The 576,716-nt window shown below is 40.4% G+C and overlaps 12 protein-coding genes, 3 long non-coding RNA genes, 7 pseudogenes and 38 gene segments (V, D, J or C); 38 read left to right on the plus strand and 22 right to left on the minus strand.

Annotated features, from left to right (window-relative positions):
- Nucleotides 1-9,064: 9,064 nt before the first annotated feature.
- Nucleotides 9,065-16,467, minus strand: LOC122864772 (DEP domain-containing mTOR-interacting protein-like). Of its 3 annotated transcripts, none has more exons than XM_044172401.1 (5): nt 16,184-16,467; nt 12,672-12,827; nt 11,940-12,010; nt 10,876-10,980; nt 9,065-10,464 (listed from the first exon to the last, which is right to left on the minus strand). In XM_044172401.1, exons 1-5 carry the CDS (start codon nt 16,200-16,202, stop codon nt 10,336-10,338), a joined length of 480 nt encoding a protein of 159 aa, XP_044028336.1. In that variant the 5' UTR covers nt 16,203-16,467; the 3' UTR covers nt 9,065-10,335. The 3 variants fall into 3 exon arrangements, with proteins under 3 accessions (XP_044028336.1, XP_044028337.1, XP_044028334.1); XM_044172402.1 differs by having other exon boundaries at nt 11,945-12,010; nt 16,184-16,461; XM_044172399.1 differs by having other exon boundaries at nt 10,876-11,015; nt 11,945-12,010; nt 16,184-16,461.
- Nucleotides 16,468-30,727: 14,260 nt separating this feature from the next.
- Nucleotides 30,728-78,017, plus strand: LOC122864340 (ectonucleotide pyrophosphatase/phosphodiesterase family member 2). Its single transcript, XM_044171624.1, has 25 exons — nt 30,728-31,038; nt 33,534-33,639; nt 34,459-34,608; nt 35,882-36,007; nt 36,119-36,179; nt 36,537-36,634; nt 36,891-36,970; nt 37,127-37,246; nt 38,294-38,349; nt 39,675-39,740; nt 41,948-42,020; nt 42,159-42,267; nt 43,354-43,479; nt 43,566-43,597; nt 43,762-43,889; nt 44,730-44,808; nt 45,260-45,347; nt 45,666-45,838; nt 46,000-46,060; nt 46,669-46,808; nt 49,028-49,169; nt 50,761-50,838; nt 53,084-53,216; nt 54,246-54,399; nt 76,670-78,017. The coding sequence occupies exons 1-25, from the start codon at nt 31,021-31,023 to the stop codon at nt 76,838-76,840; spliced, it is 2,568 nt and encodes an 855-aa protein (XP_044027559.1). The 5' UTR covers nt 30,728-31,020; the 3' UTR covers nt 76,841-78,017.
- Nucleotides 78,018-84,653: 6,636 nt separating this feature from the next.
- LOC122864476 (venom phosphodiesterase 1) lies at nt 84,654-129,284 on the plus strand. Its single transcript, XM_044171936.1, has 25 exons — nt 84,654-84,876; nt 86,847-86,934; nt 89,276-89,410; nt 89,793-89,918; nt 91,114-91,174; nt 92,011-92,108; nt 93,543-93,622; nt 95,502-95,621; nt 96,971-97,080; nt 101,108-101,173; nt 101,349-101,421; nt 105,129-105,237; nt 105,832-105,954; nt 107,356-107,387; nt 107,667-107,794; nt 108,365-108,434; nt 108,664-108,751; nt 109,387-109,559; nt 117,106-117,151; nt 117,408-117,562; nt 120,244-120,379; nt 123,292-123,369; nt 123,453-123,585; nt 126,806-126,962; nt 128,399-129,284. The coding sequence occupies exons 1-25, from the start codon at nt 84,829-84,831 to the stop codon at nt 128,579-128,581; spliced, it is 2,616 nt and encodes an 871-aa protein (XP_044027871.1). The 5' UTR covers nt 84,654-84,828; the 3' UTR covers nt 128,582-129,284.
- A 5,026-nt stretch (nt 129,285-134,310) lies between these two features.
- LOC122863954 (tumor necrosis factor receptor superfamily member 6B-like) lies at nt 134,311-139,573 on the plus strand. The gene is made up of 4 exons (XM_044170888.1): nt 134,311-136,348; nt 136,755-137,157; nt 138,131-138,313; nt 138,999-139,573. Exons 1-4 carry the CDS (start codon nt 136,346-136,348, stop codon nt 139,319-139,321), a joined length of 912 nt encoding a protein of 303 aa, XP_044026823.1. The 5' UTR covers nt 134,311-136,345; the 3' UTR covers nt 139,322-139,573.
- Nucleotides 138,594-165,601, minus strand: LOC122863956. Its single transcript, XR_006375116.1, has 4 exons — nt 165,466-165,601; nt 163,187-164,200; nt 152,998-153,134; nt 138,594-139,094 (listed from the first exon to the last, which is right to left on the minus strand). It is a non-coding gene; the product is annotated as an uncharacterized LOC122863956 (long non-coding RNA).
- LOC122863953 (F-actin-uncapping protein LRRC16A) lies at nt 164,181-205,853 on the plus strand. 4 transcript variants are annotated; one of them, XM_044170883.1, is made up of 38 exons: nt 164,181-164,306; nt 169,933-170,030; nt 176,707-176,757; nt 182,130-182,189; nt 182,779-182,900; nt 184,240-184,337; nt 184,431-184,501; nt 185,124-185,197; nt 185,512-185,587; nt 185,863-185,951; nt 186,213-186,307; nt 186,712-186,798; nt 186,887-186,990; nt 187,169-187,246; nt 187,588-187,664; nt 187,966-188,070; nt 188,575-188,644; nt 188,812-188,893; nt 188,991-189,090; nt 189,271-189,325; nt 189,664-189,836; nt 190,234-190,302; nt 190,418-190,511; nt 190,695-190,793; nt 190,937-191,065; nt 191,627-191,749; nt 191,892-192,067; nt 193,635-193,722; nt 193,802-193,969; nt 194,263-194,329; nt 194,604-194,854; nt 195,430-195,545; nt 195,842-196,364; nt 197,622-197,664; nt 197,944-198,144; nt 198,357-198,494; nt 201,578-201,733; nt 202,675-205,853. In XM_044170883.1, the coding sequence occupies exons 1-38, from the start codon at nt 164,210-164,212 to the stop codon at nt 202,797-202,799; spliced, it is 4,428 nt and encodes a 1,475-aa protein (XP_044026818.1). In that variant the 5' UTR covers nt 164,181-164,209; the 3' UTR covers nt 202,800-205,853. The 4 variants fall into 4 exon arrangements, with proteins under 4 accessions (XP_044026818.1, XP_044026820.1, XP_044026821.1 ...); XM_044170885.1 differs by having other exon boundaries at nt 197,977-198,144; XM_044170886.1 differs by lacking the exon at nt 164,181-164,306 and adding an exon at nt 165,475-165,607.
- A 219-nt stretch (nt 205,854-206,072) lies between these two features.
- LOC122863955 (secretagogin-like) lies at nt 206,073-214,099 on the plus strand. Its single transcript, XM_044170889.1, has 11 exons — nt 206,073-206,169; nt 207,923-207,993; nt 208,478-208,573; nt 209,098-209,187; nt 209,722-209,778; nt 210,979-211,056; nt 211,158-211,213; nt 211,409-211,454; nt 211,692-211,751; nt 212,318-212,386; nt 213,447-214,099. Exons 1-11 carry the CDS (start codon nt 206,100-206,102, stop codon nt 213,570-213,572), a joined length of 819 nt encoding a protein of 272 aa, XP_044026824.1. The 5' UTR covers nt 206,073-206,099; the 3' UTR covers nt 213,573-214,099.
- A 1,330-nt stretch (nt 214,100-215,429) lies between these two features.
- LOC122863934 lies at nt 215,430-216,676 on the plus strand. 3 transcript variants are annotated; one of them, XR_006375113.1, is made up of 4 exons: nt 215,430-215,552; nt 215,698-215,742; nt 215,824-216,400; nt 216,601-216,676. It is a non-coding gene; the product is annotated as an uncharacterized LOC122863934 (long non-coding RNA). The 3 variants fall into 3 exon arrangements; XR_006375112.1 differs by having other exon boundaries at nt 215,451-215,624; nt 215,824-216,405; XR_006375111.1 differs by having other exon boundaries at nt 215,452-215,624.
- A 4,859-nt stretch (nt 216,677-221,535) lies between these two features.
- Nucleotides 221,536-290,788, plus strand: LOC122863932 (protein MTSS 1-like). Of its 4 annotated transcripts, none has more exons than XM_044170815.1 (15): nt 221,536-222,264; nt 231,233-231,294; nt 232,809-232,882; nt 266,636-266,720; nt 268,984-269,075; nt 270,010-270,084; nt 270,425-270,436; nt 274,735-274,892; nt 275,224-275,331; nt 276,190-276,287; nt 278,044-278,269; nt 280,326-280,418; nt 283,176-283,343; nt 283,636-283,795; nt 284,290-290,788. In XM_044170815.1, exons 1-15 carry the CDS (start codon nt 222,193-222,195, stop codon nt 284,943-284,945), a joined length of 2,139 nt encoding a protein of 712 aa, XP_044026750.1. In that variant the 5' UTR covers nt 221,536-222,192; the 3' UTR covers nt 284,946-290,788. The 4 variants fall into 4 exon arrangements, with proteins under 4 accessions (XP_044026750.1, XP_044026748.1, XP_044026749.1 ...); XM_044170813.1 differs by lacking the exon at nt 280,326-280,418 and adding an exon at nt 282,010-282,261 and having other exon boundaries at nt 221,538-222,264; XM_044170814.1 differs by lacking the exon at nt 280,326-280,418 and adding an exon at nt 282,010-282,261 and having other exon boundaries at nt 221,538-222,264; nt 283,639-283,795.
- Nucleotides 290,789-291,713: 925 nt separating this feature from the next.
- On the minus strand, nt 291,714-327,198 carry tmem65 (transmembrane protein 65). Its single transcript, XM_044170817.1, has 7 exons — nt 326,543-327,198; nt 303,410-303,454; nt 302,109-302,176; nt 301,874-301,928; nt 297,735-297,777; nt 296,992-297,097; nt 291,714-296,235 (listed from the first exon to the last, which is right to left on the minus strand). The coding sequence occupies exons 1-7, from the start codon at nt 326,817-326,819 to the stop codon at nt 296,110-296,112; spliced, it is 720 nt and encodes a 239-aa protein (XP_044026752.1). The 5' UTR covers nt 326,820-327,198; the 3' UTR covers nt 291,714-296,109.
- Nucleotides 327,199-330,187: 2,989 nt separating this feature from the next.
- Nucleotides 330,188-339,653, minus strand: rnf139 (ring finger protein 139). Its single transcript, XM_044171931.1, has 6 exons — nt 339,089-339,653; nt 335,454-336,109; nt 334,715-334,862; nt 334,480-334,586; nt 333,324-333,575; nt 330,188-332,148 (listed from the first exon to the last, which is right to left on the minus strand). The coding sequence occupies exons 1-6, from the start codon at nt 339,249-339,251 to the stop codon at nt 331,366-331,368; spliced, it is 2,109 nt and encodes a 702-aa protein (XP_044027866.1). The 5' UTR covers nt 339,252-339,653; the 3' UTR covers nt 330,188-331,365.
- A 3,270-nt stretch (nt 339,654-342,923) lies between these two features.
- On the minus strand, nt 342,924-349,949 carry tatdn1 (TatD DNase domain containing 1). Of its 2 annotated transcripts, none has more exons than XM_044171614.1 (12): nt 349,700-349,949; nt 348,350-348,415; nt 348,223-348,272; nt 347,509-347,572; nt 347,135-347,278; nt 346,381-346,423; nt 345,637-345,722; nt 345,506-345,546; nt 344,995-345,071; nt 343,851-343,921; nt 343,383-343,509; nt 342,924-343,247 (listed from the first exon to the last, which is right to left on the minus strand). In XM_044171614.1, exons 1-12 carry the CDS (start codon nt 349,776-349,778, stop codon nt 343,103-343,105), a joined length of 993 nt encoding a protein of 330 aa, XP_044027549.1. In that variant the 5' UTR covers nt 349,779-349,949; the 3' UTR covers nt 342,924-343,102. The 2 variants fall into 2 exon arrangements, with proteins under 2 accessions (XP_044027549.1, XP_044027550.1); XM_044171615.1 differs by having other exon boundaries at nt 342,924-343,231; nt 349,700-349,944.
- Nucleotides 349,950-350,012: 63 nt separating this feature from the next.
- On the plus strand, nt 350,013-353,673 carry ndufb9 (NADH:ubiquinone oxidoreductase subunit B9). The gene is made up of 4 exons (XM_044171616.1): nt 350,013-350,168; nt 351,953-352,145; nt 352,537-352,650; nt 353,252-353,673. The coding sequence occupies exons 1-4, from the start codon at nt 350,080-350,082 to the stop codon at nt 353,381-353,383; spliced, it is 528 nt and encodes a 175-aa protein (XP_044027551.1). The 5' UTR covers nt 350,013-350,079; the 3' UTR covers nt 353,384-353,673.
- LOC122864287 (angiopoietin-2-like) lies at nt 353,533-362,709 on the minus strand. 2 transcript variants are annotated; one of them, XM_044171612.1, is made up of 7 exons: nt 362,618-362,709; nt 360,922-361,870; nt 357,963-358,197; nt 356,940-357,074; nt 355,638-355,854; nt 355,062-355,257; nt 353,533-354,925 (listed from the first exon to the last, which is right to left on the minus strand). In XM_044171612.1, exons 2-7 carry the CDS (start codon nt 361,570-361,572, stop codon nt 354,779-354,781), a joined length of 1,581 nt encoding a protein of 526 aa, XP_044027547.1. In that variant the 5' UTR covers nt 361,573-361,870; nt 362,618-362,709; the 3' UTR covers nt 353,533-354,778. The 2 variants fall into 2 exon arrangements, with proteins under 2 accessions (XP_044027547.1, XP_044027546.1); XM_044171611.1 differs by having other exon boundaries at nt 360,922-361,952; nt 362,618-362,696.
- Nucleotides 362,710-367,217: 4,508 nt separating this feature from the next.
- LOC122864313 lies at nt 367,218-367,920 on the plus strand. The segment is given in 2 exon segments: nt 367,218-367,467; nt 367,575-367,920. Coding segments are annotated over 2 exon segments (414 nt in total).
- Nucleotides 367,921-378,799: 10,879 nt separating this feature from the next.
- LOC122864323 lies at nt 378,800-379,190 on the minus strand. The segment is given in 1 exon segment: nt 378,800-379,190. A coding segment is annotated over 1 exon segment (252 nt).
- A 4,489-nt stretch (nt 379,191-383,679) lies between these two features.
- On the minus strand, nt 383,680-385,192 carry LOC122864318. The segment is given in 2 exon segments: nt 383,680-384,188; nt 385,067-385,192. A coding segment is annotated over 1 exon segment (261 nt).
- Nucleotides 385,193-390,172: 4,980 nt separating this feature from the next.
- LOC122864728 lies at nt 390,173-390,687 on the minus strand (annotated as a pseudogene).
- A 923-nt stretch (nt 390,688-391,610) lies between these two features.
- Nucleotides 391,611-392,149, plus strand: LOC122864730. The segment is given in 2 exon segments: nt 391,611-391,713; nt 391,821-392,149. Coding segments are annotated over 2 exon segments (420 nt in total).
- A 4,128-nt stretch (nt 392,150-396,277) lies between these two features.
- On the plus strand, nt 396,278-396,856 carry LOC122864301. The segment is given in 2 exon segments: nt 396,278-396,402; nt 396,510-396,856. Coding segments are annotated over 2 exon segments (423 nt in total).
- A 402-nt stretch (nt 396,857-397,258) lies between these two features.
- LOC122864328 lies at nt 397,259-402,099 on the minus strand. Its single transcript, XR_006375195.1, has 2 exons — nt 400,228-402,099; nt 397,259-398,460 (listed from the first exon to the last, which is right to left on the minus strand). It is a non-coding gene; the product is annotated as an uncharacterized LOC122864328 (long non-coding RNA).
- LOC122864296 lies at nt 398,983-399,582 on the plus strand. The segment is given in 2 exon segments: nt 398,983-399,102; nt 399,210-399,582. Coding segments are annotated over 2 exon segments (423 nt in total).
- A 6,108-nt stretch (nt 402,100-408,207) lies between the features above and the next one.
- On the plus strand, nt 408,208-409,047 carry LOC122864731. The segment is given in 2 exon segments: nt 408,208-408,611; nt 408,719-409,047. Coding segments are annotated over 2 exon segments (420 nt in total).
- A 4,130-nt stretch (nt 409,048-413,177) lies between these two features.
- Nucleotides 413,178-414,577, minus strand: LOC122864316. The segment is given in 2 exon segments: nt 413,178-413,716; nt 414,517-414,577. Coding segments are annotated over 2 exon segments (354 nt in total).
- A 774-nt stretch (nt 414,578-415,351) lies between these two features.
- LOC122864310 lies at nt 415,352-415,919 on the plus strand. The segment is given in 2 exon segments: nt 415,352-415,462; nt 415,570-415,919. Coding segments are annotated over 2 exon segments (414 nt in total).
- A 4,326-nt stretch (nt 415,920-420,245) lies between these two features.
- Nucleotides 420,246-420,828, plus strand: LOC122864305. The segment is given in 2 exon segments: nt 420,246-420,361; nt 420,469-420,828. Coding segments are annotated over 2 exon segments (423 nt in total).
- Nucleotides 420,829-429,383: 8,555 nt separating this feature from the next.
- Nucleotides 429,384-429,959, plus strand: LOC122864302. The segment is given in 2 exon segments: nt 429,384-429,507; nt 429,615-429,959. Coding segments are annotated over 2 exon segments (423 nt in total).
- Nucleotides 429,960-432,054: 2,095 nt separating this feature from the next.
- Nucleotides 432,055-432,845, plus strand: LOC122864306 (annotated as a pseudogene).
- Nucleotides 432,846-436,066: 3,221 nt separating this feature from the next.
- LOC122864322 lies at nt 436,067-480,977 on the minus strand. The segment is given in 2 exon segments: nt 436,067-436,593; nt 480,948-480,977. A coding segment is annotated over 1 exon segment (258 nt).
- On the plus strand, nt 437,921-438,500 carry LOC122864292. The segment is given in 2 exon segments: nt 437,921-438,039; nt 438,147-438,500. Coding segments are annotated over 2 exon segments (423 nt in total).
- LOC122864291 lies at nt 444,842-445,534 on the plus strand. The segment is given in 2 exon segments: nt 444,842-445,082; nt 445,190-445,534. Coding segments are annotated over 2 exon segments (423 nt in total).
- LOC122864325 lies at nt 447,226-447,777 on the minus strand. The segment is given in 1 exon segment: nt 447,226-447,777. A coding segment is annotated over 1 exon segment (249 nt).
- On the plus strand, nt 448,694-449,245 carry LOC122864297. The segment is given in 2 exon segments: nt 448,694-448,797; nt 448,905-449,245. Coding segments are annotated over 2 exon segments (423 nt in total).
- LOC122864732 lies at nt 451,983-458,943 on the minus strand (annotated as a pseudogene).
- Nucleotides 467,673-468,242, plus strand: LOC122864303. The segment is given in 2 exon segments: nt 467,673-467,782; nt 467,890-468,242. Coding segments are annotated over 2 exon segments (423 nt in total).
- On the plus strand, nt 470,424-470,990 carry LOC122864311. The segment is given in 2 exon segments: nt 470,424-470,533; nt 470,641-470,990. Coding segments are annotated over 2 exon segments (414 nt in total).
- Nucleotides 473,645-474,430, plus strand: LOC122864315. The segment is given in 2 exon segments: nt 473,645-473,791; nt 474,008-474,430. Coding segments are annotated over 2 exon segments (360 nt in total).
- Nucleotides 479,227-481,004, minus strand: LOC122864733. The segment is given in 3 exon segments: nt 479,227-479,751; nt 480,567-480,644; nt 481,001-481,004. Coding segments are annotated over 3 exon segments (409 nt in total).
- A 149-nt stretch (nt 481,005-481,153) lies between these two features.
- Nucleotides 481,154-482,044, plus strand: LOC122864309. The segment is given in 2 exon segments: nt 481,154-481,577; nt 481,685-482,044. Coding segments are annotated over 2 exon segments (414 nt in total).
- Nucleotides 482,045-486,278: 4,234 nt separating this feature from the next.
- On the plus strand, nt 486,279-486,830 carry LOC122864734. The segment is given in 2 exon segments: nt 486,279-486,391; nt 486,499-486,830. Coding segments are annotated over 2 exon segments (423 nt in total).
- A 14,302-nt stretch (nt 486,831-501,132) lies between these two features.
- Nucleotides 501,133-504,341, plus strand: LOC122864317. The segment is given in 2 exon segments: nt 501,133-501,189; nt 504,070-504,341. Coding segments are annotated over 2 exon segments (309 nt in total).
- A 2,751-nt stretch (nt 504,342-507,092) lies between these two features.
- On the plus strand, nt 507,093-507,872 carry LOC122864314. The segment is given in 2 exon segments: nt 507,093-507,233; nt 507,450-507,872. Coding segments are annotated over 2 exon segments (360 nt in total).
- A 1,181-nt stretch (nt 507,873-509,053) lies between these two features.
- On the minus strand, nt 509,054-509,481 carry LOC122864327 (the record flags this gene model as incomplete). The annotated part of the segment is given in 1 exon segment: nt 509,054-509,481. A coding segment is annotated over 1 exon segment (345 nt), but the record flags the coding sequence as incomplete, so codon positions are not given.
- Nucleotides 509,482-510,072: 591 nt separating this feature from the next.
- Nucleotides 510,073-510,663, plus strand: LOC122864300. The segment is given in 2 exon segments: nt 510,073-510,181; nt 510,289-510,663. Coding segments are annotated over 2 exon segments (423 nt in total).
- Nucleotides 510,664-512,781: 2,118 nt separating this feature from the next.
- LOC122864321 lies at nt 512,782-514,280 on the minus strand. The segment is given in 2 exon segments: nt 512,782-513,308; nt 514,125-514,280. A coding segment is annotated over 1 exon segment (258 nt).
- A 752-nt stretch (nt 514,281-515,032) lies between these two features.
- LOC122864308 lies at nt 515,033-515,589 on the plus strand (annotated as a pseudogene).
- A 4,906-nt stretch (nt 515,590-520,495) lies between these two features.
- On the plus strand, nt 520,496-521,063 carry LOC122864307. The segment is given in 2 exon segments: nt 520,496-520,595; nt 520,703-521,063. Coding segments are annotated over 2 exon segments (420 nt in total).
- Nucleotides 521,064-522,493: 1,430 nt separating this feature from the next.
- On the plus strand, nt 522,494-523,267 carry LOC122864295. The segment is given in 2 exon segments: nt 522,494-522,604; nt 522,712-523,267. Coding segments are annotated over 2 exon segments (423 nt in total).
- Nucleotides 523,268-526,511: 3,244 nt separating this feature from the next.
- Nucleotides 526,512-528,296, minus strand: LOC122864319. The segment is given in 2 exon segments: nt 526,512-527,033; nt 528,219-528,296. A coding segment is annotated over 1 exon segment (258 nt).
- Nucleotides 528,297-528,740: 444 nt separating this feature from the next.
- Nucleotides 528,741-529,322, plus strand: LOC122864299. The segment is given in 2 exon segments: nt 528,741-528,844; nt 528,952-529,322. Coding segments are annotated over 2 exon segments (423 nt in total).
- Nucleotides 529,323-534,587: 5,265 nt separating this feature from the next.
- Nucleotides 534,588-534,963, minus strand: LOC122864737 (annotated as a pseudogene).
- Nucleotides 534,964-535,824: 861 nt separating this feature from the next.
- On the plus strand, nt 535,825-536,388 carry LOC122864290. The segment is given in 2 exon segments: nt 535,825-535,934; nt 536,042-536,388. Coding segments are annotated over 2 exon segments (423 nt in total).
- A 1,689-nt stretch (nt 536,389-538,077) lies between these two features.
- On the minus strand, nt 538,078-538,594 carry LOC122864324. The segment is given in 1 exon segment: nt 538,078-538,594. A coding segment is annotated over 1 exon segment (249 nt).
- Nucleotides 538,595-539,509: 915 nt separating this feature from the next.
- On the plus strand, nt 539,510-540,062 carry LOC122864294. The segment is given in 2 exon segments: nt 539,510-539,617; nt 539,725-540,062. Coding segments are annotated over 2 exon segments (423 nt in total).
- Nucleotides 540,063-541,914: 1,852 nt separating this feature from the next.
- LOC122864326 lies at nt 541,915-542,242 on the minus strand (annotated as a pseudogene).
- A 972-nt stretch (nt 542,243-543,214) lies between these two features.
- Nucleotides 543,215-543,898, plus strand: LOC122864298. The segment is given in 2 exon segments: nt 543,215-543,318; nt 543,425-543,898. Coding segments are annotated over 2 exon segments (423 nt in total).
- A 6,940-nt stretch (nt 543,899-550,838) lies between these two features.
- LOC122864738 lies at nt 550,839-551,186 on the minus strand (annotated as a pseudogene).
- A 907-nt stretch (nt 551,187-552,093) lies between these two features.
- Nucleotides 552,094-563,740, plus strand: LOC122864332. The segment is given in 3 exon segments: nt 552,094-552,199; nt 552,307-552,587; nt 563,684-563,740. Coding segments are annotated over 3 exon segments (414 nt in total).
- On the plus strand, nt 557,597-558,297 carry LOC122864333. The segment is given in 2 exon segments: nt 557,597-557,841; nt 557,946-558,297. Coding segments are annotated over 2 exon segments (423 nt in total).
- Nucleotides 563,741-565,487: 1,747 nt separating the features above from the next.
- Nucleotides 565,488-566,057, plus strand: LOC122864334. The segment is given in 2 exon segments: nt 565,488-565,603; nt 565,711-566,057. Coding segments are annotated over 2 exon segments (423 nt in total).
- Nucleotides 566,058-576,716: the final 10,659 nt, after the last annotated feature.

Genomic DNA, 576,716 nt, shown 5'->3' on the forward strand with positions numbered 1-576,716 from the left:
TTGAGAATAGGTCTGGTGGACAAAAGGGCAATAAGACACATACTGGGATAGTTTTATTTCAGCTTCAAATGCTGGTGGACAAGTGCTGTGGAAACCACAACCAGACTACATTTCAAGCAGTTTGGCAACTGATACTTTATGGAGGCTGACTGCAAACACAGATTTGTTAGCTTGTTGTTTACATTTTTCATGGGTCTGTATTCACGACCCTTTTTCTCAGAGATTATTCAGTTCAACACCTGCACACCAAGTCCAAGCCAAAATGTATTCAGATAAACAGCGTTTCGAACCAAGAACTTTGTCGAGATCAAAATGTTAGGTTTAACGATCGTGAAGACCCAAAAGCCCAGAGAGCAAATCTGTAAGTTTGAATCAATCAGATTTATTCAACACAAAAGATCACTCAGGGCAGGGCAGAGAGCGGCCTCCAGAGTGGCAGGCAGGCTGAGAGAGCTGAGGCAGGTGAGTGAAGCCAGTCACGCTGGCTGAGATCACTGGCAGAGGACGAATCTGGAGCACAGACAAAAACAGGGTCAAGCAGAGAAGCGAGCAACGAGGTAAACTGGACTTGACTGGACTTGATGAAGACTGAGGAGAAGAGCCGGGTTGATGTACTGTGAGGTCTCGATTGGATGATGAGCAGCAGGTGTGCCGGCGATCAGCAGCAGGAGGGAGACCAGAGCGCCACGCCCAGACCAGCACACACACACACACACACACACTCCCACAGAGAGCCAGACAGGGGGCCGACAGGGAACACAGGGAAGAGGAAAAACAACAGAGCACACAGGGAAAGGGAGAGAGATGTAGCAGGACCATGACACAAAAGACCTGAGTCTTTTAAATGGCCTTGCACCTACGGGACGTGCATATAATTACACTCAGCTGGGGCATCCAAGTCGTCTTCAGTATAAGCCAGCAACCAAACGGTACCAAAAGTATTACCTTCAGTGACAGAAAGCAGCCCACATTTGTCCTTGCACAAATGGGATGAGATGACAATTTTTTTCTTTTAATTTGAAGACCAAGTTGCCTTACTTCCTGTCTCTCTATAGCTGTTTGGCCAGCTTAACGCTGCTGAGCCTGTAGGTCTCCTCTCAGTTGAGACTTGCAGGGACTGATGGGTGTTTCCCGCTTCATTCACCATCCACCCCTGCAGCTATTCATTCTTTTTACCTAGTTTAATGCGAGGTGAGGCAGCAGAAAAATGTGTTTGAGCGGCAGGCAGGCTGAGCGGCTGTGGGGACAAAATGTGTATTTTTGGGACCCCTGGCTAAATGCTGTATGGCTCCCCAGGGCTCCTTTTAATCTGCCTCTCTCTGTTCCGGTCAGGTGGCTCGATGTAGAAACTAAAAGTGAGGATTATGGAAGCAGACTGGAAACAGTCACACATAAAATTGTTTTTAGACTGACAACTTTCCCTCAAGTTCATAGGTGGGTTACACAAGGCCCCAGCAGAGAAAACACTTTAAAAGGTCCTGTTCAATTTATTTCAACATGCCAATGCTCCCAAATCAGACCAGAATAAGCCCGTTCAATTCCATGTGCTCTTTTCCCTGCTTACATCTTCATGTCAGTAAAACTAGTCCAAGTCGGGTCACGTTTACTAGGTTGTGTAAACACAAAGACCTCAATGCTTTCACCATAATTTGCCTTGCATTATAATGTGTTTGTTTCACCAGCATAATATAATGGGCCTTGAAATACTTTAGATGTTCTGGAGCAACATAGTAACGTCCACACAGAGCTGCAGCTTCGGATGTGCAGGTGTCCTTATCTCTGAGATAGCACAGAAACCTTGAATCAATAATGGGCTTCTGTCTGATGAAGGTTGAGGTGCTCAGTTTCTCTGTACCTCGGTTATTATGGGTTTGTTTGCTGACCATGCCTTTAACAAACAGTTGAATTGGAGGTCTCTGAAGTCTCTTGTATTATCATAATCATGAATATTTAACAGTAAAATTCTATGTGTTCCCTTCAGACTTTGAATTTCATGTTTCCAAAACTGCAGTTTGAATAAACAGTTTGTCATCCTGAGTTTTCAGTTCATTATCCATCTGTTTGTATATAGATTTACAGTTTAATACACCTCAATGCTCCCTAAACTCAGATTAAGATTGGTTAATGTAATTTACATTACTGTAAGTACAGTAGCATGAAACCATGCAATTTCAATGTCAGAAAAACTATAAATTAAGAATTTTCTGCAGCTCTGGTCCAAATATGACGACGATGATGATGATGAAAAGCAGTAAAAGCATAACCGTTTATATAAACGTTTTCAAATCAGATTTACAAAGTGTTTCATGGTGAAAAATTAAAAAATGAAAAGCACTGGTAAAACAACAAAAAACCCAAAAGCCTTGCTATTGCTGACATGAAAGCAAATTATATATTATGGGCTGTTGTTAAAGTTATGACTCATCTCAAATTCTCTACTTGCAAACCGGCAGAAAAGGTTTGTATTTTTGAAAAGTGAAAATTTATGGTACCAAATGTTCTGTCTGATAGTGCACGCAGAGTTTTGCAATCAAACCCTTCTTTTCATAAACCAGAGAGCCGAGACTCTGTTATGTGACTGGACAGCCGCAAATGAACTGACCGAACTCGAAGATTCAAATGAACTCCAATTCTATTTCTGTTCCTGCTGAAACAGAAAATATGACCCTTTTCACCTGCAGAGAATCTCAGGTACACTCACACAACATGCTTTGATTGTGACTGAATGGAAAATAATGATGTGTGTGTGTGTGTGTGTGTGTGTGTGTGTGTGTGTGTGTGTGTGTGTGTGTGCCCCCACAAAGGAAAGAGATGGCTGCATGGAGCGGAATGTAAAACCGGAAAAAAAAGATGACAGGATGGCATCCATCTATCTCCCAACATAAGAACTGAATATCTCAAACTTTGTGCTAAATCCTATACTACATTTTTCTCCTAAAAGTATATTTTTTAGTTTTTAAAGGATCATTTGATCTTTTTAGCCAATAAATGGTCTTACATGATGAATTTTCTCTCCTTAAATCCTTTCATTTGTTGCGTAAAAAAATCAAAGTGGATCATATAAAACGTCTAAAAGAGTGGTGTGCTGTAGTATTGATTTATTATTTATTTACTATTGAAGGGTGGGACATCCTGCCAAAAGGAGATACCGCTCCACTGAATTCAGTTAACTTCACAAAGTCAGACAGGCTCTTCCAACTTATGTTAAGGTATCTTATTCTCTCTTATTTTGCAGGTTCATGTCGCTGTCAACACTGTAACACTACAACCCAAGCTGTGTGCAGCCTCTGCTGCAAAGAGTTTATACTGCAGGTAGATATTTACACCTAGATAGGTGTTCCTTGGTTTTACCAGTAGGAGGCAGTACAAGAAGTGATTCGTGGTCAACATATTTGCAGTCTGTGTGACTCCCAAGGTCATGTTTTGACAATCTGTTAGGCTGAAACGTGATTCTTAGTGATATTTTCGATGTTTTGTTACGTTTTGGTGCACATTGACTAGTTGTGTCTTTCACGGTGCGACCAGGTTTAGCAGCACAGGTGTTAAAAGTAACAATCCAGCATTTTTAAAATGCATGTCTTACTCTGAGTCAGATGAGATGATCAATATCAGTTAAATCACTGCGTGTCTGGTAAAGAGAGAGGTTCATTATATGGTTGGCCTATAGCACAAGACTGGACATAGGAGTAAACTGTTAGCCTATCTCTGTCAAAACTCTTAAAAGTACAACTTAAACCAAACAAGTCAATTTGTTCTTTATTCATACTAAAATAACGAGATACTGCAAGTGATTTTGCTGTGTTGGTTTTATAACAACAGTTTGTCACCATCATTGATGAAATGTGCTTAGATGCTGACTGTAGTTTTGTTCCCAAACTAACTTTGGGTCAGTAAATTTGTTTTGAAGATATATTTTAGCAATTTGGTGCTGTTATTATGGTGTCTTATGGTTTTACACGTTTTACTCCTTTGTAACAAGACCCAGGGCATATTGAATCACAGTCATGTATAAAATTACTTCTACAGCAGTTGTCAACAGCTAAACTTCAGATTAGATACTGTATGTGATCATGGAAGCAGAGAGTTTGGGCGGGTCAAGGGTTAACTGCCATTCTTTCAAAGATTTACCTGCTTCGCATTGAGTCAGATATGTTGTTCATCATCTCTTGTTCTCCCACTTTTGTTGCTCTTGTTCTCGTTTTTTGGATTCAACACACTCACTGTAGCAGCCACTTGTTTACATTTCATTTATCAAGCCGTCCACCACAATCACAGCACAGCAAGTTGATTTCGGTTTTGATGTTAGAGCGACCGAAATCCTTCTTGAAGCACAGTTATGCAACTGCAACTGCAGTGCCATGCACCATTTCATCTCTGTCATCATGAGCTGTCAACACCTCTGCCATGATTCAAGCGGCTGATGAGTAGAATGTCCTGTCAGCAATGTATTGAATGTTCTTTTTTTTCCTGGGATTTATATACTGTAGACGTCTAATTCTTTTCATTTTATTCATCATTTTTTTATTGAATTTAACCAGGATGGTGTCTTGAAATCAAATTTTTGATAGAATCCCAGCCAGTGGTACCCTGACCACCGAAGAAAGGAGCCACAAGTCAAAGCTATTCTGCTAAAGAATCATCACAGTGTTTAGTTGCTCCAGATTTGCATAATGATCCGTAATGATCAGCAGTGTCAAGGTTAAAAAACTCTCCGTGAACCTTCCCCTGTCCTTTCATTTGCATTTTCTCTTCATTATGACAGTGAATTTAATAAGTTAAATCAATAATAGATCAAAGCTCTGACCTTCCCAGAAACCACTAGAAGAATCCTGATAGTTTCCATTAGATTAAAAAACATTAGAAATGATCATAACCTAGTAGGCCCATCACATAATGGTTTGTAGTGAGTGTCTAGACTTTTCATCATGAGCTGTATTTGTTTCTACTGGTCTGCAATACCTTTATAGTGGTTCCATTTCAAGCTGCATTTACAAGCTGTTTCTTAATGGTTTTCTAATGGTTTCCATTATAAGGTACACTGGTTTCTAAATTGTGATGGTTGTCATGGTTTCTAATCGTTTCCATCACATGTTGCAGTGGTGCCTAATGGATTCCAATGTAGAAAGTGATTTGTGGTGGCTTCTGTTATTTTCCATTACAGTAAAGATCTGTGATGGCTTGTAGCCTACTGGTTTCTGGTGGTTTCTTTTACATTCTGCAATGTTTCTAATGGTTTATGATGGCATCTAATGCTTACCATTGCATTCTGTAAAGATTTCTACTGCAGTCTATAATGGTGTCTCATGGTGTGTGATGGTTTCTTATGGCTGCTATTGTTAGATGTTATGGTTTACAATAGTTTCCAGTAGTTTCTAATGATTTCCATTGCTGTGTAATGGTTTCCGACGCAAAAGAAACCATCTAATGTTTCTACTGGCTGGTGATGGTGTGTAGCCTAATAGTTACCTTCACCAAGGAGGTTATGCTTTCGGTGCCATTTGTTTATTTGTTTGTCTGTCAGAAAAACTACTGGCCCGATTTTCATGAAACTTGGTGGAAGGGTGTACATGGGCCAAGGAAGAACCATAGACTGTCTAAAAGAAGTGGACGTAGTCACTGTGACATCACCCATTGGTTTGTGGACTATTGTTTTAAAGCCTCAGGATTGGCATTTTGGCCGTCGCCATCTTGGTTTTTTGCAACCAGTGACCGGAAGTGACCATAGTGGATGATGGGGTGGAGCTGGGGAGCATAGTAAATGCTAAGTTATCAGCTAACGCTAGCACTACCTAGCTTAGCAAGGTGCATCTGTAATTCACATTAACTGTGATATCAATAGGAATGCTAATTTTGACTAGCAAAAAACAGGCTTAAAACAAAAAAACACACACACACACACACACACACACAGGTGCTGCCACCACCTGGTAAAACTGCAAACTGCCCTGTCAGTGAACTGCTCTCATCATATGTGTAGTTGAAACATATCTGAGGTGTTTCAAAACCTAAATGTGAAGCAGCTCTGACCTCCACTTCACCTCCAGTCTACTGTAACCCTCCATCTCCCGGCTCCACCAGTTTATGTTTTTGAACCGCACACACGACTTCTTGACAATATTTATCTTTTTTACAATGTACTTACCAGAAAAAATGAACAGCCGATTCCTTAGAGTGTCTTTTACTACAACCGAACGCTGAACAAGACATTTTAAGGCGACTAAAATATTACAATTAACTTTCATGAACTGAAAACACACTGTGAAAGGACCCAAGTTCTTAGACGAAAACACAGACAGCACCCAAAAACAAGTTCACAGTTATTTAAAGGGGTCATTTTCTCATAGACTTCTTGCAAGTGGAGTCGCTCCTTGCTGGTCATTGGAAAGAATGCAGGTTTAAGGCACTCCCACATTGGCTTCACTTTTCAGACCCGGAGGTTGCCGCTTGGGGAGAACACATTATATTATGGAGCGGATCCATGGCAAAATGAACTGAAGCCTAAATATAGACAGTATTTCATATAGCTAATGCTAAAATCTACCTCTGTTATGGCACATGATGTTGCTGGGAGATCTGCAACATAGCAAGCAAATCCTCAGTGCATCGTTGCACAGCTTAATGGCCTGTTGAGCCTTTCGACAGTCGGTCTACTCCTCTGTTTTTGTTGAATGTGTCTCTACAAGCTCGGAGTCAAAAGCCACTCGCCTGGAATTCTCTAATATCCCCTGGAATTTTCAGGAATGCCATCCTGTCCAACTTATCACTGAGACAAGAGGATGTGATCATGACAGAAGTGCTGGAGAAAGTGAGAGCTGGGACTGATGAGGAGTGAACCCTCCCCCAGCTACTACTGTTGAGGAGCTCATGAGCAAGGCACTTGGAGCTGATGATTCTGTAATTAAAATAAAGCCCCAGGAATTTTCAGTGAAGAGAAGCTAAACTGAGGTGAAGTATTATAACCTGATTGTGACACAGCACATACTGCACTATCCTTCCACTTGATCTACTGTAACCCCTCGTACTTCAGCTCCAGCTGTTTATGTTCTTGAGCCTTCCAAATGACCTCACGCTGTGAACTTTGACCTTTTTTATGAACTTGGTAATAACCATCAATCACTGGGAGGATTGCGGCAATGTCAGTAATGACAGTGATTTTCTTTTCTTTCTGTCTTTGTAGCATTGAATTGACTGAAAGTTGGAAGAGAAAGCCAAGTTCACCAGTGCAGCACTGACCCAAAAATTTCACATGATATCATGTTTGGCAAAGGAAAAAAAATCATATCAACTGATTTATGTACTGATATCACAAAACAAACATCCATTGATGTAAACTCTGGCATTCTTTTAGGCTTTTCTTTCTTTCTACCCCCCCCCCTACATCTTCAGCTAGTGTAGTGTGTTACTGTGGCAACAGCTTTCTGTAAATGAATATTTGTTGCTATAATCAATATTTTTACATTAACAATAGATCATCACACATGACATCACAAATGACCACATGTATATGAATGGTGTCACTTGTAGTTATGAACCCACAGATAATTATTATCCGCCTCTGCAGTTCCTCTCAGCTCTATGGAGCGTTTCAGCTCATTGTTCTGATTTCATGGTTCGCATCTTTACTGTTTTGGTTCACTGCTCTCAACAACTGAAAGGGTTATAGTAAGTCAGTGTTGTGTTTACAGCTTGTTTCTGTTGCACCCACATGGCCAAAAATCTGTTAATGTAGGGTGAAAGCCCCTGAATGTCGGATCTGACCCAGGAACAGCGAAAGTGAAGAGCTTAAAGCAACACATAGACTGCACCGAGTTTCACTCTGCTGTTTTTCAGCTGCTGTTTTAAACACACACACACACACACACACACACACACACACACACACACACACACACACACACACACACACACACAGGTGCTGCCACCACCTGGTAAAACTGCAAACTGCCCTGTCAGTGAACTGCTCTCATCATATGTGTAGTTGAAACATATCTGAGGTGTTTCAAAACCTAAATGTGAAGCAGCTCTGACCTCCACTTCACCTCCAGTCTACTGTAACCCTCCATCTCCCGGCTCCACCAGTTTATGTTTTTGAACCGCACACACGACTTCTTGACAATATTTACCTTTTTTACAAACTGTGTATTAACTTCGAGAATCAATCAATGAAGCCTTTGTTTATATTCTCTTTGTATTTCACATGAGAAATGCAGCGTAAAGTAGTTTCACGATCAAAATCAAACAAATTCAAACAATTACAGGGGAAGAAACAAAAGAGAGAAAAAGATGACGCAAAGCAATTAAAAGCATAACACAAATACTTATAATACTTATAAAATTGCAATTAAAGCAGTATTCTAAATATTGTTAAGCCTTTACCAGGCTTAATCTCTACTTGTAATTCTGTATTGCACAAGTGAGACCTCTTTTTTAATATTTAGTTTCTTAATAAAATCCTCAGTACTCTGTATTTTAAATTAGTATCCAACCATGATTCTACTAACTGCCTCTCTGAAAACCACCATTAAAGATGCTGAGTCCCCAGAATCACCCCGCAGAGAGATATTTCACTTTCTGTCGAATCTGGAGTCAACTACACAAATGAACAGAGAAAAGTCCCACAAACACAGTAAAAACAGATACAGTGCAAAGGTATAAAAAGATAAAGGAATGAGATAAAGTGAGACTTCAAAACAAAGCACTTCAGTTAAAGTCTGCTTCCTCTCAAAATTGTTGATCTACCTCACACAATCTTCACACTCCTCACTTCCTTTCTGGGAATCAGACGTCGCAGGGAGTGGATGGAAAAGCAAACACAGCTGAGGGGGGCGGGGTGGTGGTGGGGGTGGGGGGGTGTTGGTGGTTCCAGGCGTGCGCATGTGTGTAAATGCTGCTGTGACACATGCAGGTAATGTGTTTGTGTGTTGAGGAGGCAGTGAGGTGGCACACGGGGTTAAAAGTCCAAACCACCCCAGTGAAGGAAACAACAACTGCTGGAGCGATGTCAACAGCATGATTACTTCCAGGGTTAGACTGTAAGACAACACAATGCAGGTGTGTCTCAAAACACCTTCACATGAGCACTTTATTATAAACACATTTTTCTCCTGTCTATGATCATTTAGTATAAGGAGGTCGTCCAGTTCAGAAGGTTTTGTGTCAGAAACATCTGGCGCCAGGCAGATCTTTATTTAGAAAAAAACTCTTTCGAACAAAAAGCAACAAGTTTTCAGTTTAGAAGAATACTTGTTTGGAATAAATAAAAGAACTGGGTAGTTCTGCCGAGACAAAGAAAATAGTGCCTCCTACAGAAACTCAAACTTCATTAACAGAAAATCCAAGACAAACAATACCACAGTTGGAGTGAAAAAATACAAATTTGGGGACATTTGCTGTCTGGGTGGAGCTCAGGTAAGATGAGCAAGAGGCAACCACCATGGCTGACTATGATAGGCTGACATACCTGTCAATTAGGCAAACACCCCCTGAAACAGACATCTCTTTAAGCCTTTCAGGGAGTAAGAGCAATTGTTTTTATCTCAAGAAAGAAACGGAGGTTTTCCCATCACTTCAACAATGATTTTCTTTTGGGTGACAGCATGTAGTAGCCATTAGAGGAGCACTTCTGCATCAAGCCCACAGTAACAGTGGCGTGCTATGTGGAAACTTTGGCCTTGTGGCCTATTGTCAAAACTGTAAGTCGCATGATGCCACTTTTCATCGTCTTACTTAAAAATGGTTGTGAAACTAAGGAATACTTCCTGACCATTAACACACGTGCAAAAACATCTCTTTGACTTATCACAATTTGAACCATTAGATCCAATATATTTCATAATCCACCAAGAATCCTATCAACATATTATTTGTTTTAATTTCCGTTTGTGTGTCAGCTGGGTTCAACCGGAGAAAGATAATAATGCTGATGAGTTAAGGGCCACGAAAGTGGAATTTTTTTGATGCAGTGACTTAGTAGCTTCAAACAGATTAGTCATCATGTTTGGATATTTCGCCCAATGTTTAGCTCAGTATTTGCTCCAACATTAAGCTGGCTGCTTGTTTCAACAAGTGTTGATCTTGTCTGATCTGAAAGTTATATCTTCACCCAGCCTGTCTGAAAACAAATGCCCTCTGTCAGTTCAACATAAACAGAATGTTTCCAATGTAATTCCTAACAAGGTTATCTCCTGTTTCATTATTGTGTTCTTGCAGTCCTTTGAAGAAGACCTCAGACAGGACACGCGTATTAGTAACTGTTTCATAAAAGAAGCCAGAGCGCCGTACATGGCATTCTCAGCTTCTACTGTACTGTCCATCCATCAGTGTTTCTTTCATTGCTCAGTGGTCAGTCTCCTCCATCACCTCCATAACCACAGTTCTGGGTCCTGTTAGGATCAGGTGGCTGACAGTCCGGTAGTCCAGATTGAGAACATTGAGCCCATTGACCGAAACCACAAACTGACAAACCTGTAGGTAAAGAAGGGAAGGGAGCAATGAATGAATGAGGGCGTCAAAGACAAATTCACTTGTAGACCTTTGATGGCACTGAATGTGATTTACGGGAATGTTAAAAGGTAAAAAGGAAGCATCTAAAGCAGATAGTCAATGTAAGAGGTCCACTGAGTTTCATTGCACTTTCTACTCACAAGTTATTCAGAAGAAAAAAAAGAAAGAAATAATAATCTACAGTTCCTCTATTGGCCACTAGATGTCACATCCACACAAACTATTGAAATTAATGGAAACCCCCCCAACTTGTCTTAGAAATTCAGCTCATTTCTGTCCACAAAAGCTGGGGCCTCAGAATATAATGATCCTCCTTTTAAATATATCAAAGCAACACCCATCATCACTAACTACATTTCCCATGATGCCTACCTTCATCCCAGCAGCAGCGGCTGGGCCGCAGGGCTCCACAGCCTGGATGTGACACGGCCTGTTTCCTCTCACCACGAACCCCCAACCCACTGCATCGCCCACAATCTGGAAACACACAGAGCGGTCAGTCAGACGGTCATCTGTAGCAGACACGACAGGAGAAAAGCCCTAAACGTGCTGCAGGACAGGCTGTGGTTCAGTGGTGGAATGTAGGACATTTACTCAACTACTGTACTTAAGTACAAATTTGAGGTTCTTGCCATTTTATGCAACTTTATGCTTCCACTCCTCTACATCTCAGAGGCGAATGTTGTACCTTTCACTCCACTACAAATTTTCATCCCCTTCCTGTCCATGAAAACTATGTTTCTCCACATTTTGAATGTGATTTTTTTCACTGAAGGATTAAGTTTTCCTTCATGGGTTGAGAAAATTCTCCTTCTTCTTAAGCTAAATAAACTCTTTAACCCCCCCCCCCCTCGGATCAGCTGGAAAATGTATCGTCACAGAGCTGAAAACAGGCTGTTTTTCTGAGCTCATGGAAAGTTTTTGGAGATACGTGGTTCTCACAGGACAGCGACACTGCTGTAGATTAAACTACCAAACAATATATAAAGTAGTTAAAATTAGCTCAACCTACCAACATACACATTAATGCAGCAGTAATATGAATCCAAAAACATCAGATATAATAGGAAAACACTGGCAGGGACCATTTTACTGCATAATGAGTACTTTTGATACTTTAAGTAAATATTGCTGATAATACTCACATGCTTTTACTTAAGTAAGGTTTTGAATGCAGGACTTTAACTTGTAGTGGACTGTTTCCACAGTGTGGTATTAGTACTTTTACTCAAGTAAAGGATCGGAGTACTTCTTCCACCACTGCTGTTGTTAAATAAGAGTTATTGGGTTTATTTGGTAAAATGTCATGTGCCTCGTGCAGACAGTACATTTCCTTTTTGTTCTTGAGAAGCTCCAGTCTCTCATCCCTTCTCAGCTTAATAAAAAAGGCTTTCCCCCAGTGTTAACTGTTAAAAGAGGTTAAATTGTTAACATACTGTACATGTTTTCTTGATGTAGGGTCCTCCTGGCCTTTGCAGCTCTTCTGTGCTCACTGGTCTCTTCAAGACTGAACATGAAACAAGTAAAAATGTCAAAATAAATATATAAACCTAATTTCTTTCAACAATGGCAAGTCACATTGCAAGCAGATTAAACAAATGATATGCAAATGATAACAATACATACAGTAAATGATCAAAGTCCCTTTCATCACCAGTTAACCACCCACTAAAAACAACAGTTAAACCTGTATGTGCTGCATATGATGTGTTTTCATTGCAAAATGAGATGTTACCTGTTTTCAACCCCTAACTCAATCTCAATATGCAACAATTGTTAAATTAATATTGAGATTTAATATAATTACCACAAACAAGTTAGTAAGTCACTGTCAGTCTTTGTTATAGCATCGCAACACCATTGCACAATTTTGACCTGATACAGATGTCACTTAAAGGATTGATCGACTCTATGACTGACAGCTCTCCTCTTCACTCAGACATCCTTTTGAATCCTTCCTACACCCGACGGACCGAACACCACTCTTTCTGGGCTGTTGTTTGTCTTTGTATTTGACTTTCAAATGAATAAAACATGGCAGCTGTACCGTAAATACCTAATGTCTCCTAAACTGTCCTAGACCTACACAACGTTAAAAGACTCAAAGGCTTTTTGGTTTAATGCAAAAAGATCACATCTCAAACCTGTACAGGTATTTATTGTTTTACCTGATTTGGGGTTGGAGAGCACCGATGAGGAGGAGTTGGTCAGGACGACTCCTCTCCTGCTGTATCTGCTGCCGTCACTGCTGCTCCTCAGCCGGGCTCCTCCCTGATCTCCACACCCTCCTCCTGCAACCGCCTTCACCTCCTTAGAAGGAGCCACTGATGGAGAGAGAGGAAATCAGGTGGAGAGCTCCATGGCAATGATCCGAATCAAAACTAAGCCAGTTTTGTGTTTAACTTCCAACAATTCCGTTTCTGTTCAAACATGCCTTGATAACAGCCGACGCATCCTTAAACAGCAGAGATAAGAAAGACAGAGGTCACGGTGTTGGCTGGGGGGCTGACATATGCCCTTTTGCTCTAAGACGGACAGATGTGCAGCCCAAATGCCCCCGAACTGCCCTCTGATCGGTCTAAGTGCTCTAGTTTGACTACTGACCAAAAATGAACCCTTTCCTCCATTTTTGTTGTGCTTTATTGTGTTGTGTTGGTTTCTTTGTGTTTCTGTTTTTGTTCTGGGTCAGTGAGGGTGTGTGAAATTAGTTACGTATGTTTTTGTATTGTGTTGTTGCCTTTTTGGTTGTTTGCTTTGACAACTTTGGTTTGTTTGCCGTGTGTGTGGAGAAGGAGATGTCCCTTTTTTATTCTGGCCCCTGGCCCCTAGAGAGTCTGTGAACACACACACACACACACACACACACACACACACACACACACACACACACACACACACACACACACACACATCTCTCTGTGCCTGAATCTCCACAGACCTGGTTTCATTTCTACAGTGTAAACACAGAAATGAATGGGGATAAGATGATTAAATTTGATTTCGACATAAGTAAATGTTAACACCACAACTGCTTCTGACAAATGAAAACCAGCTATTATCATCACTCACTATGCAGTGCTGGTGAGGGAAGCAACGCCCCCCCCCCAAAACCACCGCTGCAGAAGTGAGCATCATGGTTGCTTTTGCAGACGAAACTCCCACAGAAAATAAACAGGGTAACCGTTTTAGCGTAATGTAGTAAACCAGCACAATGTGCTAAAGCAAATGTGATGCATTACTGTAATATTGCAGTTACCACAGAGTGTAATGTCACATGAAGAACAATTTCAACCTTCAGTGTAGAACTTTCCAGCAGGTGCCACTATTTGTTTTGCGTATGTATATGTGAAGTTAGTCACCTAGGTTAAATTTTCACTCTGTTGTTGATCAGGGCTGGTGCGCTTGCCGGTGAGTGTCTGTAAACTGGCAGTGCTAGTAATTCAGATTAAGAATTAATGTCTCATGATTGTGCAATTTCATTAGTTAATTCTGATGTTTGTTTTGTGTTTTCATTGCAGGTTTACAACCTAGCAACTTAATTGAGTAGTTAATTGACGAGCTAAATGTTACACATAACTAGCTTGTGGATGCTTATTGTGTATGTGTGCACAATAAAACTCAAAAAGTGGCTCGAGTTGTGTCCGCCGTGCTGTCCTGAAACCCTTCCAGTGGGGAGTTTATTGAGCTACAGCAGGTAGCTTAGTAAAAAACTGGACATTCAGTTTGTCAAAGCTGATATCTGGTAAGATACAAGACAGAAGCACTACTTTGGAGTGAATTTGGTACTCTGCTAAAGTAACTCTGCTAAAGTAAAGTAAGTAAAGTAACATATTTTGCACAAGTTTACACTAAAACTAACAAATCTGCCAAAATGCTGACTATTCATTTCCTTGATTTTTAAAATCCTAGAATATTTGCTTGAGGCATTCTGCTGTCATGGTGGATTAGCAGATGAAGATGTTCACCATGTAACCTCAGTGTCCCCAATTCAAATCTGACTGGTCAGCTGCTTTCTCTCCCCCCACATTTCCTGTCTGTCTCTCGACTACATACAGTACAACCTAAAAGCAGAAAAAGCTATGATTTAGTTTTTAAGTTAACACTTAAACCACGTGGTTATAGTCAGAGAAAGATGGGGGTTATGGGTAAATATCTAAATAAGTCAACACAGACTTCTAGCGTGACATGGGCTGCACACCTGGACCTCCATTATAGTGGCAGGCTTTGGGCCCATTCACCTTGTCAACCATCCACCTTTCAAGTCTGCAGGGCGTTTGATACTTCAGTGATTTTGAGCAGAAAAACCATCATAAAGTTGTCACATGTAGCATTTTTAAATTTCTTTTTTAAATTTCTTTACCATTAACCACTCGGTGATGGTCTCATATGCTTATGTGGCAAAGATTTACCAATCTGAAAATATTGCATGAAGAACCATTTATTTTATGCAGTGGACATGGTGCTTGTTCTGAATCTTATCTCCACACGCACAATTTTAATTGGGTCATTTTATGATAGGATGACACAGTGACTCATGGAAGATGACCTCAAACACCCAGACAATAAAATGATAAAGTTCATTTGTTTACTGTTTGATGAAACATGGCATGGCCTTTGTCTCATCTTAACAACAACACTTTCTGTTTGGGATAATAATTCATCCACTACTCCCTCTGGTAGCCAGGTTACTGTCATAAACATGACCAAAATAATTTCTTAAAAAATGAGTCTAGTTTTAGTTTGGCAGTTAAAAGGATTGTCCCCTAACTGTCAGGTTCTGCTGGCAGCAACATGCTTGATCAACTGCTCGGAAATGTCAGTGTTGTGTGAAGTAAAGTTATGTGTTTTACATTTAGTATTTACTCAGCTCTAATTTACTCATTGTTTCCCACAGCTCCTGAGTAATTTCTCTATCAAACAAACAATAATAAATGCATTTTAGTACACACCACTCATCTTACATTTCCAACAATCTGTTTCAGTTTTTTTCACCATGTAAAGTCAGTTTGTTTCTGACTATTGTTTCTTGCTATAACAGCTTATAACTGATGACATTCATCCCCATTCACACTTTCACACTGTATGGGTGCATCTGATGATCTTCATCACAAAGAGATAAAACTATAGTCAGCTATTAAAGACGGGTTCTTTAAAGGGATTTTAAAGAGGACCAGTGTTTGGTTTCTATTTTACTTGACTACTCAAAATGAAAACTAACTGAGCAAGTCTCTCTTTATTTACTCGTCACATATTGTAAAAACATGGCCCAGTGGTTTGTTCTGTCCACACACATGCTTCTCATGACATACTGCAGGAGTTAGCCCTAAGTTGGAACCAACAAAAGTGAAACAGTATGAAGAATTCAAGAATTGGAAAACTGGTGTTATGATTTACCACAGCTCTGATCTACCACATTAACTTCTAAAGAGTGTTCTCAGTTAAAAACACAACACTGTGAAACTAGTGACAGCAGAGTTTGAAAGATACAGCAAAAATGGTCTTTAAGCATTAAAGCACGAGATTTTTGTGACTAAATTGAAATCACATATAACTATTTGAATATTTGTTGAGGGCACAAAGGCTCTGACCCCTGACCTCTTTACTACATTATTTGTTTCTGGTGATGTTGATAAAGTGGGGAGTCTGACATTTCCAGGGCTCAGGATGTAGCAGTTCTTACCGGCTGTACGAGGTCCCATCTCTTCTCGTTCGTTTAGCCAATCGTTCAGAGGAAAAAAGCTGCTGAGGAAGAATCCAGAGAAGGAAGACCTTTAACTGCTCATGTAAACTGACAAAAAGCCAGATGGACACATGGACAGACAGACCATCAGTCTGTAACAGATCTCTGGCATTAAATGAGTTTCTGCACAATGAGACAGCTACCAGTTTTCTAAATCAGCTGGTCCGTTAAGTCTGTCTGTGTGTGTTTACAGATCTCAAAGCGAGGGTAGTCATCCGGTTCGCAAAAAAAAAGTGTGTGTGTGAGCTAAATATTAAACCCATGAACAAACAAACTGACCCTCAGTAGGAGGGAGGAGGAGACACATTTCAAGTAGAATTTTCCCTCTCTGTAACAGTAAAGTCATATTAACGATACACTACAGTTTATGTATCACTTTTCAAAACAACATTTCAGAAATGTTTCAAAGCTCAAGTCCTTTGTGCATTAATCTAAATATGAAATAAGAGCTTTTTTTTTTAAACAACATCCAGCTTCTGCTTCCATGGTCGAACCTGAAGATGCTGCATGTAAAGTTTTCTTTATCTCATAGAAAGAATCATTGGTAGGAACTTTAAGCATAATAACAGTGCTTTGTCCTGCACCGTACAGAAAAATCTTTACTGTGCAGAAAAGAACAAACAATTCATGGAATTACAAAAATCGAAAGCCTCTCAAATTATTTGCATTAAAGCAAAAATAATCTGAAAAAAATCTCAATCTTTTAAATTAAATTTTAAATACAGATTGGGGATGGAGTGGAGTGGGAGTAAGCCCTTCAGGATCAAAACAAAAGATAGAACTTCTACTAAAACAATTTAGAAGATATCAAAAAAACATTAAACCGGCACAAAATGGTAAAGAATAAAAATCAGGGGGCGCCCCGGTAGCTCACCTGGTAAAGCGGGTACCACGTATGAAGGCTGAGTCCTTACGGCTCGGGTTCAGTTCCAGCCTGGACCCTTTGCTGCATGTCATCCCCTCTCTCTCTCCCCTGCCTTTCCTGTCTCTCTCTCCAGCTATCATTATCATAATAATGGAGAAATTCAAAAAATTAAATCTTTAAAAGAATAAAAATCAGGTGGCTCTGGAGGGTTTGATTACAAAGATTATTATTGCATTATTTAATGAGTTCTCGTGTCTTCCCCTTGAGGCTTGAAGGACAAGCAGTCTTCCAGGTTGCTGGTTTGACTCCACACACTAACTTAAACTTACGTAAAATCATTTCCTCAGCTTCAACTGTTAGGCAAGGCACCGAGCCACATGTTTGAGGATATGTGGTTTCTACTTTTAATAACTGAACCAGTACTGACTGTTCCTGAGAAGGCTGAATAATATCAATAATATCTGTGTTTAACCTTTTGCTCCATCAGTTGCTGCAGGCTACAGTTTGTGATTCCATACTGATAAGAGGATGGCAAAAATCTTGCATTGAGCAACTTTAGAAAAAGCTTTAATACCAAGAAAGTTTGGCAGCTCTTAAGCAAACAAAATGTTTAAAAACCAGGTAGACATGAAAAGGAGATTCAGCCTGGTTGCCATGCAGACTAAAGGAGGCTGCAGCTGGAGAGGAAAAGGAAACACAAGGATAATTTCTGCTCTGATGGACAGAGGACAAAGACAAAAGCAGTCGATACAGCGCAGAGAAACGAGCGCAGCCTTAGTTGTATCTTATTTTTAAAAACTTCATATATTGTGTGATCAGAAATGTCCTACTGTTACAAAAACGGTATATTCAAATGAGAAAAGAGCGTTGTCTATAAATGCAACCCCAGGTCTATCTGTCCATGTTATCATTTTTAAATGGATGTGGACATATTTAAATAGATATACAGTGTTTTAATGCAGATACATTACATATAAATGGCTTCTTTCTCTAGCACTTGCTCTCAAACTAAACATTACTGAATCTATCAGCTGAGTCATTTGGACAATGTGGCGAGAGTTACAACAATGAAGAAATATGCCGCTGCCGTTGCCATCAACTACAACAACAACATGTTGCAGACAGAGTAAACATGCTTCTGATAAATCCACATTCTTTTCTAACTGCAGGAGGAACATTCTTTAGATCACAGCCGATCAGTGATCAATCAGTGAGTGTTGCTGTTTCAGTTCCTGGTCATGAGTCAAGCTGCCAACATGGCTTCTTAAACTGAAGATAACAACACAGTGATAGTGACGGACAGATGATGACAACAAGACATAAAAACACAAAAAAATCCAGGGACAGTTTTGCTCAGTTAATGCACTGCTTTGTGTTTATACAGTTACACACATTACACATTTGTTGTGACAGTGAAAGTGTAGGTGTGGTAATGATGCAAGCTGTGTAACTTTGTCCCAATTATTAACATTAGGTTGGCTGTCATTTAATATGTGGCGTAATAAATATTTGTTGGTCATGCTAGGCTCTGCGTGGCTCCACAGATGGTAAAGTTGGTCAGTCGATCCACCACTTTGGTCCTGAAATATCTTAACAACCATTGGATGGATTCAGATGAAATTTTGAACAGGCAGTCATGGTTACCAGATGATGAATCCTAATAACATCAGCATGTTGGCATCGTCATTGTGAGCATGTTAGCATGCTGACATTAGTATTTTTTTCATGGCGTTAACTGACATTGGTTTGTAGTTTCTTACAGATGTGCCAAGCCATGTGATCCTCTAGGTGACAGAAAGAGATCTGTGTCAACTAGTATTTGCAATTATAAGGTACTCTACAAAGCATCTACTTTCAGTCATCAATTCAGCTACTGTACATCAACAACATTGTAGGTACTAATGTAAAAATGTATGTCAGCGATATCTTGGCCAAACTGATCTCAGTGTTTGATAGTATCTAGATAAATAACATTGAAATCCTCAAAAAGTTACTAACTATGTTATCATCCCAAACCTGGTATATTGAAATTTTCACTTTATTTTATATTATAATGACCACATAATTTAGGGCTAATATATGCAAACTTTAAGGTCAAACGTCCGTGAGAGAATTACAATACTAAGTTTGTAAATGTGAAGCCGGATAGTTTCAAATCCAAAATTATAGCCTATATTCAGCTGCAATGGCATAAGATGGTAGACAAAGCTTCTTCTACATTATATGAAACTCTAACGTGAAAGTGGTTTGTATTTTATATTCAATATTATTCATTGTCACTGCATTGTCTGATGAATGCAAATGTCCTTGTCCTTGGATTTTAGCTAGCACTCATGTTAAACTATCCAGGTTATCCAAGCTATCCATGTTTTCCATAAAGCTCTGCATCATATCGATCCAACCCCAGTGTCTGTTAGACTGTTATCACTCTAAGAGATAATGATCAATGTCAAGTTGCAATTTTGTCCTCTTCGTATTGCATGACTTCATTTTTCTGCTTTCTGTTGTAGGAATCAATAATTTCCTTTGAACTGTTTCTGTTCCAACAGTAATCTCAATTATTAGAATTCCTTGAAGCTCTGGAAGTATTGTTAAAGGTCAATGAGTCAACTTTATCATAGCAGCATTTTTCTTCTTTTAATGAGTCATATACATTCAGTTTTTTGTCATAATTGTACGTACTAGATAGAAAAACCTTTTGCATTCACATGTCCGTCCAAGGGACAGGGGTCCTTCAGGGGTTTATGGAGGTTTTGTAAAAACCATTTGATGTTTTTTTGGGACCAAATCTCCTCAAACGGGTGTCTGTGCTCATCTGTTAGGGGGTCTCAACCAACAGGCTGTCAACCAAAAATGAACTCTGCAGTCTCTTAACCTTTGACACTGACCCCAGAGCTCCGAAGATCCTGTGATAACACACCAGCATGTCTGTGTCACTTTATTTATTTGTTTACTTGCCTCTTAGAAGCCTTTAAATTCAATCAAGAGTAGCAGTTATTGTATAAAAGTTCAGGGCTCAACTGAGGTCCTGAGATAACTGTCATCCATAAACAAAATGTTTCACTGTCATGCAACCCTACACAAACTGTCCTCCTGTGCAACCATGCTGCATTACCAATTACCAAAGCTCAGTGTCAGTGCAGGAAACAGTATGATGATCATACTGGAGTGAAAAGGTTAGGGTATTGAATTAATTAGTGTCAGGGACATGATCTCCCACTGTTAACAACTGAGTTTGTTTAAATGTTTGACCAAGCCAGATGTACTACTGGGAATCGAAACCAAGATCACCCAACTTTACCTCTGCATCCTGTTTAGTTGCTTTACTCTAACCAGACTAATTGTCTGATTGTTCAACAGTTTGTTTATATCCTGGTTAAATAAAGTATATTGAGTTTTCACAGATGGAAATTGAATCGCTTTCTATTTGAAAGCTCAATTCAAAATTTGACTTCACTTACTATACACAAGTTTTCCATCATTCACCTGAGAGAGTAGGCATGATACAGTTGTGTAAGGAAGGTCAATGACGCATATTAGAGACTGGTGTGCATGTGACAAACATGGTGGGAATACAGACCAGCTCATTTGTTTATGTCAGTTTGTTTGTTTGTTTCTGGTTTTTCTACTTGAGCAGGAGGTAATTGGACTTATCCTGATGTCTGCCTGCCTACCTATACCTGCCTGTAAGCCTTCTATTTTCAATAAATCACTGAAATTAGCCTGTCCGCCTCACTTGTCTGCATTTGGGTCCTTTTTCTGCTGCCTCACGCTTGCCAGCTGTGACAACAGAACATTTCCAGGTCAGTCTGATAACTGAACAATTGCTTGAAGTTGAAATTTGAGTGATGTGCATTTTATTCAAAAAGTAAGATTCTGAACATTTACACTTCAATCACTGATGTAGCATAGTTTTCATAAACTCAGCTGATTGATGTTCTAATGCTGTTGTGTCTCATTGATTTCATGGATCAATAACTTCACAGGCTGCAAGAGTGAGAACGGAGTAGTCAATATACAGAGTCTTATACAGAACCTTTTAATGTGATGTCTATATTTTTCATCATTGATTCAGTGTGTGTATTTTTATTACACCTGGACGTTTCCAATGGTACATTTCTCACATATGGAGGGATCACACATGGAACACATTACTGGATGCACAAACAGATGAAACTGCAAAATTAGAGATATAGTAAGACTTGTTTTAGTGTATGTACAGTTGAAGTATTGTAGTATTGTACCTTTCTTTCTCCTTTTTATCTCCATCTCTCGCCTCCTGTTTACTGTAACAGAGATAATGCTGCCCTCTGCTGGAGAAAAGCTTCTAACACATTCAAGGTTGAAAGTTAGGATTTATTACCTCACCTTGTTGTCTTTCCTTCCTCTTCTTGTCCTCGTTCTTCAGTTAGTATTTCTTCTAGCTTGTCTTGTTAGTATCTTCTTCATTTTCATTGCTCTCCTCTTCTCTGCATCTCACACTTGCTGAGTGTAAGAGCTTCATTCAAATTTAAATGTAATGCCAGATTCACAAAGTAATTATTCATTTCTAATATTTATCCACTTATTTCTTTTCAGGGTCAGAGATGCTAGAACCTATCCCATACACATGTAGATGAAAGGAAAACAAGGAATAGACCTTGGATAGAGAGATCACTGGCACAAGTACTTGACTGTTCTTCTTTTTGCAGAAAATAGCAGGATTACTGAGGAAGAAGGGAAGATAGGAAGAAGGAAAACAAGAAATGAGAGGATTATATAAAAGTCATAAGAAAAATAATATCACTGGTCATAATATATAAACAACTAGTCAGTATATAGTATATGAACTGTACTGTATTTTTGCCCTTTTTGCCCCTAAAGCTTTAGTACCTGTGGTTACCAACAGGGAGCGCCAGTGTTAAGGCAGTAAAACTGCTTTTTTTTGTACCCCAGAAAAAGTATACCGATATTTAATTTTTTTAATATATTTTTTAAAGGAACAAAACAACAATACTTTCCGTGCTTGATACTAAGAGGTCGCCCCACCAACTATACCCTGGACATACAAAGATAAGATCTGCAACAAAGGATTATGTAACCAGCTCTAAGTTTTGTTGGGTTTAAAAGATTAAATTGGATGCCTGCTTCACAGGGAACTGTAAATGTGAAGATCTTCCCATTTACTGCATTTAACACGTGGCTTTCAACCGCATGTACCCTCCATACGATGCACTTTACTGACGATTTTAACTTTCTCTGGGACCGCAGACATCTTTTTAAAACTGTTTATCTTCCATCTGTTTTATGTCCTGCATCACCAATCTGATCCCTCTGCCAAGGACAAAAGGATTCAAAACAATGACAAGACATAACACAACACACCAGAAACCTTGAAGAGGAGCCACCTCAGCCCTTGTGGGAAGAGAGTTGAGACAAGAGACAGACTCTCCAGCCCACCGCCAATTACCGACTCTTACTGATGATATCTGTTGAGTCCAGTGAATGTCAGAACAAGTCGGGACCCAGTGTGCTACTAGCTTTCTCCATCATTTCAGTACAAAGGGCTTTAGTGGCATGAAGGTTTCCCCCCCACCCAACCCCACCACCAAATCTACAAAGGTAGATCTGATGAGTATTCAGTCTCTTACCAATAAGTCATTTGTAATGAATAATCGTGATGCTTTTAACTGTAACCCGGCTAGCTCATAATAGCAGTTCTCATTGAATCAGCCCCTCCAAACTTTAATTTTATGAATGTTTCTCGGCCTGAGAGAAAAGGTGGTGGTGTTGCTGCTATTTATAAAGACTCATTTCAGTGCAAACGGTTATGTGGTGATTTCACCTCCTTTGAATATCTTTGCACTGTGTTGAAAGGCACACTAAAAATCCTGCTGTTAACAATTTACAGACCTCCAAGGTCCTCTACAAATTTTGTTGACAACTTCACTGAACTGCTTTCTGTTATCTGCACAGATTTTGAGTATCTTGTCATAACTGGTGATTTTCACATTCACATTGATAATCCCTAAGACAAACCTGCCAAGGAATTCTGTGGTCTATTTGAAACTTCTGATCCATTGCAACATATGAAAGGACCCACACACAATCAAGGACACACACTGCAGTTGGTTATTAGCAAGGTTGTTGATATTTCTAGCACTGTTGTCAGGGACGTAGGCCTTTCTAGCCATTTCTGTGTTGTCTTTGATAAGTCTGTTTCTCCTGATACCCAAACCATATCAGTTTCTGTAAAAAAAAAAAAAAGGTATATAAACGAGCATACTAGTTGTATTTTTATGGAAGCTATGTCCATGACAATAAGCTTATCAGACTCAGTTGATTTGCTCTTTGATAATATTGACTGTAAAACTCTGAAAGTTATTGATGCCATTGTACCTGAAAAGGAAAGAACCATCAGCAAAAAGCACCGTGGAGAAACACCCCAGCTGTCACAAGTCAGATGAGCGAATGCAGGCAAGCTGGAATGGAGAAAAAGTAATATTCAGATTCAAAACACATTTCTGATGTCCTTGAAGAATACTTACTTAAATGCACTGTAACGGTATTTCTAACCTATTCTATTTCCCGTCATTTTATGTATTTTATTCCATTTTATCAGATTTTTTAAATCAAATTTTATGCTATCTTAATTGATTTATTCTGTTTTTTGTTGCTTATTGTTTTTGTCATTCTAATGTTTTTCTTTGCCTATGTAAAGCACTTTGAATTGTCTCTGTATATGAAATGTGCTATCTAAATAAAGGCTGCCTTGCCTTATTTGATTCACTTCCTTTTCTTTTCACTTTGGATTCTCCGAAATAAGTCTGCAATGTATGCAGATCTTGTCACAGTTCTTTCAGTGACAGAAGGAGAGGGACATTATTGAAAGAATCGAGATCTATGATTTAAAGATTCATTGGTTTTATTTGTCACATGCCCATTCAGAATGTGCAGTGAAATGCATACTCGTAAGCCTGTGCTAAAAGGCTAGCCTGCAACAAGGAATAATAATTTAAATAAGATTAAAAGAAAAATAAATATAAAGGATAAACAAATCAAAGATAACAGATTATAAATATATATAATAGAAGTATTAAAATGCTAAAGTGTATATTGGTCTGGTGTGTAGGTAGGCTGTGCAATCTTTCACAATATAAAAAGATATGTAAAGTCAAAGTTGTGAGCTAAACTATACAATAAAATATACACGCTTGAGTGCAAATATGCAAATGTGTGTAGTGACCATGTACAGTCTCTTCATCTGAGGGATCCTGTGATAAAATCTTTCCAGCTCATGGACCTAAAGTGTCTAAATGCACCAAAAAACACTTTGACTTTACACACACCTTTTTATTTTCTTTAAGCAAAAATCTTGACAAATCATCTCAAATTGAAAACCAAAACCTCTAGAAATACAAATGTTGTACTGTGTGGGTGATTTAGGACATTTATGTTAATTGAGACATGTGAACATTTGATCAGGCTGTTTTGTGTGTGTGTGTGTGTGTGTGTGTGTGGGTGTGTGTTTGAGCATAGTGAGGCAAATATTAACTTTGTCCAAAGTACATTACTGTTCCTGAATTACGATGCACAAATGTCAGCAGAGTTAATGTATTTGAGTTCTATCCTACTCTGAACTTCAAACTCTCTGCAGGAACATATATAGCCAATCTGGTCCAACAATCAGTGTCATTAAAGACACATTTCACTGCAGAATCATAAATTTATCAGGTTGTGTGTGAGAGATTCTGACGGAAACTGGTGAGGACAACTTATGCTGAGTTGCTAGAGCCCAAACAAGAGCTAAAAGAAGAGTGAATAATGGACATACATTCATCAGAAACATGACACTGAACAGATGATAGGTTGCTCTGTGTCCACTGGATGTGTAAAAAGGCAACTGGTTGCAAACATGCTCGCCAAAACCACTTTATAAGGCGATACTATGTCAGTGGTGTGTTTTCAGCTTGTTGTGGAGTTCTTCTTCCCCCAAGTGGCCAACAAAGCAATTAATGCAGCTTTTAATGAATGAAAAAGAGTTTGGGAGACAAGCTTTGGTCCACTCACTAACATAAGAGAGAGTTGATTCTGGATTCTAGCCTCCTCAAGCTAGCCTCTTTTCACCTAGCCCTCTGCTACGGGAAACAGCAACAGAATTTTGAACTTGGTGATTAGATGTTTCTTACTGCTTTTTGGGACTTTTGGAATTTTTACATAGTTTTTATACAATTTTTTTCACGGCCACGGCTGTTCTGTCCTGTGTCTTCCTTGTCCCTGGTTTGCCTCTCTGTGTTTGTGTGTGTGCGTCATTCCCGCCTACCCGCACACCTGTCTACAATCAGCTCATCAACTTGCAGCTTATCAACCATGGTGGTAGCTACGCTCAGGCCTCTAGCTCTAGAAACTTTGTGAGTAGTTTTCCTTGTGTTCTTATTACCTGATTTAATGCCTGTGTTTGTTTCCTGTGCTCCAGGAAAAAATAAAAAAACTTTGGTAAAATATAAAACTTCAGCTCGGATGTGAACGGATGTGACATTTTGTCGGCATTCTCATAAATATCGACTATTTTTTTTCTCTTTTCCTCCTCTTCCTCTGCCGTCACCAGCCATCCCCTCACTTCAATCCATCTCCATCTACAGTAACAATTACAGTAAACCTGTTAATCTTCATCTGCCTCCTAGTCTGTGTTCTGCCCTTGGGTTCACTTACGAACAGAACCTAACAATTTACTTTTTATCAGAGAACCAACATTTATTTTCAGCATATCTTTTGTTGCATCGATTCAATTGGGTTTCAGTCAAAATGAGTTTCATATCAGTCCAAACCTTGAGAACTGCCTTCAAACTGCCAGTCATTCCCACTTTGCTAACTTCTTCCTCTCTTTTTCGCTGAAATTTAGTCTGATTAAGAAATGGAAATTACAAATCACTTTGCACATTTAAATCATTTTGTACAGAGATTTGTAGTCACTGACTGTATAGTTTCTTTTTAAGCTAAGTGATAGCATTATAAAACACCTTAATTTAAAATTTTCTGTCTTCAACTTCAGTCTCAGATTCTAAGTAAGTTCAGTACAAAACTGCATACGTAAGCACTGTTCACAAATTGCATCAGTTGTTTCTGCTTTTCGCCTTCTTTTTCAGCTTTTACACAGGAAGTAACATACAGTATGGCGAACTGACAGTTGGACTTTCAGTCACTGGTGAGGGAAGCATCAATGCAAAACAGTGATTTTGTCAATGACCCTGATGAGTCATCACAATCAGTTCAGCTTGATGATTCAGTGTTAAAGATTTGTTCGTGTGCCAAACACATTTAGCATAACCTGACTTCAGTAAGCTCATGTAGTCGGACTCCAGTCTCATCCATTTTATGGAGGTTTTGAGAAATGCAATTGCAGAATTTGGTTTGAAAAGCCTGCAGACACACACACACGCACACACACACAGGCAGGCAGGTATATTTAAACTGACAGCCAATCGGAGGGCTGCTTCGGGATTTCTAAAATGCGCCAGCTTTTACTCAGCCAAAAACTGAGCTGCTGTGATGTCAGTCTGGTCTGGAGGTGACTGAGGCCTTCCTCAGCCAGAAGAGAGAAGCTTAATGTCTGCGTAAGCTCGTCCTCAGGCACTGAAGCCTGAATCTCCTCAGTGTCGGTGCTTTGATCCAGGATGACATTAGATCATCATGATTGACGGAGTTTGAACAAAGCAACAAATGTGACCTCTTGCACCTGTAGGAAGCTGTACATAGACCATTATTATCCTTTGTAAAATACAAAAGATGAAAAATAAAAATCCTTACACTAAAATTAATGTTTAAAGGCATTTTTCCTTAGCTAACATAAAAAAAAACATGCTTTGTGTATTTGTGGAGGGTTTGTTTTGTAGTGGTACGTGAAACTACCGTATCTGTATATTATCCTAAAATAAAATGAAAAGTTTTTAATGCTGGTTAAATTAAATAAATAAATGCATATGACTGAATACTACAAACTTGCAAATGCAAAATAACTGTTGCGAGGGCACATTATTCTTAGAATTCTTAAAACTTTAACTTTTATATAATTATACAATTATTTATAAATATTTCAATAATAAAATAAAAAGAAAGGACTAAAACTGAGCAGACATTGAAATAAAATCTACGGATTCTGCACAATATCTAAACTAAAAAAACAAATAATAATAATAATAATAAAAGAACGAATGTTAGTAACAGATGTTCAGACCCTTTCATTAGAGAGTGTGGACGTACCTGTCCACATCCTGCTGATAGTTTGACCCACATGGATGCAGAGTCCAGGTGCACTGAAACTCAAGCTGCAGGATCAGCCAGCTAAGCATGGCCTCAGGTGATGGGGGACACATCGGCCAATCAGATTGTTGTGTGGCTTATAGAAGGTAATCTGTGCTAGGGGCAGAGTGTGTGTCTTTGTGCTTTGTCATTCACCTTCAAGACACACACACACACACACACCCACAGCTCACCAGGCCAGAAACAACAGTGAATGAGGCTTCATCGTTTCAAATCTCTCAAAATGGTTTGTTTTTTGTGGTCATGTCTCTGAACATCTCTGTTCTCTGTGTGTGTGTGTGCTTTCTGCAGCAGCCCTTCCTCTGTATGTGTGCGTGTCCATGCATATGTGAATGTTTATGTATGTGTGTGGTCTTTGTAAGATGAGGATGTTTCCCCTGAGGTGGTGGATGTACAGATCACTTTCAAAGCCGGGAGATTTGTTCCCCCCCATGAACAAAATGTCCCAGACAGAGTACAGGCTGTCAGTGAGAGCAGACCTTTACAAAGGCCCTGATGTGTTTTGATAGCAGCGCTGTGAAAAGAAGCGTAATGCTGGGGCTTTCTATGGTATTCATGCAAAAAACAGAGCAGATAGACATCTGATAAAGGCTGATACCCGTCTTGCAGAGAGCTCTAGCTGAGGTATTTATCTGCCGCAGTGCGGGAGTGCAGAGACAACTTTCAACAGGAGAGCTCTTTTCACAGCGTGGTGTCTTTGTCTCATTGTTTACAGATAAAACATGTCTCTCTCACCGCTCAGCTCACTGTTAGCTCACCACGGGCTTCAGGTATCTTTCAGGTTTTACATCATCTCATAGATGGAATGGGGTGTATTTAGTGATTTGGGGCCCTACTGAACTAATGTGGCTTATCAAATTTATTTGGTCAAAATTGTAAAAATATGTAACACACTTTCAGTGCTTTAGTAAGCAGGGGTTTAAGGTGACACATTTGATAGTCAGTGTCCTTGACTGTGACACTAAACCTCGACCTGCTGCACCTGACCTCTGACCCCATTGCTGAAATGTGAGCATGTATGTGTGTCTCCAAAGTTCAACCTAAAGAAAATAATTCATAAATCTACTCCATCACACAGCAAAGGTCTTTAATAACGAGCTGCAAGGTAAAGCTGGTCATATCTGTGCTCTCAGGTGCCTGTTGAATACAAACCCAAACACTTGTGATCATTATATAAGGTGAGACACACGGGACATGATGATCTATGTGGGTGGTTTGTACACACACTGCTTCTGATAGCCTTGAAAGGACCGCTGTTGTTGTGTAGATTAGCCTATATAGTAAACATGGAGAGCAGCTAAGTGGGGAAACTGTTGTCTACTGCACATCTGCTGGTGCAGGATTAAAATATACAGTATATACCTTAATATTATACTTATCATTATACTCTTATTATGTGTACGTCAAAGTGCATATGATAATCCTAACTCTATAACAACAGATTAAACTAAACATTCAAGATGGCTCAGTCACTTTTTCAAAAAATCGAATTCATACAAATTAGAACATGTAATCTGTTGAAATTGATTCGATCACAACCCACATAGCATAAACTAGAATGAATAATGTTCCGTTAATTAGCAGTGCCTTAGCGTTATCACTTAAGTGACAAGCTAATGTTAACATATGGCTGTTGCATTTTACAAAGTCATCAAACTGTCTTACTTTTGTCCATAGTTTTTCCAACTATGGTGCCAAATTCTAAATTCTTCCTTTTAGATGATTTGTTGTCAAGATTATCTGTTCAGCAGATGTACTGTTTTCTCCAGGCAATCAGTGCATTTTAGAAACACCCCTCCCTGGAGTACAAGGCACAGCCTTGCACAACACTTATACACTGTGAAGTTTGAATTTGAACAAATCAAACAGATAATGTTAAAATTTTCACCACATTCATAAGTACAGAGGTACATAACTCATAACAAATATACAATATGAGCAAATACCTCATGTATATAAGGAATGCACAGCAAAGTCTAAAAGTCCTTCCCTGAATTCTAAATAAATTGCCACACCAGTATCTTAACGTTATTGTTAATGCCTTGGACAATCATTAACAATATGTTGCGCTTTTTATAGACTATCTAAGCATTTGTTTCTATTGATCATGATATCACACTAGATGAAGAGTCCATTAAATGGTTTTATTACTGTCTCTCTGATAGGACTCAGGTAGTAGTTTCCAATAATTACAGTGCTCTTAAGGTTAGTATAGGTGTCCCACAAGGGTCCCTTCTTGGCCCTCTTTTATTTACCATATACATAAACAATATTATCTCTGCTACTCCAAATTGTCATGTGCATTTTTATGCAGACAATACTATTTTATATGATACGGGCTTTGCTTTTGCAAATCTACTGTCTGCTTTTGAAATATTTTAGGTATCTCTTATTAAACATAATCTTATTTAAATTTTTTACAAATGTATGCCATTCTCAATTAAGAGTATCCAGCCTAGTGCCCATATTTATACCCTTCAATAGTTTCAAATACTATGCGCCCTACAGATGGAATGAGCGGTAAACAACTTTGAAACTAGGTTTCTTTAAAAACCCAATACAGCCTGACTTTTCACCTAGTGCCATCATGAGGTCAAAATTTCAATTTCTCCAAAAACGTTGGTTTATCTACCTAACAGTTTGGCTTTCTTTACACAGAACAGTGCAGCCTCACAGAGCTGCTAGCATGGCTGTAGTCTTATTAATGATACTCTCAATTTTCCCCCCTAGCATATTTCATACAGACTCACAATGGTGTGAAAATGGGTTGCTTTGTTTTGTTTGTCTTTGAGCAATGTCAGCTTACAGTCACTGTGTGTTGCTGCAATTTTACAGTAAGAGTTAGGAAACGCAAAGCATTTGACCAGTCAGCTATAGTTCTTTGAGCTCAACTTGGCTTGTCAGCACTTTGATTCACACTACTGCTGCAACTTTTCATTGCAAAACATAATTTTGCTAACATGTTCTGACATCTTTGTTCAATATTAAATGTGTGTGCAGAAGTTCTTTTTTGTATTTTGCTCTTAAACAGCCTTAGAACAAATCTCTACAAACGTTTTCATACACAGATGTCAGTCTTTACTGTTTATATTATCAGTAACTTATCACTCATGTAGCCTATAAAGATTCTGCATGAACGCCACATCAACCAGAACATATGGATGATTTTGGTGTCTATGTTGCCAGTAGTTACTAAGTTGCAGAAAAGGTCAGTGAAACCTCCATATTCCTTTAAGGCAGACTGAACATTGGACATTATACAACTCCTCTTCTCCCTCGGAGTGCCTCTCTCTCCCTCTCTCTCTCTGGGTGATCAGTTCAGTGCTGCTGACTGTGTTGGACTCCGGAGCGTCACCCCGACCTGACGCATTCTTGTACCAGAGCGCAGCTGTCACCATTACTTCATGCGTATTGGCCCAAGACCGAGAGAGGCAGAGGCAAAGCAAAGGCAAACAACAGGAGAGAGAGAGAGAGAGAGAGAGAGAGAGACCCCTGCGCTCTGCTCCATCGATCTGCTGAGGCGCACAGAGGAGCTTCTACCGGACGTTGGCCACAATTTCTGAGCTTTCTTTTTTTTCGGGGGAATGCCAAAAGTGGATTCACTGTTTGGAACATGCTACTAGGCAATTTGGTACGGTAAGACTGTGACAGTTTTGTCGTTTGATTCCTATGTCTCTTTGAATTATTTTTCATTTGGACGGCTGAAGTGTTTCCCAGCCCCCTCCCTCCACCAAAAAAAAAAAAAAAAAAAAAAAAAAAAAAAAAAAGATTGGGCTCCTGCAGAATTGATGTCTCGACTGACTGTGAGTGAGAGGACTGCACTTTGCCTCACATCAATGCAAGCCTTGGAATTTGGAAGCTTTACCTTAAGAGAGAGGAAATGACATAACTCAGGGCAGGAATATGAATTATGGAGCTGCTATGACAGGCTGCTGTCATTTTGGTCTGACACTGGGACAAGATGTATCATGATAGTGGTGGTGATGATGATGATGATGGATTGCCTGGAACAGCTCATTGTCAACAGTGACTTGCTTACCTGGGGGAGGTAAAGGTAAGCAAAAACTGTAGGTTAATGGTTACAGTGTGGACTGTTTCCATGTGTCAGGGCGTGGGTTTGACATCATCATCATCATCATAAATAACTGTAGAATTATTGGAAGACACCTGAGAAGGCATATCTGTCATTTGTAATGAATTAGGTCAATATGCTAAATGTCCAAATAATGAAAAATCTCTAATAATATTCACATAATAATAAACTATAGTCTACTAACTAAATACTAACTATAGTATTCTAAAATTTACAATGGGAAGGCATCATAGGATTGCCAAATACATGCTGCATCCTAGCCATTATCCTTATCCTGGAACACTCAGGGGCTCAGGTGTACTGAGTTGAAGGTAAAATTCAAGCTGAAGGTGCTTAACATCTTACCAAGTCGTGCTCTGGTTAGGATCTGGCTCACTGAGATGTAATTTGGATTAATTTAGAGGGGTGAAAAGTTAAAACTATCCAGTATTTCATGAGAAATAAATAGCAATAGAATTTAAAGAAATGGGAACTTTTAGAGAAAAGTCATGAAAATAAACATTGTTTTTTGCAGAAAAAGTCTTTAATTCATCATGTGACTCCCTTAGATTTATCTTGTGACACATTTGGCGAACTCTGCTTTAGAGTGCAAATACAGATGCATTGGCTGCATAATTGCGTGGTTCTGGTTCTCAAATGTGTTCCAGGGGCCCTTGACAGGTTTCCAGGATTTGTCTTAAGAATATTAGTTCAAGTTCAACAAGTGAACAGCCAGCAAACATCTGCATTATTTCAAATGAAATGAGCTGTAACGGTATGTCTGTCTGAGTTCCTGACATTAAAGAATCTTTGGGCTGAATACCACCGCAAACATATTTTTGTTTTCTCTCGAACTCTTTCATCTACTTCTACTCAAGTAAGTGATGTCCCAGAATGCCGTCAGGTAACTCCCACAGAAAACAGCATGAATGTTAGGGCTAAAACGATTGATTGATCGATCACCTGTTGAAAAGAAACTTAATTAACTTAAGAAATTATTTTGCCAATGTATTTCATATCATTTAAATCGTTTGTCATTTTCTGGTCCCAGCTTCTCAAATGTGAGGATTTGCTGTTTTTATTTAATTGTTAATTGAACATCTTTGGGGTTTGAACTGTTGATCAGACAAACTATCCAATTTGACATTTTTTCATTGGATATTTTACAGTCCAAACAATCCACTGAAAAAATAATCGACAGATAATTAAAATAATCATAAACTGCAGCCCAACTATATGTGTCCAAAAAGTGAACAAAAGCTTCACCTTAGTTGTGTGAACCTGTGAGAAACTAGACTGAATTCAACAGCAATCAGCAAGCTGATGGTGAACTGTTGACTTATGACTGGAGATCGTCTGTCTATTCGTTTACATCCTTAAATTTGAAGTTTAGATTCCTGTTAGAAAAAGGCAGTGGTTGTGGTTAAATAAAGAAGACATTACTTTGTGAAGATCTGGTCATGAACTTCCTTGTTGAACTGTTTTGTTGTGAAATTTATTATTTTCTCTGTGTGAGCCCAAGTTCTTCTCCTCATTATTTCTTTAATACCAAGAAAGTTCTGTTCTGACAAAAACCCATCATTTTGAGCCTTTTAGTATATTTTGACACAAGTGATGTTGACCTCAGAAACTAATCTCGCTGAAATATGTGTAAATGTTTGGCCCACTGATGTTGCTGTTGGTGGGAAGTGAACCTTCATCAGTATTTTTCTCTGAGCTGTAGAATCACACAACACTCAACTTTTCCAGTGTTGCCATTCCTGACTGCCCGTTGACCTCTGATCCCTTTGGTGAGATGCGAACATGAATGTGTCTCAGAGGAGAAGAAAACCAACTCCTAGTTAGAGCAACAAGGTAGCATAGTGACCATCTTTCCAGACCCTATTTTGTTAAGCATCCTCATTAAGTGTCCTTGAGCAAGACGCTGAGGCTCTACTCGCCCCAGAGCTGCTGCTGAGCCTGACCTTTGAGTGGAAAGTTGAGATTTCCTTTATTGGAGTCAGTAAATAATCATTTAATGTATGTGTTTTGTGGTGTTCTGTGGTTTTCTGCAGGTAGTGGTTGTGTTCTGTCTGTGGAGTACGGATGTCTGCAGAGCTTATGTTTTTCAAGCCAGTGGACCAACAGAGGGAGGAGAGAACCCACCAACTCACACTAGACGTGAGAACAGCCTTGATGCTTGATTTAGGACAATTGGAAAAAATATGCTTTTTTTCACTTTAAACAAATCTTTATGCAAAAAGCTGATTATACATGCTTAAAATCACCAAACTGGTCGTTTACATGTTGTAGCCCCTAAAAAGTGAAAATACTTAACATTATTGCAGGCCATTTACAGAAGTAGACAGTATGCTTTTAGATAGATTTTGTTCCTTCCATGCAGCCATTGGTTTCAGTGCATTTCAATATGCTAACTATAAAACTAACTATACTATAACCTACAGAGACTTAAAGCATTCTCTGAGACATTTAGTTGTTTTGTTTAATTATTGTTTAATCATCATGTGGCACCACACTTGCAGGCATTTTGGTGCATTCATGGATGCTCTGACATCTCAGAATTGCAGCAGAAGACCATTGCGTTAATGAGTTATGTTGATGAAAAATAAAATTCAGAATAAAATCCAGAAGCAAACAGCAGCTAGGTCTCAAAATTCAGATACCAATAAGTTTTCAAAACAGTCCCACATACGCTACTATAATGAAACCCTGATAAAAACAGAAAGACTGGCTTTAGTTTCATTGTGCAGTGAAGAACTGAAACCAAAGGCTGCCTGCAGAGTGCTTTGAAAAACAGTTTGTAGTAAAACGGTTTGTAGTTATTTGCATTGTGTGCTGTTTGTTGTTAATGGCCTTTGTATGTATCATCCTTTAAATGTTAACACATTTCTTTTAAAATAAAATCCAAGTTTTGCAGGTGAATACAGTACTGTATGTTTGCAGCAGTTGAGTCTAACTGTGCCCCTCTCCCCACTCCAGCCGTCTCAGAGTGGGTCAGCTCCGCGGGCTCCTGCAAGGGGAGGTGCTTTGAGCTGGAGGAGGCCAAACCTCCAGGATGCAGGTGTGACAATCTGTGTAAAACCTACTACAGCTGCTGCTCCGACTTCGACGAGCACTGCTTGAAAACAGGTCAGTCTGATGTCACCCTGCCGTATTCACTTCTCCTGGTTTTACCTCAACACATTATTCTCCGACAAAGAGGCTGTTTTCTGTCCTTTTTGATAGTTTAGCAGGACATCACAAAAATGGCTTTGGTGGGAACAGATGTATTTGTAGTTCAGATGGTGTTATGTTATCATATAGAGAAATGTGCCAAAAGTTGGATGAGCATTCCTATGGAAACCCAGTATTTATGATGCCCTGCTGTGGGTACTGTATGTACTTCGTTGTATCTTATAGGAAACGCTGGTGTATTCTATATTTTATTTTTTGTCAAGAAAGCCCATGAAAAGACTCTTTACACTTTATGACTTCCCTACCCTGTCCGTGGCACCAAGCCCATTTGTTCCTACACAAGATTTAAATCTTTAAAAACACCTCACAAATATATATTTTCTTTTTAAAAAAAGGCTCAGTTATTTTGTAACGCAGATGGCCACTGTAGTTTTTAGTTAATGTCACTCAAACAGGAGGAAATAGTGCATTTGTTGGGGACTATTTTCAGCGACGGTTTAATCCACATTTGGTGCAATAAGAAAAGATATATAATATCACCAGACTCATTCTTTTAGTGTCTGTATTTTATACAGTGAGCAATGCTGTGATGGATTTTTCTGTTGATTCACTTTCAGTTTCCATAGGTGGCAGGAGTAAATAGTGTGTTTGTTGGGAACTCTTTTGTACACATATTTAAACAGATTTACACATTTACTGATGCTGTTTCTCCTGATAATATCAGTAAGCAGTAAGAGTTACACATTTACTGCTAAATGTGTTTGGAATAGTACACAGCAGTACTACAGTAAGCGCAGAAAGTGCAGTGTACACAACATGATATGTGCTTTCTGCTGTAGCTGATGTAACATGGACAAAGGGCAGCTGTCCATCTGATGCTAATTTAGACCTTGGCTGGGTGGCGAGAGTCCACAGTTTCATCTTGAAAACATTAAGGAAACAACGCTGGGACATTTTCCAAAAAACAAACAAACTGTTGAGTGTAACTCATGAATTCTACAATCATGGGCTACTTGTGAGTGTTTTTTTTTTTACAAGGTCTTCTTTGCTTGTAATTGGATGATTTGTAACAGACTGTAGGCGCCTGAGATTGAATTTGTCACAGTTTATTGTATTCATTTGTGATGTTTTTTCACATGGTTGTCAGCCTCATTGAGAGGTTTTTAAAGCAGTGAGGATACTGTGATGAAGTAATATATAATGAACTTTCCTCTTTCCTGTCTTTCAGCGGGGGGGTTTGAGTGCTCGCAGGATCGCTGTGGGGAGGAGAGGAATGACGACCACGCCTGTCACTGCTCGGAGGACTGTCTGGAGAGAGGAGACTGCTGCTCCAACTACAAGTCACTCTGCAGAGGTTCTTATCATGAGATATTGTATCTCTATATAATATTATATAACAATTAGAAATTGAGAATGAATGTCCATGGAAGTAGGTAATTACTCTGTGCTGTTGTTTCCATGTGAGGTGAGACTTCATGGTTGCAAGGAGAATGTGAGGAGATCAAGAGTGCCGAATGCCCAGCAGGGTGAGTCTGAAACTGACGTCAAACTCAACATCAATTAAACACGACAGTGTGGGTTCTAATACAAAACACGCTGTAATTTACATATTTTGTTGTTATTTTATTTAAGAGTAAGTAGATGAAGATATGTTTCTATTTAATCAATACCTACATACATAAGAATTTAAAAACTTATTAACTTAATATAAGAAAAATCTTTTAGTGCCAGTTAGGAGGACTTCAATTGGACGATGATCTCTAGTTGATTAAAGCTCTTTTCATCATTTATCCTTTCTTTGCTAATTTAGGGTACTTAATTACCCTTTAACATGCCACAATTGTCACTGGTGAATTTTGTCTTTGCATCCTTGTTCTGCTCAGCTTCATCCGCCCTCCCCTCATCATGCTGTCTGTCGACGGGTTCAGAGCCTCCTACCTGAAGAAGGGCAAATCTGTCATCCCCAACATACATAAACTCAGTACGTCGTCTTCTTTTACTTTGTCTTATATTTCATTTCCTAAATGCAGTTATTGTAGAAGTCCTGATCTATGCAACAGTGTGAATCTTAGAGAAGTTCTTGTCCATGTTGTACAGTTTTGCAACTCAAGATGTAGTTCAGCTGCAGATAAAATGTTTCATCTAGTAAACTGAAGGTACTGATCTTGATTTTAATGCTTAAAATATGTTTTGTTGATGTGTTTAATACTGAATGGTTTACATTTATTTTCTCTTAGGAGCATGTGGTACTTCAGCACCCTACATGCGACCAGTCTACCCATCAAAGACCTTCCCAAATTTATACACCCTAGCCACAGTAAGTGACCCTGTGTAATATCTGAATGACTGGTTCTTGTCTTTATCATGTAAGACCAGAAGGGACAGTAAAGCAGGGTTGTTCCTGTTGTGATGCTGATGCAGGACTGATAATATATTAACTGTGTTGACATTGCTCTGTGGGATCTTTCTGCAGGGTCTGTACCCGGAGTCCCATGGGATTGTGGGGAACACCATGCACGACCCAGAGTTTAATGCCACGTTCAGCCTGCGCACCAGAGAGAAACTGAACCACCGCTGGTGGGGCGGACAGCCTGTGAGTAAACTCTAGATACCAGGTTGTGATTGGATTGCAATCAGTTCAAACTCACAGGCTGGCTAAATGAACCATAGTGATAGAAGACTGTGCTTGCATTCATTAGGGTGAAACTTTGTAAGTCACAAAGCTCACAGTAACTAGGTCTACTTTCAAGTCCTGTAGGCCAATTGACAAAGCTACATTTTGGAAAATGCTTTTGTTTGACAGCTTTCCCCGAATCGGAGGGGGAAAGTATTATCAAATTTGATCTCTTCTTTTAGTACACAGGACACGTTTAGCATTGGACCACAAAGACTGGAAGCAAGGGGAAACTGCTAGCTTAGCAGTTCAAAAGTGAACAAATTGCATTCCAACAACTCCAAAAGTACCTTATTCAACACACCCTGTTCACCATATATCCTGTGTATTTTAATTGTAAGATCTAAAAAGTAGATATTATTGTTCCAGGATCAGTTAGCTATGGATTGGAGCTATTTCTTGTCTGATGACAGCTGGTTACAGTGACTACACACAGCATCTCAAAACTGCTGTGCTAATAATAGTGGGGTTACAAGGTTTCACCACTGTCCTAACTGTGAACAAAACCCATCTGACTTAAATGGATTGGCGACTAGCTTGCTAGCTAACAGATTCAACATTATACTGCTATTGATGGAGGTAAGCAAGCAACTTTTCCCTACCTCCAGTCTTTGTGCTAAGGTACGCTAAACACATCCTGAACCAATGTCTCTAATGGTCCTGGATTCAGAGAGATTAAACTGATATTGATTTTCTCACCTTGGTAAGGTTTCCTGTTAGAGCAAAACAGTAAAGTATATTGATTTGTAGTACACTAACTGGATAAAAGTATACTATAACAGTAAATATATAGCACATACTGTATACAACTAGCTAGTTGTATGCAATTGATACACAGCAATATGATCTTAGGAGTTGAAGCATTGCACTGTGGGATTTTTAACCTTGAGTAGTGTGCTAAGGACACACATGACACAATATAAGAGGGACATTAGATTTCTGATAACCTCCTTTTCTGTTTTACAGATCTGGATCACAGCAGAGGAACAAGGAGTGAAAGCAGGCACTTTCTTCTGGCCTTGGTACTTAAGTTAGTACTGGAATATTTTTCACTAGCTTCAGACACTGAACGCAGCACTGCTCTGCACAACAGACTGAGTTGAGAGCATAAGGGTAGTTTAGAAGGCAAATAATACAAAAAATTTAATATAGATGATTACAGAATTAAGCCTGAGCAAAAGAAAACAAAAATGACAAATTTACGGGAGCTAAATGCCTTCTTTAACTTCACTCTGTGGGTTTCTAAAACATACAAGTACAAATAAATAGTTTCTAAAACCTCAGGCCATTTTTACACTGAAGAGGACAATTCATAGTCTACAATATGATTGATTACTGGCTGATTGTTAGCATTTTTTAAAATTTCTTTTCACCAAAAAAATACAAAAAAATTAAGTTGATCAGTTTAATCTATTTCTGTATTCCCATTTCCTCAATTTATTTCACAATGTCATTACCAAATTTAACAAGCAGAAACAAAATCCAGAGTTTATCAGCTAATTATCGGTTAAACATGTAAAGACTCTTCTCTCTTTGATTCACCTAAATGACAGCACAGACAGATTCGTTTCAGAAAACATTTACATGTCCATGACATAATGATCACGAGGGCAAGAGAGGCTGAGCGCTCGTCACATCCTGAGACAATGGCCCTAAACATCATAAACGCATACACACAGACACGGGACAATGCCCCTACACACTCACAACAGAGGCCATTGAAGGCTCACAGCAGCTCAAACACTGGCTTGTTGAGGCAGTAAGCAAAAATAATTTGAATCAAGAAAAAAATGTTGAAGGCAAAGTGGTGAAAGACATCAAGCTGCGTTTTTATATATGTATATTATTGATATCAGAAATCAGAAATACTTTATTGATCCCCGTAGGGAAACTCTTTGTTACAGTAGCTTGCCTTTACGTCAGTGCACACAGGAGAAAGTACTAGAAAACGATATGATACACTATAAACACTATAAAACAGGTCAGAAAATAAATTAAGTATCAGGTAATAAGGTATAAGATAAACTAAGTGTCGAGTACCAAGTGGGTTTAGTGGTTGATGATGAAAGTACATTATAAAATACAGTGTCACCAAATATGTAATAAGTAATAGTAATTGTGATTAGAAAAGTGATTGTAATTAGACTTATATTTATTTCTCTAAATATGTTTCCACTTATTGTGTTTGTCAGAGGACATGTTGCACACAGACACCCCTTTTCTCCTATTTTGTTTATGACAGGTGGTTCTTTAAGTAATAAGTCAATTATCCAAATATATACTGTGAAGAATCTGTAATAATAGACATCCTGCTTCTTAATCATCATTCACCATGTTTTGTTTCCAGGGTGATTCCTCTGGAGAGGAGGATTTTGACCATCCTGCGCTGGCTGCATCTGCCTGACGATGAAAGGTATGTCTCTCTATTCACTTCACTTAGGACTTTGAGAAAAATCCAGTTTTCTTTGACCGGGGGTCTTGTAAACCTGGATCTTTCTCTTGGCACATGACTTGCAGTAGCAGAAAAAGCTCAGGTGGAACTAATAACAATAATGTTGACTCAGTTCCAGTGAATTGTCCCAGTAAGCCAAGACAGTGAGCCAACACAATATGCACAACACCAGGGCCCTGGAACTGGGCCATCTAAATTGAATGCAGCCGGTATTAATGTTATTAGTAACACTTGTGTTTAACGAGCCAAAAGAGAGAAAGGTACAGTATTGTAATTTTGACCATTCCTGTTGGTTAAAGTTATTTTCCCCTTCCAGCTTCATTGCAGAGACAGTTATATCTGTTTTAAAGTTCAACAAGGAATTAATTGATGATTATAATGGAGCGTTGGGGTAATAATGTCAACTTTAAAATCATGTCAGCAGCATATCAGACATGAAGTTGGTGAATAAAATGTTATCACTGATCTGAATAGGAACTATGAAAAAGGCTTATATTGTAAAACATAGTAATTTCCTTTTACTGCAACACACATGCTAACTGTCTAGATGTAATTTAACTTTTTCATCACATTGCTGAGTACTTATTTAACTATCAGCTTTCAAACTCCTTTTCCTCTGGACTCAGAAACTCCTCTTGCTCATAAGGATGTTTAAGTGACTGTGGAGACCCAGGTTGTTTTGTTTGTGCCTGTTTAGGATGTGTGTGCCGCTGCATGAACAAGTTGTGGTCTTATGCAAGATTTACTGAAAATATGTATACTTTAGAATTTATTTTTGTAAGTTTTGATGAGGTAATTCTCATGCATAAAATCTAACTTATATTGTATGTCAAAGATCTCAGAGATTATTGTTAGTCTTACATGGGTTTAAATAAGAGGTGCTGTGTGTTTTTATATTTAGTCAGATGCAACAGTGAGTTAGTAAGTGTCTCTTGAAGGCATGAAGATAAAGGTTGTTTTTAGTGTTGAGCAGATGCTGTCATGGTTTGGGGTTTTTGTCCTGTTATTTCCTGTTTTATTTTGAAGTGTTCTCCTCTTCTCATGTCTCTTGTTGTTTTACTTCCTGTATTTGTTTGCTTTTCCCTCCAGTTTTGATTGTTTGCTCCACCCTAATTAGTTGCACCTGTGTCTCATTGTCTCCCCTACCTAAGTATATTTAGTCAGAGTTTTCCCTTTAGTCAGTATCAGTTTGTCATTGTACCCATGTCAAGTGTCCTGTTTTGTGGTTCTGTGGAGCCTTACCTGTCTGTGGATTTTGGATTTCCCTGCTCACCATTGGACTTGTTTTGGTTTTGTGTGCTTGCCTGCTCCCTGTCTGTATTGTTTTGCCTCTGTTGCACTGCCTGAAATCCATGTAAGCCTTTTGTGTTTCTTATCATTAAATGGTTGATCTGCACCTGCCCTGCCTACCTGTCTGCATTTGGGTCTTTTCCCTGCTAACCTGCTTAACAAACTACCACAGATGCTGGTTCAGTGCAGGGGTCACGAACTGATAAGTGTTTTTTATATTGTGGTGAGATGCTCACTTCCAGAACAAGCTCAGTGACTTTTATCTTGTTCAATTACACATTTTGTTTAAGCCTCAAAATGTTTCAAAACTATCTGTTCTACTGAATTGCCTCAACTTGATAAAATATTGGATGGCAGATCATTTTCTACAGCTAAATAGTGACGAACAGAAGTTCTTATATCTGCCCTAGATGGCGTTGTTGTGAAGGTGATGGAAAGTTTTGGCTCTTTATCTTCTTCTGTTAGACCTACCCTCCATAAGCTATGCTTTCTATGGGCCAAGATTTGATTCTTGACAGCATGCAACTTGTTTGGTTTGTTCCTGTTCCTCCAAAAGGTCTCACGAAACTCCAGTCCTGATCTCTGTCTTTACACTGCCTTCCTATCAAATTAAGATCAAGATTCTTGTAATCATCATTTGTTTAGACTTATTCTGTTGCTCTGTCTCTTACTTGCTTTTTTTTTTTTGCCGTGAAGCACTTTGTGACATCTGCTCTTGAAAGGTGCTATATAAAAAAATAAACTTTATTTACTGATCATGTTGATTTGATTGAAAATGCTCTCACATTCTGTAGGAATCCTTCAGGATTCTGTCTCTCACAATCCTGAAGGATTTTTAAGGTAATACTAGACCTCTTGTCTGTGTTGTCTCTTTTCAGGCCGTATGTTTACGCTGTCCACTCAGAGCAGCCCGATACCTTCGGCCATCGACTGGGACCGCTCAGCAGTGAGGTGAGTGTGAGACATGAGGGTCGGAAAGTGACTGTGAAGCTGCTGAAAGTGTGTGTCCTCTCATTGGAGGCATGTGATTACATCATCACATTTTCAAAAATGTAATTTCTTTTTTTAATCCTGTTTTCCCGTCTACAGCTGGATAATCCTCTGAGGGAGATCGATAACATCATTGGTCAGCTGATGAACGGTCTGAAGCAGATGAACCTGCATCGCTGCATCAACGTCATCATCGTAGGAGACCATGGTATGACTACCATATAATCTTCGAAGCCTGGATGTTTTGTTAGTTATCTCTTTTCTTTAGGTAAATCAGTTTTTTTAAAGGTGAGTTTATAAGTAAAATGATGACTTACAAAAGAAAAACAAGGGATACAAATACAGATAACCCCCAAAAAAGAAAACATACATTATAATGTTAATTACATATGATGATATTAACTGTTGATTTCTGATCTCTAAAGGGTCAGTTCACCCAAACTACAAAAAACACATTTCTCACTTATTAGTATCCAGCCATGCATGTAGTTGTGGTTTTATTCACCAAGGTTTCAATCTGTATCTGAGATTTCTGCCTCTACCCCCATACAATAGAGGGGAGTGAAATTTGTTTGTGATGCTCAAAGTATTAAGAAGCGACACTGAAAATGTTCAACTGTAGCTTGTCTTTCAAAAAAGACCTGGTTCCTGGTTACTTTGGATAATACACAGTAGAATTCTGCTACCTAAAGTATTGGGTTTCTGACCAGGTTCAGGTTTGGTTATTTTCAAATGTAATTTATTAAGAAGTTAGCCTCTTTATCATATGTTACATGTAGATCCCCTTTGGGGACAGGACAGAGTTTAGCCAATGACTTGCATTAGCCTGGTGAGCCAACAGTCTATAATGGATGATGTAAAGAAAAAGATTAGACTCAGGTCTCAGGTAGCATTCAGGTCATCATAATTTGGGTTCAATTGGCTTGATTCATGAAGAATCCACATAGTTCACTGGATAATCTTTACTGAAACTACGTTCTACAAAAGAAATAGTCCCTATGACAACTGTTGACAGTGAGGCCTGTAGATTTTCTAAAGTAACAGGGACATTGTTTCTGAAAAGACACATTGCTGTTAAGTTTTTCAGTGCTTTGAGGAGCTTTTAAGTGGCAGCGCAAGTATAAGAGGCAGATATGTCAAAATCGTGGCACATAAAAACAAAACTGCATGAAGAGTATCAGTATGAAGAGAAAAGAAGGTGAAAAAATGTTTATTTAATGTAACTTGTGTTATTTTTAGGTGAACTGACATAATAATAATAATAATAATAGAAGAAACCATGGCTATCTCTCAGGTATGGAGGAGGCCCACTGTGAACGGACAGAGTTTCTCAGCAGCTACCCGCTCAACATAGATGAGATCACGCTGATCCCTGGCTCGCTGGGCAGAATACGACCCCGCGACCCCAAATCCACCACATGTAAGACGAGAGTGACTGGCTTTAACACTAGACTGTATCAGATTTTTTAAGAAGTAAAACGGGCTTAATGATATTTTCTTTTCCAGATGACCCAAAGGTTGTGGTTGCCAACCTCACTGTAAGTACTATGACAAAACACACACGCAGTACTACACAATACTAACCCAAACCAAACCTAACCATTTTTCCTGTAATTTCTTAAACTGCCCAGTGTTGCCTGTGTTTGTCTATGTGGGAGAAAGAGAGAGCTCAGGTCGTTCACCTTCGTATTTGTTGTTTCAGTGTAAAATGCCGACTCAGCACTTCAAGCCGTACCTGAAGCAGAATTTACCCAAGAGGCTTCACTACGCCAACAACCGCAGGATTGAGGACGTCCACCTGCTGATGGAGAAGAAGTGGCACATTGCCAGGTAACCTGTGACGTACTGATTCAATTCTGCTAAAGGGGATGTTTTAATACCAAGGAATCAGCATCAAGCAGTCGCTGCTCTTTGGGTGGGCTTAACCTCCCCAAGACCTGAGAACCTAACATAACCTAAACTGAACCAGGTCTCATGTCTCCTTAGTCCAATTGAGCTCAAGATCAGGTCCAACTTCAATTCCGACCCTTGAAAATTTCTGTGGAAAATTTGCAATAAAATGATGATTTCACTTGAGCTGCAACTAACAATTATATTAATTATTGATTCATTGTAACACTGTGCTGGAACTTTTTCTACACTTCGATCAAGTCCTAGTTTATTAGAATCAGAATTGTTTTAATCTTTACACTGTCAACACCATAAGCATAAGCCAAATCATTTCGTCTGTGCGGTGTAATTCAAAAGTCGACTTTTGAAGAAGAAAAAATGCCAAATGGATGGTATTAACTATAGATTAGACATCATACAATTGAAGACATATTTTAAGAACAGTGATCATTTCTGTAATGCAGGGCAGGGTGTGTCCCTTGCTGATAAAGTGAAAAATGTCCAATCAATATATACCCCAGGCAAATTCTCTGAAAACTTGATAATTTAGACATGGCAGACTTTCACCCAAAAGTGACAGATTTTAAGGAGTTGGGAGTTGTTATGTCAAACTGTTTAATTTCTGTTTCGGCGGCTGATCACACTTTAGCTAGAGAGATTTCAGCAGGAATTATTCTCAATATACTCTTATATTCTCCAGTATCACAAAAGCTTTTAGTTTTGATATTTTTAAAATTTGCAGGTTGTTGAAAAAACATAATAGTTTTGTATCTACTTCAGGAAAATGCCAGAAAAATTGAGGACTCGGTGTGGCTTCTTTGGTGACCACGGCTTTGACAACAAGATAACCAGCATGAGGGTACTGTGTTTTAATGTTTCTTTAACTTTATGCCACTATTTCTCTCCTGTATTATAGACTGTGATATGATGTATTGTGTTGGAACTGTAGGCCTATACTATATTACACGATGTCTGATAAAATAATCACTTGAAGATATGCTCTCTGATTTTTTTTGATTGAAGTCCCCAGCTGCACCCACCAAATCCCTGAATTTCTTACAACTCAACACAGTTGCCGTTGCTAACATGTTTAATAAAACATTTTGCTAAACTTCTCTGCTGTGATTGATTGAAGGTTGAAACCAGAGAAAAATAACAGATAAACACACACCAGTGACAATTTACCAGATAGTTAAAATGTTTTTGTACTGGAATAATCACCACACCATCATCAGCAAATTGCTTCTGACATATCAGAGAAGTGTGTTTCTCTGCGTTTAAAGTGTGTATTTCTTGTTTTCTTCATGCAGACCATATTCATGGGTCATGGACCAAGCTTCAAGTTCCAGAAAAGAGTGCCAGAGTTTGAAAATATAGAATTATACAATGTCATGTGTGGTAAGAATATTATTTGCCTTTTAATGGTGTGGAGTAGAACTGCATGAACAACCTTAAAATATTGATTGTTTCACCAAGGTTAATTAAACCTGATTTAGTAGGTATGGTCCGGACTCCAGTGATGCACTTCAGGTCATAATTTGGCCTTTTAATGGGCTATATTTTCATCTGTGATGTGTTAAGAGAACTCCCAAACCTTTTTTACAGCTACACAAAAAACTGTAAAAGAACCTGGTTATTTTTTATCACAGAATGTACGAATACATTTCTGATTGTTTTGTCAGCAAACTGAACCTCCCGTCTCTCTTTCTGTCTCAGACTTGTTAGGTTTGAAGCCGGCCCCTAACAACGGGACACACGGCAGCTTGAATGATATGCTGAACGATCCGATATACCACCCCAGCATGCCAGATGAAGTGACACCACCGTCACCAGCGTCCGACTCTGATGACACTGTGACCCACGACCTGGGCTGCAGCTGTGATGATGAGGTCAGAGGAGGACAGTGACTTTCCTAACTTTCCGGAATAAAACTGAGCTGAACACGCTGTACTTGCAACTGTGTTACATAAAAAAAACAATTAAAGCTGCATTAATCAATATTCATCTATTAGGGGGCAGAAAAACATCAAAACAAGTTTTTCTGTTACAGAACAAAGTGAAGGAGATCATTGAGGCCTTCAGTCCTGCACCAGATGGAATCTACAGTTACAGTAGGTTTCTCTTACACATAAATAACTAAATAAATCTAGAAGTGCTGCGACAGAACAATTGACCACTGATGAGCTGTATGTATGTAGCAGCTGAGGAAAATTGTTGTCCAAATCATTTCACTTTGAAAAGTGGCAAACGTATAGCAGTAGTTAGTAATAATAATAATAATAAGTTTCCCTGCCATACAATGTGTTGGACATTTTTTGTCAAGTATTTATGTCCTTATTACCCACCACGCAATACTGAGTCTTTGAGTTTTCACTGCAAACCTGAAGCATTATTTCCAGTTCCCACTTCCGTTCAGTTTCCACTGTCTTTTTAAAAGGCAATAATAGTCTAGAACTGTTTATTACATCTTTTGGTGACTGGGAGGAACTGCAACAATATGGACAGCTGTCTGGCACATCATGTACAGGAGTCAGGTGATTAGAGCAGAGATTAGACTGTTTAGTGATATAATCATACAACATATTGGGGTAAAACTCATTTGGTATTTGTTTCAGTGGTTTAAGATTGATGCCTTTTGCTGAAACTTCATTCTGCCTCAGTGAGTAGGGAGCTCTGGAGTTGCTGTGACTTCCCTGACTGTGTGACTGTGTTTGTGCAGACAGTACCCACCTCCCGTTCGGTCGCCCAGCGGTGATGTTTGACACTCAGTACAGTTTGCTTCATCATGTGGAGTTCATCAGTGGGTACAGCAAAGAGCTGGCCATGCCCCTGTGGACAGCATACACACTGCAACGACAGGTACGCACGCACACACCAGTTCATTTCTATGAAAATCAAGTTTTGGTGACTTAAAACTTGCTGCAGATAGATAATCCATCCTTTATTCACTCATTTCTTTACTTATTGTAAAAGTTAAGCGCTGTAGAAATGCAACTTCATAAGTTACTGTTTTGAAAAGTGTTACTAGGCCGCATAGACACAGGTCTTTGAGAATCTGCCACTGAACTGCAGATTTTTAAATGCACAAATTCTCTTTGCTTTGAACAACATTAATGTTTGTTTTGTTCGTTTTCTGGTTTCTTCTGTGATGCCAGAGCTTCTATGAATGCACAGTTAGGGAGAGAAATTCTATCCCAGGTCAGGTTGTAAAACTGTGACGGAGGCCATGTTAATGACACAAAATACATGTTGTTGTTTATAGTGAGTGACACTGTGTTTGTGTGAGGCCAGAACATGACGGAGCTGCACAAACATGCAAATGGAAACACAAACATGTCCAAAAACACCAATAAACACAGACTGTGTTTCTAACACTGGACGCATGTTTGTCAGATGTTTACAGGAACTTGCTACAGGTTTACAAGGTGCAGCTGCTGATTCATGGGACACACACATGCTGTAAATACACACCACAATACATGAATACCTACACAAAAACACACACAGGCATGCATGCATGTGAACGTGGCAACATTCACAGAAACAAGTATTTTCTTTTTGTCTGCTGCAGAGTACATCAGAATTCCACACTGCTCTTTTTTATCTTTGTAATTTATTATAATTTCACTTAGTTTGCTCCAATACAATTTCATTCCCTCTTTCATCCACATAATAATAATAATAATAATAATAATAATAATAAAGCTTTATTTATAGAGCACTTATTAAAACAAAGTACAAAGTGCTTCACAACAAGAGAAATAAAATACCACAGTGAATGATGAAATCTAAAGAAATAAAATACACAAAAGCAATAAAATAAACAGCCAGTTCAGGTAAAATCAGGATCTGCTTTCAGATAAAAATGTGTTTTGAGACGAGACTTAAACGAAGACACTGACTCAGACAACCTAATTTTTTCAGGCAAGTTGTTCCAGAGCCTCGGTGCCCTGATGGCAAAAGCTCTGTCCCCCTTAGTTTTCAACCTGGACTCAGGAACAGACAGGAGACCCCTGGCCGAAGATCTCAAACTACGTGGAGGTTCATAGGGGATTACGAGGTCTAAAATATAGTCTGGAGCCAGGCCATGAAGAGCCTTAAAAGTAATCAACAAGATCTTAAAATCAATCCTAAAACAAGCAGGGAGCCAATGTAAAGAGACAGAAACAGGTGTGATCGTACTTCTTGGTCGTGGTTAACAGCCTAGCATCATCTCCTTCCTTTGCAGAATGCATTTTACATGGTATGTCTTTATCCATCCTCCTCATGATTTAACAGGCAGAAACCTCGGGCAGAACCAGACTCAGGGCAGAACCAGACTCGGGGTTGGGTAGAGAAAGAGAGCAGGAGGAAAGAGAGCAAACGGGAGCAAAATGCAAATTCCACATAGAATTTTAAAATAATAATAATATAGTGTAGTGGTAATATTAATAAAATAATAATAGTAATAATAATGAGAGGAATAATAATGATAAGACTAATAAAAATATGATTAATAATAATAATAATAATAACTGTAGTAGCAGTTGTCTGGCTCCCATTCTACTTTTGGAGAATCTAGGAACCACAAGTAAGCCTGCATCCTGGGAGCGCAGCGTTCTAGTGGGCCAGAAGGTATTATGAGATCTTTAAGACACGGAGGTGCCAGACCACTAAGAGCTTTGTAGGTGAGGAGAAGGATTTTAAAGTTTATTCTGGATTTTACAGGGAACCAGTGCAGAGAAGCTAATATTGTAGAAATATGATCTCTTTTCCTAGTTCTTGTCAGTACACGTGCCGCAGCATTCTGGATCAACTGGAGAGAACCGATTCAGGCAGCCTGATAATGAGGATTTGCAATAGTCCAGCCTGGAAGTAACAAATGCAAATGTTTTTCTGCGTCATTTTGAGACGGGATCTGCCTGAAACAGAATATGTAATATATTTGTTCACTTCTTTCTTTATTTCTTTCTTTCTTTCTTTCTTTCTTTCTTTCTGTTTCTTTTTCTTTCTTTGTCTTTCTTTCTCTTTCTTTCTTTGTCTTTCTTTCTCTTTCTTTTTTACCCCCCCACCCCCGGTTTGGTGTCTTTGTCTCTCAGGAGGACATGACTCCCGTTCCGGAGGTTTCCCCCGGCACTCAGTGTATCCGAGTCGACTCCAGATTGTCAGTTGCTCACAGTCAGAGCTGCACCACCTACAGCCAGAACAACCACCTCAGCTACGGCTTCCTCTTCCCCCCAGGTAAACCTGCAGGACGACCGCAGGACACTCTGTAGAGGAGAGTTAATACTGTTTTGTTTATCTGACAGAGGCAGATCAGGTGGAATATTTGTACTGTGTATTGCCCCTAAAAGCTCATTCTCATCTGTAGTATCTGATATTGGGCTGTCGGAAAATCAGTTTGACACAGTATAAATTTCTTTATTACAAATATGACTACATGATAATAATATCAATCACTTATTCCCAACTGAACACAGGTAGTGCTGTCACTGTAATAAAATATAAAAAATAAATATAACTTGTGAAAATGTTATAAAAGGTAATTGTTCATCATTGTTTACCTCAGTGATTTCTTAAAGTTGTAGATAACCATATATTTTCACGTGATTTCTTACAGGTGGCATTCATATATTTGCTGCACTTTTGTATACAGTGTTTATCAAAGGACCAAACTGATGCAATGCCTATTTATTTACATTTTACTGCAGTTTTATTGAATTAAGATATTTTGGTAGAGGTTAGGTCGAGGTTTTGGTCAATATAGCTTTCTTTATTGTTAATAACCAGTGACAGACCAACTGCTGTGGAGTCAGCTATTTATTTTTTTTATAAAAGAGTGTATTACACAGCAGTATTAAACAGAGAATATTGCACAATTATGTCAGGCAGGAATGACTTCCTGTGGCGCTCTGTGGTGCATTTTGGGGGGATGAGTCTTTCGCTGAAGGTGCTCCTTTTTTTGACCAGCACGTCAAGGAGTGGGTGGGAGACACTGTCCAAGATGGCATGTAGTTTGGCCAGCATCCTCCTCTCTGACACCACCACCAGAGAGTCCAGCTCCACCCCCACAATGTCACCGGCCTTACGGATCAGTTTGTTGAGTCTGTTAGCATCCGCTACCCTCAACCTGCTGCCCCAGCATGCAACAACATACAGGACAGCACTGGCCACCACAGACTCATAAAACATCTTCAGCATTGTCCGGCAGATGTTGAAGGACCTCAGCCTCCTCAGGAAATAGAGGTGGCTCTGGCCCTTCTTATAGAGGGCATGAGTGTTCTTAGCCCAGTCCAGTTTATTGTCCATATGTAGTCCAAGGTACTTGTAGTCCTCAACAATGTCTACACTGACCCCCTGGATGGAAACCGGGGTCACTGGTGCGTTGGCCCTCCGTAGATCTACAACCAGCTCCTTTGACTTTGTCGCATTGAGCTGCAGATGGTTCTGCTCACACCATGAGACAAAGTTCCCCACCACAGCCCTGTACTCAGTCTCATCACCACCGCTGATACATCCCACCACAGCAGAGTCATCAGAAAACTTCTGAAGGTGGCAGGACTCTGTGTGGTGGCTGAAGTCCGTGGTGTAGATGGTGAAGAGGAAGGGAGAGAGGACGGTCCCCTGAGGGGCCCCAGCGTTGCTGAACACGCTGTCCGACACACAGTGCTGCAGACGCACGTGCTGTGGTCTGCCAGTCAGGTAGTCAACAATCCAGGACACAAGGGGGGCCTCCACCTGCATCGCTGCCAGCTTCTCACCCAGCACTGCAGCAAAAAATAGAGTTACAACCAGATTAATGAGACTATGTGTTGTGTGATTTTGCTGACAGAGCTGGCATCGTCTCCAGAGTCCAGATATGACGCTTCGCTCATCACCAACTCCGTGCCCATGTACCCTGCCTTCAAGAGTGAGTCACACACTTCACTTTATTTACACTCACAATACAAGTTATTGATCCACAAAGTGAAACTGGGGCATTATAGTGGCAAAAACTGGAAGCCCACGTAAAGAAAAGTTTAAGAAGTACCAAACAATGAATAGAAAGTAAAACACAGGAGCAAGTTAATGATTAGAAGGGTTGGACAATATGTCAGATCCTTTTTTTATACCAGATACAGTATGAGCCAGTCTCTGTTGTCCAGGACCCTCCCTAACCTCCATGAAAGCCACATACAAACAAACTGGAAAACATGAAACATGCACATTTTATTTTTTTACACCTTAACTTGTTTTAATAACTGTTAAGTGATGGAATCATCTTATTGGAGGTCCAATACAATGAGTAATTTATCTTCCAAATTACAAATGTTGTAAAAAACCTGTCACTGATCAGCACGACATTTAAAATAACAGAATCTGACAATCCAATCCAAAATCTTTCACAGGGAAATTAAGTCATTCAACTGTGAGTTAAGGTGAATTTCAACAAGAAGCTCAGAGGAAATTTGGGGATTTGTGGCTCTTTTATGGGTAGTAACAAAATCAGGGAGTGTGTCTGTAACAAGACTAAAAGCGCTTATTTTCCACAGGGCTTTCAGAAAAGCAGTTATTTCAGCCTCCTTCAGCTGTCTGCGATTATCAGATTTATGTGTCCCTTCTCTTTTCCTGTACATCAGCGGAGTCCAGTCGCATCACATGAGACAAAGGACAGAAATGTGGTGATGTCAGGTCTGAGCGAGGGCGGCCTGATACCCATTGTTTCTGTAGAGAGGAGAGAGGACTTATCAGGACAAAACACACACTCTGTCTCTGAATCGCTATCTCATGCTGATACACATAATTCGTCATTGTCATCAGCTCTGTAAACAGAGTGTGCGTCAGGAGAATTTATTGTTTTTGTTTTTATTAAGGCCGGAAAATAGATGGAAAAATGCAGAATAAGCTTCAGTTCCCAGATCAGGTTATGAAAGTGGCTCATGACTGAGTTCAAACTGCCAGAGGTGACCACAGACCCCCTTTTAAGAACCCAAAACACTTTTAACTGATGTGTAATAAAGATTATATTCTAGCCCACTTCTCCAGTAAAATTTGATTTGGTTGCTCCTTTCTTCTTTTCTTCTTGCAGCTGTTTTCTGCCTTCAAAGAAAAAACGTACTTATAAAGCAATTAGTGGAATTAATTAATTGCATTTAATGGATTGCTTGAATATTGATATACAGTAATTATGCAGAGCTTTTAAAGGCAAGTTATTCAATTAAAAAGACACGTTCTGTGGGGGGAATCCTTTGGAGAGGAAGCATTTTTGTTATAGACCCATGAGATTATTTTCAAAGTGAGCTGCAAATTGTTATTTAAATAACCTGCAAAATTATAGTAGCATGTAAGTCTTTTTATTCAATGTAGAGATTTGTCTCTAAGACACAGACACAGTAAGATGTGAACAGTTTCTGGAAAGTGAACTCAACATATAGCTGCTACCTGCACTGTAGCTGTAACTAGTTTGTGTGATTTTGTTTTCATTCGTTTTTATTTGAAGGCTTATGTAGTTCTCCAAGGGTCGACAACGTTTTATGATCCCTAGGCTTCTGCAGCTTTTCACCTCCAGTTACATAATATTCAGAGATGAATGTATTCTGATGGACTATTTTTGTGCCAAATAATGGACACAAATTCATTTTTGCCCACCAGTGCAAGTTGTTTTCCTTTTTTAAAGGTGAAAAAACCTCAGAAACAGCATTTAGTGTTAATATACAGTATTTCATTGTCACTGTTCCATGATATATGAACATGATATCAGCCCGTTGATTCATGTTAAAGAAACTCTAAGATACATTAGTGCCTTTAAATTGAAAATATATCAACACCAAATTTTTACATGGTTAAAGAAATGAATTAAAAGTTCAGAGAAAGTAAAATGTGATGTTTCAGTTGTTTAACACCTGGCTGAGGTCTGATCTGACCCCACCTCCAGATGTGGCCTGGCTGATCTGATTGCAACCCGATTGCATTGCATCCTGCATGCGTTTACACCTGCATTAACAAGCGCTTCTCCTGATCCAGATTTCCAGATACCTTCATACCGGGTGTAAAAGGGGTTGATGAGTTTAGGGAGGAATCTAATCAAAGGCTGACACTGTTATACCTGATATTTATCAAAAGGTCAATATTTGCTTTGTACAATAGCATCTCACCCCTTTGTTTCCTGTCTGCAGGAATGTGGAGTTACCTGCAGGGCACACTGCTGAGGCGTTACGCAGAGGAAAACAACGGCATCAACGTTCTCGCTGGACCTATCTTCGACAACAACTACGACGGCCTCCGAGACACCACAGAGAAAATAAAAGAGTAGGGCCTTGAGTGTCATGGCGGTGAACTAGTAGTTACAGCTGATAACACTGTGGCGGTAACAGAATCTGACGCTTGCGCTGTTCTGCACCAGCAACACAACATATGTCACTGTTTGATCTGATAAATTAAAAGGTAAAGTTGAGCTTGAAGCGTCATTATTGACCTTGGCAAAAGTAGTTTGACAAAAAATGCTTAACACAAGGTTCACTTGCTGGACATTTTTGTTAACTTTTTAATGGATGAGTGATACTTTTACTGTCTCATCCCAGACACGAAATACAACTTCAAACCATATAAACCAGTTATTAGCACATTCAAAGCTAGCCGATGGTGGCTACAACGTCATTTAAATATCTACTAGATCTATAACATACCAACCTTTCATGTTATAAAAAGAAACGTTGTGTTTTGTTTTAATAAGATACATTTATTTTGTGAAATAAGGAGAAAGTTCTGTGATATAGCAAGATAAAGTGATATGTTGTCTGAACAACACAAATTTCCTGTTCAAATGGAATATCTTAGTATCTAGTAATAACAAGAAAAATATGCCATAATACCATGAAATATATCTTGTTAAAATGTAAAAAGGATCTCTTCTTAAAACAATCAACAAGAAAGCTGAGCAAATATTTTTGTCATGGTGGCAGCAATACACTGAAAACAACTTTCACCCTAATTTGTTTATAGTATTATATAACAGATTCTTTGTATTGTTTACTAAACATCATCAAGACAAAGTCTTATGATACACTTTAATTAAAAAAAAATTCTTAGTAACTTTATAATGTAAAAACTTTTCAGTTGTTAGTCGTGTCGGGACTATGGGTACAAATGACCTGCTGCGCTAACCAAGGCACATTTACATTGATTGTTAGAATATATTATAAATATAATCAATGTTGATTAACGTACATTGCCCTCTATAATCAATCAAACAAAAAAGAACACCAAACGAAAAACAACACATTGTTTAAAATACCCAGCTGCTATCTCTGTAACTCTGACCCCCCCTCCTCTGTCCAGGTTCTCGGCCGACGCCCCGCCTGTCCCCACCCACTTCTACACGGTGGTGACCAGCTGCCAGGAGCTGAACCAGACCGTGGAGGAGTGTGACGGTGCACTCAGGGCCTTTTCCTTCTTGCTTCCACACAGACCGGACAACAGTGAGGCCTGCAATGTGAGTTTAACCAGTTCCCAGCAGGGGGCAGCGCCGTCCCAGCTGTTGCTGCACGAATTCAGTGCAGCGCAGTCGGTGATAAAATAAGACGAGCAGAGAATACACACAGTGTGAGAGAGGGGGATTGTTTGATTACTCAAGTACTGCAAGTACAAATTTAAAGTACTCATCCTTTACTTGAGTAAACTTTATACCTCTACTTCAGAGGAAAATATTGCACTCTTTTACTGAAAATTAATCAGCAACAGTTTTGATAACTAATTAATGGTTTAAAGGATAGGTTCATCATTTTTCAAGTTTCTCTTCAAACAATAGTTAAGTGAGAATGAGTACTGAAACAGGTTTTGCTTGCTGTAATTGTTCCTCCTGTTCATACAAGCCATTAATAGATTCTTTCTAATGTGCTTCCAGTGTAAGTGATGGGGGACAAAATCCGCAGTCCTTGTTTTGTGTAAAAATGTATTCAAAGATTTATCTGAAGCTAATATGAGGCTTCAGCAGTTTGAGTTAGAGTTAAGCTACAGTATTTATAGCACAGAATTCCCTCTTGATGTTACTAAAAATACAGTTGGTGTACAATACAGGACTGTGGATGTCCAGTATGAACAGGAGGAATGATTACAGCAAGAAAAACCTGTTTCAGTGTACATCTGCGCACCTGACTTTTGTTTTAACACAGACTCATTTTGAGGTTTACACTGTTGGTTGGACAAAACAACATTTGAAGATGTCACTTTGAGCTCTGGGTAACTGTGATGGCATTTCTTCTTACGTTTCACAAACAAAACAATCCATGGATTGATCAAGAAAATAATATGCAGATTAGTCCATAATAAAATAAGCATTAGTTGCGGTCTGATATAAAATAGTCCAAATATAATAGTATAATAGTAGGCCCTATAGCCATCACATTTCTCTGCCTTGAGTACTTTTACTTTTTATACTTGAAGTAAATTTTTCTGCTTACAGACTTTTACTTGTAATGGAGTATTTTTACAGTGTGGTATCGGTACTTTTACTTAAGTAAAGAATCTGAATACTTCCTCCAGCACTGATGTGTCATTATTAACTCTGACCTCTGGTGAAATGTCAGTCTTTCTCAGAGGGGTCTTACCTGTTAAACAGTGGAAATTCATAGTGACACAAACGCAATAAATACTTCACTTCACGTCACTATTAATTAAAAACAGGTCAAGGTCGTGTTTTCTTGTCTTTAGTGAGGCTGTCTGAGGCAGTGATTCTACTCTATATTTGTGGCTGCAGTTTGTTTGTGGTGTTCAGTAAATTGTTTAGAGACGCCTTAACACTGTTCTTTGAGTCCCATTAAAATTTTTTAAAGAGAATTTTAAGACCACTATACAGACAAATTGACCAATCAGACAAATTGATCTGGAAGTTGAGAAGTGGCACAATTTGGGGAAATTGTAGAATTTTTATTTTTTACTTTTTTATTTTATTTCTGGGGGACACAAAGTCACTAACATGTTGAAAGAGGCCAAATTAGGGGGTTTCAGTAGATATGTGTTGTACTTAGGTCAGCTTCATGCATTTGTTTTTACATTATTGACATTTTTTTTGACATTTTAGTTCTTTGTTTTGTCTGACATGCTGGACTTAAAAAAAGATAAAATGTCTGAGTAGAAACCAAGATATACTTTAAAATTCCAGATAATTTGATTATCAAGGCCTGATATTTTTACATTGACTTTTCAAGGGCCAGCATCCATCCTTTTTAACGATTTTGTGGAACGTTCCTCAATCACACATTATTATATCGTGTTATAGATTATGCCTGATGCAGACAGCGAGTAACTTGGACACCAGTTTGAGCTTACACTTGCTGTCAAGCTCATATAATAACAAACACAAGTGTTAATCATAGATAATCACAACAGCTACAGTGACGCATGGCAAGTTTCCTAAACTTGAACATCTCGAACATAATGCCAAAAGTCAACCAAATAAGGCAAAACTGGATCCACATTAGATGAACAGTAGTAAACTGTCACCAACAGTGACTCACAGATCAAACTAAGACCTCAGCTATGTACATCAAGTTGACGTCTGGTAGTCTCAAAAGCAGGTTGACCAAACCATTGAATTGGACTGTATTGGGCGTTTTTTTCTCCATCTCCCAGTAACTGAGACCACCAGAGTAGAAACAACAAGAAAAACCTCCCGTTACTTTAGCTGCCTGTCACTTGCAATAAATGATTACTAAACACTGTTCATTCTGGACTGGATTTGATTGCCAACTGGTTTGAGAGGAAAAAAGGGTCAAATGATATTTGTAAGCTCAGTTGTTAGAAATAGGCAAATAAAAGGCGTAACATTAATTGCTTTAACAATCGTGACGTAACTTCATATCTATATCTGTGCCAAAAATATGCATGCACACTATGAGGGCAATTTAAAAAGAAACTTTCACTAATATGCTTCTTTAAGAATTGGACCAAAGGGAAACAAGACAAGTTAACAAAATAGCTTGAAAAATTGCTTCAATGCACAAAAGCAAATGAACAAGCAGAAATGTTCTCCATTTACTTAATCTTAAATATTTTCTCTTTGTAGGAGAATGAAGTCATGTAACAAACAAAAGGTAGTGCTGCACAAACACTTTGGATTCTGTCCAAATGGACAGGATTCTGCAAAAAAAAAGCTGAATAATAACTTTTCAGGCTATTAGAGGCTATTTTGGCGATAATTACCTTGAACATGTTGCATCCCCCCATCACTCCCTGTCACATCCCCAACAACAATATAGCCTACAGATTTTAAATTAAAATAACGTCATCAGTACCAGAGGTAACCGGTCCGTCATTACCACCTGCCAGCAATGGCGGTACATGAAATCTGTGTTGCTGAGAGGTTCATCTAGATTTTTTAAAATTTAGTAAATAACAACAATGAAATACAGAGTAAGTTCATTTTCAGTTCAGTCTCTCTCTGTCATTTTCTAACTGGTATCAAGGCTTATTTGTGTTTTGGTAGAGACAGAGAGCATTACAACCAATCCAAAACTGACATGATTTGTGAACAGGCATGTGAACTGTCAAATGGGAGTGTCCCCTATTCACATTACCAGTACTTACCAGTTGGGACATTTCTGTGACTCTTTAGTTTCATTCCTGAGGTGTTGTGGGATTTAACCTAGATTTCTTTACAGACATTTATTTTGGCTCCGAGAGGGAAAACGCAGGAATCTTTCGCTGTTTACAGGAACTAAAAAACGTTTGTCGTTTATGAATCCGTTTCTTTTTGCAGAAGCGTCCGTGTGGCCCTGCAAGTGCTACCGCAAGGTGATGAATATACTGTGCATGTTTACACGTGCATTGCAAATATGTACACACTAATTTAAACTGTAGCTCCATTTTAAGGGACAACCATTGCAGTTAGCAAACAGAAAAGCTTTCACAGTGTAAATGTCATGATAGATGAAGTATTTGAACCTCAACAGTCAACATACTTGTGCTCTGCTGCCGTAACTGTGTTGTGTCATTTATATGTAATGTATACATATGGAATGAAAAAGTAAAAGCGAGCCCTTACATAAGCATGTTTTTTCTCAGGCACAAAGGCAAAAAAGCCAAACTGAACAGATATTGTGCTGTCTGTTTTTGATTGGCTAACAGACCTAATCACCTGAAAGGTTTCAGCATCTTGAAAACCCCTCAGTTCTTTTTACTTAAAATTACAGCTATTTTTAAAATGTTGTTTTATGACTTTAAACACAGCACAGATTTATTTATTTTTGGCAAACATTAAGAGAATTCTCTGCATCTGTCTTTAGATACAGACATGGTATGGATTGAGATGTTCAAGTTTTACAAGTGAAAACTCATTTATGAAAATGAAACAGGCTGTTACCTGTCACCAGCAATAATGTAATCTTAGTGGTTTTATTTGCCTATAAATCTATTAATACAGAATTTCCTTAAAGGATAAGGCTGGCGATATTATATTTCTCTTCTTGTCAACAAATCCCATAAAGACCAAAAGCAACAATGTGTTAGTCTGTCTCTCAATACTTTCTGACTTCTATGGCTCTCAGCTCCAGGCCCATTGGTTCCTCGAAGAATGTGTAAATCTTTAAAAACAGCATAATCTGTAGGCGACAGCATGTGATTATTGGCCTAATATCAGACACGGGTCAACTCATTATACTCAATTTTCATTTTCAGAATCAGTCAACTCGGTGGAGTGGGCAGATTCAAAGGTCAGGACACAGGCAATGTGATTATGTGCGTAAGACTAAGGGAACTCCCTTTCTTCTACCCCAGCCATATTTATGTTTTCTATTTTGAGTGGAAACTCCATTTCCCATGAAGTCAAAAATATCTTAATGCCTAGTAACAAATCCCCAAATACAAGCACAGCCTGCTTCCCCCCTGATGTATTTTCATTTTCACAGAACGTGACTAGTCCAACTAGTTTTACTCAGATTGTGGACACAGATAAGCTCCTCATGGATTCTGAAAACAATACCAAGAAGCTTTTTATTTTGACAGACAATGAAATTTTGAAGAGAGGATGCTTTCAACATGAATCACCCTCTGAGTCATACTGAGGTAGTCATACTGCTAGATTAGTCAGAACAGATATTAAGGAATATTTCAATTCTAATATTTGTTTGAGAAGTGAAACCCTAGATCTCAGTGACTATATTTCACTGCATTGTTAGGAGTCGGTTCACATTTTTTTGAGAAGATCAATACCACTCTCACGTCTGTGATTAGCCTAGCTTAGCGTAAAGACTGGAAGAAGTGGGAAATAGCTGTTCTGAAAACCCCCCAAAATAGTTCCAGCATGTAAGCCCCCATCAAACCACAAACCACTTGTCATTGTTACATTTTGGTTTTTGTATGAATTTAACAAACAAGATATGACATGTTAATTAGTGAGCTTTAAAGGTTCTGATTCTCAATGTTTCCAGTTTTTATACTAAGCTAAGATAACCGTCTCCTGGCTTGATATTTACGATACAGATATGAGAGTTGAATCAATCTGAACATTTAAGTCTAGTCACATTTATATTTCACAATATGTTGAACTATTCCTTTAATGATTTGTTGTTATAGTTCATGCTAAGAAGTTAAAGGAATAGTTCGACATTTTGAAAAATATGCTTAATCACTTTTGTTGACTGAAGACTGAAAGGGGAAAGTAATGATTAACTGCATGTAATTTCCTGTAAAAACGCTTGTTTTTTGTATGTTGGTTTGTGTACAGATTTAAAAAAACATGATACAACTGTTTTTTTTTTTTACTCAGGAGGCGATTAGCCTAGCTTAGCATCAAGAATGGAAGCAGGTTAAAACAGTTAGCCTGGCTCTCTCCAAAGTTCAAAAACACGCCTCTTAAGCTCACTAATGAACTTATTGTATCTTGTTTGTTCGATATGTACACAACCAACATGCAAAAACAACAATTTGTGGTTTTACAGGAAATTAAATGCTATTAACTATGTACTTTATACACAGCCAAGCTGAGCCAATCGACTCCGGCTCCATACTTCCGACAGACATGTATCGATCATCTCATCTCACGCTCCACACGAACACAAATATGTGCTAAGGCCTTTGCACACACGTCCGTATTATTCGTATGTGTTTTTTAAAGGGACAATGTGTAAGATTTGGCCAGAATTGTAGTTTTAAATATTCAAAAAATGAACATGATCAACAGAATGTGAAGAAATAACAGTTCTGATGTCATGTCAAAGACGTCTATGTATTGTGTTGCAGAGATATCTACTGAAATAAGCACGCTAAACCACTAGCCCCGGCCCGGTGCAGCCTGTGTTGTAATACCACTTGTGCCTCAAGAGGCAATAGTGAGTCACTGGCATCCATTCTGCCCTCAGACGAAGAAGTACAGCTGCCCTGAGCAGTGTTGCCAACTGGCGACTTTGTCACTAGATTTAACGGCTTTTCAGACCCTCTTAGTGACTTTATTTCTAAAAAGTGACTAGCGACAAATTTAGCAACTCAGGGAAAAGGCGAGAAATATATTCAAATATATTGTAATTCATTCCCATGCACGCTGCAGCTCCTCTGCCAACAGTGTCTCTCTTCTCTGGATTAGGATGTTATAGTTTGTAAATATGTAAATACTTCGTCTGTGCTTCTCTCTCACTCTTTCTCTCTGGATTCAGATGCTACTAAATGTTGTAAATATGTAAATTGTTCGTTTGATCTTCTCCCTCTTCCCTCCCTTTTGAAGTAAAAAAAATACATTTACAAAATCTACAAATACATGATGTCCCCATAGTGAGTTTGTGATTATTTGGCCAAAGATTTCTCCATCTACGTTTTATGTCTTAAATTAAGGTGATCTCTCCCTCACTGCACTAAGATGTATGCAAATGAATGCATGATGATATCATCGACATGCAAATGAGCGTATGACGTCATCTGGCAACTTTTGGAGGTAGAGCTAACTACTTTCATTGGGGGGAAAAAAGTTGGCAACACTGGCTCCGAGCTCTTTATGCTACTGCACTTAGTTAGCCGACTGCTCTCCCTCGCACTCCTCAACCTCTCGTTCCTCTGCTACCTCTATCTGTCTCCTGCCACCACTTCATCTGACTGTAGTATTGATAAGCTCGGATGTTACCGGTTCTTTTATCAGTACTTTTTAAAGTTTTGGTGTGTCCGCAGCGCTGCAGCCAGTTCCCTGCCTGCGGTGGAGACACCTTTGCAAGTAAAAAAGCTAATACTTCATCAATACACCTGTTCAACAAGCAAAAACATGTAGAAAGCGAGATTTTCATCTGCTCTGTCCGCAGTCTCTCTATGTACACAGCACGCTAGCTCGGCTAAAGCGAAAGCTGTCTTTATGTAGTCTAACTGCTAGCTTAGTTTTCCACTTTGGCACATTCTTGTAAACTTTACTGCTGGCTGAGACAGAGGGGGAGGAGGTGAAATGATGCCCCCCTATTTGTCTGGAGCATGTGGCCAGGAATTACATATTGAACCTTTTAAATCCGTCATCCGATATGTCGTTACGCACAGAAACCTTGCACACTGAGTCCGATGCGTTTTATTATTCTATTCATTGCGAAGATTCACGATACGAGACGTAATGGAATTGTCAAGCAATGAGGAGGATTTTGTGGTTCTCTCACTGCTTGAAAGTAGACACAGGAATCAGAATCAGGATCAGGATCTTGTCCAGGTCTATATTAGGATGTCAGTGGTCCAGTTTGATATGCTGCAATACTGGAACCGCACATTGAAAAGAAGACCACAATCCAATTGATCTGAACAGTGGCTGGCAGTATGTAGGGACGGACACACACACACACGTTTGTTCGCTCATCAGTTAATTTTCTATAACAATCTTTATATGATTTTAGATATTTCAGCATGTGAAGAAAACACAGAAAATCAAACCTGTTCGAAACTTTCATCTGTTATTAATATTATAATAGAGTCTGTGTGTAAACGTGATTGAAACAAAGTGAGGATGTATTTATTTTTAACGTGCGACAACTCCGGATGAAAAATACAGCCTTTAGGCTATTCCCAAAATGTCAAACTAGTCCTTAAAAATTAGAAACCGAAGCGGAATCTACACTTTACAATTAGCATTTTTAGCTCAAACTTCAATGTTTTCTTGTTCAAAACAGCTCATAGCATTGTTCTGATCTTGTATCTAGGACACCAGGGGTTTCCATGTCACTGAATCCAGCTGACTGCTGTCAATATTTACAGTTTCCCTGTCTGCTGTTGCCATCGGAGCAGGTTGAGGCATGTAGGCCATCACATAGAAAGGACTTCAAAAATGACTCATTGTGATACTATACTCTCTTGCTTATACATAAACCTTCCAGTGATACAGCCATATAGAAGAATTTATGAGTCAGTCAGTTTCGCAAAGAAGCACCAACATCAGCATGTCACAAGGAGTGGGTCACAAGGAATTGAATGTGGGGGACTGTTGTGTAATTTATCATCTGACTAGTTTAGGTACATTTTAGAAACCTGTGCTTGTTACTAAACTGCAGCTGAACTGCATGTATGTTGAAGTTTCTTTATAAGATGGCCCGCCCCACACAGGAACTTCGCATTATATTGCTTTCATTTTTTTTCTTGGTAAATGATAAATTGGTTTCACATTTAGGCCTATTAGTTTTCATTTTAGCTAAAGATATCACTAATTGCCAAATAAAGAATTCAGAAATACTAGTGGTACAATACAGAGTGTGTTTGTTTTATCATTAAAAGTCTAGTTGGACTTTTGATGATCACACCGTTTTTCACCTTTTTCCCCCTCTATATATCAGTGTTATGGTCTAAACCCCGCTGCTGTGTCCTGTAGATATCACCTCAATGCCACTAGTTCTTGATTCAAATTACAGCTTGCTCTAGGTTTGAAAATAGTTTGAAACATTTGGTATAATGTACATAATACACAACTCAACAAAATGTATCATAGGTCTAGTCATTTTTGGACATTTTAATGCAGAAAAGTTACATATTGTATCTTTAAGTAAAAGTAGCAATACCGCACTGTAGAAATACTCCACTAAAAGTCCTGCACTGAAAATATTCCTCAAGTAAAAGTATTATTAACTAAATGTACTTAGAGGTTATATTGATTACATTATGTAGATGAATATTAAAAAAATACATCCACAGAGCTTTTAGAAAGGTGCGGAATGAAAGTATCACTTTTCTTAAAAAATTATGATTGTGAATGAATCATTTTAAAGATTTTGACGGGTCCCAAATGAATGTTTTGTTTATCTCTGTGTTAGATGTCCGACATTTGGATCCTGCTTCTAACGAGGCTTGTGAGCCAATAGTATAACGACGTTGGTATCAAGTGGTATAGTTGCCAGTTAGTGTGGAAAAAACGGACATTGACGTTAGCACATATTAGCTATCTTAGCTTAATACGTGACTTTTCTTGAGGGTGTCATCTTATCGCATAGAGCAGTGCAACGTTAGCCCTACATGCTGAGGTACTTGTGGATAGCTAGCTAAAAACACACCCATTCACAATCAATGATGTCAGTTGAACATAAATATTACTCATTAGGTTCATTTGCTCTCTCTATTCTGTGCATTTTGTTACACTATTCTCTAATCCTATCTTCATATTTCCTTTCTGCAATCATCACCACTTAATCTAAAAGTGTTTAATTCAGTATTTTAATTTATATTTTGTTTGTGTGCACACATGCATGTAAACAACAACAACCAATTAGCCAGTGATGGAAAAGTAAGTACATTTACTCAAGTACTATAGTTAAGTGCATGCTTATTGCTCATGCCGGCAAGGTGGCGGGGAGTGTAGAAAGGTGGCTACGACATGTTCATTCTTGTCAGATAACATCTCCATGTTGCAGCCCGGGTGAATTACTGAGACACTGCTGTAATCTGATTTATCAAATCCACACACCGTAATTACACACAGTTACACCAATACAATACAAAAGCAGCACGCAGCCAGCTGCGAAAACTTCTGGACTGAAAGAAGGGGTTGAATTTGAATACATTTTAATTTGTGAAGCAGGTGTGTTCAAGCTAAAGGGGTGTGTTATGTAGGTATTTGAAATACTCCAGTACATTATTTAAACTAAAATAGTTTGGAAAAAACTTGCAGAAATCACAAAAACGATACACATTAAATATTTGAAAATGTTTAGTGTATATACTGTATATGCAAATATTTTGTATTCAAATATTCATTAAATCTGTTTGCTAAATATGGGGATGTGCACACAGCTAGCTAGCTACCGCTCTGCATATTAACACACCCGGCCACATGTCTTGGTCCTTCATGGTATTTGCATTATTGACAGAAGATTGCAGAAGTCAGCTGCACAGAGCCACACTTAAAACAGTCAAACTGACTGAACATTTTTTATTTGATTACATTTCTATTTCATTTCTATTTATCATGAATTTTTGTAGCTTTCAGGGGAGCTCAGATCTGTTATAGGGGAGATGTTTAAATTGCACCAAATCTTTTAAAAACTGTAGAGTCTAAACAATACATGAGATATGATAAACAAGTAAAGGGCCTTGGGTTTGGGTTATGCTCGATAAGAACTCGTCCATCCGACCACGGCACACATTGGTTGATCACAGCACCCCCTAATTTGACATCGGAAAGATGTGGGAGGAGGGGGTTTCCAAAGTTATTTGATCAAACAGTTTTGAAGCAGCACACTGGCCCCTTTATACTTCTAAACATAGGATAAGGAACTTCTAGTAAAAGGAAGCAGCTAAGAATAGTTGAGTTTCTGGTTGTATGACTGTACCATAAGGAAATGAGAGAGAGAAGTCTGAGGTCTCTGTCGATTGCGGGGGGGGTTGCAATCTTCCCTAACTGAGCTGAATTGCTGCCATTTTCTTAAACAGTCCAGACAACAAAAATCCTGCACCACAGGGGAAACACCGTTGGAGTTTATGAAATGGAAGATGCTTGTATATATTAGTTGTGTCTGGGAAATGAATGTGCCGCACCATCCGCTCTGCTAGGAAGCACAGGACCACAGGGTCTGATGGAGGCTCCGGGAAGCCATCAGATCCATTTGAGGGTCAGGTGGATGCTCTCAAGGCACGACTGCAAAGATGTTTAAATGTAATGTGCTCTGTAGAGAATCCTGTTTACAAACTCTACTTGTAAAAAGGCTCAATGACTTTCTTAGAAGTCCAGGAACATTAATGGAAGAAGTAGACCTGTTTTCGCGAGGTCTTTCACCAGTTAAGGAGTCCCCTGCCAGCAGAAAGAAATACTTTTGCCTAGTAAAAAAACACATATTGATAAAATGTGTTATTGTGAAATTGTGATTGTAACAAAAATGTGAAATTTTTCAGGGTTAACAATATGCTGCTTAGTCATCTTTGTCACTTAGTCTAGTATGAGTCATGCCCGAAAATAAATACTTATTCATCCATCTCTTAGATATAAAAAAATGCAACTCGGATTATTCCGCTGCAGAGTAATTATAGTTATAATATTTGACAATTTGTCACCTGACGGTTGAGTAAATGTTGCAGTGTGTGTGTGCTCATAACCCTTCCACAGCATGTGTAATGTGTCTTTGGGAACAAAGATTAAAATGCATGAAATATTGTCACACCTAACAAAAGTTTAAATTTTTTGTTGAGGTTTTGCCCCTCAAAAGTTAGTATAAAAATGCATTAAAAGGTTTTAATGCAACAAAGAGCTAAAAGATGATTTAAATTAAGCTCATAAAGTAGGAAGTTAAATCTGAGTAGAGGGGTACTGCTTTTAAACTGAATAGAGGAATAAAGTACTTTAAGTACCTTGTGGAGTTACTGACCACTAGTAGCACTACAAAGCAATGTTTTTATGAGTGGTACCCTGTTTTGTTTAGCCTTTAGTGTCTCCAGGGGGAGCTGTGCTAAGTCTGATAAATGTGAGTCAGCGTCAGTTGGGTTAGAAAGAAGAAGAAGTGAGTTTACCAGATATCTACCTAAAAATAGCAGGAGTGATGGAGAAAGAAATAGCAGGAATTCACCCACAGAGGAATAAAAAATATCTTCCATCGGACTTTTGCCAAAGCTTCATTTTACTGCAGGAACTGTATCTGATTGTTACTTCAGGAGTGCAATAATAAGTTGCAAATTACATGTATTTACAATATAAATATATGAGGGATGTCAGGTGTGATTGGTTACTGCACCATGATTTTACACATATTTCAACTCTGCCCTCCACTAGCTGCCTATCTCATCATGGCTCCACATGACGGATTACCCCCTTCTCATTGAAGATGAATGGGAACTGGCTTGTTTTTCATGTTTTCCTGCCCAAACACATATAGACCGAAACAATTCACACACATTCACAACTATGGGGCCATCAAACCTTACAGGATGCATTGACTTTATCAATACTCAACCAAAACCATAATCTTTTTTAAAGAAGTTTTATTACTTAATATAACTGTTTTTTTGTTTTTTTGTTTTTTTTTAGATCAAAGGTTAAAAATCAACTATGTCAAAGAGTTTTAGATTACTCTAGATGAAAAATGTGCATATTTATGTATCTCATCTGATCGACATTGGGAAAAAAAAAAAAAATAAAAAAAATAAAAATATATATATATATAAATATGTGCACACGGTGGCAGAGCGGCATATGGGTTCGATTCCCGGACCGGACCAACATCACACAATATCTGGGTCATGTCCTCCGGGTTCTGATCAAAGACATGCATGTGTAGGTTAATTGATAACTCTAAATTGGAATGAATGTGTGAGTGAGTGTGTTGTCTGTCCTTGTCTGTGTCTGTGTTCGCCTCTGCGAAAAAAAAAACTGGGATAGGCTCCAAAAATAGAAAATGGATGGATGGATGGATATATATATATCTAACTTCTTTCTCTGGTATTTTACATTTGTATTTTATGCTTTTTACTAGGTTTGATTCATCCACTTGTCACCTGCACTGACTCGGTCATATCAAGTGATGAATCTTTCGTGATAGAGTAATGAATTCATTTTGCTACATATAGTTATACATTAGCTATAGATTTAGGTTACTTTGTGCACTGGTGATTCATGTAATGTTATCTATGGTAATCTCTGGATATGGCTAGCTAAAAATGAAAATAACCCTTTTTTCCCCCCATCATTTAATAATTATAGGGGCCCTATATTGCACTTACCGTGCACAACACTTACCATAAAAGGACATTTCTGTCATCCTTACACCAAAAGACATTAGGTAAATACATTTTATTCCAATCAAAGAGTACAGTACATTGTATGGATGCTATTAAAACCTGCAGTGCTCGACATTAGACGGACGACAAGTGACGTTAGCTAGCGCGTAGTGTTGACCTAGGAAACTCCATAAATCACAGAGAGTTGAGGCAGAGCAGGATGCCAAGGGTACCAGAAGCTAGACCCGGCAAGAACCCTTGGTACTGTATTCCCTGTCGTGTGGTCAAACTCAAATGAATAAATGTGGCATTATGAAATTATTTGAAAAGCATCCTTTAAATAAAAACCTATTTATTTATTGAACTAAATTGACTCATTTATATGTTATTTACTGATATATTTAATGTCATTAATTTATTTCAGAATGAATGATTTCATAGGCATATTTATTTATTTATTTATTTATGTATTTATTTATTTAATATTGAATAAAATGGCATTCGACAGCAGCACAGCTGCAGCACAGCTAGACACATCCTGCAGGACACAGTCACAAACACTGCTGCTCAGACTAAAACTAAAAGCTCAGTCTGAATCTAACCAATGAAAACAAAGATGTCCCATGCATGTCTCACTCAAGTGAAATACCATCTTCATTCTGTGTAGGTGTCTGTGCGTGTAACTGCTTGTAAAGATAAGTGCATCAGGTTAACAGCTGTTTTCAGTCCTGAACTTTTCCAGTGATGGTGGCATGTAGATGTAACAGGAAAGTCTCATGTGTGTACAGTGTGTGGGTGTTGAATTTTAAGTTCTGGGAAAACTTTTGTCAAAATGTTTGTTCTTTGACTTGAAGCTTTTGTTTGAGGCTCTGTAACAGAAACTTTGTGTGGTATCACGCAGTCATGGATCACGGTGACCCACAGTGAGTTTCCCCTGCCTACAGCATCAGATCAACGCAAACAATTTGGAAACAAATATTCCAAATTGCTTAACATCATCATGTGAAAACCAAAATATACAAATGGAAAATAAACATTTTAATACAAGTCATTACTTTTGATACACAAATATGCACATTTTTAACCTAGAGGCAATCTAAAACTCTGTGATAATATGTAATATGCATATGTAATCCTAAATGTATTATTATTTATTTTTTATTTGTTTCTTGGACCATAAAAAACTCAGGCCTTTTTGGCACATCTAGTCATAAAAGTCGTGGAAAATAAGTAAATAAATGAATACATTGTGGCAAGTTATTTGAATGATGAATTAAAATGTGATTAGTTTGTTTCATGAGATTATCAAAAGTCCTAAAATTAGTTTTTGCTGGTTGTCTTTTGACCATAAATTGTTTATTTTATTTGAATCCCTGGCTGAAAAATGAATCACTGTAGAGGGAAGTGTCTGGGAATCCTGTGCAAATGAAAGTAAGCCATTCTCTCATGGGGCTGTTAGAGCGTCAGTCTTGTTGCTTGTATTGTCATAATAACCAGTTTCATTATCATATCAAGTCTAGATTTCATTTTGATCAGGAAATAGCCCACTATCTTCTTGTGCCTTTGTTTTGCTTTCTCAAAAGACAAGTAATGTCTGTACTCACAGGAACTAACGTCATTACAGGGTAACATAATAATGCCAGTAGCTGCAGCTGCAGCTGGAAAGCCCCCTCATCCTGTCCTTCCCTCCATGTTTTCTGTCCGTTTTATCTGCCCCAAGCTAGCATTTGGAACAATTGTTTTCGCATAGGATGATATATATTTCAGCTTTAGGTTACAGACAAGATACTTGGTTTTTAGTCTCGCTAGCTGTGTGGCCCTACAGATGGCAATATCTGACAGTTGGTTGGTCAGTCCATCACTTTGGTCCAGACTGAAATGCCTTGACAGATGTTGGATGGTTGTTGTGTACACATTCATGGTTCCCAGATGATGTATCTTAATGACTTTTCATCACCTGCAGGTTGACATTTGTGTATTTTCCTGAAATAGCTCAACAACTATTGGATGTTACCATGAAATTTGGTACATATATTTATTTCCCCCTCAGGATGAATTGTAATAACTTTGGTCATCCTCTGACTTTTCATCAGGTGAAAATCACATTTGTCCAATACTTTGCTTTATGATCAAATACCTGAAAAACTCACGGCATTCCCATCAGCCTCAGCTGGAGTTTCTGTTTAGTGCTAATTAGCAAATGTTAGCATGCTAACATGCTAAGCCAAGATGTGTTTAGCAGCCAATGTACCAACAGTACAGATGTTAGCTGTAAGCTAGCTACATATGCAGAAGTGTGTCTATGTGTTCTTTATTTCCCTCTAGTCTCTCCTTTTTTCTCTCGTTTGTTTGTTTATGAAGTACTTTCATTAAAGTCTCAGGATCAGCGCAATTTATTTTGCACAACATTATTATAGTGTCACAAAACTTGTAAGAAAGGTGGTCTGATGTACAAATTGTCTGAATTTGACATCGGACATCACAGTTTGCATCCTGTTTCCTACCAACACTCAACGTTGGTTTCTCTTAAGCAAGACTACAACCATGCCTAAAACTAACCAAACTTTAACCATATAGGCAGGCGGTCATATGGAAGACAATGACAACCTATTTTGTCGTTCAGGTACTGTATAAGGTCTTGTTGAATATATTGGAGTCAAAGTCAACTAGTATCCTTATTTCATGGAATAGCATAACAGATGGCAGTTATTCTCTTCCTTTTTTGAGCAGTATTTTGTTCTTATAGCTAAATTTCCTTCGTACAGTTCTTTGAAAGGCTTTGATATGAAATCTGATGTAGTAGGAGTTTATCTCTGGGTGTGTTGTATTATGCTGAAGGTTTGGCCCAGGTTGTTGTTTTTCCCTGAACTCACGGCATTTCATCTCCTTGTCTCGAGACCAACTTGAAAATCAGGTTAAAAGTTGTCAGTGGGTGGAAAAGTGCCATCTGCAGTGGTTATTTTCATTGCTGTGAACCCATTGAGCTGCAGTAGGAACAGACATAATGGACAGTGGAAACAACCTGATTACACTGAAACTTTTAGACATCCTTCATCGCAACACAGACATGTGTTGTATCAGATTTTCCATCCAGATAACCTGCTTGAGCATGCTTGCTGTGGAGAATGCCTAAATCAAGCCTATAGTTTTTAATATGTACAATATATATATATATTTATCCTTTGTGTTCCTATTAAATAGCCCTTTTATATGTCTAAATGGAGAAACCAAACCAAAATTGAGGTACTTGAAACTCAAAAAGCCACAATATTACATTGTTATGGACCATTAATTATTTTTTATACACACACACACACACACAGAGAGAGAGAGTGAGTATATCTCTCTTTTTTTTTTTAAACCAATCAGTTGTTTTGAAATTGTAAGATTTAATTTCGCTGCATAGAAAACAACTTTCAGTTCCAGGAAGTGTAGGAATATGTGCAGCAGGTGCATTAGACATGATCGATCTGGTCTAAGTGCCACTTTATGAATAAGTCATTGTTAGTGGAGCCCAGGTTTAACCAATATTACAAATCACTGCGGGCAGATGAAAACAATATTCTAGGAATTTACGGAGAAGAAATGTGCAGTTAATTTCAATGTTCATCTTATTCGGATGACTTGTTGGAACAACCCGTCAGAGTGTGTGTTTTCCGGAGTTGTTTTGAGTTTTCCTGCTTCTTGTTCCTGGTTGATGGAGATAAGGCTCCTCCTTATCGAGGAGTACACGAGTTGTTTTCAAGGGTGATGCTGGAAATGATGTAGCCAGTTTTAGCTGGAGCAATGTTTAGGTTTATGTCCCCAGCAAAATTCAAGTTTGGGAAAATCATGCAGACACTATAGTTTCAGAAATATTGATCTATATACAGTGGTGTGAAAAAGTGTTTGCCCCCTTCCTGATTTCTTATTTTTTTTGTATGTTTGTCACATTTAAATGTTTCAGATCATCAAACAAATTTAAATATTAGTCAAAGATAACACAAGTAAACACAAAATGCAGTTTTTAAATGAAGGTTGTTATTAAGGGAAAACAAAATCCAAACCTACATGGCCCTGTGTGAAAAAGTGATTGCCCCCTAAACCTAATAACTGGTTGGGCCACCCTTAGCAGCAACAACTGCAATCAAGCGTTTGCAATAACTTGCAATGAGTTTTTTACAGCGCTGTGGAGGAATTTTGGCCGACTCATCTTTGCAGAATTGTTGTAGTTCAGTCACATTGGAGGGTTTTCAATCATGACCTGCCTTTTTAAGGTCATGCCACAGCATCTCAATAGGATTCAGGTCTTCTTCAGCCATTCAGAGGTGGACTTGCTGGTGTGTTTTGGATCATTGTCCTGCTGCAGAACCCAAGTTTAGGGGACAATCACTTTTTCTATATATTTTTCTTATTGTCAACAAATCCCATGAAAAGAGCAAAACCAGCAACATGTTAGTGCATCTCTCAGTACTTTCTGACTTTCCTAACCTGACTCTCAGCTTCAAGCTTTGTTCCCACTGAAGATGTAAATCTGTAGAAACACCTCACAAATTTATAGTTTCATTTTCAAAAAAGGTTTAGTAATTTCCTAAAAAAAGCTGGTCACTTTTTGTTTTATGTTTTTTAACAAACAGTAGGAAATAGTGCATTTGTTGGGGACTATTTTCTGCGGCAGATTAATCCACATTTGGTGCTGTAGTGAGTATTTGGGGCAGCAGGACGGTGTATGTGGGATTGAGTCAGAATAAACTACAGTGTGTGTGTTCAAGGTAATGAAGGAACATGTCACCCAGAGCAACAGTGTGGCTCACTGATGTGTTTTTGGACAACAATAGCTCTTTGGCACAGAGGGAGAAGATATGCCAAGCTTTGGATACACACACAAAGAGAATCAAACAAAGGATCCCATTAAGCCAAACACTATGGAAATGCAATATGTCATATAATTTGAAGGAAACCACCTGGCAAGCAGTATCTTTCATGTTTACGGTAAATGTGTTTGCACTTGCGTACAGCTGTGTGTAAGAATATGTGAGGTTAAAGCACTGCTGTGACAGATGATGACAATAAAAATAACAGTGTGGTTTGTTTTCTTCAAATGTATGGGAAAATTTGGTAATAATTCAACCATTTTTCAAGGGAAGGCCAGTGATGCAGCCAGTCTTATTGTTCAGTGCAGACCAAATGCAGCACACTTGGAAAGTTTTTTGTGTTCCATTGTCAATTGTCCCCAGGTTCAAGCTGGGGTTTAAACCAGGAACCTTCCAATTACTAAACAATTGCTCTATCTAGCCATGCCGCTTCAATTTTAAAAGATTCAAAAATAAAGAGGAGGACCAGTATTTTACTTCCTCTGTCATCCATTTTTCCACTTTTGAAGTAAGGAATAATTAAGTACAAAAAGTATTGTTAGAATTATGAGTGTCCCATGAGAAGTACCTACAAGCCTCAGTCTTCTTTTAACCACAGCCAAAAAGAGGTACAGTATAAAGTCAAATAATATTTCCCTGAGAACTGTAAAAGTGCAAGGAAAGGCAGAAACCAGTAGCATTACACGCTGACCTTTCCTCTATCTGAAGTTTATTTTGCTGGCACTTCATATTATTGATCTTGTGACTTTTTATTGCTCACTTTTTATTGCTCACTAAAGACCATGACGTTGTGCTCTTACTGAAGTGTGAACTTTACAAACTGTCATTAATCCTTATCTAGTCATTTGACGCTGATTAGTCATTCATTTAACAATCATTTATAGTTTGTGTAACATCTGTCCAGAAAACTTGCTTCAAATAATAAACAAATAAAATCTAAATATAGATAGTAGAACTAGATGTTGCTTCAAGAAAACAACCTCCCAAGTTTTCTGTTGAAGTAAGTATGCATTCATCTATTTTTGACCGAAAGGTGGCAGAGGAACTCCAAAACAATCTGACAGACACACGGCCCTGACATTTAATCGCCTTATTAAGCTGTAAGTTGTAGCAACATCATCCCATTGGAGTCATGTTTGTGTCCACCTGACGAATGTAAGACCAATATTCAATCTTCTCGTAGCTCTTATTTGGTCTCCATCAACTCCTGAGAAAAATATATGGCTCTTCAGCTATTAGATGTTCGACTTTCTTCACCTGCTAGTCGCTAACTGTGTCTGTTTGCGGTTTTGTGCTGGGCAGGTAGTGTACTGCAGGGTTGTGCAAGGTTACACTTCACAAGAGCTAGCTCAAAGTTCATTTGACACAGATTAAAATGAACTAGTTCACGTTCATAGTTCACAGTTTTGAATTAAGTTCACAGTACCAAAAAATAAACTAATTCACGTTCATTTGTTTAGTTATTTTCCTTTACAGAATGCCATGAGTTTGATTTGGGTGGAGGAACTTTGGGGCTGGAGAGTTAGATGAGAAGATCAGAATCAGAAATCAGAATCAGAAATACTTTATGGATGCCCAAGGTGAAACTATTTCGTTACAGCTGCTCACTATCACGTCAATGCACACTTGAGAATAGAAGGAATAGAAGTACTAAGCAAATCAAAATATAATAAACTATAATACAGGTAAAACAAATTAAGTATAATGGATATAAAGTTTAAAGCTAAAATAAGTGTAAGTACCAAAGTGGATTTAGAGGTTGATAAGTATATACGGTATAATACAATGTAATAATATAAGTAATAAGTAAAAAGTGCAATAATGAGTACTCATGATCGATACTCATTCTAGCCTGGCTCTGTCCAAAGGGGACAAAATCCACACTTCTAAAGCTCACTAATTAACACTTTTGTTTTTTTCTCTTTTATAGTTCAATTTTAACCATGCCAAAGTTGGATTCATTAAGATAGACTTTGGCTATATGGTCAGATTTCAGATAGACAATCTTAAATTCATTAGTTGCACAAAGCTGTCTAGTCCTAGACTGTCGTAGGTATTCTGAGTAAATTAAGACTTCTTACAAACTAAAAAACATGGCCAACAAAGTTCCAGCTTCAAACTGATGACCTCTACTTGCACTAGCAGGTATCTTGTTCGTTCTGAAGGAAAAATGTTTTATGTTTTACTTGGGAAGTTCAATAATGAATGAAAATATTGTCACTCCAAAACAGCTCTCTGCAGGTATCACTGATTGTTAAATTAGAAAAACAGCTGTTAGTTCTCGATAGCCTGAGGGCAGGGTGGCTTGAAATTAGCTTTTCGTACATCTGTGTAAATGACGCATCAGGGATATGTCACTCTCTTTCCGATCAATGATGAACACTGACGCTCCGGAAAGGGAGCAATTTTATCACGTGAACATATGGACTGTCGGACCTTGACTACTTCCTTTGTGTCTGGTGTGTGCTATGTGTGCCAAATGACATGACTGAACGTGCCATAGACTGAGTGGGTTGCACTTGAGGGAGCTTTCACACTGCCAGTTTAGTCAGAATGTGGTGGTTGGTTACCTAAGAATTTGGTAATACGAATGCTTTTAATAGGAAATATTGTTAAAAAATGTGGTATTTAGCTGCACTTTGCTGACAAAAGGATATGGTAACAGATGCCTTTGTCATACAATAAAATACGTTTCTATTATTTTGCTAGCTAACTGTATTTTATTTATTATACTTAAAGCATAAATCCAAACCTTTTAGGTATGTGGCGCTCCTGGCAGCACTTGTATGTCAGAGTAGCTTTTGTTTTTTATCAACTGTCAATATAGCTGCTTTGCAGGTAATGGGGTGTTTAACAGAGTGCAGTGTAACAGCAGTTGGCAGCACTAAATGATTCAAATTAGATTTTAGGGCTGCATTTTCATTATCAATTAATACATCAATAATTATTTCAATAAACCAGTTAATCATCTATTCTATAAAATGTAAAAAAAAAAAGGCCCACAAAGACCAGTTTGACATATTGAAATTCAGTTTATAATGTTGTCAGACTGAGTTGGAAATCCTCACATTGGAGAAGTTGGAACCAACAAATATATTCGGTGAAATTGAAATGTTATTTGATTAAATTATTTAATGAATGTTAAGCAATTAGATACATAATTTTTTTGTCTACATAACAATTGATAATTGCACTTGCTGATTTTATGAGGATTCAATAAGATAGTTGCTTAATAATTATTGCTTAATAATTATTGCTTAATAATTATTTACTTCCTTGTTTCATATGTGCTCCTGATTATTTCCACTACTTTCTTTGTAAATAAATGTGTGCGGCAGCTTTCCAAGGTATAAACACCCAGTTTGGTATGCATAAACAAGTTCATGTACTTGTTTTGCAAGAGCCTGGTGCTGATTGTGTAACATTATGGCAAACAGTGTATTAGTCATATTTAATTCCTGCAGTCTGCAGATAAACAGACCTGCTGCTGTACCTGTTCTCTTGGTTAAAGGTTAATATCAAAATCCCACACTTCTCTCATCACTGTAAAACCCCCAAGTGTGTATATTCGATCTCTCTCCACTAAAACTGAGTTTTTGTCAAACCAGTAAACCCCACCAATCATGGGAATCCTTTAGTCCTTACAAACTCCACTGATGCAGCTGGGAGTGCCAGCACAGAGGGCTCAGGCAAAAAACTGCAATGCAACGTCATCCGGTAAGACGCTGTGGTGGCTAATCAAATATGTGTGCACTTATGAGCAAAATTTTTGCTGTGCCATGTTTGGTCATTGTTCTCAAATTGGATTTCCTGGATCATTTTTCATTGTCTCATTGGTTCCATGAAGTAACGCAGCGCCTTTGCATTATTTGAATGCAGGGCTCGTTTTGGTCTCAACACCCACTTAGCCGTAAATGGACTGCTCTCAGAATATAATGTTTCCTCCTTTTCATCCTCATTCTCTGTCAGGTCCAATTAAAATGTACATTTGTGTTTATGCAGATTTGTGGCAAACAGAATTGTAGCAAAGATGCAAAACAGTAGCTCTTTCTAGCTTCTCAAATGTGAGCATTTGATGCTTTTCTCTATATTATATTTAATTTATGTATCTAACCTATATTTATTAAGGGCAGGGTTCGCTGATCATACATGATCTTTGGCAGCAATGTCTTGTTAAATAGTTAAGTAGAACAACAGAAACAAAATGTACTTAGATGTAAATTTAGATGCCAACATATTGGTATTCTGTGACCCTCTCAAGATTTAACACAAAGAGAAGATATGGATGTTAGTGTGATCTATATGTAATTTCTTGATTGTTAATTGGACAGAATTGGCAACACAATATAAAAAAGTATCATCTGCATACAATCACACAAATCTCATTTATAGGAACAGTGAACAGGACTGGGCCCAGAATGGATTTCTCCGGCACAACCTTAGGAACCTTAGGATTTTGGCATTCCTACCTTCACACATTGTTAATTGAATATCTTTGTGTTTTTGACTGTATGTCGGACAAAACAAATAATTTGAAGATTATCACCTTGGGCTCTGAAAACTTGTGGGGGGAATCTTTTACAATGTTCTTTTTCACATATATAGATTAAAAGTTTCATCAGTAAATCATTACTGCGTTACTTTCAGCCCTATGTTCCCCCCTTTGTCTAAATTAATGAAACATGAGCTTTCATTTATTGTTTTTAAATTTGAGGAAAGGTGATGACGGTATCCACAGTGAATAACCACTTCCTGTCTGTGTCTCTGCAGAATGCCGAGGATGAGTCGCAGTGGGTCGAAGACCTGCTGAAGCTCCATACAGCCAGAGTCCGAGATGTGGAGATCCTGACGGGCCTGGACCTCTACCGTTCTACCAACCTCACCTACACCAGCACACTGAGCCTCAAAACCTACCTGCACACCTTCGAGAGTGACGACTAGACGCACAGAGAGACAGACACACACATACAGGATGTAGCCCTTTGTAGAAGTTCTGCATTTTCACTGCATGCTCGCTGGACAACCGGCGCATCGTTGTTCCACTCCTGAGGAACTGCCCGAGAAGTGCTTGGAAAAGGGAACACATTTTTGAAAATTGAAAAGATTAAAAGAACGGTTTGGCAAGTAGTAGTTTGGAAGATTACAACAGGAATATTCAATACTATCCACCAAATCTGAGAAAGAATAAGCTAGCACAGGTATCATGCAGAGTGGGGGACTTTCTCGACAGCTGCCACTACACATTTCACAAATATAGTTTATAGTGCATCCTCATGCACACATAAAGGACCATTATTGTTTTAGCTCCTTAACTATAATTAATGTATGCTTTGTATTCCTACTGACCATCCATTGCATGCTGTAGAATTTAAACATTTTTGCATTTTTGTCTTTTCTTACTCATAAAAATCAATTAGTAGACTCTTGAAACTTGCATGAATTGTATCAGCTGATCACAGTCTCTGTTGTTTTTTGTCAAAGTTATAATATTATTGTGAGGTAACAGAGTGAGGACTTCTCATAGCAAACCACGCTCAAACTAACTTTAAATTACTATTCAATTATCATGCTGTCTGGAAACAAGTAGAAGCCAGTGCCTGAAAAGTTGGAAAAATACGTCCAAAAATCAGAAAGTCTACAGCATGGTTTGCAAAATAGTCAGCAGCAATGTAAAGTATTTGTAGTTAATGGTCTAAAACATGCAAAATTGCTGGTATGGTTCTGTAAAGGAACAGTTTGAGATTTTGGGAAATACACTTATTCTCTTTCTTGCTGAGAGTTAAATGAGAAGATTGATACCACTGGCATGTCAGCAGCAGCTTAGCTTAGTTTAGCATAAAAACTGGAAACAAGGGGAAACAGCTTGTCCAAAGGTAACAAAATCCTCCTAGCAGCACCAATTAACACTTTATATCTTCTTTTGTTTACTCCAAATAAGCAAATTTCCCAAAATTTCAAACTTGTCCTTTAAAACAACATGCAATATTCATATAAACTTGTAGCAGATACTCGTATAGACACAGGACTCGTGTACACCAGGGTCAGAAAGTATCCAGAGCCCTTCAAAAATTCCTAAACTATGTGGCATTAAACAGGTAACAAGAAAAACCTAAACTGAGCTGTTTCGTGGTGTTCACCTCCTTCATGACTACTAAGAATGATTTCCACACAAATATGATGACTATTACCCTTTGTTAACACAGGCTGTATGACTGAGAAAGTGAATTATTGTTTTTGATGTGGCTCTGTGGCCTGAAATTGGATAAAACGTCAATACAATGCAGTCAGACAGAGAGGAAAATACTGACAAAAACAATCCACTGTGTCAATAACACGTAAATCCAGCAATATGGTCAAAGGGAAACAATCTGCAGAGTGGCGGGCTGGGGCAGCTCCTTCCTGTTTTTTATGGCCTGCTGACAGTTTCAGTGGGAAAGATAAATGTAAATGGTACAAATGGAAGTCTTCCTTGCCAACATACAAGTTTAATTGAATTTCCCCCGAAAAGGATATAAGTTACAAAAACAAGAAAAAGAAATAGCACTTAATTTCTAACCCCAGATGCACACATGAACATATCTGTGCCATAGACGGTATATAAGGATGGACAACGTGTCTCCACTTCCTCCCACTGTACAAAAATGAAGCCAAAATATCCTGATACAACCGCTGCCGTCTTACACTGCTAATGTCATTTGGAGCCAGAGTCTGCGCAGTAGGGATCGGGGTTGGAGCCGGTATCGAGGTCCCGCCCATACACCCGGCCGACTCAATCGCGAGCCGGTCTCAGCTGTCAATCATGATGTGACGCCCCCTTTTTATAGCATCAAATAACTAATTAAAAGCAAACTTATCAGAAAAACGAACACTTGAACGTACATCAACGTGATAAGAACCTAAAATGACCAAAAACATCTTTGGGCAAAATGTGTTTGACATGTACTTTGATTTTTTTGTTTGGCTGATGTCCCATCCACTAACATGGAGGGACGGGGTTTATGACCTGTACTGCAGCCAGCCACCAAGGAGCGATCGAGGTGTTTTGGCTTCACTTTTGGGGAGCTGTCATGTCGTCCATCTTTATATACAGTCTATGAACTGTACAGAGAAAACACACACACACCAACGGCAACAATTTTGTTTTCACATCCTCCTCCTTCTCATCTCTCTTTCCCTCCCTCTGTCTAAGCTGATCATCTAGGTGTACATTTTTATACAATGTCACATTTATTACGCAGCATCATAATAATAACAGCACCTAGTGTTACAGTATTAATCCAATGTAAAAGATGTGTCCCCATTTACTGTAATAAGATAGAAATAGATCACTGATGAGACTGAAGCTGATTCTTTTTTTTATTACAAAAAACCTGGGATTTATTTTCATACCTTTGGTATAACATCTTACTCAGCAACTTTGTTGTAGAAATGCAGGCATACCACAAGACAGGTTTACAACATCAGTCCATTTCAATTCCACAATTTAGTCCCATCACCTCAACCAGCATTTGGAAGTGAAATTCATGGTTAACATTCCTAAAATGTCCATCGTCTTTTGCTTTGTAAATCTGCGTACATGCCCAACTAAGGTAAGTCTGGTATGTCAAACATGGAAGTATACAATGGAGGACTATAATGGACATTATAATGAACATTCATGTTAATATTAGCTAACATTCACCTTTGTGGTGATCCGGCTGTGTCCTGCAGAATTATTGGGTCCCATTGTCTGACTAAAGACAGCTGAAACTAATATAAGAACCAGGCTGTAAAACAGATTTTTCCTTTAATTCAGCATCAATAGCCCAACAACACTGGTCTCATTTTCAGTTTGTTACCACAATCACCTCATTCCTTATTAGACTTCTTTCATTTACACACTAACTCTACACCGATAAAAGCAGTCAGAACCTGTATTTTTTCATGTTTGGCATGCACTTTCTGTCTATTGCTCATGTTTTCATGTGAATGACATGTATTTTGAAGAAGCAGTATTACCCCATCAGCAACCAATTACCAATGAGGTGTTTACAAATCCAGCTCATCACATGGACACATTAGCTTAGACAACAGTGACAATGAATGAATGTCATGGTTTTCGTTGAAAATGGGTGACTTGACTTATTTATGGGTAACCTCAGCTACATGATAGTACTGAGTTGTAATTGGGTTTTTATGCGTTTAGTAGTTTCCAAGGAAATAGCATTATACAGTGCATCCGGAAAGTATTCACAGCACTTCACTTATTCCACATTTTGTTATGATACAGCCTTATTCCAAACTGAGCGATCGGGGGAGAAGGGCCTTAGTCAGGGAGGTGACCAAGAACCCGAAGGTCACTCTGACAGAGCTCCAGTGTTTCTCTGTGGAGAGAGGAGAGCACCTCCACCAATCAGGCCTGTGTGGAGATCATTTCAATTCTGCCTACATTTTACCCAAACCTCATGGCTTTGGAGACATAATTGCCTGCATCTTTAATTCTGTATAACAGCACCACAAGTAACATTTATGTGGTAAAATCCTTATTTTATAGTCAGACATGACCTCACATCTAACATGGCTGCCAATCACGCATGACTTTGGGGTTACATTTCTATGGAGATATTTTTCCACAATGAAAGGAACAAATCCCTGCAGCCACATTCTAACATCTGTTGGACAGACTGAAAACAGAAAAGTGGAGGCTTTTACAGGAGCAGACTAATGCGATGTGATCCCACCCTCCTGGATAACTATACTATAAAACTTGTATCCAAGCAGCTTCTTGCTGCTGTGGAAAACAATAATACCTTTGAAAAGTTCCAATCTGGCTTTCGTCAACACCACAGCACTGAAACAGCCCTTCTCAAAGTCACCAATGACCTTTAAATGAATGCAGACGCAGGCATGTGTTCAATTCTTTTAGATAGACTGAGGCACTGGGTGGGCATATCTGGCACTGCACCAGACTGGTCCTCATCTGTCCAATAGGAAATTCTGTGTCAGCACTAATAACTTCATGTCATCCTTTTGTGTATTTTATTTCTTTATATTTTATTCACTGTGGTATTTTATTTCTCTTGTTGTGAAGCACTTTGTACTTTGTTTTGATAAGTGCTCTATAAATAAATCTTTATTAATTAATACCTGTGGGTTTGGAATCACAAGTTCAACACAGAGGTTTGTACTCTCGAGCCAAGAATTACTCATTTCAGGGAACATTTTCCAATTTTTCACCTGACACTTATCTAGTTCTGGATGTTTCTTTTTTTAAAGTTGAGACATTGGGCCTCATTTATAGGTCCAGTGTGTAACATTTAGCAGGAGCCATTGGAATATAATATTTTTAAGTATGTTTTCATTAGTGTATAATCACCTGAAAATAAGAATCGTGTTTTCATTACCTTAGAATATGCTGTTTTTATCTACGGAGGTTGCCATATTGCACCGCCATGTTCCTACAGTAGCCCAGAACGGACAAAAAACACTGGCTCTAGATAGGACTGTTCATGTTTTTCGCGAGTTTCGCTGCCGCCGTAGTTTCTCCTAGACGCTTGGAAGGGGAGGGCGAGGCGAGCGTTATTCAAATGGTTGCAAACTGCAATTTCACCGCTAGATGCAACTAAATCCTACACACTGGACCTTTAAGAACATTTTCATATTTTTACTTTTTTTGTTTTTGAAGATTGCTCTTACAAGTGTTCCCAGTTGAACTTTGATTTGGTAAAATCAACGCCCCTTTATTGGTACATGAGGCTACCTGTTCATTCACAATTATGCCACTATGAGTATACATTTGAATTTGAAAAAGAGACATAATATTACTTTGTAACTGTCAATGGTGTGTCTGTTCTGTTACAGAAGTAAGGAGGCAAAGGTTTAACATCAACTTAGATGTCAAAGTTACGCTTTGTGGGAAGTAACAGTCAAGGTGATGGACAAGAATCTATTACAGGTGATGTTATAATTTTATTTAATTGTTTTAGCCTTTAATTTAATTGGAGAAGTATTGCTGAGAGCCAAGATCTTTTTTTCAGGACGGCCCTGCTCACACTCACACCCGTTACACCCATTCACCCCTGGATGCTGCACACCTGGATGTAGCCTAGTACAACCATATTTGTTGGCCACTGAGCAGCTCCACTGGAGCAGTTTTGGGTTAAGTGCCTTGTTCAAGGGCACGTCAGTAATGAGGGAGTGGCAAGCGCAGCTCTTTCACTTTCTCCACAGATTTATCCTGACGGTGCAGGGCTCTGAGGCAGATGTTGGACTGTGAGAATTTCCTTAGCAACTACGGAATTATATGAGCTGTAATGCCAAACTACTTATGCAAAGACAATCTCCAAAAGAAAAAAAAACTGAAAGATGCTTCAACTATTGATTAGTGCAGCTTTAAACTCCAAATTCATTCAGATTAAGATGTTACACTGTCTTTCTGATGTCAAGCAAGTGTTTCCCCCCACAATGACATGGCCACTTGTGAATAGTAAGAAACCTAGGGAATACATTTCTCAAAAAGTATGAGAATCAATAAAATGCGGAGCAGGTGATTCACGAAAGGACAGAAAACAAAAGGTTTGTGAACTGAGGTGACCAGGAATTTACAACAAAGGCAATCAGTTTTTGTTGTCTCATCTTACGCAAGCACATTACTTTGAGGGAAGCTGCCTGAAGTTTCCACACAGTGTCTTGATAACCACTGTACTGAACAAATAATACCACTGATTATGTTTGCATACCTCACCATACCACGTCACTTCACCACAGCTAAAGTAAGCAATCCTGCCTCATCTGTTACCGGCACTTAAAGTTTGTCAGCCCCCAACATTTGCAAACACTATTCATACATCCCTCGCCATTTTCTGTTATCATCGGTATCATCTAGGTTGTCTAACAGGTCCCAGTCTATCATGACCATTGTTTGGGAACAGTGGCGCCAAAGGCTTTAATCTCGAGTTACCAAATATCCAGATCATTTTACATAGAAAGTCCTGCCACATAAAATGATCTGAACAGAAAAGCTCTGGATCATTATTAAATTCCTCTAATAAGTCTGTTACCAAATTTCCCTGAAGCGCAGTGTGGATGTTATTTTCTCAGTAGAAAAGAGGAGATCACAGGCAGCCTCTACTTTACTCCTTTGCCGAAAAGTAATGACTCATTTAGAGTAACTATTGCAAAATAATATATTTTGTATAGACTCATAGTTATTTCCAGCAATTGGTAAAATAATCACAAAAGTTTTAAGAGTGCAGTGTTAATTTTGGAAGCTGTTTTAGATTCAGTCTTAGTGTTTAGACGAAACTGCTTATTCGTTTTAGTCACATTTTAGTCATTTTCACTCGAACAGTAGGACAGTATACAATATATTATAACAGTTCCCCTCCCTCCCCTGTGGCTGTCCACCAGGAGAACATCTCCGTACTGCTGATGAGTCAGCGGCACCGTTTACACCCACTTTTCCTGGCAACGATGCATTTGCCAAGGTAATGTTACGCAGGCTGGTTAGCTAGGCCAGTGGTTTTTAGCCAGCTAGTTTCATCTGAAAGCTCCAGATGTCTTGTTTGGGCCAGAAATGACCCGAGCACCTTCAATTACAAACAGTGTTGCCAACTTGGCGACTTTTCAGACCCTCTTAGCAACTTTATTTCTAAAAAGTGACTAGCGACAAATGTAGCGACTTATTAAGACAATCAGGGATAAGGCGAGAAACATATTCAAATATATTAAATTGTAATTCATTGTCCCCGTAGTGAGTTTGTGATTATTTTATCCGAAGATTTCTCTATCTACATTTTATATGTCTTAAATTAAAGTAATCTCTCCCTCACTGCACTAAGATTTGTGACAGCTATAGGGTGTTGCAGGAATGAGTCATATAACCTGGAAATTAGTTGGCATTTTAACACTTCCAGTTCCCTTTTTTCAAAGTCAATGGGTTTTTTGAATGGGCTTTCGGTTAAATGCCTGAAATAAGACATAAGTAAATACTTCACTCTTGCATTTGAAGCTTTTACTCCCGGGTTGGCCTACAAAAGTACGTCATCCCTGCAACAGTCTATATGTGTGACAAATATGACAGGTAGCTGTCTTTGCAAGGTGCTATGTACTCCATACTGCTCATGCACTATTACTTACTACTTGTATTACTACATTGTATTATTATACCGCACATACTTCTCATCAACCGGTAAATCCTTAGTACTTCTATTCCTGTGTGCACTGACATGATAGTGAGCTGCTGTAACAAAAGAGTTCCCCCTCGGGGATCAATAAAGTATTTCTGATTCTGATTCTGATTCTGTAGTCAGTTATTGTAGTCAGTGCCAATCAGAAGAAGTCTTTCAGTGCAAATGTCCTGATTTTTCATAATTCAAAATATAATCAGAGCTTATCGAGTCAGACTATTTTTTATAGTTCCAAGCTCAAGGTTTCTGATGACACTCAAATAACCATCCCATCCGCTTTGATATCTCATCATCTCAGCATCATTAATTTCATTAATTTTGTTATCAGCTGCGATTGATATTCACAGCAATCAGACCGTCTTACATTGGCAGTTTGAATCTCTATATGACAGCCGTCTGTTTGGAGTATTCCAGGTACCCACGCTTGCTCCTTTTTCATCTTGTGTGTATCAGGTCAATTTCTGGAGTTAAAAGGTGTAAAAAGCATTGTCATCTGTGGTTTTACAGACTGAAAATACAGAAACGTGAGGTTATCTGTGCGTTCTGGCAATCAGTTACTAATCTATTGCTTGCACCTAGTCCAGAGGTCACTGCTGTGATATCTTTGTCCACATGTAAAGGAATTTCTCTTTCTGTCTGTGTGTGACATTTTTCCCCGTTAAAAGGGTTTGTTTTTCCTCATCCGAACTGAGGGTCTAAGGACACATTTGTGATATTGGGCTATTTAGAAAACATTAACTTGACTTGACTACCACGACTGCCATGGTAACCATGGGTTGGGTGAAGGAGTTGCAGAAAAAGAAGATCATTGTGAGTATCGGCTTTGGTATTGACATTAATGGGGAAAACCATGATGCACGGTCCCATAATTCATTTTTTTAAGCTGAATACAAGTTTAGTTTGAGTTTAATAGAATGCAAGATGTATATGCATATATAGTGTTGACAGAAACATTTTTTCAGTACAGCACTTGTGACTGTCGACAGATGTTTTGAAAAGCTACTAAAGGTGGTCGGAGCTCACATGAGCAAACGTTGATTTGTGAAAGACTTCCATAGACTATATATGTACTTATTTTGTCATATATCAGATTTATGTATGCTGGGCCACTCTGAGGTTGCTTCTGGGCCGGATGTGGTCGCGGGCCACCAATTGAATAGGCCTGCAAAATATCACTCTTTGGATTCACACTGGATCCACACTATTATAAGAGTATTTTAAATGGGTTCCACCAATGTAGAGAGTGCTGTTGAACATAATAAGACATAAGCATAAGGTAAGTACTACTCATATGGCATTTTATGCCATTACGTATTATCATATTATGAGTGACTATATATTTGTATCACTCTTATAGTAATACACTTTAGATAATAATGCATATCACTTGCAAAATCATCATATCACTTATCATATCACTTAATTAATCCCAGAAGCAAAGTGATTCATCCAGTTAGTGTATAACACACAGTGACTAGAATAATTAGTTGTGTTTGTTTATCTTTCATTTGGTACATTATAAGCTCTTTACAAACTAGAAGGCACAGCAAAGGGGAATGCAGATACAATCCTCTGTCATGCTATACGTAATTTGAAATGGCAATATGGATATACAGTAGATATTGTGCTATAGTAGTAGTGGAGAAACTGTTGATGGATAAAATAACCAAACAGGAATGTCTGTTTTGGCTAATCCAGTAATTCAGTATGTCCTTTAATGCAGGATTGTCTGCAATCACGTAATACATCCAGAAATATTGACGAGATTGCTACCTTGATATAAACGGTATGGTAAATCTCTGACAGTTGACTATTCCCATCATGCATGTCTGCAGTCTTTATGACGGTTCATGCCTGCTTGTTTTCAGAGTTTGATTTTCTCAGAAAACACTGTAATTGCAGTCGAATTCAGCAGCCTACTTTGAACTTAAAGATGTTGAACGTGCCGTGCAACATAAATGCACGACCACTGTTATTAACTGGTAATTGGTCTAAGAGATCAATGAATGTGTTGCCTTTTGAAATATTCTCACGGAAAATCTTGATAATAAACACACAGCTGTGGAAACAATCTGCTCTCATTTAATAAAAATAAAGATGTTATGCACAGCACATATTTCGCTAATCAAACCTCCTTTCAATCAAATGGAACATTTCATTTGAAATCAGATATCCAGAGTCTGGCTAAATGTTCAGGATCATTAAAAAGCGGTTGGTCTCAAATACTGAATGAACGGCTAACAATAATTCTGTTGTGGACACAATTTAAACAGTTTTATTGCCTCAGTCAGCTACAGACTGAGTTAAAACATGGTTCCACTGCAACAGCTTTAAAATAATTGACATGCTGTTAACAGCACAGGAATGTGAAAGGCATGTTACAGGTAGCTTTGCAGAAATTGGACAGATAGGTGTTTTACATAACATGTCTTTGTAATGAAATGAGAATGTTGCTGAGGGCAAACCCTAGGCTTGTCATAAATACTTTGATTGCCATTCAACAACTTCTAGAAAACACAACTCCATCACTCACAAATAGAGATTGACCTTTGTGTCCCTTTGCATGTGTTTGGATGTCTGTGTGGCAGACAGACACTAACTGCTTGTGCATCAAAGAGAAAACTGTTTTTTGGTTATCAAACCTGTCTTGTCCTGTGAGGTAAGAATTGGTTTGTGTCAGTACACGCTCTAAGGAAATCTATTTTTGTGTCTCTTATGTGTGTGTGTGTGTGTGTGTGTGTGTGTGTGTGTGTGTGTGCGTGTTTGTTTGTGTGTCACAGATAGGTGTCTTGGCTGTATCGATTGTGACCCTAATCCTCGGCCTTGGACTTGGTCTCGGCTTGGACTTGCAGAAATGTCGAAACAAAGGTGCTGTCATGCACACACAGACATGCAGAAACGTCTCTGCACACACACATACTTGACACACATTTTCGTTGACCTGAAAAGCACGTTATAAAACAAACTGTAATCTCCTCGCTCAGATCTTTGCCAGTTGACTGTAATCATTTTAGAGTGACAGTTGTTGATGTCATTAAATAGACTAATAGATAATAATAATAGTTCTGAGTTTCTCTCAGCACCAAGTCTGACTGACTTGCAGTGTCCCTGAAAACTGTCAAACTCAAGATGTGTTTATACTGATGACTCAGATGTACAGTGAGTCAGACAAATCAGAGTTTCATGCTAATGTAAATTCTGATGAAAAATGTCCATTAGTTAATTTTGTTAGATACTTGCGCCATCATTGATGCCTTGTAAAATGGTATGATACATGTTTTGTGTTTGCCATTGGTCACATTTAACTGTCTTTTTGGAGTGTATCATTGGCTGTGTGTAAGTGTTTTAACCAGAGCCACATGTGGCCGGCTCAGTGTATTTTCTGTGAACCTGCCATACTCCCAGGATCTCTGAGCTTCTCAAAGGCCAAGTGAACATCAATTTAAAGAGAGAGCTTAATGTTAGCCAGATACAGTAAATAGCAATGTTCACTCTAATATTTTATTGTGCCTTGGCCTGCTAGCTGTTTGTCAGTTTACATGAACCACAGATGAAACTTTGAATGTGAAACATTACCTTTGGTGGATATATAGTCTAGCCTCAGTGTCTGCATAGCCCTAACCCTTTTCTGAGAACCCTGTTCTCAGACCATTTTTCACAATTGTGAATGACTCGAAGCCGAAACGTCTTGATTCTGAAAACAGTGTCCAGATGACTACGACCTTTTCTATGACCTAACCCTTTTCATTACTACAAAACTTGTGTGATTCAAACTCAGAAAACAGTCATGAATGGCTGACTTTTTTTTTTTTGGAGGTGAGCTGTAAACAGAGAGGAACCATTTGAGTAGCTTTTGAAAATGTCCTGATGAACAACCTTCTGAGGTTGCCAGAGATGCCATTACATTTAGTGAGTACCATCTGGCTTTGCCTATCACAAGCCAGCTCAATCATCAGGCATGCATGTGCTCAAATCTGCAGATTTGTTTACTAAGCAAAGAGTCAGACAAAGCTAACAAGCACGTGTGAATCATTTGAACAGCGCATGACATGGAAGAATGTCTTTTGTATTCATCAACTGCTGTCCCTGCTGGTGGCTCAGAGGAAGTACTGACTCACACGAGAAAGAGTCATGCTTAGCTGTCAAGGCAGCATTTTGGATGCTAAATATTTCTCACAGTTAATTCCCATGTTAAGGTTTAATTGCAAAGATATCCTCAACATTTCTCAACACAAAAACACGAAAGTGTCCTTGATAATTCAACAATACAATGTTAATGTTACGGCCATCAGTTTTAGTTATTTCTCCTTCAATTCTGAGAAATAAAGTTTGTGTGTCCTATCCTTTTCTATTGGCTTGTGTCCATGTAATCATATCAAATAAATCAAATAAAACAAAACAAAATACAGTATTTTATATACATATATACATAGCATACACATATACACCCAGGAAATAATTCTGCAGCGCATTTTTTGAATTTGCATCTGATGGAATGTAAACGGCAGATAGAGATAGTGATGATGATACGGTTTCCATCTTCACATAAAAAGTTCGACATTTGTGAGGCAGTGTCCGCCCACTGCCTGCGTTAGAGCACCAAGCATCATCGTATTCATACAGAAAAATATTTCCATACAAATGAATTTATGAATGTACACTGGATTTACTCTGCATTCGACATGACTGTCCTGTGTTAACCATAGCCACCAACTCTATCAACTCTGTAAATACAGCTGAATGTAATGTACAGTAAGTGGGAACTTTACCTCCCAGATAAGTGTTTGAAAAAAGAAAAGTAATATTTAAATTTACAAACCAGCTCTATTCCTGTTGTCTCCTTGGATAACAGACAGCGTCCGTAGTTTAAAAGGTGAATCCAGACATAGATGAAGGAAACCCAAACTTAAAGTACATCGTTTTTCCTGAATGAGCTGCTGGATTGAGAGGATGTGAGAGCTGTGTATTTCTGTGAACGGATTGCCACTAACCAGAATCAGAACAGTTTATAGGCTTTATTATCAAGCCATGTTTATGGAAATGTTTTAATGGATGAACTCAAAATTACATTCTGAAAACTCTCCTGGACAAATCATCACTTTCATTCATCACTTATTGTTTTCAATACTTTGTTATTTTGCATCTGAGCATCACTCACATGCCCAAAACACAGAAAAAATATTACATCGTTGTTGTCTTTCTGTTCCAGTCGTCCCCCACACATCCTGCAGGAATCGATGCTACGAGCCCTATGATGGCGAGATCCCGGGCTGCAGGTGTGATAACAACTGTGTTGCCACCAACAGCTGCTGCTATGACTACCATGATATCTGCACTGTTGCTAGTAAGACACAGAACTTTCTTCTTTTTTTTTTTTTTCACAAAACATTTTCCAGGATAGCTGGAACATTTCTGACTACAATCTGGAACTTTTATCCCAGAGACAAGAAGGGCAGCATTTGCACCACACTCACCACTCTTAGCTGGTTGTCATCTATCCTTCATTTATCCTGAAGCCTCCACAGATCTGATGGTGACAATCACACTTTCAGCTTTGCTGCTCTTTGTTTTCTTCTTAGTGTTGCTTTTGGCTCACTCTGTCTCCTGTGGAGTACAAAAGTCAAGTACAACTTGAATAGAAAAAACAATTCCATCTGCATCATCTTTGGTTGAGTGCAGATGTTGAGTGCAGTCCAATACCCTAATGCCATAATTGTTCACTTCAGCCCAGCAGTGGGAGTGCACGAAGCTGCGCTGTGGAGAGAAGAGACTCACGCAGAGCAGATGTCATTGCTCCGATGACTGTCTGTCTGCAGGAGACTGCTGCACAAACTACAAACATGTCTGCCACGGTAAGAATGGGAAGAGAGGACAAGAAAGACAAAATACGAGGAGGTTTAATTAGACAACATGAAAAATGATGAGTAGATGTTAATAATAGAAAAACACAAGACAAGTTTGGGCGACATCAAAGCTGCTTCACCATAAGAAACTGTAAATAAACAATGTTGCTGTTTCATAAACCCCAAATTGCAACATGTAGGTTATCTAGGTGAACTGTTAACTGCTTGTGACTTATATTTAGTTGGAAATGACTTGGATCTATTTGAAAAAGGACTGATATAGAAAATCTCAATCTTTGAAAGAGACTCATACTGTATGGGCATGTTGTCTGACTTCAGCACTCATTTAGGCCTGTAAGACTTTGTTCAGAGCTCCTTTCAGCATCTAAGTGCCTCCTGCAATTATAAACCACAATTTATATATTAAAGATTAGGGCTCTCTCGAGCAGGATGGGGCCGAAACAAATGTGATGTAAGCAGGGCCACTTAAGGTTAAACTTTATTTTAGTGACATTTCTCAGCTGCTGCTGCTGCTGCTAGTATCATTTGAGCACCTATGTGAGCTCTCCTGGCTACTTGAAATGAGAAAACAAAATTGGAAGAGATATCGGGTGTTCAAAAATGTTTTTGACCGACAGTTACTTTAAAGGTGGGGTATGCGATTCTGGAGAAATCCAATACCATGACAAATACTATGATATATAGAGCGAACAACGACACAGCAAGTAATGTAACTAACATTAGCTAGGTTTTTTTGTTAGCTTAGCTAGGTTGCGGGGTAGCAAACTGCCGCTACAGTTGCTGCGGCGAAGCTAAGAGCCAGAGAGGACGAGACGGTTTCCCAGAGCGAGCACAGCAGCTCCAGACAGCGACGCTCACAACTCTCCTGCTGCTATAGCTAACATCACAACAGCATGGGCATGTCCGTGGGCAAGTCATTTAACGCTATCTGACACACAAATCATGGCCGGAATGGCTTGAATAGTGTTGTGTGGCTCAGTTCGGGCCACTTTTAGTTCCCCATTTATTCATTTATTAATTTCCCATTCCCATTTTTCAGCACACACACTGAACGGACAGCTAGATATAGATTTTCGCTGAATTTGACTAAAAGACGTGTATTGGACTGGAATCGCACACACTACCTTTAATACTGGAACTATTATTTATGCATTCTGTATTTATTTTTTCCAACCTGCTGTAGGAGAGAAAGAGTGGGTGGAGGACGAGTGTGAGGACCTGTCAGCCCCCACATGTCCAGCAGGGTAAGCATGAATACTTAATGTGAAAGATTCAGAATCAAAAATCAGGAAATGCGATAAGATTAGTGATTCAAGTTATCCTTTATTTTCTGTCTGAAAATCTGCTTTCAGCTCTGATGCATGTCTTGTTTTGTAAATCTGTTAACACTTGTACCAGCATTTTAAAATCAGTTCTATGTTAAAGGCAGAATAAGTAGGATTTTTCGGTAGCATTTGCAAACACACACGATTCCAAGTTGGCCCCACCTTCCCGTCTCAACGGGTGGGGGGATATGAATGAAGAGAAGGAGCGACGTTGGCGAGAAGAAAGCAGCGAATAAGAGAAATATAAGTTATTTAATGATTGTTTCACAGCGGTTACGTTCTAAAGCACAAATAAAATCGGCCACACCTCCACACAACCCTGCGGGAAGGAGCCACATTGAATGCAGCTGAAGCCAGGCTTCATCCTGTCCACTCTGTGGCCTCTGTGCACTGTGTGTGAGTGAAGCTCAGCCCCGCCCTCGGTCAAACAGACACACAGTCCTGCACACAGACAGAGCAGAGGAGAGACTACTACTCTTTGATAAAGTCCCGACCTCACAGCCTGTGCACTGTTCTTGGCTGGGGGCTACACACCAGTGCCCGGAGTCTGACGCCCAGAAACGTCCCCAACACAGCAAACTAATAAGGAACTAAGAAAATGCAGGCAGAGGGCAGCGTCTCTGCAGATGCAGACACCGCCACACACATTGTTTAGTCCTACTTATTCTGCTTTTAACTAAAATTATGAAACGTTATTTTTCTTGGTATGACATAAGATTTTATATTTAATCTTTTTTTAACCCCCCCCCCCATAGGTTTAAGCACCAGTCTCTGCTCCTCATCTCTTTGGATGGACTGCGGGCGGAGTACCTGCAGACATGGAGCGCTCTCCTCCCTGTTCTGGACAAACTCAGTTAGTGTCAACAACATTATGTTCTATTCCATTTTTAATGTTCCTACATTTCTTTTAGAATTGATTTTAAAGTCATTTTACTCACATACAAAGCTCTTAATGATGTAGCACCATTTCAGACTTTTTAACCTCGTATCAACCAACAAGAGGTCTTAGGTCCTCTGATGCTGGTATTTTAACTGTTCCCATAGTAACCAACAAAACGAGCGGGGAAACTGCTTTTAGCTACTATGATCCAAGACTGTAGAACACTGTAGCGTAATCGTGCTACCGAGAGTTCGTCTTGGCCCTGAGATACCACGCTGACACCAGGGTTGCAGTGTATGTTCTTTATTTTTGGTTGTTCTTGCTTTCTTTTCTGTCTCTTCTTCCGTCCGCTCTCCAACCACCTCTCTTCCTCCTCCTTGTCCAGCATGCTACTGTATTTAAGGAGAGAATAATTAGTTCAGCTGTGCCAATTATCTCTCCTTGATGCTGCTCACCTGAGCAACTCCCCCACCTCTCCCTCTGCAGCTTAAAGCTAACCATACCCACCTCCACAAACACCCTGCCCAGTTACATTAGATATGCAAACATTTTTAAAAAACAACTGAAGACCTACTTATTCAGGCAGGCATTTAGATAAAGTAGGACATTTGTATCTCTTTCCCCTGTCATTTTTACTGCTTTTATCTCTCTGCCTTTTTATTTGATCTATTAGGTTTTGTTTTTAATGCCATACTGTAAAGCACTTTGAGCTGCATTTCATGTATGAAAACTGCTATACAAATAAAGTTATTATTATTATTATTATTGTTAAATGTAAAGAAGGACAATAGCAGCAAATTTGCAAATCGCCCTTAAGAATTCCTCGAATTTTGGACTAGTTCTGAACATTTCCAAAGGACAAATCTTAATTTTTTAGATTTCTTTCCTTTGGTTTCAGGTAATTTCAGTACAATATGAAAATTAACTGGGGCGACACATTTTAAGCCCGCATTACTTGTTTGTGAAGTAATGCAGATGCAGCAAAAACTGCTTTGAAGCCGACATGCTATTTGGTCTTGAAAATATTTCATTTCTGACGAAGCCTCTGAATCATTTCTCAGCTGCCAAACAAACCTTTTTAATGCAGGTAACAACTGGACGTTCCGCAGCATTCATGGTTGCTTGTTTTGTCTGTCAGGATTGATTTTCTACCTACGTAGCTTGTGAATCACCCAGCTCTCAAATCATCTTTTTCTGATCAATTTGTAGTTAATGTTTGCGCAAATGTGTATGTGTGTGAGTATGAGTTTAGAGATTACTGTGAGTCAGACATATCCACCATAATGAAATGATCCAGCCCACAAGTAGGGCAATGACGCACAAACCCTTATCATGAATTAAACTGTCTCCAGTACAGTGCTTCCAGTTCAACATGACGTCTTCTGTCTTCTGTTCTTTACATCACAGGGAAGTGTGGCACCTCCGCACCGTACATGCAGGCAGCATTTCCCAGCAAGACTTTCCCCAATCACTACACCATTGTTACGGTAAAGACACAAGGCACTCACACTGCTGCACACATGCATGCAATCAGTGGTGGAGCCCATTCGCTTTGGCTAAATGTTGTCCTCAGTTTCTCATTCATTCAAGCCAATTGCACGTTTTATGGCACATGTGTGCAAAAGAGGAAGTACAATTGTCTACAATTTGCACAATAACCACTTGCACATGGTTTACTAATCAAAACTGATGAGTTGATTCTCAGACTCGTCACATCTTCTGAAGATTCTTTCATCATTTGAGCCATCACATGCAAACTGATCCATATAATTATCAAAATCTGTCACAGGTGACAGATGAGAAATTGTAGTGTTTCATACCGTGAGGAGGTACAATTTTGTTGTTTTTCAGTGAACTACTGCAGGTTTTTTCATTGTTGCTGGGGGGTTTTTGGCATGGATGTCATTTTGTGGCAAATTTTCTGTTTACAGTACATGTAACACAGTGCTACACATTACACATAAATGTATTGTATACATACAGATGTGCATATCATTTTTCTGTGTACTACAGTATTGTACAGTATTGACTTTTCCCAGTAAACTTTTACTGTTGAAATCTGGATCTAAAAAGCTCAGTGTGATACACAATAGCATTCGGCTAGACAAAACATTCTTGTATAGTACGATAAGCAGTCAGTGTCAATATAAAAGCAGCACAAAACAGAGATTTGTATATAAGAAACATTTCCAGGGTTGACTGCCATGGTGAAAAAACATCCAAACATGTTGACCAGTACGGCTCACACGATGACAAAACAACTTTTCATTTTGGTGCCATTGGCCAATTTACTGACACGATAACTGAATTTGCTGACACGATAACTGAATTTGCTGACACAATAACTGAATTTACTAACACAATAACTGAATTTACTGACACAATAACTAGGTTTTGAAGCATGAATGAAATGTTTTGGGTGAGTTACTACCTTTTGCAGACATGCAATAGAGTTGTGATGTCCCATGAAACAGTTGTGACAATTGCATTTACAGTTTAGAGTATTAAGACTGTTTCAAAAAATGAGCCAAAGCGATTGAGAAAAACTTTAAGTACAATTTTGAGGTACTTGAGTATTTATATTTTAAGCTACTTTATATGTCTACTTCAATACGCTAGAGGGAAATGGTATGGTAATATTTATCTGACAGCTGGAGTTACGTTACAGATTCCAAACTTTTACAAACAAAACTTGATCAATTTATAAAATATAAATGCTATGCTACATATTAAACTATCCAACAGTATATAAAGTAGTTCAAATGTGCTCCACCTCCACCAGCTGTAACATTATAATGCTGCTTACGTGTTAAAATACCAATAATATGCTTTATATAATAATATAACTCTCTGAAAGAGACCATTCTGCCCAACAAGTACTTTTACTTTAATACTTCAAGTACATTTAGCTGTTAATACTTTTGTACTTTTACTAAAGTGAAATCTTAGATAGATAGATAGATAGATAGATAGATAGATAGATAGATAGATAGATAGATAGATAGATAGATAGATAGATAGATAGATAGATAGATAGATAGATAGATAGATAGATAGATAGATAGATAGATAGATAGATAGATAGATAGATAGATAGATAGATAGATACGATGGCTTTATTTATCCCCTGGGAGACATTTGCATGTTACAGCAGCAGCATACCACACAGTACAAAGAATAGTGCAAAAACAAATGTCAAACAGAAGTACTAACACTAATAAAACCTCCACGTGTTGACCAAACTGCATTGCTAAGGTACTTTCTTACATAAGAGATGTCTTTGGATTTTTCTATAACAACAGCATCCTCTTCTAGAGGTTGAAAAAATCTGACGTACATTCATGCTCCTCTCCTCTCTCCTCTCAGGGTCTCTATCCAGAGTCCAACGGTTTGATTGACAACACTATGTATGACCCGGTGTTTGACGCCACCTTCAGTCTGTCCAGTCCAGAGAAAGATAACCCTGACTGGTACCTCGGACAGCCTGTGAGTCTTGTTAGGTTTGATTCATTGAAATAAAGTGAACTGCAGATGCACACTGGATGATGACTTCACAGAATGGGTGTGGGTTTGGTTTCAGCAGTGGGGGGAGGGGCACTATTAAGTAAAATATAGTACTCTATAATAATAAAAATAAAATTATCTAAAAATAAAGTTATATAACACTTTATTGCTTATACATGTAAACATTTAATTTAATTATGATGAAATTGGCCATTGTGCTTTCCATTATAATGGTAGTATAACAAAATAGAAATGCTATGTGAACCTCTGTATTCTTAATGCACTAACCCTATTTAAAATCATGTTTAGTTTTGTTAATAGATATTCTTTATGAGAGATGATGTTGTATTTGCATGTTTACTACAAAGAGCTCAGTGTTATCTTATCTTTGACTGATGTTTAATTCCAGCGTCTTTTTAGAATATTAACTGTCATTAAATATATGGATTACTTTTTTTTTTTTTACCTGAAAAACAAAGTTGGTTGTACTTTTTTCAGGTTTGAGTAGTGTCTGCAGATATTACTTTCAGGCTGCATATAACCAACAACAGCCATCACCAATAAGCCCGTATGTAGCCTGATTGGCAAAACTAAGGGCAAAAACGTTCTCAAAGCACTCCTGCTCAGTTCATTGCTGTGAGCCCACAGTATTAACTGTAGGCGACTTAGTCAGCTCAGATCTTCTCTCATCTGGTGTCTGGACAGTAAGAGAACAATGTTCAGAGAGACGTTTCAGTAAGAAAATCAACCTGAAACAATAAAAACCAGGGAGACAAAAATGATATTGAAAAATGAGTGGGGAAAAGAATGGGGAGAAAATGAGTGGGGGAAAGAAAAAAAAAAAAATATAAATATATATATATATATATATATATATATATATATATATATATATATATATATATATATTCTTTTACCATAGCACTGATTTAAAAACCACAGTGTTCTTGTTTTGACAATTTCACCTAATGTAAAGATATGTAGCCTCAATCATTCGGTGGAACAAGCAGATACAGAACAGTAGATGCTTCTGAAATAGACTGAATTTCAGCTCATATCTTGTGAGTTACTTGTGAATTAGAGTTTGAAAAGCTCAAGCTGGATTTCTGGGGGGAAAAGATATTGAGAATATTTTCATTTGATTTAATGAAGCAGCCCAGAAAAATGGCGTCTTAACTCAGCAGAAGTGTGTTATAAAAGTAGAACTTTAGTTTAATAAAAAGTGAATAACTGTTATAATCCCATGTCAGATTTTGTAGAAGGCAGATTGTATAATTATATACACATGATAATATTTCTATGAAGACCATGCATCCTGTTTGTCTTTGTAGATTTGGCACACAGCAAAGTACCAGGGGCTGAAGTCTGGGACTTTCTTCTGGCCGGGATCAGATGTCAAAATCAACGGAAGCTTTCCCAACATCTACCAACCTTACAATGGGTGAGACTGTCATTTCCGTTTTTCAGAAGCATGCAGGGGAACCAGAATGTGAGCTGTGAAGTTTCACATCCTACTGGAGAACATGGTGTCCAGAGTTACTGGTTGTGCACCATTACCAAAGAACAGGCAGTGTAATGTCCCATACATTATAATATGAGTAAACTATTATATTTAGGATATTAGACGGCCTGCATTTTTATTTAAATCTGAGACCAGCCAGACGTTTTTAGTCCAAACCAAACATTTTTCTTTTGCAGTTAACTGTTGCCTAATTTGTTGTTGATTTTTCAGCTTCACCATAACTCCATGAGATTGTTGTGCTCATTTAGATGCTGACACCATGTTAAAGTCAAGCTGTAGCTGAAAGATGACTGGTGAGGTCAGTTGTGTGTTTTCTTGGCCATCACTGTAGCTCCACAGTCAACAATATGTAATTGTCCTTTTTACAGAATCCAAACTGTTCAAACAGCACAGAATTTTAAACACTCAATCACAATCATTGTGAAAACTGGTACATCGTGACACCTCCAACGTTAAGTAAGTGAGGCAGGTGTTGCAATAGTCACTGATCAAAGTATCCACATCAATAACAGTATCAAAACTAGTTTAGAAGCAAATTGTTTGCAAAGACTGAACTTATTTATTAAAGCTTTAGATGTGTCTAAATAAAGAAAAGCACACAAGACCATTGGCTATAATTTAACTTTCACAAACTACTAAATGCATTTCAAGCTCAGTGTTAGTGCTCAGGTAAGATTTTGTACTAGTCTTTGATCCAAGTTACATTTAGAGATCTCTGAAGCAATATCAATAAAAGTGCAATGCAATGATGAAGGCCTGGGAATGGTTGATAATACTATCATATTGCATATTGTTCTAAGCGATTATATGCAATAAAGCAGCTGTACCAGGATCTCAGCTGATAAGATATTGTACTGTGATCATTTTGCAACACAGCCAGGGGGAGTGTTTTTTTTTTGCTGCGTGCGATGGTTTCGGAGTACAGACATTCTTCAACTTTATCAGCTCAGGCCCTAAATTAAACACATTACTGTTGGCACTCCTTCCTGCCACTTTTGACTGTGGTGATATCTCTCGATTAGGCATGTTCATCACCGTCATTGATTCCGGTAAACAACCATTTACGTTGCATTCACATCCTTGATAGTCTAAGTAGTTTATCTGAACTCAGTGGCTCCTGCTTCACTTCAGTTCATTTATCTACAAGAGAGCAGTGATGTTAACCGAAAGAGGAAGAGTCTGGGAAGTCTCTTATTCCAGGAGAACCCTGGAACAATTTGTTTGGAATAAAAACAAAGAGTAGTCCATCATTACCCATAAAACCACACATTACTACTTTAAAACACCTTAACACGCAGCAGCCTACAGGTGTGTCGGGCATTATGAACTAATGCTACTTGTACAAATATTGTTCAAATCCACATTATTATTTTAACTTCTAGTGGAGATCCCAAAGTTTCAGAAAATGTGTATAAAATGATGGACAAGACATCTACAATATTTTCATTTGATGGAATGGTGCAGCCATGAAAAAATATGGAGTCTTGGATTTGAATATTTTATTCAGTGTCAACAACAAATAGCTTAAATGAAGAGCTGGAACAAGCTGATGCAGAATATATTTGACACTGTCAAAGTGGAATAAGATGATTTTAACAATCTTAAAGCTACTTAAAGGGAAACAACAGAGCGGAACTGTTTGTTAGAATATTTAATAAAGTCTAGATTGTTCGTTTTTAAGAGTAGCTTGATGACTGCAGTTTTCAGGGCCTGTCGGAAGACACCTGAGAGAAGAGACATGTTGAAAATTTGTAGAAGCTCTAAGGCCATGCAATTAGGTAGGTAGCTCTCCTTCAAGTTTTCTGCCGCGCTGTTTAATGTCTTCCTCCTGTTTTGATTCCTCTTGTCTTTTTTCCTTGGCAGAGGGAACAGATGGGTGACGCAGGAAGTAAACTAGCTTACACATGAACAATTTTACTCCTGACTTGTTAAGGCAGAGTCCATCTGCCTGACTTGTCCTCCCATTTCCCAGGGAAATTATTTACCCGTAGGCTTTGCACCAAGAGTGATCCAGGGAGGACTACCACTTTTAGATTTATTACTCTGTAAACAGCCCTCCTGTTAGAAGACAAGCTAGAAGTCAAATCCAGTCTCCACTGACTTACGCTGTGCTTACTGGACCCAAAATGCATCCTTCTCAGATCAACTTTTGCCGCAATGCATTGCACCTCCATCCAACAAGGCACCGCATTCACCAATCAAATATAGGAGTTCGCATACCAAGTAGATTACACTGTAATGACACAATTTTACTTTTTACCTTGTGATAACTGGGTAATAACATTCCAGGGATGTAAAATCCTGTCTCATAGATTTATAAACTGCTGTGCACTGTTTATGTCTATTAAGCCTTCAAACATATTAATATATTACGTAAACTGGACCTCTTGAATCCTGTTTCATTTTGTACCTCATCTTTACCTGTAGCAACACACACACAAACACAGCCACTTATATATTTTTTAACCCCTTCAGATCAACTGTTCATTGTAATGACCATACAATGTGTAACAGTGCCCAAAATCTGACTTTGCCCTTGTAACTAAGTGAACTAACAGACCACAAATGTCAAGTTTTGACATTTACATTGCAAGCTGACAGACAACGGCATGACACAAGGTCACCTTTTAGATATAAATGTATATGCATGCAGACATCATTTTATAAAACTGGGTATAATAGCATACTAAATTCATCAGAATAAAAGGTAATTTGTAGATTTTTTCAATGTGGAGAATACAAGATTTTTCTAAACTGAATGTCAATCCCAGGGGACATCAGATCTGAAGTGACATAAAAAGGCAGCTATTAACAGTATTCTAATGGTTTATGAAGTAAGAACATACAGATACAAAGATTGTTGGTTACTGTCATTGGCCATGGCCATCATATATGCTCTGCAGGATTTAAGAAAGTCTGCTTGGAAGACATCAGAACCATAATTGACCTTAAAATCGATGCAAAATAACATACATATGAAGACAAAACTGCTAAAGAGACAGTTTTTGTTGTGGTGTGTCAAGCAGGAAAGTAGGAGTAGGACCCAAATGCAGACAACGGAGGCCAAGCAGGTGCAGTTTGATAATTTATTAACAAAAGAAGGCTTACGCTGAATTGGAGGGCAAAGGCAACTCTCAGCAGGTAAGCAGTCGAAGAAAGAAAGAAAAACAACTGCAACAGTGAACAGGCAAAATCCACAGACAGACAAGGTACACAAAGAATCCAGGGGAACAACAAACCAGGGTGCTTGACAGAGATACAACCTACAATGACAAACTGACACTGAACAAAGGAAAAACTCTGACTAAATACACTTAGGTAGGGGAGACAAAAAGACACAGGTGCAAATAATTAGGGATGGGCAAACAAACAAAACCAACAAAACAGGAGGGAAAAGCAAACAAAGACAGGAAGTAAAACAACAAAATAAAACAGGAAATAACAGGACAAAAACCCAAAACTATGACTTGTTATTTTAGAATTTGAGTAAAAACAACAAAATTCCCCCTACGTACAGTTAACACATATGGTAAAAACACCAAAAAACCTAATATAATGTTAAATACACTTAACACTGTCTCAGTCGAAACATCCATTGTAGTGGACATGCAAAAAGTATAATAAAGACATGAGTTTACATCGAAATTTAGATTTAGCCTCATTTCCTCACGAGAGAAGGCTGAGAAAAAGGGAAAAATACTTAAAACATCTTAAAATTAGAACAAGTACATGTCAGTGTAGTCAAGGCAGTGCTTTCTCCATCTACTAGGTTGAAACTTGTCTGTGTGAACTTAAACCAAATACAAAAAATGCTTCAAAGCCATCTTTTCCACTGTCGTTCAGAGAATTCAAAGCCATCTTCTGATCATGTTCATTGTTTCTGTTAAAATGCCTTTTAAAGACATAATATTCACTATTGCCATCTCTCTCTCATTTTTCTTTGTAGTAAAGTGCCATTTGAAGAAAGAGTATTCACTGTACTGAAGTGGCTACAGCTGCCAAATGATGAGAGGTTGGTTGTTCCTGTATTTAAATCCATAAAAGCAGTGAGGTCAATAAAAGTGCTCAGGAATCAGGATACTTTCATTCAACAAATGCCATTTTGTGGTTGCATTAGTGCTAAAATTAAACGTTTTTGTTTGTTTGATTTAATGCCAAGTCTCAGTAAAAATGGCCTTTTCCTCCAGACCAGATTTCTACACGTTGTATCTGGAGGAACCTGATAAGTCTGGACACAGCTACGGTCCTGTCAGTGGAGGGGTAAGTTCACCTGACTCACTGAATCAGATAATGACAAGGAAGCTAAGAAAAGAAGACTGAATCAGTGATTAAAACATTTCTCCTCTGTTCTCTGCTTTTCATTTTTTATTCTCTGCTCTCTTTTGAAGCATCCATGAATCCTCTTGAACAGAGACAAACCAGAGTTCAGAGGTTTTTTGTTTTTTCTTTTTCTTTGTGCTTTTTTATCCAGTAAATCTTTAATCACATCTTGGTGTTTATCTCACCTGACCTCCACCCTTCATAATATCAAAGCCCTGAAACAAATCTCATCATCATATCAGATCCATTAACATCAAATGTACCACAAATGATCACAGATAAGGCTTGTTATAGTGCAATTTAAAAAGTATGAAGTCCACAGGACTTTAATCTGGGCCACAGATTAAAGATCTCCATAAAGATTTAATAAGATCGCTAATAAAACAATTAAAACCACATCAGCAGAGTCAGACTCTTTATGAGCCTTAATGAATAGCTTGGACAGTCATGTATTGAACTTGGAAACATCGTCCAAACTGATGCATTTATCAAAATCACTTTGCATGTTGTTTGTCTTTAGCTTTGATACATTATCTGGATAATGACATCTCATCACAGGTCCTTGCATCTACTCTCTGTGTTAATAAAAGTTTTCATTGTCTTGATTCTGCCCGCACTGTGATTGGATCGCAAAATGCAATTTAGTTAGATGCCGTTGGTGGATTTGGCCCTTGCCTTGACCTGGCATGTCCCAGGTTTGAAGCGATGCTGCTGTATGTATGTATTTCTTTTGCAGAGTAAGGGCTTGTCTGCTGATTTTTGTCGGGCAGTTTGAGATAGCAGGAAGAGGTGAAGTTAAGTGATCTTTCAACTTGTTGAGCAGATTTTTTTGTTAAGCTTGTGGCCAAACTGTTCAGATTGCATTTATACCTGGCAGAGATCTGATCACAATGCAAGCCAGGCCAATTGTGACTGCACTCTGATGCAATCTGTGTGTATTTACAACTTGTATTAAAAAGCGTTTTCCTGATCCAGATACATAGAGATCACGTATATTCACTAAAACCTGTACAGTAACCATATATACACTTAGACCACTTCTCAGGACTGTCCTGTCTTGATTGACATCTCCCTAACTGCTCTAGTTTTGTTGCACCTGTTAGAGTGGAGCTTTACATTTATCTATCTTTTTAGTATGTGGAGTCTGGTGACTTCAAAAAGAGGTCTATTTATCTTAAGAAAATGATAAAGATTTATCTGAATGTTGAAGGTTTTAATGGCAAAATAAATTCAGCGTAGTCATTTTTCAGGTTTAGTCAAATGGAACCCGATGAGCTAATCAAGCTTAATGACTAAAAATAATCTCATTCCACCGACTAATTGTGTGTGTGCATATGGAGAGGAAGTCCACCTTCTTCTAGTATAATCAAAAACACACAAATACACTCTAACCAAAACCAAACCAAAAGTGTTTGTGACTGTCTGTGGTTTGGCAGTATTCAATTAGTCAGTTATACTGTTAGGTAATGGTTAACATTACCTAAACTGACATGCAGAGTAACAATGAGATCATGTGCGAGATCACGTCTGAGTTTCTACTGTGGTGAAAACAACAAGGTAGTGTACCAGCTGCAGACTGTATACTAATTGTAACCATTTTTGAGTCATGCACAGTCACACTTTAAGATTTGCAAAGTTAAGTAAGCTTACAAATGCCTGTGAGCACACAAAGCCTTTGAAAGTGGTGTTGATGGACACTATTGAGCCACATGATCATCATGTAACAGAAATCCACAAACAAAAAAAAACTGTCATAAGATCATCTGACAGCTGTGAGTTTGGTTTCACTGTAACTGTTGTTAATCCAATGAGACTATAGCTGTTGTCTGTGAAGAAACAAGCTGCAAACTTTTCAGAGCTACATTTAAAGCCTAGAGGTGGTGTTTGATACTGTTTTCAGTGAAGTATTCCTTTAATCGTAGAAAAGGTTTCAGTCGTAGTCATCTGGACGCTGTTTTCAGAATCAAGACGTTTCGGCTCCCATCCGGAAGTCATTCTCAATTGTGAAAATGGTCTGAGAACTCATTTAAGCTCAATTTAAGCTACTCTGTGTTGCTTAGGCCCTGCCCTCAGGAAGGAGTCTTCCTGAGTTTCTGCTGTTTACCCTGCCTAGTTTCACCAGAAACTGAACAAATGTTGTTTCCATGATGGCCCAGTAATCAGTAATCAGACCTATTGTTTTCTGGCTGCACCTGCAGCAATACTGTGGAGGAGGTTATTTGTAATTATTAACCTCTGTACGTCTGTAATGTTAATGAACAACTGCTGTTTTGTCTTGTATCTTACAAGTGAGAAAGAATAACAAAATGAAAAAGGAAATATTAAGTTTACAGAAGTTTCTCTTTTTGTTGTTGTGGTTTGATCTCTTTTAAATGGCCATGGGTGTGAGCACTTACATTTGTTTTTTCTTAAACTTGCATTAATCAAAAGCTAATATATTGCATCATTTTCTTGTCAAAAAATCCCATGAAAATACTAAACCAACAATACGTTAGTGGGTCTTGATTTGGACTGCATTTGGTAAATGGACTGCATTTATATGGCGTTTTATAGTGCCTCTCATTCAGCTACTCACACACACCCAAACTCACGCCAATGGCAGCAAGTTAAACTGCATGGTAGTGGCCTGACCGTAAGGATTTCAAGGACACCTTGAGAAAATATTTCTTTTTTGTAATAGCTGTTACGAGTTATTGTACCATACATGGACATGACATTTTTCCTGACCTCGATATTGCTCGTTGTGTTTACATGCGTGTTTGTTTACACAAGAATGTCACCATCATTGTAACTTTACCTCTGACATGCTCATCTTCACCTTTCCACAGTCTCCTTGCCATCTGTTTTGGCACAAGTGAAGCCCAAAATGAAACCGTGGAGCTCTGCAGGATCTTGTCCACCCAGTTTATTTGGAATTACTTTAAATTAATTAAAACATGGGAATCCTGAAAAACCATCTTCACCTCTCTTGGCAGATGCTTCCAGCTGTTGAAACATCTACATCTGTCTTGTAGAATGCTCCTTAAGAGCTGACAAAGTTTAAGTGTATTGTTGTTCCACATGTGAGTGTACAGTGAATGAAACGTTGTGCCTCTCTGGGGTCATGGTGAAAAAGACAGACAAAGCCTTTTGACAGGTTACAGCTGTAGCAACATCAACCATGCATTCTCATCTAACATCATTAGACTGCACAATCTTTTCCATGTTCCATAACAATGATGCAACAGTTTACTGAGGATCCAAACAGTCTGTAAGGCTGTTTTCACACAAAAAACGTCAGGGAAAACGTTAATTACCTTTGGAGGTTTTGCAGTGAATTCTACATGTTCCCTCTTTTTTTATTTTATATTGTCCACTGGGATGCTGGTTACATTTTTGATGCTATTTCAAGCTTATCTTGTTCGCCAAGGCTTTAACTCTGGAGACGCAGCTTCCTTTGCCAACAAGTGTTTTTACAGTAGGTTAAATGTGCGCAGTCTCAGTGATGATTGACATAAATGATTATCGCAGTACATAGTTTAGATTAGAATAATCTTTTAAAATCTTTTTTTGTATGTTTTGACATTTTATAAGTTTTTGTGGAAAAAGGATGAGATATTTTGCCAGCTGTTGAATGAGTGTTTGTTTGTTTCACTTGTTTCCTGCAGCTGATTGAAGCAATCCAGGGTGTGGATAAGATCATTGGTCAGCTTATGAACGGCCTCAAGCAGATTGGCCTACACCGCTGTCTCAACATCATCATCGTGGCAGATCATGGTAACACAAAATATAATACAGATACAACTGTATTATTTAAAAATGAATGAATCACAATGAAGTCATAGATCAAATCAATCTACAGATGTTTTTGTGTGGGTTAGAGTAGGGATGCACGATACGGCGGATAGATATCAGATACTGACCTATGAAGCAGGTATCAGCGATGACGTAACTGGTCCAGTTTCTTATGATTATTATTATGAAATTCTGGGTTTTTTCTATCAGCTACATTTATTTAGTCACATCTGGCCGCTGAGTCAGTATAGTTTTTAGTATTGTGCAACTGGGACACAGCTATAGTATTGTTCCTTACTTTCAGGCAGCCATTCATTTCAGTTCTCAACTGCTCTGAAAATAAACTTGCAGAGACTTGAAACATGATACAAAATACAAAAGCTAAGATGCAAAAGCTTCATGTTGTTATGGAGTTCTGAGCAGGAGATGTTTTTAAAGCTCTTCCTTGTGTGGTGTATTCAGGAAGCTCCGACACCAGAGAGAGAGAGTCGGCTGCTGAAGAAGCATTTTATTTTCAAACGTCCGTGTCAGGAATGTCATACCAACAAGTAATATAACAGCTGACTGCTGTTGCAGGTATGGAGGCCACGAGCTGCGACAGGAAGGAGGTGCTGCAGGAGCTGGTGGGAAACATCGGCGACTACTGGGTCACTGAAGGACCTTTTGGACGCATCAGAGCTAAAAACAAAGACACAGTCTGTGAGTAAGCATACTGAGGCAACCTACACTAATGCTGCTGCACACTCAGGTGCACTCTGACCTAAGAAACATTGATCTTATAAAAAGGCTTGTGAATGGGTTTCATAACCTCAATAGCATCAACATTTTATCAACCCATCGAGAATCATGTGGTTTCTCGCAAAAAGCAAAAACATGAAAAATCCACCTGATCGTCCAGGTCTCCTACTAACTCTTGTTGATGATGAATATTGACATGTACTGGCTCCTGTTTCCATTTTTCTTTCATTCAGTAGCACAAAGTGCAGGTTTGTGTGGTTTGATATCCAGTGGAACAAATGATGGCACAACAGAACCTGCATGCTCCTGAATTAATGTTCCTGATGTTCAGCCACCGTATCAGTCCAACAAAGCATCTCGGTGGCACAGAGATGCACCCGCCCCACTCAAGAGCATGTTGTGCCAAAGGTGGTGTTAGTGAAACCAGTCAAGTATGAAGATCTGAGATTTCATCCAGTATTTGTGGAGTGTGTGTGTTGTGGCTAGCTTTGCGTGACACGAAATAAGATGACTGATTGACACCAGAGGGAACACTGAGTCATCAGTCACAAAGAGGTGGATATAAGGGTAGTCCTGATGTCCCACGTAGATTTGGCCCAATCCAGAATTTCGTCATGGAAAAGCAGGCAGAATATTTGAAAATCAATCTGCACGGTAGATTATCGTACTATAATGTGTAAGCTTGTGTATTGAGGGTTGTTTTGCAGCCATCTCTTGGTGCCAAATCAGAATCAGAAATACTTTATTGATCCCCGAGGGGAAACTCTTTTGTTACAGCAGCTCACCTTTACGTCAGTGCACACAGGAATAGAAGTACTAAGCAAAAAAATATAATACACAGGATAAATGAAGTACAAAGTGGATATAAGTATAAAATTAAAACAAGTGTAAAGTACAAAGTGGATTACCGGTTGATGATAAGTATGTGCGGTATAATAATACAATGTAATAATATAAGTAATAAGTTATAGTGCATGTACTGACAAGTAATGCTATTTCCAGCCTCTCATCTCCAATCTCTTAGGGTCAATAACTGCAAGCAAATTCTCAACCTGTGACAAACACAGGCCACCAGCAAGCTTAAGTTTTTCTGTCAGTAGAATATCTTACAAAACCATCTAATGTAATGTAATAAAATGAAGTTGGAGTCAAGATCTTGGATTTCTTCCATTAGATCATCCTTAATAAAAACAACTGATGAGCTTTATTCTTTGTGTGTATTGGCAATGTTGCAAGATATCAATTCAACTTAAACTATAATTGACAGGACAGTTTTGGTTTGGTGTAACAGGAGGTCAGATAATTGTAGTTGCTGCTGTAATGACACAAATGTTGACTTCATTCTGTTTTCCCTTTCGACAGTGGACTCAGCTGGACTTGTTGCAAACATGACTGTAAGTATTCAGTGTTCTCACCAGCAAATGTATTTATAGTAAGGAGTTCATTCTGAAATGGGATAGGCACCATCTGACAAATGAGAAGTTCTGATGAAATGATAACCGGTGTGCAAGTAAAACCTACTCAGGTATTAGTTTTACATGCAACATTTTTCTTGAACTGCTGAAAAATTACACATTATTTGCCAAATATAAGAAATAAACACAACTAACTATTATAAAAATGTGTGTCTATTTAAAATGTAATCACTGTCTGTGTATTTTTGCTGATGTCAGTGTAAGAAGCCAGACCAAAAGATCAAGCCGTACCTGAAGCCCAACCTACCCAAACGCCTCCACTATGCCAACAGCCGTCGCATTGAAGATATTAACATCCTGGTTGACCCAAAATGGCTGTTTGAGAGGTATCCATCATGCATCTTCAGTTTGTCTGCCCTCTTTCATTTTTTTGGTTATTTCTTATTCACAGTTGTAGCTTGGTGTTTTAGACCTTTTGAGAGTAGTCACCAGTAGTTACGAGTAAAATGCAACTTCATTGAAAGGTCCAACAACCCACAAAACGATTACAGATTCAAATCAGAGGGCAGGCTGAAACCACATAAAAGGTGGAAGGATAACAGTACAGTTATTCATGATAATAGTAACAGTAACAAAGACTGCCCGGGAGGTAGAAAAAACTCCTTAAGACACTTCAGATTGTACAGAATACCGTTGGGTAAGACATGAAAAACACTGGTGTGGTCATTCAGGGGTTTAAGATGCAGTTTTCCCAACATAATGACCATAACGTCAGTCTCTGTAGGAGTTTACAGGCCACTGATTTGAAACCAATGAATTTTAATAATCACATGGAGTTTATTCCTTCACCTCCCACCCCTTCAAGCTCTGCACACTCAGTATTTCAGTATTTTTCAGAGACTGATGTGACTAATTTTAATGCTAAAACTGGAAAACTGTTTTGTGTGTCCCCACAGATTTCCTGGATCTCTCACCTTCTGCTCTGGCGGCACTCACGGCTATGACAACGATGCTGAGAGCATGCACGTGAGCACTGTACTATTCTGTTCTATTAGTCATCAGACAGCAGTAATGTCTAAATAAAAAACCTTTCTGCTCCCTCCAAAATATTGAGAAAATGTGTCTTTATTGCAGTTATTCCTTTCGTTTTAATACTTTTTTGACTAACTTGACCTTTTCCCCCCAACATAGCCACCATTGCCATTGCATCACTGAAATAAATGTTTCACATTTCTTCCTTCCTCTTTTATTGCAGGCCATGTTTGTCAGTTATGGACCCAAGTTTCAGTACAAAACAGAAATCGAACCCTTTTCCAATATCGAGCTATACAATCTTATGTGTGGTGAGTTTATGGGTGTTTCTTGACTAATTACCAATAACCGTACTGTAATTTGTTGTGGTTTGGCTTTAGGCCCAATCAGGGCAACCCAAATCTAAACCAAAGGCACTGATATTATCTAAAACCAGTCATATGAACCTGCAGATACTTGAAGCTTGCTTGTGATAAAGAATGGATCACTGTCAACATTTTGTCTCCCTTAGTGTTTATTATTAAAATGATTATCCTCTTGTTGTGAGTCCCTTGGCAGGTGGTGCTTTCATAATCATGCATTCAAGTTAGGTAACATTTACAGATTTAACTTGGCAGAAAATTAATCACAAAGGCCAATCAGGGAGCTAACATGGACATTGTGGAAAGAATGCGATTGTGGTAACTCAGCAGGTTAAATGCACCAACCATGAAGAGTTACCACACGGTACCACCATAGCTGTCAAAAAATAAAGCACAATAATTGTTAATTGTGATGATTACTTTTGTCACGTAAGATTTTAGCTAAAGCTGAAATAAAATAAAAACCTTTTGGTGTGGTTTGGGAAATGTTTGGCTGTAATGTAAACTACACACAATCTATAGTTAACAAACATGCAAAGTCACTGGTGTGGTCCACAAAACTAAACAGTCATTGTTCCATGCAGACGTGCTGCAGATCTCTCCCACTGACAACAACGGAACTCATGGCAGCATGAACCACGCCCTGAGGCGGCCCTACCACACACCAGCGCCCCCTGCGGAACGGAGCGGGCCTGTTCAGTGTCCGCTGATCAGCCTCGAACCTGCAGACAACCTGGGATGCTCCTGTTCCGCCCTGGTGGGTATTGTCACACTTAGGTATTGCAGAGTAGAGTCACATTGAACTGGAGAGAATTATGTGGAACAGAACAGAAAAGACAGTGGGCCTCATTCACAAATGTTTTCTTATTTTTTGTTTAACTTTGTTTGTAAAAACCTTAATTGTGACTCAGGATTGTTAATTAAATGCACATTCCAGGCAATCAGTTAATATCATAAGGAAACGCACAAATAATCCTATATAAGTGCATCAATCCTTAATGGCATTTGTAAACCATCTACTGTACCTACCAGAGCAAAAAAGGGCAATAACAATAAAAAATAAACTGAGTCATATAACAATTAAAAGTGGGTATGCATGCTGAAAAGAATGTGATTCAAGTGTGCCAAAAATAGTGACTTACGCCTTGTGCCATCATCCAATATCAAGCAAATCAGAGGGCTGATTTTGTATTACGCAAAACCTAACCGTTTTAGAAATATGATGAAAAATGTAAAAAACAAACAAAACAAAAACACTGACAGTATTGTGTTGTGTGGTATATGTTCTTTCTTTACCTTGAACTCGCAACAAACCATGAAAAGAATCTGGTCCCGACCACTCGTAAACTTTGTTCTCACCTATGAGCATTTTGATAATCACAAAACTATCATGAATCCGACAAAAGTTGTTATTTTGCTGTTTTTCATTTAGGAATTTTTCATGCATGAGGCCCAATCTGTTTTCACAGTAATGTCTTCTCAAAGATAAGACAAGGTAAGAGTACTTTATTAATCCCAATGGGAAATCGGGGAAGAAATAGTGAAGACACATGACTTCGTACTACTGCTTAAGGCTGTCTCATCAGCTTTAAAATATGGGTATGAAGGCTTTTTGAACTTGATGATGCCCAAAAGACCTCAAACTGTGATATGTTTTGTGTAGTTAGAACGTAATCCAAAAGAAATTACTTGCAGGCAAGTTCTGACAGCATCAACCTGAGATTCTTTTGTTCCTGGATAAAATGCATCAGATTCTTGGGCAGATGTGAGGTTTCAGACTTCATATCACACGAATTAATGAATAATACTGAGTTTGTTCTTTGTTTACCTTTAACACCTTTCCTTTCATTCTTGCTGATACTCTTTTATCACACAACACACCTGACACTTTTCTCCACCCGTTCCAACCTGCTTGCACTCGCCTCTTCACCTCTTTTCCAAAGTCTCCATTGCTCTGAACTGTTGACCCTAAGTACTTCAAGTCCTGCACCTTCTTCACCTCTGCTCCCTGTAACCTCACCGATCTACCTGGGTCCCTCTCACTGACACACATGTGTTATACAAATAAACTTTATTATTATTATAAATGTAATCATAGTCAGATCTCTGCCCTCATGATAGGGCAGTGATATTATAAGCCTATTAATTAATTTATGCATTCACACAGATTTTTTTTGCCAGTTGTCCTTCCTGCATTTGGCTGCTGCAGCTGTGTTGCTTTCAGCCTTGATTATGTGTTTAATGTCTTCATATTTCTCTAATATTATAGATTGCTCTTCATTTGTGAAATATGCTGCTCTGTTGCCAGTAGACCATGTTTGCAATTGGTCATATGCTGCAAACACCGCCCCTTTTATGTGAACGCGCTCATGGCTGGATTGGGAAACCCTGGGTTGACTTACTGTGACCACTCCTGATTGTGGTTGTTAGGGTTAGTGAAGCCAGATAACAAAAAGAGATCTGGGGTTTGTTTTTGTTTTGCTTCGTAGTACAGGCCCCTGGTGTTGAAAACAAACTAAACAAAGGTGCAAAGATGCAATAAAACAACAGGCTTTCAACTCTAGCACATAGAACACAAACTATAGAAGGTACATGCATCTGATGTTGGCACGGATACGCCAGGCTCCACCATCAGTTTATCACTGTCTCCATTTCGGTGTCTCCTGCCTGTCTGTCCATAACAGAAGGTCAGACTTACTACCAAAAGTATTATAGCGACGACATCTCTCCACCAATCCACCTCCAGCCACTCCAACCATCACTTCTGTAACCTCCGCAGTCACTCCTTCAGCACTGGTGTATTCCAGCCCCATGTCCAAACTAGCACCCTTCTCTGGCTCGGCGGAGGACTGCGATGGATTCCTATTGCTGTGTTCCCTGGTCCTAGAGATGCAGCCGCACCTGTATCCCGACGAGCGATCCAAGGTAGTCTTTTTAATCTCACTACTCCACGGACCAACACTCCACTGGGCAGAATCCATATGGTCACAAAATGGATCCGTCACCCAATCTTTTCACAGTTTCGCAACACACTTTAGAGAAGTGTTCAGCATTCCAGCTGTTGATTCGTCAGCCAGTCATTCGCCTGCACCCCGACCTGCCAGTCCTCAGCCTGCACCTCTACCGGCCAGTCTTCAGCCTACTAACCAGCGACTCGCCTGCACCGCCGCCCAGCTGCTCGCCTGCTCCGGCGCCGTCTCCAGTTCCAGCTCCACTGCGACCTCTAGTTCCAGCGCCGCAGCGGCCTCCAGTTCCAGCGCCACGATCCAGCAGGGAGTGATGATCGCCGCAGAGCTGGAACTGGAGGCCGCCGGCGATCATCACTCCCAGCTGGATCGCAGCAGCTCCCCGTTCTCGGACTCTCTGCCGGACCGCAGCAGCTTCCAGTTCCCGGACTCTCTGCCGGACCGCAGTCGCCTCCTTTCCCAGCTGGATCGCAGCAGCACCAACCCCTTGCCACCGCTGGATCTCAGCTCCACCCAGGTCCAGGTCCTGGGTCATCCGCCCGAGGTTCTCAGCTCCACCCAAGTCCAGGCCCCGGGTCGTCCGCCCGAGGCTCTCAGCTCCACACCTGTCCAGGCCCCGGGTTGTCCGTCTGAGGATCCCAACTCCGCACATACCGAAACCCCAGGCCGTCCGCCCGGATCAACCTGCTACCTGCAAGAGAACAATCACCACGTTGGCTGGGTTTTCGGCCATCGGGAGCTGGCCGTGGAGGGGGGGGGGTAATGTCACGGATACACCAGGCTCCACCATTAGTATAAGTATAAAATAAAATAAGTGTGAAGTACCAAGTGGGTTTACCGGTATAATAATGCAATGTAATAATATAAGTAATAAGTAGTATTGCAACAGCAGTAATGGAGGTATGAATAATAAATAGGAAAAAGCTAAATATTGCACATGAGTATTACACGGATATTGCACAATTATTCAAGTATTGCAGAGATGTAATGATCAATGTCCAGTTTAGTGACCTAGGGTCATACAGACTAACACTTAGAGGGAGGAGTTAAAGAGTTTTATGGCCACAGGCAGGAGTGACTTCCTGTGGCGCTCTGTGGTGCTTTTTGGGGGGATGAGTCTTCCGCTGAAGGTGCTCCTTTGTTTGACCAGCACGTCATGGAGTGGGTGGGAGACACTGTCCAAGATGGCGTGTAGTTTGGCCAGCATCCTCCTCTCTGACACCACCGCCAGAGAGTCCAGCTCCACCCCCACAATGTCACTGGCCTTACGGATCAGTTTGTTGAGTCTGTTAGCGTCCGCTACCCTCAACCTGCTGCCCCAGCATGCAACAGCATACAGGATAGCACTGGCCACCACAGACTCATAAAACATCTTCAGCATTGTCCGGCAGATGTTGAAGGTGTACTCCCAGGTACTTGTAGTCCTCTACAATGTCCACACTGACCCCCTGGATGGAAACCGGGGTCACTGGTGCCTTGGCCCTCCGTAGATCCACAACCAGCTCCTTAGACTATGTCGCATTGATCTGCAGATGGTTCTGCTCACACCATGAGACAAAGTTACCCACCACAGCCCTGTACTCAGACTCATCACCACCGCTGATACATCCCACCACAGCAGAGTCATCAGAAAACTTCTGAAGGTGGCAGGACTCTGTGTGGTGGCTGAAGTCTGTGGTGTAGATGGTGAAGAGGAAGGGAGAGAGGACAGTCCCCTGAGGGGCCCCAGTGTTGCTGACCACGCTGTCCGATACACAGTGCTGCAGGCGCACGTGCTGTGGTCTGCCAGTCAGGTAATCCACAATCCATTGCTGCCAGCTTCTCACCCAGCAGGGCAGGCCGGATGGTGTTGAAAGCACTGGAGAAGTCAAAACACATGATCCTCACCGTGCTTGCCGGCTTGTCCAGGTGGGTGTGGCTGCGGTTCAGCAGGAAGATGATGGCGTCCTCATATCCCAGCCGGGCTGGTAGGCGAACTGAAGGGGATCTAGGAGGGGTCTGACCATGGGCCGCAGCTGTTCCAGCACCAGTCTCTCCAGGGTCTTCATTATGTGGGAGGTCAGTGCTACCGGTCTGTAGTCCTTGGAGCCACTGGGACGTGGCGTCTTCGGCACAGGAACGAGGCAAGATGTAAAGACCCATCTGTCTCCATATTGGTGTCTCCTGCCTGTCTGTCCGTAACAGATGTAGACTTATAATAAGATAAATAGAATATGTAGAGAATACTCATGGATTAAATAAAATATAAAATTGTCAGGAGGATAATGTGAAATTAAATATCAACAGTCAATGTACCAATATTAAAAAACAAAAAAAACACTAAATATTATTATAATACAATATTACAGTTAAAATACAATATTAATTGGATAGAGGTGTATCACTGAAGCTGTGAGCATCCTGGTAGTGTTGTAATGAAAAAGTTGCATAAGGATCAATTAACTTCACTGTTAAACAAAACTTTTAAAATGGAACAAAAATGCATGCAATAACACTTTTGAACACATAGATGATAAAAAGTAAAGGTCAAAGATGTACCATTACTTTTACCACCACACTTTAACAGAAATGAAGGTTAAATCCACTGGCAAAATCCACAAGATAAACAAGACTGTTTTTCAGAGGTTCTTTTTGGAAGAAATTGATTTCACTTAAACTCATCCTTCTGTAACAAAATACATAAAGAATATTTTTTAAACAAATCTTTATTTGTATTCAATTACAACATTTGACACAGAAGACAAAGGAATGTGTGCTATATAAATAAACTTGACTTGACCAAATAATTGGCCAAAAGAAGGGGCAGCCAATATCATGATACATCTCTGCATAAAAGCACACTCACTTAAACAGAGAGGGCATGGAGAGCAGAAAAGTGAAAGTGAGCTCAACTTAGAGTGGATATTTTTATATTTGACTCATCCACGGAATGATAAAAATTGAACTTTTAATATCATTGTGAGGATTTCTTTGGCCTTCACCACCAATTACACATCCTGATTTAATGCACCAGCCATATTAAATGATTCATGGGTGCTTTCTGCAACTCAATAAGGACATACTGTATCTCTGCCTGTGAGGCACAAGGTTAGTGCTAGTCCAGGCTTTTTAGCCTTTTTAGTGTTTAGTGTTATGGCACACAAACTCTGGTCTTCTGCATGAAAGTCTGATGCGTTACACCCTTACTTTCCGCTACATAAAGGACACACTACTTCCTGCGTGGGCGCTGGACACAAATCGTGAGGTGTGGAATCATCCAATATTGATGTAATTCCTATGTCTGTGTTTTCTTGAGACACACTGAGGTTCTCTCCTCGCCTGCACCGGTTTGGTAGTTTGGTGATTTGCCATGCGCCACAGTGGCAGGAGAGAGTGTGTTGTTTCCAACGCAACCTGCTTGGAGCAGGTCAACAGCAAAGTGCACACCTAACCTGTTTTCTGTAAAAAATTTTACTTGAATTGGTGAAGGCACACCAACATAGAAATCTCTAAAATCATACAAAGTAATTATTCATGTTTTTGTTTTATCTGTTTCACTTTCTTTGAAACTCTGCGGAGATGAGTCAGCAAAGTTATTAGATTTGACTCCGATCACTACTTGCAGGCAAAATATATGGATCCTCTGTCACTGTCGACATCAGACCTGGAGAGCATGATTCAGAAGTGCAAACTGCTGCTGATAATAATTAACAAGGCTGGATAAAGAAGCTTTAACAGATGGAAAATAAGCAGTTTGTGTTTGTCCGTTTCCTGTTTCAACATGTCAAAGCCCCTGTCCACAAAGCCAGTTAAATAAATAAATGGTTTTCCCAGGAAACTGGAACACCAACATCTCACTGATGCTCTTGTGGCTGACTGGGAGCAAATCCATGCAGCCAGGTTCCAACAGCTGGTGGAAAGACTCAAACCAGAAGAATGGAGGCTGTCATAGCAGCAAATTAACATCAGTGTTCAACAGTCTCATGTGGATGTAAGGTTCAAGTGTCCATATACTTTTATAATAATAAATAATAAAACTTTATTTATAGAGCACTTATCAAAACAAAGTACAAAGTGCTTCACAACAAGAGAAATAAAATACCACAGTGAATGACGAAATATAAAGAAATAAAATACATAAAATACACAAAAGCAATAAAATAAACAATAAAATAAACAGCCAGTTCAGGTAAAATCATGTACTATAAGTATACGTAGTGACATAACAAGGCGCATTACTAGCTGCGGCTGACTTCCTCTGACCTCTGACTATTCTCTGATCTCTGACTATTATATCATTATATGAGAATACAATACTTGTATTTTTTTTAAAAACTCTCAGAAGTTAGGAGTGACTCACCTCTTACGTGCAGACATTTTTCCTAACTCAGCCAGTATGTTTAGCCTGAAGTCAGCCACCCATCAGTCCACCAGGTCTAAGATGATACACCGTAAAACACAGCTGTCTCAGCAGCAGGAAGGCAAATCATCACAGCCTCATTGTCTGCTTGATGATCACCACTTGGATTCTTAACCTCTCCTCCTTCGTCCTTTCCTTCTCCCCTGTCAAGAGAACAGAGATCCCCCTCCTCTTCAGTCCAGCCATTGCACTTTGAAAATGCATCTTTTTTTTCTCTGTCTTGTCCCTCCATCCACACTAACCTGACATTTTTGATATCTTAAAGCTTTTGGGAAACAGTCTCCCAAGAGGATAAATACAAAAGTCTGTAGTGTGGATGAGGAAAATGGCTGTGGGGCAATATAGTTAAGAAGACAACAGTTTCAAGACTTTTTCTCACTGCTTAGATAACTCAGTCAGTGCTAAGAAGGTAATAACATATTCAAAGTGCAAGGATTCTGTACATTGTAATTCCAATTTCAATTTGATTAGACTATTTGTTATATTCCCACAGAACGCCAGTTTTAATTGAATATAATATAAACCCTGTACAAAGTGGAAACTTTGCTCCTTAAGGCAACAGCTCAGTTCCTGATATTTTCATGAGGGATGGACACTGGACAGAAACAAACATGTCAAAGTAGACAAGCAAAGTATAGGTACTGTGGCACTAGTGTTTCAATTAAAAGAAACACCTTGATGTCATAGAAGGGATTTTAATCAGTCTTAACATTTCAAATCAATGCAGCTGGTTTTCTAACCTAAACTGATGTATAAATAACAATGTGTCAGTGACACTTTACTCCTTTACAGGCCAGCATATTGTGCAATATTGTATCATGTATTTAATTGTGTAAGTGTATACTGTGCTTGGTAAAAAAAATGTAAAACACAATAACTTACATTAATTTCCATTAACGGCATATGTTATGTTTTCTTTTCTTTTTCTCTCTCTTTAGAGTGGAAATGCTATAAACAGCCGTCTGAATCTGACGGCAGAGGAAGGTGAGGAGGTTCCATTTTGATGGCCTTTGTGCTTTAAAGAAAGTTCTCCTTACCTTAACTGTCTCTGAGATCTGTAATTTGTGTTTTTATTTTCTAGATTTTGGAATCTAGATTAGTTCTTTAAAATTGTGTCATTTTTTAAATTCCACAGATTGGCGCAAAGATTACTGGTCAAAATCTCTGCACCACTGTCACCACAACATTTGTTGATGATGATTTCAGTAATTCTGAGTGAACTGCACTTTTCGTCTTTCAGAGTCCGCTGCAGAGAAGAAACACATGCTGTTTGGTCGTCCCCGGATGCTGCAGCCTGACCAGAGTTACTGCATCCTCTACCAGGAGGGATTCATCATCGCCTACAGCCACAAAGCCCTGATGCCTCTGTGGAGCTCCTTCACCATCGACAAGCCAGTAAGTCTGTCAGTGGTGAAGAAAGAATATTAAAAATGTATGATTTTATTACAAGAAATGTTTAAATGTTTTAAATCTGAATCCTAAAAAAACAGCATGGTGATAGACAATCATGTTGATTTTTGAGGAATAACAAGATCCTGTCCAGTAATGTCAGGGCTTTGTACAAGGGTGAATTTCAAGTTAATTTACAGATTTACAGTATGGCAAGGTAAATTTTACCTAGTGGTAAAATAACCATCAAATTTTGCATGATCACTCAGACTTGATGTTTACATGTGGAATCTAAATTTGGTTGCAGCTGCACAGTGCATTCCAGAGTTGTGGCAGTTTATGTAAAATAGGCCACACCTACGTACAAGAATTTGGGAATTACAGGAAAACAGAATTCAATTCAATTTTATTTATATAGCGCCAAATCATAACAGAAGTTATCTCAGGGCACTTTTCCTATAGAGCAGGTCTAGACCGTACAGAGACCCAACAAATCCCACCATGAGCAAGCACTTGGCCACCATGACAGATCCTAGGCTCTGGGTCGGAAATAAAAAACAAAAAACTTTGGGATGTCTTTTCACAAATGTTATGAGATTGTTGGTAAGAAAACACTAGAAACAGTAGAAAATCTCTTCAGGCAGAAATTGGAGCAGCCTGTACTGATTCGTGTTGAACAAAGGAATCCAGGACATATTTTAAAAGTGTTTTATAAAAGGCCATGTGGTAGCACTATGTGCACAGAAATAAACAGTTCTTCACGGGCAGGGGGCAGGACTTTCCACAAACTAAATTGCAGCAAGGAGTTTTCTTGGATTATCTTTCTAACAAACAAACATACTGGACTCATGAGAATTGTCCGCTTGCTTATGGGTCAAGTTTTGGGGGAGGCTTCTGCCAGACCAGCGTAACGTCAGTTAAAAGTTAACTTTAAGCCCGGTTCTATGTGAGAAAACAAAGAGAGAGAGAAACAGAGTTACTTGCTGTTTGAGAGTTCCCGGGAAACTCATGGAAGCCTTTGCTGTAGGCGTGTGGTGATGCCAGAGGCTTAGAGCGGATGAGAGGGCGGCTGGTTCAGGAAGAATGACGTTCTGTGTGCAGATGTATAATAACACTCTCCTTGCCCCCTCGCCTCAGACCTGACCTCAAGCTTCTCAGCCAATCCCAGCGCGATAAATGAGCTGCCTTCCGTTTCCACTGTACTCTCTCTCACGCATACATTCTTCTCTAACACGCATATATTGTCTTCATACAAATATTATATATAATATGAAATGTATACACTGACTGCATGTGCATGTGTGAGTGAAAATATATAAATATGAGAGTAAGAATGTGTGGGTGTAAGAATGAAAATTATTTAATGTGAGAGTGAAAATATATGTATGTGAAAGGAGAATGTATATGTGTGACAGGGCCAGAATATATCATAGAATAAGAAGTAGTATCATATTCATATACTGTATTATATATCCTCAGGTTTGCTGTGTGGTAATTTGATTGAACTCATATTAATTTAGGAAATAGATTAGATTAGATAACTTTATTAATCTCCAGAGAACCCATCTTGGTAGCCTATGCACAGTGACAAATAAGATACAGACGTTAGACAGGTAACAACTGTATTGGCAGTTTAAAACCATATTCACTTAATACTGTCGTATATTAGACAGAATACTGCCTAAGACCTTGTCCTTGCTCAGCTTCCCATGGAATTCAGCCTTCGGTTTCCGAGCCAATGTTATCAGAAACTCTTGATGCCCAGCAGACAGAGGCAGAAAGACTGCTCTCTAGACATAAGGTTGTGAATCTACAGACAAAACATTGTGTGTTCATATGTATAAATGTCTTCATCTGAACTTCATCCAGTATCTCTTAACCTTGCAAGCTCAGAGGTCCATTTGCAAATGTGTGACTGAATATTGCAATAAACTCTGGCAGACAACTCGCTCTTTGTGAATTCGTCTTTGAAGTGCCACCGCACAACAAATGAAAGACATACTGCCATGTTCCAACTGCCAGAACAGTCGTGACAGATATTCCAAGACGACATTATGGTAGTTTAAGTACCAGCCTAGCAACAAAATAAAATAAAAAATATTAATGCAATCAATGAATAGAGTGCTGCAGGTGCACGTATTTTTGTAGGCCAACGCGAACGTTAGTATCGCTCTGGTTCCCTCGACAAAAAGACAATGGGATTTCTCCATTCTCCAAGTATAAACACAACAAGGCTGTAAAGGCGGACTAGTGAGTAGTTTTCGTGTTTTTGGCGTGATGACGTTTAATGTCCCTGACAATCTCCGTTGTCTCATTTAGCCACATGTTAGCAACCACCTTTTTTAAGACACGTAAAAGCTTCAAAATTCACACTGATGTATTATGTCGTGGAACAAAACGTGAAAATCTCCTAAGCTTTTGTTATCCACAGACCTTATTTCAGGCATCTAACCAAAAACCCATTGTAGTGGTATCTTGCTGCGCAGGTAGCTTTGGTTTTCATACAGTTTTCAGGGACAATTTCTTTGGTCGAAAGTAGTTCCAATGAAAATAGATCACAAACCAGAGACCACAGCTGCTTCACAGTTATAGTCTTTTTTTTATTAGCCAAAATGACTTCATCTCAAAACGATGGCACATAAAACCAAAATGATTTATATTTGAATTGATTTTCCCCATTCTTGTAGATAAACTTGGACCCGTTGCCGGCAGTGTCACCAGACTGTTTGAGGGCTGATGTCAGAGTCCCAGCGTCCCAGAGTCCCAGATGTGACCAGTACAACACTGCTGCGAAACTGACGCACGCCTTCCTGTATCCACCCAGTAGGAATCAGCACCCATCTGACACCAAGACAAACTCACACTGAGCTTCACGAATCACAACCCAGAGTCAGTCTGGTCCATGTGCCTTATGCGCAGGCACACCCTCACACACACATGTACATGTATGACTTGATGCTTTTTGGGTATTTTTTTTAACCACATCTCCTGGTGTTCAAAAGGATGTGAGCATCTTCCGAGCTGCTACACTCACTTCCTCTGCTCTCTCTTTCTCACTTACTCTTTGACACACTTGTATGAATACGCACTTTCTACAGAATTTCTACCCTCCCATCTCATAAATTCTCCATAAATTCTTACACATCTGTTTTAGTGGCCCCTGTCAGTGTTTCCAGCACGCCTGAACTGTGTTTTTACTCATAACAAACCCCATCATCACCCAACACACTGAAACAACATAACTTACGTCAGAATAAAAATGTTACTTCCCCAGACGTTTTCATACATTATATTTGTCACCCTCATGTCAGAAAAAGGGTTGAATTCAGCCCACAGATTTATTCTTTTCTTTTTAATATGATCAATTCTTATATTTTCTGCCCTACATTTCCCACATTATATTGTAGAATTTGTCACCTTGTTTTAAAAAAAAAAGTTTTTTGAATTAAAAATAAAATTGAACTGGCATCCCTTCTATGAATATCACAAACAGGGGAAACCTGGTCATCTCTTCTCTCTTCTTGTGATGTTCATGGTCTTTATATTGAGATGCAGCCATGGTCCTCCCTTTTCATTGTCAACCCTGTCTCCTAAAACCTACGTTTACATACAACTAATATGCAACAGTAAATTTGTTTTGAAGGAAACGTAATGCAGACTGAAGGAAATGTTAATTAACATATCTAGCAAGTTTTTGATCATATCAATGAAATGTTCACCGCAAAGTATAGTTATATAGTATATAGTTATATTTCTTTTCTGCCACAATATCAGATCTTGCAATACAATGTCAGCTTCTAACAACTACCGCATAATTAAAACTTTGTATGGTTATGTGGAGGCACTCACAGCACTTGGTTCAGGAAAGATCATGAATCTGGTTTAAAACAGAAAACATCTGCAGTGACGTCTAGCACGAGACACAACGTGTTTAACATTTAACCCAAACTACGAATTTTCTGTGCTTTTGTTGCCTAAACCTAACCACACAATCCTGCACTCACCATCCACCCATACCACCTCCCTGTGACTCCGGTGCAGAAGATTGAGATATAGTATATTATAATATTTCTCTGAATCTAAGCAGCTGAGCTACCAGGCTGCTGCTCCTTCATATAGAAAAGAAGAGCCAGCTGTGAGGTTCCGGACACCTTTCCATCTTCTGCATCTGCTTTTTCTGTATGAGCAGGGTCACTTGGGGCTAAGGACTCTCCCAGCTCACTTTAGGCAGGAGGCGGGGTACACGCTGGAGACTGAACTGTTCATTCTCACAGGCAATACAAACTCCATGGTAGGCTAATTTGAAACCAGGACCTTCTTGCTGTGAGGTGATAGTACTAACCACATCATGACCTTGCCACTCCTCTACCACCAAACAAGAAAAAGAGAAAGTGTCATCCAACATGTCCTGGGACATAAATTATGCAGACTTCAAGCGAATGCATTTTGAGTGCCAGTGAGGGGCCTTGCAAGTTTTCTATTTTCCAGTTCCTGGAAATTAAGTAAAACCAACTGTTGCATGCAAGATAGGAAATTGGATGCAAAACCATTGGCATAGTCCATTGACATTTTGGCCTTTGACTTTAAATTAAATTTTGACTCACAAAACAGGAAAGTCTGCCTATCCACCTTCTCCTTTACACATCTTGTCTTTCCATTTCATGTTTGGTTGATGCTGTCTTCTCACTTGCCAGGAAAATATACTCTTTTCGCTTCATTACATGGACCTTATTTGCAGGTTCACATTCATGCTAAGTCAGTGTTTATTGCAGCACATCATTACAGTTATTTAAATGCTAAGTGCTACACTTACTATCTTTTTTGTTTTAATTTTTTTGGCTGCAGTTATTGTTCTGTTGAAAGTTCCAGTACAGAATACAAACTCCATGCACTGTAGTTAAAAGTATTGTTTTGTGTGGTGGTAGTGTTGTTGTTGCTCAGTGAATACAGAGATAATCACTTAAAAACGAAAGCACCCCAAGGTTTCTCTTCTCTAGAAATTACCTATGTTCCTCTTCTCCATATGTTACAGTTTGACAAGAGATCATGTAGCACACAAAAACATTGTGGGGGTGTTGTCAGCCTTGTATCTTGACTGAGAATGGAAATAACAACTTCCCTTGAGTTCCACAGTAACTCTGTCTTACTCCCTTCGTACTGCTTATCACGCACTGATTAGCTGCATAGTGTTGCTCAAAGTGAAATCTGTTTTTCTACAGAACTGAAGCAGGGTTTTTTTGTCTTTCTCCTCAAAATTGTGGCCTCTCACAATTGCAAAACATTTTCTAAGGATGTAGTTGGAAACAAATCCTATCTTTTAAGAGAGAAAATTATTGATATAAAAGTACACATATTTTACAAAGGATAGTACTAGGCAGTTATACATTGTGTTTTTACAGTTAAGTTCAGTGAAGTTCTTCCTCTCACCTTTCTGCAAGCCACAGATACGTGCAATCTGTACATTTCAAACGTTTAATCTCTACATCAAACGCATCCAATCCCTCCTCCTCCAAGTAAGAAAATCAACTCTTAAAGACGTCATTTTAACTACGTCTCTATGAAACATATTGTAGAAATGTTGATATGATATGTCTCATATGTATTAAAACGTACAGATTGCACATATCTGTGGTTTGCAGAAGCGTACAATTGATAAAAAAAATAAATTCTGGCGACTGGGCTGCACCACATGTTATCACATCCAAAATTGATTGTTTCTTGTTGTGTTTTTGCAGATCTGAATGCAACTGTGGACCAGCAGTACGATGCTCTACTTATGAGTAACGTGGTGCCAATGTACCCCGAGTTTAAGAGTAAGTTAATATCACAGCAAAAACTATACTGCACAACTTCCCTTTTTTCTTTTTGTTTAATCTTCTCTACTCTCCTCTTTTAGAGATCTGGGACTACTTTCACAGCACCCTATTAAAGAAATATGCCTCAATTTACAACGGCATTAACGTATTGACGGGCCCCGTCTTCGATTACAACCATGACGGCCAGTACGACACTCCAGAGCAGATCCAACAGTAAGTGAAGAAGTCCTAGTGAAGATGATAATATTAGCATTACCACTTTTACAGCTTCTTCTTTTTTAAGACAAACAACCTTGACTTCTTCAGGGTTTAAAGGCAAAAAGATATTTTTTTCAATTCAAGCCACATTAAAATAAGACCATTGTCTGAATCCATAGAGAACCATGTGCTCTCAAAACTTAAAATGTAACCAGGAGATGTGTTTTTATATGACAGCAGCCACATCATGAACCCATCATCAGGGGATAAAATACAGCCATGTGCATGTGTCGTTTATACACAAATATTACTTGAAACTGTTAAAGGTTCTGACTGTAGCATTTTACTTACTAAATGATTTTAATAATATTAGCCTCTACTCAGCATTCCATATTATAAGCCACCACGTAGGATTTGGAGGATTGCTTTTGAGGAAATACACTGGAACAAGACAGGAAATGTTTTTATATTTCATCTGGAGAGTTCTGGTAAGACACTTGGTTTATCCATTCATCTTATCCATCTGCGTATTGGACTGAACATCTGTGCACGCTGGACCCAGCTTTTGCCATGTGTGCTTGGTTAGACAGGTTAGGCCTGTCACAACTCTTGACAGGATATTGAAAAATGGGCCGAAATCTTCCGAATGTTTGTTCCAGATCTGTGGTGCACAAAGACTGGATGCTGCATCTCCATGTTTAGTTTAGACTCTGGAGAAAGCAGAACTCTGCTAGATGACTCAAGAGGTCTGGACGGTTCATATTCTGGCAAGGTTCATGTGGTGAGAGGGAGCTGAGTTTGTAATCGTCTTAATGCGAATGTTAACATTTAGGTCCTTAACTTCACAAAGATTGGTTAGGGTTAGACTTGGTTTTTGGTCTTAAACATTAGCATTGTGAGTATTAATATGATGGGGTGGAGTGGATTCATTTAGGCATAGTCATAACAGATTCTTCATGACCCAGCCAGGTTTCAGTAAGACAAAATACGTCATTATGATACTCTGATATCAAATCTGATATCGACAGAGATCTGACGTTTAAGAGTCCACATTTAATTCTCCTAATTTTTTTTTGTGCTATTTCAGCTGTGGTAATTTTCTTTATGTTTTTATGTATAACTCCTCTTCTGTTCACTTTTAATTTGATTAATTTAAGTGGTCGGGGGGGCAGACACCATCACTAAGGAGTTTTGGGTGGGTAACTGCTCTAATGGAAGCGCAGAGAAGCGTGTAGGACTACAACTCTCCCTCCTGGTCTCGTTTGCCGGACATCACTGGTCAGATTTGGCGAGGGCCCAGAGAAAACTACGGAGGCGTAATCGAGAGTCGTTACCACCGACGTGAATAACAATCTTACTGTATTTGGTACTGGTGTCGCTAACTTCACGTTTCTCAAAATGGAGCTGCCGATAATCAGAGTTGGTTTCTCAGCAGGTGTGTCGCTGAGTGGGGGGAACTTGTTAGAAACGTGGACAGGTTGGTGGTGAACCGTGGGCTTCCGCTCAGGGCTTCCGCTCAGGGCTTCCGCTCAGGGCTTCCGCTCAGGGCTTCCGCTCAGGGCTTCCGCTCAGGGCTTCCGCTCAGGGCTTCCGCTCAGGGCTTCCGCTCAGGGCTTCCGCTCAGGGCTTCCGCTCAGGGCTATGCTTCCTTCGGACAGTCACCCAGCCTCCCCGGCTACCTCTGGTCGGTCCGCACCGGCTACTGGGGGCTGGCTAACTACAGCAGCTAACGACTGACTTCCCATGGTGCGGAACCGCGTTTCCAATTCACTAAGCCTCGCCTCCAACGCTACAAGTAAACTACATTTATTACATGTACCGTTATCACTAAAGGAGGCAGAGGAATAGCTAAACATTTGACACACCGAGCGAGAGAGAGCAGGAGAGAGAGAGAAGCCATCGATAGCTGCTAAGCTAAAGAACAGTAGCTAGCAAAACTGAATAGCGTGTAAACTGTGGGATTAGCTAAAAGTTGCTAAAAGGAGAGAGCTATGAGTGCTTGAGCAGAACTAGTGTACGTTTAAATGTATAGCAGATAGTCAGTCACTGTAATGAAGAATCGAACAATGTATAATTTTGATGTACTGTATAGTCTACATTACTCGAGAATGCTCTATTTTAATTCCCAACAATTTGAGCAGCTATGGCTAAATATGATTTAACCACAAAGCATAAAGCCACAAGGAGATAAAAACATTAAAAGCTAAATCACATCTTGCAGGACAAAAAGCAAACCCTTACTACCTATTTTGTTTGTTGTTATCCATGCATACCTGCCTGACTTGGTATTCATTAAGTTTTGACACCACCTACTTTTTTCACTGTATTTGATGACACAAGTTAAGTCACATTTCTTGGAAAAGGAGGCCCTGTGTTCATGTCTTGTGAGAGTCACAAAACACACCCTGCATCCCACTCAATACATTTTCTCATTCATTTCATCATTCATTTGGTGCTATATAGAATTATGCTGCCTGTCTACACAGTGCAACTGTTAGGTTTAGAAAATTTAAAGTAAAGTTAGATATCAAAGTTAAGTTTTGGCTCTTAGTTAAGTCCTACTAAGTTGTTTTTGTTGGTAAACCAAATTTGCTGGCATCTTTTAGGGCAGCTTGGCCTCTAATCTGATAAATGGGATTTTCCAGATGGGGATTTGTTGTTTTGTTTGAGAAAGTCCTCACCTGGTAACTACAAGTGAAGTCTTTCTTTGGAACTAGAAGCTACGGCGTTTAAGAGAAATGCCGTCAATACTGTGAGACACAGAATGCACGACATTGCATTTTTTAACGTAAAGACAAACTGACTGAGAATCATCACAAAGTGCCGCACAGAGCTAAATAGATAAATATATATGGGGAAACAGGGCTATATTACAAGACAGACCATGAGTGTGAGTACACTATGTTGCCAAAATGGCACAAAAGAAATACTGGAATCACTTTACCTTACATTTTGTGAAGAAACTAATATTTTTATTGCATCACATACAGGACACATATCTTTTTAGTGAACATCCTTTTTAGTGGAAAACAAATAATCATAAATAAGATAATCATAAATCATAAGGTCCCCTGCATAAATAAAGGATAAATAAATAAAAACAACATTGTGTGTGTTCTTTCTTACATGATAATTCCTGTATTTTTTAAATCAGGCATGAAATGTCCAAGTTTCATTGTACTTGGGACGACCTGTGCTGATGAATAAAACTGTATGAGCTTTTGTGTGACTCTAGGTTTGTGTCTGGCACGAACATCTCCATCCCCACACATTACTTTGCGGTGTTGACCAGCTGCAGGGACTCAGCCCTCCCAGTGACCGCCTGCATCGGGGAGATGGAGACCGTGTCCTTTCTGTTGCCTCACAGAGTCAACAACTCAGAAAGCTGCAAAGTAAGGAATCAAAATGAGTTCACCTTTTAAACTTTACACTTCACTGACTCAGCTGTATTCTTTCTTCATTCTCACAATGCTTCCCTTCTTGCCACCTCACACTGGGCCAGACACACAAAACTCTTTGTATGGCTTAGTATGAAACCATTCATATTGGCTGGTCCCGAACAAAGCAACAGTGTCTTCAGGAATGGTGACAAAATCCCCATTTAGTTTACACGGCACACAGGAAGAGTGAAACCACTTAATTACAGTAATAAAAAAGATGAAGAGAACCATTGTGTTAGCAAGTTATAAATAGAAGTATGTGCTCATTAAAACCACTTACCTTACCTACATAAACACACATATTCATGAATAGAAAATAAACAAAAGCACTAAGAGCAGAAAAGACAGGAGGCTGAAAGCTTACATAAAGACCTTCCCTAAAAAGGCAAGACATTTTTTACTAGCAAGGGCAACACCATCAACAAGATGTGTTTAAATGATTTATTTACAAAAAGGAAAATGATTGGTGTGCAAGGTTTGAGATTCGCTCTACCCCCCTGAGGACCCTTTGAAGAGGAGGAAACATGAAGAGAGAAATAGGGTGGGAGGGAGGGACACCGTATAGGCAGTGAAAGAGGCGGAGAGGGTTAGGTATATATTTATAGGAATGCCGGAAGTGGCACGGTTGAGATGTGGTCCTGCTCCTGGAACTCTGCTAGATAGCTCCAAATCAAGGGATAGGAAAGGTAAATACAAACAAAGAAAATATATATATGACAATTACTTCTCATTCCGGCTGTCCAACAGTCAACAGGGTGATTGGGAAGCTACCGATGTTTATTTAAGCCACATTATTGGACCATAAATGAGCATGAATATGCCTAGACTGTCCAGTAGAGTACGAATGAATGACTGAATTAGTTTGGAAAAATGGAGAGATAGCAGTGAATGAATTGCAAAATCTTTATTGCAAAAGTGTCCAAAATAGAAGGGTTTCATTCTCTGGAGAGCATCAATGTCCTCAAAAGATTGTATGGTAATCTGTCCATTAGATTTTGATATTTCTAGAGATGAAGTGTAAATTTTGGTTCGATGGTGACCCTACAAGAAAGATCAGGGGATTAGCAACAAAATTAAGAGTAAATCATCTGCAGACCATGAATACCCACAGCAAATTTCATGGAAAGGTGGCTGATAGTTTGAGAGAGACCTTATCAAAGTGATAGTAAATCAGAAGTGTTGGCTAGACAGTGGCGCTAGAGGGAAGGTCAGAGAGTCACCAAAATCATATGGACTCATCCTCTGGGGACCATGAATGTCTATGCGAAGTTTTCTGGTAATCTGGCCAGTAATTTCTGAACAAAGTTAATAAAATTCAGCCAATTCATTTGTTTAAACTGTCAAATGTAACATCATTTTTGGTCACTTTTTTTTTTTTTCATCAACAGAGTACAGAAGCCGAATCTCATTGGGTTGAAGATCACATGTGGTTCCATCAATCACGAGTCAGAGACGTGGAGTGGATCACAGGATTGGACTTTTACCAGGGCAGCAATCGACCAATCCCAGAGCTGCTGAGGGTGAAGACCCGCCCCACAGCTGCCATTTCAAGAAAAAAATTGAATCACTAATTTCCACAAAAAAATTTGAGATAAAATTAAAGATTAATGTTCAATATCTGTAAAAGTATTTTGTTATTGAGTAAGTAGTCTTTAATTATATCACTTTGACACTGGACTGAAGGTACTATTATCCAACAGTGTTTATTTATTTACTTTTTAATTTCAAACTGTTATTTTTTTTGTATTATTTAATCTTATTATAATCCTATTGTCATTATTTTTAGCCTGTTTGGGTTTTTTGTAATCTATAGTTAAAGAGTTGTTTCACAAAAAAAAACATTTTTTGACCTTGCTGGACTTTTGGAGCCGTGGTGCTACAGAACCTTAAATACAGTAATTGATGATCAGGCACTTGTATTTAGATTTTTTTTCAGGTTGGGATAATACTGGATATATTTTTAGGTCTTTACAGTCTGTAGATTGTACCAAGAATTATAACAAACAGTGTCCACTAAATTCAAGAAATATTGCTGTTGAATTCTTTCAAATATGTTTTTCATATCTCTGATAAGCAGAAGTAAAATTACATTCACCTCCATTGTAGTGGGGGTGGCAGAAGTTTCAGAGCTGGATATCTCGTTTAAACTGTCTGCATGGATAGAAACCACTTGTGATTAGTGAGAATATATGTTTTTGTCATTTGGATAAACTGACTGTTTAAAGGTTTCCTCATTTTGTACCAGTCCCTGTAAATAAAAACTCCAAACAGTCAGCCATCACGGATTTTGCAGCAATAAATAATGAAACCATTTTATTTACTTAGAAGCAAGTTCGACATGGCCAGGCTTTCTTTGCGTTAGCTCGCTCAACAAAACCTAAAACCCTAATCAGAGATAATCACGATGGTGGTTATCAACTTTCTTTGTTGTTCTGCGCTCCCATAATAGGGGGCGACTCTTCTTCACCACAAAATGGACCGATCGCATGCCGGCTACTCCAGTCAACAGGAACAGCTCGTTATAAAGGAGAGCTATGAAAAATATAAAAAAAATATTATAGCAAAAAGCAACACTGTTGCTGTAATTATGGCAAGAGAGGAATGTTGGCAGAAAATGGCTAATTGTGTAAATTCATGAGAAGTTAATATGTTTATTTTACCACTCAATGCTTTCTCAATGCCTACAGTTTATTTGTAACGTGACAACTGCACATTCTAGAGCTCTTAAACTTGATACAGCATATTTAAATATTATATTCAAGAATGGGGCTGTATCTTCCACTTAAATATCTTTTTTCAAATACCTGGCCATAACAAGCTTTTATGTGACTCACGAATACTACATAAAGTTTTCACAAATATGTATTTTTGACAAATTATTCCAGCAGATTATTTAAAAGGTACATTTGACCTACCAAATTTGCACATAGTAAAAATGTCTTTACTATTAATGTAATGCATTAAGAACTCAAGTTCAGAAGTGCAGTATTTCTCCAGTTCTTAAGCACCAACTTCCAGGAAGCCAATTGTTTCACTTCACTTGGTGCAAGTCTAAAACAATCAACTTGCAGAGACTTGAAACTTTCTTTAGTTCCATACTCCACCATAATTTAGATGAAAACTACTAAACCCTACTTCCAGCGCCCTTCATTTTGATCTTAACTGCACATCTGGTGTGATGCTATCGTGTTGACAAAGTTGACACCTGGCAAAGTACTCAAAACCAGGACCACAATTTTGCCATGATGACACACACACAGACTCACACGGTGAAAACAATACCCACCACGCTGTAGCGGCTGGTAATTAAAGAAGACATAATGTGCAATGTGATGGACTTACCAATCTTAAGCCAGAGTAAACTTAATTAAATATATGTTTTTTGAAAAATACCAGTGTAAATATGTGGTGATCCATGTCGGATGAGACCAAGTTGAAGTGAATATATCCCTGCAGGAGAAATAACTACTGAGGCTGCGATTTTTGCTTCTCTACACAGGTTTGTGTTTCTTCTCACTGGCTGATTCACTTCTGTATATATGTACAGTATATACTGTATGTAAACTCAACACTGTAGGTGGTCTGCTGGTATCAAAGACACACTGGGGTGATGATGCTAAGTTTAAACAGATGGATTCCTGAGGCAATTCTTGGAAAATAAGACTTCTCTTGGAAAGGATCCAAGATGAGGCATTCAGGGATAAAAGGGAATTTTCTGCTAAGTGGACAGGAGACACGTTTATTTGATGTGTACAGTTCATTCTGTCTCAAATTTTTGGGTGATTCACTCCGCTTTTTCGTTTCAATGTACACAGAAATAGACATAAATACACTAAAAACCAGGACAACAAGCTCAACAAGGTAAACAAACATTAAGCTACTGTGTGCACATAGATATCTATATTTTTAAAAAGTACAAAAAACAACATTTGTAAACAGTAAGACAATTAGTGCAATGGTGCAGAGTGCAAATGGTGTTGAAATAAATATGATTAATGTAACAGGTTGCTTTATATATTTGAGGTAGGTAGATATGACAGTATGTACAGCGTGCATAGTGATGATATTTACATAAACAATGAGATATATTTACAGGTACAGTCCTGTTCACAGCAAGCATGGGAAGAATTCATTTTTATTGTTTGAGATATCTGGCTCTGTTTTACCCACTAAGCACCAAGTGTTCCCTCCAGACTGCCTGGTAAAACCACTACTAGTCTAACACCAGTGATTCAGCTGGAAGATTACAGCAGTGAGCACAGAAAAGGTGAAATTTGGATGAAGGTCAGAATGAGAGTGTGAAAGAGGATTCGGGAAAGAAAACAAATCACCCACATTTGTATTCTTTTCTTAGGAACAAACTATTGTCATAAATACATGGAAGCAAATCTAAATAAATTTTGTTTATCTTATAAAACAAACTATGTATTGAAAATAATGCTGTTACCATGGCTACAGACAGCCATGTGAATTTAACTGCAGATAAGTACCTAAATAAATACTCTAAAGCATGTTTTGCTATGAAAATCATTGCCAAAGGATTTCCCTTCACAAACTTCATGCAGCGTTTGGTCATTGTTTATTTGGACCCCCCTGGCTGTTACCATGGCAACAACTCCTCTTCCTGGGGTCAGATTATAAGAAAATGTGCCTCAGAGGCACAGATGTGTAAAAGTGATTCTCCCTCATACAAAATGCTGTAGGACACATAAAACACATATTATAGACTGCCAAAGAAAAGTGCAGGTTATATTCTTTTAAGTTTTCTAAGCCCAAACACAAGTACAGCTGAAGCTGATGGGAATGTCATTAGTTTTGCAGGTTTTTGGTCATGAACCAGAGTTTCAGAGGAATCAAAATTTTGACCTGATGATGGTGCAAGATGAAAAGTCAGAGGATCACCAAAGTCAGTAGGATTCATCCTGAGGGAGACATTGATATCTGTACCAAATTTCATCGCCATCCATCCAACAGTTGACTTTTAATTATTCACCCTCACGGTAGTGAGGAAGAGTTAGAGGAAGTCATTTAACAGACTTGTGACCAGTAAAACACTTTTTTTTTAAAAAACACAGTTCATTTGAACATCCTTGCTTTAGAGAAAGTTAAACAATGCCTATTTTTGACAAAACAATCCCAATTTAAGGTCTGCGTGCTAGTTTTTTTTTCAGTGCTTTCGACTGTATCACATGGTCTCTCTGGGATTGTTTGCTCAAACTACTATTTCCAAGGTCAAAAATAAACTTGGAAGCTCAAATGCTTTTATTGCTCTTCAATTTTGTAGGCCTGTCTTCAAGTTAACCTCTTTAGTTGCTTTAATAAACCCCTTGTATTAGATTATTGCAATATAAAGCGTGGCAGACCATTCCTTAGAGACATGACTAAATACATTACTGTTTTGGGTTGCTCTTTTATTGAGGTAGCACAATTTGACTAACAGATCAATCATGCAGCGAAATCAGGCTCTGATCAGCTCCACATTGTCTCCAAACTCAGAACAGAGTTCTGTGTCTCTGATCTGCAGAAAGTCATACAGTACACACCCTCACATTCAATTTCAATTAAATTTAATTTTATTTATATAGCGCCAATTCATAACAGAAGTTATCTCATTGCACTTTTCTTATAGAGCAGGTCTAGACCGTACTCTTTATAATATTATTTACAGACCCAACAAATCCCACCATGAGCAAGCACTTGGCGAGAGTGGCAAGGAAAAACTTCTGTTTTAAGAGGCAGAAAGGTGGGAGGTGGGAGGGAAGCACAATGCAAATACCACCTAGAATTTTAAAATAGTAATAATGTAATAGTAGTGGTAATATTAAAATGAATAAATTGATAATAATAGGAATGACAGTTATAGGAATAATAATGATAATAATAATAATAATAAGACTTATAACAACTGTAGTAGCAGTTGTCGAGCAGGAACACAGGGGCAGCAGGTGGCCTACAATCACAGATCCAGACTCTGCAGCTCCGGAGGCAGAAATACCTGCTGAAAGCGACAGAAGGAGAGAGGAGAGACGAGAAAGCACAAAACTACGTGAGAGAGAAGATGTCGAGTTAGTAGCATGCATTAATGGGACAAAAATGCATACAAATGGAGAGGGAGAGGAGGAGACAGGAAAGAGGTGCATCATGGGAAGTCTCCTGGCAGTCGAGGCCTATAGCAGCATAACTAAGGGATGGTTCAGGACTCACCCAAGCCAGCCCTAACTATAAGCTTTATCAAAGACTCTTAAATGTGGAGATGGTGTCTGCCTCCTGAACCCAAACTGGGACCTGGTTCCACAGGAGAGGAGCTTGATAACTGAAGGCTCTGGCTCCCGTTCTACTTTTGGAGACTCTAGGAACCACAAGTAAGCCTGCATTCTGGGAGTGCAGTGTTCTAGTCGGGTAATAAGGTATTATGAGATCTTTAAGATACGGTGGTGCCAGACCACTAAGAGCTTTGTAGGTGAGGAAAAGGATTTTAAATTCTGCTCTGGATTTTACAGGGAGCCAGTGCAGAGAAGCTAATATTGGAGAGATATGATCTCTTTTCCTAGTTCTTCTCAGTACACGTGCCGCAGCATTCTGGATCAACTGGAGAGTCTTAAGGGACTTGACAATAATAGTAACACATCCACCCAGACTCTAAACACTGTAAATTGGGGGACGTAATTAAGGAATCAAACTTTGTTTTTATAGTGCTTTTCATGCTGCCCTGCAATAACAAGTGCGTCTCATATAGTTAACGATCAGTAAAGATGGTAATGGAGATAAAACCAAACTTAGACACAAAACCCAACAGTGGTAATGAAGTAATAACAGGTAAAAACTTTAGTTTGCTCTCATAGTCATTTCCTTTCCCAGAAGAAGTGAGTGTTATTCATGGATTACTAAGAATCATTTCTGACCTGCTAAGAGTACCTCTGCCGCTTCGACAGAATTTGCCTGGTGTTTCCTTTGCCTTAGCTGTAAGTTAAAACTATAATTAGCTGTCATTTCTGTGTGTGTGTGTGTGTGTGTGTGTGTGTGTGTGTGTGTGTGTGTGTGAGCAGCCGAGGAAGTAATTGATACAGCTCAATGGTCCAGCTTTTAACAGCTGATTGCCAAAGCTGTTTCAGAAACCACAGTACTATGTAAAGTTATACCATGTTGAAATCACACCCCACATGCTTCTTTATTACATAATTCTCGGCACTGTAAAATATATGCTGTAACGGTTTTAAAATGTTTAGTTATACGATACAGTTCAGAGGAAAATCCACCATTTAATATTTTCAAAAGATTTCACAGATACAATGTTGACAGTTTTGACCCAACTTTATTTTTGTCCACAAGATGTCCTCAGTCAGTGTTGTATAAAACAGACCTCAGCATGCGGTCATTACTAATAATCAGTGACTCTGACACTGATGGAGGTGAACGCTTCTTCACAGCTGCTGGCTGCTTCGGGACAATTACAGACAGTGTCATGACTTTGTTAAAGTGCAGGTGTGTGTTATCACAGTGTGCAAAAACAAATACAAAAACTGACTCTTTATGAACATTGTGCTACAAAGAGGAAATATCTCAACACTTTAATGTGTCCTTAAAAAAAAGAAGGCCAAGGGTACAGTCCTGTGATGGGCTCCCAGACGTCCCTGCAGCACCCCCGCATCTCTAAAGCCCATAAGTGAAGAAATGCGCATCATAAAACATTGTATCTTTGGTTCAGTTTTGTCATGGCAACCTCAGATTAACTCTGTCCATTCCTCATGCCTGGCTGCCACTAACCTCATCATCATCATCATCATCATCATCATCTTCATTATTTATAGAGGACGTTTCAAAACCAAGTTACAAATTCAAATGATTAAATTATTATAGATGTTTATGATAAAACAGTATGTAAGATAAAAGAAATACAATAACATTTGCTTTTAATTTTCACAAATATGACTTTAAAAATATGACTTTTATCACAGAGGTAATGCAGCGATGATACAATATCAGTACAGGTGGATACTACTGAGGATCATTGCTGTGGCTTGGTGATAGAGCGGGTCGTCCACCAAAGATCGGCGGTTCGATTCCGGCGTCCGCCGCCCTCATGTCAAAGTGCTTCTTGCTTGTGTGTGTGATTGATTAGTTATTTTCTTTAAACTGATGAGCAGATAGCACCTGTGTTATGCCGCGTGAAGCGCTAGAAAGGCGAGATAGCCATCATTTAGAGTACTGTAAATCACATTATTCCCCCTTTTGTGGAAACCACCCAGGCTGGGTACTACTTCAGGTTTTACGAGAATTTCAGGGTTTAATGCTCAAAATTCGACAGAAATACAGGAAATGACCTAACTTTAAAAATCCAACTTGGCAGTGCCTCTTTTCCTTTCATTTCGCAGCAGAAAGGTGCTTTGAGAGGAGAAATGTATGACAGCAGTGTGATTTACCGCAACCACACACAAATACACAAACAAACACAAATATCTGCTGGACGATAATCCTGATACTGACGCGCTCCAGGAGTTGCACTCTTCTTCTCAGTGGATCGAAATAAACTCGACAAAGAAATATGAGATACAGTTAATATACGGGCAGCTAACGTTATCTCTATACAGGTCCATCATTGGTACAGTGACTGTACAGCGTTGTTGCACAGTACAAGTCAAATTCACTTTTGTTTTAGAAATATTACATTTAATATGTTTTACATTCACTCCACATCAACTTAAACCTTAAACAGATCCGTTGTATTTATTGATTGATTGATATTCATTCATGCTTCTATTACTGCTGTGATTCTGATTCTGTCTCTCCATCCCCATCATCAGAAGATGTTTTATTTCATTTTTTTTTTTTTATTATTCTACTATACAATTATTATTCTAATTAAAAATTCTACAAAAAATCTTGGGCAGGATCCTGACACGAAACTCCTGAGATCACACACACTAAAATGAATTTCCATCTCCTCTTTAGTCGGATGGATAAAGTTTAATTAGTGGACCAATTTTGGTCCATGTTCAAATAAATCCTTATTTGGGTGAAATGAGCGACACATATCCGTATAATAACATCACAAACAGTATTACTGCCAGAGGGCTGGAGATGGGGAATCCTGTCCTGGAACTCATGTTCCAGATTAGTTTAATTATGCATAGAGCGAAGAGAGGATGACGCTTTCTAAATTCCATTACCATGATGAAGCACGGCATTCCCACGAACTCTCTTAAATACGCGTTTTCACTGGGTGATGGCTATGATTTGAAGGGGCGTTAGAGTCTACTAATAAATAGAGCTGAGGAGGCCGTGAGAGCTCCATCCTCCTGACGGATTGCTGCAGCCTGCACCAGCAGACGGTTACTATGGTAGGTGGGGAGGGAGCGCAGCAGGAGGCGCGGGCACGGCTGCTCGCTGCAGACCGGTCTGTGATTCAGAGAGACAAGACCCGACCGCATCTCCGTTCACTGATAATTCATGTGTCTGCTAGCCTCTTTCTTTTCTATTATTACTTAGTGGATATTTTTAGAGACTTTCAACCAGAAAGTCAGAATTTGGGTTCATTTTCAAGAGTAGACTAACCTGTTGCACGCGTGACACCAGTCCGCTTGTTTTTGTATTCTCTGGTTGTGTTCCTTATAGTTTCCTGTATTTCTGCATCATGTTTCCTCGTTTCACTTCGCTGCATTTCCTTATATTTCTCAATATTCCCCGTGGCTCCTAATTTAACATCGTATTCCATCCTATCCCTTCCGGTCTCCTCCTTCCTTCCAGATGCTGTTGTCGCTCTTCCCGGTAGTGCTGCTGTCACTGCGCGCCACTCTGGTTGGTGGCGTCGCCGAGCCGCACCCGACCTTCACGGACAGGGACCCGAACACCGGCAGGACAGTGGTCTGCGACCGGTGTCCCCCCGGGACCTACCTGCGCGCACGCTGCACGGATACGCAAAAGAGCGAGTGCGCGCCGTGTCCTGCGGGCTCCTTCACGGAGCTGTGGAACTACATCGGCAAGTGCCTGCGCTGCGGGGTGTGCAGCCAGAACCAGGTGGTGAAGACGGCATGCAGCGCGGACAGCGACTGCCAGTGCGAGTGCAAACAGGGATATTACTACGAGAAGAAGTACGACATGTGCCTCCGCCACAGCGAGTGTCAGTCCGGACAAGGGGTGCTGACTAAAGGTAGGCTGCTGCTCCCGGGGTAAAGAGTCCAGATCGGGTGGGAGGGCTGGAGGTCTCCATCAGAACAGGTTCAGAACATTTACAACTTTTTAAATAGGGGAGATCCGGGATTAGATTACCGCAGTGTCAGGGAGCGTGTAGCATGGGCTTTTTTAAATATATTTTTTCCAATATTTGACACATAAACATTCCTGATGGCTCATAAACTGGAGAAACAGAATGGCACTGAAACCTCACAGGTGATGCTATAATAACCTCTTTAAGCTTCAAATGCCATTTAGACAAGTCCGAACAACACCTCTAGACACGTCTGAGACGTGTCATACTGCAGTATGTGTTCCCTGCATACTGTGGCAACTTTAATTGCTGCTTGCAATATTATTCCAAAAACTACTTTCTGACTCGCCTTTTAATGTAGCTGAAAATCTTGCTTTTAAATAAGTTTATTTACTGAGACTTCAAGTCTATTATGTTTTTAATTGTCTCAGTCCCTAATATACACCAAAATCTGCACGTGTCCTTTTAAGTTCACTATAATTAACCATCTGAATTTAATTCATATCAGCCTATAAACTCCACAGGCACATTTAGCTCCAACCGCTGAACTAATACTGTTGCCATAGCGACAGTGTCTGTGGGCAAGTCAGTTAATGTTACCTGACACACAAATCATGGCTGGAATAGTGCTGTGCTTTGGGTCATTTCTCTTTTCCAGATAGAAATATGCACTATGTTGCTGCTTTTCTGTTGTTAGTTTTGGTCAGTTTGATTAGAATGTACATTTCTCACATATGTTATTTCCAAAGTGCATTTCATTAGTTAGATGGAAAGCTCTGCAGGGTTTGGTTGCAAAGCATGATTAATATTGGACATGTTTTTTTCCACCAAAGTAAGAAGTGGTGTTTGTTATTAATCAGGACAACATATGCGGTTCTTGTCCTTTATGTAAAACAAACGCACATGTCTTCTCCAGGTACAGCCGATGAGGACACAGTGTGCCAGATGTGTCCCAAAGGCACCTACTCCGACACTGTCTCTGCTCACCAGAACTGCACGGAGCACAAACACTGCAACGCTTCAGGGCTGGAGCTGGTGCTGAAGGGCTCCACCTGGCACGACAGCGTGTGCGCAAGCTGCGAAGGGCTCAGATCAAGAGGTCAGATCACCAGTTTAGAAAGTTCATACAGAAAAGGGGGAAGGAGGGAGAAGCTGGGTGGTATCTGCAACATGACTTTAAGTTTGCAGACTGAAATCTGAAGTGTGGTTTTCAATACTTCTGATTTGCAAGTTCAAAAAGGTTTTTGTCATCCAATAGTGGATGTAATTTACACACTCATGCAGGAAGTCATGTTTAGTGGTACTTAGAAGGTCAAGGGAAAGATTATCTCCCATACAGATGTGAAAATTAACTAGCTTCAGCTGGAGTTGAAACGTGCTGAAGATCCATCACTGTTATGATTTATTCAAGTTACATTATCGTCTTGTGCTAATGCAGTTACAAACAAGGCCCATTTGCAAGGCTGTGTTGAAAGATCCTCTGACATCCAAGAATTGAACGTCAGCTGCCTGCAGATTGTACTCAAATAATTGTGAATAACTTTATTTCCACATGGGGACGGCCCTTTATTAAATCTGTAGTCAATTTTATTCATGTAGCCCAAGATCACAAATCACAAATTTGCCTCAAGGGGCTTCACAATCTGAACAGCACACACCCTCTGTCCTGAGACCCTCGATTCGTATGAGGAAGAACTCCCCCCCCAAAAAACCTTGTTACTGGTTTGCTCTCAGGCCAGTGCTTTTTCATGTTTCCTTATCAGTTGCTGATTGATTTCTTGCAGACGGAGCCGACTACCTCAAAGAAATCCTCCCAGCTTTCTTTGTTCACCAGAAAATGCCCATCACGCGGCTGCGTCGGGTCGTGCAAAGGCTCCCATCTGAAGGTGACAGAAAACAGAAAGAAACTTCAGGACTTAACCTCTCAGATCTTCACGTAAGGATCAACACTTGGGTCGCTTCTGCCACGGCAAAGCAGATTCGGCAGCTTCCAAAGATACTGCCAAGAGCAAACAGTGCTGGTGAGAGACTACAGAGGAAGCTGCAGAGAATCGACTCTCATCTGAATGAGCTGTGTTTTGGGGGGAACGAGGTGAATGTAGTTTAAATGCCAGAGTAGAAAAAAAGTTCCAAAATTGCTGCACTATTCGAAATGCACTGTTATTACAGGAATTAGTACTTTTTGCATTAGTTAAATGAGAATAAGAGTTAATTTACTTTCATCTAGCTAATCTATCTAATTATCATTTCCTCCTTTTTCAGTGCATTTCTGATTCTGATCTGATTGTGTCACCTAACATGAAATGGCCAGCTGTCCTGTGTAACCAAATTAAAAAAAAAAAAAAAAAAAAAAAAAAAAGTAATAAATGTTATAATAAACTATGCAACATGTTTTGGAGGACACTTCATTTCAGGTCAGGTGATTGACAGGAATAATGTAACGTAATATAATGCGAATCTAATAACGAGAAAAAAGAAAAGAAAAAAGTCTGTTCACTCTCAAAAGATTTGTAGTTTTTATTCTCCGGAGTACATTGCTCATATACAGTATGTACTGATTAATGTACCTTTATGAGACCATATGTGCACCTTTTGGTATCTAATTGTACTCTTAAAAAGGTACAAATTTGCCGCAAAGATACTACTGTATGTTGCACCTGGGTCTCCAAAAAATTCTGGTATTTTATTTCTGGGAGTGAAAACAGAGAGAGAACCTGCACCACTGACACCAGTATTATCCTTTCGAGAAAAAAAAAAAAGTGTTGGCCTACAGTATATCTACCTCTTCCTATATCTGCAGTTAAACACTGATGTGGCACCAGTCCTGCTAATGCCAGTGGTTTCATTTTGTGTAATGAATCAATATGTGAGCTGAGATCTTAATTTATTTTGCTATTTATATGAGCGAGGTAAGTTGTGTTGTAAGAGGGACAGGGTGGTGGAGCTCTTGTGTTTGCCATTCATTATTTTTATACATAAAGAATAGATGTATGCACGTGAAGCAACAGCATGTGTGGCTGCTTTGAATGACACTCAAATAAAAATGATCACAAATGCAATCAATGGTAATTGTTTTTATTTATTATTATTATTATATTTTATTTATTTATTTATTTTATATTTATTAATTATCATAAGAAACATTAAGCTGAAACAACTAGGACATAACAAGACAAGAAAGAAATACAGATACAAATCAGATCAAGTCAGGTTTGTTGGACATTATTTATTAGTCATGCTTAAGAAATAAAAAAAAGGCCCTATATTTTTTGAAAATGCACAACAGGAGTTTCTGTTCCAGAAACAATTCCTTTTGAAAGGTAGAAAACATTTTAGATAACCATCTATCTAAGAAAGCAGGGGATCGTTGGTCTTCTTGCTCAGTCACTGATTCAAAATTCAAGTTTATTATCATTTCAACCATAAAAAAAAACACAGCTGAGATGAAACAGAACAGAAGAGGGCACAAAAAACTAATACATCACAAGTGCACAGGTGCATCAAAAAACCTGACTGCAATAAAAGATAAACACTGTGATAGAGCAGGGCAGCCAAGAAAAGCAAGCAGTGGATCAGGACCGATGCGGTTTCTCTAGACTTTAGTTTAACTGTGAAGCGTGGAACAAATCCTAAATGAGCTAATGTGGGAATGGGAAGGCAAAGGCCATTCTCCTTCTCTAATACCTGCAAACTGTCAAGTCTTCCCTAAAAAAAGAGCAGCTTAGATTCATGTGTGATTACAGATTAGGGTGGGGTCTCGGTCTCTGGTTTTGTCGGTCCGGTCCGGTGTACGAGCTTAGACCGGTTTGATTTTATGCAAATCCATGGAACAAATCAGTGACTGGATGTCAAATCAGGGCTGGACGGGGACGAAAAAAATCGACCCCAGCGTTTTTGGCCCCTGACTGTGGGAGGGAGAATCCCTTTTACACATCTGTGCCTCTGAGGCCCACTGTTATATAATCTGTCCGTGACCCCAGGAAGAGGAGTTGTTGCCATGGTAACAGCTGGGGGGGGGGTCCAAATAAACAATCACCAAACGCTGCATGAAGTTTGTGAAGTGAAATCCTTTGGCAATGCTTTTCATAGCAAAACATGCTTTTGAGTGTTTATCTGCAGTTAAATCCTGCGGCTGTCTGTAGCCATGGTAACAGCATTATTTTCAATACATTGTTTATTTTATAAGATAAACAAAATTTATTTTGAATAGTTTGTTCCTAAGAAAAGAATACAAATGTGGGAGATTTGTTTTATTTCCCGAATCCTCTTTCACACTCTCATTCTGACCTTCATCCAAATTTGACCCTTTCTGTGCTCACTGCTGTAATCTTCCAGCTGAATTTTTGGCCCAGACCGGCCGAACACCACCCACCAGTACAACCTCCTTGCGGTCCTCTTAAATATGTACAATGCTAGGCTACAAAAACAATGCCAGCGTCTGCAGCAAACATATCTGTGATTGTTGCACATTTGACAAATTACACAAATTAAATTAAATTAATTACATATTAACCATCCTATTTCATTAGTAGGGTGTTATTTTTGTTGTACAACTACGATAGTTATTCTTGACATATCCCACTTTTTAACCATCAATATGACAGAACATTGCAATGTATTGCAGATCAAGAATCGTTAATATTTATTACTTGCAACAACTAAGAATGTAACTTAGGCAGTGACCAGCACAAGTGGTACTAAATGACAAGCCGTTCGGGAGCTGAAGGAGCCGGCTATTGGAAAGGAACAGAGCCATAAGATCTGCTTTCCTTCAAAGAGCCGTAATTCCCTCGGGGGGGGGGCGCGTCCCGATAAGAGATGCAACTTCAGCTCATTCAGCGTGCTGCTCTAAAGTACAAAGCCAAAGAAAAGTGAGCACATCTGACCCATGCTCAGGTTTCTGTTTCCAGGGTTGCACTGAATAGAAGTTAAATTACTGCTGTTCATCTATAAATCACTTTAACTTTAAAACCAGGAGAAAAACTTTTATGTTCTCCACTGCCTTTGACTCAATGTAAAGCACTCATCATTATCCTCCTGTACTTGTGTAATTTATCTTTTTGATTGCTTTTATAATGGTTTTATACTTTGTGTTTCAATGTTTTTGCAATCTTTCCTGTTACATTTTTTAATGCGTTATGTAAAGCACTTTGAATGACCTTTTTGTATGACATCCAATGTCATACAAATCAGCTATCGTCTATCATCTGATGACAATTTATCATCTGGGGGCAACGGCCAATGTTCCGCTGAAGCTAATGTCTAGGGTTCCCAAATTGATAAAAAGCTAAATCATGGTCGCACGATAGCGACGGGTTCCGAGATTGCATTTCGGCCAATGCTTTCCGCCTCTTGTGCTCTCCACACGGACTACTGAACCGCATGCAACCAAAGCCTGCTCAAACGTGATTGGTCAACGCTACTCGAACTACAAACGGACTACAAACAGAAACCAGAACGTTTACGATACCAAAATCTCGTCCCCTGCCTACAGATTCTGTATATATATGCAGATATCTGTTTGTAGAGATTATATAACGTGAGAAACTTGCCTTGCCTTCATGCCAAGCTTTTCTGGAATAAAATGGATATCTAATGCCTGGAATTAGGTGACTTTTTGGGATGTCAAGCAGAGTTTAAAAAAATTACACTTACATCTGTATATAATGCAAAAATGTTGTTGAGGAAGATGATATTATTTGTTCAGCTTAAACAAAGCATATTTGGCAGTTAATCAACGTGGTCATGGTGTATCTTTCAAATTGAGCTGTAAAATATTTCTGATATTTATATTAAACTGCCTGAGTCACTGTGATTGTGTAGTGCTTGTCTTGAGAGTGTGTAATTAGATAAGTAATGGTTTCCACCCACCCAAGCCCGTTATGTCTCTGAAAACCACAATGAAATGTCTGAGGTCAAGCAAACTCCCAACAATCTTTCCCATAAAAATGAATGAATGAATGAATGATTGATATTTGTACTGCGTAATACTAAAAAACTAATCATCATATCACATTTGAGTCAGTCTGTTTAGTCTGTCTCTGATATGACTGCAGTTCCTCCCTGAATGCAGCCACAGAAAAACAAGCGGGTGAACCTGCACTGACATTAAGTGACTCCCAGCTTAAATGTTTCTTCCTCTGGCATTTAACAGCTGCAGTCGGTCAACTTCCTCAAAGAGCTACTATTATGGAATAAGGTCATTTAAGGCCATATGGTGCAGAAAGAACTTTTATTACTGAGGCAGAGACAGCTTTAGAAATTCTTCTTAAGATTCTATCATGTCATTTTAACATCTTCTCAAATAAATGAGTTAAAACAAATTTCTAGCAATTAGAATCTTGAAACAATCAAAATGAGGAAGATCTGTACTAATCTTCCAGGAATGTGTGCTTGCTGCTTTATTTGGCTGGAGCGTCACCCCCCTCCCCTCGAATCTGTGTCAAAGCAGTGATGAAATTAATGAGGAGGCTGTAGTCTGGCCTTACATGCTCCTGTTAATGCGCCTCGCCATTAAGTGTAAAGAAGAATTTACGTCTTATCAACTCCTAAATTGAGCTGAATTTAAAGTCAAAATGTTTATCTTAAATCTCTAAAGTCTCATTGATTATCTTATATTGATTGTATTATACAATTATATCTATCGATCAAGCCAGATGAAACTAATCAGTTAGTTAAACTTCAAGCGTGCCTTAAGGACATAACCACCTGGATGACCTGCAACTCTCTGATGTTAAACCGACAAAACTGAAGTTATCGTACTTGTCCCCAAACACCTCCGAGACATGTTATCTAAAGACATAGTTACTCCAGATGACATCGCCCTGGCCTCCAGCAGCACCGTAGGGAACCTCTGAGTTATCTTGGATCAGGATTTATCCTTTAACTCCCACATGAAACACTCTTCGAGGACTGCCTTCTTTCACTACTCCATGCATTTGTTACTTCTAGGCTGGACTATTGCAATTCCTTATTATCAGGCTGCCATTTTAAAAAAAAATTGACGGGTCCAAAATGAATGTTTTGTTTATCTCTGTGTGAGATGTCTGACATTTGGCCACAGCGGGATGCGGGATCCCAGAATATTACCAGCGTGGCATGCCAAAGGTAAATTAAAGAGTGGACAAAATGTTACAGTAAAAGGGAGGGGACAAGTCACTTCCAGAGAAAACAGAAGCTGATTTTTCATTCAAGGCTGAATGTTCAGCATAAACATATCCAAGACCACAGTACAACGAGAAAGTAAACACAGGGTTATTTGGGCTGCTTAATACTTGTCTCGTAAATCTGACACTGTAAAATACATGCTGTCATCTTTTAATAGCAAAGTAAACACATTATAGGCCCTGTCACTTTAAAAAAATATCTTAAAGATTAAAGGTCAAAGGCTGAAGCCAATGTGAACTTATGGGAGAGATGTTGCTGTGATGTTTGTTGGTATGTTTTCTTATTTCATTCCACCATGGGGGTCTCAATGGCATTTTAAAGGATTTTCCACTTGATAAAAATGAAGGAAAATACTTGTCAGTATTTTAACTGTGTAGGTCAAAAACCAGGGTCCAGTATTTGATCTCTACTATCTATATCCCCGACATGGGCATAAATCCAAATACACTGAGTATAAAGCACAAGTTTAGTTTTGACTTATCCGTTTTCATTTCCTTATAAGAAACAATGTAAAAATAAATGGATTTATACGATTGACATGAAAATTAAGAATTGAAAAAGCTAACACTACACCTACCTACACTTTACCTGCTCAGGTGTTTACATGCCTAAAAACAGTAGCATGTATTCTCATTTATAGCGACCTGGGACGATTTGAAAGCACTGGTTACACGCAGATTGCAAATGGTTCCATACTCACGTTATAAAGGGTATTTTTTGGCTAAATAGAAGTTAACACTATATTGATGATATGTTTCCAGTGAATATGCATTGTTGAACTGATTAATGAAGGATTTTTATAGATGCATTGGCTAAACAGGTACACGTGTAAAGATGGATTCTTATAGTATAGCTACACAAAATGTGGTGCTTTTGTTTTCTCCTGGCATTTTTAGATGCGAAGCCTCTCTATGAGCTGCAGGTGACTCACTTATGTGATTCCGATGATGCTCGAAATCAAGAACGAGGCAGGAAGTGAAAGGCAGAATGGCTGAGATAGAGGAAAGCCCTTACTGTGCTAGTTATTGCTTACTCATTGTGTCATCCCAGTTAACATGTGTGAAATCTGGTCTCGCCCAAGTCATTCTTAAATATGACTAAAAACCTATTTTGAGGTCACAATGACCTTTGACCTTTGAGTCAAAAGTGTCACCTCTTCAGTATTCACTTATTTATCTGTTTCATCTCTGACCCAAATCCAACCACAGAGACTGGCGTTTTTAAGGTATTTTGAGGTTAACCCAGGGCTGAGTGGGATGAACAAGGCTGAGTGAAGTCAATTAGTCTTGTCAATATTCTGAAATCTTCAATAAAATGTACCTGAGTGTACAGGTCAGAAACGGCTGTCCGTCAGCCAAAAAAAACGCAGATTTTTGTAATACATAAACAGATAAATATGTATGTATGTAATAGTATCATCAGCAATGATGAACAACATAATGAAAATGTGGAGGATGAAAGCAGTTGTGGACCAACTCCCCTGATAGATGAGTTAGCTTAACCATGTTTGAGAAACTGAAGGAGCTGGAGGTTTTCTCTGTGAAACTCATGACTTACACCAGAAAAATTTTCAGAAATCACAATAGCTTGTATTTCCACAGAGAGCCTGAGAAGGACTCTGCTTGTTTGTACCAGGAAATGCTGGGAAATCCACCTACAACTTCTACATCACAGCTATCATAGCTATTGTGCATACAGTAGCTCTACACAAACCACATGTGGGTAGTAAACTGGGAATTATTACACCATGCACACTTCCTGTTTCTCCAGATTTGCTACTGAATTGTGAAAGCTGTCAAGCCAGGAATCTTCAAGTCGAGAGAGCGTCTTAAGTGGTGATTGTGGCTGGTTTCACAATGACTAAGGGATTCTTGCTGTTCAGGTGAGTCATGCATCTCTTCAATCCTTCCAGCAAATCCTCAAGGAAGGAAGGCTCAGACTTCAGGAAATGTCTCAAGACTTCAAGGTCAAGAATCATTGTGACTGCAACAGGGACTTCATCTGAGTATAAAGAAAATCTAGCCTAATATTAGTAACTAGGGTGGCAGTGTGATGTCGAAGTGATGTACAGCAACAAAAAATGAGTACAACATTAAAATGGAATAAAACGATTAAAAAGATTTCTAAAATAGGAACACACTTGAAAACAAGAAATCTGCCAGTGGAGTGACAAAAAAGTATAATAAAATGTCCATAAAATCTTCTTAAACAATTCCTGCAACATAACAACTATTCACTGTCTTAGCCTGGTTACACACCTCTGAATCGCTGCAGAGATTTAGTAAAGTCGGGTGTTGTTCTCATTGATGGCCGTTTCCCTGGTTGGAAAACCAAGGCAGTCAGATTTTTGTAGGTGAGATTATGAATGGGGACATCATCTTCCTGTAAAGCTAGAAAAATAGCACTAGCAAACGTTAAGGTAACTGCTCCGACAGCTTCTGTGTCTACTGTTAATGATACGTCACTCTCTACTGATTGTTTAGGACAAAATAACCCTTCCCAAACTGTAACCACCAAACATGAACACAATGTCAGACTGACTAAAGAAGTGAAACCAAAACGGCAAATTAGTCTAATTATCAGGTTAATGGTACCCAAGGCAAAATACAAACAACACACAAAAAAAGAATGAAATTGTCCATAAAACAGAATTCCTGCAACAAAATCCACATCTCCTGTATGCTAACCATGATCCAAACTGTCATATTTTATAGCTACTTAGCTAGCTGGTTAAGCTAGCTAGATAGCTATGTCTAGTTGTCTGTTTTTGTGTAAAAAAAAAAAAAGAAAACGCATTAAAAACTACATGTCATGTATGACAAAGGACTTTACTAGATGGGATATAGATATAAAAATAATAAAGATAACATGGTTTAAAATGATCTGTCTAAAAAAGAGCAAATACTTAAAATAAATCCCCTGTAACACTGGCGACCTGTCCAAGCTGTATCCTGTCTCATGCTGGGACAAACAAGATGGAATAAAAACATAGAAAACGTTCAAACTAAAAACAAAGATTAAAAACACGAGAAACGAATTTATAGAAGCTACAATTAAAAACTGCATCAAAGTAATTAAAATTACATAACAGTACCATGTCAGAACTAAATACAGTGTTAATAATTCATTTAAAGCTATATTAAACTGCAACATGTGTATGACGTGTTTTGTTTCTGTGTTTGTTGAGTGGCTGGGTCATGTCATGTCATGTCTGTCATGCCTTTGAATGGTTGATGTTGCAGGATTTCAAACTGATTCATTGTTTTCATAGATTAACTGTTTTATATTTTTTTGGTGATTCTGAAAGGCAAAATGGTATTAGACATCTAGATATCCCATTGTCCAGTCAGTCCAAGGAAATAAAAATACAAATTATCAGTTATATTTGTCAGTAAGCTTCATTTTACCTTTAATTAGAGTGGGAAGGTTGACTAAGCAAACGTTTAGTCAACGTTTTCCAGTAACACCCTGTAATACATTCAAACGGATCCAACTAATACAACTAGAGGTTAAGGCTGGAAACTCCACTTGAGTAATGTGGGTAGTTACGTGCGTCAGTATCATAATCCCAAATATTTCCAAACCAGGAGTAGACAGTTTCAAGTAATATAGCCTGCTAAACCCTGACTTTCCTCTGTAAGTTTCTCTTAAGCAGGTTTAAAGTAAAAATAACAACAAAAAACACATTTTCACAATGTTTGACGATACAGATACGGTATAAATTTCATACAGTATCTGCTCATTTCACCACTTTATTGAAGTTGCGTTATTGGAAAGGTGCTTGACTGTTACAGTACTGTTACTGTAGCCCGAAATCATCTGAAAGCACAGAAAATCAGGTGGGCCTACCTCCAAGAGCCTTACATACAGTGTTTTTACTAATTATATTATTACATTTATTATTATTACAGTATTTATAATTATATTTAATTATATTAAAATAACACCTGATTGAGGTGTCTTATAATACTGTACTCAAGTATTGCTAAGATCTGGGAACACAGCGTCATCATTTCAAATGTCCAACAGAGCAAAAAACAAACAGCAAGACAATCGTAGAGGTTGGAAACAAATCCCCAGATTAGAGATTTATTTGGAAGAGAAAAATAGAGAGGAACAAAACTTCCTGTACACAGTTTACAGACCAACTTCCTGCTTCAGCTTGGACCTATCATACTTGCATTGCGCATGCTCACTTTTCCCGTGCAATGAGGAGTTATCAGCAACGGGTGTGCTCGTTAACAGCTTGTACCGCTTGTGTGTTTTGCAGTTTATATTTTTTACCGGTTTTACCACATTCTGTAATGTCAGCAATTACTTTGAGTACAATGTTATCATACTCAAAGGTGTAACGTTCACAGGGGATGGAGGGATTTCTTACTGAACTCATTTATTCCAGAAAGGTTTAGTGAAGGGAAATTCTGGGTTTCTCTTTCCAGAAAGAGAAGTAACTTTAACTCTGGGTCAGTTCCCATGGTGACTCTGTGACCCTAGCCTGCTCGCTGGCAGGTTTTCTTCAACAAACCCTGAGTTTCTCTGCACCTCCTCCCTCTCACAGAGCCAGACACACTGTTTCATTTCCTCATTCGTTCAGTCCATATCAAAGCGCGTAACGAAGCACATTAATTAGCAGAGGTTGACTGTTAGAATCTAAATCCTGGTTGGATTTTAGTTTGTTACTCAGGACTGTCTGAAGTTACCAATTTTATGCGCTGCCAGTCATTTATTTGAACAGCGGTTTTGGCCCTCACATTTAAATGTTGAACAGCATCAAGTCACTCAGAATAAAACCTCTGCATGTCCTTCTGTTTTCATAACGCTGTGACTCTGAGCACACAAGACAGTCAGTTTGTTAGAGCAGCTCCACTGCACAGTTACTGCACATAATGTGTAATGTCAGTTTAAATTGTAAAAATCAGTAGGAAGCTTTAGACACGTAGGATCAATGAATCTCTCTCACTCATGATGTGACTGGTTGCAGTGATGGAACATATTTCCTTTAATGGAGATTATATGTTAATATTTCTGAGTGAGTAGGATCATGCTACAGCGGTTTGAAAGTGAGTTGTTTTTTTATTTATTTATTTATTTATTTTTTTTTAATAGGCTAACAGCATTTCAGTGACTGTTTTAAATATACTACATTTGTTGAAGTAGCTGAAATAAAGCCACTGAATGATGAGATCCAAAATAAATATCTAAAATTAAAAGGCGTCAAGGTTAAGGGAGATTTTACTGCCTTAACCTTGACGCCTTTTCAAGTGCAAACCACCAAAAACAGTATTACTGGATCAGATTGTGATCTTACAATCATGTCTCTGTCTTTGATCTGTAGCATATATTTTTTAAACCTTCAACTATATTATTCATCTTCAGTTGCTGGCCCCTGTGTTTTGTCCCCGCAGGATTAAAGCTGAACCAATGTATTTCAAATGTAAAGTAGGCTACAGCCTAATACAGTCAGATTCCACCACTTCTGGTAAATGATGAAGAAAACTTTAGTGTGTTAACTTATTGACACTTTTCCCCACTCTGACTCGAGCTCCTTTTTTTAAAGTTAAATGTGCACGGTCCGCATGTACATGCATTAATTTAATATCCACTGGATTAAAATGGAGGCACTGCCTTTTAATCGTCATGGTGAATCGTAGTATCGGAGCTCTACTGATGATGGCTTTCTATAGTCCTCATGCATGCGCTTAACTCAGAGTGAACATACTAAGAGTTGATTGAACCAAAAACTCTGTTTCCCATCTCAGGGTTCAGGGTTAGGCTCAGAGTTTGTTGAACCTGCTTTCTGGAACAGTGGAACACCCCTGAGCACCACCTAGCTGCTGTGATTTCCATTACTAGTCCAGGAAACAGAGCCAGGTCACGAGGCTATCACAAGACCTTCAGAAAGAAAATCACATTATATACAGTCATACCTATAGGCAAGATTCTCCCATTCCAGTGGTAGCTGATTTTTTTTTTCCCCTGACAAAATGTCACATGAATATGAAGTTGTTTAGCAGCTGATTTGGGAAACCCAGATTTTGTACATAAACACAGATAGTGAAAACGTTCTGCCTGTCATGTTTGATTTGCTGACTCCTCGCCCCCATATTTGACCAGCGCCCGAGAAAACTACTCAACTACTCTCTACAAGGTGAGAGCTAAAAATGTAAAACGACAATTATGAACAAGACGGTATTTCAGTCAGAGACACTTACTTCTAGGAGTTGAGCCTTTGGTTGTGGGAAAATGGTTAAGCTGTTAGATTGGGCAGGAAAGGCTCTTCTCTTTGAGGGAGTGCTCAAAGAATCCAAGCATGACGGAGTTAATACACCAGACAACACGCTGAACTGACTGGTCAGTAAACACTGGAGTTCTGGCGGTAGATGACCCCACAAATACCCCGAGAACGCCAATTGTCACATGCTCTTGTACCAAAACCAACATGGATGGCAGCTGGCAGCTTGCACTGTTTTTATGCAGTGACATTTGTGCTGAAAAGGGGGGAATAAAAGCGCATAGTTTGGGTGAGATCCTGGATGGAGAGGCGTGTAAGACTGCACAGAGGGAACTGGGGATGAGTGAACTTTGTAAGACGAAGCTAAGTTCAGGTAAAGCTGTTTATTTACCGGTACATCTCCCTCGGGCGGCACACAAGTGACGTCAAACCATATTAATAATCAGCTCAACAGTCATGATGTGTGTCCCTGCCTTTAGTTAAGTCAACAAGACTTAGACAAAAACTTTGCACATTAAGAGGAGTTTGGGGTGTTGGAGGGAGAAACCTGCATTGACATGAGGGTATCAGAAGAGCAGTCACTGAGAAGTGTCAGAAAGGTTATAAAAGCTGCTCTTTACACCCAAGACAGACAGAAAGACAACCACAACAACTTTGTTGGTGAAGGTGTGTGTATTCATTTCCAAACAGGGCAGCAAATGCCAAAAATAGGCATGCAAATATATTTAGATTATAGATTTGTTTAATCAATAATGGAGTTAATGGTAAGAACCCAGACCATAATCACACAACCCAGGAGGCTGAATGGCCCACTGTGTTATTTCAAACAAGCTTAGATTCAGATGAAGGTTACTATTTATTATCAGCATGCAAATACACTCCCTGAAGCAGAAAATGAGATGTACTATAAATCCAGATATTCAAAAACAAACAAATTTCCTGGACATGGAACAGTTGAAGCAGCTCTTTCCTCCTTCTCTAAGTTAGGGAAAGAGTCTCCTCTTTGTTGAGGACTTAGATGGTTAAAATAAACCAAAGCTCGTGTGCGGCCCTACCGGGCACAGGCCCAGGGGCCTGAGGAATCAGGGGGCCCCTGAGCTTCACCTGCAAAATCTCACTGAAAGACACACAAAACAACCACAAAGAAACAAAACAACCACAAAGAAAAGCAAAATGACCAACTGGGTCTGGGTGATTTGCTCCAATGTTGGAGGTGTGCACGGGACTCTGTGCTCAGGGGCCCGTTGTCTCATAATCTGCCCATGCCAGCACTGACAGTAGGTAGGAGACAGGACACAAACCATGGTCTCCAGCGCCAGTGGTGCACACTTTTTTGGGCCAACTGTCCACCTGGACCTCTTCTATAAGACCTCTTGCCCAGATTCCGTTTACCTGTAGCTCTGTTCCATGTTTTTTGATGGCTGTGATCGCAGTGAGTGAAATGATCGCAACACAATCAATGTCATTTGTCAAAACTAGGGCCTTTGTGAAATACGATAGATACTTTCAGTTTGTGTGAAAACTGCCTTCGGCTGAAGCTCAATGAAAATATATCCTGAAAAATGCAATCTATCTGAGTTAACTACTTAGCATCTTCAAAGTTCAACAGGTCATACTAGTTTATAGAGTTCTAGGTAAACCAGTTTGTTTTGCTAACATTCCGACATCATGATCAAAATGAAAATGGAAATCATAGTCATTGATGATTAATTATTTTTTGATAAGCGATCCTCTTCGCCTGGGGAAAGCACAACGGCATTGGTAAGTAGCTGAATAGTGCTTTCATTTTGAAATTCCTTCCCTGGTAGTTTCACACCTTAAGTCACATAACTCTGCCATGACAGACGTGTGACCTGAATGACTAAAGTAAACGTTTACAAAATACCTGGGACTCCCCGCCAGTCAGCAGCACTAATCAAGGCATTAGAGTAGCTGCACAGCATTTCACAACAACAAGAAAATAAGAAAGAAACAGCAAGTTAAATTGCCTTTGCCTCTAAATTGACTTTCTGAGGTCTCTTATGTGTAGTTTGGTTTACTTGGTTCGGACCAAAGAAAGAAGTTAGTTCTAGTACGTCTCACGCTCATTCACGAACATGAAGTCATCTGGACTGACAGGTAGCTCATTCATTGGCCAGTTTATTGGCAAGCTTCATTCTGCATCATTAGCGCTACAAGAACCCACGGGGTGGGGGGGCGGGGGGGCTCATTCTAGGGACTGAAAGCCAGTTACGCTACACGTTACGTGTTTATCTTCTCTGGTGTTTATATAGAAATAGGTGAACATTTCCAGTCGAGAGTCGAAAATACAAACAGGCCAAAAAGCAATTATACTGTATTTCTATGGGGGGAAAGTTGCTGTACAATCGCTACATTTCACTCACTTTTTAATGAGAAACTGCCTTATTGTCCACTGTAAGGTTGGCGGTTGGATCACCTGCTCCTCCTGTCCACATGTCCAGGGGCCCCTGAGCAGGTCACAGAATCCCATGTTGCTCCGTGACATCAGGACTACGGTTCTCTATGAGGATCAGGAAGGAGATAGTTTACAGCATTAGGATGATTTAATTGTAGTTTAGCTTTTCAATCCATGCTAAAATCACATTTCTGTTGTCACATAGTACGTGGTTGGTCCACCATGTATCTTCACCACAAAGAAACCGCTCCAGGTTTGCTTGGAATGTATGCTGAGACCCTTATTTGGTTCGGTTCTTTAGTCTGAACCAGAAGAGCAATTTTCAGACCAGGATAAGTGAACCAAACCAAAATGGTGAGCACACCAGAGTTAGTTTGAACCGCACCAAACAAGTAAAGGTGTGAAAGCACCTTGAGAAATGTTTTTAGAACAAAAATACTGAAGAAGGCAATGGGCCGAAATGCCGATTTCTAGAACTAGAAAGAAAAAGATTGCATCAGAGTTATGAGCGTGCGGCTTTACCTGCATTTCTTTGATGTCTACTTGTGATCGAGCTCCTCACAAGAATAGTTGGGCATTTTTCTTCAGAATCAGAAATCAGAATCAGAAATACTTTATTGATCCCCGAGGGGAGTTAGTTAGTTTTCATTAGAACTAAAACTATCTGCAGTTGTCTGCTACAAACTAAATATATGTTCAGTAATGTCCTCCCAATTCCAGACTTGCTCATGCTGCTGTTTCTTTCTAGAAAAATCCACTATATTACAATAATAATACATCCCTGTCGTGCTTGATTTTAGAGTCCACCGTCGTGCTCTCACAGAATGAAGAACATGCAAATATGAAATAAACACAGGGAGTGCATTTAGATACACATTACTAATCTGATATTGTTCTGTTGAAAAGCCTGTCCTTGTCAGCACTGCATCCTGTCTGCAGCAGCTGAGAGGGCCTTATCTCCATGAATAAAAACCCAAATAGCTCCCTAGTGTAAAGTCAAATAGAAAGTGGACTTTCCACTGAAGCTGAATGGTCGGTTTCCTTTACTAGAAAGAGACAGTGAGACTGGCACAAGCTTTTTACTCCAATACATTATAAGCGTTAGAAAAAAATGAATATAACTGTTGAATATAAACAATAGATATTTACATTTATGGGGTTTAAAATTGTGCTGTTTTGTTTGTGCAAATCCTTCTAGCCAATTTCCCTTTCACCAATTTTGTAATAAAAGTGATGTGTAGCATTTACAGCCTGAGCAAATTTGCAATGTTTGTCCCTTCTTAAACTGTCCAAGGATATTATCTCTAAACAAGTATTATAGGCTACAGCCTGACAGACATTTTTTGTGTCATAGTCCAGCTAGGTATCTGTATAATTTTACATTGCTTCAGTTTTTTTGTTTTTTTTTATTATTTAAGTGCCCGTGCCAGCAGAAAACATGCTAAATAGGGATGCATTTGCCTACATATCTTTAATGGTTAGCAGTGCTGCTTTATACACACTGTCTATATCAAACATTAACCCTGGAGTCCCTGACGTGTAGGAGTTAATGTGTGCCTCTTACGTGAAATGTATTCAGTCACTTCTCTGGCTCATGTGTCTGGCAGGATTAACTAACCTGTGACTAAAAAGTGGAGAGTGTTTTTTGTGCTGCCGTCATAGTCACTGGAAAAAATATAATGAATGAAATGAAAAGAATTCAGTCAGTTCAGGCACAGGGCATAACAGACAGAGTAGGTCACCATGAGCACATTGTTATTAAATGGGTTACAAAGAGTGAGTCAGCCACTCATCACAGTGAATATTGTTATTGGATGACTCTGCAAAACTGCAGATTAGGTGTGGCAATGTTTTTTTTTTAATAATTACTCTACAAGGCAACTACAGAATAGTGCGCCTCCACTGTCTGTCTGTGTGTGTGTATGTGTGTGTGTATCTGTGTATGTATGTCTGTTCTAAATACTAAGCTCCCATTTGTTGCTAGCTCTGTTAGGCCTACCTGAGCCATGTAACTATGTTTGCTTATGCAGCCCCAAACAACACCAAGTTCTACTCTGAGCAGAATCCAGATGATTTGCAGCTGTAGCTAGCTAGCCAGCTATAAGCACACCATTTAAACAAGACAAATGTTTATTACTTAAGCATGTTCCTCCTCTTTTGGTGGAGGCCACAAAAGACTACAAAAGCAAAAAAGATCATGATGCAGATGGGTGCATTCTGAGGTTTTAACCTTATTAACAGTGCTTATATTGACCTGAAATTGTTCGCAACAGCAAGATATTAAACTTACTACTGAAATGAAATGAGTCGGGAACAGCTCCCTAATGTCACAGTGTTATAAACAATGATGCATTGATTACTGATGTATATCATGATGTGCATTTGAACAGTGATGTGATCGCTTAGCTTAGAAAATAAATGAACTGCATAGTCAGTGACTACAAATGTTTGAAGTGCACTGAACGAAACGATTCGAATCAGCAAAGTTATTCCTAATTCCCATTTGTAGTTTACAATTCTAACAACATTCGCTATAGAGAGCCGTAATCCTGACTTCATGTCCAGCTGGGCTCAGTTCCACTGGCTTCTGTAACTCAATGCAATCTCTCATTAAGCATTTCTTTGATCTGTCTTTTGGGACTTAAGTGGTTTACTGTCCACATTCTAGGACAAATTGGCATCCACAGAACTTGCTGTTAGAAATTGAAACCTTTGTGAAATTAACAAAATGAAACAACAATTCATTTCTTTGCTCCTGTCACGGACACGCCAGGCTCCACAACCCCACATACACAACGCACCCCCTCACCAGAATACTAATCAGAAACCCCTGTCACTACTCACACACCTGAGATTCATCTGCACTTCATTATATATAACCCCCTCAGTCAGTGTCTCTGTACCCTGCCAACACTACGTCTCAGACTCCTACCTCGCATCTACAAGTGTCTTCCCGTCTCCTGCGCTCCCGATTCCTGTCCAGTGTGTCTCCTGTCTCCTGTGTGTGTGCACCTACTACCTCGGATCTCCACCTTGGCTAGCCAAAGGACGGTATCAGTTCCATCTATTCACTGTCTGTTTACCTCGCGTGAAATAAAACTACCTGTGTCTCATCTTGGTGTCTCTGGCCTACTCTGTCCGTAACAGCTCCCACGAAAACTTACGTCATCGCAACTTGGTTTATCTATAATACTCACCACCACTGTCTACACCATTCAGTCCTATCTGTCCCACTGTTATTACAGAGATGTATGAACTAGCTTCTGCCTGACATTTAACCCGCGATGGCCTAGGGTTTATGGGAAATTCCATATGAGCACAGCAAACCTGACTAGCGTGGTTAAGCTAATAGACAACAACTGACACACCGTCAAAGCTTTCCAGGTCAAACTGGCACTTTAGGATTTATATTCCACAGGTGCTTGATCTAATTGGATTAGGTGAATCACGTGCTTCACAGGGAGTACTGAACTTAAGAAAATTGTGCACTGAACCAAACTTCCTGTATCTAATGGTTTGGGACAAATACACTCAACGTTACACCCCTACTGGGAATCCTGTAGGTAGTCCCTGATACCAAAAACATGGTGAGATAAGTCTAAGTTTGGAAGTTGCAGACGGACTGAAGTTTTAAACTGGGACACCGCTAAATGTACATATGCAGTCAGGAGGATTTAATCACATTTTCCTAGATAGAAGCTACCGGCTACATCTGTTCCAAGGACTGATTGTTCAAGACTAACAAAGAACAGACCTGTGACTGTCTCATGCAGAGCCTACTTTATCTTGTTTTTTCTTTGGTTTGTTTTTTTAGGACAGGAGTCAGACTGGAGGAGGTGATTAAATCCAGAACACAGAATATAGATGGGTTTTATTTTTTAAATATCTGCATAAAAGTTTCTCTAACAAAGTTTGTACATTTAAATAATAAGAACATCCCATTCACAACAATGCAGACTTTTAACATTGTGTCAGTGCTGCTAATCTTAGTTTAAGCCATGGGCTGTTGTCAAGCAAGAGTGAACATATTAAAAGTACTGCAATTATATGTTGATGAGGCTTTGGCAGCAGTCTATATCATACATAGTTGACATAGAAAAAAAGCTCCCAAAGTTGCCCAGAAAGGAAAAAAAAAAACTTCATAAAGATTATTTGCCTGCAAAAGTGAAAATACTATATGAAAAGAAAAAAATCACAATACTACAAGCTAGCAGCAAATGGTGGTGTTGATAAACTTTTATGATTTTACTGACAAGCTAAATTTGGTGATTCTGTGCTTTCTTCAGAAATGCCGGCATCCATAAATCTAAACGGAATAGTTTGACATTTTGGGAAATATTTAAGAGTTAGACAAGAAGATTGGTACCACTCTCATGACTCTCATGTCTGTCTAAAAAGTATGGCACTAAAGCCAGAAGGTGATTATCTTATCTTAGCATAAAGACTACGGGTGCTGTGCTGCGAGTACAGTACCTCCACAACTTATTTTTTCACGTCTGTTTTTGAGCAGATTAAACAAAGAGATGCAACATGATCATTAATGACCTTTAGAGGTGGTAGGCGAATGTTTGAACTTTAGCAAGCTGAACTTTAGGCCAGCCGTTTCCCCCCTGATTTCAGTATTCATACTAAACTAGACTAATAGCATCCTGGCTCTAGCTCTGTCATCTTCACGTCATCAAAAAAGGTGTATCGTACAGATCATACAGGTTTTAAACAAATCACTAGGTTGGCCAAACTTACTTGGAAGAAACAACAAAGGCAAACAGTAAAATTGCAACCTAAACTGTCCATTGTAAACATCACACCTCACAGCCGTAGTTGTGAGGTGTACAAAAATAAAACCCACATTTTTATACACCTCCTAAGTCCAATATGTCCAAAAATCCAATCCATTACTTATAAATGTTTAACTTTCTAAATTAGGCCCTTACCCAACATTACTGAACAGGTTAGAAGGATTTCTTGTATCATGTACAGTAGGAATATTGACAGGTAGATCAGGATCAGCAGGCTCTCAGGTGCAGAACATGGGAACGGTAGAGGACATAAGATCATAGCACTTCATGAGCCTGTGTGCTTCTACACAAACAAAGATGCTTTCAGGTTATTTAGCACTATATTTGGAATATGCCTAGAGCTGATTTGGAAGAATTTTGCATAAATTAATTATTCCAGGAAGGAGGTTTTACCTAAAGTGAACCTGAATCAACAGGAACTGTTTAATCAGGTTCTGCACACCTGCACATTTTCCCAGCTTCTGTCTCCAGCTCTGCAGCATCTGATAAACATCTGGGCTTTTCCCACTGTTCCTCCTGACCATGTTTGTTTTGTTTCATACAAAATATATTTAATTTTCCTTCAGGGTTTGGCTTTTGCGCTGCTTGAGTCACAGAAATGAGGCTTATACTACAACTGCCGTTACATCGCTCACCAAGAGAGACAAAGCTTGATTTTAGATACGTGAAGTGAAAATGTAATGCTGTTAACATTTATTCTCGTCGAGCAGTATAGCTGCTTAGCTACCTTATCAGGGTTTTGAAAACTCTCCACTATATTCAGTGTTTTTCCAGCAACTATGAGCCAGTTTAGTGAATCGTTTCACTGAAATGCATCCAAGAAAAGCCAGGCCTGCAGTGACTTAATCACTTTATCTGATCACCATAGCAGCGTCTGTCCAACATCCTCCTGACTTGCTGTGGAGTCACTCAGAGATACAGAGGATGATAATGCCGTTTGAGAGTTTACATGCTTCAATTTATTTTATCTTCATCACCCAAATTAAATCCAAGATAATGTCCCAGATAAAACAACTATGTTTCATTCTTTTTACGTTAGTCAGCATGTCAAACATGCTGTAAAACCACGTCAATAAGATATGAAGATTACTGAGAAAAGAACATGTCAGCCTAACTCCTGATTGTCTGCACAACACTTCCCTATTACATTTTTCATTGGTACACTGCAAAGAAATCTGTCTCAATCTACTAATCTATATTTCGCTTTATTCATCTTTATTATGTACATGAATTGTGAGGGAAAATATCCACGGAGGGATGCCATAAAAAAAAATCCCTTTGAGGTTTAACAACAGCAGAGAGAGTGACAACAGAGCTCATAATCCAGCCACAGACATGACCTCATGTAAAAGAAAAACAGCTGCAGAAGTCAGCTGGCGTTGTTTCAGCACCTTGGACAGATCATCTCCCACCAAACCCACCAATCTTCCTAAATGTTGTAATCCAGAAGTTTTAATTAACAGTTCAAACTTTACAGTTCCCATTTTTCTGCAAACTGGGTTAAAATGCCACTTTTAAACACACACACATAAATTAACTAACTGTTTTACAGGATCTTTCATATTCCCATTTCTCGGGATTTTCTTTGACAAGTGTGAAAAGAGTGTAAAACAGTTTGTGTTGCTTTTACTGGCATATTTGATAAGTACACTGAACATTAACAAAGAAAAATTGCCAGAGGTGGCAAAACAAACAGAAAAAAATGTCTCAGTTGTTTAGTTTGTTTGTTTGTTTCTTTTAATGCAGTCATTAATGTTAAAGATAAAGATTCACAAAAGCATCTTTGAAAATACTGAAAACAACATAACTTCAAATAAATATAGGATTAAGTTATTCAAACCAAATTCAAATCATCACATTTAAAAAATAATCTGATTTAATCCAATCAGTTTAATAAACTCCTGCTCCGCTGACATCTCATCACTTCAAAAATGTTTTCTGAGCTCATAAAATTATGACAGCTTTCCATATGTGTTAATGGGGGGGACCCGTGGGAGCAGCTAGGACGAATACAGCAAATTAAATGGAAATTGAGTCTCCCTTTCTTTGTGACTGCATTAGCTTAACGCAGAAAAGCCATTAGTGCAGTGTTTCATCTCATTTAGGTCTGTTTTGCGTTTCTCTTATTTTTTCTTGCATCATTACAGACACTTTTTCATTCGTTTTTTCAAATATGTTCCAGAGGACTGAACTAAAAGTCTGACTATATTTCCGAATGTGGTCATATAGAATTATTAATATGGTCCAGATAAGCAAACAGTTAGTTAAGCTTTATTTATTCAGGAAGTCTCAATGCCTAAGACCTAAAAACAAATCCCATACATTCAAGTCAACTGAATCACAGAAAGCAGTCATCGCCCACAGACTCACTTGTAAAAACAAATGTCACAAATGTTATTAAAAACATCAGTAATTAGAACGGTAAAGCCTGTGTTCGGGAGAACATCAAAAGCAGTTCATAACGGGGGACCTAATATTGATCCTTGTGGGACACCTTTATCAACAATTTAGGGACTTGATTTGAAACCATTGGCAACAGTCTGAACTCTGCCAGAAAGATCCAGCTGCAAATAAAATCATCAAAACCAATTAAAAGCAGCTCTTTTAACAAAATAATACGATCAACAGTATCAAAAGCCTGGGACAGATCTACAAAGGTGCAGCAAAATGTTGTTTTTTATAAAGCCAGTTGTCAACACACAACACAGCAGCAGTTATTGTGCTATGACAAAGTCTAATACCTGACTACTATAACTGAAGGCCATTATTTTCCTCCAGGAAGGCACGTAGTTGTGTGTTAACTAGTGACTACAGACCCAGTGTGCATATAATACACACTATGTTGCTGGGTCAAAATATCCAGTAAGACAACATGTTTGGTTCAGGACTAAATCCAGGTCCATTAAACCAGCAGCTGGTCTACTTACTGGTTAGTGTTGGTTCACAGTCACACTGATGGCTATGTGGCTCCATCTAGTGACTGAATCAGATTGGCACACTGAATCGGATTCAACCAGATCAGTGATCAACTCCCTCAGTTTCCTACGCCGACACAGGCAGAACAAACAAACACTGTGGAAGGAAAACAGTAGCTGTTGAGGTTCTCCCATTATGACAAGATATTATTAAAGGATTTGAAAAATGTTTTCTTGAGTAGTAGCAATCCACATCTATACACCCCCAGGTCAACGCTGTCTCCTGGAAATTAGTGGTACATGAATGTAGCGCTTCATTCACTCAAAAACACATTGCCTCTGAACATAATCCAGTCAGCAACTACGTTTGCCACCACAACGTAATTGGGGAAATGTGCTATATAAATGGAATTTCTAGGAAACAGGTTTGCCCAGATCCATTTCTAGATCCTTTGCTTGCTTGTTTTGAATGTCAGCTGTTAAAAAAGGCCCATAATCTGGGGGCATATGTCTCATTTCACTACAGACAAAAACTGATGCTATTAGAATAAGTTGACAGCTAATAAAATCACTTAAACATTTCGCCACGTAGGAGCTTTAAACTTTGGAAAGACTAGACCAATAAGATTACTTTAACGCAAGATTTTTACAGAAGTTGCATGTCAGATATTTATGAGCAGGTTATTCCACAGGTTTGGTCCATAATAACAAAAGGCTGCCTTTCCATATATCTTCATCTTAAGAGCTATTGAGCTATTATACAAAAGTAAATATATATGGCTTTTGCTCAGTGGTGGCAGATCCTTTACTTAAGTAAAAGTAGAAATATCATGGTCTAAAAATACTCCATTACAAGTAAAAGTCCTGAATTCAACATGTGCTTAAGTAAAAGTACAGAAGTATTACCAGCAAAATGTACCAAAAGTAGAAGTTCTCACTATGCGGAATGGTTTCTTTCACAGTGTTGTGTCAAACAAATGCGGTGGAACAAAAAGTACAATATTTGCCTCAGACATGTAGTGGAGTAGAAGTATAAAGCAGCATAGAATGGAAACACTCAAGTAAAGTACAAGTATGTCAAAATTGTACAGTACAGCAAGTACAGTACGTACTACAAATCTGTATCTCAAAGAGTTTGATTGAGTACCAAAACGTACACATCTGATCTATGTTAAATGTAACTAATGGCACATTTGTGAGAAATGTACTCCTCACAACATTTTTGACATTGACCAAAAATGTTCCTCCTTCATTTTCTGCTGTTCATTCTTGTTGAGTGCAACAACAAGTGAACACAAACATGCAGTCTGGATCAGTTAAACCGTTTCATCTTGTTATGGTTACTTGGACTTTTAATCTTTGTTACTCCTCACACTTGCAAAAAAAAAAAAAAAAAAAAAAAAAGAGATGTTTTTAGGGTGCTTTTAGAAGAAGACAGACCTTAGTTCATGTGGTAGAGAATTCCAGAGAGTAGGACCATAATGACTGAACTTTGATAAATGCAGTTACCATAGTTTGCCTCAGTGGGACAGTAAACTACAGTCAGCACTTTGGATCAACTGTGTTGTGGCCAGGATCCTCCTAGCGGCACTGGCAGTTAATGTAGTATCAGGGTGAATACGGGGGGAGGAACCTTGGGCAGGTGACTGTTGAAAGGAGGAGACTATAAAGCCGTGGGCTGAACAGGCATGCTGCTGTGGCTCTTGTGTAGAGCCTCCAGAGACATCTGATAAACAGCTGTCCTCTCATTCTGCCAGCACAGAGACAGCTGGAAACACTCACACTCAGTGGAGGCTGGTGGAACATTTTCTAGGTAGGGCCGGGCCACAGCCAGTCCATTTCAGCAAACATCCCAGTGTGACTTAACGCAAAAACGTGAAGGTATCAAAAGGGAATTACTACTTTGCAGTGAAATATTTAACAATTATTTTATCCCAACATGAAATAAAGCAGTAAGTAACCCTTGACTAACCCATCAGGACATCTTGTTTTAGTCCCCCACGCAGGCGAATTCAGCATCATGTAAGACATGTCACCAACAATGTTTATTTCTGGAGATGCCGCTGTGGACCTGGTTTTGTTGGGGAAACCAACAGGGAGGTAGAGATCAGGAGAAGTGAACATGAAGTGCAGTTAGTGGCGTTAAGCTGCTATTCAGACACTTGAAAGGACATAAGCATGGGAGTCAAGCACTCTGAGGAGTAGGAAGTAAACTCCTCAAACAAGTGAATTCAATTGAATTCTACTCAAAACTAACCGGTGGGGTCCCTGATACCAGAGCAAAACTGTTAACATCAGGAAAAACCCAAAATCATAACATAAACAATCTATAAATTGACGTCTCACACGTGGAATTATTTGAGATTTGTTTGAAAATGTCAAGAAACACACACCGGGGCTGAGCATGCGCACTGCAGTCAGTGTGAGTACACCTGCTTGATACCTGCTGATTCTTCGTCCACTCGAAGCGCTGTGGCGACGGTGTGGGCGGATGGTTACTGTTGGCGAAGCTCAGCTCAGCTCCAGCTGGCAGTGAGGGGGGGTGAGGGGGGGTGAGGGGGTGACATGTCAGCCGTCTCGCCTCTTTACTTCCTCCAGAATGTAACCCTTTGGCACTGACAGCCTGCAGTCCAACAGCTCGGTTTGTACCGACTTTAAAACGGTAAGTTAGCTGTGAAGCTGCTCCTCCAGCCTGTCTAGGGAGGCAGCTAGATCCACCAGTACCCTGCACATGCCAGCGTCCCCGAGGAGTCAGTCTCGTCACGCCCTCGCACGGCAGACTCGAGAAAAGCCCCACGAAGCTTCACACAGACGAATGTTCTGGACAAAACGTGCCTGTTTTTATCCGCCTGCTCTCGGTGCTGCCTCCCCGCCGCCCAGCTGTGCAGTTTGTCCACTCTGCCTAACATGGCGAACATCGGCTGCACGGAGCCACCCGTGTGTGTCCTGGTGTCCTCGTGCTTCCGTCCTCTCCCAGACCGGCGCGTCACATCCCTCACTCCCACGCTGGATCTGTCCCCGCATGTTGCGCAGATGATTTTCATCATGTTTCGCACATATGGGTGCATTCCATATTTCAAACACACAAATATTGACAGTTTGTTTAATTTATTATTAATGGGGGTTTTGTGGCTCATCGAGGGCGGCGCCCTAGCGCCCTCTATTGGCCAGCCGCCGCTTCAAACTGCTGAAACACACCTGAGGAAGAAACCTGCAAACTTTTAGTCTGCAACATCAGTTCCTGCCTCCCCATCCGGTTCGAAAGGTTCTCTGGTTCTGAACCTGTTCTGATGGAGACTTCCAGCCTTCCCACCCGATCTGGACTCTTTACCCCGGGAGCAGCAGCCTACCTTTAGTCACTGGTGATCGGGTCTACTAAGGTCAGGAGCGGAGTCTGAACGCAGCAACACGCGAAGAAGGCGAGTACTGTCTGGAAACAGGAGGGGACACAGGTCGCCTAAGAAGAATGCAGAGAGCCATGAGGAAATCAAACGCAGCATCGGCACACAACATGGAAACACGGGCGGCAGGCTGCGGCTGCGTGGCGGGCGCACCTGGCGCAGGTGAGTGTGGCGGGCACAGTGGGCTGAATATGATTAGACGTGCAAGAGGTGGAGTACACCTGGACAGGTTGTTAAACACTTAACCATGCCTGACACAGACAACCATTCACCACAACACTAGACCATTTTAAAGCACCTTGTCTTCAATAGTTTTCCTGAATACCTAAAATTTATATATATATATATATATATATATATATATATATATATATATATAAATATATATATATAAATAATCTACGTTTTAAGCTTTTTTCATTCGTGTCATTTTCAGTGACCATAAAAAGACTGACTGTGTCTGCCTATGTGGTGTCTTTTAAAGCTCCGGTGCGCAGCATTTAGGTGGAGCTGTTGGCAGAAATGGAATATAATATTTATAAGTATGTTTTCATTAGTGTATAATCACCTGAAAATAAGAGAGATAAGAGATGAGTGAGTGCAGCATTATTACTCTGTTTGTTGCTCTTGGTTAGGGATCGATCATGGTGTTTGGTTTTGCACAGAACAACAGTACCCATCATGCCTCAGAAGTGGCCCACGTGAATGCTGCCGTGTGTTATTACTGATACCTTCGTGTGTACTGCTGTAGTTGGTCAATGTGGAGCTAATCTGAATTTAAACTGTGTAGTTTCTAACACATGTTTTACGATTATCACGTGTCTTGTGCGTAAAATCCTAATCTGAAAAGTAACTAGTAGCCTAACAATAGCAATGTACAGTATTTCCCTTTGACATGTAGAGAAGTAAAAGTATACAGTAGCAGATAATGGGATTACTCAGGTGAAGGACGATGAAGTGCTTGAGGAGACGCGGGCCCGCTTGCGTCATGAAACTGACCACCAGGGGTCACTGCTCTCCCATTTTTAGCAGCAAAACAAACTTTATTTCTGGACAACCGAAGGTAAGGAGGGCTCGCTGAAGTGTGTGTGTGGATCTGTGTCTGATTAAACCACCTTTAATCACAGTGTGTCACTTCCAACCAGTGTAATGCAGAAGTAACGTAACGCGTTTGTGTGTGTGTGTGTGTGTGTGTGTGCGCGCGTGCGTGTGTGTGTGCGTGCGTGTGTGTGTGTGTGCAGGAATGGATGCAGACAGTGACAGTTAGGTAAGCAGGGTGTCGACAGGTGGCCGACCCTAACTGAAGAAAACGGGACTACACCTTTCCAGTGTTTTGTCGCTTCCTCCGGTCGAACAGCCCCTTTTCTTCTCGGGTTTGTCCGCTTCTCTGTCCTCACCGCCGGACTCCAATTCGGTGTTTACCTCGGCAGAAGAAATGTCGGATATATCCAGCGAACTGTTCGGTAAGAAAACTTGAGTTATCTGTCGATGAGACAGCTTAACTTTAGCTAACTGACTCTCACTGGCGTCGTTTTTGTTGCTAAGTTTTCTAGCAGCCTAATACTAACGAGTTAACAAGTTAGTTAAACTTTTATATTACATATCTGGTAAAATCGTCTTTTAGTTTGCGACGAAATCACTGAAAACTCGATAGAAACTCATTAATAACTCACATTAGCGAAGTCACAGACCTGTTATCATGTCTAAAGCATGACTGAGTTATCACAAACTCATTATTAAACCAAGTCTCTCAGGAACATTGCAGGAATACAGACACACTGGAGGTTAAATGCCATAAAGTCATATCACTAATTAAACCAGATAGTTTCTCGTGGGAATATTGTAGGAATGCTGAAGTGATACCACATAAGGAAAAAACTACATAAAGTTCAGTAAAATATGTAGCTACCAGCTATGTGCATGAACTCTTGAATAGCCTATCATAGACACTCTGTCCTGACTATTATGGGAGCACACTGCAGATGTTTCCTCTTATGAACTGCTGGAAGGATCACTGTCTTTCTGTATCACCGCTGCTGTATTTCAGTGAAAAGTCATTTTCATGCCTTGAGGGCTAGGCTGGCTACCTGAGAGCCTCTCCTCTGCCACTTCCTTATCTGAAGGGGGGGGGGATTTGGGAAAGGGGTGTGTCCTGTGAAATTCCTTTGGATTGTGAGATATTATCAACACTGACTGCCTGGAGTGTCAAAAAGAAAGATTGGGGGGGGTGGGGCTGCAAATCACTGCAATTTTACTGGACAAAATTAGTCTCTAAAGTGCTGACTTTAAATGAAACATGGCACTGATATAAAATAAAATCTGTGCTGCCAATTAAGGCTAGACTTTTGGAAGGTGATATTTTTGGACTGAAGCGGTTGGCATCTGGTATTTTGGGCCAGTGTCTTGATATTTGAGTATTTTAACGGGCCATGTTGTACAAATAACAACAGTAGGTAATGGCGGTAAGGTTATATACCTGGGTAACTTGATGGAAGTGCCCTAAAAACCTCCTTCAAGCTAAAAGGAAAATGGCAGTTTGTTAAACAGACTGCTGTGTTCATGTACCTGTAGCCTGTTCTTTTGATTGTCATTAGAAATCAAGAGCAGACCCAGTGCTGGTTGGCGAGGCTGACTCACAACCCCGTGCTCTCTGTTACGGCGTCTCACCCCGTATGTCACTGCACTGACAAGATGAATGGGGCTTTTTGTTGCCAGCTCCTGCCGCTGGTTTCAAACGGACAGACTGACCTGACGCTGCTCATCAGCCGCGTTTCCGCACTGAATGACGAGATTATCACGGCTGTTCTTTATCTGCACATAAAGAACAGCCCTGAAGAGTGAGGGTGTGTCAGGAAGGGGTGTGCCTTTGAATCTGACCTTTGGCAGAGCGGTGAAATGTTGAGTAACAGTGTAACACCAAAGCAAAGTGAGTTAATCACCAGTTGTGATGAACTAATCAAATTCAGCAATGATATAGACAACCCATACTGTAAGATGTTAAAACTATCTACAAATACCATCACAAGCCCACAGAGCCCAAGGTGACATCTTCAGATTACTTATTTTGTCTGAGATTCAGTCTACTATAACATAAGACAAAGAAAAGCAGCAAATTCTGACATTTGAGAAGCTAGAATCAGAAAAATATTTGCTTAAAAAAATGACTCCAACAACTCAATTGATCATCAAAATTGTTGCGGATAAACTTTCTGTTGATCGCCAAACCACTCGTTTCAGCTCTACTTCAGAATGCACGTTTTGTCTGAAAACAGCTGTTTTGAAGTCTTGTATTATCAAGTCTTGTGACTTAAGTCCACACCTTTCGTTGACTAACAGTCCAAACCTCAGAGATATCCAGTTAACGATGTAAAGGAAGACGAGACAAGCGACAAATCGAGAATCGGAAATGAGCAAATGCTTGATTAATCTATTATAAAAGTGATTGTTTCAGCCCTACGTTAGAACAGTAGGTCATCATCACAAACACCTGTTGTACGAGAAAGCCGTCGTTCAAATCCACATTTGGATTACTAGTTAATATTCCATGTGGTGGAGTGATGCGGCCATTAAAACATCTTGAATATTTCACTCAGTTAAAGCAAATTAACTGCAAGACTGGAATACTGCTAATATGTTAGAGCAGTCAGACAGACATTTATATTAAACATGTCGCAGGTTATTACTGTGAAGCAATTAGTCGGCTGGGAACTCCTTGTTTTCTTATGGGTGAGTTGGACGGAGGGAGAAGTCCATGTGTTTCTGATCAGCCTGCACGCTGCTCTGCGCTGTAATGTTTTCATCCTCCTCATGACCTCATCATGTGTCTGGGCACAGAGGGAGAGGAGGAGGAGGAGGAGGAGGAGGAGGAGGACAGCATGATGTCATGAAGGCGGGGCCCAAGCTCTCATACTCATTAATACTCTGTCTTTGCCATGTACACACACTCTCACACACTTTGTTGCTGTATTTTACCTCACCTTGTCTCTTCCTTTACCTCCTCTCATGCTCTCTTTCTCTCCCTCTGTTAATCTTTTTGACTCTTTACTCCTTCACCCTCCTTCACCCTCCTTCTCTGCTGTCTCCTTCTGTCCCTGGATTTTCTCACCGCTGCTAAAAAAGATCACCATACCTCCACTAGACCTTTGGCTCAGAGTAAAGCCAAAATGAATACAGGAAGATTCAAATCTGTCTGGATAGAAATACATAATGTTTAATGTTTTGTCTTAATATTTTTGCTCGAAAGGGAAGGATATCCCCTACAATGCAAGGGGTTGTAAAATGCAAGACACGCTATGGACAGTAGACTATACTTTTTGTACTGCATGTAAGCTGTATAATGTAGAGGCTTTACAGTTTTATGTCAAACCGCCGAGGAAACAGCTGGCTCCATCGTGGAGAGCAGCTGTGAGCAAATAATGTCTTAGTCAGTGTTATCGAACATCTGTAGGCTCCTTTAACATGTGATTTTTACCTACACTAGCATTCAAATGGGTATTTATTTCAACATTTTCAATATTAAAACAGGTAACATCCAACACTGGAAAACAAAACATATCTTTACTGAGTGACGGCACTGAATTAAAGGGAAGGTACAGTAATACCAAACAGCCCAGTGGCACCTGTTCAGTGATGTACTGTATAGAGAAAATGTTATAGTTTGTAAAACACAGTGGAAACCTAGACCAAGACCTTATGGGCTCTTAACAGCTCAGGTTAGGGGAAGCTCCAGGTTACTGATTAAGTTCCTGTTGTGGAAAAGAGCTACGAGTCCGTCATTGCTTACATGTTATAAAAGAAAGAAATCAGGGTAGCATACATTTCCCAAATGTTAGCCTCTCTATATATATCTGTAATGCAAATCTAAATCAATGATTTGTTACAGAGATTTTTGGAAATGCGGACTGTGTCGATCAGGCAAGGAGTGCAAGCCTCTTACAGTTCAAAAATCTTCAATTTAAAAGAAATCATCTAAAGTACCAATCATCTGAACAACAACTGAAGTGGTTTCCAGCGGACTCAAAGACGTGTTTGAGAGGATTTCTGTGACAGTCAAGCGTTTTGGAAAGCTTCCCATCGCTGTTAATGTTAAATAAATCTCTACAACAGAGTTGGTGGGTGTAAGGTTTGATCAGTAGTCATGATGGACAAAAAATCTGATAATTGTATAATTTTCTTTGACATCACACTCAAGGTTACTGTAAAGTTCCCAAAAATCGGTTTTGCGTTGAGTCTTAATGACACACTCCCTGATTTTGTCAAAATAGTCAAATTCTGTCCCATCTCACTGTTAATGTTTGTTGTCTTTGTTCTCAATTCAATAATGGTTTGATAATTGATTCATGTTTTTTCCATTTCACTACCATGCTGAGGAACAAGAAAGGAGCAGACTAACCCCCGGTAACCTGCAGTGAGCTCCAGCGTAGTTTGTTACAAGTTGTCAACTAAGAGCAGCCAGAAATAATTCCACTACTGCAGAAGTAGTTTTTTTTATATAGACTCGTACTGATGAACATCGTAAACGTGACCCCATTTTAAGGCACCAAGAAACACCACGTCGCATCATTTCCACTGTAATTAACCCTTTGGTTAGCATAAGAGGTGTGGCGACCAGTTCTATTTCCAGCACAGCTAGCTGTGTACTGCAGGAAACGGGACTGAAATGGGGCCTCGGGCAATCAGAGAAACTCGTGTCCCCATTGTGTAATATGTTGTAATGTGATCCATCCAGCTGCTGTGGGGTTTATTGTCAGGTGTCCTGTAACCTTGTTCCCGGTCCTGTCTGTTGTAGAGAGTGTGCGGGAGGCGGTGGGTCGGAGGGTGAAGCTGAACCTGAGGTGCAATGTCCAGCTGGAGGTCAAAGGTGACAAGGTGGAGAACAGAGTGCTGGTAAGTGACAGCTGTTATTTTCCCTAAATACTTACATATGCAGTGTGAATTTGAATACATGTGGACTCAAGTTTTTCCTGTACTGTTTGGTTTGCAGCCCTTAAATGTTTAAAGATTGGGGCTTGACATTTATGGAAATGGTTTGTGTGACTGGCCCAGATTGAATTTCAACTCCACTTAAAGGATTGTTGGTCAGGACAGCAGAAGGTTGTTGTTGTTGTTAAGAGAAGTGCCTGAAACGTTTTCCCTTCAGTAGTTATTACTGTTACAAGTCATTAGCTCTGAAGAATAGTTGCCCAGCTTCCACAGGAAAGTTGGTCGGCTGTTTGATTTGTTACATGAATTTATAATTGAATTGCTCTTTAAGGGAAAATAAATCCAAGAGACTGCGTTGGTGTGGGCGTGTTGCTACTACGGGTACAGGTGAAAAGATAAAATATGAACCAGGAAGTGAAGGTTTATCAGACAATATACTTCTTTGCAGCAGATTTTAATACCCAAGTTTATTTAAACAGCACCATTCAGACACAAGGCAATTAAATTCCATCCATCCATCCATTTTCTACCGCTTGGTCCCGTTAGGGGTCGCGGGTGACTGAAGCCTATCCCAGTGACTTTGGGCCTTAGGCAGGGTACACCCTGGACAGTGGCCAACTCGTCGCAGGGCTAACACAGACACAGACAAGGACAGACAACCATTCACTCTCACATTCATTCAATACGGGCAATTTAGAGTTATCAATTAACCTACACATGCATGTCTTTGGACGGTGGGAGGAAGCCGGAGAACCCGGAGAGAACCCACGGTAACACGGGGAGGACATGCAGACTCCACCCAGAGAGATTGTGTGATGTTGGTCCGGTCCGGGAATCGATCCCACGAACCCACGATCTCCTTATTGGGAGGCAGGAGCTTTAGCCGCTCTGCCACCGTGCACCCAATAAAAAAAATAAAAATAAAAATAAAATAAAATAATAATAATAATAAAAAAATTATTATAATAATAATTATTATTATTATTAATCCCACTTATCTGTATATATTTTAATATCACAATTCTTCTGTTTATGTATGTTTATTTTACATATGCTTTGGCAGCGTTAACATCTGTTTCCCATGCCAATAACGCCCAGTTGAATTGAACTGAATTGAAAATAAAAGACGTTAGGAAGACATTAACATTGCATTTAAAAGACAATAAAAACAAAAAGCAAAAGCAAACAAATGTAGTTACAGCTTAAAAAGAAGTTATGTATCTAATTTATTGGAAAGCCACAGTAAACGATAATGTTTTAAGCCCTGATTTAAATGGCCTGGAGTTTTGCAGACCTCAGGTATTCAGGAAGCTTGCTCCACAGTTGGGGAGCATAGAAACTAAAGCTGCTTCACCTTGCTTGGTTTTAATCCTGGGAACACTGAGTAAACCTGTCCCAGATGACGAGGGGTAAATCAGAGGTGTATTTGGTCCCGAGACCATTTAGACAAGCTTTATAGACAAGTAGTGGGATTTAAAATCTGTCCTTTGACACACAGGAAGCCAGCGCAGCGATTCAAAGACCGGTGTAATGTGCTCCACCTTCTTAGTGTGAGCGAGGATCCCAGAAAATACTGCAGCAGTGATTTGTTTGATGGTCTCAACGCTAGCAGAAGAATTAGCACAAAGCTACTCTGTACACGCTTCGAGGTATTCTACCTCTGTGTTTTGCAGCAGCCCCCCCTGTGACCACACCCCTGCTCTCACTGAAGTAAATGAGGACCCTGCATTTTGACACAGTGCTGTTGTCGGTCTGAAAATGGCCTTAAGCCTTAAGTCTGTGGGGTCCATGCAATAGAGCATGACCATTAGTGTTCTTCCCTGGCGGAGCCGGCTGACTCCCTGCTGGCTCCCCGCACACATGACTGCCATGAAAACAATACACTACACAGGTGTTTGAGACTTCTGAATTTGTATTGGGCCAGCTACTGAATTGTGCTCATGTTAGGGTGGTTGTGACTCAGAAAAAACATTGCTATTGTAATGATTGCGTATGGGAAGAAGATTTTTGGAACAGTGGGCGTCGGTGACTTGTAATTCCATCTAGTTCCTGGAGGCTTGCTTGATCCCAGCCAGTGCAGAGACATACAGTAACAGCTCAGAAATGATCAGCTGCGCATCATAAATGTTTCTGTTCTGACACTGACTTAAACAAGAGGTTTGTTTTCTCCAAAACAACTAGGGAAGAACTTTCTGCAGAAGGAATCCAGTATTGACTGGGCTCTGTTTTTGTTCTGATGTGTTGTCTGTGACTTCTTTGGTTGACCCGCAGAAAGGCTGCATGTAGTTGTTAAATATTTTGAACACCTGCAGCTACAGTAGCTCAGTCTGAAAGGAGCTGCTGCTGTGAGTCATGATCTGATGGTCAGTGTCTGTCTGTGAATGTCAGACCACTGCTTCCTTGTTTTCCTCTGCAGCTGTACACATTCAAAGCTTCACAAATCAACTTGGCAAACTGATGGATAGTATCAGCATTTTTACTGTCTTCCTCACAAGACTTTGGAACCTGGCTGCAGGTGTTTTCTCCCATTCAGCCACAAGGGCGTTAGTGAGGTCGGCCACTGATGCTGGCCTGTTTCGGGCCTGTTCCACAAAAGAGATTTAGGAGCACTGTTTAAACGCAGATCACAAACGGCAGCAGCGTCTGCAAATTGCAGATTCATTAATGAGTCCTACAGGGCTTTTGCATTATCATGCATGGGTCAAAAGTGTAGCATTTGTTTTGATTAGTGAAATCTGTCAAAATTAATAAGAGAGGAAATAATTTCATGTTGCAAATCGCAGGTTACATGTTAAAAATTGGTGAAACAGGCCCCAGGCTCACCGTCAGTTATTGCAGTTCATCCCAAAGGTGTTGGATGGGGTTGAGGTCGGGGCTCTGGGCAGGCCAGTCAAGTTCTCCCACACCAAACTGGGAAAACCATTTCTTTATGGAGCTGGCTTTGTGCATGGAGGCATTGTCATGTTGAAACAGGAAAAAGACAAACACAAACTGTTTCCACGAAGCTGAAAGAAGCCCAAACCATGGGTAACAGATTCAGATCCAAAGTACAAAATAGTTAGTGGACAGAGGTTTTCACAATGAAACTGGAGGCTTCCCATCAGTTCTCGTTGGCCTAACCTCCGGCTAATGCTGTGCTTCATCTGTCCTCAGTGTTCTTTTGTTTGTGAATCACGAACGACATAACAAACTTAAGACTTGCTATACTGAATCAGGAAGTGATGTGTAAATGTGGGACGATCACTTGACTATTCAGGGCCCTGCCAAGAGTCCTCCCGTTTGAATCAAAGTTTTAGTATAAACACAACGTTGCAGATATAATTGAATGTATAATTGTATCTCTTCTATGAGTTGTTGAAAGACATTGGACTTAATGCAGAGGCACAGAGTTAAGAAAGAGGTGGGTGTTTCTGTGGCAGGGTATCTGGTTTCATGTAACGGCAGGTATGTGAACTCACCTCAGCTCTCTTTGTATGCGTGTGTGAATCAAACTTCCAAAAAAGGCGTATAGATGTCTGGAGTCGAACGTGGGACCTTCCGTTTACAGCACACTCAGCCATCCTGTCAACCTTGACCCAGGAAGTGCAATTAAACACATTTTTTATTTGTTATTTTTCCTTTGACCACATACCATGGCTCTGCAGAATGTGACTGCAACTCCTGTCAGGACTTGACTGAAGCAACCCACTCATAGCCACAGGGTGTTGGGACACACACACACACACACACACACACACACACACACACACACACTGGGGAGTACACACACCACATTCCACAGCTGTAGATCAGCAGATTAGAAACCCATGCTATAATTTCTTGAAATGAGGCAAAACACACTAAGTGCTTCACGGTATTGTGTCAGGCAGATTTGTTTTCATTTGTTTAAAGAAAATTAAGGACGGATTGTTTCCGGAAACCGTCACAAGACAAATAAACCAGTGAAGCAGTCAGATGAAGGCAAACAGCTGAGAAGGACAGTGTCTCTGAGCCAAAAACAAAAGAGCGAACTCAGTTGACACATCTTCAAAGTTTAACAAACACTCCAATATGAGGAATAAAGATTTATCATGACGTCATCGTTTATTAGCCTCAACCTGATCCAAGTGGCAACCACCACCCCAGTGTGTTGAAGCTGGTGATGAAGCACCCTAAGATACAGAGGGAGAAAAAAGCCCCAAATTCCCCCTTTTCAGGCTTAGCACTCAAAAATGTGTGTTTGTAACCATTAGAAATGTTTTGGGTTCCTCCCTAAACACAACTGGCACTATTCGACTTTGTGCCATTTCAATTTGGCACACACAACAACGAATGCAGCTTATGCCTAGAGCTGCAACCAATGATTAGATTAATCTGATGATTATATTCTAAGTTAATTAATAATTGGTCTATAAAATGTCTGAAGATAGTGAAAAATACCCGTCACCATTTTCCAGAGCCCAAGTTAAATACCATAAAACCCAAAGACGTTCAATTTGCAATAATATAAAACAGGGAAACGCAGCAAGTCTTCACACATTATAATGCTGCAATGACAGTTGCATACAGACACTGGTTTAACATGTATCAATAGAGCATCTCCGCTACTTGCTGCTGTTTTCTTATCAGCTGATACAGATTCAGTGCCATAGCTGCAGCCTCATATGCTGTCTGTACTCCATTTACACGGATTCCCCCGTGCTTGCAGCTATGTAACAAGTGTCACACCGGCAAGATCGCATTTTATTTCATTAAGAAATAAAATATTTGGGGTCATTTCCTTGATTGACAGGTCTTTCAGGCTATTAAATTTAGTCATGGTGGTTGCTGCATGCTGGTCCCACCTAAGCTCCACTCCCTTTTTCAAAATTTCTGGCTCCGATATTTGACAAAAATGGTGACCAGTGAACCTGAGCTCCCGGCTTTAAAAAGTGCCTTCAGAAACCTGGGGGTGACACAACAAACACATCGTGCCTGTAATTCTGCAATCCATGGGCCACAGAGTTATTACATCGCCTGAATCAAGAAAATCTGCAGCTTTGACCACTTTACCTCAGACACAGCCAGCAGTGCATCATGGTCCAGGTTTCTCACTGTTACCCATCTGTTTTCTATTCTATTCATCTGCTTACTCACACGAATCAACCTGCACTCACACACATCTGGAAAGCACATGAACAAAGATGTTTCCAGACTTTATCAAATGAAAACGAGTTGTTCAGATTGTCAGATCTCTAAAACAGTCCAGGTTAATATTTTATCCTTTTCACCGAGACTCCCGTCAGTCAGAGAGGACCTCGTATCTTATTGGCTGGTCTCTGACCTTGAGCAGATGTGGCCTGGAGTGACTTCTGTGTTCTGTGGCGGGTTTCTGGCTCAGCCACCTGTTGACTACTGCTCGCTTTACCTCCATCCCTCTCTCTCTTTCTTAAAATCTCATTGCAGTGAAAATGTGATGACAAGGACCATTTAACTTGCATTGTTTCAAACCGTAACTAAGCAAACGCCTCACGCACTTGATGAAAATAAGTTACTAATTTCGTCAGTAGGAACACACTGGCTGAGCGAGCGGCCATATTGTGCACTCACTCTCTGCCAGGACGGAAGTTCAACGCGTGGTGAAAGATAATATTCAGTATTATCCCACTCAGTGAAACGCTCTCCACAGAAGCCTCTGCCAGCTTTTCTGAAAGTGAAGCTGTCTGACTTTATTTGTGCATGTAAGGCCTTCTGACCTCACCTGACATGTTAAAGTGAGAACACAAAAAAGATCTCTATGTATATATTTTAAAAAGCAACAATACCCAGCCCAATAATTTACTCAGAATGTCAAAATTGGTTTTATCTTCCACCCCCAGAGGCGATATTGTCGTGTAGGTGTTTATTGATATTATTTAGCAGAGCTGTTTTGAACTCCAAGACAGGCCTCAAGAGATGTGACTTGCCAGTCAAAAAGTTTGATAGCATTAATGTGACTATATGTTGCTTAATTAGAAAGTTTGTATAACAAAGATGAGTTGCGATCGAGAGGCACACGGGCTTCTGTCACGATGAAGAAAAAGGAAATCCAGAGCCCTGAAAGGTAAATCGTAATTAGTCGATAAATGAAAATGTTTACAAAAATAATTTTAAATAAATTTGACAAAACAAAAAGGAGCTCTTCCGTTGACTAAAAGCAGGAACTAGCACATAAATGAGTGATTTGTGCGTCAGAATCATTTTCACGGCTGCAGGGAGGATATGTTGGAGAGGAGGGGAAACTATTGAGCTACTCGTATATAAAGTTGGTCATTTTATAATGAATGGCTAATTTCTCTTATCTAGATTTAGAGAAAGTGTGCATCAGGTTATGGAGAGGTTGTGTGCATCCTGGTTATGTTATTTATTATCCATGACAGTTTGTCAGAGCTCCAAAAGGCAAAACTACACACAGTGTTGCATTTTTCAATATTTATGGGTCACCAAGTCGAGTCTCCTCAGCTTTTTGCCTTCAAGTCTCACCTAAGTCACGTCTCACAGCAGACGAGTCCAAGTCGAGCCGCAAGTCCTCATTTCTGACTCGAGCACGTCTCAAGTCCAAGTTTCAAGTCTACAGCTCTGTTTAGTGAGAAGCTCCCTCTGTCTGTCTCACTGTCTAATATGTCTCTGTCTCTGTCCTCAGGCCTTGGCATCGCATCGAGCCTATCTGATGACAGCACGGGTCCCTTCCAAGGTTAGTAAATCTGTGTGTGTGTGTGTGTGTGTGTAAAGGTATAAAAAGTTTTCTTTTAATTTCATTGAATCTCCATACTTGGAACTTCAGTGAGCAGCATCACTATCCTCCTCTAGCCTCCCCATTTCTTTTCTGTGCTCATTTTCTTCTCCTCTTTGTTACTCCTTTCCTTTCCATTCCACCTTTTCCTTTTCCTCCATTCTCTTCCCTTTCTACATCTGATGCTCGTCTTCATTCTTTCCCTCCTCATCCAGAAAGAAAAGTTTCTTTCTCCTACTCATCCAATTTGTCATCCTGTTTCTCTAATCTATATCTTTCTCTTCTCCTTCCTTATCATTCCCTTCCTTTCCTCCCACTCCTCCTCGTCTCTCCCCTCTCTGGGAATGTTTCTTATTTCGTCATTACAGACATGCTATAGACTATTAGTCACACATCATCTCAAACGCTAACTCAGTATGATCAGTTAAACATGTTATTAAAATGCCATTACCTTTACTGACTGGCTTTCTAATGTCATTTGGTTGTTAAAGTATAGGGGTGGTGTTATTTTGTACTTATTAACAAATCCCATGATAAGACCAAAAGCAATAATAATATAATAATCAATACCTTCTGACTTCCCTATCTGTGGCACAGCCTCAAGCTTAATGGGTCCCATTGAAGACATACATTTGAAAGGCTCCGTCATTTCCTAAAACAGCTGCTCACTGGAGTTTTTATCAAACAAACAGGAGGAAATAGTGCTTTTGTTGGGGACTATTTTCAGCAGCGGATTAATCCACATTTGGAGCTCAAGTGAGTGTTTGGGGCAGCAGGACGGTGTGTGTGTGGGACTGAGTCAGAATAAACTACAGTGTGTGTGTGTTCATGGTACATGTCACCCAGTGCAACAGTGCGGCTCACTGATGTGTTTTTGGACAACATCAATTCATTGTTGGTTTTGGTCTTTTCGTGGGATTTGTTGACAATAAAAAAAGTCATAGAACATCACCAAATGCTTTAAATAGAATCTTTTATTAGAACATAATTAGCCTTTTGACCTCCATTCTGTTGCATGTGTTTTAACTATTTTAACTATTGCTGATATTGCACTTGAGAAAAAGCTGTGTTTATATAAATCCTCTACTTCCAGTTCTCTATTTATCTGACTCGATATCCCCTTCTCTCTCTGCCTCTTGCTCGTGCTCTCTCTCTATGTCTCTCTACCCGGATGCAATCACGTCCCACCATATGGAGACATCTGATAGTTTTACCCACAATGCAGCTGTGAGAACACAGCCTGTGGGAAAGGAAAACAGTGAGAGGAAGAAAAGTTCAACCTGGAGGGCGAGAGCCAGAGCCAGAGAGAAAAACATGCTTGAAACAGTAAAAGAGTGAAGACAAAATATTTTCTTGAGTGCTATAAGTTGTGAAGTTTCCTAATCCAAATAGTGACAATTTGTTTCATAAAACTTTTGTAACAGTTAGAATCAAAACGCTTGCAAGGGATAGTAAGTAACTTTTGCCCTATCTATTTTCAAGTTAGAGAAGAGTAAACGTAAGGTAAAACTAATTACAAGCACCTCAGATTATAAGTCACAAAAACCGCTTCACATTTAGACCGAAGCCTGACCTTCATAATTTTAAGCTTCATAAACTGCTTTACAAATGATGGGTCATCAGAGTCCTGTATTATTAAAAGAGAAGTGAACCTATGGTTAACCGCACTTCTAAAATGACTGATGCCGTTTCCTTTTTCTCAGCCTCTATTTTAATGGCTCTCTGGTAACCCTCCAGCGTTTTTGGCTTCTTACTAATGAGTGTGTGAATCAGACCAGACAACATGAATAAGTTGGAAAGTGTGATACAGAGTGAAACCGGGCTCTGGAGTTTGTTTATACTGAAACTGAAACTCTCGGCAGAAAAGATCATTTCCTGGCAATAAAGTGTCATATACCAATAGTAATTACATTTTCTTTAAGGGTACAACCATCTTTGCTGAAGAGCGATCCCTCGTGGCAGTGAGAAATAACTGTTGAGCCACGTCGCAAAACAATAGGTGTCTGAAGAAAAAGAAAGAAGACCTTGAATTAGACGTAGTTCTGATTCGTTCACGTTTGAAGGACTGAGGAAAAGAGTTTGCATTGTTAGCCCAAACTTTACGACTGTGCGGACTGTATCCACTGACAAATATGTGTGAACACGTCCGTGTAAGCAGACACCCAATGTGGTACTGTATAAACAGTTTGTTTTTGGACTATATTCGCCCCTTTAGAAGCAGACGGAACTACTGTTTTGAGTAAATTCAAGATAATCAACATTTGGAAAAATCAATTTGAGTGAGAAGAAAATAGATTCAAATATTGTAGGCGTAATAAAGTCAACCTTGTGGCTCCACACAGTACTGAGCTGAAGGCAATAAAGTCTGAAGGGCTTCATTATACAGAAATTCTAAGTCAGTAAAATGAATTGATTTCTAAATCCCTTCTGCTTACTGCCCATATGTTCTAGTCTAAAATTAAAGATTCGATTTTGAAAGTTCCTTTAACCATAACGTTACTTCAGTTCCTAAAAAAATTACAGCCACCAGATCTCTAGAATTTTTTTATTTTTGAGAGTTTATGAAATAACTCTATACTACTGAGACTAATTTCCCTGCTCTAAAGAAATTATTGATTAACTTTAGGTAATTAATTGTTCAAATGGACTACATTTTCTTATGCAAGTCTGTAAGTTCAGTTTACGTGCTGAGATGTTAAAAAAACTTTGTCTGTCAACAGCCTGGGGGTATATTTAAAAATGTTATATTGATATGCGCGTGTGTGTGTGTGTGTGTGTGTGTATACACAATATGTTGCACATAATGAATACAGGTCAAAGCAGCAATACTCACATATGAAACGTAGATAACCCCTGAATATAATCTGCTGAGCTCCCTCTGCCAGCTGACCCCTGATCTGTTGTTCCAGAGTGGGCCAGTGGTTTTTCTAAGAGAGAGAGAGAGACAGAGAGAGAGAGAGAGAGAGACAGAGAGAGAGAGAGAGAGAGAGAGAGAGAACAGAGGGTGGTTTGTTCCTCAGTGTGTCCCAGCAGAGAGACAATGGAGGAATTTAACAGCTGGCAAGGAAGGGAGTGGAGGGGGCACTCTTTCTCTATGCCCCTCGTCCTCTCTCTTTCTCTCTTCCTCTCTCTTTCTGTTCCATTCTCTCACTCTTTTTCATTATTTTCTTCTGTCACTGTAATTTTCTCACTACATTTATTAAGTTTCTCTTTTTCATAACTTTGTCTCCCATTCTCTCTTTCTGGCAGATACAGTAGATAAAAGTCCACCCTCCTCTCTCTCTTCTTTCTCCCACTTTTGTTGTCTCTGTTTCTCTTTTTTGTCTCTGATTTTACTTCTTTATCCCGCTCCTACATTGTGACTCTTTAATTTTATCTCACAATCTTTTATTAATTCCCTCTCTTGTTCCATCTTTCACTTTCTTTTTTATTAACTCCCCCTCTTGCTCCCCCCTCTCTCCCTGTCTGTTTTTCTCCCTTTCACTTGCTCTCTTGGCAGCGAGTTAAAAGTCCACTTTTATTTTTACTTTCTCTCTCTGGATTCAAAGGGAAATGTGTGTGAGGTTGGGAGTCTGCTCCAGACATTTGTTCTGCAGACTATTTGTAGCTTATGTTTTTACATTCCTATTGTCTCTGTGATTTTTTTCCTATCCCCGGGGTTTGTTCAAGTTTTTATTGTAATAATACCCAGCTTCATATAAAAATAAATGTGAATAAATAAATAATAATAATAAATAAAAGTGAATGCTCTGTTAAGGAAGACTTGTTTCCAAATGTAGGTCACTGACACAGTCAACTATCTTGTCTTAATCTCTCATCTCTACCGCAAAACTCCAAAACAAGTTGGAGCTTGTTGAGCGTCAACCTGAACATTATTTTACTCAGCTAGCTGGCAGCAGGCTTTTTAGCAAAGACGTTGATGTTAAAGCCAGACTATGTAACGTTAGAAAGAAGACATGAAACATTCTTCCTCTTACAGTAAAAAGTTACATTTATAAGCAATGAAATGCTTGTGTATTCATTTCTTCTACGGAGGGGTTTAGTCGCCACAGCCTGACTTGGTCTGGTATGACCAGTAGCTTATGAAGGCTAGTGTTAGCTAATGTTAGCATGTTGCTGGATAGATTTTACTTCAGTTTGCTGACTTAATGACTTTTCTTTACATGTGCCACTGTTACACTGTGTTTAAACATTTACCATTATCCTGTAATTGTCAGTTATAGCCACAGTGGCTGCTGTTCAGCAGTAGTTACACACTGAAGGTTTGCTTGATACACAACATGACCAAAAGTGTGAGGACACCTAAACGTTCCAGCCATATTTGAAAGTTGAAAGGTGTCGGATGGGGTTGAGGTCGGGGCTCTGTGCAGGCCAGTAAAGTTCTTCCACACCAAACTGGGAAAGCCATTTCTTTATGGAGCTGCTTTGTGCATGGAGGCATTGTCATGTTGAAACAGGAAAAGGCAAAACACAAAGAGTTGCCACAAAGTTGGAAGCACACTATTGTCTAAAACATCATTGTATGCTGTAGCATTAAGCTTTCCCTTCATTGGAACTAAAGGGCCCAAGCCATGAAACAGCTCCAGACCAAAAATACACAAAAGTATGTGTGTCCACATACACTTGGATATAGAGTGTTATATTGTGGCCAATCAGATGTGCAAAGCAGTCATGGCTGGCTGCAACCTTTCGCCCCCATCTATTGAATTCAGTTGTTCTGAAATACAGCTGTGGGCTCAAATACTTTGAAACCAGTGTCATCCTTCCCTCTCTCTCCATTTTTTCTTTTCTCCTTCTACTTTGATCTGTCAAATGAAGGTGTGAACCGGAAAAAAAGAATCGAAAATTGTGGCTCAGAAGCTCAACACATGAATGACAGGTTGATATTTGTGTCCTTGTGGAAAAACGTGGTCATGTTGTTGAAATGAATGTACTTTTTTTTTTTTTATGGAACACAAGCTTCATACATTAAAAGCCAATACAGCTACTAGCGTGTGTACGTCACCTGAAATCTCTTTGCATCCTGTTAATGAAAGATTTTACATACACGCTGTCAGTGTCTGGTAAACGTTTCCTGGGAAAATCCTCCGGTTCTCAGGAGGAGGCAAATGAACCAGTTTAGGTTTTTTCCTGAGAAGCGTTCACATTGTGGAGATCAAGTTCTCCTTTGGGACACACAACTTTTCATTAGTGATTTGTTGAAGCAAAAAACAACAGGCTGTTTTCCCAAAACATGTTGCCCAGATAATGCCTCTATGAATAAGATGTCGAAATAGAAGATTAACTCGATGTATTTAATGCTGAATTTCATAATCTGTCTCTCCTTATTTTAGGTTGAACACTCCTTCAGCTACCTGGATATCCAGGGAATCAGCAGCAACAAGCCCACTCAGGTACAAACACACAAACAGAAAGAAGTAACTATAAGCGTTGCATTATTGTGCATTACATTTATGACATACAAACACACCTGACTACACGTGACCACACCTGGACTGCAGCTTAAAAGTTACACACACACACACACACACGCACGCACCCACGCACGCACACACACACGCACGCACACACAGTCTTTCAACACTGCCTATGTTTCAGGAAGGATAAGGAGGGATATTAAAGACTGATTTATTGGCTAAATTTGTACACAAGTGTTTAGGAGTTGGCATATTGTTTCTTGATACATAGAAACACACACAAAGTGTGCAAAATACCAGGAATCCCCTCAACATGTTCATTTGAACCTGTTTCAAGGTTTAAACTCTTGACACTGTATCCTCTCATTACTTGTTTCTTCTTCATGGTGGTAGTCTTTCAAAACAGGTCGAATCACTAATCAATAATTGGTTTCAACTTCATTCACCTGCTCCGTCTCTCTCTCGTGGAAACCAAATCATAATGACAGCATGGATACATTTTATCAACTTAACAGCCTTTTGAGTCATTCATTTCGCGTTCCTTTGCGTGTGTCGCCCCCTGCAGTTGGTGTTGGAGTATGAGCGCGGCCCATGGAGCCTCCGGCTGGGCTCAGTGGAGGAAGTGGACGAGGTGATCGCTCACATTGGCAGCTGTCTGCACCGGATCTGCCCCGCCAGCTCACCTGTGTAGGTATCACGCAAGAGCTCAAGTAAGAGGAAAGAGACTAGGAGCCCTTCAGCGGCTCTCAGAGGGTCGGAAAGGACGGAAAAGTCAAACTGTTTACACTTTATTAAGAGACTTGGTAGACTTTAAAAAGTTTAAAGTGAAAGAAAGATGATATGACTTGAGAGGAATGTGAATGTATAAGAAACAAAGTGTGAGGACTAATGTGAAAAATGATTATGCTTCCGTTAATTGGGGTGAATTTATGAAACAGTCGTAGTGAGGAACTTAAAACATGTAGCACAAATAAATAATTGTACAAATATAAAAATGTATGATTTACAGTAGCATTTTGGCATTAGTATGGTAAATTGTAACTTGTTTGCTGTTACTTTTGAGGTCAAATAAGGTGTGTGTTGTCAGAAGGGTACAGTATGTGTAATAAGCTGTAGCTTATCGTAGAAAAGGTTTCAGTCGTAGTCATCTGGACACTGTTTTCAGAATCAAGACGTTTCGAAGTCATTCTCAATTGTGAAAAAATTGGACGGGAACTGGAAATTTAAGCTAATCTGAGTTACATAAGCTCTGCCCTCAGGAGGGAATCTGCCAAAACGTCTTGATTCTGAAAACAGTGTCCAGATGACTACGACTGAAACCTTTTCTACGATAGAACACTCCTGGACAAGCTGTAGCTTAGTTTTTTACTATGCAGTTTTGTTGGGAGTATTAACCTTTCTATTATTTTTCCTAATTATATGTGCAATTATTTACAGATAGAAATACATTTCAATTTCAAAGAACTAATGTTTTTTTTATTAATTAAAATGATTTACTATCTGGGATAGTTCAACACTTTGCTTTTCATAGCAAATGAAATCATTAGTCTATCAACAGAACATTAATCTGCAACATTTTAAAAGTCGTTTAATTGTTGATCATTTTTTAAGCAAAAATGGACTAGTTCCAGCTCCTCTAAGCTCCGGGAACTTGTGATGGCTGCTTTTCAGTTTTCTGACATTTTATAGACTAATCGATTGATCAAGACTATAATCTGTATATTGATCGATCATGAGAATGGGTAGGGGTAAGTTGTCGCTTGTTAGTTGCTGGGCTTCCTGGACACCGGTTCCCTGCTTCTTTTATCTCACTCTTCGTGTGGGATACAGTATTTAAATTGTTCAGAATTGTGTTTTTAGTTTTTGAAGGTTATTGTTGTCAGTGTTTTTTTGTTTTCCTGTCTTTGAGGAAATAAGGTGCATGGAAAGTTTCCCTTTGAGTTTTAGATCAAGTTTAGAAGTTAATGTTTCTCTCTTTTTTCCTTATCCCCCTTTCTCTTCCTCCCTCCCTCTCTCTGTAAGGAAGAAAGGTGATGAGGAAGTTGAGTTTAAAGCCTCCAGAGAGGACGGCAGCCCTCCAGGCCATCTGGGACGAAGAGGGCTCAGCGGATCTGGGACCGTGCGGTAAATCAGCCTCAAAAAGTGAAAACTATATCCAGTCAGATGTTTAGAGTGTCTGTATTTAAGTGCTAAAAGGTGTTGTCTTGACTCTTGCAGGCGGGTTTTCTCATCAGTACTGGTGTGTGAGCGATTACCTGGGTCTGCCGTACAGAGAGGAGGTCCAATGGGTCAGTGCTGTAGTCTGAAATCATCATTCTGCTGCTGCATCTTTTTTGTTTTCTGCTTTTTTCTCTTATTTCTATTGTTTGTTGTTTCATATACTTTGTTCAGTTTCCTGTTGTTTTTTTCAGTGCTGGGAAGATTTTTTATCTGCTGCTTTTATGCACTTTCTCTGACACACACTGCTACTACTTCTTTTTGTCTGCTTGATTTATGCTTGTTGTTCTTCCGCTCAGTATTCGTTTTATTGTTTGGGCTTCTGTTGCTTCCTCGTGTGCTATATTTTCTTCATTTTTTCCTCTTGTATTCTTCTGCTTATTTTTGTTCTACTTCTTTGTCTACCACTTCTTATACTTTTTTACTCTTCTGCTTATGTTTCTTTTTAGTTTTTCATCTTTTCTCCTCCTGCTGCTTCTTCTCTTTCACATTTTGTTAAGTTGTAGCTTATCTCCCTCTGCTTTTCACGCTGCACCTGTTTACAGTACCTCAGTTTGTGTTGCCATTGTCTTTGTCTTTGCTTCTCTGCTGCTGTTGAGTTTAGCTTTGTGTTGCATCTGAACACTCCATGGTGAGGCTTTTCTTTGCTTTTCTGTCTGCCATCTCACTCGTTGTCATCTTCACCTCCTCCAGGATGTGGACACCATCTATCTCACTCAGGACACCAGAGAGCTCAACCTGCAGGACTTCATTCACCTGGAGAACCGGTATGTACACTACTCAGCACCTTGGGTGCATCATGAATAGTTTGTGTGACTTTGACCACGAATTTTAAGATTTTGCCCAAGGGGAAGGTGAGCTGATGACCCTGTACATGATACACACACGCGTTTTATTTATGTTTTCTTTTAATCAGTGTTGTTTTGTGTTTTATTGGTTTCATTTTATTGGTTTTGGACATCACTTAGAGACAGTTTCTGAAAATAATAGTTTATTCTTATTATCACTCCAGAGAACATAATGGCTGACAGCTGTATCTGTAAGCTTTTGTATTTTGTTTGTTTTGTTTTTTTACCTGCAGGGATCTAGTGACGATCATCGCAGTTCTGGAGTACAACCAGTGGTTCACTAAACTCTCTGCCAAAGACTACAAACTGGTAACACTGATACAAACAACTGTGCACCTGGCTGTCTGTTTCTTATTTAAAAAACAAGACAAAATATGCGAGTAGAAACCATTTGATATGAGCAGACCAGAAGGGAAAAATGATCAGTTGCTGAGTGAACTATGGCCTCCAATAACTAAAGCAAAAAATCACTGGAAATACGATATATACCTATTAAGCTAATTCTGTCTTTGCTTCTTGGACATCTCACTGAGATAAAATGAAACTAAAGGCCAGTGTGTGTGTTGTGTGTTTCTGCCTTCCAGTCAACAGATGTGTGCGACCAGATCCTCAGAGTGGTGGCTCGATCCAGCCGGCTAGAAGAGCTGGTGCTGGACAACGCTGGACTCAGAAGGTCAGGGGTCAAATAATAGAACCGATGATCTGGTCGTATTTTGTACATGTGCATAAAATGTTCCTAGTCAGCTGATCAGTGCATAATAACATTTTTATTATTTTTTTCTTTATCGGATTCTTAGTACTTAAAATAAGAGTAAATCAACTTTGCGACCAAAGTCCATTTAGGACATCGAATGTATGTTTGTTGGCTTGTTGATTGTGCGCTAAACCTGGTCACCGATTGTGACATTTTGTTTGTACTCTTTCTTGTCTTCAGTGATTTTGCTCAGAAACTGGCCAGTGCTCTGTCACACAACCCCGCCTCCACGCTACACACACTCAACCTGAGCAACAACTCACTGGAGGACAAAGGTTTAAACTTGCGCCCACACACACACATCCTGTACGCTGTTTTTATCATGTAGACAGGTTGTGGCATGCGAATATGAGTTATCTGTGTCCTTAAAAGTTTTAAAATAGATACAGAGGAGAAATTCCTCTTGATATGGCACATTGATTGATATATTGTTTTCTCATTCCCATCCACTAAAGTTGGACATAATTTTCATTGATAAGCTGTGTAATTGTTCCTCTGCTATTCATTTCTTGTTGAAGAATTTGCATTAAAAGTATCTCTAATGGATTCAAAGTTTTCTGATACTCTGTTACTGTTAGCGCTCGTGGAGGGCTCTCAAGTCATGCACCCCCTGGTGGCCATGTTGGCGCCCCTCGGCTTTATAAAGTCTAATAACTTCAATGTGTGTCACTTTCTGCAGGTGTTTCTGCTCTAAGTGCTCAACTGGCCAAACTGCCCATGGGTGTAAAGTTCCTGAACCTCTCCAGGACCTCCATGTCTCCTAAAGGTGAACGCACAGAAAAAACCAAGATGTAATAATACTTCATTATTGTCCTGAATTATTTTTTCAGGATTATGTTTGGAATTTTTTTCAGGTGTGAACAGCCTCTGCCAGGCTCTCTGTGCCAACCCAGCCATCGCCTCCACCCTCATACACCTCGACCTGTCAGGAAACTCTCTTAGAGGCGACGACCTGCCGGTACGCACCAAAGACAAACTCTGCAACCCCACAGTTAATTAAAGCTTTTCAGAAAATATCGGAAAAAATTAAAGATTGACGGCGCTCAAGCTACAATTAAGACTTAAGTTTTTAAGTTCTCGAAGAGTTTGGAGATGGGAGTTTTTACAGTAGTGATGTGTTTTTGTTTTCTGCACAGAACCTGCACAGCTTCCTGAGTAACTCAAACTGCCTGCAGACTCTGGATCTGTCCAACAGTGACTGCTCTCTGGAGCAGGTAAAAACACACACACATACAAACATAAACCCGTATACACACTTTCAAGACTTTGAGGGGCTGAAGTAAAGACATGATTAACAATATAAATATATAAAATAAAATGAGCAAATATAGCCTCTTTCCAGTAACCAATGTTTTTTTTTTTTTTTTATCTGCACTACTAACCTTGTTTGGAATAAATCTTAGTAGGCCATGTAAATAATAACATGTATTATATTCCTCACAATAGTGATCTACATATTCTGCAAGACTAAAGTCGAGTTGAACCTGGTTCTAGCTTAGTGGAGTTTTTGTGCAGTTTCAGCCTCTTTTGCTAAAGTTCAGCTTTGTGTTTTTAGGTGTGTGTGTCTCTGCTCAGAGGATCTTTGAAGCATCTTTCTGTCCTCAACATGTCAAAGACAGTCTTCTCTCACAGGTCAGATATTAAACTCACACCCATCCATCTAACAGCAGACAACTCAACTCAATATTTTTACAGATATATTACAGAATACATTAGCTCTGGCTATGGACTGTTAGTACCAGTGTACAGCTTTTTTAAAGTGCAAAGGCCTATAGTACTTCTTCAACATACCAACATTCAACAAATGACACAATTAAATATAGCTGAAATGTACATTAAATAAATTGAGATGTACAGTAGTCGTGTTTGATTCTGAATGTATTACTGCACTCTACAGTGTTGATTTAACACGTCTCTCCTCACATTTTCACAGGAAGTGTAAAGAAATCCCTTCGTCCTTTAAGCAGTTCTTCAGCTGCGCTCAGGCTCTGAGCTCAGTCAGTCTGTCGGGAACCAGACTGCCTCTGGAGGCTCTGAAGTAAGGAAATATCCACTGAAACCTGATTTTACCAAGACGCACAGCAGTAAAGCAATGTTTTAGTTTTCAAGTTCACTTCCTGTAGTCCAAAACAGAATCAGAGAAAGAGTCAGTGTGACGGATTGCTACACATCTCTATTTTTGCCTCAAATCTGAACTGTGTGAACATTTTATTCCTTCATTATGGCTTGTAGCCATGAGTTGTAACAGTTACGCTGTCATTCATTCGCTGCTTTTTCCAATTAATCTCTGTTACAGCAGAGAGAGAGGGCTTCTTTATGGAATTGCCATTTTGCATGATTGTTCAAGTCATACAAGGAGAAAGACAAGGAAACACGGACAAATTTCTCCACAGAAGTTGTAGGACAGAGAAATTAAAACAATGCAGCCATGAGATTAGAGTAACAGGAAAATATTAAATATCAAGCTTATGCAATGACACTGCTTTCTGAAAGCTGTTGTTAAACTGACAGTCTGACGAGTCACTGGCTTTTCTGTCTGCAGAGCATTGTTGTTGGGGCTCGGCTGCAACCCAAACCTCAGTGACGTGTCTCTGGATCTCAGCTGCTGTGAGGTAAAAGTGACATGAACCTCAACACTCTTTAACACACTGTTTAACCACATTGTAACGCTGTTTAAATTCATACAAAGGTAGAAAATGAGGAGCATTTAGACAGATCCTTTAACTAATTATTGAGCAGTATTTCTAAGTACATTGAGATCTGACCCGCTTGCTCTCAGCTGCGTTCGGGAGGCTCCCAGATCCTGGAGGGTTGTGTCGCTGAGATTCCCAACATCTCCAGTCTGGACATTTCCGACAACGGTGAGGACATTTTAGATTTGGAACATATATGATGGTGCTTTATTGACTTCGATCGTGGCCTGTTCATGTTTCTGTGCTGCTTTGCTGCTTTGCTCAGGTCTGGACATGGATCTGACCACCCTGCTGGTCTGGCTGGCCAAGAACCGCTCCATCAGACACCTTTCACTGGGCAAAAACTTCAACAACATCAAGTCCAAGTGGGTGACAAACTGACAGCAAACATTGTCAGCAAAATATTCCATTCCAGCTGGATTAGTTTTGAATTAGTAATCACTAATGAATAAAAGAGTCTTAATAATGCAATTATTTGGTGCCATGTAATTTTTTTATTCACTTACTCAGTACACACATTTTAATTGTCTACTAATTTTCTTCAGAAATGTGGCTCATGTCCTGGACAACCTGGTTCACATGATTCAAGAGGAGGAATCAGTGAGTGATACTTAATTTATTTCTGACCTGTTTTATAGTGTTTATATTTTTTCTAGTACTTTCTCCTGTGTGCACTGACGTAAAGACGAGCTACTGTAACAAAGAGTTTCCCTACGGGGATCAATAAAGTATTTCTGATTTCTGATTTTTTCTGAAACTTCTCAACATCACATTAAAATCGTTTTCTTTTAAGGTAACTTCATTCATACCAGTCTCTTTATTTGTGTCTGCCTGTTTCTTCTTCCTTCCTATTGCCTCTGTTACCCATCATTTGGGCATTTATTTTATACTGAAATGATCCAATACACAACCTGCCTGTAAAATCTTTTCCCATGCAGCCGCTGACCTCGCTGTCCCTGGCTGATTCCAAGCTGAAGGCCGACCTCTCCATCGTCCTCAACGCTCTGGGCAGCAACACCTCTCTGACCAAACTGGACATCAGTGGAAATGCCATGGGAGACATGGGGGCCAAGATGCTGGCCAAAGCCCTGCAGATCAACACCAAACTCAGGTGAGCAAGGAAACAGGATAATCTTGCACCGGAACTTAACAAAAGTTACGTTTGGGAGCTGTTAAAGCTTTAAGAGGTAACTGTTAACTCCAGAAATTCTGCAAAGTGATGTGTCTCTGCATCTGAGACAAGAGAGGAAAAAGGATGAAACATTGGTGCGTTCAGCTCTCTCTGGATAAAGTGCTCAATTACTGATATTTAGGATGATGATATAATTTTCCAATGAATGTAGTGTGAACTGATTTAAAATGTCAGCAAATGAGAAGTCAAATGATGGTCACTAAGCACCAATGTGACATCCTGACTAAAATAATTCGAACAACCAATCTGTTGTTTGGGGGTTTTTTCATCTCCTTGGTGTGTGTGTGTGTGTGTGTGTGTGTGTGTGTGTCTGCAGGACAATAGTGTGGGACAGAAACAACATCAGTCCTCAGGGTCTACAGGACGTCGCTGCTGCTTTGGAGAAGTAAGTATGAAGCAGGCTGTCAAGATAACATGTCTCATTTTAGCTAAGTCAGAGTCAAAGAAGGTGTTGTTGCATGCAATGACCTGACCAATTCACTATTTGAACTCCCCTTCAGGAACTTCACCATTCGCTTCATGCCTGTTCCCATCATTGATGCTGCTCAGGCACTGAAGGCGAGCCCAGAGAAGACGGAGGACGCCTTACTAAAGGTTGTTGTCCTGTTTTTTGTTTTCACATATGGATCAATGTAGATTTTTGCAGATTTGTAAAGAGTACTCTACAGCCTCCTCTGTATTGTACTAAGAGGATTTAAATGTTACCTGATATCACATTTCTGAAAGTAATTTTGAGAATTGAATTTTAGTTTGTTCGTGTTGTGTTTTGCGATGCAGATGGAGCAGTACCTGCTGAGGAACCATGAGACGCGTAAATACCTCCAGGAGCAGGCTTACAGGCTGCAGCAGGGAATAGTCACCACCACCACGCAACAGGCAGGCACAGCAACACACACACACACACACACACACACACACACACACACACACACACACACACACACAATAGATTAGCAGACCTTTGATTTAATTCACATATTACTTTTCATTGACTGACCTCTCACCTCTCTGTGATGCAGATGATGGACATGATGTGTGTGAAGGTGCAGGACCACCTGAACTCTCTGAGGTTCACAGAGACCGTCTCAGTCCAGGAGGACATGAAGGTGGCAGAGAACCTCATGAAAGATGCCAGGAACTCCAAGACAGTAAGAAGACATGGCTCTGTTTAATGCCTCAACCCGCCAACTTCCATAACTGGCAAACGGAACATGTCTAAGACACTAAAAACACACCAGCATGCAGCAAGCTCCTGTCCTGCAACATGCATTTGGTGATTCAGGCACACATACAAGAATAAAAATGTTTTCTTCCATGACTCAGGGTGCAGACTCTCAGCTGCTCATCAGTACACTTTGGCCCGACAGCCTTGGTTTTTTATCACTTTCTTTCTGTTTTGAATATATTTAAACATTAATAACAACCTCATGTAACGCCTGCAGTGGCCTGACAACAACATTTTTTCAATTTAGAGCAGTAATCTTGAATTTCAACAGGAACATCTAGTCTGCATGTTAAACACTAGGACAACAAAAGCTTTCAGTGCTAAAAATGTTACCCAGCCTCTACTGATAAAATGTTTAAAATGCAAATTGAGATCAAGCAAAACAGAGATTAGGCCACAAAAATACCTGGGATAAAAAACTGTCTTCCTCTTTTTCTCTTTCTCCCTCTTTCCCATTATCTCTGTACCTCACGCATCCTTCCAGCTGCTCCGCAACCTGTACCACCTGAGGAGTGGGGGGTCCAGGGAAGCATGTGTTGGCGCCATTCAGGACAAACTGGAGTCGATGGCTGGAGAGGTGTCCAGAGTGATGGACGAACAGCTACAGGTACCGAACGCACTGAGCTGGGTCCAACAGCTGAACACTACCTGTAACATACAGTCTTCTGTAAACATTGTTGGATGTAATCTTATATGTGTGACTCTCTAAGTTGTGTGAAGTTTGAACCGTACTAACTGGTCCTCCCTAGACAATGCTGGTGTCCATGGTGGACTCTGCTGAGGGTCTGTGTCCTCATGTGATGAAGAGGAGCATCCTTCGCCAGGAGCTGCTGAAGGCTGGAGGGGGGAGGATGACCGTGCCTCGCAGCTTCGTCACCACCACGCTGCTGGAGCAGTCTGGGGTCGACATCATCAACAAGATCAGGTCTGATCTGTTTACCGGGTTAGCTAGGCTTAAGCTTCATCAGGTCTTTGTAGAAAAGGTTTCAGTCGTAGTCTTCATCAGGTCTTTGGCTATTGAGTTGTAAGGTCTTGCCCTTCTCTTACGGTTATCAGAATGATTTCCAGGAGAACAAGTCCAGTATTTAGCCGCGTTACTGCAGCTGATGTGTGATTTCAAGGTGATAAATGCATGGTCTCTCCAGATATCTGTCATGTGCTTTCACAGCAAACTGGTTTTCTGTGACGTCCCTGTGTGCCGATTCTCATTGTACAAACTGAATGTAGGCAAGCGTGGTGACCCGAAAACTGACCTATACGTGATTCCTCCCAAAGGATTCAACCAAGTTTTAGGTTTTTTTTGGTGGTCTTAACATGAGTGGAAACATCAACTTTGATGGACTTTTGTATTTGGTCAAATTCGGATTACACCGGAGGTCTTTTATGGGTCTTAAGAAGTTGGGTTAGGGATAACGGATGGACTCACCCACAAAAGTAAACAACAGACCAAAGTCAGAGAGGGTCTGAAGGAAATGGGACAACTGAATCCTTAATTGAACTTGACTTGTGTTTGCAACAGAACTGAGTCATAGAAAAAGTCGTTAAAACTTAAACATATTTGGTGATATTTCAAGTCATCATTCATAGAGCAATGTTTCTGTTACGTTTTACAGATCATAATCTATCTCTGAATGACAGTTGTAAAAACAGCTGATAAAAATGTCTGTAATGTCAGTTAACAATAATAAGGCGATTCAGCTACTTCTTATATTGCAGGAGTCTAACAGTCGAAAGACATGATCTCCTAGCCAGACGGCAGTGCTTTTAAATTACCAGACACAATATCAGTCATTTTTTCATGGTCCCACCTAGGTCTCATCAAAACATGCATTTGTGTTTACACAGAGCTGATCTGGGCTCAGTTTCACCAAATCTTTTAATCACTAATCTAAACTTTTTTTGTTGACATTATTTCTGTTTTGTTGACCTTGTGGTGTTACTGTCCTGTTTGTTTGATATTTAATGCTTTTATTGTGAAGCATTTTGTAACATTTGTTTTAAGTTCTCTATAAATAAATCTTTACTTACTTACTAATCAAACAAGCACCATACTTGAAACCCATGCATAAGCATGCAAGAGCCCTGTAGGACTTGCACATTTATGTAAAATTTGGGAGCAACAATCATTTGTTAAACGTTCTGCTGCCACCATCTGCAATTTGTATGTAAGCATTAAATGCAAATCGCTTTTGTAAAACGGGCTTCAGACCCACGGCAGAGGTAGACAATCAAGTCAGGACCTGGGTCTGAGATGTGGTTTGGTTCAGGTCGGGTCCTACTGTTTTCTAGGCAGTGGATCTGCCTGAAGGCCTCTAGTTAACACTGAACCAGCACCTGTAAACAAGACTCACACAGTCGACAGGTAGCCCATTATTTGGACAGTTTTGTAACATGTCATCTTGGTAAAATGGAGATTTTGAAAACTAATTGGGATTTTCTGTTCTGTGTTGTGTTGTATTTGTGTGTGTTTTGTTTTTTTCTGTGTGAAACAGTGAAGTGAAGCTGAGCATGGCATCGTTTCTGTCTGATCGCATCGTGGATGAGATCCTGGAGTCTCTGTCCAGATCACAGCATACGCTGGTTAGTGTCCTCTCTGCTTGTCTGTCTGTCTTTTTGTCTGCTTTTCTGTCCATTCATCCCTCCCTCCTTCTGTCTCCAGGCCGAGCATCTGATCAGGAAGTCTCAGCCCCTGCTGGGTCAGGAGCCCCAGACTGAGACAGAGATTCTGGATGAGATGGTTCTGCAGCCAGAAAACCACAAACAGGAACAGAAGCAAAGCCATGAGCGGGACCAGAAACATGCGCTGGAGGATATGGACACCTGCATGGTTGGAAAACACAAAACAACACAAACTCTTTTACACCAGTCGCTGCATATCAGCCTGTATTAAATGTGTTATGAATAGTCTAACTAGACAGAGGTACAGTGTGGCAGTCAAAAATATTCATCAATAATCATTGTTTGAGCAGCTTTGCAGAGTTGAGTGCACATTGATGTAGAAACCCCAGAAGCACCATAAAAAATATTTTAAAAGTCTGCTGTAAAATCAACACATCTCCTCCTGCCATCCAGAATTTGTACTTCTTCAGAAAATGAGATAAAAATAAGTTTTTTCCTTAGATGACTCCTAAATCCAAGAGGAAGAGTATTCTGGTCAGGATGCTGCGCCCCGTCTCTGTGGCTTTTGGTGAGTAACAGAAAACCTCAATGTGTCATAAAGTTATTTCAGGTGGCAACTACTGTAACAACTATACACACAATCCACTTTTCCTTACCTGTCTCTAAGAATACCATTCCTGCCCTTCATCATTTCCTGCTTAAATTTACATTATGGTGTCTATTATATGTAAGTTGCCTTGCTCATTGCTGTTTACACTCATTCTACAGTTAAATGGCTGTGGATGTTTTTATGTCAAATTTTATACTTTCTCACATGGCTTTGCCTTCTGTTTGCCCAACAGAGATGGAGTTTGACCTGGACAAGGCTCTGGAGGAGGTTCCTATTCATGTTGAGGACCCCCCTCTTCCTTCTCCTCCTTCACAGCCATTGGACAGAAGGTCAGCCTACTATGGAGAACTCCCTCCTCCCCCTACTCCACTGGATACAAATACTGTCTATTTGGGTGAGCTGCCGGCTGTGGAGCACAAGACGCTGGAGCATCGCACCAAACTCCGCCCAAAACCCAAGAGGACAAAACCCAGCCGACCACCTGTAGGTTCCCATCAGGGAGCAATCCAGAAATTAGCAGTGATACCCATCTCGTTTTTTTTTTTTTTTTTTTTTTTTTTTTTTTTGTTATGTTGTATTATTTTTTTTGTTCAGCACTAGCACCAACACTGATTTATCTTTTTTTTATTCACAATTATTGTTTAATTTAATGTGAAAAATGTATCAATTAATTCGATCATTATGTTGTATTACAGTGCTTTTCATGTTTGTGCTTGATTTTATTACAAAACTCATTAATTATCAATAGAAGATACCATCACTCCATCATATCACAATAGTACCTTTTAAATGTTGAAAAATATCTGTATCAATACTGGTGGTCTTGACGGTGGTATTGATGGGTAACAGATCAAAAGACAAATTTGGGTTATTCCTCATCTCTAGAATCTATACTGCGACCCTTGACCTCAAGACTTTTCAAAAACTTTTAATGATAAAGATGGTGCGGCTTATTCTGCTGCTGACGTCGTTATATCTGCCTCTGATAAGATTACTTGCTAAATACCTAAAATGTAATTGTATCTCATCTCTCTGTTTCTGCCTCTGTTGTCTTTCAGCGGGAAGCCACCGGCAGCTTGGCGCCAGAAGGTGCAGAGCAGAACAGCATCATGGGAAAACTGGACGAGGGTCTGGAGGACTTCTTCTCCAAGAAAGTCATTAAACTCAACTTCAAGTGAGGGTCATGCTTTAAACTGAAACTATTGTTGTTGTTTTTTTAAGATGTTGACTTGCACACAACATAAAAACAGAATTTCTTCTCATTTTTCATCTACCCATCCTTTGATGTCATTTGTGTTAAGGACAACTCTGTGAAATAGATAATCTCACAAACTTAGATTGTTTGAAAACAAAGTACAGTTGTGTGTCAACAGCATAAAAAAGTAACCAGATTTGAGATTTGGTTGGCTTGTAAGGATGAATAAAAGTATATTGTTTTCTAATTCTGTTATTATTTTTAATCTTCTCTAGACTTCCCACTGTGAGAGGTCCGTCTTCCAGCATGCAGGAAGCAGCAGATAAGAAACGTGAATCCAGGAAGAGTGGTTTCTTTAACCTCATAAAATCCCGGACGTCCCGCTCAGAGAAGAGCCATGGAGCCGCCACCATGACTCCACCCCACCCTGCCTCCTCTACCACTGCTCCGTCTTCCTCTATTAGCCCAGTGACTGAGGTAACAACGCCGACATTCTCCACTCCGCCTGTGAAAAACCCTGCCACTGTGGCAGAGCCCCATCAGGAGCTCCACAGGACTCAATCCTCGGACCACACGGATTCTGAGATAGAGGCCCCTCCGATTGCCGCTGAACCTGCTGAGGAGGAGAAGGAGAAGAAGAATGTAGAGAAGGAGAAGAAGAATGTAGAGAAGGAGAATGTGGAGAAGAAGGAGAAGAAGGAGATTCCCCACATTCCCCGCCATATTGGGGTTCCTATGATGGGCATGGACCTACTGGCTGAGATGAAGGCCAGACAGGAGAGAATGGCTGTAAAGAAGGTGGGTGGAGCTCATGGGTCAACATTTATAATAGTATTTAGAGCCAATATGTTGGTATCAGTATGCCTTAATACAGCAAGATGAAAGCACATTTTTAACAATAGAAAAAATTATTTTGTAGTCTGGCTAGCTATAGCTCCCATGGCAACAGCTAAAAACTGGGTGTTGACAAGGCGACAAAAGCGTTCAATATTTAAATTTCATACAATGAAATTGCTTTAATGTACTTGTGATACCTTGTTGTGAAGGTTGGCACTTCTTGCTGCTGTTAATACATGGAAATTGACATGGAGTGATTGATAAGATCATATTAATTAAAGTTTTATGGTGGAAGTCTTAAGGTGGACATTTAGTGCTTTGATTGGCCACTGCTACATCACATCGCTGCTTATATACATGAGGTTGAACTCTTAAACTGTCTGGTGCCTTGTCCCCTAGCAGTGATTTGAAATATATTACTACAGGTTGTTTGTTTTTTGTTAACCATGGCCCATAAGAGCATACAGTATGTACTGCATCACTAGGTCCTTTAGATTCAAGAAGTCAAGATTCAAAACTTTATTGCCATTTCAGCGTAGCTGATAGGAATTTACTTTGGTGAGCACACACAAAACAAAAACCTCAGGACATCATGTAACTACACTGAGACGTAAAAACATTAAATGACCATAGTTAAACAATAAAACCTTTATGCATAGAAGAATAATAAATAAATAAATAAAACCCATATGGATGCAATCAGAAGATAAACATACTATGATGTGTACACATGCCATTACATTGTCCTATGGACAACACTTCTGGTGTTTAAGGTGGCAAAGAGCCTCTGGATAAGTGCTCATACAGAACCTGGTTCTATACTTTTCAGCCTTTTAAAAGAAGGGAGGAAGTAAAAAACATGGTTAGCCAAATTAAAGGAGTCCTGTAGTTCCTTTTTCCTCATGGTGTAAAGATGAAATTCAGAGCAACCAGGGATATAAACACAGATGGAAACGAGGATCAACCATCACATATTAACAGGTGTAAAAACAGAGCTTTTATATTTGAGCTTATTTGTGGTACGTACATGTAACTGTGTCATTCCTCATCATATCTCTTTCTCCGATACATTCGCTCTCTTCTTTGAATAACTATAATTGATTTAGTCAGGTATGTGCTGCTGATAACTGAATTGAACTCAAGTCAGAAGAATACAAGTCCTACATTCAGTGACATTGCCTTTGTTATAATAAAATCTCTGTGTTTCTCTGTTTTCAGTCTGAGTCGCCGCCCGTGCCGCACAAGGTGGACGGTGACAAAGGTGAGTTTCTTTAATATCATATTACCTGTGAACTTATTTTTGATTTTCTAGCCATACTTAGAATGTTAAATGTTGCAGTTTCATCATATCTATCTCAAAAACTGACTCCGCCTGACTTGACAATCTGTGATTTGTATGTAAAATTTCTACAGTAATTTGCTGACAGTTTACAACCCACAATAATTACACTAATTACTAAATAAACTAAATAAGACCATGGTGGAGCCTGTCATCATGACTCTGTACGACTCCTAAACTGTCCCTGTCCTTTTCCTGTAGCCAAGTCAGATGTCCATCCTGTTGTCCCACCAGGCGCTGATGAGTCCAGACCAGAGCCGACTCCCAGGTCAAAACCGGCCAGCGTCACCCCCAAACTGCCCCCACCCCAGTCCACCAAACCCCCACTGGGAGCCCGCATCTCTGGGCCCCTCAGTCCTGCCAGTCCAACCAGTCCCAGGTCGAGCAGCACCTACATCTTCGGTAGGCAATGATTGGGAGAAACAGAGACTGGGTATCAAAGAACAAACACCACAAGTAGCTCTCGAATTTTTGGTATCAACTGTGGGGCATCAGAAAAGCTGTTGTTTCAAAATATCTTTATTACCAAAATCAGTAGTTAATTCCTATATATGTGTCATTTGTATTGAGAATCAATTCATTGTTTCACTGTTTTATTGATCTCTGTTTCTCAGATGACTCTGCTGAGGCTCCAGCAGGCAGCTCGTCTGCCAAAGGACCAGTTCCTGCTCCTCGCCTGAAGAGGGAGCCGTCCGAGCAGGAGAGAGAGAGCAGCAGCAGCAACCCTGCAGGACCCCTGTCTCCACAGGACGGTTGGTATCACCTTTATAAACAAGGCATTAGTAGTAACAATAGTAACATTATTTTGATATGATATATATGATATATTTAATAAAGACATTGACATTTGAAAGAATGTGATGATGACTTGGCTGATTAAAAAAAATAAATCATGAATCACACACATGCTGTCTTGTCAGTTTTAGCTTAAACCAGTACTTAAATGATTTGGTAGAAGTAGCAGAAGTCTGATATTGGTAGTATTTTATTAAAATATGTTACATTTTGGGGCGTCCTGGTGGCCAAGTGGTTAAGATGCACACCAGCAAAATGCCCCCAAAAAATCTTTAAAACATTTGTTACATTAGAATTAAACATTTACTTTACAAAATACATCATTTTATGCCACAAAAATATTAAAAGTACTAAAATTTCAGTGAAGACGTTTATTAAATTAACTTTCTGGTTACAAGCTATTCCTGAAAGTTTCTGAAATTGAGACAGGCTGCAACATATACATATCATAACAACTGATTGATAAGCGTCCTAATAAAGGAACCCAGAATAAGAAACAGGATCTTTGATGTTTGTTACAGTATGTTTAAACATGACTTATGTCATTTTGGTACTGTATTTTAGTACTTAAGTCATTGGGCTTTCCATAATTAGAAGCTACTGATCTATCTACTTTTATATGTGACTATTTGCTTTTATATGCCAGAGCAGTTTTAGCATGCTCTGATCATAAAACAATGGTCAGAAGAGGACAAGAAAAGGAGTAGGCTTGAAGCATCGCTATAAATCCCTCTGGCCTACTCTCAAGTCATAACTGTTTGGCCTATCAAAGATATTGTTTCATTTGTACAAGAAAATAAACAGCAATGTAAAACACTGTTAATGTCTGTAACGATGCTTAATGTTGATATTGATTATTTCTTCTTTCAGAGTTCATGTAGCTTATATTCACTTTATTTGTTGAAGTGATTCTGATCCCAAAAAGAAAAATGTGCTACCTTTAGCTTAGCATTCCAGCATTTCATTGAGAATGCAATGATTCTTTAATATGTTTGTATTCTGTGTTTTCTATTTGCATTATTTCACCCATTTTATATAGAAATCAAGTACCTACAGCACTATAGGGCGAAAGGGGAAAGGAAAAATGCATCTGCAGAGTCTCCGAGCACAGAAAGGATGAAACTGAGAAGAACTATTGAGAAGATGACAGACAGCCTTGGTTGCTGGGATACTTCTCTCTTATAGATTCTTTCTTAATGATGAAGGTTGCATGACTCAGCGCTCTGTGTGAGCCAGAGCATAGCTGAAAATACAACACTCAATTTAACAGGTGACAAGTTGTTTAATGAATGCTTTCAAGGCCATATTTGACGCCTCCACACACCACACACAGTACATCTGAAGCAAAGGTCCTAGCCTGTACTTGACATGTCCAAGTGTCAGTGTGTGTGTGTGATTTTGTAGTTTAACACTCGACTTGTGTAATTAACTCTTACAGGAACTCAGTATTTTTCCTTAAAACAGCATTTCTTCTATGTAATCAAAGACCTAAGGCAGATGTGTTTTTAAAATCAAAGAGACAAGAAGAAAAGGTCATTTACACATTTTAAGAGGCGTTTATTACACACTTCACGCTGACAAACCCTGACAAAGTGTATTTCAGTTAACAAATTGTTAAGAATGTCCTTTACTAAGACACTGCAGTTACATGGTTCCATCTTCAACAGAAAAAATAAAATTAGGTTTATTGTAAAATATTGTTAAAATCTTTCTTTTTCAGCCAGCATGAATTCTGGCTTAGCGTTTAATCCTACTTCATAGTTTTGATCTGACATGGATTAAATGAGTATTCATGATTCATGTAACAAAATAATACAAAACTAGAAGGGCACTTGGAGAGAGCAGACCTCCACCAAGACTATGAAATGCGAATCTGCAGGTGCAACCATTATATGTCTGGATATTTTTCCCAAACTATTAGAATTACAGTATGCCAAACAAGCAACAACAACAACTTCGGACAAAGCAGTTGAAAATATCACTTTTCTGCTTTTTCTACTTTTTACTCGAGTTGTCGTCAACGTTACCTTCGCTTCACCTGGTTCGCTGTCTGCACCTCGGCCTCTCTCTCTCTCTGTGTGTGTGTGTGTGTGTGTGTGTGTGTGTGTGTGTGTGTGTGTGTGTGTGTGTGTGTTGAAGCTGAGCCCCGTCCTCGGTCAAAGTCAAACGCGCAGAGGAGTGGACAGAGATGCTAGCGCGACCATACATTTACAGATCTGCATGATTCACGTGGGTCACATTTTCAGGTCGGAAAATCTGGAATTTCGGATTCATCCAGAAAAATCACATCCCTGGTTGCTTATTTCTTACATACCGGCTGCATTTTAGACGGGTTCGCACATGCGCAACGAATTGAAACGTCCCGTGATTCGGATCTGCTCCAAAATGTAATGGGTTCTTCCTTGGCCCATGCTACACCCTTCCACCAAGTTTCATGAAGTTTTTCTGTAATCCTGCTGACAGACAAACAAACAAACCGCACCGAAAGCATGACCTCGTTGGCCGAGGTGATTAAGGATGAACATTCAAATCAGACCACAAAAAAATACAGATCAAGAGTCTATTTCCAAACCGCTTTGATTGAAGAAGATGACGTTTATCATTTCATGACTGTAAAAGTCAGAGGATCCAATCCTTAAAATTGTTATACCTCTTTTTAAAAACCGAAACAGAATTTTTTCCCTTTTTCTGCTTTCAATCAGTCTAAAAGAGTAAGAAGCTTTCCTCTTTTATTACGTAAACCTGAATCAGTCTTAACATCTCTTTTCAGCACCCATTTTTGCATTAACACCTGAACGTTTCGAATAGATTTATTGTTTTGTGTTGTTGGTGTTGTTTAGTTTTATTACCAACTTTCAGTCTCAGTTAATCCCACGACCATGTTGACCATGTTGTCCAGGTCCATGTCGAGGAGACAAACTGATGGTTGTCACTTTAGAATAAGTGAATGTGTTACTATATAGTATTTCTTAAAATATATTTGTTAATATTTCTTAAGGATGTAGATGTATCAGTTTTTTCATTTCTACTTTGCCTGCAGTTGAGTTTGACGTGGATGGTGATGCGTTCGAGCCGCCCGGTGCAGCGGTTGAACCCGGCGCCGGTGGCAGACAGTGGTCGTCTCTGAAGAGTTCAGCCAGTCCTCCAGCTGCAAAGGAGGATGACAGAGAGCGAGCCAACTCCCTCCCCGCCTACGGTTCGACTAATCACAGTTTTGTCCATCTAATAAATCCTGTTTCAGTCTCTGCATGGTGGTCTAAATGTAACAATTACACATCTAGTTTGCTAGCTCAGGCTAGCAGTACAGTAAAGTACGGGTAATGCAGAGCCACAGTTGTCAACATGAACCCTCCTTCCATTTTCCTTCTGTCATAAAATATATACTTAGGATGTTACAGCCTTACAGTAACAGTCAGGTGGTAAAAAACATACTTTTGTTAACCCGTCCTGCAGGTTTCTGTTCGAAGGCAACAGGTCGTTTTTTTAAAGGGGATGTGCTTCAGTTAAATGCAAGTCCACTTCAAAAGAGCCAACTGTTGACAGGATCATTTGCACCCTTAGTGCCCTGCCTGAATATTTGTCATAGTGTGACATGCTTTTAAACACTGTTTCAATGCTTTATGTGTCTGATAAAAAAGGTGAAATTCATCCTACACCTGACAATACAGGTGGGTGGAGAAAGAAAAAAACTACAGCTGTCCAAAGCTAAACTTACTTCTCCTAGATTCAATCTTAGAGTCAATATAATGATTTTTATTTGAGTCTTTTTCTTTTTACAGAGTCTATCTTTTGTTTGCCTAGTTTAAGGGTTAAAATGTATTTTTAGTTTATTAAAATAGTTTTCCTATTTTCGAGGTCTAACTTTAGTTTCCCTAGTTCCATTGTTTCAGGTCTTACTTTGCGTTCCCTGGTTTCAGGATTTGAAGTGTTCATCGTTTATTAGTCCAATATTACTTTTCCCAGTTATTGTCAGTTTTAGTTTTTATGGTTTCAGGTCAAACTTTTACTCTTGTAAGTTTAAGTGTCTTGCTTTAGTTTTCCTAGTTAGACAAGAAAACATCTTTCATTGTTTTAGTCCACCTGTTTCCCTCATTCTCTTTCTTCATCTCTCTTTTCCCTCTCCCTCTCTCTCTGCAGTGAGGCCTCCATCTCTGGCAGACACAGATCTCAGTCCAGCTGAAGAGGAGATTCCATCTCCGGCCGCTGATCTCAAGTCTGACAACAAATCAGAGGATGAGTCTGACGACACTTCTTCAGTCTGAGACCACCAAGATGTTTATAGTGTCTCAATCGTGCTCGACTGTCCTCTCGACACCAGAGGAACTTTAAGGAGGTCAGTCACATACAGTCAAAAGCAGAGACAGTGGACAATGATTTTTTTTTTTTTTTTTTTTTACAATTCCTAGTGAGGCACATGTAAGCGGAGGGGGCACTGTAAAGTCTTTTCCGCATGTCATGCTGTTATCAGTGTAGTTTCCTGACCTTGGATCAGTCCCAGCTGTTCAGCCAAATGGACGCCATATCAGCTCCATTACCGTCTCTGTCAACACCTCTAATAGGACCATAAAGAACAGACCAGAGGTTTTATCTGGTGCATAGACAATCTGGAGTTGCTTAGACAACCAGGTCCAGCTATAAAAACCCCAGTTAGTCCAAAGCAATAAGGAGAATGAGTCTGACTGCCAAAGTAGGTCCAGATTGAAGCTCTTTGGTTTTGCTGTATTCCTGTTCTGCAGGTGAACTGTAGCTGGTTAGTGACCGCTATCAGCAGGTCTTCTGGAGATATGACTCCAAATGTTCTAAATAAGTTTCTTAACCTGCAAACATTCACTCCTTGTCTTGAAACAGTAAACTGTCCACAGATTAGAAAATGCCAAAATTAGGAGCAGCTAAAAATCCTGCAACTCAACAAGAAAGTGTCAAAAAGAGAGTTCAAGCTCTCGGCTGCTATAGCTGAAGTTAACAGACTGATTCAAACTGAAACAAATGAGTCACTTTTTTGTTTTACCAAAACTGTCTTTTAGTTTTTATAATAATAATAATGTCCATGACTTCTAATGATTCTGACCTGACTAGTTAAAGGAACAGTGTGTAAGATAGAGAAATGGAATATAATATTCATAAGTGTGTTTTCATTAGTGTATAATCACCTGAAAATAAGAATCGTTGTGTTTTCGTTACCTTTAGAATAAGCCGTTTATATCTACATTGGGAGCGGGTCCTCTTTCACGCAGGTCGCCATGTTGCACCGCCATGTTTCTACAGTAGCCCAGAACGGACAAACCAAACACTGGCTCTAGATAGGGCCTTTCACGTTTTTCGCGAGTTTTGGGGCCACCGTAGTTTCTCCTACAGAATTGGAAGGGGAGGGTGAGGCGAGCGGTATTCAGTTGGTTGCAATCTGCAGTTTCACCGCTAGATGCCACTAAATCCTCCACACTGCTCCTTTAAAAACTTTTGAAGGTTTTGTTCCACAACAGTGATGATGGGAAATGTTACCTTGAGCATGCATTGAAATTGGCTTTATTTAAAAAATATCCAGATATTAAAATAAGCCATAGGTTTTATGTATATTATATAATTGCAAATATTTTATTGATATTGCTAGTCAGGGTTTTCCGGGGTTTATTTTTAACGTTCTTTGTGTCATCTGCTTCTGAGCTTTTTCTGCAGCTTTCAACTGCATCTTAAGTTCCCATCAGCAGATGAAGTTTGCTCAATTGTCATAATGTGACCTAATATACAGTATATACTCATATACAACCAACCGTTATGTGGCGATGAAGTGATGACAACTCACCAAACTCCACCTGCCGATGAAGATTGAGAGATGTGGTCGAAAGCTCTGGAAAAAGCTAGTACTAGGGCCTTGAGTTAAGATTATTTTGTCAGACTACTATTTCCAAAATCAAGAATGAACTTTCACGGTCAATAACAAATTTTGGTTTCAGCTCTGTAAAAATTCTTTGTCATTCTCCCCTCAAAAGTTAAGTTACTCTTAAAACAACCAAACATTTTTCCAATGGGTGGAGATTATTCCTCTTGTTCCTGTTGCACTTTACCTTAATTCAGGTCGTTGAAATGAGTGTCCCTACAAAATCCCATTTAATTCTACAAAGTTCTTGAATGAAGATCATTGGAATTAGAATTGGGGTGAAAAGTCCGTCTCCATCAGCAGAGTTTTTCAATTGTTTTAATAAAATTAGATTTAAGGACACAGTTATAGAAATAAAGTAAAATTGAGCTTTTTTACAGTGTAGAATCACAGTTGCAGAAAAAAACCTCTCGGCTGAGTAAATGCTGCGATCTTGTCATGTCAGAGTTACCGTGATTAACAGTTTGTGACTCGTAAAAATACCGTTCGTGTCAACATCCGAGTCCACGTAATGACTGCAAAACTCAGAATTTTCTGAAAGGTCTGATATATCCTAACTGATGCCTTTATAATGCCTGGAAAGGCAAATAATACAGACCCCTCACATCAGCAAACATCCTCCGTTCAGACCAAATTGAAAGGATATGTTGCTATATTGTCAGCACTGTATTTTTAAACCTCATAGCTCCAACTTGGCAACCATTCAGCCGGGTTTTCTGGCGACATGAGCGTGTGCAAGTCATAAACACAGCCACTGTCCATCCATGAACACAGCAGAAACCTCAGTGGGTGGAGCCACAAAGGAAATACCTCTTTCTGTCTCCACCCACTGAGGTTTAATTTAACCAATGGAATTATTTCTGCCAAAAGCTAAAACCTGCAATACAACACTGTAGTTTTCTTTCCACAGAAGACATTTGGACTTGTCAACACATTTATTTTCTGCTTATGTTTATTGCCTCAGATTTATATTTAACGTCTAACTCAGCTCTCAGTACTGCTGCTGTATCCTCACCATAACACACGGCTAATTATATACTGATTTCTGTTAATCATGTACTGCTGCACTTACCCATGTATAATGTATCAATGTAAATATGTAAATATGTACTAACGTTCCTATCTGCGTAAGGTTCTGTTCATAAGATAAATGGGGTTTATATCAGTTTAATATTGTATTATGAGCAGAAAATCAGATTTATTATCAGTGAAACATGCTGTTGATGTATGGATTTCCATTTAAGATACATGGTGATGGTTTTCATTTTATTGGGAAATATTTTTGTTATTTTTTAAAAATCAGCTTTTAAAAAAATCTGTTAGAAATAATGTGTTTATTGTTTATGTGGCAATGGCCCTGCAAGCCTGGAAATGTGACATCAAGCTGTCAAATATTTCTGTATTTGTATGTTTATACCAATAAATACTGTTTTACAGTTCAGACTCGCTCTCTCTCTCTCTCTCTCTCTCTCTCGCCCCCTTCATATACAAGCTGTTGAATCCCTCTTTAGTCTCATTTCACTGAATTCAGGAGACGCCTGAAGGTGAAATCAGAATACGTTTTATTTCAGTGGATAACACATCATCTCTCTCTCTACCAACTGTACGTCTCTGGAAGAAGCACTTTCCTTTGTTGTTTTTCCTTTTTGTTGTCACCAGCTCGACCTCTGGACTGGCCTCCAGCACCATGGACAGTGCCTTGGACAGCCTGGACGCTGCAGGTTTCTTACAGATCTGGCAACATTTCGACGTAGATGGTAAGAAGAGAAGCGTTTTAATGACTCTGGCGTCAGCTTGTTTAGTACCTACAGCGGATAAACTGAGTAAATAATGTAATTTAATGTAGCTATGAATGTGTCACAAACATAAAACCTTGTAATGAATATGAGTTCCGAGAGGATAGTTAACTGATGGTGACAAATATGTCTTAAATTTCATGACAACAATAGACAGCTGTCAATTTAAATGCAGGTTTCTACATTACATGACAGCTGAAACCTACACTGTAGGGCAACACTTTTACATTTTCAGCCTTCTGTGAGACATTTCACAACGTTATCCTGCTTTATTATCCCATGCTTCTGTAGATACATCCAGATATTGTAAAAAATAATTTAACAATTAATATTTAACATGTCATCAATAAAGAATCTCCAAAGTCAAAGATCTGGGGGCAGAAATCCCACTTGCAACAAAGAAGTTCAGCCAAGCCTGAATTGGTATTGTAAGCCATCCTAATTTAAGGGATAATTTTCATTTTTCTTTTTGTAGAATAAAAAGCAGTAAATGTACGTTATGAACTGCAGGTACGGCTGCAGCTCAGGTGATAAAAGAGGGCTGACCATTAGTCAAAGGTGGTTAACAAAACAATCTCACCACAAGGTCAAATAATAGCTGGTGTGGTGTTTTTGATTATATCACATGATCTCCCCATAGACTGTATAAAACGGGGTCTCCCTCTGAAGGTGGAGTCAAGAATGAACTTTCAATCTCAATGACATAATGTGATTAATGAGACGCTGAGATGACATTAAGTGGTGTGAGGGAGACAATCGAGGCATTTTAAAGCCTTTAGGGACGTTTGTCCCCTGCTATTTTGCTTGATATCAATAATTTTGTAGCAGTTGATACCAGACACAAATTTAGTTTGTAATCAGCCCATCATAAACTAATCAAGAGCAGAACACAACAATTAATTAATCAACAATGAATGCTAAAAATGCTCACTTGATGGTAACCAGTATTTGTACTTTTCTTGAGTATTTCCATTTTCTGCTTCTTTATAATCCTACTCCACTTTGTTTCAGAAGAAAATATTGTACTTTAGTTACTAGTTACTTTGCAGATTCAGTTTAATAATACAAAATATAATAAACAAAAAGATTATGATGGGTTTTTATACTTTATTTACCCTTGGGGGGAAATTCACAAGCTATATAAAGTTAAATTAAAATTAGCTCCATCTTTACCAGCTGCAACATTAAAGTGCTGAACACATGAATGCATCAGTAATTATAATCCAGTGATATAATGTGTATTTTTCAAAAAATTAGCCATTCTGCAAAATGAGTACTTTTACTTTTGGTACTTTAAGTATATTTTGATGCAAATACTTTTGCACTTTTACTTAAGTAAAAATTTGAATGCAGGACTTTTACACGTAACAGAGGATTTGCTGCACCTTGTACTTAAAGATACGAGTAATTCTTCCACCAGTCCACCAGACGGTCACTGAGGTAATCTGTTTAAAAACTCAACCATGCAGCTACAGCGGTACATACTGTTGCCTGTTTAGGATAATGAAAGTTTACATTTTTTACATTATTAGTTTATTTTCTATGACACAACTTTCACACTCTTGATTTATAAGGCTAAAGGTTGTCTGTGAATCCACACACAAGCACTTTTACTGAACACTTAGGGGTAAAAAGTATAAAAACTTCTACTCCATTATATTCTGGTAAGCTGCCGTATCCAGTTGATTGACAAGACACCTGGTTGTGTTTTTAGATAACGGTTATATCGAAGGAAACGAGCTGGACGCCTTCTTTCAACACATGCTGGCAAAATTTGGGCTGAAGGTAAAGAGATAAAATATGAGGCTGCATTTGAAGTTTATCGACTTCTTTCCCACTGGTTGATAATACGATGAAATACAGTTTCTTCTCAACTTTTCAGTTTAATCTTTTAGCCTTAAAGCCACTTTGTGTAAAGTTTTTATCAGTGATCAGTGAATCTTTCAACTTATTCTCATGGCACAAGTTTCTGTTTGTAGAAAAATAAGACTTTCAGTCTTTCATTTTCAGTGTAGATATCAATGTGCTCTGCTTTCTGCTACAGTGTTTTATTAAATACTACCACCAGGGGGCACCAAAGGCAGGAAATGTCACAATGTACACATAGTGGCTTTAAAAAGATAGTGTGTAACATAGTAGTAAGTATCAAAATACACTGACGCATCCATTCATCTTTCAGTTTTTAAAATGTTAACAAACGACACACTGCCTAAGTACCCAGGAAATCACCATTAAATTAAAGTGACAGCCCGGTCCGTGTTGTTTTCAGAGGGAGGAAATAACTGAGGACAAAATCAGAAGACTGAGAGAAAGATTCATGTCCTCGTATGACACCGCAGCTGACGGACGTCTGCAGATACAAGAGGTACAATGACCTTATCCTCAGCGCCGCTTCTGGGTTTTAGAAAAGCCTCCATATACGAAGTCTCCTCCCCTCCTCTGTTAGGTCAGCTGAGTCTGTAAACTGTTTACCCATTTTTACCAACTTGCCTTCCCTGCAATGTGGCTATAGTTAATTTGTCTGTATATTGCCATATAATGTATGCATGTTATTTATTTTTCTGTATCTTTAAAAGGCGCTATATAAATAAAATGTTACTTACTTACTAGATATTTTCAGCCTGTGACTTCAGGTCAGAAAGTCTTGGCATGTTAGTGAGGTGATCATATCCACTATCTTCATTTTTAGAACATGGGGCAGGAAAATCTTAGTTATTGTACATTCAACACAACACTTTACGGAAAGGCAATACTGACATTTACAGGTTTGCCTTTAAACAGCTTCAGTAAGCTGATGACGTATTGGATGTAAATTAAAACTGATGTATCGTGGGAAGAAAATGGCGACGATGTCTTCAGTTACAATGGATGTAAACGTTCTTTTTCCAGCTGGCCACCATGATGCTGCCAGAAGAGGAGAACTTCCTGCTTCTGTTTCGCAGAGAGACGCCGCTGGACAACAGCGTGGAGTTCATGAGGGTAAGGGTCAAAGGGCAACAGATGCAGCAGAGGTGAGTGAAGGAGGACAGTGGACAGGGAATATAAAAAGACAAGTGTTTGAATTGCAGTAAAGCTACAGAAGACATGATGTTTACGAACAGCACTTTACAGGTTATGCTTACCTCTCTTTGCCATTATGACCACCAACTTGCTAATTGGTCAGATTTATTATACCTTTAATTTAACTGTAATTCCAAATGGATGATGACTTCGTCGGTCAACCTTCGAAAACTGGCTAAATTTTCACAAAATTCGCTGTGAATATTCGACTCCAGAGAAAGATTCCTAACATTTTTGGCGACCTTCTGACCTTACCTCTAGTGCCTCCATCAGACTGTCACAAAACCTTTGACTTCACTGAGTACTGTGCATGAAACGTTTCCAGTTTGGACACTGCATGAGCTGTCTGTCTGTTAGCACCACCCTCAGGACAAACGTTATGCTTTTAAGTGATTTACATATTGACGGTTGTAATTAACACTACTTTTTTGTTTTATTTCCTGTCTTGTGCAGATCTGGAGAAGCTATGACACAGACAGCAGCGGCTACATCTCAGCGATTGAGCTCAAGGTAACTGAGTTTAGGTGTGCACTGTAGCAGACCATTACATCAAAGGGAACTATTTTAATTCATTCTGTGGTCATGAGGATGCTTCCTCCTGGTCTTCAGGTCAGAGAATGACTGGTTAGATCACAGTGGTGATCTGGACCTTGGATTGAAGTATAGCCAGAACTTTGAAACTAACAGAATTGTTGCGGTCCATTTTCCATTTATAGTCAAGAAATCAATTTAACATAAAATATAATTGATATAAATGATGTGTTTTATTTTATAAGCTAGTTTTGAGTAAGTGGTTGAAATTGACAACATTCCATGCATGTGCTGAAAAGAGGAATCAGTCAGGTTATTGGTGTAACTTTATGTAACTCCCAGGAGTGGTAAATAGCTGAGCTGACACAGGGGCTTCAATAAAGAGGCCACAACAGTCAGTGTGGGTTCACTGCCATAACTGGCTCTTTATTAAGAACATGTACTAAATACTCTAAAAGAAAGGAGAAGGCAGACAGTCGTGCTTCAGCCGAGAAGCCAGCCACTGTTGGAGCACTAGAATTATTCTACCTGCGAAGAAGATAAAACATCCAAAATCCACACTTATAAATCACAAATAAAAACACCACACTAATAAAATGTGCCACCACAAACAATATCACCATCAAAAGCGAGCGGACTCCCAGCACACCCCCCACAGCCGTGACTGGAGGCCACCACCAGCTGCAGAACTAGAAACAAAGACAGAATTAAAGCCCTCTCCTTTTAAAATCAAGGCTAAAGTGACTAAAGCACTAACATGACCTGTACAAAAACAAATACTAAAATAAACAGTCAGCGCTCTGCCTTGCACCAGCTGAGAGTCTCTTTTCAGCTTGTTAACCAGAGCCTCCAGAGTTCGGAGCACAACATGGAGGGAGCGAACAGAGCAGTCTGAGTGTGGAGGCAGCCTGCAGGCTTGCACACCTGCTGCCAATGAGCCTGCTCATGAGCTTCATGGTCCTAGTGTCCCCGCTTCAATTAATTACTCACACTTTTGACAATAATAGTCATTTGTGCTATTGTGGTAAACATCTCAAATATTTGCTGCTTACACCTTTTGTAAGATGTTAAAATTAGCTTGTTTCCATTCGTCAGACAGTGAGCCTTATTAAACAGTATGTGATTCCAAATAACACTTTTAGTTGTGTCTCCCTGTTGTGTCTTTTTTTGTCCCTTCAGGGCTTCCTTCAGGACCTCTTCCTCCAACACAGGAAGTCCATCACCCCTGATAAACTGGAGGAGTACACTGACGCCATGGTAACAGGAGGGGGCAGAGGGTTATTCTGTTCAGATGTTAGCCCTGCTGACATCTTCCGGTCATCGACTATTAATTCCATTCTGACTTGTTTCCCCCGTAGATGAAGATGTTTGACAAAAATAAGGATGGCCGACTGGACTTAAATGACCTGGCCAGGTACTGTTGATCTGTGGCATGTGACCAATTTTAAAAGCATGTAATTCTACCTGATCTTCTCATGGCTGTGTAATCAGATATCATTTGAATCAGTCTGACATCTCTTATAATGACATTTTTATTTAAAAATGCAGTAAACAATCTGGCAACTGACTCTTAAAATGAGGATCATTCTGTCTTTCTTGTTGTCTCAAGAATCTTGGCGCTGAAAGAGAACTTCTTACTGAAGTTTAAGATGGATGTAAGTTTGAAGACTTTTGAGTTTATTGAGATGTTTTTTAATCTTATATTTAAAGTTTTAGTTGAATTTCTGCTGAGAAAAAATACTTCCAAACCCCTGCAACTTCGCCTCAATCTCTCTGTTTATAACCAAAGTGGTTTACATGCTTTCACCAGTTGCATGTTAACAGTAGACGTTTCTAATGGTATGTGTAAATATTTAATATTTCATTATTTGACTTGCTATATTTGGTGTCAGGCTTGCAGTCAAGAGGACAGGAAGAGAGACTTTGAGAAGATATTTGCTCACTATGATGTTGTAAGTTTGAAATTTGATTTTTGTTTGTTGTTGAGTTTCCGTTCTTGTTTACTGTCTGAGCAGAGTGAGCAGGGATCTCCTGATCATCCTGCTCATACAAACTTCAATCTATAGAATAACGCTTGAATATAGCTTCATGAATATGTGTTAATATTACATGCTGATTGTGACTAACGAAGAAGTTTCCAAAGATACACTTTTTAGCTAACTTTTGCTCATCTTGCAATGGAAGATATTTCTCATTTTACATAATAAAAAAGGCGATCAGCGTGAGGTTTTATACACAATCTGAACAGTCAGTGTAGCTTTCCGATCTGCTTCCATCTTAAATGGAACTCCTGCAGATAAGCATGCGTGTATAAAATACACGGGAACATAGTTTGGATCCAACAATACATTTAACTTTTTTGTTACTTCAAATGGGTTTTCAGCCGTCACGTTTGATCTGAATTAGGTAAAGGCACAGAGAAGTTTGTAAATAGTTTTGGTTTTCACCTCTCCTGATAATTATAAGATGTTACTGTGTGTGTGTGTGTGTGTGTGTGTGTGTGTGTGTGTGTGTGTAGAGTAAGACAGGTGAGTTGGAGGGCCCTGAAGTGGATGGATTTGTCAAGGACATGATGGAGCTGGTGAAGGTAAAAACGTTTTACCCATCATGATATCACTGCTGTTACATACTTGACCTGATGTACAGAGCCAATATTTAATCACTCAGATGGCAGTCAGTGCCATTCAGCTCTGATAGTGAAGGATAATCCTTCCTGAACACAGTAACATTAAAAAAGCTTATTCGCCTTCATGCCAAGAGTTAGATTGACTATTAGCTTAGCTTAGCTTAGCATAAGCACTGGACACAGGGGGAAACAGCTAGCCTGGCTTTGTTCAAAGTTCAAAAATACACCTACAAACACCGTTAAAGCTGAATTCAATTCAATGGAGCTTTATTGGCATAGGAAACAGACGTTAACATTGCCAAAGCAAGTGTGAAATAAAAATAAAAACATATACAGTGCTATTAAAATATATACAGATAAGTAAGATGATAATAATAATAATAATAATAATTGTAGACTTGCAGTTTAAAAAATACTAATATAAATAAGTAAACACTGCAACATTTTCTCTAAAGCTCACTAATTAACACGCGTCTCGTTGGTTTAATCTGTACACAAACAGAAATGTAAGTTGTGGTTTTATGGTGAGTTTCGGCTGGAACCATTTCTTGGTGAACAGCAGCCAGGTGCTGTTACTTCTCGGGCAAAACCCTGAGGTTTCCAGGGAACCGGCGGCAACCAAAATGTCGTGCTATTCATTTAACATCATGACAGCAGAACTGATCAGAATGAACGAATAAATGTTGTGGGAATGTAGGTTATGCTAAATATACTATGTGTGCCCGTATAATACAGTTAATGGTAGTTGGGGTGTCATTTTTAAAAACATGCCTTTATCGCTTTGACAGACCACACCGCCGACTTACATTTGAGACCCAGCTTTTGTTTTATTTTATTTATGTTTCCATGGTAACACAAGCTCTAGTGTAAAATGATGTACCTGCTCAGAATAACTGTCTAACAATTTTAGTATGAAACAGAAGCAGTCACTTTACTGTCGCTGTCCTCTCACCGTGAGACATTTTTACCCATCAGGAGTTACACAGTCATTGACCTCTGACCTCTCAACCCTCTCCTCCAGCCCAGCATCAGTGGCACAGACCTGGACAAGTTCAGGAAAGCCCTGATGGGTCACTGTGACATCAACAGAGACGGAAAGATCCAGAAGAACGAGCTGGCTCTCTGCCTCGGCCTCAAACTCAGCTAACAGACCCTCACAACGTTTTTTCTTTCTTTCCTCCATCACTATTTACTTTCGACCTCCTCTCTTCCAACTTCCTACTTCTTTTTTTTCTATTTTTCAATTTTAATATGCATCTTTTACTTTTTCCTCCCGAACTCCTTTCGTCTCTTTCCTGCCACCTGACTCATTCCTTCTCCCATCCTAATTACTGGAAGTGTATCTCCTCCCTTACCGGCTCTCAGTTTGGTCGATGTAGCTACATATTTTATGTTTGTTAATATGAACAAACTACATTTCCATAATTTTATATATTTTTCTGTATTAAAACACCTAGCAGAGGTCAAAATAGTGTGTATTAAATGTGGATTTATGCTACCATGATTAAAATATAGCTTTGAGTTATAAGATTAAAAAAATATCTAGTTGGAGTTTTCATGACTGCATGGCATGCTGCATCTTTGTAATGTGTTAATATATGAAACAGTGTTTGCATGACATTATAGTGAAACCGGTAACATGAATGATGGTTAATAAAATGTATTCAACCTTTATCTGCTGTCTTTCTTCTTTGACACAATACAAGGGTTAAATTCATTGCAAACAACATGATAGGAGCCAAGGTCTGCCAGTAGAACCAGCAGACCACCTACAATGTTATTTTTACATATATCTATATACCGTATGAGGACATTCATGAGACCTGAACCACCTGACACTGTATAGAGAAGTAAATACTGAATATACCCTGCAGGGATTTTTCATTACACTGACCTGATCAGTAAAAGGGTTGAAACTGAGTTTAAAAATGTCACATTTAATATTCACATACAGCAAAAAACATTGCGATACGTTTATTCTGTTTATCTGAAATGAAACTTGCTTGAGCTAGGTCATTCATCATAGTGAAGGTCATGTCTGCTTTTACTTTTCTTAAAGTTGCTCTGTGGTAATGCAATGAAGGAGTCGGCAATTGTAAGCCATTGCAAGTGGCTTTTTATTGTGTCCTACAATCAATGGCTGCCTGGAGGAAGGAAATCTAAGACTAATCTATCTAATCTAAAGACTGATTATGTGCTTTGGAAAATCTTAAAATATACAATTTTCAATGGGCTGAAATAATGCAAAACCACCTTTAAAGTTGCTTGTCTTATTTTGTTTTTAAGTAAGCTTACCGTGGTTCTTTAGACCAAGTCCCACAACACTGCTTAACATCATCAAGTGAAAAATCACAATGTTATGCAGTATGTACTGCAGCTCTGTCTAAATTACATGCTAATATGAATATGTATATGTATATGTGCGGCAACATCACTAAATACTTTATTACCTCATATCAACAACCTAGTGGAAGGATATTTTCTGAACAACATGATGGACAAACCATGAAGAGCAGCAACCAAATTCTGCAACTTTGTAATGTTTTAATCATTTGTAAAGTTTATTTTAATACAGCTCATTGTTTCATAGTATTTTAGATAAAGAGCCAAATACATACAAAGTTTTGGTGATATTACTTTCTAGTTCAAACAATCTTATTGAAGAAATAGCCCATATGAAAAGGGTTCTATTTTTGTTAATGTTCAATTCACAGAGCGCTGCAAACCAAAACTGCTTCAACTTTATAAACCCCCGAGACAGAACACAGACTTGGACATAGGACAATAAATACACAACACATAATACAAATATGTAGGCAAATGCTAAAAAAAAAATAAAACTCATAAAACAATGTACATCAGTGACAGCACAGAGTATCCACGCGGTAAGATACCACAAGAGATGGGTGAAAAGGTCTTTCTGTTTGTAAATGGGGTGAACTGAGCCTTGAAGCAGGTCTACAAACTACTGTGAGAAACTGAATGGTGAAATGTAGCTTGTCAGACCTGATTCCAATTACTTCATCAGTGTGAGACACGATCGGTCGACTCAGGTACCAACAGGGCCACTGTGACACGCAGCAGTCATGAAGTCTCGGATTTTGTTGTTTGCCTGCTAGCAGTAAAGGTCTGCAGGCTGTTTGGCTTCAGCTTTTTTTTTTTTTTTTTTTTTTTTTAAATGGCTTCTGGATTTTCTGAGGTAGGATTACGTTTCTTTATTTTGGCAGACTTATTACTGTACTAACCTGGTTTTATTTTGTTCATGTTTTCAGGATTCTCTTGGTCTCACTATTAGCCTTTTGGGCAGCATACAAAGGGTAAGCATTCATGCTACACAAACTGCAGATACACCTAGCAACTTCTTACAAGACTAAGATTAACATGTTTTCTCTTTCTAGCACTTTAATTACAGACGTGGAGGCTCCAGTGGCATTAAACCTCACTCTGAACTGGCTGAGGATTTCCCAAGCAGCTACAAACTTGCTTCAACCACTTATGAGAGCTCATGACTGTCTGGAGGCTCTCCAAATGGACCCACTTATACTGAGAGTGCTTCATCCGAGTACCTGAAGCCTGCCTCACCCAATGCAGGAGGTTATAGTGGGTCTTACGGTAGGCAAGTATATGGTTACAGTCCAGAGGGAAGTGTTTCTAGTTCCAGGCCTAGCCCACTGATTCCTCAGAAACCCAGACAAAACCCACAGGAGCCACGTAATCAAACCAACCCTGATACAAATGGTGTCTTCCAGACCAAAGCTGGTGTGGGACTGAGTCGGTTATCGCTTCAAGTTATGGAATTCAGATGCATTCTGATGCCCAGCGGCCGAGCTGCCCGCCCCAGCTGCAGCATGGCATGACCCAAAGTAAAGCTGGCATGTGGGACTTGGTTACTCCAAGAAGTTCTAGACCAATTCCAATGGCGTCTGAGTAGCAGCAACTGGTGCCTGTGTACAACAGACTTCGGACATCGGAACTGTAAGGTTGCTCTTTAAATATTTTCAAGAGCTTGATCTTTAATGTAGACAATATTTGTTGTGCTGAAGTGAGGGTAAAGGATTGTGGTATATTTTAATGGAGGTATAGGTGCCTTTTTTTGCAAAGAATTTTTTTTCAAATGAATTTTCTTTTAAATGTAAATGCATTGCAAACTTGCTAAATGGTGTTTCTCTTCTCAGGTTCCTGACCTCTTCTGGAAGCTGTCTGTCTTGGCATCAACTGTGTTGTTGTGTCAATAAAGTACTTGGAACTGTACTCCTATGTTGGCCATTTGAAGTTTAGTGTACTGTTGCATGACGGTGCAGAATTGATCAACCGTCATTCAGTGACTTGACAGTTCTCAAGCACCTTTTTGTATACAACCCTTTGTCTTAATGTTGCAAAGGACAAAGCTTGTTCAATGTATAAATCCCTGAAGAACAGAACACATGCCGTTTCATTCGTCCTACCCAGCTGCAGAAATAACGTCGGACTGGGACTAAAAGCAACTGGAGACAGGCGGTTTGCCAAGCAGGTGGCCGATCTCAGGAAAATTACAGAGGACACTCAGTCTGCCGACTCTCTGCCATGGTCTGAAATTCGCAGCCGTGGGCTGCTCAGTTCAGCAAACAGCTGCTTTATTATCACGGTCGGTGAGGATGCATTCAGTTTACATGTGAAGAGGTTTTAAGGGCTTTCTACGCTGCTGATCTTGATTTGGCGTAAGATATGGAGTTGGGTACCAACATTCCCAGGGTTGGGGTTTTGAATTGAATTAATTGAAATCAGCTGCTGTTGTGTTTGACTGGAATTAAATCCATAGCAGAGTTTAACATCCCCCCTTTTTTTTTTTTTTTTTTTTTTTTTTTTTTTTTTTTTTTAAATGAAAGCCCTTTTACAAGGATTCAGTAGTTTCTCTGTAAGAGATAACAGGCAGCACCTTCACACCACATCTGTCTAATGAATCAGCCATCAAAGAGCCTGGCATTCAACGCATAGCAGATTGAAATATCTATTTAGTAAGAGATGGCGTACAGCTATGGGGTGTGTTTTGTAGCTGTAGAAATATTCAGTCACCATTTAAGAGCAGGAATGTTGTATCAGAGCATCATCTAAGAACGCTGATGCAACATGAGGAAGACTTGTGTCAGAGCTTGATCTGTTTTAGTTCACATCCAGTGTCAGCAGTGTTATTTTCATCTTAAATGGCATATTACATTGTAGATCAGATCCTCTGAGCCTGCAGGCAGATTGCAGTACTTCTAAATAGTTGACAGCTTTGAACTCTATATTATAGGCCTATTAGACATTTTTGGGGATGGCAGTGTTGGTCTGTCAGTCCACCATTTTAGTCCAGACTGAAACAACTGTTGGATGGATTGCCATGAAAATTAGTTCACAGTTTCACTCAGAATGAATTGTAATAACTTTGGTGATCCCTAACTTTTCACCTAGCATCATCATCAGGTCAAGATTTTAATGTCTGGTACTTTGGTTTAGAACGAAAACTAATGACATTCCAGTCAGCCTCAGATGTACGTTGTGTTTAGTGCTAATTGGCAAATATGGTGGTGAACATGGTCAACATTATACCTGCTAAACATCAGCATGTTAGCATTGTCACTGTGAGCATGTTAGCAGGCTGGCATTTAGCTCAAAGCCCCGCTGTGGCTGGAGACTCCTGTCTCCTGTACCGCTCCTGTCCTGTAGAGGCCTACTGCCAAAAAACGAACCGTAAGGAGAGAAGCTGATGCAACCTTTGCTCTGTCGAGTCTCTATTTAGTAGTTAAAACATCACATTTGGGCCTGGTGTCACCTGATTAAAGCCCAGACTTCATATTTTAAAGGACTTACATGTCATTTAGCATGCTTTAACCCATTTGCTACAAACTGTACATGTACTTTACATTAGTTTTGCAAATCATGCTGCTGTGTTACACATTTATTTCTTTTTTCCTCTCTGTTTTACCTCCTTTTCGCCTCCTGACTTTTTAAAATAAAATGTTATGAGCCACGCCTCCACCAGTGATGTCACCGCAGATATTTCGCCTTTGGCAGCATCAGAGGCCGTCTGATCAGGAGCTTATTATCGCTCTGAAGACTCTTTTATGCTGCTTTCAAACTACTGTGGCAGCCACAGATTGGCACTGATGTCACTTTGTGACTTCTGCATAATTTTTCTTCATGCTGTTTGAAAGGCGCATGTTGGTTTCTTGGTCTGATGTGAATGGAACTGATAATAAACATGACTTAGGGAATGCAGTCATAATCCTCATGATGAGACTCATAAAATACCTTCTGAACTCGATTTAACATGCTGAGTCTCCAGCGCTTCGTCTTTTCACTTTCCTCCCACGTCTCTTTCTCTTTTTTCTCCCCCTTTCCCCCTCTCCCCCTCTCTCTGATAGCTGTTATTAGTTTGGTCTTCTTCTGTTTGGGGGAGATAATAACACAGAGCACCGCTTTTTGTGCACTGACTATCAGTGTGTGTGTGTGTGTGTGTGTGTCGCTGCTCCCTGTCATTAAGCAGCGAGTCTGTGTGGTTAAAATGACACAGCCTTGGCTGTTTGAAGCTCTGCCAGCTTCACCATCTGATCCCAGATCTTCTTCAGCAAACCGGTCAGCCTGGCTTCAGTCCAGCCTGCAAATCTTAATTTTAGGCCCAAAAGTCTGCAGGTTTTCTCTCTCAGCTGCTGTAGTGGAAATTCTTTGCACATGGTTGTTCACCGCTGCTATAGAGGGACACTAAAGTCCCAGTGAAACAGCATTTTAAGAGCATCTTGTTTCTTTGATTTGATGTAATGTTTCCTGTTGAAACTACAAAGCACCATCCAAGGGTGAACAATCTTCTAAATGTGTGGTTTATAGGTTTTTAATCTGCACCGGGATTCAAATCTGCATCAAAAATCACAATGGAAGGAGTAATATGCTATAGAAAGATTTGTTTTTTATTGTGGTTTTCTTGGAATGTTTTTCTATTATTTTGCTGTCCAGCTGTTAGTTTAATTTTTTATGGTCCAAAATAAATTTCATTTTCAACATCGTGATAGAAAGACCCCTTGGTTTATGTTTGAACTTTCCAGCAATGTCACTAAAATCTCTTAACAAATATTTGAGATGTTGTACTAACTAATGAAAAACAGAACCAAACACACAACCTCCTTGGCAGAAACAATAACACAGCATTTCATTTTCTTTAGTTTGAGGGATTTCCTGTTGAGACAGGGTGTCCAGGAAAGATCATTCAAACTCAACTAACACATCAACAGGAAGCTGAGAGGACGTTTTGGGGTTTGATGGTACTAATGAGTGTATCACATAGTTCCAGCGAGATCATTAATCTCCGTTTGTGGCAGCTGGCGGCTCATTTGGATAGAGTGCAGTATCAGGTACCAGCAGAGTCCTCTGCCTTAAACTTCTAAATAGAATAAACATCACAGAAGGAATGTGTGACCATTACTTTTGTTAGTTTAGGCTAAATGTTACATTGCAGATGTATGTTCTCAGATATTTTTGATGAAGTGACAACAAAGATTACCCACGGAGTACATTTAAAGTGTTGAAGCCCTTGTGAAAGACACTGAAGCCCAGTTGCTCCCACTGGCTGGGCCAGAGTGTGAACATGTGGGGGAATGAGAGCCACACTGTTAAGGTCTTCGGCATGAAGGGGGTACGGCCGGAGGTTCACTGACTGAGTTTTACCACTAGGTGTCCTCCAACTTGCATGAAGGTCAGCAATCAAAATGAATGGTGAAGTTCACATGAATTCAGAAGTTGATAAGCAAAATTATCACAATGAGACAGACAAGAATACATTTAGAAGGCTACTGCAGATATTTTCTTCTTGATCAAATGCTACCCTAAATTTACTCTATATAAGAAAAAAAACCTTGGCTTGATAAGTCACGAGGAACCTCAGAAGTAAATGTCAGATACATTTAATCAGCTTGACACCACTATGTTTGGCTTGTAAAAGGGAAAGATGTAAAGCCAAACTGTCCGTTTCAAATGTCCAAGTTGTGAATGCAAATGTGCAGTAAAATGACAGTATGTTATCAACAGGTCGAGCGTGGCCTCTGCAGAGGAGTAAATGTCACATGTTGTGCGTGATGTCGATAGATGACGCTCTTAAATCTGAGTGAAACAGTCCAGTGATGTCTATGTGGTTTCTGGCCACCTGATAGCACGGAGAATGAGCTGATGAAACAGTCAAAGTCCTGTCTGACTGAACTGCAGACCGCCACCGAGGCTGCAACTTTCCCCAGCTCATGATTTAGCTTAACAGCTTTTATACTTTATACTACTGTCCTTTTTCATAGGTTTTTAGGCTCTTGTTGAATGTGGACAGTACACTCATCGACATGCATCATACTGGAATGATGGAGATGTCCTCTGATCACAGATTGGACCTTTAACGTGCTGTTTTGCAAAGGAGCAGAAGCCTGTCCTGTCCAAAAGCTGAGTGAGTATCTTCCCCCTCTCCTTGCTGCCATTCTTTTCTTCTTTGCTATCTTCTTCCTGTCCTCCTGAAACCTCATCCTCAACGTTTTGATCTTTTCCAAACACTTCAGTGAAATACTCACCAGGTGGCGATGTAGTTCTGGTTATCTGAGTGATCAGAGCGGCTTCTCTCAGGTTCTCTATGCAGACAGTGATGTGCAGCAGTGCTTTCACTCAGCCAGTAGCTTCAGGTAGAAATATAAATATATTCATTTCTATGTATAAAATATCCTGAAAACAATCCGAACTTTACTGACTGTATTATATTCCAACTCACCACTGATGCATTTTGGACAGCCAGTCATTAGATACTTTTTAAATATTGTTGAATGTTAACAAGTGAGTTAAGAATTCATTTTCCCTATTATTCTTAAATAAGAATTAGGTAAGTGATTCCTACAAATACCATTTTACAGATCAATATCTTAATTTTATTTCATTGCATGTGTATTTAATTTATTTGAATGTATTTATTTTACATTATAATTTTGATCCCTACTGTGACGCTTATACATATACATATATATATATATATATATATATATATCCTCATTTTAGGTTTCTTGCTTACTATTTTTTTTACATGAAACCTTTCATTATTTGATGACATTTTATTTATTTTAAGACATCTGTGGTCATAAGTTGTCTTCTTAATTAGTAGATGACTCTTTTTTATCTTTCTTATATTTAATTTTCATGACTTGTATTTTTCTACCTTACATTATTTGATGCCATTTTATTTTACAATCATTTAACAAGGGTCTTTTTGATTTTGCGTGGATGAACCTATTTTTACTGTTTATATTTTTATGACTTGTCTTTATATTTCTATGTCCATAACTTTATTTCTACTTTATGTTACCCCCCCAGTGTTGTTCTTTCCATTAACAAAGAGCTTCCTCGGCTGAAGGCGGGGCCAAGCAGGCGCGCGTCCACGTCCCTGCAGGCGCGCTCCCGGGCCGCGTCTCCTTCAGTCGAGCCAGTGGAAAGTTGAGCCTCTCCGGCGGCGTCGTGCTGTTTCCTGCTGTCACCTTTCTCTCTGCTCCAACATGCGTCTCCTCCTGCAAACATGGGGTTTCTCCGCTCTGAGCGGAAACTAACCGCCGGCTCTGCCGCTGCTTCTGTCCGTGTTCTGGTCTCCTTCAGCCGGGGAAACCCTGCAGCGCGAGTCTGAGCGCTTTTATCAACACCGAGCGTCTTCTTCCCTTTAATTAATTTGTTTCCTGTCGCTTCATTTATGGACTACAGAAGCTCCGAGTGAGTGTTTGTAATTTCCGTTCGCACCGCTGAAGATGGAGACGGTGATGGAGAGGGAGTGCAGCGCGCTGGGCGGACTTTTCCAGACTGTCATAGGAGACATGAAGGTAACATGAGGAACATTATTGTTTTATCTGATTTGTGATTAAAATCAATGTTACACACATGGAATATTCAAGGCAGGGCGCCTGGAAAAGATCCTGCTGTAGATCCTGTTGCATCAAACCAGGAAAAGCAGACATTTTATTCCGTCTGTCGCTTTATTAGAGATTTCCAGGCGTCATCATTAATTTGCTAATTATCCCGGGGGGGGGGTAAAGTGGGTGTGTCCAGGCTCTGGTGCCTTCATCTTCAGTTTCTCACCGCCTGCAGCTTTCTCCAGAAAATGACCAAAGCATGTAAAGCCATCCCGGTAACCGCACCGAGCCACAGGCTGCTGATGAGTGACAGTGTTACACAGTGCTGCAGTGACATCACAGGACAGAAACACACTTAAATGCAGCATGAGTCTTTCTCTCCATGTTTCACAGGGTTCTGAATTATGAGATGGAAGTTAATGATTTCTGATACTGAGAGAAATCTGGTTTGTAAAACTTGCTAATCTCTAAAAAAGCAAGCATGAACTGTTGTGCTGCAGTAGAAGAGGAACTTGTATGTGTGTAAATGAATCATTAGTCAGTCAAACACATTTAGCACTCTTCAAAGTCAAACACTGTCCTGCTGCACATTTTCAGGCAGGTAAATGACATTAGAGCTGAAACAATTTGTTGATGAATCGATCAACATTAAACTGGTTCCAGCTTATAAAATGTGCGGATTTGCTGCTTTTCTTTGTCTTATATGATCGTAAACTGAATAATTTGGGGTTTTGGACTGTTGGTCGGACAAAACAAGCATTAAAAAGATGTCACTTTGGACATTTTTCACCCTTCTCCGGCTTTACGATTTACTGATTAATTGAGGAGATAAGATTTATTAATAATGGAAATAATCATTAGTTGTAATCTTAAGTGACATGAAGATCGGCACACTGTTACTATTTATTTGTCTCTAAATCACCAATACACATCCATCAGCGGACTGAATATCAGATGAGCAGTTGGTCTTTTTTCATGTAAGATAGTAACTTCTGTGGCTCTCCAGTGTTTGTACACATGTCAAACAAATTAGTTTGGGTCAGTTGTAGCCTACAGTTTGTGTGTGTGTGTGTGTGTGTGTGTGTGTGTGTGTAATGACTCAAGTAACAATAGGTGTCTGAGGGGGAGGGGCACCATGTAGCCCCACACACACCTGCTTCCATGGTGATGTAATAACAGACAGGTGGTTTCTAACAGGTGTAGTGGTTCACAAAGAGAGGTCTGGAAAATCTGCCACACCCTCTCCTCCCCCCCTCCCTCCTTTCTTCTTTCTATACCTTTCTTCTCTCCTTTCCTCTTCTTCCTTTCCTCTTCTTCCTTTCCTTTCTGCTGCTCCTCTTCTTAACCCTCCTTTGTGTCCTCCCCCATTGCCCTTTTCCTCCTTCTCCCCCTCTTTCTCTCCCCTCTCTTCCGTCCTTTCTCTGCTTCCCCTCTTCCCCCTTTCAAGTCTTCGTCTCTCATGCGTCGGTGTCAGTGGTATTTGTTTCTCTCTTCTTGTAAAGTGAAACACACTGAAACATGTATCAAGCTTGTCTCAGTGATGCATGTTCACACCAGAATGAATCAGATGCTATCACACTTCCTCTAACCTGTATTCACAAACATGGCTGCTGCAGATTTGAGCTGTGAATGATGCTGCATCGTGATTGTGAACAGAATTGACTCGTGTTTAATATTTTATTCATAAATTCACTTTTCAGCGCAGAGAAGATAAAATGATGACCATTTTAAAAGAGCAATGTATGGCTGCACAAAGACAAGCTCAATTTAACTACTTGATTCACTGTTGGGTAGTTTAGTCTGTACAGTGCATCATATTTTATGAGCTCATCGCAGGTTTTGTATGTTAATGTTAGTTTCACTTTTAGAAAGGCTCAGTCATTTCCTCAAACAGCCGCTCACTGTAGGTTTTATCAAACAAACAGGAGGAAATAGTGCATTCGTTGGGGACTATTTTCTGCGGCGGATTAATCCACATTTGGTGCTGTAGTGAGTGTTTGGGGCAGCAGGACGGTGTGTGTGTGGGGCTGAGTCAGACTAAACTACAGTGTGTGTGTTCATGGTGACGAAGGAACATGTCACCCAGTGCAACAGAGCGGCTCGCTGATGGGTTTTAATAGTTTTTGGACAACAGTGGAGCTCTATGGCACAGAGGAAGAAGATATATCAGGCTTTGGATACACACACACACACACAAGACTAACTCAGAACATCTTATTGTCATCTTTAAGTTCTGACTGACTAATCTAAATGAAATAAAATGCTCCTCGCTATAAGACAGCCCTGGTGTTTAATTCATAAACGAGACTCGCAGACGCAGGTTTTCCCTGTTAGCGTAAACGTGTGTGGGTGGAGAGAGATTTTACTGTCACTGTGGAGGAGACTCCACTCTGCTGCTTCTAGTTGTCCTTTACACGCTCAGGTTTTGCCTGTGTGTTTTGTATATCCAGACTGCAGAGTCAGCTGACAGACTCCTTATTTCACCCCTAATCCTGTTTAATTAAAAGAAAACAATGAGAACATTTTACAACCTCTGGTAAGTTAAAATGCCTGCTTGTCTGTCGTTAATAATAAGGTTTGTTACCGCTCAAAGTTTGGCATTTAGAGATGAGATGTGAAACAGCAATAGATTAATAGCCCTTTCCCAGGGACTTAACAACTTGCAACTTGAGGCTTCTCAAAACATGTAAGAACCTGTAAGGCTTTGGTGCCTGGTTCTTCCCTGTTTCCACTTTATTTTACAATATAAACTACTGTTTTATTTGTTCTAGTCGTCTTTGTTGTGATGTGACAACACATCTGCTCGAACAGTCACGATCGACAGCGCCGCCTGCGGCCCCTGAAAGTACCGAGAACTTGCGTTTTGTATCATCATCTGGAGCCCGTCCCCAAAAAGGGGCGGAGAGCAGTGGAAACAAGAACAGAAGCCTTGACAGTGGCTTCATGCTATGTTACACCACGTTCCTGCAGTAGAGAAGGGCTGTTGGAGGCCACAATTTAAATCTGTTGCCACCACTGTAAATCTGTGTGAGTAAATGATTTAATTTACTGTGATTAAGAGAAAGCTTAATGTCTTTGGGCATACATTAGTACCTCTCTAATATGTGCAACACTTTATTAGCCAGGGAACTGTAACAATTTGCTGCAGTGTATGATTTTACAAGGCATAACTTTTAATTAATTAATTAATTAATTAATTAATTAATTACACTTCTCAAACAAGATTTGCTGGTTTTCTGTCTTCTGTGAGAGTAGATTTAATATTTCTGGGTTTTGCACTGTTGTTTGGACAAAACTAAAGAGGTCCAAACTCCAGCAACACTTATATATAACAACTTTAATGGTAGACCAACGCGTTTCAGCTTGTGGCCTTCATCGGGGTCATCCTGAAGTGTTGCTGGAGTTTTGACCTCTAGGTTGTGTACTCTGCTTGGATGAAACTAGCAATTTAAGGGCGTCAACTAGGACTCTGGGAAATTGTGACTGTGGATGTTTTCACTATTGTCAGACAATTTATCGACTAAATGATTAAACAGGTAAGCAAGAAAATACAGTAACTGACATTAATCAATAACAATAAATAATTGTAATTCAAGCCGTACAAAATACAACTATTTTATTTTGAAAATCCCACAAAACAAGCTTACTTTAACCAACTGTAAAAAAAAAAAAAAAAAAAAAAAAATTTTATGTCCTCAGTAAAGTGATTATGTGGAGATGCTCAAAAGAAGAGAATGCACAACATTGTTACAGCGCCCCCTACTGTTGCTGTCAAACAGCTCTGCTCTTTTAGTCTGTCAAGGGCCTGATGTAACTGCACTCGGATGAGATTCATGAGGTTAATTTGTTGCCCCCCCCCCCCTTTATCATTTTCATTTCCTCACCACCAAATGTACATTTCCTCCACCTGTGGGCAGTGTGTTGTTTATCCATATGCGAGTGTGTCTGGCTGTGTGCCGTTCATCATCCACACATCATTGTGCTGTTAAATTGAAGCAGACACATTACTGTTGATCCGTTTAAGTGGAACCGATCTGCATGTTTTTCCCTGGAGGAGAAACGGGCTCATCCTCTTCTACTGTGAGCTGCTTTACACTGAGCTTCACATCTGCCTTTAAACTGTCTTTTCTAGTGTTTTCCCCCTTTTGAATCGACGCTGAACTGAAGGTTCACTGTTGCTGCTGTGGATTTGGAACATGCCCACATTAGCCTCTTTACACTGTTTAAAAGTGCAGTAAGACACAGTGTGGCCGACTAAAATGTGTAATGTGGTTACCTTTACTGTTAGCTCGACGTCTCATCCTCCTTAATTGGAGGAGATCGGTGGCACCAATCCCATACAAGATGACTTGGAGAGATTGTGTTTTACTTGAAGCTTGAAAAAAATCAAATTTAATAACATTGAAGGGGAATGCAAATAAATTTGAAAGAGTTTAGAGGCCTTTTCTTACCTACTGTCACAGCATAACCCAAATAACAGACTGGGAGAGTTCATAACCTTTCTAGGTTTGGAGCAGCATTGTGGCAGTCCAACTGAGAGTTATTTTATGAAGATAAAGATGAGTGTAAACATTTTATTTTTTATTTTTATTTCTTTCTTTTCTCATTTGTGTCCATCTAAATGAGGTCATTGTATGTCTGGTATGTATTTACTTGTGCTTGATATAATTGCTTTGGTCATCTTGGGAGGATGCTGAGGGGGGGAGGATATGTTGGGGAGGGATGGGGATTATACTTGAATTCCAATAGAAATTTGGACCACTAATGAGCAGAAACACTCTCAAACAAAGTCTGAAACGCAGACCTTTGAGACATCATCTATCAAAGTTTTCCAGTTAATCTGTAGTGTGTGATTGGACCACAGGAAGAATAGCCTCTGTTTTCATTAAGCTGATGGGGATACTAAAAATGAAATATCATGAAATTAAACTCTTTTAGCAAACTATTCCCTACTTACTTATCAAGCAACAGAGCAACATTATTATCCTGTGTGTGTGTGTGTGTGTGTGTGCGCCCTGATGGATCCAAGTCCATCATTCACTGTCCTCTGGTTTGGTTTCAACCAACTCCTGAGAACAATATCTGGCTCTTTACGTCCTGCAGCTGGTCTCTAACTGTGTCTGTCTGCTGTTTGGTGCTGAGCAGGTAGTGTACAGGGGTTTATCAGAGCTTGTTTAGTGGTGGAAATGGCTGCCTGTGGTGGAAATGGGGGGTTGGTGAGAGCTAGGAGACTCAACCATACTGTACAATCTGTGTAGCTGGAGAACCAAAGCTACGAGCTAAAAGATGCTAAAGGCTACTTAGAGCTGCAGAGTTTGGTGATAATTCTTCTCTTTTTACTCTTTCACATTGTCTTTTAATTCAATGTTAAAATGAAATACATTTCTTAATGAAGGTTATATTTAGGAATGAAGGTTATAGCTGCCTAATTAATATTTACTTTAAGCCCATATATATTTTTTAAAAGGAATATTTCAACATTTTGGGAAACAATTATTTGCTTTCTTGCTAAGAGTTAGATGAGAAGAGCGATACCACTCTCAAGCCGATCTGGCAACTTGGATGACATCAGATAAATTTCCAAAATTTGGATCCGTGTATTTGTAATAAAGTTTGAGGGCCATGCAAATTACGGGAGTTTTCTGAGAGATACAACACAATGGGAGGGCACCGGGAGATGGCCTTGAAATACGGTAGAAACCTGGGAAAAACTGGAGTGTAGGTTATCTGAACACATGCCAAATGGTGTGTCATTGAGTTTTAACCACGCCCACAGTGATGACATCACACAAATAGAAATCTTGATTTATTCTATCCAGTCAAAGGGCAAAACAAAGCAATGCTGAGCAGACGCTACAGTTTCCCTTCATCTACGGTGCCTGCCTGACATTCTTCCAATGACAAATCCCCAAAGATGTACACCAATAGGGTGTTGTGGTGGCCTACGGGTTTAGGACGCTGCCCGTGTAATCGCAACATCCCCAGTTTGAGTCCACCTGGGGACCTTTCCTCAGGCTTTTTTATTGACTTTAACACCACAGAAAAACACAGTCATGCTGAAGTCTGAGGAACCAGATTTGTGTTATTATCTCACACGATCAGTGATAAAGAAGAAGCAAACACGGGTTTATTTTTTTTAATGCCTGTGCAGTCGCTCACAGAGCAAAACAAACAGAGCAGAGGATTCCTGAAGGACCAGCAGGCTGCTGCCTTCGGTTGTTGCCACGGTGACAATTTATGTCCTCAGTGACTGATTGATGCAGCGGCCTGAGAGAGGGAGAGAGAGAGAGATGAGGATATATACAATGTAATAGCGAGGAAATGATGAATGAGTAATAAAGAGCAGGAAGATGAATGCATGAGAAAAAAGAAAAGATTGTGTTTGTGTGTGTGTGTATGAAAGAAAGAGAAATACATAATATAATAATGTATATGCGTGTTGAATGTGAAAGAGAGAAACAAAGAAACCAAATGTGTGGCACAGGAAAAAAATTGTGTGTGTGTGTTTGGGTGAGGATTCATGCACGTGTGACTCTCCCCTCCCCACAAATCCCTCTATGTCTGAAGCCCCTCTGCAGCTGCAGCAGCAGCGTTGCCGTAGCAACGGTAGCCAGGCGATGACGCTGGGCATCAATCTCACAAACAGAACAAGGCTGAACACACCCAGCTCAGCTGGGCTGTTAGAGAGGAATGACGCTGACAAAAGGCGACGCCCACAGAGGTGAAGGCCTGACAGCTTTCTGCAGGAGCACAGGGGGGAAATGTTTTTCAAGTCCATCTTAATACAATACTCATGTGCCATGTGTATGTTAAGCGAGTTAGTGGTCGCTGTAATCGTCCCTCCTTTCCATACTGGCCGTGAAGAAATCCGCTCATAGTGTGACTACACTGTAAGAAATGGGGGACAAAATCCATAGTCCTCGCTCTGTGCAATAATGCATTTTTGAATTTAGCTAAAGCTGATAAATGCAGTCTGAGTCGCCCAATCAAGTTTGTATCTTTGTCCTAGTAGTCGCATGTAGGTTTTTGTTCCCTCGACGCACCACTGTCTGGGAAAACACAAATAGTGAATTTTGTATTAAGTAATTTATATTTGGAAAGTACACATTCAGTTTTGCTAAAGCCTCATATTTTTTTTATATATATATATATAATTTTAGATTCAACTTTGTCATTACACATGTACAAGTACAAGGCAACGAAATGCAGTTTAGGTCTAACCAGAATGCAATAAGCAAGTGCAGGATATAAAGTGTGTGCATAAATGCACTATCTTCGGCTAAATGTTGGTTTAGTTCTTCATCTCCTACAGTGTTGTCTTCACAGCCCAGTATGGACAGAAGGAAAGATTACAACGACCAATAACTCCCACAACGTACATATAGCATGTGAAAATTGGATTAAATACACTTGACAAAGTTCGAGCCTGTCCTTTAACACACACATCTCTACAATATAATGTCAATACAACGTCTCAGAGACTTCAGATGTGACTCGGACTGTTAGAAACTGTTCTGTCAGACACGCTTGAGAAGGATGAAGGGCACGGCTGAAACGCCTCTTGTCTCTTGTGTAATGACAAGCCATTGCATATTGGGCTGTGAGAATTGCCAAAACGCTTCAAGTAAGGTGCAATACTGGAACAACAGCCCCGGGACAAAAGTACACAAAGGTACAGGGATGTCCACATACTTTTAGTGCTATAGGGTACTAATATCGTAACGCTTATAATGTAAGTAAATAATAGTTATTTATTTTTGTAGCACATTTCAGTACCACGATTACAAAGTGCTTTACAGTACACATAAAAATGAAATGCCATAAACGATAATCTGGTGCTGTTGTATTGCTCTGTTATATTAATCCTGTACTTCCCTTGTATACTTAATACTATATACAATCTGTAGGGAATTTTTCTTGTTTTCTTACACAAGACATAAGTAGATTTTTAAAGTGTGTTTTAATTCGAGGATTCTTGTAGTATTTTTTTCAATTTGTGTGTAAAGTATTTTATTTAAATTGTTGACACATTTCTGAGTCTACACTACAGAATCCAGTGAGTGAAGATGCCTCAGATGTTTCGCTGCAGTAGAAAAGCCCCACCCACCCCTGAAACATCAGGGGACTCCTGCTGACATTAGAAGCGTACCTCAGTTTCTTCTGTCTTTGTGTGTTTGGCTGCAGTGGCTCAGTGTTTCCCCTCCATGCAGCCTAATTTCTGAGCACACATCCAGCAGTACTGCACTGCAGCTTTTGGCTCCTCGGTCTTTGTATCGGTCTCATATTAAACCCAGTCCGTGGACCCAAACTGTATTTGCATGCATGGGGTGCTTTTTGGCTTCCTCTAGATGGGCTGGGGTGGGTGGGGTGTATGGATCGGCGGTATTGATCTGTCTCCTTGTTGTCTGCTGCATCTGATGCTCAGGATTTATGTGTTTTGATCGAGCTCGAGGATCTGTGGGTGAACTTTGAATGAGGAGGAATTTGTTTGGCCGTTTTGTAGTGGATTATGAAGATATTTAATGTTAATTAATATTAACCCAAACTGTGTGCCTGTTTGAGTAACTGTTTAGTGAAGAATTACTGCAAACAAATAAGAGCATGATGGAGATTATCCGTAGTCTAATACCAGTGTTGTTTGTTTTTCAAAAGTTTAAGACCTTAAGCCCCATAACTCCTTTTGACACAGTGACCTGATACACTGGATTTCTATCAGCACCGATACTGACCTTATTAAAGGATATTTGATCATGATCAATCTGCAAATCTGTAAAATTTTGAAATGATAGCATTTTATAATAATATTAAGATTCTTACTCCATATTTGTACATTCACCGCTGTACAGCTCTGTGTGTGATTCATGTTGTAACTGTTAACGAAGGCTGTTTTGATGTTAATTCCATCATTCTGATATTTTTTCTCTTTTTTTCTTTTCAGGGCAGTTACCCTGTCTGGGACGACTTCATCAGCAAGGCCAGCAAACTACAATCACAGCTCAGGTAACACACACACACACACACACACACACACACACACACACACACACACAGGTTTCTGTGGGTAATGCAAATACTGTGTAAGTAAAAGGCTAATGCTAGCTGTATAGGCAGTGGCTCCAATAATCTTGAAATCACACAATCCCAATGTTAAAATAAAAATGAACATTGTTAGCTTATTTTTGGTATTTTTTGCAGTTATCATTGTCCCTGTATTTGCTTGGGTTTTCTGTATTTGCAGCACAGCTATGCCGCGTTTGTGTTGTCAAATTTGTAAATGCGTTTCTTGATGTGCAGCTGTGTAACCTCATGTACAATCATAGAGCTGACCACCACACAAATCATAGCAACCTAATATATTTTAATAATGAATTCGTTAAAGCAACAATTAATTCTAGGGTTCGAAACAACTCTTTAGAAACCTGCAGGTAATGTTTCAGATGCTTCGTTCATGTTTTTCTGCAGAATGTTAAAACTGACACTCTTTCATTTCTCTCTTTGACGTTAAACTCCAACACACATGAGTTTGTATAACCTGAGATCATGAAAATCCAATCAGTCTGTTTCATTAAGTGTTTAAATGTCAGGCTCACCTCTTCTGTTCTGTCGCCTCGTTCCCGACACTCTGATTCACTGGCTCTCCACACACACACACACACACACACACACCGCTGAAGGTCATGTACACACACAAACACGTAGAGAAACGTGCACATACAAACTGCAAACATACATTTAAACATTTATTCATCGTGACAATACCTCCACACTTGCTCACACATATACACTCTCCTTCCAGCCATTAACCACCCATAAACATCCACCTTCACACACACACACACACAAAACACACACACATGCACAACTCAATTAACCTTATGAGGCTGGCAGAGATTAATGATGCCACCATAAAGTCATTATCAGTGAGATGGATCAGCAGCAGCCTCCAGAGATGGGACAGAGGTCACCAGAGGTCAAAGCGGATTACAAACACTGACTGCATCCTTCCTCCTCTTCCTCACCACGCCACATCATGGCATTTTAGGCACCTCTGGGATTAAAGGAAAATACCATTGCTTTTGCATGTTTTTATCCTGCAATCTACAAATTGCATGTACTTTCCACTACTGCCCATCGTCTGCCATAACATAGGGCCCCTTTATAGACTTTTAAAAGGTTTCCTACCTTTTAGGCTGTATGACGTGAAAAATCAATTTGCAGAGACTTGAAACCTGCATATATACATATCAAGATCGAGGTAAACTTCAGAAATGAAATTAATGTGGTCAAGTGTGCTCAATGAGATATTAAAATAGGCTGTTATGACAAGATACATTTGGTTGAACAGATAAAAATGAGAATAGATGTGCAATAGATGTGAGGATTAGCAGGAGTTAAATGTGTGGACCCAAAACTAGAATCTTAACACATTTTCTATAACATAGAAACTGATTTTAAAATACTATTTTATAGGATACCTCCTCCTTATCCAAACCTTCCTCTATTGTGTCTCCCAGGACGACGGTTGTCGCGGTAGCAGCCTTCCTGGATGCTTTTCAGAAGGTGGCCGACCTGGCAACCAACAGCCGAGGTAGGGTGGAAACCTGTCTGTCTGTGTTGGTGTGGATGCACTGTTTCCTACTTTAAGTCTTTGGGTTGTAAAAGCTGTTGTTTGTGGTTTTCATGCTCAGAAATTAAACTGTTGCTGATGAAGCTGAATAAATGATGGAAGTCGTTGGACTTGTGGGGAGATGCTAGCTGGTGGTGTTTGTGGTCAGCCTCCGGTTCTGTAGTTGCCGGCTGCACCACCTTGTAGCCTGAACCTCTGCAATCGAGTGTTGGGAAAATTGGGAAGCTTTACTCATTGGCTGCTGGCAGTGTCAATCACAAGAGTCTAAACATTGGACTTTTTTTTTCAGTCTACTTTTTGTTGTCACATTGGTATGATATGCATGAAGTATTTAGATTGACTTAAGAATCACGTCATTAACTCACACTTGGTTCAAGTGATGGAGGTGACAGATTGTATCATACAGACTGAAGGGCGCGAGGAAATGAAGAAACCAAATATAAGACTTGTTGTGAAGTAAAGCCTGAATTAATTGTCCATCTGCTGTTTTCAAACAGTAGACTCTCTATATTGAAGAACAACAACAAAGAGACTTTACATTTACAAGATTACGCCATTAATCACACAGCTTTGGCATTGAAGTAGGATCATTTGCAGCACAGCTCTTCTGTGCTCATGTAGCAGCGGCATGCAGAATGAAAGAAATGCATTATTTTGCCCTCAACTCAAAAGATTGATCCAGATGATCTTGTACTGTAGGCAGAGACAAGAAAGTCTTATTTATGTTGCATACTTGCCTAAACATTTAGAATCATGACCATGTTGTTGAGTACTTTTATGTATTTTGATAGATTTGTACTGTATGAAGAACCGTCTGGGCCCATTTCTTTATATCCGTCTGTTATGTTAACTGTTATGTTAACTTCCTAGCTAACAGCGTTACAGAACCGTTACGGCCCCAAAATGTTACCAAACTCAGCAGGTCTGAGATTGTGTGATGTCAGGTTAAAGTTGGTGGTATTTCAGCTCATTAAGTAACAGCATCATTCAGACTTTATGCTGATAGACGACCTTGATATCAAACCAATTTACTGAGGGCCACGCCCACAGGAAATGATGCGACTCTAAGAACAATATGGCCTTTCTGAGGCATTTAGTTGGATTTCGATCTGAACAGACTACTGTTCGACTCTTACTTTGTGATTTGTGACCCTCAGTCACAGAAACAGCAGGAGGTCTCAGTGATCTGTGTTGGTATTGTTGTGAGGCAGTTTGCACGTTTTGCATTGATTTGTACTTTTCCATTATTGACAAATAATCAGAGGTGGCTGTCTTCCCGATCGCTGGACTGGAACATCAATAGAGGTCACTTCCTGGATTGGGTGAATGAAGCAGGAAGCCTTGATGGGCAGCCCGGTTTGGTTGTGTGTTTTTGTTTCGGTGTGTTTCATGTTGTGGCTCCAGTGTTCGGGTTTTATCTCTCTGGTAACCTTTATAGGTAACTCCAGTTTTTCATGGATTCTGTGTAGTTTGTTTTGGGAAACGCAATCATTTAAGGTTGACTGTGTGTGTGTGTGTGTGTGTGTGTGTGTGTGTGTGTGTCCACAGTGGGATGTAGGCCAGCTTCCTGTCGAGGTGACTCGCTGTCACAATGACAACAGTAGCCGTGGAAACAATCAGTCAACGCTGCGATGATTCTAGGGCTCTGGGTCACAGTCGCTCTGTAATTGACTCTGTGTGTGTGTGTGTGTGTGTGTGTGTGTGTGTGGTGCAATAGCTGTTACACCTGGAGCAATGTGTAGAATTATTGGTTTCTTTCAGCAACTGTTGGGACAATTAGAGGTTTGTGGAGCCACACCCCGCCGTCCCCGACTTGCTCCTCCACTGAGCTCCTCCGACTCGTCTCCTAGAAATGATGTTTTTACTTTATCTAGTACTGTACTATTGTATAGTACTAGATGAAGCACTAATTGTTTTTCCAATTATGTTGTGCTGACAAACATAATCGCTGCCGGGATTATGTTCACAGGCAACATGTTTTTGTGAATGACGCCCTACATTTATCTACCACACCGGAGCCGCAGGGAGGTGGACTGCAGGACTGCAGGACAGAGTGCAGGACTGTGACAGCAGAGAGCGGGGTTCACATCCAGAGCCCTGTCTGTGGTTAGCTTTAGGCAACAAAAGCACTTTGGTTAGGGGCAGAGAAAGAACATAGTTTGGGTTAAATGTTAAACACGTTGTGTCTCGTGCTAGAAGTCACTGCAGATGTTTTCTGTTTTAAACCAGATTCATGATCTCTCCTGAACCAAGTGCTGTGAGTGCCTACACATAACCATACAAAGTTTTAATAATGCAGAAGTTGTTACAAGCTGATATTGTATTGCGAGATCTGATATTGTGGCAGAAAACAAATGAAATACTTTGCCAGTGAAAATTTTACTGATTCAGTATCAACATTTTTGCGATTTGCCAGATCCGTTAATTAACAACATTTCCTCATTATGTTCATAGAAAACGTAATCCGGTCTGCTCTACGTTTCCTTCTGTTTTCTGTTGCAAACAGTTGTTTATAAAAGTCATTTCTAGTAGACAGTGTCGTCTCCTTACACCTGTGACCCACAAAAACAAGCAGTTCTTAAAAGTATCCAAAATAAAAAAAACTGAAACTCAGCCCTAGAGTTCGGTGATGTGATGATTTATACCATGAGATGATATAGATTCGCCCACCATTGTAGATTTTTCCGTGTTGTACATTTTTAATATCTCTGGACGGGAAATCAGTGAGCTGGACTGCTTTACGGCAGTTTTGTATTGACTTGGTTTTTACATCAATGTGATTAAATAGCTTGATTTTTTTGATTTTAGGTATTGCATATCTATAAACAGTTTCTCAACTAGATTTTCAGAAAATGTACTAAATCGCAATAGACAGTATACTGATATCATGATATGCAATTACATATAGAAGTGATAGCAGACTTTATCCTTACTGTTTATCTAGACTCACTTCAAATTGTCTTCATTTTTGCAAGCATTGAAAGTACAAATAGTTAATTTAATCTGTCCTTCATCAGCCCCGCTCATCAATTAGGATGCAAGTTGCAGGTGGGATACAGAGCAGTGTTTCCCATCTGGGGGTCGAGATCCTCCCAAGGGATCCCGAGATAAATGAGGGGTTGGAAGATGAGAAATAAAATGGGAGAGAAGAAAAAAAAAACATTTCTGCTACCCAATTTAGACGTTTTCAGAGTTTTCTCTAATATTTGCATTTAATCGTGAAATACTGGAGAGTTTAACTAAAAAAGTCTAAAATGAAACAATCTGAGGAGGAAAAATCATTCTGTGGTTGATCTGCTGCGACTCGTAGACATGTGCAACCCGTGGCAACAGTTTGAGTTGAAACTGCTTCACTTTAAAGGGTCTCGGGCTAAAAGGTTAGAATAGACCCTGAGTGTTACTGGACACTTTGAGGCAAATATCAATATTGTTGTGTCTTTGTGTCTTAAGCTGTAATCTTGTTCGACCTGTGGACAGTGAGTCAGCTCGGGCAGATGTGTTGAATTATTGAATTGAAGAGGTTATTCCCACCAGTATACCCGGCCTGCTCAGTTTCATCCCTATACATTGCATTTCTAGAGGGATGGAGAGACAGAGGAGGGGTGAAAAGTGAGAAACAGACAGAAGTGGTGTTGGAAATGGGGGGAAAGTGCGTGGACATTTAGCCCAAAACAGATAAAATGTCAGATTAAAAGGAAAAAAACAGAGACGAAGATGTGCAGTAGAGGAATGGATGGCAAATGAGAGAAGAGGAAGAGCAGGTAGAGGAGAAACATAGAGGGCAGATGGCGATGAGGAGAGAGAGAGATGATGAAAAAAGATGGATGGAGGGGGGAGGGAGGCTGTCACGTCCAGCTGGCTGCTACTGGTGCTCATGGAAACAAGATGGAAATCACTGCAGGATTCAGTCTCGGCAAAAGAACAGATATCTTGTCTTGTCTTGTTTTATCTTATCTTCATTCTCAAATACTGTCCAGGGCCTTTATTTATCTCAGTAGCTGAAAGAAGCAGGGCTTTGTTTGGGACAGGTTTATAAGAGAGAGGGGCTTTCATTCCTAATTTCCCTGTTTCCTGGTTAATGCAAACTCAAAACTACTTTCATGATTATCTGTTGATAAATTCAACATAATGTGTCTCTTTTTGACAACAATTCTGTTTCCACTCACCAGTTAATTCCAGTCTTTCCACTTTGCTGTTTTTCTCAATCCACTGCTAACCTACCATGAATAAAACACAACGCCTACAAACAAAAAGGAAGCTGGGAGACTTTTAATGTGAAAAATCTGCATGGAGGGTTGAGTTCGCCACGTGAGATGTTGTAGAAAGCTGCTCCTCCCATATTTCTGTTCCCAATTTATTTGCATTCTGTTGACATGTAGTAAGCGATTAATTGATTAATCAATCAACAGAAAATTATTTGTAGGACTGATTATGATTATGGCTAAAATGATAACCACAGTTGTTCTGCTCAGTGTTGGGAGGAAGAATATTTATCACAATTGTTTTAAATTGTGATTTAAAACAATTGTGATAATTGTGTTTTCTTTCTTTTAAATCAAAATAGGTAATAAATCCACAGAGAACCTCCTTCACCATCACATTGTGCTTGAATACTGTAAAATTTAAATAAACTAAACAACCAATTAAAAGAAAGTCTGAAGACATCGCTGAGGTCTATTATTTTTTGTATTGTAATTATGAGAAGTATGACATGATTAAGTTGAGGAAAGTGGCAGAAATAGACTTCCATGGAGGTTTCCTGTAACTAATGATGGTCATTTTGTCATTAATTTTAACATTGTGCAGATGAAATGATTCATCAGCCAGGCAGAAAAATTAATTGATTCATTGATTTTTCTAGTAATCGTGAACTGCAGCCCTAATAGGAGTCAGTTCAGGTAAACCGTGACCTTCAGTCATGTTCTCATATTGTCCAATAGACGATTACCATGTTCAGAAAAGCATAAAAATTACATTTTGTTTTCACTTCACATAAAAGACAAAAAAGCTCCAGGTGGTTTCCCCCCGCTGTCCACATTGACGAGGGGAAGCGTTGACAGTTGGAAGGGATGCAAACATTGTTTCTAAGTGGAGGATCATTATCTTATCATATCCAACACACACAGAAACAACGCAAACACTATGGAGATAAGACACAGCGGCGTCCTCCTCTCTCTACCTGTTATTGCGCATGTGTGTGTATGTGTTGGTCCATGGTTACCATAGCAACCTGCTGCCAGGGATGATTTCGTCCTTAAAGGGCCGGTGAGCGCCGTCACTTCGGCAGGGGCCGTGTCAATATGTCAACACCTGGTAACTAGGTCGGACAGAGGAGGAGGAAGAGGAAGGAAAGGAAAGGAGAGACAAGATCGAAGATGGGAGGAGACAAGAAGGTGAGATAGAAAGTGAAAGGAAAGGGAGGACAGGAAGTTCAGGGAAAGGAGGTGTGAGAGAGGAGAGAAAAGAAGTGTATGTTAGAAGAAAGGAGAGGAGGAGTGCATCAAAGATGGGAGAAAGAGGAGAGATAAGGAATGAGAAGAGGGGGAAAAAGAAGAGGAGGCAGACAAGAAAGGGGGGAGTCGGAGAGAAGGAAATTCAAGAGAGACATGACAGAAGGGTGAGGAAGGAAGGGAGTAAATGATGGGAAAGGAAGTGTAAAAAAGCAAAGGAGAGGAGGAAAAAGGAGACAAGGACAAAAAGGAAAGAGAGGAGGAAAATACGCAGGAGCAAGGGAAAAGTGGAGGAAAAGGGGAGAGAAGGAAGAAGAGCACAGTTGGTGAGAGAGGAAGAGAGGAAATGAGGAAGCTAAAAGAAGGACAGATGAGACTGTGATAGAAGGAATAAGGAGAGGAAGAAGAGGATGTAAGAGAAAAGGATGAAGAGGAAAGAGGAGGTGGAAGAAGAGATGAGGGGAGGAGAAAGGGAGGCAGGTTAGAGGAAACATTTTAAATACAGTTGCAAGCATCATTTAAAAATAATTCCTTAATGGTGCGTTCAGGTGCTGCTAGGAAAATTCAACATTGGAGACTTATTGTCTAATGCAAGAAACATCCTTTTCATGATGTAAATGTAGGGCTGTACGCAGAACAGAATTTTTCCGAGTCGACTCTGAAAAACTGACTTGCTATTTTGCATGGATGCTTTCAGTATTTTGAATTTACTTTTAAATTTTGTTATTTGCTTGTGGTCCCTGTTTTTTTGCTATCTATAGATATTTTTATCCATACACCTCACATACAATAAGGGAAATACAGAAGAAAAAGAAAAGCGTTGCACTGCTCTGCCCTCCTGTCCCATCACCCCTCTCTATTTCCATTACAGTTACATTTGTAGTTAATTATTTTTTGAGACAAGACTGGGTCTGTAGAAGTTTATATATCCTGCCGTGCTGTTATCCTGTGTTGCTCTGTGTACAATGAAGCAGCGACGAAAAGGCTTATAGCGTGAGGTTCGACTGATGATTTGAATGTTTTGGGAACAGTTGTATGTAGAATTGAAACAATTAGTCAATTAATTAGTCGACTAATTGATTAGTCTGTTGACAGAAAATTAATCTGTAACAATTTGGATATTTATAATTGTAATTTTTCAAGCAAAAATAACCTAATTGTACTGGTTCCAGTTTCTCAAATGTGAGCATTTGCTGTTTTTCTTTGTTTTCTATGGTGGTAAAATAAATATATTTGAGATTGGACTGTTGTTCAAACAAAGCAAGCGAGTATGTCAACTTGGGTCTATATTTTATAGACCAAAGGGATAATCTAATCAGCAGATGAGTCGATAATGGGGCGACTGTGGCTCAGGAGGTAGAGCAGGGTTGGCAGCTTGATCCCCAGCTCCTCCTGTCCACACGTCGAAGTGTCCTTGATGGACGGACCAGCATGGCAGCTGCACCGGGATCGGTGTGTGTGTGTGTGTGTGTGTGTGTGAATGGATGAATGAGAGGCAAATTGTAAAGTGCTTTGTCCTTTAATGTAGAAAAGCGATATACAAATGAAGTCCATTTACCATTTCATGAAAATCATTGATAGTAAGATGTTTGCTTTTGGTGGTCTCACCTTAAAGTCCTGGAAATTCATCAAACATCTGCAAAGCTTGTGGAGAATCCTTGAAACTGACGCCCAGATGAGAGTTTTCTCCACCTCGATCCATCTGCTCAGAGAGTGTTAACTGCGGTAAACTGAAGTGGACCCCGTTTAGTCACGTGCTATCAGAGCTTCCGTATCCCATCGGTAGCCTAACTGCCGGCTGTAAAAACTAAAGTAGCTTATGAGCCAGAAAAGGCTTTAAAGGCCAGATGTTGTTTTGGGTTAAAACAGTCCCAACATGTTGTGGTGGTTGTGGTTAAGCTGTGTGAGCAGAGCGGCAGCATATGGAGCTGATATGAAGCTGCAGGATAAAATCTCCCACTGGTCCTCTTCTGAGCCGACGTCCAGCCTCTCCAGCTCCCAGCGAAGACAAATACCAGCATCATCTGGAGCTACGACTACAACAGCATACTCTAACATTAGTCAACCATAACTTCTTTAAAACTGTGACATAAAACCTCTATTTACTCACATGTGACAGTTCAACCTCTCATTCCAAAACCATGGACATTAATCAGCTGCGGTAACAGCCTCCACTCTTCTGGTTTCAGTCTTTCCACCAGATGTTGGAACTGGCTGCAGGAATTTGCTCCCATTCAGACACAAGAGCATCAGTGAGGTCCAACACTGTTGTTGGTGATCAGGTCTGGCTCTCAGTCGGTGTTCCAGTTCATCCCAGAGGTGTTGGATGGGGATGAGGTCAGGGCTCTGGTGTGGAAGAACTTGACTGGCCTGCACAAAGTGGGTAAAACCGATTCTTTATGGAGCTGGCTTTGTGCACGGGGGCCTTGTCATGTTGAAACAGAAGGGATAATCGCAAACTGTTGCCACAAAGTTGGAAGCACACTAAAATATCATTTTATGCTGTCGCATTAAGTTTTCCCTTCATTGGAACTAAGTGGCCTCAACCAAACCATGAAAAGCAGACCAAAAGTATACAAAAAGAAGCGGACAGGGCTGCCCACATGTGCTTTCACACCAGACTTGTTTGGTGGGTTCAGACAGACTCTGGTGCATCTGCTTGCTTGGTTTGGTTCGTTTCTGACTCTGGTTTGGACCAAACAACCGGACAGAGACCTCTTCAAAGTGTGGGTCTCAGTCTGCTTCCAGTGGAACTCGGGGTTTGTTTTTCAGTGTGAAAGCAAAACCGACCAACCTTATGATATCCAGCTGCTGATCGTGGGAACTGTAGAGCTGGCGATCTATAATAATAATTTGGTTACCGTGGTAATATAGTATGTGTTGCTTTTAATTTTGAAAAGTCCTTAGCACATGTTCCCGAACACAGATACATGGGAGACTCCTGGATAATTTCATGAGTCTTGACATATTCCATTATTTCAGTCTATTTGGTGGCACTACAGGACCCATGAGCCTCAGCAGCTGCTACGAAAAGCTGTGTTGATACAAGGAGTAAATCACCACATCCAAGATACTGATTTAATCCAAATCTGATCCACAATCCAAGTGAATTTCTGGATTTATGCTCAACCTTAATGTTCCTCCTTCATCGGTGGTACAACAACAAAATAGCAGCATGGTGAGTGGATGTTTCTGACCGCAGTGCTCTCTGGGACTTGTAGTTCACTTATTTCCTTGGTAGTTTTTGAATTTTTAAATTAATAGGAACTTTTTTGAGTGCAGTTGCTCATCGTTTGTTTGGATGTTTCTGCCGAGAGTTTCATGGCCTTACATCATCTACGGGGAAAGATTAATCGCAAGGGTGACAAAAAGTCTCATCCTCTGTGGGACAGATAGTGATGGAAAATTTGGATTTCATTTTGATAATTGTAAACATGACACATAGCTTTTACAGGGTGTTGTTCACAAAGCAATAAAAAAAAGAAAAGTAGTGAAGTGAATCCCTGTGGATGCTGCTGCAGTCAGTATCTGCAGTGTGTGTGTGTGTGTGTGTGTGTGTGTGTGTGTTGGTGGGGTCCACTCCTCAGCAGCTCACAGATGGCCGCCTTTGGCAGCTCGTCATTTAATGATATCATCTCAGTCACAGGTGAGTGATGTCATATCTGCAGTGTCCACAAACCAGCGTTTTTAGGCTTTTCATCAAGGTCAGATAGAGGCTCAATGCTGAGACATAGACTTGCCCCAAAAACACGTGTTGGAGCCTTTCTTACACATGTTGATTCCTCGAATATATATAAATACTGAAAACACTCACACACTGTCTCTGCTTACAAACTGATTTACCATATTCCTTCCTGTTTGTTTCCTCTGTGGAGGTGCAGACAGTGTGCTGGTGTTTGATTGCATACAAAATGAATGGAAAGATTTGCTCTAGGTGAGGTGAAGACTTACAACACCTGAGATGAAAACGTTTCAATTTTAGAAAAAATAACAGAGGGAAATATCAGTCTGACATCTGCAGTCGGTACACTGGCTGTTTGTGGCGACTAAACACAGACTGCAAAAATGTTCAAGTGGTAAAATTTGCATGAAAAAAGCAAAAGAAAATTGGCTTTGGGTTCAAGGTCAATGTACTTTCATGCTGGGGATCAGATTACACAATATCTTTGTTTTTGAGATGATCCTCTTGTGTGTGGGAGAGTGCTCGGTGCCTTTTATTGGTCAGCGTCACGGAACATGTCATAAGCCAGGTTTCTATCCGAATGTGGCTCAAATTTAAACAGAATTTTTTTAAAAGTCGGCAGAAGAAAATGCGAATTTCTGTGCGTTTCCATCCACTACTGTTGTGTGAATATTGGGAGTTGGTTCGTCGAAATGTATTTTCCAGAGAGGGTTTTTCTGTTTCCAGCCTGGCTGGTAGATATTAAGACATTATTTATTGTACACTCAGACATGATTTGGTCAAATCTAATTCCCCAGCCAGCCTCCATGATGGTGCGGCCGAGGGTTCTGGGAGATTTGTGACACAACTTCAAAGTCTCTTACTGGGTCACATGTAGACATAGCTGGAGATGGAGGGTTGTTTGTACAGTTTGTGAATTATGAGATGTAGTGAGCATCCCTCTGTCCTGTCATATGTATGAGCTGTTTCCTGTCTTTCTTTCTTTCTGTCTTTCTGCTCTATGCCCGGTGTTCATACCCTCACGTTACTGCATACCACTCACACAGCAGCTATATGTGCTCCCGTACTTCAGGGGCCAGTAGGAAACCGGAGCTCCGCTCTCAGTTGCTGCTTTACTTAAAACCATCTCACATTTCCTCTGAGCTCTTTACTGAACATACAGGTTGATCAGAAGCAGTGAAGATGTTTTAAATGGTTTACATTTTTTGCATTCAGCTCCTCTGCAGAACCTGCAGTAGCATAAAGTTTCATGTGTTCAAGTAACAAGCAGCCAGTAATAGAGAGATCAGGGTCAGAGGTTGCAGCACACTGTTGATATTTTTGTGACCTGCAAATGTACTTATAAGAGGCAAAGAAAACATCTGAAAGATAGAAATAAGGGATAGATTTGTTTCATTAAATTTTTTATAACCAGAACTTTATCATAGATCACATCAAGTCTACTAGGATCAATAATTAACAGGGTTCAGGACCAGAATGCTGCCAAAAGATCATATCTGTGAAATTAAAAATGAATCCATAAATTAGAATGAACTTTCACCTAGTTCATATTTTATTTGTTGAGTTGTCATATTCACATGCTAATGTGACTAATGTCATCTGCAGGCCACTGTTAGTGAAATGAGGGAGATAATGGTACAATATTTTGCGCTGTTTTGTGGCACTGGTCCCTTTTTAAAAATACATTTATTTTAAAACAAATTCCATGAATAAATATTCCAATATTTTTTTCATAAAAATAACACAGTGACAGAACAACATACCAAAACTGCTCAGTGTTTGTGTGGATGCACATGATTTTGACAGAACGTAATGGAGCGTCTGTATATAGCCGATGCTTAGAAATAAAAAATGAACTCATTAATCATTTTGAAATGACTTTTTTTACTTGCTATTTGTGAAATAAGAAATCTTCAAAACTTAAGGCTGTTAGTGCGCATCCTGCATCATTCCTCTTACATTACAAAACAGTGCATTACTAAAATATTTTTAAATATTTAGAAATACTTTTATTTTGAACATATATTTGGAGTTAGGATGCACCATGGGTATTTTTGCGTGACGCTTTCCAGTGCACTCTGAGAGACAAGTAAATGGGTAACCCTTCATTTTACGACGGTGTAGTCCCTCATTCGTCCAGGAGTGTTCTATCGTAGAAAAGGTTTCAGTCGTCGTCATCTGGACACTGTTTTCAGAATCAAGACGTTTCGGCTCCCATCCGGAAGTCATTCTCAATTGTGAAAAAATTGGACGGGAACTGGAAATTTAAGCTAATTAAGCTAAGCCTTCATTTTACATTTCCCGCAAATTTTTAAATAATATCTTTAAGGTTTTCTGGAAAGAACTGTGTAATTTGATACCAATTAAATGGCAATTTCTGAAAAAAACTTTATTCTTCATATATGTTGAATTGTATGTTTTCTTGTAGACAAATTGCACATTTTTGCATGTTCAGCTGACCTGCTGTGAACTGACTAAAACAGTATACTAGCCTAGCAATTAATTGTAATTAATACATTGGTAGTATACCAATTAAACACTGTCTCCCTTTTATCTTTAAGTAGTGCCAAATTAAAGATTAATTACATGGTTCTTTCCTGGAAACTTCCCAGGAAATTATTAGGAATTTACAGATGTGTGTTACCAAAATTGCAGCAGGTTTTTATAAGAGAACAACTCAACCTGAAGCAGGAAAATAAAACACAAAAGCCCTGAAAATGTGTCCACATGAGAGAAATAAAAACCAGTTTCCAGCAGTGGGAGGAAAAATTTGTGGTTAAAATTGAGTATTTATTTGCCAACATGTAAATTTCACAGTTCAGTAACATCACCACCAAAATAACTGTAAAAACCAGATCAAAGGGGCCAGAAACACTCTCAGAGATAAAGTAACAGTTGTAGCTGGGTCAGACTTTAATCTGCAGTCATCACAGGAAATATTATACAAAGCGGGATGATGTCAGAAGCTTAAACTGGACTGGAGTCAGGAGGTTGAAGTTACTGTAAAACCAAACTCTCCGTTCTTCTGTTCCAACTGCAGACTCCTCGTCCCACCAGCCGAGATACAACAGTCTCATATGTCCTCTGCGCTGAGGTTTCTCCACCACTGAGGTCAAACATTCAAATATACAGGTCGTGACATGTAACTACTTATAAAAGTAATACCTATTTTTATATACTGCTGTTGCTATCAGCCTGCCTGCTGACAGTGGGGTTATTTAAAGGGAACTCAGAAGAATCTGCCTTTGAATGCTTGAACGCTGCACTACTTCAGGTCCATTTTTTGATCTATGATATTTTTCTGTGGATGACCGGCCAAACGCAGACAGTCTAACATTTTGTACAGATAACATCCCGAAACGCTGGTACAAGACTCACATTCTTATGCGTTTTTGGTGCAAGTCCCTCAGAATAAATGAGCAAATGGTTCTTTCTAGAAACTCCATTTCGCACCGACGTTAAACAATAATAAATCAATCCAAGAGGAGGAAACCGAGATCTACTCTCAGTGGTGTTTTAAAATAGACCAGAATGCACTTCAGCTTCAGGACGGGTTGGAGTTTGAGTAAATGCCAAGAATTTCAGTCAACTGGGAAAAAAAGCTGCTGTCACTCTAAGCTGACTCCATCTGCAGGTCCTTAATGCCCAAACTTCTCAGCTGTTAAACAGAATTGTGTGAAATGTAGAAAGTCATTAACTGAAAAATAATTACAGGAGGGAGGTTGAGGCACAATTAGTTCCCAAAATAAAAATATTGCAGATTTTCCAAAAGATTGTCAAAAGATAGTCCTGGGATTCCGGCCTGTTGTGGCCAAAGCCACGTCTGAAAACAGGATCAAACCAAGTCAAAAACGAGACATGACGGGATGGAGTTCGAGACAAGACAGAGTCTAAACAGGCTTAAAACCAAGTCCAGGCAGAGACCCAACGAGCTCGAAACTAAACCAAGACAGTGCCTGTTCAGTGCTCTTCATACTGTTGTCTTACTGTTTGTAGCGAGAGTGAACTGTGATGCTGATTCATTACGGCCGTTTGGATTTAGAAAACAGTATAAGTCTGATATCTGTCCACACGTTTGTGCCTGAAACTACGTTTTTAACGAGGATTCTTGGCTGTCGCATGGCAAAGACGCACTCGACTCTGATTTAACGGCAGTTACAGCCGATAATGCTGCAGCAGTGATGGAATCTCCTGCGTCTGCTGCTCCACACCGGACTGGAGACTGAGACGGGATTCGAGATCTACAGCCGCATGATTTGGGACGTGTCTTCAGTGGTCTGGGACTCAAACAGGGTCTCAGGTTCTTTCGAGCAGCGTAAAAAGCAGAAAACTGGTATAAAACAGTAAGCAGCTACTTGATTGAAGATTGCTGCTGAAATCATGACTAAAGATAAAACTGATCAGAAGTCAGTTTTATAAATGAGGCCCAAGGTGTTTCTCGTCACGTGCTGTTTTATGTGAGAGCAGAACTGAATCGACGGCCCGCAGCAGAAGTGGTCTTAAAGGGCATCATTATGGTATGGCATTGCCACGGCAACAGCAGCAGCTACCTGGTTTGACGTCACAGAGAATGTGACACACACACACACACACACAGTTACAGAGCATATGGAGTGAATGCAGACAACCATGTAGACTTACTGTACGTCCAAGTAATGCAAATGAATGGTGATATTTTGCAGCCAAAACAAGCAGTGGATAAAAACCTCTACTGGGATGGTTTGGGGGGAAGATAATCCGCCAGTTTTACACCTGCTCATGCACAGCCGGGGCCACCATTTTTCATCACTGTCAGGTGAAAACCATGTATCACGTTTGGAGCAGTCCTTAAACTGGGCCACGACTCGGCTGGTACAGAGCACGTTAGATTTCTTTTTAGTGCTGCCACTTTAAAATGATTGTAGCTGCAGAAGAAGGAAAGAGTTGACATTTTGGACTAATCGTGTTTATGTTTATTTTACGAGACGTCCATAACCGTGTACTTTGTGAGTTTTTGTGTAAAAGCATCTTGGAAAAGAAGAAATCGGCCTGATGTCAGATAAGAAAATGTGAAAAACGCATTGTTTCCTAAAAGTGGATTGCTTTCTGACAGTTGGATAGTAAATTAATTAATAAATCGTAGAAAAGGTTTCAGTCGTAGTCATCTGGACACTGTTTTCAGAATCAAGACGTTTCAGCTCCCAAGTCATTCTCAATTGTGAAAATGGTCTGAGAACTCAGAAATGTAAGCTACTCTGCGTTGCAGGCAGGGCCTAAGCAACACAGCTTAGCTTAAATTTCTGAGTTTTCTACGATGGAACACTCCTGGATGAATGAGGGACTACACAGTCTTATTAATTAATAAAGTTCTTCCAAGACACAAAATAAAACAGTCAAGAGTAAAAACAAGAAATAAGTTTAAAAAAAAAAATGATATAAAATATTTTAACCTGGAAAGCACAAAAAAAAAGAAAGAAATTAATTATTTTATTTCTGGAAACTAATCATGTGTTACTTTATCAGACCACTGCATTGGGATCATCTTTTATTTCTCATAATCGTGTGGCTCTATGTCCTCATCATTTCTACATTGTTCCCATACAGGAATATATCTGCTGTATGTCTGGGTGAGTCGGCCAGAGGGTGTGTTTGAATTATTAACCAGGGGCGCCCAGCATGTGAGGCTGTGTGTGTTCTTTTCATCTCCTGTACAAACTGATCCTAATTAGTTATGAGGCCCCACCCATCTGAGGGAGCATGAAAAAGAATAATTAAGCGCTCCCTCTGCAGGCCTGGACTCGGGTTGTGTCCAGGTCTCTGAGGAGAAAGACAAGGAAGGAGGGACGGCTGCTGGCCCGTGGTCGTGATAGTTTTAATCATCCAAAGAGCCGTTGTTTCAGTCTGTATTTTCACGCTTCTGTTGACACGTCTTTTGTGAAAATTGGTTGTAAAAAAAAAAAGAAAAGAAGAAATAGAAAAGAGAAACAGTTCTGTCTGATTTCTGAAAAGTGAAGTGAAAAAGATAAAACCCAGGCTGCGGCGACTCGGGGCGTATGTCCCTTCTGAGAGCGGTGGTGGTGGTGGTGGTGGAGGTTACCAGCAGGAGGTCACAGCCATTTGGAAAGGTTGAACGGCTATTAAATAATTCACCACTACACTATCACGCTGTAGAGATGAACTCTGGGTGCCCGCTTGACTCTGTCACTTTCAGACAACTTAATCCTCCAGCTGAATTTGTAGTGTTATTCCTTTTACTTTGGCATGTTAACCCCTTTTGCCTAACTCTAGTGCTATTCTTGATATTAACATTGAATCAAATGACCACAGTGTATGTGATTTGAAAGCCAGATGGACATAGCAGCCAGCCAACCGAAGACAGCGGAACATTTAGAGCCAGATATTTTTCTCAAGAGTTGGTGGAAACTGAACCAGAGCTAAAAGCAGAGTGAATATTGGACTTCCATTCACACAAACACAACTCCAAATGAATGCTTAAGTTGCTCTGTGTCTGCTGGATGTGTAAATAGGCAACTGCTTGCTAACACGTTCACCATAACAACCTTATAAGGCTTGTTACGGAGTTCTTCTGCCCCCAGAAAATCTCTTAAGGCAGCTTTAAAAGCCTTACATTTATATGCAAAGTTTATGTTTACATTTACTTTACATGTTGAGAACATCCGCACAAAAATCACTTCCGCTGGCTATAGGTGCTCCATGCTAACACTAATCACAAGTTTTAGCATTGTCTCTATGTTCTAGCTGCTGTGCTAATAGTCTATTAGCAACCATAACACAAAGTAGTCTTATAATAGTAGTAATAAGCATGTATAGATGTATAGAACTCTATTTTAAGTACTCAAAATGGCTTTGCATAGTAAAATAACAACCATAAAAGCAGTCCAAAGTAGCTTTGAAAATGTGAATAGTCCTGAGGTATTTCTTAGACATGGAGAGAGTGGAAATACTTTGTTTGATGTGTTTGGGTGTAAAAATAAGAATAATCATTTGGTATCAGACTCGTATTAAAACTCACATTTAGGGCTGGGTATTGTTATCATTTTTTTAGTACTGATTCCTGAGTTGTGATACCAAAACAGTACTTAAAGAAAAAAACAACTTTATTGAGTTCAAACACATTTTTCTATGTAAGACATTTTTCACATCAGAAACAACATAAGCCAAGGAAGTAAACAAGAGTAAGAGTGTGACCACGTATTCGATGACTTTCTGTACTGGACTGTTTTCAATGCCATGGATATAAATCACGTTTTGAGTCCAGATGCCTTACACTCTGGCAGAGAAATAGAGGCGTGTGTTTTGTGTGTGAGGTGCTGTGTGTCTCCCATCTCCAGGGAGTGATGGGAGGATCAAAGTGTGTCTGATTTAACAGATGACAGCCAGTCACAGATTAGAGAGAGCTGCCCGAACAGGCTTTTGGTAGTTAATATACACACACACACACACACACACACACACACACACACACACACACACCTGAGTACACTAGCAACATAGACCTCCCATGCAGTTCATTACTGACACAACACATGAAGCTACAGTATCATTCAATTTTCATGTCGTGTTCAGCACAGCTACTGACCAAATTCTATATAAAAAAAGTACCTTTTAACTCGGTGTGAGTTGGATCATGTGACTTTGACTCGAGTCAGAGCCGGGTCATGAACCCGGTGACTTTAGACGCCACTTGACAAAATCAGGAAAGACTTGCAACTCAACTTTGACTTCAACACCAGAGACTTATAACGTCACTTGGGGCCAGATGTACAGTACACATGATGCATACACACAAAAACCAAGTGCCATTTCCCACACAAACTGGTTTTGATTTTGATTGTCTTTGTGTGTTTGAGTCGTGAACCAACACACACTTTTATGCATGTGACCCTTGCACTTTTGTCTTTTGACTTGGAATGACTTGATATACTCCCCAAACCCAAAGATTAAAAAATGAACTTGTGTGTGCAGGAAATGAACTCTTTATTTTCCTGACAATGGATAAACAATCCAACTGCAGCTGATCACACTGTGCAAGCCGGAGGGAAAGATGTGTTTGGCAGCAGACAGACAAATAATGACTCATTAATGACTTGAAACACAAACTTTGTAATTCCTGTTTTGGAAATAATCATTTAAATAAAACATTCTTACATAGTTTAAACAATACGTGGAAAATATTCATCCAAAACCATCTAGATTTCAGACGTCTGTAGCGCTGAAACAAATGGGTGATTAATCGAATACTTTATCGACAGAAAATCAGCTACTTTCATAATTGATTAATCGTTGGTCATATTTCAAGCACAAAAGTTAAAGATTTGTTGGTCCCAGTTTCTCGAATGTGAGGACTTGCTGCTTTTCCTTATCTTCCTCGTCTTACATGAGCTCTTGTTTTATTTAGTAAACTATCTTTTTGGTCGGACAAAACAAGTCATTTGAAAACGTGCCCTCGGGCTCTTGGAAAATGTGATTATTTTCAATCTTCTGACATTTTATAGACAAAACGATTAATTGATAATGAAATAATTGTTAGTTGCAGCCCTAGACATCGTCTAGGAGAAGTTATTAACCATGTTCTGTTCTTTATTTGCTGTCAAACTGCAGGACTTTATCGCCGTCATAATCAATATGCTCTGAAGAGGTTTGTTCTTTGTTTTAAAACTGAAGGGGAAGTGAAGAGACTGGCAGACTGTTGCTTTTCTCCAAGGAGTCTTTAATAGGATGAAATAATCAGCTGTGTGTGTGTGTGTGTGTGTGTCGGTAGTTGTGTCAAACTGCCGCAGGGTATTTAGAATAGATTACAGCTTATTAAATAGCAGACGACCAACACAAGCTGGACTGCCTCAAACTGTGTGTGTGTGTGCGTGTGTAATTAACGTTAAGTGCTTTGCCTTGTGTATATGGAGATAAGGTAAAGCTACAAAGAGACTCTTCACCTACTCTCACAACACACTGTTATTATCTCCGTCTGTTTGAATCTCTTTCTTTTTCTTTCCACACTGAAAGCTTTCTTTGTCTTTTCTGCGCTCTGATAACTGCCGTTTACTGTCAACATGTGTTGGTCTCACTGCTGCACAGCTCTGCTGCTGTTGATAATTACAGTCGAGACTTTTAAACAGTGCCACTTTTTATTTTGCATGAAGTACTGCAAGGTGACTTAATGAATTGAATACTGTAAGTAAGAACACAAAGCTCAGGATTTGGAGGATCTGGAAGTTTGGATGCATTAAACACCGAATAAGAATTTCAAACACGGCGGCCGAAACACCCCCGCCGTTTCGCTGCTTCATTCAGGCCTATAACTTATGAGTAGTACCGACTGCTGACTGCCGGGACACATGGATGACACAAAGTAATATTCTCATAAGACCGTTGGTTACTTTTAAACAATTAGTGTACATGCATAATGGTTCAAGATGTGATAATACGAAGAATCATTTTGAATGTTTGAATTTTTAATAGTTTCATAGCTGTTTCTTTTGTAAAATGTATTTCTGGGTACAAGAGCATCATGTGACCTGCAATTCAGACTTTGACCACTAGGCTGAAATTGCAGCAGCCTGGGTCTTTCTTAGGACTTTGATAAAGTATCAGATGTCTCCTCACTGGGGTAATAGTGGATTATCATTTTCAACTTTGAGCAGAATCATTTTTCACTGAAATAATGCAGACGGAGTATTGTTCTCCGCTGGTCCGGGGTCAGTGTCATCCATCAGAATTTGATATTTTCACTGAAGGGGTCTTAAATAAAACATGGCTTCATGGCTTCAGTGCTTTCAACTGGGGGAGTTAGGGGCCAGTGTGCATAGTGCCACCCGTATATTTTCTGTTACCGCTGCTGTATATGTGATATAACAGGCGGTATATGCAGAAGGGAGACGCCCTGACGCAGAGAGTTCAGGCGCAAAATAAAAATAAAAATAATCAGGGTTGTCCAGCAAAAATTTGAACCTGGTTCAGCTTTTTCCAGACCACAATGCGACATCGTCCGGATAAGTCTGCGGAAGCCAAACAAATACAAGCAAGCGTACATTAATGGTGCATTTCTTTGTAACGTGAACAGAGTATTTCTACTGGTTATTCTACCTCACAACTGTCGCGATGTAAGATAAAATGTTTCTACATTGTAAAATTATGTCTCAAAATATTATGAACCCCTGTGTTGCGTTTTGGCATCTAATAAGCCTTGTAACTCATGATCTGTTACTCAAACTGGACTTCCTGGATCGTATTTCATGTACCTGACACGGCGCCCCCTCCAACGCAGCCCCTTGCGTTGTTTTAACACGGGTAGTTTGCGGTCTGAACGCCAACTTACTCGGAAAGATGGGATCTGTGGTTGTGTATCTATGAACTTGTATCTCTGACTATTGTTTTTTCTATACCTGTTGGTTAGTCTTAACACCTGATATACTTGGGCGGGCTGCCTAGTACAGCCTATGTGTGGGAAACACTGATTAATATCATGATAATGATGATTTCAACCATCATTAACCCCTACTCCTCACTGGATGTACACTTTAGAGACCATAAAGCTTACATGTTCGGTTAATGTGACACCATAGTGGAAAAGTAGGATAACAAACCCGAGCATGGCTTCATACACTTCAGGTGACTACCGATGTGTCGGTTTTTACTCTATTTTAATCGCAGTGCCCTCTTTCTCAGACTGCAGCAATCCAAGCAGCATCAGCGTCTTTGCAGGCGAGGTCGAACTCTGAAGTGACACAAGCTTTTAGCATTCAGATGCAGCTCCCTGACACACACACACACACACACACACACACACACACACACACACACACACACACACACACACACACAGAGAGGGTGGTGGGTGTACACCGTCAGCCTGCCAACGTTTTCAGACTACAGATTAGCGGTGAAATAAGAGCTCTGGTTTCGCTCTGGGGGCTGGCAGCAGCTTGGGTCAAACAAATCAAACGCTCACTTGACTTTGTTTTAGTCTCAGTTCAAAGAGTGTGTGTGTTGGCTGAAATTCGCCAAGGCTGCGGACGATACCGTTACGTTGTTTTAAAATGTTGGGATTAAAGAGCGTCTCATATCAGCGGGATCCTGTTGCTGCATTCCAGTTTCTCTGTAGATCGAAACGTGTTTCCACTCATCCCGTGTGTGCGGTCAGCCTTCTGCGTGTGTGTGTGTGTGTGTGTGTGAAAGGGAGTAGCTGAACAGTGTGTGAGAAAGGCCTGGTGTCTGGGAGGTTGGTTTGTCTCTCATCCTCCTCTGAGCTGTTGAGTCGCTGGTTCTGTTTTCTCAGCTGCCAGAGGAGGAGAAATAACTGACGTGTTCATCTCAATCCATGAATGTCTCCCCAGAGATTCTCCTGAGCTCCGCAGAGGCTGATAAATCTGCCGCTGTGTGTGTGTGAAGGTTCAAGGAATCATGAGGGAGATACCAAGACAAGTGATACTGCGGTGTATATGCGCTGCAGTGTGCAAGATGTTCAAATACAGTTTACAACACATGAAGGGATCACACGTGCAAAACTCAATTTTCCTGATTTGCTGCTTTTCTCTGTTTTATATGAGTGTAAATTGAATATCTTTGGCTTTTGGACTGTTGGCTGGACAAAACAAGTGATTTGAAGACATTACCCTGGGCTGTGGGAAATTATTGGCATTTTCTTATTATCTTATCTGATTTTTTCTAAGTAAAACAATTCATTTATTAATTGAGAAAATAAGCTGTAGATTTGTTGGTACTAAAATAATTGTTAGTTACTTTTGCGCCATTTTTTCCATAGTACTGTTATGGAGGTGCATCTGAGAATTTAGAGGACGAAAGTCATAATATTTTGAGAAAAAAGATTCAATGCTGTGTGAATAAAGTCATATGACTGTATGTCATGACATGAGATTTTGGTTCAAAACAAAAACAAAATAAAACCTTTTTCTTGAAATAATATGACCCTCAAATTTATGATTAATACTTTATTCTCAAATTCTGAAAGGTCATGGTGGGAATTAGTTTTTTTCTTAACGACTTTCATGTTTTTAAATGTGAGGTAATGCAACAGTAGGTCATAAAAATTCTCCCACAGAAGTACCTGGTCAGATTTATTAAAAAAAAAAAAAAGTATTTAAAATCTACCTTTACGCCCAGACAATCACTAAAATATACTGTATTGTATGTTTACATATTTGTTTCCTAGTTGTAAAAATTGAAATGATTCTTTTTTTTAACTATATCTAAATATGTCTTGCAATGCACTCATCCTATAATAGCATTTACCATTACTGAGAAACCTAAAAACATGAAGAATATAAATGCATGTGATAATTTGAAAGAGAACTCTCTCCAGAAATCTAACATAACTGTAAAATATTTTCACAGATTCACGGTTCATTGAGTCGCAGCAGCTTACAGGACAGCAGCTGTCTTACTGCTGATGATTGACAGTTATCACTGTCCATGACAACCCCGCCGTCCCACCAGGATACCAGTTATAACAGTAACAGGCCAACAGATATGGAGACAAAAGGTGCAAAATGTAGGAAACTGTCCACTGAAACCAGACTGATTGTAGATAATGTGCAGTGTCTGCAGCTCTTTAGGGCAAAATGAGCCACCACACCTGAGAAACTGGGATGCAGAGGCTCTAAAATCAAACATCAATTCACAAAATGCAGCAACAAAGACTTTTAAAACAGGTAATCCTAAAATGTTGCTGTTCATCGAGGATCATCCGTCATATAAGAGGTGGGGCGACTCAGACTGTCTGATACATGATAGTAAAATCCCAACAGCAGCAAACTGATACATCAGTCTAACTCCAGGACGTAATCAGAGAGGGGAGACATTCCCACGACGCCTATTTAAGGAATCCAAAGACTCTACTGTAAACCCACCCATCCCACCCGTCCACCCACACACACACACACACACACACAACCTCCCCTGAAGAAGGCATCCTAAGACTGCAGCCTCCACTGCCAGGCATCTCTGGACTGCTCCCCTCCCCGATTCGGTGTGTGGTATTCCAGGACTGTACGACCCCGTCAACCCCAGAGTAGCTGCTAGGAATTCTGTTTACTCCTCTAACGGGACTCGCCAGAAACTCCCACCTCACATGTACTGTAACCCAGTTAACGGAGAATGCCAACAAGTGTTAACATTTTTATTATATTTTTTTTTGTTGAAAGCTAAAAGCCAGGTGACTGACCTTTAATGTGTGATGTGATGGGGATATGAAGTTTGCCACTCAACAAGGCACTGATGTTGACCCATTTTGCATTAGTTCTTCTTTAGAATCACTCAGAAATGCTGGAATGTAAATTTTATTTGGGCTCTATTGCGTTACGATGTTGACATGTGGATGTTTTCCAGCCCCCCTTCCTGTATTTATATCAATCTAGCAAATGACAAATTATGATGAAATTGGTTATTTCCATAATAATAGCAGTATAACACATTTTTTAAAATGAAAGTTGTATTTATTGATGCATTATTAATGCAATAACCCTCTTTGTATGTGCGTTTTAATTCTTATGTTACATGTATTTATAGTTCTAAACATTTTTTTCCTAATTATGATTTTTCACTCCTATTCTAATTATTATTATCTTGAGTATGCCACCCCCCATATTTCACTGCGCATGCTGAAAATGTAAGCATGTGACAAATAAATCTTTGAATCAATCTTTGAACCTTGTATGTAGCCTGAGAGTCAAACCCGGGACACATAAAGGTCCACACATCACTCGCTTCTGCTCATAAACCCTGCTGCTGCGAATGTACAGTAATAACTGAAGCAGACTCTTATTAATATCAAGGGGCTAACTGATGTGAAATATTAAAACTGGTGGCGTTCTCTTTAAAGGCGCCAATGTTACTTCATTGTTGTTCATTGTTATCAAGTGTTGCGTTTCCTGTTGAAACAGGAGTGAGGGATGGGGGACAAAATACAGCGAGGGGCCATTCTCAGGTGTAAACCAATGGGATATCAGAAATATCAGACAGGCAGTTTGATTTGATGGGAGACGACGAGTGGCGAGATTGCTCAACAATGAGCTTTATTGGTTGCAATAAAATTTTTGAATTTTTTGCAAAACAGGGTTTTCTTCAATCAAAAAAGTTGCCAACTGCAGGTATTAATAAAGACAGAAGCTGTGATTTGAATCTTGGTTGTAAAGATGCCTAAAGAAACGCTTTCTGCGCATTGTGAAGTATTTCACGTTAAGTATAAGTTGGCATGCAGCTTCTTACATTTAGTCGTCTCTCTTTGTATCAAGCTGAGCTCAATGTGACCTTTCTGACGTGTTGCTAATTAGCTGTAACTTGGTATTTCATGCCTCGGCATTAAAGAGACAGACAGCAGCGGCACAGCGACCCTTCTGCTGCTCGTTGACATGCGAGACGTACTGAAGTGGTAAAGTGACCTTGGCTATATGGACAGAGAGAGCGAGAGATATGCTGACTGATGCAACCACCAGGCAACACTATGCAGCTGTTTTAACATCAACCATCACCCGATTTGTTATTTCTGCCTGCTGTTCAGCCAATCAGACTGCTGCAGACTGTGACATTTAAAGTTTCGGGGAACTTTGACATATTTTTTTTTTTTTTTTTTTTTTCTTCTTCATGGGTTTTGTGCTGCTTTTCGATTGGGTTACAGTGATGATGGTGTCACAGTGAGATGATCAGTTTAGCTAATTAAAAGGAGCTAAGGTTTCATTTGTGAACGAACCACCGCCTCGCCACTGTCAGCCTGTGTGTCTTTAGGAATAAAGAGAAGAAGAAGAACTGGGTAGTTAGCATTAGCAGTGACAGCTGCTGGAGCTGCCACTGTACCTGAACAGACAAAGAAAAGAGCATCACTGTTTGAGTCCTGCCCACACTGTTTGAGTGACAGGTAATATAAGGGACGTGTAGCTCAGGAACCACATTAAAGTGACCACTGAACAGCAAAAATGGAAACTAAATAAAAGATTTCGACTTTTTGCGTATGCATCACCATCTCTTCGATCCTCTGGCCTTCCTGTCTTCCTCTGCTGCTGTCTAACTATGGTTTCATCCCTTCTTCTGTCCTTTGCGCCTTCGTCGTCTTCTTCTTCTGCTCTTCTTCCCTCCCCTGCGCCTCCTTCGTCGTCTTCTTCTTCTACTCTTCTTCCCTCATGCTCCAGTTCTCAAAAATAGCTCTTCAGTCATAACCTCCCTGTAGCAACAAGACAAGAAATATAGCCTCATCCTACAGGACAGTGATTTACTGCCTGTCCCGCTGGGCCACTGTGTGTGTGTGTGTGTGTGTGTGTGTGTCTTCAGCTGCTCTGGTTCCTCAGCCCAGTTCCACCAGTATTTGTGTCAAGCGGCTCCTGCGGGGATGTGACGGCTGAGTTCACATCCCAGTTGGATGGAGGGCGACGGGTTTAAATTCCAGTCTTAGATTCCAGGTCACTACTGTTCACTGTAAAGCTCCACACCACGCTGACGCACGACACCATCCGCAGGTTCTAGCATCCAGAACTGTGAGATCCGCTCGACAGTGAGGTTATCGTCTTGGAAAAATCGGTCAGGATACTCGGTGTGGGTTTGAAATTAGGGTTACATTCAGTGTCTGTCTGCTGGATTCTATTTGCTGCCTTGCCGGAAGCCTGTTACTCCTGTTTCTTTACTGTAGTTTACCCTTAAACCTATTGATGCAGTCATTTTCATGTTGTAATGATTACATGCTGAGAATTCGAGAAAATTCTTCAACACTTAAACTCTTACATGAATCTGACACATCGTGTTCTCAAGGTCATTCAGAATAGTGAAGTGTCTCCAGAGGGAGCTGTGTGAAGTCTGATAAATGTCCTCAAGTGATCGTGTCGGTTGGGGCTGAAGACTACAAGTTTGAAAATTCAAAAAATCTGGGGTTGTGGAGTTCGAAAGAAGTGAGCTTCCAAGACCTCTGCAGCACGCTGCTCATCTCCGCTGCAGGCTCCAGGCTCAAGGCTACATTAGCTGCTACTAGCATAACACACCCCAATGTCCCACCGAACTGTCGCCGGTCGAGTTGCACTCTGGGTAATATAGTCGCCAGGTTTTGACAACGAAGAAGAAAACGTGGAATAAAAGAGACGATGTCTCTAGTTCTGCTGCATTCATTTTAACTTTTTTTTCTAACTGTCTAACTGTCCATCGTGAGTCTGACAGTGCGCAGTGTTAAAATCAGTGGAGTGCAATTTGCTCCAAGTGAATTACAAAGGCAGTGCAGTTGGATATAAGTCAATGGAAACACGTAAGCAGTCACAAATTTTAGACAGACATGTGAGTTGAAGGTCTGTTGGCTGTTTGTGGCTAATAAAGAGACTGCAAAAACACAGAAATAAAGTGAGGCAAAACTTTGCGTCGCCTTCAGTTTGAAAACACCTTTAAACCTTCATGTTGGAGCTGCTGGACAAAGACAGATAAGAGCCAGTGAAATGATTGCAGAGAACTTTTAACATTTCAGAACCTTGGCTTCATTTGTTCAATGGGAAAAATATATATATAAATATTTATATTACTCAAAGAAAGTCATTGAAAGAAGTAGGGATGTAAAGTATGGAAGACTGAGCAGAGCGCAGCTCTTTTCCATTTTCATCATACATTTCCAGTGTTTCCCACAGATGTTAATGTTAAATTCTGTGGTTTGGGAGGACATTTGAAGATTCGGGGGCACTATGACAAATTAGTTTGCTCCCATGAAATAAAACAGTCTCTGTCCCTAATTGATAGCTTATGTTCATGTTATTATAAATGAACTTAAATAATTGGGGTTTTTTTATGTCTGATTTATGTTTCTACGCCTTTTACAGTATATGTTCTGCCAAAGCATCCTGTTTTAACACATCACATTATAGAGAAGATTTTCACGGGGCCTTTAAAAAGAAAAAGTAAATTTCTGTCTTCCGTCATGTTGAAATGCTTCCAATTTGCCGACATTTTGACTTTTAAAAGCTGTTACTCTTTGGACCTCAGACTCTTGAGGTGTGTGTTTGTGGGTTTTGGTATTGAATCTCTTGGTGTCAGCTTTTTAGCTTCATGTCTCCCCGATATCAATACACTTCTAACTGTGTTTATTTTTAAGAGTTTTTCCTGATTTGTCTTTGGCTAATCGCTTGTTCCTGCATGTTGCCGTGATCAGGACTTCCTCTGAGGGTTTGTACGGGTCGTGTTTGATCTCACATGCAGATGAGCTGCTGTGGAGCCTCGAGGCCGTTCAGTCTGCAGCTGCAGCCGAGATCAGAGTCAACCGGCTGCAGGTCAGACAGAGATGCTGCTCTGTCCCACTGAATTGGGTCAATTGGGTCTCAATGTAATTACACACACACACACACACACACACACAGACTCACTCAGGCCCAGCGTGAGAAGTCCACAGTTGGGTCAATCAGCTGAATTGACCAGGAACTAATTGACTGACTGTGACCCTGCAGGAACAGGACTAGTCTGCTGATACCAGGATGGAAACTTCCCCCAAAAGCTTCAACTCAACCTATTTTAATGTCCCTTCTCTATTTTTTAGTATTTAAGTGCAAACGATTTAAAGAGTTCACTAGAGTTTCCAGATTCCAAAGTACATACTTACTTACTAGCACTGGCATGTTGCCGGCTTGCTAAAGTGTTAGCAGTTAGATCGCTAGCTACATAATGTAGATTTTAAAGCATTAAAACGCACACTTCATAATTAAATACCTACATTCAGTCTCATCAAAGACAAATGTGCCAACATCTTTGTCTTTTGCATTTTGCTCTTTAGTTTGATTTTTGACTCCTGCCCACAGTTCGTCGCGTCAGTGATCATACTGACACCAAATAAAATCAATCATTATTGAAACGATCACGACAAATATTCTGTAGTTAGACACTTCTCCCTTCTCCTCCTGCCAGATTCTGTGATTTAGTCTGAAAACTGAAGTGCAGCTTCATGTATTTGTGAAAGCTTCTTCTTCTCAGATCACCTTTACACTTTACTCAGCAATTCTGTTGAAATGATTATCTTCCCTTTGTTCTACTCTGCATCTTTGCTCAGTTTAAAGCTCGAGTTTTCAAGCTCGGGGCTGGGACCCTGCATGGAGTCGCCACATGCACAGAAACAGTTGGGGAGAGTTCTAACATTGGTAGTGTGTAATACATTTAAAACATAATTCTCCAAAACCCCAAACTAAAAATCTAAAAGCCGTGGCGGCTGGCATTTACCTGGGTATAGGGCTACTGAGGGATTCAGCTAAGACACTAACAATGTTGTTGAATCAAAGAGAAAACAAAATAATTTTATACTGTATAAGTTCATTTGAAGCAGTGTGTGCGCTCTCTATTGACCGTCCGCCACTGACACAAAGTGAACTAACTATCTGCACTTATTCGAGTAAAGTAGTGTCACATTTGAAAGTAGCTTGACATATTCTTAACTCTTGGCCTACATGTGAATTGTAACACTTAATATTAGTGACACTGACTCCTAAAAATAAGAGAAGTAAAATTATTCACACTCTCTCTAATCGCTGTGTTCTTGGGATTTGCGGGACACACAGTAAAACAGGGTCGAGAAAGGTTGAGAAACCGGGCTTACAGCTTCTGTGGAGACCTGCCCAGGCAACACTGGGGCCAAAATGTTTGAATCATGCAAGTCTGGGAAATTCAATTTCTTCTTGAGAGCTCCAGTAGCCTGTGCACATTTCCTGCACTGTGTCCATCTTGGATCTTTTGTTCATGTTCTGCAACTTTAAGTTTTGCAGAAACCATGCCAGGGTGCAGCTTCGGAGCATGTTTGCCTCATACAGACCTTAGAAACCAAGTTCATTTGGATGTCCTCTTTTCGACTTTTACTATATTTTTGTAGAAAAATCTTTTTTTAAATTTTTTTAAATAAACACAGCCATTCTGAATAATATCCACATTTAAAAGCACACTGAAGCTCTGCAGTGCCTCAGTGAAACGATGTATTTCACATTGTCCTGCTGGCTGATGGGAATTTAGCCTGGACTGATACAGAAGTACAACACCTTGTTTCTCAAAGTAGCACAGCAGAGAGGAGGAGACGAGGTGGGAAGGGAGAAGGTAACACCTCGTCTGGAGGTGAGAAGAGGGGAGGAAGAGGGAGGAAAAGGACGAGGTACGGAGTGAAGCACAAAGAGGAGAGTGGAGGATCAGCAATGTAAGAAATGGTGGGGAAAACAAGAGAGAAGAGCTCAGAGGATGATGTGTGAACAGTGCCGCTGCTAGCCATTTTGGTGCCCTAAGCATAATTCTTTTATTATTCGCCCGCGCGAACAACCGGAACGGACCATCCGGCGCGGGGGGGGGACACTAGACTACAGCAATTATTAAATATCTTTCTTGTTCCCCCTTTTTTGTTACATATACATAGCTAAAATGTGCCTAATATTTCTATAGGCTAATGAAATAATACCGGCATTTAAAAAAAAATTTCATTAGGCTATTTTTGGTGCCCCCTCAGCACTTGGTGCCCTACGCACAGTGCGTGATGCGCGTGGTGGGAGCGGCGGCGCTGTGTGTGAAGAGAGAGAAGTGAGAATGGTGGAGAGAGATGTGTGAAGGAGGACTAGAGGAAAACAGAAGAGATGGTGTTTGTGGTAAGAAGAGATTATGCCCAAATGTTCAACTGAAAAACAGTCAGAAAACTCGGAACAACAACGGAGCCCCAAAATGTCCTTCTGACAACCTAAAAAGACCTAAACATTTGCTTGAGGATTTTAGAATCGAAAGACACCATGATGCCTTAAGAAGATTTAGACCTTGAGGACTGACAAAAACAGTCCAATAAGACTGGAAAAAGGTTTTCACATGAAATCAAATGCGCAATAAATCTGTGATCTTCCTTGGCCTCTATCGATGAGTAGGAGAAAGTGCAACATCATCACCTAAAGCCGATAGACGGTGTAGGTTTTGATTTATACTTCAACATCAGCTTTCTAAACACTAAACAGATATATTGTACATGTACATAACAATATTGCCCACAGTAACTGTGTTTACATTCTTTTTATTTACTTGGTGAAATATGAGTGACTGTGGGGAGGTCGTAGTATTGATGGTGATTCATTCACTGCGACAGAGCAGCGGTCATGGTTAGCTGAATGTTTACAGAGGGGATGGCTTTGTTAGATGCGGGCCGCTAAAAAGAAGATAACTGAGTCTTTTTTAAATCTTCATTTGCTTCATGTTGTCTTCACTCTGAATTATCGGCATCAGAAACTTAGGAGGAAGTAGGAGAAAACAACAATCAAGCTAACAAGCTATTAGCTACCATTACCGATTAGTAGCAAGCAGCTGCGAAGGATACACCATGCGTCCTCACAACAGAGTCTTTAAAATGCAGAAGATTTCTCTCCTCAAAACCAGGATATTCATACTAGAAAGAGACAAAGACAAACTTCAGGATACAGTCGCCCATCATTGGTGAGTTAGCTCAGAAAGAGCTGCCAGCTCTGGATGACACTGTTGCTTTTCCAAAACTTGAAAAGATAAAGACAGTTCCACAGAAACGAAATGAACAAGCTCGGGGAGCAGGCTCATTCCACACCGAATACTGAGCCAACTAGAGCAGCATGGACCGGTCAGATCGGACAGTCACCGACTCTACTGCTGCAGAATTGATTTGAACCACTGAATAATCTGAGAACCAGAAATGGGAGCTACGGCGGAACGCTTGCTGAAGAGTGAGGAAAGACGGATCAGGAGACGCTCGAACGTAAAGCCTAGGAATTGGATTCGCTCAGGCAGTCGAGACGAGCATGGGTTCATACCCACGCGACCGAACCGGACACTCTTATTGTGGGAGATTCGGCTATCAGAAACGTATGCGGTAAGACGATTAAAAAATACTGTTTCCCAGGTGCGACAGTCACCTATATATATCACTCAGAAAATAACCACAATACTATCTGATAATCGAAAAGCTACTCAAGTCATTGTGCATGTAGGATTCAATGATATCTGCAGAGAGCAATCAGAACTGCTAAAGGATGATTTTAGTGAACTTTTAAACACAATGGGTAAATTAGAAATCGAATCATTCATCAGTGGACCCCTACCAACAGTTGATAGGGGAGTTAATAAGTTCAGCCGGCTACTTGGACTGAATACATGGCTTTCCAGAACCTGCAGTGTAAAAGGACTGAACTTTATTAACAGCTTCAATCTGTTTTGGGAGTGCAAACATCTTTTCAAAGCAGATGGCCTCCATCCAAAGAGGTTCGGTGCAAGGCTGTTAATGGACAGATTTCTCTTTGCCCTTCATCACCTGTCTGCCCTCAAGCTCTGCTAATGATCTTGTAAATAACTTTAACTCTAAACTTGTGAATGTTATTGATGCCATTGCACCTCTTAAGGTTAAATCATTTTCTGGCAAGCAAAGAGCATCGTGGAGAAATGCTGCATCTGTAAAAGTCCAGAAAAGAGAATGCCGTGAAGCTGAACGCAAATACAGGCGCAAAACAAAACTACAAGTATATCCTACAAAGAGAGCCTCCGTGTTTACAATTTAGACGTGAAAAGTGCTAGAGAATCCCTTTTCTCCAATGTCATTAACAATAACATTAATAATGCACAGACCCTGTTTGCAACCATCAAGGCTGACAAACCCCCCGACGCAAACACCCCTGAACTCCTATCCACCCGTAAATGCAATGAGTTTGTGTCCTTTTTCACTAATAAGATTTAACATATTAGACAAGCCATCAATACTACCATGTCAAATAAAACTGTTGGATCTGCACCGTGTTTGTATAAAAGAAATATGGAAAGGTTGACAAAGTTTAATACCATAGACTACAAAACTCTTGATGAAACAGTGAGACAACTTGAGCCATCCATTTGCTACCTCGATGCTCTACCTACGAGCTTCTTTAAGAAGGTATTTGACTGCCTGGCGATAGTCGTACTGGAAATTTTAAACAGCTCTCTGCAATCGGGCAACTTTCCAAAGGCTCTGAAAACTGCAGTCATTAAACCTCCTAAAAAAAAGCAGAGTCTCGATGCCGCTATCATTAACAACTACAGGCCGATACCAAATCTACCGTTCATAGGTAACTTAATGCTATGACAACTTCCAGTCAGGATTTTGACCGCTCCATAGCACCGAAACTGCTCTTATTAAAGTTCTAAATGATATTCGTCTTGCACTTTTATTTCTGACATTTAGATTTTATTATTTGACTTCTTTTTAGTTGAAATACTTGTTCTTACTCTTTTATTCTTTTAATATCTTGCATTGTTTTTAAATCCTGTTTTTATTTGACTTGTTTTTAGCCGAGGCATTTTAGCATTTGCACCTGAAATGTTTTGAGATACTGGTCACAGAAAATTGTAACTTTTCATATGTTTTGTTCTCTAACAGAGTTGGTCAGAAAGATAAAAAAAAAAAATCTCAACAGCTGGTCTTTAAGTCCTTTATCAACAAGCCTGTAAACAATCATCCTGTCCACATAAACAGTCATATTGTATCATATCATTCTTAAATGATGGTCATTTTGTGCTGTGAGGAAGGGTAACTCTTCATCTTTTAAGGCTTTTAGGAGGCTGAAGAGACGAGAGGACAGAAAAGGAGAGATTTGGATTGGGAGAGGAAGATGAGTAAGAGAGCGGAGAGAGAGAGAGATGAAGAGGAGGAAGGAAGGAGGACATGTGGAGAGAGGGAAGAGCAGGAGAGAATGAGGTGTCAGTGGTGCAATGCAGTGCTCACTACCCCACCCCAGACACACAAACACACACACACACACACACACACACTTGCTTGGATACTATACGTGTGGGGTCCCTTCATTGACATAATACACTCCCCAGCCCAAAAAAATTAACCTTAAAGAGTAACTGTGAGAACACACTTATTAATATAAGATATTGCTAAAATAAGACACACTGTCGTATCAATTAGAGAAAGTATAACATGCAAAATCAAAAATGTAAGATATAATAACTTTTAAAGTATTTTAAGGTGCTTTTTTTTCTTTAAAGTAGTATTTAATTGGAGTGAAGTATTAAATTAAGTATTTGTATAAAGTTTAGGTCCAAGTTCAAAAAGTGAATGTGGTTATCAATGGTCTTGTGCGTGTATTAACTCAAACATTAGCATGTGTGAGAGTGTTGGAGGTGTTGTTGGATCTCCAGGCTGACAGGCTGAGGGCTGGTGAACTTTTCCCCAGGAGGGAGTGTTCTGTCTGGGGGGAGAGAGATGACGACCATCTGGTCTCTTCGGGTTCCTGTGGAGCTTCTGCTGCACTGACACTCAGCTCTCAAACAGGCTCCTCTCCACCCTGCTCGAGTGTCCTTGAGCAAGGGATACACTCACAATCCCTACCAGCTACAGGGCTGCTGTTCCAGGCATGACCTCTGACCTCTGACTTTAATGTTGAGGAGCAGCAAAAGGAAACAGACTAATTCTCTGGTCTTCTTTGCTTCAACTGAAAGTTATCAAACCTCTTTTGTCTGGTGTCTCCATCGTCTGTCGTCCTAGTCTCAGATAGCATTGATCAGGTTTTGACACAATTTGAGGAGACGATGCATCTCACCAGCATGTTTCCGTCATGGCAGGACAGTTGTCTCTAAAGCCATTATGCTCGAGCAATATTTGCCACCTGGTGCATGAAAGGGAGCAGTGGTGCTGCTGGAGAACAGTGGTGAGTTGAAATATACTGATATCAAGTGATGGATTTTTTAAATACTTATTTTGCAGTTGACGACTGTTCATTTCAGTGGCTTAATTAATGAGCGAGGGATGCTCACCTTCACTTCTCACTGGTCTAACCTACCCAGATCCCCCGATACATTTTATCATCATTTAATAGAGAGAATATAGAATCCTCCTGCCTATTTTATATGGACTGAAAACACCCAAGCTTACTGTAAAAACAAAACGGTAAAAATGACAATATATTAGGTTGTTATTTGCACAATTGCTGTAACAAGTCATTTGCTGGCAATCCAGCATTCAAAAGGGAGACTTATGGTCTGATGATTACTGTGGTCTTCAGAGGCTTTTTTCCTCTTGTTTGCAGTGATGAATAATTAAAATAATAATTAAACACATTTCCAATCTAATCTGTTATCAAAAGAATCTCCTCAAAATCTGAAAATTGGCTCATTTAATGCATTTTGTGGTTGGTTCAACTGATTTACATATCATTTACACTGATAATAAAATACAACGCTCTTAAGAGGACAGAACAAGAGACACATTTATCCTTTTGCTGCTGCAGCCTTTGCGTTTATGTGATTCTGTTGGAAGTGTTATGAAAATGTTACTCGGTCTGACCTCGTCAGAATGCGTCGTGACTTTTAGGGAAAAGTGACCCGGGGGCTTATTCAGAAATGAGAATGTAAAATTGTCAGTACATGAAATGCATGTCTGAACACAAGTTAAGGCTTCACACACACTTGTTCTGGTTGGTTGTGGGAGTGAATGTGAATTTGCTTAAGGGATTTTAGACCAATGAATGCAAACTAAAATGTGTTTTTAGTCGTAGAATTTTATCAATTTAAGTTTTAGGTGTAATAACTCGTTTTATTACTCGCGTAATAACACAGTTTTGAAATTTGACCGACAGACTGTCGTCTCTGTCTCTCTGTGTTTGTTTTCAGGAGGGACCAGGGACATCGGTTCAGCCCTCACCAGGATGTGCATGAGGCACCGCAGCATCGAGGCCAAACTCCGCCAGTTCTCCATGTGAGTGAGTGTGTGTGTGTGTTGAACAGGTGTAGTATCTCCTCCCAGCTCTCAGCTCTCCATGGCAACCTTCTCCCCTTCCTCCTGCTTCAGCTTTCTATCCTCCATCTCACTCGATCTACACACATTATTATGGCTAAAACTAATAATCCTGACTAGACACTTTATTTGTTGCCATTATGGGCCTCAGTCACTTGAAGGATAAAATTGTTTCACTGCATGTTAAGTGAAGTGCATGTGAGTTAATCCCTTCATCGTTCTCTTTGTGCCGCCGCCTTTCCATTTTCGCCTCATTTGCTGCCTCCTGAGGGTTTGTTTATGCTCTCCATTCACTTGTCTTTAAACTCATTTTCTGAGTCCTTCACGTCTCTCTCCACCTCCTGCTGTAACAGCTTCCTCATCTCTCTTTCCAAGAGCCTTAAAACCACACCCTGTCTCCTCCCGACCCAACTCCTTTCTCCTCTTCTTCATCTTCCTCTCTCTGCATGAGTCCATTAACTCTCCCAGTATGGAGGGAGAGGTTCAGTTAGATTGACATGAGAAGATGAGACCTCCAGCTAAGTCAGTAAACAGAGATACAGTATAGCTAGACACATACAAACATCCATCCACTTTTCGCCACAAAGCAAAGTATCCCAGACGTCCTCCAGCTCCTCCTTGGGGATCCGTGGGCGTTCCCAGGCTAGTGGGATATATAATCCCTCCATTTTGCATTCTGGGTGTCCATTCTCCTCTTGGGATCACAATACACAATACCAGCCTGATAACAGTCCAACAAACGCGGGGCGTCAGGTACAAAAACGACACAACAATTTTATCCCATGTCATAGCAGAAGACGACTGACTGCTTTCTTCATCCGCGTGGCTGCGAGGATCCATGTGGCGTAAATTTCGTCAAAGTGCAGCCCAACATTTACGATTGCTCAGACTCTTTGTGTCAACAAACGTGTTAAAACGTCCCTGTTTGCAGACACCTGCTGTAGTATAAACAGAACTGCATGCTGGTCCCCTATCCGTGTCCATTTTTGGACTGAATGTGGCCCTTCGGTGTCTAGGTCAACTCATGACGGCCAACAGAAAGACTAGCTCGTGCTTAGTTAGTTTGAGAACATCTACGATGCACTCAGTGATGCGTTGGATGCTGTGGCTGTTCATATTCTTGATCTCCAGAACTATGATCACTATTGCACATCATGCAGGTCGTGAAAGATGACAAGCTGCGATTGGTCGGGTTTAGTATGTCTCTCTGCAAAGTGACAGCAGGAATTTAAGGAACGAGCTGAAACGACGAGTCAATTAATTGATCGACAGAAAATTACAGAAATTAAGCGCCAACAATTCTGATGTGCTTGCCACTTTCTTTTATAGACCAAACAATTAATCGAGAAAATAATTTGCAGATCGCAGATAGCTGCAGCCCTAATAAAGACGCTCCCAAGACATGTTTTGTCTGATCCTAGCCTAGCATAAAGGTCAGCTCAGAAACCCTAAGAAGGAATCTTATTTTGGCTGCTTGTACTGTATCTGCAGTCAGTCTCTGTTCTGTTCTTCATGACTTCAAGTGAAGTTTCTCTGCTGGTTTATCTTTGATGTTTAATCCTAGCGTCTTTTCAGGAGAATATTAACTGTAAATAAAAATATAGATGAAATGATTTTTTTTCTAGATGAGTGTATTTTATTAACTCAGATCTTCTCATCTGGACAGTAAGAGAACAATATTCATAGAGACTTTAGTAAGAAAATCAACCTGAATCAAGAAAAGTGAGGGGGACATGTTCCTCCAGTGGAAATTACGACCGTGTCAGGATTACTACGACAGTGTGTTAACACCGCCCCACTCTGCCTGTCAGTCTCATGCTCCATCTTACCCTCACTGGTTGAAAAGACCCACTTGAGACAGAAACTCACTCCAGACTAGGCGATCCACTGTTTCTATGCCATTTGCACATATAAATCTGGTTTGCACACTTTCAAGTAGTAAATTTTTTTTTTCTATTGTTGTTGTTTTGTTTAACAGTTCTGTCAGTAAGGAACCAATATCACTACTCAGCCACACACACACACACACACACGTTTTCATGACCTAAGGGAAGATTGCATATTCATGACTTACCCTAACCCTAACCACTACATGCCTAACCGCGTCCCTTACTGTAACTTTAACCTTAAACCAAGTCTTAACCCTAAAATGTATGTTGTGGGGACTTTCTATTTGTCCCCAGAAGGGACAGCCTTAACAGTGTGTGTTTGTGTGTGTTCGCAGGGTGTTTCTGGACTGCCTGATCAACCCACTACAGGAGCAGATGGAGGAGTGGAAGAGAGTAGCCAACACTCTGGACAAAGACCACGCCAAAGGTACACAAACGTAGAAACTGAACACACTGAAGCACAGACACGTACACTGCCTCACAAAGGCAAAGAGCAGTAACTACACAACCAGTTGAGAAAAAAGGGTTTGAAGTTTAAAGGCTCTTAGCTGAACTGTGTAACAGATATAGAAGTTTTAAACCCTTTATTTTCTGTTGATTATTAATCATTGTCACTGACCTTATATAAAACATAAAAAAACATTTAGATACTGCACGATGGGACGAGCTAAAGGGTGCGGGGAAAACGTAGTTTCTTTTTGAGCTCTCATGTCTCTTTGAACTAATGACTTTAATAAATTCATTGTTTATTAAATAGATTTGAATATGTGATTTAAAGGAGGCTTAGCCACATGAAATCATCCACTAGAGTCAGAGACGGCAGTTACTGCTACTCTGCTAAGCTAGGCAAGTTATCGTTTAGCAGGACTAGTTTATCAGTTACTTTTTTCTCTCCATTATGATTTAAGATTTAGCTAAAATTATGTGGTTTAACAAACTCAATTAGTAAGATGTTGGAGCATCGAAAATTGATTTTTCAATTCTGGTAATAAGTGGGTAAATTAGCTTTAGCTGAGGCTATCTCACCAGCTAGCCTTAGCCAGCCGAAGTGCACTGCCGTTTGGTTAGTAAGTTGGTAGCTCTTGTGAATTTTTCATGCCTTTTTTTGTTTTTTTGCACACATCATTTCTGATGTTAAAAAGTCAGATTCTGTCTCAGTTTTGATCAGATATGTTACTGTGTTTTGGCTTGGTCGGGCAGTGTAGGCATGCGTGTCGTATGTATGTGTGCATATCTGATATGTTTCTTTGGGAATGTAACCTAAATTTTGTCTGTGGGTCTATTTATGTGTCCATACAGTTTCTTTGCATGCTTCACACTGTGTGTTCATCTATCTGTATGTGTGTGTGTTTCTCTACAAGAGTACAAGAAGGCCCGTCAGGAGATCAAGAAGAGATCTTCAGATACTCTGAAGCTGCAGAAGAAAGCAAAGAAAGGTTTGCAATCTCTGCCCTGTCACTTATCACTTAAAATTATTAGCAAGTGTTTTAATTTAGGCCTGGTTCCATAACGTGAAGAAAAATGCTTCCAAATCGCTTGACATTTGTAATGATGCACTCTTTTGAAAGAGCTAGAAAGCTGGGAATGGTTTGGTACGAGTCAGTCATAATTAAATGATGGTGGTATTCATGGGATAATTATATCAGTAGTGGTATTTAAGTGATGTGACATTATGAAGAGATGTGAGGATTTAAAAGTTAATGTTTTTCCTTTTCCAACAATCTGCTTCCTTCCCTTCCCTTCCTGTGGAATCCCATCATGCTCTGCTCTGTCCAGCTGATGTATTTGGTAAGTTATTTTACAGGCCACTTACTTCCTTCCTCTTGTCTACAATGCATGATTATTCTGGAGACACAGAGGATCTTTATTATCTGCTGTGAAGCCCCTGTGACCATGGACTACTGGTTTTGTTTGGAAATACTCAGGCGTTCAGTGTTTTACAGTGGTGTCTCTTCATCTTCCAGTATCTGTCCTTTAGAAGAATTACCCCAATTTTTAGTCTAGTTTGGTTGTAATATAGCAGTAATATAAAAGAGACAGTCAGCAAACTCTCTGACACCTTCAGCGCTCTGTCACACATCTGCTTTTCCAAATCATATCCAGCCCACTCGGGTCGGCTGAAATATGTTCCCACGTTGTTTAGATGTTTGTGTGACTCACATAACCGAAGCCCGAACACAACAAAGACTAGAGTCACACTAAACAAGAGTCGTCAAAGAAAAGATTTTCCCGGCTTGTTTTGTAAAACACGACACAACGTGATACAATGTGACACAGTCCAACCACAACAAAACACAGCAGGGTAGCTGACACACTACACAACAATTTGGAATAACATAGGCTGATACAGCCCGAACAATAAGTTAGCCAGCAGATATTATCCAGTATCGTTCTATATGTTGGCCCATAAGTAACGATAAATGTCTGTACAGAAATGCTAAAGATGTGTTTGAGGTCATTTAGAAACTGTGTCTCCATTACATAGTTGGTCCACCAACTGTTAACTAAATAACGCTAAGATATTTAATTTGCAATGATATAAAACAGAAAACGCAGGAAACCTTCACATTTGAAATGAAATTGAAGCGTGGCATAATGTACAGTAGCATTACATGACAACATACAGTAGGAAAGAACATGGTCTAACACAGAATAATATGTAAACCGGCCTGAAACTTGTCACATTTACCCATCACATTTAGAGTGACTGACAGCTTGGTGGGGGAGGGTAAATTGCCAGTGTTATTGCTTTGCTCTACCCACTGAGCTGCAAAGAACCACAAGTAAACACCAAAACAAGTCCTCTGCTTTCAGAACAAGTAGTTCCAGTCTGATTCATCGTACTAAAACGAGCCTTATTATGATTGGAAACAAGAGCGTGTTGCTCCTGCCGACAAAGCTTCCAGCTTTGAATTGAGCCTTCAAGACTAAATAAACAGGACCTGGGATTGACCCCAGAGGAACCTCACATTGGTCGAGCTGCTTCGGTCCTCGGGCCCTTCCAGCCTGTTATTACTGCACGAGAGGAACCTCCCTCTGCAGTGGTATGAATGTCACAAGGGAAGAAGAGAAGAAAATAGGAGGAAGAACTTGTGTTGGAATGAAATGAATGTGGTGAGAGAGGGAGGAAGGGAGTTGGAGTTAAAAAGAAGGGAAAATGAAGGGACACCTGTTGAGTAGGAATTAATGTAATAGTAGAGTGATGGAGGAAAGGTGAAAGAACAGAGACTCCCAGACAGGAGTTCCCTTTGTATCATTCTGAATGGGATTAAAGATGGAGGGAGAGATAAGGGAAAAACTATTAAGAGACGGAATCTACTTTTATAAACTCTTAAGTAACCGGTTACAGACGGCTTTCTGCAGTAATCAGATTTCTTAAAATTCATGTCAACAAGAAACTTGTGTCTGTAATTGGAGTAGTGGATTAGAGACATCTCGTGTCCCAAGCTAAATCTACGTCTAAGTCCGACTAAAAGTGAAGCTGACACTAAGTAGCCTCTTTGTACGGACTAAACCAGATTTTAACCCCGACTTGGTCGCCATATGGCATATCACAAATTTTGGTCGGCTGCAGTTCAAGCAGTTCTGCGATCTGATTTCCAACATGACTGCTGTCAAAAGATCCGTTATAAGCTGTAGTGACCTGCTTTTAATATTACCAGTGCTGTGCCCCTTTAAACGTGCCTCGGAACGGGCCGATTGCTTGGCCTCTGGTATTGCTGCTTGCAGCTTTCTCGAGAACCGTTGATCCAAACAACGTCACGCTCGACACTGCACTTCCTCGGGTCCTCAGCAATGCAAAAGTGAAGCCAAACATCAACCACTAATAAATAAGTAAGCCAGGGTTCCAAAATAACTTTGGAGGAAGTGGAGAAATCTGGTTACCAACCTCATGGATTTTACAGTGTTACGACTGTACATGTAAACGCACTTGGTTTATTGCATAACCTGGTTTCCTGTGTGCATGTAAACACACTGACTGAGCACAGGACAGAAAGAGGAGGCTGAGGAGAAATGAAACAGCTCTACAGTTGGACACAGAAAAAGAAAGAAGAGGGAGGTGGAGAGATAAAGGCAAAGAGAGACACAAACACAGAATGTGAGACTGATGTTGCTTGAATTCTGTGGGAAACCAGAAATTACATTCCCGTCCCTCGAAGAAACTCTCAGCCATCTCTTTCCTCTCTTTATCACTGAAGCTTCTGCCTGGAAAAGTTCAGTTAGAAGTTCACATCTATCAACCCGACCACAGAACCCGGGCCTGGATCTCACTGGAGGAATAAAGAACTCTAATTGCATGTTTTTGTCTGTCCTGGAGTACAGACGATGAGATTACCAAATGATCGTCTTAAAGAGGAAAAAGTCTACCCCAAAACACTTTTGAGAACAATAAAGGAGCTACAATTAGTTGATTAATTTCCAGCTTCTCAAATGTGATGTGGTCAGAGAACTGTGGAATTTTCTTCACTGTTTTATGGCATTTCTTATTGTTTACAAATCCCATGAAGACTAAAGGGAGATGTCAGGGAATGGTATTAAGCTTGCGCGTTCTCCTCAGCTTAGGTGATGATAGAGTGATTAGTCTCTTGTGGCCGTCTTCAATTTTCAGTTCTCTGCAGTGTTTGGCCCGGTCACGTACGATACAAACGTCTAACATTGCGGTGATGTGAACAGTTGAAATGAACTATAAATCAAAACCTATGTCGTACAAATCTACAGCGTGACTGCCGTTAACCCCTTGCGTCAAGTATACGTTCAGCTTTAGAAGGAGAAATGGAGAAAAAAGGAGTTTAAACATTTTATCAGGGTTAAAACTATAACAGGATCATCTTAGAAAACATCTCCGTGTTTCACAAAAGCAGCAATGTAATTTAAACGGAGAATTTTGTAATCAGATGTCTTTAGATAATTAACGACCCCACTAATAATGTGTGGTGTGTGTTAGTTGGAAGCTGGCGGTTGTTTGTTTCCAGGCGGGACAGCCTGACAGATTGCTGGTTTCGGAGAGAAAACTCTTTTAATTCTTTAATGTGGGTTAATGGTTTGTGGGAGGCTCTAACTATTGTTTTGAAGCAATCGAGTGTTTGCAGTCTCGGAACAGGCTGTTCCCTCTGGAACTAAAGTTCTGTTTAGTGGAACTGAAGTGAATATACGATTTCACAGATAATAATCCGTTTGGTTTGCCTTGTAGCTACGTCTGCCGCCTCTTTATTTCTCTTTCAGTCTTTCTCACTCACCATCTGGGGTTCTAATATCTGGATTATGATGATCTGCACTAGATTACATTTCTTTAACGTCACTCAAAGTTTCTTCGCTCACCTTAAGGTCAAGTGTTTGTCAATGAAAAAGATATGAAATACCTCTGACATTTAATCTTTTGGTGGCCATTTCTGTACTTTATTATAAGTGAGCACTTTGTACTTTCGACTTGCTTTCGGGAACTTTTTTCTGGCATCTTTTTATATTGTTTCCTAATTCTTTTTGTGTGTGTTAGCACTTTTTCCTGGACTTTCAAATGTCGTTTTTTATGCAACTAGTTCAGTTCTCTTTTTATGCTTTTTAAAGTATGTTCTCTGACAGGCATTGAATAATAATTTCTTTGATTTGAAAATGTATGAAATTCATGTGAGTAGAGCTGACATTTAATCGATTAGTTGATTGACTGAAACGATTATTCAATTCTAAAATTTGTTGCTTATTAATTTTTAGTTAGCATTTTCAAGCAACAAGGCCAAATATTCTCTGGTTTTAGCATTTCGAATATGAGGATTTGCTTCTTTTATTTGTCATATATCGTAGTAAACTGAATATCTTTGGGTTGGTTGGCTCTGGGACATTGTAATAGACATTTTTTCTTCTCTCTGAGATTTTTTATACAAAACAATAATTAGTTAATTGAGAAAATAATCATTGGATTAATAGATGATGAAAATAATTGTTACTTCTGAGCTCTTGCAATTGCTTTTTTGTGACAGCTTTCCTTTTATCCAGTGTGGCAGTACATTTTCAGAGATGTAATTATAGAAGTGTGTGTGTGTGTGTGTGTGTGTGTGTGTGTGTGTGTGTGTGTGTGTGTGTGTCTGCAGGCCGCGGGGACCTCCAGCCTCAGCTGGACTGCGCCATGCAGGACGTCAGTGATAAATACCTGCTGCTGGAGGAGACAGAGAAGCAGGCGGTGAGGAAGGCGCTTGTGGAGGAGAGGAGTCGCTTCTGCTGCTTCGTCTCCATGCTGAAGCCTGTCGTGGTCAGTCACGCATCCAGACATCCAAACCACGGATAAAACAGCAGCTCTGTGACATGGACTGTGACTGTTAAAAGTAACGCTCCACCAACAATTTGTCTTTTGAGGGGAAAAAAACCCGGGCCATGTAGACCTGAAAGGCAGTTTTACAAAGTTTGTAGTTTCCACATTAATGGAGGTCAGCAGCTGCGGTCGGGATGAAAACCTTTAAACTCATCCACTCCTACATCGTGATCCAAACAGTCATTGCTAATCCAAAACATGGCTGAAAACACAACTTATGTGCTATAGCTCAATCATCAGAACTCTGCTCTGTTGTGTTTGTGTGTGTCAGGAGGAGGAGATGTCCATGCTGGGGGAGATCACTCACCTCCAGACTCTGACTGATGACTTGAAGACACTCACTATGGACCCACACAAGCTGCCTGCCTCCAGCGAACAGGTGCAACTGTCTGAACCTAACAGATCTCCCAACTGTTTCGTTTTACTGCTGGTTCTGTCCATTTCTATCTCATTTTGTTGCTGGTGGTTAAATTAATGTACTGTTACTGGAAAATCAGATCCCTGATGTGATGCAATCAGCTTTGAGTGCATATTTTAGAATAGATCAATTGTACCTCAGGTGTTTTATAAGAAGCCTTTTGAGAACCATACTACACACTATTCTTAACAAATCTTTGCCCAATCAACTATACATTGCTGCCAATCTTTCAAATCTCCCCACATTTTAATATAAACACAGACGTCCTGCATGTACAGTATATACACCTTTTTCATAATGCAGAAATCTTTATGTTGTGTTGTTATGTTGTTCAATTATGGTATCTGAGTAATTCATGGGATTTTTTTAAACTCCCAAATATCAATATCGGCCTCATAAATCCCATATTGGACGGGCTCTAGTGAAAACGCACAACCTTGGTGAGGCTCAGTTCCCCCTGAGAACAATCTTGACTTAATGAAAGTGAACACTTGATGGCTACAACCTCACCTCACTGCCCCACTATATCCTCAGTTGAGGTTACCACTCCTCCCCTGCTGAGAACAGGCTGGGAAAGACCCTGCCTCCCCTTCCTGAGCTGTCTGATGGTTTGCCAGAACCTCTTTGAGGTCAACCAAATTTACCTACCAAACTCAAACATAAAATGTTTGCTTCAAAGTCGATACCTGTGTGCTGCTGATCCAGGAAACACACAGCTATCAGGGCTTGTAGAAGTGTGTTACATTTTTTTTTGTTATATTTTCATAGAAATGATTGAATGCACATTTCCTGAGGACTCCTCTTCCTCTCTCTCTCCAGGTAATCGTAGACCTGAAGGGCTCCGAGTGCACCTGGTCCTACCAAACTCCACCCTCATCACCGAGCACCACCGTGTCCAGGAAGTCAAGCATGTGCAGGTTGGTTACCATGGCCACAGCAAACTGCCCGTCATCTCAACAAACCTCCCCAACAAGCTGGATACATCTAATCTTTTATCCTGCCTGTACTCTACTGCCTCCCTGTGGGCCAGAGGTGTAGCTGCAGCTTTTAATGGGATATGAACAAATCACTGAATCACTCATTTCTGATCAGTTTAACAAATATTTCTGATCAATATTAGGTTCTTTAAAGAGGAAGAAGTATTGTTGTTCTCAGTGTACTAAATTTGGAATCGCCATCTTTTCTGTTGCATTAATATTAAAAGGGGAAGGAAGAGTTGCAGCTGATACTTTACCGCTTTCAAGGCAGCAGGGATCATAGAGGGTCAGGGTGTTGGTCTAGTTCCCAAAAACAGTCTCACTGTGGTCTGGCAGGACTCAGTAAGCATCGGCTTGGCTTACAGACTTTCTTCTGATTTTCACACAGGAAAGACATGGTGGCTGTTTTTAAACTTTTGTCAAATTTCTCTTAAATTATCCAAATGAAAATGGTTTCTCAATAAATCGGAGGTGAGGAATAGTCTGTTGCAGATCTATAATGATTAGTCTTAATTGTAAAGTTTGTAGAGGCAGTGAGTGATATCATCATCTAAAACTCTTTGCTATACGTTTCTGCTCAGCTCAGCCTCAGTAGATTCTTTTTCAGACTTAAATGTTGTCCTGAAAACTACAAGTTTCAGGCTGCAAATGAAAAACCAGAGAACCTGGTGGGAGGAACATAGATTAAGGCTGGGAGATTAAACCTCAATACTTTTTCAGTACCAACTGAAATGTGTCTGTATTATAGAGCATCAAAAACTGTCGAGTTTTAAAGTTGGCACTGCATGTTTGGTCAGATTCTTTGGTCTGTTTACGTATTCTTTGGTAGAAACCTTATATAACTTTAGACTGTCCTCATTAAGGTAAAGGTCTTTATTTTGCAGACACATTGTGCTGTTTGGCAGATATTGTCAAATTGCAGAAGGTTTAAATTCTCCAAACTAATTTGGGAGGGACCCTTGCCGAAACAGTTGGCACCGATATGCTTATTAAAGATGCCAACAAAACTTGGCTAACACGTCAGCTAACGTTAATAAAGGCAACTTTGCACTCCAAACGGAGTCTAACCATTCATCACTTGGGTATTTTTAGTAGATTTAATGTCAGGCATTGTTCAAACTGAAGTGTAATTTGAGCATTAGATTTGTTGACTGTAAAGCTGAGTAGCGTTTATAGTGTATGATGTGTGAGTGTAAGTTGCTGTGTCACAGTGTTAAAGGGTCAGTTCATCCAAATTATAGAAAAACATCATTTTAACGGTTTAAAACACTAAATAATGACCACTTTTAATAAACAATGTCTTAGTTTCTCTGGATAATCCTGGATAAAACCCTGTGGTGGACAATTTCTACTGATGAAATAGTCCAAACAAAAACAATGTGTTCTGTGGATTATCCGGAGTAACTAGGACATTGTTTCTGGAAGAGATGTATTTTTTTCAATGCTGTGAGCACCACAAATTAAATTCCATTCACCTCAATTGTATTGGGGTGACATCTCAGAGACTGATATCTCCAAACCCTAACAAATGAAACAAAAACCATCTGCATGTCTAGACAGCGCTACGGGTTAGTGAGAATATGTTTTGTGTGATTTTTGTAATGCGTGAACTGACCATACGGAATAACATTCCAATGTTTTCTTGTGACATTTTTCTTTCTCACATTTCTCCTCCTCCTCTCTCTCCGTCCTACAGCAGCCTGAACAGTGTGAACAGCAGCGACTCTCGCTCCAGCGGCTCACACTGCCACTCCCCCACCTCTCATTTCCGTTACCGCGCCTCCTCCTCCTCCTCCTCCTCGGTGCTCCCCCAGCAGACGCCGGCCCGCCTCTCCTCAGTCTCCTCCCACGACTCTGGCTTCATCTCGCAGGACGCCTTTCAGTCCAAATCCCCTTCACCCATGCCTCCGGAAACCTCACAGGTAAGGAGCATGTGCAGGGATGGAAAACTGAAAAGAGGAAAAACACTGAAAAACCTGTGGTTGAATATTTTTGAAGTTATTGTCTGACTGAGACAAGCGGAGACACTTGGAAATAAGGGTATAAAAATGCACACACACTCTGTCCTCTCCACATTATTCTGATCCACTCTTCTTCCACCACTGAGATCAGACAATCCCTCCAGGTTGCTAGGATACCGTGCGTTCATTAGCTCTTAGCTGCTGTGTGTGCGTGTTTGCTGAGTCACCCCGGCTGCCACAGGGTCTCATGCAGCCAGACGGCATGCTCGCTTAATCCCTCCAGGGTTTCCTAAGCTGCGGTTCACGAGCAGAGTGGGGACACAGGGAGAAAACACAGGATCACCCAAATTAGGGCTGCAACTAACAATTATTTTCAGTATCGATTAATCTGCCGATTACTTTTTTAATTAATCGTTTTGTTTATAAAATGTCAGAAAATACTGAAAAATGTCCATCTCAGTTTCCCGCAGTCTTTTCTTTTGGTCAGACCAACAGTCCAAAACCCAAAGATATTTAGTTTACAATGATATAAAACAAAGAAAAGCAGCACATTCTCACATTGGAGAAGTTAGAACCAGAAAACGGCATTTTTGCTTTAAAATAATGAAAGAAACGATTAATCAATTATCAAAATAGTTGCTGATTAATTTTCTGGCAATCCACTAATTGTTGCAGCTCTAACCCAAATTTAAAATAAAATATAGGGAGGGGATTTCAGTTACAAGAGTAAGATATTTATTGAAAAGTCTAATTTAGGTTTGTTTCTGCTAACTATTTCATACATTATGAGAAATTAGCCATACACAGGTGAGGTGTACATACAAGGGGACAGTCAAGAGCTTTCACGGTTCTCAGATGCTCAAAGTGTTACAAGCCTTCTATTAATTTTACCTTGTCACTAAAACAGAGCCCAAGTTTTAGCTGCCAACCACTGCAAAGACATCAGACTAAAATACATTTTGGGAGCTTGTAAAACAGACGTAACAACCCAGGACAAAAGTCCAAGGACAGCTCATTGTTTTCAGGACTTTTGGGTTAAATTTGTAATTTTCCAGGACTTTTCCATGACTGCAAAGCTGGATTAAAGAAATTCAGGGTTCAGGTTGTGAGAGAATCCTGTAAAGGATCACACAAGTTTAGGTAACTTACATGCTTGTGAGGACATAATGCATTCCCCAACCCAGACCTCAATCCTAAAACCTTAATCCTCAAACAGCCATTTGAAGAAGGGGGCACCTGACAGCATGTCCTCACTTTCCAGGTCTAAAATTAGTCCTCACATAGAAGCACAAGATCATGTGCACACACACACGTCACATGTTGTCACTTCAAAGGACTTTGCAATAACTTGTGTTCAGGAGATTTACCATAACCATATCCACTACATGCCCAACTCCAACACTAAACTTAACCAAAATCTCAGTCTAACCCTCACCCTAAAACGTATCTTGTGGGAACCAGCTGTTTGTCCACAAATAGGAGATGAGTCCCCATAACATCACTGTGTTAAGTTCAGCATGTAAATATAAATGTAAATCTACTCACTACTTTGAGATATTCTTAAACTCTTGTGAAATACTTACTTCACATGCTAAAGCTTGAGAATGTGTTTGACTGAATGATAATACTGTTACAGACTGCATATTCTGTATATTGTTTTTGATGTAGAGCATTTTGGAAACAACCTCTTATATTCTGTCCAGCTATCACAGCCTTTAGCTTCTCATTCCACCTGCTGAACCTGCTTCTGCTTCATTTATCACTTCTTCTTTGTGCTGCAACAGCTGCTTGTTCTGTTGTTTGTAGTTCACGCTTATACTTGCCAATTCTTCTGCTTGGCTAACACTGCTGCTCTTATTTACACTGGGATTCTGTTTTTATTACTAACCTGTGTCACACTTCTTCTGCTTTTCTATCTTTGTCTGTTTTCTTGCATCCTGCAACTTGCTTACTCTTTGTGTGTGTGTGTGTGTGTGTGTGTGTGTGTGTGTGTTTGTTCTGCATGGCTCTGCTGCAGTCGTGTGTCTCTCCTTCACCTTCTCAGTCTGTCAATGAGGAGCCTTCCTCTTCCTCACCCTCACACAGCGAGCCCCACTCTGGGCTACAACAGGTGAACATCTACAACACTCTCTAAGGTTTTTGGGTCAGTGGAACCAGCATCACACGCTCTGGTCTGCTGTTGTTATTTTGTGTTTGAAGGTGCCACATGGAGCTTTTAAGAATCAGTGTTTCGTTGTCAGAATGATGTTGATTGCTTGGTATAATGGAAGAAACAGTCTTCCAGTTTTAATTGCTGTAAAGCAATTAAGCAATTTCCATTCAGTGTAAAATGATGAAAGGCAGGGTTGGGGTTCGATGCCATTTTATCAGATCCACTTGTTGAATCTTAATCCATTTTAAATCCCTTATCAAATCTAATTGGTGGAGTTGTCCTGAGCCGATCTTACGGACCGTAATCGGGGCAGATTTTAATGGATCAGTATTGGTCCGATCTTTTCTTTACTGTGTTTACACCTCAGCCTGCTAGTGTTGCAAAGCTGCTGCTCTTTGACAGTGGGGCTTTACAGTGCAGCATGTCAACGTGCACGGCTGATCAACTTCATAGTTTAGAACCAGGACCGTCAGTGTTTGGATCGAGTAGCTTGTGAAAAACAAGGTGTGTCAGACAAGTATCTAGCTGTTATTTCAATGTGTCAAATACATATTTAATCAACAGTTAGGTAAATATGGGATCAGGACAGCCCTAATAATGAGATTCAGCGTTCAACATTTGCAAGGAACTACAGGTATCAATAATTAAAACTCAAAGATCTTTAATCACCTTTTGTTGGCTGAGAGGGCAGAAGCATTGTAGTTTCCTGTGGCAGCAGAAAATATAAAATGTTTATAATGTATTTGTGGAATAACACATCTAGTCTACTTACTTTTAAACTTTATTTTTCACCAGCTACTTGCTCCAAATACTGGAGGGCTCAATGCAAAGAACTATTACGTTGATAAGCTTAAAATATTGATTCATGAAAGTTTAACTGGAAGACATGATCAGCTGTTGTAGATCATTTCTCTAGAAAAGACTCACCACTCTGTTGCTCTTGTTGAACTACAAAAACATTCAGTCCACTCGCAATCATGCTGTTACAGAGTGATGTTTCTTTTCTCTCTCTCTCAGCGAAGGCAACCGGCTAAAAATGAGAAGCTGCCACCTAAATGTTTTCTACGTTACTCTTTGCTAATTAAAAAAAAACAAAACAAGGAGAGATTAAAGGTTCAATAAGAGATTTGTTTGCATCAAAACTTTTTTTGCCAACCTGGAACTGGTCTTGTGTTAGTGTTTCCTTCTCCTTCAGTGTTTCTCGCACCATCAGGGTTAAGGCTTAGGTCTTGATTAGGCGTCACAGAGATAACTGGTTGGGGTAAGGGATACTTTTGGGCTCAGGTAAAGGTAAGAGGAAACACAAATAGATGGGGAAACACTTGGATACAACACCAGGTTTACTGGAACCCAACCCTAACAGAGGCTGACATAAAATAAACATTTACACAAATAAGAAACTGAAAAGACATTTTTATTGTAAAAGATTGCTGAGCTCCTCCTGCTACGTGTAGCACCTCCACTCCTGTGCATTATGTTTTCACATCATAACCATCATCTTTAATTTTTGAATTGTTTTTCTGCCTCTCCCTCATCCACTCACCTTTAGTTGTCAAATGGTTTTGACCATCACGCTGCCCTCTGTCTGCACGGAGTGGTACTGCAGGCCCAGGACACCCACCTCCACCCTCCATACTTCACCTACTCCTCCTCCACCTCTCCCATCTCCTCGCCCTCCTATTCGTCTGTTTCTCCCACGTGGCCGTGGTCTCGGTCAGGCTCCAGCCAATCAGGAGAGTTCCTGCCTCTCAGCCCCTCAGGGCTCGGAATGATCCCATCATCCAGAGTCCCGTCCTGGAAGGTTTGATCCTCATTCTCCCCGATGTCCTCCTCCTCCACTTCTTTTGATCCTTCTTTCATCTTCCACTCTTTTTTCCTATGTCTTGATTATGTTTGTGTCTTTCGTTCGAATTGTATTTTCTTTCTTTGCTCACTTTGAAAACAAACACTAAAAAGGATTGTTAGTGATTAGTCTGCTAATCTAATTCACTCATCAGCTTCAAAATTTACAAGCAGACCTTAAAACACTGCAGCCACTTTACAGAAACCCTTGCTTATCCATCAGCCAGCTCTCTACTATAATAACTCAGGTTTTAATTTTTGTCTAAATTCATAATTTTCTAAACTTATTTTTGTAATTTTGTGGTCAGATTTTGGCTGCATTTCAGATTAAAGCTGCTGCTTTTTAAAACCAGGTTTTGACAGACATGCGGTCTTTATGTGAAACATTTATTGTTATGTAAAAAATCCCAAATATTTGCTGGCTGCAGTATACTTACTTTTGTTGCTCATAATGTTATAAAATAAATACTTAAACATATGCTGCTAGTTAGGCAGGATGAATTCCTAAAATCAAAATTGGGCAATACTGTACCATTTGGGGAATATGCATTTGTCAAATTTTTTTAATTTTCTAAAATAATGAATCCAATCATTGTCAAAAACAATCAATAATTAATCAGTAATGAAAACCTTGCATCTCCAAAATGCTAGGTTTTCCACAACAACCTTAATTTATCAGTGCTGTGTTAATCCATCGACTACAGTGTTTTATCATTTAGTCTTTAAAATGTTAAGATTAATGACATCATCAAAAGTTACAAAACCCAAAAATGACAAACAGTCAAAAAACCCCAAAGTGATTAAATTTCATGTGATATGTAACAGAAAAAAGCAGCAAAGTGGAATTGTTCTGGATCATGTTTGTCTGTGTAGGACTGGGCCAAACCAGGTCCATATGAGCAGTCAATGGTCAACACCCTGAAGAGGAGCAAGGACAGGAGAGAGACTACAGATCCCAGCAGCCACCAGGGCGCTGACATCACCACACCAGGGGAGGAACCACAAGGGGTTAAAGGAAGCCACTCTGTGACATCACCCAAGGTCAGATGGTGTTTTCAAAAATTTTAGATTTTGTATTTGGCTAATTTCAGTGCGCATTGACCAACTGAAAGCAAAACAAGTCATATGACTTACTGGCAGCTTTTTGATTGGACAGAGCTTACTTTTGGTAATTTGTCAGATCTGATGGTAAGAGATTCAAAACAAATAGTGAACTAATAGTGCAGTGACCTTTCAGGTGTCTTTGTGCTGTCAAATCTGTAAATCAAAGAAAAACAAAACAAACTAATAATGTCAATACGTGTGTGTGTGCGCGCGCGCTTGTTGACCCCAGCAGGAAGACAGGGAGGCCCATGAGGAGTTGGCCAGAGCTCTGGCCCGAGGCCTCCAGCTGGACATCCACGGCTCCAGCAGAGACTCACTGCAGGGCTCCAGCGGCTACAGCAGCCAGACCAACACACCCTGCTGCTCGGAGGACACCATCCCCTCACAAGGTGCGCACACACACACACACACACACACACACACTTCATAGAGCAGTGCACCAAATCCATCGGAACAAATCAGAAAAGGGCACTTTCCACTGTGAAAAACAGGTCCAATATCCTCTTACGCCATGTCCACACAGAAGTGTGAGCAACACGTTAGCAGAGCAGCAGCAGCTTCAGTCTACACATGATGCATTCAGGCACAGTATTGAGTTTAGATCACCTGCGTTTTGGCAATGCTCAGAGCCCAACAACTATTTACTGTAGTTACGCGCAGAAAACAGAAGATAGTAACAACAACAAAAAACGCTTCGGGCCAATAAGTGGCCTGTGTAGACAGCTGAATTGATTTATATAGAAGCGCATCTGTTCTGTCAGATGCGGACGACTCAAAAACACGGCTGAGACGCCTCCTGTAAACACGCCATTCGATGTGTTGTTGTGCTGAACTTGAGAATACTGAAGAGTAGTGTGATAAAATAGTTTTCTGTTCCCCATAGTATCAGACTGTGACTACTACTCTGTGGGAGCGGATCAGGAAGGCGAGCAGCAGCAGTCATCAGACTTTGATAAATCCTCCACCATCCCCAGAAACAGTGACATCAGTCAGTCCTACCGCCGCATGTTCCAGTCCAAACGCCCTGCCTCCACTGCTGGGCTGCCCTCCAACCCCTCTGCCATAATCACCCCAGGAGTCGCCACCATTCGACGGACACCGTCCTCCAAACCCAACCTGCGGCGGCCCTCTGGGGGCCTTAGCTTGGGCCCCATCCCCATCAAGCCCCCCATGATCCCAGTCAAGACCCCCACTGTGCCTGAACATCCCGGTTTCCCCAGCAGGACAGCATCGGAGGGCAGCAACGCACCACGAACCCCGCTCAGCCCCCCGACCACCCTGTCGTCACCAGGCAGCAGCGGGCCGTTGTCACCGAGGTCTGGCCCCTGGGAGAACCAGCACCTGGGCGAGGGGTCAGATCCTCCCACCCCACCACCGCAGCCCAGCAGTCGGGTGTCGGAGTGGGAGCGCCGGCCTCTTCCGGAGCTCCTGGAGGAGACAGAATGTAGCGAGGTGGAGGACTTTCTGGTGGCTATCCGACGAGGTGTCAGGCTCAAGAGGACAACGACCAATGATCGATCAGCACCAAGTTTTAACTGAGACTAGAAGGGTTGGTTTGACTTGAGCCATTTTGTGTCCCTGGCTGAATTTCAGCAAACATGCTCTTGAAGGGACACAAAATGGTTATTACTAAGTAAACACAAATGGGAGCTATGACATCAAATGGATGCCGAGGATAGGAGGAAGTTGCCTGGAGACTCTGATCAAGGATCAGTTTTGAATTTTTTAAAACAAAACTTTGAAGGGATATTTGATCACGGTGCGGTGCGTTTATTACAAAAATGCCAAATTTTGTTTTAAAAAAAGTTAAACTTGCCACCATCACCTTTTGGCCAAAGAGAAAATGTTTAAATAAGGGACGACAACCCCTCTATTTGTGGTTTTGAGAAGAGTTTGTGAGGACAAACAAAGCTGGCTGTGAGGAGTGACGTAGCTCAGAGTTTTGGGTATCACAGCCTGTATGTACATAGTTAGAAAATGTATAATTTATACAACAAGAATGTATACCTTTCATAAAGTATCAACAGGAAAGTGGACTTGTTGTGAATTTCCCCACAGTGCTGCATTTTGTTGCTTGTGAAACTGACTGAAGCACTTCCCCCTATAAAAAGAAACCTGAAGCCTCTTACAAGTTGAAAACTGTCAGTGTTGCACTTGACTAACTCCAGTTAAGTTCTCCTCTGAGGTTACTACTGGGAACACCGATGCTGATCCGAGATCATTTCCCCTGGGCAACTTCAGTATAAAGAGAAAAGATGTGAAAACACTTCCTTGTTGAACACGAGTAAGTTGTACAAGGTCATTCTTGTAGCAAAAACAACCTAAATGAAACATTAAGAAAATGTTCAAGCGTGTAGTATTGGGAATAAGACAGTAGATGATGTAGGGGGAAATTCTGGAAGAGATGACAGTGAGCTGGAAGGAATAATGGAGTATTTTCAAAAGATCAAATCATTATTTGTATGTACATATTTATATTTTGATGTGTTTGTACATTTTGTTTGTCATATGCTCCTTTTACATCCCCGTAGTGTCCCATTTCCACTAAAAAGGTGCCAAAAGCCTGTGTGCTGACTTTAACTTAAATATTCTCTATTTAATTGAAATTATGCTGGATTTTTTTTTCTGTAAAAACATAGTAAAATTGAGTTTTTACACAAACTGAGAGTTTGTATATGTAGGGTATCATATTGAAGAGTGCTGTGTAACCAGTCGCAATTAAAGATTTTTAGTTAGTTATTAATACCACATACAGTAGATTGACCTGCATGCTCTTAAAAGTTTGCCCCACTATAAACAATCATTTTGGCTTTTATATTAGATTTATAACACAGTTAAGCCCGTAATATCCCAGCAGTGGATATTAACAGTGTCAACAGTAGCGGATCAGGAACTGTGGATGCCTACAACTTGCTAGATTAAGTCTGCTGTTAGCTGTACAAAACAATGTCCTGTCTTTGATTCTCTAAGCTGAACATCAAAGATATTAAGATAGGGACTGTTTGATAGTGGGTCAGTATTTATTTGTTCTTTTTGTAATTCTTTTTTTTTTATTGCATCTTTTGTTTTTTGATTATTTTTTTTAATGAAAACTCAGTATAGCTATTATAACTTATTAAGTATTCTTGCAGACAGATATAATCTGCAACTTTGATGGCCTCCAGGTTCACCAACTCCTCTGTCCCTGTTCATTGTTCAACTTTTAACATGTTGCTAATCTACCAACTATATAGCAACTGTACACTGAGTGTTAGCATACACTTCCAAGTCCATGGTAGTAATAGAGGTTGTTACTACAGGTTCCGTGTTACTACTTAGCTATAGTAATTGGAGTAATGTGGATTAGTGTATTGGTCTGTTGTAGTGAAGCCAGTGTGCTGATGGTGGGTTGGATTTAGTTGGCACAGATGTAAACGGTTGTGGACGAGTCAAAGCTTCAGTATCGGGACAGTGTGCTGCAGTTACCTGAATTGTATTATTCTATTGTATGAAGCATTGTGTGGTTACAGCTTCTCAAATGTGAGGGTTTGCTGCTGTTCTCTGTCTTATGTGATAGTAATTTTCTGACATTTCCTAGACCTAATGATTGAGAAAATAAATGGCAGATTAATCAATGAGACTAGTTTTTAGTATTAGCCCTACTAAAATGAAAATCCAGAGACTGTTAGTTCACTGTCCCAATACATAAATGGAAAATGACCCAGAGGCACCACTATAAAGTGTACATTTGAAAAAAGAACAGGTCTATAGTATGAACTGGTCAGGAATCTAGCTTGCTTTAGTCCTAAACTGTCTGTGCTTACTAGCCATCAAACACCAACTGTCCAGTGTATAGAGTGATTTTCAGGTGGTTTAACACACCCTGTGGCAGCCATGTTGGAGGTTCTTTAGCTCTCTAGTATGATTACAGCTGATTACAACGTACAGTTTAGTTGTCTTAACAGAATTCAAAGAATTTAACTGTTAGCTAGCTAATTGTTAGCTAAATAAATTAATTTGGACACTAGCTAATGCACAGCTCTTAGGAGAACCTTGCACTGTAGCACAAGAACAAGTCTAGTTTATCAGACTTTTCAGTGAGTTAGTTTGAGAAAGCTACTGAACATTTCTACAGACACTTTACAGCAAGATATTTCAGCTAGCATTTGGAGAGCTAAATCTCCACTATGTAAACAAAGACTTAATTTTTTAAGTTTGATGTTTTCATATTTTGTTAGCTAGTTAATTGTTAGATGAATTTAAACAAAATACTGATATTTAGCTGTCAAACAAAGAAGTCTGACATATTAGATTTGTTCTTATGCTACAGTGCTAGCTTCTGCTAAGAATTGCACATTAGCTAGTGTTCAACTTGGACAAATTTAAACAAAATACTGATATTTAGCTGACTTCTTTGTTTGACAGCGTTACTGAACATTTCACATCACAACAAGGTGTTTCAGCTAGCGGACATCCAAATCTCCACTACATAGACCTCCATTATGGTGCCAGATGAGGCGGATACATTTTTGATCCAACTGAAAATCCTCTGTTACGTGTGGTTAAACAGGTGGTTACAACAGAACACAAGCATACCCTGCTGTGCACGGATATTCATGTACAACTGCAACAAATATATAAACCTGTAATAGCTTGTAATTACTAAATGTCGAATAGCCGGATGAGTTAAAAATCTAACTTGTGTTAGCGGATAATTAGCGAAACAAGTGGAAATAGATGAAACTTCCCTGTTGCTACTAAATATTCTGATAGTGTCATCACAAGTCAAATTATTTATATATTTATTCATTTAAATGTTTTCATCCATTTTATTTGTGGCTTTACACATTTCTAAACTCCAAACTGTCCTGTTGAGCGTATAAAACATTAACAAATATTTAATATGCATGTCTTTTTTTTTTAGTTGAACAAGAGATTTAATAGTCTGCTTTTTTTTCTACTGGAACTAATGTTTTTCCTCAGTTGGTCTGCCTCTACTGCACCACAATGCATTTTAGATGCCGCCCATCATCTAATCTGTTTCCTTACAGGGATCATTAATGTTTCATATTTTGTGACAGCAGTTTGACACCCTGTATGATGACTAAAGCCTGTCTGTTTTTCACTCTGTTCATTTTCCAGTGCAGGTTAACAAGTACAATCGTGTAGCTGATGCGATAACAAGCGTATGAAGCTGAATGTTCGAGCCTGTGAGGACTCAATAACTGTGTATGTTAATCAAGATCTGAGTGACGCTAACACACGCTGAGGATTAGAAGAGTGATTATTAGGAAACACATCCATTAGTAACAGAAAAATCCAGAAAATAATTTCCTTATTTATGTCAAACATTTTCTGAAAAATCATGTCATTCTAGATAGTTAGATCAACCATCACTTGTCCAGTCCTCAGTGTGTGTGTGTGTGTGGTGGCCATTTTTGTCCCTGAGCTGTAACAGCAGCTGTCAGTGTGTTTTTGCCCTTTTAATGTTTAGCCTTTAACTTGAGTCAAGTTGCCAAATTTCCTACAGTATAATGCTAAAAGCTGCCCTAGGTTTCTTGCTTTATTGAATTTGAATCTCCCTGCGGTGTTGTATTTCTGAAATTGTTTCAGAATGTGCATTTCACAGGTATCTGTGTCTTTATCTCCACATAAATTTGAATTAAAATAAAAACTGAAATGACACTGGAAAATTATTTTATACCCTTTTCCACACCAATGTCCACTTGGGGACTTGGTTCCCCAAGTGGGGAATATCTAATTTTGGAATTAACGTAGCCCTGACGCTGGACTCATACTACATATAGTACCATGGTCCTGGATGGCCATCTTCTAGAAATTGGACATTTCAGTCACACAGTGGCTCTAAAAATGTGTTACAGTAAGAATGTTGAAAAGACAAACACACTGAATGGTAGGCAATTGATAGCAGAATAAACATGATTTGATATGACCAAGAAAGGTCTCGTTTTGGTTTTGTATTGATTTTAAAAAAGGGAGAGACCTTTGCACCCTCCTAACATCATTCCTTTTCCACAAGTCACTACAAAGATTGCCTATCATTTGGTCAGATTGTATTTTCAGCATCCTGAAATGCATTCAGCATTCAGAAAGCCACCGAGTGATTGAAATGTCCAAGTTCCAAGAGATGGTCATCCTGTATGGGATGGTACTACAATTCTGGATCAGTGCTAGAATTAATGATTTTATTCCTTAGATTTCATTATCTACTTCTCCCACAGCTGAGCCAAGACAATTATTAAAACTTGAACAACAGAGTTTGGAGTATGGTAGAAAAAAAAAAAAGCAATAACCTGCCTTGACCTAGTCAGTAGAAGGGATTAAGGGAAATAATTTGAGACAAAGAGGAAGTACAGTATTAATGCCACAAAGAACCAAAAATGTTCTCAATTAAATATGTGCACATGATGCTCTTTAGCGTTTAATTCATTGCCCTTCTGAAAAGTAAAACTGTTTTTTTCATATGTTTTTTTTTTCCCATTTGTGTGTAGCCAAAAGGTTGGACAATTAAAATCAGACACCAGGGAAACATGGATGAACAATTTGCTTTTGGCAGGACCTGCCCTGATCCTGAAAATTCTATAAAATACATCATTATTTATTAATGGAACAGACATCTTGCTAGTAAAATGTAGCTGCTGATAATGTCAAGAATATAGTCAAATATTCCTCAACAGGGTAAAAAGATTTAGTAAAGCCTGTTAATCTGAAGGCCCATGTAATTACTGACATCTGGGGAAAAAGAATCTGGACAATGGAAACATTTTAAATTAGGTAACCATCACCGCTTAACTACATTAGTGACTGATGCTTACATGACTTAAGTGATTAAGTAACTTTTAACGGATATACTAATAACATTTCCTTTGTTTTACTTGATTTTATCAAAACAGCACACACATGTAAATTTTTTTAACTGTCAACTGAGACAATGAAATTTCCCACCAGCCATGAACACATCATAACAGTTACAGCTAAGAGATCAAACACCTTTCCATGTAAGTTCAGTCATATTTGCTCGTAAACTTTTGAGCATTCTTGCTAAAAACATCACCAGATAAGGGGGTATCACTTTATCCGTTAACAGGTTTTATTACATTTTTAAGCATATAAGAGGGATACTTTAAGAAATAACTTCATTACCCAGAAGGTATCAGACTTATCTACTGCTGTGACACACACAGTCCTGTCTGTGGTACTAGAAGTAATGGCAACCTGTTTTTAATTATTATTACTATGCTGACCTATTTTATTTTTTTTAACCTGTACCTTATGTTTAATGTTCAGTTCCTGAATACTAACTGTCTCCTATTTTCTATGTATAACAGCTGCTTTGGCTAAATAATAAAATTGTAGCATACAATGTGCATCAGATGACTAAGGACACTTGTGGTTTGTGTTTTCTTACTGTCTACAATACCACTGATTTGTATTTTCAATCATAGTTAAATTTTTTCAATTACATTTAATTTCACAAGGCTGAAGTAAGAAATATTTAGTTGAGTTTAGGATTGGTAAAACAGATTACGGTTTAACTTTGGTCCAACAGCTCGAAATTGCAGTGAATTAAATTCTGATTGTCCTTAATAAACGTACAAATACTTATTACCGACAACACAGAGATCAGAGAAACTGAGAACGATCAAGGTTTTTTCCTGCTCTGTATCAAAAAAAGGCAAAAAGGTATCTACACATACCAAACCGAGCTTGAGCTCAGAATGGACAAAGTTGAAACTCATGGAAGAAAATTAATCTACCCTCTATGTTGAAGCTCAGCAAAACCGCTTCATCAGGACTGTGTGAGTTGAACAAATTTGATTGATTGCGACCCAAAAAAACCCACCAACTGTCATCAGATTCTGGTTCAAATGTTGCTAAATCTTGATTGGTGCGCGGAGACTTTGAGACTTCACATTTTCCAACTGAGCTCTCGCTGCTTCAACCCAGTGAGGAACACAGAGAAAAAAGTACAGATGTCCCGAATGTGAAATAACCAAAACCATTCTAACTTTGGCAGAAAGAAGTGTGTTCTTGTTGGATCCCATCATTCAAAGTAAGCAGCTGATTGAGAAAATGTGTTTTCAGAGCCTTTAAGATGCATTTTGTACTGAATGAGACTGTGTAGTTTGGGACTTTAAGATACAGATGCACACAATCTGACCTTAGAGCTGCTCAGAACAACCTCAGTCTTCCTCAATCAGGAGTGACCAGAGTTTCGCTGCCTTGCTCGACGGCACTGCGGCTGTCAGCGATGAATGAGAAGACACAAAGAGCTTCAGAGCACAGCATCACCTGCGGAGCCAGAGGTAAACACTTCCAGATTTATTATGTTATTTTAAATTGCACATTATATTGCAAAATACATACGTACTGTATATTCAATCCTTCGACATCACTGGTTTTAGAGTACATACATGTATCAGTGCACAACAGCTGCTGCTGTTCAGGACTGTCCACAAGATGGCAGCACAACACAGCATTCCTTTAATTGACATCAATGAGATTACATAATTTTGTTCATATGCTTCAAGACCTTTCTTCTCTTTTCTCATTTTTTCTTCAGAGAAGGAAATTATGCAAAAATATCAGAGTAGAGAGAAATAAAAACAAATAATCTGCTCACCACTCAGGCCTGCAGAAAACCTTCATCCTCTTAGAAAAAAAATACACAAACATGATATAAACATGACGATACAAAACATACAAGTCCAGGTTGTCCACGGTAACAAACAGCATCCTAAAAACAACATATCATTTATTATTACTTAATTAGTTTCTCCTTATTGACAAATTTACCAAATGATTCAAACAGATGGTATATTGCTCCTTGTTCTCCTCATTAACACAAGAAATCTCTCTCCCAATGAGACAAAAAAAATATTTAATAAAAAAATCTAAATTCCCTTTGAGGATTTTACAGTTAATCCAATAACAAACTTAAATATCTTCTGCAGCCGAGTCCAAACACTCATTAAAATATTGTTCAGACATTTCTGCCACCAGTCAATCTGAACTCGGCTGTTTACAAACTTTTTTCCCCAGCCTTTAATTCCTTTTGATTGGAGGATGTGGTACGATCTGTGCTGAGAGCTCAGCTCACAGTGTCCCCATCAAGATTCATGTTTCTCCTCCCTGCAGCAAATATTAGAATCTACGGGATTTAAAACCAGCAAAATCAATCATTATTACAATATTTTCCCTCAAGTTTTTGGCAATTTTCAAACTTTTCAAGGCATGGAAATAGCTCTGTTCTCCTTGCATACATTATATGACCTGTGCAGAAAATAAAGTGGATATGCTCTTGTGAAAACCAGGTGTGACATTACTGGAGAGAATTAAGTGAAAACAGAGTGATCATGTCTCAATCACTCCTTCAGTCACTATTTCCCATATAACTCTGTGCTGATATGGAACTTCAGAGCTGATATGATAACAGATAATGTTACTCTTCAACTGCAGAGATGTGAAGAGGACAAGCGGCTAGCTTTTTATATTGAGCAGTTTATTTTCCCCACCACCAATGTTTAGAGACCTTTTGCTCTCTGTAGAGGAAACAATAGATTGAATTGTTGTAAACTTGTGTGTAGCAATATAACTTTAGCTTATTCTTTAAATATGTAAGCTAATTAACGGCCGCCTCTCCTTAACATGTAATTAGGTAAAAATCGTAAAAAGGCACCGTATGAAATTCCATTATCAGAACAATAACACTTAACACATATAATTTAATTTTCTCATTTATCGACCAATAATTTAGCGTACATCCCTACTCCATGGTGAGCAGTAGTAGTGTGGTGGCAGAAATAAGTGTCATAAACACTACTTTGTTTCGTTGCATTGTGGGAAATTTTAAAGAGCACTATATAATACACAAATGTTACATGGAGAATTCAGACCAGTACTGAAACGTTTAGTCGATGAGTCAATTTTTTATACCAAAAATGGCAAAAATTCTCTAGTTCCAGCTTCTAAAATGTGAGGATTTACCATTTTATATCATTGTAAGTTGAACTAATTTGGACACAAATAAATAGTCAATAGGGGTGATTTTGGATGCGGCCGGTGACTCTACAGGAGAAAAGGATCAAATGAATTCATGATAATGACAAAAAGCACCTTGAATATGTGCTGAAAGCTGGAGTGTGTGGCAAATCCCAAACATCTTGAGCTTTAAGTCTGATGAAACGCAAGCTAAAAAACTAATTACACAGATGGCTAGATCCAAGTCAAGTGTCTGTGAGAGAGAAAGGAGTGAAAAAGAGAAAAGAAAAATATGGTGCAGACAGAAAAACACAGAGATACAGAAAGACCTTGGAAAGCAAACATCAGTGTAAAGCCCAAAACAAAAAATAGCAACTGCTGCCACTGAGCACCTCCTTAGTTAATCAACCCATACATAACATTTGAAGAATTTGAAGCATATTAAAAACCATCTGATATGGAAATAAAAAGTCTGATTATAGAGCTACATCAGTTCTTCATGCAAAACACCTAAAATATTCCCATCGAGGTAGCAGTGGACACTGTTTCTTTTCTTTTTATTTACATAGTTTGGGGTTTTTTTTGGTAAACGTTTAAAGATGCACAAGACCCTAACTGCGGAAACTCAAGTGCAGTGACTGTATATTTGTCACTAAAAAGTCTGCTCAGTTTCAGATGAAGTAATGAGAAACATTTGTTGTTTTTGACCCAAAATGAACAAATAGTGTTCATTTTGGGTCAGATGTAAGTGTCTGCTGAAGAAAAATAACCAAATAATTAATGTGCAGTTCTTTCTATTAAGTTAAAAAAAACAAAAAACAACAATCTGTCAAACATGTGAAATAGTGTTCCAGTCGGTCAGTATATGTACGGTTTGTGTTTCCACTGTCAGGATAGGAAACGACCACCGGTCTCACCTGGAAGTTTCTATACTGGTGGCTTGTAAACAGTGAAATTAGAAACTGGATTTTTGGATTCACACCCCGCCTGTGGGAAAGAAGCAGATGTGTAATACCCTGTTGTAATCAGCAGCTCAAGCTGATATTTGGGAAGAGGAAGAATCCAAATCACAACTGTTGTCTGAAGGTGTTGAGACAGGTGAGCACTTCCCATCCTGGGAGCTACTTAGGCAGCGTTCACAACAGGCATTTGTGCTGTGTCCAAATTTTTAATGAAATCCAAGATTGGTTTCCACTGACAACCAAATCGTCTAATTTCTAAGAATAATTTAGCTTCAACACAGCTCAACAGTCCCGAATCGATCTGTTATCAACGCCCGGGACTGTTGAGCCACAGCAGAAAAGAAAAGATGTGCAAAACATGTGGTCAAATTTTTGAAAACTAGATGGTTGAAAAGGCAACACATGCAAAATACTGATTTTAGGCAAGAGTGGCAAAAGCACCAGTAAGGTTATGCATTCGTTAGGGCTGTACCAATCCAACGGTTTTCCCTCGATCAGAACGTGTCAGACCACGTCGGAAATCAAAAAGTAGTTGTTCCTAACAGCCACACTCGAAGGCGGCCATCATAGAGAGGGGGGAGACGTGATGTTTAAATATGGATATAACGGCGCACATTTTCATATGGTCTCTCCTGGAAGACATTCATAGTGTTGCACTCGGTTGTTCACATAAAGAGTCACAGAAATAGTTGTGTAAGAATGAAAAAAAGAGAGCTAGAGAAAGAAGTTCAAGCTCTGGCTCCTTTCTCACCTCCTACAGCTGACCAATCACAGCGTGAAGTGGGTGTGAATTTTAGCTGATGTTAAAAAACTTTAAATAGGTATTTATGGATATTTATAACTTTACAGATTGACTAGTTTATAGTGTTTTATACTTGTCAGATTGAACTGTTTGTTTAAAATACAGTGGTCTGATATATTTCCTAAAGTGTATTTTTTCTCTCTTATTTTCTTTACAGCTTTACTATGCATACTGTTTTTTATCCCATTGTCAGTGTTTTTGTGTAGGGACCATTGGGGCAACTTAGCTGTTGAGTGAACCCCGGCGCATTTACACTGATGCACCTCAATGTTATAAATGTATAAATAAACAAATATTGCTGTGTAACTGACATTACTGAGTCAGTTTGCTAACTTTATGACTCTTCTCTACTTGTGCTACTGTTACACTACGTATAAAAATGTCACAGAGAAACATCTCCTTGGTAAAACAAGAAGTAAACACACCACACCTCACCGGGAAACATGTTGCCTAATAATGACGCCTTTAAAGCAGCTGACTCGAGAGAATCTTGTGTTTGTCACTTTTGGCCAAAGCAGCTGCTGTTCAGCTTTAAATAAACAACAATCTATGAAACGGGTCGATAATGGAGTCCAGAAAGAATGGGATTAAAATGAAGAATCGATGATGACTGATATCCCTCGTCAAAATTTAAAATGAGTGAATTTAAATGAGTGAGACCTCCCATTCAATTGACATACTGAATTAACAGACGACATGTCTTGATGCAGCAGACAGTGTGAAAATACCACAGCTTGGTGCATCAGAAGAAGCTAAAAAGAGCTGAAGTTGTGATGGAGCTAAATATAATCATAAGCCAGTGAAGTTAACAAAAACTGCTTTAGAGACTAAGAAAGTGTGAACACTGCCAGAGCACAGAGAAACATCCAACTGTAAATACTTGGGGGGGGGTTTTCAAGTTGACATCAGCAGTATCCAGTCTGTAGGTGGTACGGTGTTGTGTAGCTGTAGTGGCTCGTTAGGATGAGTGCGAGTCTATGCCACTGCAGGGCTGTGCTTCTTTCTCCTTCTCGTCATCATCGCCCAGAAAAAACAGTGGGAACATCCCCAAAATACAGCCAATGGACACCCCGATGGCTTTACCCTGCAGGAGAAGAAGAAATCATATCATCATGGTGAAAGTTAAAGTCCTTCACTTGTTATCTTACTCATAAACTCTGCAATAAAACCTGTTTACTATATTCCTTTGGACTTAAAAATAATATAATTTAGAAGAGCTCCAGAGGTTAAGTTGTTAAGTTGGTTAAGAGTAGCCTGTTAGGGTCCAAGATGGCTGTGATACAGAGGAGACACACACCTTCTGGGACGTGTTGAGGAATGACGGTACAATACAGCTATAATGTGTTTTCTGAGTCAAATGTATATTTCAGAAAAGGGTAGTTTTAGCTCATCAGTTGCAGGCGCTGCTTCCTTTTAAGCTGTTATCTGCAGATGCGCTTTGGAAGACTTGATCTTCCACCACTTTCTGCAGACAGCTGACATTGATGGCGATCTCTTTCCATGCCTCTTCTTTGTCTGTGGATTCTCCTTATTATATGTTTTCTCTGATGTGCCTCCTCTACCAGCAGCAGACTTCCCTCCCTGCTCCAGTTTAGCTTTCTTTTTTTTTCTTTTTTTTGGTAAATTTCCTATAGTTTCACCCCTACCCATATGGCTGAAGGCTACTTGATATTAATGGCATGTGTTGATTGCTACTGGAGATATTAAACATTTCACACAAATAAAATAAATTCTCTCTCTGTCCATTTTCATTCCCATTTGTCAATTCTCTACTTTCGGCTATCCAATAAAAAGGCATAAAATACCCCAAAAATAATTAAAATGAGTATCAAAACCTCACCATGTGAGAGCTGAGCCTGGTCTGCCACATGTCCACCTGTTTGGGCGTCAGATCTGGAACCTGCATCCCCAGTTTGGAAGCCAGAGACTCCACATAACCTGCAAGACTACATCCACACATTTGTGTCATTATACATGTGTGGGCATTTATTGACAATCATTTACCATCGCATATCTTAATTTAATGAAATCCTAATCCTTGCCTTAATTCTAAACCACTTTTAAAAAAATGTCCTCACTCTGAAGGTCTAAAACTCAAGCTGGTTCTCAGAAGTACGTAAAGATAAAGCACATGTCTGTATTAACATGTTTTTGCTTTATCTAACCTTCCTAATCAAAAACTAATAATTTACAAAAATGTCCTCAGGTTGAAGATGTAAAACGAACTGGTTCTCCCGAGGATAAAAGGACAAAGCACACAAACACAAACCAAAATGTACTATAAGAGAGAATGCATGTGTAAAAGAAGGATATAGAAGCTATTATAAGACAGAAAAAAACAAAACAAAGTAAATGCGATGGTGGACTTCATTTAAAACTACAAGGAGCAAAAAATATATTCACGGCATTCATGGCAAAACAACAAGACAAAGAAACCTCAGGTCATTAATTCACAATTTTAATTTAAAAATGCAGCAAACACAGTACCTTGAGCTGTTCTAACCTGCACCATCTTCAATAGACTTCACACGTCTACCTCAAAATAAAAATGAACCCTCTGAGACGGTTTATAAAGCCGCTTACCCGAGACCTGCCAAATCTGAAACCAGGTTCCCCAGAGCGGCAGCTGCAAAAACACAAAGAGGGAAACACTTTGATTTCTGCTGTTTTCTGATGAAACACACACAGAGTGACAGAGAAGAAATGCATTACATATAAGGAAGGTTTTCCAACATTAATTTGGAAATTGATTCATAGCACTTTTTGATGACTTCTTTTTAAAAAGGTCTAGTTTGAAATTCAAGGACTCAAAACTGGCAGGTTTTTGGGTGAAATAATGCAGTTTTAAAAACTGCAGATCTCTCTCTCTCAGCCTTTCCTGAGAGAGCCAAGGCAAGGGTTTAAAGGGACAGTCCACCCCAAAATCAAAAATACATATTTTTCCTCTCACCTGTAGTGTTATTTATCCATCAGGATTGTTTCGGTGTGAGTTGCAGGGTTTTGGAGATATCCGCCGTAGAGATGTCTGCCGTTTTTGAATATAAGGGGACTATACGGCACTCGGCTTGTGGTGATCTTGAGTCACCGGGTCATGATTTCTGGTAAGAGACATTGCTGTTGAGTTTTTCCAAATGTATTACATTGGCGCTTTGAGCACCACAAGCCGAGTGCCATATAAGACCTGAATGCTGATAAGTAAAATCCAAAATACTTCAAAGGTCATCTATTCATTTTCAAATTTCAGAAGTTTTAGGGACTAAAAGAAGCTTTCAGGGATCTTCAAGGTCTGTGGGAACCCTCTTCTTATCTCTCTGGTTAATCTGAGATTGTCCTGATTACAGAATCTCACAGGACATTGAAGTTTAATTCAGACTGAATCTGAACTCCTGAAAGACAATCAAACCATCAGCTTTTGATCAATTAAATTTTCCTCGGGGATTGTTGGGACCAAAACCCCAGAAGGCTGCACTTGGGTGCGCTGACTTCTTATCTGGGACAATTTAAATCTGACAGATTCAAGTTCACAGAACCGTCAGCCACCCTGCGAAATGTAATTCACGTGAATTTCGTGACACCTTTCTGACATACATGGAAATTGGTGTGGGCTGCGTCCGACAATTTCTGTAACGTTCCCAAACCGGCATTCACGCCCATTTTACGCAGCGATTGATCAGGTGTGTGGAGATGAGAAAGTAAGCAGGCTTTGAACTTCTCTCTCAAGCTCCATTCTTTCATTTTTAACGCAATTACTTCCATCACTTTACGTGTGTACAAACTGAACGCGGCCGTCCAAAAGTGTGCACTGTTATCCCCATTTGAACAAATCACATCTCGTCCCTCTCTACGACAGCAATAAAACACTTTTTCCTTCAGACGTGGTCGGACGGCACTAATTAATTCTAATTCAACTAATTCATTTTGAGCATACTGTCACTTGTAGAAATATTTTGAGGAGCTTGAAATTAAAATGTAACACTAATAACTGGCTGATGTTAAGGCTGTAATCCATCTTCAGAGTCTGTGTCGTCCGTCCAACATGCCCCCCCATTTGAGGAAAACTTAAGACTTAAGAAACTCACGACATACACGACAACCTAAACGAATCAGTGACTCTACAATGCCAAGTGGCCCACATACTTCTCTGTATATTCAAAAAGATGAAAAGCAGAGAGAGGAGTCCAAACAATAGATCAAAGCAGCAAAATACAAGATGAGAGTCAGTAGGAGTGAGAGAAGGTGTGAAAGTTTTTATAGATCAAAGAGCACCTTTGGAAAACCACCAAGACACTAGTCAGCTTCTTTCTCCATCTGCCTTCATGGTTTTACTGTCAGCAAAATCAGCTTCATAACAGTGCCACTTAATGTACTACATCAACAAAACTTGGCAGCTATGAATAATTCACGCTGTGGATTGGATTTTCACAGGGGATTGCTGACAATGTGGTGGAAAGACATTTGTTCATGGCCATTAAAACTGTAAAGGTGCTAAGGATGTGTTTGTTTTGCCTTCATCGAATCTAGATGATCTAAACGCGACAATGCTTGACGCTAAATGCGTCCTGCGGGAACTAAAACTCCAGTTGGACAGCTTCAATCTCCTTCCATTCAGTCGTGCCTCATTTCACCAGCACCTCTGACACTGATTGTGTACGACAGTGAAGTGCTGCGTGATGAAATAGGAGTCAGCAATAAAAGCTGGAAAAGGTCTCCCCTCAAATAAAAAAATTTAAATATGGAATCAGTAAACTAGCTGAGCATCCCTGCAGGATGGGTGACGATGAAACAAATATAACGCAGCGCCTGGATGGATAAATGCGTCAGAGCAGAGCTATTGATCTAGAGCCCGTCTTCAGCCTCTGATTTGCACTTTGCAGAGGAAATTGGAGCCAAGTATCCATGGAAACGGAACAATCTAGCGGTGGAAAGAGGGAGAAGGCAAGCTCCAGTGCCTTTATGGTTTTCACAGCATAATAAAGACCCCATCTGAGCAGCCAGGACAGCAGCCATGATGACAGGAGGGCTGTGTAGCAATAAACTGCAACGACATCCAGGACAATGGATGAGCTGCGAGTCTTTGAAAAGATATTTCAGTGCAATTTTATACAACTGGTGGCATCACCGGAGTTACAGGTATGAGTAATAAAAGTCTTCCAGGTGATGGCTTCGCTTTCAGACACTATATGTACTGTGTAACGTCCAGCCTGAATAAAAGAAATAACACCTGCGAGGACTTTATGTGGTCATAAGGTAGGTACACTGGCCTGGTGACAAGATTTCTTTTATAACGGATGCCTTCATCACCTCCTTTTGGACGAAAGAGAGAAGGAAGTGTTTGTTTCTGTGCAGCCCAAACTATAACAATAATAATATAACAATATGGGTTGAAGGTTTTCCTCTATTTTTAAAATGATTACTTCCTGAGAATATACACATCAATCTTTTCTCAGGAAAATGGGATTACTGTCCATGAATGAACTTTGATCTTAAAACACAGAACTGCAGATAATTAAATGGGAGGTAATTATTTCAGTAAAACGATTCCGAATTTTTAAAAATCCTACAAAAGCTCTTCAAAGTGGAAAAATCACAATTTCAACCATAGAGAATTACTGAGTCCTCTAACCGGTTTTAAAAAGTCTGAGTGGTTATGTGTCAGCGTCTGACGATCTTTTAGTGCTGTCATAAGGTTTCTACATACAATACTGTTTATTATGCAAACACACAGGAGCGCACACAGACACACAAGCCCACAATTGTTTAAAATCGCATGCTAAACACAGATATTTTCAAAACTATCTGCAGGTTGTTCAAAAATCTGTTATGGTATAATTAGTTATTATATTTTTTTTTGTTCCCAATTCCAAAGAATGAATTAACGACCGAAAACTTGCCGCCATCCACAAAGTAAATATTTGAATTGGAATTTATTGGTGTAATAAGTGTAAAGCTGCAACTAATTTCATTATCCATTAGTCTCTTGATTAATCATTTAGTCTATAAAATGTTCTAAATGAGTGAAAAATGCTCATTATAATTTGCCAGAGCCCAAGAAGACATCTTCACGTTGATTTTTTTGTCCAACCAACAGTCCAAAACCCAAAAGATAGTTTAAAAAGATTACGGTCTAGACCTGCTCTATAGGAAACGTGCATTGAGATAACTCAAAAGCAGCAATTCCTTACATTTAAGAGGCTAGAACCAGAGAAAGCAAAATCTAAAAATATGGAGGAGTCATTGCAGTGTCTCACCCTGCAGAGCTGTGAACTTATCTGTGCATGAAGTGAGATGGTCAGCATGCAACCACTCCCTCCTCTCCTCCTTTGGCATTGTTCTTGCCTGGTGGCTAAGACCACAATACTCCAAAGAGTATTCAAGTGGGAACCACTCATCACTGGTGTTTCATCAATTAGCCCAAGACACTTTGGGCTTTCAATAATATTCATGTGTGCATATATTATCATATATTCATATTCAATTCACAAAAGGTACAAAGAAGAGAAAAGAAGCAAATCATCATATTTGAGAAGATGGAAACAGAGGATGTTTGAAATTTTGCTCGATAAATGACTTAAATTAACATGCAATCAAAACAGTTGATGCTTAATTCTCTGTCAACTAATCGATTTATTATAAATGGAATGGAGAATTAGCAAACAAGATGATGAAGTCAATTTAGATTTCATTGTGACTCGACTTCAGACTGATTCTGTACACGTTCTTACCAGCCATGGTGGAGATCCCCAGAGTGACTCCGATGGAGAGTTCAATCTGTGTTCCCTGGAGAACAGGAGAGAATAAGGTGAGATGTGCATCCAGACTCAGTGGTATCACAAGAAGAACAAGTAGACAGAGGAAAAGGTGGTCTTGAATAAAGGCTTACATCTGTCCAGATTCTATTCCATTTCACAAAATCTGTGTCAAATTAACCTGCATCACTCTGCAAAGTAATTTACTTACTGCTGCAATCATGATGGCATTATCAAGGAAACCAAATCCAACAAAGGGGAGGGCGTTGTGGAACAAAACTGCAAACAAACAGAAAGAGATACATAAACAACACTGGAAGGATTAACAGATAATCTGACATTTAAATGTATTATTATTGTTTTTTTGTCCTGCACTTAGCTGCACAGAGCACAGTCATCAACCTGGCTGGTAAATTAATAGATTAAATACGTCAAAATGTCTTTTTTTCGTTTTCTTAACTACCACATGTGCTCTGAGTTACAAATTAATTTCACAAATACTAGGTACATATTTCCATAGACGTGAAGGAAAATGTGTGATTGTTTTTAAATCACGAAGATTGTGTGTCAACAGTTTGGGTGCAATTTGAATCAGTATAGAAGAGCTGTAAGTTGAAGAAGTTGAAGTGCTGGAGCATATATGGAAATACATGCAAACATATTAATAAACAGTGAACAGATTCATAAACTGTAAGGGGAAAAAATATTTGGAGGAGCACTCACAGAACTGTTAGTCCTATACGCTCCTAGTGTGGCTAAGAAAAGAGGGTTTGTAAAATGCTGTGGCTCACTTGTTTTGAATACAGCATATGGAATAATAGTATTTTCTCTATTTTACTAGTTATTAGTCTATGCTTTCATTTATTATATCTGGTATGACAATTAAATCCTGCATTACATTACTTAACAAAAACACAACAATAAAAGAATGATAAATTCCCCGCTTTGATTCTGAATGCTATATGGATGTTCCTGAAGCAGTCAATTTAGCAACCCATGCGCAGGTTTACTAATCCGTGGGTCTGGTCTATTAATCTGTTTTCTTGGTTTAGCAATCTGGAGCACACGGATCTCCACAGCAATATTATTTTTCTGTTTTATATGACCCCTGGTGGGCTCCAAAGTTTCACACTATGGATAAATATTGTTTTGAAAATGACTCAATGACTTCAAAATGGCGTGGAGTCTGATTATGAGGTCCGATAATTGAACCAAGGTTATCTCTGGTGTTCAGACTTCACAGACCAAACTGTTATTTGATGGAATGATAGACAAGAAAAATCAACAAAGCTAATTAGTCTTGTCAGTAACACACAAACAGCTTTGATTTCCACCATAAACGCAGAGAAAAGGTCGACTACTGGAAGTATTTATTAAAAAAGTAAACTGTCTTCAAGCCAGAACTGCTGACATCATAGAAACACTGATGGAGGAATTTAAGGTTGCAGTTTGTTTCCAAAATATAGAGGATTAGTGCGTGTGTGTTAGTGTGTGTCAGATTTAATCTCTCACCATATCTGATCTGGGCTGCAGTCGGCGGCGAGGGCTCCAAAGTCTCTGAGAAGAAGAAAAAACATCAAAACACATGAAACGTTCGCTCATTAACTGCTGAGGTTTGACTTTAAGCGTCTGCAGCAACACGGAGACACAGTTTGCTCAACACACACACACACACACACGCACAGTGTTGTGTAATGGTAGAAAACAGCACCATCACCCCTCACCAGCTCAACCAAAACTGGACCTATGAGGGTCACATAGCAACGACATGCTGGGCTCAACGCCAGCTCAGAACCTTTCACACACCATCAATTATTTAAAAGTATTGCAATATTTATATTTCTGAAGTATTACTAACTGGGCGTCTGTGGCGACATTGCCGGGAAAAATGCTGTATTAAGTTACTGCTAATGCAAACCGAACATTTGCTACTGCAGCAGCTTCACATTAAAAGCATTTACAAGCATTAACGAGCATTCTGACACTGACCGCTATCACATTTGACATTGGATCAGTTTGAAATACTGGAGTAATGGAAGAAGAAGCAGCAGCCACAGTGAGATGTTCGATGAAGAGCTGCAGGCTGCACACCTGCAACTTTAGAGCGAGGTAACAGACTCCTTTCACTGTTGTGTCCTGCTGTTTGCAGACTCATGCCACATGCAGCATAAAACCAGATCACGGTTGCTCACAGAATGATGGAAAAAGGCCAATTACTGCCTGACTTCTTTATTAAAAAACGACAATAGTTTGTTTTGCTGCCCTCAGAATTCTACACCTGTAGTGTTAAACCGCGTTTGCTGTTACCACCAGTAACTAGGTGTCGCCAAATCATCCAGGACTGCCACTTTAAATAAAGAAGAGTGAAAAAATGACAAGTGATGTAGAAGGTATGACTTTAAAATGATTAGTTTTTCCATCTGCTCCTCTGTCCTGACTGCTGCTATAGGTGGGTCATAAATTTCAGTGCATTTTGAGTTTTGACCAAAACTACTCCCAGGTTCTAAAACCTGAATCATGTATCAAAAACAGTCAGGTACCAAGAGTTGTCAAATTTCTTGGTCAGATTCTTAGTCTTGTTTATTAACTCTGTGATAAGATATGCTGTATTTTAAAACAGTATCAGTACGGAAACTCCGGTATTGTAGTGGCATCGGTATTGAAAAATCAGTATTTCTAACAATACCCAGCCCTACAAGCTAGAAGTTATTCTACCCAGAATGTGTACTTGCGTGTTTTCGATTGGCTTGCATGACTGATTGCTGGATGATGTTGGACTGCTCTGAGGCAAAAGTTGAGCCAGGAACAACTTCAGAGGCTCTGCAGCAGGACTGCCACTGTGCCAACACAGTTGTCCAAATAAAAAGAAAGATGAGACTGTCTGAACGAGGCCTTACAGCAGTGTACCTCCAACATAGCTGCTCGAAGTTACAGTATTTCAAGTCAGAGGAACGCTCTCTCTCTGTTTAACTGCCATCAGTAGCTTAAACTACTGCAGGGTTCTCATATTTCACTTTTTCTGTTTCTAAATTACACTACCTTTGAGAAGTAATGGATTAATAAATATAAACACCGGATACAAACAGAACAATGTGATAGGAGAGTGGAACTACAATTGCTCTCTCCACTCAAGACCTATATTTTCCAGACTTTCCAGGCCCCTTTGGGAGCCTGAGATAGACACCCAGGAAGACATTATGGTAACCCATAAGACAACTAATTTCATGTTTACAAATAATCTTGATTTTTATAATTTAAAAAAGTGATTAAAGGACTGTTCAGATGGATATTTTAACTTTAATCCTTAGGTTTTGAAGGACATTTGGTTTGCAAATAGGCATTAAACACACAGGGCAGGAATACACTGACGACAATAAATAACATCAATCTAAAAGTAAAATCCATTAAAGCAATATAAAAATTCAAATATAAAGCAGCTATAAAATATATTTATATAGTGATGTATGACAATTTGAAAATAATGTGACAATGTGAAAGGTGTCTCTGGTACTGATGAGCCTACAGAGAATTATCAGCTCAATCTGCAGCTCCCCTCGGCTTTATGGAGCTTTACAGAGAGTTTAGGTTCATTGTTTATCTGTCCGGCCCGCAACTTTACTGTTTTGGTTCACTCTCACCGCTCTCATAGCGCCGTTTTCAGCTGTTTTCAGAGAAAAGCTGTAAAAAGCCACTGTACACTACCTGCTCAGCAGCAAACAGACACACATAGTGGAGCATTTAGCAGCTAAAGAACCAGATATTTCCCTCAGGAGTTGGTGGAGACCAAAAACAGAGCTAAAAGAGAGAATATTGGACTTACATTCATCAGGTGGACACAAACACGACTCTAAATAAATTATCATGTTGCTCCGTAACGGCTGGATGTGTAAATAAGCAACTGTTTGCTAACAAGTTTGCCATATCAACTTAAAAGGATGATCTGTCAGTGTTGGTTCACAACTTGTTTACACTGCCCCCAAGTGACCAAAAAAAGTCATTGCAGGTTTAAGAATATAAAAATACATATAAATGAACATATTAAAAAAATAATGCTAAAAAACAAACAAACAAAAAAAAAAAAAACAGCAGCTGATCAAGTAAAAAAAACAACAATACTTAAATAAAAAGGAAATGTAAGACCTATACAGAGCCAAATAAAAGTGCAGTCCTGGGTAAAATAAAGGGCAGGAGTGCATGAGTCCGTATTACACAGAGATTCAGTAGTTTCACATCCTGGTTTGGTCTACAGTCTGACTTTAATTGGTAAGCGAGCAGCAGAGAAGCAGCAGACTTGAGTTGGTGTGTCGAGCACCCTGGGGAGACACTGAGTTGACTCAAGAGAAGTGGGTCACTGGAGCAGAGTGCATTCTGGGATAGAGACCAATTACAGGAATAGGTCAATTATAGCAAAAGATTAATCTACTGAGTCCTTCGATTTCTGACCTCCCTGCGTATGTTGGCGAAACTTGTATGAGACAAGTACATAAATGCACAAACTTTTCTACCAAGTTTTGGGATAGAAATAGAGAGATGCCAAGAGCACAGAGACAACTGGAGTGTGTGCGTGGCTGCATAAAGAAGCCAGAAGCCAGCCTCATCTTTCAAAACAAACAGGCAGCAGCAGCGTTGACAGAGTCATACCTCTCTGAACAACCAGCCGCTGTGGAAAGGTCAGGGTCTATTTGAGGATGCAGGAGTAGAAGGCTCCTTCCAAACACAAAGCAGGCGAGGAATATCTCTTTAATGACCACAGCACATGGTTCAACATGAAATGCACCTGTTACTTTTACACCTTCACCTGCCAGAACAAGGACCTCCAAACGCTGGCTGATTGTCTCTCAATCTGGCTAAGGGCTGCAACTAACAATTATTTTCATTTTTGATGAATCGATCAATTGTTTGGTCTATAAACATCAGTCTGTACATCAACACAATATCGTATAGCACAAGATGATGTCATCCAATGTGTTTTGTCTGAGCAACAGTTCAAACCCCAAAATAATAAATTTACTATAATGTAAGACTAACAAGCAACAAATTATTACATTTGAAAACTTGGAGTCATCAAGTGTTTGGCATTCTTGCTTTAAAAATGACAATTATCGATTATCAAAATAGTTGAAGATTAATTTTCTTTCGATTGAATAATCGATTAATTGACTAATCATTGCAGCTCTAAAAAACAAAATTTTAACTGTTGGTAAGATAAAAACTATGTACCATCTCCTTCATTCAACCCACGTTTACTTACTCCCAAAGTCCCTTCCCGTCTGCTCTGAACAACTTTCTTTCTCGCTATGAAAGAGAAAAAACATCCATTTAAAAAGATTTAAGCATCCTGCCTTTAGCAGAGGAAACCAACTGTCTACAAATCAAAGCCTCTGCCAGAGCCAGACTATCAGAGAGATTTGTGTCGTTAAATTCACACGAGGATCTGATGCTTCCTTCTGCTTCCTGATAGAATGCTCAATAAGCTAAAAGTTGCCAGGCAACAAATTCCAATCCACTCCGTGAGCAGTATCGCTTAGCAACAACATTAATCCAGGAAATGACACGGGGACCCACTGGAGGATGTGAGGAAGTTTTAGGTATCAAAATTATAATTTTGCTCTTCACACATTTTTTAAACTAACAGGACTCCACTCTGCTGTGGAGCCTCGGGTGCAGTCAACACTGAGCATTTCCACCACATCAGCAGCAGTGAACAGTTACATCACTCAGGGGTGCTTAGTCTCCACTGTGACTAGAAAAACAGATTTGGAAATTCCTGGAGTCAGAACATTAAGGCAAAGAGAGGGAAGCCTGGGTGAGGCTGAGATGGGACAAACAAGTGGCAACTGATAGGCTGAGACACATGTCAATCAAGCAAACCGACTCAAGCAAACACACCCCTCTATAAGCCTACTGAGACAGAAACATGTGCCAAGTTTACATCCAAATTGATGCAAATTTTAAATCAACTTCCAGAAAATCTGCAAAAGAAAATGCAAATGTGCTTTTCCACCCACTACTGTTATGAGACTATTCGGAGAAGACTGCACCAAGATAAATAGTTGGTGACGCCAATTCTCCTATCAGGTGCCATTTAACCATTAAAGAAGAAGAGGGCGCTACATGATTATAGAGCTCCAGTCAAACCTCAAACAAACAAAAACAATGTGGAAAATGTGAATGAAATATGACATTTATGTTTGTTTCATGTATTAATTTGAGGAAGGTTACAGTCTCCTCATCGCTCCACACAGATCTAATGTTTTCATCTGTCACTATTTTTGGTTTTTCAGTGGAGCAGAAGCTTTAGTATTCTGCTTTTATCGCTTTACACCAACTGTTCCACCTCAGCCAAGCGTAAAAACTTTTTCAGAACTCCTGGTGTTTCCTCAGATGTTTTTTTATGATAATGCACAAAAAAAACCAAACAAATAAAAAAAAAAACTGGTGGATGGAAACACACTTATACATGGAAAGTCCAGTGGAGTCCTATCCTGTCTGTCTAAAGTCCATTCCAGTTAATGTACAGTGTGTATTTTTGGATTCAGGTCAAGTTCAAGTTTGTAGTTTCAGACATAACAAATACAACTGAATGAAATATAATTTCTCTCTGGACCAGCACGTGAAAACCAACAACATAAGGAAGGCAAGGAGTAAAGGCAAAGAGACCTGCAGCCTGTTCCACCAGCTAAACACAAGTTTGATCATAAGTTTGTCTGTTAAGTCAACACTGACTTACATTGTACCTAGTTAGTTTCACACTAACCTTGGCACTTTATTCAGTTGCACCATCTGTACTCATGCAGAGAAAATCATTTCATTTAGTGCATCATTCAGGTAATATGGGTAAGAAAGATATTACTAACTAGAGACAGAAATTAAGGAACCTACAATAGACTGTTTTATTAAAAAGGAGAAAATAATGTATGCTGTCATGTTGTGTGATTTTATTAATTCAGTGATCATTTATCTACTGTTGTACTTGATGTTTACTAAGCTGAGGATGGCTGTACTTTCCAAAATAACACCACCACCACCACCAGAAGTCTCTGGAAAGCTTCAGTCTTGCTAAGAAGATTCTGCAGATGAAGACCTAAACAGTTCCAAGTTTCTCTTACAAGCAACCAAGTGATCGAGTGAATGCAGCATAAAAATCACACTGTCCTTGTCTACTGCGAAAAACAGAAACTGTACAGCACAATACGAAGCCTGCATGTCAGCATCATCATGAATGTAAAAAGAACATGAGCTCCCAGTGTAAACATCGTTGCCCCTTGACAACAGTTAATAAGGCATCCCTTACATCTGCTTTGGGAAGGTGTACATTTGAAGTTATAGGTTAACTGTGCGTTGTAATTTACTTATATGGTGCAATCTGTTTTTACCAATAGTATAGTATAACTATAGTGTAACTCTAACGCTGTGTGTTCAAACTAAGCTACATTAAAATGTTCACATAGCTGGTGCACCGGTTCACATTTCACATCACACTCATGTTTTCTGAATTCATATTCACCCTACACCATGAAATCAACTGAATATCCACTCAGGTGTGTTATGGGGTTTTGTTTGCTCAAGAGGGAGAATTACTACACATTTTAAATATACATTAATTTAACTTAACCTAAAAAATTAAAAAATGTTATTACTTTGGTGAAAAAAAAAAAAAAAAAAAAACAAGAAAATTGCAAATAACGTTTTAAGATAATTCTGTAATTACAATGCAAGATGTTTTGGAGAACAGTGAAAAACAAAACATATGGAAATGTACCTTCAGTTTAGATTAATGCCTAAAGAAAAGGCATTTCTGTCTCATGAAAGCTCACTGAATCTAAATGAGGATTTGTGAGTGCTGCATCATTGCACGGTTGTGCATTTCATCCATTAAAAATGATTTATTCAACTAATGTGCTGATTATACATATGTAAACAAAAACAAATGTAGGTCTGCCTCACTCTTCACAAGCTCTCTGGAATTCTCCTTATGAAAACATTTTATCAGTTTATATATTATTTATTTAATTCATTGAGAGTTTGTCACACTTTATTAGCAATTTAAACAGCGAGTATTGTAATACTGTAACAGCAGACCAGTATAACCTCTGAACGGCTCTTTTTAAATCAACACCGATGCTAAGTCCCCCCCCCGAATATTATACAACCTCTGTCAATTTTCAGAGCTGGGCAGGTCCAGTAAGAGCAGACCTTAAATCTTAGAGCTGGTCAATGAACCCATGACACATTGATCAAAACTATTTGCCAGTGAAATGATAAAACATCCAGCGCTCCACAAAATGCTGGTACAGTCAGCTCCTTAAACCTTCTTTCTCTCTGAAAAGCTGGGCCAAGGCCTTGATTAAACACATTTTGATCTGAACGGCTCACACCACATTACCATTTCTTTGATGTTGGTAATAAACAAACAGAAACAAAGCTTTTCAAATGCTTGATCAGGAAAGCAATTAAAGTGTTCTGCGTCAGTGCCCCAGTGATTTAAATATCACAATTTTAATGCCTCAAATGCAATCAACAGGCCACAGTGAGGTCAAACATTATTTGTCCGTACAGTCGGCCTATAGCAGCTGAGCATGGTGAGTTAGGCCATCAGTGATCAGCCAGATGAAAGTGCTTTCCTAAAGAAAAGGTCGTGGTGTTGCATGTTTCTGCAGGGCGCTACAAGTCTGACACTTTGGTCCAGAGTGAAATTGCACCACAATTTAGTGAAGACATTCATGGTCCTCAGATGATGAATGCTACTAACTGGTGATCCCTAACCCTCACACTACATATCACAGTCCTGAAGGGACATTTTACAGTCACTGGATGGCAATGAAAATTAAAGGAATTACGGGAAGAATGTACAAAATGAACTCACTGGGTGATACCAAATCTAAGCAAAAACATAAAAAAAAAAATTTAATGATGTCATGCGGGTGGTAAAGTAACATGATGTAGTATGATCGAGAAAGGACTCTTCCACTCAGCGTGGTGGCCTAAAGGCCCTGACGCATCAAACCGATGTCAAAGAACTAGCGGCGACAAAAGCCGACTGTTGTGTCGCCTCACGTCACCTGTGTCTTGGCCAAAAAGTGGCAGTAGAACTCAGCACACCAACTACAGCAAACAGCCAACTGGCACGAAAGTTCAGTGTGTGCGCGAGAGGTAATAACTCTCCATACCAGAAGGTGACAGTAGTCTGCATTGGTCATTCAAAAAAAGATCACCGGAAGACTGCGGATTATAAACAAAAGCAGTCCCAGGGAAGTAGGTTTCATAAAACAGCTGCTTCGAGAAAATGTCTGATTTCCTGTCTGATCTGTCCAATATGAAACGTCTGATCTTCTGTAAATATATTTAACTTCTCGTGCACCGATTTGCTAAAGCTGAACAGCCCATCAGAGTGATTTCTCTCACTGACGGCCTCGGCCGCTGATTCAACTTGCTCAGACATCGGCCGACAGCCGGTGTGTCGGGGCCTCAAAAGGTTAAGAGAAGTGGGCATGCCAGCAGGAGGTCGATGGTTCCATCCCCAGACTGGAAAGATAAATTTGGGAGGGGAGTGTAAAAGAGCAGCCCCTCCCTCATTGCCACCCTTAAATAAGGCCCTTAACCGAAATAGATCAGACTGTGGTTGTACTGTGACTGAACAGGCCACTCAGTAAGTGCGTTTGATGTTTCAATTAATTGTTATTAATAAGCTACACTTAACTTGACAGTTCTGCACTATTACCTTATACCGTATTATTATCATCAACCGGTAAACCCACTTTGTACTTCACACTTATTTTATACTCATACCCACTTGGTACTTAATTTATTTTCTGACCTGTATTATAGTGTATTATATTTTTTGCTAGTACTTCTATCCCTGTGTGCACTGACGTGATAGGGAGCTGCTGTAACAAAAGAGTTTCCCCTCGGGGATCAATAAAGTATTTCTGATTCTGATTCTGAATAATAACAAAATGCGACATGTGCAATGGAAAGACTTAGTGAATAAATCATGACGTAAAGCATGTGACTTATTTGAACGGAAGTTTCCGCTCTACTAGCTGTAGACAACAAAAATTGCGGCAGGAAAAAATACATCAGATCTAAACAAACATAAATGTCATATTTCTATCATGTTTTCCACATGGGTTTCCATCGTTTGAGGGGCGCTCTTTTAATTACATCATCTCGTTGCGCCCTCTTCTTCTGCAATGCTTTAATGGCACCCTACTAACTTTCACATAACAGCAGTGGAGGGAAACACATTTATTCACATTTTCTTCACCGTCAACTCAAGCGCATTGCTGTATTGCCAATGGTGGTGCTTTTATCCACTCCAAGTTATACTGACAGTGCAGTTCGGACAGCATAGAGCTGAGCCTGACAAGTGTCAGAAGATGGACAAAGAATAAACCTTTCCTCTGGACTCACACCAAACTCTCCATTTCTCATCCATCTAAGAATTTCTGGTGTGTATTGACAGCCTCAAGGGGCCGCTGGAGTGGCTGTTGCCTTTTTGTCTTGCTGAGAGAAGAATATTAATTTCAATTGTGCTGCTGAAAATATCAGGCCACACTGTGGGAATAACCCATTTTCACCCTTTCTGATTTTGACTTCCTAATGACTGCAGTGTGAGTACAAACACTTCGACTCCTGGGAAAACATGTCCAGAAATAGGCCTGACTGACGCAGGCAAAAATTAATATCACTGCACAATCTGCCAATAGCAGCAGATCTGGAGTCAGATGAGTAAATGCAGAAAAGTCTCAGTGTATCTCACTCCGCTGCAGAATATCTCATAAAGTACATAATGACAACAGTGTGAGTCTAACACAGTTCATATGTCAGTGTGTGATTAAACCAAACATAAGCTGGCTGACTCTCTCTCTCTCCCCCTGTGTGTGTGTGTGTGTCTGTGTGTGTGTAATTAGACATCAGCAGATGCTGCATCACCTGTCTGCTGTCAGACTGCTGATTACCAGAGTGGAACTGCTTCCTGCAACACACTGCACACCTGACAAACACACACTGCACACCTGACAAACACACACTGCACACCTGAGGAACACACACCAACAACAGTTCATAGTTTGAAGCTTTGTTGCGATTATAAGGGAATTTTCCTATATAAATAATGAATAAAGTTGATATCTCACAGTTTTAGCTGATGCTGAATTTTTTATTTTATTTTTTTAATTCAGTGTGATGCCAACATGCATCTTCCGATTACACTGTGATGACTGCTTGATACTTGGTGCAGATTTGAACGTCAAATCAAATCAAACAATCAAACATTGCTTTATTAGCAATGTTTCTGTCCTGATTTAACACTACACTAGTTTGAAGCACTTTGGACAGGATTTGAGCAGTAATTACATCTACTCAAATGTGTAAAACATTTATTTTGACATTTGCATTTTAGATCATCTTTTGTGCTGTCACAGTCCTGCCTCAAGTGAAAACAAGAGAAACATAATCCCTTCAATTCCTAAAAGGTTTTTAGAAATGCACAGAGCGGTAGATACTACTCAAGGACTACTTATTGTCACATTAGAAGAGAGACGGCCTATTCATTCAGCCCAAAATGAATGAAAATGCACACTTATAGTCGTGTAACTAACAAATCAATCATCCTCATACCAACTTGTTGCAATATATCAGGCATATTTTCAAGCAAACAAGGTCCGGTAACAAATAAGATGACTGGAACAGTCTGCTCCCCTAGTGTATATTCATTCTTATACCAGCTGAGCTTACAAAGACTAGGAACACTGAATTTAAAAATATGAATATAGGAAATTAACAAATCATTATCAGGATCAGTGTGTTCTGAATTATAGAAAAAGCTAAGACGTCATTTCTCTTTTTCAATGACTTAAATGAGACTGGTCTTGTGCTCAGTGATGGTCATTTCCCTGGTTGGAAAAACAGCCAACCAATCACAGCAATACAATATTTCTGTCAGTCAACAAATTCTGTGAAAGGTCCAAAACAGACAATGTGTTAGTCCGTCTCTCAATACTCTCTGACGTCTCTACCCTGTGTGTGGCTCTCAGCTCCAAGCCCATTGGTTCCTACTGAAGATGTAAATGTTTAAAAATAGAACCCAAATGTATAAAGACTAAATAAGGCTAAATACAACTAGAAAAACATCTTCTTTTAAGAAAGGGGTCACCTTTCTGTGCCAGAGCCAGAAAAATAGCAACAGAAAAACAAAAATGGCAATGGACATAACCATTACCAAAATAACCATTTCAAAATCTGCATCTTTGCATCTGCATCTCATCTTTCTTTAATCAACATGACAAACGTTAACTGCCTTAGGAACCGCTTCTTCAACTTCTGTGTCGAATGAAAATGACATTAACAGGTCAGATACAGTACATCAGCCATTAATGATTAGGTTAGGGCAAGCAGAGAACGGCTAACACAAACATCAATGTCTTCCTGCATGATGAGGTGAAAACAAATGGCAAGTCAGGCTAAAAACTTTAACCAACGCTAAATGATTCTTTACCATATTTGTCAAAATTTAATTTGACGAAGCAGTGCATGATTGTGCTGCTGTTTGGGAGTCGACCAGTCAAGATTTTCAGATTCTCCCATGAACACATGAATTCTTAATTATAGTTATTGCTAAAACGTTATGAGTCCTCTAAAATGGTAGAGATCTGAAACCTGGATTACTACTAAAATCTACTTAACTTGTCTTTCAACTATCGACTTGATTTTCTATAAATCCCTTTGCTTCTTTGAGACGAACCCTTCGTCCAAACTTTAGAGACATGTTCTCAGACCAAGTTTGTTCTATCATCATAATTATTGTGTGTAAACAGCTGTTTCTGCTTTAATTGAAGAGACAGACGGTCCTATCGAGTATCCAGGCAACACAGGCTGTCATGTCACACTCTCGTCTCACACACACACACACACACACACACACACACACACACACACATACCGGCCAAACGCTTCGCCTCTTCTACCAGCCAACCTGGCAGCTCATCAACCATCACTTGGATCATTTCTTTTAAATTAAAAACTCTGGATGCCAAACCTTCATAAGGAGTTAAAATAATTGGCAGTTTTGAACAATAATCACAGTTTTCACTCTGCTATCTTCTAATTAGCTTTCATGCACACTCTCCACATCAAACTTCCAGACACCAGATGCTTCAGTTTAGAGGAGTTCAGTGTGATGAATGTTGACACACTGAAATATAACTCGGTCTGATTAAATCTATCACTGAAAATTAGGCTATGCTGAGAGTTGTGCTCTGAGTACAAGTTGCCATTACAACTATAGTGGATGATGCGGACTAGGGCTGAACAATATGCAAAAAAAAATTAATTAAAATAAAATCATATTGCGATTATTCTGACATATGTGGACAACTGAGTATTACACCCATATGTAGTGTGGCCATAAATCTGCTGCTATAGCAGCCTCCACTCCTCTGGTTTCAGGCTTTGTACCAGATTTTAGCCATTCAACCACAAGAGTATGGCTCACAGTCTGCTTTCCAGTTCATCCCAAAGGTGTTGGGTGGGGCCAGTCAAGTTCTTCCACATCAAACTGGGAAAACCATTTCTTTATGGACCTGGCTTTGTGCACAGGGGCTTTGACATGTTGAAACAGGAAAGGGCCTTCAACAAACTGTTGCCACAAAGTTGGATTGTCTATTGTCTAAATTATATTTGGGGTGTCCACATACTTTTGGCCATATTGTGTAGCAGTTGTTCATTTCCTTATATAAACTACCTCACCTTTTTGGTGTCATAAATATACTTCCTCTGTGTTAGAATTACAGCTGTTTGCATTGCTGCCTGAACAGCTTATAGCAGTTTTTAGTGGTTTTCACCACTACAGCTGGGTTTCACTAAAATACAGTCACTGCGTTGCATCCCACACTACAAATATTGACTTCAAAGTTAGGGATCTATTACTAAAACTGGCCTTCTCGGATTTTATGTCATTGTGTCACTGGTACCTGAAACAGCATGCACCTCAGCAGCCTGACCCGGTCAGACATATGCTAGCTCACTCTCTTCCTTTCTCGCACACTCCTGCGAGCTGGCGCATTAATTTACAACATTTATGGAGACATAAAACACTGATAAAAATGTTTGTTACATTGAACAACAGTGTGCACACTCACTTCCGACCACTCACACATACTTCCTTAAGAAACTGAAAATGCTCTATGTGAGTACGCTGTCAATGCAAAACCAAACTTTCCTCCAGCAGCTTGAGAGTAAAAGGCCTCCAGTGAAAAAAATGGATTATGGTACATTTGAGGAGGCATTTTTTTACACCTAATTTGTCAGTTTTACACAAGTGAATTAAACAGGCAAAGAGCTGTTGGCACATACTGCAGTTTGGGCAGATCTCAAACCAATAAAATATATCATCTGTGACACTGCTGCAGGTTATTTTTTTCCTATTTCAACTCTTTTAAGACCTGGAGCTTTTACAGTCAACTTCCTCTTCCAACTCTTCAGACCTGTGCAGGAACGCTGACATTTTCATTTTATTCAAAGTTCAATTTGGGAAACAGGCGCTTAGGACATAGCAGGACTCTGCTGAGAGCAGGCTTCTGCTTCCTGCCCGACAGACAACAGGGAGAACACAAAAGACAGTGTAGCTCTGCCGTGTAACCGGAGGACAGCGGATGTGTGCTGCAAATAACAAAGGACATAAGTCGACATATTGCCAGCAGTTAAGCTGTTGTTGAAAATGTGACATTAAGACTTCCATTTTCTTTGTTTCAAACACAGTAAGACACCTTGGGCAGAGTTTAGCTCTGCTGTGGACTTACTGCCTGACAGCTGTAAAACTGTTTGAAACGCCACTCGGCTCAGTGGACTCACAGGCTAGGAGGCTAACATAACAGAGCCAAAGAAGCATCGCTGCAACCAGAAATCAATTTCTGTCTAGTGCGGGTGAGATGTAGGCATTAAATAGCTATATATACACCTAGCATAGCATACTGACTGTTGGGTCTTACAACAAAAACAGGATGATGGAGAAGAAAAATAACCACAGATCAATTGACTGAAAATGTGGTGGTCTAAAGCAAAAAAAAGGATATTTGCAATGGTTTTACACTTGACAAATTCGACTAAAGTCAATACTTTATACAAGATATCAGCTCAGTCATGTCCTCTGCTGCTGATAGAATATTCTTGTCTGGTTGGCATTTGTAGGAGGCAGTGGGATGCAGCCAGAAGGAGGCTACAACAGCAGGCTTTTTGCCCCGCCTTTGACTGTGGTTGTTGTCTTTATATGTGGACGGACAACACGTAGTACAAACTAGATTGTTTTAAGGATACTGAACCCTTAACTGTAGCCTGTTGGAGTAGATAATGACCAACTGTCCAAATCCAATTAAGGACTAAAGTTGTAATCCTTTCAGTCCTGGTTGATTTGGCGAGGCCCGTGGTTACCATGGTAACAAGTACAATTTAATAAGTGGTTGAGTGGCTACTTTGTCAGAAATACAACCGAAGTGCAGCTGGTGTATCGGTTTACAGCGCAACCAAACAAACTCATGTTGTTTTAATAAAGAAATTAGTCAAAAATAATTACAACCGCAATTAGATTTTACGCCGTGAGTAGTTTTCCACAAAACAGCAGTAAAGTTGGTCACTTCGTTGAGGAGTTGGAGGTGTGCAGCCTGTCGCCTGCAGCTCTTCATCTAACAGCTCACTGTGGCTGATCATTCTTGTTCCATTACTCCCTTGCAAAAATAAAAAATGATCGGCTGACAGAAAAATTGCCAAAAACGTCACAATAAAAAAGGCCCTACGTGTTTCGCCAGTTGTAACGCCTTTATTATAAAGCAGCAGCAGTAGGAAATGTTGGGTTAGCATTAGCAGCAACTTAATACAGCTCTGACACGGTGTAAAGACAGCGAACAGAAAACAGTGAGGCTGTTATCAATGAGAGAAAATTGCACTTAATTGCATGCATCATGTCCTGTGAATCCCCCGTGCTTACCAATAAAAACTACTGGGCCTACACAGAGAGATAATTACTGAATGTAATACGTGGAATAGCTATTGCAGAAAAAATGCCAACCATAACAGTATAAAAAATCAGGTTTGATTTCATGAAAATCTTTATAAATTTAAGGTATTTGTTGCTAAATATGTATTTCATGTAATTTCATGTGTACAAAACACCAGAATATGGAGTATAAACACCCATTTTAGGGAAATCATGGTGTAATGTAAGTTTTGCAGCAGATTGGGTCTCTCGATTGCTCTCTTGTATTTCTTCACCCTCCACCCCCCTCTCTCTGACTGTTTATGTAATTGTCAGCTTTGAGATGTGGAGAGGATTCATCTCAATCTCCCTGCATGAGGCAGCACTTTTGGCTCAGTTGAAAGCAAGATCATGCTGCCGTCGACTTGGCAGGCTCGCGCGATGATTTAAAGAAGCAGCTCAAGTTTTGAAGTGAAGACTTAATTTATGTGCCAGTCAAACAGCACCTCTCCTTTAATCATACTCAAACTTCCCAGGTGCTCCTGGGGGCTTCAAACCACTTCCTCAACAGATTGTTCATCTGTCTTAAGTCTCAGAGGAAATAACTGCTTCATTCTCAGCACCCCTAAACCTCACGTCCGCAACACTCGATGAGATTGACAAGTATCTGAGGTCTGTTTGCACACTGCAGGGAGTGCACTGAGTGGTATATGGAGGAAAAACACCTGTCTCATTCTCTATGTTGAAAGTGCAGGAACAATGAAGTCTCCATAGGATGTTTAGTACTTAAATGAGGCTATGAAAAGTAATCTACAGTTGGGGTTTGGAAGCATTTTATATAATCTGAAATAATTATCAATCACTTATTGAATCTGAATCCTTGCGAATCCCTAACTAAATGGATTTAGGTTTAGCTTTCTCACTTTCTAGCTATATAATGTTTTAGCACTATGTTTTCATCTACTTGTCGCCTGCAGTTCTTCATTCATAATACTGAGCTGCACAAACAGCAGAGTGAATAAGTCACAGTTAATAAGTTCATAAACTGACAATGTATATCACCATCTACTTCATCCAGTTCCAAACTTCAATCTGAAATTAAGTAGTTGTGATGTCAGTACCTACAGCCACACTCAACAGGATTTGTATGCAAACAAAACATGCACCCATGTTTGCTACAGCTCAGCGAAGTGTCCTATTCCAACTAATTCATTCCCTGTAGATTTGTACTATTTGTCTGAATTAATTTCAGGCGTCTATTATTGTCACTGGTGGGAAATTTTCTCTGCGCACGCACACACACACACACACACACACACACACACACAACAAACCTGAAAGGAAAAGGCAAACTTCCAGCACTCGATCCAAAGAAGAATACATTCAACAACTCTTTACTTCTACTTTTCACCACAGAATATCCAGTCCACAGTTGCATGTTTTTAAGCAAAGGCCAGAGAAACATTTATCAAGATAAAAAAAGGGCTGAAGTGCAAAGTTAAACAGCTAAACTGTAACCCACCTACAGCCTGAACCACGTTGGTTCACTGGGTGTCACAAGTTCAGTGGTTAATTATAAGCTATAGTGAAGTATGCAGAGGTGACTTCAATCCATCAAGCAGGCAGTGAGCTGCACCACAGAGGATTCATTTCAGCAGCACTGTATTAACATGATGAAAAAGTCACCTCACAATGTCCAGTCCTTTGCTTCTTTAGTGAGCAAATCTGTTAATCTTAAGGATGTGCGCTGAATAACAATCATGCAAGATGATGAAATGTTGAGCCACAACATCTTATGTGAAATAAGACTATTTAAATCTTCTCATTTAATTTGGCACAGTGCATTTCTGAGGAGCTTTCTTTGTTTGAAAAGAGGCACCATCTGCCCATTGTTTAGACACACTGAACCTGTAATTAGCAACTGGCCCTTCAAACTTTCAGTCTATCTATTAAGTATATAAAAACAACAGTACTAGGGCTGGGTGTCAAAGGCTGGCTCCATTTTGGATCTGGTTCGCAGTTGGCAAACATGGCAGCGGCGGATGGCCGCCCACCATTGAGTCTGGTTCTGTCCAATGTTTCTGCCTGTTAAAACGGAAGTTTTTTCTTGCCACTGTCGCCAAGTGCTTGCTCATGGTGGGATTTGCTGGGTCTCTGTAAATAATATTATATAGAGTACAGTCTAGACCTGCTCTATAGGAAAAGTGCAATAAGATAACTTCTGTTATGAATTGGTGCTATATAAATAAAAAAATTGACCCGGGGTGCACGGTGCTACAGCTCCTGCCTCCCAATGAACTGACCAACATCACACCTCCTCAGCCGGTGCCTCGAGGAATGTGAGTAATTTAATATGTCTGAATGGTGAGTGAATGGTGGATTCATTTAGGCATCCAGTCATAACAGATCACTTCATGACCCAGCCAGGTTTCAGTAAGATGGATGGAAAATGAACGTCATTATGCCTCGAGGAATGTGAGTATTAATATGTCTCTGATATTAAATCGTTCACTAGTACAGCTTTAGATGACAGAGAGCTGACATTAAAGAGTCCACATTTAATTCTCCTATTTTGTCGTCTTATTTCAGTGTTTTTCTTTATGTTTTTATGTATAACTCCTCTTCTGTTAACTTTCGATTTGATTAATTTAAGTGGTCGGGGGGGCAGACACCGTCACTAAGGAGTTTTGGGTGGGTAACTGCTCTAATGGAAGCGCAGAGAAGCATGTAGGACTACAACTCTCCCTCCTGGTCTCAACTCTGAGTTGTCATGGTTTTGGTCGACAAATAAACTCGGCCAGATTTCTGGATATGAGAGCTGCTCCATCCAAAGTGGGATGAATGCCGTCTCTCCTAATCAGACCAGGTCTTCCCCAGAAAGTCCGCCAATTATCTACAAAGCCCACATCGTTTGCTGGACACCACCTCGACAGCCAGCGGCGGAATGAAGACACGCCCAGAGAAGTCCGACATTGTCTTTGCATATGTACACACCGACTCATTAATTTTAGTGACCTCCGATTGGTGTAATCGAGAGTTATTACCACCGACGTGAATAACAGTCTTACTGTATTTACACTTATCCTTAGCCAGCAGTTTTAAAAGGATTCAACGTCGCCCGCTCTGGCCCCAGGAATATATCTGACTGTGGTCGCTGGTGTCGCTCACTTCACGTTTCTCAAAATGGAGCTGCGGGTGTGTCGCTGAGTGGGGAGAACTTGTTAGAAACGTGAACAGGTTGTTGGTGAACCGTGGGCTTCTGCTTCCTTCGGACAAAATATCGAGATTTGATAAGCTCTGATGCTGAGGAGTCTCTTATCAAACTTTTTTCTCTTCTGGGACTTTTTTTATTTGCAAAGAGCAATGCAGAAGTATTTTAGGTTGCAGGTAGGCCTGTCGCGAAACAATTGCGATAAATTATATTATTGTCATTTTAAGACCATTTTATGCCACTAATATAATTATACGCATAATAATGCAATACACCCTTTCAATGAATTATTATAATTCTTAAGAATATTCAGACATTGGAATTGAAAAAAATATTAAAATATCCTAAAAAAAAGAAACACACACAACAAACAAAACACACAACCAAAACAATAAATAAAATGGACTGTCAGACTCTGTTAACAAAAACTGCACTTAAATAAATATTAAAACATGTAACTAACTGAGGTTAATTCTGTAAAAGACAAAAATAACAATTTTGGCTGTTTTCTGGTTAGTGTGCTCTCTGCAAGGCGGTGTCTGAACTCAGCCAAAAGATCTTTTGTTAGAGAAAAAAAAACAAAAAAAAAAAACATCACTCTACAACCACAAGTGGACTGTGTGTCTAACAAGACCGACAGGGTGGCGACTCTTCTTTGAAGAAACTAACTAGCAGATTACGTCATGTCAATTTCATGCATATCATATCAATATTTTAAGATGATCAACTTGATAATTCTGAATCAGAACCATCAGTACTTGGAATAGCCCAAATAACTTGTGGAAATTCAATGTATACGGTACGTATTTAATCAACATTTTATATGTTCTGCTGCTCAGCTCATTTTCAGGTTGTAGCTACAGGTTGTCAACATTAATTAGGCTGCAACTCAAAACTTTCTGCCTTCTCAGCCAACAAACGGTGATAACAGATCTTTGAGTTTTTGTTTGTTCCAACTTTGGTTAACTGTAAATGTTAAGCTGAATTTGGTTTCAATAAAATGCTACAAAACCCCTGAGTCTATACAATACATTCCCACTAAGCTTTGGCTAGAAATCAAGATCCCAAAAAATATCAAGAGTCTTTTTCTGAAGGGAGGCACCGATCCATGTTCAGTGACACTCACAGCTGATGTACAATAATAGCCCAACACGGAGCTGTCTGCTGCACACAAACATATGCTGGTGTGGAAGGAATTATCTGAGCTGCAGATTGGTGGGTTTATTATTTCTGGAAGGCCATATTTTCAATTTCATAATCCAATACTGATGTTTCAGTCTAGTGATTATAGATAATCATGACAAACAGCCTGTATTACGTCACTGACCTTGCTTTACAGCGACTTGGAACACTAAATATCTGGTAACTTAAGCTACCATTAATTGGGGAGCTAATTTAATCTCAACAGCAAAATGGAAACCAACGAACAGTCTTATAAAGCACTGCTATTCTCTACATTACAGCCATTTCCTTTTCTGTCAAACCGACACACGAGAAACAGCAGATTCACACTTTTATAGACATTCATACATGTCATACAATCTCAGCTTAATGTGACCTCACATTCACGATGAGCCTCTCCAGTTAAGAGCCTCTGCTAAATGTCTGAAATGAAGATGTAATGTTTTAATGAGCCTGCAGCTCAGCTTGGTGTCAGACTGACTCACTCGGCTGAACACGTTCCACAGCTCAACAGTAAACGCTTCCGATTCTCTCACTGTTCTTCAAAGCTCATTATTAGTAAAAGGGGGGCAGCCAGTTGCTTATTAGTAAGGACTTCCAGAGCCAAACTCATTCCTTGGCGTCTAATTAATATGCTGCCCAGTGCTGCAGAAAGAGAGGTGCTGCTTTGGTGACAGGCCGCACTGTCCCACTTAAAAACACTTTCCCAAATACTCTGAGCTCAGACATATTTTTACTTACTTACTTACTTACTTACTTTTCACTATGTTTACATACACAGAAGAAACCAAGTTATTGTGAGAAATCACAGGTTAAGGCAGGAAATCGGAGAAGGTGGCGAGACATGCACTACAATAACCGGTTACTGTCTGACTTGTTTATTGTTGTTCTGATCCATATCACAAAGTCTTTCAGCACTTGAGCACAACTGAAGGAGGTGTGACCACCCGTACAGTCCGCAACAAAATTGAAAATGAGCGCTTCTCATCCACCAGTGTCGCAGAAAACGTGGTACAGCATCAAGTTAGGCGTGAAGGTTATTCTCTTCTCATGTATCAGTGAGATATTTACAGAGATATATACAGAGAGACAATCACTGGGTTGCTTAAGTGGATGTAAACGCACCCAGTGTGTGTCCAATTTTCTCTGAAACTGCAGCTTTGAACATCCCATGACTCACCAGCAGCTACGACTGCAACTTGGGAGGATTAGCGCAAAAAAATTATATGCATCTATCATGCAAGTGACTTTCCACAACGGATGACAATTCTTCAAATGTATGAATTCATATTTTAGAGATGTTTTGCATTTTATTGTAACAAAATGTGGCTACTTTTACATGTTAAAATTGTACATTTGAGATTGTTTCAGGCCATAACAGTAGTCTCAGAAATAATAATTATCTGTCTGCCTCTTTAATTTTACTTCTAAAAAAAGGTTAGCTGTAGAAAAAAAAGGGACAAAAATTTGTTTTGTTCCCCAAGTCAAAGCTTCCAATCACAGTTAATATTAAGGATTATGAAAGTCTATGAAAATAATGAGGATAATAAGTAAAACTGTGATGTATCCCTGTCATAGAGAGGGGAATTGGTTGTTTGGGTCAAACTCTCAGGAGGAGCTCAAAGCTCTCTGCTGCCAGGCTGACATTACCTGTTTTTACGGGATAAAAAAAATAAGACGGACACATTTTTGTGACCTTTAAAACTTTCCGGGGGCTCAAAAAGTCTCGACACTCACTGGGATTATTACCCATCATTTGCCACAGCAGCTCGACAGCGCTGTCGAAGAGGAGAGGGAGAGAAAACAAAAACAAATGCATTACTCAAGCCATCATAAAATGATCAGCCCAAACTTTTGTTGATAGATTGTTGAAGATACTTGTACTTTAATAACAACTATTTTTAATGAATCAATCAGTTAGGTTTCCATACTTTTCATAACCTTCCATACCTGTGCAGAGACCATGGAAGACACATTTCTACATAAAAACTTTTACACAACATTGTGTCCAAAGAAATGTTTGCCAACAACTCAGCATGGACTCAAAGCTGAGGCTCTGGGAGATTTTCTTTTTTTGGCAAAAAGAAAAAGTCATTTCTACAGGCGAGGAAATGTTGCAAATCCATTCCTAAATCCATTTCAGTGTAAAGGCTGAATACAATGCTGTTGCATAGTAGGCAGATAGATTATCAGCCAGAAAAGGGTAACAATTTCCTGAAAATCTGCTTACATATCATCTTACATAATACCCCGAAAAAGCAGTTTGGGTGCACAGTGCTAATGAGAACAGTGTGTTACACAACAAAGTGATGAGGAGCCAGTCTGAAGGCACAACTGAAACTCTTTGAAATCTTAGTGTCAGCATTTTACCATTTCAGCATTATCTGACTGTACTGACCAGGGGGGGACAGTGGGATACTGCAGACAGACGAGGAGGACAGTAAACGCACAGTGAGACACTGAGGACGCAGAGCGCCTGATGAGGACGCAGAGCGCCTGATGAGCTGACTCCAGGTGCTGCATGTACTGCAGTTTGTGAGGTGAACGTGACATCTACACGTCTGTGGTCTCCCCCAATGCTCACTTATTTTAAAACATTTCTAAAATGATTCATTTATTATCAATGTTTTTCTTGAATTTCCAAACACTTCTCCCAGTTCCCAGGACATTACTCAGATCTTTTTACTCCTGATTCGGCAGCTGATTTTACTATTTCAGTCTATGATGAGTCACTCTGGTTTGGTTCACAATGAGACCATTTTTTTTTTTTCCTTTCGAGCAAACAGAAAATACCCTCTGGTGACTCAAAAAGAGGAAATATACACACATGCTACACACACACACACTCGCCTGCCTGTTCATGCCCACTGAAAGTACACACACTGCAAGAAAAGAAATTAGTCTCAAACCACACACACTGCAGGTTTACAATGAGCTGTTTATGTGCCAGTATTGATTATTTCAATGAAAAAAAAAAAAAAAAAAAAAAAAAGGTGGAATCAGTAAAACTTTACTGGCACAAAATAACCCTCCTATTTCAGCTGGGAGTTTAGTGCTGAACAATGCCGGTCACTCCTCTGCTATGATGTTTTTAAGCTTCCAAGACCATTGGTGCAGCATGTCAAAGACGGAGCCAGCTTTAAACTGCAGGGGATCACTACTGAAGTGGATTTGTCATTATATATGTTGGCCAGGTAAAAAAAACTTTGGCACCTTCACATTATGTTAAGAGTTCCCATAATTACTAGTTTCCATCTTGGAAATACTGTTCACTTCAGCATCCCAGTCTGAGTTCTGACTTGGTGCTAAAGCTGCTAATCAGCTGTTAATCAAACCGCAATAAGTAATGTTGTGGTAGCACTTCTTGTTGAGGATGAGGTGTACAGTTATTTAACTGGGGGGGAAATATATATATAAGAAAGGAAAAAATTATTATCATCATGTTAAACAACAGTCTGAATGAAACTCATGTAACTGTCATTGCAGCAAAAGCCTTGCTTTCATCTTTTGACGGCTGTGTTGCCAGAGACTTTTTCATTTGGATGCAGCCATGACAGGCCATTTGAAATATGGGTGCTTATGGATCTTTGTTTTATTGCCATGTTGTAGATATGTGGTGTTTTCCTTTGTGCCGTATAGGGTTTTGGAGTACATCCAAGTTTTAATTTAACTTTGGCAGTGTGGCACCACCTCACCTCAGTTTGTGCTCCTTACGTGTACAGGTGTCAGTGTTACGCTTGGTTATCTTCAGCTTCAAGTCTTAACTCTTGAAGTAAGTTACCTAACAGGTTACAATCTTAAAGTTTATAAGGCTAGTTGTAGAAGGCGACACCCCTTCGCCAATGCTGTTGCAGTTTCTACAGCTCCCACTAAAGAGCTACATTTTTTTACAGATAGCACCTCTCATTATCAACCAGTCACTAATTGGCAAAACCTGGTTCACCTGGGGCAGGTGTGGCCTAGCATGTGCCTTTGTTTAAGTGAAACCTGCAGACTGTTGGCCCTCAAAGACTCCACCCATCGATCAATTAGCACTCCTTCAACCATAGAGGAAGAACCCATCAGTGAAAACACCTGCTAAGGTGGTGGATTTTGGCCACCCCTGACTTAATTCGTTTATACGAAAGCTTGCAGCTGCACCATGGAGGGAATAAAAGTGATAAACAATATCGGTCAATATAGGGGCGGGAAAATATCGGTTATACCTGTGACAAGGCATTCAATCCCAGAGCTCCTTAGGGAAGCGGTCACCTTTGATCTGCGATGTTTCTTTCTTTCTTACCTTGAGCAATGGCTATGGACTCGAAACTCTGCAGCTCCTTCAGTAAACACGTCCTCTCCTTCGGCTGGAGGCGGTAAATAAACTCTTTGGCTCTCTTGGGGGAGTTGAGCGGCTCATTCGGCTCGTTTCTCAGATGCGTTCCCAAACAGCAGCTCGGTGTGTGCCGCCCTATCCCCAGCCTCGGCGCTGTCACCGCCGCCGCTGGTGCCTGCCTCAGAACCGACGGCAACTTCTGTACAGCCGGTCGGAGAGCTCTCTGTAGGCAAACCTTGAGCATTGTGGCGAAATAAATAACTACTTCAAGTCCGTAAAATGTAAAAACCCTACTGTTTTTATGCTTCTTTAAGCGCCGATCTCCGTTGTCTCCCCGCTCCAGCAACGACTGGCGCTCGGGCAGAAGTTGTTGGTCCTACTAGCTAGGTTCGACCTCAAAGGGAAAGAAACCAACGAGTTTTTATGACCGTTTCTCTGTAACTCGGGTTAACTTTCAAGCCGCCATACATATCTTCCTTTCGTGCTGTCCGCTGCCCAAACCTTCTCATGATCTTTTAAGACTCGGCGGTCAGGAGTTTGGCACATGAAGTTCAAGCTAAAGCCGAACGAGAACTAAGCAACGTCAAGTCAGCCGGAATTAAAAAAACACACTTCCGGCGGTAGCTTTCAAAATAAAACAGGTTGCTTCCGGTCATACCTTTTTCATATTAAATCCACTGATAACAACATCGCAACGTGAGTTCAGGGTACAAAAAGGAAAAAAATGGCCACACAGTAAATGTTTTCACTTATCTTTAAATCCGAGGCACAGGCCCCTGTCACTTCATACAGAGCCTCCGTATTAACAGTTCTAGTTGGAAAGTCAGAGCTCAGTCAAAAGTACTTATGTCCTGTACATCAAATCTTTTTTTTTTTTTGTTCCAGATCCTTATCAGTCTTAATGTAGAGTATATGCCAACCAAATCAAATAATAGTTTTTCCTTCATATTACAGCATTAAATTAAAATGCATTAAAATTGGTGAAGCAATTTCAATTTGCCAACAAAGCAGTTGTTTCTCTAAGAAAATATTACCTGCATCTCCAATTTTCGGTCTCTCCATCTCCAGTATGAGAGGCATGTCACATAGTACGATGAATGCCTGGTAAATCATAATGCTAAGAAGTAAAACAAATAATAATACAAGCAGAGGTATGTTTTCAACTCGCATGATCCATCTATGCCATTCTCATGTTTTGAAAATGCAGCATTAAACAAGCTGTGGCCATAGTGGTGGGACTTTTTAAATGAACTGCACAAACATGGCACTTAGCATGGACAAATACATGCCAGTGTGATATATGCATGTTTATGGGCGCTTACACTGGCGGCTAGCTTTCATGTTGTATTTTGATCAGATGGTTTGTAGATGTGAGTTGCAGCAGTAATTGCATTGTGAGTATTTTACCTTAGATTTTTGACACAGGCGTTGGTGTCCAAAGCTGTAAACCGGTTGTGAGTGGATGTGTCTGTGTCATCTAGGCCCACTGTTTTGGATTGACAACCACAGATTTCACCTTGTTTCTTTAACTATATTTTATCTGGAACAGCCCAAAATCATATATAGGGGCCTTTAATAGCACATTGGGAGTTTGGTGACCTCAGCAAAACCCCAGGCCCACCTATCTGCAGAAGTCTAAACAGCTGTCATCAACACACTTGGTGTTGGTGTGCAGAGCTTTAAAGAGAGAATCTTTTTCACAATTTAAACCAGGACAAAATGAAATGCCCACAGAAAGTGTCCCCAACTCTGAACCAAGACACATCTTGGTTACCACAGTTGCAAACTGTTTTGACAGTCATGTAGATTTGTTTGTCAAATAAATCTCATTTTAAAACATTTGTTTTACTTAAGTGTTGGATGAAGGTTGCAATTTTATAATTTCAAACCTGTATTGCTGTGAAAATGGCCCAATCGTCTGCCCTTTGGTGCTTTCTTGAGCTCAAAAGCTGTCACCCAAAAACTGCAAACTGTAACTTAAAGCAACTGAGAAATCACACTTAACTCAAAATGGTGAAATAGCACCACCTACTGGTCCATTGAGTCAACTGCATCTCCACACACTCAGGGTGTACTCTCATTGTAAAGTATATGATCTTCATTGTAAATGAGCAACTTCATTGGATTTCTATGTGTGTGCCAAATATGTACTTGAGTCATTTCCAGGTGATGTTAGGGATATTTGAGATACAGTCCAAACGCAATATCAAAGATGATTTTATTTACATAAATCTCTTTTTAAAACAAAAGGCAAAATGAACAGCTTTTACCTTTTAAAAAAGCTTACAGAACAATCAAACTAATAATTAAAGTTCTTCATAGCTGAAACATGTCAAAAAGCACAGCTTTCTAATCAAATTAGACCCCATCGCTTTCTCATTATCAACAAGAACTTAATGGATTCCTTGCAGTTTATTTTCTGCGACCAGTAATTACAACAGTAATGAGCATGAGTTTGTAGTCAAACCCTTAAGACGTTCAGGCTGTGGAAGTCTAAACAATTTAATACTCGGAGGAGTTGTGCTTGAAAGCTTTTCAATACAAATTCACAATGAAGATCTCTGTCGTCACTGAGGGATCTGTATTGGCCGAGCTGTACTGTCAAAAAAAGGTGAAAACATGGCTCCTAAATATTTTCTGGGTCTTTCTTGTGTGCCAGTAGTTAAGAGATTTTGGATCAGTGTTCAGTAGGATATCTGCTGCTGGAAAACAGAACTGAGCAATTGCTTCTTGTAGCTCAACATTACGACAAATATCACAGATTGTATGAAATGACAGTGTCTTTGCAACTTCAGACAGTCATAGGTTTACTGCAACAAAAATGTCTTTACTTTTCCAGTTTCTTCTGCAGCTCCTTAAAAAATTTAGGCCTGGAATTTCTTCACTTCATTGAAAATACTCTTCCAGCCCTGCAGTGGGACCCTGAGACTAGAAGCACAGTTTGAGCCTTCGGGAAGGTGCAGTCATCATGGTTTGTTGCCCAAGTCGGACAGAACTAGAAATCTCCTGCCTGTACCAGTGATTAGAAACAACAAGGTGCATTTACTGAATATGACCACCCTTCTGGGAACAAAAATGACATCTGCAACATGACTAATCAGTGACACGTAAAACAAATGATGGTGGTCTCCCCCCTCCCCCTCCCCATTTGAAAGAAATGCAAGTGCTTAAAGTCCATGGTAGACAAAACAAGTGGCACCTTTTCGTAGTGTATTTTTGTGACATTTACAGAGGTGCATCGAGAAATGATCATTTTACCCAATACATTTTTGTGTATGTGGCTTGCACAGTGACTCCACCAGCGCTCTTATTATAAAACAATATCTGGGTCTGGAACAAGTATTTAACCAAACTAAATACTGATTTATGTGAAGAGAAATGTGGAAAGTTGCCGTATTAAAAAAAAAAAAAAAAAAAAAAAAAAAAAAAAAATTCAATTGAAAAACTCTTCTCTTATGCTAAGGGAGAATGTGTGCACGTTTTTGTTTTAGTATATGTACAATAACGTACACAAATGTAAGCGAGGTCACACAAGAGACCAGTAGTAAGTAATGATAGAGGTATATCAGTGATTACAGTAGCAAGTCTTTTTTCTTTTTTTTTTTTTTTTTAAAATCAGACACACCTTGCTGTTTTTCTCTGGTTGGCGCAGAGTTGATAGAAAACTGCTTCACTCTCTCTCTGGACAAGTTCACAAATATTCTGTTAAAGTTAGTTAAGGACAAAAATGTTGAACAAGTGTGCCACAACCTTTAGTGATCAATCAGCAAGTCAGGATTTGAGAGCACTCAAGGCTGGTTTAGTAAAACAAACATTTCAAGAGCGAGTGGGGCCAGAATCGTGATTCGATTGGACACATGACAAGAAGAAATCCTGATGAAGACTGTTAACCAATATTTTTTGCTAAAAAATAAGAACAGCTGGAGAAAATCGTGACAGCGGGCTTCAAACAGAAGTATACAAAAATGTGTTTTTGCACTCAAAACTTGTCTTTCTACAAACTCCTAAATTCTGACTTGCAGACTGATTAAAGCTTGAATTTGTTTAGTCGCTCCACAGTTTTGTCGTTAATAAACACCACACTCCAGCATTTCCCCTATAATACACCGCTAGAGAACATGAACTGCATCTTTAAAGACATCGTCTAAGCACATTACATGTCGGCAGGCGCACACACGATCACACATATCACACACACACACACACACACACACACACACACGGGCTGCATAAGTGACAAAATCTAAACAAAGTTGTGATGTGACTGAAGTGTGGCCTTTCTTTTTTCTTTTCTTTTCTCTGGGGAAAAAATATTTCCACAGCTTGCTCAACAAGGCAGACTTGTGCTGTGCAGAATCTCCAAGATTTATGCAGAAAATTGGATAATTTAGTTTAACTTATTGATGTGTGTCAGCTTTGAGGCATTGAGAAATGTGTAGAGTCAGCTGTGCCCACATAGCAAGATTTCAGGAGATCAGGATCTCCACCAATTTTGAGATAAAAATAATTAACAGTTTTTGGTCTACATCATGCAGTCCTGACACACACACACACACACACACACACACACAATGAGAGCAGCAGTTACTCTTTTCCACAAGCCCTTATAGAGTAAAACCCAAACTCAAAATCAAACAAAAAGAAACTAACAAGATAAAACAGAATGACATCCCTGACATTTTTCAAGAACAAATTAAGCAAATTAAGATGCTGAAGTTGTGTTTTATAATTATTTTTAACTTAAATATAATAAAGATATATGTATTTTTTTTTCTATAGATCTTTTCTTGTCAGTCCTCGGTGGAGTCTGTGTCATCATTGATATAGTCTTCTTCTATTGGCGTGCTGCCATTTTGAGTCCCCCACTCATCTTCGTCATACTCTATGCTGTCGTTGTCCTCCAGCAGCTCGTTGTCGAGCTCCCCCGGTCCTCCTGCAGCCTGGACATCGGCTGCCGCTCCATCAGCCGGCAGCTCGGCGGCTGGCTGTCCATGCTGGTTTTCCCCCGGTGCTGGTGGGGCTGCAGCAGCGACGTCCTGCGGCACTGCGTAGCCCCCATTGTTGTTTGAAAAGGCGGCTCTGTCTCGGCTCTCCTCCTCAATGTAAACTCTCTGATGGCACATGGGGCACGTGTCCTGGATGTAGAGCCACTTCCTCAGGCACAGCGCGTGGAAGTGGTGGTGGCAGGGCGTGATGCGGGCTGAGGTGGTGAACTCCTGGTAACAGATGGCGCACACGTCCTCGATGTCCCTCAGCTGGTCCCCGCGCACCTCTGGCAGGGAGTTGATCTTCTTGACAGCTGTGCGGCGGTTGATAAACGTCTTCCAGCCATTCTTGGCCTGCAGGTAGATGTTGAAGTAAGCGTGCAGGCACATCATGCAGGCCCGGATCTTGCTGCCCGACTCGAACATCATTGTGTAGGCACCGTTTCCGAACATGATGACGCCGAACAGGAACTCGATGATGTTGCCTGTGGAGCGCACGTAGTAGACATAGTCGTCCAGCTTCTCCCATAGGACGTTGGAGAAGCCATCCGCCATGAAGAGGCCGTAGACTGTCAGTGACACCACCACCTGGAGGGAGGGAAGGAGGTAAACAAGTTAGATACTATGTACTGTGTGCTCTACGGACCAATCAGCAACATCTGAGAGATCAGTAAGAACACTGCTAATGAGATGAAGGGACCAGATAATAAAGGACAACGCACACCAGTAGTGTATGATACACATCAAAACACCTACGCCTATTGGTTTCTATGCAAGCCCACACACTGGTGTCATCATCACGCGCATCACGATAATCAACAAACCTTCCTGAAATACTACTATTAGGGCTAAAATATAGTAAAATTACTTCACATCATGATTTTTATTAAACCTAACAAACTGAAAAGTGAACTGTATTTTACAACTTTATTGTACTATAAACACCTTTAACAAAAGCGGGTTGGTTGTTAAAAGTTTAAGACAGTTTAATACGCAGGTCAGTGTATGTTTCTCTTAGATGCATTCGTGTTTTTGTACATGTTCTGATTTCTTTTGGATGTTAATATTTGTGAAAGAATCCAAATATACTGCACACAGTCGATCACTTGTACTCACTATATTTACGACGTTTCGGTCCTCAGACCAGTCAAAGTCCATGAATTTTACCCGATGAAGGTCGGATTTTTTGTTCTTTCACAGTCAGACTTTATGATCCAAAGCAAATAAATTTTAAAAAGGGAGAATGTTTGTAATAGTGCACAGAACATAATAGCCACTGACCGCAGCACCGCTCGCCCCTCTGCACACCATCTTTACTTTATTACTAGCAAATACCTGTGAGGAAGAACGTGTTGTGCATTATCTTGGCCAGATAGTTTCCTCTTTGTCAGTGTCGTAAAATGCATGCTCACTTGCTCTCTCTAACTGACCGTTAAGACTCAGCACCCATAAACGTGCTTCATTAGGTCAACTAGCTAATGTTAGCATAGCAAATCATGGCCACAGTGCCAATAGCTAGACAGACAGGAGCCTGATTCTCTGGTCCTGCTGTCTCTGTTTGACTAGTAGAAAAACGTTCCCTTGTGGCTAATTAAAATAAAACTGCTAATGAAGACAGGACAGCTGTGCTGTGTTCATGGTGCCCTCTGAAAACGGCAATAGTCACGGTAATGACGGTAACAGAAATTGATGGTATTGTTACAATGAGAATGTTTCACCACCATTTTTTTTTATAAATTTAACAGTAAATTTTCCATCCTTACCTTGAGGCAGAGCTCCACGCAGAAGGCGGTAACAGCAAAGAGCCAGGTGTTGAGGGCGTAGTGGTGCCAGAGGGTGTAGCTGAGCACCACGGGGAGCACGAAGAGCGCCAGGGACACCAGCAGGACGGGGAAATGGCGGCGAAAAGAGGAGACGTGGGAGGCGCTTAGGGACATCAGGACAGGGTCAGTCATGCCGTGGATAAAGTGCAGGATGGCCGTCAGCAGAAGGCACATGTTCCGGCTCAGACGGACCTTCAAATCAAAGTGAGAGAAGCTCTCAGTCACTGATGTATAATGCTTAATCATAACCTCTGCTAGAGTGTTTAACAGCAAGCAATATTGCAAGTTTTCTTTATATCAGTAAATCAGCAGGATTTTCTCCACATAATAAATTCATTAATTTAGACTTAAGAAAGTTTAAGACCTATTTAACGCCAATTAGAGGTAAAAATAAGACTTTAAGCCCCCATGGCTTAGGGGTTAAGATGTCAAGCATGAACCGCAACGTCCCCCAGTTGGAGTCCGGCCAGGGACCTTTGTCACATCTCTCTTTCCCTTGTTTCCTGTCATCTCTCTACTGTCTATAACAAAGGCTTAAATACGCCATCACAGTTTGTGTAGTAATGAACAATGGTATACAAAATAGGCTTGACCACCTCATACAATCAATATAGGTAAAAACATCATTTAAAAAAATACCCCAGAGAAACACACGCAGGAAATGATTAAACAAAATAAGAAAAGACAAAATTAATAATGGTAAAATAAAGACCTCCTTGAGAACTTCAGATTTTGCACAACATAAACTTAACTAAACATGGCGACACTAAGGAGGTTACTGTATTGTATACTGTATTAAATGCAGGTATTTCAGAGGCTTCCCTTGTTAATGGTGGTTTGGAGAGAAAGGTGGAGAAAAATCACACAGAAAGTCAAAATGATAACAATGGATGAAAGCAAAAAGAAAATAATTAAAAAAGAAGGTAAAGTTTGAAACACGGTGAACATCCACCATCAAATTGAAAGCTTTCGCTTTCTGGTTCCTCAAAAAGCTGTGTCCCTGATCCCCCAGACTACATCCACAAATTAAACCCAACTCAGTAATCAATCTGTCAATCAACTAGGGAGCCGGATCCGAAATCCTGCAGTGACATACCAGGCGTTCCTCAGGGTCCAGGCTGCTGAGGCCGGTCTGCAGAGCCAGGATGAAGAACAGAACAGGAGCCACGAAGCCTAAACGCTTGTCCTCCTCCTCCGTCGAACCTGAATGGTCAAAATAAGACAAAACACTGAACTCCAGTAGCTTTCTTACAGCCAGAATGTACGGCAGATTATAAAGGTTTGTACAGCATACTTGTTGTTAACACACACACACACACACTCAGTCTTACCTATGAAGGCCAGGATGCTGAGGCCGAGGTAGTGTGCGACAGAGGAGATAACGGCACTCATCCCCAGAACAGTGAGTGTGGAATCACAGCCAGAGATGATCAGGTTACTCGTCAGATCCCAGAACACGTCCCAGCTCAGCAGGTAACCCTGAAAACAGTGCAGGCACAGAGCTACGCATGTCACCATTACTTATTACTCCCTTTACTCTTTACAAATCAGAAATGTTTGGGGGATCTAATGCACCACTGCTATCAGATTTAATTCTGCCTCCCAAACAAGGAAATAAATAGCATCAACCGATACTGGAGACTGATACCAGTAGTGATTATTTAGCTGATATTTGTTTTTTTAAACATAAACACATAACATTTTGACAGGAATCCATTTAATTTGGTCATTAGAGAATTATGACCATGATATGTACTGACTTTTACCTGTCAGTGCTTCTAAGACACTGTTTTTAAATGACCTCAAACATATCTTTGGCATTTCTTTATTGAATTTTCTTGTTACATATCAGCCAACATACACACTGATACCTGTGATATAATGAGATTAAATAAATGTATGACTAATGTTACTGTGTACAGCAGGCAAAAAAAACGAAAAGATTTCTAGACCTTGAAAATGAAATTTAAGACTTTTTAATACCTAAGGCATCTTTTGGAGGAACAGAATTCAGCGCTTTTGAAGACCTGCAGACCTGATTAAAAGCAGACTGAATGGTTCTGATCTTACCTGTGAGTCAGATCTCCCATCTGTGGCTCCACCTGTAGCATCACCGCTCTCCCTCCTCACCGCCCGCACCACGTAGACCAGGATCAGCGCCTGGGCAGTAACCCGGGTCAGCCAGAACACCCTCAGCACGTCAGGGAATCTGATCCTCTTCCACGTGTCCTCTAGCAGCAGCTGAAGCCCATAGATCCTGTACATGTGCCGTACGAGCAGGTAGACGTACCGGCATGAGTAGTAAAACCATTTGAGCCTCATGGCCAGGCACACAGCCGTGTTTAGAGCCAGCGCCAGGCCTGAGAACACAGCCACCAGCTTCCTGACGTCTGCAGGCAGCTCAATCATCAGCCCCCACAGAGGGATCATGATGTCCAGGACCACCAGCGCGGCGAACACCGACTGGAGGTTGAGCAGGAACACGTAGCCCACGGCAAAAACGAGCTGGACTGCAGCCATGCCTAGCCACAGCGTCGGCCCATTTCTAGGAACCAACCTGAACCCCAATGCCGCTTTGTAGTAGGCGCTGTAGAAGTCTATGTGGGAGGTGGTGTAGTAATTGAAGAGGACCGCCGCCATGCCGAGGAGAACAGCAAAGAAGAGGGTGTAGAACTTGAACAAGGCTTTCTGGGAAAGTAGCAGCACCACACTGGAGATAAGGACACCTGGGACACAAGACACAACAGAGACCTAGTTAGCAAAGATGAACATTAAAGTGATGGCATGGTAAACTATTTCCTATGACACAGACTAGAAAATGAACAACTGTCTGATTGGATTCGCTATAATCAATCTGTTAAAACGACATTAAGTGTTGTGGATTTTCAGGTAAAGAATGTGAACTTGGTTCTCTGAGAGAGAGTGACGCGAGCGCCCGGAACACAAACGAGATTAGGAGGAAAACAATCAGCTTGCAGCGCTTTAATCCTGACAAGTCAAAGGCAGAATAAGCAACAGGGCAAAGCAAGGCAACAGAGAAAAACAAAGAGTCAAACATTTCATCAAACAAACCTGTCTAACATTTCTTAAGACATAATAACTCAGACTTTTGGTTGCAGGTCATTGTTCTTGGTGCACGGTACGAATAACATAGACAATTATCAAAAAAGCGTAGGCATATTCCAGGTGAAAAATTACCCGTCATGAGATGGAAAAATGGAAGCACACAAAACTAAATGGATAAAATGAACACCGGAGTCTTCCATGTGATAGGAATGCTGTCTCCAATACACATAATAATAGTGTAATGTATGCTGTTAATGTGTGCACTTGTTTTTGTCATGTATGACCGTAATCACCTTAGTTTTGAAATAAATGAGAACCGTTACAGCAACCAAAACAACATGCTGATTGGCTGTGGATGAGATGAACAAGACAGATGGTCCTTGATGTTTCACAGCATTGCTATCACTAAGGCAACGCAGTAATAAATGATGTCAAACGTCTTAATATTTGTTCATCAGTGTGTTGTCTTTGCACTATATGGGATGGACCACGTGTAGTATTCTGTCTCTTTGTTGTACATTTCTGTGCAGACTTTTAAAGTAAATAAAGTGGCTCATTATAATTCTTATATCCCATCTGAAGGATTACCAGTTTAGTTTTTGTTTTAGTTTTTAGTTCATGCACTGTCATGAACTTTTTTAAAAGGTAGGATTAAAGAGAGGTTTGTAATGTGTGTTTTTTAATAAATACTGTTGTTATACTTTACTTATACACTTCCAAGTCTAGTGTAGTCTACTCTATTAAAAGCAGCAAAACAAAACTCCATCTAGCAAACTGAAGAGCATCAATAAAACATGTTGAAGTGTTAAAGCTGATGTAGTTTTGGCATATAAATTTAAATCATTATATTGGAGCTGACTGTCTAATTTTCACCTGACTCTTTCCTTACCCCTTGTACATATTGCCACCTTGACCTTAGGCCCCTAACAATGTTTACCACTAACTGAAAAGCTTTGTTCACCTTGGGTCACTGCGTAAAGAATTCAGAACTTTGCTGTTAAAGGGGTGTTTGTGGATGTCTTCACTTGAATTTATTCAAATATTATTGTTCACATTTTGGTTTGCATCTGTTTGCATTTATTTCAGCTAAACATTCTTAGGGTTATGTGCTGGTACTAAACATGAAAAACAGTGGGTTGAAGAAACATGAGACTGTTGGCTGACCCACATTAATGGCCCCTTGCCTCTCCAAACCCAGAGCTCTTGGCTAACACCAAGAGGACTTTCATGGGGGCTGAGCCGTTCAAGGTCGACAAACTGTACAAACGGAGAGTTATGTAACCTGGTAGTTGTTTCTGTGTACAGTGTTTTCTGCTAATGACTAAATACTCCACAGAGAGAAGCTTTATCGGGTTGTTCTTTGTTAGGTGGATAAAAACAGCTGTGATTAATGTAGACTAGGTTCAAGGCATCGAACAGCCGAAGCTATGCCTGTCAACTGCCACAAAAATGTGAAAATGTTTGCCGTGAATCACGTGATACAATAATAACAATGTTATGCCGAATTAGTTATGACAGGCTTGTCTGTAAAAGAAAACTTTAAGTGCATCAGACTGCAAAAAAACAGATTTGAATTTAATGTCACTGCTGATGGAATAGTATGCCAAAAGTGTCACAAAAGGTAAAGTATAATGGATTAAAACTGTAATGTCTAAATGAATGGGAAGTAAAACCTTACCAACATTTGTCATATTGTCAAATCTTAAATACACTATCTTTCGAAATGCTTCACTGTAAAAACTCACTGTACTCAGAACGAAGATAAGCTTTACTTTTTGCCACAAGATCATAAATACTAATATAAGATAGGGGTATCGAGATGATGGTGTGGTTATTACAGGTGGAATGATTAGTTGATTAACCAACTGGTCCATCAACAGAAATGTAATCTGCAACAATTTAGATAATCTGTTAAAATCGCTTAAGTAATTTTAAAAGCAAAAATTGATTTTCTTAGTCTTCTATGATAGTAAACTAAATATGTTTGGGTTTTGGACTGCTGGTCAGACAAAACAAGACATTTAAATAAGTCAACTTGGTCTCTGGGAAACTGTGATTGGCATTTTTCACTATTTTCTGACATTTTATTTACCAAACGATCAATCGAGAATGAAATTTTAAAAAGTTAGTTACAGCCCTAGTGTCCATTACTGCAATAACAATTTACGTTTATATCCCCCATGCAATACAGAAACCATGATTCATACAAGATAAAAGCTTTCTAGGCAAAGTTACAGGGATAAAGAAGTATATTTTGACTGGCAGACTGACAGGCTGCCAAAATGTCACTTTGAGGACTTCCGCTGGATTCCGGCGGGGGTACAGAATTTGACACGACACCTGTGATAAAATACCTGACGTTAGTGGTTAGCTATCTTAGCTAGATAGCGAGTTGCTAACATCAAACCAGACTGAATTAGGATTGAGGCAAACTAGTTTAGCACTGTGTTAGACAAATGTGGCTTGTACTGATGTTACTGCTGGTAGTTAAACGGGATTTAGTCGGTCTTACAGGTGACATAGCTTCACACTGCTGACTAACGTAGTGGCTAACGCAGCGTCAGTTAGCTAGCTGTCAGTTTGTTGTGTGCTGCTGACAGGATTTGGAGGCTCCTGTACTGGACTTTTAAGATGCTTACCCATGACTCTGACCAACACCTTCCCCATCGTACCGGCCCATCCCGAACCAGGGTCGTAGTAAGAGTTAAAAATGGCGTCGATAATAAAGATACAGGGAACTCGCAGAGCCACATCCAGCACCGCTAAGGCCTGCTGGCCTATCCGGGCTTGAGTGGACGCCATGCGGCTTCAGTGGAGGGCTTATAGTCCCCGGCTATACATGCAACATTAAAATAAGTTAAAGTCCCCCCCAGCAGTCGCCTCTCGTCTTCGGTTTCGCCTTTGGTGTTTATTTGATAGCAGGGAACCTGCTGCCGTCCGCCATGTCGCCCCAGCTGAGCCTCCTGTTGCTTCTTCTTCTGTTAATGCCGGGTCGCTGCCATCCGGAGTGTTATCGCCACCAACCGTTACACTTCAGGGATCTCCTCAGATCCTGTCTCATCCAGTATCATGAAAAATATTACGATATCCAACTGGCCCTTTCCTCAGGGAAGACCGCAGAAGTTGCTGGCTGGCTAGGTTGTCTGGTTCCGACTTAAAGTGACGTCACTTCCAGCGTCAGAGGGTGTGGCAACTAACGTTGCATGTTTCACAAACAACAACAACAACGTCTTCTTCTTTTATTTTGATTGGCGGTTGGCAACCAGCTTGCAGGCAGGTGCATAAAATAACAAATAAAAGACAAAAAAAATAAATAAAAATACTTCAATTCTCTCTATTAACCCTGTTTCCTTCAGGTATTCAATTAGGTGTGTGTAAATTCCCCGTGCAGCATCTCCAAGTTTGTTCCCTACAGTGAAACTTTGTGAAGCTTTCTTAAATGCTGATGTCAGTTCCTTCCTCTCCTCCTCACAGGCTCCAGCAGCACATGCTGGACAGATTTAGGATGACCACAGTTTGTGCATCTACCAGTTGGGTCTTCTTCTTCTTTTCCTTTCGGCTGTTCCCTTTCAGGGGTCGCCACAGCGAATCACGTGCCTCCGTCTAACCCTGTCCTCTGCATCCTCTTCACTCACACCAATTATCTTCATGTCCTCTCTCACTACATCCATAAATCTCCTCTTTGGTCTTCCTCTAGACCTCCTGCCTGGCAGCTCCAGCCTCAGCATCCTTCTACCAATATATTCACAGTCTCTCCTCTGAACACGTCCGAACCACCTCAGTCTGGCCTCTCTGCATCTACCAGTTGGGTGTTGACCTATTTTATGAAGTGTCTTATTAAGTCCAGTATGTCCTCTCCTGAGACGGCTTCGGTTCCTGCCCAGCCTGTTTCTGGATATTATATACAGTATTCTTGCCACAGCTTTACAAAGTGGAATTTTCATGTTTACCGTTTGTGATCTGAGTGATTGCTTGGCCAGTATATCACCATCTACTCCCACATGAGCAGGGACCCAAACGAAGCAAACCGTCAGACCCTCATTGTGCAGTCTGTATATTAAATGGTGGATTTCAAAAAGAAGGTCTCGTCTGCATGATTTCACAGATTTGCCTGTGAGTGCTGCCCAACTATCAGATGCAATTAGTGCATTATTTTTGTTATTTTTATTCTAACCATTGCAAAGCTATCAAAATAGCTACAAGCTCAACTGTATATACTGACAGGTGATCTGTGGTTCATTTCTTAATAGCTCCTTCACATTGTGGTATGAACACTGGCGCTCCTGTACGTCCAGTCTCAGGGTCTTTTGAACCATCTGTAAAGAACACCAACTTATCTGCAAAGTGCTGCTCACTGTAATTTTGTGCTATCCTCCCAGCTGATCCTAGAGTTCTTCCTCGTTGCTGAATATTAAAATCTACTATAGGCATCACAAATAGCCAGGGAGGAATATCTGAAGATGGGACTGTTGGACTATGACCCTGCAGATTAACCCAGTATGCCAGCATAAGTTTCACTCTTCTTATCCATAATGATATTTCCCCCATTTCAACTTGTATGGCAGCTGCTGAAGATTATTTAAATGCTCCGCTGTATATTCTCAGTCCTTGCGCCTGCTCCACATCCAGCTTATTAAGGTGACTCTCTGCTGCTGACATACAAGCTACACATCCAGAATCTAATGTAGCTCTCATAAGGGCCTAGTATACATTCACCAATGATGCTCTGGTTGCTCCCCAGTCTCGTCCTGACAGGCACCTTAAGAGACTGTTGAACTTTTTACACTTGTCTTTTACTGTATCGATGTGCTTCCTCCAAGTCAGCTTTTCATCAAACAATACTCCTAGAAGCCTAATCACAGTCACCTGCTCAAGTGTTTGGCCATATAGTTTCAGGGCTATTGCTTTATGACGTCTGGAAAAACACATCACTTGTGTCTTTGCTACGGATAACTTAAACCCCCACTTATTCGCCCACTGCTCCACCATCTCAACTGCAGCCTGCATTGTCTTTTGTACATATCTTAGATTTCCTTATCCATAAGGCCCCGTCACCTGCAAACAGCGACCTCCCTATCCCTTTCTCGACTTGTTCAAAGATATCATTAATCATGATGTTAAATACAACTGGACTCCAAAAACTGCCCTGCAGGATTCTCAACTCTATATACTCGAGTACTCTGTACCTACTCTTACCTCTATTGTCCTGCCAAATAAGAAGTCCAGCACCCAGTTATATAGCCTGCCACCCACCCCTAACTCACTTAATTCGACGAGTAGTCCTTCCTTCCACAACATATTGTATGCTTTTTCTACATCAAGGACGGCTACCACCATTTCCTTGTTTGCTTGGGCTTTCCTAATTTCTGACTAGGCGTAAGATAGAGTCCATTTTATTTCTTCCTTTACGAAACCCACTTAAAGAAGGAGAAAATTCTACTTTCTAGAAAATATGTTAGTCTCTCCGTTACCATTCGCTCCATAGTTTGCCCTAGTTGTGATGTAAGTGCTATTGGTCTACAGTTTGAGGGGTCTGCAGTGCTGTCCTGTGCTCAGTAGTGATTTTAAGCTCCATTCCTGCCTTGTCTTGTGTACTATATTTCTTAATATCTCCCTTTCTAAATTATATTTCCTACAATGCATGATAATGTGTTCTACATCTTCCAGAGTGCAACATAAATATGATTGGCTTTTCTCCATTATATACAACGTGGAGTGAACACCTGCATGCCCTAACCTTAGTCGTGTGATGATTACCTCCTGTCTCCTCCTTTAAGCTGTTTAACATGAACTGACTTCTATATATTATAATAATGTCTCCCTTCATTATCTGTATCCCATTCCTTCTGCCAGGCGTTAATTATGGCTCTTCTCAGTAAGGATTTTGCCTCTCCCTTACCATAAGATACTTTAATCACTTTGTTGTCATATACTTTAAGAGCCTGCTTTGCCAATTTATCTGTTTGTTCATTACCTTTAACACCCATATGTGCAGGGACCAAACAAAACTGCCCTTCCTTTGTAATCTTAAAAGCATAACGTGAATTTCTATCATTCGAGCTTCTCTGACTGTTTCTACTGGCTGTACTTGCACTATCCACTGAAGGCCAAAAATGATTGCAATTATTTCTGCTGAAAATATTAACAATATATCAGTCAATCTATGATATATATTAACATTAAATTCTGGTATATATATATATATATATACACCTATACTCATATGTCCAACATCAGGATTCTTTGAGCCATCGGTATATATTGTCAGAAATCTATAAAATTGTCTTTGTACATGTTCTTTAACAATATGCTGAATGTTATCTGTTACTGACCAATTCTTCTTTTCTTCTAAGAGCTGTAAATTAACGTATGGATCTGGGAGAAGCCATGGGGGAACATTATTTAAAACAACAGATGGACTGTAGTCCTAAATCCTCCACACTTGTTTCAGCATTTAGGAAAAACCCATGAAAATAATTTAAAAACAATTTTTTATTTCACAAGCTATTTGACTTTTCAAAATTGGCAATGGGAGAGTTTTACCCCTGGACCCATCATTCAGACACACACACATTTGTTTCACTACACACACATTCATTCATGAAGAAGCCTTCATCAAGTCTTGAAGTAAAATAAGACCATATCAGTCAGTTTCATGAAGGTTTAAACTGGATCATCATCAGCTGGAGCTGAAGAAGACTCTGATGGTGTTGTTGTAGATTATGTCGGCCAGCTCCAGCGGGTCCTCTTCCCTCGCTGCTGCCATCACCTCTAGAACTTGTCTGGAAGAGACAAATACTGAAATCTATACATTAGCTATTAAAATGTAGCGATCGATGGATTGGAAAACATTGAAGTTTGCTCACTTGCAAACTGCTGAATTTACCCATTGAGTTCGCTTTTACCCTCTAACTTCACCCCGACATTACTCACATGATGTGACAGGGCTCATTCCTGTCCTTCAGACAGTGCCCCGTCTCCCATTTCTTCTTCGTGGGAAATGTAGTTTTAACGCATTTGGAGCCTGCATGAGTGTTCTTCACGCCACACCACGGAGCATCTGGGAAGGCGCAGGCATATTAATGCATAAATAAATGTAACAGTGTTAAAACCACACAAACAGCAATGTGATGCACAAAGATTTTCTTATTTTATGTAATGATGAAGCCATAAAACAGGCATCTTGGACAACTGTGATACAGCTTCAATGACGTGCTGAAAAGAATTAAATCTGATGTTGTAAAACAAGATTTCTGGAGCTATTTAACTAGAATATCAGGAACTTTTAGCTTTATGCGGTTAACAACAAAATAAATTCTATTATCATTTATTTTCTTTTACCATTCGATGGCCACATTTTGCGAATACCTTCTTTATTACAATAAACTGGCTGCAACTCACCTGTTTCTATCATGAGTCTCTCAGTGGGGATAGACTTCATAGCTTTAATATTGGCCTCTGTTTTCAAGGAACTGAAAAATAGAAATAACAATAAACAGTTTAAGTTGTAGTATTGTTAATATGTACCTTTAAATAATGAAATGATCTTTACTTTGTTTAAAACTGAGGTGGCTGTGTGAACCACAGAGCTATACTATATTATGTCAAGAGATTATGGCAGACATTTGACCTAAAATGTTTATGTGTATTAGGATATAGGCGATATACTATTTTGACAATTGTTAACTGTATATTTTCCATTGTTAAAGTATGGTAACAACAGCCTTGAAGATGTAATGTTTTACATATATGAAGAGACATAAGCTTTTGCAAGGCTTTCATCAGAGCTGTGACTCATAGGCAAAATTTGAATAGGAAAGAAGTTTCAACAGAATTATAAGGAACTTAAATGATGTTTGGTTTTTGTTGGTTATCAGTTAAGTCACTGCATGTCGAGCCTATTAACTCAGTGCCCTGTCAGTCTCAATAATAATACCTGGAGAGGAGAAGGGGCCCATTCACTGGACTCTGTCTACAACTTTTCGCCAGGGGAAACTGCCCAAATGCTACAATCAGTAGCCCAAATTATCACAAGCCACCAAAAACTATTTTTACCTGCCTGATCAAATAAACCGCCCAATTTGGCAACACCGTAAATAGGTTGAGGGCACATCACTAGAATGACTTTGCCATTTCCAAACACAGTACATGATTAGTTTAAGTCATCACTGTTTCTACTGGTCGCCCGTGCATATTCACAGGGCAAAGGTGAACTCTGACCTGCAAGGCCTGTAGCTGGCCACGAGATCACACCCAAACAGGAAATGCATCCTTGAATTCGTCAGTTGTATGGAATTTAATAGAGACTCTGTGAACAAATTCTATGTCAATTAACGAGCTTCAAGCCGATAGTTTGTTGCAACTTGAATGGTTGACCAAAAATGCAACACATGTCCTGTCTGCTCCACAGTCTATGGTTGGCTCTAATGAAAAATGTTGCTTGTGTTTAGACCGGCGGAAAGTAAAGTTAGACCCGATGTGGAACTGAGCCCAGATCTGGTTCAAGTCAGTCTTCTAGTTCAGGGGGAAAACCTCTACCTCTCACCATCCATTTATTCCAATATAGAGGTCCAGGTCAATGAGGGCAGCAGCATCCTCTGCAGTCCCATCAAATGAGTGGACCTGAAAGAAAAAATTAAAGGTAATCAGCTGGATCCTGATTTGATTTCCCATCTCCGACTCTAGTGCATTCATAACTCTTGTTTCAGATTGTTGTTACAGATTTTGCCGCAACATGTGTCTATTAAATGCATCATTTCCCAAAATGCAATGCACGACGGGAATGGAGGAGTTACACACAGCTAAGAAGAAATGTACACGAATTGCAGACGATCGTAAGACAGCTTCCAACATCTTGGAAAACCAAAAACTTATACAAAATCTTTGACAAAAATGTATTTCAGTAGCAAGGCAAAGTAGCAAAGTTGCAGGTTGATTCCCTGTTAGTACAAAATGGTAAAGTGTATTACTTTCTTGTTTACTTTCTACCGAACAGTTAACTTTGAAGAACAGAATACAGTGTATAATAGTATATAGTATAAAACAAATGCCCTCACCACTCCTCCAACATATCGGTCTCTATTTTTCTTCATAATGTCTGTCAGAACAGAGACAAAGAAACAGTAAAATGCCTTGTATGAGAAATCCCTCTCATGATCTAGACCAGGTCTTGGGTGCACAAACCTACCGATGAACTCGTGATGGGAGTTTCTGCAGTGGAGGAACATGGGCAGCTTGGTCTCCTCTGCCAGGTCAAACTGCTTCTCAAAGTATCTGTTACAGACCAGAAAGAGCAAAGAGAGGGAGCCAAAATAAATGCAAAATAAGTGCATCCGAATGAAGGCTATTTCAGGACTGCACTTACTTACTGTTATAGTTGAGGAATATGGACAGAGCAGCAATACTGGACTACTGTATTTATTTCCAACTAGTGCTGACACAGTTAGCTGAATAATCGAGTAATTGATCAACAAAAAATTAATAGACAACAATTGTGATGACTGACTCATAATTTATGTCACTTATCATACAAAAATGCCAAAACATTTTCTTGTTCCAGCTTCTTCTTGCTGCTTTTTTCTCAGTTTGATTTCATTGTAAATTTAATATATTTGGGTTTTGGACTTTTGGTCTGACAAAACAAGACATTTGAAGGTGTCACTGCGGGCTTTGGGAAATTGTAATGAAAAAGTAAGCTGGTTTTACCTCTTTAGGCCTCCAAAAATCACGTGAATTAAACGTAAATGTGTAAAGGAGAAATCTTCAGTTAAAAGTCTGTGGTTAAACTGCTCACAGCTCATTGACACACACAACCAATGACGAGGCATCACAACTAGCCAAAAGGTACATTTTAAAAGGGTCAAAAGCCAATTACGTGGTGGTTGGAGGGTTAGAGCAGCTTTTAATACTCAATAGTGACAAATAAACTTACTTTAGTTGAGTCTCTTTTGGGCAAAATTCCAACCTGTCAAAATCTGGAACGAGGAGAAAAGACATTACACCAGAAATACTTACTGTTACCCACACACCCAACTCACACTCCACACTCACCCACTTCTCTCCCTCTCCATTGTCCAGTGTGATTAGTGAATATTGCATAATTCATATTTTATTATATTCATCATATTATACTATATCATATTTTATATTATATACATATATTTACACTGATATAGTAGTTTATATTGTCTTACACTTACATATTAATACAACATATAGTGATAAGTATATATTATCTTGCTGATTTATTACCCCACTATGTCACTTTGCTTAGGGACGGTACTGCACCATTAGTTTAAAGTGCAACACTGGTCGTGGGTACTGTATGTATATTGCTTGCCTTAAAATTTTGACTTGATTGCTCCTGTGTTATTTTATTATTATTATTATTATTATTATCATCATTATTATATTTCACTTCTTATTTCTTTTTTTCTTACCTTTTCTCTATGTATCTATTTTTACTTCTCTGTCAACCCCCCCTCCCCCGGGGATTAATTAAGACTAATTTCATCTTATCTTATCTTATTAATGAACATAAAGAATGTATAGACCATAGAGACGCTCAAGAGAGGAAAAGCAATGAGCCATAAGTTACTCAATTCTTGTGGATACATTTTTTTTTCTAATTTCTGGTCTGTGTTCTTTCATTACCGCACAAATGCAACAGCATGAACAGTACACACCGAGTCCACACTCTCCGATGGCCACCACCTTTCCTCTGTGTGCTGCTGCCAGCTCCCTCAGCCCTGAGAAGTACTGCGATTCTCCACTCTGCTCAAACTCACTGCAGCGGGTGGGATGGCAGCCGACCGTGCAGTAGAACTCATCTGTAATAAAGGAGGGAGCTTGTTAAATGTAAAAGTATAAAAGGTCCAGCAGAGAGGAAAGCATTAGGCAGATTTGGCTGATTCTGCCCATGAAGAAATGGACTAATACAACAAAACTACCTGAAATCACTTATTTTTTATGTATGTTCTAATGAAGACCTCATAAATTCACACCACACCATTTGGTCATACTTTGTTCCACAATATGTGTTTGTCATTGCTATCATTACCTCTGGTCTCAGCTAGTTTAAGGGCCTCCTTGCTGTCTTCAAGGCTTCCTCCTGTGATCATAAACTGTAACAAAGCAACAGATATTACATTACTTATGAAACCTACAGCCTACAGCAAGTCTACAGCAGTGCTTTGAGCTAAATGCTAATGTCAGAATGCTTACAATGACAATGCTAACATACTGATGTTTGGCAGGTATAATGCTGACCATGTTCACCACATTAGTTTAGCATGTTAGCATGCCAACATTTGCTAATTAGCACTAAACACAAAGTACAGCTGAGGCTGATTGGAATGTCATTAGCTTTGGTTTATGACCAAATACCTGCAAAGTATTGAACGAATTACAATTTTGACCTGATGATGGCGCTAGATAAGGAGTCAGAGGATCGCCAAAGTTATTACAATCCACCCTAAAGGGGACATGAATGTCCGAACCAAATTTCGTGGCAGTCCGTCCGATGGTTGTTGAAACATTTTATTCATAACCACAAACGTCACCAAAGTCAGTAGGATCGATTCATCCTCTGGGAACCTTGAAGGTCTGTACTAAATTTCATGGCAATCCATCCAATAGTTGTTGAGATACTTCAGTCTGGACCAAAGAGGTGGACCGACTGACCAACCGACCAACACTGCAAACCCTAAAGCCACTTGTGCGACTACACATAGAATAAGTGCACTTATATCAAAGTGATGGACACATGGCTTACCTTTTCGACTCCGATTCTGAGAGCTCTGTCGATGATCTGATTGAAGTCATCTGTCAGAAAATCACAACTGGTCTCAGATTAACTTTGCCTCAACAGCTGACAAGTCATAAGTAAATAAGTTGCTCACCGTCATGTTTCTGCTTCCCCCTGTAGAGTCCTCTAAACATGGGATCTGTCAGGTTGACACCGATATCTGGAGAGGGAGAGGTCGGTATTTATTGATACTGAAATATGTCACCAAACGTTTTGTTTTGATTCACAGCTGATGTGCTGGAACCGATAACATGTTCTCTTGTGATACAGTTCTGTGATACTGGTACCAACAGCCTGCGGGGATATCTTCTCTTGCAATAACCATGTTATTGATACCGTGGTATAAAATGATATCACAATACACTCTCTAGTGATTGATATTGCTGGCACAGAAACCAAAAATACATAGTCAATATGCTGATACAAAATAGGGGGTGGATGATACGGTCAATGATATGGCCAATTATTTTCTTGATTAATCGACTAAACATTTACTCTGCAACGCGCCATGTGTGGTTTTCCCCAAACAATACTTATATTTATATATATTTAGTTTTCTATCCAATAAGACAAAGAAGAAAAAGGCAAATCCACAACACTGAGTAGCTGGAACCAGCAAATGTTTGGCCTTTTTCCTTCATAAATAACTTGATTCATCAATTATTAATTATTACAAAACAACTTGTTAACTTTTTTGTTCAGATTGAACAGATATGAGTTACTTAAGTGATTGTTTAGTCCATAAAATAACAACTAAAAAGTGAAAAATGCCTGTCATAGTTTCCAATTAGAGTCCACTTTAACATCTTCTAATTGCTCGTATCATCTGACCAACAGTCTAACATCCAATGATATTCAGTTTCTAATGATATCAAAACAGAGAAAAGCAGCAAATTCTGTGGGTTGTTTTGCACCATTTCATCTGCTTGTTACTAAGTGAAATTGAAAGCATTTTATAAGTGTATTAACCAAAAGCTCCACCTAGTCCTATAACCCTGCGTAGGCTACACAAGGCTTCAAATTCCCTGTGGGGCTTAACAGGGAGTGACACAGACAGGGTTAAGGGTTTGATTCACACAGAGGAAAGATCAAATATTTTGCCACCACCACCTTCATGACTCAATTTGGATTTTTCACTTTAATGCCAACACAGTACCTGCTGCTGATAGTAGCAGTAGCTGTAGTGCAGTATAAGCTGTCTTCAGGATTGGTGAACTGCTATAAACCAAAACCAAACCATCTGACACTTCCCTGCACAGCTGCAAAGCTCTGCGACTGCTGTGTTGTCATTTTCAGCAGGGCTAACTCATAGCTCCAATGCTAACTAAACATGCAGGCTTGTCTGTTTAAAACAAACTCCAGTCTGCAGTGACACGCAGAGTCTTCTACTTTCTCGTTATATTTTATTAATCTAGCCATTAAACACGTTAAAGAGGTGTCTTACCAATGAATTTGTGCTGAGCCATGGTTGTAAGGGCAATATTTCTAAAACGAACCACACATGCAGCTCTCACCAATCCCATAATGCTACAATACCGTAATTACTATAACAGGGAGAAGCCACATTGCTGAAATAGCTAGCTTTTAGGCTACTTTTCCCGTCTTTTCCAAAAGAAAATTCACAAAAGATAATGTGGAGCCAATTTACTTATAGTTAGCCATTATTACTAACATCTGCGATAAAATCCTGACCAAAAAAAGCGACAAAAAGACAAGAAATATGTTTGCGCATTTTGAAGGCATTTACGGTCATATCGTCCAATCGCCACAAAGTCCCAGAATCCTCCGCGCTGCTTGGCGAGAAGGTGACAGGGGACGGCGAAAATGGCCTCTGCCTATCTTACTCACCAGCAGAAAGTGTTGCGGCTTTACAAGAAATCACTTAGACATCTCGAGTCATGGTGCATCTTTAGGTAAGAAGAGTTGTCTTCGTTTAAGCTCTATGGTGATTAGTCAAAAATTCAGAATTCGCTGTGCAGTCTGTTTGCTGTGCTGATAAGCTAACAGCTAAGCTAACTACTAGCTGCTGCTAGCCAGGTCACTCATTCCTCAAGTCAGTCAGTTCCACAGCAAAATAACCTAATGTTACCCTCATCAGCTCATCCACTCTTCATTCAAACACGAATATATCCCTGACACCGCCCTGTTAATTGTAGACATTATACTGGTCAAAGATAAGTTGATAATTTACACTTGTATCGGGCGCCAGCTAGCGTCGATATCTGTGAACAGTGAAGTAAGAGCAATAACGTTACCTAAACTTGACTCCTAGTCTCAGGACAGACGAACTAAAATGTGAATGCATTAGTCAGAAATGTTCATACATAATGTTATTTAATTTAATGGTAAGGTGTTTACAGATGACAGCTGTCATTTGCCCATCACTCCTAACACTGTTATGTAAAAGTTTGCTCCACACAGCAATATCATGAAGTTTAGTTCTTGCACGATTTACTGACATCAGCAGGATGATAATTAATTCAGATTCAATCAATCATGCAACCGATTAAGTCATCAGCGTTTGTCACAGCTTCAACTCTGTTCCATAAGATGAACTGAATAATTGGAAGTTTTTGTTGGTTGCTGGTCAGGCAGAGACATTTAAAGACATCTTGTGCTCTGTTAAGGTATGATATAAATATACTGTGTGTGTGTGTGTGTGTGTGTGTGTGTGTGTGTGTGCATGCATGCATGCATGCATGCATGCTGTAGTCACATAAAAGAAAATACGTTTTTGATAGAAAAACTCAATTAGACCCTGAACCATACTGGACTTTTAAGGCCAGTATTTATATTTTAGAGTTTAAAAACTTGATAATATACCAAAATATGAATTGATTGGGGCATTTTAGAGTTAAAAAGTAAACGTGTCACTGCTCTAATGGGCAAACAATGTAATGTTAACATATTTGGCTTTTCTGCGCTGCAATTTCTTATTGATTTATTATCTTATTGCCCATACAGAAATATGTTACAAGCTCATGTTGGCTGACTGATTTATCAAATGTTCTACCATTTTAAATATTGTTATAAGCTCAAACAATATTGTTATTTTGTAAAAAAGAAAATTAAATGAAAAGAAGAATCAAGAAGAATTTGACATTGCATCAAACATCTCAATGTTACAGTGCAAACTGAGGCTGGAGCACACCGTAGTGTTTTCTCAAGAGGAAGAAATGCTGTTTGTTAGTTAATCAACAGAAAAATAATCAGCAAATATTTATAATAATATTTTGCTAAGCATTTTCATCATTTTTAGAAGCAAAAAAACAAACCAAACACCCTAGTAGTTCCAGCTTCTCCATAGTAAGGATTTTCTGCTTTTTAGTCTTATGTGATAGTAAATTAAATATCTTTAGGTTTTGGACTGTTAGTCGAACAAAAAAAAAGAATTGAGGAAAATTGTGATGGGCATCTCTTACTATTTTCTGATATTTTATAGACAATGATTAATTGAGAAAATGTGCAGATTAATCAATAATGTAAACAATTGTTAGCTGCAACCCTACTGTTTATAAATGTATACAAATACAAACATACAGTATGTTTCTGTTTGTGTGAGATTTTAATGGTTATACTGTTTCTACATTTTTCTCTTATTATATGTCTTGCAGTTATGGGACACATCCTGGTCTCCCTCGGTTCTGTCAGTAATATGTCATATGAGAAATGTTACTATTGTGTTTTCCCGTTATAGAGACAAATACCGGTTCTACGCCTGCATGCTGCGGGCTCGCTTCGATGAGAACAAGAATGAGAAGGACATGGTGAAGGCCACGGTGATGCTGAAGGCGGGAGAGGAGGAGTTCTGGGCCAACCAACATCCCCAGCCCTACATCTTCCCCGACTCTCCTGGAGGGACCTCCTACGAGAGATATGAGTGCTACAAGGTGAGGGAGGGTTTCATGTGCTCTATCTGGATAGCGACCATCAAATAATTTGTGATGTGAGAAAGTGTGTTGCACTTGCTGTCAAGTAGTTACTGCCCTCTGCTGGAAATGTAAGGGAAGTGCAACTGGATTGTATCAACATCTACTACAAACATCACATATTCTGAGAAATTCTATCCTCAGAATCTCTCTCTGTTGTTTGTTTATTGTAAATCAACAACATGAACTTGTCATTTTGAATCCTCAAAACTTTCATACTTTTTACCAGGTAGCCTATTTTAGCTAATTAGAAACAATTATATCAACTTATTGAAATCAAAACATGATATGAAAATGCTGGCAGCCCTAATGTTACGTGACGAAAGTCCTGAGCTCTGCTTTGTTCCTGTAGGTCCCAGAGTGGCTGCTGGACCACTGGCACCCCTCAGAGAAGGCCATGTACCCTGACTACTTCTCCAAGAGAGAGCAGTGGAAGAAACTGAGAATGCAGAGCTGGGACAAAGAGGTGGGCTATTCAGCACCCTGTCTGTCTACAGGAAACGTTTTACAAACCACCAGGGCACATCACCTCTTCTTTTTGCTATATTATATTTTCCATACAAAAAGCAAAATCGACATTACAGTACTACCCACTTACCCTTCTAATATTTAAAGGGACAGTTCACCCCAAAATCAAAAACCTCTTACCTGTAGCGCAATTTATCCATCTAGATTGTTTTGGTGTGAGTTGCCGAGTTTTGAAGATATCGGCCGTAGAGATGTCTGCATTTTTTGAATATAATGGGGGCTATATGGCGCTCGGCTTGTGGTGCTCAAAGCACCAAAAAATACATTTGGAAAACTCAATAGCAATGTCTCTTTCCAGAGTTCATGATCCGGTTACGCAAGATAATCCAGAGACCTTGTTGTGAGCAGTTTCATGTAGGAACTATTGGTAGAAAGAAAATAGTTCCTACATGAGCCTGTGGCTCTGAGAAATTGTGATTTTAATCTTTTCACTACTCTGACATTTCATAGACAAAAAAAAATACCAATGAATTGAGAATGAAAATAACTGTTAGTTGCAGCCTTGTTGTAAACTTTTGTCCCCTCCTGTCTGGTTCCAGGTCGCCCAGCTGCAGGCTGAAACACAAGCTGGTGGCCCCAAGACCGAAGCCCTCCCTCCTGCCCGCAAGGAGGGCGACCTCCCCCCTCTGTGGTGGCAGTACGTCACCCGCCCCAGGGAGCGCCCCACATAAACACCCTCCACCTCCTGGGTCACCCCCGCAGTCTGAGGAGATATTATCTCTATCACACAACAGCAGCACCAAGACTGGCTGCGCTCTGAATTACCATCTGTCTGTAAAGAATGTTTTATTAGTAATTTCTGAGGCGGTTCACCTGTGCAGGTTGCATGGCTGAGAAAACGACCTGCTTGAATTCACACTGATTGTTCAGTAGTTAGTTTAAGGAGGTTGGTGACTTTGAGAAGCCTGTAGATGTGTCACTAAATACCTGTAACTGTTCCAATAAATATGTATGATGAAAATTGTGTGTGTGTTGCGTACAATGAGGCACATTGTATGCTGTATGCATGTTTAACTGCAACTGAAAATTGCTCCATATCCAGACATCTACAGTGGGTAAAATGTTACTGATGAGCATGAAAAGACCAACTGAAAAAGAAACTGTTTTACTTTTATTTGGTCAGAACGTTTGTCGTGCCTCCAAATATCTCCTACATTTACGTGTGTGTGAGATCACTTGCACTTCATGAGATAACACACACAGGGATGTACAGTATGTCTTGTGCGTACAGTGTTTGCATGCATAAAGCGTCGTGTAGCCTTTAGTTGAAAGTAAATCCCCAGCAGCTAAGATCTAGTGTTGGCTGACCTCCACCCCTGAAATCTGATGCCATGGCATTACGTGAGGTCACCGGACTCTATGCAAAAATAAGAATGATAAAGGTGTAATTTGCCTCACCCTGACAGGTGCAACACAGCTAACAGGAGAGAGAGGAGGATGTCAATCAAACACATTTTGCACGTTCCTACACCCAAATGCAAAATAAGTGAAATCACCTGTGTAGGTGTACCAGGCTCTGGCTGTGGTCATGACACTTTGACATCACTGTTAGGTGTTGTTACTGGTGATTAAATTAAACTAGTGGTTAAACTAATGATTATCAGCCTGGTGTCACTTTAAATGTGACGCGAAGGCAGTTGGATATTGGCAGTAAAATAAAGTAATTACTGGTCAGGTATTAGACACTGGATGGTGGAGCAGTTTATTTCTAAGTCACACTGACCCCTTTCTGTTAGTGCTGCTTCTTAAACTTCAAGAACAGTTTAACTTGTGATCATTAGTCTTTGCCCTTAAATTCTAAGGCCCAAAAATCAATAATGTGTTAGCCTGTCTCTCAGTACTCTCTGACTTCCCTACCTTGTCTGTGGTTCCTACTGAAGACGCACATCTAAAAAGAAAAAGGCTTACAGATATATTTTTTATTTTTTAAAAAGGCTTAGTAATTTCTAAAAACCGCTGTTGTTTTCAGCAAACGTTACACAAACAGAAAGATATTTGTTTTCAGCAGCGGATTAATTAGGGCTTCAGACTGTTTTACTTGTTGGTTAATGGAAAACACTCCATCGCTATGGCGACAAGCGTGGCCTGAAGTTGCGTGGTCGTATCATCATGGTGACGGCCTTCAGAGAGTAGAAGTCTGAATCCTTCCAGGAGAACCAGACAATGCCGTCCGGCCCGAGCAAGTTCTGAGCTTTCAGAGAGTACCGGCCCCCCTGGTGGAAAAACATTTCAACATTAATATAATTAATATATATTCGACATTGAGTTAATATTGGTCCTGCTTTGTTCTGTGTTCTTGTGCACTGCATCCTACCATATCTTGTGGTGTATTCTTGTAGACAGTCCTACCTTGTAGTAGACGCCGTTGAGGTTGGCATAGAAACACTGGTGGAACCACCAGCCGGCGTGGCTGATCTCGGCACAGATGTTGCCGGTGTCTGGCGTGCTGAAGCCCTGCTGGTCGTGGTACCAACCGAACGAATCTTCCACCGTTCCACTGAAACCAGACACATGGAGGCGGTACTGGTTCTCCTCATCCTCTATCCTGCAGGAGGAGAAGAAACCGTAATGTCAATAACAAACTGTAATGTGTTAACATGTTTACAACGTTAAGTGATCCTTCACTGCCTGCACCCCGTAGTTACTGTTCCTACGCTTGTCAAGCTTTCCAATCTTGTACGTTGCACAAGCAGTCTACAAAATTCATCGTAATCTTTAAAACAATGGGTCTTTGTTATATAACCACCCTCCAAACTCTGTATACCAAGTATCACTCTTACTAGCCTCATGCACACGGCTTCGCTATGTGGAGAAATCCGAAGCTTGACAGACCTCTACAGTACCTGTCCTCTACATGTGTCTCTAACTGTTACTATCTATATCATCTATCCTTCTTCCACAGTCTCTTTCTACCTGTCTGTCTACCTGAAGGTGTGGTACAGGGCGTGTCTGTGGGCGTGGCTCCAGTCCTGCAGGTCGATGCGGAGGCTGTAGTGGCCGTGGTTGGACAGCAGGTGGAGCTGTTGGTTGCCCAGCCAGTGTTCTTCTCGCGGGTTGCCGAAGCCGTCGCGGTACTCTGACCAGCCGCGGTTAAAACTCACTGAGCCATCGCGGCGCCGCTGAAACACCGTCCAGCCCCCACCTGGGGCACGCACATGTACACACAAAGGCATACAATATGACACGTTTAAAATATTGCCACGCTTTTTCTACTGTGACCTGTCAAAATGTCTTCCATGAAAAAGGCATCTGCCCTGTTTTGGGGCCCCAAAAGCTCCAGGCTTACTGTGTGTCAACTGGTTAGTGCTAATTAGACTGCACATTTGTTTCACGATATGCACTTAAAGCACAATGTCAACTGACTTGATAAAGGCCTTAAACCTGCTGTAAACACAACACTGACATATCACCTTATGACATTGATATTGCAAGCGTGTTAGCAAACAACAACATTAGCATTCATTTTGAGTTGTGTTTGTGTCCACCTGATGAATGTCTGGTTTGGTCTCCACCAACTCCTGGGGGAAATATCTGGCTCTTCAGCTGCTAAATGCTCCACTATGTTCACCAGCTAGTTGCTAACTTTGTCTGTCTGCTGTTTGGTGCTGAGCAGGTAGTGCACAGTGGGTTTTTAGAGCTTTTATGCTGAAAACAGCTGCGTGCTGTGGACAAAAACAACACTGATGAGAGCAGTGAGACTGAACCAAAACAGTAAAATTGTCCGTAAAACCAAAACAATGAGCTGAAAGACGCTAAAACACTCCGTAGAACTGAAGTCGGGTGGTAATTCTCTGTGAGTTCATCACTACGAGCGATGTTCATTATTTCAATTTTGTGCTTATGTTGCATATTCCTCAATTAATTTGTGTTTAATCAAATTACCACACAACAAACCTGCAGCCTGGTACAATACCAGCATAGTAAGACCTCACACATTGCAGTGTGGGAATGTGGGAGGAATGGGGGGGGGGCTGGGAGAAGAAGCTCCTTTTTGTCCTGGCCCCTTAGCGGGTCAATCCGGCCATGAATATTCCTCGTATCGTCGAGTCATGTATATTTATACATACAGTGTAATGGATATGTAAGCTCACAGATTTACTGTACATACAGGTATACATGCCTTTTGTGTACATACAGTACCTTGGTACCTTGAACCACTGTGTGCACCCACACATGTTGTCATACTGCATATACGTGTGAATATATAATACACAGTGTGTGTCTCACCCTCGGTCTCCATGTCGCAGTAGACAGGCAGGGTGGAGCCTGGCGACAAGACGATGGTGTAAACTCCAGATCGCTGAACACCATTGTGATACAGAGATGCACAGTCTGATGGACAGAAAGACAGGTACTGTCCATCTGAAAGAGAGAGAGACAAAGAGAGACAGGGCTTCACACGGCATCATGAAACCGAACCATAAAACTGTCAACTAAGCCTAATGAAAGTGAAAAAATCCTGAGTTGTTGTTGTTGTGTTGCTGTTGTTTATATAAACTGCACAATGTTCCCACAAGTAAACACACCATTCATAATCTCTATAATAAACTGCATCATTGGCCATAATCAATTCACTGTACAACAACGATTTACCTTACAAGACCATCAATCAATAGTATGTTTAACTCCTCCCATCACTATAACTGACTTACATTCCATGAGTGTTTATAAACCTGAGATGTTGGTCCCAAATTGTTCACTTCTATGTGGAAGAATATATAGTGCCTTTTCTCCAGACACTATGCGGGTCTGCTGCAATGCATGATGGTACTTGGAGGAGAGGAGTAAGTAAGTAAAGTGTATTTTTGATGCACCTGTTGAGACCTAGGTAAAATGCATAAATTAAATGATTGGCCCCACAAGGTGCCACCACATTATCCTAAACTATAATTGGCTATCTGCCTGGTCAAAGGCGGGACCTTAGTTCCAACCAACTGTTTGAGGAGTAAACCAGACTTTCGTTTATAAGGTTGTATGCAAGGTCTGTTTATCTTTTAAACTGAAACTGTAAGATACTGTAATGTTAGTAATTAAAATAGATATGAGTAGTGGAGACAGAAATTGTGAATTAATGCTATTCTGACGTTTGTGTGCACGTCTGAGAATAAAGAAATCTCCTGGGAAGCTCATGCTGCTCGACATAATTTAAAAGGCAATATAGCCTACAGGGACCAGTAGAGGTGGAGTGAAATGTCCATGCGGGTGTGGGTCTCTAAATCGGAGAAAATAACTGGTTTGTTGCATGTGTACCTGGTGGCAGTGTGTCTCGCATGCCGAGCAGCGGTGTAGTTCTGATGACGTTGATCGTGCAGCCTGTGTTGTGGCTCATGTGCTGCACAGCGGCTGACAGGTTGTGGAGCTGCGCCTGCAGCTCGTACAGCAGCGTTGCATGCACGTGGAGCAGTGTGTCGGCCTCGGCATGACGCCACTCCAGAGAACGCAACCGCTGGTCAAAGGTCGAGTTTAAACTAGCACTTTCTTCACCCTGAGAGGTAGAAAGAGAGAAGAAAGGAGATGGTTTAATGCACAGAAATGGTAAAGTTGAGACAATCTTAAGGGAATGCACAGGGAAAATGCAGTATCTACAAAGTGTCAAACCTATTATATAGTATGTTTAAATATGTAATTTAAAAGGTCGCTCGCCCACAGCAACTCATGTGAATTCCAATAGATCTAAAAGCTAAGATGGCTACTGCTGCTCAATAGTTTTAGTGAGACTAAAAGTAGGTGAATTTAGCCCATTGTGTAGTTTATATGCTCAAATCTGAAGGGAAAACATGGTCTACTGCTCTACTAAGACTTTCTGATAAACTTCTGGCAGCAAACAATGGCACCATGGCAGGGGCGACCTGGAGACACTGCAGCCCAGAAAAATGCTCTCTGGTTCAGGCAGACGGCAGAGAAGGATGCAGGGCCCTGGCTAAAGGGCCTGCAGCTAATCCTGTTAGCATTCAGGGTTAAGGAGGGCTTAGTGGGTGTCAAAACTGAGAGATAAAGACAGACAGAGAGATAAAGACAGGCAGAGATAAACAGAGAGAGAGAGAGAGAGAAATGAGGGTGTTGGGTTTCACCTGCCTGAATAATATTTTCCCCTATTTTAATAAAAACTGCATGTAATAACAAGCAACATTATCAGTGTTGCTGTTTGTTAGCAATATCTTGTCTGTTCAGGAATTTGATGAACATATTTAGTTATTATCAAATCCCATACATAATAAAAGCAACAAACAGTTTGCCAGGTAGTGGCGTTATAATCTTCAACATCGTTAACTCCTGAATTGTAAGGTCCAAAAATATATGCTCACAGCCGTGTTGAGCCAAAAAACACACATTGCTATTTGTTTATGGGTTTTTTCTCCAGTATTAAAAATGTATCTGAAAATATTTTATTATAAATCTTTAGTCAGCTATTTCTCTGGTCTCCTGCTAAATGCTAAAATGCATGGGAGCATGCTATGTTCGCCTGCATATTAAAGTTCAACTGAGACCAACTGGAAATTTGACCTGTTGTTGATGCTAGATGAAAAGTCAGGGGGATCACCAAATTCATTATTATTCATCTTTTGGGGAGTTTGAATATCTGTACAAAATCCATTGTATAGCTTTTGAGATATGTCACTCTGGATCAAAGTGTGGCGTTTCGTCTGTCTGTCCAGCAACAGACAAAACGACTGATTAGCCACACATCAATGCTACAGATGGATGTACAGTAATTTAAAACTAATTATTAATCCAAGGTTAAAAGTAATTTAAAGGGTTCAAATTATTAAATAGACGTTACAAAATAAGTATATTGGGTGTACAAATTAGTAATATGAACACACAAATTGTTAGACGGTGTAGTCCCACATTCGTCCAGGAGTGTTCTATCGTAGAAAAGGTTTCCGTCGTAGTCATCTGGACGCTGTTTTCAGAATCAAGACGTTTCAGCTCCCATCCGGAAGTCATTCTCAATTGTGAAAAAATGGACCGGGAACTCAGAAATTTAAGCTACTCTGTGTTACATAAGCCCTGCCCTCAGGAGGGAGTCTACCTGAGTATCTGCTAATTACCCTGCCTAGTTTCACCTGAAACTGACCTAAATGTTACCATGATGGCCCAGTAATCAGTAATCAGGCCTATTGTTTTCTGGCTGCACCTCCCTCATCACTGTTAAGTACCTGATTAGAATGTGATTGGCGTGACCAAGGTGCTAATACACTGTGGTAAACTTTGGGCAGATTGAATCTCCACCATTTCTGTGGATGGGTTTCTTTTTTCACAAAATGGCTTCCTTGACACCCCGTTCAAACCAACTCAAAATAGCTAGAGTAATCAACAGATACTCAGGTAGACTCCTTCCTGAGGGCAGGGCTTATGTAACACACACGATGGGAGCCGAAAACGTCTTGATTCTGAACACAAATTGTTAATTACCAAACTTTTACTCTGACATGCCATATGCATGAAATGAGCAACAGCTTGGTCTTTTTGTTGTGTATGTCATTCTTGTTATGAATCTTGGTGCTTCCCTTCCATAAAATTACAGATTTGTCAACCACTTTTTAAAGATGTGGACAGGTTAACTTCCTGGAAAACAGTGACTTCATCCTGCACTAGTAGTCACATGAAATCTAACCAATAAAGCAGTTAAAATGTTTCAGTAATCCCACCCTTCTGCCCCTCCTATTAAATAAAACTTATTTTCTTGTCATTGGAATATAGTTTAGAATCTTAACTGTGAGTGCCCAGTCTCAAAATTTGGGAGGTGCAAGCAAGAGCCGCGATGACTTCCGGAGCCTACACACTGCGTCGAGAATAAACAAAGCTTAAGATAGCTAGCAATGGATGCACTGACCGTGTCTGTGGGAGTGTGGATGTGTGTTTGAGTTTGGCTCAGCCTCTGTCTGATCTCAGAACTCACCAGAAACTCAAATCTGTTAATTCCCTCCAGTGTCACTCAATGTACCTCTCATCTCTGTACAGTCATGAAATAGATTCATAATGCCACGGGATGCATGGCATTTTTTTTTACTCAAGTTGAAACTTTTTCAACACGTGCAAACATGGCGCCCTGAGTGAATTCGCGTCTACTCATGTCTTTTTATTGACCACCTCTAAAATTGTCTGAACACACAGTAAGTGTAACTCCCAAAATGTCGAACTATTCCTGTAAGAACCTTAAGCTGCCATTTCATTGTTCACTGTAAACTAGCGAACAGCAGGGTACCTGTATCTCCAAGGCCTTGACTCGATGCTGGTGGTTCCTCAGCTCCTCCTGCAGCTCTGACATTGTCTCCCTCAGCTCCTCCAGCTGCTCCTTTCTGTTCTGGTTCTCGTGGAGCCAATTTGAGACATCATCTGTACAGCGGAACATATCCGGGCAGCGTTTCTGTGACCTTCCCACTGGCACTGCAGGCAGCGTTGCCATCAGCCGGCACTGGCCGTTAGACGTCAGCTGGCTGCTGTACTCGCCGCACTGTGCTGCTGAACTACCAATAGTCCGGTTGAAGGTTTGGTTGGTGCTGTCATCAACACCAGTGTTGCTGTTGCGTATCATTGGTGGGGCATCCGGCGGCCGGTTGGAGTGTCTTTCCAGGAGAGATGAAGAAGGATGCCAGTCAGCGTCCTCATAGTTGTCCTTGTTGATGTCCCGTACGTCCCAATTTGTTTCAGTGTTTGTGTCTGGTTCATCCCTGCTTGTTTGGATGTCCAAGTCCAGTACATCCCCGTTTATTTCTGTGAGGGTGTTGGGGTGTACATCCTCATCATGTCCAACGTCTGTGTGTTCATCAGAGGCCACAAAGTCACCAGTGATAGGGTGGTAACACCAGCCAATCAGTAAGACAAAAATCAGTAAAACGGATTGCCACTTCATCATGAAGATTCAGTAACTCGCCCTTCCTGCTTGTTGTTGACTTTTATCCATAGCAACTTTGAATGAAGTCACCGGTAGAATCAGTTTCAATTACAGGATCAACATCAGGGTCAGACCTCGTAGCAGCAAGAAAAGGTACAGACTTCGTCCAAAGTTAGGCTTGAGTTGTAGGTTTAGATTCAGGATGGGAAAGAACTGTCCAAAACAAAGTGAAACAAAGAAACCTTGAAATCCTTGAAATCCTTGAAGTGAAAAAACCTCACTGAGGTGAAGAGAGTAGTTTTAGACGAGGATGCTGGTCCTGAAAAACAGATCGAAATCCAGCTGAGATCCCAGCCAGGTCAAAGGAAAGGTTCGGACCTGGGTGAATCTCTGGAAACAAACTGTTGAAGACATGAAACAAAGTCCAGATGAACCCCTTCAAGCTGTCTGATTCTTTACTATCTTCAGTGGGACAAATTTGCTATACATTTTGGGTAAATTAAGATCTTTTTTAAACTAAAAAAACATGGCTGACTGAGTTCAGTACAAGGACATTTTATTGGAAATGTTTAAGAAGAGCGTACAGCAGCAGAAAAAAATTCCTAAGATTCCCAGTATCTGCCATCGGACGTGAAAAACATTGTCATTGAACGTAATCTTGTGCTTTGCAGAATCAACGTTCTTGTCTGGCATTAATGTTGTCTTTTTCAGTGTTTACGTCTTTTGAGAAAGTTTTCAGAACAGGCCCTGCTTTCAACTTTCTTACCACACAATGGCAATGTAACTTTGACAATAAAACTAAAGATGAATAAATATTCTCTGTGAGTGTCTATCTTCAGCAAGTATTTGTCTTTGCAAGCTGATTTTCTTAATTAGCTGTAATCATTGGAAACCCATCAAGCTAAAAACTGATGACAAGCTTTGGAAAGTGCCCAGCAGGAATGAAAAGCATTGGCAAATTCACTAATGAGCTAAAACATTAAATCATGATCCTTTGGTTAACATGAATTTTATTTTTAAGTTGGAACACACGAAGTATACCTGTATATTCGAACCACATTCTTACCTGTTGCCCTGTATGTCCCAGCATCCCTGCGCTGAGTTCACCTCAATGGAAAAGCTTCAGGACAGCCAGGAGACTGTTTGTGTGTGTGTGTGTTTGTGTGTGTTCAGCACCGGGTATGACATCTTATCCTGATAATCCTCTAAGAGGATTGGCAGCCATTGGCCTGGAAGGTAATAGATTACATATAATGCGATTTGAGTAATGTGGCTACAAGTTTCAGTTACTGACATAACACAGCAAATGAAAGCGACATGATGAATAATAATGCGATTTTAACAGGTGTTACTGAAGGAAATCGTCAGCTGAAGCACTGATCTGTTGATTTCATGTTTAAGGCAACAGATCTGCAATTCTTGGTCACACACTGTAACTTTGGAAGACTTGAACACACTTGAATTGTCTAACTCAAACTGCTGAGGTCTCACATTAGCTGAACTTCTGGCACATTTTACCGTGTATTGAAGTTTTGACCGACCACTGTTGCTCAATGTGCCATGCACTTAAGATGCAGCTTTAACTCTATTGGTGATTCCAGTGGTCTACCTGCTACAGTTTTGCTCAGAGACTTTCATAATGGCATTATGAAAATATTTTGTGGAAAACTGTATTGAAGTAGTAAGTAGTTCCTCATAGGAGGAATCCTAATCACTCTAGTGATTCATTTGTGTTTTTTGTTCAATATCTAAACAACTGTTGGATGGATTGGCATGAAAATTGGCACACACATTCATGACCCCTTCGTGATGAATTATTATAATTGTCGTGTTCCCTTAACTTCTCATCTAGTGCCATCATCAGGTCATATTTTAAATGTGTTCAATACTTACTACCTGCATAACTACTGACATTCCCACCAGCCTCAGCTATACTTTATGTTTAGTGCTAATTAGTAAATGTTAGCATGTTTACTTGCTAAACTAAGATAAACATACATAAAAAACATCAGCATGTTAGCATTGTCTTTGTGAGCCTGTTAGCATGCTGTGCCTAAGTACAGCCTCTCAAAGCCGCTAGCATGGCTGTAGACTCTTCTTAATCTCATAATAAACGCTAAAAAACCCCAAACCAAAACAAAAAGCGGCCTTCTCTGGGAAATCAGATGCCTGTCCAATAAGTTTCCTTATAAGATTTTACCACAGAAAGACTGTGGCTTTCAAAATGATGTGTTACTCACTGTCCTTTTAACTCTGTTTTAAAAGTACCCCAATAAAGAGAGAATGTGTGGTGCCCCAACAGTATTTTTTCTGTAGGCTTAGAATCCCCTGCAATGTTAATTACACCCCATAATATGAAAATGTTGAACAGAACAAACCACACACTGACAATATTGCTAAAATGTAAAGTTTGTCCTGAAGGTGGAGCTAAAGGAAATACAATGGGAGTCATTGAAATCAAAACATATTTTGAAGTTTGAATGCAGAAGTAGAACTTTTGGTCTGATAGAAAAGGGAAAAAAATATTAAAAATATTTATTTCAGGTAATTAAACGTGTGAGCAAACCTTACATGTAACATTTATTATTTTTGTTCAGTGTAGAAAAAAGCACAGAAAGACAGACTTAATTTAATTGCAGGAGTTGGTGAATAAAGTGTCTCTAGGTCTGATACTGTGTCGATAATGTCATTGGTTTGACTTTTGTTTTATTGTGCCATTACCTCTTCTTTTTCTTCCTGAACATACTAGAGAGAGAGAGAGAGAGAGAGAGAGAGAGAGAGAGAGAGAGAGAGAGAGAGAGTCAGTAATGGATTGAATGGGCTGTGGGAGCCCTCTGATGGGTTTATATTTACCTGCCTGCCTCTGTTTGTTCCATTAGAAAAACTGAAAAAACTAAACAACTCAAAGAAAGGACTTCATCATGACAGACTGACATGAAGGACTGCAGCTTCAATTGTATTTTAAAAAAACAACATCAATAAAACCAAATTCTGTCTCTAGTGGCTACATACATCCAAAGCATTGATTTGATATTGTTTCATTTCTTTCAACCCCAAAGACAGAGCACAGTCGTGTCTTTGTAAAGAGTCTTGAGACCAAAACCAACATAACTCGAGTCCTTTCTCAATAATGAATGTTTTGCAACTAAGTTCTTTGGCTGTCTTCACATTTTTTTTAATTTTGAGAACACAACAAGAAAAATATTGTGACAGCTGATGTGAATGTCCCGTTATTTTTACAGAATAATGCAGCTGGAAGAAAAATTATAATAAATGCTTTTAAGCTTTAAGCCAGATACACAGCCTCAACAAAAGGCTCCTGGTGGACATAGGGCCTACATATAGGACAGGTCTAGAGCCCTAAAGGGAGGCCCTAGTGGATGTGGAGTCTTAGTTGGTGTTCAGACAGAAAACACTGGTGTGTTAAAACAAGGGGCTGTGTTGGTGGGGGCGTGTTGCTTCAGGTACCAGTAAGACACTGTGGGAGAAATTTATGGGTATGAAGGAGTGTTTAAGTTATGCAATGACATGACAGTTAACCTTCAGACCTGGCATGCTTTATGGGAAAAGATAAGCTGAAGACCTTGGAGATGCTTCACCTTCATAATAAGCATGGATAAGATCCTGTCTTGGCTGTTAGTCACAGACACTGTGTCTACTCGACCATCTGACAAGCACTTCTGATGCCTTTAAAGAGAGGCTCCTGGTGGATGAAGGGTCTTAAAATTAGGCTGCTGGTGAGCGTTGAATCTTAAAGTGAGGTTCCTAGTATTCTTAGAGTCTTAAAGAGAGGCTCCTGGTGGACACTGAGCTTTAAAAATGACGTTCATCCTCATCAGCCTTTCCCCTGGTGGTCCATTAAACAAGTCAATCCCTTTCAGATCCATCATTAGTCACACTGAGGGCTCAGACAGTGGAAAGATGCTGCAGCAGATGAGTGTGTGTGTAACTGTAGACTCTGACCCACAGGTTTGAATCCCCTCTTCCCTCCAGTGACAACATGTTGGTGTTAATCTGCCTAATTTGTTGGCTGACACTTAACACTCAGCAGCAAGGTGGTGAGTGGAGATTTGTTGTGTGTCTTGTTGTGTGTGAATTTGGAATTTAAAGACAAGTTGAAGGATGATGTGGTTCCACTGTGGGTTGTTTATTGTTTGTTTTGTCTAATGGGTACTGCACACAAATAGTCAACATTGACAGTTCATCTTCACCTGCTGTTGACCCAAGATGAAAACAGACTAATAAGATACAACAATAAGTGTATAAGTGTAGAGCACAATTCAAATCAGACTTATTTATGTCCTGCTTGATTGTCACTGATGCCCTTTCTGTGAAGTATAAATCACTCTGGAAAACAGCGTGAGGAGAAAGCCTATATTAGTGACTTGAAAACTTGTATAGTGCCACAGCAATTCCACAAAAGAGCAGCACTGGTTTACAGCTGTACAGACAACACGACAGTTGGGAAAATGACCATTGTTGTAGTTCTAAGTCTGTGATAAGTGTGTTTTGATAGATGGAATAAAATAAAATACTGAAATTATAAAATAGTAATAACTACGAATCTGACCCTGAGATAAACCTACTCTTTGAGGATTTAATTAATATACTATTTTCAATTAAGACAGCATCACAGCAGTAATTTTTGTAACAATATGGACACAACTGAATTGATGTTTATTATTATGTTCTTTATTAAGAAACTCCTCGCTGGAGGGGGGCAGCACCATCAGGGTGGGATGGGCATTATCTAGGAGACACCAATCAGCTTAGAGGACAGGGACCACACAGCTGTCAATCAACCAACAGACACCTTGACAGCACCGTCAGGGTGGGGACGACTCGACCCACTGCAGAGAGAGAGAGATTAATAAAGTTTATATGAGGTAAACTAAACTCCACCCTGTTGGTTGCAGCAGAGGAGGCTACTGGTTCTGTTGGTCTTCCTCAGATTGACTGAAACTCATCTTAAACATTTCACTTCCCTCTGAACTCTGTAACCATGGCAACAGACAGGCATCACTGCTGAACCATGGCAACAGACAGGTTTCAGTACTATAGATAAAAGTTTAAAGTGGCACACTTTTACATATTGCATATGTTTTAAATTTCAAACTAAACATTCTAAGTTTCAAAGTTAAAAATATTACACATAAGATGAACGACTATCTTAAATATGTCTTGTCTCAATCCAAAACCTCATAAATGATGATATATGTCTGTTCTCTTCATGCAAGCAGGAATCATCACTGAACAGTCAGGCTTCATTTCTGAAACATTCAAATGAATGTTGTTAACTACTGAACAAGTTTTTCAAACTGGTAAAATTCTCACAATTAAACACGTCGAATGACTTTAAAATCATTAGTCTGGGGGAAAGATCGAGTAATAGCCATGAACATTAAACACTTAACCAAAAACGAGTTCTTGAGCTGAAATTTGAAAACGTATTAAATATTTTCTTAATACAGAGTAATGCAGAGTAGTTTTCTACCATAAACTGATGAGAATGAAAATTTTTTTTTTAAAAGTTTTAGTGCAACTAGATTATTCATTGAAGTGGGTTTTAGTCTGGTTAACGACACTGTGAAGCCTTGTTTGAATTGTTGCAAATACATTGCACTTCAAATATCAGACAGAATAATAAAACAAGTATCAATTTATCCATTAATAGACAACATCATCAGAGTAATCCAAGTCCCTGTTGGAGTCAGTCAGAGCATTTCCATAGAGAGCCACTTTGCATCAGCAGCACCATGCTCCAGTGCTCTGGGAGAGTTTATAGTCCTGAGAGTTGAACACTGGATGACTGACAGCTGTCCTTCATGACAACAGAAGCCACAGAAATCCTCCTCATCAAAAACATGACTTTGATCTCCGTCCTCATCTGGACTCTCCTCTGCTGCTGCTTCACAGGTAAAGTCCAGAGAATCAAGCTCCTCTCCTCTGTGAACATCCGTCCCTCTGAAATGAAGCCGACAAAACCATGACGCTGCTTTATGTTTTTGTCTCTGTATCCTCAGAGTCCAGAGGCCAGTATACAGTGACTCAGCCTGGAGCAGTGAGCTCTGCTCTGGGAGGCTCCGTCTCCATCAGATGTAAGATCAGTGAGACTGTTTTTAACTCTAACTCTGTGGAATGGTACCAACAGAAACAAGGAGAAACTACTAAATTGCTCATTTACTGGTCAAATCGCAGAGCATCAGGGATTCCAGGTCGTTTTACAGGCAGTGGATCAAACACTGACTTCACTCTGACCATCAGTGGAGTCCAGGCTGAAGATGCAGCAGTTTACATATGTGAGGGTCGACACTATGTCAACAGTCAGTATGTGTTCACACAGTGAAAAAGCGTCGTACAAAAACCTCCCTCAGTCAGACTGAACAGAAACTGAAGTGACAGCTGCAGCTGGCTGTGGGGGGTGCAGCTGGCCAGAGTGAAACACTTTGGAAATATAATTTAATCTTTTTGAATAACCTCTGATAAAAATGATTTTAATAGTTTTTGTACAAGTACTTATGGATACATTCATCTGTTCAAGTGTGAAAAATATGGTCAATTTGAAGGATAAACATATATATGATTTTCTACTTAAGCATCCTGACGTGAATGCCTGGCTTCACCTCAGCTAAAAGTTTAGAGGAGCTGCTAAAAAAAAACTTAATGGCATATTTATTTCATTTTAAATAGTCTGAAAACTACCTGGCTGCTTTGATCCTAAAAATCCAGTGCACTTTGTGCAGAAAAAGTACTGACGAGCTGATTCTGAGGAAAGACAGAATGGACATTTGAAACACGATGCATCATTAATAGCATGTTGAGTAAAACACTACAAAGTAAGTGCTAGTCAGCCCATGCATCTTCAGCTTGCATGCTTAATTTTTTTTTTCATTTCAGTTTTGCAGTTTTGACCAAGTTTACAGCAGCTGAGGTTGTTGCATGTTTAAATATCATATGATCATATTGTTTATCCTGCTGTAATATTGTCACGTTTCAAGTTTTTTTTTTATTCTGAAAATTAATACGCACTTTCACATAAGCTGTCATGCACATGCACGTGTCCAGGGCAGCCCCCTCACTGAAAATAAGTTCCTGTGTGAGTCTCAGTGTTGGTGTCTCTGCCTTCTGGAACTAAGGAAGGCCTTAAAGACCGATTCTAGGGGAAAAGGAATTATAGATAGTCCTGTGTGTGTTAACAGATGTTGTTTTTCTTCAGACTTTTGTAGATTATTGACAGGATTTAACACATTGGCTTGATACAAGTGAAACCTTTAGGATTGGGAAATAGGGTCAAGGATGTCTTTCCATGTAAAGGTCAAACCATGTCAGAACACTTAATATAAGCAAACAAAACCCCATACATTTGTTAAAAACAGGGGTAACAGATGATAAAATATTTTCTACATAAATAAAATAACACCCTTTAAGACAGCGGTTTTCAAAGTCTGAGACTGTGGGTCTTCCCACAGATAAAAGGACTGTCCTAAGGCTTTTATTAGTTTCTGATTCTGGGAAAGTGGGAAAAACAGTAAAATTCTCTATTTCTTTAAACAAATGACACACGTTTAAGCTATTTTATGTGATCTCCTTTTGATGACAAATGTAATAACTAATGTAGTATTTTTTCACTTCCATTCACTCAGCATCCCCTGAAACTGTTTGGAGTACCCAAGGAGCCCGCCCCCCCACTTTGAAAACCTCTGCTTTAAGACATAATATGATTAAAATCTACCAATACCAGTGCAATGAAAGTGTAATGCTGCAGGTAAATAATAACTCATTAGTAGTGTTCTTTTGGTGTTCCTAAACATATATGCAACACTGATGTAAAGAAAAAAACTGCGTAAAATCTAAGATAAGAAACATGTGAAGTCATCTTATGCTGACGATACTCTACATATTGTTTCTAATCCTTATAACTCCATTCAGTATGGAATATGGAATAAGACACTTGTTGCTGGCATAAAAACATCCATGAAAAAATTATTGCTGCTCTCCTCCCAGCTGCTGCTGCTGCTGCTGCTGCCATCCACCTTCCAGGCCAGACTCCAGTCTGAGGGGAAGCCCTTGTAGGCCAGGCACATGAGCGTGGCCTTCCCCTGTTGCAGCTCCTCGCTGGAGGGGGGCAGCACCGTTATGGTGGGGACGACTCGACCCACTGCAGAGAGAGGGAGATTAATAAAGTTTATATGAGGTAAACTAAAGTGGTAGGCTCCGTCTTCATCACATGTAGGACCAGACACATTGTTTATAGCTCAAACTATTTAGTCTGGTACCAACAGAGAAATGGAGAAACTCCTAAACTCCTCATTTACGCTACTAGCAGTCGAGCATCAGGGATTCCAGGTCGTTTTACAGGCAGTGGATCAAACTCTGACTTCACTCTGACCATCAGTGGAGTCCAGACTAAAGGTGCAGCAGTTTCCTACTGTCAGAGTTTTACATTATCAACAGTCAGGATGTGTTCACACAGTGAAAAATCGTTGTACAAAAACCTCCCTCAGTCAGACTGAACAGAAACTGAAGTGACTGCTGCAGCTGGAAGCTACTGCAGAGACTGATACACTTCACTGAGGACACACACACACACACACACACACACACACGCACACACACACACACACACACACACAGTCATGTTTACCCATACCCCAATTTCCGTTGCTCTCCAACCTAACCTTACCCTAAAGTGCTGAAGCTAAAATTTAATGATTGATGTTATGGGGTCTTGTGTTTTGTCTCCAAAAGGAAGGCGAGTCCCCACAATGCGGCTGTGTGAACAGATTTATGTCCCCACAACGTCAGTAATACATGTACCTTTAAGCTCTCACTCAGCTTTTCGCCATTCAATCCCACCCCTTTATATAATGGATCATTTAAACAGTCCATGCTCTCACTGAGGAGGAAACACAATGATATGTAGAGGACAGCTACAGGTCACTGACGTTTGCATATGTCTCCTGCCTCTCTGTACAAAAACCTCCCTCAGCTGGAGAGGAACTGGTCTGAATCAACAGCTGCACAGAAATAGAGACACTTTACAAGTTTGACTGATAATGAAGTCCAACACATTAACACAAGAAATAAAATATTTATTTTCATGTTTTCATTAAAGATTATGTTTTAAGTACATCAAATGTAATTATAATTTCACATGATTTATATTTACTTCTCAACAAACCTAAACACATTACATGTTTTTAATGAGCTTGTGTTTGTGGGAAAACACATATGTTATATTTTGAGATCACGCTGCTGATACTGATACTATACTGACATAATATGCTGATAATATCCTACTTCATAATTCAAATGCAATAAATTCTTCTCAGACTTTGTAGTTTACTCAGAATCATTAAACTTTAGTGACTCAGCCTGGAGCAGTGAGCTCTGCTCTGGGAGGCTCCGTCTCCATCAGATGTAAGATCAGTGAGACTGTTATTAATTCTAACTCTGTGGAATGGTACCAACAGAAAGATGAAGGATCTCCTAAACTGCTCATTTACTGGTCAAATCGCAGAGCATCAGGGATTCCAGATCGTTTTACAGGCAGTGGATCAAACACTGACTTCACTCTGACCATCAGTGGAGTCCAGACTGAAGATGCAGCAGTTTACATATGTGTGGGTCGACACATCATTAACAGTCGGTATGTGTTCACACAGTGAAAAAGCGTCGTACAAAAACCTCCCTCAGTCAGACTGAACAGAAACTGAAGTGACAGCTGCAGCTTGCTGTTGGGGCTGCAGCTGGCCAGAGTGAAACACTATGGAAATATTCTACCTTTTTAAATAAACGTAAATGAGGAGTTTAAATAAAAGAAAATTATTTTAACAGTTTTTGTAAGGAGCACTTATGGATGTATTATTCTGATGTGGTTCAAGTATGAAAAATATGGTCAATTTGAAGGATAAACAAATTATTTTCCAACTAAGCATCCTGACATGACTGCCTGCCTTCCCCTCAGCTAAAAGTTTATAGGAGCTGTCTAAAAATAACTTAATGGCATGGAAAATATTTCAAAAATAGCATATTTCTTCATTTTAAATAGTCCAAAACCAATTAAAAATAGGCTATATGGAAAAAAGGTACACAGCGTCCAGTAAGGAGAGTGAGGCTTCATGTTATCTCTACATCTATGTTGTTTTTTTAGCTGCCTGGCGGGTTTTATCCTAGAAATCCGGTGTTTTTTTAAATTTTGTTGAAATTTTATCTGCGTCCTCTTGTGCACAAAGAGCAGCAACTAACCTTGATTTTTGGAGGTGACGAGATAAAAACAAACACTTTGTGTGGAGAAAGTACTGACAGGTATTCTGAGGACAGACAGGATTGACATTTATAGTATCTGAAACTTACGTTTCATGATCTAAAAGACCCAAAGGCAGAACAAACCAAGAGGGAGAACTGGATCGTTAGTTCAAACAGTCTTTATTGTAAAAGTGACAAAAGATCACTGGTAGGGGAATGCTCCTCCTGAGCGGGCGAGGCAGGTGTAGTCCGTTGGAGCCAGTGGGGAAACTTCCAAAGCGGCCCTTGGAGGACCGGCCTGGCTCAGAGGGCGGAGGCAGTGAGAGGATGTTCTGGAGATGACTCGGTTAGCGTAGTAGGCAGAACAGGAAAGGCAGCTGACAGGAGACTGCAGAGATCAGGTAAACCACGATGGCTGGGATCAACGGCAGGAAGTAAATCTGCAGCAGAGACAGACAAGGTCATACAGTAGCCCTCCAAAAAAAAACCAAGCAACAAGAAAGCCTTAACTGGGTTGAGATTTAGGCCATAGCAAAGGGGCCACAATGGTACACTGAGACAATCTGGTGCTGGTTGTATGGCAGAGCCGGGTAGATATACTGTGAGGCTTGATTTTTGATCATCAGGTGTGCCGGTGATCAGCAGCAGGAGGGAAAACCAGAGCGCCCCGCCCAGGCCAGTACACACACACACACACACTGACCGAGAGACGAACAGAGGACTGACAAGGAGCACAGGGATGGGAGAGCAACACTAGAGTACACAAGGATAGGAGGAGAGAAGTGGCTAAACTATGACAGAAACATGATGCATCATTAGAGTTTCAGATTTAAGTATAGAAAATGTACAACATCTGTAAGTTGTTTATTCTAAACATTAATACTCACATGCACGCAAGCTGTCATGCTCATGCACGTGTCCAGGGCAGCCCCCCCTACTGAAAATATGTTCCTGCCTGCGTCTCAGTGTTGGAGTCTCTGTCATCTGGAACTAAGGAAGGCTTTAAAGACCGACTCTAGTGGAAAAAGGATTATAGATAGTCCTGTTTGTGCTAACAGATATTGTTTTACCTATTTCTCACACACATGAAGAGGTCAGAGGTCCAGTATGGGGGGAACATAATAAAGCATGTATGCACTACATTGTTACTGTTACCATTATTGTAAGATTTGACATCCCACTCATTCTGTCTTTTTTGTTTGTTTTGGTATTGTTTTTTTTCCAAAGCCAAGCAAATAAAACCCTGCATTTCTTTAAAACATGTGTAACAGATGATACATTTTTTTCTATGTGAATATGAAAATACCCTTTAAGATATAACAACATTTTGTCAGAACATCATAATATAACAAAACCAGTGACCAGTGCAATCAATATGTAATGCAGCAGGTAAATAATAATTAATTAGTGGTGTTCTTTTGGGGTTCTTAAACAAATATGCAACACTGACGTAGATAGAATAAGATAAAGATAAAAATAGTTTCAAATCTAAAATAAGAACTATGTGATATCATCTTATGCTAACGATACTCTACATATTGTTTCTAATTCTTAAAACTCCATTTAGTATTTTAGATTTATGTAAACTACATTTTGATATAATCTGATAAAAATGGCCTCCTTTCATTCTTCATTGTCACGGACTAACAGGCAGCCGACACCAAGATGGATGGGAAATGTCTTTATTGAGATGACAGCCAGAAGTGGAGAGTGTGGAGATAGGTAGAGTGGATCTGGGGAAGTTACCGGAGGGAAGCCACAGGAGACCGGAGAGACCACGGAGGAATGGAGAAGCCACAGGACTGGCGTCGACACGGAGGACTGGAGAACACACGGGGAACTGGAGAGACCACGGGGAACTGGAGAGACCACGGGGAACTGGAGAGACCACGGGGACGGCCTGGTGCATGGAGTCCTCTTCTTCTTCTTTTTTAACGGCGGTTGGCAACCAGCTTAATGGTGCATTACCGCCACCTTCTGTTCTGGAGTGTGGATCAGTCAGTAAACCATAATCTACAATTTCCCAGGGATTTAGGGGGGGAAGGAAAGAAACAACAAAACAAAAAAAAAAAAAAAAACCCTACCTTTAGATCCTATAATAAAGGCCAGTACCCCTTAAAAAACCCAACAATTCTCTCACCTGAGCTCTATCATTCATACTTAATATTGTTTTTAAAGTGAGTTTCTGCACCCCTAGTTCCTTTAGTCTATTATCCATTATCCCTCTCTCCCTCTGATATTTCCTACAATGTAGAATTACATGTTCTACCGATTCCTCTTCCTGACACTCCTCACACATACCTGTCTGATGTTTCCCCACCATTTTTAATGTTTTATTTAGAGCACAGTGTCCCAGCCTCAGTCTCGTTAGTACCGTTTCCTCTTTTCTGTTTCCCCCTCCTACCTTATTTACTTTAATACTCTTTTGGATATGGTATAAATGTCTCCCTTTCCCCTCACTATCCCACATTTCTTGCCATTTCTGGTTAATTTTTTCCCAGATTATACATTTTACTTCCGCTTTACTGATTCTTATTTGCATTTCTACATTTTCCTTCTTTAATGCCTTCTTTGCAACCTTGTCCACTTTTTCATTCCCCTTCACTCCTATATGCGCTGGAACCCATAAAAATGTAACTAGTCCTCCCTGGTGTGTTATTCTTGTAACTGAGTAGAGAATTTCATAAAGTATATCCTGTCGACTTGACTGGAACGATACTAGACTAATTAGAGCTGAAGCTGAGTCTGTACATATTATGATTCTGTCAATTTTCGCTTCTTCCACCCAACGTAATGCGACTAAAATTGCAACCATCTCCACTGTACAAACTGCTAAGTTATTAGATGTTCTTCTATTGATTTCAATTCCTCTTGCTGGAACCACCACTCCCATTCCTGTTACCCCTGTTTCAGGGTTCTTAGTGCCATCTGTATATATTTGAGTATAGTTTTTATATACTTTAGTCATATAATCATTAAACACCCCAACCAAATCCGCACTTTTTTCTTTCCTTTTAATCTCTAATAGATACCAATCTACCCCCGGACATCTCATCTTCCATGGGGCTATGATTGGATGAACTATTGAAGAGCTGATTTTCATATCAGATGCCCCAAGCTCTTTTGCTGTTTTATTCCCTATATGACCAAAGTTGTCCTTTTTACTTCTCTCTTTCCTCCAGCATTCCTTCAGCACTTCTTTTGTGGGGTGCGAGTCATTATGCCCCTGCAAGTTAACCCAGTAATTTGCTATTATATGCCGTCTCCTTAGTTCCAGAGGCATCTCTCCTACCTCTTCCACAGAGCCCCATCGTCTGCAAAAAGTGACCTACCTACATCAGCTGGAATCTTTAAAAAGATATCATTAATCATTATTATGAATAGTAGTGGGCTCACTACACTACCTTGAGGTGTACCATTTTCTACCGTATACTGACTTGACAGTTCTGATCCTATTCTTACTTGGATATTCCTTTCACACAAAAAATCTTTTATCCAATTGAAAACTCTCCCTCCAATCCCCAACTTGTGTAACTTAATCAGAACTCCCTCCTTCCACATCATATCGTAAGCTTTTTCTATATCCAAAAACACTGCAATTACTGCCTCTTTATTTGCCTGGGCTCTCCTTATTTCACCTTCTAGTCTAACAACTGCATCCATGGTACTCCTACCTTTCCTAAACCCACTCTGATAATTTGCTATCTTTTCCTTTTTCTCAAGCTCATATGATAACCTTTCTGTTATCATTCTTTCCATTATTTTGCATACATTAGAGGTTAATGCTATTGGTCTATAGCTGATGGGTTTTGATGGATCCTTGCCAGGTTTCCTTATCGGAATTACAACTGCATCACATAGCATACTTTATCTTTACCCGGTGATGATGATCTTGACATTTTTATTGCTCTCTTCATTTCTTCCATTGTAAATGGTTCATCTATTATACAATCTACTTCCTCCTTCCTTTCTAATATCCCTGGATAATGTCTTATTTTCTTCTTCTCTCTTCATCTGATAGGTTTTCTGAACTATGTATCTTTGCAAATGCTTTGACCATGCTTTCTGCTTTTTCCCTATTTGACACTGCTGAACCTTCCTCTGTTATTATAACCGGGTATTCCCATTCCCTTCTATCTCCTCCCATCCTCTTTATCATTCCCCATACTGCACCTCCAACGTCCTCCAGCTAGCCCTCTTAGCCTGTCGTACTGTTCTTCTCACTGTAGCCTGTGCCTTCTTGTACTGGATTAAATGTTGCATATTATGGGTTCTTTTGACTAGTCTGAATGCTTTATTCCTATCCCTTACTGCCTGCTGACATTCCTCTGTCCACCATGGTACCAATTTTCTCTTCTTCCTATTTTTATTTTTTGGAATAGAACTCTCTGCCGCTATTATAATTGCTGATGTAAACTGATTACTCAGCTCATCGACATCTTCAGATACCTCCATCCTCATTATCGCCTCCTCACTCAATATCTGGAACTTGTCCCAATCTGCCTTCTCAAATATCCATTTCGGACTTCCATCAGCTGGTCTTTTTCCCCCTCTTTCTCCAAATGAACAAACAACTGGATAATGATCACTACCTATTGTATTACTTGTCCAAATCTCCCAGTTACTAATACCAGCTAGCGAGTTAGATACTAAGGTAAGATCTATTGCTGATTCTTTCCCCGTATTTACATTCATTCTCGTACCTCTACCATCATTCATACATACTAAATTCCTATCCTCCATCAACTCTTCAATTACCCTTCCATTTGAGTCAATATGATCGCCTCCCCACACTGTACTGTGAGCACTAAAGTCTGCGCACCACACCACTTTATTTTTGTCTTGCCCTTGTATTGTCAGTAAGTTATTCAGATCCAAACTTTTACAGGGATTGTAATAATTTATTATGACCATTCCCCATCCCATATTTCCACCATTACACATCCCTGATCATCTCCCACACCCAGCTGTCTATATGGGATTCCTTTCTTGATAAATGTAGCACAACCCCCGCCTTTTCCAAGATCTCTGTCTTTTCTTATCCCTAAATATCCATAAATTATAAAATCTAAGTTTGGCTTCAGCCAAGTTTCTTGAACACAGATTATGTCTGGTTTCACTGCCAGTGTTTTAATGAAGTGTTTGAATTCCTGACCATTAGCCAGTAAACTCCTGGCATTCCATTGTAGGAGGATTACCATAATTAAGATTAACCAACCCATGGTACATCCTGACTTGACTGAATGGCAAGGTTTTCCCTCACCTCTTCCCACGTCAGTCCCATTAATCCAAGGTGATTCACTGCTGCTTTAACTACTAGCTGAATTTTATCATTTTTGGATTTAACATCAGCAGTACTATTAATAACACCTGCAATGAATGTAACCAGGTCTCTTTTATCCACGTAAACCCTGTCATTTGATCTTTTTTCCTGCTGTTGGTTCCTGATTGTCCCTTGACTGTTACTGTTATTGCTACTACCTTTGTTCTTTCCATTTACCATGCTTGCTGCTTCAGCGTAGGTCATTTTTCTTTCTACTTTTGTCTTCTGGATTTCATTCTCGCGTTTCATAATCTCACAACCTCCGTAGGCCACATTATGAGCTCCACCACAATTACAGCACTTTGGCTGTACTCCTGCTCCACACATCCCATATTCATGACCCCCCCCACATCTTGCGCATCTTCTCTGCTCTTTACAGTTCCTAGCTATATGACCAAATCTTTGACAGTTAAAACATCTCAATGGTTTTGGAACATAAACTCTCACTGGGTAACTCAAGAAACCCAGGGACACCTTTTTTGGCATATTGTCTTCTTCAAATTCAATCAATACTGTTTCACTTTCCTTTTTTACTCCTTCTCTTGTTGTTTTCAGCCTTTGAGTTTTTATTACTTTTCCTCCTTTGATATTCTTCTTGATTTCCTCCATTCCTACACTCATTGGCACTCCTGTGATGACTCCTTTACTTCCAACATCATTTTTCCCCCCCAATTTCCCTGAGCTTTCCACCTTAATTTTCCCTATCTCTTTCATTTTAAGAGCTTTCTCAACTTGATTTTCATTTGCACATCTTATCAGTAGATTACCATCATTTAGCACCTTTGCGTACATTATTTCTCTCACTTTATTCGCCAGGGATGTTGTCAAAGTAAATGGGTTGATTTTCTTCATGTCACTTTGCGATTTCTCATTAAATCTTACTATGATTGTGTATTTGTCAGGTCTTTCTCTTTGATTTCCCTCTATCTCGTCATCTCCATTCTCCGATTTCTCTTCATTATCACTTCTAGCTCTTTTACTCCCTTTATCTTGATTGATATGTATCAATCTCCCTACTTCCCCCTCATTCTCTTCATCCGTCTCATCACTGCAATCCATATCAGCCCAACTAGCATTACCTACCTCTGATCCATTCACAGAACAGTCGCGCTCAACCGCCTCACAAAAGATATTTCCACTTCCACTTGTTTTTCCCGTAAACTTTCGACTACTATTTTTTCGTTCTCGGCCTGCTGATGCTGCCGCCATCTTTTTCGAATTGTCTCGCTACTCTTTCGTTGTCACTCGCTGTCTTCCTCTATCCAATGAAGTCAACGTTTCCCTGCATGGAGTCCTATCCATTAACGAGGTTGGACACTGAGTGTGGAGTGAATTTATCCTGGGTGTGATTGGGGCTGATTAAGGGCAGGAGTGTAATTAGGAGCAGGTGTGGGTGATTATGGGCTGGTGAGGACATGACAGGCTGTGACATTCATTCACACTTTCTCATCACCAGTAAAGAGAAAATCTTACTCTGACATGAGTTATGATCCTGCAACTTTGATATATGGAATAAGACACTTGTTGCTGGCATAAAAACATCCATGAAAAAAAAATGTATCTGAAGAAAAATGATCTTTATTGTCTTACAGCATTAACAGCATCAGCATCATTACAACGATGAAAATGTCACTGTCTGAAGTTGAATAATTGTAAGGTGGTCTGATGACAGGAAGAGAGAGACAGTGTTGCAGAGCAATAGCAGAGTAAAACCAGTAGCAGAGTCCCAGTGAGTCAGGTCAGGACTGGGAACACTGGTCTCTCCTCAGTGTCTCTGTGAGCGGAGTCTGGCAGCCCTGGGTGACCTCACAGGTCACAGAGCCCACCTTCCTCCACTGGTCTGCAGGGAGCCTCAGGGTGCTGCTCCAGCTGTAGTGGCCGTCCCTCTCCAGCACCCCGGGGCTCCTGCTCTCCTCCCAGCTGCTGCTGCTGCCGTCCACCTTCCAGGCCAGACTCCAGTCTGAGGGGAAGCCCTTGTTGGCCAGGCACATGAGCGTGGCCTTCCCCTGCTGCAGCTCCTCGCTGGAGGGGGGTAGCACCCTCAGGGTGGGGGTGACTCGACCCAATGTAGAGAGAGAGAGATTAAGAAAGTTTATATGATGTAAACTAAACTCCACCCTGTTGGTTGCAGCAGAGGAGGCTAGTTTATATGAGATAAACTAAAGTGGTAGGCTCTGTCTCCATCACATGTATGACCAGTCAGAATTTTTATAGCTCAAACTATTTAGCCTGGTACCAACAGAGAAATGGAGAAACTCCTAAACTCCTCATTTACGCTGCTAGCAGTCAAGCATCAGGGATTCCAGGTCATTTTATTGTCAGTGGATCAAACACTGACTTCACTCTGACCATCAGTGTAGTCCAGACTGAAGATGCAGCAGTTTACTACTGTCAGGGTGCACATTACATCAACAGTAGTGTCAGATCAAAAGTGTCATACAAAAATCTCCCTCAGTCAGACTGAACAGAAACTGAACTGACTGTTGCAGCTGGAAGCTACTGCAGAGACTGATACACTTCACTGAGGACACACACACACACACACACACACACACTTGTCTTGTTTCCATCATTTCAGAGGACATTACATTGACCTTCCTTAACCGTAACCCTTACCCCAATTTCCGTTGCTCTCCAACCTAACCTTACCCTAACCTTAAACCAAGTGCTGAACCTAAAATTTTATGATTGATGTCATGGGGTCTTCTGTTTTGTCTCCAAAAGGAAGTCCCCACAATGCAGCTGTGTGAACAGATTTATGTCCCCAAACGTCAATAATACATGTACATTTAAGGTCTCACTCACAGCTTTTCGCCATTCATTCCCACCCCAAGCAGAGTATCTGTAGCCTGGACATTGAACTGTTGTCTGTGGGACTCCGGCCATATTATCTGCCATTTGAATTCTCAACTGACTTCAACCATGTCAGTGTTTCAACAACACTGACTAATTTCACCCAGTTTGTGAGTTGTCCTACTAGAGAGGAGAGGACACTGGACCTGCTGTATGCTAACGTTAAGGACGCATACAGCTCTGCCCCCCCTCCCCCCCTTGGGCAGGTCAGACCACAACCAGGTTCACCTCAAACCCTGCTATGTGCCTCGGGTTAAAAGACAGCCTGCGACCACAAGGACAGTGAGGAGATGGTCAGAGGAGGCCTATGAGACACTGCAGGAATGTTTTGAAGTGACAAACTGGGATGCAATCTGTGATCCTCATGGAGAGGACATTGACGGGCTTACTGAGTGCATCACTGACTCCATTAACTTCTGTGTGGACTGCACTGTCCCAACCAAGATGGCCCATTGTTATGCAAATAACAAACCGTGGGTAACACGTGGGTTACTGATGGTAATAGGGAGGAGGTGAGGGCAATCCTGGCTGACCTGAAGGTGAAGATCAGGGAGGACAAGGAGAAGTACAGGAGGAAGTTGGAGCGGAAACTCCAGCAGAACAACATGAGAGAGGTCTGGAGCGGCATGAAGACCATCACTGGCTTCAGACCGACTGGCAGCAGAGGAGTTGAAGGCAGCTTGGACAGGGCCAACGAACATAATCTGTTCTTTAACAGATTCGACACACCGGCTCCTGCTCATCCCCCCTCTAACTCAGCTGCTGCCGGCCCTCAAGCTCCTCTGAGTCCACTGCTCCCCCCTCCTCTATCTTCCTGGGAGAGTCCTACTCCCCCCTCAACTGGCTCTCAGGCTAACGGCCCTCTTCAGACTGATGACTCCCCACTCCCCTGCCTGTAACCTCTGCTGTGTGCCTGACTACTGACCAGGTGAGAAGACAGCTGATGAAACTCCACTCAAACAAGGCTACAGGTCCCGGGTGCTAAAAGCCTGTGCCCCCCAGCTATGTGGAGTCCTTCAACATGTCTTCAACCTGAGCCTGAGTCTTCAAAGGGTTCCTGTTCTTTGGAAGACATCTTGCCTCGTTCCTGTGCCGAAGACGCCGCGTCCCAGTGGCTCCAAGTACTAAAGACCGGGGGCACTCACCTCCCACATAATGAAGACCCTGGAGAGACTGGTGCTGGAACAGCTTCATGGACAGATCCCTCCTGGACCCCCTTCAGTTTGCCTACCAGCCCTGGCTGGGAGTTGAGGATGCTATCATATTCCTGCTGAACTGCATCCACACCCACCTGGACAAGCCGGCAAGCACGGTGAGGATCATGTTTTTTGACTTCTCCAGTGCTTTCAACACCATCCGGCCAGCCCTGCCTGTGTCACTCCTGCCTGTGGCCATCTAACTCTTTAACTCCTCCTTCTAAGTGTCAGTCTATATGACCCTAAGTCATTAAATTGGACATTGATCATTATCATCACTGCAATACTTGACATAATTGTGCAATATTCTGTGTTAATACTGCTGTGCAATATACTCTTTTCAGTTTAAAATTCCCTATTTATTGATATTTATTCATACTTTTATTACTACTGTGCAATATCCACCATCTCATTATAATCTTAACTTGACAGTTCATGCACTATTACTTACTACTTGTATTATTACATTGTATTATAATACCGTATTATTATCATCAACCGGTAAACCCACTTTGTACTTTACACTTATTTTAATTTTACACTCATACCCACTTGGTACTTAATTTATCTGACCTGTGTTATAGTGTATTATATTTTTTGCTTAGTACTTCTATTCCTGTGTGCACTGACGTGATAGGGAGCTGTAAAAGAGTTTCCCCTTGGGGATCAATAAAGTATTTCTGATTCTGTTTATATCATGGATCATTTAAACAGTCCATGCTCTCACTGAGGAGGAAACACAGTGATATGTAGAGGACAACTACAGGTCACTGACATTTGCATATGTGTCCTGTGAACTGATCTGAATCAACAGCTGCACAGAAATAGAGACACTTTACAAGTTTGACTGATAATGAAGTCCAACACATTAACACAAGAAATAGAATATTTATTTTCATGTTTTCATTAAAGATTATATTTTAAGTACATCAAATGTAATTATAATTTCACATGATTTATATTTACTTCTCAACAAACCTAAACACATTACATGTTTTTAATGAGCTTGTGTTTGTGGGAAAACACATATGTTATATTTTGAGATCACACTGCTGATACTGATACTATACTGACATAATATGCTGATAATATCCTACTTCATAATTCAAATGCAATAAATTCTTCTCAGACTTTGTAGTTTACTCAGAATCATTAAACTTTCTGGACTCTTCTAAAACCATTTCAACATGAGAGTTTCCACCAATGGCACACTTCATTTATAAGAACTGTACAGTATATCTGATTTTCATTCAAGTATTTTAACAATCGGCTTTGTTAACAAAAAACAAATTTGCAAATCGTGTAATGAAGCAGTTTCTGTTGTCAAAAATGCTCTAAGGAATTTGGAACAACAGATGAATTTACTTCTATCATGTCTGTGTTGCATTAACATTACATTAATAATTATCTGATTACTTTGTTGTTTTCAAAACATCAGGTATATTAAACACGGCATTACAATAACTGATAATTTATTAAGACATTTCCGAGCAATTTTAAAATTTCAAACTCGTTTGAGTTTAATCTTTATGGATTTAATGGAACTATTAAAACAGCATCATGTGTTACTAATTTATATGTACAGGCCTCTGTAACGACAAACATGGAGTTAAATTATCAAAAAGTTGTACATTAGTTACAGCATGACACTCTGTGCTCCTGCAGTGATACTGCAAACACAGGTGGAGGAGGTGTGAATACAATACACTATAGTACAGAACAGGACAGAGAGTGCAGATGTGAAGGACACTATGTTGAACAGACTTACTTCTGTTAAAATGTCAGACTTGTTTTAGGATACCAGAGCTAAAAAGAGACAGAGTTGGGCTGCACTGTCAGCTTTCAGATGTGTTGGGTACATACAACTTGCATTTCGTCTTAAAATTATCACCTGATGGCATGAAATATTTGTGATCTGAGTCTGAGACATACCTATTAACTGTGGATTTAATGGATCTACTGTGATGATTAAGACAGCAGTTATTCCTGTAATCATACACATGGACACCACTGATGAGATGAGTAGGTCTTTCTTTTTTTCTACATACACAGACTGTGTTGTCATCACTTTCATTGGTCTCAGATCACAGTCATGTTGTATCACTTTATGCTGATGATATCCTACTTTTTAATTCTAATCCTAAAAATAAGATTTCTGACATTCTTATATTTATTCAGAGACCTGAAACTTACCATCATTTCTAGGTACAAATTAAATCCATACAACATATTAATCTTCATCAAGAGCAGACTTCAGTGATATTAGATAAATGGGTGGTTTCCAATTACAATGTTTTAATCATTATGATTATTGTTACCAAGTTTTATTAATATCAGACAAACCTGCAATGACCATGAAGATAACTTTCTCCAGTCACTAAAGTATGAAGAATTGAATTAAAAATTGAATTAGTCTCATTATTATTGTCTAACAAGTGTTCCTAATATGAAATGTATGGAAAAGAAATGAAGTCATAAGACTTTTATGAATGGAAACCATAAGGAAACCACTATTTGATGCCACTTTTATTGATTTGAACTATTTAAACCATCAACACTACAACAAGCAAGAAAACATTAATTTTGAAACGTGTAATGAGAGAAAGAGACAACCAGAGAGAGGGAGTGCAGACTGAGAGCAGTAGCAGAGTAAAACCAGTAGCAGAGTCCCAGTGAGTCAGGTCAGGACTGGGAACACTGGTCTCTCCTCAGTGTCTCTGAGAGCGGAGTCTGAGAGCCCTGGGTGGCCTCACAGGTCACAGAGCCCACCTTCCTCCACTGGTCTGCAGGGAGCCTCAGGGTGCTGCTCCAGCTGTAGCGGCCGTCCTTCTCCAGCACCCCGAGACTCCTGCTCTCCTCCCAGCTGCTGCTGCTGCTGCTGCTGCCGTCCACCTTCCAGGCCAGACTCCAGTCTGAGGGGAAGCCCTTGTTGGCCAGGCACATGAGCGTGGCCTTCCCCTGCTGCAGCTCCTCGCTGGAGGGGGGCAGCACCGTCAGGGTGGGGACGACTCGACCCACTGCAGAGAGAGAGAGATTAAGAAAGTTTATATGAGGGAAACTAAACTCCACCCTGTTGGTTGCAGCAGAGGAGGCTACTAGTTCTGTTGGTCTTCCTCAGATGGAATGAAACTGATCTTAAACGTTTCACTTCCCTCTTTGAGCTCAGTAACCATGGCAACAGACAGGCATCACTGCTGAACCACAAGAACAGACAGGTTTCAGTACTATAGATAAAAAGTTAAGACGTTTTAGTCAGGTGTATATTTTTTAATTAATAAACTAAAAATTCAAAGATTCAGAGTTTAAAAAAAGCACACATAAGATGAAGACTGTGAGGCTTTTATTGCTTCAACTTTCTAAAATATTTCTTGTCTCAATCCAAAACCTAATAAATGATAATATGTGTTTGTTCTCTTTATGTAAGTAGGAATCATCACTGAACAGTCAGGCTTCATTACTGAAACATTCAAATTAATATTGTTAACTACTGAACTAGTTTTTTAAACTCTCATAGAAAATATTCCGAATGGCTTTAAAATCATTAGTCTGGGAGAAAGATCGAGTGATACCCATCCACATTAAACCCTGAACCAAAAATTTGTGGCAGAGTTCTTGAGCCGGAATATTAAAACTTCAAAAACTAAATAAATATACTTTATTCATAAGGAGTAATGCAGTATAATTTTCTTAGAAGAATGAACTGAATTACAGTTCATTGCAACAAGATTATTCATTGGAGTGGATTTTAGTCTGGTTAACGACACTGAGAAGCCTTCAAGAATTGTTGCAAATTTATCAAATTTCAATTAGCAGACAAAATATTGTAGAAAGGTCTATGAAATTCAAATTTAATACATACAAAATTTGGGTTATTAAAGGAGTCATATGTACTTACAGTTAACTTCCAGTCTGGTTCCTCCACCGAATGTGTACCACAGTGATACAAAGTCATTGAGCCGCCGTACAAAAACCTCTCACTGTAGAGAGACACGGCTCTCTGACTTTGACACAAACAAACTCACCAAAGACATTCACAGTTTACCCAGTTTATTTAATAACTAGTTAAAGTGTTTAAAAAAATATTCCCCAACTCTGAATATGTAGGCCTATTTAACCTTTTCTTCGTGAAATGTTAAACATCTGCAAGCAATATTCATTTCTCTTTCAGTAAAATAAATCGAAATAAGATATTTCAAAAGAAAAACTCTAAACTAAAAGCTGTCATATGTAAATAATTATCATAAATGCATGTTTATTGTAGATTATGATAAATGAAAAAGTAATTTGCTTAAATTTGTCGATGTTGATTTTTGTGGTAGTGAATTAGGGAGAATTTACAAAATAGTCAGGAAGAAAATGCGTCCATCATATTAAAGACAAAGCCACTTATAAATGAGTGCTCAAACATTCATAATCAATACTTTTCTAAACTGATTGATCCATTGATAAACAGCATCATCAGAGTCCCTGCTGGAGTCAGTCAGAGCATTTCCATAGAGAGCCACTTTGCATCAGCAGCACCATGCTCCAGTGCTCTGGGAGAGTTTATAGTCCTGAGAGTTGAACACTGGATGACTGACAGCTGTCCTTCATGACAACAGAAGCCACAGAAATCCTCCTCATCAAAAACATGACTTTGATCTCCGTCCTCATCTGGACTCTCCTCTGCTGCTGCTTCACAGGTAAAGTCCAGAGAATCAAGCTCCTCTCCTCTGTGAACATCCGTCCCTCTGAAATGAAGCCGACAAAACCATGATGCTGCCTTATGTTTTTGTCTCTGTATCCTCAGAGTCCAGAGGCCAGGTCACAGTGACTCAGCCTGGAGCAGTGAGCTCTGCTCTGGGAGGCTCCGTCTCCATCAGCTGTAGGACCAGTCAGAATGTTCGGAATTCAAACTCTTTAGCCTGGTACCAACAGAGAGATGGAGAAACTCCTAAACTCCTCATTTACCAGGCTAGCACTCGAGCATCAGGGATTCCAGGTCGTTTTACAGGCAGTGGATCAAACTCTGACTTCACTCTGACCATCAGTGGAGTCCAGACTGAAGATGCAGCAGTTTACTACTGTCAGAGTGCACACAACATTAACAGCCAGTGGTTGTTCACACAGTGGAAAAGCGTCATACAAAAACCTCCCTCAGTCAGACTGAACAGAAATTGTAGTCACTGCTGCAGCTGGAAGCTACTGCAGAGACTGATACACTTCACTGAGGACAAACACACACACACACACACACACACAGACAATATCATCAAGCAAATTAAACATTTAACCATTGTTGCTTTTAACCACACATGAACATGTAGCAAAATATGTTCAATGACAAAAAATGATCTTGATGAAAATCAAATTACTTTCTCTATCACAGCTTCTCACCATCCATTCATGTCCCATTATAATCCCATGATGTTATCTGATTTGCCAATGAATAGAAAGGAGCCAAAGTGGGACAGGTAATGAGAAAAGTCTTGGTCATAACATTAGACTAAATACTGGATCACAGCTATTTCCACTATATGCACAAAATATTAAAATATGAAGACACAGATCAGCATCAGAAACCTTCATGATGGCCCAAACAAAACCTGTACATCCTCAAATATCAGAAAATATTGTTTAAAATATAAAATCTTGTGTCATCTAAAGAAAAGATGAATAGGAATTGTAATAATAACAAAGGACAGAAGAAAGTGACTCTTTTTGATGTAACTATATCAGAATCAGAATCAGAAATACTTTATTGATTGCAATCATGTGTACTGTCAAGTTGAGTGTAGCAGATTTAACCAGCTTATTAGGCAATGGATATTGCACAGCAGTAATATAGTTTAATAAATATCAACAAACATGGAATTATTAAACTGAGAACAGAGTATATTGCACAGGAGTAAGAGAATAATGCACAATATTTTAGGTATTGCAGTAATGTTAATGATCCAATGTCCAATGTGTAATATCAGTGCCAGTTTCCCTGACACTTAGAGGGAAGAGTTAAAGAGTTTGATGGCGACAGGCAGGAATGACTTCCTGTGGCGCTCTGTGGTGCTTTTTGGGGGAATGAGTCTTCCGCTGAAGGTACTCCTTTGTTTAGCCAGCACGTCGTGGAGTGGGTGGGAAACATTGTCCAAGATGGCATGTAGTTTGGCCAGCATCTTCCTCTCTGACACCACCGACAGAGAGTCCAGCTCCAACCCCACAATGTCACTGGCCTTACAGATCAGTTTGTTGAGCCTGTTAGCGTCCGCTACCCTCAACCTGCTGCCCCAGGATGCAACAGCATACAGGATAGCACTGGCCACCAGAGACTCATAAAACATCTTCAGCATTGTTGTTGAAGGACCTCAGCCTCCTCAGAAAATAGAGGCGGCCCTTCATATAGAGGGCTTGAGTGTTCTTAGCTCAGTCCAGTTTATGGTCCATATGTAGTCCAAGGTACTTGTAGTCCTCAACAATGTCCATACTGACCCCCTGAATGGAGACAGGGGTCACTGGTGCCTTGGCCCTACGTAAATCTACAACCAGCTCCTTAGACTTTGTCGCATTGAGCTGCAGATGGTTCTGCTCACACCATGAGACAAAGTTACCCACAACAGCCCTGTACTCAGACTCATCACTCTGATACATCCCACCACAGCAGAGTCATCAGAAAACTTCTGAAGGTGGCAGGACTCCGTATGGTAGCTGAAGTCTGTGGTGTAGATAGTGAAGAGGAAGGGAGAGAGGACGGTCCCCTGAGGAGCCCCAGTGTTGCTGACCACGCTGTTCGACACATAGTGCTGCAGATGCACATGCTGTGGTCTGCCAGGTAGTCCACAATCCAGGACACAAGGGGGGCATCCACCTACATCGCTGCCAGCTTCTCACCCAGCAGGGCTGGCCAGATGGTGTTGAAAGCACTGGAGAAGTCAAAAAACATGATCCTCATTGTGCTTGCCGGCTTGTCCAGGTGGGTGTGGATGCGGTTCAGTAGGAAGATGATGGCCTCCTCAACTCCCAGCCGGGCTTGTACGCAAACTGAAGGGGGTCCAAGAGGGGTCTGACCATGGGCTGCAGCTGTTCCAGCACCAGTCTCTCCAGGGTCTTCATTATGTGGGAGGTCAGTGCCACCGGTTTGTAGTACTTAAGACACTTGGGCACGGCGTCTTCGGCACAGGAACAAGGCAAGATGTCTTCCACAGAATAGGGATGCTTTGAAGACTCAGGCTCAGGTTGAAGACATGTTGAAGGACTCCACATAGCTGGGGGTACAGGCTTTTAGCACCCGGGGCAAACGCCATCGGGGCCTGCAGCCTTGTTTGAGTGGAGTTTCATCAGCTGTCCTCTCACCTGGTCAGCAGTCATGCACACAGCAGAGGTTAGAGGCGGGGGAGAGGGGGAGTCATCAGTCATGAGAGGGCCGTTAGCCTGAGAGCCAGTTGAGGGGGGAAATAGAAATCTCCCAGGAAGATGGAGGAGGGGGGAGCAGTGGACTCAGAGGAGTCTGGGGGCCGACAGCAGCTGAGTTAGAGGGGATGAGCAGGAACTGGTGTGTTGAATCTGTTAAAGAACAGATTATGTTCATTGGCCCTGTGCAAGCTGCCTTCAACTCCTCTGCTGCCAGTCGGTCTGAAGCCAGTGATGATCATGCTGTTCCAGACCTCTCTCATGTTGTTCTGCTGGAGTTTCCACTCCAGCTTCCTCCTGTACTTCTCCTTGGCCTCCCTGGTCTTCACCTTCATATCAGCCTGGATTTCCCTCACCTCCTCCCTATTACCATTGTTAAAGGCCCTCCTCTTGGCATTCAGGATATCTTTGATGTCCTTTGTTACCCACGGTTTGTTATTTGGATAACAATGGACCGTCTTGGTTGGGACATTGCAGTCCACACAGAAGTTAATGTAGCCAGTGATGCACTCAGTAAGCCCGTCAATGTCCTCTCCATGAGGCTAACAGAGTGCATCCCAATTTGTCACCTCAAAACATCCCTGCAGTGTCTCAAAGGCTTCCTCTGACCATCTCCTCACTGTCCTTGTGGTCGCAGTCTGCCTTTTAACAAGAGGCACATAGCAGGGTTTGAGGTGAACCTGATTGTGGTCTGACCTGCCCAAGGGGGGGAGGGGGGAGCTGTATGTATCCTTAACGTTAGCATACAGCAGGTCCAGTGTTCTCTCCTCTCTAGTAGGACAACTCACATACTGGGTGAAATTAGTCAGTGTTGTTGAAACACTGACATGGTTGAAGACAACCGAGATTAATATGAGTGCACTCGGGAGCTGAGTCTGGAGTTTTGCTATGGCGGTGTGAATGGCTTTGCACGCAGATGCTGGGGTAGCAGAGAGGGGGATGTAAACAACCACAGCAATGGCATGTGAGAATTCACGTGGCAGATAATATGGCCGGAATCCCACAACTAACAGTTCTATGTCCGGGCTACAGATGCTCTGCTTGATAGTAACGTGACCAGGATTATACCATCTGTTGTTGACCAGAACAGCAAGCCCGCCGCCTTTCAGCTTACTGCTCCCGGTGAGATCCCTGTTGGCCCGAACAGTCTGAAAGCCGTCGATGGAAACGTTATGATCTGGGATTTTCTGGTGTAGCCATGTCTCTGAGAAGCACATCAAACTACACTCACTGACTCCGGGCTAACACCGTTAGCTTGTCCATTTTATTCGCCAGTGATCTCACGTTGTCCATGACGAGAGAAGGCAGACATGGCTTAATCTATTACTGTAAGTCCATCCCTTCTCAATTCTTCATAGTTTTTTTTTGTTCAAAATTTTTATGTTTTTATGCGTTTGTATGGCCTCATTACCTGGTATATCTGAAAAGATTTTGCAAAATTGTTGTTTAGACATTTATAGTTATTTATTAATATATTAATTACATTTCCACATTTACTTTTTTAAGCTCATAGCCTTGGACTGTTTTTAGTTTTAGGATTAACAGTGTTTTTCTTTCTTCCTATCTACAAGACCGCGTTATTCTTGAAATAACATGCTTGGACACAACCTGTGTCATCATTAGGTCTTTATTGTTTAAGTAAAGTGAGAATTTAAACATTACAGCATGCAAAAGAAAGTACTCTTTAAAAATGAAATGATTTTCCTGACAGAGAGAAAGAGAGAGAAAGTGTTGCAGAGTGCAGACTGAGAGCAGTAGCAGATTAACACCAGTAGCAGAGTCCCAGTGAGGCAGGTCAGGACTGGGGACACTGGTCTCTCCTCAGTGTCTCTGAGAGCGGAGTCTGGGAGCCCTGGGTGGCCTCACAGAGCCCACCTTCCTCCACTGGTCTGCAGGGAGCCTCAGGGTGCTGCTCCAGCTGTAGTGGCCGTCCTTCTCCAGCACCCCGGGGCTCCTGCTCTCCTCCCAGCTGATGCTGCTGCCGTCCACCTTCCAGGCCAGACTCCAGTCTGAGGGGAAGCCCTTGTTGGCCAGGCACATGAGCGTGGCCTTCCCCTGCTGCAGCTCCTCGCTGGAAGGTGGCAGCACCGTCAGGGTGGGGGTGACTCGACCCACAACGGAGCGAGGGTTTAATAAAGATTATATGAGGGAAAATAAACTCCACCCTGTTGGTCTTCCTTAGATTGAATGAAACTGATCTTAAACATTTCACTTCCCTTTGAGCTCAGTAACCATGGCAACAGACAGGCATCACTGCTGAACCACGGCAACAGACAGGTTTCAGTACTAAAGATAAAAAGTTTCAACTGGCAGACTTTTACTCTGAGGCATATTCTTCATATTCTGAGTTTTATATCGCAAATTATTACACATAAGATGTAGACTGTGAGGCTTTTATTGTTTTAACTATCTCAAATATTTCTTTTCTCTATCCAAGACCTCATAAATGATGATATGTGTTTGTTCTTATCATGTAAGCAGGAATCATCACTGAACAGTCAGGCTTCATTACTCAAACATTTAAATGAATATTGTTAACTACTGAACTACTTTTTCAAACTGATAAAATTCTCACAATTAAACACGTCGAATGACTTTAAAATCATTAGTCTGGGAGAAAGATCAAGTAATAGCCATGAACATTAAACACTTAACCAAAAATTATTGCCAGAGTTCTTGAGCCAAAATATTAAAACTTGAAAATATTTTCTTCATATAGAGTAATGCAGAGTAGTTTTCTACAATGAACTGATAAGAATGCAAAAAATAAAAGTTACATTTTTAGTGCAACAAGATTTTTTAGTGGAGTGAATTTTAGTCTGGTTAATGACACTATGAAGCCTTCAGAAATTGTTGCAAATAGATCAAATTTCAAATGTCAGACACAATAATAAAATAAGTATTGATCCATTAATAGATAGCGTCATCAGAGTAATACAAGTCCCTGCTGGAGTCAGTCAGAGCATTTCCATAGAGAGCCACTTTGCATCAGCAGCACCATGCTCCAGTGCTCTGGGAGAGTTTATAGTCCTGAGAGTTGAACACTGGATGACTGACAGCTGTCCTTCATGACAACAGAAGCCACAGAAATCCTCCTCATCAAAAACATGACTTTGATCTCCGTCCTCATCTGGACTCTCCTCTGCTGCTGCTTCACAGGTAAAGTCCAGAGAATCAAGCTCCTCTCCTCTGCGAACATCCGTCCCTCTGAAATGAAGCCGACAAAACCATGACGCTGCTTTATGTTTTTGTCTCTGTATCCTCAGAGTCCAGAGGCCAGGTCACAGTGACTCAGCCTGGAGCAGTGAGCTCTGCTCTGGGAGGCTCCGTCTCCATCAGCTGTAGGACCAGTCAGAATGTTAATTTTTGGAACAACAAGCACCTTTTATCCTGGTACCAACAGAGAGATGGAGAAATTCCTAAGCTGCTCATACACTTTGCTAGCACTCGAGCATCAGGGATTCCAGGTCGTTTTACAGGCAGTGGATCAAACTCTGACTTCACTCTGACCATCAGTGGAGTCCAGACTGAAGATGCAGCAGTTTACTACTGTCAGAGTGAACACTATATCAGTCAGCGTGTGTTCACACAGTGAAAAAGCGTCGTACAAAAACCTCCCTCAGTCAGACTGAACAGAAACTGAAGTGACTGCTGCAGCTGGAAGCTACTGCAGAGACTGATACACTTCACTGAGTAAATACTACTGAGTAAGTGTGTAAATGTACACACTTACCCACGCACACACTAAATATGTATATGTCAATATACTTTTAGGAAGAAGGATTTATTTGACATAAGTATTCTGTATATTCACTACTCATTGCAATATTTAATAAATGCTTGGCTGTGTCGTAATGTACGATCTACGAACCCAAGGATGCAGAACACAGATAGAGGGGTATCAAATGACAAAGTCAATCTTTATTAGAATAACACGGAATCACTGGGAATGGGTTTCTTTCTCTAATCCGGGGCTGTCCTCCGCGGTTCTTGGAAGTCAGTGAAGATCCAGGAGCAGAGGCTGGAGAAGCGTATCCTGGACCAACTCGGGTAGAGTGCTGTGTGGATCTGGACAGGAAGTGGACCCGTGGTGTGGAGCAGACGGCGATGTGGCGACTCGGACAGGCAGCGACTCCGATGCGTGGGGCAGGCGTTGACGTGTAGGCCTGGACTGGCGGCGATGTGTAGACACGGACAGACAGCTGACCCGTGGCGTGGAGGTGGCTGAGTCCGAGAGGTCTGGCTCAGGGTTGTAGCTTACAGAGTCAGGAAGTCAGCCGGCAAGGCAGTGTGGCTGGCGAGGCAGGTAGACAGGCAGTTAGGAATCCGGAAGGAGACAGGAGACAGACCAGAAGACACACACACAGACACACATCGAGAGACGAGCCAAGGACACACAAGAAACACAAGGAGAGGAGAGCACACAAGAGCACACAGGGATGGGGAGGATAGGGTGGCTGACTATGACAGGCTGCTTCCAACAGGAAACGCATTAGCATCTCAGATGTCTGTTCATTGTTATTGCACCATAAAATCGTCTTGTATGCCGATGACATACTATATAAATCACACAACCTGCGTGTTTCCTAGTTATCTCGCTACCCTCACTCCCCTCTTTAATGTATAGCAAAGTTGGTTGCAGACTCTAGAATCCACATATCATCAAAGTGAAATGAAATTGTTAAAACTCAAAAACATTGTTAATAAGTACTTTCCTAATAACTCCTAATGGAGTACTACATAGGAGACAATGATGAGTTACTAGAGAATGGACTGGGAGAGGATATACTAGTGAATCATTAGGTAATGATTAGTTCATGAATATCTGTGAATCGATCATACTGACTTTTTTCTTCATGAGTTGTTCCTGTTAAACTACCAGCTGGTGAACAGCACAAAACTAGTAACGGCTCATTCATTCATTACTTACACATTACTTACAGTTTTTGTGCACCCCAAGTAAAGTGATACATCGTACTGAGTTAAGTAGTCCTTCATCATTAGCTTATGATTACTTACCCTTTTTGTGCCCCCTCAAGTAGATTGGTGCATCATACTGAGTGGTTACTGAGTATGGAATCATTGCTTCATGAGTACCTGTCCATTAGTTAAATATTTCAGCAGTAAGCAACAGTGTTTGGGATTTCCTTTCATTGTTTTCAGATACAAGAACAGCCGCAACATACACAGTTGGTTCCACAACTATTTATTTATCTGCAAAAATATAAATATGCAAAACATAGTGTTTGTGTGCTTCAGTAGGAGACATAGGACTATAAGTGCTGCTGGTGGTCGCAGGGGTAAACCATAGACTGTATTAACACACTAGTTTCTGCAGCCTGCAGTTCAGTGTGCCCGCCCGTTTCATCTGAAAAACATGTTTAAAAAAAACGTTTTGTCTCACTGCGACGATATTAACACAATATCATTTAGTATGATCGATTTAGCCAACCCTTGCCTTAGGAACACCACGATTCTAATGTTATACCATTAGTGGTTAACATTAGCACTTGGCATTAGCATGTAGCTGACATTAGTTTTTTGCAAGGGTAATAATAGCTTGACATAAGTTAACGTTTTAGCATTTAACAAAAATCATGTGGGTGTACGTGATTTACCTTTAATCGACTGGTCATCCGTTTCCGTGTCTTCCACCAGGGGCGTAGAACAAAATTCTGGACCCTGTACATCAGCATTCTCTATGGGCCCCTCCCCGCATCCACGGCTATTCATTCCAGTATCTTTGTGGGCACTCCTCAAATGAGGGCCCTGTATACTCTTCCACCATGGCTGCCAACAGCGCAAGAGCTGAGTCTTTACACCATGGCAGCAAGCCCCACCCCCAAAGTTCCTGTACTTTTGGAAAGTGCTACCCCCCGAGCAGGGACTTTCTGGGGGGGTCACAGGCTGGCCCTCTCTGGCGCAACAGCAACAACACATTTTCCCTTACATGCAACCCAGAAACCCAACAAAAACAAAGAGACTGAAAGTTCATTCTTAATCTTGGTAACAGCAAACCCATTCTCCACAGGGTCCATGTACTCACTTTTATGGAGCTTTCAGTCATATCACATGATCTTCCTCAGCAGATGGAGTTGCTCAGTTGTCATTGAAATGTAGATTTTCGAATTCCCATTCCTCTGAACATTTCTGGGACTTCTTGTCCACGTTGGCTTCAAAGGTAAAAGATTCCATGACAACTTGGCAAACTACTTCTGCTGAGGTGTGAGAACAAATTTGAGAGAAACTTATATTTTGTCTGTGCTTTATTGATCAACAATAAGGAGCATAATGACGCACAGTAAATATTCAGTACATTACTATAGAGCGTTGAAGACTGCCAGATGTTGATATGGAAATTGTTTCTTTCCTCCTTTGCTGAGCTCAGTAACCATGGTAACAAACAGGCATCGCTGCTGAACCATGGCAACAGACAGGTTTCAGTACTAAAGATAAAGTTAAAAGTGACATTTTGTTCCTCTGATGCATTAATGTTTGCTGAGCAAACTACAAACATATCTGAGTTTTAAAGTAAAAAAATACATTACCCAATATGACAGATGTCAGGTTTATATTGTTTTACAGTGTGTTAAAGATTTCTTGTCTAAAACAGAAAGGACCTTGATGGTGTGTGATTATACTGTTCATTCAAAATGAACCCTGTTAACAACTGAGTTACGTATTAAAACTAATCAAATCAAACCTACTCATACAGCATGTTGTTTAAATATAACAGTTATGTTTTAAGATAATCATTTGTAATAAAGTAAAGTACTTGATCAAGATCAAGGAAAACCCATGAACAATACTTGGCCCAGTATTTGGGCTGAAATTTAAAAACTTTTCTGAACATTTTCTTCAGAAAGCATACTTTTTTTGGAATCTTAAAATCTAGAAACTTTTGAAATTTAAATTCCAGTGTAACAACATGTTTAACTGAAGAAGATTTTAGTCTGAGACATGATGTGACATACTCAAGAATCACTGCAATTAAATTAAATTCCAATCATCAGCTAAAATATTTCAGTGACGTCTACAGTTATGAAATCAAGCAGAAAAAAACAGAATTTGGGTTATTAAAGGAGTTAAATGTTCTTTTAGTTAACATCTAGTCTGGTTCTCCCTCCCTGTACCACAATGACAGAAAGACAGCTCACTGACTTTGACAACAACTCACCTAACACATTCACAGTTATGAGGTAAAGTGTTTAACAGTCAGAAACTCCACAAATTTAAAGGTAACCATTTAACCCTTACTGAATTGTTAAATGTCTTCAAAATCTTTTAAATCTCTTACAGTAAAACAAAGGCAAAAGCAAAATTTGTTGGGAATGCACTGTACAACACCGGATAAACATACAAAAATGATCAGAGATAAATATTAACTGCAAAACAACACCTTGACTAGTGATAAAAATAATAAAAATCAATTTGTTGAAACTTCAGTACGACAATGATGTTGATTTTGTGAATTTAGGGGAATTTACACAACAGAGGAAATTCTGAAAAAAAGTTTTATCCACTGAAATTTTTCCAAATTCACATGGAAAAGAGCATTAACACATTCCTAATAAATACTCTGATTAACTGGTTGATCCATTGATTAACAACATCATCAGAATAATCCAAGTCCCTGCTGGAGTCAGTCAGAGCATTTCCATAGAGAGCCACTTTGCATCAGCAGCACCATGCTCCAGTGCTCTGGGAGAGTTTATAGTCCTGAGAGTTGAACACTGGATGACTGACAGCTGTCCTTCATGACAACAGAAGCCACAGAAATCCTCCTCATCAAAAACATGACTTTGATCTCCGTCCTCATCTGGACTCTCCTCTGCTGCTGCTTCACAGGTAAAGTCCAGAGAATCAAGCTCCTCTCCTCTGTGAACATCCGTCCCTCTGAAATGAAGCCGACAAAACCATGACGCCGCTTTATGTTTTTGTCTCTGTATCCTCAGAGTCCAGAGGCCAGGTCACAGTGACTCAGCCTGGAGCAGTGAGCTCTGCTCTGGGAGGCTCCGTCTCCATCAGCTGTAGGACCAGTCAGAATGTTTATTATGGTAGCTCATACCACTATTTAGCCTGGTACCAACAGAGAGATGGAGAAACTCCTAAACTCCTCATTTACCGTGCTAGCACTCGAGCATCAGGGATTCCAGGTCGTTTTACAGGCAGTGGATCAAACTCTGACTTCACTCTGACCATCAGTGGAGTCCAGACTGAAGATGCAGCAGTTTACTACTGTCAGAGTTTTCATGTTATCAACAGTCAGTGGTTGTTCACACAGTGAAAAAGCGTCGTACAAAAACCTCCCTCAGTCAGACTGAACAGCAACTGAAGTGACTGCTGCAGCTGGAAGCTACTGCAGAGACTGATACACTTCACTGAGGACACACACACACACACACACACACACCAATTCAGATTTACAGTATGAAACAATTACAAACAGGACTTACTGGAAAATCATTACATTTGAAAGTTTGTAAAAAATAGACCCATCACAGATACCAAAACATAAAATTTCATCATTAGTTTCATTGTGTCATTGTGACAGTTTCTGAACGTTCTGGCAACTTTTATCACTGAGAAAACAAACAGTGCTGGACTCTTCAAACTCTTTTCAGATTGAGATTTCCAATATTTTACAAGAAGCATCAAGGCCAAGAATGTTCTTTTTGAAATATTCAGTTGTTTACAGCAAAGATAAGATAAGATGTACCTTTATTGATCCCCTGTAGGGGAAATTCAATTTGACACAGCAGCACAAGGGAATGTAGAAAAAAATTCTAAATTTCTAAAATATACATACAGTACATACACTCATACAGCAACTGTTTGTATATACATGCGCTTTGAGGCTTATGGGGCTGGATGAGTCTGTGGTTGAACGTGCTCCTGAGCCGGCTCAGCTCGGCATAGAGAGGATGAGAGGGGTTGTCCATGATAGCTTTCAACTTCCCTCTCATCCTCCTCTCTGTCACTGCCTCCACATTGTCCAGTTCCATCCCCACCACGGAGCTGGCCTTCCTCACCAGCTTGCCCACTTTGTTGGCACCACAAGTCCCCATGCCACCTCAGCAAAGAAGAGAACACTGGCCACTACAGACTGGTAGAACGTCGTAGCAGCCTAGTGCACACATTGAAGGACCTGAGCCTCCTCAGAAAGAACAGCCTGCTCTGTCCTTTCCTGTAGAGAGCCTCAGTGTTGTCTGACCAGTCCAGTTTGTTGCTGAGTTGCACCCCTAGGAACTTGTAGGTGTCCACCATCTCCACCCCTTCCCCCTTATGGCGACAGGGGTGGGGGGCCTCCTGCTGCGCTGAAAATCCACCAGCAGCTCCTTGGTTTTCCCGATGTTGAGCTGTAGGTGGTTGCTGTCGCACCATCCTATGACTCTGTACTACTCCTCCTTATCATCTGTGATACAGCCGACAATGGAGGAGTCATCCAAGAACTTCTATAAGTGGCACGTTCCCGAGTCGAAGCAGAAGTCAGATGTGGGGAACAAAAACGGTGACAGTACAGTTCCTTAGGGTGTGCCAGTATTGCTTGTGACCGCGTGTGACAAGCAGCCTTGTGGCCTGATGGTTACAGTTAAAACTTTAAAAACTCAAAATGAAAACAATAATTTTTAGATTTTAAAACATCGGAAATGTGACATGAAGTTATGCACTGAGGAGATCAGATCACGTATCAGCACAGCAGGTGATTGATTGTCAGTTCTGTGTAACCTCTACCTGTTGCCTGTTTTAGCACAGCCACAACATTAGATGGCAGTGGTGACCATTATTGTCATGAGAAAAACCCAAAGCAGCTGCGTTTACTTTCTCTCACATTCACTTTGTCACACAAAGCAGTAACAGTGGTGCTGAGGAGAGAGAGTTTCATCTGTTCACAGCAGCTCCTACCTGCTTTAGGATACCACAGCTAAGCACTGTCAGGCTGCACAGACAGAGCTGTCAGATGTGACCTGCATTACATCGTCTCATCTTGTCTTTCTAAAATAATCATCTATCATTAAAATAATGGCTTTAAAATCATTAGACTGGGTGAAAGATAGCCATGCACATTAAACAATGAACCAAAATATTACAATTACAGTATTTTCTTCATACAGAGTTATGCAGAGTAGTTTTATTCAATGAATTGATAAGAATGCAGAAAATAAAAGTTACACTGTTATTGCATCAAGATTATTTATTTAAAAGTGGATTTTAATCTGGTTATCGACACTGTGAAGCCTTCAAGAATTGTTGCGCTTACATCAAATTTCAAATGTCAGACCCAATAAGATAATAAGTATTGATCCATTAATAGACCTCATCATCAGAGTCCCTGCTGCAGTCAGTCAGAGCATTTCCATAGAGAGCCACTTTGCATCAGCAGCACCATGCTCCAGTGCTCTGGGAGAGTTTATAGTCCTGAGAGTTGAACACTGGATGACTGACAGCTGTCCTTCATGACAACAGAAGCCACAGAAATCCTCCTCATCAAAAACATGACTTTGATCTGCGTCCTCATCTGGACTCTCCTCTGCTGCTGCTTCACAGGTAAAGTCCAGAGAATCAAGCTCCTCTCCTCTGCGAACATCCGTCCCTCTGAAATGAAGCCGACAAAACCATGACGCTGCTTTATGTTTTTGTCTCTGTATCCTCAGAGTCCAGAGGCCAGGTCACAGTGACTCAGCCTGGAGCAGTGAGCTCTGCTCTGGGAGGCTCCGTCTCCATCAGCTGTAGGACCAGTCAGAATGTTCATGTTTGGAGCAACTACCACCTTTTAGCCTGGTACCAACAGAGAGATGGAGAAACTCCTAAACTGCTCATTTACTATGCTAGCACTCGAGCATCAGGGATTCCAGGTCGTTTTACAGGCAGTGGATCAAACTCTGACTTCACTCTGACCATCAGTGGAGTCCAGACTGAAGATGCAGCAGTTTACTACTGTCAGAGTGAACACTATATCAACAGTCAGCATGTGTTCACACAGTGAAAAAGCGTCGTACAAAAACCTCCCTCAGTCAGACTGAACAGAAACTGAAGTGAATGCTGCAGCTGGAAGCTACTGCAGAGACTGATACACTTCACTGAGGACACACACACACACACACACACACACACACACACACACACACACACACACACACACACCAATTCAGATTTACAGTTTGAAACAATTACAAACAGGACTTACTGGAGAATCATTACATTTGAAAGTTTGTAAAAAATAGACCCATCACAGATACCAAAACATCAAATTTCATCATTAGTTTCATTGTGGACACAGAAAGTTTCTGAACATTCTGGCAACTTTTGTCACTGAGAAAACAAACAGTGTTTGACTCTTCAAACTCTTTTCAGATTAAGCTTTTCAATGTTTTACAAGAAGCATCAAGGCCAAGAATGTTCTTTGTGAAAAATTCAGTTGTTTACAGCAAATCAAGATAAGATAAGATAAGATGTACCTTTATTGATCCCCTGTAGGGGAAATTCAATTTGACACAGCAGCACAAGGGAATGTAGCAAAAAATGAAACATTAGATGGCAGTGGTGACCATTATTGTCATAATAAAAACCCAAAGCAGCTGTGTTTACTTTCTCTCACATTCACTTTGTCACACAAAGCAGGAACAGTGGTGCTGAGGAGAGAGAGTTTCATCTGTTCACAGCAGCTCCTACCTGCTTTAGGAGACCACAGCTAAACACTGTCACTGGAGAAGTAAAAAAACATGATCCTCACCGTGCTCAGTGAAGTGTATCAGAGACTGATAGACTTACTGAGACACACACACACACACACACACACACACACACACACACACACACACACACACACAGACACATGCTGTACACAGACAAATTCATTAAGCGGTTTGAACATTTCACCATTATTGTTTTAACCACCAGTGAATATGTATCAAAACAAGTTTAATGACAAAAAAATGATCTTGATGGAAACCAAATTACTTTCAACATTACATTTTCTCACCATCCTTTCATATCTCATTATAATCTCATGTTCTTATCAATTTTAATCATCGGCTTTGACCTCAGCTTCATACTGGATCACAGTTATCACAACAATTTCTGGTGAAAAGAAAATACAAAGACATAGATCATCATCAGAAATATTTGCTATAAAAAAAGCCCAAACAAAACCTGTACATCCCTCAAATCACACAAAATATTGCTTTAATTATGTAGAATTATGTTATCTAAAGAAAAGCTCAAAATCAACTGGAATGATAAAAAGGCAAAAGACATAAGTGACCTACTTAATATGACGAGATCTACATAAATAACTAACTGTAGATATATAAAGCAATGCAATAACACATTTTCCCCTACATGCAACTCAAAAACCCAACAAATACACTGAGATTAGAGTTCATTCTTGACCATGGAAACACCAAAACAATCTGCACAACTTCCATCCACTAACTGTTGTGAAGCTTTCAATCCTATCACATGATCTTCCTCAGCAGATGGAGTTGCCCAGTTGTCACTGAAATGTAGATTTGTAGAAGTTCTTGTACTTCAAATACATGGGCCGGACGTGGCCATCCAACAGGCCGGGGGGGTCAGGCACCGTGTAGTTCCTAGAGCACCTCCTCTTTTTGCATTCATCACATGGGATGGAAATAAAGTACCGTTGGTTCAGCACGTCGATCAAAGATCTGTAGGTGTAAAGCAGGAAGCGCTGCACAATAAGGATGTGAGTCTCCTCCTCCTCCTCCTCATGGTCAGGCTTTGGGACATCTCAGTATCCAGGGTGTTATTAACGCCATGCGACAACTTCTCAAACATGGCTCTCCAACCAAGAATAGATCGTACTCTTTTTGGCGTTCAATGCCAAATGTTCAATACAATAAATTCTTCTCAGGCTTTGTAGTTTACTCTAATAGTTCATGTACGCATGCGTCGGCATTGTGTGTGCCCGCCAGAGGCAACGACTTAAACCGTCAGAATTTGACATTTTATCCCGTTTATGAGCCACTTTTCATGCTACACTTTTATCCCGGCTATTTGTAAAAGTTTTTAGTCATCGGACGTGTGGATCAAAGGTTATTTTAAGTTGGCTGTCAACTCGACGTGGTTTACCGGAATACCTCCACTGCTGCTAGCTCATCTCGGTTTGTTTTTAGCCTGGCGGCTAGGCTAGCCGGTCGCTTTTATTGAGGATTTTAAGCTTGAGGGAGTCTAGCTTATGATCCCACTCCTTCGTGGCTTGGCTCCATCATCACAGGCGCTCCGGGGCATGAAGTTGTTTCAGCTAAGCCTGAAGATCAGTCGATCCTCATGGGTGCAAAGCCCAAAGCAATGGCCTTTTCTACTCCTTGCCAAGTCCCAGTGGAGGCACGGTCACTCGTCGGTGGGGGTGGTGAGAAGTCTCCAGTGGGTTCGAGTCCACGTCAACTGGAGCACTGACATGGTGCAAAGCGCCCACCTCCCCCTCCTTCACTCCCACTGGCAAACAGGTTTGACATCCTGGAAACGCAGGACTTCCCTCCACTGGAGGGACGCTCCCATTTTCCAGCGGTCAAGTCCTCCTCCTCCTCTTACTGAAAGTTACTGAAAGAGGCCGTGATCAGGAGAAGCTCTGGAGGTCTTTATTGTTATTATCTCTTATTTAGTTTTTGTTTGTTTGCATATGTGTCCTGCCTCTCTGCTCCCGGCCGTTAAGAGGCCAGTGTTGATCAGTGGCTGCCCAGGCCTTTCAGAGCCACTGACACGCCAGCAGCACAATGATGATGTCACTGATTCTACTGCTGGCCACCCTGGGACTTCTGAAAACTTTGCTTCAGGATGCAACCAGGTTCACCACAATGATGTTCTGCTGTGATGGAGAAACACTGAAATGAGCAGCATTTACCTTCTTCCTTCTACTCTCCATGTTAAAGAAATGAGACTCTTCTGTTTGGATGTTGATCATCTTTCTCCAAGCTGGATTTGTCTCAATAACCCTTCTCCTCTTTTTCATGTTTTCCAGATTCATCAGGAGAAATCATCCTGACTCAGTCTCCTGAATCTCAGTCTGTTGTTCCAGGACAGGCTGTCTCTATCAGATGTAAAGCCAGTTCAAGTGTTAGCAATGACTTGCAGTGGTACCTTCCGAAACCTGGAAATTCTCCTAAACTCCTGATTTATAATGCTCAGTCCCGTCAGTCTGGAGTTTCAGATTGTTTCAGTGGGAGTCAGTCTGGAATTGACTTCACTTTGACCATCAGAGGAGTCCAGGCTGAAGATACAGGAGTTTATTACTGTCAGCAGCACAACAGCTTCCCGCTCACACAGTGATAGCGTACAAAAACCTCCCTCAGCTGGAGAGAAACTGATCTGACTCAACCGCTGCACAGAAATAGAGACTGATAATTAATAAGTAATGATAAGTTTGACTGATAATGAAGTCCAACACATTAACACATGTTTGTTTTGCTTTGAAATTGAATATTTATTTACATGTTTTCTTTAAAGATTATATTTTAAGTACATTCACATGATTTATATTTACTTCTCAACAACCTAAACACCTGACATGTTTTTAATGAGCTTGTGTTTATGGAAAACACTTAAGTTATGTTATATTTTGAGATCACACTGCTTATACTGATACTATAGTGACATAATATGCTGTTAATATCCTACTTCATAATTCAAATGCCATTAACTCTTCTCAGACTTTGTATTTTACTCAGACTCATTAAACTTTCTGGATACTTCTAAAACCATTTCAACATGAGAGTTTCTACCAATGGCACATTTCATTTATAAGAAACCTACAGTATGTCCAGTACAATATGATAATTTATTAAGACATTTCTGAGCAATTTTAAAATTTCAAACTTGTTTGAGTTTAATCTTTCTTGATTTAATGGAACTATTAAAACAGCATCATTTGCTTACTATTATATATCTTGAGACCTCTGCACTCTGTACTGACAAACATGGAGTTAAATTATTAAAAAGTTGTACATTAGTTACTGCATGACACTCTGTGCTCCTGCAGTGATACTGAAAACACAGGTGGAGGAGGTGTGAATACAAAAGGCATGAAGAAATGAAATTATGAAAAATCGGCCTTTATGACTCAGCAACATATCAATACAGCATTACACCAGTCAATCCAACAATCAGTTTACAAGCCTCCTGTCTCTGCTCCACCATCCTCATGCTATAAGACAATACAATATATTACAGAACAGGACAGAGAGTGCAGATGTGAAGGACACTATGTTGCACAGACTTACCTCTGTTAAAATGGCCTCATATCATCCTGTCAGACCAGCTCCTACCTGCTTTAGGATACCACAGCTAAACAGAGACAGAGTTAGGCTGCACTGTCAGCTTTCAGATGTGTCGTGTATGTAAAACTTGCATTTCTTCTTAAAATTATCAGAATCAGAATCAGAAATACTTTATTGATCCCCAAGTGGAAATTCTTTTGTTACAGCAGCTCACTATCATGTCAGTGCACACAGGAATAGAAGTACTAAGCAAAAAATATAATACACTATAATACAGGTCAGATAAATTAAGTACCAAGTGGGTATAATACAATGTGGATTACCGGTTGATGAGAAGTATGTATGGTATAATAATACAATGTAATAATACAAGTGATAAGATAGTGCATGAACTGTCAAGTTAAGTGTAACTCATTAAGATGATTATGAGACTGTAGATATTGCACAGCAGTAATAGAAGTATGAATAAACATCAATAAATTAAACTGAAAACAGAGAATATTGCACAATATTTCAAGTATTGCAGTGATGTCCAATGTCCAGTTTATCGACTTAAGGTCATATAGACTGACACTTAGAGGGAGGAGTTAAAGAGTTTGATGGCCACAGGCAGGAATGACTTCCTGTGGCGCTCTGTGGTGCTTTTTGGGGGGATGAGTCTTCCACTGAAGGTGCTCCTTTGTTTGACCAGCACGTCATGGAGTGGGTGGGAGACACTGTCCAAGATGGCATGTAGTTTGGCCAGCATCCTCCTCTCTGACACCACCGACAGAGAATCCAGCTCCACCCCCACAATGTCACTGGCCTTACGGATCAGTTTGTTGAGCCTGTTAGCGTCCGCTACCCTCAACCTGCTGCCCCAGCATGCAACAGCATACAGGATAGCACTGGCCACCACAGACTCATAAAAGATCCTCAACATTGTCCGGCAGATGTTGAAGGACCTCAGCCTCCTCAGAAAATAGAGGCGGCTCTGGCCCTTCCTGTAAAGATCTTGAGTGTTCTTAGCCCAGTCCAGTTTATTGTCCATGTGTACTCCCAGGTATTTGTAGTCCTCAGCAATGTCCACACTGACCCCCTGGATGGAAACCGGGATCACTGGTGCCTTGGCCCTTCGTAGGTCTACAACCAGCTCCTTAGATTTTGTCGCATTGAGCTGCAGATGGTTCTGCTCACACCATGAAACAAAGTTCCCCACCACAGCCCTGTACTCAGACTCATCACCACCGCTGATACTTCCCACCACAGCAGAGTCATCAGAAAACTTCTGAAGGTGGCAGGACTCTGTGTGGTAGCTGAAGTCTGTGGTGTAGATGGTGAAGAGGAAGGGAGAGAGGACAGTACCCTGAGGGGCCCCAGTGTTGCTGACCACGCTGTCCGACACAGAGTGCTGCAGATGCACGTGCTGTGGTCTACCAGTCAGGTAGTCAACATCCTGATCACCTGATGTTATGAAATATTAGTAATCTGACTCTGAGACAAACTCAGTAACTGTGGATTTCATGGATCAACTGTTATTATTAAGAAAGCAGTTATTCCTGTAATCATACACATGGACGCCACTGATGAGATGAATAGGTCTTTTTTTTTTCTACATACAGAGACTGTGTTGTCCTAACTTTCATTGGGCCTGTTATTCTAAAACATTCATGGGGTTAAAATCTCAGATCACAGTGATGTTGTATCAATTTATGCTGATGAAAAAAATCTTTTTATTTCTAATCCTAAAAATAAGAATTCAGACATTCATATATTTATTCAGAGACCTGAAACTTACCATCATTTCTAGGTACAAATTAAATCTATACAACATATCTATCTTCATCAAGAGCAGACTTCAGTGATACAAGATAAATGGGTGGTCTTGTCGGGTCTCTGTAAAGATATAATAAAGAATATGGTCTAGACTTGCTCTATAGGAAAAGTGCAATGACATAACTTCTGTTGTAAATTGGCGCTATATAAATAAAATTAAATTGAATTGAATTGGTTTTCTATTAAAATGCTTTAATCATTATGGGTATAGTTACCAAGGTTCATTAATATCAGACAGATATGCAACGACAATGAAAATCATTTCCCTGTCATTAAATTATGAAGAATTTAATTACAAAAAGGATAGTCTTGTTATTACCGTGGCATCATGTCTTCTACTAACATGCGTTCCTAATACAAAATATATGGCAAAGAAGTCATAAAACTTCACTTCACTTTTATAAATAGAAACCAGAAGGAAACCAATCTTTGATGACACTTTTATTTTTCTGACCTATTAAAACCATCAACAAGCAAGAAAACATTAATGTTGAAACGTGTGTTGAGAGAAAGAGAGAACCAGAGAGAGGGAGTGCAGACTCAGAGCAGTAGCAGTGTAAAACCAGTAGCAGAGTCCCAGTGCGTCAGGTCAGGACTGGGAACACTGGTCTCTCCTCAGTATCAGGGTGCTGCTCCAGCTGTAGCGGCCATCCTTCTCCAGCACCCCGGGGCTCCTGCTCTCCTCCCAGCTGCTGCTGCTGCTGCTGCTGCTGCCGTCCACCTTCCAGGCCAGACTCCAGTCTGAGGGAAGCCCTTGTTGGCCAGGCACATGAGCGTGGCCTTCCCCTGCTGCAGCTCCTCACTGGAGGGGGGCAGCACCATCAGGGTGGGACAACTCGACCCACTGCAGAGAGAGAGATTAATAAAGGATTAATATGAGGTAAACTAAACTCCACCCTGTTGGTGTCAGCAGAGGAGGCTAATGGTTCTGTTGGTCTTCCTCAGATTGACTGAAACTGATGTTAAACATTTCAATTCCCTCTGAGCTCAGTAACCATGGCAACAGATAAGCATCACTGCTGAACCATGGCAGCAGACAAATTTCTGCACTATAGATACACGTTTACTTGGGTGTATATTTTTTAAATTTTGAAACTATTGATTGTAAGGCTGTTATTGTTTTAACTATCTTAAATATTTCTTGTCTCTATCCATATCCTCTTAAATGATGATATGTGTTTGTTCTCTTCATGTAAGCAGGAATCATGACTGAACAGTCAAACATTCAAATGAATATTGTTAACTACTGACCTACTTTTTCAAAATTCTTATAATTAAACACAACGGCTTTAAATTCCGGGATATTCTGGTGTAGCCATGTCTCTGAGAAGCATATCAAACTACACTCACGGAACTCGGTCTGACTCCGGGCTAACACCGTTAGCTTGTCCATTTTATTCGCCAGTGATCTCACGTTGTCCATGACGATAGAAGGCAGACACGGCTTAAATCTATTACTGTAAGTCCATCCTGTCTGCTGTCCGCCTTCTCAATTTTTCATAGTTTTTTTTTGTTCAAAATTTAAAAATGAAATGATTTTGCTGACAGAGAGAAAGAGAGAAAGAGAGAGAAACGGTTACTGAGTGACGGCTGAGAGCAGTAGCAGAGTAAAACCAGTAGCAGAGTCCCAGTGAGTCAGGTCAGGACTGGGGACACTGGTGTCTCCTCAGTGTCTCTGAGAGCAGAGTCTGGTAGCCCTGGGTGGAGCCCACCTTCCTCCACTGGTCTGCAAGGAGCCTCAGGGTGCTGCTCCAGCTGTAGTGGCCGTCCTTCTCCAGCACCCCGGGGCTCCTGCTCTCCTCCCAGCTGCTGCTGCTGCTGCCGTCCACCTTCCAGGCCAGACTCCAGTCTGAGGGGAAACCCTTGTTGGCCAGGCACATGAGCGTGGCCTTCCCCTGCTGCAGCTCCTCGCTGGAGGGGGGCAGCACCGTCAGGGTGGGGGTGACTCAACCCACAACGGAGAGAGGGATTAATAAAGATTATACTAGGGAAAATAAACTCCACCCTGTTGGTCTTCCTCAGATTGAATGAAACTGATCTTAAACGTTTCACTTCCCTTTGAGCTCAGTAACTATGGCAACAGACAGGCATCACTGCTGAACCACGGCAACAGACAGGTTTCAGTACTAAAGATAAAAAGTTTCCACTGGCAGATTTTTACTGAGGCATTTTCTTCATATTCTGAGTTATATATCGCAAACTATTACACATAAGATAAAGACTGTGAGGCTTTGATTGTTTTAACTATCTCAAATAATTTCTTTTCTCAATCCAAAACCCAATAAATGATGATATGTGTGTGTTCTCTTCATGTAAGCAGGAATCATCACTGAACAGTCAGGCTTCATTACTGAAACATTCAAATGAATGTTGTTAACTACTGAACTACTTTTTAAAACTGATAAAATTTTCACAATTAAACACGTCGAATGACTTTAAAATCATTAGTCTGGGGGAAAGATCGAGTAATAGCCATGTGCATTAAACACACAAAATTATTGCCAGAGGTCTTGAGCCAAAATATTAAAACTTATTTAACTTATTTAATATAAAATATTTTCTTCATACAGAGTAATGCAGATTAGTTTTATACAATGAACTGAAAAGAATGAAAAAATAAAAGTAAAATTTTTAGTGCAACAAGATTCTTTAGTGGAGTGGATTTTAGTCTGGTTAACGACAGTGTGAAGCCTTCAAGAATTGTTGCAAATACATAAAATTTCAAATGTCAGACCAAGACCAAGTATTGCTCCATTAATAGACAGCATCATCAGAGTAATCCAAGTCCCTGTTGGAGTCAGTCAGAGCATTTCCATAGAGAGCCACTTTGCATCAGCAGCACCATGCTCCAGTGCTCTGGGAGAGTTTATAGTCCTGAGAGTTGAACACTGGATGACTGACAGCTGTCCTTCATGACAACAGAAGCCACAGAAATCCTCCTCATCAAAAACATGACTTTGATCTCCGTCCTCATCTGGACTCTCCTCTGCTGCTGCTTCACAGGTAAAGTCCAGAGAATCAAGCTCCTCTCCTCCGTGAACATCCGTCCCTCTGAAATGAAGCAGACAAAACCATGACGCTGCTTTATGTTTTTGTCTCTGTATCCTCAGAGTCCAGAGGCCAGGTCACAGTGACTCAGCCTGGAGCAGTGAGCTCTGCTCTGGGAGGCTCCGTCTCCATCAGCTGTAGGACCAGTCAGAGTGTTTATATTTGGAATCAACACCGTTTAGCCTGGTACCAACAGAGAGATGGAGAAACTCCTAAACTCCTCATTTACTTTGCTAGCACTCGAGCATCAGGGATTCCAGTTCGTTTTACAGGCAGTGGATCAAACTCTGACTTCACTCTGACCATCAGTGGAGTCCAGACTGAAGATGCAGCAGTTTACTACTGTCAGAGTTATCACTACATCAACAGTCAGGATTTGTTCACACAGTGAAAAAGCGTCGTACAAAAACCTCCCTCAGTCAGACTGAACAGAAACTGAAGTAACTGCAGAGACTGATACACTTCACTGAGGACACACACACACACACACACACACACACACACACACACACACCAATTCAGATTTATAGAATGAAACAATTACAAACAGGACTTACTGGAAAATCATCAAATTTCAAAGTTTGTAACAATAGAGCGATTACAGATACCAAAACATCAAATTTCATCATTAGTTTCATTGTGGACACAGATAGAAACTGAAGTGACTGCTGCAGCTGGAAGCTACTGCAGAGAATGATACACTTCAGTGAGGACTCACACACACACACACACACACACACACACACACACACACACACACACACACACACACAGACATTGACAATTTCATTTAAGTGGATCAGAACTAATAATCTATTGAAATAATTGAATAAGCAAATTATATAATTATCAATGGACATAAACAAACTGTTCTATTTATTCATAGGAACTGGACAGTTACATTAAAATAAATTAAGTTTACCATCACAGCTTCTCACCATCAGTTCATAGCACATTAGGATTTGATACGGTGTAGTCCCTCATTCGTCCAGGAGTGTTCTATCGTAGAAAAGGTTTCAGTCGTAGTCATCTGGACACTGTTTTCAGAATCAAGACGTTTCAGCTCCCATCCGGAAGTCATTCTCAATTGTGAAAAAAATTGGACGGGAACTGGAAATTTAAACTACTCTGAGTTACATAAGCCCTGCCCTCAGGAAGGAATCTGCCTGAGTATCTGTTAATAGCTAGTTTCACCTGAAACTGACCTAATAGTTTCAAGATGGCCCAGTAATCAGTAATCAGGCCTATTGTTCTCTGGCTGCATCTACTTCATCACTGCTAAGTGCCTGATTAGCATGTGATAGGCGTGACCAAGGTGATAATACACTCTGATTGACTTTGGGCAGATTAAATCTCAGACCACCATTTCTGTTCAAAGAGGGGTTCTCTTTCTTCACAAAAATGGCTTCCTTGACGCCCCGTTCAAACCAACTCTTCTCTCTACTAAGAATCTTCACCTCGCTGTCTTCAAATGTGTGGTTTGTAGCTTTTAAATGCAAATGCACGGCGCTCTGTAATCCTGAGTTAGCGTGTCGTCTGTGCTGATAAAGTCTTTTGTGAAGTGGCTGTTTGGTTTCGCCTATGTACCGTTCTTTGCAGTTTTCCTCACTGCACTGAATGGAGTAGACAACATTGCTCTGTTTCTGTGTGGGTAACCTGTCCTTAGGGTGAACGAGTTTCTGTCTTAAAGTGTTGCCTGGTTTAAAGAAGACAGGAACATCGTGCTGTCTAAAGATCCTTTGTAGTTTTTCAGACAGTCCAGACACATAAGGAATGGAGACACCGTTCCTTCTTGGTTCAGTTACACTTTTGTCCTGTTTTTGGCTCTTTTAACTTTGTTGATAGCCCAAGTAGGATAACCACAGGCTGAGAGTGCATTCTGGACATGCCTTTCCTCTTTCTTCTTACCCTCTGAGCCTGTGGGCACTTCTTTGGCTCTGTGCTGTAATGTCCGGATTACACCCAGCTTGTGCTGTAGTGGATGGTGTGAGTCAAAGAGCAGGTATTGATCCGTATGTGTTGGTTTCCTGTACACTTCTATCTGGAGCTTTCCGTCCTCTCCTCTGAGAGTAGAACAATCAAGAAAGGCCAAGCGGTTCTCTCTTTGCATCCTCACGCGTGAACTTGATGTTGGGGTCCACCGTATTAATATGCTCTGAGAACGCTTCCAAGTCTTGTTTCTTGATTTTCACAAAGGTGTCATCCACGTAACGGTACCAATGACTTGGTGGTGTGCCCGGGAACGAGGATAATGCCTTCTTCTCAAACTGTTCCATGTACAGGTTGGCCACAATGGGAGAGACCGGAGAGCCCATAGCACAGCCGTGAATCTGTCTGTAGAAGTGTCCCCGGAATTGGAAGTAGGTTGTGTTGAGACAGATGTCTAATAGTTTACATATGTGTTCAGGTGTAAGCTTGGTCCTTTGCTGCAAGGTGGAGTCCTCCTGCAGTCTTCTCCTCACCGCTGACACTGCTTCTGAGGTTGGGATGCAAGTGAACAAGGACACTACATCATAAGAAACCATAACGTCATCTGGGTCCAACTGGAGATGTTTCACTTTGTCCACAAATTTCTGTGTGTTTTCCACATGATGTACTGTGTTTCCCACCAACGGAGCCAAGATTGTAGTCAAATGTTTGGCTATGTTGTATGTGATGGAATCTGTGCTGCACACGATGGGTCTGAGTGGAACATTCTCTTTGTGAATTTTGGGAAGGCCATAGATGCATGGAATGGCTTCCCCAGGGTATAGTCTGTAGTACAGAGGCCTGTCTATCACCTCCTCCTTCTCAAGCTTCTGTAGACAGTCTATAACCTTCTTCTTGTAGCCATTGGTTGGATCTCTTTTAAGTTTAGGATTAGGATTTGATCCCATTTTTGTCATTAATAACAAACCCATTTTTAACCATGAACCCATGAACATGTAGCAAAATAACTTTAGTGACAAAAAATGATCTTGATGGAAATTAAATGATTTTCTCCATTTCAGCTTCTCACCATCCATTCATGTCCCACTATCATCCCATGATGTTATCTGATTTGCCAATGAATAGAAAGGAGCCAAACCAAGACACTTTATGAGAAAAGTCTTGGTCATGACCTTTGACCTCAGCTTCATACTGGATCACAGCTATTTCAACTATATGCACTCAAAGGAAAATATGAAGACACAGATCAGCTGTCACAGCCTCTCATGTCCTCACCAGCCCGTAATCACCCACACCTGCTCCTAATTACACTCTTGCCCTTAATCAGCCCCAATCACATCCAGGATAAAACAAAACCTGTAGATCCTCAAATATCAGAAAATATTGTTTAAAATAAAAACTTGTGTCAACTAAAAAGATGAATAGGAATTGTAATAACAAAAGACATAAGTGTCCTCTTTGATATAACTATATCTACATACATGACTTTAACTGCACGTATATAAAGCATATGCAAAAACTCCATCTGCTGAGGAAGGTCATGGAATTCGATCCAAAGCTCCAGAATAGCTACTGAATGCAGCTTGTGCTGAAATGATCATACAAAATGTTTAGTTAAATGAAAGAATTCAAAAAAAAAAAACATAAACAACTAATGAGAACTAAACTCACACAGTTTTAAGGTTATATTTTAGTGAAACAGAGATTTCAAAAAATTTAAGACTCATTCCAATGATACTGTAAAAAATAATTTAATACAGTGAGACATTAGTGGTTTCATAAGTTTTTCTTTATTTGAGGTTGAGTATTTAATTTAAATTCAATGCACCTACATGTAGATTCTGCAAAATTTGAGATCACGTTCATGTTTTGTTAGTTTCGTATATTCATTTGTTATTTTTGAGTCTTTTACTGATGAGTCTTTTATTTCAAAGCCTGAAATCATTTTTATTCAAATGTTTGTAGATTTATTGACAGGATTGAGTATATTGTCTTCATGCAAATAAAACATTTACCAAATAGGAATCCTCATTTACCTCAGGGTTTAGAGATACCTGGGGGATTTTCCATGAAAGGGTTAACCCATGTTAGATTACTCAAAATATAAGTTTTTAAAAAAACTACATCTGTTCTAAACAGAGAAAACAGGCAATAAAGTCTTCTCTCTGCAGCTAATAATCTTTAAGATATAATGACATATAAGAATATTTTTACATCTGAAAACCATCGACCAGTGCAATAACAACATTTTAAGCATCATGTAAATAATAACAAATGACAGATATGCATCACTGACATTAAATCTTTGGTGCAAAAATCTGAGATAAGAACCGAGTGATATTATCTCATGCTGACAATACTCATTTGTTTTTAATCCTTTAAACTGTATTGAGTAATGTAGATTTAAGTAAACTACACTTTTAAACATCAAAATGGCCCCCTTTCATCCATCATTCACACCTTGTTTATACCTGCATTAATGTAATCCCAGAGTGTATTAATAAAACCAAAACCAGTAATGAGAAAGTCGTACATTGACATCAGTTATAATCTTGCACTGATAAAATGAAGTTAAAGGCATCTTTCATGAAATATGATTTAATTTGAAATTCCGTTTTTATTTTCTTGCAGGATTAACAGCATGAGCATTATTACAACAATGAAACGTCACTACTTAAAGTTGAATAATGTTAAAATGATCTGATGACAGAAAGAGAGAGACAGTGTTGCAGAGTGCAGACTGAGAGCAGTAGCAGAGTAAAACCAGTAGCAGAGTCCCAGTGAGTCAGGTCAGGACTGGGAACACTGGTCTCTCCTCAGTGTCTCTGAGACCAGAGTCTGAGAGCCCTGGGTGGCCTCACAGGTCACAGAGCCCACCTTCCTCCACTGGTCTGCAGGGAGCCTCAGGGTGCTGCTCCAGCTGTAGCGGCCGTCCTTCTCCAGCACCCCGGGGCTCCTGCTCTCCTCCCAGCTGCTGCTGCTGCTGCTGCTGCTGCTGCTGCTGTCCACCTTCCAGGCCAGACTCCAGTCTGAGGGGAAGCCCTTGTTGGCCAGGCACATGAGCGTGGCCTTCCCCTGCTGTAGTTCCTCACTGGAGGGGGGCAGCACCGTCAGGGTGGGACGGGCATCACCTAGGAGACACCAATCAGCTTAGAGGACAGGGACCACACAGCTGTCGATCAACCACTAGACACCTGGTAACCGTTACTGTGTGAGAGCTGATTTTCTCCTTTAAGGAGTTTCTGTCAGATGGTTTTTCTGCTCCACCAGTCACTCACTCACACATTGTTTCACTTCCCTTTAAGAAGCCTCTCATGCATATCAGCGCAGAGAGAATCATCATACAGAATGAGCTGAAATATGTCAAACTACACTGGAAATAAAAGGAGCATATTTGGCAAAATATTCAAACTTTCTCATCAAAATCATCCAAAATCTTAACTATACATTCCTTTAAAGTATTTAGTGGAAACATAAACAATACAAACAGTTAATTGACAACAATCAAATCTTCTTTATGTGGATTTCAATCATCATTACCAAACTGTTTGAAACAATATATGACACAACAAATTGATTTTGCACATTTTCAAATACCCATCTTTGTCCTCACTCTGTTCACTTTTCTTGAAGAAAGTTATTTTTTAATTAATCATAACAACAGTTATCATTTTGGGTGGACAATTTTAAACAAATTTAAGGCAAACACTTTTACATTAAGATTGAAGTTTTATCCTTTCTACAATTCAAGCTTTTTGAATTTCAGTATGACAGGAATTTGTATCGAAAGTTTAGTAAAGCTGCTCTGAGTTAGCCTCCATGATAAAGGAGGAGAAATAAAAACATGAATACTTAATGAGCCTCAAATATACAAAACTGAATTTAAAATATTATTTTACAATATTATTTTAATATTTTTGCAGAAACTTACTTCCAACATCCATCCACCGAACGTGTTCCACAGTGAAAAGATCATTATTACAAAAACCTCTCACTGTACGGCTCTCTGACTTTGACAGACTGAACTAAACCTACTGGCCTCAAGATGCAACATCCATTAAAACTGAAAACAATAACATTGGCTAAATATTTTATCTTTATTGGAATGAGTTTTATTTAATTTTTATTGCTTGAACTTAGTATTTACTGCAAAATATTTGTAAAAAAAAACATTACAATGGAAAGGCAACATTTTTTCTGGCAGAATCTAAAGAATTAAAGAGAAAAATAGCTCCTGAAAAATACAAATTTTGAGAACATTTGTCCACCAGTCAGTTCCTGACGTCCACCACAGTGATACAAACTCATTGAGCCGCCGTACAAAAACCTCTCACTGTAGAGAGACACGGCTCTCTGACTTTGACACAAACAAACTCACCAAAATTAGTCTCTGTTTGTAAACTGTTTTCAGATAAAATTAAAAGTGACAATAAAAACAACAGTCGTAAATTTCCACACAATTGTTTATTTCATATATATTGATTTCCTATTAAATTTATAGTAATTGCTCTAGCAATACATTTGAATGAGAAAGGAGACATTTGGAATCAAAATATGTCTAGAAGAATAAAGCCAAAATCATATAAAACAGGTTTTGAAAAATTCCTAATCAATATTCTGACAAACTGATTGATCCATTGGGAAACAGCATCATCAGAGTCCCTGCCGGAGTCAGTCAGAGCATTTCCATAGAGAGCCACTTTGCATCAGCAGCACCATGCTCCAGTGCTCTGGGAGAGTTTATAGTCCTGAGAGTTGAACACTGGATGACTGACAGCTGTCCTTCATGACAACAGAAGCCACAGAAATCCTCCTCATCAAAAACATGACTTTGATCTCCGTCCTCATCTGGACTCTCCTCTGCTGCTGCTTCACAGGTAAAGTCCAGAGAATCAAGCTCCTCTCCTCTGTGAACATCCGTCCCTCTGAAATGAAGCCGACAAAACCATGACGCTGCTTTATGTTTTTGTCTCTGTATCCTCAGAGTCCAGAGGCCAGGTCACAGTGACTCAGCCTGGAGCAGTGAGCTCTGCTCTGGGAGGCTCCGTCTCCATCAGCTGTAGGACCAGTCAGAATGTTTATAATTCAGACTATTTAGCCTGGTACCAACAGAGAGATGGAGAAACTACTAAACTCCTCATTTACCGTGCTAGCACTCGAGCATCAGGGATTCCAGTTCGTTTTACAGGCAGTGGATCAAACTCTGACTTCACTCTGACCATCAGTGGAGTCCAGACTGAAGATGCAGCAGTTTACTACTGTCAGAGTTTTCACTATATCAACAGTCAGTATGTGTTCACACAGTGAAAAAGCGTCGTACAAAAACCTCCCTCAGTCAGACTGAACAGAAACTGAAGTGACTGCTGCAGCTGGAAGCTACTGCAGAGACTGATACACTTCACTGAGTAAATACTACTGAGTAAGTGTGTAAATGTACACACTTCACTGAGTACACACAAACTAAATATGTATATGTCAATATACTTTTAGGAACAAGGATTTATTAGACATAAGTATTTTGTATATTCACTACTCATTGCAATATTTAATAAATGCTTGGCTGTGTCATAATGTACGATCTATGAACCCAAGGATGCAGAACACAGATAGAGGGGTATCAAATGACAAAGTCAATCTTTTTTAGAATAACACGGAATCACTGGGAATGGGTTTCTTTCTCTAATCCGGTGCCGTCCTCCGTGGCTCTGGGAAGGAAGTGAAGATCCAGGAGCAGAGGCTGGAGAATCGTATCCTGGACCATCTCGGGTAGAGTGCTGTGTGGATCTGGACAGGAAGTGGACCCGTGGTGTGGAGCAGACGGCGATGTGGCGACTCGGACAGGCAGCGACTCTGATGCGTGGGGCAGGCGTTGACGTGTAGGCCTGGACTGGCGGCGATGTGTAGACACGGACAGACAGCTGACCCGTGGCGTGGAGGTGGCTGAGTCCGAGAGGTCTGGCTCAGGGTTGTAGCTTACAGAGTCAGGAAGTCAGCCGGCAAGGCAGTGTGGCTGGCGAGGCAGGTAGACAGGCAGGTAGGAATCCGGAAGGAGACAGGAGCAGCGATCACAGGCACAGGATAATTCTGAGGCAGAAGTAGATCACGGTCAACAAATGAGGTAACTAGAAACATTTGCAATAGTACTTAACTTTTTAAGCGCGGTGCTTTAACGCAGTGGCCATACAAGTGTACGGAGACAACAGGTGCGTTGGTGGTGTGGGTGATCCTGGTATTTGAGCTGTGGAGACTGATGGGTAATTGAAGTCAGGTGAGCTGGTGATCAGCAGCAGGCGGGAAACCAAGGAGCCAGACTAGAAGACACACACACAGACACACATCTAGAGACGAGCCAAGGACACACAAGAAACACAAGGAGAGGAGAGCACACAAGAGCACACAGGGATGGGGAGGATAGGGTGGCTGACTATGACAGGCTGCTTCCAACAGGAAACGCATTAGCATCTCAGATGTCTGTTCATTGTCATTGCACCATAAAATCATTTTGTATGCTGATGACATACTATATAAATCACACAACCTGCAGGTTTCCCAGTTGTCTCGCTACCCTCACTCCCCTCTTTAATGTATAGCAAAGTTGGTTGCAGACTCTAGAATCCACATTTCATCAAAGTGAAATGAAATAGTTAAAACTCAAAAACATTGTTAATAAGTACTTTCCTAATAACTCCTAATGGAGTACTACATAGGAGACAATGATGAGTTACTAGAGAATGAACTGGGAGCGGATATACTAGTGAATCATTAGGTAATGATTAGTTCATGAATATCTGTGAATCGATCATACTGACTTTTATCTTCATGAGTTGTTCCTGTTAAACTACCAGCCGGTGAACAGCACAAAACTAGTAATGGCTCATTCATTACTAATTACTTACACATTACTTACAGTTTTTGTGCACCCCAAGTAAAGTGATACATCATACTGAGTTAAGTAGTCCTTCATCATTAGCTTATGATTACTTTCCCTTTTTGTGCCCCCTCAAGTAGATTGGTGCATCATACTGAGTGGTTACTGAGTACTGAATCATTGCTTCATGAGTACCTGTCCATTAGTTAAATATTTCAGCAGTAAGCAACAGTGTTTGGGATTTCCTTTCATTGTTTTCAGATACAAGAACAGCCACAACATACACAGTTGGTTCCACAACTATTTATTTATCTGCAAAAATATAAATATGCAAAACATACTGTTTGTGTGCTTCAGTAGGAGACACCTTGACGAGTGCTGCTGGTGGTCGCAGGGGTAAACCATAGACTGTATTAACGCACTATTTTCTGCAGCCTGCAGTTCAGTGTGCCCGCCCGTTTCATCTGAAAAACATGTTTAAAAAAACGTTTTGTCTCACTGCGACGATATTAACACAATATCATTTAGTATGATCGATTTAGCCAACCCTTGCCTTACGAACACCACGATTCTAATGTTATACCATTAGTGGTTAACATTAGCACTTGGCATTAGCATGTAGCTGACATTAGTTTTTGCAAGGATAATAATAGCTTGACATAAGTTAGTGTTTTAGCATTTAACAAGAATCATGTGGGTGTATGTGATTTACCTTTAATCGACTGGTCATCCGTTTCCGTGTCTTCCACCAGGGGCGTAGAACAAAATTCTGGACCCAGTACATCAGCATTCTCTAGGGGCACCTCCCCGCATCCACGGTTATTCATTCCAGTATCTTTGTGAGCACTCCTCAAATGCGGGCCCTGTATACTAAGTCACCATTTCCCCCCCAGTCCTATGCCTATCTTCCACCATGGCTGCCAACAGCGCAGGAGCTGAGTCTTTACACCATGGCAGCAAGCCCCACCCCCAAAGTTCCTGTACTTTTGGAAAGTGCTACCCCCCGAGCAGGGACTTTTTGTGGGGGGTCACAGACTGGCCTTCTCTGGCACAACGGCAACAACACATTTTCCCTTACATGCAACCCAGAAACCCAACAAATACAAAGAGACTGAAAGTTCATTCTTAATCTTGGTAACAGCAAACCCATTCTCCACAGTGTCCATGTACTCACGTTTGTGGAGCTTTCAATCATATCACATGATCTTCCTCAGCAGATGGAGTTGCTCAGTCGTCACTGAAATGTAGATTTTTGAATTCCCATTCCTCTGAACATTTCTGGGACTTCTTGTCCACGTTGGCTTCAAAGGTAAAAGATTCCATGACAACTTGGCAAACTACTTCTGCTGAGGTGTGAGAACAAATTTGAGAGAAACTGAGTTTAGATGAAACTTATATTTTGTCTGTGCTTTATTGATCAACAATAAGGAGCATAAGGACGCACAGTAAATATTCAGTACATTAGTATAGAGCGTTGAAGACTGCCAGATGTTGATATGGAAATTGTTTCTTTCCTCCTTTGCTGAGCTCAGTAACCATGGTAACAAACAGGAATCGCTGCTGAACCATGGCAACAGACAGGTTTCAGTACTAAAGATAAAGTTGAAAGTGACATTTTGTTCCTCTGATGCATTAATGTTTTATAAGCAAACTACAAACATATCTGAGTTTTAAAGTAAAATAATGCATTACCTAATATGACAGATGTCAGGTTTATATTGTTTTACCTACTCATACAGCATGTTGTTTAAATATAACAGCTATGTTTTAAGATAATCATTTGTAATAAAGTAACATACTTGATCAAGATCAAGGAAAACCCATGAACAATACTTGGCCCAGTATTTGGGCTGAAATTTAAAAACTTTTCTGAACATTTTCTTCAGAGAGCATACTTTTTTTGGAATCTTAAAATCTAGAAACTTTTGAAATTAAAATTGCAGTGAAACAAAATGTTTAACTGAAGAAGATTTTAGTCTGAGACATGATGTGACATACTCGAGAATCACTGCAATTAAATTAAATTCCAATCATCAGCTAAAATATTTCAGTAACGTCTACAGTTATGAAATCAAGCAGAAAAAAACAGAATTTGGGTTATTAAAGGAGTTAAATGTTCTTATAGTTAACATCCAGTCTGGTTCTCCCTCCCTATACCACAGTGACAGAAAGACAGCTCACTGATTGTGATAACAACTCACCTAACACATTCACAGTTATGAGGTATAGGAAGTGTTTAACAGTCGGAAACGGCACAAATTTAAAGGAAACCATTTAACCCTTACTGAATTGTTAAACGTCTTCAAAATCTTTTAAGTCTCTCATAGTAAAATAAAGGCAAAAAACGAAATTTGTTGGGAATACACTGTACAACACATCCAGCCGGATAAACACACAAAAATGATCAGAGATAAATATTAACTGCAAAACACAACAGGACAAGACACCTTGACTAGTGATAAAATGAATAAAAATCACCGTGTTGAAACTTCAGTATGTATGTATGTATCACAATGATGTTGATTTTGTGAATTTAGGGGAATTTAGACAACAGAGGACATTCTGAAATAAAGTTTTATCCACGGAATTTTTTTCAAATCCACATAGAAAAAAGCAATAACACATTCCTAATAAATGCTCTGATTAACTGGTTGATCGACTGATTAACAACATCATCAGAATAATCCAAGTCCCTGTTGGAGTCAGTCAGAGCATTTCCATAGAGAGCCACTTTGCATCAGCAGCACCATGCTCCAGTGCTCTGGGAGAGTTTATAGTCCTGAGAGTTGAACACTGGATGACTGACAGCTGTCCTTCATGACAACAGAAGCCACAGAAATCCTCCTCATCAAAAACATGACTTTGATCTGCGTCCTCATCTGGACTCTCCTCTGCTGCTGCTTCACAGGTAAAGTCCAGAGAATCAAGCTCCTCTCCTCTGTGAACATCCGTCCCTCTGAAATGAAGCCGACAAAACCATGACGCTGCTTTATGTTTTTGTCTCTGTATCCTCAGAGTCCAGAGGCCAGGTCACAGTGACTCAGCCTGGAGCAGTGAGCTCTGCTCTGGGAGGCTCTGTCTCCATCAGCTGTAGGACCAGTCAGAATGTTTATGTTTGGAGCAACAACCACCTTTTAGCCTGGTTCCAACAGAGAGATGGAGAAACTCCTAAACTCCTCATTTACTATGCTAGCACTCCAGCATCAGGGATTCCAGGTCGTTTTACAGGCAGTGGATCAAACTCTGACTTCACTCTGACCATCAGTGGAGTCCAGACTGAAGATGCAGCAGTTTACTACTGTCAGAGTCGTCACTACATCAACAGTCAGTGGTTGTTCACACAGTGAAAAAGCGTCGTACAAAAACCTCCCTCAGTCAGACTGAACAGAAACTGAAGTGACTGCTGCAGCTGGAAGCTACTGCAGAGACTGATACACTTCACTGAGGACACACACACACACACACACACACAGAGACAATATCATCAAGCAAATGAAACATTTAACCGTTGTTGCTTTTAACCACCCATGAGCATGTAGGAAAATAAGTTAAATGACAAAAAAATTGATCTTGGTGTAAATCAAATTACTTTCTTCATGACAGTTTCTCACCATTAATTCATGTCCCATTAAAATCCCATGTTCTTATCTGATTTGCAAATGATTCAAGAGGAACCAACCTGGGACAGTTAAGGACAAAAGGCTTGGTCATGACCTTTGACCTCAGCTTCATACTGGATCATAGCTAATTCAACTTTATTCAAAAGAAAATATGAAGATGCAGATCAGCATCAGAAAGTGTCCTGAAACTGTGATCAAAGCTTGTCCAAAGAAATTTTAGAAAACATTTTAAATATATCAAGTTATGTCATCGAAAGGAAACAATTAGAATGACAAGAAAAGACATAAGTTACCTATTAATATAACAATAGCTACAGTATATATATTCTTAATCTTGGAAACAGCTAAACCTCTGCACAACGTCCATCCACTAACTGTTGTGGGCTTTCAATCATATCACATGATCTTCCTCAGCAGATGGAAATTCAGTCACTGACAGCAAATCAAGTGTTGCAAGAAGCATTAAAAACAAACAGAAGGGCAAATAATGAATATCAACCTCTTAAAGCAAAATATATGTGTTATGAAGAAAATCAAATTCGTTAAAGCTTCATTTACACATCAGTATCAAGGTGAGAGCCTGAGAGAGCAGATGAACATGTCACAACACAAAGACTGAAAAGCTGTAAATACAGGAATTAAAAATGTAGCAGTTAACTCGAAGTACACTATGCAGAGCAACCACAGCTCCTGTGGTGTGTGTACAGTCTGTGTAACACTGCTACATGGAGTTGAACGTTTATAAAAGTTATACATAAGTTACAGCATGACCCTCTGTGTTCCTACAGAGATAATGCAAAAAGATGGAGGTGTAAATACAGTGACACAGGTATAAATCAGGTTGTACTGACAGAGCTATCAGATGTCTCTCTGTCTCTGCCCCTCTCTATCTCTCTCTTAAAACCCAACATGGCAGTGGCAGATAGCGCCCACTACTGAGTCTGGTTCTGCTCAAGGTTTCTGCCTGTTAAAAGGAATTTTTTTTCTGTGATTGCTCATGGTGGGATTTGTTGGGTCTCTGTAAATAATATTATAAAGAGTACGGCCTAGACCTGCTCTATAGGAAAAGTGCAATGAGATAATTTCTGTTATGAATTGGCGATATATAAATACAATTGAATTGTTTTCTACATACAGAGACTTTGTTGTCATCACTTTCATTGGGCATGTTATTTATAATAACATTCCTGGGGTTAAAATCTTAGATCACAGTCATGTTGTATCACTTTATGCAGATGATATCCTGCTTTTTATTTCTGCAATTCTTATATTTATTCAGATATATAAAACTTACCATCATTTCTAGGTACAAAATAAATCTATACACCATATCAATTAGCAGACTTCAGTGATACAAGATACATAAATGGGTGGTTTTCTATTAAAATGCTTTAATCATTATGGGTATTGTTACCAAAGTTCATTAAAGTCATTATGTGGTAGTCTGCCACCTTTTCCTCTCCAGCCCTGTGTTCTCTGTTGTGTTCCCCTTCCTGGTGTGTCTTGTGGGTCCCCTACTTGTCTTTGGATATGTGTGTGTGTGTGTGTGTGTATGTTACCTGCCTGGCTCTAGGAACCTCCCACCTGCGGCTGATCACCAGCACACCTGTCTCCTATCTACTCATCAGTCTTCACAGCTTATATACCAGGCTTTTCCACTACTCCGACGCCAGATCGTCCCCGTACATTGTACGACAACTACGTCTAGGCTCTCGCTAAAGCTAAGTACTTTTTGCAAGTGTGTTTCCTTCGTGTTTTTGATCCTGTCTGTTTTTTGCTCTGCCTAAGGCATTACCCGGTGCTGGTGATCGCCGCTCCTGTGGTTTTCTGGATTCCTGTCTGCCTGCTTCTCCAGCCAGCCTCACCTTGCCTGTCGTCATCTGTCTACACTGCTCATTCACTATTCAACTTTATTACGAATAAAGTGTGTTTTGGATTACAAAGACATCTCGGTATTCTGCATTTTTTGGGGTTCAAGATCGTGCATACGACAGAACGATCTGGCCAAACATGAACCCCGAGACGCCAACCCGGAAGCAACAGCGTTCGGCTAGCGCTGACCAACCAGGGCATTCTTCTTGGACAGCATGAGCAGCTAATCCGGGCACTAACAGACAGCAACCAGGCCATGGTCACCCAGATTACCCAGTTAACTCAACAGGTCTCCAGACTTTCTTCTCAACTCGGCCCGTGGCGTTAACACCACCGGCTACACCGCTCCTGCCTTGTCCTCTCCACCCCACCGGGACTCCCATGCCGGACCCGAGCCCCTTCTCCGGAGAGGTTACGGTTGTCGGGGCTTCTTGTTGCAATGTTCTTTGGTTTTCTGCCAGCGCCCGGTCACGTTCTCCTCCGATCAGTCTAAGATCAACTACATCGTGGGACTGCTACGGGAAGAGCACTAGCTTGGGCCGAAGCTACACACGCCAGCCGGCCTCTCACCTCGATCTCTTTGGCTGACTTCCTGGAGACTATGAGATCCGTTTTGACCACTCCAACGCCTGTGGAACCGCTGGTGACCGTCTGCTTCGACCAGCCAAGGGGCTCGTGGTGTGGCGGATTATTCTATCGAGTTTCGCACACTAGCCGCCGACTCCGTTGAACGAACCGCACTGGTCAGTGCATTCAAGAGGGTTTAAGTGAGCAACTCAAGGATGAGTTAGCTACCGGGACGAACCCGCTGGGCTGGACGATTAATTAACCTATGCATTAGGGTGGACAATCGCGATTCGGGAGCGACGCAAGGAGCGCCACCATCAGGCTTCAGGACTCATGCCATGCCGTTTTTTCTCTTCCCTGAGCTCCAAACACGGAGATCCGACCTTGGCCGCGGAGATTCGCCCGCAGCCACCCGTCAATCCAGACCCGGAGCCAATGCAGCTGGGTCGGGCTCGACTCACACCGGAACAGAGGTTACGGAGACGCACAGCGGGGGAGTGCTACTATTGCGGCCAACAGGGGCACTTCCTGGCTTCCTGTCCTGTGAGGCCAAAAGATTAGGCTCATCAGTTGCAGTGGGGGTTCTGGTGAGCCACAACAACCCTCGTCAGCTGGAGCTCTCTCGATTACAGGTTCCGGCAACTCTTCATCTCCCATGCACTTCTCTTCCGCTGCTGGCTCTGGTCGATTCTGGAGCTGAGGACAACTTCCTGGACGTGGACCTAGCTCGACAAGCAGGCATCTCCACGGAGTTGTTGCAGTGTCCACGGAAGGTGGAGGCTCTGGATGGTCGTTCCCTAGCCCAGGTAACCCATCGCACTCTCCCGGTTACACTCGTCTTGTCCGGTAATCATCGCGAGGAGCTTCGCTTTCAACTTATCTCGGCGCCTCGGACACCTCTTGTTCTGGGTTATCCCTGGCTGCGGCAACACAATCCCCACATTAATTGGGAGACAGGAAGAATCCTGAGCTGGAGCTCTTACTGTCTCTCCACCTGCCTCCAGTCTGCCCGGTCTCCCTCTGAGGTCAAGACTTCCCCCCTCTCTCCAGCTCCCCCTGACCTAACCAATATCCCGAGGGAATACCACGACCTACAAGAGGTGTTCAGTAAAGACCGGGCTCTGTCCCTTCCTCCACACCGTCCTTACGATTGTGCCATCGATCTCCTGCCTGGCGCCTCTCTTCCGTCGAGTCGCCTCTACAATCTGTCTCGACCTGAACGGGAGGCCATGGAGACATACATTAGAGACTCTTTACAGACAGGCCTCATTCGAGCCTCCTCCTCTCCGGTAGGGGCAGGGTTTTTCTTCGTGGCCAAGAAGGACAAGACACTACGCCCCTGCATTGACTACAGAGGTCTTAACCTCATCACCGTGAAGAACAAGTACCCCCTGCCTCTCATCAATTCTACATTCGAACCTCTCCACGGCTCCACCATCTTCTCTAAGTTGGATCTCCGCAATGCTTACCATCTGGTCCGCATAAGGGAGGGGGACGAATGGAAGACTGCCTTCAACACACCCCTGGGACATTTCGAATACCTGGTAATGCCGTTCGGACTCACCAACGCTCCGGCAGTATTCCAGGCTCTGGTTAATGATGTTCTCCGCGACTTCCTGAACCGCTTTGTTGTCGTATACCTCGACGACATCCTCATCTTCTCCCAAGACCTAGCCAGCCACGTCAACCATGTCCGTCTAGTATTACAACGGCTCTTGGAGAACCGTCTTTTCGTCAAGGCGGAGAAGTGCAAATTTCATACGGACTCCGTCAGTTTCCTGGGCTACATCTTGGAGAGTGGGCGGATGAGGACGGACCCGGACAAGGTAAAGGCGGTATCAGAGTGGCCTACACCTACCAACCGTAAACAGCTGCAACGCTTCCTCGGGTTTGCGAATTTCTATCGGAGATTCATCCGTGACTACAGTCGGGTGGCGGCTCCCCTCACCAGACTCACCTCCTCGAAAGTGGCTTTTGCTTGGAGCACAGAGGCTAACACAGCTTGGGCCAAGCTTAAGGCCCTGTTCACGGCCGCGCCCATCCTGATCCAACCGGATGCTTCACGTCAATTCACGGTGGAGGTGGACGCTTCAGACGTGGGAGTCGGAGCCATACTCTCCCAGTACTCCGACGCCGACCAGAGACTCCATCCTTGTGCGTTTTTCTCCCGCCGACTCACTCCTGCCGAACGTAATTATGATGTGGGCAATAGGGAGCTCTTGGCTGTCAAGATGGCTTTGGAGGAGTGGCGCCATTGGCTGGAGGGAGCTGAGCAGCCATTTATAGTCTGGACCGACCATAAGAACCTTGAGTATATTCAGTCGGCTAAAAGATTAAACTCTCGGCAAGCACGATGGGCGTTGTTTTTTGGGCGTTTTGAATTCACCCTCACCTACCGACCCGGATCTAAGAACATCAAGGCCGATGCCTTGTCTCGCCAAGATCTTCCCCTGGACCATGAGACCGGGTCAGATACTATCCTGCCCCCCACCTGTGTGGTAGCAGCACTCACGTGGGAGATCGAAGCCAAAGTGAGGGAGGCCCAGAGGGATCAGCCAGACCCAGGTAACGGTCCACCGAACCGCTTGTTTGTCCCCGACGCCATGCGATCTCAAGTACTACAATGGGTCCACAACTCCCGTTTCGCCTGTCATCCTGGCGTCACCCGAACTCTCTCTCTCCTCCGACGGCACTTTTGGTGGACCACCATGGAGGCCGACACCCGGGCATTCGTGGCTGCCTGTACTACATGTGCTCGTGGGAAGTCTTCACATCGACCACCAGCTGGTCTCTTGCTACCACTTCCAGTTCCCAGTCGTCCTTGGTCCCATATCGCCCTGGACTTCGTCACCGGACTGCCCCCTTCGCAGGGGAACACCACCGTTCTAACCATTGTGGACCGATTTTCCAAGGCGGTACACTTCGTGGCCTTACCCAAGCTCCCTTCTGCGCTGGAGACGGCTGAGCTTCTGACTCACCAAGTGTTCCGACTCCATGGGATCCCTTTGGACATTGTTTCGGATCGAGGTCCCCAGTTTATTTCTCAGGTCTGGAGAGCTTTTGGCCAAGCTCTGGGGGCAACCATTAGTCTCTCCTCCGGCTTTCACCCACAATCAAACGGGCAGACGGAGAGAGCCAATCAGGACCTTGAAGCAGCTCTTCGTTGTGTGGTCGCCTCCAATCCCACCTCTTGGAGTTCCCAACTCCCTTGGGTAGAGTATGCGCACAACTCCCTAACGTGCGCAGCTTCCGGACTCTCCCCTTTTGAATCCTCGCTTGGGTATCAGCCACCCCTTTTTCCAGCCCAGGAGAGTGAGCTTGCGGTTCCATCCGTGTAACACCATCTCGGCGTTGCGAAGGGTTTGGAGAGAGACTCGGGCCGCCCTTCTTCGATCTACTGAGAGGAACCGCCAGATCGCAGATCGTCGCCGAATACCAGCACCCACTTACAGACCAGGTCAGAATGTTTGGTTATCTTCAAGGAATATTCCATTAAGGACTGAGTCTAAGAAACTGTCTCCCCGCTACATTGGCCCTTTTTGTTATTGAACGGATCATTAACCCTGCTGCTGTCAGACTCAAGCTACCCCGCTCCATGAGGGTCCATCCCACCTTTCACGTTTCACAGCTCAAACCAGTCACCTCCAGCACTCTGTGCCCTCCTTCCGTCACCCTCCACCCGCCCGGGTCATTGATAACCAGCCGGCCTTCTCCGTCAGGACGTCTTATGGACGTACGCCGCCCGGAGAGGGGTTCCAATACCTTGTGGACTGGGAGGATATGGTCCAGAGGAACGGTCCTGGGTTCCCCGTTCCCGCATCCTCGATCCTAAGATGGTGAAGGAATTTCACCGGGCCCACCCGGAGAAACCTGGTGGGTCGCCAGGAGGCTCCCGTTGAGGAGGGGGTACTGTGGTAGTCTGCCACCTTTTCCTCTCCAGCCCTGTGTTCTCTGTTGTGTTCCCCTTCCTGGTGTGTCTTGTGGGTCCCCTACTTGTCTTTGGATATGTGTGTGTGTGTGTGTGTATGTTACCTGCCTGGCTCTAGGAACCTCCCACCTGCGGCTGATCACCAGCACACCTGTCTCCTATCTACTCATCAGTCTTCACAGCTTATATACCAGGCTTTTTCCACTACTCCGACGCCAGATCGTCCCGTACATTGTACGACAACTACGTCTAGGCTCTCGCTAAAGCTAAGTACTTTTTGCAAGTGTGTTTCCTTCGTGTTTTTGATCCTGTCTGTTTTTTGCTCTGCCTAAGGCATTACCCGGTGCTGGTGATCGCCGCTCCTGTGGTTTTCTGGATTCCTGTCTGCCTGCTTCTCCAGCCAGCCTCACCTTGCCTGTCGTCATCTGTCTACACTGCTCATTCACTATTCAACTTTATTACGAATAAAGTGTGTTTTGGATTACAAAGACATCTCGGTATCTGCATTTTTTGGGGTTCAAGATCGTGCATACGACACATTAAGGTCATTAAAGTATGAAGAAGTGAATTTTAAGACAGGATAGTCTTGCTATTATTGTGGCTTCATACCTATCTAACTAGTGTTTCTAATATGAAGTGTATGGCGAAGAAAAACAACATTAAAATATGTGTCTCTTTTTAAAATATAAACCAGAAGGAAATGACAATTTGATGATTTTTATTATTTTGAACCCTTAAAACCATTAAAAATACAACAAGCAAGAAAACATTAATGTTGAAATGTGTAATGAGAGAACCAGAGAGAGGGACTGAGAGCAGTAGCAGAATAAAACCAGTAGCAGAGTCCCAGTGAGTCAGGTCAGAACTGGGAACACTGGTCTCTCCTCAGTGTCTCTGAGAGCGGAGTCTGAGAGCCCTGGGTGGCCTCACAGGTCACAGAGCCCACCTTCCTCCACTGGTCAGCAGGGAGCCTCAGGGTGCTGCTCCAGCTGTAGTGGCCGTCCTTCTCCAGCACCCCGGGGCTCCTGCTCTCCTCCCACCGTCAGGGTGGGGACGACTCGACCCACTGCAGAGAGAGAGATTAATAAAGTTTATATGAGGGAAACTAAACTCCACCCTGTTGGTTGCAGCAGAGGAGGCTACTGGTTCTGTTGGTCTTCCTCAGATTGACTGAAACTGATCTTAAACATTTCACTTCCCTCTGAACTCTGTAACCATGGCAACAGACAAGCATCACTGCTGAACCATGGCAACAGACAGATTTCTGTACTAAAGATACACATTTACTTGGGCGTTTATGTTTTTAATTTTGAAACTAAACATTGATTGTGAGGCTTTTATTGTTTTAACTATCTTAAATATTTCTTTTCTTAATCCAAAACCTCATAAATTATACTATATTTTGGTTCTGTTCATATAAGCAGGAATCATCACTGAACAGTCAAACATTCAAATGAATATTGTTAACTACTGACCTACTTTTTCAAAATTCGCTTAATTTAAAACAACAAATGGCCTTAAAATCATTAGTCTGGGTGAAAAATTGAATAAAAGCCATGCATATTAAACAAGGAACAAAAAGAGTTCTTGAGCCAAAATATTAAGAATTACAAATACAGTATTTTCTTCATACAGAGTTATGCAGAGTAGTTTTATTCAATGAATTGATAAGAATGCAGAAAATAAAAGTAACATTTTTAGTGCAACACGATTTTTTAGTGAAGTGGATTTTAGTCTGGTTAATTACACCATGAAGCCTTCAAGAATTGTTACAAATACATCGAATTTCAAATGTCAGACACAATAATAGTATTAAGTATTGATCCATTGATAAACAGCATCATCAGAGTCCCTGCTGGAGTCAGTCAGAGCATTTCCATAGAGAGTCACTTTGCATCAGCAGCACCATGCTCCAGTGCTCTGGGAGAGTTTATAGTCCTGAGAGTTGAACACTGGATGACTGACAGCTGTCCTTCATGACAACAGAAGCCACAGAAATCCTCCTCATCAAAAACATGACTTTGATCTCCGTCCTCATCTGGACTCTCCTCTGCTGCTGCTTCACAGGTAAAGTCCAGAGAATCAAGCTCCTCTCCTCTGTGAACGTCTGTCCCTCTGAAATGAAGCCGACAAAACCATGACGCTGCTTTATGTTTTTGACTCTGTATCCTCAGAGTCCAGAGGCCAGGTCACAGTGACTCAGCCTGGAGCAGTGAGCTCTGCTCTGGGAGGCTCCGTCTCCATCAGCTGTAGGACCAGTCAGAATGTTCAATTTTGGAAAAACAACAACGCCTTAGCCTGGTACCAACAGAGAGATGGAGAAACTACTAAACTGCTCATTTACTATGCTAGCACTCGAGCATCAGGGATTCCAGATCGTTTTACAGGCAGTGGATCAAACTCTGACTTCACTCTGACCATCAGTGGAGTCCAGACTGAAGATGCAGCAGTTTACTACTGTCAGAGTCGTCACAAAATCAACAGTCAGCTTGTGTTCACACAGTGAAAAAGCGTCGTACAAAAACCTCCCTCAGTCAGACTGAACAGTAACTGAAGTGACTGCTGCAGCTGGAAGCTACTGCAGAGACTGATACACTTCACTGAGGACACACACACACACACACACACACACAAACACACAGACAGTATCATCAAGCAAATTAAACATTTAACCATTGTTGCTTTTAACCACCCATGAACATGTAGCAAAATAAGTTCTATGAGAAAAAAATGATCTTAGTTGAAATCAATTGACTTTCTCCATCACAGCTTCTCACCATCCATTCATGTCCCATTATAATCTCATGTTCTTATCAATTTTCTGAAGAATATAAAGGACAACCTGGGACAGTTAATGAGAAATGGCTCGGTCATCAGTTTTGACCTCAGCTTCATACTGGATAACAGTTATCTCAACTATATCCAATGAACAGAAAACACAAAGACATAGATCATCATCAGAAATCCAAAACCTGTACATCGCTCAAATCACACAAAATATTACTTTAAATATGTAATACTATGTTATATAATGAAAAGCTCAAAATCAACTGAAATCATACAACGGCAAAAGACATAAGTGACCTACTTAATATGACGAGATCTACATAAATAACTCTAACTGTCGATATACGTAGCAATGCAATAACACATTTTCCCCTACATGCAACTCAAAAACCCAACAAATACACTGCGATTAGAGTTCATTCTTGACCATGGAAACACCAAAACAATCTGCACAACTTCCATCCACTAACTGTTGTGAAGCTTTCAATCCTATCACATGATCTTCCTCAGCAGATGGAGTTGCCCAGTTGTCATTGAAATGTAGATTTGTAGAAGTTCTTGTATTTCAAATACATGGGCCGGAAGGCGGCACGGTCACTCGTCGGCGGGGGTGGTGAGAAGTCTCCAGTGGGTTCGAGTACACGTCAACTGGAGCACTGACATGGAGCAAAGCGCCCACCTCCCCCTCCTTCACTCCCACTGGCAAACAGGTTTGACATCCTGGAAACGCAGGGCTTCCCTCCACTGGAGGGACGCTCCCATTTTCCAGCGGTCAAGTCCTCCTCCTCCTCTTACTGAAAGTTACTGAAAGAGGCTGTGATCAGGAGAAGCTCTGGAGGTCTTTATTGTTATTATCTCTTATTTAGTTTTTGCCCATCATGTATTTTATCATTCACTGTGGTATTTAATTTTCTCTCTCTGTGAAGCACTTTGTACTTTGTTTTGATAAGTGCTCTATAAATAAAGTGTGTTATAATTATTATTATTACTCCGATTCATTAAACTTTCTGGACTCTAAAACTTTTAAACATGAAAGTTTCTACCAATGTCACATTTCATTTGTAAGACACATACAGTATATCTTATAATTCACTTCAATATATTTATATAGCGCCAACTCATAACAGAAGTTATCTCATTGCACTTTTCCTATAGAGCAGGTTTAGACCTTTACAGAGACCCAACAAATTCCACCATGAGCAAGCATTTGGCGACAGTAGCAAGAAAAAACTTCCTGTGTGTAGCATGAAGGGACTACTAACTTATTTTCATTATACAACCTGAATTGTGGGTTCTGACTCGGACACTACGACAAAAATATTACACATAAGCTGAAGACTGAGGCTTTTATTGTATTTATTTCTTGTCTCAAACCAAAACCTCATAAATGATGTGTGTGTTCTCTTCATGTAAGCAGGAATCATCACAACAGTCAGGCATCATTACTGAAACATTCAAATGAATATTTCTGACTACTGAACTACTTTTTCAAACTGATAAAATTCTCACAATTAAACATGTCGACAGACTTTAAAATCATTAGTCTGGGAGAAAGATAGAATAATAGCCATGCACATTAAATACTGATCAAAAATTATCATTTCTTGAGCCAAAATATTAAAACTATCAAATATTTTCTTCATACAGAGTAATGCAGAGTAGTTTTGTAACATGAACTGATGAGAATGTAGAAGAGAAGAAAAAGTTACATTTTTTTTGTGAAACAGGATTTTTTTTTATTGTAGTGGATTTTATTCTGATTAAAGACACTGGGAAGCCTTCAAATTTCAAATGTCAGACACAAAAAAATAAGTATTGATCTATTAATAGACAGCATCATCAGAGTCCCTGCTGGAGTCAGTCAGAGCATTTCCATAGAGAGCCACTTTGCATCAGCAGCACCATGCTCCAGTGCTCTGGGAGACTTTATAGTCCTGAGGGTTGAACACTGGATGACTGACAGCTGTCCTTCATGACAACAGAAGCCACAGAAATCCTCCTCATCAAAAACATGACTTTGATCTCCGTCCTCATCTGGACTCTCCTCTGCTGCTGCTTCACAGGTAAAGTCCAGAGAATCAAGCTCCTCTCCTCTGTGAACATCCGTCCCTCTGAAATGAAGCCGACAAAACCATGACGCTGCTTTATGTTTTTGTCTCTGTATCCTCAGAGTCCAGAGGCCAGGTCACAGTGACTCAGCCTGGAGCAGTGAGCTCTGCTCTGGGAGGCTCCGTCTCCATCAGCTGTAGGACCAGTCAGAATGTTTATGTTGGGAGCAACAAGCACTTTTAGCCTGGTACCAACAGAGAGATGGAGAAACTCCTAAACTCCTCATTTACTATGCTAGCACTCGAGCATCAGGGATTCCAGGTCGTTTTACAGGCAGTGGATCAAACTCTGACTTCACTCTGACCATCAGTGGAGCCCAGACTGAAGATGCAGCAGTTTACTACTGTCAGAGTGCACACCATATCAACAGCCAGTGGTTGTTCACACAGTGAAAAAGCGTCGTACAAAAACCTCCCTCAGTCAGACTGAACAGAAACTGAAGTGACTGCTGCAGCTGGAAGCTACTGCAGAGACTGATACACTTCACTGAGGACACACACACACACACACACACACACACACACACACACAATTTTATCAAGCAAATTAAACATTTAACCATTGTTGCTTTTAACCACTCATGAACATGTAGCAAAATAAGTTCAATGACAAAAAAATGATCTTGGTGTAAATCAAATTACTTTCTCCATCACAGCTTCTCACCATCCATTCATGTCCCATTATAATCCCATGATGTTATCTGATTTGCCAATGAATAGAAAGGAGCCAAACTGGGACAGTTAATGAGAAAAGTCTTTGACCTCAGCTTCATACTGGATCACAGCTATTTCAACTATATGCACTCAAAATATTAAAATATGAAGACACAGATCAGCATCAGAAACCTTCATGATCAAAGATGGCCCAAACAAAACCTGTACATCCTCAAATTGTCGTAAGGCGGGGGTGCTATATGGAGGTATGTGGACCCAAAAGCAGATGACAAGGAAGCGGTCCCAGGGTGAAGTAGCCGGATGAAGACAAGGGCTCGACAAGGAACAACACCATGTGTACAACAATGATCCGACCAAACATGGACCCAGCAGGTAAAGACCCGGAGGTAGCACCCTACCACTTAGCACTGGCTAAGAGAGAGGTTCTGCTAGGCCAGCACGAACAGTTACTCCAGAGCCGGCTCCATGTCCAGCCGCCTTGCTACCGGCTCCAGGCCCAACCGCCTCGCCGCCCTGTCTTGATGTCCCGCCGTCGCCGGCTCCACGCCCTGTTATCCAGACGCCGGCTCCCCGTCCTGACGTCTCGTTGCCGGTTCCCGGCCCCGCTGTACCACCATTGGTCCCTGAGTGGATGGGCAGGCCTCCAGAAGGGGTCAGTCCTCGCCATTGGCTTCCAGAGACTCTCGGGCTTTGCTGCCGGCCTCCCGGAAGGTTCAGCGTCCGCCGGCGGTCTCCACAGATTCTCGGTCTTCGTCGGCGGCCTCCAGAAGGGTTCAGCGTCCGCCGCCGGCCTCCAGAAGGGTTCAGCGTCCGCCGCCGGCCTCCAGAAGAGTTCAGCGTCCGCCGCCGGCCTCCAGAAGGGCTCCGTCTTCAATGCCGGCCTCCAGTGACTCTCCGGGTTCGTCGCCGGCCTCCAGTGACTCTCCGGGTTCGTCGCCGGCCTCCAGAAGGTCTTCATTGCCGGCCTCCAGTGACTCTCCGTCTTCGCCGCCGGCCTCCAGAAGGGTTCCGTCTTCGCCGCCGGCCTCCAGAAGGGTTCCGTCTTGGCGCCGGCCTCCAGGAGGGTTCACCCAACCTTTCATGTCTCACAAATCAAGCCTGTAGCTGTCAGTAACCTCTGCCCTCCAGCCGTTCCCCCTCCACCCGCCCGGGTGATTGAGGACCATCCAGCATACACTGTGCGGCGGCTGTTGGGCGTTCGTCGGCGAGGTAGGGGGCTCCAGTATCTGGTGGACTGGGAGGGATATGGTCCCGAGGAACGGTCCTGGGTTCCCCGATCCCGCATCCTGGACCCGCAGTTGATTCGGGAGTTCCACCGGGCTCACGCTGAAAGGTCCGGGAGGGTCGCCAGGAGGCGCCCGTTAGAGGGGGGTCCTGTTTATCTACTGGGCTTATCCACACTTCCAGCGCCAGATCGTCTTCATACACATATCTTCGCCTCGACGGTAATCTCCGCTCCAGTCTGTTCCCGGATCCCTGCAACCTTGACTCCACGCCAGCGGTCACGCTGCTCCTGTTCCGCGACTCCCGGACCCATCGCCAGCTCAGCCCCTTGACTGAGTTTATCTTGGATTCTTTGTTCTCCGGTGAACCTTGTTTGGATTTTGGATTTTTGGATTTTGGATTTTTGGATTTTTGGATTTTGGCTTTTGTCTGCTCATTACCTGTCTGCTCACCTCTGCCTGTTCTTGCCTGCATTCCACCCAACAATAAACACGGTAGTCATCCAGCTACTTCCACTTCCTCGTCATCTGCTTTTGGGTCCACATACTTCTCTACCTGCAAATAGCACCTCGCCACACGACACAAATATCAGAAAATATTGTTTAAAATATAAAAACTTGTATCATTTAAAATAAAGATAGAAGGAATAAAGATAAATAAAGAATAGGAATTGTAATAATAATAAAAGACATATGTGAGCTATTTGATGTAACTATATCTACATATATAATTATAACTGCACATATATAAAGCATATGCAGAATCTCCATCTGCTGAGGAAGGTCGTGGAATTCGATCCAAAGCTCCAGAATAGCTACTGAATGCAGCTTGTGCTGAAATGATCATACAAAATGTTTAGTTAAATGAAAGAATTCTAAATAAAAACATAAATAACTAATGAGAACTAAACTCACACAGTTAAAAGTTTTAAAGTTATATTTTAGTGAAACACACTGAGAGGTTTCCAAAAAATTAAGACTCAATCCAATGATACAGTAATAAAAAATTGAATACAGTGAGACATTAGTGGTTCCATAAGTTTTCCTTTATTTGAGGTTGAGTATTTTATTTAAATTCAATGCACCTACGTTTAGATTCTGCAAAATTTGAGATCACATTCATGTTTTTGTTAGTTTTGTATATTCATTTGTTATTTTTGAGTCTTTTATTCCAAAGCCTGAAATTGTTTTTATTCAAACGTTTGTAGATTTATTGACAGGACTGAGTATATTGTCTTCATGCAAATAAAACATTTACCAATAGGAATCCTCATTTACCTCAGGGTTTAGAGATACCTGGGGGATTTTCCATGAAAGGGTTAACCCATGTTAGAACACTCAAAATATAAGTTTAAAAAAAACTACATCTGTTCTAAACAGAGAAAACAGGTAATAAAGTCTTTTCTCTGCAGCTAATAAACTTTAAGATATAATGACATATAACAATATTTTTACATCTGAAAACCATCGACCAGTGCAATAACATCATTTTAAGCATCATGTAAATAATGACAAATGACAGATATGCAACACTGACATTAAATCTTTGGTGTAAAAATCTGAGATAAGAACCGAGTGATATTATCTCATGCTGATAATACGCATTTGTTTTTAATCCTTTAAACTGTATTGTGTAATGTAGATTTAAGTAAACTACACTTTTAAACATCAAAATGGCCCCCTTTCATCCATCATTCACACCTTGTTTATACCTGCATTAATGTAATCCCAGAGTGTATTAATAAAACCATCACCAGTAATGAGAAAGTCGTACATTGACATCAGTTATAATCTTGCACTGATAAAATGAAGGAAAAGGCATCTTTCATGAAATATGATTTAATTTGAAATTACGTTTTTATTTTCTTGCAGGATTAACAGCATGAGCATTATTACAACAATGAAACGTCACTACTTAAAGTTGAATAATGTTAAAATGATCTGATGACAGAAAGAGAGAGACAGTGTTGCAGAGTGCAGACTGAGAGCAGTAGCAGAGTAAAACCAGTAGCAGAGTCCCAGTGAGTCAGGTCAGGACTGGGAACACTGGTCTCTCCTCAGTGTCTCTGAGACCAGAGTCTGGCAGCCCTGGGTGGCCTCACAGGTCACAGAGCCCACCTTCCTCCACTGGTCTGCAGGGAGCCTCAGGGTGCTGCTCCAGCTGTAGCGGCCGTCCTTCTCCAGCACCCCGGGGCTCCTGCTCTCCTCCCAGCTGCTGCTGCTGCTGCTGCCGTCCACCTTCCAGGCCAGACTCCAGTCTGAGGGGAAGCCCTTGTTGGCCAGGCACATGAGCGTGGCCTTCCCCTGCTGCAGCTCCTCGCTGGAGGGGGGCAGCACCGTCAGGGTGGGACGGGCATCACCTAGGAGACACCAATCAGCTTAGAGGACAGGGACCACACAGCTGTCAATCAACCACCAGACACCTGGTAACCGTTAATGTGTGAGAGCTGATTTTCTCCTTTAAGGAGTTTCTGTCAGATGGTTTTTCTGCTCCACCAGTCACTCACTCACACATTGTTTCACTTCCCTTTAAGAAGCCTCTCATGCATATCAGCGCAGAGAGAATCATCATACAGAATGAGCTGAAATATGTCAAACTACACTGGAAATAAAAGGAGCAGATTTGGCAAAATGTTCAAACTTTCTCATCAAAATCATCCAAAATCTTAACTATACATTACTTTAAAGTATTTAGTGGAAACATAAAGAATACAAAAATTAATTGATAACAATCAAATCTTCTTTATGTGGATTTCAATCATCATTACCAAACTGTTTGAAACAATATATGGCACGACAAATTGATTTTCCACATTTCAAATACTCATCTTTGTCCTTCACTTTTCTTGAAGAAAGTTATTTTTTAATTAATCATAACAACAGTTATCATTGTGGTCGAAAATTTTAAAGTAATCTAGGCAAACACTTTTACATTAAGATTGAAGTTTTATCCTTTCTACACTTCAAGCTTTTTGAATTTCAGTATGACAGGAAATTGTAAAGAAAGTTTAGTAAAGCCGCTCTGAGTTAGCCTCCATGATAAAGGAGGAGAAATTCAAACACGAATACTTAATATTTTATAATTTAAAACAAGATGTATTTATCTGCTTCAAAAATCCTAACCTGAATTAAAAACATTAATTTACAATATTATTTTAAGTATTTGTGCAGAAACTTACTTCCAACGTCCAGTCTGGTTCCTCCACCGAACGTGTTCCACAGTGATACAAACTCATTGAGCCGCCGTACAAAAACCTCTCACTGTAGAGAGACACAGCTCTCTGACTTTGACACAAACAAACTCACCAAAATTAGTCTCTGTTTGTAAAATGTATTCAGATAAAATGAAAAGTGTCAATAAAAACAACAGTAACAAATTTCCACACAAATGTTTATTTTATACATATTGATTTCCTATTAAATTTATAGTAATTGCTCTAGCAATACATTTAAATAAGAAAGGAGACATTTGGAAACAAAATATGTCTAGAAGAATAAAGCCAAAATCATGTCAAACGGGTTTTTCAAAAATTCCTAATCACTTTTCCGACAAACTGATTGATCCATTGGGAAACAGCATCATCAGAGTCCCTGCTGGAGTCAGTCAGAGCATTTCCATAGAGAGCCACTTTGCATCAGCCGCACCATGCTCCAGTGCTCTGGGAGAGTTTATAGTCCTGAGAGTTGAACACTGGATGACTGACAGCTGTCCTTCATGACAACAGAAGCCACAGAAATCCTCCTCATCAAAAACATGACTTTGATCTGCGTCCTCATCTGGACTCTCCTCTGCTGCTGCTTCACAGGTAAAGTCCAGAGAATCAAGCTCCTCTCCTCTGTGAACATCCGTCCCTCTGAAATGAAGCCGACAAAACCATGACGCTGCTTTATGTTTTTGTCTCTGTATCCTCAGAGTCCAGAGGCCAGGTCACAGTGACTCAGCCTGGAGCAGTGAGCTCTGCTCTGGGAGGCTCCGTCTCCATCAGCTGTAGGACCAGTCAGAATGTTCATGTTTGGAGCAACTACCACCTTTTAGCCTGGTACCAACAGAGAGATGGAGAAACTCCTAAACTGCTCATTTACTATGCTAGCACTCGAGCATCAGGGATTCCAGGTCGTTTTACAGGCAGTGGATCAAACTCTGACTTCACTCTGACCATCAGTGGAGTCCAGACTGAAGATGCAGCAGTTTACTACTGTCAGAGTGAACACTATATAAACAGTCAGCATGTGTTCACACAGTGAAAAAGCGTCGTACAAAAACCTCCCTCAGTCAGACTGAACAGAAACTGAAGTGACTGCTGCAGCTGGAAGCTACTGCAGAGACTGATACACTTCACTGAGGACACACACACACACACACACACACACACACACACACACACACACACACACCAATTCAGATTTACAGTTTGAAACAATTACAAACAGGACTTACTGGAGAATCATTACATTTGAAAGTTTGTAAAAAATAGACCCATTACAGATACCAAAACATCAAATTTCATCATTAGTTTCATTGTGACACAGAAAGTTTCTGAACATTCTGGCAACTTTTGTCACTGAGAAAACAAACAGTGTTGGACTCTTCAAACTCTTTTCAGATTGAGCTTTTCAATGTTTTACAAGAAGCATCAAGGCCAAGAATGTTCTTTGTGAAAAATTCAGTTGTTTACAGCAAATCAAATCAAGATAAGATAAGATGTACCTTTATTGATCTCCTGTAGGGAAATTCAATTTGACACAGCAGCACAGGGAATGTAGTAAAAATGAAACATTAGATGGCAGTGGTGACCATTATTGTCATAATAAAAACCCAAAGCAGCTGTGTTTACTTTCTCTCACATTCACTTTGTCACACAAAGCAGGAACAGTGGTGCTGAGGAGAGAGTTTCATCTGTTCACAGCAGCTCCTACCTGCTTTAGGATACCACAGCTAAACACTGTCACTGGAGAAGTCAAAAAACATGATCCTCACCGTGCTCAGTGAAGTGTATCAGAGACTGATAGACTTACTGAGGACACACACACACACACACACACACACACACACACACACACACACACACACACACACACACACACACACACACACACACACACAGACACATGCTGTACACAGACAAATTCATTAAGCGGTTTGAACATTTCACCATTATTGTTTTAACCACCAGTGAATATGTATCAAAACAAGTTTAATGACAAAAAAATGATCTTGATGGAAACCAAATTACTTTCAACATTACATTTTCTCACCATCCATTCATATCTCATTATAATCTCATGTTCTTATCAATTTTAGTCATCGGCTTTGACCTCAGCTTCATACTGGATCACAGTTATCACAACAATTTCTGGTGAAAAGAAAATACAAAGACATAGATCATCATCAGAAATATTTGCTATAAAAAAAGCCCAAACAAAACCTGTACATCCCTCAAATCACACAAAATATTGCTTTAATTATGTAGAATTATGTTATCTAAAGAAAAGCTCAAAATCAACTGGAATGATTAAAAGGCAAAAGACATAAGTGACCTACTTAATATGACTAGATCTACATAAATAACTCTTACTGTATATATATATATATATATAGCAATGCAATAACACATTTTCCCCTACATGCAACTCAAAAACCCAACAAATACACTGCGATTAAAGTTCATTCTTGACCATGGAAACACCAAAACAATCTGCACAACTTCCATCCACTAACTGTTGTGAAGCTTTCAATCCTATCACATGATCTTCCTCAGCAGATGGAGTTGCCCAGTTGTCACTGAAATGTAGATTTGTAGAAGTTCTTGTACTTCAAATACATGGGCCGGACGTGGCCATCCAACAGGCCGGGGGGGGTCAGGCACCGTGTAGTTCCTAGAGCACCTCCTCTTTTTGCATTCATCACATGGGATGGAAATAAAGTATCGTTGGTTCAGCACGTCGATCAAAGATCCGTAGGTGTAAAGCAGGAAGCCCTGCACAATAAGGATGTGAGTCTCCTCCTCCTCCTCCTTATGGTCAGGCTTTGGGACATCTCAGTATCCAGGGTGTTATTAACGCCATGCGACAATTTCTCAAACCTGGTTCTCCAACCAAGAATAGATCGTATTCTTTTTGGCCTTCAATGCCAAATGTTCAATACAATAAATTCTTCTCAGGCTTTGTAGTTTACTCCAATAGTTCATGTACGCATGCGTCGGCATTGTGTGTGCCCGCCAGAGGCAACGTCTTAAACCGTCAGGATTTGACATTTTATCCCGTTTATGAGCCACTTTTCATGCTACACTTTTATCCCGGCTATTTGTAAAAGTTTTTAGTCATCGGACGTGTGGATCAAAGGTTATTTTAAGTTGGCTGTCAACTCGACGTGGTTTACCGGAATACCTCCACTGCTGCTAGCTCATCTCGGTTTGTTTTTAGCCTGGCGGCTAGGCTAGCCGGTTGCTTTTATTGAGGATTTTAAGCTTGAGGGAGTCTAGCTTATGATCCCACTCCTTCGTGGCTTGGCTCCATCATCACAGGCGCTCCGGGGCATGAAGTTGTTTCAGCTAAGCCTGAAGATCAGTCGATCCTCATGGGTGCAAAGCCCAAAGCAATGGCCTTTTCTACTCCTTGCCATGTCCCAGTGGAGGCACGGTCACTCGTCGGCGGGGGTGGTGAGAAGTCTCCAGTGGGTTCGAGTCCACGTCAACTGGAGCACTGACATGGTGCAAAGCGCCCACCTCCCCCTCCTTCACTCCCACTGGCAAACAGGTTTGACATCCTGGAAACGCAGGACTTCCCTCCACTGGAGGGACGCTCCCATTTTCCAGCGGTCAAGTCCTCCTCCTCCTCTTACTGAAAGTTACTGAAAGAGGCCGTGATCAGGAGAAGCTCAGGAGGTCTTTATTGTTATTATCTCTTATTTAGTTTTTGTTTGTTTGCATATGTGTCCTGCCTCTCTGCTCCCGGCCGTTAAGAGGCCAGTGTTGATCAGTGGCTGCCCAGGCCTTTCAGAGCCACTGACACGCCAGCAGCACAATGATGATGTCACTGATTCTACTGCTGGCCACCCTGGGACTTCTGAAAACTTTGCTTCAGGATGCAACCAGGTTCACCACAATGATGTTCTGCTGTGATGGAGAAACACTGAAATGAGCAGCATTTACCTTCTTCCTTCTACTCTCCATGTTAAAGAAATGAGACTCTTCTGTTTGGATGTTGATCATCTTTCTCTAAGCTGGATTTGTCTCAATAACCCTTCTCCTCTTTTTCATGTTTTCCAGATTCATCAGGAGAAATCATCCTGACTCAGTCTCCTGAATCTCAGTCTGTTGTTCCAGGACAGGCTGTCTCTATCAGATGTAAAGCCAGTTCAAGTGTTAGCAATGACTTGCAGTGGTACCTTCCGAAACCTGGAAATTCTCCTAAACTCCTGATTTATAATGCTCAGTCCCGTCAGTCTGGAGTTTCAGATTGTTTCAGTGGGAGCCAGTCTGGAATTGACTTCACTTTGACCATCAGAGGAGTCCAGGCTGAAGATACAGGATATTATTACTGTCAGCAGCACAACAGCTTCCCGCTCACACAGTGATAGCGTACAAAAACCTCCCTCAGCTGGAGAGAAACTGATCTGACTCAACAGCTGCACAGAAATAGAGACTGATAATTAATAAGTAATGATAAGTTTGACTGATAATGAAGTCCAACACATTAACACATGTTTGTTTTGCTTTGAAATAGAATATTTATTTACATGTTTTCTTTAAAGATTATATTTTAAGTACATTCACATGATTTATATTTACTTCTCAACAACCTAAACACCTGACATGTTTTTAATGAGCTTGTGTTTATGGAAAACACTTAAGTTATGTTATATTTTGAGATCACACTGCTTATACTGATACTATAGTGACATAATATGCTGTTAATATCCTACTTCATAATTCAAATGCCATTAACTCTTCTCAGACTTTGTATTTTACTCAGACTCATTAAACTTTCTGGATACTTCTAAAACCATTTCAACATGAGAGTTTCTACCAATGGCACATTTCATTTATAAGAAACCTACAGTATGTCAAGTACAATATGATAATTTATTAAGACATTTCTGAGCAATTTTAAAATTTCAAACTTGTTTGAGTTTAATCTTTCTTGATTTAATGGAACTATTAAAACAGCATCATTTGTTACTATTATATATCTTGAGACCTCTGCACTCTGTACTGACAAACATGGAGTTAAATTATTAAAAAGTTGTACATTAGTTACTGCATGACACTCTGTGCTCCTGCAGTGATACTGCAAACACAGGTGGAGGAGGTGTGAATACAAAGGCATGAAGAAATGAAATTATAAATCGGCCTTTATGACTCAGCAACATATCAATACAGCATTACACCAGTCAATCCAACAATCAGTTTACAAGCCTCCTGTCTCTGCTCCACCATCCTCATGCTATAAGACAATACAATATAGTACAGAACAGGACAGAGAGTGCAGATGTGAAGGACACTATGTTGCACAGACTTACCTCTGTTAAAATGGCCTCATATCATCCTGTCAGACCAGCTCCTACCTGCTTTAGGATACCACAGCTAAACAGAGACAGAGTTAGGCTGCACTGTCAGCTTTCAGATGTGTCGTGTATGTAAAACTTGCATTTCTTCTTAAAATTATCAGAATCAGAATCAGAAATACTTTATTGATCCCCAAGTGGAAATTCTTTTGTTACAGCAGCTCACTATCATGTCAGTGCACACAGGAATAGAAGTACTAAGCAAAAAAATATAATACACTATAATACAGGTCAGATAAATTAAGTACCAAGTGGGTATAATACAATGTGGATTACCGGTTGATGAGAAGTATGTATGGTATAATAATACAATGTAATAATACAAGTGATAAGTAATAGTGCATGAACTGTCAAGTTAAGTGTAACTCATTAAGATGATTATGAGACTGTGGATATTGCACAGCAGTAATAGAAGTATGAATAAACATCAATAAATTAAACTGAAAACAGAGAATATTGCACAATATTTCAAGTATTGCAGTGATGTCCAATGTCCAGTTTATCGACTTAAGGTCATATAGACTGACACTGTAGTTTGGCCAGCATCCTCCTCTCTGACACCACCGCCAGAGAGTCCAGCTCCACCCCCATAATGTCACTGGCCTTACGGATCAGTTTGTTGAGCCTGTTAGCATCCGCTACCCTCAACCTGCTGCCCCAGCTTGCAACAGCATACAGGATAGCACTGGCCACACACAGACTCATAAAACACCTTCAGCATTGTCCGGCAGATGTTGAAGGACCTCAGCCTCCTCAGAAAATAGAGGCGGCCCTTCCTATAGAGGGCTTGAGTGTTCTTAGCCCAGTCGAGTTTATGGTCCATATATAGTCCAAGGTACTTGTAGTCCTCAACAATGTCCACACTGACCCCTGGATGGAAACCGGGATCACTGGTGCCTTGGCCCTTCGTGAGGTCTACAACCAGCTCCTTAGACTATGTCGCATTGAGCTGCAGATGGTTCTGCTCACACCATGAGACAAAGTTACCCACCACAGCCTTGTACTCAGTCTCATCACCACCGCTGATACTTCCCACCTCGGCAGAGTCATCAGCCTGTTATTCTAAAACATTCCTGGGGTTAAAATCTCAGATCACAGTCATGTTGTATCACTTTATGCCGATGATAAAAAGCTTTTTATTTCTAATCCTAAAAATAAGAATTCAGACATTCTTATATTTATTCAGAGACCTGAAACTTAACATCATTTCTAGGTACAAATTAAATCTATACAACATTTCTATCTTCATCAAGAGTAGACTAAAGTGATATGATATAAATGGGTGGGTTTTCTGGGTCTCTGTAAAGATATTATAAAGAGTATGGTCTAGACTTGCTCCTGGTTCCGAGCAGTTCCGCCCTGGAGTGAGTTCATCGCTTTCCCAAGAGCTATAGTGGACAGCTCTTATTTCCTCCTCAAGTAAAGACTAGATCTTTGCACTGATCCTTGTGAGAAATACCGACTTACCTTCGTACTCAGTGTGTTCTGCTTTTTGTGGGTTCTGACTCGGACACTACGACAACAATATTACACATAAGCTGAAGACTGAGGCTTTTATTGTTTTAACTATCTAAAATATTTCTTGTCTCAATCTAAAACCTCAAAAATGATGTGTTTGTTCTCTTCACGTAAGCAGGAATCATCACTGAAAAGTCAGGCTTCATTACTGAAACATTCAAATGAATATTGTTAACTACTGAATTACTTATTCAAACTGAGAAAATTCTCACAATTAAACACGTCGACAGACTTTAAAATCATAATTCTGGGAGAAAAATCGAATAATAGCCATGCACATTAAATACTGATCAAAAATGATCAGTTCGTGATCCAAAATATTAAAACTTAAATATTTTCTTCATACAGAGTAATGCAGAGTAGTTTTCTACAATGAACTGATGAGAATGTAGAAGAGGAAAAAAAAAAGTTACATTTTTAGTACAACAGGATTTTTTTTTATTGTAGTGGATTTTATTCTGGTTAACGACAGTGTGAAGCCTTCACATTTCCAATGTCAGACACAAAAAAATAAGTATTGATCCATTGATAAACAGCATCATCAGAGTCCCTGCTGGAGTCAGTCAGAGCATTTCCATAGAGAGCCACTTTGCATCAGCAGCACCATGCTCCAGTGCTCTGGGAGAGTTTATAGTCCTGAGAGTTGAACACTGGATGACTGACAGCTGTCCTTCATGACAACAGAAGCCACAGAAATCCTCCTCATCAAAAACATGACTTTGATCTCCGTCCTCATCTGGACTCTCCTCTGCTGCTGCTTCACAGGTAAAGTCCAGAGAATCAAGCTCCTCTCCTCTGTGAACATCCGTCCCTCTGAAATGAAGCCGACAAAACCATGACGCTGCTTTATGTTTTTGTCTCTGTATCCTCAGAGTCCAGAGGCCAGGTCACAGTGACTCAGCCTGGAGCAGTGAGCTCTGCTCTGGGAGGCTCCGTCTCCATCAGCTGTAGGACCAGTCAGAATGTTTATGTTTCGAGCAACAAGCACTATTTATCCTGGTACCAACAGAGAGATGGAGATACTCCTAAACTCCTCATTTACCATGCTAGCACTCGAGCATCAGGGATTCCAGATCATTTTACAGGCAGTGGATCAAACTCTGACTTCACTCTGACCATCAGTGGAGTCCAGACTGAAGATGCAGCAGTTTACTACTGTCAGAGTTTTCATGTTGTCAACAGTCAGTGGTTGTTCACACAGTGAAAAAGCGTCGTACAAAAACCTCCCTCAGTCAGACTGAACAGAAACTGAAGTGAGTGCTGCAGCTGGAAGCTACTGCAGAGACTGATACACTTCACTGAGACACACACACACACACACACACACACACACACACACACACACACACAGACAATTTTATCAAGCAAATTAAACATTTAACCATTGTTGCTTTTAACCACTCATGAACATGTAGCAAAATAAGTTCAATGACAAAAAAATGATCTTGGTTGAAATCAAATGTCTTTCTCCAAAACAGCTTCTCACCATCCATTCATGTCCCAATATAATCCCATGATGTTATCTGATTTGCCAATGAATAGAAAGGAGCCAAACTGGGACAGTTAATGAGAAAAGTCTTTGACCTCATACCTTCATACTGGATCACAGCTATTTCAACTATATGCACTCAAAATATTAAAATATGAAGACACAGATCAGCATCAGAAACCTTCATGATCAAAGATGGCCCAAACAAAACCTGTACATCCTCAAATATCAGAAAATATTGTTTAAAATATAAAAACTTGTGTCAACTAAAGAAAAGATTAATAGGAATTGTAATAATAACAAAAGACATAAGTGACTCTTTTTGATGTAACTATATCGACATATATGACTATAACTGCACATATATAAAGCATATGCAAAAACTCCATCTGCTGAGGAAGGTCATGGAATTCGATTAAAGCTCCAGAATAGCTACTGAATGCAGCTTGTGCTGAAATGATCATACAAAATGTTTAGTTAAATGAAAGAATTCCAAATAAAAACATAAATAACTAATGAGAACTAAACTCACACAGTTAAAAGTTTTAAAGTTATATTTTAGTGAAACACACTGAGAGGTTTCAAAAAAATGAGGACTCATTCCAATGATACAGTAATAAATAATTTAATACAGTGAGACATTAGTGGTTTCATAAGTTTTCCTTTATTTGAGTATTTTATTTAAATTCAATGCACCTACGTGTAGATTCTGCAAAATTTGAGATCACATTCATGTTTTGTTAGTTTTGTATATTCATTTGTTATTTTTGAGTCTTTTATTTCAAAGCCTGAAATAATTTTTATTCAAACGTTTGTAGATTTATTGGCAGGACTGAGTATATTGTCTTCATGCAAATAAAACATTTACCAAATAGGAATCCTCATTTACCTCAGGGTTTAGAGACACCTGGGAGATTTTCCATGAAAGGGTTAACCCATGTTAGAGCACTCAAAATATAAGTTTAAAAAAACTACATCTGTTCTAAACAGAGAAAACAGGTAATAAAGTCTTTTCTCTGCAGCTAACAAACTTTAAGATATAATGACATATAACAATATTTTTACATCTGAAAACCATCGACCAGTGCAATAACATCATTTTAAGCATCATGTAAATAATGACAAATGACAAACATGCAACACTGAAATTAAATCTTTGGTGTAAAAATCTGAGATAAGAACCGAGTGATTTTGTTTTTAATCCTTTAAACCGTATTGAGTAATGTAGATTTAAGTAAACTACACTTTTAAACATCAAAATGGCCCCCTTTCATCCATCATTCACACCTTGTTTATACCTGCATTAATGTAATCCCAGAGTGTATTAATAAAACCATCACCAGTACTGAGAAAGTCTTACATTGACATCAGTTATAATCTTGCACTGATGAAATGAAGGAAAAGGCATCTTTCATGAAATATGATTTAATTTGAAATTACGTTTTTATTTTCTTGCAGGATTAACAGCATGAGCATTATTACAACAATGAAACGTCACTACTTAAAGTTGAATAATGTTAAAACGATCTGATGACAGAAAGAGAGAGACAGTGTTGCAGAGTGCAGCCTGAGAGCAGTAGCAGAGTAAAACCAGTAGCAGAGTCCCAGTGAGTCAGGTCAGGACTAGGGACACTGGTCTCTCCTCAGTGTCTCTGAGAGCGGAGTCTGGCAGCCCTGGGTGGCCTCACAGGTCACAGAGCCCACCTTCCTCCACTGGTCTGCAGGGAGCCTCAGGGTGCTGCTCCAGCTGTAGCGGCCGTCCTTCTCCAGCACCCCGGGGCTCCTGCTCTCCTCCCAGCTGCTGCTGCTGCTGCCGTCCACCTTCCAGGCCAGACTCCAGTCTGAGGGGAAGCCCTTGTTGGCCAGGCACATGAGCGTGGCCTTCCCCTGCTGCAGCTCCTCGCTTGAGGGGGGCAGCACCGTCAAGGTGGGACGGGCATCACCTAGGAGACACCAATCAGCTTAGAGGACAGGGACTGATTCTGTTGGTCTTCCTCAGATTGAATGAAACTGTTCTTTAACGTTTCACTTCCCTCTCTGAGCTCTGTAACCATGGCAACCAAGCCATCACTGCTGAACCACAACAACAGACAGGTTTCAGTACTAAAGATAAAAAGTTTGAACTGGCAGACTTTTATTCTGAGGCATTTTCTTCATATTCTGAGTTTTATATCGCAAAATATTACACATTAGATGAAGACTGTGAAGCTTTTATTGTTTTAACTATCTTAAATATTTCTTGTCTCAATCAAAAACCTCTTAAACGATGATATGTGTTTTTTTCTTCATTTCTCAAAAATTATGTGTTTGTTCTCTTCACGTAAGCAGGAATCATCACTGAAAAGTCAGGCTTCATTACTGAAACATTCAAATGAATATTGTTAACTACTGAACTACTTTTTCAAACTGATAAAATTAAACACGTCGAATGACTTTAAAATCATTAGTCTGGGGAAAGATCGAGTAATAGCCATGCACATTAAACACTTAACCAAACATTTTTGGCAAAGTTCTTGAACCAAAATATTAAAACTTAAAACTTAAAAATATTTTCTTTATACAGAGTAATGCAGAGTAGTTTTCTAACATGAACTGATGAGAATGTAGAAAATAAAAGTTACATTTTTAGTACTTTTTTTACTGGAGTGGATTTTAGTCTGGTTAATAACACTGGGAAGCCTTCAAGAATTGTTGCAAATACATCAAATTTCCAGATAAAATAATAAAATAAGTATTGATCCATTTGTAGACAGCATCATCAGAGTAATCCAAGACCCTGTTGGAGTCAGTCAGAGCATTTCCATAGAGAGCCACTTTGCATCAGCAGCACCATGCTCCAGTGCTCTGGGAGAGTTTATAGTCCTGAGAGTTGAACACTGGATGACTGACAGCTGTCCTTCATGACAACAGAAGCCACAGAAATCCTCCTCATCAAAAACATGACTTTGATCTCCGTCCTCATCTGGACTCTCCTCTGCTGCTGCTTCACAGGTAAAGTCCAGAGAATCAAGCTCCTCTCCTCTGTGAACATCCGTCCCTCTGAAATGAAGCCGACAAAACCATGACGCTGCTTTATGTTTTTGTCTCTGTATCCTCAGAGTCCAGAGGCCAGGTCACAGTGACTCAGCCTGGAGCAGTGAGCTCTGCTCTGGGAGGCTCCGTCTCCATCAGCTGTAGGACCAGTCAGAATGTTTATTATGGTAGCCCATACCACTATTTAGCCTGGTACCAACAGAGAGATGGAGAAACTCCTAAACTCCTCATTTACTATGCTAGCACTCGAGCATCGGGGATTCCAGGTCGCTTTACAGGCAGTGGATCAAACTCTGACTTCACTCTGACCATCAGTGGAGTCCAGACTGAAGATGCAGCAGTTTACTACTGTCAGAGTGAACACTATATAAACAGTCAGCATGTGTTCACACAGTGAAAAAGCGTCGTACAAAATCCTCCCTCAGTCAGACTGAACAGAAACTGAAGTGACAGCTGCAGCTGGAAGCTACTGCAGACACTGATACACTTCACTGACACACACACACACACACACACACACACACACACACACACACACCAATTCAGATTTACAGGATGAAACAATTACACACAGGACTTACTGGAAAATCATTACATTTGAAAGTTTGTAAAAAATAGACTCATTACAGATACCAAAACATCAAATTTCATCATTAGTTTCATTGTGGACACAGACAGTTTCTGAACCTTCTGGCAACTTTTATCACTGAGAAAACAAACAGTGCTGGACTCTTCAAACTCTTTTCAGATTGAGATTTCCAATATTTTACAAGAAGCATCAAGGCCAAGAATGTTCTTTGTGAAAAATTCAGTTGTTTAGAGCAAATCAAGATTAGATAAGATAAGATGTACCTTTATTGATCCCCTGTAGGGGAAATTCAATTTGACACAGCAGCACAAGGGAATGTAGTAAAAAATTATATACAATAAATTATACACACACACACACACACACACACACACACACACACAGACAATTTTATCAAGCAAATTAAACATTTAACCATTGTTTCTTTTAACCACTCATGAACATGTAGTAAAATAAGTTCAATGACAAAAATGATTTTGGTTGAAATCAAATGACTTTCTCCATCACAGCTTCTCACCATCCATTCATGTCCCATTATAATCCCATGATGTTATCTGATTTTCCAATGAATAGAAAGGAGCCAAACTGGGACAGGTAATGAGAAAAGTCTTGGTCATGACCTTTGACCTCAGCTTCATACTGGATCACAGCTATTTCAACTATATGCACTCAAAGGAAAATATGAAGACACAGATCAGCATCAGAAACCTTCATGATCAAAGATGGCCCAAACAAAACCTGTACATCCTCAAATATCAGAAAATATTGTTTATAATATAAAAACTTGTGTCCTCTAAAGAAAAGATGGATAGGAATTGTAATAATAACAAAAGACATAAGTGACCTCTTTGATGTAACTATATCTACATATATGACTATAACTGCACATATATAAAGCATATGCAAAAACTCCATCTGCTGAGGAAGGTCATGTATTTTGATCCAAAGCTATAGAATAGCTACTGAATGCAGCTTGTGCTGATATGATCATACAAAATGTTTAGTTAAATGAAAGAATTCCAAATAAAAATATAAATAACTAATGAGAACTAAACTCACCCAGTTAAAAGTTTTAAAGTTATATTTTAGTGAAACACACTGAGGGGTTTCAAAGAAATGAAGACACATTCCAATGACACAATAATAAATAATTTAATACAGTGAGACATTAGTGGTTTCATAAGTTTTCCTTTATTTGAGGTTGAGTATTTTATTTAAATTCAATACACCTACGTGTAGATTTTGCAAAATTTAAGATCACGTTCATGTTTTGTTAGTTTCATATATTCATTTGTTATTTTTGAGTCTTTTTATTTCAAAGCCTGAAATCATTTTTATTCAAACATTTGTAGATTTATTGACATGACTGAGTATGTCACAGATATGCCAGGCCTCACAGCCAGTAATCACCCACACCTGCTCCCAATTACACTCCTGCTCCCCATCAGTCCCAATCACAGCCAGTACAAAAACACACTACTCACCTCATTCAGTGTCTGACCTTAGTCATAACTAGGATTCCTCAGACTAGTTGAAGAAGGGCCTCATATTGCTAGTTTCCAGTGTTTCCCTGTTTCCTGTGTCTCCTGTGGTTTCTCCAGTGATCTCCCTGCTTACATCCAGTGATCTCCCTCCTACTGACTCTCCCTCTCTCCATACCCACTACTCCGGCTGTCATTCCTAATAAACTCCTACTGGCTCCATCTCGGTGTCCCTGCCTGTCTGTAAACCGTGACAGAGTATATCGTCTTCATGCAAATAAAACATTTACCAAATAGGAAATCTAGCTTTACCTCAGGTTTTAGAGATACCTGGGGGATTTTCCATGAAAGGGTTAACCCATGTTAGAACACTCAAAATATAAGTTAAAAAAAAACTACATCTGTTCTAAACAGAGAAAACAGGTAATAAAGTCTTCTCTCTGCAGCTAATAAACTTTAAGATATAATGACATATAAGAATATTTTTACATCTGAAAACCAGTGACCAGTGCAATAACAACATTTTAAGCATCATGTAAATAATGACAAATGCAACAACATGCAACACTGACATTAAATCTTTGGTGTAAAAATCTGAGATAAGAACCATGTGATATTATTTAATGCTGACAATACTTATTTTGTTTTTAATCCTTTAAACTGTACTGAGTAATGTAGATTTAAGTAAACTACACTTTTAAACGATTTTAGGAAAATGGCCCCCTTTCATCCATCATTCACACCTTGTTTATACCTGCATTAATGTAATCCCAGAGTGTATTAATAAAACCATCACCAGTAATGAGAAAGTCTTAAACTGACATCAGTTATAATCTTGCACTGATAAAATAAAGGAAAAGGCATCTTTCATGAAATATGATTTAATTTGAAATTACGTTTTAATTTTCTCGCAGGATTAACAACATGAGCATTATTACAACAATGAAACGTCACTACTTAAAGTTGAATTATGTTAAAACGATATGATGACGGAAAGAGAGAGAAAGTGTTGCAGAGTGCAGACTGAGAGCAGTAGCAGAGTAAAACCAGTAGCAGAGTCCCAGAGAGTCAGGTCAGGACTGGGAACACTGGTCTCTCCTCAGCATCTCTGAGACCCGAGTCTGAGAGCCCTGGATGGCCTCACAGGTCACAGAGCCCACCTTCCTCGGCTGGTCTGCAGGGAGCCTCAGGGTGCTGCTCCAGCTGTAGTAGCCGTTCTTCTCCTCCTAGATGCTGCTGCTACTGCTGCTGCTGCTGCTGTCCACCTTCCAGGCCAGACTCCAGTCTGAGGGGAAGCCGTTGTTGGCCAGGCACATGAGCGTGGCCTTCTCCTGCTGCAGCTCCTCGCTGGAGGGGGGCAGCACCGTCAGGGTGGGGGTGACTCGAAACACTGCAGAGAGAGAGATTAATAAAGTTTATATGAGGGAAACTAAACTCCACCCTGTTGGCTGCAGCAGATGAGGCTACTGGTTCTGTTGGTCTTCCTCAGATGGAATGAAACTAATATGAAACGTTTCACTTCCCTCTCTGAGCTCTGTAACCATGCCAACAGACAGGCATCACTGTTGAACCACGGCGACAGACAGGTTTCAGTACTATAGATAAAAAGTTAAGACTTTTTAGTCAGGTGTATATTTTTTAATTAATAAACTAAAAAATCAAAGATTTAGAGTTTAAAAAAATCATATATAAGATGACATTGACGGGCTCTCTGAGTGCATTACTGGCTATATTAACTTCTGTGTGGACTGCAATGTCCCAACTATGATGGTCCATTGTTATCCAAATAACAAACCATGGGTAACAAAGGACATCAAGGACATCCTGAATGCCAAGAGGAGGGCCTTTACTGATGGTAATAGGGAGGAGGTGAGGGAAATCCAGGGTAACCTGAAGGTAAAGATCAGGGAGGCCAAGGAGAAGTACAGTAGGAAGCTGGAGCGGAAACACCAGCAGAACAACATGAGAGAGGTCTGGAGCGGCATGTAGAGTATCACTGGCTTCAGACCAACTGACAGCAGAGGAGTTGACGGCAGCTTGCACAGAGCCAACAAACATAATCTGTTCTTTAACAGATTCGACACACCGGCTCCTGCTCATCCTCCCTCTAATTCAGCTGCTGTTGGCCCTCAGATACCTCTGAGTCCACTGCTCCCCACTCCTTCATCTTCCTGGGAAAGTCCTACTCCCCCCTCACCTGGCTCACAGGCTACTGGCACTCTTCACACTAATGACTCCCCCCCACCTCCGCCTGTAACCTCTACTGTGAGCCTGACTGCTGACCAGGTGAGAGGACAGCTGATGAAACTCCACTCAAACAACGCTGCAGGCCCCGATGGAGTTAGCCCCTGGGTACTCAAAGCCTTTCCCTCCCAGCTATGTGGAGTCCTTCAACATGTCTTCAACCTGAGCCTGAGTCCCTGTTCTGTGAAAGACATCTTGCCTCGTTCCTGTGCCGAAGACGCCGTGTCCCAGTGGCTCCAAGGACTACAGAGCGGTGGTACTGACCTCCCACATAATGAAGACCCTGGAGAGACTGGTGCTGGAACAGCTGCAGCCCATGGTCAGACCCCTCCTGGACCCCCTTCAGTTCGCCTACCAGCCCCGGCTGGGAGTTGAGGACGCCATCATCTTCCTGCTGAACCGAATCCACACCCACCTGGACAAGCCGGCAAGCACGGTGAGGATCATGTTTTTTGACTTCTCCAGTGCTTTCAACACCATCCGGCCAGCCCTGCTGGGTGAGAAGCTGGCAGCGATGCAGGTGGATGCCCCCCTTGTGTCCTGGATTGTGGACTACCTGACTGGCAGACCAAAGCACGTGCGCCTGCAGCACTGTGTGTCGGACAGCGTGGTCAGCAACACTGGGGCCTCTCAGGGGGCTGTCCTCTCTCCCTTCCTCTTCACCATCTCCACCACGGACTTCAGCTACCACACAGAGTCCTTCCACCTTCAGAAGTTTTCTGATGACTCTGCTGTGATGAGATGTATCAGCGGTGGTGATGAGTCTGAGTACAGGGCTGTGGTGGGTAACTTTGTCTCATGGTGTGAGCAGAACCATCTGCAGCTCAATGCGACAAAGTCTAAGGAGCTGGTTGTGGATCAATGAAGGGCCAAGGCACCAGTGACCCCGGTTTCCATCCAGGGGGTCAGTGTGGACATTGTAGAGCATTACAAGTACCTGGGAGTACACATGGACAATAAACTGGACTAGGCTAAGAACACTCAAGCTGTTTACAGGAAGGACCAGAGCGGCCTCTATTTTCTGAGGAGGCTGAGGTCCTTCAACATCTGCCGGACAATGCTGAAGATGTTTTATGAGTCTGTGGTGGCCAGTGCTATCCCGTATGCTGTTGCATGCTGGGGCAGCAGGCTGAGGGTAGCGGTTGCTAACAGACTCAACAAACTGATCCATAACGCCAGTGACATTGTGGGGGTGGAGCTGGACACTGTCGGTGGTGTCAGAGAGGAAGATGCTGGCCAAACTACATGCCATCTTGGACAGTGTCTCCCACCCACTCCACAACGTGCTGGTCAAACAAAGGAGTACCTTCAGTGGAAGACTCATCCCCCCAACCAGCACCACAGAGCGCCACAGGAAGTTGTTAGAATAAACTGTACATAAGTTATCACATTTTTATGTTTTATTCCTAGTAGCCTTTAAAGTTCACAGCAATGCAGTGTGTGTGTTATTAAACTTGTGTCTGTGAGAATAACAGAACGGCACCCTGCTATCTCATGACTGGCAGGGCAGGCTGACACCGCACCAGATGGTCTCAAGAGTAGTGGCTGCTCCCAAGGCCGCTCTCACGAGATAGACCAGTCTCAATATGTCTTGTTGTTTATGAAGCATTATACACCTCCCCCACCCCTTAGAAAGCTATGTAACAGGGAATCTCCTTAAACTGAATAGAGAGGCAGCTGCATAGATGCACTTCAGAGTGAGTAGGAGATGTAACTGAATGCATCTATGCTTGCTCTCCTCATGAGTAAAAACTAAATAACACCTTTGTCTTTCTTTCCTTGTGCATGATTGAAATGTTCTAGTTGTTTTAACCTGACAGAAGTCATTCCTGCCTGTGGCCATCAAACTCTTTAACTCCTCCCTCTAAGTGTTATGACCCTAAGTCATTAAACTGGACATTGATGATTACATCTCTGCAATACTTGACATAATTGTGCAATATTCTGTGTAATACTACTCTGCAATATAATCTTTTGAGTTTAAAATTCCCTATTTACTGATATTGATATTTATTCATACCTCTATTACTGCTGTGCAATATCATCTGTCTCATTATAATCTTAATAAGCTACACTTAACTTGACAGTTCATACACTATTACCCTATACCGTATTATTATCATCAACCGGTAAACCCACTTTGTACTTCACACTTATTTTATTTTATACTTATACCCACTTGGTACTTAATTTATTTTATTTTCTGACCTGTATTATAGTGTATAATATTTTTTGCTAGTACTTCTATTCCTGTGTGCACTGACGTAAAGGTGAGTTGCTGTAACAAAAGAGTTTCCCCTCGGGGATCAATAAAGTATTTCTGATTCTGATTCTGAAGACTGTGGGGCTTTTATTGTTTCAACTTTCTAAAATATTTCTTGTCTCAATCCAAAACCTCATAAATAATTATATGTGTTTGTTCTCTGTCACAGATATGCCAGGCCTCACAGCCAGTAATCACCCACACCTGCTCCAATCACAGCCGGTACAAAAGCACACTACTCACCTCAGTCAGTGTCCGACCTCATTCATATCTAGGACTCCTCATACCAGTCTCCTGTGGCTATTCAGTGTATCTCCAGTGTATCTCCAGTGATCTCCCTGCTAGCCTCCAGCGATCTCCCTCCTACAGACTATCCCTCTCTCCATACCGGCTAACTCCGGCTGTCATCTCAAATAAACTCCTTCTGTCTCCATCTCGGTGTCCCTGCCTGTCTGTGACGTGACATTCTCTTTATGTAAGCAGGAATCATCACTGAACAGTCAGGCTTCATTACTGAAACATTTAAATGAATATCGTTTACTACTGAACAAGTTTTTAAAACTCTTATAGAAAAGAATTCAAATGACTTTAAAATCATTAGTCTGGGAGAAAGATCGAGTGATACCCATGCACATTAAACACTGAACCAAAAATTTGTGGTAGCGTTCTTGAGCCGGAATATTAAAACTTAAATAACTCAATGAATATATTTTCTTCATAAGGAGTAATTCAGAGTAATTTTCTTAGAAGAATGAACTGATAAGAATGTAGAAAATTACAGTTAAACTTTCATTGCAACAAGATTATTCATTGGAGTGGATTTTAATCTGGTTAATGACACTGAGAAGCCTTCTACAATTGTTGCAACTACATCAAATTTCAAGAGTCAGACACAATAATAAAAAAGTATTGATCCATTAATAGACAGCATAATCAGAGTATTCCAGGTCCCTGTTGGAGTCAGTCAGAGCATTTCCATAGAGCATTTCCGTTTTTGTCTCTGTATCCTCAGAGTCCAGAGGCCAGCTCACAGTGACTCAGCCTGGAGCAGTGAGCTCTGCTCTGGGAGGCTCCGTCTCCATCAGCTGTAGGACAAGTCAGAATGTTTATACTTGAAGCAACAACCACGCCTTAGCCTGGTTCCAACAGAGAGATGGAGAAACTCCTAAACTCCTCATTTACGCTGCTAGCGCTTGAGCATCAGGGATTCCAGGTCGTTTTACAGGTAGTGGATCAAACTCTGACTTCACTCTGACCATCAGTGGAGTCCAGACTGAAGATGCAGCAGTTTACTACTGTAAGAGTTTTCACTATATCAACAGTCAGGATGTGTTCACACAGTGAAAAAGCGTCGTACAAAAACCTCCCTTAGTAAGACTGAACAGAAACTGAAGTGACTCATACACTTCACTGAGTAAATACTACTGAGTTAGTGTGTAAATGTACACACTTACCCACGCACACACACAAACTAAATATGTATATGTCAATATACTTTTAGGAAGAAGGATTTACTAGACATAAGTGTTCTGTATATTCCCTACTCATTGCAATATTTATGAATGCTTGGCTGTGTCATAATGTTCGATCTACGAACCCAAGGATGAAGAACACAGATAGAGGGGTATCAAATGACAAAGTCAATCTTTATTAGAATAACACGGAATCACTGGGAATGGGTTTCTTTCTCTAATCCGGTGCTCTCCCCGCGGCTCCGGGAAGGCAGTGAAGATCCAGTAGCAGTGGCTGGAGAAGCGTATCCTGGACCAACTCGGGTAGAGTGCTGTGTGGATCTGGACAGGAAGTGGACAAGTGGTGTGGAGCAGACGGCGATGTGGCGACTCGGACAGGCAGCGACTCCGATGCGTGGGGCAGGCGTTGACGTGTAGGCCTGGACTGGCGGCGATGTGTAGACACGGACAGACAGCTGACCCGTGGCGTGGAGGTGGCTGAGTCCGAGAGGTCTGGCTCAGGGTTGTAGCTTACAGAGTCAGGAAGTCAGCCGGCAAGGCAGTGTGGCTGGCGAAGCAGGTAGACAGGCAGTTAGGAATCCGGAAGGAGAGAGGAGCAGCGATCACAGGCACAGGATAATTCTGAGGCAGAAGTAGATCACGGTCAACAAATGAGGTAACTAGAAACATTTGCAAAGGTACTTAACTTTTTAAGCGCGGCGCCTTAACGCAGTGGCCATACAAGTGTATGGAGACAACCTGCCGTTGGTGGTGTGGGTGATCCTGGTATTTGAGCTGTGGAGACTGATCAGCAGCAGGTCAGCCACCCTATCCAGGTCAGCAGGTCAGCCACCCTATCCTCCCCATTGGGGATGGGGAGGATAGGGTGGCTGACTATGACAGGCTGCTTCCAACAGGAAATGCATTAGCATTTCAGATGTCTGTTTTTTGTCATTGCACCATAAAATCATTTTGTATGCTGATGACATACTATATAAAACGCACAACCTGCGTGTTTCCCAGTTATCTCGCTACCCTCACTGCCCTCGTTAATGTATAGCAAAGTTGGTTGCAGACTCTGGAATCAACATATCATCAAAGTGAAATTAAATTGTTAAAACTCAAAAACATTGTTAATAAGTACTTTCCTAATAACTCCTAATGGAGTACTACATAGGAAACAATGATGAGTTACTAGAGAATGGACTGGGAGAAAATATACTAGGTGAAGAGCACAAAACTAGTAACAGCTCATTCATTACTAATTACTTACACATTACTTACAGTTTTTGTGCACCCCAAGTAAAGTGATACATCGTACTGAGTTAAGTAGTCCTTCATCATTAGCTTATGATTACTTACCCTTTTTGTGCCCCCTCAAGTAGATTGGTGCATCATACTGAGTGGTTGCTGAGCATGGAATCATTGCTTCATGAGTACCTGTCCATTAGTTAAATATTTCAGCAGTAAGCAACAGTGTTTGGGATTTCCTTTCATTGTTTTCAGATACAAGAACAGCCGCAACATACACAGTTGGTTCCACAACTATTTATTTATCTGCAAAAATATAAATATGCAAAACATAGTGTTTGTGTGCTTCAGCAGGAGACATAGGACTATAAGTGCTGCTGGTGGTCGCAGGGGTAAACCATAGACTGTATTAACACACTAGTTTCTGCAGCCTGCAGTTCAGTGTGCCCGCCCGTTTCATCTGAAAAACATGTTTAAAAAAAACGTTTTGTCTCACTGCGACGATATTAACACAATATCATTTAGTATGATCGATTTAGCCAACCCTTGCCTTAGGAACACCACGATTCTAATGTTATACCATTAGTGGTTAACATTAGCACTTGGCATTAGCATGTAGCTGACATTAGTTTTTTGCAAGGGTAATAATAGCTTGACATAAGTTAACGTTTTAGCATTTAATAAAAATCATGTGGGTGTACGTGATTTACCTTTAATCGACTGGTCATCCGTTTCCATGTCTTCCACCAGGGGCGTAGAACTAAATTCTGGACTCTGTACATCAGCATTCTCTATGGGCCCCTCCCCGCATCCACGGCTATTCATTCCAGTATCTTTGTGGGCACTCCTCAAATGAGGGCCCTGTATACTCAGTCACCATTTCCCCCCCAGTCCTAAGCCTATCTTCCACCATGGCTGCCAACAGCGCAGGAGCTGAGTCTTTACACTATGGCAGCAAGACCCACCCCCAAAGTTCCTGTACTTTTGGAAAGTGCTACCCCCCGAGCAGGGACTTTTGGGGGGAGTCACAGGCTGGCCCTCTCTGGCACAACAGCAACAACACATTTTCCCTTACATGCAATCCAGAAACCCAACAAAAACCAAGAGACTGAAAGTTCATTCTTAATCTTGGTAACAGCAAACCCATTCTCCACAGGGTCCATGTACTCACTTTTGTGGAGCTTTCAATCATATCACATGATCTTCCTCAGCAGATGGAGTTGCTCAGTTGTCATTGAAATGTAGATTTTCGAATTTCCATTCCTCTGAACATTTCTGGGACTTCTTGTCCACGTTGGCTTCAAAGGTAAAAGATTCCATGACAACTGGGCAAACTACTTCTGCTGAGGTGTGAGAACAAATTTGAGAGAAACTTATATTTTGTCTGTGCTTTATTGATCAACAATAAGGAGCATAATGACGGACAGTAAATATTCAATACATTACTATAGAGCGTTGAAGACTGCCAGATGTTGATATGGAAATTGTTTCTTTCCTCCATTGCTGAGCTCAGTAACCATGGTAACAAACAGGCATCGCTACTGAACCATGGCAACAGACAGGTTTCAGTACTAAAGATAAAGTTAAAAGTGACATTTTGTTCCTCTGATGCATTAATGTTTGCTAAGCAAACTACAAACATATCTGAGTTTTAAAGTAAAAAAATACATTACCTAATATGACAGATGTCAGGTTTATATTGTTTTACAGTGTGATAAAGATGTCTTGTCTAAAACAGAAAGGACCTCGATGGTGTGTGATTATACTGTTCATTCAAAATGAACCCTGTTAACAACTGAGTTACGTATTAAAACTAATCAAATCAAACCTACTCATACAGCATGTTGTTTAAATATAACAGCTATGTTTTAAGATAATCATTTGTAATTAAGTAAAGTACTTGATCAAGATCAAGGAAAACCCATGAACAATACTTGTCCCTGTATTTGGGCTGAAATTTAAAAACTTTTCTGAACATTTTCTTCAGAGAGCATACTTTTTTTGGAATCTTAAAATCTAGAAACTTTTTAAATTAAAATTCCAGTGTAACAAAATGTTTAACTGAAGAAGATTTTAGTCAGTTTGAGACATAATGTGACATACTCAAGAATCACTGCAATTAAATTAAATTCCAATCATCAGCTAAAATATTTCAGTGACGTCTACAGTTATGAAATCAAGCAGAAAAAAAACAGAATTTGGGTTATTAAAGGACTTAAATGTTCTTTTAGTTAACATCTAGTCTGGTTCTCCCTCCCTGTACCACAGTGACAGAAACACAGCTCTCTAACTTTGACAACAACTCACCTAACACATTCACAGTTATGAGGTAAAGTGTTTAACAGTCGGAAACTCCACAAATTTAAAGGTAACCATTTAACCCTTACTGAATTGTTAAATGTCTTCAAAATCTTTTAAGTCTCTCACAGTAAAATAAAGGCAAAAGCAAAATTTGTTAGGAATGCACTGTACAACACCGGATAAACATTCAAAAATGATCAGAGATAAATATTAACTGCAAAACAAAACCTTGACTAGTGATAAAAATAATAAAAATCAATTTGTTGAAACTTCAGTACGACAATGATGTTGATTTCGTGAATTTAGGGGAATTTACACAACAGAGGAAATTCTGAAAAAAAGTTTTATCCACTGAAACTTTTCCAAATTCACATGGAAAAGAGCATTAACACATTCCTAATAAATACTCTGATTAACTGGTTGATCCATTGATTAACAACATCATCAGAGTAATCCAAGTCCCTGCTGGAGTCAGTCAGAGCATTTCCATAGAGAGCCACTTTGCATCAGCAGCACCATGCTCCAGTGCTCTGGGAGAGTTTATAGTCCTGAGAGTTGAACACTGGATGACTGACAGCTGTCCTTCATGACAACAGAAGCCACAGAAATCCTCCTCATCAAAAACATGACTTTGATCTCCGTCCTCATCTGGACTCTCCTCTGCTGCTGCTTCACAGGTAAAGTCCAGAGAATCAAGCTCCTCTCCTCTGTGAACATCCGTCCCTCTGAAATGAAGCCGACAAAACCATGACGCTGCTTTATGTTTTTGTCTCTGTATCCTCAGAGTCCAGAGGCCAGATCACAGTGACTCAGCCTGGAGCAGTGAGCTCTGCTCTGGGAGGCTCCGTCTCCATCAGCTGTAGGACCAGTCAGAATGTTTATTATGGTAGCTCATACCACTATTTAGCCTGGTACCAACAGAGAGATGGAGAAACTCCTAAACTCTTCATTTACCTTGCTAGCACTCGAGCATCAGGGATTCCAGGTCGTTTTACAGGCAGTGGATCAAACTCTGACTTCACTCTGACCATCAGTGGAGTCCAGACTGAAGATGCAGCAGTTTACTACTGTCAGAGTCTCCACAACATCAACAGCCAGTGGTTGTTCACACAGTGAAAAAGCGTCGTACAAAAACCTCCCTCAGTCAGACTGAACAGAAACTGAAGTGACTGCTGCAGCTGGAAGCTACTGCAGAGACTGATACACTTCACTGAGTACAATGACATGCTTCACACACATAAAATATACTGTATGTGACTAGTTTTCTCTGTGTTTTCCTTCCCTGGTGTCCCTTGTGTGTTTTTGTCTGTCTCTTTGTGTCTGTGTGTGTATGTGTGCTGTGGGTGTGGTTCTCATTCACTCTCCATCCTGGTTCCTGGTTACCTGCTAAGTACATACTCCTGCCTCTCATCAAGTTCATCACGTTGCAGTATATTAACCCTGGTTCTTCAGCCACTCATCGCCTGATCGTCTTGTCGTCCTGTGGTAGTATGTGCTCCAGGCCTCTGTCATGACTTTGTGATTCATTATGTCCTTGTGACTTTTTCTCGTGTGATTCTCCTGCCTAATCGTGTTTTTCCTTGTGCTTCAGGACCACACTCATCTGCCTGCCTGCCTGCTCTCAACCAGCTTTCCACCAGCCATCTCCAGCAAGCCACACCATTCCACCTCACTCATCCACGTAGCTCAGGTCTCCCCAGCCATCGCTCACCGCCCTCTGCCTTTGCAGGCTGCCTCTCAGCTCACTCAATCTCCATTCCCCATTCCCCTTACAATTAAGACCCACTTTTATATTCATTTACTCTGGCGTTTGTGCCAGCTTTGGGGTCAAAATCTGCAAAACTGTAACACTGTATGTATAAATATTTTAATTTAAATAAATATTTTGAATAGAATAAAAATAAAATAAATAAAACACTATATACAGTTATTTACATACATATGCCATTCATATGACATATTACATACATATTGCCATCTTGGACAGTGTCTCCCACCCGCTCCATGACGTGCTAGTCAAGCAAAGGAGCACCTTCAGCAGAAGACTCATCCCCCAAAATGCACCACAGAGCGCCACAGGAAGTCATTCCTGCCTGTGGCCATCAAACTATTTAACTCCTCCCTCTAAGTGTTAGTCTGTTTGACCCTAAGTCATTAAACTGGACATTGAGCATTACCTCTCCGCCATAATTAATAATAATTGTGCAATATTCTGTGTACTACTCCTGTGCAATATTAGTTTTCCCATGTTAGTTTTTCTTATTTATTGTTATTGATATTATATACCTCTATTACTCTCGACAGTACATGCACCTCCGCTTATTATTACTATTACTTATTACACATTTAGTTACATTGTATTTTATACTGTACTTTCATCATCATCCAGAAAACCCACTTGGTACTCGACACTTAGTTTATCTTATACTTATACCGACATGATACTTAATTTATTTTCTGACCTGTTTTATTGTGTTTATAGTGTATCATATCGTTTTCTAGTACTTTCTCCTGTGTGCACTGACGTAAAGGCAAGCTACTGTAACAAAGAGTTTCCCTACGGGGATCAATAAAGTATTTCTGATTCTGATTCTGATATATAACATATACACCCAGAAATCTTTAATGTATAGCAAGGTTGGTTGCAGATTCTGGTATCCACATATCATCATCAAAGTGAAATGAAACTGTTAAAACTCAAAAACATTGTTAATAAGTACTTCACTAATAACCCCCAATGGATTACTACATAGTAGACAATGAGTTACTAGAGAATGGACTGGGAGAGGATATACTAGTGAATCATTAGGTAATGATTAGTTCATGAATATCTTTGAATCGATCATACTGACCTTTTTCTTCATGAGTTGTTCCTGTTAAACTATCAGCCGGTGAACAGCACAAAACTAGTAACAGCTCATTCATTACTAATTACTTAAACATTACTTACAGTTTTTATGCAAGTAAAGTAATACATCATACTAAGTTAAGTAGTCCCTTATTACTTCATCATTAGTTTAAGATTACTTAGCCTTTTTGTGCCCCCTCAAGTAGATTGGTGCATCAAACTGAGTGGTTACTGAGTACTGAATCATTGCTTCATGAGTACCTGTCCATTAGTTAATTATTTCAGCATTAAGCAACAGTGTTTGGGATTTCCTTTCATTGTTTTCAGATACAAGAACAGCCACAACATACACAATAGTGGTTAGCATTAGCACTTGGCATTAGCATGTAGCTGACATTAGTTTTTTGCAAGGGTAATAATTGCTTGACTTTAATCGACTGGTCATCCATTTCTGTGTCTTCCACCAGGGGCGTAGAACTAAATTCTGGACCCTGTACATCAGCAGTCTCTATGGGCCCCTCCCTGCATCCACGGCTATTCATTCTAGTATCTTTGTGGGCACTCCTCAAATCAGGGCCCTGTATACTCAGTCACCATTTCCCCCCCAGTCCTAAGCCTATCTTCCACCGTGGCTGCCAACAGCGCAGGAGCTGAGTCTTTACACCATGGCAGCAAGCCCCACCCCCAAAGTTCCTGTACTTTTGGAAAGTGCTACCCCCCGAGCAGGGACCTTTTGGGGCCTCACAGGCTGGCCCTCTCTGGCACAGCGGCAACAACACATTTTCCCTTACATGCAACTCAGAAACCCGACAAATACAAAGAGACTGAAAATTCATTCTCAATCTTGGTAACAGCAAACCCATTCTCCACAGTGTCCATGTACTCACTTTTGTGGAGCTTTCAGTCATATCACATGATCTTCCTCAGCAGATGGAGTTGCTCAGTCGTCACTGAAATGTAGATTTTCGAATTCCCATTCCTCTGAACATTTTTGGGACTTCTTGTCCACGTTGGCTTCAAAGGTAAAAGATTCCATGACAACTGGGCAAACTACTTCTGCTGAGGTGTGAGAACAAATTTGAGAGAAACTGTGAGTTTTGATGAAACTTATATTTTGTCTGTGCTTTATTGATCAACAATAAGGAGTATAATGACGCACAGTAAATATTCAATACATTACTATAGAGCATTGAAGACTGCCAGATGTTGATATGGAAATTGTTTCTTTCCTCCTTTGCTGAGCTCAGTAACCATGGTAACAAACAGGCATCGCTGCTGAACCATGGCAACAGACAGGTTTCAGTACTAAAGATAAAGTTAAAAGTGACATTTTGTTCCTCTGATGCATTAATGTTTGCTAAGCAAACTACAAACATATCTGAGTTTTAAAGTAAAAAAATACATAACCTAATATGACAGATGTCAGGTTTATATTGTTTTACAGTGTGATAAAGATTTCTTGTCTAAAACAGAAAGGACCTCGATGGTGTGTGATTATACTGTTCATTCAAAATGAACCGTGTTAACAACTGAGTTACGTATTAAAACTAATCAAATCAAACCTACTCTTACAGCATGTTGTTTAAATATAACAGCTATGTTTTAAGATAATCATTTGTAATAAAGTAAAGTACTTGATCAAGATCAAGGAAAACCCATGAACAATACTTGGCTCAGTATTTGGGCTGAAATTTAAAAACTTTTCTGAACATTTTCTTCAAAGAGAATACTTTTTTTGCAGTGAAACAAAATGTTTAACTGAAGAAGATTTTAGTCTGAGACATAATGTGACACAATCAAGCATCACTGTAATTAAATTAAATTCCAATCACTAGTTAAATATTTCAGTAAAGTCTACAAGAAAACAGAATTTGGGTTATTAAAGGAGTTAAATGTTCTTATAGTTAACATCCAGTCTGGTTCTCCCTCCCTGTACCACAGTGACAGAAAGACGGCTCACTGACTTTGATAACAACTCACCTAACACATTCACAGTTATGAGGTAAAGTGTTTAACAGTCAGAAACTCCACAAATGTAAAGGTAACCATTTAACCCTTACTGAATTGTTAAATGTCTTCAAAATCTTTTAAGTCTCTCACAGTAAAATAAAGGCAAAAAAGAAATTTTGTTGAAGGACCTCAGCCTCCTCAGAAAATAGAGGCGGTTCTGACCCTTCCTGTAAAGAGCTTGAGTGTTCTTAGCCCAGTCCAGTTTATTGTCCATGTGTACTCCCAGGTATTTGTAGTCCTCAGCAATGTCCACACTGACCCCCTGGATGGAAACCGGGATCACTGGTGCCTTGGCCCTTCGTAGGTCTAAAACCAGCTCCTTAGACTTAGTCGCTTTGAGCTGCAGATGGTTCTGTTCAAACCATGAGACAAAGCTACCCACCACAGCCCTGTACTCAGTCTCATCACCACCGCTGATACATCCCACCACAGCAGAGTCATCAGAAAACGTCTGAAGGTGGCAGGACTCTGTGTGGTAGCTGAAGTCTGTGGTGTAGATGGTGAAGAGGAAGGGAGAGAGGACGGTCCCCTGAGGGGCCCCAGTGTTGCTGACCACACTGTCTGACACACAGTGCTGCAGACGCACGTGCTGCCAGTCTGGTAGTCAACATCCAGGTAGTCAACATCCTGATCACCTGATGTTATGAAATATTAGTAATCTGACTCTGAGACAAACCCAGTAACTGTGGATTTCATGGATCAACTGTTATTATTAAGAAAGTAGTTATTCCTATAATCTTACACATGGACACCACTGATGAGATGAATAGGTCTTTCTTTTTTTCTACATACAGAGACTGTGTTGTCCTAACTTTCATTGGGCCTGTTATTCTAAAACATTCCTGGGGTTAAAATCTCAGATCACAGTCATGTTGTATCACTTTATGCTGATGATAAAATGCTTTTTATTTCTAATCCTAAAAAGAAATCAGACGTTCTTATATTTATTCAGAGACCTGAAACTTACAATCATTTCTAGGTACAAATTAAATCTATACAACATATCTATCTTCATCAAGAGCAGACTTCAGTGATACAAGATAAATGGGTGGTCTTGTCGGGTCTCTGTAAAGATATAATAAAGAATATGGTCTAGACTTGCTCTATAAGAAAAGTCCAATGAATTCTGTTATAAATTGGCGCCATATATATAAAATTGAATTGAACTGAATTGGTTTTCTATTAAAATTCTTTAATCATTATGGGTATAGTTACCAAGGTTCATTAATATCAGACAGACCTGCAACGACAATGAAAATCATTTCCCCAGTCATTAAATTATGAAGAATTGAAATACAAAAAGGATAGTCTTGTTATTACCGTGGCTTCATGTCATATACTAACATGCGTTCCTAATACAAAATATATGGCAAAGAAGTCATAAGACTTCACTTCACTTTTATAAATAGAAAATAGAAGGAAACCAATCTTAGATGACACTTTTATTGTTCTGAAATATTAAAACCTTCAACAATACAACAAGCAAGAAAACATTAATGTTGAAACGTGTGTTGAGAGAAAGAGAGAACCAGAGAGAGGGAGTGCAGACTCAGAGCAGTAGCAGTGTAAAACCAGTAGCAGAGTCCCAGTGAGTCAGGTCAGGACTGGGAACACTGGTCTCTCCTCAGTGTCTCTGAGACCAGAGTCTGGCAGCCCTGGGTGGCCTCACAGGTCACAGAGCCCACACTGGTCTGCAGGGAGCCCCTGCTGCAGCTCCTCGCTGGAGGGGGCAACACCGTCAGGGTGGGGACGACTCAATCCACTGCAGAGAGAGAGAAATTAATAAAGTTTATATGAGGGAAACTAAACTCCACCCTGTTGGTTGCAGCAGAGGAAGCTACTGGTTCTGTTGGTCTTCCTCAGATTGAATTAAATTAGTCTTTAACGTTTCACTTCCCTCTCTGAGCTCAGTAACCATGGCAACAGACAGGCATCACTGCTGAACCACAACAGACAGGTTTCAGTACTAAAGATAAAAAGTTTTAACAGGCACACTTTTAATTGGAGGCATATTCTTCATATTCTGAGTTTTATATAACTATAACTAACTATAACCAAAATATTACACATAAGATAAAGACTGTGAAGCTTTTATTGTTATCTATCTTAAATATTTCTTGTCTCAATCCAAAACCTCATAATTGATAATTTGTATTTGTTCTCTTCATGTAAGCAGGAATCCTTACTGAACAGTCAGGCTTCATTACTGAAACATTCAAATGAATATTGTAAACTACTGAACTAAGTATTGATCCATTAATAAACAGCATCATCAGAGTGATCCAAGTCCCTGCTGGAGTCAGTCAGAACATTTCCATAGAGAGCCACTTTGCATCAGCAGCACCATGCTCCAGTGCTCTGGGAGAGTTTATAATCCTGAGAGTTGAACACTGGATGACTGACAGCTGTCCTTCATGACAACAGAAGCCACAGAAATCCTCCTCATCAAAAACATGACTTTGATCTCCGTCCTCATCTGGACTCTCCTCTGCTGCTGCTTCACAGGTAAAGTCCAGAGAATCAAGCTCCTCTCCTCCGTGAACATACGTCCCTCTGAAATGAAGCCGACAAAACCATGACGCTGCTTTATGTTTTTGTCTCTGTATCCTCAGAGTCCAGAGGCCAGGTCACAGTGACTCAGCCTGGAGCAGTGAGCTCTGCTCTGGGAGGTTCCGTCTCCATCAGCTGTAGGACCAGTCAGAATGTTAATGTTTGGAGCAACAAGCACCTTTTAGCCTGGTACCAACAGAGAGATGGAGAAATTCCTAAACTCCTCATCTACCATGCTAGCACTCGAGCATCAGGGATTCCAGGTCGTTTTACAGGCAGTGGATCAAACTCTGACTTCACTCTGACCATCAGTGGAGTCCAGACTGAAGATGCAGCAGTTTACTACTGTCAGAGTTATCACTACATCAACAGTCAGTGGTTGTTCACACAGTGAAAAAGCGTCGTACAAAAACCTCCCTCAGTCAGACTGAACAGAAACTGAAGTGAGTGCTGCAGCTGGAAGCTACTGCAGAGACTGATACACTTCACTGAGGACACACACACACACACACACACACACACACCAATTCAGATTTATAGGATGAAACAATTACAGACAGGACTTACTGGAAAATCATTACATTTGAAAGTTTGTAAAAAAAATAGACCCATCACAGATACCAAAACATCAAATTTCATCATTAGTTTCATTGTGTCATTGTGACAGTTTCTGAACGTTCTGGCAACTTTTATCACTGAGAAAACAAACAGTGCTGGACTCTTCAAATTCTTTTCAGATTGAGATTTCCAATATTTTACAAGAAGCATCAATGCCAAGAATGTTCTTTGTGAAAAATTCAGTTGTTTACAGCAAATCAAGATAAGATAAGATAAGATGTACCTTTATTGATCCCCTGTAGGGGAAATTCAATTTGACACAGCAGCACAAGGGAATGTAGAAAAAAATTCTAAATTTCTAAAATATACATACAGTACATACACTCATACAGCAACTGTTTGTATATACATGCCCCCTAAGCGCTTTGAGGCTTATGGGGCTGGATGAGTCTGTGGCTGAACGTGCTCCTGAGCCGGCTCAGCTCGGCATAGAGAGGATGATGAGAGGGTTGTCCATGATAGCTTTCAACTTCCCTCTCATCCTCCTCTCTGTCACTGCCTCCACATTGTCCAGTTCCATCCCCACCACGGAGCTGGCCTTCCTCACCAGCTTGCCCAGTTTGTTGGCACCACAAGTCCCCATGCCACCTCCCCAGCACACCTCAGCAAAGAAGGGAACACTGGCCACTACAGACTGGTAGAACGTCGTAGCAGCCTAGTGCTCACATTGAAGGACCTGAGCCTCCTCAGAAAGAACAGCCTGTTCTGTCCTTTCCTGTAGAGAGCCTCAGTGTTGTCTGACCAGTCCAGTTTGTTGCTGAGTTGCACCCATAGGAACTTGTAGGTGTCCACCATCTCCACCCCCTTACCCCTTATGGCGACAGGGGTGGGGGGCCTCTTGATGTGCTGGACCAGCAGCTCCTTGGTTTTCCCGATGTTGAGCTGTAGGTGGTAGCTGTCGCACCATCCTATGACTCTGTACTACTCCTCCTTATCATCTGTGATACAGCCGACAATGGAGGAGTCATCCAAGAACTTCTATAAGTGGCACGTTCCCGAGTCGAAGCAGAAGTCAGATGTGGGGAATATATACGGTGACAGTACAGTTCCTTAGGGTGTGCCAGTATTGCTTGTGACCGCGTGTGACAAGCAGCCTTGTGGCCTGATGGTTACAGTTAAAACTTTAAAAACTCAAAATGAAAACAATAATTTTTAGATTTTAAAACATCGGAAATGTGACATGAAGTTATGCATTGAGGAGATCAGATCACGTATCAGCACAGCAGGTGATTGATTGTCAGTTCTGTGTAACCTCTACCTGTTACCTGTTTTAGCACAGCCACAACATTAGATGGCAGTGGTGACCATTATTGTCATAAGAAAAACCCAGAGCAGCTGCGTTTACTTTCTCTCACATTCACTTTGTCACACAAAGCAGGAACAGTGGTGCTGAGGAGAGAGAGTTTCATCTGTTCACAGCAGCTCCTACCTGCTTTAGGATACCACAGCTAAGCACTGTCAGGCTGCACTGACAGAGCTGTCAGATGTGACCTGCATTACATCGTCTCATCATGTCTTTCTAAAATAATCATCTATCATTAAAATAATGGCTTTAAAATCATTAGACTGGGAGAAAGATAGCCATGCACATTAAACAATGAACCAAAAGAGTTCTTGAGCCAAAATATTACAATTACAGTATTTTCTTCATACAGAGTTATGCAGAGTAGTTTTATTCAATGAATTGATAAGAATGCAGAAAATAAAAGTTACACTGTTATTGCATCAAGATTATTTATTTAAAAGTGGATTTTAATCTGGTTATCGACACTGTGAAGCCTTCAAGAATTGTTGCGCTTACATCAAATTTCAAATGTCAGACCCAATAAGATAATAAGTATTGATCCATTAATAGACCTCATCATCAGAGTCCCTGTTGGAGTCAGTCAGAGCATTTCCATAGAGAGCCACTTTGCATCAGCAGCACCATGCTCCAGTGCTCTGGGAGAGTTTATAGTCCTGAGAGTTGAACACTGGATGACTGACAGCTGTCCTTCATGACAACAGAAGCCACAGAAATCCTCCTCATCAAAAACATGACTTTGATCTGCGTCCTCATCTGGACTCTCCTCTGCTGCTGCTTCACAGGTAAAGTCCCGAGAATCAAGCTCCTCTCCTCCGTGAACATCCGTCCCTCTGAAATGAAGCCGACAAAACCATGACGCTGCTTTATGTTTTTGTCTCTGTATCCTCAGAGTCCAGCGGTCAGTACACAGTGACTCAGCCTGGAGCAGTGAGCTCTGCTCTGGGAGGCTCCGTCTCCATCAGCTGTAGGACCAGTCAGAATGTTTATAGCTCAAACCGTTTAGCCTGGTACCAACAGAGAGATGGAGAAACTCCTAAACTCCTCATTTACTTTGCTAGCACTCGAGCATCAGGAATTCCAGATCGTTTTACAGGCAGTGGATCAAACTCTGACTTTACTCTGACCATCAGTGGAGTCCAGACTGAAGATGCAGCAGTTTACTACTGTAAGAGTTATCATGAGATCAACAGTCAGTATGTGTTCACACAGTGAAAAAGCGTTGTACAAAAACCTCCCTCAGTCAGACTGAACAGAAACTGAAGTGACTGCTGCAGCTGGAAGCTACCGCAGAGACTGATACACTTCACTGAGGACACACACACACACACACACACACACACACACACACGCTGCACACAGACAAATTCATTTAGCGGTTTGAACATTTCACCATTGTTGGTTTAACCACCAGTGAATATGTATCAAAACAAATTTAACAACAAAAAAATTATCTTGATGGAAACCAAATTACTTTCTCCGTCACATTTTCTCACCATCCATTCATATCTCATTATAATCTCATGTTCTTATCAATTTTCTGAAGAATATAAAGGCCAACCTGGGACAGTTAATGAGAAAAGGCTCGGCCATCAGCTTTGACCTCAGCTTCATACTGGATCACAGTTTTCTCAACAATTTCCGGAAAATGCAAAGACATAGATCAGCATCAGAAACCTTTGCAATAAAAAATGTCCAAACAAAACCTGTACATCCTTCAAATCACACAAAATATTACTTTAAATATGTAAAACTATGTTATCTAATGAAAAGCTCAAAATCAAATGAAATCATAAAAAGGCAAAAGACATAAGTTACCTACTTAATATGACTAGATCTACATAAATAACTCTTACTGTATATATATATATATATATATATAATGCAATAACACATTTTCCCCTACATGCAACTCAAAAACCCAACAAATACACTGCGATTAAAATTCATTCTTGACCATGGAAACACCAAAACAATCTGCACAACTTCCATCCACTAACTGTTGTGAAGCTTTCAATCCTATCACATGATCTTCCTCAGCAGATGGAGTTGCCCAGTTGTCATTGAAATGTAGATTTGGAGAAGTTCTTGTATTTCAAATACATGGGCCGGACGTGGCCATCCAACAGGCCGGGGGGGTCAGGCACCGTGTAGTTCCTAGAGCACCTCCTCTTTTTGTATTCATCACATGTGATGGAAATAAAGTACCGTTGGTTCAGCACGTCGATCAAAGATCCGTAGGTGTAAAGCAGGAAGTCCTGCACAATAAGGATGTGAGTCTCCTCCTCCTCCTCCTCATGGTCAGGCTTTGGGACATCTCAGTATCCAGGGTGTTATTAACGCCATGCAACGACCTCTCAAACCTGGTTCTCCAACCAAGCATAGATCGTACTCTTTTTGGCATTCAATGCCAAATGTTCAATGCAATAAATTCTTCTCAGGCTTTGTAGTTTACTCTAATAGTTCATGTACGCATGCGTCGGCGTTGTGTGTGCCCGCCAGAGGCAACGTCTTAAACCGTCAGGATTTGACATTTTATCCAGTTTTTGAGCCACTTTTCATGCTACACTTTTATCCTGGCTATTTTTTACCCATATGTTTTAACATGGTAAAAGTTTTTAGTCATCGGACGTGTGGATCTTTATTTGAAGTTATTTTAAGTTGGCTGTCAACTCAACGTGGTTTACCGGAATACCTCCACTGCTGCTAGCTCATCTCGGTTTGTTTTTAGCCTGGCGGCTAGGCTAGCCGGTCGCTTTTATTGAGGATTTTAAGCTTGAGGGAGTCTAGCTTATGATCCCACTCCTTCGTGGCTTGGCTCCATCATCACAGGCGCCCGGGCATGAAGTTGTTTCAGCTAAGCCTGAAGATCAGTCGCTCCTCATGGGTGCAAAGCCCAAAGCAATGGCCTTTTCTACTCCTTGCCATGTCCCAGTGGAGGCACGGTCACTCGTCGGCGGGGGTGGTGAGAAGTCTCCAGTGGGTTCGAGTCCACGTCAACTGGAGCACTGACATGGTGCAAAGCGCCCACCTCCCCCTCCTTCACTCCCGCTGGCAAACAGGTTTGACATCCTGGAAACGCAGGGCTTCCCTCCACTGGAGGGACGCTCCCATTTTCCAGCGGTCAAGTCCTCCTCCTCCTCTTACTGAAAGTTACTGAAAGAGGCCCGTGATCACGAGAAGCTCTGGAGGTCTTTATTGTTATTATCTCTTATTTAATTTTTGCCCATCATGTATTTTATCATTCACTGTGGTATTTAATTTTCTCTCTCTGTGAAGCACTTTGTACTTTGTTTTGATAAGTGCTCTATAAATAAAGTGTGTTATAATTATTATTATTACTCCGATTCATTAAACTTTCTGGACTCTAAAACTTTTAAACATGAGAATTTCTACCAATGTCACATTTCATTTGTAAGACACATACAGTATATCTTATAATTCACTTCAATATATTTATATAGCGCCAACTCATAACAGAAGTTATCTCATTGCACTTTTCCTATAGAGCAGGTTTAGACCTTTACAGAGACCCAACAAATTCCACCATGAGCAAGCATTTGGCGACAGTAGCAAGAAAAAACTTCCTGTGTGTAGCATGAAGGGACTACTAACTTATTTTCATTATACAACCTTGTGTTGTATAATGATAAATAAATTACCTTGTACCTAAACATGTTAAACCTGCATTAATATTAATATAATTAATCACTGTCAAGAAAGACCATATTACCAAACTGGAAACACAGAAAAAACCGGGATCAGTTTTCTACCAGACTTTTCAATATCCTCTACATGTAAATATGTAAATATGCAGGGCAACGCTCTCAGCACTGAGGGGGAAACACCATGATATGTTGAGGACAGCTACAGTTCACTGACTCTGTATGTTTGCATATGTGTCCTGCCTCTCTGCTCCCAGCCGTTAAGAGGCCAGTGTTGATCAGTGGCTGTCCAGGCCTTTCAGAGCCACTGACACGCCAGCAGCACAATGATGATGTCACTGATTCTACTGCTGGCCACCCTGGGGCTCCTTGTTCAGGGTGAGACTCTCTTCTGAAAACTTTGCTTCAGGATGCAAACAGGTTCACCACAATGATGTTCTGCTGTGATGGAGAAACACTGAAACGAGCAGCATTTACCTTCTTCCATCTACTCTCCATGTTAAAGAAATTAGACTCTTCTGTTTGGATGTTGATCATCTCTCTCCAAAGTGGATTTGTCTCAATAACCCTTCTGCTCTTTTTCATGTTTTCCAGATTCATCAGGAGAAATCATCCTGACTCAGTCTCCTGAATCTCAGTCTGTTGTTCCAGGACAGGCTGTCTCTATCAGATGTAAAGCCAGTTCAAGTGTTGGTACTTGCCTCAACTGGTACCTTCAGAAACCTGGAGAAGCTCCCAAACTCCTGATTTATTATTCTACAACTCATCAGTCTGGAGTTTCAGATCGTTTTAGTGGAAGTGGATCTGGGACTGACTTCACTCTGACCATCAGTGGAGTCCAGACTGAAGATACAGGAGATTATTATTGTCAGCACTGTAACAGCTGGCCATTCACAAAGTGATTCAACGTCGTACAAAAACCTCCCTCTTCTAGAGAGGAACTGATCTGAACGAACAGCTGCACAGAAATTAAAACACTACAGGATTGATTAACATATATTTTATGGTAGACCACAACAGCACTTTCAGCATTAAAACGTTTTTCATATTTCTGTTAAATATAGTTTCAGGAGTATTCTTTGTGCAATTTGCACGCAAGTATACGTTGGCTCAAAGTCAGAATTGATATTAGATCATTTCAGTTCTTAAAACATTCTAGTTTAAGTAACAGTAAAACACATAATCAACATTTTGGTACAAATGTTTAATAAATGCTTAATTTGAAACTTTGAAAAAGCCAGAAACTTCAAATTGTCAAACTCAGAGCAGAAAATTATCAAAGAATTTCAGCACTTAACAAAAGAAAATATATTCATGCATTTCTGAATTACACAGTATCGTTGGTACATTTTATTACACTCAAACACGTTGAGTGTCTTGTTGTTAATTAGATCATCTCGATAAACTATATAATACAGCACACTTCAATACAGAATAGGACACTGAGAATGATTCTTTGTAAAATGTTCAGAGAAAGTTACAAAATCCTATCAATCTGACCCTGAGACAAACTCTGTGTCTTAAGTTTAAATGGACCCACTGTTTTAAGTCAAAACAGCAACTTATGACGTCAGTTACAGATTTATAATATGCATGGAAACCAGTGATTTAATGAATAGGTCTTATTGTTTGATTACAACAGCAAGAGGCAGAGACTGTGCTATCTTCTCGTTTGTGTGGCAAGTCTTTTGGTGAAGTTACTCTGTCTCATTTAAACACTATCTGGTGGAAAATCTCAAATAATATTCATGTTGTGTGACTTTATGCAGATGATACCCTCCTTTATATTTCTGATCTCAAAGATCCTTATTGTAGTTTTTTAGACTATAAAATTCAGATCTTCAGAATCATTTCTAGATACAAATTAAGAACATATCAACACACTGATCTTCCACAAGGGTAGACATTAGTAATAACAAACAGCTTTGTGTTTTACCATTAAAATGGTCTTACTATGTGAATTGTTACCAAAGTTAATTAATATATATATATAAAACTGGAACAACTATAGAAGAATAGCCACAGTCTTAAATCTGTTTCAGATGTGACAATGTGCATTAATCTGACTAATGTTCGTAGTCTATAATACATGTCAAAAGACAATTCACTTTTGAAATACACGATATAATCTTTATTGTTTTAAAATGTTGAAACCATCAACAAGCAAGAACACGTCAATGTTGAAACATGTCATGAGACAAAAGAAAGTGAGAGAGAGTGAGAGAGTGCAGACTGAGAGCAGTAGCAGAGTAAAACCAGTAGCAGAGTCCCAGTGAGTCAGGTCAGGACTGTAGTGGCCGTCCTTCTCCAGCACCCCGGGGCTCCTGCTCTCCTCCCAGCTGCTGCTGCTGCTGCTGCCGTCCACCTTCCAGGTCAGACTCCAGTCTGAGGGGAAGCCCTTGTTGGCCAGGCACATGAGCGTGGCCTTCCCCTGCTGCAGCTCCTCTCTGGAGGGGGGCAGCACCGTCAGGGTGGGGACTACTCGACCCACTGCAGAGAGAGAGAGAGATTAATAAAATTTACATGAGGGAAACTAAACTCCACCTTGTTGGCTGCAGCAGAGGAGGCTACTAGTTCTGTTGGGCTCAGTAACCATGCAGAGTAGTTTTCTACAATTAACTGATGAGAATGTAGACGAGAAGAAAAAGTAAAACATTTTTGTGTGACAGGATTTTTTTATTGTAGTGGATTTTATTCTGGTTAACGACACTGGGAAGCCTTCAAATTTCAAATGTCAGACACAATAAAATAAGTAATAATAAGAAAACTTTATTTATAGAGCACTTATCAAAACAAAGTACAAAGTGCTTCACAACAAGAGAAATAAAATACCACAGTGAATGACGAAATATAAAGAAATAAAACACGTAAAATACACAAAAGCAATAAAATAAACAGTAAAATAAACAGCCAGTTCAGGTAAAGTCAGGATATGCTTTTTTGTATATATAAGTATTGATCTATTAATAAACAGCATCATCAGAGTCTCTGTTGGAGTCAGTCAGAGCATTTCCATAGAGAGCCACTTTGCATCAGCAGCACCATGCTCCAGTGCTCTGGGAGAGTTTATAGTCCTGAGAGTTGAACACTGGATGACTGACAGCTGTCCTTCATGACAACAGAAGCCACAGAAATCCTCCTCATCAAAAACATGACTTTGATCTCCGTCCTCATCTGGACTCTCCTCTGCTGCTGCTTCACAGGTAAAGTCCAGAGAATCAAGCTCCTCTCCTCCGTGAACATACGTCCCTCTGAAATGAAGCCGACAAAACCATGACGCTGCTTTATGTTTTTGTCTCTGTATCCTCAGAGTCCAGAGGCCAGGTCACAGTGACTCAGCCTGGAGCAGTGAGCTCTGCTCTGGGAGGCTCCGTCTCCATCAGCTGTAGGACCAGTCAGAATGTTTATTTTATAAGCCAACAAGCACTATTTAGCCTGGTACCAACAGAGAGATGGAGAAACTCCTAAACTCCTCATTTACTTTGCTAGCACTCGAGCATCAGGGATTCCAGGTCGTTTTACAGGCAGTGGATCAAACTCTGACTTCACTCTCCATCAGTGGAGTCCAGACTCAAGATGCAGCAGTTTACTACTGCCAGAGTTATCACTACATCAACAGTCAGGATGTGTTCACACAGTGAAAAAGCGTCGTACAAAACCTCCCTCAGTCAGACTGAACAGAAACTGAAGTAACTGCAGAGACTGATACACTTCACTGAGGACACACACACACACACACCAATTCAGATTTACAGAATGAAACAATTACAAACAGGACTTACTGGAAAATCATAAAATTTCAAAGTGTGTAACAATAGAGCGATTACAGATACCAAAACATCAAATTTCATCATTAGTTTTATTGTGGACACAGATAGAAACTGAAGTGACTGCTGCAGCTGGAAGCTACTGCAGAGAATGATACACTTAAGTGAGGACTCACACACACACACACACACACACACACACAGACATTGACAATTTCATTTAACTGGATCAGAACTAATAATCTATTGAAATAATTGAATAAGCAAATTATATAATTATCAATGGACATAAACAAACTGTTCTATTTATTAATAGGAACTGGACAGTTACATTAAAATAAATTAAGTTTACCATCACAGCTTCTCACCATCAGTTCATAGCACATTAGGATTTGATCCCATTTTTGTCATTAATAACAAACCCATTTTTAACCATGAACCCATGAACATGTAGCAAAATAACTTTAGTGACAAAAAATGATATTGATGGAAATTAAATGACTTTCTCCATTTCAGCTTCTCACCATCCATTCATGTCCCATTATAATCCCATGATGTTATCTGATTTGCCAATGAATAGAAAGGAGCCAAACCAAGACACTTTATGAGAAAAGTCTTGGTCATGACCTTTGACCTCAGCTTCATACTGGATCACAGCTATTTCAACTATATGCACTCAAAGGAAAATATGAAGACACAGATCAGCTGTCACAGCCTGTCATGTCCTCACCAGCCCGTAATCACCCACACCTGCTCCTAATTACACTCTTGCCCTTAATCAGCCCCAATCACATCCAGGATAAAACAAAACCTGTAGATCCTCAAATATCAGAAAATATTGTTTAAAATAAAAACTTGTGTCAACTAAAAAGATGAATAGGAATTGTAATAACAAAAGACATAAGTGTCCTCTTTGATATAACTATATCTACATAAATGACTTTAACTGCACATATATAAAGCATATGCAAAAACTCAATCTGCTGAGGAAGGTCATGGATTTCGATTAAAGCTCCAGAATAGCTACTGAATGCATCTTGTGCTGAAATGATCGTACAAAATGTTTAGTTAAATGAAAGAATTCCAAAAAAAAAAACATAAACAACTAATGAGAACTAAACTCACACAGTTTTAAGGTTATATTTTAGTGAAACAGAGATTTCAAAAGATTTAAGACTCATTCCAATGATACTGTAAAAAATAATTTAATACAGTGAGACATTAGTGGTTTCATAAGTTTTCCTTTATTTGAGGTTGAGTATTTAATTTAAATTCAATGCACCTACATGTAGATTCTGCAAAATTTGAGATCACGTTCATGTTTTGTTAGTTTCGCATATTCATTTGTTATTTTTGAGTCTTTTACTGATGAGTCTTTTATTTCAAAGCCTGAAATCATTTTTATTCAAATGTTTGTAGATTTATTGACAGGACTGAGTATATTGTCTTCATGCAAATAAAACATTTACCAAATAGGAATCCTCATTTAACTCAGGGTTTAGAGATACCTGGGGGATTTTCCATGAAAGGGTTAACCCATGTTAGATTACTCAAAATATAAGTTTTTAAAAAAACTACATCTGTTCTAAACAGAGAAAACAGGCAATAAAGTCTTCTCTCTGCAGCTAATAAACTTTAAGATATAATGACATATAAGAATATTTTTACATCTGAAAACCATCGACCAGTGCAATAACAACATTTTAAGCATCATGTAAATAATAACAAATGACAGATATGCATCACTGACATTAAATCTTTGGTGCAAAAATCTGAGATAAGAACCGAGTGATATTATCTCATGCTGACAATACTCATTTGTTTTTAATCCTTTAAACTGTATTGAGTAATGTAGATTTAAGTAAACTACACTTTTAAACATCAAAATGGCCCCCTTTCATCCATCATTCACACCTTGTTTATACCTGCATTAATGTAATCCCAGAGTGTATAAATAAAACCATCACCAGTAATGAGAAAGTCGTACATTGACATCAGTTATAATCTTGCACTGATAAAATGAAGTTAAAGGCATCTTTTATGAAATATGATTTAATTTGAAATTACGTTTTTATTTTCTTGCAGGATTAACAGCATGAGCATTATTACAACAATGAAACGTCACTACTTAAAGTTGAATAATGTTAAAATGATCTGATGACAGAAAGAGAGAGACAGTGTTGCAGAGTGCAGACTGAGAGCAGTAGCAGAGTAAAACCAGTAGCAGAGTCCCAGTGAGTCAGGTCAGGACTGGGGACACTGGTCTCTCCTCAGTGTCTCTGAGACCGGAGTCTGGAGAGCCCTGGGTGGCCTCACAGGTCACAGAGCCCACCTTCCTCCACTGGTCTGCAGGGAGCCTCAGGGTGCTGCTCCAGCTGTAGCGGCCGTCCTTCTCCAGCACCCCGGGGCTCCTGCTCTCCTCCCAGCTGCTGCTGCTGCTGCCGTCCACCTTCCAGGCCAGACTCCAGTCTGAGGGGAAGCCCTTGTTGGCCAGGCACATGAGCGTGGCCTTCCCCTGCTGCAGCTCCTCACTGGAGGGGGGCAGCACCGTCAGGGTGGGACGGGCATCACCTAGGAGACACCAATCAGCTTAGAGGACAGGGACCACACAGCTGTCAATCAACCACCAGACACCTGGACACCGTTACTGTGTGAGAGCTGATTTTCTCCTTTAAGGAGTTTCTGTCAGATGGTTTTTCTGCTCCACCAGTCACTCACTCACACATTGTTTCACTTCCCTTTAAGAAGCCTCTCATGCATATCAGCGCAGAGAGAATCATCATACAGAATGAGCTGAAATATGTCAAACTACACTGGAAATAAAAGTTGCAGATTTGGCAAAATGTTCAAACTTTCTCATCAAAATCATCCAAAATCTTAACTATACATTACTTTAAAGTATTTAGTGGAAACATAAACAATACAAACAGTTAATTGACAACAATCAAATCTTCTTTATGTGGATTTCAATCATCATTACCAAACTGTTTGAAACAATATATGACACAAGAAATCGATTTTGCACATTTTCAAATACCCATCTTTGACTTCAATCACTTTTCTTGAAGAAAGCTATTTTTTAATTAATCGTAACAACAGTTATCATCGTGGTGGAAAAGTTTAAACAAATCTAGGCAAACACTTTTACATTAAGATTGAAGTTTTATCCTTTCTACACTTCAAGCTGTTTGAATTTCAGTATGAAAGGAATTTGTAACGAAAGTTTAGTAAAACTGCTCTGAGTTGATAAAGGAGGAGAAATAAAATCATGAATACTTAATATTTTCTAATTAAAACAAGATCTATTTATCTGCTTCAAACATCCAAAAACTGAATTTAAAACATTAATTTACAATATTATTTTAAGTATTTGTGCAGAAACTTACTTCCAACATCCAGTCTGGTTCCTCCACCGAACGTGTTCCACAGTGATACAAACTCATTGAGCCGCCGTACAAAAACCTCTCACTGTAGAGAGACACGGCTCTCTGACTTTGTCAGACTGAACTAAACCTACAGGCCATCAAGATGCAACTTTACCATTAAAATTGGAAACAATCATTTCTTCTCTGGCTTAATATTTTATCTTCATGGGAATGAGTTTTATTTAATTTTTATTGCTGAAGTAAACTTTTTATCTTAGTGCAAAATATTTGTACAAAAATTAGACATTACAATGAAAAGGAAACTATTTTTTTCTGGAATGAAGAAATTATAGAGAAAAATAGCTCCTGAAACAATACAAATTTTGAGAACATTTGACTTACTTCCAACATCCAGTCTGGTTCCTCCACCAAAAGTCAACCACAGTGATACAAACTCATTGAGCCGCCGTACAAAAACCTCTCACTGAAGAGAGACACGGCTCTCTGACTTTGACACAAACAAACTCACCAGAATTAGTCTCTGTTTGTAAAATGTATTCAGATAAAAAGAAAAGTGTCAATAAAAACAACAGTAACAAATTTCCACAAAAATTTCCACAAAAATATACATAATGATTTCCTATTATATTTATTGTAATTGCTCTAGCAATACATTCAAATAAGAAAGGAGACATTTGGAAACAAAATATGTCTTGATGAATTAAGCCAAAATCATGTCAAACAGGTTTTTCAAAAATTCCTAATCACTTTTACGACAAACTGATTGATCCATTGGGAAACAGCATCATCAGAGTCCCTGCTGGAGTCAGTCAGAGCATTTCCATAGAGAGCCACTTTGCATCAGCAGCACCATGCTCCAGTGCTCTGGGAGAGTTTATAGTCCTGAGAGTTGAACACTGGATGACTGACAGCTGTCCTTCATGACAACAGAAGCCACAGAAATCCTCCTCATCAAAAACATGACTTTGATCTCCGTCCTCATCTGGACTCTCCTCTGCTGCTGCTTCACAGGTAAAGTCCAGAGAATCAAGCTCCTCTCCTCTGCGAACATCCGTCCCTCTGAAATGAAGGCGACAAAACCATGACGCTGCTTTATGTTTTTGTCTCTGTATCCTCAGAGTCCAGAGGCCAGGTCACAGTGACTCAGCCTGGAGCAGTGAGCTCTGCTCTGGGAGGCTCCGTCTCCATCAGCTGTAGGACCAGTCAGAATGTTCAGAGCTCAAACTATTTAGCCTGGTTCCAACAGAGAGATGGAGAAACTCCTAAACTCCTCATTTACGGTGCTAGCACTCGAGCATCAGGGATTCCAGTTCGTTTTACAGGCATTGGATCAAACTCTGACTTCACTCTGACCATCAGTGGAGTCCAGACTGAAGATGCAGCAGTTTACTACTGTCAGAGTGAACACTATATCAACAGTCAGCATGTGTTCACACAGTGAAAAAGCGTCGTACAAAAACCTCCCTCAGTCAGACTGAACAGAAACTGAAGTGACTGCTGCAGCTGGAAGCTACTGCAGAGACTGATACACTTCACTGAGACACACACACACACACACACACACACACACACACACACACACACACACACACACACACTCAAGCAAATGAAACATTTAACCGTTGTTGATTTTAACCACCCATGAGCATGTAGGAAAATAACTTCAATGATTTAAAAAAATGATCTTGGTGTAAATCAAATTACTTTCTTCATGACAGTTTCTCACCATTAATTCATGTCCCATTAAAATCCCATGTTCTTATCTGATTTGCAAATGATTCAAGAGGAACCAACCTGGGACAGTTAAGGAGAAAAGGCTTGGTCATGACCTTTGACCTCAGATTCATACTGGATCATAGCTAACTCAACTTTATTCAAAAGAAAATATGAAGACACAGATCAGCATCAGAAAGCATCCTGAAACCGTGATCAAAGCTTGTCCAAAGAAATTTAGAAAACATTTTAAATATATCAAGTTATGTCATCGGAAGGAAACAATTAGAATGACATAACTTACCTATTAATATAACAGTAGCTACAGTATATATATATTCTTAATCTTGGAAACAGCTAAACCTCTGCACAACATCCATCCACTAACTGTTGTGGGGCTTTCAATCATATCACATGAGCTTCCTCAGCAGATGGAAATTCAGTCACTGACAGCAAATCAAGTGTTGCAAGAAGTATTAAAAACAAACAGAAGGGCAAACAATGAATATCAACCTCTTAAAGCAAAATATATGTGTTATGAAGAAAATCTAATTCTGTAAAGCTTCATTTACACATCAGTATCAAGGTGAGAGCCTGAGAGTGCAGATGAACATGTCACAACACAAAGACTGAAAAGCTGTAAATACAGGAATTGCAAAATGTAGCAGTTAACTCGAAGTACACTATGCAGAGCAACCACAGCTCCTGTGGTGTGTGTACAGTCTGTGTAACACTGCTACATGGAGTTAAACGTTTATAAAGGTTATACATAAGTTACAGCATGCCCCTCTGTGTTCCTACAGAGATATTGCAAAAAGATGGAGGTGTAAATACAGTGACACAGGTATAAATCAGGTTGTACTGACAGAGCTATCAGATGTGTTGCGTAAATAACCCTTACATTTCTTTTTTAAATTATCACCTGCTGTTGTAAAATATTAGTGATCTGACCCCGAGACAAACCCAGTCTCTGTGGATTTAATGGATCTACTGTGATTATTAAGACAGCAGTTATTCCTGTAATTATACACATGGATATCACTGATGAGATGAATTGTTTTTTCTTTTCTTCACAGAAGCCTCAGTGAATTGGAAATGCGGTTCCACACCATGGGAACTCTATCATTAGCTGCTGTAGTTAGCCAGCCCCCCCCCCAGTAGCCGGTGCGGATCGACCAGAGGTAGCTCCTGTTAGCCGTCTCCCGAGCAGCCAGGAAACCAGGGAGGCTGGGTGACTGTCCGAAGGAAGCATAGCCCTAAGCAGAAGCCCACGGTTCATCACCAACCTGTTCACGTTTCTAACAAGTTCTCCCCACTCAGCGACACACCCGCTGAGAAACCATCTCTGATTATCGGCAGCTCCATTTTGAGAAACGTGAAGTTAGCGACACCAGCGACCATAGTCAAATGTATTCCTGGGGCCAGAGTGGGCGACGTTGAATCCTTTTAAAACTGCTGGCTAAGGATAAGTGTAAATACAGTAAGACTGTTATTCACGTCGGCGGTAATGACTCTCGATTACGCCAATCGGAGGTTATTAAAGTTAATGTTGAGTTGGTGTGTACATATGTAAAGACAATGTCGGTAGTTGACATTGCCCTGGCCTCCACCACCACCGTAAGGAACCTCTGAGTTATCATTGATCAGGATTTGTCCTTTAACTCCCACATGAAACAAACTTCAAGGACTGCCTTCTTTCACCTACGTAACATTGCAAAAATCAGGCACATCCTGTCTGAAAATTATGCCAAAAAGCTATTCCATGCATTTGTTACTTCTAGGCTGGACGAATGCAATTCCTTATTATCAGGCTGCCCGAATAAGTCCCTGAAGACTCTCCAGTGAATCCAGAATGCTGCGGCACGTGTACTGACAAGAACTAGAAAAAGAGATCATATTTCTCCAATATTAGCTTGTCTGCCCTGACTCCCTGTAAAATCCAGAATAGAATTTAAAATCCTTCTTTCACCTACAGAGCTCTTAATGGTCAAGCACGTTCATATCTTAACCCCACTAGAACACTGTGCTCCCAGGATGCAGGGTTACTTGTGGTTCCTAGAGTCACCAAAAGTAGAATGGGAGCCAGAGCCTTCAGTTATCAAGCTCCTCTCCTGTGGAATCAGGTCTCAGTTTGGGTTCAGGAGGCAGACGCCATCTCCACATTTAAGAATAGGCTTAAGACATTCCTCTTTGATAAAGCTTATAGTTAGGGCTGGCTTGGGTGAGTCCTGAACCATCACTTCTGCTGCTATAGGCTTAGACTGCCCGGAGACTTCCCATGATGCACCTCTTTCCTCTCTCCTCCTCTCCCTCTCCATCTGAATGCATTTGTATCCTATTACTGCATGTTACTAACTCGACATCTTCTCTCTCCCGTAGTTTTGTGCTTTCTCGTCTCTCTCCTCTCTCTTTCTGTCACTTTCAGCAGGTGTTTTGACCTCTGGAGCTGCAGAGTCTGGATCTGTGATTGCGGGCCACTTTCTGCACCCGTGTTCCTGCTCATCATCTGCTACTACAAGTGTTATTGTTAGTCTTATTACTTTTATTATCATTATTATTCCTATCAATATCATTCATATTATCATCACTTTATTAATATAAATATTACCACTGCCATTGCATTAATACTATTTTAGTAATCCCCACCCCCCTTCTCTGTCTCTGCCCCTCTCTATCTCTCTCTTAAAACCCAACATGGCAGTGGCAGATGGTCTGTAAATAATAGTATTAAGAGTACGGCCTAGACCTGCTCTATAGGAAAAGTGCAATGAGATAATTTCTGTTATGAACTGGCGATCTATAAATAAAATTGAATTGAATTGAATTGTTTTCTACATACACAGACTTTGTTGTCATCACTTTCATTGGGCATGTTATTTAAAACATTCCTGGGGTTAAAATCTTAGGTCACAGTCATGTTGTATCACTTTATGCAGATGATATCCTGCTTTTTATTTCTGAAATTCTTATATTTATTCAGATATATAAAACTTACCATCATTTCTAGGTACAAAATAAATCTATACACCATATCAATTAGCAGACTTCAGTGATACAAGATAAATGGGTGGTTTTCTATTAAAATGCTTTAATCATTATGGGTATTGTTACCAAAGTTCATTAAAGTCATTAAGGTCATTAAAGTATTAAGAAGTGAATTTTAAGACAGGATAGTCTTGTTATTTTTGTGGCTTCATACCTATCTAACTAGTGTTTCTAATATGAAGTGTATGGCGAAGAAAAACAACATTAAAATATGTGTCACTTTTTAAAATATAAACCAGAAGGAAATGACTATTTGATGATTTTTATTATTTTGAACCCTTAAAACCATTAAAAATACAGCAAGCAAGAAAACATTAATGTTGAAATGTGTAATGAGAGAACCAGAGAGAGGGACTGAGAGCAGTAGCAGAATAAAACCTGTAGCAGAGTCCCAGTGAGTCAGGTCAGAACTGGGAACACTGGTCTCTCCTCAGTGTCTCTGAGAGCGGAGTCTGAGAGCCCTGGGTGGCCTCACAGGTCACAGAGCCCACCTTCCTCCACTGGTCAGCAGTGAGCCTCAGGGTGCTGCTCCAGCTGTAGTGGCCGTCCTTCTCCAGCACCCCGGGGCTCCTGCTCTCCTCCCACCATCAGGGTGGGGACGACTCGACCCACTGCAGAGAGAGAGAGATTAATAAAGTTTATATGAGGGAAACTAAACTCCACCCTGTTGGTTGCAGCAGAATGTAGAAAATAAAAGTTACACTTTTAGTGCGTCAAGATTATTTTTGAAGTGGATTTTAGTCTGGTTAACGACACTGGGAAGCCTTCAAGAATTGTTGTAAATACATCAAATTTCCAGATACAATAATAAAATAAGAATTGATCCATTAATAGACAGCATCATCAGAGTCCCTGTTGGAGTCAGTCAGAGCATTTCCATAGAGAGCCACTTTGCATCAGCAGCACCATGCTCCAGTGCTCTGGGAGAGTTTATAGTCCTGAGAGTTGAACACTGGATGACTGACAGCTGTCCTTCATGACAACGGAAGCCACAGAAATCCTCCTCATCAAAAACATGACTTTGATCTCCGTCCTCATCTGGACTCTCCTCTGCTGCTGCTTCACAGGTAAAGTCCAGAGAATCAAGCTCCTCTCCTCCGTGAACATCCGTCCCTCTGAACTGAAGCCGACAAAACCATGACGCTGCTTTATGTTTTTGTCTCTGTATCCTCAGAGTCCAGAGGCCAGGTCACAGTGACTCAGCCTGGAGCAGTGAGCTCTGCTCTGGGAGGCTCCGTCTCCATCAGCTGTAGGACCAGTCAGAATGTTTATGTTTCGAGCAACAAGCACCATTTAGCCTGGTACCAACAGAAAGATGGAGAAACTCCTAAACTCCTCATTTACTATGCTAGCACTCGAGCATCAGGGATTCCAGGTCGTTTTACAGGCAGTGGATCAAACTCTGACTTCACTCTGACCATCAGTGGAGTCCAGACTGAAGACGCAGCAGTTTACTACTGTCAGAGTCGCCATTACATCAACAGTCAGTGGTTGTTCACACAGTGAAAAGCGTCGTACAAAAACCTCCCTCCTTCAGTCAAACTGAACAGAAACTGAAGTGACTGCTGCAGCTGGAAGCTACTGCAGAGACTGATACACTTCACTGAGGACACACACACACACACACACACACACACACTTCATCAGTTAGATTAAACACTACACAATTCACACAATTTATGTTATATCAAGACACACAAAGTAGAGCGGCACTAGAGACACTCGACAACAATATGAATTGAGAGTGTGACTGTCCAGTTCAGAGACATTATAGATGATGAACATCTGGCAGAGCTATCAGATCTTACATGTATTACACAGTTGTATCATTTGTTCATGACACCATAAACTAAAATGTTAAAGTCCTATGAATCTTTCACTGAGACACACTCTGTCTCTGCAGATTTAATGGATTTCAGACAACAACACAGGACAGCAGTTTTTCTTTTAATAATAGACATGGACATAACTTATTTGATGAATTTGTGTTTATTAATAGTAAATACTGTCAGCTCTTTCAGTAAGTCTTTTGGTGAATCAGTACCCTGATATTTTAATATTCTTGGAGGAAAATGGCAGATCTAAGGTGCTGTATATAACTCGATGTGGACGATCAGCTGCTTTATATCTGTGGGGAGAGAGTGAGATTAATAAAGTTTATACGAGGGAATCTAAACTAAAACTTACAAATACAGTATTTTCTTCATACAGAGTAATGCAGAGTAGTTTTATTCAATGAATTGATAAGAATGCAGAAAATAAAAGTTACACTTTTAGTTCATCAGGATTATTTATTGAAGTGGATTTTAGTCTGGTTAACGACACTGTGAAGCCTTCAAGAATTGTTGCAAATACATCAAATATCCAATGTCAGACCCAATAATAAAATAGGTATTGATCCATTAACAGACAGCATCATCAAAGTAATCCAAGTCCCTGCTGGACTCAGTCAGAGCATTTCCATAGAGAGCCACTTTGCATCAGCAGCACCATGCTCCAGTGCTCTGGGAGAGTTTATAGTCCTGAGAGTTGAACACTGGATGACTGACAGCTGTATGGAACATACTGAATATTGGGGGGACAGCCCGGCGGAGTGTTAGTGGAGACATTGGAGGAGGGAACAGAATTCTCTGACCATTGTATGGGATTAATGAATACTTGCCGGGGTATGATGGGTTCTGGGTCTTCCGTGATGCTTTCTGGAGCGTGTAGACGGGAAAGTGCATCAGCTCTCAGGTTCTTGGATCCAGGGCGATATGTGATGTTGAAATGGAATCTAGTAAAGAACAAGGCCCAGTGTACCTGGCGCGGGTTGAGACGTTTGGCTCTCTTGACATACTCTAGGTTCTTGTGATCTGTTAACACGGTGAATGGGTGTTGAGCACCCTCCAACCAATGTCTCCATTCCTCTAGTGCCAACTTCACAGCCAGTAGTTCACGGTCACCGATGTCGTAGTTTCTCTCCGCCGGGCTGAGTTTCCGAGAGAAGAAAGCACATGGGTGGAGTTTGGCTGGATCTCCCTGTAGTTGTGAGAGTACCGCTCCTACCCCCGTAGTAGAGGCGTCCACCTCGACTGTGAAGGGTTTCTCGGGGTCTGGATGGGTGAGGAGCGGTGCACTGGTGAATGCTCTCTTGAGGAGGTCGAAAGCTTCCTGTGCTGCTTGTGGCCAGGACAGAGACTTGGGCTTGTTGTGAAGGAGACTGGTCAAAGGGTGGACTATCCTGCTGTAGTCCTGAATGAAGCGGCGGTAGAAGTTAGCGAACCCCAGGAATCGTTGTAGTTCCTTTATCGTAGTTGGAGGTGGGCCAATTCCTGATGGCCTCCACTTTCCCCTCGTCCATCTGGATGCCACTGCTCCTGATGGCGTAACCAAGGAACTGCACGGAGGATCGATGGAACTCGCACTTCTCAGCCTTGAGGAAGAGCTGATGGCTTCGAGGCGCTCGAGGACCTCCGCAAGCGTGTTGGCGATGGTCTTCCTCGTTACGGAGTAGATCAGGATGTCATCGATGTAAACTATGACGAATTTGTGAAGGAACTCCCGGAGCACCTCATGGATGAAGTCCTGGAAGACGGAAGGGGCGTTAGCCAGACCGTAGGGCATGACTAGGTACTCATAATGGCCGGTGGGTGTTACGAAGGCTGTTTTCCATTCGTCTCCCTCCCGTATCCGGATCAGGTTGTATGCGCTGCGGAGGTCCAACTTAGTGTAGATGGTGGCACCACGAAGTTGTTCCAGTGCAGCAGGGACGAGCGGAAGTGGGTAACGGAACTTGACGGTAATCCGATTGAGTGCTCTATAATCTATGCAGGGCCGCAAGCCTCCGTCCTTCTTGGCCACAAAGAAGAAGCTTGAGGCTGCTGGAGAAGTGGATGGTCTGATATACCCCTGGGCTAGGGCCTCCTCAATATACTCACCCATGGCTTGCTGTTCTGGTAGGGACAATGGATAGATTCTTCGATTGGGCACTGGTTCACCCGGTAGGAGATCTATTGCACAGTCCCATGGCCGATGCGGGGGTAACTGGGAGGCTCTCTTTGGGCAGAAAACATCTTGATAGGCGGTATAGCAAGACGGAATGTCCACTGACTGTTTCTCCTTAGGACTTTCGATGGACGTGGCACACATGGGAAGACCCTGGGAGTTATACGTGGATGGTCGTGGTCGCCGCGGGAAACAGCCGGGATAACAGGACTTGCCCCATTTCAGCACTTCCCCTGTAGTCCAGGAAATGATGGGGTCATGTTGCTCCAACCAAGGCCGCCCTAAGATTACCTCTGCAGTCGATCCCTCCAGAACCATTAAATGCAGTTATTCTTCATGTAGTAGACCTACCCGGAGGGTGATGGGAACAGTAGCTTTCTGAACCCCACGACGGCTGATTGATTTCCCGGTTATGGCAGTAATTCGGTAACTGGTAGACGTGAAGGAAGTCTTGATCTTTAGTTGCCGGCAGAGGGCGCCAGAGATGAAATTGCCGGCTGACCTGGAGTCGATGAGGGCTTGTACTGGAAGGGATAGAGTAGGTGTAACCAGGATGATTCTTGTAGACAAAGGCCTACTACATGGGAGACTATGAATTATTGCACTCACCATAGGTTTAGGTGGTCTCACGGGACAGGTGGCCCTGTTATGTCCTGAGGCTCCACAGTAGAGACACAACCTGTGGGTCAGCCGTCTCTGCCGCTCCGCCTGGGTTAAATGGTTGGAGTCTAACTGCATAGGTTCGGGTTCAGGTTCTGGAGAGCGATGTTTCTCTGGCTGACGGGGATAGTGAGTGTGTGATGGTTGATCCTGGTGTTCCACCAAACACGTCCGCATACGAGTAGCCACCCTAATGGCTAACTGGATAAACCTTTCGAGGCAGATGGTGTCCTCGTATGCCACCAGATGCAATCGTACGCGGGGTTCCAATCCCTGACGGAAGGTGGTGATGAGGGATTGCTCGTTCCAACCGCTTGCTGCCGCGAGGGTTCGGAATTCCAGGGCGTAGTCCTGGATAGACCGCTGACCTTGCTTAAGCTGATATAATTTCTCACCAGCTGAGGAGTCACCGGCGGGTCGTCCGAATACCTCGCGGAAGTGATCTAAGAAACTCGTCAGAGACTGGGTGACGGGTCCGTTTTGTGACCAGATGGACTCTGCCCACTGCAATGCTCTCCCTTGCAGCTGGGAGATAACGAAGGCTATTTTGGAGCGTTCAGTGGGATACAAGGGCGATTGCATTTCCAGGACCAGGGTACACTGCATAATGAATCCACTGCAGTCCTCCGCCGAACCAGAGAAGGGCGCTGGTTTGGCCATGGGACTGGAACAATGCGGAACTGCTGGAGTGACGGGAGCGGAAGCGGAAGCAGTGGAGGTGGACGTGGATGATGGTGGAGCGTTGAGGCCACGGCGTAGGATCTCCACCAGCTCCTGGAAGGGGTCTGTGGCACTCATGTTGCAATCCTGTTGTTAAGGTCCGGTCTTCTGTTACGGAACAGACCAACCCGGAGACACAGGTAAGGTGATTTCGAGGGTTTATTGATTACAGAGATAAATCGAGAGTCTATAAGAGTAGAGAAGATACCGTCCCTTGGATCACTGACGGGAGTGAAGTGCAGGAGCTGGATAGCTGCACACGAGGCGACGGGAACGGGGCCCACACACACTGGAGACAGAAGACACTCCGGAGCCGGGTGAGCACTATTACCCATAGGAGACTGGAGTCGAGTTGGAGGTTAGTAGCGCTGGATGACTGAGAACAAGTAGCGTCGTAGTAGAGTCCGTGGTTAACTGAAGGTAGGAGGCGTAGCTCTGTCCTTCTAGCGAACGAGACCGGACACTGACTGAGGTGAAGGGTGGAGATTTATAGTGGAGAGGAGTGGCTAATTGCCACCAGGTGTGTGCAGAGTCACAGGTGCAGGTGATTAGTATTCTGGTGAGGAGGAACGGTGTGGCTGAGATGAGGTGGAGCCTGGCGTGTCTGTGACAGGTACCAACAGAGAGATGGAGAAACTCCTAAACTCCTCATTTACTTTGCTAGCACTCGAGAATCAGGGATTCCAATTCGTTTTACAGGCAGTGGATCAAACTCTGACTTCACTCTGACCATCAGTGGAGTCCAGACTGAAGATGCAGCAGTTTACTTCTGTCAGAGTCAACACAACATCAACAGTCAGTGGTTGTTCACACAGTGAAAAAGCATCGTACAAAAACCTCCCTCAGTCAGACTGAACAGAAACTGAAGTGAGTGCTGCAGCTGGAAGCTACTGCAGAGACTGATACACTTCACTGAGGACACACACACACACACACACATGCAGACACACACACTTCAGAATCAGAATCAGAATCAGAAATACTTTATTGATCCCCAAGGGGAAACTCTTGTTACAGCAGCTCACTATCATGTCAGTGCAGACAGGAATAGAAGTACTAAGCAAAAAATATAATACACAATAATACAGTTCAGAAAAGCAATTAAGTACCAAGTGGGTATAAGTATAAAATAAAATAAGTGTAAAATAAGATAAGTGTGAGGTACCAAGTGGGTTTACCGGTTGATGATAATAGTAAGGTATAAGGTAATAGTGCATGAACTGTCAAGTTAAGTAAAGCTGATTAAGGTTATAATGAGACAGAGGATATTGCACAGCAGTAATAGAGGTATGAATAAATATCAATATCAGTAAATTGGGAATTTTAAACTAAAATATTGCACAGCAGTATTAACACAGAATATTGCACAATTATGTCAAGTATTGTAGTGATGATAATGATCAATGTCCAGTTTAATGACTTAGGGTCATATAGACTGACACTTAGGGGGAGGAGTTAAAGAGTTTGATGGCCATAGGCAGGAATGACTTCCTGTGGTGCTCTGTGGTGCATTTTGGGGGATGAGTCTTCCGCTGAAGGTACTCCTTTGTTGGACCAGCACGTCATAGAGTGGGTGGGAGACACTGTCCAAGATGGCATGTAGTTTGGCCAGCATCCTCCTCTCTGACACCACCGACAGAGAATCCAGCTCCACCCCCATAATGTCACTGGCCTTACGGATCAGTTTGTTGAGCCTGTTAGCGTCCGCTACCCTCAACCTGCTGCCCCAGCATGCAACAGCATACAGGATAGCACCGGCCACCAGAGACTCATAAAACATCCTCAACATTGTCTGGCAGATGTTGATGGACCTCAGCCTCCTCAGAAAATAGAGGCGGCTCTGGCCCTTCCTGTAAAGAGCTTGAGTGTTCTTAGCCCAGTCCAGTTTATTGTCCATGTTTACTCCCAGGTATTTGTAGTCCTCAACAATGTCCACACTGACCCCCTGGATGGAAACCGGGATCACTGGTGCCTTGGCCCTTCGTAGGTCTACAACCAGCTCCTTAGACTATGTCGCATTGAGCTGCAGATGGTTCTGCTCACACCATGAGACAAAGTTACCCACCACAGCCTTGTACGCAGTCTCATCAACACCGCTGATACTTCCCACCTCAGCAGAGTCATCAGCCTGTTATTCTAAAACATTCCTGGGGTTAAAATCTCAGATCACAGTCATGTTGTATCACTTTATGCCGATGATAAAATGCTTTTTATTTCTAATCCTAAAAATAAGAATTCAGACATTCTTATATTTATTCAGAGACCTGAAACTTAACATCATTTCTAGGTACAAATTAAATCTATACAACATATCTATCTTCATCAAGAGTAGACTAAAGTGATACGATATAAATGGGTGGGTTTTTTGGGTCTCTGTAAAGATATTATAAAGAGTACAGTCTAGACTTGCTCTATAGGAAAAGTGCAATGAGATAACTTCTGGTATAAAATGGCGCTATATAAATTGAATTAAATTGAATTGAATTGGTTTTCTATTAAAATGCTTTAATCATTATGGGTATAGTTACCAAGGTTCATTAATATCAGACAGACCTGCAACGACAATGAAAATCATTTCCCCAGTATTAAATTATGAAGAATTGAATTACAAAAAGGATAGTCTTGTTATTACCGTGGCTTCATGTCTTATACTAACATGTCAGGGTGGGGACTACTCGACCCACTGCAGAGAGAGAGAGAGATTAATAAAGTTTACATGAGGGAAACTAAACTCCACCCTGTTGGCTGCAGCAGAGGAGACTCCTAGTTCTGTTGGGCTCAGTAACCATGGCAACAGACAGGCATCACTGCTGAACCACAGGTTTCTTTACTAAAGATAAAAAGTTTTAACTGTCACACTTTTACTCGGAGGCATATTCTTCATATTCTGAGTTTTATATCGCAAAATTGTCATGGTCAGTCACCCGGCCATGTATTTCCGTAGCTTTTCCCTCTCCCTGTGTGCGTCCTCCATTGGACTGTAGTGTATGTCTGTGTGTGTGCTCCGGCTCTCCGGCTCTCGGTCTTCTACCGTGTGTTTTGTAACTCTGGTTTGCTTCTGCCGCAGACATCCCGCTCGCCGGTGATCTCTGCCACCCTGTTCGCCTGCCCTGTTCCGGCGCTGCCAGCTAACCAGCGGTCTCCCAACTCCTCCGGTGAAAACCCCGTGACTCATACACTACGACAAAAATATTACACATAAGCTGAAGACTGAGGCTTTTATTGTTTTAACTATCTTAAATATTTCTTGTCTCAATCCAAAACCTCATAAATGATGTGTGTGTTCTCTTCATGTAAGCAGGAATCATCACAACAGTCAGGCTTCATTACTGAAACATTCAAATGAATATTTTTGACTCCTGAACTACATTTTCAAACTGATAAATTCTCACAATTACACATGTCGACAGACTTTAAAATCATTAGTCTGGGAGAAAGATAGAATAATAGCCATGCACATTAAATACTGATCAAAAATTATCATTTCTTGAGCCAAAATATTAAAACTATCAAATATTTTCTTCATACAGAGTAATGCAGAGTAGTTTTGTAACATGAACTGATGAGAATGTAGAAGAGAAGAAAAAGTAAAAATTTTTTTGTGAAACAGGATTTTTTTTATTGTAGTGGATTTTATTCTGATTAAAGACACTGGGAAGCCTTCAAATGTCAGACACAAAAAAATAAGTATTGATCTATTAATAGACAGCATCATCAGAGTCCCTGCTGGAGTCAGTCAGAGCATTTCCATAGAGAGCCACTTTGCATCAGCAGCACCATGCTCCAGTGCTCTGGGACAGTTTATAGTCCTGAGAGTTGAACACTGGATGACTGACAGCTGTCCTTCATGACAACAGAAGCCACAGAAATCCTCCTCATCAAAAACATGACTTTGATCTCCGTCCTCATCTGGACTCTCCTCTGCTGCTGCAGGTAAAGTCCAGAGAATCAAGCTCCTCTCCTCTGCGAACATCCGTCCCTCTGAAATGAAGCCGACAAAACCATGACGCTGCTTTATGTTTTTGTCTCTGTGTCCTCAGAGTCCAGAGGCCAGGTCACAGTGACTCAGCCTGGAGCAGTGAGCTCTGCTCTGGGAGGCTCCGTCTCCATCAGCTGTAGGACCAGTCAGAATGTTCAGAATTCAAACTATTTATCCTGGTACCAACAGAGAGATGGAGAAACTCCTAAACTCCTCATTTACCTTGCTAGCACTCGAGCATCAGGGATTCCAGATCGTTTTACAGGCAGTGGATCAAACTCTGACTTCACTCTGACCATCAGTGGAGTCCAGACTGAAGATGCAGCAGTTTACTACTGTCAGAGTCTCCATTACATCAACAGCCAGTGGTTGTTCACACAGTGAAAAAGCGTCGTACAAAAACCTCCCTCAGTCAGACTGAACAGAAACTGAAGTGACAGCTGCAGCTGGAAGCTACTGCAGAGACTGATACACTTCACTGAGGACACACACACACACACACACACACACACACACACACACACACACACACGCACATGCTGTACACAGACAAATTCATTAAGCGGTTTGAACATTTCACCATTATTGCTTTAATTACCAGTGAATATGTATCAAAACAAGTTTAACTACAAAAAAATGATCTTGATGGAAACCAAATTACTTTCTCCGTCACATTTTCTCACCATCCATTCATATCTCATTATAATCTCATGTTCTTATCAATTTTCTGAAGAATATAAAGGCCAACCTGGGACAGTTAATGAGAAAAGGCATCAGCTTTGACCTCAGCTTCATACTGGATCACAGTTTTCTCAACTATTTCCGGTGAAAAGAAAATACAAAGACATAGATCAGCATCAGAAACCTTTGCAATAAAAAAGTCCAAACAAAACCTGTACATCCCTCAAATCACACAAAATATTACTTTAAATATGTAATACTATGTTATCTAAAGAAAAGCTCAAAATCAACTGAAATCATAAAAAGGCAAAAGACATAAGTGATCTACTTAATATGACGAGATCTACATAAATAACTCTAACTGTCGATATATAAAGCAATGCACTAACACATTTTCCCCTACATGCAACTCAAAAACCCAACAAATACACTGTGATTAAAGTTCATTCTTGACCATGGAAACACCAAAACGATCTGCACAACTTCCTTCCACTAACTGTTGTGAAGCTTTCAATCCTATCACATGATCTTCCTCAGCAGATGGAGTTGCCCAGTTGTCATTGAAATGTAGATTTGTAGAAGTTCTTGTATTTCAAATACATGGGCCGGACGTGACCATCCAATAGGCCGGGGGGGTCTAGTTTCTAGAGCACCTCCTCTTTTTGCATTCATCACATGGGATGGAAATAAAGTACCGTTGGTTCAGCACGTCGATCAAAGATCCGTAGGTGTAAAGCAGGAAGCCCTGCACAATAAGGATGTGAGTCTCCTCCTCCTCCTCCTCATGGTCAGGCTTTGGGACATCTCAGTATCCAGGGTGTTATTAACGCCATATACAGAGTAATGCAGAGTAGTTTTCTAACATGAACTGATGAGAATGTAGAAAATAAAAGTTACATTTTTAGTACTTTTTTTACTGGAGTGGATTTTAGTCTGGTTAACGACAGTGTGAAGCCTTCAAGAATTGTTGCAAATACATAAAATTTCAAATGTCAGATCAAGAATAAAATAAGTATTGCTCCATTAATAGACAGCATCATCAGAGTCATCCAGTCAGAATGTTTATAGCTCAAACTATTTAGCCTGGTACCAACAGAGAGATGGAGAAATTACTAAACTCCTCATTTACTATACTAGCACTCCAGCATCAGGGATTCCACGTCGTTTTACAGGCAGTGGATCAAACTCTGACTTCACTCTGACCATCAGTGGAGTCCAGACTGAAGATGCAGCACTTTACTACTTTCAGAGTGGACACAATATCAACAGTCAGTGGTTGTTCACACAGTGAAAAAGCGTGCTACAAAAACCTCCCTCAGTCAGACTGAACAGAAACTGAAGTGACAGCTGCAGCTGGATGTTACTGCAGAGACTGATACACTTCACTGAGTAAATACTACTGAGTAAGTGTGTAAATGTACACACTTACCCACGCACACACAAACTAAATATGTATATGTCAATATACTTTTAGGAAGAAGGATTTACTAGACATAAGTGTTCTGTATATTCACTACTCATTGCAATATTTAATAAATGCTTGGCTGTGTCGTAATGTACGATCTACGAACCCAAGGATGCAGAACACAGATAGAGGGGTATCAAATGACAATGTCAATCTTTATTAGGATAACACAGAATCACTGGGAATGGGTTTCTTTCTCTAATCCGGTGCCGTCCTCTGCGGCTCTTGGAAGTCAGTGAAGATCCAGGAGCAGAGGCTGGAGAAGCTTATCCTGGACCAACTCGGGTAGAGTGCTGTGTGGATCTGGACAGGAAGTGGACCCGTGGTGTGGAGCAGATGGCGATGTGGCGACTCGGACAGGCAGCGACTCCGATGCGTGGGGCAGGCGATGACGTGTAGGCCTGGACTGGCGGCGATGTGTAGACACGGACAGACAGCCGACCCGTGGCGTGGAGGTGGCTGAGTCCGAGAGGTCTGGCTCAGGGTTGTAGCTTACAGAGTCAGGAAGTCAGCCGGCAAGGCAGTGTGGCTGGCGAGGCAGGTAGACAGGCAGGTAGGAATCCGGAAGGAGACGGGAGCAGCGATCACATGCACAGGATAATTCTGAGGCAGAAGTAGATCACAGTCAACAAATGAGGTAACTAGAAACATTTGCAAAGGTACTTAACTTTTTAAGCACGGCGCCTTAACGCAGTGGTCGTACAAGTGTACGGAGACAACCTGGCGTTGGTGGTGTGGGTGATCCTGGTATTTGAGCTGTGGAGACTGATGGGTAATTGAAGTCAGGTGAGCCGGTGATCAGCAGCAGGCAGGAAACCATGGAGCCAGACCAGAAGACACACAGACAGACACAGACACACATCTAGAGACGAGGCGAGGACACACAAGAAACACAAGGAGAGGAGAGCACACAAGAGCACACAGGGATAGGGAGGACAGGGTGGCTGACTATGACAGGCTGCTTCCAACAGGAAACACATTAGCATCTCAGATGTCTGTTCATTGTCATTGCACCATAAAATCATTTTGTATGCCGATGACATACTATATAAATCACACAACCTGCGTGTTTCCCAGTTATCTCGCCAACCTGACTCCCCTCTTTAATGTATAGCAAAGTTGGTTGCAGACTCTGGAATCCACATATCATCAAAGTGAAATGAAATTGTTAAAACTCAAAAACAAGTACTTTCCTAATAACTTCTAATGGAGTACTACATAGGAGACAATGATGAGTTACTAGAGAATGGACTGGGAGTGGATATACTAGTGAATCATTAGGTAATGATTAGTTCATGAATATCTGCGAATCGATCATACTGACTTTTTTCTTCATGAGTTGTTCCTGTTAAACTACCAGCCGGTGAACAGCACAAAACCAGTAACGGCTCATTTATTACTAATTACTTACACATTACTTACAGTTTTTGTGCACCCCAAGTAAAGTGATACATCGTACTGAGTTAAGTAGTCCTTCATCATTAGCTTATGATTACTTACCCTTTTTGTGCCCCCTCATGTAGATTGGTGCATCATACTGAGTGGTTACTGAGTACGGAATCATTGCTTCATGAGTACCTGTCCATTAGTTAAATATTTCAGCAGTAAGCGACAGTGTTTGGGATTTCCTTTCATTGTTTTCAGATACAAGAACAGCCACAACATACACAGTTGGTTCCACAACTATTAATTTATCTGCAAAAATATAAATATGCAAAACATAGTGTTTGTGTGCTTCAGCAGGAGACACCTTGACGAGTGCTGCTGGTGGTCGCAGGGGTAAACCATAGACTGTATTAACGCACTAATTTCTGCAGCCTGCAGTTCAGTGTGCCCGCCCGTTTCATCTGAAAAACATGTTTAAAAAAACCGTTTTGCCTTACTGCGACGATATTAACACAATATCATTTAGTATGATCGATTTAGCCAACCCTTGCCTTAGGAACACCACGATTCTAATGTTATACCATTAGCGGTTAACATTAGCACTTGGCATTAGCATGTAGCTGACATTAGTTTTTTGCAAGGGTAATAATAGCTTGACATAAGTTAGCGTTTTAGCATTTAACAAGAATCATGTGGGTGTACGTGATTTACCTTTAATCGACTGGTCATCCGTTTCCATGTCTTCCACCAGGGGCGTAGAACAAAATTCTGGACCCAGTACATCAGCATTCTCTAGGGGCCCCTCCCTGCATCCACAGCTATTCATTCCAGTATCTTTGTGGGCACTCCTCTAATGAGGGCCCTGTATACTCAGTCACCATTTCCCCCCCAGACCTAAGCCTATCTTCCACCATGGCTGCCAACAGCGCAGGAGCTGAGTCTTTACACCATGGCAGCAAGCCCCACCCCCAAAGTTCCTGTACTTTTGGAAAGTGCTACCCCCTGAGCAGGGACTTTTTAGGGGGGGTCACAGGCTGGCCCTCTCTGGCGCAACAGCAACAACACATTTTCCCTTATATGCAACCCAGAAACCCAAAAAAAACAAAGAGACTGAAAGTTCATTCTTAATCTTGGTAACAGCAAACCCATTCTCCACAGGGTCCATATACTCACTTTTGTGGAGCTTTCAATCATATCACATGATCTTCCTCAGCAGATGGAGTTGCTCAGTTGTCATTGAAATGTAGATTTTCGAATTCCCATTCCTCTGAACATTTCTCGGACTTCTTGTCCATGTTGGCTTCAAAGGTAAAAGATTCCATGACAACTTGGCAAACTACTTCTGCTGAGGTGTGAGAACAAATTTGAGAGAAACTGAGTTTAGATGAAACTTATATTTTGTCTGTGCTTTATTGATCAACAATAAGGACGCACAGTAAATATTCAGTACATTAGTATAGAGCGTTGAAGACTGCCAGATGTTGATATGGAAATTGTTTTTTTCCTCCTTTGCTGAGCTCAGTAACCATGGTAACAAACAGGCATCGCTGCTGAACCATGGCAACAGACAGGTTTCAGTACTAAAGATAAAGTTAAAAGTGACATTTTGTTCCTCTGATGCATTAATGTTTGCTAAGCAAACTACAAACATATCTGAGTTTTAAAGTAAAAAAATACATTACCTAATATGACAGATGTCAGGTTTATATTGTTTTACAGTGTGTTAAAGATTTCTTGTCTAAAACAGAAAGGACCTCGATGGTGTGTGATTATACTGTTCATTCAAAATGAACACTGTTAACAACTGAGTTACGTATTAAAACTAATCAAATCAAACCTACTCATACAGCATGTTGTTTAAATATAACAGCTATGTTTTAAGATAATCATTTGTAATAAAGTAAAGTACTTGATCAAGATCAAGGAAAACCCATGAACAATACTTGGCCCAGTATTTGGGCTGAAATTTAAAAACTTTTCTGAACATTTTCTTCAGAGAGCATACTTTTTTTGTAATCTTAAAATCTAGAAACCTTTGAAATTAAAATTCCAGTGTAACAAAATGTTTAACTGAAGAAGATTTTAGTCAGTTTGAGACATAATGTGACATACTCAAGAATCACTGCAATTAAATTAAATTCCAATCATCAGCTAAAATATTTCAGTGACGTCTACAGTTATGAAATCAAGCAGAAAAAAAACAGAATTGGGGTTATTAAAGGAGTTAAATGTTCTTATAGTTAACATCTAGTCTGGTTCTCCCTCCCTGTACCACAGTGACAGAAACACGGCTCTCTGACTTCGACAACAACTCACCTAACACATTCACAGTTATGAGGTAAAGTGTTTAACAGTCAGAAACTCCACAAATTTAAAGGTAACCATTTAACCCTTACTAAATTGTTAAATGTCTTCAAAATCTTTTAAATCTCTTACAGTAAAACAAAGGCAAAAGCAAAATTTGTTGGGAATGCACTGTACAACACCGGATAAACATACAAAAATGATCAGAGATAAATATTAACTGCAAAACAACACCTTGACTAGTGATAAAAATAATAAAAATCAATTTGTTGAAACTTCAGTACGACAATGATGTTGATTTCGTGAATTTAGGGGAATTTACACAACAGAGGAAATTCTGAAAAAAAGTTTTATCCACTGAAATTTTTCCAAATTCACATGGAAAAGAGCATTAACACATTCCTAATAAATACTCTGATTAACTGGTTGATCCATTGATTAACAACATCATCAGAGTAATCCAAGTCCCTGTTGGAGTCGGTCAGAGCATTTCCATAGAGAGCCACTTTGCATCAGCAGCACCATGCTCCAGTGCTCTGGGAGAGTTTATAGTCCTGAGAGTTGAACACTGGATGACTGACAGCTGTCCTTCATGACAACAGAAGCCACAGAAATCCTCCTCATCAAAAACATGACTTTGATCTCCGTCCTCATCTGGACTCTCCTCTGCTGCTGCTTCACAGGTAAAGTCCAGAGAATCAAACTCCTCTCCTCCGTGAACATACGTCCCTCTGAAATGAAGCCGACAAAACCATGACGCTGCTTTATGTTTTTGTCTCTGTATCCTCAGAGTCCAGAGGCCAGATCACAGTGACTCAGCCTGGAGCAGTGAGCTCTGCTCTGGGAGGTTCCGTCTCCATCAGCTGTAGGACCAGTCAGGATGTTTATAGCTCAAACCGTTTAGCCTGGTACCAACAGAGAGATGGAGAAACTCCTAAACTCCTCATTTACCTTGCTAGCACTCGAGCATCAGGGATTCCAGTTCGTTTTACAGGCAGTGGATCAAGCTCTGACTTCACTCTGACCATCAGTGGAGTCCAGACTGAAGATGCAGCAGTTTACTACTGTCAGAGTTATCACTACATCAACAGTCAGTGGTTGTTCACACAGTGAAAAAGCGTCGTACAAAAACCTCCCTCAGTCAGACTGAACAGAAACTGAAGTGAGTGCTGCAGCTGGAAGCTACTGCAGAGACTGATACACTTCACTGAGGACATACACACACACACACACACACACACACACACACACACACACACACACACACACACACACACCAATTCAGATTTATAGGATGAAACAATTACAGACAGGACTTACTGGAAAATCATTACATTTGAAAGTTTGTAAAAAATAGACCCATCACAGATACCAAAACATCAAATTTCATCATTAGTTTCATTGTGTCATTGTGACAGTTTCTGAACGTTCTGGCAACTTTTATCACTGAGAAAACAAACAGTGCTGGACTCTTCAAACTCTTTTCAGATTGAGATTTCCAATATTTTACAAGAAGCATCAATGCCAAGAATGTTCTTTGTGAAAAATTCAGTTGTTTACAGCAAATCAAGATAAGATAAGATAAGATGTACCTTTATTGATCCCCTGTAGGGAAAATTCAATTTGACACAGCAGCACAAGGGAATGTAGAAAAAAATTCTAAATTTCTAAAATATACATACAGTACATACACTCATACAGCAACTGTTTGTATATACATGCCCCCTAAGCGCTTTGAGGCTTATGGGGCTGGATGAGTCTGTGGCTGAACGTGCTCCTGAGCCGGCTCAGCTCGGCATAGAGAGGATGAGAGGGGTTGTCCATGATAGCTTTCAACTTCCCTCTCATCCTCCTCTCTGTCACTGCCTCCACATTGTCCAGTTCCATCCCCACCACGGAGCTGGCCTTCCTCACCAGCTTGCCCACTTTGTTGGCACCACAAGTCCCCATGCCACCTCCCCAGCACACCTCAGCAAAGAAGGGAACACTGGCCACTACAGACTGGTAGAACGTCGTAGCAGCCTAGTGCTCACATTGAAGGACCTGAGCCTCCTCAGAAAGAACAGCCTGTTCTGTCCTTTCCTGTAGAGAGCCTCAGTGTTGTCTGACCAGTCCAGTTTGTTGCTGAGTTGCACCCATAGGAACTTGTAGGTGTCCACCATCTCCACCCCCTTACCCCTTATGGCGACAGGGGTGGGGGGCCTCTTGATGTGCTGGACCAGCAGCTCCTTGGTTTTCCCGATGTTGAGCTGTAGGTGGTAGCTGTCGCACCATCCTATGACTCTGTACTACTCCTCCTTATCATCTGTGATACAGCCGACAATGGAGGAGTCATCCAAGAACTTCTATAAGTGGCACGTTCCCGAGTCGAAGCAGAAGTCAGATGTGGGGGACAAAAACGGTGACAGTACAGTTCCTTAGGGTGTGCCAGTATTGCTTGTGACCGCGTGTGACAAGCAGCCTTGTGGCCTGATGGTTACAGTTAAAACTTTAAAAACTCAAAATGAAAACAATAATTTTTAGATTTTAAAACATCGGAAATGTGACATGAAGTTATGCATTGAGGAGATCAGATCACGTATCAGCACAGCAGGTGATTGATTGTCAGTTCTGTGTAACCTCTACCTGTTACCTGTTTTAGCACAGCCACAACATTAGATGGCAGTGGTGACCATTATTGTCATAAGAAAAACCCAAAGCAGCTGTGTTTACTTTCTCTCACATTCACTTTGTCACACAAAGCAGGAACAGTGGTGCTGAGGAGAGAGAGTTTCATCTGTTCACAGCAGCTCCTACCTGCTTTAGGATACCACAGCTAAGCACTGTCAGGCTGCACTGACAGAGCTGTCAGATGTGACCTGCATTACATCGTCTCATCATGTCTTTCTAAAATAATCATCTATCATTAAAATAATGGCTTTAAAATCATTAGACTGGGAGAAAGATAGCCATGCACATTAAACAATGAACGAAAAGAGTTCTTGAGCCAAAATATTACAATTACAGTATTTTCTTCATACAGAGTTATGCAGAGTAGTTTTATTCAATGAATTGATAAGAATGCAGAAAATAAAAGTTACACTGTTATTGCATCAAGATTATTTATTTAAAAGTGGATTTTAATCTGGTTATCGACACTGTGAAGCCTTCAAGAATTGTTGCGCTTTACATCAAATTTCAAATGTCAGACCCAATAAGATAATAAGTATTGATCCATTAATAGACCTCATCATCAGAGTCCCTGTTGGAGTCAGTCAGAGCATTTCCATAGAGAGCCACTTTGCATCAGCAGCACCATGCTCCAGTGCTCTGGGAGAGTTTATAGTCCTGAGAGTTGAACACTGGATGACTGACAGCTGTCCTTCATGACAACAGAAGCCACAGAAATCCTCCTCATCAAAAACATGACTTTGATCTCCGTCCTCATCTGGACTCTCCTCTGCTGCTGCTTCACAGGTAAAGTCCAGAGAATCAAGCTCCTCTCCTCTGTGAACATCCGTCCCTCTGAAATGAAGCCGACAAAACCATGACGCTGCTTTATGTTTTTGTCTCTGTATCCTCAGAGTCCAGCGGTCAGTACACAGTGACTCAGCCTGGAGCAGTGAGCTCTGCTCTGGGAGGCTCCGTCTCCATCAGCTGTAGGACCAGTCAGAATGTTTATAGCTCAAACCGTTTAGCCTGGTACCAACAGAGAGATGGAGAAACTCCTAAACTCCTCATTTACCTTGCTAGCACTCGAGCATCAGGGATTCCAGATCGTTTTACAGGCAGTGGATCAAACTCTGACTTTTACTCTGACCATCAGTGGAGTCCAGACTGAAGATGCAGCAGTTTACTACTGTAAGAGTTACATGAGATCAACAGTCAGTATGTGTTCACACAGTGAAAAAGCGTCGTACAAAAACCTCCCTCAGTCAGACTGAACAGAAACTGAAGTGACTGCTGCAGCTGGAAGCTACTGCAGAGACTGATACACTTCACTGAGGACACACACACACACACACACACACACACACACACACGCTGCACACAGACAAATTCATTTAGCGGTTTGAACATTTCACCATTGTTGCTTTAATCACCAGTGAATATGTATCAAAACAAATTTAACAACAAAAAAATTATCTTGATGGAAACCAAATTACTTTCTCCGTCACATTTTCTCACCATCCATTCATATCTCATTATAATCTCATGTTCTTATCAATTTTCTGAAGAATATAAAGGCCAACCTGGGACAGTTAATGAGAAAAGGCTTGGTCATCAGCTTTGACCTCAGCTTCATACTGGATCACAGTTTTCTCAACAATTTCCGGAAAATGCAAAGACATAGATCAGCATCAGAAACCTTTGCAATAAAAAATGTCCAAACAAAACCTGTACATCCTTCAAATCACACAAAATATTACTTTAAATATGTAAAACTATGTTATCTAATGAAAAGCTCAAAATCAAATGAAATCATAAAAAGGCAAAAGACATAAGTTACCTACTTAATATGACTAGATCTACATAAATAACTCTTACTGTATATATATATATATATATATATATATATATATATATATAGCAATGCAATAACACATTTTCCCCTACATGCAACTCAAAAACCCAACAAATACACTGCGATTAAAATTCATTCTTGACCATGGAAACACCAAAACAATCTGCACAACTTCCATCCACTAACTGTTGTGAAGCTTTCAATCCTATCACATGATCTTCCTCAGCAGATGGAGTTGCCCAGTTGTCATTGAAATGTAGATTTGGAGAAGTTCTTGTATTTCAAATACATGGGCCGGACGTGGCCATCCAACAGGCGGGGGTCAGGCACCGTGTAGTTTCTAGAGCACCTCCTCTTTTTGTATTCATCACATGTGATGGAAATAAAGCATCGTTGGTTCAGCACGTCGATCAAAGATCCGTAGGTGTAAAGCAGGAAGTCCTGCACAATAAGGATGTGAGTCTCCTCCTCCTCCTCCTCATGGTCAGGCTTTGGGACATCTCAGTATCCAGGGTGTTATTAACGCCATGCGACGACCTCTCAAACCTGGTTCTCCAACCAAGCATAGATCGTACTCTTTTTGGCATTCAATGCCAAATGTTCAATGCAATAAATTCTTCTCAGGCTTTGTAGTTTACTCTAATAGTTCATGTACGCATGCGTCGGCGTTGTGTGTGCCCGCCAGAGGCAACGTCTTAAACCGTCAGAATTTGACATTTTATCCCGTTTTAAGCCACTTTTCATGCTACACTTTTATCCTGGCTATTTGTTACCCATATGTTTTAACATGGTAAAAGTTTTTAGTCATCGGACGTGTGGATCTTTATTTGAAGTTATTTTAAGTTGGCTGTCAACTCAACGTGGTTTACCGGACTACCTCCACTGCTGCTAGCTCAGCTCGGTTTGTTTTTTGCCTGGCGGCTAGGCTAGCCGGTCGCTTTTATTGAGGATTTTAAGCTTGAGGGAGTCTAGCTTATGATCCCACTCCTTCGTGGCTTGGCTCCATCATCACAGGCGCTCCGGGGCATGAAGTTGTTTCAGCTAAGCCTGAAGATCAGTCGCTCCTCATGGGTGCAAAGCCCAAAGCAATGGCCTTTTCTACTCCTTGCCATGTCCCAGTGGAGGCACGGTCACTCGTCGGCGGGGGTGGTGAGAAGTCTCCAGTGGGTTCGAGTCCACGTCAACTGGAGCACTGACATGGTGCAAAGCGCCCACCTCCCCCTCCTTCACTCCCGCTGGCAAACAGGTTTGACATCCTGGAAACGCAGGGCTTCCCTCCACTGGAGGGACGCTCCCATTTTCCAGCGGTCAAGTCCTCCTCCTCCTCTTACTGAAAGTTACTGAAAGAGGCCCGTGATCACGAGAAGCTCTGGAGGTCTTTATTGTTATTATCTCTTATTTAGTTTTTGCCCAACATGTATTTTATCATTCACTGTGGTATTTAATTTTCTCTCTCTGTGAAGCACTTTGTACTTTGTTTTGATAAGTGCGTTGATAAAGTGTGTTATAATTATTATTATTACTCCGATTCATTAAACTTTCTGGACTCTAAAACTTTTAAACATGAGAATTTCTACCAATGTCACATTTCATTTGTAAGACACATACAGTATATCTTATAATTCACTTCAATATATTTATATAGCGCCAACTCATAACAGAAGTTATCTCATTGCACTTTTCCTATAGAGCAGGTTTAGACCTTTACAGAGACTCGACAAATTCCACCATGAGCAAGCATTTGGCGACAGTAGCAAGAAAAAACTTCCTGTGTGTAGCATGAAGGGACTACTAACTTATTTTCATTATACAACCTTGTGTTGTATAATGATAAATAAATTACCTTGTACCTAAACATGTTAAACCTGCATTAATATTAATATAATTAATCACTGTCAAGAAAGACCATATTACCAAACTGGAAACACAGAAAAAACCGGGATCAGTTTTCTACCAGACTTTTCAATATCCTCTACATGTAAATATGTAAATATGCAGGGCAACGCTTTCAGCACTGAGGGGAAACACCATGATATGTTGAGGACAGCTACAGTTCACTGACTCTGTATGTTTGCATATGTGTCCTGCCTCTCTGCTCCCAGCCGTTAAGAGGCCAGTGTTGATCAGTGGCTGTCCAGGCCTTTCAGAGCCACTGACACGCCAGCAGCACAATGATGATGTCACTGATTCTACTGCTGGCCACCCTGGGGCTCCTTGTTCAGGGTGAGACTCTCTTCTGAAAACTTTGCTTCAGGATGCAAACAGGTTCACCACAATGATGTTCTGCTGTGATGGAGAAACACTGAAACGAGCGGCATTTACCTTCTTCCATCTACTCTCCATGTTAAAGAAATTAGACTCTTCTGTTTGGATGTTGATCATCTCTCTCCAAAGTGGATTTGTCTCAATAACCCTTCTGCTCTTTTTCATGTTTTCCAGATTCATCAGGAGAAATCATCCTGACTCAGTCTCCTGAATCTCAGTCTGTTGTTCCAGGACAGGCTGTCTCTATCAGATGTAAAGCCAGTTCAAGTGTTGGTACTTGCCTCAACTGGTACCTTCAGAAACCTGGAGAAGCTCCCAAACTCCTGATTTATTATTCTACAACTCATCAGTCTGGAGTTTCAGATCGTTTTAGTGGAAGTGGATCTGGGACTGACTTCACTCTGACCATCAGTGGAGTCCAGACTGAAGATACAGGAGATTATTATTGTCAGCACTGTAACAGCTGGCCATTCACAAAGTGATTCAACGTCGTACAAAAACCTCCCTCTTCTAGAGAGGAACTGATCTGAACGAACAGCTGCACAGAAATTAAAACACTACAGGATTGATTAACATATATTTTATGGTAGACCACAACAGCACTTTCAGCATTAAAACGTTTTTCATATTTCTGTTAAATATAGTTTCAGGAGTATTCTTTGTGCAATTTGCACGCAAGTATACGTTGGCTCAAAGTCAGAATTGATATTAGATCATTTCAGTTCTTAAAACATTCTAGTTTAAGTAACAGTAAAACACATAATCAACATTTTGGTACAAATGTTTAATAAATACTTAATTTGAAACTTTGAAAAAGCCAGAAACTTCAAATTGTCAAACTCAGAGCAGAAAATTATCAAAGAATTTCAGCACTTAACAAAAGAAAATATATTCATGCATTTCTGAATTACACAGTATCGTTGGTACATTTTATTACACTCAAACACGTTGAGTGTCTTGTTGTTAATTAGATCATCTCGATAAACTATATAATACAGCACACTTCAATACAGAATAGGACACTGAGAATGATTCTTTGTAAAATGTTCAGAGAAAGTTACAAAATCCTATCAATCTGACCCTGAGACAAACTCCGTGTCTTAAGTTTAAATGGACCCACTGTTTTAAGTCAAAACAGCAACTTATGACGTCAGTTACAGATTTATAATATGCATGGAAACCAGTGATTTAATGAATAGGTCTTATTGTTTGATTACAACAGCAAGAGGCAGAGACTGTGCTATCTTCTCGTTTGTGTGGCAAGTCTTTTGGTGAAGTTACTCTGTCTCATTTAAACACTATCTGGTGGAAAATCTCAAATAATATTCATGTTGTGTGACTTTATGCAGATGATACCCTCCTTTATATTTCTGATCTCAAAGATCCTTATTGTAGTTTTTTAGACTATAAAATTCAGATCTTCAGAATCATTTCTAGATACAAATTAAGAACATATCAACACACTGATCTTCCACAAGGGTAGACATTAGTAATAACAAACAGCTTTGTGTTTTACCATTAAAATGGTCTTACTATGTGAATTGTTACCAAAGTTAATTAATATATATATATAAAACTGGAACAACTATAGAAGAATAGCCACAGTCTTAAATCTGTTTCAGATGTGACAATGTGCATTAATCTGACTAATGTTCGTAGTCTATAATACATGTCAAAAGACAATTCACTTTTGAAATACACGATATAATCTTTATTGTTTTAAAATGTTGAAACCATCAACAAGCAAGAACACGTCAATGTTGAAACATGTCATGAGACAAAGAGAGAACCAGAGAGTGAGAGAGTGCAGACTGAGAGCAGTAGCAGAGTAAAACCAGTAGCAGAGTCCCAGTGAGTCAGGTCAGGACTGGGGACACTGGTCTCTCCTCAGTGTCTCTGAGACCAGAGTCTGGCAGCCCTGGGTGGCCTCACAGGTCACAGAGCCCACCTTCCTCCACTGGTCTGCAGGGAGCCTCAGGGTGCTGCTCCAGCTGTAGTGGCCGTCCTTCTCCAGCACCCCGGGGCTCCTGCTCTCCTCCCAGCTGCTGCTGCTGCTGCTGCCGTCCACCTTCCAGGTCAGACTCCAGTCTGAGGTGAAGCCCTTGTTGGCCAGGCACATGAGCGTGGCCTTCCCCTGCTGCAGCTCCTCTCTGGAGGGGGGCAGCACCGTCAGGGTGGGGACTACTCGACCCACTGCAGAGAGAGAGAGAGATTAATAAAATTTACATGAGGGAAACTAAACTCCACCTTGTTGGCTGCAGCAGAGGAGGCTACTAGTTCTGTTGGGCTCAGTAACCATGCAGAGTAGTTTTCTACAATTAACTGATGAGAATGTAGACGAGAAGAAAAAGTAAAACATTTTTGTGCGACAGGATTTTTTTATTGTAGTGGATTTTATTCTGGTTAACGACACTGGGAAGCCTTCAAATTTCAAATGTCAGACACAATAAAATAAGTAATAATAAGAAAACTTTATTTATAGAGCACTTATCAAAACAAAGTACAAAGTGCTTCACAACAAGAGAAATAAAATACCACAGTGAATGACGAAATATAAAGAAATAAAACACGTAAAATACACAAAAGCAATAAAATAAACAGTAAAATAAACAGCCAGTTCAGGTAAAGTCAGGATATGCTTTTTTGTATATATAAGTATTGATCTATTAATAAACAGCATCATCAGAGTCTCTGTTGGAGTCAGTCAGAGCATTTCCATAGAGAGCCACTTTGCATCAGCAGCACCATGCTCCAGTGCTCTGGGAGAGTTTATAGTCCTGAGAGTTGAACACTGGATGACTGACAGCTGTCCTTCATGACAACAGAAGCCACAGAAATCCTCCTCATCAAAAACATGACTTTGATCTCCGTCCTCATCTGGACTCTCCTCTGCTGCTGCTTCACAGGTAAAGTCCAGAGAATCAAGCTCCTCTCCTCCGTGAACATCCGTCCCTCTGAAATGAAGCCGACAAAACCATGACGCTGCTTTATGTTTTTGTCTCTGTATCCTCAGAGTCCAGAGGCCAGGTCACAGTGACTCAGCCTGGAGCAGTGAGCTCTGCTCTGGGAGGCTCCGTCTCCATCAGTTGTAGGACCAGTCAGAATGTTTATTATGGTAGCCCATACCACTATTTAGCCTGGTACCAACAGAGAGATGGAGAAACTCCTAAACTCCTCATTTACTTTGCTAGCACTCGAGCATCAGGGATTCCAGGTCGTTTTACAGGCAGTGGATCAAACTCTGACTTCACTCTGACCATCAGTGGAGTCCAGACTGAAGATGCAGCAGTTTACTACTGCCAGAGTTATCACTACATCAACAGTCAGGATGTGTTCACACAGTGAAAAAGCGTCGTACAAAAACCTCCCTCAGTCAGACTGAACAGAAACTGAAGTAACTGCAGAGACTGATACACTTCACTGAGGACACACACACACACACACCAATTCAGATTTACAGAATGAAACAATTACAAACAGGACTTACTGGAAAATCATCAAATTTCAAAGTGTGTAACAATAGAGCGATTACAGATACCAAAACATCAAATTTCATCATTAGTTTTATTGTGGACACAGATAGAAACTGAAGTGACTGCTGCAGCTGGAAGCTACTGCAGAGAATGATACACTTAAGTGAGGACTCACACACACACACACACACACACACACAGACATTGACAATGTCATTTAACTGGATCAGAACTAATAATCTATTGAAATAATTGAATAAGCAAATTATATAATTATCAATGGACATAAACAAACTGTTCTATTTATTAATAGGAACTGGACAGTTACATTAAAATAAATTAAGTTTACCATCACAGCTTCTCACCATCAGTTCATAGCACATTAGGATTTGATCCCATTTTTGTCATTAATAACAAACCCATTTTTAACCATGAACCCATGAACATGTAGCAAAATAACTTTAGTGACAAAAAATGATATTGATGGAAATTAAATGACTTTCTCCATTTCAGCTTCTCACCATCCATTCATGTCCCATTATAATCCCATGATGTTATCTGATTTGCCAATGAATAGAAAGGAGCCAAACCAAGACACTTTATGAGAAAAGTCTTGGTCATGACCTTTGACCTCAGCTTCATACTGGATCACAGCTATTTCAACTATATGCACTCAAAGGAAAATATGAAGACACAGGTCAGCTGTCACAGCCTGTCATGTCCTCACCAGCCCGTAATCACCCATACCTGCTCCTAATTACACTCCTGCCCTTAATCAGCCCCAATCACACCCAGGATAAAACAAAACCTGTAGATCCTCAAATATCAGAAAATATTGTTTAAAATAAAAACTTGTGTCAACTAAAAAGATGAATAGGAATTGTAATAATAACAAAAGACATAAGTGTCCTCTTTGATATAACTATATCTACATACATGACTTTAACTGCACATAAATAAAGCATATGCAAAAACTCCATCTGCTGAGGAAGGTCATGGAATTCGATCCAAAGCTCCAGAATAGCTACTGAATGCAGCTTGTGCTGAAATGATCATACAAAATGTTTAGTTAAATGAAAGAATTAAAAAAAAAACCCATAAAAAACTAATGAGAACTAAACTCACACAGTTAAAAGTTTTAAGGTTATATTTTAGTGAAACAGAGATTTCAAAATTTAAGACTCATTCCAATGATACTGTAAAAAATAATTTAATACAGTGAGACATTAGTGGTTTCATAAGTTTTCCTTTATTTGAGGTTGAGTATTTAATTTAAATTCAATGCACCTACGTGTAGATTCTGCAAAATTTGAGATCACATTTATGTTTTGTTAGTTTCGTATATTCATTTGTTATTTTTGAGTCTTTTATTTCAAAGCCTGAAATCATTTTTATTGAAATGTTTGTAGATTTATTGACAGGACTGAGTATATTGTCTTCATGCAAATAAAACATTTACCAAATAGGAATCCTCATTTACCTCAGGGTTTAGAGATACCTGGGGGATTTTCCATGAAAGGGTTAACCCATGTTAGAACACTCAAAATATAAGTTTAAAAAAACTACATCTGTTCTAAACAGAGAAAACAGGTAATAAAGTCTTTCTCTGCAGCTAATAAACTTTAAGATATAATGACATATAAGAATATTTTTACATCTGAAAACCATCGACCAGTGCAATAACAACATTTTAAGCATCATGTAAATAATGACAAATGACAGATATGCAACACTGACATTAAATCTTTGGTGTAAAAATCTGAGATAAGAACCATGTGATATTATCTCATGCTGACAATACTCATTTGTTTTTAATCCTTTAAACTGTATTGAGTAATGTAGATTTAAGTAAACTACACTTTTAAACATCAAAATGGCCCCCTTTCATCCATCATTCACACCTTGTTTATACCTGCATTAATGTAATCCCAGAGTGTATTAATAAAACCATCACCAGTAATGAGAAAGTCTTACATTGACATCAGTTATAATCTTGCACTGATAAAATGAAGAAAAAGGCATCTTTCATGAAATATGATTTAATTTGAAATTACGTTTTTATTTTCTTGCAGGATTAACAGCATGAGCATTATTACAACAATGAAACGTCACTACTTAAAGTTGAATAATGTTAAAATGATCTGATGACAGAAAGAGAGAGACAGTGTTGCAGAGTGCAGACTGAGAGCAGTAGCAGAGTAAAACCAGTAGCAGAGTCCCAGTGAGTCAGGTCAGGACTGGGAACACTGGTCTCTCCTCAGTGTCTCTGAGACCGGAGTCTGAGAGCCCTGGGTGGCCTCACAGGTCACAGAGCCCACCTTCCTCCACTGGTCTGCAGGGAGCCTCAGGGTGCTGCTCCAGCTGTAGCGGCCGTCCTTCTCCAGCACCCCGGGGCTCCTGCTCTCCTCCCAGCTGCTGCTGCTGCTGCTGCCGTCCACCTTCCAGGCCAGACTCCAATCTGAGGGGAAGCCCTTGTTGGCCAGGCACATGAGCGTGGCCTTCCCCTGCTGCAGCTCCTCACTGGAGGGGGGCAGCACCGTCAGGGTGGGACGGGCATCACCTAGGAGACACCAATCAGCTTAGAGGACAGGGACCACACAACTGTCGATCAACCACTAGACACCTGGTAACCGTTACTGTGTGAGAGCTAATTTTCTCCTTTAAGGAGTTTCTGTCAGATGGTTTTTCTGCTCCACCAGTCACTCACTCACACATTGTTTCACTTCCCTTTAAGAAGCCTCTCATGCATATCAGCGCTGAGAGAATCATCATACAGAATGAGCTGAAATATGTCAAACTACACTGGAAATAAAAGGAGCAGATTTGGCAAAATGTTCAAACTTTCTCATCAAAATCATCCAAAATCTTAACTATACATTCCTTTAAAGTATTTAGTGGAAACATAAACAATACAAACAGTTAATTGACAACAATCAAATCTTCTTTATGTGGATTTCAATCATCATTACCAAACTGTTTGAAACAATATATGACACAACAAATTGATTTTCCACATTTTCAAATACACATCTTTGACTTCGCTCTGTTCACTTTTCTTGAAGAAAGTTATTTTTTAATTAATCATAACAACAGTTATCATTTGGGTGGACAATTTTAAACAAATTAAGGCAAACACTTTTACATTAAGATTGAAGTTTTATCCTTTCTACAATTCAAGCTTTTTGAATTTCAGTATGACAGGAATTTGTATCGAAAGTTTAGTAAAACTGCTCTGAGTTAGCCTCCATGATAAAGGAGGAGAAATAAAAACATGAATACTTAATATTTTATAATTAAAACACTGCCTCAAATATACAAAACTGAATTTAAAACATTAATTTACAATATTATTTTAAGTATTTGTGCAGAAACTTACTTCCAACATCCAGTCTGGTTCCTCCACCGAACGTGTTCCACAGTGATACAAACTCATTGAGCCGCCGTACAAAAACCTCTCACTGTAGAGAGACACGGCTCTCTGACTTTGACAGACTGAACTAAACCTACAGGCCCTCAAGATGCAACTTTACCATTAAAATTGGAAACAATAACTTCTTCTCTGGCTAAATATTTTATCTTTATTGGAATGAGTTTTATTTAATTTTTATTGCTGAAGTGAACTTAGTATCTTACTGCAAAATATTTGTAAAAAAATTCGACATTACAATGGAAAGGCAACAATTTTTTTCTGGCATTCTGAATATTAAAGAATTAAAGAGAAAAATAGCTCCTGAAACAATACAAATTTTGAACATTTGACTTACTTCCAACATCCAGTCTGGTTCCTCCACCAAAAGTCCACCACAGTGATACAAACTCATTGAGCCGCCGTACAAAAACCTCTCACTGTAGAGAGACACGGCTCTCTGACTTTGACACAAACAAACTCACCAGAATTAGTCTCTGTTTGTAAAATGTATTCAGATAAAATGAAAAGTGACAATAAAAACAACAGTAACAAATTTCCACACAAATGTTTATTTTATACATATTGATTTCCTATTAAATTTATAGTAATTGCTCTAGCAATACACTTGAATGAGAAAGGAGACATTTGGAAACAAAATATGTCTAGAAGAATAAAGCCAAAATCATTTAAAACAGGTTTTGAAAGATTCCTAATCACTATTCCGACAAACTGATTGATCCATTGGGAAACAGCATCATCAGAGTCCCTGCTGGAGTCAGTCAGAGCATTTCCATAGAGAGCCACTTTGCATCAGCAGCACCATGCTCCAGTGCTCTGGGAGAGTTTATAGTCCTGAGAGTTGAACACTGGATGACTGACAGCTGTCCTTCATGACAACAGAAGCCACAGAAATCCTCCTCATCAAAAACATGACTTTGATCTCCGTCCTCATCTGGACTCTCCTCTGCTGCTGCTTCACAGGTAAAGTCCAGAGAATCAAGCTCCTCTCCTCTGTGAACATCCGTCCCTCTGAAATGAAGCCGACAAAACCATGACGCTGCTTTATGTTTTTGTCTCTGTATCCTCAGAGTCCAGAGGCCAGGTCACAGTGACTCAGCCTGGAGCAGTGAGCTCTGCTCTGGGAGGCTCCGTCTCCATCAGCTGTAGGACCAGTCAGAATGTTTATGTTTAGCTCAACCACATTTTAGCCTGGTACCAACAGAGAGATGGAGAAACTCCTAAACTCCTCATTTACTATGCTAGCACTCGAGCATCAGGGATTCCAGGTCGTTTTACAGGCAGTGGATCAAACTCTGACTTCACTCTGACCATCAGTGGAGTCCAGACTGAAGATGCAGCAGTTTACTACTGTCAGAGTTTTCATGTTATCAACAGTCAGTATGTGTTCACACAGTGAAAAAGCGTTGTACAAAAACCTCCCTCAGTCAGACTGAACAGAAACTGAAGTGACTGCTGCAGCTGGAAGCTACTGCAGAGACTGATACACTTCACTGAGGACATACACACACACACACACACACACACACACACACACACACACACAGACAATTTCATCAAGCAAATGAAACATTTAACCGTTGTTGATTTTAACCACCCATGATCATGTAGGAAAATAAGTTCAATGACAAAAAAATGATGATTGGTGTAAATCAAATTACTTTCTTCATGACAGTTTCTCACCATTAATTCATGTCCCATTAAAATCCCATGTTCTTATCTGATTTGCAAATTATTCAAGAGGAACCAACCTGGGACAGTTAAGGAGAAAAGGCTTGGTCATGACCTTTGACCTCAGCTTCATACTGGATCATAGCTAATTCAACTTTATTCAAAAGAAAATATGAAGACACAGATCAGCATCAGAAAGCGTCCTGAAACCGTGATCAAAGCTTGTCCAAAGAAATTTTAGAAAACATTTTAAATATATCAAGTTATGTCATCGAAAGGAAACAATTAGAATGACAAGAAAAGACATAAGTTACCTATTAATATAACAATAGCTACAGTATATATATTCTTAATCTTGGAAACAGCTAAACCTCTGCACAACGTCCATCCACTAACTGTTGTGGGGCTTTCAATCATATCACATGATCTTCCTCAGCAGATGGAAATTCAGTCACTGACAGCAAATCAAGTGTTGCAAGAAGCATTAAAAACAAACAGAAGGGCAAATAATGAATATCAACCTCTTAAAGCAAAATATATGTGTTATGAAGAAAATCAAATTCGTTAAAGCTTCATTTACACATCAGTATCAAGGTGAGAGCCTGAGAGAGCAGATGAACATGTCACAACACAAAGACTGAAAAGCTGTAAATACAGGAATTCAAAATGTAGCAGTTAACTCGAAGTACACTATGCAGAGCAACCACAGCTCCTGTGGTGTGTGTACAGTCTGTGTAACACTGCTACATGGAGTTGAACGTTTATAAAAGTTATACATAAGTTACAGCATGACCCTCTGTGTTCCTACAGAGATAATGCAAAAAGATGGAGGTGTAAATACAGTGACACAGGTATAAATCAGGTTGTACTGACAGAGCTATCAGATGTGTTGTGTAAATAACCCTTACATTTCTATTTTAAATTATCACCTGCTGTTGTAAAATAGTAGTGATCTGACCCCGAGACAAACCCAGTCTCTGTGGATTTAATGGATCTACTGTGATTATTAAGACAGCAGTTATTCCTGTAATTATACACATGGATATCACTGATGAGATGAATTGTTTTTTCTTTTCTTCACAGTAGGCTTAGTGAATTGGAAATGCGGTTCCACACCATGGGAACTCAATCATTAGCTGCTGTAGTTAGCCAGCCCCCAGTAGCCGGTGCGGATCGACCAGAGGTAGCTCCTGTTAGCCGTCTCCCGAGCAGCCAGGAAACCAGGGAGGCTGGGTGACTGTCTGAAGGAAGCATAGCCCTAAGCAGAAGCCCACGGTTCATCACCAACCTGTTCACGTTTCTAACAAGTTCTCCCCACTCAGCGACACACCCGCTGAGAAACCATCTCTGATTATCGGCAGCTCCATTTTGAGAAACGTGAAGTTAGCTACACCAGCGACCATAGTCAAATGTATTCCTGGGGCCAGAGCGGGCGACGTTGAATCCTTTTAAAACTGCTGGCTAAGGATAAGTGTAAATACAGTAAGACTGTTATTCACGTCGGCGGTAATGACTCTTGATTACGCCAATCGGAGGTTATTAAAGTTAATGTTGAATTGGTGTGTACATATGTAAAGACAATGTTGGTAGATGACATTGCCCTGGCCTCCAGCACCACCGTAAGGAACCTCTGAGTTATCTTTGATCAGGATTTGTCCTTTAACTCCCACATGAAACAAACTTCAAGGACTGCCTTCTTTCACCTACGTAACATTGCAAAAATCAGGCACATCCTGTCTGAAAATTATGCCAAAAAGCTATTCCATGCATTTGTTACTTCTAGGCTGGACGAATGCAATTCCTTATTATCAGGCTGCCCGAAAAAGTCCCTTAAGACTCTCCAGTTGATCCAGAATGCTGCGGCACGTGTACTGACAAGAACTAGAAAAAGAGATCATATTTCTCCAATATTAGCTTGTCTGCCCTGACTCCCTGTAAAATCCAGAATAGAATTTAAAATCCTTCTTTCACCTACAGAGCTCTTAATGGTCAGGCACGTTCATATCTTAACCCCACTAGAACACTGTGCCCCAGGATGCAGGGTTACTTGTGGTTCCTAGAGTCTCCAAAAGTAGAATGGGAGCCAGAGCCTTCAGTTATCAAGCTCCTCTCCTGTGGAATCAGGTCCCAGTTTGGGTTCAGGAGGCAGACGCCATCTCCACATTTAAGAATAGGCTTAAGACATTCCTCTTTGATAAAGCTTATAGTTAGGGCTGGCTTGGGTGAGTCCTGAACCATCACTTCTGCTGCTATAGGCTTAGACTGCCCGGAGACTTCCCATGATGCACCTCTTTCCTCTCTCCTCCTCTCCCTCTCCATCTGAATGCATTTGTATCCCATTACTGCATGTTACTAACTCGACATCTTCTCTCTCCCGTAGTTTTGTGCTTTCTCGTCTCTCTCCTCTCTCTTTCTGTCACTTTCAGCAGGTGTTTTGACCTCCGGAGCTGCAGAGACTGGATCTGTGATTGTGGGCCACTTTCTGCCCCCGTGTTCCTGCTCGTCATCTGCTACTACAATTGTTATTGTTAGTCTTATTACTTTTATTATCATTATTATTCCTATCAATATCATTCATATTATCATCACTTTATTAATATTAATATTACCACTGCCATTGCATTATTACTATTTTAGTAATCCCCACCCCCCTTCTCTGTCTCTGCCCCTCTCTATCTCTCTCTTAAAACCCAACATGGCAGTGGCAGATAGCCACCCACTACTGAGTCTGGTTCTGCCCAAGGTTTCTGCCTGTTAAAAGGAATTTTTTTTCTGTGATTGCTCATGGTGGGATTTGTTGGGTCTCTGTAAATAATATTATAAAGAGTACGACCTAGACCTGCTCTATAGGAAAAGTGCAATGAGATAATTTCTGTTATGAATTGGCAATATATAAATAAAATTGAATTGAATTGAATTGTTTTCTACATACAGAGACTTTGTTGTCATCACTTTCATTGGGCATGTTATTTATAATAACATTCCTGGGGTTAAAATCTTAGATCAAAGTCATGTTGTATCACTTTATGCAGATGATATCCTGCTTTTTATTTCTGAAATTCTTATATTTATTCAGATATATAAAACTTACCATCATTTCTAGGTACAAAATAAATCTATACACCATATCAATTAGCAGACTTCAGTGATACAAGATACAAATGGGTGGTTTTCTATTAAAATGCTTTAATCATTATGGGTATTGTTACCAAAGTTCATTAAAGTCATTAAGGTCATTAAAGTATGAAGAAGTGAATTTTAAGACAGGATAGTCTTGTTATTATTGTGGCTTCATACCTATCTAACTAGTGTTTCTAATATGAAGTGTATGGCGAAGAAAAACAGGATTAAAATATGTGTCACTTTTTAAAATATAAACCAGATGGAAATGACTATTTGATGATTTTTATTATTTTGAACCCTTAAAACCATTAAAAATACAACAAGCAAGAAAACATTAATGTTGAAATGTGTAATGAGAGAACAAGAGAGAGGAACTGAGAGCAGTAGCAGAAAAAAACCAGTAGCAGAGTCCAAGTGAGTCAGGCCAGAACTGGGAACACTGGTCTCTCCTCAGTGTCTCTGAGATTAGAGTCTGAGAGCCCTGGGTGGCCTCACAGGTCACAGAGCCCACCTTCCTCCACTGGTTTGCAGGGAGCCTCAAGGTGCTGCACCAGCTGTAGTGGCCGTCCTTCTCCAGCACCCCGGGGCTCCTGCTCTCCTCCCACCGTCAGGGTGGGGACGACTCGATCCACTGCAGAGAGAGAGATTAATAAAGTTTATATGAGGGAAACTAAACTCCACCCTGTTGGTTGCAGCAGAGGAGGCTACTGGTTCTGTTGGTCTTCCTCAGATTGACTGAAACTGATCTTAAACATTTCACTTCCTCTGAACTCTGTAACCATGGCAACAGACAAGCATCACTGCTGAACCATGGCAACAGACAGATTTCTGTACTAAAGATACACATTTACTTGGGCGTTTATGTTTTTAATTTTGAAACTAAACATTGATTGTGAGGCTTTTATTGTTTTAACTATCTTAAATATTTCTTTTCTTAATCCAAAACCTCATAAATGATACTATATTTTGGTTCTGTTCATATAAGCAGGAATCATCACTGAACAGTCAAACATTCAAATGAATATTGTTAACTACTGACCTACTTTTTCAAAATTCTCTTAATTTAAAACAACAAATGGCCTTAATCATTAGTCTGGGTGAAAAATTGAATAAAAGCCATGCATATTAAACAAGGAACAAAAAGAGTTCTTGAGCCAAAATATTAAGAATTACAAATACAGTATTTTCTTCATACAGAGTTATGCAGAGTAGTTTTATTCAATGAATTGATAAGAATGCAGAAAATAAAAGTAACATTTTTAGTGCAACACGATTTTTTAGTGAAGTGGATTTTAGTCTGGTTAATTACACCATGAAGCCTTCAAGAATTGTTACAAATACATCAAATTTCAAATGTCAGACACAATAATAGTATTAAGTATTGATCCATTGATAAACAGCATCATCAGAGTCCCTGCTGGAGTCAGTCAGAGCATTTCCATAGAGAGCCACTTTGCATCAGCAGCACCATGCTCCAGTGCTCTGGGAGAGATTATAGTCCTGAGAGTTGAACACTGGATGACTGACAGCTGTCCTTCATGACAACAGAAGCCACAGAAATCCTCCTCATCAACATGACTTTGATCTCCGTCCTCATCTGGACTCTCCTCTGCAGCTGCTTCACAGGTAAAGTCCAGAGAATCAAGCTCCTCTCCTCTGTGAACGTCTGTCCCTCTGAAATGAAGCCGACAAAACCATGACGCTGCTTTATGTTTTTGTCTCTGTATCCTCAGAGTCCAGAGGCCAGGTCACAGTGACTCAGCCTGGAGCAGTGAGCTCTGCTCTGGGAGGCTCTGTCTCCATCAGCTGTAGGACCAGTCAGAATGTTTATGTTTGGAGCAACAACCACCTTTTAGCCTGGTACCAACAGAGAGATGGAGAAACTCCTAAACTGCTCATTTACTATGCTAGCACTCGAGCATCAGGGATTCCAGATCGTTTTACAGGCAGTGGATCAAACTCTGACTTCACTCTGACCATCAGTGGAGTCCAGACTGAAGATGCAGCAGTTTACTACTGTCAGAGTTATCACTACATCAACAGTCAGCTTGTGTTCACACAGTGAAAAAGCGTCGTACAAAAACCTCCCTCAGTCAGACTGAACAGAAACTGAAGTGAATGCTGCAGCTGGAAGCTACTGCAGAGACTGATACACTTCACTGAGGACACACACACAAACACACACACACACACACACACACACACACACACACACACACACACACACACACACACACACACACACACACAGACCAATTCAGATTTACAGTATAAAACAATTACAAACAGGACTTACTGGAAAATCATTACATTTGAAAGTTTGTAAAAAATAGACCCATTACAGATACCAAAACATCAAATTTCATCATTAGTTTCATTGTGGACACAGAAAGTTTCTGAACCTTCGGGCAACTTTTATCACTGAGAAAACAAACAGTGCTGGACTCTTCAAACTCTTTTCAGATTAAGCTTTTCAACGTTTTACAAGAAGCATCAATGCCAAGAATGTTCTTTGTGAAAAATTCAGTTGTTTAAAGCAAATCAAGATAAGATAAGATGTACTTTTACTGATCCCCTGTAGGGGAAATTCAATTTGACACAGCAGCACAAGGGAATGTAGCAAAAAATGAAACATTAGATGGCAGTGGTGACCATTATTGTCATAAGAAAAACCCAAAGCAGCTGTGTTTACTTTCTCTCACATTCACTTTGTCACACAAAGCAGGAACAGTGGTGCTAAGGAGAGAGAGTTTCATCTGTTCACAGCAGCTCCTACCTGCTTTAGGAGACCACACCTAAACAGTGTCAGGCTGCACAGACAGAGCTGTCAGATGTGACCTGCATTACATCGTCTCATCATGTCTTTCTAAAATAGTCATCTATCATTAAAATAATGCTCCTGACAGAAACTTTCTGAGGATTTAATGAATCTACTGTTTTTATTTAAAGAAGCAACACATGACAGCAGGGATTCTGCTAATAATATGCTTGGACACCACTAAGATGATCAAATGGTCTTCATTGTTTTAACATACAGAGAATATCAGCATTACTGCAAGCAACTAAAATGACACTTTCAAATTGTGATGAATCTGAGGGAAAGAGAGGTAGTAAGAGTTGCTAGTTGCTAAGTGCAGACTGAGAGCAGTAGCAGAGTAAAACCAGTAGCAGAGTCCCAGTGAGTCAGGTCAGGACTGGGAACACTGGTCTCTCCTCAGTATCTCTGAGACCAGAGTCTGGGAGCCCTGGGTGGCCTCACAGGTCACAGAGCCCACCTTCCTCCACTGGTCTGCAGGGAGACTCAGGGTGCTGCTCCAGCTGTAGTGGCCAAGAATTGTTGCCAATACATAAAATTTCAAATGTCAGACACAATAATAGTATTAAGTATTGATCTATTAATAGACAGCATCATCAGAGTCCCTGCTGGAGTCAGTCAGAGCATTTCCATAGAGAGCCACTTTGCATCAGCAGCACCATGCTCCAGTGCTCTGGGAGAGTTTATAGTCCTGAGAGTTGAACACTGGATGACTGACAGCTGTCCTTCATGACAACAGAAGCCACAGAAATCCTCCTCATCAAAAACATGACTTTGATCTCCGTCCTCATCTGGACTCTCCTCTGCTGCTGCTTCACAGGTAAAGTCCAGAGAATCAAGCTCCTCTCCTCTATGAACATCCGTCCCTCTGAAATGAAGCCGACAAAACCATGACGCTGCTTTATGTTTTTGTCTCTGTATCCTCAGAGTCCAGAGGCCAGGTCACAGTGACTCAGCCTGGAGCAGTGAGCTCTGCTCTGGGAGGCTCCGTCTCCATCAGCTGTAGGACCAGTCAGAATGTTTATGTTGGGAGCAACAAGCACTTTTTAGCCTGGTACCAACAGAGAGATGGAGAAACTCCTAAACTCCTCATTTACTATGCTAGCACTCGAGCATCAGGGATTCCAGGTCGTTTTACAGGCAGTGGATCAAACTCTGACTTCACTCTGACCATCAGTGGAGTCCAGACTGAAGATGCAGCAGTTTACTATTGTCAGAGTGATCACTACATCAACAGTCAGGATGTGTTCACACAGTGAAAAAGCGTCGTACAAAAACCTCCCTCAGTCAGACTGAACAGAAACTGAAGTGACTGCTGCAGCAGGAAGCTACTGCAGAGACTGATACACTTCACTGAGGACACACACACACACACACACACACACACACATACAATTTTATCAAGCAAATTAAACATTTAACCATTGTTGCTTTTAACCACTCATGAACATGTAGCAAAATAAGTTCAATGACAAAAAAATGATCTTGGTGTAAATCAAATTACTTTCTCCATCACAGCTTCTCACCATCCATTCATGTCCCATTATAATCCCATGATGTTATCTGATTTGCCAATGAATAGAAAGGAGCCAAACTGGGACAGTTAATGAGAAAAGTCTTTGACCTCAGCTTCATACTGGATCACAGCTATTTCAACTATATGCACTCAAAATATTAAAATATGAAGACACAGATCAGCATCAGAAACCTTCATGATCAAAGATGGCCCAAACAAAACCTGTACATCCTCAAATTGTCGTAAGGCGGGGTGCTATATGGAGGTATGTGGACCCAAAAGCAGATGACAAGGAAGCGGTCCCAGGGTGAAGTAGCCGGATGAAGACAAGGGCTCGACAAGGAACAACACCATGTGTACAACAATGATCCGACCAAACATGGACCCAGCAGGTAAAGACTGGAGGTAGCACCCTACCACTTAGCACTGGCTAAGAGAGAGGTTCTGCTAGGCCAGCACGAACAGTTACTCCAGAGCCGGCTCCATGTCCAGCCGCCTTGCTACCGGCTCCAGGCCCAACCGCCCGCCGCGCCCTGTCTTTATGTCCCGCCGTCTCCGGCCCACGCCCTGTTATCCAGGCGCCGGCTCCCGTCCTGACGCCTCGTTGCGGTTCCCGGCCCCGCTGTACCACCATTGGTCCCTGAGTGGATGGGCAGGCCTCCAGAAGGGGTCAGTCCTCGCCATTGGCTTCCAGAGACTCTCGGGCTTTGCTGCCGGCCTCCCGGAAGGTTCAGCGGCGGCGGTCTCCACAGATTCTCGGTCTTCGTCGGCGGCCTCCAGAAGGGTTCAGCGTCCGCCGCCGGCCTCCAGAAGGGTTCAGCGTCCGCCGCCAGCCTCCAGAAGAGTTCAGCGTCCGCCGCCGGCCTCCAGAAGGGCTCCGTCTTCAATGCCGGCCTCCAGTGACTCTCCGGGTTCGTCGCCGGCCTCCAGTGACTCTCCGGGTTCGTCGCCGGCCTCCAGAAGGTCTTCATCGCCGGCCTCCAGTGACTCTCCGTCTTCGCCGCCGGCCTCCAGAAGGGTTCCGTCTTCGCCGCCGGCCTCCAGAAGGGTTCCGTCTTCGGCGCCGGCCTCCAGGAGGGTTCACCCAACCTTTCATGTCTCACAAATCAAGCCTGTAGCTGTCAGTAACCTCTGCCCTCCAGCCGTTCACTGTGCGGCGGCTGTTGGACGTTCGTCGGCGAGGTAGGGGGCTCCAGTATCTGGTGGACTGGGAGGGATATGGGCCCGAGGAACGGTCCTGGGTTCCCCGATCCCGCATCCTGGACCCGCAGTTGATTCGGGAGTTCCACCGGGCTCACGCTGAAAGGTCCGGGAGGGTCGCCAGGAGGCGCCCGTTAGAGGGGGGGTCCTGTCATAGTTAGCCACTATGCCCTCTGATCCTTTTGTACTCTTTTGTATCTGCCCTCCCTTGTGTTTCTTGGCTGTCCCCTGTCTGTTGTTGTCTATGTTAGTGTGTGTCTGTGTTCTGGCTGGCTCCATGATCTCCCGGCTGCGGTTGATTACCGGCACACCTGTTATCCATCATCATCCATTACAACAGTTTATCTACTGGGCTTATCCACACTTCCAGCGCCAGATCGTCTTCATACACATATCTTCGCCTCGACGGTAATCTCCGCTCCAGTCTGTTCCCGGATCCCTGCAACCTTGACTCCACGCCAGCGGTCACGCTGCTCCTGTTCCGCGACTCCCGGACCCATCGCCAGCTCAGCCCTTGACTGAGTTTATCTTGGATTCTTTGTTCTCCGGTGAACCTTGTTTGGATTTTGGATTTTTGGATTTTGGATTTTTGGATTTTTGGATTTTGGCTTTTGTCTGCTCATTACCTGTCTGCTCACCTCTGCCTGTTCTTGCCTGCATTCCACCCAACAATAAACACGGTAGTCATCCAGCTACTTCCACTTCCTCGTCATCTGCTTTTGGGTCCACATACTTCTCTACCTGCATATAGCACCTCGCCACACGACACAAATATCAGAAAATATTGTTTAAAATATAAAAACTTGTATCATTTAAAATAAAGATAGAAGGAATAAAGATAAATAAAGAATAGGAATTGTAATAATAATAAAAGACATATGTGAGCTATTTGATGTAACTATATCTACATATATAATTATAACTGCACATATATAAAGCATATGCAAAAACTCCATCTGCTGAGGAAGGTCATGGAATTCGATTAAAGCTCCAGAATAGCTACTGAATGCAACTTGTGCTGAAATGATCGTACAAAATGTTTAGTTAAATGAAAGAATTCCAAATAAAAACATAAATAACTAATGAGAACTAAACTCACACAGTTAAAAGTTTTAAAGTTATATTTTAGTGAAACACACTGAGAGGTTTCAACAAAATTAAGACTCATTCCAATGATACAGTAAAAAATAATTGAATACAGTGAGACATTAGTGGTTTCATAAGTTTTCCTTTATTTGAGGTTGAGTATTTTATTTAAATTCAATGCACCTACGTTTAGATTTTGCAAAATTTGAGATCACATTCATGTTGTTGTTAGTTTTGTATATTCATTTGTTATTTTTGAGTCTTTTATTCCAAAGCCTGAAATTGTTTTTATTCAAACGTTTGTAGATTTATTGACAGGACTGAGTATATTGTCTTCATGCAAATAAAACATTTACCAATAGGAATCCTCATTTACCTCAGGGTTTAGAGATACCTGGGGGATTTTCCATGAAAGGGTTAACCCATGTTAGAACACTCAAAATATAAGTTTAAAAAAAACTACATCTGTTCTAAACAGAGAAAACAGGTAATAAAGTCTTTTCTCTGCAGCTAATAAACTTTAAGATATAATGACATATAACAATATTTTTACATCTGAAAACCATCAACCAGTGCAATAACATCATTTTAAGCATCATGTAAATAATGACAAATGACAGATATGCAACACTGACATTAAATCTTTGGTGTAAAAATCTGAGATAAGAACCGAGTGATATTATCTCATGCTGATAATACGCATTTGTTTTTAATCCTTTAAACTGTATTGTGTAATGTAGATTTAAGTAAACTACACTTTTAAACATCAAAATGGCCCCCTTTCATCCATCATTCACACCTTGTTTATACCTGCATTAATGTAATCCCAGAGTGTATTAATAAAACCATCACCAGTAATGAGAAAGTCGTACATTGACATCAGTTCTAATCTTGCACTGATAAAATGAAGGAAAAGGCATCTTTCTTTAATTTGAAATTACGTTTTTATTTTCTTGCAGGATTAACAGCATGAGCATTATTACAACAATGAAACGTCACTACTTAAAGTTGAATAATGTTAAAATGATCTGATGACAGAAAGAGAGAGACAGTGTTGCAGAGTGCAGACTGAGAGCAGTAGCAGAGTAAAACCAGTAGCAGAGTCCCAGTGAGTCAGGTCAGGACTGGGAACACTGGTCTCTCCTCAGTGTCTCTGAGAGCGGAGTCTGAGAGCCCTGGGTGGCCTCACAGGTCACAGAGCCCACCTTCCTCCACTGGTCTGCAGGGAGCCTCAGGGTGCTGCTCCAGCTGTAGCGGCCGTCCTTCTCCAGCACCCCGGGGCTCCTGCTCTCCTCCCAGCTGCTGCTGCTGCTGCTGCCGTCCACCTTCCAGGCCAGACTCCAGTCTGAGGGGAAGCCCTTGTTGGCCAGGCACATGAGCGTGGCCTTCCCCTGCTGCAGCTCCTCGCTGGAGGGGGGCAGCACCGTCAGGGTGGGACGGGCATCACCTAGGAGACACCAATCAGCTTAGAGGACAGGGACCACACAGCTGTCAATCAACCACCAGACACCTGGTAACCGTTAATGTGTGAGAGCTGATTTTCTCCTTTAAGGAGTTTCTGTCAGATGGTTTTTCTGCTCCACCAGTCACTCACTCACACATTGTTTCACTTCCCTTTAAGAAGCCTCTCATGCATATCAGCGCAGAGAGAATCATCATACAGAATGACCTGAAATATGTCAAACTACACTGGAAATAAAAGGAGCAGATTTGGCAAAATGTTCAAACTTTCTCATCAAAATCATCCAAAATCTTAACTATACATTCCTTTAAAGTATTTAGTGGAAACATAAACAATACAAGAAATTAATTGACAACAATCAAATCTTCTTTATGTGGATTTCAATCATCATTACCAAACTGAAACAATATATGGCACGAGAAATTGATTTTGCACATTTTCAAATACCCATCTTTGTCCTCACTCTGTTCACTTTTCTTGAAGAAAGTTATTTTTTAATTAATCATAACAACAGTTATCATTGTGGTCGAAAATTTTAAAGTAATCTAGGCAAACACTTTTTAGTTTTATCAAGTTTTATCCTTTCTACACTTCAAGCTTTTTGAATTTCAGTATGACAGGAAATTGTAAAGAAAGTTTAGTAAAGCCGCTCTGAGTTAGCCTCCATGATAAAGGAGGAGAAATTCAAACACGAATACTTAATATTTTATAATTTAAAACAAGATGTATTTATCTGCTTCAAAAATCCAAAAACTGAATTAAAAACATTAATTTACAATATTATTTTAAGTATTTGTGCAGAAACTTACTTCCAACGTCCAGTCTGGTTCCTCCACCGAACGTGTTCCACAGTGATACAAACTCATTGAGCCGCCGTACAAAAACCTCTCACTGTAGAGAGACACGGCTCTCTGACTTTGTCAGACTGAACTAAACCTACAGGCCCTCGAGATGCAAGTTTACCATTAAAATTGGAAACAATCATTTCTTCTCTGGCTAAATATTTTATCTTCATTTGAATGAGTTTTATTAAATTTTTTTGCTGAAGTAAAAAAAAAAAAATTTGACGTTACAATGGAAAGGCAACTTTTTTTCTGATATGCTGAAAGTTAAAGAATTAAATAGAAAAATAGCTCCTGAAGCAATACAAATTTTGAACATTTGACTTACTTCCAACATCCAGTCTGGTTCCTCCACCAAAAGTCAACCACAGTGATACAAACTCATTGAGCCGCCGTACAAAAACCTCTCACTGTAGAGAGACACGGCTCTCTGACTTTGATACAAACAAACTCACCAAAATTAGTCTCTGTTTGTAAAATGTATTCAGATAAAATGAAAAGTGACAATAAAAACAACAGTAACAAATTTCCACACAAATGTTTATTTTATACATATTGATTTCCTCTTAAATTTATAGTAATTGCTCCAGCAATACACTTGAATGAGAAAGGAGACATTTGGAAACAAAATATGTCTAGAAGAATAAAGCCAAAATCATTTAAAACAGGTTTTGAAAAATTCCTAATCAATATTCTGACAAACTGATTGATCCATTAATAGACAGCATCATCAGAGTCCCTGCTGGAGTCAGTCAGAGCATTTCCATAGAGAGCCACTTTGCATCAGCAGCACCATGCTCCAGTGCTCTGGGAGAGTTTATAGTCCTGAGAGTTGAACACTGGATGACTGACAGCTGTCCTTCATGACAACAGAAGCCACAGAAATCCTCCTCATCAAAAACATGACTTTGATCTGCGTCCTCATCTGGACTCTCCTCTGCTGCTGCTTCACAGGTAAAGTCCAGAGAATCAAGCTCCTCTCCTCTGTGAACATCCGTCCCTCTGAAATGAAGCCGACAAAACCATGACGCTGCTTTATGTTTTTGTCTCTGTATCCTTAGAGTCCAGAGGCCAGGTCACAGTGACTCAGCCTGGAGCAGTGAGCTCTGCTCTGGGAGGCTCCGTCTCCATCAGCTGTAGGACCAGTCAGAATGTTTATTATGGTAGCTCATACCACTATTTAGCCTGGTACCAACAGAGAGATGGAGAAACTCCTAAACTCCTCATTTACCTTGCTAGCACTCGAGCATCAGGGATTCCAGTTCATTTTACAGGCAGTGGATCAAACTCTGACTTCACTCTGACCATCAGTGGAGTCCAGACTGAAGATGCAGCAGTTTACTACTGTCAGAGTCTCCACAACATCAACAGCCAGTGGTTGTTCACACAGTGAAAAAGCGTCGTACAAAAACCTCCCTCAGTCAGACTGAACAGAAACTGAAGTGACTGCTGCAGCAGGAAGCTACTGCAGAGACTGATACACTTCACTGAGTACAATGACATGCTTCACACACATAAAACATACTGTATGTGACTAGTTTTCTCTGTGTTTTCCTTCCCTGGTGTCCCTTGTGTGTTTTTGTCTGTCTCTTTGTGTCTGTGTGTGTATGTGTGCTGTGGGTGTGGTTCTCATTCACTCTCCATCCTGGTTCCTGGTTACCTGCTAAGTACATACTCCTGCCTCTCATCAAGTTCATCACGTTGCAGTATATTAACCCTGGTTCTTCAGCCACTCATCGCCTGATCGTCTTGTCGTCCTGTGGTAGTATGTGCTCCAGGCCTCTGTCATGACTTTGTGATTCATTATGTCCTTGTGACTTTTTCTTGTGTGATTCTCCTGCCTAATCGTGTTTTTCCTTGTGCTTCAGCACTCATCTGCCTGCCTGCCTGCTCTCAACCAGCTTTCCACCAGCCATCTCCAGCAAGCCACACCATTCCACCTCACTCATCCACGTAGCTCAGGTCTCCCCAGCCATCGCTCACCGCCCTCTGCCTTTGCAGGCTGCCTCTCAGCTCACTCAATCTCCATTCCCCATTCCCCTTACAATTAAGACCCACTTTTATATTAATTTACTCTGGTGTTTGTGCCAGCTTTGGGGTCAAAATCTGCAAAACTGTAACACTGTATGTATAAATATTTTAATTTAAATAAATATTTTGAATAGAATAAAAATAAAATAAATAAAACACTATATACAGTTATTTACATACATATGCCATTCATATGACATATTACATACATATTGCCATCTTGGACAGTGTCTCCCACCCGCTCCATGACGTGCTGGTCAAGCAAAGGAGCACCTTCAGCAGAAGACTCATCCCCCAAAATGCACCACAGAGCGCCACAGGAAGTCATTCCTGCCTGTGGCCATCAGACTATTTAACTCCTCCCTCTAAGTGTTAGTCTGTTTGACCCTAAGTCATTAAACTGGACATTGAGCATTACCTCTCCGCCATAATTAATAATAATTGTGCAATATTCTGTGTACTACTCCTGTGCAATATTAGTTTTCCCATGTTAGTTTTTCTTATTTATTGTTATTGATATTATATACCTCTATTACTCTCGACAGTACATGCACCTCCGTTTATTATTACTATTACTTATTACATATTTAGTTACATTGTATTTTATACTGTACTTTCATCATCATCCAGAAAACCCACTTGGTACTCGACACTTAGTTTATCTTATACTTATACCGACATGATACTTAATTTATTTTCTGACCTGTTTTATTGTGTTTATAGTGTATCATATCGTTTTCTAGTACTTTCTCCTGTGTGCACTGACGTAAAGGCAAGCTACTGTAACAAAGAGTTTCCCTACGGGGATCAATAAAGTATTTCTGATTCTGATTCTGATTCTGATATATAACATATACACCCAGAAATCTTTAATGTATAGCAAGGTTGGTTGCAGATTCTGGTATCCACATATCATCATCAAAGTGAAATGAAACTGTTAAAACTCAAAAACATTGTTAATAAGTACTTCACTAATAACCCCCAATGGATTACTACATAGTAGACAATGATGAGTTACTAGAGAATGGACTGGGAGAGGATATACTAGTGAATCATTAGGTAATGATTAGTTCATGAATATCTTTGAATCGATCATACTGACCTTTTTCTTCATGAGTTGTTCCTGTTAAACTACCAGCCGGTGAACAGCACAAAACTAGTAACAGCTCATTCATTACTAATTACTTACACATTACTTACAGTTTTTATGCAAGTAAAGTAATACATCATACTAAGTTAAGTAGTCCCTTATTACTTCATCATTAGTTTAAGATTACTTAGCCTTTTTGTGCCCCCTCAAGTAGATTGGTGCATCAAACTGAGTGGTTACTGAGTACTGAATCATTGCTTCATGAGTACCTGTCCATTAGTTAATTATTTCAGCATTAAGCAACAGTGTTTGGGATTTCCTTTCATTGTTTTCAGATACAAGAACAGCCACAACATACACAATAGTGGTTAGCATTAGCACTTGGCATTAGCATGTAGCTGACATTAGTTTTTTGCAAGGGTAATAATTGCTTGACTTTAATCGACTGGTCATCCATTTCTGTGTCTTCCACCAGGGGCGTAGAACTAAATTCTGGACCCTGTACATCAGCAGTCTCTATGGGCCCCTCCCTGCATCCACGGCTATTCATTCTAGTATCTTTGTGGGCACTCCTCAAATGAGGGCCCTGTATACTCAGTCACCATTTCCCCCCCAGTCCTAAGCCTATCTTCCACCGTGGCTGCCAACAGCGCAGGAGCTGAGTCTTTACACCATGGCAGCAAGCCCCACCCCCAAAGTTCCTGTACTTTTGGAAAGTGCTACCCCCCGAGCAGGGACCTTTTGGGGCCTCACAGGCTGGCCCCCTCTGGCACAGCGGCAACAACACATTTTCCCTTACATGCAACTCAGAAACCCGACAAATACAAAGAGACTGAAAATTCATTCTCAATCTTGGTAACAGCAAACCCATTCTCCACAGTGTCCATGTACTCACTTTTGTGGAGCTTTCAGTCATATCACATGATCTTCCTCAGCAGATGGAGTTGCTCAGTCGTCACTAAAATGTAGATTTTTGAATTCCCATTCCTCTGAAAATTTTTGGGACTTCTTGTCCACGTTGGCTTCAAAGGTAAAAGATTCCATGACAACTGGGCAAACTACTTCTGCTGAGGTGTGAGAACAAATTTGAGAGAAACTGTGAGTTTTGATGAAACTTATATTTTGTCTGTGCTTTATTGATCAACAATAAGGAGTATAATGACGCACAGTAAATATTCAATACATTACTATAGAGCATTGAAGACTGCCAGATGTTGATATGGAAATTATTTCTTTCCTCCTTTGCTGAGCTCAGTAACCATGGTAACAAACAGGCATCGCTGCTGAACCATGGCAACAGACAGGTTTCAGTACTAAAGATAAAGTTAAAAGTGACATTTTGTTCCTCTGATGCATTAATGTTTGCTAAGCAAACTACAAACATATCTGAGTTTTAAAGTAAAAAAATACATAACCTAATATGACAGATGTCAGGTTTATATTGTTTTACAGTGTGATAAAGATTTCTTGTCTAAAACAGAAAGGACCTCGATGGTGTGTGATTATACTGTTCATTCAAAATGAACCCTGTTAACAACTGAGTTACGTATTAAAACTAATCAAATCAAACCTACTCTTACAGCATGTTGTTTAAATATAACAGCTATGTTTTAAGATAATCATTTGTAATAAAGTAAAGTACTTGATCAAGATCAAGGAAAACCCATGAACAATACTTGGCTCAGTATTTGGGCTGAAATTTAAAAACTTTTCTGAACATTTTCTTCAAAGAGAATACTTTTTTTGCAGTGAAACAAAATGTTTAACTGAAGAAGATTTTAGTCTGAGACATAATGTGACACAATCAAGCATCACTGTAATTAAATTAAATTCCAATCACTAGTTAAATATTTCAGTAAAGTCTACAAGAAAACAGAATTTGGGTTATTAAAGGAGTTAAATGTTCTTATAGTTAACATCCAGTCTGGTTCTCCCTCCCTGTACCACAGTGACAGAAAGACAGCTCACTGACTTTGATAACAACTCACCTAACACATTCACAGTTATGAGGTAAAGTGTTTAACAGTCAGAAACTCCACAAATTTAAAGGTAACCATTTAACCCTTACTGAATTGTTAAATGTCTTCAAAATCTTTTAAGTCTCTCACAGTAAAATAAAGGCAAAAAAAAAATTTTGTTGAAGGACCTCAGCCTCCTCAGAAAATAGAGGCGGTTCTGACCCTTCCTGTAAAGAGCTTGAGTGTTCTTAGCCCAGTCCAGTTTATTGTCCATGTGTACTCCCAGGTATTTGTAGTCCTCAGCAATGTCCACACTGACCCCCTGGATGGAAACCGGGATCACTGGTGCCTTGGCCCTTCGTAGGTCTAAAACCAGCTCCTTAGACTTAGTCGCTTTGAGCTGCAGATGGTTCTGTTCAAACCATGAGACAAAGCTACCCACCACAGCCCTGTACTCAGTCTTATCACCACCGCTGATACATCCCACCACAGCAGAGTCATCAGAAAACTTCTGAAGGTGGCAGGACTCTGTGTGGTAGCTGAAGTCTGTGGTGTAGATGGTGAAGAGGAAGGGAGAGAGGACGGTCCCCTGAGGGGCCCCAGTGTTGCTGACCACACTGTCTGACACACAGTGCTGCAGACGCACGTGCTGCCAGTCTGGTAGTCAACATCCAGGTAGTCAACATCCTGATCACCTGATGTTATGAAATATTAGTAATCTGACTCTGAGACAAACCCAGTAACTGTGGATTTCATGGATCAACTGTTATTATTAAGAAAGTAGTTATTCCTGTAATCTTACACATGGACACCACTGATGAGATGAATAGGTCTTTCTTTTTCTACATACAGAGACTGTGTTGTCCTAACTTTCATTGGGCCTGTTATTCTAAAACATTCCTGGGGTTAAAATCTCAGATCACAGTCATGTTGTATCACTTTATGCTGATGATAAAATGCTTTTATTTCTAATCCTAAAAAGAAATCAGACGTTCTTATATTTATTCAGAGACCTGAAACTTACAATCATTTCTAGGTACAAATTAAATCTATACAACATATCTATCTTCATCAAGAGCAGACTTCAGTGATACAAGATAAATGGGTGGTCTTGTCGGGTCTCTGTAAAGATATAATAAAGAATATGGTCTAGACTTGCTCTATAAGAAAAGTCCAATGAATTCTGTTTTAAATTGGCGCCATATATATAAAATTGAATTGAACTGAATTGGTTTTCTATTAAAATTCTTTAATCATTATGGGTATAGTTACCAAGGTTCATTAATATCAGACAGACCTGCAACGACAATGAAAATCATTTCCCCAGTCATTAAATTATGAAGAATTGAAATACAAAAAGGATAGTCTTGTTATTACCGTGGCTTCATGTCATATACTAACATGCGTTCCTAATACAAAATATATGGCAAAGAAGTCATAAGACTTCACTTCACTTTTATAAATAGAAAATAGAAGGAAACCAATCTTTGATGACACTTTTATTGTTCTGAAATATTAAAACCTTCAACAATACAACAAGCAAGAAAACATTAATGTTGAAACGTGTGTTGAGAGAAAGAGAGAACCAGAGAGAGGGAGTGCAGACTCAGAGCAGTAGCAGTGTAAAACCAGTAGCAGAGTCCCAGTGAGTCAGGTCAGGACTGGGAACACTGGTCTCTCCTCAGTGTCTCTGAGACCAGAGTCTGGGAGCCCTGGGTGGCCTCACAGGTCACAGAGCCCACCTTCCTCCACTGGTCTGCAGGGAGCCTCAGGGTGCTGCTCCAGCTGTAGCGGCCGTCCTTCTCCAGCACCCCGGGGCTCCTGCTCTCCTCCCAGCTGCTGCTGCTGCTGCCATCCACCTTCCAGGCCAGACTCCAGTCTGAGGAGAAACCCTAATTGGCCAGGCACATGAGCGTGGCCTTCCCCTGCTGCAGCTCCTTGCTGGAGGGGGGCAGGACCGTCAGGGCGGGGGTGACTCGACCCACTGCAGAGAGAGAGAGAGATTAATAAAGGATTAATATGAGGTAAACTAAACTCCACCATGTTGGTTGCGGCAGAGGAGGCTACTGGTTCTGTTGGTCTTCCTCAGACTGACTGAAACTGATCTTAAACATTTCAATTCCCTCTGAGCTCAGTAACCATGGCAACAGACAAGCATCACTGCTGAACCATGGCAGCAGACAAATTTCTGCACTATAGATACACGTTTACTTGGGTGTATATTTTTTTAATTTTAAAACTAAACATTGATTGTGAGGCTGATATTGTTTTAAATCTTTTAAATCTTAAATATTTCTTGTCTCTATCCATATCCTCATAAATGATGATATGTGTTTGTTCTCTTCATGTAAGCAGGATTCATGACTGAACAGTCAAACATTCAAATGAATATTGTTAACTACTGACCTACTTTTTCGAAATTCTTATAATTAAACACAACGGCTTTAAAATCATTAGTCTGGGAGAAAGATTGAATAATAGCCATGCACATTAAACAATGAACCAAACATTAGAGTTCTTGAGCCAAAATATTAAAACTAAAAAATATTTTCTTCATACAGTGTAATGCAGAGTAGTTTTCTACAATGAATTGACAAGAATATAGAAAATAAAAGTACCATTTTTAGGGCAACACGATTTTTTATTGGAGTGGATTTTATTCTGGTAAATTGTTGCAAATACATCAAATGTCACATGTCAGACACAATAATAAATAAGTATTGATCCATTGATAAACATCATTAGAGTCCCTGCTGGAGTCAGTCAGAGCATTTCCATAGAGAGCCACTTTGCATCAGCAGCACCATGCTCCAGTGCTCTGGGAGAGTTTATAGTCCTGAGAGTTGAACACTGGATGACTGACAGCTGTCCTTCATGACAACAGAAGCCACAGAAATCCTCCTCATCAAAAACATGACTTTGATCTCCGTCCTCATCTGGACTCTCCTCTGCTGCTGCTTCACAGGTAAAGTCCAGAGAATCAAGCTCCTCTCCTCTGTGAACATCCGTCCCTCTGAAATGAAGCCGACAAAACCATGACGCTGCTTTATGTTTTTGTCTCTGTATCCTCAGAGTCCAGAGGCCAGGTCACAGTGACTCAGCCTGGAGCAGTGAGCTCTGCTCTGGGAGGCTCCGTCTCCATCAGCTGTAGGACCAGTCAGAATGTTCATGTTTGGAGCAACTACCACCTTTTAGCCTGGTACCAACAGAGAGATGGAGATACTCCTAAACTGCTCATTTACTATGCTAGCACTCGAGCATCAGGGATTCCAGGTCGTTTTACAGGCAGTGGATCAAACTCTGACTTCACTCTGACCATCAGTGGAGTCCAGACTGAAGATGCAGCAGTTTACTACTGTCAGAGTTTTCATGTTGTCAACAGTCAGTGGTTGTTCACACAGTGAAAAAGCGTCGTACAAAAACCTCCCTCAGTCAGACTGAACAGAAACTGAAGTGACTGCTGCAGCTGGAAGCTACTGCAGAGACTGATACACTTCACTGAGGACACACACACACACACACACACACACACACACACACACACAGACAATTTTATCAAGCAAATTAAACATTTAACCATTGTTGCTTTTAACCACTCATGAACATGTAGCAAAATAAGTTCAATGACAAAAAAATGATCTTGGTTGAAATCAAATGACTTTCTCCATCACAGCTTCTCACCATCCATTCATGTCCCATTATAATCCCATGATGTTATCTGATTTTCCAATGAATAGAAAGGAGCCAAACTGGGACAGTTAATGAGAAAAGTCTTTGACCTCAGCTTCATACTGGATCACAGCTATTTCAACTATATGCACTCAAAATATTAAAATATGAAGACCCAGATCAGCATCAGAAACCTTCATGATCAAAGATGGCCCAAACAAAACCTGTACATCCTCAAACATCAGAAAATATTGTTTAAAATAGAAAAACTTGTGTCAACTAAAAAAAAGATTAATAGGAATTGTAATAATAATAAAGACATATGTGATTCTTTTTAATGTAACTATATCGACACATATGACTATAACTGCACATATATAAAGCATATGCAAAAACTCCATCTGCTGAGGAAGGTCATGGAATTCAATTAAAGCTCCAGAATAGCTACTGAAGGCAGCTTGTGCTGAAATGATCATACAAAAGGTTTAATTAAATGAAAGAATTCCAAATAAAAACATGAATAACTAATGAGAACTAAACTCACACAGTTAAAAGTTTTAGAGTTATATTTTAGTGAAACACACTGAGAGGTTTCAAAGAAATGAGGACTCATTCCAATGATACAGTAATAAATAATTAAATACAGTGAGACATTAGTGGTTTCATAAGTTTTCCTTTATTTGAGGTTGAGTATTTTATTTAAATTCAATGCACCTACGTGTAGATTCTGCAAAATTTGAGATCACATTTGTGTTTTGTTAGTTTTGTATATTCATTTGTTATTTTTGAGTCTATTATTTCAAAGCCTGAAATCATTTTTATTCAAACGTTTGTAGATTTATTGACAGGACTTAGTATATTGTCTTAATGCAAATAAAATATTTACCAAATAGGAATCCTCATTTACCTCAGGGTTTAGAGACACCTGGGAGATTTTCCATGAAAGGGTTAACCCATGTTAGAGCACTCAAAATATAAGTTTAAAAAAAAACTACATCTGTTCTAAACAGAGAAAACAGGTAATAAAGTCTTTTCTCTGCAGCTAACAAACTTTAAGATATAATGACATATAACAATATTTTTACATCTGAAAACCATCGACCAGTGCAATAACATCATTTTAAGCATCATGTAAATAATGACAAATGACAAACATACAACACTGAAATTAAATCTTTGGTGTAAAAATCTGAGATAAGAACCGAGTGATTTTGTTTTTAATCCTTTAAACCGTATTGAGTAATGTAGATTTAAGTAAACTACACTTTTAAACATCAAAATGGCCCCCTTTCATCCATCATTCACACCTTGTTTATACCTGCATTAATGTAATCCCAGAGTGTATTAATAAAACCATCACCAGTACTGAGAAAGTCTTACATTGACATCAGTTATAATCTTGCACTGATGAAATGAAGGAAAAGGCATCTTTCATGAAATATGATTTAATTTGAAATTACGTTTTTATTTTCTTGCAGGATTAACAGCATGAGCATTATTACAACAATGAAACGTCACTACTTAAAGTTGAATAATGTTAAAACGATCTGATGACAGAAAGAGAGAGACAGTGTTGCAGAGTGCAGCCTGAGAGCAGTAGCAGAGTAAAACCAGTAGCAGAGTCCCAGTGAGTCAGGTCAGGACTAGGGACACTGGTCTCTCCTCAGTGTCTCTGAGAGCGGAGTCTGGCAGCCCTGGGTGGCCTCACAGGTCACAGAGCCCACCTTCCTCCACTGGTCTGCAGGGAGCCTCAGGGTGCTGCTCCAGCTGTAGCGGCCGTCCTTCTCCAGCACCCCGGGGCTCCTGCTCTCCTCCCAGCTGCTGCTGCTGCTGCCGTCCACCTTCCAGGCCAGACTCCAGTCTGAGGGGAAGCCCTTGTTGGCCAGGCACATGAGCGTGGCCTTCCCCTGCTGCAGCTCCTCGCTTGAGGGGCAGCACCGTCAAGGTGGGACGGGCATCACCTAGGAGACACCAATCAGCTTAGAGGACAGGGACTGATTCTGTTGGTCTTCCTCAGATTGAATGAAACTGTTCTTTAACGTTTCACTTCCCTCTCTGAGCTCTGTAACCATGGCAACCAAGCCATCACTGCTGAACCACGACAACAGACAGGTTTCAGTACTAAAGATAAAAAGTTTTAACTGGCAGACTTTTATTCTGAGGCATTTTCTTCATATTCTGAGTTTTATATCGCAAAATATTACACATTAGATGAAGACTGTGAAGCTTTTATTGTTTTAACTATCTTAAATATTTCTTGTCTCAATCTAAAACCTCTTAAACGATGATATGTGTTTGTTCTCTTCACGTAAGCAGGAATCATCACTGAACAGTCAGGCTTCATTACTGAAACATTCAAATGAATATTGTTAACTACTGAACTACTTTTTCAAACTGATAAAATTAAACACGTCGAATGACTTTAAAATCATTAGTCTGGGGGAAAGATCGAGTAATAGCCATGCACATTAAACACTTAACCAAACATTATTGGCAAAGTTCTTGAACCAAAATATTAAAAGTTAAAACTTAAAAATATTTTCTTTATACAGAGTAATGCAGAGTAGTTTTCTAACATGAACTGATGAGAATGTAGAAAATAAAAGTTACATTTTAGTACTTTTTTTACTGGAGTGGATTTTAGTCTGGTTAATAACACTGGGAAGCTTTCAAGAATTGTTGCAAATACATCAAATTTCCAGATAAAATAATAAAATAAGTATTGATCCATTTGTAGACAGCATCATCAGAGTAATCCAAGACCCTGTTGGAGTCAGTCAGAGCATTTCCATAGAGAGCCACTTTGCATCAGCAGCACCATGCTCCAGTGCTCTGGGAGAGTTTATAGTCCTGAGAGTTGAACACTGGATGACTGACAGCTGTCCTTCATGACAACAGAAGCCACAGAAATCCTCCTCATCAAAAACATGACTTTGATCTGCGTCCTCATCTGGACTCTCCTCTGCTGCTGCTTCACAGGTAAAGTCCAGAGAATCAAGCTCCTCTCCTCTGTGAACATCCGTCCCTCTGAAATGAAGCCGACAAAACCATGACGCTGCTTTATGTTTTTGTCTCTGTATCCTCAGAGTCCAGAGGCCAGGTCACAGTGACTCAGCCTGGAGCAGTGAGCTCTGCTCTGGGAGGCTCCGTCTCCATCAGCTGTAGGACCAGTCAGAATGTTCATGTTTGGAGCAACTACCACCTTTTAGCCTGGTACCAACAGAGAGATGGAGATACTCCTAAACTGCTCATTTACTATGCTAGCACTCGAGCATCAGGGATTCCAGGTCGTTTTACAGGCAGTGGATCAAACTCTGACTTCACTCTGACCATCAGTGGAGTCCAGACTGAAGATGCAGCAGTTTACTACTGTCAGAGTTTTCATGTTGTCAACAGTCAGTGGTTGTTCACACAGTGAAAAAGCGTCGTACAAAACCTCCCTCAGTCAGACTGAACAGAAACTGAAGTGACTGCTGCAGCTGGAAGCTACTGCAGAGACTGATACACTTCACTGACACACACACACACACACACACACACACACACACACACACACAGACAATTTTATCAAGCAAATTAAACATTTAACCATTGTTGCTTTTAACCACCCATGAAAATGTAGCAAAATAAGTTCAGTGACACCAAATGATCTTGGTTGAAATCAAATGTCTTTCTCCAAAACAGCTTCTCACCATCCATTCATGTCCCAATATAATCCCATGATGTTATCTGATTTGCCAATGAATAGAAAGGAGCCAAACTGGGACAGTTAATGAGAAAAGTCTTTGACCTCATACCTTCATACTGGATCACAGCTATTTCAACTATATGCACTCAAAATATTAAAATATGAAGACCCAGATCAGGATCAGAAACCTTCATGATCAAAGATGGCCCAAACAAAACCTGTACATCCTCAAATATCAGAAAATATTGTTTAAAATAGAAAAACTTGTGTCAACTAAAAAAGATTAATAGGAATTGTAATAATAACAAAGACATATGTGATTCTTTTTAATGTAACTATATCGACACATATGACTATAACTGCACATATATAAAGCATATGCAAAAACTCCATCTGCTGAGGAAGGTCATGGAATTCAATTAAAGCTCCAGAATAGCTACTGAAGGCAGCTTGTGCTGAAATGATCATACAAAAGGTTTAATTAAATGAAAGAATTCCAAATAAAAACATGAATAACTAATGAGAACTAAACTCACACAGTTAAAAGTTTTAGAGTTATATTTTAGTGAAACACACTGAGAGGTTTCAAAGAAATGAGGACTCATTCCAATGATACAGTAATAAATAATTAAATACAGTGAGACATTAGTGGTTTCATAAGTTTTCCTTTATTTGAGGTTGAGTATTTTATTTAAATTCAATGCACCTACGTGTAGATTCTGCAAAATTTGAGATCACATTTGTGTTTTGTTAGTTTTGTATATTCATTTGTTATTTTTGAGTCTATTATTTCAAAGCCTGAAATCATTTTTATTCAAACGTTTGTAGATTTATTGACAGGACTTAGTATATTGTCTTAATGCAAATAAAATATTTACCAAATAGGAATCCTCATTTACCTCAGGGTTTAGAGACACCTGGGAGATTTTCCATGAAAGGGTTAACCCATGTTAGAGCACTCAAAATATAAGTTTAAAAAAACTACATCTGTTCTAAACAGAGAAAACAGGTAATAAAGTCTTTTCTCTGCAGCTAACAAACTTTAAGATATAATGACATATAACAATATTTTTACATCTGAAAACCATCGACCAGTGCAATAACATCATTTTAAGCATCATGTAAATAATGACAAATGACAAACATGCAACACTGAAATTAAATCTTTGGTGTAAAAATCTGAGATAAGAACCGAGTGATTTTGTTTTTAATCCTTTAAACCGTATTGAGTAATGTAGATTTAAGTAAACTACACTTTTAAACATCAAAATGGCCCCTTTCATCCATCATTCACACCTTGTTTATACCTGCATTAATGTAATCCCAGAGTGTATTAATAAAACCATCACCAGTACTGAGAAAGTCTTACATTGACATCAGTTATAATCTTGCACTGATGAAATGAAGGAAAAGGCATCTTTCATGAAATATGATTTAATTTGAAATTACGTTTTATTTTCTTGCAGGATTAACAGCATGAGCATTATTACAACAATGAAACGTCACTACTTAAAGTTGAATAATGTTAAAACGATCTGATGACAGAAAGAGAGAGACAGTGTTGCAGAGTGCAGCCTGAGAGCAGTAGCAGAGTAAAACCAGTAGCAGAGTCCCAGTGAGTCAGGTCAGGACTAGGGACACTGGTCTCTCCTCAGTGTCTCTGAGAGCGGAGTCTGGCAGCCCTGGGTGGCCTCACAGGTCACAGAGCCCACCTTCCTCCACTGGTCTGCAGGGAGCCTCAGGGTGCTGCTCCAGCTGTAGCGGCCGTCCTTCTCCAGCACCCGGGGCTCCTGCTCTCCTCCCAGCAGCTGCTGCTGCTGCTGCCGTCCACCTTCCAGGCCAGACTCCAGTCTGAGGGGAAGCCCTTGTTGGCCAGGCACATGAGCGTGGCCTTCCCTGCTGCAGCTCCTCGCTTGAGGGGGCAGCACCGTCAAGGTGGGACGGGCATCACCTAGGAGACACCAATCAGCTTAGAGGACAGGGACTGATTCTGTTGGTCTTCCTCAGATTGAATGAAACTGTTCTTTAACGTTTCACTTCCCTCTCTGAGCTCTGTAACCATGGCAACCAAGCCATCACTGCTGAACCACAACAACAGACAGGTTTCAGTACTAAAGATAAAAAGTTTGAACTGGCAGACTTTTATTCTGAGGCATTTTCTTCATATTCTGAGTTTTATATCGCAAAATAATACACATTAGATGAAGACTGTGAAGCTTTTATTGTTTTAACTATCTTAAATATTTCTTGTCTCAATCAAAAACCTCTTAAACGATGATATGTGTTTTTTTTCTTCATTTCTCAAAAATTATGTGTTTGTTCTCTTCACGTAAGCAGGAATCATCACTGAAAAGTCAGGCTTCATTACTGAAACATTCAAATGAATATTGTTAACTACTGAACTACTTTTTCAAACTGATAAAATTAAACACGTCGAATGACTTTAAAATCATTAGTCTGGGGGAAAGATCGAGTAATAGCCATGCACATTAAACACTTAACCAAACATTATTGGCAAAGTTCTTGAACCAAAATATTAAAAGTTAAAACTTAAAAATATTTTCTTTATACAGAGTAATGCAGAGTAGTTTTCTAACATGAACTGATGAGAATGTAGAAAATAAAAGTTACATTTTTAGTACTTTTTTTACTGGAGTGGATTTTAGTCTGGTTAATAACACTGGGAAGCTTTCAAGAATTGTTGCAAATACATCAAATTTCCAGATAAAATAATAAAATAAGTATTGATCTATTAATAGACAGCATCATCAGAGTCCCTGTTGGAGTCAGTCAGAGCATTTCCATAGAGAGCCACTTTGCATCAGCAGCACCATGCTCCAGTGCTCTGGGAGAGTTTATAGTCCTGAGAGTTGAACACTGGATGACTGACAGCTGTCCTTCATGACAACAGAAGCCACAGAAATCCTCCTCATCAAAAACATGACTTTGATCTGCGTCCTCATCTGGACTCTCCTCTGCTGCTGCTTCACAGGTAAAGTCCAGAGAATCAAGCTCCTCTCCTCTGTGAACATCCGTCCCTCTGAAATGAAGCCAAACAAAACCATGGCGCTGCTTTATGTTTTTGTCTGTATCCTCAGAGTCCAGAGGCCAGGTCACAGTGACTCAGCCTGGAGCAGTGAGCTCTGCTCTGGGAGGCTCCGTCTCCATCAGCTGTAGGACCAGTCAGAATGTTTATTATGGTAGCCCATACCACTATTTAGCCTGGTACCAACAGAGAGATGGAGAAACTCCTAAACTCCTCATTTACTATGCTAGCACTCGAGCATCGGGGATTCCAGGTCGCTTTACAGGCAGTGGATCAAACTCTGACTTCACTCTGACCATCAGTGGAGTCCAGACTGAAGATGCAGCAGTTTACTACTGTCAGAGTGAACACTATATAAACAGTCAGCATGTGTTCACACAGTAAAAAAGCGTCGTACAAAATCCTCCCTCAGTCAGACTGAACAGAAACTGAAGTGACAGCTGCAGCTGGAAGCTACTGCAGACACTGATACACTTCACTGAGGACACACACACACACACACACACACACACACACACACACACACACACACACACACACCGATTCAGATTTACAGGATGAAACAATTACACACAGGACTTACTGGAAAATCATTACATTTGAAAGTTTGTAAAAAATAGACTCATTACAGATACCAAAACATCAAATTTCATCATTAGTTTCATTGTGGACACAGACAGTTTCTGAACCTTCTGGCAACTTTTATCACTGAGAAAACAAACAGTGCTGGACTCTTCAAACTCTTTTCAGATTGAGATTTCCAATATTTTACAAGAAGCATCAAGGCCAAGAATGTTCTTTGTGACAAATTCAGTTGTTTAGAGCAAATCAAGATTAGATAAGATAAGATGTACCTTTATTGATCCCCTGTAGGGGAAATTCAATTTGACACAGCAGCACAAGGGAATGTAGAAAAAAATTATATACAATAAATTACACACACACACACACACACACACACACAGACAATTTTATCAAGCAAATTAAACATTTAACCATTGTTTCTTTTAACCACTCATGAACATGTAGTAAAATAAGTTCAATGACAAAAAATGATTTTGGTTGAAATCAAATGACTTTCTCCATCACAGCTTCTCACCATCCATTCATGTCCCATTATAATCCCATGATGTTATCTGATTTTCCAATGAATAGAAAGGAGCCAAACTGGGACAGGTAATGAGAAAAGTCTTGGTCATGACCTTTGACCTCAGCTTCATACTGGATCACAGCTATTTCAACTATATGCACTCAAAGGAAAATATGAAGACACAGATCAGCATCAGAAACCTTCATGATCAAAGATGGCCCAAACAAAACCTGTACATCCTCAAATATCAGAAAATATTGTTTATAATATAAAAACTTGTGTCCTCTAAAGAAAAGATGGATAGGAATTGTAATAATAACAAAAGACATAAGTGACCTCTTTGATGTAACTATATCTACATATATGACTATAACTGCACATATATAAAGCATATGCAAAAACTCCATCTGCTGAGGAAGGTCATGTATTTTGATCCAAAGCTATAGAATAGCTACTGAATGCAGCTTGTGCTGATATGATCATACAAAATGTTTAGTTAAATGAAAGAATTCCAAATAAAAATATAAATAACTAATGAGAACTAAACTCACCCAGTTAAAAGTTTTAAAGTTATATTTTAGTGAAACACACTGAGGGGTTTCAAAGAAATGAAGACACATTCAATGACACAATAATAAATAATTTAATACAGTGAGACATTAGTGGTTTCATAAGTTTTCCTTTATTTGAGGTTGAGTATTTTATTTAAATTCAATACACCTACGTGTAGATTTTGCAAAATTTAAGATCACGTTCATGTTTTGTTAGTTTCATATATTCATTTGTTATTTTTGAGTCTTTTTATTTCAAAGCCTGAAATCATTTTTATTCAAACATTTGTAGATTTATTGACATGACTGAGTATGTCACAGATATGCCAGGCCTCACAGCCAGTAATCACCCACACCTACAGGCAGTGGATCAAACTCTGACTTCACTCTGACCATCAGTGGAGTCCAGACTGAAGATGCAGCAGTTTACTACTGTCAGAGTCTCCATTACATCAACAGTCAGTGGTTGTTCACACAGTGAAAAGCATCGTACAAAAACCTCCTCAGTCAGACTGAACAGAAACTGAAGTGACTGCTGCAGCTGGAAGCTACTGCAGAGACTGATACACTTCACTGAGTACAATGACATGCTTCACACACATAAAACATACTGTATGTGACTAGTTTTCTCTGTGTTTTCCTTCCCTGGTGTCCTTTGTGTGTTTTTATCTGTCTCTTTGTGTCTGTGTGTGTATGTGTGCTGTGGGTGTTGTTCTCATTCACTCTCCATCCTGGCTCCTGGTTACCTTCTGAGTACACACTCCTGCCTCTCATCAAGTTCATCACGTTGCAGTATATTAACCCTGGTTCTTCAGCCACTCATCGCCTGATCGTCTTGTCGTCCTGTGGTAGTATGTGCTCCAGGCCTCTGTCATGACTTTGTGATTCAGTATGTCCTTGTGACTTTTTCTCGTGTGATTCTCCTGCCTAATCGTGTTTTTCCTTGTGCTTCAGGACCACACTCATCTGCCTGCCTGCCTGCTCTCAACCAGCTTTCCACCAGCCATCTCCAGCAAGCCACACCATTCCACCTCACTCATCCACGTAGCTCAGGTCTCCTCAGCCATCGCTCACCGCCCTCTGCCTTTGCAGGCTGCCTCTCAGCTCACTCAATCTCCATTCCCCATTCCCCTTACAATTAAGACCCACTTTTATATTCATTTACTCTGGCGTTTGTGCCAGCTTTTGGGTTAAAATCTGCAAAACTGTAACACTGTATATATAAATATTTTAATTTAAATAAATATTTTGAATAGAATAAAAATAAAATAAATAAAACACTATATACAGTTATTTACATACATATGCCATACATATGACATATTACATACATATTGCCATCTTGGACAGTGTCTCCCACCCACTCCATGACGTGCTGGTCAAGCAAAGGAGCACCTTCAGCAGAAGACTCATCCCCTAAAATGCACCACAGAGCGCCAGAGGAAGTCATTCCTGCCTGTGGCCATCAAACTCTTTAACTCCTCCCTCTAAGGGTTAGTCTGTTTGACCCTAGGTCACTAAACTGGACATTGAGCATTACCTCTCCGCCATAATTAATAATAATTGTGCAATATTCTGTGTACTTCTCCTGTGCAATATTAGTTTTCCCATGTTAGTTTTTCTTATTTATTGTTATTGATATTATATACCTCTATTACTCTCGACAGTACATGCACCTCCGCTTATTACTATTACTTATTACATATTTGGTTACATTGTATTTTATACTGTACTTTCATCATCAACCAGAAAACCTCTTGGTACTTGACACTTAGTTTATCTTATACTTATACCGACCTGATACTTAATTTATTTTCTGACCTGTTTTATTGTGTTTATAGTGTATCATATCGTTTTCTAGTACTTTCTCCTGTGTGCACTGACGTAAAGGCAAGCTACTGTAACAAAGAGTTTCCCTACGGGGATCAATAAAGTATTTCTGATTCTGATTCTGATTCTGATATATAACATATACACCCAGAAATCTTTAATGTATAGCAAGGTTGGTTGCAGATTCTGGTATCCACATATCATCAAAGTGAAATGAAACTGTTAAAACTCAAAAACATTGTTAATAAGTACTTCACTAATAACTCCCAATGGAGTACTACATAGTAGACAATGATGAGTTACTAGAGAATGGACTGGGAGAGGATATACTAGTGAATCATTAGGTAATGATTAGTTCATGAATATCTGTGAATCGATCATACTGACCTTTTTCTTCATGAGTTGTTCCTGTTAAACTACCAGCTGGTGAACAGCACAAAACTAGTAACAGCTCATTCATTACTAATTACTTACACATTACTTACAGTTTTTATGCAAGTAAAGTAATACATCATACTGAGTTAAGTAGTCGCTCATTACTTCATCATTAGTTTAAGATTACTTAGCCTTTTTGTGCCCCCTCAAGTAGATTGGTGCATCATACTGAGTGGTTACTGAGTACTGAATCATTGCTGTCCATTAGTTAAATATTTCAGCATTAAGCAACAGTGTTTGGGATTTCCTTTCATTGTTTTCAGATACAAGAACAGCCACAACATACACAATAGTGGTTAGCATTAGCACTTGGCATTAGCATGTAGCTGACATTAGTTTTTTGCAAGGGTAATAATTGCTTGACATAAGTTAGCGTTTTAGCATTTAACAAGAATCATGTTTGTGTATGTGTTTTACCTTTAATCGACTGGTCATCCGTTTCCATATCTTCCACCAGGGGTGTAGAACTAAATTCTGGACCCTGTACATCAGCATTCTCTATGGGCCCCTCCCCGCATCCACGGCTATTCATTCCAGTATCTTTGTGGGCACTCCTCAAATGAGGGCCCTGTATACTCAGTCACCATTTCCCCCCCAGACCTAAGCCTATCTTCCACCATGGCTGCCAACAGCGCAGGAGCTGAGTCTTTACACCATGGCAGCAAGCCCCACCCCCAAAGTTCCTGTACTTTTGGAAAGTGCTACCCCCCGAGCAGGGACTTTTTGAGGGGGGTCACAGACTGGCCTTCTCTGGCACAGCGGCAACAACACATTTTCCCTTACATGCAACTCAGAAACCCGACAAATACAACGAGACAGAAAATTCATTCTCAATCTTGGTAACAGCAAACCCATTCTCCAGAGGGTCCATGTACTCACTTTTGTGGAGCTTTCAGTCATATCACATGATCTTCCTCAGCAGATGGATTTGCTCAGTCGTCACTGAAATGTAGATTTTCGAATTCCCATTCCTCTGAACATTTTTGGACTTCTTGACCACGTTGGCTTCAAAGGTAAAAGATTCCATGACAACTGGGCAAACTACTTCTGCTGAGGTGTGAGAACAAATTTGAGAGAAACTTATATTTTGTCTGTGCTTTATTGATCAACAATAAGGAGCATAATGACGCACAGTAAATATCCACTACATTACTATAGAGCGTTGAAGACTGCCAGATGTTGATATGGAAATTGTTTTTTTCCTCCATTGCTGAGCTCAGTAACCATGGTAACAAACAGGCATCGCTGCTGAACCATGGCAACAGACAGGTTTCAGTACTAAAGATAAAGTTAAAAGTGACATTTTGTTCCTCTGATGCATTAATGTTTGCTAAGCAAACTACAAACATATCTGAGTTTTAAAGTAAAAAAATACATTACCTAATATGACAGATGTCAGGTTTATATTGTTTTACAGTGTGATAAAGATTTCTTGTCTAAAACAGAAAGGACCTCGATGGTGTGTGATTTTACTGTTCATTCAAAATGAACCCTGTTAACAACTGAGTTACGTATTAAAACTAATCAAATCAAACCTACTCATACAGCATGTTGTTTAAATATAATAGCTATGTTTTAAGATAATCATTTGTAATAAAGTAAAGTACTTGATCAAGATCAAGGAAAACCCATGAACAATACTTGGCCCAGTAATTGGGCTGAAATTTAAAAACTTTTCTGAACATTTTCTTCAAAGAGAATACTGCTTTTGCAGTGAAACAAAATGTTTAACTGAAGAAGATTTTAGTCTGAGATAATGTGACACAATCAAGCATCACTGTAATTAAATTAAATTCCAATCACTAGTTAAATATTTCAGTAAAGTCTACAAGAAAACAGAATTTGGGTTATTAAAGGAGTTAAATGTTCTTATAGTTAACATCCAGTCTGGTTCTCCCTCCCTGTTCCACAGTGACAGAAAGACAGCTCACTGACTTTGATAACAACTCACCTAACACATTCACAGTTGTGAGGTTAAGTGTTTAACAGTCAGAAACTCCACAAATTTAAAAGTAACCATTTAACCCTTACTGAATTGTTAAATGTCTTCAAAATCTTTTAAGTCTCTCACAGTAAAATAAAGGCAAAAAAGATATTTTGTTGAAGGACCTCAGCCTCCTCAGAAAATAGAGGCGGCTCTGGCCCTTCCTGTAAAGAGCTTGAGTGTTCTTAGCCCAGTCCAGTTTATTGTCCATGTGTACTCCCAGGTATTTGTAGTCCTCAGCAATGTCCACACTGACCCCTTGGATGGAAACCAGGATCACTGGTGCCTTGGCCCTTCGTAGGTCTACAACCAGCTCCTTAGACTTAGTCGCTTTGAGCTGCAGATGGTTCTGTTCAAACCATGAGACAAAGTTACCCACCACAGCCCTGTACTCAGACTCATTACCACCGCTGATACTTCCCACCACAGCAGAGTCATCAGAAAACATCTGAAGGTGGCAGGACTCTGTGTGGTAGCTGAAGTCTGTGGTGTAGATGGTGAAGAGGAAGGAAGAGAGGACAGTCCCCTGAGGGGCCCCAGTGTTGCTGACCACACTGTCCGACACACAGTGCTGCAGACGCACGTGCTGCGGTCTGCCAGTCAGGTAGTCAACATCCTGATCACCTGATGTTATGAAATATTAGTAATCTGACTCTGAGACAAACCCAGTAACTGTGGATTTCATGGATCAACTGTTATTATTAAGAAAGTAGTTATTCCTGTAATCTTACACATGGACGCCACTGATGAGATGAATAGGTCTTTCTTTTTTTCTACATACAGAGACTGTGTTGTCCTAACTTTCATTGGGCCTGTTATTCTAAAACATTCCTGGGGTTAAAATCTCAGATCACAGTCATGTTGTATCACTTTATGCTGATGATAAAATGCTTTTTTATTTCTAATCCTAAAAATTAGAAATCAGACGTTCTAATAATTATTCAGAGACCTGAAACTTACAATCATTTCTAGGTACAAATTAAATCTATACAACATATCTATCTTCATCAAGAGCAGACTTCAGTGATACAAGATAAATGGGTGGTCTTGTCGGGTCTCTGTAAAGATATTATAAAGAATACGGTCTAGACTTGCTCTATAGGAAAAGTGCAATGAATTCTGTTATAAATTGGCGACATATATATAAAATTGAATTGAACTGAATTGGTTTTCTATTAAAATTCTTTAATCATTATGGGTATAGTTACCAAGGTTCATTAATATCAGACAGACCTGCAACGACAATGAAAATCATTTCCCCAGTCATTAAATTATGAAGAATTGAAATACAAAAAGGATAGTCTTGTTATTACCGTGGCTTCATGTCATATACTAACATGCGTTCCTAATACAAAACATATGGCAAAGAAGTCATAAGACTTCACTTCACTTTTATAAATAGAAAATAGAAGGAAACCAATCTTTGATGACACTTTTATTGTTCTGAAATATTAAAACCTTCAACAATACAACAAGCAAGAAAACATTAATGTTGAAACGTGTATTGAGAGAAAGAGAGAACCAGAGAGAGGGAGTGCAGACTCAGAGCAGTAGCAGTGTAAAACCAGTAGCAGAGTCCCAGTGCGTCAGGTCAGGACTGGGAACACTGGTCTCTCCTCAGTATCTCTGAGACCCGAGTCTGGGAGGCCTGGGTGGCCTCACAGGTCACAGAGCCCACCTTCCTCCACTGGTCTGCAGGGAGCCTCAGGGTGCTGCTCCAGCTGTAGCGGCCGTCCTTCTCCAGCACCCCGGGGCTCCTGCTCTCCTCCCAGCTGCTGCTGCTGCTGCCGTCCACCTTCCAGGCCAGACTCCAGTCTGAGGGGAAACCCTAATTGGCCAGGCACATGAGCGTGGCCTTCCCCTGCAGCAGCTCCTCGCTGGAGGGTGGCAGCACCGTCAGGGTGGGGGTGACTCGACCCACAGTGGAGAGAGGGTTTAATAAAGTTTACATGAGGGAAAATAAACTCCACCCTGTTGGTCTTCCTCAGATTGAATGAAACTGATCTTTAACATTTCACTTCCCTTTGAGCTCAATAACTATGGCAACAGACAGGAATCACTGTTGAACCACGGCAACAGACAGGTTTCAGTACTAAAGATAAAAAGTTTCCACTGGCAGACTTTTACTCTGAGGCATTTTCTTCATATTCTGAGTTTTATATCGCAAAATATTACACATAAGATGAAGACTGTGAGGTTTTGATTGTTTTAACTATCTCAAATAATTTCTTTTCTCTATCCAAAGCCTCATAAATGATGATATGTGTTTGTTCTTATCATGTAAGCAGGAATCATCACTGAACAGTCAGGCATCATTACTGAAACATTCAAATGAATATTGTTAACTACTGAACTACTTTTTCAAACTAATAAAATTCTCACAAATAAACACGTCGGATGACTTTAAAATCATTAGTCTGGGAGAAAGATCGAGTAATAGCCATGAACATTAAACCGGAGGTCTTGAGCCAAAATATTAAAACTTAAAAATATTTTCTTCATACAGAGTAATGCAGAGTAGTTTTCTACAATGAACTGATAAGAATGCAAAAAATAAAAGTTACATTTTTTGTGCAACAAGATTTTTTAGTGTAGTGGATTTTAGTCTGGTTAATTACACCGTGAAGCCTTCATGAATTGTTGCAAATACATAAAATTTCAAATGTCAGACACAATAAGAAAATAAGTATTGATCCATTGGTAAACAGCATCATCAGAGTCCCTGTTGGAGTCAGTCAGAGCATTTCCATAGAGAGACACTTTGCATCAGAAGCACCATGCTCCAGTGCTCTGGGAGAGTTTATAGTCCTGAGAGTTGAACACTGGATGACTGACAGCTGTCCTTCATGACAACAGAAGCCACAGAAATCCTCCGCATCAAAAACATGACTTTGATCTCCGTCCTCATCTGGACTCTCCTCTGCTGCTGCTTCACAGGTAAAGTCCAGAGAATCAAGCTCCTCTCCTCTGTGAACATCCGTCCCTCTGAAATGAAGCCGACAAAACCATGACGCTGCTTTATGTTTTTGTCTCTGTATCCTCAGAGTCCAGAGGCCAGGTCACAGTGACTCAGCCTGGAGCAGTGAGCTCTGCTCTGGGAGGCTCCGTCTCCATCAGCTGTAGGACCAGTCAGAATGTTTATAGCTCAGACCGTTTAGCCTGGTACCAACAGAGAGATGGAGAAACTACTAAACTCCTCATTTACGCTGCTAGCACTCGAGCATCAGGGATTCCAGATCGTTTTACAGGCAGTGGATCAAACTCTGACTTCACTCTGACCATCAGTGGAGTCCAGACTGAAGATGCAGCAGTTTACTACTGTAAGGTGCACACATCATCAACAGTCAGTGGTTGTTCACACAGTGAAAAAGCGTCGTACAAAAACCTCCCTCAGTCAGACTGAACAGAAACTGAAGTGACTGCTGCAGCTGGAAGCTACTGCAGAGACTGATACACTTCACTGAGGACACACACACACACACACACACACACACACACACACAGACAATTTCATCAAGCAAATGAAACATTTAACCGTTGTTGCTTTTAACCACCCATGAGCATGTAGGAAAATAAGTTCAATGACAAAAAAATGATCTTGGTGTAGTCAAATTACTTTCTTCATGACAGTTTCTCACCATTAATTCATGTCCCATTAAAATCCCATGTTCTTATCTGATTTGCAAATGATTCAAGAGGAACCAACCTGGGACAGTTAAGGAGAAAAGGCTTGGTCATGACCTTTGACCTCAGCTTCATACTGGATCATAGCTAATTCAACTTTATTCAAAAGAAAATATGAAGACACAGATCAGCATCAGAAATACCAAATAGAATCTCATTTACCTCAGGAGTTTAGAGATAACTGGGAGATTTTCCATGAAAGGGTTAACCCATGTTAGAGCACTCAAAAGATAAGTTTAAAAGCTTACATCTATTTCTAAACAGAGAAAATAGGTATTGCAGTCTTTTCTCTGCAGCTAGCAAACTTTAAGATATAATGATACATAACAGTTTGCATCCAGTAAAATGACTTAACAGCACAACACTATTTTAAGCATCACAATACAATGACAAACATACAACACTGAAATTAAATCTTTGTGTAAAAATCTGAGATAAGAACCGAGTGATTTTGTTTTAACTTTAAACTGTATTGAGTAATGTAGATTTAAGTAAACTACACTTTTAAACATCAAATGGCTCCCTTCATCCATCATTCACACCTTGTTTATACCTGCATTAATGTAATCCCAGAGTGTATTAATAAAACCATCACCACTGGAGTGAAAGTCTTACATTGACATCAGTTATAATCTTGCACTGATGAAATGAAGGAAAAGGCATCTTCATGAAATATGATTTAATTTGAAATTACGCTTTTATTTTCGCAGGATTAATAGCATGAGCATTATTACAACAATGAAACGTCACTACTTAAAGTTGAATAATGTTAAAACGATCTGATGACAGAAAGAGAGAGACAGTGTTGCAGAGTGCAGCCTGAGAGCAGTAGCAGAGTAAAACCAGTAGCAGAGTCCCAGTGAGTCAGGTCAGGACTAGGGACACTGGTCTCTCCTCAGTGTCTCTGAGAGCGGAGTCTGGCAGCCCTGGGTGGCCTCACAGGTCACAGAGCCCACCTTCCTCCACTGGTCTGCAGGGAGCCTCAGGTGCTGCTCCAGCTGTAGCGGCCGTCCTTCTCCAGCACCTGGGCTCCTGCCCCTCCCAGCTGCTGCCTGCGTCCACCTCCAGGCCAGACTCCAGTCTGAGGGGAAGCCCTTGTTGGCCAGGCACATGAGCGTGGCCTTCCCCGCTGCAGCTCCGCTTGAGGGGGCAGCACCGCCAAGGTGGGACGGGCATCACCTAGGAGACACCAATCAGCTTAGAGGACAGGGACTGATTCTGTTGGTCTTCCTCAGATTGAATGAAACTGTTCTTTAACGTTTCACTTCCTCTGAGCTCTGTAACCATGGCAACCAAGCCATCACTGCTGAACCACAACAACAGACAGGTTTCAGTACTAAAGATAAAAAGTTTGAACTGGCAGACTTTATTCTGAGGCATTTTCTTCATATTCTGAGTTTTATATCGCAAAATATTACACATTAGATGAAGACTGTAGCTTTTATTGTTTTAACTATCTTAAATATTTCTTGTCTCAATCAAAACCTCTTAAACGATGATATGTGTTTTTTCTTCATTTCTCAAAATTATGTGTTTGTTCTCTTCACGTAAGCAGGAATCATCACTGAAAAGTCAGGCTTCATTACTGAAACATTCAAATGAATATTGTTAACTACTGAACTACTTTTCAAACTGATAAAAACTGGTTGATCCATTGATTAACAACATCATCAGAGTAATCCAAGTCCCTGCTGGAGTCAGTCAGAGCATTTCCATAGAGAGCCACTTTGCATCAGCAGCACCATGCTCCAGTGCTCTGGGAGAGTTTATAGTCCTGAGAGTTGAACACTGGATGACTGACAGCTGTCCTTCATGACAACAGAAGCCACAGAAATCCTCCTCATCAAAAACATGACTTTGATCTCCGTCCTCATCTGGACTCTCCTCTGCTGCTGCTTCACAGGTAAAGTCCAGAGAATCAAGCTCCTCTCCTCTGTGAACATCCGTCCCTCTGAAATGAAGCCGACAAAACCATGACGCTGCTTTATGTTTTTGTCTCTGTATCCTCAGAGTCCAGAGGCCAGGTCACAGTGACTCAGCCTGGAGCAGTGAGCTCTGCTCTGGGAGGCTCCGTCTCCATCAGCTGTAGGACCAGTCAGAATGTTTATGTTTCGAGCAACAACCACATTTTAGCCTGGTACCAACAGAGAGATGGAGAAACTCCTAAACTCCTCATTTACTATGCTAGCACTCGAGCATCAGGGATTCCAGGGCGTTTTACAGGCAGTGGATCAAACTCTGACTTCACTCTGACCATCAGTGGAGTCCAGACTGAAGATGCAGCAGTTTACTACTGTCAGAGTTATCACTACATCAACAGTCAGCGTGTGTTCACACAGTGAAAAGCGTCGTACAAAACCTCCTCAGTCAGACTGAACAGAAACTGAAGTGAGTGCTGCAGCTTGAAGCTACTGCAGACACTGATACACTTCACTGAGACACACACACACACACACACACACACGCACACACACACACACATGCAGACACACACACTTCAGAATCAGAATCAGAATCAGAAATACTTTATTGATCCCCAAGGGGAAACTCTTGTTACAGCAGCTCACTATCATGTCAGTGCAGACAGGAATAGAAGTACTAAGCAAAAAATATAATTCACAATAATATAGTTCAGAAAAGCAATTAAGTACCAAGTTCGTATAAGTATAAAATAAAATAAGTGTAAAATAAGATAAGTGTGAGGTACCAAGTGGGTTTACCGGTTGATGATAATAGTACGGTATAAGGTAATAGTGCATGAACTGTCAAGTTAAGTAAAGCTGATTAAGGTTATAATGAGACGGAGGATATTGCACAGCAGTAATAGAGGTATGAATAAATATCAATATCAGTAAATTGGGAATTTTAAACTAAAATATTGCACAGCAGTATTAACACAGAATATTGCACAATTATGTCAAGTATTGTAGTGATGATAATGATCAATGTCCAGTTTAATGACTTAGGGTCATATAGACTGACACTTAGAGGGAGGAGTTAAAGAGTTTGATGGCCATAGGCAGGAATGACTTCCTGTGGTGCTCTGTGGTGCATTTTGGGGGATGAGTCTTCCGCTGAAGGTACTCCTTTGTTTGACCAGCACGTCATGGAGTGGGTGGGAGACACTGTCCAAGATGGCGTGTAGTTTGGCCAGCATCCTCCTCTCTGACACCACCGCCAGAGAGTCCAGCTCCACCCCCATAATGTCACTGGCCTTACGGATCAGTTTGTTGAGCCTGTTAGCGTCCGCTACCCTCAACCTGCTGCCCCAGCTTGCAACAGCATACAGGATAGCACTGGCCACCACAGACTCATAAAACACCTTCAGCATTGTCCGGCAGATGTTGAAGGACCTCAGCCTCCTCAGAAAATAGAGGCGGCCCTTCCTATAGAGGGCTTGAGTGTTCTTAGCCCAGTCGAGTTTATGGTCCATATATAGTCCAAGGTACTTGTAGTCCTCAACAATGTCCACACTGAGCCCCTGGATGGAAACCGGGATCACTGGTGCCTTGGCCCTTCGTAGGTCTACAACCAGCTCCTTAGACTATGTCGCATTGAGCTGCAGATGGTTCTGCTCACACCATGAGACAAAGTTACCCACCACAGCCTTGTACTCAGTCTCATCACCACCGCTGATACTTCCCACCTCGGCAGAGTCATCAGCCTGTTATTCTAAAACATTCCTGGGGTTAAAATCTCAGATCACAGTCATGTTGTATCACTTTATGCCGATGATAAAAGCTTTTTATTTCTAATCCTAAAAATAAGAATTCAGACATTCTTATATTTATTCAGAGACCTGAAACTTAACATCATTTCTAGGTACAAATTAAATCTATACAACATTTCTATCTTCATCAAGAGTAGACTAAAGTGATATGATATAAATGGGTGGGTTTTCTGGGTCTCTGTAAAGATATTATAAAGAGTATGGTCTAGACTTGCTCCTGGTTCCGAGCAGTTCCGCCCTGGAGTGAGTTCATCGCTTTCCCAAGAGCTATAGTGGACAGCTCTTATTTCCCCCTCAAGTAAAGACTAGATCTTTGCACTGATCCTTGTGAGAATAAATACCGACTTACCTTCGTACTCAGTGTGTTCTGCTTTTTGTGGGTTCTGACTCGGACACTACGACAAAAATATTACACATAAGCTGAAGACTGAGGCTTTTATTGTTTTAACTATCTAAAATATTTCTTGTCTCAATCTAAAACCTCAAAAATGATGTGTTTGTTCTCTTCACGTAAGCAGGAATCATCACTGAAAAGTCAGGCTTCATTACTGAAACATTCAAATGAATATTGTTAACTACTGAATTACTTATTCAAACTGAGAAAATTCTCACAATTAAACATGTCGACAGACTTTAAAATCATAATTCTGGGAGAAAAATCGATAAATAGCCATGCACATTAAATACTGAATAAAAAATTATCAGAGTTCTTGATCCAAAATATTAAAACTTAAATATTTTCTTCATACAGAGTAATGCAGAGTAGTTTTCTACAATGAACTGATGAGAAAGTAGAAGAGGAAAAAAAAAGTTACATTTTTAGTACAACGGGATTTTTTTATTGTAGTGGATTTTATTCTGGTTAACGACAGTGTGAAGCCTTCACATTTCCAATGTCAGACACAATAAAATAAGTATTGATCCATTAATAAACAGCATCATCAGAGTCCCTGCTGGAGTCAGTCAGAGAATTTCCATAGAGAGCCACTTTGCATCAGCAGCACCATGCTCCAGTGCTCTGGGAGAGTTTATAGTCCTGAGAGTTGAACACTGGATGACTGACAGCTGTCCTTCATGACAACAGAAGCCACAGAAATCCTCCTCATCAAAAACATGACTTTGATCTCCGTCCTCATCTGGACTCTCCTCTGCTGCTGCTTCACAGGTAAAGTCCAGAGAATCAAGCTCCTCTCCTCTGTGAACATCCGTCCCTCTGAAATGAAGCCGACAAAACCATCACGCTGCTTTATGTTTTTGTCTCTGTATCAGAGTCCAGAGGCCAGGTCACAGTGACTCAGCCTGGAGCAGTGAGCTCTGCTCTGGGAGGCTCCGTCTCCATCAGCTGTAGGACCAGTCAGAATGTTTATGTTTCGAGCAACAAGCACTATTTATCCTGGTACCAACAGAGAGATGGAGATACTCCTAAACTCCTCATTTACCATGCTAGCACTCGAGCATCAGGGATTCCAGATCGTTTTACAGGCAGTGGATCAAACTCTGACTTCACTCTGACCATCAGTGGAGTCCAGACTGAAGATGCAGCAGTTTACTACTGTCAGAGTTTTCACTACATCAACAGTCAGCGTGTGTTCACACAGTGAAAAAGCGTCGTACAAAAACCTCCCTCAGTCAGACTGAACAGAAACTGAAGTGAGTGCTGCAGCTGGAAGCTACTGCAGAGACTGATACACTTCACTGAGGACACACACACACACACACACACACACACACACACACACACAGACAATTTTATCAAGCAAATTAAACATTTAACCATTGTTGCTTTTAACCACTCATGAACATGTAGCAAAATAAGTTCAATGACAAAAAAATGATCTTGGTTGAAATCAAATGACTTTCTCCATCACAGCTTCTCACCATCCATTCATGTCCCATTATAATCCCATGATGTTATCTGATTTTCCAATGAATAGAAAGGAGCCAAACTGGGACAGTTAATGAGAAAAGTCTTTGACCTCAGCTTCATACTGGATCACAGCTATTTCAACTATATGCACTCAAAATATTAAAATATGAAGACCCAGATCAGCATCAGAAACCTTCATGATCAAAGATGGCCCAAACAAAACCTGTACATCGTCAAACATCAGAAAATATTGTTTAAAATAGAAAAACTTGTGTCAACTAAAAAAAAGATTAATAGGAATTGTAATAATAACAAAGACATAAGTGATTCTTTTTGATGTAACTATATTGACACATATGACTATAACTGCACATATATAAAGCATATGCAAAAACTCCATCTGCTGAGGAAGGTCATGGAATTCAATTAAAGCTCCAGAATAGCTACTGAAGGCAGCTTGTGCTGAAATGATCATACAAAAGGTTTAATTAAATGAAAGAATTCCAAATAAAAACATGAATAACTAATGAGAACTAAACTCACACAGTTAAAAGTTTTAAAGTTATATTTTAGTGAAACACACTGAGAGGTTTCAAAGAAATGAGGACTCATTCTAATGATACAGTAATAAATAATTAAATACAGTGAGACATTAGTGGTTTCATAAGTTTTCCTTTATTTGAGGTTGAGTATTTTATTTAAATTCAATGCACCTACGTGTAGATTCTGCAAAATTTGAGATCACATTCATGTTTTGTTAGTTTTGTATATTCATTTGTTATTTTTGAGTCTATTATTTCAAAGCCTGAAATCATTTTTATTCAAACGTTTGTAGATTTATTGACAGGACTTAGTATATTGTCTTAATGTAAATAAAATATTTACCAAATAGGAATCCTCATTTACCTCAGGGTTTAGAGACACCTGGGAGATTTTCCATGAAAGGGTTAACCCATGTTAGAGCACTCAAAATATAAGTTTAAAAAAAAACTACATCTGTTCTAAACAGAGAAAACAGGTAATAAAGTATTTTCTCTGCAGCTAACAAACTTTAAGATATAATGACATATAACAATATTTTTACATCTGAAAACCAGTGACCAGTGCAATAACATAATTTTAAGCATCATGTAAATAATGACAAATGACAAACATGCAACACTGACATTAAATCTTTGGTGTAAAAATCTGAGATAAGAACCATGTGATTTTGTTTTTAATCCTTTAAACCGTATTGAGTAATGTAGATTTAAGTAAACTACACTTTTAAACAGCCCGAAGGAGCGACGCGGGCCGTCCTCCCGTGGACCCACCACCCGCAGGAGGATCCGTAAGGGGCGGTGCAGAGAGATCTGGGCGGCAGTCGAAGGCAGGGGCTTGGCACCAGATCTCCGGACACAGAAACTGGCTCTAGGGACATGGAATGTCACTTCGCTGGGGGAAGGAGCCTGAGCTTGTGCGGGAGGTTGAGCGTTACCGGCCAGATATAGTCGGCCTCGCCTCCACGCACAGCCTGGGCTCTGGAACCCGTCTCCTCGAGAGGGGCTGGTCGCTCCATTTCTCTGGCGTTGCCGGCGGGGAGAGGCGGCGGGCTGGTGTGGGCCTGCTCATAACCCCACAGCTCAGCCGTCACGTGTTGGAGTTTACCCCAGTGAACGAGAGGGTCGCGTCCCTCCACCTCCGGGTGGGGACAGGTCTCTCACCGTTGTGGCGGCCCCACGGGCCGAACAGCAGTGCAGAGTACCAGGCCTTCTTGGAGTCCCTGGGAGGGGTACTAGATAGTGCACCACCCGGGACTCCGTTGTTCTACTGGGGACTTCAACGCCCACGTGGGCAACGACAGTGACACCTGGAGAGGGGTAATCGGAAGGAACGGCCCCTGATCTGAACCCGAGCGGTGTTCAGTTGTTGGACTTCTGTGCTAGTTACAGTTTGTCCATAACTAACACCATGTTCAAGCACAAGGGTGTCCATCAGTGCACGTGGCACCAGGACACCTAGGTCGGAGGTCGATGATCGACTTTGTTGTCGTATCATCTGACCTCCGCCGCGTGTCTTGGACACTCGGGTGAAGAGAGGGGCGGAGCTGTCAACCGATCACCACCTGGTGGTGAGTTGGATCCGCTGGCGGGGGAGGAAGCCGGACAGACTTGGCAGGCCCAAGCGTATCGTGAGGGTCTGCTGGGAACGTCTGGCGGAGCCCTCTGTCAGCAGGGTCTACAACTCACACCTCCGGGAGAGCTTCTCCCAGATCCCGGGGGAGGTTGGGGACATTGAGTCCGAGTGGACCATGTTTTCCACCTCCATTGTCGATGCGGCGGCTCGTAGCTGTGGTCGCAAGGTTTCTGGTGCCTGTCGCGCGGCAATCCCGAACACGGTGGTGGACGCCGGAAGTAAGGGATGCCGTCAGGCTGAAGAAAGAGTCCTATCGGGCCTTGTTGGCTCGTGGGACTCCCGAGGCAGCTGACAAGTACCGGCAGGCTAAGCGTGCTGCAGCCCGTGCGGTCACAGAGGCCAAAACTTAGGACTGGGAGAGGTTCGGAGAGGCCATGGAGGAGGACTATCGGTCAGCCTCAAAGAAATTCTGGCAAATCGTCCGACGGCTCAGGAGGGGGAAGCAGTTCTTCAGCAACACCTTGTACGGTGCGGGTGGAGAGCTGTTGACCTCGACTGGGGATGTTGTCGGACGGTGGAAGGAATACTTTGAGGATCTCCTCAATCCCGCTGTCACGTCTTCCGAAGAGGAAGCGGAGGCTGGGGACCCGGAGGTGGACTCATCCATCACCCTGGCCGAAGTCACTGAGGTTGTTGGCAAGCTCCTTGGTGGCAAGGCTTCGGGGGTGGATGAGATCCGTCCTGAGTATCTTAAGTCTCTGGATGTTGTGGGACTGTCTTGGCTGACACGTCTCTGCAACATCGCGTGGCGGTCTGGGACAGTGCCTCTGGACTGGCAGACCGGGGTGGTGGTCCCTCTGTATAAGAAGGGGGACCGGAGGGTGTGTTCCAATCACAGAGGGATCACACTTCTCAGCCTCCCCGGTAAGGTCTATTCCAGGGTACTGGAGAGGAGAATTGGTCCGATAGTCGAACCTCGGATTCAGGAGGAGCAGAGTGGTTTTCGTCCCGGTCGTGGAACACTGGACCAGCTCTATACTCTCCATCGGGTGCTCGAGGGTTCATGGAGTTTGCCCAACCAGTCCACATGTGCTTTGTGGATCTGGAGAAGGCATTCGACCGTGTGCCCCGGGCGCTTTGTGGGGAGTGCTCTGGGAGTATGGGGTCCGGGGCCCTTTGCTAAGGGCTGTCCGGTCCCTGTATAACCGAGCAGGAGCTGTGTTCGCATTGCCGGCAGTAAGTCAGACCTGTTCCCGGTGCATGTTGGACTCCGCCAGGGCTGCCCTTTGTCACCCGGTTCTGTTCATAATTTATATGGACAGAATTTCTAGGCGCAGTCAGGGGCCGGAGGGTGTCCGGTTTGGGAACCACAGGATCTCATCTCTGCTGTTTGCAGATGATGTCGTTCTGATAGCTTCTTCAAACCAGGACCTGCAGCATGCACTGGGACGGTTTGCAGCCGAGTGTGAAGCAGCTGGGATGAGAATCAGCTCTTCCAAATCTGAGGCCATGGTTCTTGACCGGAAAAAGGTGGTTTGCTCTCTTCGCGTGGGTGGGGAGTCCTTGCCCCAAGTGGAGGAGTTTAAGTATCTCGGGGTCTTGTTCACGAGTGAGGGACGGATGGAGCGTGAGATTGACAGGCGGATCGGTGCAGCGCCTGCAGTGATGCGGGCGCTGTATCGGACCGTTGTGGTAAAGAAGGAGCTGAGTCGAAAGACAAAGCTCTCGATTTATCGGTCAATCCACGCCCTGCCCTCACCTATGGTCATGAGCTTTGGGTAGTGACCGAAAGGACAAGATCGCGGATACAAGCGCCGAAATGGGCTTCCTCCGCCGAGTGGCTGGGCGCCCCTTAGAGATAGGGTGAGGAGCTCAGTCACACGGGGAGCTCGAGTAGAGCCGCTGCTCCTCCACGCCGAGAGGAGCCAGCTGAGGTGGCTAGGGCATCTGATCCGGATGCCTCCTGGACGCCTCCCTCGGGAGGTGTTCTGGGCATGTCCCACCGGGAGGCGGCCCCGGGGAAGACCCAGGACACGCTGGAGGGACTATGTCTCTCGGCTGGCCTGGGAACGCCTCGGGATCCCCCCGGAGGAGCTGGAGGAAGTGTCTGGGGCGAAGGAAGTCTGGGAGTCCCTGCTTAGACTGCTGCCCCCGCGACCCGGCCCCGGATAAGCGGAAGAAGATGGATGGATGGATGGATGGATGGATGGATGTTTATTTTATACATATTGATTTCCTATTAAATTTATAGTAATTGCTCTAGCAATACATTCAGATAAGAAAGGAGACATTTGGAAACAAAATATGTCTAGAAGAATTAAGCCAAAATCATGTCAAACAGGTTTTTCAAAAATTCCTAATCACTTTTCCAACAAACTGATTGATCCATTGGGAAACAGCATCATCAGAAACCCTGCTGGAGTCAGTCAGAGCATTTCCATAGAGAGCCACTTTGCATCAGCAGCACCATGCTCCAGTGCTCTGGGAGAGTTTATAGTCCTGAGAGTTGAACACTGGATGACTGACAGCTGTCCTTCATGACAACAGAAGCCACAGAAATCCTCCTCATCAAAAACATGACTTTGATCTCCGTCCTCATCTGGACTCTCCTCTGCTGCTGCTTCACAGGTAAAGTCCAGAGAATCAAGCTCCTCTCCTCTGTGAACATCCGTCCCTCTGAAATGAAGCCGACAAAACCATCACGCTGCTTTATGTTTTTGTCTCTGTATCCTCAGAGTCCAGAGGCCAGGTCACAGTGACTCAGCCTGGAGCAGTGAGCTCTGCTCTGGGAGGCTCCGTCTCCATCAGCTGTAGGACCAGTCAGAATGTTCAATTTTATAACAACAAGCACCTTTTAGCCTGGTACCAACAGAGAGATGGAGAAACTCCTAAACTGCTCATTTACTATGCTAGCACTCGAGCATCAGGGATTCCAGATCGTTTTACAGGCAGTGGATCAAACTCTGACTTCACTCTGACCATCAGTGGAGTCCAGACTGAAGATGCAACAGTTTACTACTGTCAGAGTAAACATTACATCAACAGTCAGCATGTGTTCACACAGTGAAAAAGCGTCGTACAAAAACCTCCCTCAGTCAGACTGAATAGAAACTGAAGTGAGTGCTGCAGCTTGAAGCTACTGCAGAGACTGATACACTTCACTGAGGACACACACACATACACACACACACACCAATTCAGATTTACAGTATGAAACAATTACAAACAGGACTTACTGGAAAATCCTGAAATTTCAAAGTATGTAAAAATAGACCCATTACAGATACCAAAACATCAAATTTCATCATTAGTTTCATTGTGTCAGTTTCTGAACGTTCTGGCAACTTTTGTCACTGAGAAAACAAACAGTTCTGGACTCTGCAAACTCTTTTCAGATTGAGATTTCCAATATTTTACAAGAAGCATCAAGGCCAAGAATGTTCTGTGTGAAAAATTCAGTTGTTTACAGCAAATCAAGATAAGATAAGATGTACCTTTATTGATCCCCTGTAGGGAAAATTCAATTTGACACAGCAGCACAAGGGAATGTAAACAATTATATACAATAAAATAAGATAAAAGATGAATAAGATATACAATAAATTGATCTGTGCATATGTCCATGTGCAATGTTTCTCAAATATACATACAGTACAGACACTCATACAGCAACTGTTTGTATATACATGCCCCCTAAGCGCTTTGAGGCTTATGGGGCTGGATGAGTCTGTGGCTGAACGTACTCCTGAGCCGGCTCAGCTCGGCATAGAGAGGATGAGAGAGGTTGTCCATGATAGCTTTCAACTTCCCTCTCATCCTCCTCTCCTTCCTCCACTGGTCTGCAGGGAGCCTCAGGGTGCTGCTCCAGCTGTAGTGGCCATCCTTCTCCAGCACCCCGGGGCTCCTGCTCTCCTCCCACCGTCAGGGTGGGGACGACTCGACCCACTGCAGAGAGAGAGAGATTAATAAAGTTTATTTGAGGGAAACTAAACTCCACCCTGTTGGTTGCAGCAGAGGAGGCTACTGGTTCTGTTGGTCTTCCTCAGATTGACTGAAACTGATCTTAAACATTTCACTTCCCTCTGAATTCTGTAACCATGGCAACAGACAAGCATCACTGCTGAACCATGGCAACAGACAGACTTCTGTACTAAAGATACACATTTACTTGTGTGTATATGTTTTTAATTTTGAAACTAACCATTGATTGTGAGGCTGTTATTTTTTTTAACTATCTATCTTAAATATTTCTTGTCTCTATCCAAAACTTCATAAATGATACTATATTTTGGTTCTCTTCATATAAGCAGGAATCATCACTGAACAGTCAAACATTCAAATGAAAATTGTTAACTACTGAACTACTTTTTCAAAATTCTCTTAATTAAACACAACAAATGGCTTTAAAATAATTAGTCTGGGAGGAAGATAGCCATGCACATTAAACAATGAACCAAAAGAGTTAGCCAAAATATTAAAATCTTACAAATAATTTCTTCATACAGAGTAATGCAGAGTCGTTTTATACAATGAATTGATGAGAATGTAGAAAATAAAAATTACACTTTTAGTGCATCAAGATTATTTATTGAAGTGGATTTTAGTCTGGTTAACGACACTGTGAAGCCTTCAAGAATTGTTGCAAATACATCAAATATCCAATGTCAGACCCAATAAGAAAATAAGTATTGATCCATTAACAGACAGCATCATCAGAGTAATCCAAGTCCCTGTTGGAGTCAGTCAGAGCATTTCCATAGAGAGCCACTTTGCATCAGCAGCACCATGCTCCAGTGCTCTGGGAGAGTTTATAGTCCTGAGAGTTGAACACTGAGTGACTGACAGCTGTCCTTCATGACAACAGAAGCCACAGAAATCCTCCTCATCAAAAACATGACTTTGATCTCTGTCCTCATCTGGACTCTCCTCTGCTGCTGCTTCACAGGTAAAGTCCAGAGAATCAAGCTCCTCTCCTCTGTGAACATCCGTCCCTCTGAAATGAAGCCGACAAAACCATGACGCTGCTTTATGTTTTTGTCTCTGTATCCTCAGAGTCCAGAGGCCAGGTCACAGTGACTCAGCCTGGAGCAGTGAGCTCTGCTCTGGGAGGCTCCGTCTCCATCAGCTGTAGGACCAGTCAGAATGTTTATGTTTCGAGCAACAAGCACCGTTTAGCCTGGTACCAACAGAGAGATGGAGAAACTCCTAAACTCCTCATTTACGATGCTAGCACTCGAGCATCAGGGATTCCAGGTCGTTTTACAGGCAGTGGATCAAACTCTGACTTCACTCTGACCATCAGTGGAGTCCAGACTGAAGATGCAACAGTTTACTACTGTCAGAGTTTTCATGTTATCAACTGTCAGTATGTGTTCACACAGTGAAAAAGCGTCGTACAAAAACCTCCCTCAGTCAGACTGAACAGAAACTGAAGTGACTGCTGCAGCTGGAAGCTACTGCAGAGACTGATACACTTCACTGAGTAAATACTACTGAGTAAGTGTGTAAATGTACACACTTACCCACGCACACACACACAAACTAAATATGTATATGTCAATATACTTTTAGGAACAAGGATTTATTAGACATAAGTATTTTGTATATTCACTACTCATTGCAATATTTAATAAATGCTTGGCTGTGTCGTAATGTACGATCTACGAACCCAAGGATGCAGAACACAGATAGAGGGGTATCAAATGACAAAGTCAATCTTTTTTAGAATAACACGGAATCACTGGGAATGGGTTTCTTTCTCTAATCCGGTGCCGTCCTCCGTGGCTCTGGGAAGGAAGTGAAGATCCAGGAGCAGAGGCTGGAGAATCGTATCCTGGACCAACTCGGGTAGAGTGCTGTGTGGATCTGGACAGGAAGTGGACCCGTGGTGTGGAGCAGACGGCGATGTGGCGACTCGGACAGGCAGCGACTCCGATGCGTGGGGCAGGCGTTGACGTGTAGGCCTGGACTGGCGGCGATGTGTAGACATGGACAGACAGCTGACCCGTGGCGTGGAGGTGGCTGAGTCCGAGAGGTCTGGCTCAGGGTTGTAGCTTACAGAGTCAGGAAGTCAGCCGGCAAGGCAGTGTGGCTGGCGAGGCAGGTAGACAGGCAGGTAGGAATCCGGAAGGAGACAGGAGCAGCTATCACAGGCACAGGATAATTCTGAGGCAGAAGTAGATCACGGTCAACAAATGAGGTAACTAGAAACATTTGCAAAGGTACTTAACTTTTTAAGTGCGGTGCATTAACGCAGTGGCCATACAAGTGTACGGAGACAACCTGCCGTTGGTGGTGTGGGTGATCCTGGTATTTGAGCTGTGGAGACTGATGGGTAATTGAAGTCAGGTGAGCTGGTGATCAGCAGCAGGCGGGAAACCAAGGAACCAGACCAGAAGACACACACACAGACACACATCTAGAGATGAGCCAAGGACACACAAGAAACACAAGGAGAGGAGAGCACACAAGAGCACACAGGGATGGGGAGGACAGGGTGGCTGACTATGACAGGCTGCTTCCAACAGGAAACGCATTAGCATCTCAGATGTCTGTTCATTGTCATTGCACCATAAAATCATCTTGTATGCCGATGACATACTATATAAATCACACAACCTGCGTGTTTCCCAGTTGTCTCGCTACCCTCACTCCCCTCTTTAATGTATAGCAAAGTTGGTTGCAGACTCTAGAATCCACATTTCATCAAAGTGAAATGAAATTGTTAAAACTCAAAAACATTGTTAATAAGTACTTTCCTAATAACTCCTAATGGAGTACTACATAGGAGACAATGATGAGTTAGTAGAGAATGGACTGGGAGCGGATATACTAGTGAATCATTAGGTAATGATTAGTTCATGAATATCTGTGAATCGATCATACTGACTTTTTTCTTCATGAGTTGTTCCTGTTAAACTACCAGCCGGTGAACAGCACAAAACTAGTAACGGCTCATTCATTACTAATTACTTACACCTTACTTACAGTTTTTGTGCACCCCAAGTAAAGTGATACATCGTACTGAGTTAAGTAGTCCTTCATCATTAGCTTATGATTACTTACCCTTTTTGTGCCCCCTCATGTAGATTGGTGCATTAGTTAAATATTTCAGCAGTAAGCAACAGTGTTTGGGATTTCCTTTCATTGTTTTCAGATACAAGAACAGCTACAACATACACAGTTGGTTCCACAACTATTTATTTATCTGCAAAAATATAAATATGCAAAACATACTGTTTGTGTGCTTCAGTAGGAGACACCTTGACGAGTGCTGCTGGTGGTCGCAGGGGTAAACCATAGACTGTATTAACGCACTATTTTCTGCAGCCTGCAGTTCAGTATGCCCGCTCGCTTTCATCTGAAAACATGTTTAAAAAAACGTTTTGTCTCACTGCGACGATATTAACACAATATCATTTAGTATGATCGATTTAGCCAACCCTTGCCTTAGGAACACCACGATTCTAATGTTATACCATTAGTGGTTAACATTAGCACTTGGCATTAGCATGTAGCTGACATTAGTTTTTTGCAAGGATAATAATAGCTTGACATAAGTTAGTGTTTTAGCATTTAACAACAATCATGTGGGTGCACGTGATTTACCTTTAATCGACTGGTCATCCGTTTCCATGTCTTCCACCAGGGGCTTAGAACAAAATTCTGGACCCAGTACATCAGCATTCTCTATGGGCCCCTCCCCGCATCCACGGCTATTCATTCCAGTATCTTTGTGGGCACTCCTCAAATGAGGGCCCTGTATACTCAGTCACCATTTCCCCCCCAGTCCTAAGCCACGGCTGCCAACAGCGCAGGAGTTGAGTCTTTACACCATGGCAGCAAGCCCCACCCCCAAAGTTCCTGTACTTTTGGAAAGTGCTACCCCCCGAGCAGGGACTTTTTGGGGGGGTCATAGGCTGGCCCTCTCTGGCGCAACGGCAACAACACATTTTCCCTTACATGCAACCCAGAAACCCAACAAAAACAAAGAGACTGAAAGTTAATTCTTAATCTTGGTAACAGCAAACCCATTCTCCACAGGGTCCATGTTCTCACTTTTGTGGAGCTTTCAGTCATATCACATGATCTTCCTCAGCAGATGGAGTTGCTCAGTTGTCACTGAAATGTAGATTTTCGAATTCCCATTCCTCTGAACATTTCTGGGACTTCTTGTCCACGTTGGCTTCAAAGGTAAAAGATTCCATGACAACTTGGCAAACTACTTCTGCTGAGGTGTGAGAACAAATTTGAGAGAAACTTATATTTTGTCTGTGCTTTATTGATCAACAATAAGGAGCATACGGACGCACAGTAAATATTCAGTACATTAGTATAGAGCGTTGAAGACTGCCAGATGTTGATATGGAAATTGTTTCTTTCCTCCTTTGCTGAGCTCAGTAACCATGGTAACAAACAGGCATCGCTGCTGAACCATGGCAACAGACAGGTTTCAGTACTAAAGATAAAGTTGAAAGTGACATTTTGTTCCTCTGATGCATTAATGTTTTATAAGCAAACTACAAACATATCTGAGTTTTAAAGTAAAATAATGCATTACCTAATATGACAGATGTCAGGTTTATATTGTTTTACCTACTCATACAGCATGTTGTTTAAATATAACAGCTATGTTTTAAGATAATCATTTGTAATAAAGTAACGTACTTGATCAAGATCAAGGAAAACCCATGAACAATACTTGGCCCAGTATTTGGGCTGAAATTTAAAAACTTTTCTGAACATTTTCTTCAGAGAGCATACTTTTTTTGGAATCTTAAAATCTAGAAACTTTTGAAATTAAAATTGCAGTGTAACAAAATGTTTAACTGAAGAAGATTTTAGTCTGAGACATAATGTGACATACTCAAGAATCACTGTAATTAAATTAAATTCCAATCATCAGCTAAAATATTTCAGTAACGTCTACAGTTATGAAATCAAGCAGAAAAAAACAGAATTTGGGTTATTAAAGGAGTTAAATGTTCTTTTAGTTAACATCCAGTCTGGTTCTCCCTCCCTGTACCACAGTGACAGAAAGACAGCTCACTGACTTTGACAACAACTCACCTAACACATTCACAGTTATGAGGTAAAGTGTTTAACAGTCAGAAACTCCACAAATTTAAAGGTAACCATTTAACCCTCACTGAATTGTTAAATGTCTTCAAAATCTTTTAAATCTCTCATAGTAAAATAAAGGCAAAAACAAAATTTATTGGGAATACACTGTACAACACATCCAGCCGGATAAACACACAAAAATGATCAGAGATAAATATTAACTGCAAAACACAACAGGACAAGGCACCTTGACTAGTGATAAAATGAATAAAAATCACCGTGTTGAAACTTCAGTATGTATGTATCACAATGATGTTGATTTTGTGAATTTAGGGGAATTTAGACAACAGAGGACATTCTGAAATAAAGTTTTATCCACGGATTTTTCTTTCAAATCCACATAGAAAAAAGCAATAACACATTCCTAATAAATGCTCTGATTAACTGGTTGATCGACTGATTAACATCATCATCAGAATGATCCAAGTCCCTGTTGGAGTCAGTCAGAGCATTTCCATAGAGAGCCACTTTGCATCAGCAGCACCATGCTCCAGTGCTCTGGGAGAGTTTATAGTCCTGAGAGTTGAACACTGGATGACTGACAGCTGTCCTTCATGACAACAGAAGCCACAGAAATCCTCCTCATCAAAAACATGACTTTGATCTCCGTCCTCATCTGGACTCTCCTCTGCTGCTGCTTAACAGGTAAAGTCCAGAGAATCAAGCTCCTCTCCTCTGCGAACATCCGTCCCTCTGAAATGAAGCCGACAAAACCATGACGCTGCTTTATGTTTTTGTCTCTGTATCCTCACAGTCCAGAGGCCAGGTCACAGTGACTCAGCCTGGAGCAGTGAGCTCTGCTCTGGGAGGCTCCGTCTCCATCAGCTGTAGGACCAGTCAGAATGTTCAGAATTCAAACTATTTATCCTGGTACCAACAGAGAGATGGAGAAACTCCTAAACTCCTCATTTACCTTGCTAGGACTCGAGCATCAGGGATTCCAGGTCGTTTTACAGGCAGTGGATCAAATTCTGACTTTACTCTGACCATCAGTGGAGTCCAGACTGAAGATGCAGCAGTTTACTACTGTCAGAGTCTCCATTACATCAACAGTCAGTGGTTGTTCACACAGTGAAAAAGCGTCGTACAAAAACCTCCCTCAGTCAGACTGAACAGAAACTGAAGTGACTGCTGCAGCTGGAAGCTACTGCAGAGACTGATACACTTCACTGAGGACACACACACACACACACACACACACACACACACACACACACACACACACACACACACACACACACGCACATGCTGTACACAGACAAATTCATTAAGCGGTTTGAACATTTCACCATTATTGCTTTAATTACCAGTGAATATGTATCAAAACAAGTTTAACTACAAAAAAATGATCTTGATGGAAACCAAATTACTTTCTCCTTCACATTTTCTCACCATCCATTCATATCTCATTATAATCTCATGTTCTTATCAATTTTCCAAAGAATATAAAGGCCAACCTGGGACAGTTAATGAGAAAATGCATCAGCTTTGACCTCAGCTTCATACTGGATCACAGTTTTCTCAACTATTTCCGGTGAAAAGAAAATACAAAGACATAGAAACAAAACCTGTACATCCCTCAAATCACACAAAATATTACTTTAAATATGTAATACTATGTTATCTAATGAAAAGCTCAAAATCAACTGAAATCATAAAAAGGCAAAAGACATAAGTGATCTACTTAATATGACGAGATCTACATAAATAACTCTAACTGTCGATATATAAAGCAATGCAATAACACATTTTCCCCTACATGCAACTCAAAAACCCAACAAATACACTGTGATTAAAGTTCATTCTTGGCCATGGAAACACCAAAACGATCTGCACAACTTCCATCCACTAACTGTTGTGAAGCTTTCAATCCTATCACATGATCTTCCTCAGCAGATGGAGTTGCCCAGTTGTCATTGAAATGTAGATTTGTAGAAGTTCTTGTATTTCAAATACATGGGCCGGACGTGACCATCCAATAGGCCGGGGGGGTCAGGCACCGTGTAGTTTCTAGAGCACCTCCTCTTTTTGCATTCATCACATGGGATGGAAATAAAGTACCGTTGGTTCAGCACGTCGATCAAAGATCCGTAGGTGTAAAGCAGGAAGCCCTGCACAATAAGGATGTGAGTCTCCTCCTCCTCCTCCTCATGGTCAGGCTTTGGGACTTCTCAGTGTCCAAGGTGTTATTAACGCCATATACAGAGTAATGCAGAGTAGTTTTCTAACATGAACTGATGAGAATGTAGAAAATAAAAGTTACATTTTTAGTACTTTTTTTACTGGAGTGGATTTTAGTCTGGTTAACGACAGTGTGAAGACTTCAAGAATTGTTGCAAATACATAAAATTTCAAATGTCAGATCAATAATAAAATAAGTATTGCTCCATTAATAGACAGCATCATCAGAGTCATCCAGTCAGAATGTTTATAGCTCAAACTATTTAGCCTGGTACCAACAGAGAGATGGAGAAACTACTAAACTCCTCATTTACTATACTAGCACTCCAGGATCAGGGATTCCAGGTCGTTTTACAGGCAGTGGATCAAACTCTGACTTCACTCTGACCATCAGTGGGGTCCAGACTGAAGATGCAGCAGTTTACTACTGTCAGAGTGGACACAATATCAACAGTCAGTGGTTGTTCACACAGTGAAAAAGCGTCGTACAAAAACCTCCCTCAGTCAGACTGAACAGAAACTGAAGTGACAGCTGCAGCTGGAAGTTACTGCAGAGACTGATACACTTCACTGAGTAAATACTACTGAGTAAGTGTGTAAATGTACACACCCACGCACACACAAACTAAATATGTATATGTCAATATACTTTTAGGAAGAAGGATTTATTAGACATAAGTGTTCTGTATATTCACTACTCATTGCAATATTTAATAAATGCTTGGCTGTGTCGTAATGTACGATCTACGAACCCAAGGATACAGAACACAGATAGAGGGGTATCAAATGACAATGTCAATCTTTATTAGGATAACACAGAATCACTGGGAATGGGTTTCTTTCTCTAATCCGGTGCCTTCCTCTGCGGCTCTTGGAAGTCAGTGAAGATCCAGGAGCAGAGGCTTGAGAAGCTTATCCTGGACCAACTCGGGTAGAGTGCTGTGTGGATCTGGACAGGAAGTGGACCCGTGGTGTGGAGCAGATGGCGATGTGGCGACTCGGACAGGCAGCGACTCCGATGCGTGGGACAGGCGTTGACGTGTAGGCCTGGACTGGCAGCGGATCCGTGGTGTGGCGTTGGCGGCGATGTGTAGACATGGACGGACAGCCGACCTGTGGCGTGGAGGTGGCTGAGTCCGAGAGGTCTGGCTCAGGGTTGTAGCTTACAGAGTCAGGAAGTCAGCCGGCAAGGCAGTGTGGCTGGCGAGGCAGGTAGATAGGCAGGTAGGAATCCGGAAGGAGACAGGAGCAGCGATCACAGGCACAGGATAATTCTGAGAAGTAGATCACGGTCAACAAATGAGGTAACTAGAAACATTTGCAAAGGTACTTAACTTTTTAAGTGCGGCGCCTTAACGCAGTGGCCGTACAAGTGTACGGAGACAACCTGGCATTGGTGGTGTTTGTGATCCTGGTAATTGAGCTGTGGAGACTGATGGGTAATTGAAGTCAGGTGAGCAGGTGATCAGCAGCAGGCAGGAAACCAAAGAGCCAGACCAGAAGACACACACACAGACACAGACACACATCTAAAGACGAGCCAAGGACACAAAAGAAACACAAGGAGAGGAGAGCACACAAGAGCACACAAGGATGGGGAGGACAGGGTGGCTGACTATGACAGGCTGCTTCCAACAGGAAACGCATTAGCATCTGAGATGTATGTTCATTGTCACTGCACCATAAAATCATCTTGTATGCCGATGACATACTATATAAATCACACAACCTGCGTGTTTCCCAGTTATCTCTCTACCCTTACTCCCCTCTTTAATGTATAGCAAAGTTGGTTGCAGACTCTAGAATCCACATTTCATCAAAGTGAAATGAAATTGTTAAAACTCAAAAACATTGATAATAAGTACTTTCCTAATAACTCCTAATGGAGTACTACATAGGAGACAATGATGAGTTACTAGAATATGGACTGGGAGCGGATATACTAGTGAATCATTAGGTAATGATTAGTTCATGAATATCTGTGAATCGATCATACTGACTTTTATCTTCATGAGTTGTTCCTGTTAAACTACCAGCCGGTGAACAGCACAAAACTAGTAACGGCTCATTCATTACTAATTACTTACACATTACTTACAGTTTTTGTGCACCCCAAGTAAAGTGATACATCGTACTGAGTTAAGTAGTCCTTCATCATTAGCTTATGATTACTTTCCCTTTTTGTGCCCCCTCAAGTAGATTGGTGCATCATTCTGAGTGGTTAATGAGTACTGAATCATTGCTTCATGAGTACCTGTCCGTTATTTATAATATTTCAGCAGTAAGCAACAGTGTTTGGGATTTCCTTTCATTGTTTTCAGATACAAGAACAGCCACAACATACACAGTTGGTTCCACAACTATTTATTTATCTGCAAAAATATAAATGTGCAAAACATAGTGTTTGTGTGCTTCAGTAGGAGACACCTTGACGAGTGCTGCTGGTGGTCGCAGGGGTAAACCATAGACTGTATTAACGCACTATTTTCTGCAGCCTGCAGTTCAGTGTGCCCGCCCGTTTCATCTGAAAAACATGTTTAAAAAAACGTTTTGTCTCACTGCGACGATATTAACACAATATCATTTAGTATGATCGATTTAGCAAACCCTTGCCTTACGAACACCACGATTCTAATGTTATACCATTAGTGGTTAGCATTAGCACTTGGCATTAGCATGTAGCTGACATTAGTTTTTTGCAAGGGTAATAATAGCTTGACATAAGTTAGCATTTTAGCATTTAACAAGAATCATGTGGGTGTATGTGATTTACCTTTAATAGACTGGTCATCCGTTTCTGTGTCTTCCACCAGGGGCGTAGAACAGAATTCTGGACCCAGTACATCGGCATTCTCTAGGGGCACCTCCCCGCATCCACGGCTATTCATTCCAGTATCTTTGTGGGCACTCCTCTAATGAGGGCCCTGTATACTCAGTCACCATTTCCCCCCCAGTCCTATGCCTATCTTCCACCATGGCTGCCAACAGCGCAGGAGCTGAGTCTTTACACCATGGCAGCAAACCCCACCCCCAAAGTTCCTGTACTTTTGGAAAGTGCTACCCCCCGAGCAGGGACTTTTTGAGGGGGGTCACAGACTGGCCTTCTCTGGCACAATGGCAACAACACATTTTCCCTTACATGCAACCCAGAAACCCAACAAATACAAAGAGACTGAAAGTTCATTCTTAATCTTGGTAACAGCAAACCCATTCTCCACAGTGTCCATGTACTCACTTTTGTGGAGCTTTCAATCATATCACATGATCTTTCCCAGCAGATGGAGTTGCTCAGTCGTCACTGAAATGTAGATTTTTGAATTCCCATTCCTCTGAACATTTCTGGGACTTCTTGTCCACGTTGGCTTCAAAGGTAAAAGATTCCATGACAACTTGGCAAACTACTTCTGCTGAGGTGTGAGAACAAATTTGAGAGAAACTGAGTTTAGATGAAACTTATATTTTGTCTGTGCTTTATTGATCAACAATAAGGAGCATACGGACGCACAGTAAATATTCAGTACATTAGTATAGAGCGTTGAAGACTGCCAGATGTTGATATGGAAATTGTTTCTTTCCTCCTTTGCTGAGCTCAGTAACCATGGTAACAAACAGGCATCGCTGCTGAACCATGGCAACAGACAGGTTTCAGTACTAAAGATAAAGTTGAAAGTGACATTTTGTTCCTCTGATGCATTAATGTTTTATAAGCAAACTACAAACATATCTGAGTTTTAAAGTAAAATAATGCATTACCTAATATGACAGATGTCAGGTTTATATTGTTTTACAGTGTGTTAAAGATTTCTTGTCTAAAACAGAAGGACCTCGATGATGTGTGATTTTACTGTTCATTCAAAATGAACCCTGTTAACAACTGAGTTACGTATTAAAACTAATCAAATCAAACCTACTCATACAGCATGTTGTTTAAATATAACAGTTCTGTTTTAAGATAATCATTTGTAATAAAGTAAAGTACTTGATCAAGATCAAGGAAAACCCATGAACAATACTTGGCCCAGTATTTGGGCTGAAATTTAAAAACTTTTCTGAACATTTTCTTCAGAGTGCATACTTTTTTTCGAATCTTAAAATCTAGAAACTTTTGAAATTAAAATTGCAGTGTAACAAAATGTTTAACTGAAGAAGATTTTAGTCTGAGACATAATGTGACATACTCAAGAATCACTGCAATTAAATTAAATTCCAATCATCAGCTAAAATATTTCAGTAACGTCTACAGTTATGAAATCAAGCAGAAAAAAACAGAATTTGGGTTATTAAAGGAGTTATATGTTCTTATAGTTTACATCCAGTCTGGTTCTCCCTCCCTGTACCACAGTGACAGAAAGACAGCTCACTGACTTTGACAGCAACTCACCTAAAACATTCATAGTTATGAGGTAAAGTGTTTAACAGTCAGAAACTCCACAAATTTAAAGGTAACCATTTAACCCTTACTGAATTGTTAAACGTCTTCAAAATCTTTTAAGTCTCTCATAGTAAAATAAAGACAAAATGAAATTTCTTGGGAATACACTGTACAACACATCCAGCCGGATAAACACACAAAAATGATCAGAGATGAATATTAACTGCAAAACACAACAAGACACCTTGACTAGTGATAAAATGAATAAAAATCACTGTGTTGAAACTTCAGTATGTATGTATGTATGACAATGATGTTGATTTTGTGAATTTAGGGGAATTTAGACAACAGAGGACATTCTCCCTCAGTCAGACTGAACAGA

This window comes from Siniperca chuatsi, linkage group LG17, assembly GCF_020085105.1.
Source record: "Siniperca chuatsi isolate FFG_IHB_CAS linkage group LG17, ASM2008510v1, whole genome shotgun sequence".
Lineage (NCBI taxonomy): Eukaryota > Metazoa > Chordata > Actinopteri > Centrarchiformes > Sinipercidae > Siniperca > Siniperca chuatsi.

What these genes read in the sequence shown, in the direction of transcription:
- LOC122864340 (XM_044171624.1), top strand. An exon ending in CCCCAACATACATAAACTCA is followed by an intron (nt 36,635 to 36,890) that starts GTACGTCGTCTT and finishes ATTTTCTCTTAG; the next exon opens with GAGCATGTGGTACTTCAGCA. An exon ending in GGCACTTTCTTCTGGCCTTG is followed by an intron (nt 38,350 to 39,674) that starts GTACTTAAGTTA and finishes TTTTGTTTCCAG; the next exon opens with GGTGATTCCTCTGGAGAGGA.
- ndufb9 (XM_044171616.1), top strand. Translation starts at nt 350,080, where the DNA reads ATGGCCTCTGCCTATCTTACTCACCAGCAGAAAGTGTTGCGGCTTTAC. An exon ending in AGAGATATGAGTGCTACAAG is followed by an intron (nt 352,146 to 352,536) that starts GTGAGGGAGGGT and finishes TTGTTCCTGTAG; the next exon opens with GTCCCAGAGTGGCTGCTGGA. An exon ending in TGCAGAGCTGGGACAAAGAG is followed by an intron (nt 352,651 to 353,251) that starts GTGGGCTATTCA and finishes GTCTGGTTCCAG; the next exon opens with GTCGCCCAGCTGCAGGCTGA.
- rnf139 (XM_044171931.1), bottom strand. Translation starts at nt 339,251, where the DNA reads ATGGCGTCCACTCAAGCCCGGATAGGCCAGCAGGCCTTAGCGGTGCTG. An exon ending in ATGGGAGATCTGACTCACAG is followed by an intron (nt 334,863 to 335,453) that starts GTAAGATCAGAA and finishes CACTGTTTTCAG; the next exon opens with GGTTACCTGCTGAGCTGGGA. An exon ending in CAGCATCCTGGCCTTCATAG is followed by an intron (nt 334,587 to 334,714) that starts GTAAGACTGAGT and finishes TTGACCATTCAG; the next exon opens with GTTCGACGGAGGAGGAGGAC.
- LOC122863954 (XM_044170888.1), top strand. An exon ending in ACAAGGGGTGCTGACTAAAG is followed by an intron (nt 137,158 to 138,130) that starts GTAGGCTGCTGC and finishes TGTCTTCTCCAG; the next exon opens with GTACAGCCGATGAGGACACA. An exon ending in CGAAGGGCTCAGATCAAGAG is followed by an intron (nt 138,314 to 138,998) that starts GTCAGATCACCA and finishes GATTTCTTGCAG; the next exon opens with ACGGAGCCGACTACCTCAAA.
- LOC122863932 (XM_044170813.1), top strand. Translation starts at nt 222,193, where the DNA reads ATGGAGACGGTGATGGAGAGGGAGTGCAGCGCGCTGGGCGGACTTTTC. An exon ending in CTGTCATAGGAGACATGAAG is followed by an intron (nt 222,265 to 231,232) that starts GTAACATGAGGA and finishes TTTTCTTTTCAG; the next exon opens with GGCAGTTACCCTGTCTGGGA. An exon ending in GGACAAAGACCACGCCAAAG is followed by an intron (nt 269,076 to 270,009) that starts GTACACAAACGT and finishes TTTCTCTACAAG; the next exon opens with AGTACAAGAAGGCCCGTCAG.
- LOC122864772 (XM_044172399.1), bottom strand. An exon ending in GCTCTCCAACCCCAAATCAG is followed by an intron (nt 12,011 to 12,671) that starts GTAAAACAATAA and finishes TTTCATGTTCAG; the next exon opens with TCTTGAAGAGACCAGTGAGC. An exon ending in CCGCTGCTGCTGGGATGAAG is followed by an intron (nt 10,465 to 10,875) that starts GTAGGCATCATG and finishes CTTTACCTACAG; the next exon opens with GTTTGTCAGTTTGTGGTTTC.
- tmem65 (XM_044170817.1), bottom strand. Translation starts at nt 326,819, where the DNA reads ATGCTCAAGGTTTGCCTACAGAGAGCTCTCCGACCGGCTGTACAGAAG. An exon ending in ATGCCATCATGATTGCAGCA is followed by an intron (nt 301,929 to 302,108) that starts GTAAGTAAATTA and finishes CCTGTTCTCCAG; the next exon opens with GGAACACAGATTGAACTCTC. An exon ending in CCAGGCTCAGCTCTCACATG is followed by an intron (nt 296,236 to 296,991) that starts GTGAGGTTTTGA and finishes CTTCTCCTGCAG; the next exon opens with GGTAAAGCCATCGGGGTGTC.
- LOC122863955 (XM_044170889.1), top strand. Translation starts at nt 206,100, where the DNA reads ATGGACAGTGCCTTGGACAGCCTGGACGCTGCAGGTTTCTTACAGATC. An exon ending in GACGTCTGCAGATACAAGAG is followed by an intron (nt 208,574 to 209,097) that starts GTACAATGACCT and finishes TTCTTTTTCCAG; the next exon opens with CTGGCCACCATGATGCTGCC. An exon ending in TCTCAGCGATTGAGCTCAAG is followed by an intron (nt 209,779 to 210,978) that starts GTAACTGAGTTT and finishes TTGTCCCTTCAG; the next exon opens with GGCTTCCTTCAGGACCTCTT.
- LOC122864476 (XM_044171936.1), top strand. Translation starts at nt 84,829, where the DNA reads ATGGTAACCATGGGTTGGGTGAAGGAGTTGCAGAAAAAGAAGATCATT. An exon ending in GCCCCCACATGTCCAGCAGG is followed by an intron (nt 91,175 to 92,010) that starts GTAAGCATGAAT and finishes CCCCCCCCATAG; the next exon opens with GTTTAAGCACCAGTCTCTGC. An exon ending in CGCCTTCCTGTATCCACCCA is followed by an intron (nt 120,380 to 123,291) that starts GTAGGAATCAGC and finishes GTGTTTTTGCAG; the next exon opens with ATCTGAATGCAACTGTGGAC.
- tatdn1 (XM_044171614.1), bottom strand. Translation starts at nt 349,778, where the DNA reads ATGGGATTGGTGAGAGCTGCATGTGTGGTTCGTTTTAGAAATATTGCC. An exon ending in GGCTCAGCACAAATTCATTG is followed by an intron (nt 348,416 to 349,699) that starts GTAAGACACCTC and finishes CTCCCTCTCCAG; the next exon opens with ATATCGGTGTCAACCTGACA. An exon ending in AATGAGCCCTGTCACATCAT is followed by an intron (nt 343,248 to 343,382) that starts GTGAGTAATGTC and finishes TATAGATTTCAG; the next exon opens with TATTTGTCTCTTCCAGACAA.
- LOC122863953 (XM_044170883.1), top strand. Translation starts at nt 164,210, where the DNA reads ATGCAGAGAGCCATGAGGAAATCAAACGCAGCATCGGCACACAACATG. An exon ending in TGCCCCGCCAGCTCACCTGT is followed by an intron (nt 182,901 to 184,239) that starts GTAGGTATCACG and finishes TCTGTAAGGAAG; the next exon opens with AAAGGTGATGAGGAAGTTGA. An exon ending in GTCATTAAACTCAACTTCAA is followed by an intron (nt 195,546 to 195,841) that starts GTGAGGGTCATG and finishes AATCTTCTCTAG; the next exon opens with ACTTCCCACTGTGAGAGGTC.
- LOC122864287 (XM_044171612.1), bottom strand. Translation starts at nt 361,572, where the DNA reads ATGATGAAGTGGCAATCCGTTTTACTGATTTTTGTCTTACTGATTGGC. An exon ending in TCAAGGCCTTGGAGATACAG is followed by an intron (nt 358,198 to 360,921) that starts GTACCCTGCTGT and finishes TCTACCTCTCAG; the next exon opens with GGTGAAGAAAGTGCTAGTTT. An exon ending in TCAACGGCGTCTACTACAAG is followed by an intron (nt 354,926 to 355,061) that starts GTAGGACTGTCT and finishes TTTTTCCACCAG; the next exon opens with GGGGGCCGGTACTCTCTGAA.